The sequence below is a fragment of the Pogona vitticeps genome, chromosome 13, assembly GCF_051106095.1.
Source record: "Pogona vitticeps strain Pit_001003342236 chromosome 13, PviZW2.1, whole genome shotgun sequence".
In the NCBI taxonomy this organism is placed as follows: Eukaryota; Metazoa; Chordata; class Lepidosauria; order Squamata; family Agamidae; genus Pogona; species Pogona vitticeps.
Window position 1 is genome coordinate 13837437 of NC_135795.1, and position 576716 is coordinate 14414152.

Here is a 576716-nt window from a genome sequence, read left to right on the forward strand (position 1 = left end):
CGACAATAATCCGTTCCAGCAAAATCGCTGTACAGCGCAATCATCAAGCAAAAGTAAAAAACCCATTAGAATGCATTAAAAACTGGTTAATGCATTCTAATGGGGAAAATACCTCATCGTCCAGTGAAGATCCTCCATAGGGTGGCCATTTTCCGGTGCCTGTAAAGCGAGCAATCAGTCCTAAACAACAGTGGGGAGCCATTTTGCACAGTGGGGAGCCATTTTGCACAGTGGGGAGCCATTTTGTGACCCGCCGATCAGCTGTTTCAAAACCATTAAGCGAAAAATCGGTTCCCAAAACAGGGAACCAATCATCGTAAAGCGGATTTCCCCCATTTAAACATCGTTTTGCGATCACTATTGCAGTCGCAAAAAACTCATCGTAAATCGGATTCGTTGTGGAGTAGGGTAATCATCAAGCGGGACACCACTGTACATAATTTGTCGCTCTGATTTTTGTTGCTTTCCTTCTGTAAAATTTTTCTTTGTGTCTTTTTAACCCTTTTTATAGCGTGCATGAATATGTATTTTCCTCGAATCTTAATTTAATTTCAGAGTTTTTCTCTTGAAATTTTTAGTTCCTGCATTGTGGTTTGTTTTTAAGCCCTTTTAATATTTCTTTTTGCATCTTAAAATTCACTTGTAACGAAATCATTAAATGTTTACTGTTTTTTTCGGGCATTTCATTTTCTTGCAATTGAATTTTATTTTCAGGGGTCATTGGGTGTCATTCATAAATAAATAAATAAATAAATAAATAAATAAATAAATAAATAAATAAATAAATAAATAAATAAATAAATAAATAAATAAATAAATAAATAAATAAATAAATAAATAAGAAAGAAAGAAAGAAAGATATTGCTGTGGGGAGGGGGGCAATGATAACTTCCTCAATGACTCAAGGGGGCGTTTCTTTCAAAAAGGTTAAGAACCACTGCTTTAAACCAAATGGTAAACGACGGAAATGGAAAGTCCCCACATGACTGATAAAAGTAGTCTTATCTCGTGAATCTTCTGATAAATTGAGTTGCCAATAAGCATTCTTTAGATCCAAGATGCTTATGTAATTAGCCTGTGAAAGGCGTTCAATTAAATCATCCATTCTAGGCAATAGGTATGGTTCTGGAACAGTAACACTGTTTAACTTTCTGTAATCAACACAAAATCTCACTTCATCAAGAATTTCACCTAAAGTGTTGCGTTTCGGCACCAGAACTATTGGCAATGCCCAAGGGGCGGAGCTAGATTCAATAACACCCAAAGATAACATCTTTTGTATCTCTCGTTCAATCTTAACAGCATGGTTACCAATAGCTCTATACGGGCTGGACCGTATAGACTGGCTGTCACCAGTGTCTATAACATGACTGACCAAATTGGTATAGCCAGGTTTGTCTGAAAAAACATCTTTAAATTGCTCTAAAATTTGAAAAAGCTTTTCTCTCTTATCTGTAGTACCGGACAAAACAATATTGTCAGACCATGTACCTGCATTCTGTAATTCAGGCAACATATCAACAGGTTCATGTTCAGGTTGAATACATGCAGCATGACATTGAAAAATCATTGCAGATCTGTCTCTATACAATTTCAAACTATTGAGATGATACATAACAGGTTTCTTCCCAGAATTCAACATTTTGACCAGGTAATTAACATTTCCCAGTTTCTGTATAACTTTCCCTAGACCTTCCCAGACAACTTTCAGCTTAGAAGGTCTGAGTGGGTTCAGAACAAGCACCAAATCACCAACTGCAAATACTCTATGTCTGGCCTTCTTGTCATGAAAATGCTTCTGCTTAGCTTGAGCTTTCAACAAATTCTCTTTAGCCGCTCAGAGTGGTACTGACCTACCAGATGGGCGGGATATAAATCAAATAAATAAATAAATAAATAAATAAATAAATAAATAAATAATTCTTTCACAGCTAACAGTTTCTCTTGAAGTTTTCTAACAAAATCAGTAACTGGTACAGAACTACTCTGTATCACTCCTTCCCAATCAGATTTCAACAAATCCAAAGGTCCTTGTAGATTTTTCCCAAAAACAATCTCACTTGGAGAAAAATTTCCCAAAGAAGAATGTGGTGCGCTGCAATAAGAAAACAAAGCAAAAGGTAAAAGTTCGTCCCCAATGTTCCCATATTCTTGCACCAAAGTTTTAATCATCCTAAGCAAAGTTTGTTGTCCTCTCTCAATTTGACCATGAGACTGTGGATGATGGGATATGCTCAAATTTAATTGAATTCCGCTTATCTCACAAATCTTCCTCATCAGTTCACTTTTAAAAGCACCAGCTTGATCACAAACTATTTGAGAAGGTATTCCAATACGTGAACATAAGTCCACCACCACGCGTGCTATTGTTTGAGCAGACACATTGCTAATACTGTAGGCCTCGATCCATTTACTTGCTTGACAAATAAATGAGATTATGTATTTCTTCTTAGACTTAGTAGGAACAAAAGGTCCTAACACATCCATTTGCAAACACTGGAACACTTGATTCGGGATTGCTACTGGTTGTATTCTTGCTTTTGTTTTGTCATTATGATGGCCTGTTCTTTGACCATAATCACAGGTACTAACAAAGTCCTTAACAGTCTTTGAAATGCCAGGCCAGTAAAAATGGTGTGAGCTTCTACTTAAAGTTTTCTGTACACCTTGGTGTCCACTACATGGGTTATCATGAGCCATCTCAATAATCTTTTCTCTGTATTCCCTTGGAACTACTAACTGTTGCACAGGCTGGGGAAATATTCTCTGTACAAGAGTCCATTCTGTCCCCACAAAAGGTTAACTTGCTGTTGCACTGGTTGAACTGCATAATTGTCAGCTTGAGACCTTAAAGCAGTTAAGGTAGGATCATCCAGTTGCTTTGTTTTAAATTTGGCTGATCCTGTTGTAATCAAATCCTCAGGCTTAATTACATTAGTAGCTGCACTACCAGGTTTGGTCACAAGAGGCTGCTGTTGCATTAGGTTCCCATCTAAGTTATTCTCTGAGGACAAATCAGACTTAGCATCCTGAATTCGTTTGCTTTGGGAACGTGTAACCACTTGAACAGTTGGAGTTTTTAAACTCTCTTGATAAGCTAGATAAGCCAAATATAACCCAGCAAGAAATCAGGTTTTCCTTCATGAGAAAATATATTTGGAACCAATCCAACTTATAAGTTGACATAAGCTAGAGGCACAAATTTCTCCTCAGCTTCTTCTGGATCATAGGTTCTCACAGGACACCTTAAATTATTCAAAATCAATGCAGGATCAATAAACTTCTTGCTGATGGAACTAATATCAGCTGCGCTGTTGCGTGAGGCGCACAAACTAATAACACCATCAGAAGTTTTCAGTTGCACTGTCTCAGAAAACATTTTTTACTCCAAAGTAATTGCTCCTCAGACACCAAAGCACAAGGGTCCACCACTGTGAACTTAGGTTCTGTTTCAGTCTGTTTAACAGGTTCAGTTGATATTTCAGCAATTTCCAACCCCAAAATTCTAGGAACAAGTTGATTTACAGCTGCCTGCATTCCGCTGGCTGGCGAAGGAGATTCTGTTAGGTTAACTCCTTCTTGTCCTTGTGTAGGCAAAAGGCTTGACTGGTTAACAACATGAACTGTTGTTTGCAATTGCTGGCTCTCCAGAGGGGTAGAGCTTAGATATGTCACCTTAGGAGTATTTTGCTTCACCTTGCGTGGATCAGGAGTAGGGGTTTTGCTAGCTAGTTTCTTAACTTGGCTAGCTGGCACATTCAGTTTTGTACTGTCTTTTCTTAAATGTTCTCCCCCACATTCAAAACATTGGAAAGGTGGCTTATTTTGGCTAGGAGCCTTGCCTCTGTGCTCCCTAAATGAAGTTTGCCTGGGTTCCTGAAAAGCAGGCCTTGCAGGCCTCTTAAATTCATACTGACTTTGCTTTCTAGGCATTTCTGAAATAGGCTTAGGCTTAGTACCAGGTTCAGGTCTCTTAAAAGACAGGATCTCATCAGTTTTCAAAGCCAAAGTTTGCAAATCTTGATAATTTCTCTCCATCAAAGTACTTTTTATCTCTGATGGCACCAAGTTCATAAAATGTTCCATATAAAATAACCTCTTTAAATCAGCAAATCTTCTGACTCCTGTGGACTCTAGCCACTGATCACCCATCTGCTCAATTCTGTCTGCCAAGGCAGAATAACTTTCTTGATAACTCTTTTTAACCTTTCTAAATTTCTGACGCAAAATTTCAGGAGTAAATCCAAATCTCTGTTGAACCAGGGTTTTAAAACCATCCCAGGAGATTTCCCAGTCCCCTTGTCTCGCTAGAATTGTGGACAACCGTCCCGAGACTTGTGTACGAAACAATTTAAGATACAGGTGACTTGGCACCTTCAAATCCCTACAAGACATTTCAAAGTTCGTCAAAAAAAGGTAACACATCATCACCCTCCTGGTAATAAGGCAAATTCTTTCTGTCAGTGCTCTCTAAAGAGTCTTTGACACATTCTCTTTCTAAAGTCTCTCTATGCAACAAATCAAGTTTTTGTTTTCTGTATTCCTGTGACAACTCACCAGCACGCTGAGCGTTCACCCACTGTCGCTGACAAGCCATGAAGTCAGCCATCATAAGTGTTAGCTGTTCACTGCCTTGTAAACTTGGGCTCCTTTGATCTGCAGCATTCCTGCTGGCATCTGCTAAAGCAGGGGTCCCCAACCCCCGGTCCGCGGCCTGGTGCCGGTCCCTGGGCTGCCTTGGACTGGGCCGCGGACAAGGATCACCGCCCCCCCGCAAGCCCACACGCTGGTGGCCGTTTCAAGCTTTTGCGTATGTGCACGAGTGTGACACGCCCCTCTCATGCTTGTGCATGACACACCCACCTCCCGGGCGAGCCCTGTGATGAGATGGGTTTTTGAGTTAAAATCTTTTAAGGCATATGGGTTTTGTAATTAAGAAATGAGCCAGAGAGGTTCCATCTTGTTTCTTTGTATAAAGTATCTTTGCTATGCTGACAAGTTGTTTTCTAGGCGAGCAGAGAGAATGTTATTCTGAAAGCCTGAGAAAGGACTCGGTGTGATTAGATAGATGGGAATTGTTGTGACTCTTTGATAAACCACGGAAAACCCAAATAACATCTGGTGCGTATGGGAAGGAAGTCATGTGATGTAACAGGACTGTTTGCCTAGTAACGAACTCTGATTGGATGACATCGTGGGAAGGTGCGATGAGCCCTTGCCAGTTACTCTTGAAAAAGGAACTTTTTGCCTATGGACATTGTCTTTCCAAGACCGACCTTTCAGTCATTCGTGACCTACTCTTCAGCCATTTGGGACTCACCCTAATGTCTTTCGAGACGGACTGGTGGCCTACCTACATGGACTGGTTCCTATGCTTTGCTGGATTACTTTTGGACTTATGGGATTTTTCCTAAGGACTGTGCATGGACTATTTTCTATGGACTGTTACCTATGGAATATTCTTTATGAACTCCTTTTCTTGGAATACTCCATATGGACTATGCTCTTGTAATTTCGTAAGGACTATGGTATATTTACTGGATTTTTCTTTTCTAAGGACTATGGGACATATAATGGATTTTTACTTTTGTTTAGGGATTTTTATTCTATAGGATCACTGAGGACTATAGCCTTTTTATAACCTACTTGGATTATTTTGTTTTTACTAATGAATTACTGGAGTGGAACTGTTTTTATTCTTTTTATTGGCTTTTTGTGTTTTTGTAAGGTTTTTGAACTCTTTTATATTTTTCATGTTTTCTTTGCCTCACTACATCTTTGTAACTTACCAGCACAATGCTAGTTTATTTGTTTTGGTTTAATTTGGCTTTGATACCTAGTAACATGCTTTTTCTTTAATAAAATAAAGATTATAAAACTCAATTGGTTTTCTGAACAGTACACTTGTCATAGGGTCATCTGAGAGTGCTGCCTCGGCCTAGCTTACTTAGAGTCCTGTCAGTGGTGCTAGTTAAGTCTAAGGACTACAAAGCCCACTTGACCTTTTCACAATAATATCTGAGAGTACTATGGTGTTCTTATGTGGGCAGACCTGTGAGAAGGAGTGTTGTAGCATGGCTAGCTGAATTTGGACTCATTCAGCCCATTTTAGCATGTGCAAACTCCTGCTTGCTCTCTGTCCAGGCTTACACGTGTGTTCTTGGACCCGTGTTTGCCGACAAGCCCAGCCTTGAGCGGAGGGGAGGCGGCTTCACCATGGTGGCCCGCTTGACTCTGGAGGACCTCGAGCTGACGGGCGGAGCGCCTGAGCCAGGCCTTCCGGGACAAGGGCTTCCGTGCCTTCTTGGCCAAGTATGCCGCCAACGGGTGCTGCAGACCAGCCAGGCCAGCCTCCACCACTGCTAACTCAATCTCTGCACCCATTTCCACCTTGATCAAAGAGATCTGGTGGCAGCGGTCATGAGCCTGGACTCCTTGCCTTCCCTGCAACCAGTGGTGGTTCAGCTCCTTGCGGCTGCCGCTGATCCCTGCTACACTGCCTGGCCCCAGCCATGAGGAGCTGAGTCGCCGCTGGTTGCAGGGAAGGTGGGGAGTCCAGGCTCATGACCGCCGTTGCCTCCGGCAGATCTCTTTGATCAAGGTGGGGCAGCTGGTGGTCGTCCTACTGATCCTGGCAAAGCCCGGGCCGGGAGCCTTGGCCAGCAGCCAGAAGCAGGCTGGAGCCGGAGTGGAGGGCAGGGACCTGGGGGGGAAAGTCTGAATGGGCAAACTATAGTTCCCGTCGTGCCCCATGGGCCGCAGCGAGGCATGCAGACTCCATCTCCCAGCAGGCCCAGCGGCGTGCCCTCCCTTGTTGCTGGGCAATGCGGTGTACTCAGGGACTGGCTTTACCCCTGAGGGAGCAGGCAAGTCACTTCTGGGTGGGAAGGAAGCCCCCAGGGAGGGGAGGCAGTGCGGGGACCCTCGGCGGGCTCCTTCCCAGCCCTCCTTGCCATGCAGTCCCTGAAGAGCGTGGCCTGGGGTGGCCTTGGTGAGCCAAGCCTGGAGCTGGCGTGATCCTGGTCCACCTCGCCCTCCATCACCTTCTCGCTACGACAAGCAGCCCCCACAGGAACTGGACAGGGAAGGTCTGGGTGAGCTCAGCTTCAGCCCAGATGAAGATTTAAAGCAGGAGGAAGAGGAGTCCTCCGAGCCCATGGAGGTCAGTGCCCGAGGCCCCACCCGCTTCCCCATTTCCCAACACACACACTGGCTTCGCCTCCCTCGCCCACCCCATTGTCGCTCTGGCGGAGCTCTGCGTTTGAGGCGGAGAATTGAGGTTTCCCACCATCCCGCTATAGACGCCCCTACACAGAGGAATACGGTAGCCAGGCCAGGTTGGGGTCGCGCTGCTCCATCCCTACAGGGACTAATAGGGCTCCCCCCTCCCATTTGTGCAAGCCCATCTGTAAGGGGAATTATGGGCGTCTATGTCAGAATGAATGAGCAGCTTTTATGCCTAGGGGCACAGACAGGGTCCCCCTGGGAGAGGCACAGTTCTTGGGAGGAAGCGAGGTCGTTGCCCTCCGCTCTGGCTCCAGGCTGTTCCTGGCTGCTGGCCGCCATAGTGAAGCCACCTCCCCTCCGCTCAAGGCTGGGCTTGCCCAAGAGGTGGGTGTTTCACGCACGAGTGCAAGGGGTGTGTCACGCATGCGCACAAGCTCGACACACCCCTCCGTAAGCGTGACGCCCGCCCGTGAGTGGGGGGTGCCCCCACCCCCCAACTGGTCCGCGCAGGGAGCCAGCACCCCGCCAACCGGTCTGTGGTCCGAAAAAGGTTGGGGAACGCTGTGCTAAAGCATCTCCCGCAGGCGTCTGGACATCAGGAATTTCACCAGCTGGCAGGCCCATCTGGACTGGAACTTCCTTCTCCCCGCTGGCCTCCTATTGCTCCATCTCCCTCAGTTTGGTCCAGGTCTGGTCTGGATCCTCTGCAAGCATCCTTTGCACGATATTGTCAGGAAAATGGGACATTAACTGCCCCTTTGTAATCCACTGGGTAGTTGAAAAGAAACACTGGAACTGCTGGTAATCCTTGGCCTTGCTGCTCTCTGAGTCACAAATCGTTCTTCCATTGTCTGCACTAACTCTCTGTCTAAATTTCGCTGAGCCAGGGTATTTGAAGCACCGAGTAGACATGGTCTAGAGGGGCGGGGTATAAATAAATAAATAAATAAATAAATAAATAAATAAATAAATAAATAAATAAATAGGAATGTTATCATGTAGATAGCTTGGCCAAGGCCGAAGACAAAGAGCTGAGCCATAACATTGAGGAAAAATGTCAACAACACCTGCGATCCCATGCGAAAAGGAGGTGGAGGGAGATAAGCAGTCCTTCGTCCTGATTGGCTTACGTCAGTGGAGAGTGAAGAAGGAGGTGGTTCCAGCATGTGAAAAAAATGACAAGATGTTACAGGGAGAGAGACTCTTTTTTGACTCATTTTTGGATTAATGGATTTTACCATGGATTTTTGATTTTTGAATGGACTTTGGAGTTCCCAATGCTAAGATGTAGTTTATAGTAGTAGAAAGGGGGGCTTAGCCTAACCTGACTTTCTAGCTAGTGGAATTTTCTTATTTTAATTTTTGTAGCTGGAATTTCTAGATTTCTAACTACCTTAGTTATGGAAATGTTATTGAATGCTATGCTTTGCAACAAACTGAATATCTCTAAATCTTTATTTTTCTAATAAAACAATAATACTTAAAACTTATGCTTGGTCTCTTGAACAGATAACCTGCTACCATACTTATTTTGTTTTTCTTTAAAGCCACAAATTAAGCTACTTTGAGTCCAGTATTTTCCTGAGTTTTGGGAGTTCTGGATCACTCTAAGACTCGTGGTTTTAACTTGGTTTCTCTGTGATTTTTAAGTGGAAATAGACTTGTTAGAAGGGTGCCAGTTAGATAGCCTGGTTGAGACAAGGACACATCTAAACTTAAATAGGGGTCAACTGGACTTGGAACCTCTCTATTCCAGCCTCAGCATTCTCTTAGGAGAGCTAATTGGTTACAAGAACTACCCGTAGTTTTGAGTTTTTCTGGCAGAACAATAGAGCTGCAAAGTACTCCCAAGGGTCATTGAGGCAACTCCATGATAAAGCAGGGAATCTACAGGTAAGGCATCGCTGACAGGTGTCCAATCCAAACTTTGTTAAACACCTTCACTGAGAATCCACCACTTTACAAGATACTCCTCGTTTGTCAGTACCCTTCTTAAATTCTGATGTCCAGAATTGAACCAATCTGACCACAACAGAACAGAATTGGCACATTTAGTTCTCCTGATCTGAACACACTACTTCTGTTGATACTTATTATTAAAGTTTTAGGGTTTTTTGCTGCCACATAACGCTCATGTTTATCTTGGGGTGTAATAAGACTCTAGATCTTTTTCATATATACCAAGACAGGTGTCATTCATCCTATATTTGTTTTTTATTTTTCTCCCCCAGAGATAGTAGTTTACTTTTTTCTCTGTCAAAACTCTGTTTGGTCCAGCCGAATTCCCCAGTCTGTTAAAGTAATCTTAAACTCCAGTTCCATCTTTAGTTTCTTTTCCACCATCCATTTATAAAAGACACTGAACAACACTAGGCCCGAGACAGAACTTTGAAGTATCCCACTCATCACTTCTGTCCAGGATGCAGAAGAATCATGAGCAAGCGCATGTTGATTATAATAGCTACGAATCCACCTTACAGTGGCATCATCTAGAGTCCAGGGGTCCCCAACCTTTTTCACCTCACGGACCGGCTGGGGAAGGCGGGGCACCCCCCGAACTCATGCACATGCACAAACAAGCGCATGCGGTTGCACAAACAAGTGTGTGCATGTGCACATGTGCAAATGGCAGCACTTACGAAGGCACGCACGCTCGTGCGCATGCACAAACAGCAACGTGGTGCTTGTCTGGGTGTGCTTTTATGCATGTGCAAATGGCAGCGCAGCACTTGCACAGGCACACGAGCGTGAGAGCATGCACGAATCAGCTGTGCGGGGGTGAGTGCGTGCGGGGGGGAGTGGGAGGTCTGTCTCTGTGGCCCAGTCCGGCTCAGGCCACGGACCAGAGGTTAGGAACCTCTGATCTAGACCACATATTGACTGCTTGGTTGTAAGAATGCCAGTGAGGATTTTGTCCGAAAGCCTGGCTAAAATCAAGATACACTACATCAATAGCATTCCTCTGACCTATTAAGCTTGTGACTCTGTCAAAATAAGAGATAAGATTAGCCTATCATAACTTGTTTTTGAGAAAACCATGCTGGCTCTTAACAACTGCATGTGTTATGTATCAAGTCAATTCTGACTTGCTGTGATACTCATAGCATTTCAAGACCTGTGAGGCATTTAAGGAATAGTTTTACCATTACTACCCTGCTAAGTTTCCAGAGTCAAATAGGAATCCCTCCCTCTTGAGTATGCAGGCAGAAGTCCAATACGCTACAAATAATGTGCTATCAAGTCAATTCTGACTTATAACAACACTTCCAGAATTTTCAAGTTGCAGAGTACAATTCCCTTCTACACTATCTCTTAGCAGTTACCACATTATTTTCCTTGTGCCCATAGGCTGCCTGCTTAATTGTTGGATGTGTTGCCTCTCAGTGGTTTTGGCTGGCACCGGGCGGGCGGGCAGAGCTGCCTGCCGGTCTCCCTCCCCACCTCAAGAGTTCTTTTTCCTGCAGAGTCTTTAGTTAGTGTTCTGTCAGAGTTCGAACGAAGTGTTCTGTGAGCAATGTTACTTAGTTAATAACGAATTAAGCAGTTAAGCTCAGCAATGTAATAAGCTAACATTTCCACAAAATATGGTGCTTGTTTTTATATAAGAAAACTACAGTGAGTAAACGGAAACGTTTTATTATTTCTAATTTCCAAACGCCTCTGAGTGAATGTACTGAAATAAGTGCCACTTGAGATGAACCAATAAATAAGGGGTGGTCTCCTAAGGGCGACTATAATTCTACCTGCTCCGTAGGTTCCTGCCAGAACCATTTTTATCTACTGTGTAATCAGGGAAAAAAAGATTATTATCAAGGGCCACACTCAATTTTCCTCACACCGACTCTGCCTCAACATTAACGACCGGTGCTAGAACCTTTTCCGCCACACCATTCTCCGGCGTCTTCCTCCACTCCTCTTTGAGGAGATTTCCGAAAACTTAAACGCCCCGTGACGCGGTCGTCGGGCGGGGGCCTGGGGGCCTCCTGAGGGCAGCTCTTCCCTGCCATGGGCAAGACCCGTCGGCTTCGCTGAGGGGGGGGATTTCAAAAGGGGCTTTGCTTTCCGCCTTGGCATCAGGCAAGCCGAGGAGCCGCCCTTTCGCTCAGCCTCCTCGTCTCACACAAGCGGCTTTCCAAGCTCCACTTGAAATGCTCTCAATAATAGAGGGTCTCTTTACCCGCCTCCTTTCCGGAAGTATTTGGGTTGCTATGGGAGACCAGGAGCGCCGGAAGTTTGCTTTCAGGGAGCCCCACCTTTTCCGGGCGCCTTGGTTTGTTTGTTTGTTTTTTACAACGTAGAGATTAAAAATGTGCTGGAGTGACTTGCACCAGTACATTCCGGTACCCATTAGGCACTGCCGGGAATGCTTCAGGGAAGCATCCTGACTCAGTAGGGAGTCCCGCAAACACCGCTTCCCGTCCTGAGAGAGCCAAGCCTCTCGTGTCTTGGGAGGAGCGCTGGTCCCTTCTCAGCCGGATGGAGACGCGGTTGATGTGACGGCTGTGATGACGTCACCTGCCTATCATGGTTATGCTGGAACCCATCTGCCTATAGCAGAGCAGGAGGTGGGACTCCAGGAGGTGGAGCTGTGTATATGGGGGGGGAGTGAATGAAGTAGTTAAGAGTGAAGAGTTATGGAGAGTTAGAGTTAGAGTGAAGGTCTGAGAGAGAGTGTGTATGAGGGGATACTTGATTATTACTGATTGCCTTTTTATTTCAGTTGATAAAGTGATTTACCATTCCTTCTGTTGTTATCAATAAAATACAAGTTTTTATTTTTAAAATCATACATTTGTCTGAAGAATCTTATGAAGGAGTGGTTGGTGGCAGCGTAAATAAAGTGTGAATGAGAGAGTGTCCTGACCATTGTGACGTGAAAGAGGGACGTCACAAAAGAAATTGGTGCCAGCGTGTGGGATACGAGTTGTCCGGTTGTCCAGTTGTCCAGTAAAGCATTGGCTAAAGTGGCAAGAGCAAAAGGACTTCAGTTAGGGTCACCTGAAGTGGAAAGTGTGGGCATCTCTAGGATTTGACTCAAGGGGAGCAAATCTAGTGGAGAGGCACTTAAGCTTCAGAGTGGAAAACTGATTTATGAGCTCTGTAGTGGCCATTTTGTGAGGGAGAGTAGCCCCAAAGCAGAGACTGTGGCGAGCTGGTCAGTGTGTCCTGAGTTAGGTGAACTCTGAGAGGACAGACCAAACCCAGCAAAGCTGAGGGATCTCCATTTTAAACAGCTCCAGTGAGTGGAGAGAGCTGTGGTGATTCTAAAGGCAGCCAAAGGCAGTAATATAAAATAAGTATCCTTAGTTGGCAAGAGGCCCAGAAAAGGGGAAAAGAAGACAACATAGAAGCTTAGTTACAGTTTCTAATGTCAGATCAGCTGGAACACACTGCTAATATATATCAGACCTTAACACAGAAAGGAAAAAAGTATTTTAAACAGAGGCTTGGAAATAGTCAGGAGCCTTTTGTGTAAGAAACATGCCTTTGACGCGCAGTAAAATGGCTGAAAGTGAGCCTAAATCTCCAGAGATGTCTGAGGGAACTGGAGAGGTGATTGATGGAGAAGGGGACAGATTTACCTCAGAGCGGGAGGAAGGAATTAATGGGGAACAGAACTGAGGAATATTCAATTAGCCCAGGAACATGAATATAGAATGAGACAATTGGAAAGGGAGGCCAGAGAAAGAGCTGAAGTCAGACAGGCAGAGGCAGATGCCAGAAAAAGGGGAATGGCCATGAGGATAAAAGAGATGGAACTGAAACACAAAATTAGAATGGCACAATTAGAATTAACATTCCTAAATAAGAAAAATAACAATTTATCAGTTGAAGAAATTTCGGAAAGAGAAAAGTATGAGGCTCAGGCCAGACAAAGTGAGCAAGATCTTGAAAAATATAATCAGTAAAAAGACATTAAATTAAAAGAAATCAGAGATGACACTGAAGAAAAAGTAAAAGAGATAAAAGCTAGGGCTGAGGAAGAAATTTTACAGATCAGGGCTGAGTTTGAGGCTAAGCAAAAGGAGCTGGATTTGAGAATAAAAGAGAAGAAATTGCAGCTAGAAAAGAAACCAAAAGAAGGCACACAGGTTAAGGCACAACTTCAAAACCTGAATTATTCTGAAGAAAACATGAGGGGAACATGGGACCCTAAGTACTCCAAAGGGTTAGTTCAGAGCCCGCCAAAAATGGGCGGCCATTTTGTTGATAAAACTTCTGGGCAGAGCCAGTCCAGGAACCAGATTTTGGAGGGAAAAGAAAAATCAGAAAAGTTCACTAACAGAGGCTCATGGGGAGATAAAATTTGCTTTGCTTGTCAAGGCAGGGGACACATTGCTTCCCAGTGTTTTAACACAACTCAAAAGAAAGAAATTTCTCCTCAGAAAGTGAATTTGAAAGAGGCAAAGTCTGTGTATTGTATACGGAACAGCCAAATGAGTCCCTCTAGAGATAGCCCTGTTGCCATGGGAACGCAGCCAGAAGCAGCAGCTAGCTCTTCAGAAATGGATACTTCTAGTGGCCAGAGTACAGAATTTGAGGATCTGCCAATAGCTGAAATAAGACATTGTTTGTACATTCAGATAAATTCTCAGCTACTGGAATCAGCTGGGGACAGGATAAAAATTTTAGGACAGAATTACACTGCTTTACGAGACACTTGCTCACAAGTTTCAATCTGCCACTCTGATATTGTACCTCAGGAATGTATAATTCCTGATCAGAATATGACTCTCAGAGGAATTGGGAAAGAGATAGTGAGCTTGCCGGTGGCAGATGTTTTAGTTGATTATCAAGGATGGCGGGGAGTTTGGCGAATGGGGGTTTCTTCTCAAATTCCTACACCTTGTCTTATTGGCACTGACTTAACAAAGCATGTCAAGAGTGCCTTGGTGATTACGCGATCACAACCTGAACAAAGGGAAGCTAGTAATGGTACTGGCTCTCAAGAACAAGAAGAGAACATACCCCAGGCTGAGGCGTTTTCGTTAGAAATACCTCAGAAAAGTGTATTTGCCAGGGATCAGATAGCAGACCCCACTTTAAAAAGCTGTTTTGGAGAAGTGGCTGGCAAAGGATTATCCCCTAAACATGGGTTGCTCTACAAAGAAAAACTAATTAATATTCCAAAAGGAGGGCCTGAGATTAAAAGTCAGTTGATTGTTCCTGATAAATATCGTCCTATGATTCTAGAAAAGGGACATTTAGGTATTGCAGAAACTAAGCAAAGAATACCTCAGAAGTATTATTGACCAAAAATGGGAAAGGAGATAAAAGAATTCTCTCAAGCTTATGACACATGTCAGGGAGAAAGAAATAGTGAGGATAAGGCCAACAGGGAGGACAGGAATAGGGATGATTATAAAAATTATATGGAAGATATTGATAAGACTTTTATTCAACTGAGGCAGGAACACACTGAACAACAGAAACAGGAACACAGAGAGGTGTCAGAACTTAGAACAAGTGAGGATGAGGTGAAACAGGTTAATTTTGTGCATACGAAATCAAAAGAAAATCAGGAAACACCATGCTACCCTGAGATAGTAAAACTGAAAACTTTAGAGGAAAGTAACTTGAAGTCAGCATAAGTAGTATCTAAGGAAAAGATACAGCTAACTGAAAAGGCTGATAATTCTGTGTCTGCACCCATAGCTAAAACCAAGCAACAAGAAACCCTATCTAAGAAACTTAAGAATAAAGAAGTAGCACTAGAGAAAGTTAAAGATGCATCTAAAATTAAACAAGTAAATAAAAGAGAAATGCAAGGAGTACTAAAGAAATTTACTCTAGTTATAGAAATAAGGAAAGAAGCTAGAGGGAAATCTATGATAAGGATAGCAGGCTATACCCAGCAGGAGGAAAGAAATGTCAGATGTATAGCCTCTCCTTTAAAAATTATAAAAGTTATAAGAAAAGACAAGAAGATCCAGGGGTTGAGCAGATGTAAAGAGACCCTGGAAAAGTTGCAGACTACATTAAAGAAAAGTCAGCACTGTATCCAGAGAGGTCATGTCCAGAGATGTCATCATATCCAGAGAGGTCGTGTCCAGAGATGTCATCATATCCAGAGAGGTCGTGTCAAGAGGCATCTTCATGTCGTGAGAGGTGCAGAATTCCAGAGTGTCTTCAACATCATCGCTGTAGCAGGATTCGAAACCAGAGCCGTTCTGAGCAAAGCAGATGAAGAAGATCATCAGCCAGCTGAGTTCCTGAGTGGAAAGCTGCAGCCGAGGTGGATACATCGTGCTTCGAGGGAACGTAAGTGGGACAAAAGAGGGTGGTTGTTACAGGAGAATAAGCCGTGCAAAGGAAAAGGACAATTTGGACTATGCACAGACTCAGTACTATTAATGGACTTACGAACTGAGAAAGCTTACAAGAACAAGCTTGCAAACTGGAAGAGAGACTTGCAAGATATGAACTTTAAATTCCGTAAGGAAAGAAAGACTCAAAAGATAGCTGCTGAAGCGTGGGCTCGAAGACCTATCGAAGAACAAATTGTCCACTGAAAAATAAATGTAGAATGTAATAAACTGTTTTAGTTATGTATAAGTAAAAATAAGTAATTATAAATGTAATTGCATTGAAAATGAAAGAATGGTAAGTAATGTAGAAATTAATAAGCTGTTCCTGTTATGTGTAACTAAAAGTAACTGCAAAAGTAACTGTACCGAGTAAGCAATGGAAAAGTGTATTAACAAAAAAAATTGAAAGTATTGATTGAAGATATTAATTGATGAAAGTACTGTAAATGAAAAATTGATAAGCAATGAAAAAAATGTAAAAACAAAGAAGTTGAAAAGGGTAATTACAAATGATAAGTAATTGAAGATGAAAATGTGCTGTGTTTATGTGTGTTATTGAAATGGGGTCTTGGGACCCCCTCCGCTTCTAAAATGTGTACAACAAGCACGCAGATGTTTGCACTGCAACTCCCAGAATCCCCCACACGGAGCTGTAGGGAATGTTGGGCGTTTGCAGTTCTGTGGCTGAATTCCAGTAGTAAGCCCATTGAATCAAGGGAAACTATAATGGATGAGTTGACTCGCCGAATCCCCACCGATTCTATGGACCTGCTCTAGTTGTAGCCAGAGTAGGGGGAGTAGGGCTGCCACTGATGCGGGAAAACTCCCGTTGCTAAACACCGCCCCCCCCCCCCCCCAGGCATGAACTCCTGCCCTGGCTGCTCACACCCTCTCTTTCGGGGCGGACACACCGCTATTGAGTTACAGCTGCGTCAAAAGTAACATTCAGAAAGCCCGCGTCGCCCCTTGATTTCTATCGCTCTCTCTTTCGCCAGAAGGCGGAAGAATCGTCGAAGAACCAGACGTTTATCCTCGCAGTTCAAATTCAGCTTTTGCTAGTCTCTATTGGTTTTTTTTTTAAGCCGCCAATGACAAGAGGCTCGGACAGGAAGGCGCGGCAGGGCAAGGTCTCGCGAGAGTTCCGTCCGTTAGCCCCCAGCCTCGATTTCCCATAATACCCCGCGCGCGCCCACCAGCCTTCCTTTTTCCGCCATCTTGCTGCGCTGGTGAGTAGCGAGCGACGCTCGGTCCCTGGAACGATCCGCCGCGTATCGAGCCCATCCCGGGCTCGCGCCCCGACCTCGGGCCGGTTCCTGGAAGCCGAGACGCCCCTCGACCCGTAGAGCCATCTCGGAGGGGTCTCGGCTCCCCCTGCCCGTCCCTATGGCGGCCGGAACAGGGGCCGGGAGGGGGGAGTGGGCTGGGAGAGCCGTGGCGGCGGCGACGAGGGCGGCGGCAGGGTCTGCGAGCGGGGCGAGAGAGCGGGGCGCCGGGCCTGGTCGGGGGGCGAGCCTGGCTGCGGAGGGAGGCGGGTTTCCGCGCTAAAAAATCTCGGCCTTGCCCCTTGGTTCCCTGTTGCTCGGAAGTGCGCGCCACTCAGTTATGATGTCGGTGTGGGGAAAACGCGCGTGGCCCTGCAAGAGGCTGTTTTCCTGCGCTTCCCATCACTCCTAGCCAGCGTTGCCAGGGGTGAGGAATAATGGGCGTTGTAGTCCGGTCAGGTCTGGAATCCCTTATTTAATGGAACATCAGGCAGTGTAATAAGAGAGGGCATCCGAGGCAGCTGCGGGAGCGGGAGATCTTGGACCTCAGGGAGTTGTTCGGTGGCGGCCTCTTTGCCGTGGCGGGAGAGGGAGTTTGGTTTTGCCCCTGGGCATGTGGCCGGCCCGGGGGACTCTCTTGCCGGGGCGGAGGAGAGAAATACGTGCAGAGAAGGGAAGTTCCCTGTGGTCCTTCAGCTTCGTTCTTGGTGCCATGCGCTCAAGAGCACTTTGGGCTTTTTATTCATTATTTTGGGCAAAGTATCAGCACACGGTCTGCTTATCTTGCTCTAGTGTAGACTCATTGATTTGATGAGCTGTTTTCTGAGTCAGTTGAATTCCGACGGATCTACTCCAGTTGCACCTTACTGCACTGAGCAGCAGGATTTCTTCCATTGAGTAATGTGGCTGTTTTCAAGTAGTATAAAGGGGGACAAATAGACTTCTTTCATGAGGTCCCTTGCTGCAAATGCAACAGTATGGGAGAAGATTCATCAAGACCAATACACCTTGTTTATGGCAGAGGCTGGCTAGCTTGTGCCCCAGGAGGGGTGCATGTAAGGCATGAAGATAATGGGCAGCGCCATCAGTTCCCATCCACTGTCAAGGATTGTAGGAGATGTACAGTAGTTGAAAATACAGTAGATGGTATACATGAAATAATGTAAGCACATATTTAGCCACTGAAATTTGGTGGGATTGCAATGCTTGCTGGATTGTTGCTGTAGTATTAATTCATAGTTAAGGTTTGGCTGGTAAATTTATCAGGCAAAATTCAAAGAAACAAAACAAAGACAAAAGCATGTGGCACCTTAAAGAATATTATACTTTAATGTGTGCTTTTGTGGACACATCCACTTTGCCAGACATATGGCAACAGAATGAAATGCTAAATGAAATACCAGCTTCATAATATATATTTATTGACTCTTAGACGTATGTTACATTTGCGTGCAGTAATGTATGGCTTACATTTTAGGGCACCGTTGTAAAAATTCCTCAGGAGACAGAAAACACACACTATGACTGGGTAAAGATGAGTGAAGAGAGCATAGGGGTGGGGGTGAGTGTTGAAGATTTGGGATTCACTTAAAATTCAAAAGGGAGAGAAAAAGAGAATATTAAATATAAAGGTTTTAAAAGATAGCAAAGGAATCGCATATGTTAATGTAGAGAATACTGAGTTTTTACCTCAGCCTTGTGATGAGAGATGGGCTTGGCAGTTGTGAAGAAAATACCAGTGGCAGTAGATGACAGCAGAAGTGTTACATTTGATAATGACTTAAGAAACCTAGGCTTATATTCAGTGCATTTGTATAGGTGACTGGACAAAAATTGTCAAGGGAAACCTTTACCATCATGCATATAAGTTTTGTCTCAGCTGTTTCCCTTTGTATTCTTGATTTTGTAATGATTCTGTTTTAAAAACAGTGACTTTCAAATCTTCCACTGAGTGTCCTTTTGGATTGAAATGGTTGGAGACAGGTTTCCATGTATAGTGTGGTTTCAGACGTTCAATTTGTGACTGTTGACCTGTTTTTGTAGAGATTGTCCTGTTTGTCCTATGTAGAGTGCAGAGGGGTATTGTTGGCAAAAGATGATGTAGGTAACATTAGCTGAGAAGCAAGTCAAGCTGCCTTTGATACTGTGTGTGGCATTGTTAGGTCCTGTAATTGTGTTGCCACAATAGATGTGTGGGCAGAGTTGGCATCTGGGTCTGTGGCAGGGTTTAGTCCCCCTGTATGTGTTGCTGTTTTGTGGTTTGTGTGTTAGTATTGGGGTTGAAGGGTTGCCTGTAGGCAAGTACGGGTCTCTCACCAAGGGCTTTGGAGAGGGGGGGTGTTCTTGTCAAGGATGGGCTGGAGATTGGTTACGATGCCTGTGAGTAGTCTCAGTTGTGGACTGCAAGTGACAACTAGCAGTGTCATTTGGTCCACCCGGTGTGTCTGGCAGTAAGTTACTTCTGCGTATGCGCCTTGCTTTGTTGATTTGGTCCTTAATCGTATGAGGCGGGTATTGTAGTCTGAGGAATGCATTTTATGGATCCCTAGGTTTGGAGTCTCCGTCCTGTGAGTTGGAGCAGATGTGATTGTATCTTAGGGCTTGGGTGTATACAGTGGTTTTTGTTGTGTGTTCAGGTGGAAGCTGGAAGAGAGCAGGTAGGTGTATCAGTGGGTGGGTTTCCAGTTCAGCTTGGTGCTAAGATGTCCATGTTGTAGTTTCGCAGTTGCATAGAAAATCCACCTGTTACATACATTGTTCCAGGGTGGGGTTTATGTTTGGGTGAAAGTTACTGAAATCCTGGTGGAATTTTTCTAGGAATTGCTTTCCATGGGTCTAGATCAGAAAAATATCATCAGTATACTTCAAATAAGGAGTGGTTTGGGTGCAGCAGTTAAGAAATCATTGTTCCAAGTCAGCCATGAATATGTGTGTGAGTTGATCTGAACTTCAATTACTGTTGCTAAATTTAATATCTTCATTTTTGGATGCTAAACATATAAGAGTTTGTAAAGGTAAAAAGGTAAAGGTTCCCCTTGACAATTTTTTGTCCAGTTGTGTTTGACTCTAGGGGGCGGTCCTCATCCCCGTTTCCAAGCCATAGAGCCAGCGTTTTGTCCGAAGACAATCTTCCGTGGTCACATGGCCAGTGCGACTTAGACACGGAACGCTGTTACCTTCCCACCGAGGTGGTCCCTATGAATCTACTCGCATTGCATGCTTTCGAACCGCTAGGTTGGCGGGAGCTGGGACAAGCGACGGGAGCTCACTCCGTTGCGTGGATTCGATCTTACGACTGCTGGTCTTCTGACCCTGCAGCACAGGCTTCTGCGCTTTAGCCCACAGCGCCACCAATTTAAACAATGGTTTAAATTAGAAGAAGCTAGGCATCAAACAAAAATAATGCCCTTCTCAAAAACTTTTAAATTTCAGGACAGTAAATAAAATTGTCTGGCACTTTTAACATGGGTTTTATAAAATACTTTTTTCTAGGAATCTTGTAATTTTGCATTTTTAGATTACATTCAGCCTGTAAGCAATGCTGTGCAAAATGTATGTTGGCTGAAATTTAGTAGCAGAACATACGCAGTATAAGGGTGACACTTTTTCTGTTAATTAAACACAACTGATTTCCTATCCTATACCTGCCCCTGGTTCCAGGCTCCCTTAGGATCCTTGTTGTCAAGGGGAAGCCATCGGGAAGAAGGGGCAAGGAGTGTCTTTTAATTTCCAGAATGTGCTGCTGCACATTTAAAACTGTCTTGGTTATAGTGAATTTCAAAAACTTAAGGCTTCCTGTCCTGCAGGGAGTTCTGCAACCTCCCAATTTATAAACAAACACTTGGCTGATGACATCAGGCATGCACAATGTAAATTTTAGTACTGGATTTCAGCTCATGAGATTAAGTGTGAACTTCTTGTAACCATTTCATTTGTAGTGTAAGGCTTGTCGCAGCTGGTTCTCTAAAAGATTTTGACTAACCTCCAATTTTACAGTTAGGGGTGCACCCACAGGAAGACCAGGTGATAACTTTTTTGTTTGTGATCTTTTCCTCAGCAGATGCATATTGATGATCATTTTAATTAATGCGGTCTGCTTTTTGGTCCTTCTGAAACCCACAAGCTGTTTGACAAGCAACTATTTGGAAATAAATGACACATTTTAAAGAATTTTGTCTCTCACATAAGTATTTATTTCTTTACACAGGCATAATGGTGCGCATGAATGTTCTGGCGGATGCTCTAAAAAGCATCAACAATGCAGAGGAGCGTGGAAAACGCCAAGTTCTCATTAGACCGTGCTCCAAAGTAATTGTCCGGTTCTTAACTGTGATGATGAAGCATGGTAAGTCTACAGGATGCATGCAAAAGCTTTGGTTGGAATAGATTGTGAATTTTGCCCATATTTAAGCAACCTTTCCTTGTTTGGGCCAGATGCTGGTGACCATAGGATATTGAGAATTAAACATAGATTGACAGGATTGGAAAATAATCAGATGTTTTTGGATTCTGAATTCCCTGAAATATTAGCCAGCATGGACAGTGGTTAGGGATGACAGAAGTTGTGTTACAACACAGATGTTTGAGTCTGAAGATAGAGAGTAAGTTTGATTAGTTGAGGAGAAGTAAGTGATTGATTTGGGACTATGTAGATTTAAGCAAACCAAACAAGTCTTGTTGGATATCATTTTTTAAATGTAATGGGTCACAAAGTGTTTCCAGTTTGCTGTATTGTTTCTCGTATTGTAGTTCGGAGTGCAGAGGGGTACTATTCTTCCAGGTAGAAGAAGGTAAACAAACAGGATGGAATTGCATCTATGTAGTTGCCATTTAGCTATACTACAGTTATGTATTCAACTATGATGTTATGGTAAAGAGAAATGTATAACAATCAGATTTATAGCCAATAATAACTCTTGCTTTAGATGTATTCTTGAAGGCTTTCACAGCTGGGATCCGATGGTTGTTGTAGGTTTTTCGGGCTGTTTGCCCATGTTTTGGAGGTTTTTTCTTAACATTTCGCCAGTCTCTGTGGCCAGCATCTTCAGATGCCAGGAGCCTGCAAAAAGGTCAATGAACTGTACCCAGCCACAAGGACCAGTGATCACTGCACATAATAGACTAGCGAATGATAGCTCTTAGCTAACTCCAAATCCAGGACTGGACAACTCAGCATATACCAGCTCCAAAGCAAGATGTTGTACCCATCAATCACATTGACAGATCATCTCCCCCTTTTATCAGAACAATACACTCATTACAGAAAACACTTTGATCACCATAATCACCCAATCTCCCAAAAATAACAAAACCCCTGATCCCACAGCTACAAATACTCAACAATCCCATACACTACACCAGAACACAGACAAGTCTTCTAACTCCTGTCCTCTGAAGATGCCGGCCACAGAGACTGGCAAAACGTTAAGATGAAAAACCTCCAGAACACAGCCCGAAAAACCGACGACAACATCTTGCTTTAGAGCTGGTATATGCTGGTTTGTCCTGGATTTGGAGTTAGCTTAGAGCTATCCTATACAGTGTTTTGTCTGGTTTCATGAAGGAGGAAGACAAAGCCCCCTGTGAGTTCTTCTTGTGCGTGACTAAACTCATCTTCCAGGTTAATGTCATGTGCAAATGCAGCCAGAGGCTGAAATCCTCTTGCTGTAATTTCTTACTGCACAAGTAAGATGATGTTTAATTTAAAAAAAAATAAATTATATATTCACTGAAAGAATATTTAAAGCTAAAAACAGTGACAGAGGTGTTTTACATAATTAACAGTCAATATCTGAAGACAGTGAGTATATTCAATTAATATTACTGTTGTGGGATGGTGATATCAACCTGCTTGTGTGTGGGCACAAGTTGTGCAAGAGGATTTTAGCCAGAGACCTGCTAAAAGTCATTGATCAAGGTGTCTGGCAGAGCAGATACAAACTTGGTTCTCCCCCGTTTCACACCATTGATTTTGTTTTCTTCTAATATCTTTGCAGTTAAAATACATCAACTGGGACTGGCTGTCCTATCCAGTCCAGCACCTAATGAAGGGAAAGGGGGTGTCTTGTGTTTTTAAATAGGCTGTGTTGTTTCCTTTTTGCTTTGGTGACCCAACAGTGCAAAGGTTTTGACTATACTTAGTGCTTTTCTTCAATCCATAGGTTACATAGGTGAATTTGAGATCATTGATGATCACAGAGCTGGGAAGATTGTTGTCAATCTCACGGGCAGACTTAACAAGGTAGGATCTGACTTTAAGAAACGGAATTCTGTCAAAATCTAATCACAGAGAATAACTATTAGACATACTTAAATAAATCTAATATTGAGGAAAATTATCTTCCCTTTGAAAAGTCATTGTAGATTAGATAAAGTGAATAATTTGTCAGCAGAATTTCAGTTTGAAAATTATACAAGGAAGCAGAAATAATTTCTTGGCATGATTGTGATGCGTGGGCTGTGTGATTGTGATTGAGATTGCATTGGGGGTAGGACATCTACTTGACTGCCATGCAAACTCTTCAAGCCCATTTTTGCACTCACCAAAAAGATCCTTTTCCTCAAAGAATGAGAGCCTCCAAAATGTCTCCTAATACATATACGCACTAAAAGTAGTAAAGCCTAAGAAGATGTAGCACCCACCCACCAGCCGTCATAGCCATGCTTTTTTGTAAGAACACTGTCTTGTGTCAAGTGTGTCTTTGAGATCTTTTTTTTTCTTCAAAAGCTAGATATTTCTATGATAGGCTCTAAGTCTTGTTACTTACACTAGAAACAACAAGGACTCTAGTGGTACCCTAAAACCTTTCAGTCTTTAAGGTACTATATGACGTTTATTGGGTCTAATTTAGCATAATGTTTCTGTGTATAAAAGTTAAAAAGTAAATTTAAAATAGAAATTTAGATTTTGAATAGTTAGGTATAACACTTTCTTTGGAGGTGAATTCAGTTTGTATAGTATTGCTAACTTTTAACTAGCAGGTCTGTGCTTCTAACAACTCTTATTTGGGAGTTATTTATTAGACTTGGTAATGCTAGAAAACTGCTAGAACAGTGCTTCCCAACCTGGGTGTTGAGACCCCCGAGGGAGTTGCAAAGTGTTTTTGTGTGTGTTTCTTCCTTGACCTTTCAGAGCAAAGTATTAAAGTTAGCATGTATATTTGTGTAAGAAAGGCAGGTCCTTTGAGGGAGAAAGAAGCCTCTACTCTTTGATAAGGGATGATTTTACCCCATAAAAATCTTATGCCCTCAGCCCATTCCAGTCCTGGTTCAGGCTGCATCATGGCCCAGAACGGCATAGGTTTACCTGCAAGATGAACTCTTGAGGAGACTGACAGGGACAGAGTGTCCCTGTTGGTCTGCCTCGGCCTCTCAACAGTCTTCAGTGACCACGGTGTTCTCCTGGGGAGGCTCTCAGGATAAGAGGCCTGCCTCTGGTCTTTCCTCAGGGATTGCCCCTAGAGAATACAGCTGGGGGAGATGGTCTTCACCTTTTGGACCTTTAACTTCGGAATCCCTCAGGGGTTGATCATCTCCCAATTGCTTTTTAATATCTACATGAGACTGGTGCATCCTTACCTTGATGGCCACATTGGTCTCTGAAAGTGGCTGCCTTGCCCTGGTTGCCAGTCTTGTTTCCATATCAGCTTCAAGTCCCGGTCCGAACTTAAAAAGCCCTAAATGGTTTGGGACCTCAGTTCATGACAGAATGCCTACTTCCAACTGGGACTGGCTGTCCTATCCGTAAATCACAGGCTGGACGTCTAAGGATGCTAACTCCGAGGAAAGCCTAGAAGGAGAAAACAGAGAACCAGGCCTTCTGGGTAGTTGCTTCTCAGCTGTGGAACGAGCTGTCACTTGAAATCTACCTGGCCCCTTCCCTGGAGATTTTTAAGAAATCACTTAAAACTCTTATTTCGACAGGTTTACTAAAACTTCTTACCTAACTAGCCCCTTTGAATCTGTTAGCCGCTAATTTTAATTGCCACTTGTTTCTGAAATGTATTTTGAATGTATTAATTTTAATTTTTATTTAGGCTGTTATGTGTTGTCACTGCCATCAGTGTAAGCTACCCATAGTGGCCATAAGTCAGATGGGTAGTGTAGAAATCAAATAAGTCAATCAGTCAATATTCCTTTTATGCAAACGTGGTGGCAGCAGGGTGTTGCAGGTTACTTGGCTATTATAAAAGGGGGTTGCAGCTCAAGAAAGGTTGGGAACCACTGTGCTCTTTATAAGAGTTATTTTATTATTTTATAATTGGGCATGCAGTTTTTTGTTAGCCTTCCTGGCCAAACCAAGCATTGTAACTTCCACCTGTCACTATACGGATCCTTTCCTGTTGTAAAAGCCAGTGGTATATTGACACGCTTGGTGTCATAGATGCTTTTGTGTAATGGGACCCAACTGAGTTGCCCCCACTCCAGTCCTTTCCACTAGGACGTGGCATGTTCTCTCGTGCCGCAGGGCAGGGCTTGTAACTTTGGCTTGCAGTGATTCAGATGTCACACATTCTCCAGCTTGATCACGGGTCAGGAGCTGAGAAGGAATTATGCATAGCTGAGACCGGCACTGCAGGTTCAGTGTTGGAGGGAAGTCCAGTTGCCTTTATGCTACCCAGAAAGAGTTGCACTTGACTGCAGGGAGCAGAAATGGTAAAATCTGCCAGTAATGTACAGTTCTCCTGTGGATAACACAAGAACACTGCTCGGCTCCTCTTCTTAGAAATCCAGGCCCATCTTCAGCTTTTTTTAATGTAAATTCTTGGCCACAAACTTTTGTAATGTGTTTCACTGCAAAGGCACTTCAGAGATCTTGGGATTGCTAAACTACAGTACATGCAATATTTATGTACTGTTAGTTTGATTCTGACATTTGGTGGTTATTTTCAGAGGCTTCTAGATATAAGGTGCTCAGAAGTGGTTTACTGCTCCCTCATTCTAGTGGTGCTCTGGGACCACGTAGCTTGCCCAAGATCACATAGGCGGGCTCTTCTTCCAGAAGACATAGCAGGGAGTTGAAACTCCTGACCCCTGGCTCCACAGCCAGGGGCTCCATTTCACATACAATACTAAGGGCGTAGAAGAAGGTACAAGAACATCTAAGATCAAGGTGGGCTCTGTGTGCCCCCTGGCAGATTTTTTGTGGGCCCCAGTCCCATCAGGTTGCATTCCTGAGTATAGAAAAGTGCCCCCTCCACCTGCTGAAGTTGCTCAACCTATGTCTAGATTACACCCCTGATCTCGGGACAAAGGCAGCATTGTGTACTTTACACAGTTTTCAGTGAAATTCCTGCAGGTTACGGAAGGTGCAGTTTGCTGGGCCTTAATTGTGCTTTACATTCAATATTGAAATAGCAGAATTAGATAGCTGCTAATTTCTCATTGTATCTTGCTGTTAGACATAGCCTTGATATCTTACTGTTCATGAATATATTTAACGTGACAGTATAGTTGAACAGAGGTCTGGCAAACATCGTACTTTAAATTTGCCAGGCTATATTTGAGTTGGCTTGATGGATTGATTTAGGTCTCTTGTTTCTGTATTATATTATGTAAATCTCTGTGGCATAAACAGAGACAGTAGCGCTGGCAGAAACATTAAATCCCACCCTTTCACTTTGTTCAATAGTGTGGTGTGATCAGTCCCAGATTTGATGTCCAGCTGAAGGATTTGGAAAAGTGGCAGAACAACCTGCTGCCCTCACGTCAGTTTGGGTGAGTGTTCTCTGTGCAGAGCTGGGTTGCTGGAAAACGAAAGCAGTTTATAAAACATTAAATGCATACGGATACAGGTAAGGGGAGGTGTGGCATGCATAGCTATTATGTTCAAAGCCAATGCTGCTTGCTCTTCATATGATAGTTAATTCAGACCACAGAGCTTGGAAAAGCTATTCTGAAAGTTATCCCCCATAACATTAGCTACGGGCTAGGCTGAATGCAAGACTCCAGGAATTATACACTTTTCCTTTCAACAATGCTTGGAGCACTGAACTCCTGTGTAGTTCCAAATCTGTGTATAACTCCCTCAAAGCATAGCCAAAGACTCTTTATCAGAGCAAAAAAAATTGAGATGCAATCTGTCTTCCACCCCATGGAGCAGCACTCTGCTGTGACCTCCTGTGACCTGCATAAAGCAAAGCATGCATAAGCCTCCTGGCCTGCCCCAGCACCCTCCCTGGCTGCCACCTTGAACCGCCATGGCAGGAGAGGGGTTTAGTTATTTATTGGGGGGGGGGGAATCCATGTATAACCAAAATATCTGCAGTTCAAAGGAGAAATGTAATCCCAAAAAGTAACTTTGCCAGACAGACTCATTAGCCTTTGCTTTCTATAGTGTGTCTACATAGTCTCTTGTTTCCACACTAGTTACTTAGTTGGGCTTTACCAAATTTACATTTGCACCACTTGCCTTATACAATTTCTTATATTTGATACCTATTAAAGTGAATATGGAATATTTTAGAATTAGCCAAAAGAGGGAGCAAAAAGAATACATTTTGACAAGGCATTATTTTCCTTTAACAGGTACATTGTTCTGACCACTTCAGCTGGCATCATGGATCACGAGGAAGCCAGGCGAAAACACACGGGAGGCAAAATCCTAGGATTCTTTTTCTAAACTTGTAAAAAAACAGGCATACTAATAAATTGTTCAAATGGACTTTTTGCAGCTGGTGTCTTAAAGGTTTATCTTTGTTCATTAGGTGACTTTAAGCTACGTCAGAATCTTAAGTATTTTTCTGCAGATCTAAGAATACCACTCAGGTAACAGTACATTTTACTTTCAACTATAAAGTGAGCTGTTCATAAGCTTATTAATACTAGCTCTACTTTTTCTCTTAAATATGGCTCAGATTGTCTTCTCAGCTTCATTGCTTATGTGGAGTAAATTCCCACGATTGTGTACCAAAACAGTTGTGGAAGAATGGTGTGCAAAGCAAAAGTAAGTCTTTAACTTGGTTCCTACAAGCTTTGTGCATTTGCTGTCCTTTATGGAAACAGTTAAGGGTTAGAGATGAACAGGGTGGTGGCTACTAGGAGCTGAAGTGCAGGTGCTTAGGAACAGTCAGGGCCTGTGAATGGCCTATGGCCATATGGCATCAATTCAGGCCTGAAACTTTAGTTCAAAGGAGGTGAAGGCCCCCCTGTTCAGATTTGGAGTGTGCTAAGCAGAAAAAAATTACTGTATCTGGTATGGAGAACTACACAATGTCGGTTATTACATGGGTAAGAGGCCCCAGATACATAGTGTGGTGTAGTGGGTATTGTGATTGACAAGGACTCAGGACGACTGGGTTTGAATTCCTGCTCAGCCATGGAATTTCACTGGAGCATGGAACTGGTAAAACTTCCCTTGAAAGCCCTGTTAGGGTTGCTATAAGATGGTTCTGACTTGACGGCACATGCCAGTAGCAGGAGGCCCCAGGGTTTTCTGATTTAAGATTGGAGAAGGCTTGTGCCTAAAAATCTTGAAGAACGATTGCCAGCCCAATGTGAAGGTATGGAATTGTAGTTTAGAACATCTGGAGTTCCCTAAGGATTATGAGATTTGTGGTCCAAAACACGGTTATTCACTCCCCCTTCCCCCTTTGGCCAGCTTCATTATAACAAATCTCTACAACAAAGGATGCAAGTAACACAAGATCATTGGGCCAGTTAGAGGTTGGTATGTGGTGGCTGGCAGTTTTCCTGCCAGTGCTCATTAACTGTCTTCCTTTTGCAGATTTAATGAAACAGCAAAACAAAACCCTCAGCTAAAAAATAAAAAAGACTGCTGAAGCTTTTGTAAACTCATGTGGATGAAGAGTACTTAGTACTGTCTGCTGGAGAGCTCAGTGGCTTAAGTCTCTGGCTGTGGAGCCAGAGGTTAGGAGTTCACTTCCCCACAGTGCCTCCTTGAGAGGGGCTGGACTCAGTGATCCATAGGGTCCCTTCCACCTCTGTAGTTCAAAGATTAGTTTATAGTACAGTCATGCCTCGCTTTACGATTACCCCGCATTACGACTATCTTTTTGCGATGGGCTGAATAGGGGTTTTTCGCTTTGCGATGATCGGTTCCCTGCTTTGGGAACCGATTCTTCACAAAACGACGATTTTCGGACAGCTGATCAGCGGTTTCAAAATGGCCGGCGGGCAAATAAAATGGCTCCCCGCTGTTTTCTGGGATGGATTCCTTGCTGCACAGGCAGTGAAAATGGCTGCCCTATGGAGGATCTTCGCTGGACGGTGAGTTTCCAGCCCCTTGGAACGTATTGAAGGGGTTTCAATGCATTTCAATGGGCTTTTTATTTTCACATTACATTTTCGTTCTACAGCGATTTCGCTAGAACGAATTAATGTAATGCGAAGCACCACTGTATGTTTTTTCTTTCAGTATAATGTTTTGCATGGATATGTCCATGTTGGGTAAACATAGAATTCAATTCTTCAAAGAAAGCTTCCAGTTTATGACTGTGGGGTATTGTACTTCTGTACCCACAATAGAAAAGGCCAGGAAACGGCCCGGTATTGCTGCACAATATTGTGCTTGCATTGCCAGTAGGGAAAAAATGCCAAGCTTTACATAGCAAGAGGCATCTTGAATGTTGACAACACCAGTGGCACCAGTCAAGATGATCTAAGGGATACCCTCGTCTGTTCACTATTTTTCCCAGTGTCACTACGCAAGGGAGTACCCCAGAATCTGCTCCTTTTAAAATCGGTTAACCACTTCTGATCCAAACCTAGCAGTTGTCAGGGCTGTTTTTCAGCAAGTGTGAATGGCAGCAGAAGAAGGTATCCTGTAGACCAGGGGTCCCCAACCCCTGTGGCCTTGGCAGGACTGGGCCATGAAGACAGATCTCTGTCCACCCCCTGCATGCACGTACAGCCGTATGCAGTGCTTACCCACACATGGATGCACACATGCCCCCCCCACACACGCATGGACCTGCCCACACACTAAACTAGTCTGCGGTTTGAAAAAGGTTGGGGACCACTGATGCAGACCATCTTGACTCCTGCCATTCATCTTCAGGCTGCCCTTTGCGATGTAAAGCTAGTGCTGGAGGATTCCATAAGATGAGCACATGATCTGTTCTATGGTTGCTAGGAGAAAATGAGAACAGCTGGGATGTGGCTTTATCCCTATGTGCCAAAATATTTTGAAGGGCTGTTCTGGACTCAGTGAAATAGTGAAGCAAAGGTGTAAATAAATGCAACGCATACAGTGGAGAAATATACACACCCTTTAACATTTTCTGTAAATTAATGTTGCCATGCCCCCTCCACAGAAAATGGACTAGAAAGCTAGTTTCCAATTCCAGATTCCAAAAAATTCCCTTGAGTTAGGCAAGCTGAGGAATAAGAGGTATATTGGACTATTAGCTCTACAGACCTGTGTGCATGTTTTCCAAAACGTCCCTTTGCCTATTGAAATAAAAGGAGGAGCTTGGAGTTAGCAAAGAATGTCAGTGGAAACCCAGGTGAAAATCATGCATACTACTGTATGTGAAAGAAAGACAGGGACAAAAATCAGTTCATTTGAAATGTGATATTAGAGGAGGGCCCTACAGATGTGAAAGACTGCCAGAAAAGTGGGTGCTCAAGCAAGTCAAGCCTGAAGTGTCACAAGAGCAAATGTGAATAACCTACCATGCATATATAATAGAAAAACAGAATTGACCAGAAAAGACTATATTGCTGGGAAAAGTGGGGTAGAACAGCAGGAAAAGAAGAAAACCTAACATGAGAGAGGTTCATTCAATAGAGGAAGCCACAGCTGTTAGTTTGCAAGATCTGAGAGAGAACAACCTAACATGAGATGTTGGTTTTCAAGATCTGAGCAGAGCTGTGAATGACAGGACATTTTGGAAGTCAGTGACTCACATAGTCACCACACATCAAAAGTGACTTGATGTCACATAGAATCTTGGAACGTTTTTCTTAATACTAACAGCGGTATAGTGACAAGATTGGTGGAATAGACACTAAAACTCTGTAAGATCATCTCCAGCCACAAAGCAAAAAACAGTAGGACCCCCTTATCTGCGGGATCAGTATCCACTGATTCACCTTTGGTCTGAAAATATCGAAAACATTACTGTAAAAGAAAAATCCGGGGGGGGGGGGGAAGTTATGTTCACATGTGTCACAAGAACTGGTCACTAGGGGGCAGCCATGCTACAAAGGACACATAGCAAACTTTCTCCCATAAGGCAGAAGTATTGGCAGCTCCTGCCTGTTGGCTTACACAGAGGTAAAAAGAAGGAAATACATGGAAAAACCACTTGTATGGAGGATTCTAGTGGGACGCAGCCTATATGCCTGCTCAGTGGCTTGTGTGGCCGACAGGCTGCCTCTGTCTGGTGGGATCACAGAAGGAGTGGTGGCCCTGCGTGGAGTGGTTGCTTGGGTGGGCGAGAGCCCCCCGCCCCATATTTCCTGGGCACGGGGTGCCTGTCCTTCATCCGGGGCTCCTCCTCCTCTCTGGGTTCTGCTTTCAGCTCGTTCACATGGACCTTCAGTCTGAAGTGACTGGGCAGGATCACTCTGCCCGTGGGGCCACCTCCAGGCTGCAGCACCTCATGAGGAAGCCGAGCCAGAAAGGGCAGCTGTTGCTACTGCCCATCCCCACCCCGGGACTTGGCTCCTTTGCCCACTGTCGGAAGTAGGGCGGGAGGGCTATGGGGCTGCCCCAGGGCACCCCAAGGGGGCAGTCAGGCATGGCAGCAGGCAGCCTGGGAGACCGCTCAGCCGGGGCACAAGTGAGCAGCCCAGGGCAGTACCAGACAGGGTAGCCAGGCGAGGCCCGGCCAGGTGAAAGCAACGCAGCCCAATGAAGTGGCTGAGATCTGGAGCATCAGGCGCTGTGGAGGAGCTGTAGTGGGGGGGGGGGGCAGAGACCTTGCTCTGTGTTCCCTGTCTCACGGTACTCCTTGGTAGGTTTAGCGATGCACACTTTGGCAAGCATTTTTACCATCTTATATAACATTTACTATAATCTGTGTTTTCCGGGAGGGGGGGCGGAGAGACTTGGAACCAATCCCCTGCAGATGTGGAAGCCCTACCATAATTTTACAGCTTAAGTGACTGGGCTTCTCAATATTTAGACTTATATTTTAAAAATATTTTTACACCAAAAATAGAAACTCTTTCTAATGTCTGTTTGGCCAGGAAGGAGTTAAAAAGTTATCCTAAGAATCATTTAATTTGGTCCTGATGGGCAGGAAAAAAGTTCAGATATCTTTTCCCTGTTCTCAACCTTGCAATATTTATGCTTACAAACTGATAACCAGTTTATAAGAAGGCAGAGTTTTTTTCCCTTCTCAAGTTGCTTTTTTCAAAGTCATTATTATGCTCCCTGAAGCAAGGAATTAAAAAAAAAAGCAGCGGCTGGGACTAACCGTTCTTTTTGAAGATAAACACGCTTGCTCTTTTCCAGTGTACATTGATCTGTTTTAAACCTGACAGAAAAGGTCACTGGTGTCTGTACAGGAGTTAAACAGTTTTACTTTTAAAAAATCGTAACTTGAACACTGTTTGCCCAGATATCCCCAAATTTGTCACAGAACAAGAGCAGACTGACTGCTACAACTCTGTCAAAGTTGCTGATTCAAGGTCCAGTTTCACAGGTATAATTTTGAGTTTGGGATGCCATCATTTTTGACATATCTTATGGAATGTTGGTGTTGTTCTGTTGTGCAGTAATAAAATAATGGAGTTGGAAGGGGTCTATAATGCCATCACGTTTAAGCCCCTCTGCTCAATGCAGAAATCCAAATGAAAGTATATCTGACCGATGGTTGTCTAATTTTCTCTTAAATGCCTCTGGCATTGGAACACTCACTACCTTCTAAAGTAAATGTTCTATTGTCATATTGCTGTATCAGGAGATTTTTTCCTGATATTTAAGTGATACTTGGCTTCCTGTAACATGAGCCCATTATTACATGTCATGCACTCTGGAATGATCAACAACAGATCCTGCCCCTCCTCTGTATGAAAATTTTTCAGGTATTTGAAAAGTTATATCCTATCTCCCATCAGTCTTTTCTCAAGGCTAAGCATGCTTAGTTCTTGCAGTCTTCCTTCATGTTCGCTGATCATTCTTGTCACCATATTCTGAACTTGTTAATGTTGGCATTCTTCTTAAAGTGTGGTCTTCAGAACTGGACACAGTACTCAAAATGGGGCCTAACCCGTGCCAATTAGAGGGGAACTAGTGCTTCACTGGTTTTGGAGATACTTCTGTTAATGCAGCCTAAAATAGCATAGGCCATATGACAATGTTGGCTCATATTCAGTTTATAATCTACGACAATTCCAAGATTATTCTTGCTTGCAATATTACTGAGTAGAGATTGTGCCGGGTTGTCTTAACTTGTTGCCGTGGCACACAAATGCTGCCCGTTCCCTGCCCCCACCAGCCACTACACTCTGCTCATTCCCTTCCCGTTGTGCGATATTCCAGTCCCAGCAGGAGCACGGATTTCCCTTCTTTGCCCCCTCCAGCAGCTGTCCATTTACAGGCAGTGCTGCAGGAATCCCTGCCCTGCCTCCTCATCTTAGAGGGCTAGAGGAAGGGAACGCCGGTGGGATAAGGGTGGGGAACCTGCGTTACCTGTGGTGTTACACCGACAACTTAAGACAACCCAGCATGAAATGCTTTGTACCCATCTTTTACTGATCCAACTTTCCTCCATCTTGCAATTGTACACTTCATAGGTGTTGCACTTCTCCCTGTTAAATCTTGTAGTATTCAGCTGAGTGCTTAACCCTACAAAGACCTTTCTAAATTTTGTTTCTGTCTTCTAGGATATTAGCTATTGTATACAATTTTGTAGATTTGATCAGCCTTCCCTGTACACCCTTATCCAAATCATTGATAAAAAGTTGGAGAGCACCTGACCCAGGACTGAGCCTTGTGGGACCCCACTTGTTCCCCCCTCCCAGTTTGAGAAGGAGTCATCGATAAGCACTCTGAGTAAGATTCTGCAACCAACTATGGATCCACCTGACAACTGTTTTTCCCCGGCCCGCAACTAGTTAGCTTGCCAATGATGGGGCACTTTGTCAAAAGCTTTGCTGAAGTCAAGGTGCATTACATCTACAGCAGTCCCACTGTCTACTGTAGAGGTTACCTGATCAAGAAATGAGATTAGCATAGCAGGATTTGTTCTTTTTTCCTTACTGCATTGTTCTGAAGATGCTCTCAGAGATTGAGGAGTATTGTCAATCTTTGATTCTGAATCAACGTGAAATGGAAATCTACAGTTATCTTGATTAGAGGTTGGGTCCTCTAGATGTTGTTGGACTATGTCACTCATTCTCTTTCCCTGTCTGCCAGACTGGCTAGGGCTGATGGGTTTTCCAGCCGAGAGAGTGTTTTACAATTTGCTCCAGAATTTTCCATGGGATTGAGGTAATGCTGACTGATCTGTAGTTCCCAGATTCCTCCTTTTTGAAGATAGGGAAAGCTTTAATCCTCCACCAGTCATCCAGCACTTCACCCATCCTCCGTGATTTCAAGAAAACAGTAGACAGTGGTTCTGGCAGTTCCATCAATGCTCTTGGATGCAGTTCATCGGGCCCTAGAGATTTGAACTCATTGAAAGTTATAAGGTATTCCTTGACTATTTATTTGCTTATCAATCTCAGTCTGCAATCCTGTCCCCTCCACTTGTCCTTCACATTTACCTGTGGGACCATCGGCTGTCTTTTGGGATGCTGCCTTGGCAACAGAAATAAAAAGTAGGGAAAGGTGGGTCCTAAACATTTATTCAGGAAAAAAACCCAAATCGCAAATAAAATAATAATGTATTAACTGAGTGGTGAGAAAATGCTCGAGATGCCCTCTCATCCTGCAGGTGAACACTGTTTCTGGTTCTTGACTGTTTGAGATGTTCTGTAATTTGCAGTTTTATTCAATTCATTTTTAAAGAGTTTAGTTTCTAAGAAACTTTCTTAGAAAGTTTTCTGAAGTAGTTGTTGAGTTTAATTATTCCCTCCACAAGGGAGTTTATTGTATTCTCTGCCTGGCATATATTCTCTCACTGTGCCCAAAGGGAAGCAGTAGCTGTCTTCACCTTACTAGTCCGAAAGGCCGGGCACACCAACCCGGCATGGCCTGGCATTGCTCCCAGTTTTGTGAAATAATCTTTTTATGTTGCCGTGCATCTTACAGTCAATATTTTCTTTCTCCTTTTCATACCTGAGACAATATGTCGGACCTCAGCTCTAGCCGCTTTGGCCACTGGGGAAAGAGAACGAGTGATGCAGGCCAAGAACATATAGCGGTCAGTCTGTGTGCTTCTGATCTCTGATTTAGATGGCTATGGAGTAGGTTTCCATTCCACATTAATGCCAAATCAAAGATTGACAAGATTTTCGTAAGAACTCTAAAATCTTAAAATGAGTTTTTGAGACTGTTCAGCAAAGCATGGAGGGTAGGCAGGTGGTGGAGGTGGAAACAAAAAAGTCAGAATCATCCTGGGCAAATAAGCTTTAAGGTCTGCAGACCCACCTTGGAGATTATAGGTTTCTCCTTGCTGGATAGAAAATTAATCATCTTACTCCATCTCCATTTCCAAGAGCTGCCAGTCTCTGTATCTGTGCCCTATGTATCACATGCGTGATGCAGGACCCAAAAACTTTCTCTTGAGATCTGAGCGGTCAGATAAAGATATTCTACACACTATAAAAGTGCAGTTCTATAAGTGGCCAGAGGATGGAGCTCCTTTGCCTTTTGTGCTCAAGAGGAAGGCGTTTGGATGAAGGCATTTCCGAAAATGTTCCCTTTGAGCAAAAAAGAGAGCTAACAAGTTTTATTTGGCATCCGCTTTCCTAGACTGCAGCTTACTTAATCAGATGCAATGAAGTGGGCTGCAGTCTATCAAAACGGATGCCAAACCAAATAAAATACACTCGTCTTTTTAAATGTCAGAAAACTCTTGTTTCAGGTGGGGAACATAGTTTTCTTTAGCTTACATGGCACCCAAGGCCAGCTCAGGATGTTTTGCTGCCTGTTGCAAATGGCTAGATTTTCCCTCCAACCCCCAGTACAGGCCCCCAGTTTAGGGACAGCGAGAGTGTTGGTGGCCTGCAAAGGCCTGCAGGGTCTGTGCTATACAGGGAAACTGGGGGCGGCAAGAGCTTGCTTGTGACGGGAGAAAAAAATAATATATTGAAGAAATTTTATAAATTATACTGGGGTTGATAGGCCACCCAACAAGGTGGGCACACTTTGATTTGTCCTTGTTGATGAAAAAATGGGTCATCCAAGAAAAATAGTTAGGACAGATACGAAAGGCACATAGAATTTGGAAATATAGCAAAAAAGCATGCTGCTTATATACCGCCCCATAGCGCTTCAAGCACTCTCTGGGCAGTTTACAAGTTAATTATGCAGGCTACACATTGCCCCCCCCCCCCCAGTGAGCTGGGTACTCATTTTACCGGCCTCGGAAGGATAGAAGGCTGAGTCAGCCTTGAGCCGGGTACCTGGGATTTGAACCCCAGGTCGTGAGCACAGTTTTGGCTGCAGTACAGCAGTTTAACCGCTGTGCCAGGAGGCTTCTTTTATAGACATCTCTATATCACTTTCCAAGTATGCATCAATATTTTCAACCATTTTGCAATAATTTGACAGAAAGTGTCAGTTTAAAAAAATATTGTCAGGACAAGGGTTAAAGTAAAAGATTTGGGTAAAAAACTGCATATTGAGAAAAAGTGTCTAAACTTTTCAGCCTTCACTAACCATGGAGCGAAAAAGGCAATGTCCCAGGAAAGCCAAACACAATGCAAGTCACCAGAGAAGCTTCCTCTTAATCATCCTCTTCAGGCTCCTCTTTAATTTTCTTGGGAGCTGGGGCCCCTTTATCTTGTTCTTCCCCCTTCCTCTGTCTCCCTTGTGTGCTTCTTCGGGACCTGAGGGTCAAGGAACAAGCAATTACAACTATTACATGCGGGGTTTTTTTAAATCACAGACTCATTAAAACTGACTTTGTATAGAAGAGGAATCCAACTGTGGCACATAAGCAAATAAAACGGATACAAATTAACTTTTATTCACTTATAAGCTATGTCTTGTTATGCTTGATTTTTGTAATTAAAAAAATTAAATATGTGCTACGGTTGGATTGCACCATGTTTTACAGTCAGCGTATTTACTGATACCATGTGCGTTTATCTCAACTGTTGTTCTTCGACAGGATTGCTTGCTTTGTGTGTCTGTTTGGAAGCCACACACGGGCACCAACAAGGGAATGCAATAATATGCAAATACGGAGGGCGCTGGCAATGCTTTAGGAGCACAGCCTGGCCCAGAAAACCTGTGGCTGTCTCTGAGCAGTCTTGGATGAAGGCAAGGGAGGGCAAAAGCGACCCACGCTTTTTTCTTGAATGGGAGTTCCAAGGGGGAAAGGACACATGCTGGCCTGTGCTCAGAAGGGAGGGGGCTCTGCTGTCACTTTGAAACCCTCCCCCCCCCAGGTGGCCTTCTTCTCCATTGCAGAAGGCCACCTGAAGGCCCTGCACAGGGCTTAGAAGAGGGAAGGGCAACGCCTGGCCCAGGAGCCCCAGAGAGTCTCTCCGGGAGATGTTTGTTCCCTCCCAGGTCACCCAGAACTCACTCATCCCTGGGGCCCCCCCATTTTTTTAAAAATGATTGGCCACTCTTGGAGTGACTTTGTGCATTAGTGAGGATGAAGGGAAACCCCTAAAACATCTCAGCAAATCAAGCGTGGAAGTGCTTTTCCTGCTGCAATCCAGCTTCTTTTTGTTCTTTTTCTCTCTGCCATTTCTGGACATTTCCCAATAACCACCAATATTACCCATCTCTCTCTCTCTCTCTCTCTCTCTCTCTCTGTGTGTGTGTGTGTGTGATGTGCCCTCAAGTCAGAAACAATTTATAGCGACCCTAATAGCGTTTTCAAGTTAATGAGATATTTAAGGACTAATTTGGCCAGTGCCACCCCTCTCCCACTGAGTGTCTCTGGCCAAGTGGCACTCAGCCCCACATCCCCTGAGTCCTGGTCTGTCTATGGCACCACATCAGATAACCGCTACTTCATAACTGATAATCAATTTCTGGTTGCACCTGCGTTCCCCCCCCCAACCTTTTTGATAGGATTTTCTAGGCACCTTAAAACATGCCCAAGTGAAAATTTTTTTAAAAAAAATCACACTCTACAAAAGGCATCATTGGGAGGAATGATGATACAATCAAGCATGGAACGGATGCCGTTTCAACAGATGGCGCTCTGGGCTCACAATCCCCAGCCTTTTGCCACCAGAGGGGATCTTAAGGACTTTCAGCTTCCTCCTTTTTCCTGGTAGAAAGGAGCGTGGTTGAGTCCAAACCCTGACAGAACAAACAGCAAAACAGGGATATTGTCATGCTATGGAAAGATCAGAGTGGCTTTCGTTCAAGGAGAACTGGGTTTATATACAGTGAAATCTTGAAGTCCTTCTTTGTGAAGCACACATATGGGGCTCTTTTTGTGCCTCCATAAAATGTTCCCGCTAAAGCCTAAAGAAAGGGTTAGGACCGCCACACCTGCTCCCTGCAGCCCTCAGTTCCCACTTGATCAGTCTTCAGTTCCCTTATTGCTGAGAACACTTTGCAAGCTTCCTGGAGCCTTCATGTCTTCAGCGTTCATATATGGTGTATTTATCTTGACTACCTTCTTCACAGCCTCTTCGTTTTATCCGTCCACTTATCCCAGCATCGTTGTCTTTTCCAGGGAATCTTGCCGTCTCATGATGGCAGCCTCAATGTCATCATTTTTGCCTCTAGAGAGAGTTCAGGCTTTATTTGCTCCAGGACCCACCTGTTGGTCTTTCGGGTAGCCTGGGGCATCGGCAAAGATCTTCTCCATTGCATATCAAACAAAGCAATTTTTTCCCTGTCAGATTTCTTTACTGTCCAGCTTTCACACCTGTACATAGTGACAGGAGTATAATAGTGTGGACAATCTTGGCTTGGTCTGCAGTGACACACCCTTACACTTGATGATCTTATTCTTTTTATTGCTGCCCTTCTGAATTTTAGTCTCCTTCTGATTTCTTGGCTGCAGTCTCCATTTGGATTGGTGCTTGAAACAAAGTGTACACAATCTTTAACAATTTTAGTTTCTTCATTGTCAATGTTAAAGTTGTATAGCTCTTGGTTTTTGTCTTTGTAGTGATTTAGTTGTGTTAAACTGCACTCCTGCTTTGACACTTTCTTCTTTCACTAAAAGTTATTTTAAGTCATTGCTGCTTTCTGTCAGTATGGTGCTGTCATCTGCGTATCTTAGACTATTGATGTTTTTTCCATCCTCTATATACAGTATCGCTGAAGAAACATCAGTAATCTAAGATACATATTTGTTAATTATTTGTCATTAGTTACAGTTGTTGTTCTTTGGTTAATGACCATTCCCACCTTTTTATGACACCATTCAAAGTGGACCCATTCAAAATGTGTGTCAGCATCAGCAATAAAATCCACCTCACTGAAATACAGTCTAAGTGCCTTTATTGCCTTGGTGAGGGGCATCAAACTCAGAACTGTCTGTTCTGTTGAGAATTTATCAGAAACCAGCAGTCCTGCTTGAAATTCTACTGTTGGGAAAGGTCCTTACAGGCGGTTGACACCATCGCCAAGAAAGCCATCTCGATTCCAAAGTTTGCCATTTAGAAAATGCCCTCCAAACAACTTCTCATGGAGTCCACTCCAAACCAACCCTTCCATTAAAATCGTCAGGGACCTGGCGACTCAAATACCACTTGACCAGCAAATGCCAACCCTTGATACCAACGGAGGGTCCTCAACCTCAAAGTCAACATCAAAACCACCTCCCTTGATGCAGAAAAAGAGAGAAGAACTTACTGATTTAGAATTCCAACCAAAAAAGACAAAAAGACAAAGAAAGCTAGGAGTCAGACCTCTGCTCCTAAGGCTCGGCCAACGCAACCCTCGTCTTGCCGCCTAAGGTCCAGGAGGAGCGCGATGAGGAACCTAGTTTGCCAGGCCTCCTTCAGCAGCTGAAGGAGAAATGTCCCGGTTTGAGCACCCTTTCCTGCATTTGGCCATCTTGCCAGAGTCCAAAGACTGCTCAAATGGAGGAGTCGCTCACCTTTCACGAGTGATCTCATGTGTCCTCTTCTGCCTCATGTTTGACCCTTAAAGGGAAAGGGGCCCCTTATGAAGGCATGCTTACTTTTCAGAACTAGCAATATAATGAGTGGTTACAAAGACATAACAAGTATGAGCACTGCTTTTTAGCTACTTCACTTTCAAAAGTTATTTTAAAGGGCCTTTTAAGGCATTTTTAGATACACTTGACAGTGCTGTTTCAATTTTGAAGGCACTCTCCTACCAACTCTTAAGTGGTAACAGAAATATTCTTTTGTTTTGAAATTTGCATATTTATTAATAACTTTGCAAGGTGCAATATCAGAATTGGCCACAAGGAAGAGCCAGAAAATCTTTCTCTCTTGCAGAATTAGAACAATGCAAACAGCAACCTTGTGGCCTAGAAGAACTGAGTAACACAATAAGCTCCTTTAAAATAAATAAATACATTTATTTCATGCTTCACTGTGACAAGAATAGAAGTTGTCACATAGACATGATCAAGTTCCATGTTTCATAACAATTGCTTTTCCTATGCTCGCTCTTTCTTAGAACTGGCTTCATTCAGATATCAAAAGAACTGGTGATTTATAGTCCAGACAACAATGCTGGCGATGCATAATGTGAATGTGCTTTGCATAATACAGAGCGCAATGCTACCTTAGATGAATCTTTTGGCCCTGATTAAGATAAATTGCATCAACTGAGTTCTGAAGGTCAATTGATTTTGTCCTCAGTTAAAAATGTTTTTAAAGAGATTATAACATTTTTAAAAGTTACAGAAAAGTAATGTTTGCATGTGTGAATGTAAAATGGAATAGACATCCATTGGGATAGGACATATAAAAAACCCATCCCTATGAAATATATTAGAAACACCCACATCAATTCTAATTCCAGATTACACAAAAAGCAAAGCCTTAAAAGCCTGAGCACGGCTGGGGAGGAGGAAACAAACAGGCCAATACAGAAAGCTCAAGCTTAGTTTCGATATGCTAGTTTTCTGAATGGAGGAGAATTTTTTTAAAATGAATGTACACATTTTTTTAAAGAAATCTATATCACAATTTTCTCCCAAAGCTGGAACTCAAGAAGGCTCTCGGGATTAAACACTAGCACAAATAAAAGCACAGGACACTGTGTTGAAGCCTCTGAAGCAGGGTTCTCCGTATGCCTCAGAATTCAGGAGCAGCTACAGCTCTCTTCATGTAGAAAATTCCTTGTTTGGTCACTGACATCTGTTAAGGGTGAAGTGGGAGGTGATGGAAAAGTTTTTCATTTGAAACACTGGACGTTTCCTCCGTTGAGCTCACAGCGGCTTTCTCTCTCTTTCATTTTATCACCACAAAAAATCCTCTGAAGAAGACCAGGATGCACAGGTTAGGCCTCACCTTGAGCATTGTGTCCAGTTCTGGACACCACACTTCAAGAAGGATGCTAACAAATTGGAACAAGTTCAGAGGAGGGCAACAAGATCAGGGGGCTGGAAACCAAGCCTTATGAGGAAAGGCTGAAAGAATTGGGCATGTTTAGCCTTGAGAAAAGAAGACTGAGGGGTGATAGGATAGCACTTTTCAAATATTTTAATGGCTGCCATACAGAGGAGGGGCAAGATCTGTTCTCGATCATCCCAGAGTGCAGGACATGCAACAATGGGCTCAAGTTAAAGGAAGCCAGGTTTCGGTTGAGTATCAGGGAAAACTTCCAAACTGTTAGAGCAGTACAACAGTGGAACTAATTACCTCAGGAGTTGGTGAGTGTTCCAACACTGAAGGCATTCAAGAAAAACTTTGATAATCACCTGGCAGATATGCTTTGATGGTATTCTTGCATTGAGCAAGGGGTTGGACTTGATGGCCTTGTAGGCCCCTTCCAACTTCACTTTTCTATGATTCTATGACAGTAAGAACAAGAGGAAAAGAAAGAGAGAGAGACTGGCCGAAGGTTCCCCCCCCCCCCCCCGTGAGTTTCCTGAATCAACGAAGGCCTGAAACTGGATCTTTCAAAGACTCCAACCACTCTAACACACTGCCTCTCATTTGGCCAGGAGGAAAAATGATCTTCTTGGGTATAAGGCAGCTTTCTAAAATGGCTTGCAGTTCCTTCATTTGCTAAAAAATTGTAAAAAATAATAATAATTGGGTTTCCTTTTTAAAAAAAACAACAGCCCTTCTAATATATAATTGGAGTATGATCCCAGTCTTCATGACGGCTTATCTCTTAACAGAGGCCCATTATGGATGGCAGAGTTAGACGAAGAGACGCAACCATTTATAGCAGCCTCTTTCATATCTTGGGATGTAACACAAAAAGATCACTGGGTGCAACAATCGTGCTATTTTGATCAGAACACTGAGTTTCCCTTGAAGCGATTCTTTTCCCATTCACAGACTTGCATCCTTCTAATGCAGACCCAGTTATCAATAGCCTTGTGGAGATGAAACAGTCATAACTTTCTAACTCTTTTTATTCATCAGAGGCCCAGACTGATATCTTTGCTTTTTGTCATCATCTTATATACAGTACTGAGCTTTTCAGCTGATGTCTGCCCTCATTTCTTAACAGCTATAACCCAGCTTATTATGTAATGACAAGAGGTTTGGAGGGCTGTGGGGAGTGAAGTTAAGCCGATTCAGATGGATGTAATATGGCAAGCAGTATCTAACAACAGCAACAACAACCGCACTCACTGTTGTGTAAGGATAACCTCTCACTCATCTGCATCAACCAAATTTTGAATCAACACATTCACATTTTCTTTTGTGGAAACTGTTAGCCTGGTATCAGGACTTTAGACTAGATAATGTTAGCCAGGCTGTGAAAAAAAAAAAAAACAATATTGCTAGGGAAAGTGGAAGGCAGCAGGAGAAATGGAAAACCAAATGGATTCAGATGGATTGACTGCATAAAGGAAGCTTGCGTTTGCCAGAGCCGAGCAGGGCAGCGAAGGACATTTTGGTGGTCGCTCATTCAAAGGGTGGCCATACACTGGAGTTGCCTGGATGCCTTGACAGTACTTGACAGTCTTAGCCAAACCAACATGTGCTCATGGTTACAACAAGGAGCATTCAAAAACTATATGCATGGTCTTCCTGACAGTACATTGTCTTGAAAAAGAAAAAAATGTTTCTTTTCTTTGTAATTTGATGATCAAGTGTCACAGGATTTCCTGGGACTCATATCCTAATTGGCAAAGCCCCTCAGAAATTCAGCTGTCTCAATCCCAACGGCTTGAGGGCGCCTCCATCCCTTTTGACGACCCCGATGCTGACGGTGTCGCTTACTGCATCTTCTGGTTTTCTTCAAGCTCTGGGTTTGAATGTGACCACTTCCGTTCCAGCTGGGTCAATTGGGGTAAGTCTTACCTTTCCCCAAGTTCAAGGGGAGGAGCAGCCTGTGTCCCAGACAGGCCTCACCCTGCCCCTATGGCAGCCGACACAGTTACGACCCTACGCCTTACCCATCAGGAGCCGTCGCGAGCTTGCTTATTTATTTATTAAATTGATATACTGGCTTATTAGTGCAAAAGCACTACTCTGGGAGGTTTACAATCTACTCAAACAATAAATATGAATAAAACCAACCAAATAACAGTATATTTCCAGTGGTGGAAATATATAAAATGAAAAATGGCATGGGCATGAAACCATTAACAGCAGGTCGAACAGGTCATGCAGGGTTGCCAAAAAAGCTCCTCTCTGTGCCACAGTGATCTTTTAAAAGAGGGGAGGGAGTCGTTCCACCAGCAGTTGCTTCCATAGCCCTGGAGCCACCGCAAAGAAGGCACTACTTCTACTGGAGTGTTTCTGGACCTCCCTTGGAGTGGCTACCCAGAGGATCATGGCCTGGGAGGACCTGTTGGGTCAGGTGGATAACCTTAGAAAAAGGTGCTCTGACAGGTAACCTCGTCCCAAACTGTGACCATGCTTTGTAGGAGATCATAAAAACTTCGAATCTGATCTGGGAGGCAACAGGTAACCAGTGCATGCAAGCCAAGACTGGGAAGATGTGATGAAACCGGTGGACACCAGCCTGGCTGCTGCATTCTGGATCTGTTGCTATCTCTGGGGCAGACCCAAGGGAAGCCCTATGTAGAGAGCATTGCAGTGGTCAATGCAGGAGATTATGAATGGATGCACCAATGTCTCGAGGGACCCCTCGTCCAAGAAGGGCTAGAGTTGGGCACTATGCCTCAGGTGAATGAAGGCAGCTCTGGACACAGCCATAATCTGAGAATCCCAAAATAAAGCCAGCTCCATAAGCATGCCCAGATTGTGAATTTAATTCTTGACCAGACACTGTCCAGGCTGGGGAGAATCTCGCCTCCCCCCCCCCCCAGCCTGTCCAAGGAGTCCCTCCAGGAAGAAGCTCTCTATTTTATCCGGGTTGTTTGAATCTGTTGGTTAAGGGTTAACTCCAGGCAGCGCTCGAGGGTCTGGGCTGCATCCACTCCAGAGGTGGAGAAGGAGAGATAGAGTTTTGTATCATAAACGTACTAATGATACCTTACTCCAAATCTACTGATGATACCACCCCCCCCCCATGATTTCTAGCTCTAAATGCTCAGAGTGCAAACCAAAGCAGAGTCTTTGACTCTCCTCACCTGGTTACTGCCCTGAACCAATTTTGTGCTCATCCAGACCCTTCACGTCTTCTGGCTACATTCTGACCAGCATGGCTCTGCATTGCTTTGGACAAATGGGTGCCCTCCATTATCCAATTTGGTTTCACCACAGAGTGTCTTTCTCCCCCACCAGTGTGGATTTCCATTCAGTTCTGGAAAACAAGGTAATTTACACTCCTTCAGAAAGATGTCATCCAACCAGGGTCATGTCACCTCATCCTGGAAGGTGTTATTTCATGGTTCTGAAGAGAGCTGATAGCCTCAGACCAGTTCTCGACCTGCGGGGAGTCAACACGCTCATCACTTTCGCAAAGTTCTGTATGACAACGCCAGAAACTATTACTCCTCTGCTCTGCCTTGGGGATTCTTTTGGGGCCATCGACCTCAAGGACGTGTACTGCCACATTTCTATCATGCCTGACCATCACTGTTTCCTCCATTTTGTGGTGGTTAGCTAATCTGTTTATCAATTCAAAGCTCTGCCCTTTGAGCTCTCCACAGCCTCACAGGTCTTCACCAAGTGCATGGCATCTGTGGCTGCTCATCTGCATACTCATGGCATTATGATTATGGCACTGATATAAATCAATGACTGGCTGGCTCCGAAGACAAGACATGAGAACATGTCAGGATGATGCCATCCTTCCTCAAGGACTTTGGCCTTCGAGTCAGTTTTGACAAGTCCAACCTAGTACCTTGCCAAGCGGTGACCTATGTTGGGGTGACCTTGAATCCCACCACTGCCAGGGCTTATGCCCCCCCTGAGCCACTTCCACAATATCCGTTTGTTGGCATGCCGTTTTACCCCAGGGGCAATGGTTTCGGCTCACGACACCCAGTGGCTAGTGGGCCTTATGGCCTCTACAACTGCATTAATTCTGCATGCAACACTCAAAAGTGTGGTTCCCTTTTAGCATGGTATCTTTCCCTCTTGAACTCCCTGTGGGAGCATCCAGCTCAATTCCTCCAGGTAACTCTGGAGCTCAGTGCACAGCTGCAATGGCGGAACGATCCTGTGAACATATCCATGGGCAGACTGTTCCACCCTCTAGTTATGTTTGTTCAGGTTGTGACTGATGCGAGTCTCCTCGGCTTGGGGGGCACTTTGCCTCCTATCAGATTCACAACCCCTGGATGCTCAGAGAGTCCCTCCTCCATATAAACGAGCTGGAGCTCCTGGCAGTATTCAAGGCCTTCAAAGCCTTCCAACATCTTCTGTCGGCTGAGACAGTATAAGTGGTCACCAACAACCCAACTATGATGTGCTACATAAACAAGCAGTGAGAGAACCACTCCATATGGAGCTCGGTTTCCTTCTTCAGCTTAAGCAGAAGGGTCTGTCTTTGTCCTCAATGGCTGCTATTGTTTCTCAACAGCCGGAAGGCTCTTCAGCTTCACAATTTTTTTCAAGCATCCTTGCCTGGAATTGTTTTCCAGAGGTCTCAAATGTGCTTGCCCTGATAATCACTTAACTCCACCTCAATGATCTCTACAGCTGCTTCTCATCTGCTTGACTAAGCCCTCCTTTGAACCTATGGCTTCATTTGCTTACCTTTAAGATGGCCTTCCTCCTCACAGTCACATGAGCTCATCAGGCAAGTGAACCATGGTATGTGCTCTCTGTCTCAATCCTTCTTACCTGCAGTTTTACAAGGACAAGGTCATAGCATACCCTGATGTCTCCTTCCTTCCCACGACCCTATGTCTCAACCCACTGTGCTGCCTGTTTTTTCCAAGCCCTCCTTCACCTCTAGAACAGAATCTTAGCATGCTCAATGTCATCTATATATCTCACAGACTGCTACTTTCCACTCTACACCAAAATTGTCTGTTACTCTACCTCTGCTAAGGGGTCCCCAGTTTCAACTCAGTGCTTTTCTCACTGGGTGGTTTCTATCATTTCACTATCCATTTCACTATTCGACAAGAGCTGTTTCTTCTTTAACAGTCTTCTCGAGAGGAGTTCCTCTCCCTGAAGTTTGCATGCCAGTCACGTGGTCTCAGCCCGCCACGTTTGTTCACCATTATAGGATAGATGTCCCAGGACAAGCCTTCTGCTGCCTTTGGAAAAGCAGGGCTTTTGGTTACGCTCTGGCGTAACAACCTGCATTCAATAAGTTGGATTGTTACTTACCCACATGTGTGGTTCATGGAGGCCACAAAGATGTTTGGGCTACTTACCTGTGAACGTGGTTCTTCAAGTGGTCCTCCGTGAAGTCACACAACCCATCCTCCTCCCCATCGTTCGTCACACTGTTTTTCATGTCTTGAATATTGGACAGCAGTGGCCATAGGGAACCGAGAGGGTCAGGCTTTTGCGCACTGGGAGGGAGATGGGAATAACACTCTTTCTTTTAAACTCTAGAATTAAGTTCTAAACTTTCATGCATGCACACTACAAATCCATATATGTGATTCATGGAGGACCACTTGAAGAACCACATTTACAGGTGAGTAGCCCATACTTGTCCATGCCAAATAGAGGTCGACAAGAATAGACTCACTGAGTGAAAGGGACTTACATAAGTACTGACTTAAATCCTCTTTGATTAATGAGTGTAATTCACCTGGAACTAATTACTGGATTTATATTGTAGTATTCAGGAAATGTCACTTGCTTACTTTATAATAATAATATAATCATCTGCAGAGCTTGACCCTCTGAATCACTTGAATTCAGCCCATCAAGGAAGCATCGTGGGGATTGAACCTCTCAACCTCTGGCCCTGCAGCCATTAGGTTTCGTTTCTTTCTCAGGTTGCATATCTGACCCGCATCTTCGGTACTTTATCCTCACAACAACAACCCTGTGAGGTAGGAGAGAAAAGGACAGAGATGGAGAGAATGGTCACAGTTCACCCAATGAGTTGCATGGCTCCATGAGGACTAGATGCTTGAGCGCTCATATCTTAGCCTGACCTTCTAACCATTACATCACTCCACACATTGCACCACTTAGAATCTTACTAGATCCTTAGGGATCTTTCATCAGGACTACTACATATAGCTTTAAAACTCACCTCCCTGTCTGGACAAAAAATGGAAGAGAAAAATGTATCCTTAGAGAAAAATGCCATTGATGTCAACTAAATTTTCTCGCACCTTTTCTTTTCATCTCTGTTGCTGAACTTAGAAAAAAGAAATGATTTGGATTTATAGGAAGAACCAAGATGGTATCAAGTGGCAGTAAATTGGTGGAGTGCGGGGGGGGGGGGGAGCACCAGTGGAAAAACCAACACCAAGGCCCATTGCAAAAGAAACAAAACCAATTACAGTAGTATCATATCAGATTACATTCCCAGTTCTGAATATAGATGCTGCCAAGTTGGGGAAGTATTTACCAAGCCTAATGGCAATTGACATTTATGATGTTTTTACAGGAAGAAGATAAGGTTTACATTAAGTTCTGATGAAAACAAGCTTAAATCATCCCAAAGTATATTTTCATTAAGATCTGGAGGATGGCTGGCTGGACATCCTTGTGTCTATTAACAAAGGAAGTAAATGGATACGAGTTTTCATTTAAAATGATCTCTTGCTTAGCGAGTCTTTTAGCCAGCTGGTTTTGCTGCGAGAGCTTCTCCGCCAGGGCTATTTGTTATACTCTATCATCACAGTCATTCGCAATGCATTTAATTTTTAATGTTGTTTCCCAGTGGGCGATACTCGATCTAGCCAAACTGCAATTATTACATATTTTGTGTAACTAGCCCTTGTTGTCCTCGCAAAATATAAGCCGTGGAGCTAACAAGGGACTCTTCGTTATTTTTGACAGCTTGCCTTTTAGAAAGTCGAACTTCGTGAGTTCCAAATGAAAAATGCCTAAATCTATTCCTAGAGTCATACCTTTATTAGGCCAAACTTGCACAATAAGCTATCTTGGCTCTAGTAACACTGTGGTAGTAGGTATGTAGTAATAAAGGCATATGACTACTGGATTTCTCTGTGGTTTAGCTATCTAGCTGCGGAGCCATTGGCTGGGAGTTCGATTCTCTCCTGTGCCTCTAGGGAGAAGGGGCAGCTCGGGTGGCCTTGGGCAAACTGCACAGTCCCAGGGATGCCCCTAGAAGAAGGGAATGGTGAACCACTTCTGAGTCTTCTCTGCCTGGAAAACTATAAATCAGAATTGATTTGATGATATATTGTTGTCATTCTTCTTTGAATCACAGAATAATGAAGTTGAAAGAGCCAATATCTGGGGGTGGTTTGGTGCCCATTGTGATTGGTGGGAGAGAAAACATAGCAACCAATGGTGGGCAGAGCAAGGACAAAATGGAATATTTTACTACATGCGCAGGCAGATGCAAAAGTGGGCAGACCAATCAGCATCCACACACACATAAATGCACACAGACTTTCTGCCTTTGATGAGGGAGGCAGGAAAGAGTGGGGTGACTAGGGGCAGCTTGAGGTCGGGTAGCATGACAATGGCCCTAGTGGAGGGGCCACCCCCAAAATGGTCAGTAATGTTGGACTGAGACCTGGAAAAGCAGGGTTCAAGTCCCAAGCGGACTATGAAATTCTAGTGGTGGCCTTGACCCAATTTCTGTCTCCTGGCCATTTCCTACGTCGCAGGATTGTTTTGAGCAGAAAGAGGAGGAGAGCCATGGATGCCACTTTGAGCTTATTGGAGAAATGGGGATGAAGCAGGTGGACAGTGGCAACATTGATGTTGAGGTGGGGATGCTCAGAGCGAAGGTTCCATGTAGAGAGCAACTTTTCCCCAAATCCTCAAAACTGCCACCAGCATTATGTTTGGCAGCCAAAGGACTCTTGCTTAAACTGAGTTGCCAGATGCGTCAACTAGGCAAGAAAATGTGATGGATGCTAGTCTCAGCAGAGAGGCGCGTTGCCAAAGAACCCATGTGGGCCCACAAAGCAAATGACAAAAGCTGCCATTGATGTTCACAACAAGGATCGGGGCTTTGGAGAATGAGATGTCAAGATAGAAAGTGTTTTCTGCTTCATCTTCATTCCTCCTACTTTTTAATTTCATTCTTAGGCACATTAAGTCTTCTGTTTCTTCATTTTATTTTTACCCTCTCTGGTTCAGAAGACACCCATTCTAAAGTCTGTTGAAACACCTTTAATTTAACATGGCTTTTTTCGTGTGCGTGTCTGTGCGTGTCAACAAGGGAGACACTGTATGTGTTCACTGGATGGCGACAGGATGAATCCCCTTGATATTGCTGGCCACAGTTCCTCTGTCTGCTGAACCAAGGAGATATTGGTTCACTGGAGTGACTTACAGGAACTTAAAAATATTTAGTTGCTATGCTTGATAAATCTATCTTTATAATATTTGTACAGTACTCTTAAATACCGCTTCAACAGGTTTTGGGGTGGGGGTGGGTCTTCTCTGGGTGAATCCAATAGGCACCTTCTCCTAATGAGCTCAAAAAGTGGGCAGAACCAGTGGAAGCAAGGATGGGTGACCCTTTTTTTTGGAAACCATTTTAATTTCTCCCAGTGCCTGAACGAGGAGGCTACATGCCCTTAATTGAAGACATAGTATGGTGCTTGGAAGGTCAAACTAGGAAATAATAATAATAATAATGGGGGGGGGTCAGATATCAGCCAGAGTCTAGGGCCCCAGCCTATGCCTCCTGGCTACCCATATGCAAGGGCATTTCTTAAAACTAAACTCTGGCATTATACTTGAAACTGTGGAGAGGATGGTGGGGGATGTGGGCTGAGAGTAATCCCACCCAGAGGTGCTGTGAATCCATCGTGCATTGAAACTTTAAGGGGTTCTTTGAGATGCAGCAATTATTTTTAAGACAAGGTTTACAGCACTTTGCATCACATAGAATCATAGAATGGTGAAGTTGGAAGGGGCCAGTAAGGCCCTCAGGTCCAACCCCCTGCTCGACGCAGGAATACACATCAAAGGATATCTGCCAGGTGGTTATCTAAGTTTCTATTGAATGACTCTGGTGTTGAAGCACTCATCACCTCTTGAGGTAACTGGTTCCACTGTCTTACTGCTCTAACAGTTAGGAAGTTTTTCCTGATATTCAACTGAAATCTGGCTTCCTGTAACTTGAGCCCATTGTTGCATGTCCTGCAATCTGGGACGAGTGAGAACAGATTCTGCTCCTCCTTTCAAGTTTTGGTGTTATAATATCAAGTGAAAAGTGTTATGATATCACTCCTCTGCCTTCTTTTCTTAAGGCTAAACATGCCCAGTTCTTTCAGAAATATCTTGGCCATAGCTAGAGTGTCTAGGGAGGCGAACATATTCTTGGGTTCATCGTCTTTCGTCATAGGGCTTGATTTCCAGCCCCCTGATTGTTTTTTGTCGCCTTCCTCTGAACTTGTTCCAGTTTGTCCGCATCCTTCTTGAAGTGTGGTGTCCAGAACTGGACACAATGTTCAAGGTGAGGCCTAACCAATGCTGAATAGAGAGGAACTAGCATCTCGTGGGATTTGGAAACTATACTTTTGTTAATGCAGCCTAAAATAGCATTTGCCTTATTTGAAGCCACATCACACTGTTGGCTCATATCCAGCTTGTGATTTACAACAATTCCAAGACCCTTCTTCCTTGTAATATTGCTGAGCCAGGTATCCCCCATCTTGTAACTGTGCACTTGGTTTCTTTTTCTGAGGTGCAGTACTTTGCACTTATCCCTGTTGAATTTTATTCTGTTGTTTTCAGCCCAGTGCCCCATCCTATCAAGATGGTTTTGAATTTTGTTTCCGTCTTCCACAATTATTAGCCATTCCACCCAATTTTGTGTCATCTGCAAATTTGACAAGCATTCCCTGCAGAATCACAGTGTGGATTCCGAGCTAATAGATCCACCACTGACATGGTATTCTCCCTCCGACAGCTGCAGGAGAAATGCAGGGAACAACAACAGCCACTCTTAGTGGCCTTCATAGACCTTACAAAAGCATTTGACTTGGTTAGCAGGGATGGCCTTTTTAAAATACTTCCCAAGATTGGATGTCCACCCCGTCTCCTTAACATCATCAGATCCTTCCATGAGGGAATGAAAGGCACTGTAGTTTTTGACGGCTCAGCATCAGACCCGTTTGACATCCGAAGCGGAGTGAAACAGGGCTGTGTCCTTGCACCAACACTTTTTGGGATCTTTTTTGCTGTCATGCTGAAGCATGCCTTTGGAACTGCAACCGAGGGTGTCTATCTCCGGACTAGATCAGACGGAAAGCTCTTTAATCTCTCTAGATTGAGAGCGAAGACCAAAGTCCAACTGAAATGCATGCGGGACTTCCTCTTCGCAGATGATGCAGCCATTGTTGCCCACTCTGCTGAAGACCTCCAACAACTCATAAATCGATTCAGCAAGGCCTGCCAAGACTTTGGACTAACAATCAGCCTGAAGAAAACACAAGTCATGGGCCAGGGTGTGGACTCACCTCCTTCTATTACCATCTCCACACAAGAATTGGAGGTTGTTCATGACTTTGTGTACCTTGGCTCAACCATCTCTGACACCCTGTCTCTGGATGTTGAGCTGGACAAACGCATTGGCAAAGCAGCTACCATGTTCTCTAGACTCACAAAGAGAGTATGGCTCAATAAGAAGCTGACGACACATACGAAGATCCAGGTCTATAGAGCCTGTGTCCTAAGCACACTCCTGTACTGTAGTGAGTCCTGGACCATTTGTGCACGGCAGGAGAGGAAGCTAAACACCTTCCATATGCGTTGTCTCCGACGGATTTTTGGTATCACCTGGCAAGACAAAGTTCCAAACAGAGTAGTCCTAGAACGAGCTGGAATTTTCAGCATGAACACATTACTGAAACAGCGACTTCTACGTTGGCTTGGGCACGTCGTGAGAATGGCTGATGGTCGGATTCCAAAGGATCTCCTGTATGGAGAATTAGTGCAGGGAAACCGCCCCAGAGGGAGACCACAGCTGCGATACAAGGATATCTGCAAGCGAGATCTGAAGGCCTTAGGAATGGACCTCAACAGATGGGAAACCCTGACATCTGAGCGTTCAGCCTGGAGGCAGGCATTGCATCACGGCCTCTCCCAATTTGAAGAGACCCTTGCCCAGCAGGCTGAGGCAAAGAGGAAGTCACAAAAGCAGCAAAACCAGGGAGCTGGACAGGGGACAAATTGGATTTGTCATCAGTGTGGAAGAGACTGTCACTCTTGAATCGGCCTCCTCAGCCACACTAGATGCTGTTCCAAGTCCTCCATACAGAGCACGATACCATAGTCTTTCGAGACTGAAGGATGCCTAACTAACTAAGCATCTCGTGGGATTTGGAAACTATACTTTTGTTAATGCAGCCTAAAATAGCATTTGCCTTATTTGAAGCCACATCACACTGTTGGCTCATATCCAGCTTGTGATTTACAACAATTCCAAGACCCTTCTTCCTTGTAATATTGCTGAGCCAGGTATCCCCCATCTTGTAACTGTGCACCTGGTTTCTTTTTCTGAGGTGCAGTACTTTGCACTTATCCCTGTTGAATTTTATTCTGTTGTTTTCAGCCCAGTGCCCCATCCTATCAAGATGGTTTTGAATTTTGTTTCCGTCTTCCACAATTATTAGCCATTCCACCCAATTTTGTGTCATCTGCAAATTTGACAAGCATTCCCTGCACTCCCTCATCCACATTATTAGTGAAAATATTGAAGAGCACTAGACCCAGGACTGAGCCTTGGGGTATCCCACTTGTTACCTCCTCCCAGTTGGAGAAGGAGCCATTAATAAACATCCTCTGTAGCTAATATTGGACCCACCTGATACTTGATTTATCCAGCCCACACCTTCAGCTCTATAAAAAGGAGGCCAAAATCCTGCATAGATTTATTGGACCTCTGAAACTGGAGTCACCTGTCCTGACATATTCGCACCTGGAAATCACCTGGGATGTCAGACCTTCACACAAGGAACAGAAAGATTTCAAGCAAAGTCTGTTAAGTATGTTTGGCTCTTATAGTTGTTAGGCCTGCCTTATCAGCATTCCAGATCCCAGTCTCTCTCTCTCTCTCTCTCTCTCTCTTTAGGCAGGCAGGCATGTATATGCATGCAAGGGAGAGAGAAAAACAAGTCCCCAAATGCACCTCTAAAGGATACAGCTTGTTTTTTAAGTCAAAGGGAGGGGGGAAAGCAGAGAAAAGGAGGTTCAAATTCACCCTCCCCTAGAAACAGGCCTGTATAATGCGGTATACCAGCTGATGTGGGGCAAAATATAAAGTGAGTGACTGAGGAATAAGTGTGTGTTTGTGTATGGCAGGGGTGGTGAGGTTGGAAGGCTCACAGGCTGTGTGGGGGACACTCCCCGCCCAATTTTAGCATGAAGGCTGTCCATATGGTTCATGAGTGACCACTAGTTTAAGGTGGCAAAAAGAACAGAAGTTAATCTCTACACAAGAGGGTACCGTAAATGGGCACAAAGTTAACACCAAGAAGGACAGCCAGTTTCAGAACACTTCAACCTCCCTAGACACTTTGCTATTGATCTTGAAGTGACTGCTATGGGAAAAAAAGGAATTCTAGAGAGAGATTTGAAAGGAAAACAGCTAAAGTGAGTTCCACCCACAAATTCCACTGTCTTAAAGATTAAAGAAAGACCATAGGTTTTTTCCAGTCTCAGAATCGGAAGGTTTTCCCCCCAGAAAAAAACAACCCACTTTCTGAATGAACACCCCTGTAGTTTGAACCCAAGGATATGTTCGCCTCCCTAGACACTCTAGCTATGGCCAAGATGTTTCTGTAATCAACATTTGAAAAGCTCACTACTTGATTTAATGACAACATGGCCACTTTGAAGCTTCTTGTTTTGCACTTTCACTAGGTCCCCACCCGTACAATATATATCTACATAGGAACCTGAGGCTGAATACAGTATTTGACTCCATGTGTCTGAGGAAGTGAATTTTAATCCACACAAGCTCACAATGAGGTAAATTTGTTAGTCTTTCAGTTTCTACAGGAGTTTTGTTTATGTTCTACCATTTCTTGGCTGTCTTCTCCATGATTTATGGCACATTTGGGGGTCTTAAGCCTACAGTTGCTCTTCCTCCAATGATCCTTTCATTCTTATTTACTTACAAAACCAATTAGCTTGAGCATTCTTCTAGTTTCAGGTCAGTGGATGACCGCATCTACCCCATTTATTTTAGTGCGTGTGGCAAGGTAGCCCTGGGTCATGCAATGAGCCATAAACCTCTCTTTCTAATTCAGTGTGGTTGTAATACAGTGATCTCTGTGCTGCCAGTCATCCACCATATTGATGAGATTAGCTGGTAATTAAAAACTGAGCCAAGCCATGCAGAAGGGCGGAGGGGGGGGGAATGACTCAATTAGCAGAATGTCACTGAATCTAATTTACTTTGCTTACCACAGATTTATCCTCTAATGAATTAGAAAAGAAGAGTAGGACACCTTCAGAGGGAGATCTGTGGGCTTAAAGGCTTAAACGCTTTCTAACTTCTTTATATCTTATGGTCTGGTTTGTAGGGGGCGGGCTGATACAAGCTAGTCTTACTGAAGGCACACATACACATAGGCATCCTTCAGTCTTGAGAGACTATGGTAACGTGCTCTGCATGGAGGACTTGGAACAGCGTCTAGTGTGGCTGAGAAGGCCAATTCGAGAGTGACAATCCCTTCCACACTTAGGACAAATGCAATGTGTCCCGTCCAGCTCGCTGATTTTGCTGCTTTTGTAACTGCCTCTTTGCCTCGGCCTGCTGGATAAGGGTCTCTTCAAATTGGGAGAGGCCGTGATGCACCGCCTGCCTCCAGGCTGAACGCTCAGACATCAAGGTTTCCCATCTGTTGAAATCCATTCCTAAGGCCTTCAGATCCTGCTTGCAGATGTCCTTGTATCGCAGCTGTGGTCTCCCTCTGGGGCGCTTTCCCTGCACTAATTCTCCATGCAGGAGATCCTTTGGAATCCGACCATCAGCCATTCTCACAACATGCCCGAGCCAACGTAGATGTCGCTGTTTTAGTAGTGTATACATGCTAAAAATTCCAGCTCGTTCTAGGACTACTCTGTTTGGAACTTTGTCCTGCCAGGTGATACCAGTCTACTTATAAAAAGAAGTTCATGGGGATGGCACAGGAAGTTTCCAGTTTGGGCTAGGATTGTCTTCTGGGGCTGTAGCTATACCTCCCCTTGACACCAAGTTGAAAAAAGACCTCGAAGGTCATCTCTCCTAACTGACTGCTCCATTCAACATCTGCAATGGGGGAATGCACTTCCAGCAGCTGTGACAAATGGCTTTTAGTTTTTTTCCCTTTTAAAACATTCAGTGTAATCCAGAAGAAAGGCTTTGCACATGCTTTACACACTGAAGGTGCCACTGACAATCCTAGGCAAGTCCAAGTTAGAAACATCAAGTAGCACAAGCGCTAGGAAATCTGTGACCTCCACCCCAGTGATATTGGACTACAACTCCCATTACGGCTGAGAAGGAGGCTGGGAGCCCCAACTGGGCATGGCTGACAGAGGCTGACTCAATGATCCCTAAGAGTCCCAGCTCTGGAGTTATAAGATGATCGTTCTTTACCTGGGAGTAGCTAGTGCTGGAAAAGAATGACCTCTTTCTGCTCAGGAGATTCCCCCAAGGAGTTAATAATGCTGGTTAGAGTAGACCAGGGATAATCTGCTCTCCAGATGTCATTACACAACAGTACCCAGGGATATATAGTGCCAAGAGCTGAAGGGGCAATCCAGCAACATCCAAAGAGAGACACAAATAGATGAAGCCCCTGACATGGTTTGATGAAGAGATTGTCTGGTCTGGGACAAGGCAGTTTCCTGTTGTAAGAGAAGCACAGTGCCGCGTTGTCTGTGTTTTCACTTCATGCCTGAAATGTGGTCTGTGCATCTGTGCATGCATGCATGCAAGCATGTCCTTCTCAACACCGGAAGCCTTCGATAGATTACTGTTCTACACACAAGCTCCATCTGAGTTCATGGGAGGAAAAGCTTTACTCTTGCCTCCTTTCCGTAAAAGAATGGGTGCTATGCAGCACAAATATCCAGGAATCTGTTCATCCAAAGTGAGGCCCATCTGAGTCTTTAAAGTAGGGATGGAAAACATTTTTTTTCCAGCCCGAAGTCTGCACTTGCTCCTCTGTAATCTTATAGGGGCTGTACACGGTCTGTAGGCAAGGATAAAATCCAAGCATTAAGAGTTGCCTTGAAATTGCCTTTGTTTTCTCTCTAGCTCTCCCACCGCGCCCTTTTCTCTTTCTGCCCTTTACTCTCCCGGTGGCAATTAAATTTAGAAAACAGGTTCAGTTGTGCAGCTGGAACTTCTTTTTCTCCTCCTCCTTCTTCAGTGCTATGCAAAAGGTAGTGCTGAAGAGAGAGATCTAAACCCTCTGTGGATCCTGCCTTATGTAGACTTAGTTTGGGGTAAACCTTACGTTGTATTAATTTGTATTCATCCTAAGGATGGAAGGCAGGTTTGGCATGTGTGCATTGTGTCATTAAGGCACATCTAACTGATTGTGACCCCAACAGGGTTTTCAAGGTCTGTGAGATACCTGAGGAATGATTTTTACCACTGCCATCCCCACTGAGATTCTATTCTCAAGCAGGGGTTTGTGCACACAACTCTCCCGAATCCTAGTCTGTGCACTCTCTGGATGGCAAAGGGGTTTATTTTTTAATGCTGAGACCTACTTGCAGGCAAGAGGCATGGCAGTGCAGTGGCTAGAGTGCTAGACTGGAACCGGACACAGATCAGTCCTTGTGACCTGGGAAGCTCAGTGGGGAATGGGTAGCTAAGGCAGGGGATAATTTGGTGGAAAGTGAACAGGGGAGGGAGAAGAGAGGGCAATACAAGCGGGGAAAGATGCTGACTACATAAGGCTGCTGAATCTGCAGGTATGGACTGGTGCAGTCTTTAAAATGGTGATCAAATGGCCGGAGTTTTATTCAGAACCCCATTTGTTGTCTCTAGTTTGAGAGTCTAGAAGAGACTTTTCTGGGCTGGGGTGATTGTCTGTCTATACGGCACTAACCAATTGTTCCTTCCGGCTTTTGAAATTCAAAGAGAGCTCCCTATCTCTGCTAAGTGCTCTTTTCCTCCATTTCCTGGGTTGGTGGCAGGTTGATTTGTTTGTTTTTGTTTTTGCTGTTGATCTGCTTGGTTGGTTGCTAGTATGGTGTAATAAGGACAGCAGCATACAGAAGTATGCAATTTCAAGCAACGGTAAGTAGTTTAGTTTATTATTATACAGTCATGGGACCCGAAAATACAAAAATAAGCACATTATATAAAATATACAAAATAAGTAAATTGGTGAAATATATCAGCAGTATAAAACATGAGTCATGTACTTGTCTTATTATAACATTTTACGAATTCTTAAAACTGTGAATAAAAACTTAGCCACCGACTGTGTTATTAATTGGTTCTCTCCGGACAGCAAAAACTTCAGGTAGTCTCTGGGAGGTATACCAGTACATTTATACATTATTGGATAGAGATAATGGTTACGTTCAGATCTATATAAGGTACATTCTAAAATTGTGTGTGCCAAGGACTCAACTGTTTGTTCCCCACAGGGGCATATCCTTTCTCTATAGGGAATGTTATTAAAGCGCCCTTTTAACAGGGCTGAGGGAAAGCAGTTAAACCTAGCCCTTGAGAAGACAAAACGATACCTTGGTACTGTGATTTGATATAGATAATTTGCTAACTTGGGAAAGTTAAAATTTAAACCAATGTGCATTGGTGAGCAGGTCCTATCTGCACAAGCTAGTGAATACTGGAGATCTATGCCTTTAATGCGTTGTACAGTCATTGACTTGGTACTATCATAAGGCTGATTCAGAAAGAAGTCCATTGAGAAGCCTAAAAGATGTAATTTGTCAGTAAATCCCTTATGCCATGAGCTGGCAAAGACATCTTTTTGTAAATAGTATAAATACCCACTAGTTGTGGGAGCATATACCACCTTCATACGGTAAGTAAAGAAATGTTTTTTATACTTTCGCCTATGTCTCAGAGTTAGTTACAGTGGTGCCTCGCATAGCGATTGCTTCGTTTAATGAAGAAATTGCTTTGCGACAATGTTTTTGCGATCGCATTTCCCCTATGGGGAAAATACGCTTTGCGATGATCGCAGGGAATCAATCATCACAAAGCCCCCATTTTCGGCCAGCTGATTGGCGGTTTCAAAATGGCCGCCCGCTATGTTGCCTCGCTTTAGAGGCACCGAAAATGGCTGCCCCTATGGAGGATTTTCGTTTAAGGTTAGTTTTGAAGGCCATAGCAACACATTAATGGCGTTTTAATGCGTTTCTATGGGCTTTTAAATATCGCTAAGTGATGAAATCGCTTAGCAGCGATTTTTGCTGCATGGATTAACATCGCTAAGCGAGGCACCACTGTACTGAGATTTTAAGTGCCAGTTAATGAGAAAGGGGTGGACTCTGGGCAACTTGAAGTTATTCTCTTCTGTGGATCTGTGTATATCTGTGTAGCAAAAGAGAATTTTATCAGAAATTCAAAACTCTGTAATACAGATGATGTCTTTGCTGGAGCACATCGTTCCGTCTCCCCCCCCCCCCCGAGCATTCCTACCTGCAACTTTCTCACCCCTGTCTACTTTCCTGATGCAGGTAGGATCACTGGTTTGGATCAGTTACAGTGCATGTGATGGCTGCAGTTGATCCAAAGCAAGCCTTCTTTTTTCCCATTTGCCAATATAAGCAAGCCACTTCAAGGTACTGGCGAACTAACCACTTCATCTGCTCAGCAACGGGAAGTGGAAAAAAAATTATTTTGACTATGTTGATTACTGCTGATGGCTTAAATCTGTTATTCTTTTTAAAAAAAATATTTTGTTTGTCTTGCTTTGAAGGAGCAATCAAGAATCCACCCAGTCAAAACCATGACGGTGACTTCGGCTGCAGACAGTTCCTCAACCTTTAAGAGAAGGCAAAGAAAAGATTTTTTAAAAAATTGTATAGCCAATGCAGTGCATTAGCAATAGCCAAACAAACAAAATAGCTTCTCCTGCCCTCTGCTGAGCCGGGGAAGCCATTAATTTGCCAATATCCTGAAGTGGTTCACCTATTCTTGGCAAATGTCCACATGAACGGTCAGACTTGATTAGATCTAATTGGCCTTGATTAGATCATTCTAATCAAGCCAAACAGTTCTCAAGTGGCCCACATTGCCTCATTCCTTGCCACTAAGTGTAGCTGTACCCAGAGATGGCTTGGGCTTCTCAGTGAGCGGTTAATTCTCCCACAGTTTAGCCTACCCCGCAGGGTTGCTGTGAGTATAAACTGGGAATATATGCCGTGTATGCCATCTTGAACTCACTGGAAGAAAGGCATAATATAAACACATTTTAAAACACACACACACACACACAAAACCAGCCACCTACATATTTCCCCTTTTCTTTTCCCTTTCTTTTCCAGCCCCATTTCCTTAACTTTTAATGCTCTCTTTCTCTTTCCCTCGACCTCCTAGGCCTTTTCAAAGTTAATTTTTGTCCCTTTCGTATAGTGATGCAGTACAATATATAAAAGGAAATGCTGGTAGTACAGTATTTAACAGCTCACTGAGAAGCAATGTCACTAATGGCAGGCACCTCAAGCTGTGTTTTTTCTGTTCTGCCATGGTTACCTCCACCCCTTAGCCTCCCTCAGCTCAAAATATCTGGTTGTGGATTCCTCCCTTTCCCATCTCCCATGGTGCCAGAGGGGGAACACCTTTGCTGTCCAGAAAAGACTTACTTGGAGGAGTAATATTAACATTCAAAAGATTCATCTACAAAAACACAGCTTGAAGCTGTCCAGATCTCTGTACGAGGGGGACTTGCCAATCAGTTGCTCAGTGGTTTAGGCTTCTTACTGTACCTATTCCCTGTCCAAGTAAAACAACAACAACAAAATACAGTGGTGCCTCGCACAACGAGCGCCCCGTAGAGCGATGAATTCGCTCTACGGGGACGTTTTTTCGATCGCTAATGCGATCGCAGAGCGACAGCCCCAATGGGCGAAAATCGCAGAGCAAAGGTCGGCAAGCGGTTCGCTTACCGACCTTCGCTTTGCGACCCGCCAATCAGCTGTTTGGCGGCTTCAAAATGGCCTCCAGACGCCCCAAAATGGCCACGCGCAGCGTTTTCGCGCCCTCGTTAAGCGAGGGGATGGTGCGAAAATGGCTGCCGGCCATAGAGGAACATCGCTGTACGGTGAGTAAATCAGCTGATTGGAACGCATTAAACTAAGTTTAATGCATTCCAATGGCTTTTTTCTTTCCATACAGCGATGTTTCACACAGCGAGGGTTAATCCGGAACTGATTAACCTCGCTGTGCGAGGCACCACTGTACACCATACTGCCAACTGGCCGCCGATCAGCTGCTCAGCAGCAGAAAAGCAGCCACTACCCCACACAGCCACCCAATACCACAGCCTACCCCCCACCCCTTCCTTTCCCTACCTTAGATCCCACACCCCCCCCCCCCTCTTGCCTTAATCACTGCTGCTGAGGTCTTCTGGCCTAGGAACCACTCATGTAAAAAGGGAGACTGACTGCCCTTTTCAAATATGGTGACTATGGCTTCATTTAGGGTAGGAAAGCTGCAGCTGCCATCTTTGCAAAGGGCAGCCTGGATCCCTTTAAGGCAGGGTAAGGGAAATCCAGACTGCCATTTACAAAGATGGCAGCTGCAGCTTCCCTACCCTAAGTGAAGCTGCAGCCACCATCTTTGCAAAGGGCAGTTAGTCTCCCTTTATTTATTTATTTATTTTTATTTATTATTGGATTTATATCCTGCCCTTCTAGACAGGAGTCTACTCAGGGTGGCTCACAACATATTGTGCACAAACAAATAAAACAACAATTAAAATCTACAATAATAATATGATCAAGATGGGAGAATAAACAACAAAAGCCAAGAAAGTACAATCAAGAATTGGCGGGAGGGAAGGCCTGCCTAAAGAGCCAAGTTTTTAATTGGCTCTTAAAAATACCCAGCAAGGGTGCCAGGCAGATATCTGTGGGCAAGCTGTTCCAAAGTTGAGGGGCCACCGCGGAGAAGTCCCGTTATCTTGTTTCTTTTCGGGTCTCTCTCGGAGTCAGGCCCCTCAGCGGTCTTTCCTGGCTCTGGCGAGTGATTCGGGTAGATCTAGGTGGGAGAAGGTGTTCCACTAGGTATCAAGGTCCTAAACCGTTTAGGGCTTTATAAATCATTATTAACACTTTGAAATCAATGTGGAAATGAATGGGCAGCCAATGCAAAGCAGCCAGAATGGGAGAGATATGCTGGAATTTTCTCGCTCCACTAAATAGTCTGGCTGCCGCATTCTGCACCATTTGAAGCTTCCACATCAACCTCAAAGGTAGCCCCACATAGAGCGCATTATAGTGGTCTAATCTTGAGATCACAAGCGTATGGACCAGAGTGGTGAGGGCCCCCACATCAAGATAGGGATGCAGCTGGGCAATCCGCCACAGATGGTAATTGGCAGAGCGGACCACTGATGCCACCTGGGTTGCCATGGTGAGCGCCGGGTCCAGGTGTACTCCCAAGCTGCGAACCTCACTCTTCGTGGTGAGAGTCATCCCCCCAAAGGAGAGGGAGTTTCCCAAACCGCCAGTGGAGGGGCCACCCACCCACAGGACCTCCGTCTTGTCCGGGTTCAGCCTCAGCTCATTCCCCTGCGTCCATTGCAGTATGGCTTCCAGGCAATGCTGAAGGGACAGGCCTGATGGAGACCATGACAGGAGCTATTAAAGTAAGGGGGTGTCAGTGGGAGTGGGGTGGGGGCTAAGGTAGGGAAAGGAAGGGGGTGTGGGGGTAGGCTGTTGGGGTGTCTGCCTATTGGCCTCCGATCAGTTGATCTGCGCCGGTAGGCAGAACGGGTTTCTGTGCTGCATGATAAACTCTCCTGGGGGGACCCAATTTGTGGGTGAATAACTCGGATGTCCGATATCCAATCTTCACCAAAGTTGGCAGGCGTATTGGGGAAAAACATAGGAAGTGCCGTTGTGATTCTGGAGTCTCTAAGTGCCTGGGGGGAGCTTTCCTGGGGGTCCTATTGTGAATATATAACTAAGTGGCCCGTGGTCCAATGTTTACCGAACTTTCAGGAGTTGTAGAAAAGTGTTTGAGGAAGCGTCCCTGCAAATTTGGTGTCTCTAGGGGGTTGGGGGCCAGTGTTAATATAGCTGTTTAAAGTGCAGATGAATTGACAGATCGATTCATCAATTTGTCGACGGATATTCGTATTTGTTGATCCGTTAACCTTCATGAATAACAGATCAAAATGAATTGTGATTTTTTTTTATTTGTCCCCATCTCTAGTCCCCACCCTTGTTTTCTTAAATACTGAATTTGGGAGGAAATTAGTTTTGGGGATAATTCCCAGATCCCTCCTGGCTGGTGGATTCAGGAAATTATGGTTCCAAACATGACTTTTTCTCAGATGGTTTTGTAAAAAAGAAAAGTGGGCCACGATCCTCTTCCATAGGGGTGTAATAACTAGGACTGCGTTGTTTAATTGGGGTAGAATCATCCATTTGAGCCAGAACACAAATTGAATCAGACTGATTCAGATGGACCTGTACTGGGTCCAAACTGCAGTGGCTTGGCCTAATTTGGTTCTGGAGTGAATCAGAAGTCTCAAAAGTGATTTGGAAATTCAGCTGTCTAAAATATATTGGGAAAAAGATGGACAGTGTGTTTCCAACATAATGATCTAATTCAATGGAAAACAAGAAGGTTGTGTCATTGGCAGAGGAAGTGGAGGGAGCTGGGCTTTGCTCACTGGCAACTCTAATTTCCAGTCTGGAAGAGATTGCATGCAAAGTCAGTGAAATGATATAGCTCATTGCCTCACATAACTCTTCATTCTTCATTCATTTGCTAGATTTAGTTGTAGGGGTAGTACTTTAGACTGTGGAGAACAGGTGTTGAACAGTAGGGCTTGTTGTTGGTTGGTCTGTCAGCCTCTATGGCTCTGCACTTCCCATTTTGTCTTGTTAATTAGAGTAGTTTAGACTAATCCTCTGTTTTCCTTGCTGTTTTCTTTAATTGTGTTTTGAGTCATGATGCTTATTCTCTCCCTCACTTTGCACCATCCTCTCTTCTTGTCATTCTATGTCCAATTTGCTTCCTCTATGTTGCTCGTTTTAAAAAACTGTACATGGGGAAGCACAACAAGAACGGTTGGTTGGTTGGTTTATGCTGCCTTTCTGCCCATATGGGACCCAAGGTGGCACACAACATTTAAAAATGAACAGTAATAACAAGTTTAAAACACTAAACAAAACTATATTAAAAACAGTTAAATATTAATCAAGATTTAAAACAACTTAAAAAACAACTGCAAATGGATTTGATAGTCCGTTTCATTAATATTCACATGAGCAGCAAAATAAACTTAAGTTCCATTATATCCTCATTATATCAATTTGTTTATATGTCATTCACAGTTTAGTTACTATCATTACCATTATTCCTGATCATTTGCTTAGTGAGGCTTCTCTGCAGCAGTAATGCAAGTGCATATGGTAACCCTAAAGGCACGGGGAAGCAAAGTGATAGTTTTGGTGAGACTAAGCAGGAAGTTCAAGATGGTGGTAGTGGGACTGCTGAAGCAGGTGGGAGGCACAGCCGTCACTGCCACCATGAGTGCGATAGACAGAAGGTGGGGGCAGATTTACTCCCCACCAAAGAAAGAAAAACAAGGCCACTTGGGGAAATGAGAGGATTCCACAACCACCACCTTGCCTTCTGAGTAGGCAGCAAATAAGTAGGGTTAAATTCCCAGGGCATTTATGGCACCAGCAGGATGCTCAGCCCTCTTAGGAGGCTCTGCCAGGTGGACTTGCTCAGAATAGAGTCAAAAAATCCAGCAGCCAAGCGTCAAGGGCAGGACTCTTGGGGCAGAAGCAAAGAGTACAGAATCCTCCAGCAGCGACATCCTGTCTACAGGAGGGCCTAGGCAGGCCAACGAGGTGGAGACTGCAAGGGATATGGGGAGTGGGGAGAAAATGTCTCCAAGATGGACCATGCTTCCATTGCTCACTCTGATCACCAAATGCCATAGTGAGATAGTGGCACTGGATGAACCGATGGTCTTAACTTAACTGGCTTGGAACCAAACCCCCATGGATACAGGATCTGACTGTATTCTGACTCCAGAACGTGGAAAACTATAGTGCCAGCAATCATCATCATCATCATCTTAGAGCTACAGAGCTGGAAGGGACCTTATGGATCATCAAGTCTCTCTCCTATCAAGGAGGCACAGTGTGTGTGTGTATGGGGGGGGGGGGGACTCCCAGCCAGATGCCTAAAACACTGCACTATCCAGCAGTGTACCAGAAGGCTCTGGACCTATTCTATCATCTGTAAAGCATGCGTTCTCCACACATGACAAGGGGAGCATGCAGTCCCTGCCCCATCCATGGTTGCTATAACCACGCAAAAACAACAAGGTGGAGGGGTGTGTGTGTGTTCCATCCATGTAGGCTGCCCATGTGAGACACAGCACAAAAGCACCTAGATTCTCGCTTACAGGGCAGCCTATATATGGGCCAGAGAGTCTCCTCCATCTTCAGCCTGCCTTTTGCAGACAAATAATAGATGACACAGGACTAGCAGCCTCAACATGTGAAGGATACCTATTTTAAGAATGACGGCACGGGCCTTCTTATGCCTGCAAAGGACGCTTTCCGTTCCTGTCTGCCTCCTGCAGCTGCTGCCCTGTGCCCATTTAGTTGCTTTTGGCTCTGATTCTCCACATGTGAGGTGGCCATTGCTCTACTCCTCAGTGCAGTGCTTGATCTCAGAACCTTGCAGATGCTCTTCCACTCTCTATATTTTAAATTGTGGAGGGAGGGAAAGGGTCTAGGTGAGCTTAGAAGGGTGTTTCGATTGGACTTAAGTAGCTGAATGCCACAGAACGGTGTCCCTCTCCGGTGTCCCACCTCTTTGCCTGCCTCTCTCCCCACTGCTGCCTGTCCTGTGCCCATCCAGTGCCCATCAAGCTGCCTTTTCTGGGTGAAATTCTTCAACTGGAACCCTTCAATAGGCTCTTTGCTGCACAACGTCAGGTCACCCTAATTCAGTGGTGGTGAACCTTTTTAGGTTCGCTTGCCCAAACTGGGGAAAAAAAAAAACAGTGGGTGGCATGTCCCGGTGGCGACAGAACCGGAAGTGGGGGTGGCGGAACCGGAAGTGGCAGCAGAAGGGGTAATCCTGGCACGGAGGTGCCTCGAGACCCCACTCCGGATCCACTGCCAGCCCCAGCTGCTCTGGATCTGCCTGCCGAAGCGCCAGCACCACGGCTGCAGCCGCCTTCTCAGGTTTGGCTGCACGGGGGGAGGGGGGAGAAGCGATCTGGTGACTTATGGCTCGCGTGCCAGCAGAAAGGGCTCTGCATGCCAGCGGCGGCACGCATGCCATAGGTTTGCCATCGCTGCCCTAACTCATGTTCTTCAAATGACTTTTCCTCGTTTCTCCAAACTTCATAGTTAATCTTCTAAAAGGGTTAGGAAAATACTCTCAGTGTCGGGGGACCAGCGAGAAGACAAAATCATCATGAATTGACAAGACTGGGTACTTAGTACTTCTGCTTTTTAGAACTGGCTGTCTCCCTTCCCCCCAAAATAAATTGAAAAGCATCTGGTTTAAAACCATCTGAAGCCACGTCTGCAATCTGGCTTATTCAGTCCCCTCTTTTTGTTGTGATACGACTTCAAGTCGCTTCCAATTTGTGGATTTTCAAGGAATGTGAGATGTTCAAGAAATGCTTTACCTTGTTACACACCTATTTCTACAGGTGGGGAGGGATCGAACCCAGGTCTCCTGAGTCCAACGCTCATTCCACTGCATTAACTCTCAGTTCTGTCTTTAGGGCTGTTATGTATAATATATTATTATATATCCAGGCTTCATGCACAGGTGTGAAAAAAGCCGTGTCATTTTGATTTTGCTGTACTTGCTGATGGAAGGACTGGTGATCTGGAGTACGGAAACCATTGGGCTGTGGTGTCTGAGCCACAGCCTCTGAGGCGAAGCAGAGAGCTAGCTCTGGAACAACTGAATCTGCCTTTGAACAAGATGGGTCAGTATCCTGTTGCATGCCTCACCCATGCAATAGGAGTGATGTCACTGGTTGTGACAGCTGGCTGCTAATGAAGGAACTCTTTTTACAAATTATTATATGTGTTGCACCCAGCCTGAAACAGGGGGAAAAAGAGAGAATTCTTTAATTAGTGTCAGTCCCGCCAACCTAGCGGTTCGAAAGCATGCAAATGCGAGTAGATAAATAGGTACCATCTTGGTGGGAAGGTAAACAGCGTTCTGTGTCTAAATCACACTGGCCATGTGACCACGGAAAGATTGTCTTCAGACAAACGCTGGCTCTATGGCTCGAAGAGCGGGATGAGCGCCGCCCCCTAGAGTTGGACATGACTGGACAAACATTGTCAAGGGGAACCTTTACCTTTACCTTTACCTGCCCACACCCAGTGACGTTGCAGGTGCAGCTGTTGAATGCAAATACATGTGAATGCTAGCTCAGTCAAGCCTCCTCTTTGAAAGAGCGTTCAGCGTTCTCGCACAGAGGAAGAGGAGTCCTCTGGGCAGGTTCTCAGTATTACTGTGGGGGAGCTGTAGTCCTTTATGAAATAATCATAATATCCATTGCATTTCAGGAGATTTTTTTTCTAGTGGTCCTGCATCCTGATCCAGCCTGCTCCAAATTTTTCCTTAGATATTAAAATGAACCTTCTGAGTAGTTCATTCTCTTTCTGGTGTACCTTTAATAAAATTTATTTCATGTGAAAATTCCTTCAAAACTACATATTTAAATACTTACATTATGCAATATAATATTATATGTAATTAATATTTGGAATCCATTTAGATGTTTTGTTCCAGGTTGTTTGAGGGGAGTTTAAAGCCGAAATATGAGACAGTGGACTTACGAATGAAGACATGCAAATTGTCACAGACCAGAAACAGACCGACCCAGCCCTTTTGCCATCACAGTACACAAATGTTCTTACACTTTTTAGAGTGGTCGGTGGTCAGCTTTACTGGAAACTGACAATAGTGCTCTCTTACTGGGAACAAGGTACAATATTGCTTTGGGTACATTCTGAGCCCCACAGCTCTGCGACTAAGTTTTAAAGCATTAAGAAAATCACCATGGCGATAAGATGATTCACAAAGAGATGCTTTTAGAGATGGAACAGAATGCAGTGAAATGTTATCACTGCTCAAAAGTTGTGACAACTGCGTCGCGTTGAATACATGCAATTTTCTCAACAAAACAGGTAGCAAAACAATAAGTTTCTGCAGCACTTTTGGAAGTGCGGGGGTGTGGGATTCTGATGACGGAACCATGGAAGTCTAAGTAGGGTGGTGTTCGATGAGGAGAAAAGGAAGATCTGTTCAGTGAGGAAAAGGGTCATAAGCTCACAGGATGGGAGAATCCAGATGTTTTTCTGGGCTAGGAAATTGGCAGAAGAGCAGCTGGCCTCCTTGATCACCCTTGGCACTTTGCTTATTAGTGCTTTGCAATATTCCTGCACCTTGGAAAAGTTAACCTCTTGCAACTCCAACCCTTTGACTGTGTTTTCGGCCTACAAACAGGTCAAGCCATCTGTGGGAAGGATTCTGGGAGTTGTAGTCCCCCTTCTGGACTTACACTACTCTACTCACTACACCACACTGAGAGCATTTATAAGGATAAACTTTGCAAAATCACTCTTAGGAGGCCACATGTCCATCTCAGCAACTCTAATAATAATAATAACAACATGCTGTCAAATCAGTTCTGGCTTATGGCTAACTCTGCTAGGATTTCCTAAGTATAGAGTACTGAGAAACAGTTTGCCAGTTCCTTGTTCTGGGGTGCAATCACTTACCATGCTCAAAGCTACATAGGTGGGCTCTTTTGCTGAAAGGCACAGTTTGGAATTGAACTCCCAATCTTTGGCTCTATTCCTGAGCTATCCAGCTAGCCTCTTACAGCACAGATAGGACAAATCACTTTTTAGATCTAAAGTCCCAGAATGGCCCAGCCAGCATTCTGGATGATCTATTTTAGGAGCCGGAGTCCCCAAAGTAACTTTCCTTATCTTTGTCCTCCCCTCTTTGTGGTTTTGGGTGAGTGCTGGAGGAGCTCCAGGGGGCTGGAGGGATGGGACACTCACCCCCAATGCACACAGTTTCATGAATCTCAGTTTAGACCCATACTATTAGATTTTTGCTGCTGTAATAGAGAGGGGAAAAACTACTTGTGGGATTTTTCTTATAGAGGTGCTAAAACAACTGGGCTGATTTTTGCAGTCTTGTTCCAAAAAGAATGCAAAACCAAGAAGCTAGTCTTACCCAGAAGATCATCCAAGAAAAGGCTGACAAATGCAGAATACATTCGGTACTAGGACATGGGAATGTACTCAGTTTTATATTACAGCCCCTCATGCTAGCCTTGTTATTCAGTACAATTTTATGAAATATTTTGTTGTTAACTTCAGCATTTCTGCTTGTTTATTGGATGAACTTAAACTGATTTCAATTAGTATTTCTTATGCACTTGTTGGATTGTGGCTTTGGATAACTTTTGCCTTTGCTGGAGGTGAATAACGTGGCTTCCTGTTATATCCAAGGCAGCAAAATTTCTTGGCTGTTGTAACTTTGCTCCGTCTGGCTTTCTTTGCAGCCATGTATGAACTAAGTCCCCTTCATGGATTGCTGCCTTGTCGTGGTGAAGGGGCTTGAGTAACTCAGAGAAGCCATGGGCTATGCCGTACAGGGACACCCAAGACAGACAGGACATAGTGGAGAGTTCCGACTAAACGCGATACACCTGGAGTGTAATGGCAATGCCACTCCAGTATCTTTGCCAAGAATGTCCCATGACCAGAAACAAAAGGCTAAAACATATGACGCTGGAGGATGGGACCCTCAGGTCGAAAGGCGTCCAACATTCTACTGAGGAAGAGTGGAGGACAAGGACAAAGTAGCTCCAGAGCTAATGAAGTGGTTGGGCCAAGGCTGAAAGGACGCTCAACTGTAGATGTGCCTGGAAGTGAAAGGAAAGTTCCAATGCTGCAAAGAAAAATACTGCATAGGAACCTGGAATGTAAGATCTATGAACCTTGGGAAGCTGGATGTGATCAAACAGGAGATAGCAAGAATAAACATCGACATCCTGGGCATCAGTGAACTAAAATGGACAGGAATGGGCGAATTCAGCTCAGATGATTATCGTATCTACTATTGTGGGTAAGAATCCCGTAGAAGGAATGGAGTAGCCTTCATAGTCAACAAAAAAAAATGGAAAAAGCTGTAATGGGATACAATCTCAAAAATGATAGAATGATGTCAATATGAATCCAAGGCAGACCTTTCAACATCACAATAATCCAAGTTTATGCACCAACCACCAGTGCTGAGGAGACTGAAATTGAACAATTTTATGAAGATTTACAACACCTTCTAGAACTGACACCAAAGAAAGATGTTCTTCTCATTCCAGGGGACTGGAATGCTAAAGTAGGGAGCCAAGAGATAAAAGGAACAACAGGGAAGTTTGGCCTTGGAGTTCAGAACAAAGCAGGGCAAAGGCTAATAAAGTTTTGTCAATAGAACAAGCTGGTCATCATAAACACTCTTTTCCAACAACACAAGAGGCGACTCTACACATGGAAATCACCAGATGGGCAGTACCGTAATCAGATTGATTATATTCTCTGCAGCCAAAGATGGAGAAGCTCTATACAGTCAGCAAAAACAAGACCTGGAGCTGACTGCAGCTCTGATCATCAGCTTCTCATAGCAAAATTCAAGCTTAAACTGAAGAGAGTAGGAAAAACCACTGAGCTACTCAGGTATAATCTAAACCAAATGCCTTATGAATACACAGTGGAAGTAAAGAACAGATTTAAGGAACTCGATTTGGTGGACAGAGTGCTTGAAGAACTTTGGATAGAGGCTCGTAACATTGTACAGGAGGCAGCAACAAAAACCATCCCAAAGAAAAGGAAATGCAAGAAAGCAAAGTGGCTGTCCAATGAGGCCTTAGAAATAGCAGAGAGGAGAAGGGAAACAAAATGCAAGGGAGATAGGGAAAGTAACAGAAAATTGAATGCAGACTTCCAAAGAATAGCAAGGAGAGACAAGAGGGCCTTCTTAAACGAACAATGCAAAGAAATAGAGGAAAAGAATAGAAAAGGAAAAACCAGAGATCTGTTCAAGAACATTGGAGATATTAAAGGAACATTTTGTGCGAAGATGAACATGATAAAAATGGGAGGGATCTAACAGAAGCAGAAGACATCAAGAAGAGGTGGCAAGAATACACGTCGTTGTTTAGTCGTTTAGTCGTGTCCGACTCTTTGTGACCCCATGGACCAGAGCACGCCAGGCCCTCCTGTCTTCCACTGCCTCCCGGAGTTGTGTCAAATTCTTGTTGGTTGCTTCGCAGACACTGTCCAGCCATCTCATCCTCGGTTGTCCCCTTCTCCTCTTGCCATCACACTTTCCCAACATCAGGGTCTTTTCCAGGGAGTCTTTTCTTCTCATTAGATGGCCAAAGTACTGGAGCCTCAGCTTCAGGATCTGTCCTTCCAGTGAGCACTCAGGGTTGATTTCCTTTAGAATTGATAGGTTTTTTCTCCTTGCAGTCGAGGGGATTCTCAAGAGTCTCCTCCAGCACCACAATTCAAAAGCATCAATTCTTCGGCGGTCTGCTTTCTTTATGGTCCAGCTCTCACTTCCATACATCACGACAGGAAAAACCATAGCTTTGACTATTCGGACTTTTGTTGGCAAGGTAATGTCTCTGCTTTTTAAGATGCTGTCAAGATTTGTCATCGCTTTCCTCCCAAGAAGCAGGGGTCTTTTTAATTTCGTGGCTGCTGTCTCCATCTGCAGTGATCATGGAGCCCAGGAAAATAAAATCTGCCACTGCCTCCATATCTTTCCCTTCTATTTCCCAGGAGGTGATGGGACCAGTAGCCATGATCTTAGTTTTTTTGATGTTGAGTTTCAGACCATTTTTTGCACTCTCCTCTTTCACCCTCATTACAAGGTTCTTTAATTCCTCCTCACTTTCTGCCATCAGAGTTGTGTCATCTGCATATTGGAGATTGCGGCCTTGTCGTGGCGAAGGGGCTTGAGTAACTCAGAGAAGCTACGGGCTATGCCGTGCAGGGACACCCAAGACAGACAGGACATAGTGGAGAGTTCCGACTAAACGCAATCCACCTGGAGTAGGAACTGGCAATGCCACTCCAGTATCTTTGCCAAGAAAGCCCCATGATCAGAAACAAAAGGCAAGAATACACAGAGGAATTATATCAGAAAGATTTGGATATCCCGGACAACCAAGACAATGTAGTTGCTGACCTTGAGCCAGACATCCTGGACAGTGAAGTAAATCAAGTGTGCCTTAGAAAGCCTGGCTAACAACAAGGCCAGTGGAGGTGATGACATTCCAGTTGAACTATTTAAAATCTTAAAAGATGATGCTGTTAAGGTGCTGCATTCAATATGCCAGCAAGTTTGGAAAACTCAACAGTGGCAAGAGGATTGGAAAAGATCAGTCTACATCCCAATCCCAAAGAAAGGCAGTGCCAAAGAATGCCCCAACTACCGTACAATTGCACTCATTTCACACGCTAGCAAGGTTACGCTGAAAATCCTACAAGGTATGTGGACCGAGAACTCCCAGAAGTACAAGCTGGATTCCGAAGGGGCTTATTTAACCTATATGCAGAATACATCATGCGGAAGGCTGGACTGGAGGAATCCCAAGCTGGAATTAAGATTGCTGGAAGAAATATCAACAACCTCCGATATGCAGATGACACCACTCTGATGGCAGAAAGTGAAGAGGAATTAAAGAACCTTGTAATGAGGGTGAAAGAGGAGAGTGCAAAAAACGGTCTGAACCTCAACATAAAAAAAACTAAGATCATGGCCACTGGTCCCATCACCTCCTGAGAAATTGAAGGGGAAGATATGGAGGCAGTGACAGATTTTACTTTTTTGGGCTCCATGATCACTGCAGATGGAGACAGCAGCCACGAAATTAAAAGACGCCTGCTTCTTCAGAGGAAAGCGATGACAAACCTTGACAGCATCTTAAAAAGCAGAGACATCACCTTGCCAACAAAAGTCAGAATAGTCAAAGCTATGGTTTTTTCCTTTTGTGATGTATGGAAGTGAGAGCTGGACCATAAAGAAAGCAGACCGCCGAAGAATTGATGCCTTCGAATTGTGGTGCTGGAGGAGGCTCTTGAGAGTCCCCTGGACTGCAAGGAGAACAAACCTATCCATTCTAAAGGAAATCAACCCTAAGTGCTCAGAGTAGACTATGTCTAGATGGGCGGCATATAAATGCAATAAATAAATAAATCACTGGAAGGACAGATCCTGAAGCTGAGGCTCCAGTACTTTGGCCATCTCATGAGAAGAGAAGACTCCTTGGAAAAAACCTTGATGTTGGGAAAGTGTGACGGCAAGAGGAGAAGGGGATGGCCGTGGATGAGATGGCTGGACAGTGTCTGTGAAGCAACCAACATGAAATTGACCCAACTACGGGAGGCAGTGGAAGATAGGAGGGCCTGGCGTGCTCTGGTCCATGGGGTCACGAAGAGTCGGACACGACTAGACGACAACGACGATGAACTAAGTAGTTATATCTATTATTTCACACCATTGTCTTCTAATTCTTCAAGTTTTACTTTGCAATGCTCTTATGTGCTGTTGTCTAACCACTGAGATATTTTTAGTGGCACCCAAGGAACAATAAATCTGTGAGCAAAGTTCTCCCAATGTGAGCACTCTAGCATTATAGACAACGAATTCTTGATTCACGCACTTCTAATTTAATCTCTACCTCTAATTTTAAATTTATTACTTATGGTTTGAGCTATTAAGCCTTATATTTATGTCCTTAGCACTCCAGAGTAATCGCAGAACAGAAATACACACATACACACAAGCAGGATTTGTTTATGTTACGAATTTGGACGATAGCTTTCAAAAACCTGTGTCTACCGAGAGGAATTATGGGAACTGAAGTCCCAATTAAGTAATGTTTCTCAGCTCTGATCCAGGAGATGCAGCCTCTTTCATTGAGTGAGCAATTTTGAAAAGCTAACTGATGAAATTGAGTAGTGGGTGTTTTCATGTTTATGTTGTATGTGTTACAGTAGTTTCAATGCCACTAGATGGGTGGGATAAAAGTAAAATAAATAAATAAATAAATAAATAAATAAATAAATAAATAAATAAATACTTATCCACAGGATTGGTATCAACTCATTCACTTACCTATGGTCTGAAAATATTAAAAATATTAAAAGAGAAATCCCAATACATATATATGTTTAATGATGAAGTTAAACCAGAAATGGCGACTAGAGAGAGCCAGAACCCATGGTCTGTACAGCCTTCACTAGTAAAATAGCATTTTTAGCATGGGGGGGGGGCTTGGAACTGATCCCCCTGCAGATGTGGGCGTCCTAGTGGTATAACTCACTAAATAGCATAGAGCCGGTGTTCTTTCAAAGCTATAATGAAAGTAGAGTTCTTGTCCTACGTGTGAAGGGTGTGGTTCATCATCATTAATACTGCCACTCAACTAATATTTATCATCGTTTTGACTGTGTTTTGTATGGACATGTGCATTTGTAGTTGCTGTTTTTAAATAACTTTTCAGAGGGTTAGTAGGGTTAATATAATTCTAGTATTTCAGTCTTTCTCCTGTTCCAGGCTCAAGATAGTGAGAAAAACATTCCTTCCAACATGGTGTGAAGGCAGATAAGAAAATGTTGACTGAACACAGTTGCCAAAAAAAAAAAAAAAAAAGGGTAACGGCATTTTTGCAAAGGTTAATGGGTGAGATAGGAAACTTCCTGGAAGATGGGATACATAAGAGCACTATTTTATTCTGCTTTGGTCAGACCTCACTTTGAAATTTTCATCCAATTCTGGGGCTCTAGAGCTTAGGAAGGATGTTGAGAAGCTGGAATGTGTCCAGAGGAAGGCAACCGGGATGACACAGGTTTTAGAAACTAAGCCCTAAGAGGCTGGGGGAGCCGGGCATAGTTAGTCTGGAGAAGACAAGACAGAGAGACGACACGATAGCCGTCTTCCAATACTGTATTTCAAGGACTGCCACATGGGAAATGGAATGGGCTTGTTTTCTACAGGTCCAGAGGATAGGGGCCCAAAGTAATAGATTTAAATTACAGGGAAGGAGATTCTTGACTCTACATTATGAAGAGCTTTCCAACAGCGAGAGCTGTTCAACAGCCGAATGGACAGCCTCAAAGGGTACTGAATTCTCCAGCACTGGAGGTGTTTAAGCAGAGTTTGAATAATTACCGGCCATGGATGCTTTAGGTGAGATCTCCTGCTTTAAAGCAGGTTGGACCCCTTTGGTCCCTTCCATCAAGTCCTCTATGATTCTATGCCTCTGAATACCAGGGGAGAAGGGCCATAGTGGGAGAGAGCTACTAGCCTCCTATTTGATTTGTGGGCCACCGGGGGAGGGGGAGATACTGTGATCCACTATGGGAAGCAAGATGTTGGACTCAATTGGCTCTTGGTCCAGACCAGTAGAGCTGATCACTTTAATTTCAAAATGAACAGCTCTTGTAGATGTGCCAGAAGCTGGCATGATCCTTTCTTATTAGCTTCTCTGAAATTAATTCACACAAAGACTGAATGGCATGAAAGTCATAAGACAGGGTTTGGGGATTTGGGCCACTTCAGATGTTCCTAGATGACAGCTTTCATCATTCCTCCCCACTGGCTGTGTTAGCTAGGACCAGCACTGTAAATCTGAATGTGTCATTGCTCATCACGACAGTCCCTGTACCCAGCATAGAGTCCCACAATTCAAGGTGTTGAATTCTCTCATAGGATGATAAGTCTTTTTAAAAAATGACTCTTAATTGCCCATTCATGACCAAACCATTTACAAATAATTTGGAGTGCAATAGTGAGCGCCTGAAATAATATGGTTGTAACAGAGTGAGCATGCCATGGAGCTGGCATGCTTATAGCACGCCATTGTGCCCCTTTAAGATGGCTGAAAGAGTTCAGCCAGGGGGAAAGACTAAGGCATGGGGAAAGAGGAAGGGAAGACAGCTGCAGAAGGTGCAGCAGCAGCCTGATGAGGAACATCTGCCTGAGGCAATCAGGATAAAAAAGGAGTGGAGGCAGAACTCAGGGAGGCTGCTGGTCATAAGAAGTAGGAGGACTCTGGGTTGATGCCCAGGAGGAGCCGCTGTGGCTCGAAGGGACAGGGAGAGCTGTGTGATGATCCTCCAGCTGAAGGACCACTGCTGACGGATGGCAGAGCCTCCTGATCTCTACAAGGCAAGGACCGAAGGGAAGGGCTGGGCAGCCAGCATCCATATCAAGGACAATACAAACCCTCTTTGTGCCAGGCAGAGTCTTGTGTTGAGGGTCCCCTGAAGATAACCGAGGATCCCACTGAGGGATGGACTGGTGTATGCCCCTTAGCCTGCATCTTCCAAGGCTGCAGGGATTCGGCAAAGCTGTAGTGCAGCTGTAAATAAAGTGCTCATATGTTTAAACTCAGAAGTTGAGCCCATGGAGTTTGTGCCAGGAACCCAGCTGTCACCAGCTCTGCAGCGCAGGAGGCTGGCCCTGTCCATAATGGTCTTCATGGAAATTGCGACCAAACTCAGAGGAAACAGGGAAGATTAAGGCTCATGGTGGCTGATGACATCATAGTCCATACTACTCAGAAAATTCCAGGGTTGCAATCCTGGCTTTGCTACACCAGTGACTGATGGGAATTGCAGTCCACTGTTATCAGGAGAAAGCTGGCAGGGAAAAAAATTGATTTGTTTGAAATGTGGTACTGGAGGAGGACTGCTAGAAAGAGAAACAAGCGGGTCCTAGATCAAATCCAGCCTGAACTATCTCTGGAGGCAAAACTGATGAAATTTAGACTGTCCTATTTTGGGCACATCATGAAAAGGATTGATTCTCTCAAGAACCCCGTAGGCTTGAGTTTGCAGGAACTGAGCAGGGCAAGGGCAGTTCAGGGCAGGGCATTGTGGAGCTCTGTCATTCGTAGGGCCCTCGCAAGTTGGAGGCAACTTGATGATGCACAACATAGTGCTGGTAATTATCCAGTAGGGCTACAGTAGGTACGGTACTTCTCTTGATCCATGAGATGGAAATATCAGTTCATCTTTGGGAGTCTTCTGATCCTTGTGTTTTCTTTAAAGGGATGTTCTAACTCTACCTTGTTCAACACTGATTAAAACTCGAATGTCTCTTGTTTGTTAGATTTGCTATTGAATGCAACAATGGTCTAACAAAGCCATGTTGTAGTTTTGCCTGATTAAGTCACTCTCTCCCCTCCCAAACAACTGAGCAATTTCCAGCCACTATTTTAAGACAGGAACTAAAACAAACAAAAAACCATACAGCTTTTCTAAGCCCTATTGTTGTCTCAAACAAATGCTTCTAATAGAATTAATAGACTTTGTTTTGTTCTTATTCCTTTCTAGTTTTTGCTACCCACAAATGATTTTCTTTCTTTCTTTCTTTCTTTCTTTCTTTCTTTCTTTCTTTCTTTCTTTCTTTCTTTCTTTCTTTCTTTCTTTCTTTCTTTCTTTCTTTCTTTCTTTCTTTCTTTCTTTCCCTCCCTCCCTCCCTCCCTCCCTCCCTCCCTCCTTGACAAGACCTGGACTCACTGATCCAGCTTCCAGCTCTGCAGTTCTAAGATGACGATTATGAGGACCAGCAAACTGGATTTAAAATTGAATATATGTGGTTTTGCCATTGCCCGTATTTAGAGCTTGACTAGATAGCTAAATCCCAGGCTGGATTTGGTTAAACACCATCACTTTTGGGTGAAATATGTCATTTAGGGTGATCCTTGCATCCACATGCAAGGATTGGGTGGTTTGGGGTCAGGAAATCACATTGTACCTCTGATGACCCTATTCAGCCCATGGGGTTCCCTTTAAAGGGAAAGAACAAAATAACAGAAAAGATCCCCTCCGTTTTGCTTCCTGTATTCCTCTCTGTGGGAAAGTATGGGGAAGCTACATTTTAAAAAATGAATTAATTATTGTAAGTGGCCTGCTGGTGACTAGGCTTGGCACTCAGGTGATTCAGTGCTGAATTTTAAAGGAGCAAAACCCAAAACTGGTTGTGCGGTCACCATTCCAATGTGGTCCAAACAGTGGGGTGGGGGGTAAAGTGCCGTCCGACAGCATCCCTAGACTGGTTCCTGCATCATTAACTGGGCCCTATTTGTGCAGCAAATAGTGCAACAGATGCTCAAGGACTTTGTTCTTTGCAGATTTTTAATGACCAGCTTTATTGGGAAGTGGGGGGTATCTGGCTCAGAAAAGACGACTTATGGAGCTGTGACATCGAAGGCACAGGGTGCTTAATTCACCCATTTGATGTTATTATAAAAGCAGCATTATTAGTATTAGTGATTTATTTCATCTGTCTGAACCCAGACCGCACTCCATTCTGTGATGACCGTGAGATCTTATTTGGCTATGCCAATATGTAATTTTGCCTTGGTTCTCTCTTCCCACCACAGATCTATTTGCTAAAATAAATTGAAGGGAGGGCAAAGAATATAAGGTACAATTTGTACTAGGTATATCTGCAGTTACTAACTCTGAATTAAGCACATCTCTCCATGAATAATGAAGCAGAAATGGGCCAGAGGGAAAGTGAGATAAAATCTTCAATCCATGTATTTTTTAATTGCTTCATTATCTAAAATTTGCTATGAATAGCCATGGATGCAGTGTGATGTTAATGCAGGCACATACACATAGACAGACACAAGAAGAGGGGAAAAAAATAAATGTGGATTTCTTGACCAATTCACAAAAGGCTCTCAAAAATTAATTTTGTGTGCTGTGATCATAGAGAATATAAGTGTTTTTCTGGCAAAGGCATAAAAATGCCATTTGTATGCTAATAAAGATGAAGCCTCTTTTTTTTTACTTTGACGCCAATTTAAAAAATTTATTTTAATAAAATGTAATTAATTAGAAGGTGCTTCTTTTTACTAATCTGTGGGTGAAAGCTGAGGAAAGATATTGTTGCAGAATAAAAATAAGGTGGAAACTGAAGGTAACCCTGGTTTACAAAAACAAAACCCTGGTTTTGTTGTGTGTAGGGGGGCAAGTGAGTGAGTGTGAGAGACACACAGAAGTTGTCTATGGACTAACACCCACAACCTGCCCCCAAAAGTCTATCGAGTCCTGATCGTTCCCCTGAACTGAGGTTTTGCTCTCCCTCCCTTCCTGGGAAGGGACATTCCCCCTGACTGAGGGGGAGACGCCCATCGAAGTTTGTTCACGGACGGGGCACTGTCAAAACCCATTAGAACCCACATCCTAGCCTATATGTCAGGTGGCCACAATGCATGAATACAAAGAGGGAGACTGAGAGTTTTTGGATGAGGCACCCTGTACCAACACCACTTTGGACACTTGTGTGGCCCTTAAATGTGAGGGACCCCAAATCATGCAACTCAGGATTGAAGGCCTCTGTTTTTCGGGCACTTTATTTCTCCACTGAAAACATCGAAGCCCCTTGGTTCGCCATATGAGGCAACATTTCCTTATGGAAAGCGATCCCTCCTTCGAGCCCAAAGGAGGAGCCCTTGGGGGCCCTCAGAGGCTGCCCCTCCCCACCAGGCGGCTCTCCCCCCTCAGCAGCACCCGGGCCCCCTTGGGCTCCCTGATGGCTGCAGCCATTATGCCCTTCCTGGTAACTGCCCCCCCTGAGCCAGCCCTGCCCTCTTTCTCTCTCTTCTCTTTAAATGGGGGTGCCTGTGGGGAGCTGGGCAGGGTGGCTCTTTCCCCTGACCATTCCTACTTTGGTCTCTGAGGGAAATGCGAGCCCTGGGCGGGTGGTGGGAGGTGGCTGGCAGCCTCACAGGGCAAGAGCCAGAGAGCCTGGAGGTGGCCTAAGGCTTCCAGGAAGGCTAGGGGGTGGAGGATCCACCTAGCCGCCAAGCCCCGGTGGCCCTCTCCTCCCCCCTCTCTCTGGGTGGGTGGGTGAACGCGGGGGGGGAGCTGCTCCGGTTCTTGGCCAGGGTCTGGTGTCAGCAGCGGAGGGGACGAAAGGGACGGACCCTGCATCCAGACAAGGCCCAGGGGCTCCTTGTCAGCTGGACGGCAGGTCAGGGATGAGGGGGGTGCCGCCTGCAGTTGCACTCCCTCCAGGAACATGGGTCTGCCTTATTTTGGAGATGCTCCTGGATTGGTCTCTGAGCCTGGAAGCCCCAGTTTTGGCCAGGAGTTCATGTCCACCATTGAAACCAGGGCACCAGCCACCCCCTTTGTGGGAGAGGACGGATCCAGCCACAGCGACACAGGCCTTCGTCGCATCCCAGCAAGGTTGCCACAACAACATGCCATCTGTGGGGCTGCCTCCGGATCGTCTCTGGAAACCTGGGTGGGGCCAGCATGCTGGTTCCAGGGGTGACGTAATGTCCGAATTACAACAGCTCCACAGGCTCTGAAGATCTTCAGGAGAAGCCTCTCTCATGGACCCACCACCTTCACATTTGCTGGGGACAAGGGAGAGGGCCCTCTCTCTTGCTGCTCCCGGACTTTGGAACTCCCTCCCACAGGAGGCCAGGATGGCCCTTGCTTCCTGGCCTTCTGCAAGCAGATAAAGGTCCTTCTCTTCAGCCAGGCTGGCCCTGAGTGACTGGCCACCGGAGTGGGGTCCTTCAAAGTTGTGCCTCACCGCTTGGGAGGTGGCTTTTGTGTTGCTTTTGTTTACCGTTTTTCACTGTGGTGTTTGCTTGACATTTTTAATCCTTTTTTAGGAAGAAAGTCAGGTGGACACTCAAAGTCCTCTTTCTCACCTTCTCTTCTTGCGTTCTAGGTTTGCAAAGCTGAGGAAGCTGTTGGCTATGAGGGAAGGGGCTGGAGAAGAGGGAGGCAGGAACACCTGGCGTTCCTGGAGGCTGCCGTGTTTTAAGAGGAAAATCCACCCTGCGGAAGGGCCGGGGGCAGCAAGCACCACCGGCCTCCCCGCTGTTGTGGTTGCTGCCCCAGCAGTGGGGGGTTGCAGAGCCCCAGGTGAGACCGTCAAGGCCACGGAGGGGGTGGTGATCCAGGGCCACAGCTGGCTGGACTTTCACGTCCTCTTGACTAAACTCATGGTCTCCCTTTGTTAGCACCCAATTTTGGTTCCAATTCTCCGGCAGGGAATAACAGATAAAGACAGTGCATCGATCAATCTATATGTAAGCCAATTTATTAAAAACATATAGCTGGACCCCATCCCTTAAAAGGCGGACCGGGAGCCCCATCATGCATGTGGTAAAGCATTTTATACAAAGGACAATAAAGCACAGCATCCCCCTATTGGTCTCCTGAACCCTATGGGTGCCTGTTGGGTCATCCTATTGGCCGTGGTAGATGTGAGAAAAATATCCAGATTGCATCCCAGGGTTAGTGGCTAGTGAATTAGTTTGTGAATTTGTGTGAACCATTGTGCAGCTTATCTCTAAATATGTTAATGACGGATTGTCCTCCGTTGTTGGAAGTTACAGTCTTTGCCCTGAATGTGCTGTGAATTTGTTATTCTGAGTTGACCTTAAGGGGGGGGGGGTTCTCACAAAGCTGTGTGATAATGTAGGAAAGTTTCTGTGAGCGCCAAGCGGGATGCGTCAGGAGTACCAAGAGAGAAATGAGGATACAAAATACATTGACTATATCATTATAGTAAGGAAATGAATGCTAAGTACAAGTGAATCAAATAGCATGTGTTCTCTTAAATTTTTAAAGCTGGTACTTCATATATGTTATATCAGAACCTCATCCTTGCCCCCTATCACCTTCAGCCCTTCCAGCATCCCCTTCCGGCCGCCTCCAACTCTCCCCGAGAGGCTCCACAGACTCCTCCATGGATCTTTCTGCGGACTCCTCCCTGTATCCCTCTATGGGCTCCCTGGATTCTGTCAGCGGCCTTGCATGGTTTATGAGCAGGAGAGGCGAGAGAGAGCAGGTACGCCCGCCTTGGACTCCCCGCTGCCAGGCTCCACTCCGGGGTCTCCGGGTGCAGGAGGGGACCGGGATGTCATCTCCAGCCTCTCCTCCAGAGCCCGCCACAGGATCCCTCCCTGGGGCTTGGCAGGAAAGGCAGGGAGAGGGAGAGAGCCCTTCCGAATAACAGCCAGACTCTGCTCCGACCTCCAGTTTCAGCAGCTGAGGGAGAAACACCAGCTCTACTTCCTCCACTGCATTACCAGCATCTGCATGGAGGCCAAGCTGAAGGAAGAACCACAGCTTGATGGGCCCTTTTCGAAGGCAGAGCTGCTTTCTGCGCTTGTGGTGAGTGACTCTGGGGTTCTCTTCCATTGGAACTTCTGGGCCCTCATCCTGACCATTCCTCTTGGCAGTCCCCTCACCAGGGGAGCCCAAAAAGGCTGGAAAGTGAGGGTGTCTATCTGCACTGAGGGGCAGGAGTCTTCCCCCTGAAAGCCTTGGCGAATGGCCCTCGACCCCCGCCCTCTCTCTTGGTCTCTTTTAGGAGGTGATGGAGTACTATCAATCACGCCACAAGCTGGGAGGCATTCTGTCTTCTGCCCTGAGGACTCTACACCATCTGAGGTAGTCCAAAAAGGGATGTCTGTGTGGATGGGGTGGGGGTGGGTGGGAAGTGTAGGTAAAGTTGTGTCTCTCCCCAGTCCTTGGGAGTAGCAGGTGGGTGGGGGTTATGGGGAAGAGGGGAGGTCAGGAAGGGGAGGAAAAGAAGAGCGAAGGGTGAAGGGCCCTGGGGTGGTCCATTTGGGGGAGAGGGAGGGAGGGACGGAGAGAGGGATGAAAAAGGGGCTTCTGAAAGTGATGAGTTCTTTCAATCTCTCCAGGCCCAGGAGACAGAGGCTGCAATTACCCACAAGCTTGAGAGGTTCCGGGACAGTGGAAAACAGCCTGTGGAGTTCAGGTGCCTTGTGGCAGGCAAAGGTAAGGTGTAAGCCCTACCCTGAACCACCCCCTCTCAAACGTTGGTGACAGAAAGCGGTGAGGGATCCACTCCTATGGTTTAGAAAGAAAGCCTTGGGAGGCCAAGCCTTCCTTCCATGCTGCCCTGGATGAGGGACTCCTTATCTTTTGGAATCCCAAATGAACTGGTGTTCCTTGGTTGATTCAAAAGTCTTTTACCCATCATTCTCTATAAAAGGACTCTTACATCATTTACATTAATGCCACTTACATTATTTAAAAAGTTAGCTAATGCCAACACATTATTCAACTAAAAGAGAATCAATAAACATGGAATTAAAAATGTTGACTAAAAGTATTATTAAAACAGATTAAATGCAACAAACTGGAAACTGTCCTGATTTGAAAACTCCTCTTCAACAGCCAAGCTGGCTGGACAAGTCAGTGAGTGAGGGATCTGGCTGGAGAGCCAGAGGCTGGGCGTTCAATTCCCCACTGGACTTGCAGGGAGAAGAGCCAGCCTGCAGGGCCTTGGGCAAGGTGCACAGTCCCAGGATGTCCCCCAGAAGAAGGGAGCGGTAGACCACTTCTGAGTCCTCCCTATCTAGAAAACCCTAAAAAAAAAAGGCTTGATGGATGAACTCCCAAAATGTCACTGGCCATAGAAAATTTGAGACTAAATAACTGCAGTCTCCATTTCAGCCATAGATCAGAAGGCATGGTGGGACACACTGCTCTGGAGCCATCTCCTCTGTGCAATTAAGCTCTTCTAACGAGCCCCCCTCCCTTTTCCTCTCCACTCAGATGATGTCATCATTGAAGATCTGGAATACCAGGATGAATAAATCAATTTTCTTTTCAGAACATGTGAGCAATGTAGCGAATTCACCAGATACATTCAGCCAAATGTATAGTCATCAGTTGATCCTTCAAACAACATATGTTCCGTGGATTTTTTTATGTAGAAACGATCACTCTAAAGATACCGCAAACATGGTATCACAGTGGCTGGAGAGGACGAAAAGGTTCCTGCCTCTCCTGGTTGTTCCTGACTTGCCTGCCAGCCTCCTGGTTCCTGCCTTTTCTCCCATTGCATCCCTGGAACCGGCTGCCTCAATACGGTTTCTCCTGGCTTTGATCCCTGGACTGGCTGACTATAGTCAGAAGAGCACTGTGCTCGCCTTTGCGCATGTGCACAGCCGTAGCAGGGGTGCCCCCCCTTCCCTAGCCAGTCCACGGGGCTAAAAAGGTTGGGGACCACTATTATAGAGTATAATGAATTAAAGCAAACTTGTGGGTTTCTATTTGTTAATATTGTTGATTTTTTTGTCTTTTTAGAATAACATAATTGTTTTTTTTCCTTTCTGTTTTCCCCCAAAAAACTTGATTATACTGACATGGTATGGACTAAAATATTCCACAAGAGTAAGTTGATTGGATCTATTGCTTATCGAATTAAAGAGTTGTAAAGAACCAAAAAGAAATTGTCGGTTTCAATTTGTCAATATTGTTAATTTTTTTAATAATTATATTAATTTTTTTCTTTTCTTTCTTACTTACTTTTTTTAACATAAACCTTGAGTATAATGACTTGATACGTACTAAAAGCACAGAATTTGATTGTGGGTTTCTATTTGTCAATATTGTTATTTTTTTTCCTTTTTTCTTTTTAGAATAACATTTTTTTTTTACTTTATTTCATTTTCCCCCAAAAAAACTTGATTATAATGACATGGTATGGACTAAAATACTCATAAGAGTAAGTTGAGCAGAAATACAGCTCATGTAAGCAAATTGTGTTTGAATATAAGTTCATAAAGCAGTTAAAAGGTACAAAGTTCTTTGGACTATTCAAAACCTTGAGTTTCTCAGGAGGTACTTCGAAATAAGCAGAAAGCAGCTATTCGTAAACATGCAGTCGTAGGTGATGTCCCCTTGCCCAGATATTGGTGGCATTAGTGACTGAATTATTGGAAAATGCTATTAGACAAGATAATATAATGATATACATTATAATCTTAAAAAGTATCCGAAGTATCAAGGAATGGGATGCTGCTAACCTGGCAACTGGGGTACAGAATTTGCAAACACAAGATGTGGTGGGGTGACTATATTGACAAGCAAGGCAGGATGCTCTCGAATTGGCATGGTCAGATTCTCTTTATTTTCCATTGACTACATGACGTACAAGTCAATATAAATCAGCCTGGAGATTTTCCCTCCAATCTGTAGGGTTTTTTCCCTCTGCTTCTGGGTCTTCCACATTTTTGGTAGTTGATGGATGCCTTCACCTCAGTTGAGGCAGTGTGACTGCTTGAGCTCATGTGGAGGGGTTGAAAGCCATTCCAGCCAGCTCCAGCAGCAGTGAGAGAGGGAGTGCAGTCGGTAAACTGGCTGCTCTTTGAATCCTGTCTTCCCCAATCCTTCCTTCCTTCCTTGGGTGACTTGGAGACCAAAGAAAGAAGAAAGAGGAAGACATTGGCAGAGAGAGAGAGAGAGAGAGAGAGGATGAAGTACAGTAATCAGTCAGCTTTGTTTCCAGCATGTTAAGGTCTGGAATGGCCAGAATGCTGGTTTCCTTCTCTCTTGGCGTGTTCAGCTGAGGTGAATTCAGCTGAGGAAACCTGATATCATGATCATCCCCAGCCTACACCTGCATTGCAGGTGAATCAATGAGTCCAGTCCCTGTCAAGGAATTGGGGAATTGAACTCCCAACTTCTGCCTCTACAGTCAAATACCTGAACCACCCTCGCCTGGGTGCAAATTCCCAGCAGATCCATTCACATGTTTCCCACTGTGCACTCTCAAATGGCTTTACAATTTGCAGAGATAATCACCTTGGGTATATATAACCTGTGATTACCCTTTGCTGGGTGCAGCTGCCCTCGTATTCCACTTGTAGAGTTCTTATAGGCATCTTATTGACCAAGGCATGAGTAGAATGGGGGTTGGACCTTGGTCTGGTCCAGCAAGGTTCCCCTTACAATAACAATGAGTGAGAAAACTAGACTTGCAATGGAGAAAAGCTGAATCCCACACCCTAGAGAAGGATAACTGTGAAAAGAGGATAAACCTGGGAAACAGATGAGAGAATTCTAGAAATATTCTGATTAAATACATTCTGGTATTGATAATGCCATCCTGTTCTTATGGGAGTCCCCTGCCTGCTCATCTCTCCTTTGTCTCAACATATCCTTTTCTTTCTGCCCCTCACCCTCTTCAAATTGATCTTGCTTTTGTAAAATGAAACCTTGTGCATTTAAATGAAAACCTTTATAGTTCAAAATTAAAAGATCTCCTTGGTGGCTTAATGAAATAAACTCATATAGAAGTGTTTTATGTACTTTTGGTTTCATAGTAACTGTGGAGTTTGGGGAATTTTAGAAGACTGTGTAGAAAAAACTAGTCTTATGCTGTTCCAACTGGCTTCCGATCAACCACCCAGTGGCTTTCCTATGATGTCCAGTCCAACAGAACAGCCAGAGGAATTGGTCTAATCTTCAAATGAACATCCAGATGTCTGGAAAGGAGTCTGTTGTGAAAGAGACACCCTCCACTGAATTGGACACACTTTGATGCTTACTATGGGGAATTGCAATGATCTAGCAATACTTTAATGGCATCCAGACAATATTTCACAGCATCTGTTCTTAGCGTGAAGAACTACAGAGTGAAAATGGGATGGATCGGTGGGAATATAAAACAAGTTTAAGGAAGGCATAGACAGGAATGGTGTGACGTACACCCTGTGTCCTTTGTTTATTTTGCCTTAAACACAAGTCCACCCTCTGGATGTGTGTCCTCACTTCACACTGCCACCAGGTATTCCCTTAATACCAAATAGATCTTAGGCAAGTGCTGCCAATTCAACAGATTTATTGATTTTTACAGATGTCATGGGAGAAAATCACAGATGTTTAGGATTATGCACTAAATATCATTTACTTTCAATGTTGGGTTTGTTTGTTTTTATTCACTTTTATAATATTCTTTGACTAAATAAATTATCTATAGTTTTAAAGGCTTTCCTATTCTCTCTAGCAATCTCTCTTAACTTTCCCAATACAATATCCTAACTCTCTCTTCAATTTCCTATCTCAAAACCTCTTTTTTTCTCTCTTCCCCAACTGTCTGCCTAACTGTTTAACTGTCCTTTTTGTTCCGCCCCTCCTGTCCTCTCATAGGCTCCTGCCTTTGAGCTTCCCATGATGGACAGGCGTGACATGGGGGTTCCACTACAAATGGTTCTATACGTAGCTAGATGCCTTGGCATAAACCTGTGGTCATTCCCCCTCTTGGAGGACAGAGCTGTGTGGGCCACCCACATCCCATGTTATCTCTCAGTCAATCAGAAGCCTACAAGTGGAATATGAGGGCAAGTAGCCTTATCTCTACAAATTTGTCTTGTAAAGTCATCTGAGGGTTAATCCCAAGAACCAACTTTCAGCCCAGCTAGTTTATTAACATGGAATGAAGGAAGGAACCACCTTGTTCTTAGCCAATGAAATGTCCTGGGCAATCTCTAAAGGCAGTGATGGAAAGTAATTGTAAATTAGTTACTTGGCGTTTAGTCACTTGCAACTCATTGCCATTTGGATAACAAAATCAATGAAGTTAGATTTTAGAAGTAAATAAAGATGTGGGGACAAAACTACTTTATTGGTATAAAGAGTACAATTTTTAGTTACCCTTTTAAAGGCATTTAAAAAGCATTTTGGACAGAATTTTTTTCAAGTTTTATCACTTGTTCTTATTATAAGTGGCAACGTATTGTTTTGTATTATCACATATTTTCATTCACTATTTGCAAGACACACTATCAGAATTAGAGGGAATCAGAGATTATTTCCCTGTATTTTTGGTAGCTAAGAAGGACAACACAACCCTGCAATGATGCCTAATGTAGTAAACAGTTTTGTGATGGTCCAATTTAACACTCATGTTCATTTGCTGACTCAAATAATAATGCAACTTTGTCCTTTTTTGAAAAAAGAAATAGTCCAATATCCTATGCAGAAATGTGGAGTGGAAGGTCAGTTGTGTTGGCATTTCTCACAATCTGGCAGACCTTCCATTCTGTGCTCAACTGGTTGTGTGATGGAGAGCCTGCCAGAATCGGTCGGGGTTGTTTTTTTTTAACAGTACTGGTTTTCCACTCCATGTTTCTCCAATAAGGTAGTAGCCGTTATATTGCAAACTCTGCTTAAAGATAGACAAATGCAAGAGGGGAGAGGGTAATATCTTTTATTGGAGCACTAAAAATTTAAACCAACAGCAAGCTTTCATGAATGAACTCTACTTTCTCAGGCTAAGCACACCTCCTTCATGGATAACGCAGGAAAATTGTAGATGAAATTGCTTGGGGATAGGAAATGCATGGACACCAACGTCTGGAAGCCATGTCCTATGAGGAGTGGCTTAAGGAGCTGGGAATGTTTAGCCTTACAAAAAGGTTAAGAGGGGACTTGGTAGCCATGTTTAAATATTTGAAGGGAGTTCATGTCAAGGAAGGGACAGGTTTGTTTTCCACGGCTCCAGACACTAGAACAAGGAGCAATGGCTTCAAACTACAGGAAGAGATTCCACCTGAATCTCAGGAAGAACTTCCTGACAGTCAGAGCTGGTTGGCAGTGGAATAGGCTGCCTCGGAGTGTGGTGGAGTCTCCTTCTTTGGAGATTTTTAAGCAGAGGTTGGATGGCCATCTGTTGGGAATGCATGGCAGGGGGTTGGACTTGATGGCCCCTGTGGTCTTTTCCAACTCTTTGGTTCTATGATTCTATAATATATTTTAGACTCGAGTCTAGCTAATCTGGTTACAATAATGCACGCAGACAATGTGAGATGCTGGATTATTTAACAGTCTCCCTCCCAACCCTCCTAACCTTAGATGATTACATGAATTACGTACTTGGCTTTCTTCAAAATATGGTAAACCAGCCCGGTCGCCTTTGGGGGCCTTGCTGCTGATCTGTGCATGGTGCTCTGGACATCTACCCCAGCACCACTGCACAGGTAAGCAGCCCAGAATGGTTGGCTGGTATTTCCTCACTGGGGTTGGATGATATGAGGCAAGAAAATAAGTACACCAGAGGGAGGGAAAAGAGGGCAGCCCAGCTCCTCTGACAAGTAGCTGGATCTCCATAGCTAGAGAAAGGAAAGGAAAGGTCAGAGAAGTAGTGCTTTTCTTTTGCATCAGCTGATCAACTGTGGTGTAGAAAAACTGGAATAAATAGAAATATGTGTTAGGACTATGTGCCTAAACTCGTTTGGTAGTCCCAACCTGAGCAGCACTATTGAATCAATGGGATTTGCATAAATGTTGACACATCCTTGGGGGACAAGTGGGACAAGCAATTGGATACAAGCTTTTAGCCTTAAGAAAAGAACCAGGAGCTATGAAACTGATGGCATAGCAATGTTGTGAGCTTGAAATGCATATTCAATGGTAATTGTAGATGAAGAGATGCAGTCACCTTAATTAACATAACTGCTTTCAATTATGCATATACTTTCCATAGCACATAATAGATGAAATGCTACATATATGCCATTGCTTTAACAGTGACAGATTGCCCCTAATATTTCCTACCTATGAGCACTTTCCAGCAGTTTCTCAATCATGGAAGCATCCTTCTGCACATTTTTGAGGGTTGTATGTATAATTACCCGTGCGGTAAGCCTGCTTAGCATCTGTGCTAATGTCACCTGTTCCATGGCAGCACTTTCAGTTTTGCTCAGCTCTGCATTTGAATGCTTCCTTGACTCTAGCAGCATCAGAAACAGCTGTCTTCAAGGCACATTCAAGCGTCAGTACTGAGCATACCTATTTTTATAGTCTGCTATAACAATAACAAGAGGAAAACAACTAGCATACAAGCATGGATCACTACAAGAATCTGTGTTTAATATTTATTCCAGACACATTCAAGCAGCAAATCAGAGTTTGGGATGTTGTTTTTTAAGAACATGATTCATTATTCATTTATTTTGGAATATGCCATGTTAATATTGCTCATTACTTTTATTACCTATTACTGGGATGTTTCTGTGGCGTTCCCCCCTTGTGGCTCCTGCTTATTTTGCCCTTAAACATAGGTTCACCCTCAGGATACCAATGATGTGTTTCAGACATGTGTGTTGCATAGTACAGCAGGTTTATTGAACTTTTGAGTTTGAGAATCAGAGGTTTAAATTACAGATGTTATTTTATTGTCATGTAAATTACAATGGATAAATCACAGGTGCTCGGTATCATTAAAAAGGATTTGTGCCAATTATGCATTGGTTTGATGGTACTTTTATTCAGAACAACAATATACTTTTACTAAGTATCTATGTTACTTATAAACTCTTTCTCTATTCACTTTATCATTCAAACTGTTCAATCTATGTATTAACCTTCTCAATTCCCTCTTCTAACTCTTCCTCTCCAAATCTATCTATCTTCTCTTCTCTAACTCCTGTCATTTTTCACTCAACTGTCGCTCTTGACCCCGCCCCTCCTGCCCTATCATTGGCTCCGACCTTTGGAGCTTTCATGATGGACAGACAGGAGTGACGTCATGTGTTGGCATTTCACCACAGATTCATCATTTATTTATTTTGGAATATTTTAGGTACTTCTTCAATTATCACTTAAGAGAGACAATTACAAATATTAAATGTCGAAAAAACCTGAAAATATATTTATTTATTTAATTTATTTATTGAATTTATATCCCGCCTACCTAGTCAGTTACGACCACACTTAGGGCATGGTTACACTATAGAAATGAATCGTGAGGCATCTCCTGAGCCTGGCTGGGCCCGGCTCCAGTCCTGGGATGGGCCTCCATTCTCCACAAGTGTCCCTGTGTGGAGAGCTGGCTTTCTCCCACCCGCAGGGAGCCCTGCAGGAGCTCCTGCAACGCTGACTAGGATGCAGGCCTGGAAGTTCTCCCTTTAAGGCGGGGTGGGGCCCTTGAGTGGGCCTCAGGCTTAACTTTCAGAGGTATCAGAATCCTGATCAAGTTACAGAGTATTATATTCTTGCTTTTCTGGTTTTTTTTATGGGTCTACTAGGAGTTTCCCATTCTTAAATACACAAGGTGGTGTGCTTCAGCCAAGGATAGTTTGGTGTCTTTCATTCATTTCTAGTTCCCTCAGAAAAAGCTGGTGTGGGTCATGGGGATGTCCAGAATATTAGAAATGGGACCATAGGTCCTCTGAGATTGCCCACTCCTGATGCGTATTTTCTTCTTTCTGCCTGCTTTGCCAACACAGATGTGACCCTAGAGACAGATTTCTCCCAGCCAGCCCGACTGTTCGAAGGAAGATCATATGCTGCCCATATTGCTCTCCAGCTCTAAGACTGTTTGTGAGGGTCCTAAGGCCATATCATTGCCCCAGATGATAGGAGCCCATTTCTATAGCCAACACCATATAGAACAGGCACAGTAGTCCTGCAAAGAAGCAAAAGTTTAGAAATGACACAGGCTTGTTAATACAAAAACACTACAGAAAAGGCACATTCCCCCTCTCAGACATGCATATTATGCAACTAACAAAGGCTGTGCTTTGTATAGTTAAGTCAGACTATTAATTCTGACCAGCAAAATCACATGCATCTAATGTCATAAATAGATCACAAGCGCTTTGAAGACAAACACATTCCAAGGAGCTGGTTTTCTTCCACTGCAATGAATGATGAAAAAGATGGAGGCACTGAATGGGCTGTCTTGTTATTACACTGATACATGATAAAGAAGGATGTGAGGAGGTGGGAGAAAAAAGGACTATACAGTTGGACTTCAAAGGTTTCTTGATCTTAAATTAGATATCTGTGGGACACGTAGATGGTGTGTGTAAGTCTGGCTCTATGCTCAGAGCAAACTGTGATGTATTTAGGCAAACCTGAAATTCTGCAGCTGGAGAAATTTTGCATCTCAAATGCTCGGCAACCATCTCTGTTGTAGCCACCGCCACTATTTCCTTGATGGCCTTCCTTGTTGGTGATTTCTCTAGCGGAAGATTCAGATTTCTGATATCTCAGCTATCAAAGACATGAAGCTTCATTTTAGAGGGCTTTTGGATGTTATGATACATCCCTTCTAAATTTGCACTGCTGGTCTGCCTGTAGCACAGTCTGGACCACTAAAACATGTCGTTATAGTGCCCAGCTTCTCATCCAAAGTTGTTACTTTTCATTATAACTACAATTTAAAAATTATTTACTTTTCCCTCTCAAACATAGCTTGAGAATTAGTGTTCCTGGTCCAGAATCTTCCCACATCCTGAGATTTCAAGGCCCCAACCCTGAGGTCCTTGTAATGTAATGGGAAAGCTGTGTAACAATGGTGAAATAATGGGCAAAATCTTGTTGGTTGTGACTGGGATTGGGCAGTGGAAACATTTAATTTACACTAATGGAAAGCTTCCTGCTGCCTCAACCACTTTCGGGCTCCAATGCTTTCTAGGGCTCCCCTTTGCCCTAAGGCAGACCTGGGCAAAGTGTGGCCCTCCAGATGTTCCTGAACTGCAAATCCCAACATTCCTCATTGTGTGGGCTAGGCCCAACTCTCCTCACACTTATTGTCTGTGTGGGCTAGGCCCAGATCTCCTCAGTATTGGCTGTGTGGGCTGGGAATTATGTGAGTTGCAGTTCAGCAACATCTTGAGGGCCGCATTTTGCTCACCCCTGCCCTAAGGAAACCTTTCAGAGCCTTGAGGCTAGAGTGAGTGAGTTTTAATGGCCGAAAACCACCACCAGATTGCAGCCAGCAGGCCTGACCCCAGCAGCATCGATCCAGTGGTGATTTTTGTCTACGAAAAACTCTCCTCTTGGCCTCATGCTCCCCTAAGGTTCCCCAGGGCGAAAAGCAGGTCTAGAGAGCCTTGGAACCTGAAAGGGGGGTGAGGATAAGAACCTTTCCATTCGTTTGACTTAAATATTCCTGGCACCCACTCTGGGTTACAGCAGGATAAAGGAAGCCATTTCACACATGAACATCCTTTCTCCTCTTCCAACACCACTTGCCCTGAGATTTCCCCTCCGAGGCTTTTCAGCGAGCGACTTAAGACCCGCCAACCCTAGAGAGGTTCTTCATGGGCTTAAATATTCTTACAGGGAATATTTGTGCTGTATGGTGCTGAATGCAGGTGGGATGTATTAGCATTAGCATCCAAATGTAGTTCTCTTGGAAAAATTATTGACCCTTTATAAAATTTTGAAGATGTCTTTTAGAAATGAGCTTCCATGCTGGATTTCATTTGTTTGTTCGAGTGGTGACTTAGTGCTATTTTACTCGGATTTAAATATTTTCTCTCACCCTCCCCTCTTCTTCTCCTTTATCTCCCTCCATCTTTGCCACCGTTCAGGTATTACCACAGCCCGAGTTTCTATACCGTTGCCTCTGCTTCCCCTCTCCACCTTTCTTCTGCTTGGAGCCTGTTGGTTTTGATTTGCAGCCCCCTCCCTCTTCTGCTCTCCAAGCTGCCTTCTTTCCTCAGCTTTGTATCTGCTTCAGTCCCATTGAGGGCTATAGAGGCAACAGAGATGGTGTCAGAGGATCTAAGAGCCAAAGTCCCTAAAGCAGATGGAAAAATGAAAAGGAGGAGAAGGAACCAGGAAAAAGAGAGAGAGAAGTCATCTGTGACTGATGGAAAATGAAGACATGTCAAATCAAAAGTTAGGGAGTGGGGAGAGCAGAAAGAGAAAAACTGGAGCATGCAATGCAGAAGAAACAAGGCAGGGCAAAGAGTCAGTGGCAGAGGGGTTGAAAGGAGACAGTGATTGGAGACAAGAGAGTGGTGCCTTGACTTACGAACGTCCCAATTTATGACCATTTCGAGTTACGACCAGCTCCAGCAGCAACATTTTGCTTTGACTTGGGGCTGGAGCTTCTAGTTACGAACACAAAAAGGCAGGGGGAAAAGGCAGGAAATTCAAATTGCTAACCATTGGTAGGCGAAGAGGCAGCTTCTTTGTAGCTCTTTCGCCCCGGCAGTTAGAGAGTGTGCGATCAGAGGAGGCTTTGGACTGCCTCGTAAGGTGCTGCTTTCTGCCTTTTAAAAACTGTTCTGAGTGGGTTTTGCAGCGTGGTTTGGGGCTGGGACGTGGTGGTGCTGTGGGTTAAACCGCAGAAGCCTCTTTGCTGCAAAATTAGAAGACCAGCAGTCATAAGTTCAAATCATGCGTCGGAGGGAGCTCCCGTCGCTTGTCCCAGCTCCTGTCAATTTAGCAGTTCGAAAGCATGTAAATGCGAGTAAGTAAACTATGGTGGGAAGGTAATGGCATTCTGTGTTTAGTCCTGCTGGCCACTTCCTTTTCTCTCCCCCCCCCTTTAGCCGGAAGGGATTAATCATGTTTCCGATGAGTCTTGCAGTGATTTTTTTTTTCTGTGTAATTTTTTTCCTTTGGCCGGAACAGATTACGGTGGTGCCTCGCATAACGTTTTTAATTGGTTCCCAAAAAAAACACCTTATGCGAAAAAAACTTTATGCGAAACACCATTTCCCATAGGAATGCATTGGAAACCGGTTAATCCGTTCCAATAGGCACGGATTGGCGTCCTTAAGTGAAAAAACCCATAGGAAACATTGTTAAACGATACAATGTTTCCTCCATTGGAATGTATTTAAGCCGACTCAATACATTTCAATGGCTTTGCAAAGTCAATTTTTGCAAATTTAAGTGTGTCATAAAAGGGGCAAAAATGGTTTTAAATGCTTGGATTAGCTTCTGCACCCTCTAAAACGGATGCAAAAGTTAATTTGGCTTTGATCTGACTTTTCGTTAATTTATGGTGAATTTTCCCCCCCAACTGTTGACAGCTGTCAAAATCTGACAGCGCCATTGTTTCCTATGGGGGAGAAAAAAATTCACAAAAAATTAACGAAAAGTCAGATCAACGCCAAATTAAGTATGCACACATTTTAGAAGGTGCACTAACGATTCCAAGCATTTAAAACCGTTTTTCAACATGTTAAGACACTTTTGTAATTGAAAAAATGAACATCGTTAAGTGAAGCAGGGGACCTAAAACCAAGAACGTTAAGTGAAGCATGGTCCCAAAATCGCTATGTGAAAATCACCCATAGGGAAAAACGTTATACGAAGCACAATCTGACTCTGAAAAAATAAACGTTAAGCGAAAAAAACGTTAAACGAAGCAAACGTTATGCGAGGCACCACTGTAATTGAATTTCAATGCATTCCTATGGGAAATGGTGCTTTGACTTACCACTACTTCGAGTTACAACAGGAGTTCCGGAACCAATTACGTTTCTAAGTTGAGGTACCACGAGAGAAAACCCAACAGCTAAGGCAGATCAGACAGACAAAAAGGTTGACCTCTACCTTCTCAGAAACTCTGACCACTATAGATAGATAGATAGATAGATAGATAGATAGATAGAGAGAGAGAGAGAGAGAGAGAGAGAGAGAGAGAGAGAGTTAATACAAAAAAGCTTTAACAAGAACTTATTTGCTGGATTTTTATTTTGTTTTGAAGAGTTGGTATAACACCAACGGAAGTTTCCCTTTCTTGGTAAAAAGCAAAAGCAAAAAAAAATATCCCCAGGTGTTTTGCTTTCTTGGTTATCTACCATCAAGTTGCATCTGAGTCATGGAGCAACCACACAGCAGGGAAAATGCAAATAGTTCGGCTGCAAAATTGCCCCTTGGAAGTTGAGTTTCCACAGATTAATTTGCTTCACCCAAGCACAGCAGAGAGAGGAGAATGAAACCAGCCTTTGTTGCAGCTACCATCTGAATCATCTGCTCTCCACACCTAGTACCTGGGTCAGCTTGTTTCCATTACTTTCTATTCCTTCCTTCTTTCCTTTTTAAAGTCTTGCTGCCCTGGGGCTTAGGCCAGCTTAGGTGACCAAAGAGAAAAAAATAGTGAGGAATTGGCAGCGAGACTGGAGGAAGTTCTCAGTTCAGCCTTGATTCCAGCTTCTTGTTTTCAGAGCTACCTTAAAACGTCCTCCCAGCTGCCCCAGCACTAAATTAGCAAGCCTAGAAAGAAAGAAAGAAAGAAAGAAAGAAAATGGGAAGGGAAGGGAAGATGAAAGCAGTGGGGTGGAGAGGGATTCAAATGGCAGCCAGTTTCTGTGCTGCTGTGCTTCTCTCACTGCTATTGGAGCTGCCTAGAATGTCTTTAAGGACAATGGCTTCAAACCCCTCCACATTGACCTGAGGAATCACACTGCCTGGATCAATGCAAAGGCATTCAGCTCCCCCCTACCAAAAAGAAGCCATAAGAAGAAAAAACTATGGATTTTGATTGAGTGAAAACTTGGGGCTGACTTTTACAGTATGTAGTAAATGACAAATACAAACCAGACTGCCCCGTTCCTGGGACATTTCCTGCAGCATTTGCCAATAAAGCTTTACCCTAATGCTGAACCTAACTGGGTTTTCAAGGTATGTGAGATATACAGCTATATAAAGAACAGGTTTTCCTTTGCTGTCCTCCTAGTGGAGGACTAGCTACCCCCAGCCATCATAGCCAGATCAGGTAATGGATCTTCATGTCCTGAGTGCTGGAAACTTAAGTCTCATTAACTACATAAGAAGGACAATCGAAAAACCCTGATGAATCAGACCAAAGACCCATTGCGTTCAGTATTGTGTGGCCAAGGAGATACCTCTGGAATGCCCATAAGAAGAACATGAATGCATTTGAACCCTCCGAGGTATTTATGGCCTCCACAAGCTGGTTTACAGGGCCATCAACCTGGAGGGAGTGTGTGTGTCTGTATATATATGCCATCATCAGCCTTTTAAAAAAATATCAAAAATTTCCATTCCTCCCTCTTGAAAGTCTGGAGGCTCCCCTGGGATCCAAGTTGTTAGCACCAGAATTATTTTATTAGAGGCAGTGATATCTGGAAATTAAGCAATCCACCCCAATCCTGTGCCCCCCCCAACACCTTCCCGCTGATGAAGGGAAACTTAAGGGAGCCTTGGGCCTTCTGAGATTCTTTAATTTCAAAAACAAGCAAGCAAACAAAAAACAACCCACAATGACTGATGACATCATCAGCCTTAGGAGGCATAATTTCCATTGCTGAATTTCAGCCTACCTATCTACCTCCACCAGGAGTGGTTGCCATAGACCAGGGGTCTCAAACTCAATTTACCTGGGGGCCACTGGAGTCAGAATCTGGATGAGGCTGGGCTGCATCAGATTTTCCACCAAGGGGAGCAAGAGCCCGAGGAAGCTGCCCAGGAATTTCCTTGGCCTGGCTGGGGCTCCAAGGAGGAGGAGGAAGAGGGGCGTGCGAGCCCTCATCACTGGCCATGACCCCCTCTGGCTCCTTCTTCACTACTACCACCACCACCAGCAGCAGAATGAAAAAGCGGAGAAGGGAGGGAGCACCGACGACTGCCTAGTGGGGGGGGGGAGGAGGGCACGACATATTTTTTTTAAAAAACTTCACAGAATTTGCCTTGCCAAAGAAGAACACCCCCGTACCGGTACCCACGAAATTAAACAGTACAGGGTGGGGGCCCCACAGGTGCACGCGCGCGCGCACACACAAGCACACACAGAGGTCCAGCAACCTTCCTCTGAGGGTCCCCCCCTAAAAAAAAGGCGCACTCAGCAGCAGCAGCTACCCCCACCACGACAGAGGAGCAAACTTTGTGAGGCAAGCCTGGGCAGCCTCCAGAGCTTAGATGGCTGAAGCAGGACGAAGAGGAGGAGGAGGAGGAAGCACTGCTGGGTGCTGAGGCGGCCGCTGGCCAGGCTGGTCCTGGGGGTGCCAAGAAAGAAAGAGAGCCAACGAGCCGCTTGCCTGTTGGTGGCTTGGAGGCGCTCTTCGAGGATGGGCCAGGAGTGAGCTCTGCTCGGCGGCAGCTCGGATGCTTGGGGGAAAGGGCTGGAAGCGCACCTCGCTCACCGGCTCTCCCCCAAGACAGCGCCGCTTGCACCCTCCATCCAGAACTGCACCCTGCCAGCTGGCAGACAGGCGGCTGACTCTTGACAGCAGAGGACGTCTAGGCGCTTCAGGGGGGGCAGGCAAGGCGGGGGCCGCAAATTATCATCCGGCGGGCCGCAAATGGCCCCAGGCCACATGTTTGAGACCCCCGCCATAGACAGAAATGTGTTGTGTCTGCATGTGAAAATAAAGTCAACCCTTAGGGCCAGGGTGGGCAAAGTGCAGCCCTGCGGAAGCTCTTGCATTGCAGTATCTATCATCTTCAAGCAAGAAAATCTATAGTAATAAATGGGGGTCATCCAATAATGCTTGTGATGGTGTGCTTTACCTGCCTCTGATCAAAGGAGGACGGGCAAATCTGTGGCCCTGCAGAAGCTGTGGGACAAACTACCTTCACATTGGATGTGGGAGGCTGTTCAGATTTTAGTCTCAATTGCTTTCCTGTGTTTGGTGCTTTGTATGGACTTTACCGTGGTTCATACTAAATTTTATATGTTTAATAAACAAGACGGCCATTTTGAAAAAAAAACAAGAAGCAGCTGTGGGACTGAAAGGCTCATAATCCTTCACTAGAGGTGATGGGAGGTGCAGTCCCGCAAAATCCTCCACTTGTACTTGAGCTGATGTGTACAAGAATGGCACCAAATGTGGGTTTTTCTTCAGCCAAACCACCAACACCAGCAAAGTTAATTAAATCTGAACCTTGAAAGGGGCTGAAAGCTCCTGGGGCCAATGGAGAGGAGGGGTGGTAGATGTGAAGAATATAACCATGGCAACAGGAATTTATGGTTCTTCAGTTTTAATATGTCAAAAGTGAATAATAATTGCAAAGCTGATGCCCAAGGGATCCCTCTTCTACACCCCCGTACATTTCAGAGGCTCCCTAGGTATGTTGAAGCTATACCAAAGTTGGCACGATACGTGCAAAAAGAAAGAAAGAAAAGCGGAGATGGATTATGAAGTCTAAGAATGTTATGCATGAAAAATGTGCCATAAAGGTGATATTCAGAAGAAGCTCAGACTCTGTCACGAGTCACAGACACTGGGGGATTGACTGACAGGCCAAATATAGCTGCATCTCACGCCTTGCTTTGAGAAATTGAAAAAAATGGTATGGGAATGACAGCCACAGGGTTGGACTTGCACACAGATTCTCTGGACGCCAAGGAGGAAAATACATAAAATAACTCCATTAATTCTGTTTGAAACATGAAGGAAACCCAGTAACCAGATATGAAAAGCAAGAACAGTTTTGAAATATAGAGATTTATTCCAGTCTTTCCCAAACGGAGCCTTTCTTTGTGCCCCTTTCAGTTCCCCATTAAGCACTGATCCTATCAAAAATTCTCCTGATATCCAGAGAAATTTTCTCATATCTTTGTACTATTTTAATGGTTTTTCTGATCTCCTTTAGCCCTCCTTAAACTAAAAAGAGCTAGTAAACAAATAAATATTCATTTAAATTGTTTATTCTGGCAACCACTTTGAGCATAATGTGTTGTGGGAACCACAATGCATTTGTGGGTAATGTATTTTATAAAGAAAATTACTATTAGTAAGGAATTTCTCTCTACCCCCCCTCCCTTTTACCAGAAAGTACCAAAGTAGTTTATAAAGGAGAGGGCAAAACCAGCAGCCAATGACACATTCAAGAGTAAGGAGAGGCCTTTCTTTCAGCCCCCTGCCCCCCATCCTCACAGCTGAGCTTGGTGGGGACATAGGAGAGGCCCTCCTCTGTGGCTGCTCCCAGACTCCGGAACTCCCTACCACTGGAGGCCAAGATGGCCCCAACTCTGCAAAGACCATTCTCTTTAGGCAGTCTTCCCTTTTAATGGGGCTTTTCTCCTTAAAATGAGGGTAAAAATATTTTTAAATAAATAAATAAATAAATAAATAAATAAATAAATAAATAAATAAATAAATAAATAAATAAATAAATAAATAAATATTCAATTATTTATTTTATTTTTATTTTATTTATTTGATTTGTACCCCGCCTATCTGGACCAATGGACCACTCTAGGCGGCTTCCAACATAAAATTTAAACAATAAACACAGCAAATACATAAAATACAAAACAGCTATAATAAAAATAAAAATAGGAAAATTACGAAGAAGAAAATCAAGAGTTGGCTGGAGGGAAGGCCTGAGTGAAGAACCATGTTTTTAGTTGGTTTTTAAAGTTGCCCAGCGTAGGGGCTGCGCGAATCTCTGGAGGGAGATTGTTCCAAAGGCGAGGGGCCACCACCGAGAAGGCCCGGTTTCGTGTCTTCTCCATCCGGGCCTCTCTCGGCGTCAGGCTCCTCAGCCTCACCTCCTGGCTTACGCGGGTGATCCGGGTAGACCTTGGTGGGAGTAGGCGCTCTGCCAAGTATTGAGGTCCCAAACCATTTAGGGCCTTATAAGTAAGCATTAAAACTTTGAAGTTGACGCGGAAACAGATGGGCAGCCAACGCAATGCGGCCAGCGTTGGAGAAATATGATGGTGTTTTCTCACTCCAGTAAGGAGTCTGGCCGCAGCATTCTGCACCACCTGAAGTTTCCACATCAGCCTCAAAGGCAGCCCCATGTAGAGCGCATTACAGTGGTCTAATCTTGAGATTACAAGCGCATGTACCAAGGTGGTGAGCGTACGCGTGTCAAGGTAGGGTTGCAGCTGGGCAATCCGCCAAAGATGGAAAAAGGCGGTGCGGACTACCGACGCCACCTGGGATTCCATGGTGAGCGTCAGGTCCAAGTGTATGCCCAGGCTACGAACCCCACTCTTCGCGGCCAAGGTGACCCCCCAAACATGAGTCACCCAAGCCACTTACCACGGGGGAACCCACCCTCAGAACTTCCGTCTTATCCGGGTTCAGCCTCAGCCCGTTCTCCTGCATCCATTTCAGTACGGCCCCCAGGCAGCGCTGAAGGGACAGGACAGCATCACCTGAAGTTGGTGAAAAGGAGATGTAGAGCTGGGTGCCATCAGCATATTGATGGCACGAAGCCCCACACCCCCTGATGACTTCACCCAGCAGCCTCATATTGATGTTAAATAGCATTGGGGAGATGATCGACCCCTGTGGGACCCCAGAATTGAGGCTCCATGGGGCCGAAACACTCTCCCCAAGCTGCACTCTCTGGGGACGGTCCCCCAAGAAGGAGCGGAGCCAGGCCAATGCAAGGCCACCGATACCCAACTCGGAGAGCCTCCCCAGGAGAATACCATGGTCGACGGTATCAAAGGCAGCCGTGATGTCAAGGAGGACCAGCAGAGATACTTTGCCCCTGTCGCCCTCCCTCAACAGGTCATCGTACAGGGCGACCAGTGCCGTCTCTGTACCATGGCGCAGCCTGAAGCCCAACTGAAATGGGTCCGGGGTATCTGTTTCGTCCAAGTGAGCTTGGAGCTGATCAGCCACCACCCTCTCTATCACTTTGCTCATGAGAGAAACATTGGTGACGGGCCTATAATTGCCAATTTCGTCCGTCGCCAAACTAGGTTTCTTTCTTATGGGCCTAATGAGTATCTCTTTGAGGGCAGATGGAAATCTGCCCTCAAGGAAAGACCCATTTATTATTGCAGTGGCCCATTCTGTTGTTATCGGCCTGGCTGCTTTGATTAGCCACACCAGGCAAGGGTCTAGGGAGGAGGTGGTGGCTCAACAGCGATCAAGGACCCCGGTCACAGAGTCAGGTGTTACAGGCTGAAAAGAGTCGAAGGTCACCGGGCAAGACGGAGCGCTGGACATCTCTACTCGACTCACTGCATTTAAAAAAGGAGAGAGCTCCCGGCGGATGGCCTCCACTTTAGATTTTAAAAAGGCTGCAAACTGGTCAGGTAAAAAACTAGGGGGAGGCCTATCATCTGAACCAGTTCCGGATAGGTCGTGCACTATACGGAATAACTCCGTGTGACAACCCCAGACCTACTGGAGTATATCACACTTTCATTATGCTGCCACCAACCATTCCCTGTAAGGAGTCACACAGACCAGGAATGGATTTTACTAAACAAAAGAACAAGGTTTATTTAAATAACAAACAGGGTAAATAAAAAGATCAGGTAAATAAGATACTGTAACGTGGCTTAGTCTCAATCATACATACAACAGTTTGGTTCACACAGAACACTTTAAAGTAAAGCACAGACCCTGAACCTATCAGTTCTGGCTACCTATAAAGAAACCTGAACCTATCAGGTAGGTACTAACTGACACACAGACTCCAACTCCTCTTCTCCACACAAGCTCCAAATATATATACAGTACAGCACCTCCCCCCTGATGTCCCGCCTTCCACTCCCCATAGGATGGAACTTTTCCCTCCAAACCCATGACAGACAGGTACCATCAGTGCTGTATGTGACACCTCCCCTCTTTATAAGTTGTTTTGCAGGAGAAAAGCTAAAGTGCTTTTCTCCAAAAAAACAACCAGGATCAAACGCATAAAATAGTTATACATTATAACACAATCCCATACTTACACTCTAGGTTAAACATATCACTTATGCATTTTAACATTCATATTTACAATACATTAAGTTACCTTTATTAATACAAACCAAGACTGATCAAAAAAAAAACAGGTACATTTAACTTTTGGTCACCAAATATACATAGTCCATGTTTCTTCGCCGTCTTCACTCTTCGGGTCTTCTTGACAAGGCGTCAGCAACACCGTTCATTGACCCTCTGACCACCTTCACTTCGAAATCATAATCTTGCAGGTTTAAAGCCCACCTCATAAGTTTACTATTGTGGGTTTTCATTGTCTTTAACCATTGCAGTGGTGAATGGTCAGTGCACAGAATAAAATGTCTTCCCCAGATGTAAGGCTTGGCCTTCTGGATCGCGTAGACTATGGCCAGGCACTCCTTTTCCATGGTTGCCAAATGTCTCTCACCTTTCTGGAGTTTCCTACTCAGGTAGGACACTGGATGCTGGTCACCATTTTCATCCTCCTGGCAAAGAACTGCTCCTACCCCGCTGTTAGACGCATCGGTGTAGATGATGAACTCCCGGTCGAAGTCTGGAGCACGCAGCACTGGATAGTTGATGAGGGCCTCCTTCAACCTCTGGAACGCCTCCTCACAGTCGCTGGTCCACGGGATGCGGTCATCAGTCTTCTTCCGCGTCAGATCGGTCAGCGGAGTCGCCATCTCGCTAAACCTCGGGATGAACTTTCTGTAGTAGCCCACCAACCCAAGAAATGATTTGACTTTTTCTTGGTGTTGGGTCTGGGCCAATCACGAACTGCTTCTATCTTGGCCTCTAGGGGTTTTATCACTCCTCCCCCTACTATGTGACCCAAGTATTTTATTTCTGGGCAACCCAGCTGCAGTTTGTTCTCTTTGCAGGGCCTAGGCCAAAGCCCTTCCTCCCCTGGGTTAAAGCGCCTCTCCCTGCCTCTCTGGTCATCCCAAGCTTTCTTTCTGACCTTTTGAGCTTGCAGGTTCTCTGCTGCTAGCTCTAGGTTTCTCTTTAGGTCATTCCTTAAAGAGTCTATATATGTCACAACGTCTTGTGGGTCATCCTGGGTGATCTGCTCCCAATTTTGTTTGATTAAATCTAGTGGACCTTTCACCCTTCTCCCAAACAAAAGTTCAAACAGACTGAACCCGGTACTGGCTTGTGGCACTGATCGATAAGCAAACAAAAGGGATTGCAGCTTCTGGTCCCAATTGTTTGGATTCTCTGCCAAGTAAGCCCTAATCATGCGCATCAGAGTCCCATTGAACTTCTCCGTTAACCCATTACTTTCGGGGTGATAGGCAGTGGTTTCCTTGTGTTTAATTCCACAGATTTGCCATAACCGTTTCATTAGCTTTGAGGTAAACGATGTGCCCAAATCTGTGATTATTTCTGAGGCAAATCCCATCCTGGACATATACCCCACCAAGGCATCTGCCACTGTGTTAGTTTCGATATTAGTCAAGGGTATGGCTTCAGGGTACCTCGTGGCATGGTCCACAATGGTGAGAATGAACCGGTTCCCCCTCTTTGTGGCCTTGGGCAAAGGTCCTACAATATCCACTCCTATACATTTGAACGGGGTGTCAATCACAGGCAAAGGGCACAACTTCGCTTTGGTCCTGTCACAGTTATTCCCCTGCCTCTGACACACATCACATTGTTTACAGAACTCCTTGATCTGCTTCCCTATTTCAGGCCAGTAAAAATTTTGTGTGATTCTCTGCTGGGTTTTGTTCACCCCTAAGTGCGCAGCAAACATGTCAGAGTGCCCCCTTTGTAAGATCATGGGGCGATACTTTTCAGGTACCACTAGCTGACTTCTGATCCCATCTCCCCCTTTTGAGATATTCATCAGGGTCTCTCTATATAAAATTCCCTTTTTCTCACGAAATCTCGCTGGGGTTTCAGGTGTTAACTGGGTGTCTGTCACCTTTTCAAAACACTTTCGGAGAGTGGCGTCTGCCTTTTGCTCTTGGCCAAATTTGCTGTCTGTGGTTAAGGTTTCTACCACAGCTTCGGGACTACCCTCATCTGCTTCAGCCTCGGGCTCTTCAATACCCCCCTGAACTGTCCCCGTGGTAGCTTGTGAGCGTGTAATCACTAGCACCGGTTTCACATGTTCAGCCAGGTCATTTCCCACGAGCACGGCTGCTGGCAGAGTCGATGAAATCGCTAGCCGCCAAACTCCCCTCCAGCCTTGAAAGCTCACAGGTACCTCAGCTACTGGCAGTGAGATCACCTGCCCCTCAATCCCTGCCACCTTCAGGCTCTCATTTGGGATTATATACTTCCTAGGAATAATGTCTGGATGGCACAGGGTCACCTGGGAACAAGTATCCCTTAGCCCCCTATACTGATGGTCAAGTATTCCTACGTCCACCCCTGCGGTCTCAAACAACTGCGAATCTGTCCTCACTAGTAAGCAGCGCTTGACCTCCACCAGAGGACCATTTTCCCCAGCCTGATCAGCAGATGTAACTGTTCCAGATTGAGTAGCCATGGCAACAGGCTCCCTCAGTGGCAAGGAGCTTTGCTCTGTCTGGACACAGAACACAGCTTTTGGCTTGGTTCCACTCAAATCATGAGGCAAATTTCCCTTTAGCTGCTTTAATTTCTCACACTCTGAGATTAGATGGCCCTTTCCTTGACAGAAATAACATTTTCTGCTGTACTTGGAGTCTTTCTCCTTTGGTTTTGGTTTTCCCTCCAAAATCTGAGGTCTTGGTGGTTTCATGTCTGAGGGCTTCCCTTCAACATGGGCCCCTCCCCCTTGCTGGTTTTTCCCTGGTCCCTGAGAGTACTTGCTGTAGGTTTCTTTGGGTTTACCTACAGATTTCCCCTCAGCACCTAAGGGCTTTCTTATTTGGTAAATAAAATCTGCGATTTCTGCCGCTTCTGCCACTGATTTCGGTTTCCTCTCCCTCACCTGGAACTTCAGTTCCCCATGCAGGACTGAATAAAACTGTTCCAGCGCTATCAGGTCTTTGAGCTGCTGGAAGGTCTCTGTCCCCTCCTGAGACAGCCATTTCTCTAGCAACCTCACCAGTTGGGCCCCCACTTGGGTAAAAGTCTGCTCTGGTTTTTTGGTGAGTGACCTGAATCTTTGCCTCAGCTGTTCCGCATTTATCCCATGTCGGGCAAACACCAGTTTTTTAAACTCAGCGAAGTCCTTCAGCAGTTCCACTGGCATCTCTGCATAGACTTCTGCCAGGCTGCCACTGATCAAAGATCGCATAATAGTCATCTTCTCAGTTTCCCTTACTGAGAAGTCCACAAACGCTCTTTCCACGAGGGAAAAGAACACCTCAGGGCAATCTCCCTTGTTGTACACAGGGAATTTCTTCAGGTCAGTTTTAGACAATTGGCCCACCTCAGAATCTCTATTGTTATTATTGTTCTGGTTCATCATTTCCAATTTTCTTAACTCATACGCCATCCTCTCTCTCTCCAACGCCATTCTTTCTAACTCAAATTGTCTATGTTTCTCTTCCCTTTCTATTTCAAATTGCCTTTGTTTCTCTCTTTCCCTCTCCTCCATTTCCCTCACCCTCAGTTCATGCTGTTGGGCTAGGAGCATTTTTCTGAGTTCTGGGTTCTGTTCTCCCGTGCTCTCATCCTGCACTGAGCCAAATTCCTCCTCAGAACCTTGGTCTACCTGTGGTTCTCTCACTTCACCCATTTCTGCCATTTGGCTTCGAGTCAAGGGCATAATCTCCCCAGAACAGGCTGCCTTCAAAAGTCAAGCCTCAAAATAAAACAACGACTTTTTTCCTTTTGCCTCAGAAACAGCCTTCTATAGATTGCTGCTGTTCCTTCAGCACTAACTTGCAACTGTTGCCAGGCAGAATTCACCCCCTCTGCTAGGCCTCTCAGCAGACAGGCTAGATCACTGTTACTTCACACAGCTTTGCCTCAGCCTTTTCCCGCCAAAACGGGTTGCCTCAGAGCTCCCTAATCTAGTCCCCCCAACCTGAGTTGGCACGTTCTTCCACTAGCGTACCTCCCCGTGAGGTAAGCCTAGAAGATTACCTACGCGCCCTCAGATTGTCCCTGACTAGACCCCCCTTGCTCTGGGCACACTTGCCAAGGCTTTGCTGGACCACTGGACAACTGGACCAGTCGTATCCCACACGCTGGACACCAATCAATGTGACAACCCCAGACCTACTGGAGTATATCACACTTTCATTATGCTGCCACCAACCATTCCCTGTAAGGAGTCACACAGACCAGGAATGGATTTTACTAAACAAAAGAACAAGGTTTATTTAAATAACAAACAGGGTAAATAAAAAGATCAGGTAAATAAGATACTGTAACGTGGCTTAGTCTCAATCATACATACAACAGTTTGGTTCACACAGAACACTTTAAAGTAAAGCACAGACCCTGAACCTATCAGTTCTGGCTACCTATAAAGAAACCTGAACCTATCAGGTAGGTACTAACTGACACACAGTTGTACCCAGTCTGACACACAGACTCCAACTCCTCTTCTCCACACAAGCTCCAAATATATATACAGTACAGCACCTCCCCCCCGATGTCCCGCCTTCCACTCCCCATAGGATGGAACTTTTCCCTCCAAACCCATGACAGACAGGTACCATCAGTGCTGTATGTGACACTCCGCCTGCTGGTTGGACGCTTCGCTTATCCGGTTAGCGAAGAATGATCTACATGCAGCCTTTACCTTATTCAGGTAAAGGTTAGTTGCGACCCTAACAGCTATCCAATTATAATCCGTCAGATTCTTCCTCCATCTACGCTCTAGCCTTCTCCTAGTTCGCTTCATCACTCGAAGCTCCTGGTTAAACCAGGGTGCCGGGCGAGTTCTGTGCCAGAGAGGGCATTTGGGCGCGATTGTGTCTATGGCCCTGGTGGCAGCGATGGACCAGCTGTCAACCAGGACATCGACAGGAGCGCTAGCCAGGTCAGCCGTAATCCGTCTCATGGCATCCTGGAATCCAACCGGATCCAGTAGTCTTCGAGGGCGGACCATAGAAATAGGTCCCTGCTCCCTGCGAGGGGGGAGAGCCACTGTGAGGTTACATTTTATCAGGTGGTGATCTGACCATGACAAGGGGACTGACACTAGATCCGTCACCATCAGATCACGCTCACCCCAATTGGAAGAAAAAAACAGGTCTAGCATGTGACCACCCACGTGGGTGGGGCCGATGACATGTTGGAACATGTTCAAGGAAGCCATGGTTTCCAGGAACTCAAGAGCTGGCCCAGAAACCTCTGCCCCCGCATGCACGTTGAAATCACCCAAGACCAAGAGCCTCGGGGATCCCAAAAATGCCACGGAGACAAAGTCGGCCAGCTCCGGTAGGGAGGTGGCTGGGTCGCGGAGAGCGCGGTAACCCAGCAAGATCCCAATACCATCCCTAGCCCCTATCGACACGTGGAGTGCCTCTAGACCTGGTTTTACCGCCGAGGAGCGCCTAGTAACCTCTAAGTTGGATTTATAAACAATGGCTACTCCCCCCCACCCCTCCAGTCTACCCTGGTGATGGACCGCATAACCGGGTGGGCAGATGAGAGCCAGGGGAGGACCACCCTCCCCATTAAGCCACGTCTTGGTTAAGCATGCCAGGTCTGCATCCTCCTCCAGGATAAGATCGTAAATCACCTGGGCTGTATTGGACACAGACCTGGCATTCAACAGCAGCAGGGATAGAGTGGAAGGTTGGCTGGGCTGGCTACCTTGGTACTGAGGGGTGGTCACAGTCTCAGAACAATGAACAGCCTTTAAGCATCTGTTCATTGTTCTTCTAACACAAGTAGGGACTGCGCCAACGCCATATCTCCCTCTACCCGTGGTCACAGGGATGTTAAAAGGCCCCTCGCTGGGCGAACAGGCCTTCCACTCCATGTCCAATGAAAGAAAATAAAAAGAAAAAGAGAAAAAAAAATCCCTAAGTTAATAAAAACAAATATATACTATAAAATAGAAGAAATGCAAAAACACTAAAATCCCAAATTATAGACACCATGTGTATAAAATTAAAATAGATTTTTAACAGATCACGTGCTAAAGCCCCACATATAATCCTGGTCTTCTCTTCTCCTCCACACAACTTTGTCCATTCAATAATGTCAGTTTCGATGTTATTTTGGATGTTATAAGAACTGATATTAGAGGTGGATTGAGAATGTTATTACTCAAACCCAGAGAACTGAAAACATACAACCAATGAGCAGCAGCAATTAATATAATTAAAAACAAGAGAGAACTTAAGACTAAAAAGCTTGTTTACATGCCGGTAACATCAACAATGTTGATAGGCTAATCCCCACCATCAGACCATTCCAAAGCTATTTCTGCACCATTTCATCCTCTTGCTATGTTGGCTGACTCTAGTATAGTCCTTCCCTTCTTTTTACCTATTTGGCATGTGTTCTCTTAATGTTTTCTGAGAAAACAATGAAATGTGCTCTCCCCTCATCTCTTCCTTGAGTTGGATGCACGTGGCTGAAGAATATTCTGCTGACTGCTTTCATTTTGTTACTGTTTTCGTTTTTTCTTTTGTCTTCCATCTCCCTCCTTACTACAGAGACACAACATTTTGAAAAAAGTGACATTTTGACATCACTCTGTTCTCTACATGCCTCATGCTTGCACAGAGTTAACTTTGCAGGCATTAAGGATGTTAAATACTCTAGGACTCCCCAGATAAAAGGACGGATGGTTATATATCTCTCTCTGTCCTCTAACTGTATGAATATTTGGTGCTCATGTGATACTGTAGGTATTAAGAAGGAATAATTGCTGCAGTAACTTGTAACTGGTGGTGATGGTGGAAATAGAATACAGTAGGAGCCCCATATCCACTGGGGATTGGTTCCAAGTCCCCGCAGATACTGAAAACTGTGGATAATAGTAAACACACATACTGTATATAGTATGTAAAAGGGAGAAAAGATTTTTGTTTACATGCATTACCAGACTGGGCCACTGGAGTGCACCAGTGACCATCCTATGTATTAATGACTAACAAGTATTATAGGATGGTCTCTAGTGGCCGGTTCTGGTAATACATCTGAAAATAGGGTTTGGTTCCTGGATTATTTTCTTTTAATATTTTTAATATTTTCAGATTGTGCATAAGTGAAACAGCAGGGTCTTACTGTACCAGTGTTACTGCTTATTTATAGCTAGATCTTAGGTATAGCTGTAACATATATATTGGTAAAACAGGCTGAGATGGCTTCTTCATAATAACTGAGGAGACATGCACACATGGAAACAAGTTTTAGCAACTTCTGAAACAAAGTATAAGTCTGAAGCAATTGAAATTTTCTGTCACACACCCCTTCTAAAAGGTGGAGTAGCTCTACCTGTGAGTATTATCCATATTGCTGCTCTCTGTTACTATTAATACTTGTTATTTGTATACCAGTTATATGATTTGATGATTCTAAGAGAGAGAACACAAAAAGGACAATGTCAAGAGACATTAATTTTTTTAACTTAGAAGTTTATTGATTTTTTTCTGGTGGGAGAAATTATCTTGCAAAGAGAAAGAGAACAAAGCTTTAAAATAAAAGAAAATCTCACTTGTCCAAGGATGCAGCAGTTCATTAAATTTAACATGTCAGAAACGACCTTCCTGGAAGTTACATTAACTGTGCCCACTAATGTATAAAATGTCAATTCTTGCCACGAGGAAGATGCTTTGCGATTATCTCAATGCAGGTACAGATTCCTTCCTCCCTTACTTAAAAATACAGTGGTTTGAGAAGGCTCTGAAGCTTATAGAATAAGGTTTAAACAAGGCATTTACTTGGAAGTTCCACAGCCTACAGCCTCTAGAGAAAGAGGGATTAATCCTCAGTCTTCAAATGTTGCTGGACTTCCATCAGTTCTGATCAGTGAAGCCATTGGTAATGAGGCTAAAATGCAACCCAACAACCTCTGGAGAGCCACCACCAGCGAGTGAAGACAGTACAGAGCTTGGTTTTCATTTGATTGCTTTGCTGATACATAAAAAAAACCCCACCCTTCAGACAGATAATTTTTCAAGCTGTCAAATGAACTACGGAGACTGTGATCCTGGGGAGAGACTATTGTTATAATCAAGGTCATTATGTTTCCTTAATTTTTCAGTGGAGAGGTCTTAGGTACATGCTAAATCATTGAGGTTATGCATGGAGAAGGTTCAATACCTGTGACTTCCAGTTAAAAGTATTAACGAACGGAGGTGGAAGACTCCCCTCTACCTGAGACCTCAGAAGTCATGGCTGGTCAGGTAAGCTAAAACACTGGTTCCCAGCCCAGTATCCTTAACTCCCACCAGCTCCACTCAGTAGGCTAAGAGTCAAGAGTCCTGGTAGCTGTTGGCCAAAATCCTCTGGAAGGCACCAGATTGGGAAATATCTGGAACAGGAAAAAACTGGGGTCAGCATCATCATCTGAACAACACAAAGCAGTTTTGTCTCATCCCTAAGGGCTATTTTGGCTGATGGTAGTATCCTCTCCTTTGAAATTCCTTGCAACACTTGTTCCAGTGTATCACCACACTTTGTCTTGTTTTTTTGTTTGTTTGTTTGTTTGTTTCCTATTATGCCTGCAGAGACTAACATGGCTATCTCTTCTACAACTACAACTGGTTCCAAGGTGTTCTCCAAAGTAGTTGGTTTTATTACCCCTTTCCCCAAATGCCCTGTGGACAAGAAAGCTCTATATTTATTGAGCATGGAAGAAGTGGGGAAATAGCACTCCTAGGGCCTTGTTGGAGTGGGGGATAGGGGAGGAAATTAGATTCCCACTCATCTTAATTAAAAATGTCTTAGTGCTTTGATTTTGTGAACTCCTGCTCTGCTATTTATTAATCTGTTTATTTTATTTCTATGCCACTTTTTGCTGGATACAGGGAGGAGGCTCTTGAGAGTCTCTTGGACTACAAAGAGAACAAACCTATCCATTCTAAAGGAAATCAACCCTGAGTGCTCACTGGAAGGACAGATCCTGAAGCTGAGGCCCCAATACTTTGGCCATCTCGTGAGAAGAGAAGACTCCCTGGAAAAGACCCTGATGTTGGGAAAGTGTGAAGGCAGGAGGAGAAGGGGACGAAAGAGGATGAGATGGATGGACAGTGTCATCGAAGCAACCAATGTGAATTTGACCAAACTCCAGGAGGGAGTGGAAGACAGGAGGGCGTGGTGTGCTCTTTTCCATGGGGTCACGAAGAGTGGGACATGGCTAAACAACAACAAAAGCATTAAAAATAATTAAATGTCTAATAGGGACGTGGTGGCGGGCTAAACCGCAGAAGCCTGTGCTGCAGGGTCAGAAGAACAAGCAGTCGTAAGATCAAATCCACGCGACGGAGTGAGTGCCTGTCACTTGTCCCAGCTCCCGCCAACCTAGCGGTTCAAAAGCATGCAAATGCAAGTAGATAAATAGGGACCACTTCGGGGGGAAGGTAACAGCGTTCCGTGTCTAAGTCACACTGGCCACGTGACCACGGAAGATTGTCTTCGGACAAAACGCTGGCTCTATGGCTTGGAAATGGGGATGAGCATCACCCCCTAGAGTCGGACACAACTGGACAAAAATTGTCAAGGGAAACCTTTACCTTTACTAACAGTACCAATCTAGTGCCTAAAAAACAATTTAAAAAACCCAGTTTAAATACAAAGTAGAAAAAAACTCTTAAAAAGAATAGAAGTGCTGAATTCTACCTTTCTTTCACCCAGTTTAATTCCTAAAAGCCTGCCTTTTGGCTGCCTCAGTGCTGTTCTGCCACAAGCAAGCGAAGACCTTTCTCTTCAGGCAGGCTGTTCTTTACTGACAGACTGTCAAGGAGTGGTTTTAAAATGAGATGGCTTACATTTTGTTGGTTTTACATTTGGTTTTAGCTCATGCTCTACCTAACATTCTTAATATGATGTTATTAATTCATTTAATGTTTGAATAATTCACTGCTTTTTGGCTTGAATATTGTGTTTTAATTATCTAAGCTGCCTGGGGTCCTTCCTTAAGAGAAAGATGAGTTATAAATAAATAAATAAATAAATAAATAAATAAATAAATAAATAAATAAATAAATAAATAAATAAATAAACACCAACTTGGTCATCTCCATATATATTCTGGAAGTACAGCAGGAAGATGACCATGGAGGTGACCAGAGGGGGCACTGCAGAGGCCAGTGACTCTGAGATCAGCTCCAGAATTTAGACTTACTTTCAGAGGAGCTGTTTTGGAGTCAGAGAACCAGAGCCAGTAGCTTTTACTAGAAGGAAAGGAAACAGGGAAAGCTGACTTCTTACCTCCTTGACTTCTGACCATCCAGGGTCCGGCACATTTCAGGTTCCTGCTTCATTCAAACGCTGCAGTGCCCTCCGCCAGCCACCAGGCCTCCTTTACCCGACGTGGCGCCAGGGACCACACTTTCCATCAGCAGCAGGTGGCCCGACTGGCAAGTGCAGCTCATGAGCCCTCCCGAGACATTTAAAACAGCATTTTGACAAGACCACCCCCTTCAGGTCCTGAGGGCAGTTAATGGGGATCCCTGGGCCTTCACAGAGCCTGCCCATCCTTAAGGGAAGGGCAGCTGCCTGACCATCACAACGAACGGCAAGCGACTTTGCGTCCTGTCTTCTGGCATCCCTTGACTGCCTTTCTGAACGTTGGGCAGGGTTTTCGCACCCCCCTCCCCCCCTTCGGAAATGTTCTGCCAAATCCGCTCACCGGCTTGCATGACTAAACAATATGGACATAATTATTGCTCCCTTGAAGTTCAAACTTTAATGTGAATAAATGGTAGCAGGTGAGGCGCTTCCCCAGAGGATACCTGACAAGAACTAAGTAGGTTTATTCATCAGTCAAGCTGAGGAGCAGCCGGTCCAGCCAAATTTTTTCCCCTCTGGAGTGAAACGGGGAATTGACACCGCTCAGCCAGGGATGCCTTGCACATGGATTTTATACGCCTTTAGAGAAACTCAGCTGTTGCCAATAGGAGTTAATTATTATCCAAACAGAAGGAGACCCACAGAGAAAAGACTCTCTCTCTCTCTGTGCTGTTTTTTATTGCTGGTATATGCTAACATACTGTAACTGTAAAACAGACTATTTCCAGCTGTACCAGTTTGATGCCAACGCAGTAGATCTGAAATCGCAGCCAATCTTGCACTGAAAGGGGAGAATATGCTATAAAATAGGAAAAGGTACAACCAAAATTTTGACATTCATCAGTGGAGTGTCATTCAAGAGGGACTGCATTCTAGTGGGTGGAGCCAAACAGAAAAAAGGCGGGACCGAGCACATCCGGATATTATAGCTTCATGCTCTTCCTGATAATAACCAAGCCTTAGGAGAGGCTTTTCACATTTGCAGAATTGGAGAAAACAGCACAAAAACTGTGAAACTCCAAAGTAATGAGTTGTGGGGAATTTGATATTTGACTCCAGGGCTTGAGGTACCCAAGTTTGGATTTCAGCCACTGGAATCTCGTCAGGAGAGGATCAAGTCACAGGGCTGGGAAAGGCCTCCTTTTCTGCCTGGGGCTACTCAGAGGATCTTGTTTGTCACAGATGCCAGCGAAACATTATTATGAGAGCCTTGTTGGCATTATTGCTCCTCTCATATGTTGCCTTAAAGAGGTTTTGGCTGGGATGGATCGTGCTGGACGGAGGTGCATGTCAGTCTGTCTAGTAGCAACCAATTGTTCCCTCCCTGCCTCAGAATTATATAATATCAAAACTAGGTTGTGGTGGAGGATGCACGATTAAAAAAACAACAGTATTTCTTTGGAATTTTTTAAAAACCTAGAAGGCAGACCCTTAGGTTATTCTAACCCATCGCACCTTACAAAGCAGGTAAAATTGTGAGAAACCTGTTACTTTCCATAAGTTATTTCCAGACTGGAAAGGGAGAGGGAGATGTGGAAAGAGAGAGACAGAGAGAGAGAGAGGAGGGGGAACTGGTGAGAAGTAGGGGGACCAGATAATTTGTCCTTCCGTGCCCAGCATCCCAGATCCTGGGGCTTTTAGGAATTGACTTCCAAACCATTTGGGAAGCTGCATTTTCCCCCAGGGAGCAATGTGAGGTTGTTCTCCTCTATTCTGTGCAACTTAAGTGCAACTACAGATGCTTATGATGGGTAAACATGTTGGTTGACAACAGAGGCAGAGAATGTGATGGTCCATGTTGAATAGTCACTGTTGAGTGATGCTGGGAGTTGCAACCCAACAACAGGAAACCTGGGCTTGAATGTTGGACTTTGAGACAGAAGACATGGATTAGGCCTTTGTCCATACATTGTCCATACCTGATACTGCAGGCTATCCAGTATAGCAGAAAGTAAACCAAAACATCCCAGGAGAGCTACAGAATTTATGGGAAATCAATAAAATAATCAGGTTTTATTGTTTTAGAAAATTAAATAATGTTGAGCAATGTAACTATGTCCTGACACACACCCCGCTTTGTCCACATAGCAGTCTCATGAAACATCACTGTTGGCTGGTCTTCAGGCTATTTTCGAGATGTAAACTGGCATCTGGATAATATCTTCAATACAAAGCAGTGATTTGTGTCTATTGGCAGATCTTTAAGACTACCTATTGTTTAGGTACAATAGCAATAACTCTCAGTTTTCCTGTCTCTTTTGTTGCCAAAATGAAGAGAACTTGTTGGGGGGGGGGGAGAACTACTCTGTATATGAAAAGACTATGATCCCCTTTCTGACAATAAAAACAAATGATCCAACTACTAGATTCATGCTCACCTCTACTCTTTCCCATTCCTTTTCTGTTTCTGCATTGGTGAGGATCAAACTAGTTGTGAAGTCTATTTCATGCAGCTGACACATTTCCCCCTCCCTCAGGACAGACTTCTCTCAGTGATACATATCCTAGCAATCAGACTTACCAAGTTTCACGAACCAAACACGAAGCAAGCCAAATATACATAGATGGGAATATATGTATATGTATATATGTTTATTATAATATATATCAAACTAGTTGTGAAGGGAAGTGTCTATTTCATGCAGCTGACACATTTCCTCCCCAGGGACAGACTTAGATAGAGAATATATATATATATATTCCCATCTATGTGTGTGTGTATATATATATCTATGTCTATGTCTCTGTGTGTGTGTGTGTGTGTGTGTGTGTGTGTGTACAGTGGTGCCTTGCTTAACGAGCACCCCGTTTAACGATGAATCCGCATAGCGATGTGGATTTTGCGATCGCAAAAGTGATCACATTGCGATGTTTTAAATGGCCAAAAATTGCTTTGCGATGATCGGTAAGCGTTTCGCTTACCGATGTTCGCATTGCGATGTTTTTAAAACAGCGTTTTTGTGCGGTTTCCTTGCATACCTGGTGGCGAAAATGGCGGCCGTATGGAGGATTTCCGCATAGCGGTGAGTTTTTCCCCCATGGGCTTTTTAGTCCCGCATAGCAACGAATCTGGATAGCGACGATTTTTTTGGAACGGATTATCGTCGCTATGCGGGGCACCACTGTCTCTCTCTCTCTCTCTCTCTGTGTATGTATATATGTTTATATGTATGTACAGTGGGGTCTCTACTTAAGAACGTCCCTACTTAAGAACAATCCAACTTAAGAACAGCTCCATTTGCTAAATTTTGCTTCTACTTGAGAACAGAAATCCAAGATAAGAACAGGAAAAAAAACCTTTCCTGCTCTTTTTTTAACCTTAGGTCATCTTAGGTTTAAAAAAAATTCTCCCCTTAGTGGTAGAGTACGTATTAACCAGCTTTGCATTAGTTCCTATGGGAACTAATGCTTCAATGTACGAACGCACCTCTACATTACAAAAAAACAGCCAGAACGGATTAATTGGTTTTCAGTCCATTCCTATGGGAAATTTTGCTTCAACTTAAGAACATCATTCCAAAACGAATTAAGTTCTTAAGTAGAGGTTCCACTGTAGTTTCGATGGACGGAAAATAGCAGATACGGATTAAATGGTTTTCAATGCATTCCTATGGGAAATGCAGATTCAACAGATTCAACATAAGAACTTTTCAACTTGAGAACCACCTCAATATGGATTAAGTTCTTAAGTAGAGACCCCACTGTATGTGTATATATATATATATATACTGTATATATATACTCTGTGTGTGTGTGTGTGTGTGTGTGTGTGTATGTATATATATATGTATGTATATATATGTATATATATGTATATATATGTCTGTATGTGTATATATATATATATATATATATATATATATATATATATATATACATACATACATACATACATATACATATACATATACATATACATACACACACACACACACACATATATATATATTCCCATCTCTGTGTGTGTGTTTGTGTGTATGTATGTAATGTATGTAATATATCAAACTAGTTGTGAAAGGAAGTGTGTATACATACATTACATACATACACACACTTCCTTTCACAACTAGTTTGATATATATTATGATATACAAGACATTCTTTACTGCTTTGCTTAGGGTTATCCAAGTATGTACTAAGGATCTTATTTAGTGTGATCCTGAGCCATTAAACAAAAGCTAGAGCTCCAGCTCTAATGAAATTAATAAAATGTTTAGATGTATAGATATTTGTCTCCGACACATTTTTTGTATCACCTGGCAGGACAAAGTTCCCAATAGAGTAGTCCTAGAACGAGCTGGAATTGTTAGCATGTATACATTACTGGAACAGCGGTGTCTACGTTGGCTTGGGCATGTCGTGAGAATGGCTGATGGTTGGATTCCAAAAGATCTCCTGTATGGAGAAATGAGTGCAGGGAAATTGCCCCAGAGGGATACCTCAGCTGCGATACAAGGAGATCTGCCAGTGGGATCAGAAGGCCTTAGGAATGGACCTCAACAGAGGGGAAACCCTGACATCTGAGCGTTCAGCCTGGAGGCAGGTATTGCATCATGGCCTCTCCCAATTTGAAGAGACCCTTGTCCAGCAGGCTGAGGCAAAGAGGCAGTCCCGAAATCAGCAAAATCAGGGAGCTGGATGGGACAGATTGTATTTGTCTTCAGTGTGGAAGGGATGGCCGCTCTCGAATTGGCCTTCTCAGCCACACTAGATGCTGTTCCAAGTCCTCCATTCAGAGCATGTTGCCATAGTCTTTCGAGACTGAAGGAGGCCTAACTAATAGATGTTTAATTTGGGATGACTTCATCAAGTCATTATATTCACTCGTCTTGAAAATAACTTTTGGAGCTCAATATCTAGTGAAAAACAACCAACCATCCCATCCAAAGGAGTCTGCATGAGCTGCATTTTATCCATTCTATGGCAAAACAGGATATTTAGAGTAGATCCTTTGAAAACAGTAGAACAAAGGAAATCATGACTCACATAAATCCTATTAATTTGAATGAGTCTATTCTGATTATTAGCAATTCTGAACCCAGCCCTTTATGCAGGATTCATTCAGCCATTTCTGTTCTTATACCTGTGCAACAAGGTGCAATCAGCTTTCACATACCTTATGTTATGCAAGTCCTGGGGAAATCCTGGCTTAGCAAACTTGGAACTAGAATTGATAAGGATGAGCAAAGTTTTTCCCCTTCAACACATCAAGTTGAACGGCTCTTCCATGTCAATCGCAATTGCTTTAATCTCATTGGTTACGAGAAAGACACCATTAATCGGTAACTGGGAGACACTGATCCCTGGGTGCTTCCATAAAAGGCTGTTACTGTGCAAAAGAAGCTCTGCCTCAGATGGTCCAGATGCCATCATCTTCAATTGGTTGAGATCTTGCATTTTCCAACTGCTGCCTGCATTGTTTTAATGAGCAGGGAAAGAATCTGCTAAGGAAGGAAAAGTGGGGGAGCTGCGCAGTGACATTGTCCTGGAACTATTAGGACAAGGGGGAGGAATGCTGTCCTCTGGCTGCAACCCCCCCCCCCCGGTCTCCATAAGGAGGAAAGATGAATGCTGTGATACAGTCATGTCAGGAAGGCTACATGTTCCCCATCCCTGTGCTAGGAATCCACCCAGTGAAGTACCCTGAATGGAGTTTGTGAAAATCTGAGCCAAAACATTTGGCAGGGCCTGTCCCATGGATGTGACCAGGGGGGCTGCTATGACCTTGTTTGTGGCACCCCCAAACGCCCAGAGAGGGTCCCCCTCTGACAATTAAAAAAAATCTGGCCCATGCTCCTGATAACTGGCTAAAATTTTCACTTTATTTTAGCCTCAGAACTATTTCTCAAAAATGTTTTCCCCCTCAGGTTTCATTTTGAGGGGGTGGCGCAGACCCCCCCCCGGCAAGATACTGGGGCGGAAAAAAAACACTCCCAATTTGGAAAAAGCTCCAGGTCTCAGCCTCTAGTTCTTCAAAGGGCTGAGACCATAAACGGCTTTTGCAAATTTATTTACGAAAAGACTTGTTATTTTCTGATAATTGTCAACAACTTGCCAAAGGGTTTCGTTATATGAAAAGATTTACAAAAAATTTACAAAGAGGGTTTCATTGTGTAAAAAGATTTACAAAAACATGCCATCTTACTTCCTTTTTTTCTTTTGCAAAAGTACAAAATACCTTTCTATGTCTCCTTCAGTACCTGCTGAGTTGCATTTTAACCCTCACCCAGGCTGACAGAATATTTAAGTATCCCAGAGTCTCATTTTCTGTCGCAGGATTCGCCCAGAACGAGACTGAGAAGGTTGGTGTGTTACAAGATTATTATCAGAACCGTGAGAAAAGATGTCACAACGTTGCAGCAGGGCCCTCCACAGCAATTTTTTTTACAATGAGAAAAAAACAGTTGAAACAAAAATTGTTCCACATATTTGATGAAATATGTTTCCAAGAAGTAGAAACAGCATCTTCTAGTTGTCAATAGATACCCAGAGTGATGCAGGAGATAGACTGACAGATTCAGAAATTTGAATCCATTCTTGGCTGTGGAAACTCTGTCTGTCTGTGTATGTGTATAACCAGTTTTTAATATATATATATATATATAAATAAAACTGGTAAAACCGCTCTTTAAGTGTCTCACTTACCTTGACACCCCTAATAGGGTAACTATAAGTCATTGTCGTATATAAAAGACCTGCTAACCCACATTTCCCCTAAGCCTCAACATCTTGGAATTGTCGAGGTCAGAAAATGCCCCAAAGTCATATACTGGAAGCGTTTTTTTAAAAATCTGCCTGGATGAGAGGAAATCATAGTTTCAATCATTTGTGATTTTTTTTTAAAGAGTCAAGCAACAGCAGAATGAAAAGGAGTAACTGAGGGGAGGGAAAAATAAACAGACACAGAAATCTGAAGGTGCGTTTGTTTTTTAATACATTTGACAATAGTTCAGAGAGAAAGAACGTAACAACAGCTAAACTTTCAAACACGGTTTTAAGGCCACATTTAAAAAAAGATAAAGGAACTTAAGGCTTTCTATAAAAGGGGCAACTCATATGATGCCAGGGCTTGAACACTGAGCTGGAAATAGTCCAGGTAAGTTGATTTACCCATAGGGAAATCTTTCCACCAACCGCCTAAGTCTCAGACTTCTGAAAGGAGCCAGTGCTTGTGGTGTTTGTGGTCGATGACATTCTACATCAAAACAACAACAAAAAGTAAGCACACACACTGGATTTCCTCATCTGGCATATTCTCAGCAAAACTGAAGGTGCGGTTCTTACAAGCAACATAATCACCTTTTCCAGTCAAGGGTGATTTGAACCACAAAGAGAATTAAAGACGAAGTCATTTATAATATACAAATGCGGCACAAACGAACTGTGCCGAGTATTATACGGCTCTGCTATCAGAGGCACCTGTACAGTATCTTGCTGCTTATTTGGCAAGGTTACCAGTCTAATACTTGTAAGTCTTCTTTCTTTAATGACCAAAACTGAGAGAGAGAGAGAGAGAGAGAGAGAGAGAGAGAGAGAGAGAGTTTGCATAGGTTGTACATTCAGGTCCGAGGAGGTTTTTCTCCCTTCCTCCCCATCCTTGTTCTCTTTCCATCAGGTAAACGGGTTTGCAAGATCAGTGAGGTAGCGCCTTTTGTAGCACCCGTGAGCAAAAGAAAGCAACAAAGGCATAAGCAATAAGAAGGAAGGAAAAACCGGATTTGCCAGGCAGGGAAAGGCGGCAAGGACAGAGAATAGTGGAGGATATGTAGCATCAACATTGGCCAAGAAAACAAAACAACAACTGAAACCTAGATAACAAGGTGGACATAATTTTTTGATCCAGAATCAAATGTGGAGGGTTAGCATGACAGTTTTGAAATTGCAAGAATAAGTCAGGTGTAAAGTGTGATGAGTGAGATTAAAGAATCCTTAGAAGCATGAAATTACACCTATAGTCATCAGTAGCAGAGCTTGGAAAGTTATATTTTAAAAGTAATTCATTCAAATTACTCTTACCATACCTAAACACATTTTTATTATCATTCTGTGAAAAAGTAACTTGTAGAATTACTCATTACTTTTGTCTTACTTCTGCCTCATCTCCCAAAAAAACCCCTTAAGATTGATAAGAGAATTTGAAAAAAATCCCATCAAAAAAGCACTTTAAAATGGCTTTCAAAAGTAATTACAACATATTACTCATTACAATAATAAATTCCTTTTGTTCCACTTGTTATGGTAATTTTGAAAATGTAATTTCATTAGATTCTTGTTACAAAAAAGGTGTTTTGTGAAGACTTAATTTTGTTCTTTGTAATGCCAATCTCTGCCAAGTACACCGTTGTGGTACTTAGCAATTCCTGGCAGCCTTTGGACAACTGCAAAAACAATCTTTGACTCTTGTATGATGCAGGAAATTCAGTGTTAGAGCAGCAGATGGTGGCGAAGACCTCTAACAAAGTGGGCATCACCACTGCTGTAGGTCCCTTGTCCAACTGCCTTAACTATCAGGGAGTTATTCCAAATGTTCATCCAAAATCTAATCTCCTTCAATTTGAGCATATTAGATCCAGCCCCACCCTGTGGAAACTCAGAAGGGAGAATTATACCATTATAGTAGTTTTCATACCATGTCATCTGTTGTGACTCCCTTCCACAGAGCAGAGTTTGGTGGGGTACTTGGAATTCTCTGCTAGAAAGCTCTAGCACTGCAGCGAAGAAGTGAACCAGAATGCTAAGGATTTTTAAGTACCTCACCAAACTACAGTGGTGCCCCGCATAGCGACGATAATCCATTCCGAAAAAATCGTTGCTATACCCGTTTAATGCGTTCCTATGGGCAAAAAACTCATCGTTCTGCGAAAATCCTCCATGCGGCTACCATTTTCGCTGTCCGGTAAGCGAGGAATGGGCGCGAAAACACTGCGGGTGGCCCATTTTTTAAATCCGGTGGCCATTTTGGAACCACCAATCAGCTGTTTTTAAAACATCGCTATGCGAAAAACACTTACCGATCATCGCAAAGCAATGTTTTACTATTTAAAACATCGCAATGCGATTGCTTTTGCGATCGCAAAAAACTCATCGCTATGCAGATTCGTCGTTAAACGAATCACTCGTTATGTGGGGCACCACTGTACAGATCCCAGGTTTCTATATAACAGAGGCACTGGCTAAAGTGGCATAAAAGTGCTGTAACTCTGTGTTGTTGCATAGATTCTCTTCCCCAGAATAAATATATTCTATTCCTTCAACTTTTCCTCCTACTGACGCACTGCTGAGCATCATAATAAAGCTTTGAGGTGTTAGAATGGACTGCTGATCACTTCAGATTGCAGACAGTGAATGACAGGCTTGAATGTTTCCCTATTTGAAAACTCCTTGGAAGTGTAAAGCTAGCACAGGAGGAGGACCCACCTTGAAGTGCTAGCTTTTTGTTTTTAACTTATAGGAGTTCATTTTCTTTCTTTTTATATTGTAATCTTGAGGCATTCTAAAATGGTATTTTCACCTCCAGACTGAATTGGTACAGGCCCCTTTTCTGACTGTAGAGCAGGCCCGTCTCATTGAGAGGTAACTTATCCTTTTGTCATAATTGCTGTGTCGTTCTAAGTGTGCTTCCTCATGGTGTGACAGCTGCTATTTTCTACAATGGTAAGCCCCGTGATTTGCAATGTGAATTGGACCTAATTAGTTCAGTGGTAGAGGAAGAGAGGTTACTTACCTGTAACCATAGATCTTTGAATGGTCCTCTGTGAATCCACACAAATGGGTTAGTCTGTGCCTGCGCAGGACTCCTCAGAATCTTCTAGAGTTTAAAAACATGTGATTAGTAGGACGTTTCCCCGTGGCGCGCACGTGCCACCCGTCCATAATACCTCAGTTCCGAAATGTCCGCCGCTGTCAAGGCTCTAATAGCAACAAAGCTCATGAACCAAAGTGACGGACAGCGGGGAGGATGGGCGGGATGTGTGGGTTCACAGAGGACCACTCAAAGAATTATGGTTACAGGTAAGTAACCTCTCTTTCTTCTTCATGGCCTCGGTGAATGCACACAAATGGGTGACTAGCAAGCTCACTTACCAGAAGGACACGGACACTGAAGTCAGCACAGCCCTTCCAAAATTTGCTTCCTTTTTGGCCCTGACATCCAGACGGTAGTGTGTCACAAAGGTCAATGGTGTAGACCATGTGGCCGCTCGACAAATGTTAGGGACCTCAATGCCACGTGACCAGGCAGTCAAAGTAGCCATAGGCCTCATGGAGTTTGCCTTCAACGCCTGTGGCGGTACCTTGCCAGCCACTTCATAGGCCAAGGTGACAGTAGAAACAATCCATCTGGAAACCGTCTGTGGAGAGGCCAGAGCGCCTTTTCGTGGGCCATGGAAGCAGGCAAATAGTTTAGGAAACATACGGAAGTCCTTAGTTCTGGAAATGTAAAAAGCCAAGACATGACGAACATCTAAGGAATGGAGCATGCGCTCAACATCAGAAGAAGGATTAGGAAAGAACATCGGGAGAATTAATGGTTGATTAATGTGGAAACTCGAAATCACTTTAGGGAGAAAAGACACATCAGGATATAGGACAACCTTGTCCGTGTGAAACTGTATATAAGGGGCATCAGCCCAAAGGGCAGTCAACTCGCTTGCTCTCCATGCAGAAGTAATAGCCACAAGAAACAAAGTTTTAATCGAGAGAAGTTTAGGATGAGCAGAAGCCACGGGCTCGAAAAGTGGGCAAACAAAAGCCCGTAAAATGACCTGGAGAGACCATTGAGGGAGTGGAGGCCAGACAGGTAGGTGAATGTTATGCAAACCTCTAAGGAGCCTCTTTAAAGTCGGGTATGAAAATAAGCAGGAAGCTTCTGAACCCACAGGCTGGTAAGAAACAATAGCAGAAACATAAACTTTTAACATTGAGTGGGCCAGACCTCGATCAAACAGATAACGGACAAAAGTGAGAAGCATATTACCTCTCAATGAGACGGGCCTGCTCTACATCCAGAAGACCTCTGGAAGCAGTAAATTTAGTGAAAACAGACCATTTATAAGAGTACAGCAATTCTGTAGAAGGTTTTCTAGCTCTGTCCAATACTTCTTTTACACCATCAGGTGAAGCGACTCCAGGTTGGGATGACAGATCTTTCCCCTGTCCTGAGTTAGGAGGAATGGTTGGAGGGGTTGTTTCAGAAACTTGGAGGCGATGGTTCTGAGGGTGGTGAACCACAGTTGACGAGGCCACCATGGGGCTATCAAGATGGCATTGGCTCGCAACTGACGGACCCGGACAATTGTTCATTGAATGAGTGGAATGGGAGGGAAAAGATAAAGGAGGACATCGTCCTAGCTCACCATGAAGGCATCACCCAGAGAGTCTGTGCCTCTCCCTGCTCGAGAGCAATACCTGCTGCGCTTCAAATTGGCTTGGGTGGGAAATATGTCGATGGCTGGCATTCCCCACCAATAACAGATATGGGAGAATACCGAGTCGTCGAGAATCCACTCGTGAATAGTAAGATGGCTCAGACAATCGGCCACATTGTTGTCCTCTGTAGACACGTGAATGGTGACTGGAAAAATATGGTGATCGTAGCACCATTCCCAAAAGGAGATTGCTAAATACAGAAGAGACAAAAAGTGGGTGCCCCCTGTTTGTTGATGTAATACAGAGTGGTCATGTTGTCCGTGGCAACCTGTACTCTGGGACTATCCATGAGAGGAAAGAAAGTGCGGAAACTCTTGATAACTGCCCACATCTCTAGATGGTTGGTGTGCAATGACTTCTCTGTGCTGGACCATAGCACATGGATCTCGTGAGTCCCACAGTGTGCGCCCCAGCCTGTTGGACTGGCATCTGTCATGATTTGGACCACCAGCTGGAGAGGTGCGAAAGATCGGCCAACTAAAAAGTGAGGCACAGACATCCACCACATCAGTTGACTTGCGATCTCTGGAGTGACATGTGGGCATTTGGTAGGGAGATGCGGAGAATCAACTGCGAGTATGATGTAAAGTCCTCAGATAGAGATAGAGGATGGAGATCAGCAACATCTGAATCAGGACTTGTTCATAGATTGATGATACTGAAGAACCCCTCACAACAGAAAGAGATGGAGAATGTGAGTGACGATGACTTCTTGATACATGGGGAATCAGTGGTGAAGTGTCTGTTTCAGGTGGATGAGAAATTTTTGAAGAAGCACCTTGACAAGAAGACTGGATGTGAGATGCTCTCAGTTGCGATAATAAGGATGATGGTATTGAAGGGACATGAGAACGCTTTGACGGATGAAGTGCTTGCTGAGAAACGTCTTGTTGAGATAAATGACTTTTAGAAGCCAGCTTTGATGGTGGAGGGTCGAGCTTATAATAAGCTTGACATCGACGCTGAGGAGGAGTGGGTGATGGGGAGGAAGAAGAGGTATCACACTCTTTTGGACCTTACATAATTGCTGGCATCATAGTAGGGATTGAGGTCGAGGTCGTCATCCCTTCAATCAACCTCTACATACAAAGGCTCCTCATAATCCAAGAACACCCAATGTCGAGACGGACGAGGAAGAACTATAAACTCCCGATGCTGAGTATACTGTCAGGCTGGAGAGATATGCTGATGTTTAGCCAGCTGTTTACGTGGAGGAGACTGCTGTGGTGACACCTCCAAGTTGAATTACTGGAGATCAAACCACCCTCAGAATGGCCACGAGTGGGAAATAGGCTTGGTATCACAGCCTGAGCCCGTGGTGGAGGTACAGAATCGCCTGCTTCAGAAAGAGAATCTGGTAACTTTTTGGACGATTCCTCGAGTATTGGTGATGGAAGAGAAACTCGAACTGGAGGGATCGCTCAAGAATGAGTAGATTTAGCAGATTGTTTTGCCTTTTTATGCTTAACCACCTCTTTCTTTTTCTTCAGATCCTTTACCGCAAGCTATTTCGGTATTGAACTCGACATCAATGCCGAAGACGTTTTCAGTGCTTTCGAAGTCCACGGAGAAGGGATGGCAGGAGCCGATGAAGCAGCAGGCTTGGAATGAGGAGTAGGAGGAGCAGGAGTCAAGGCAGGCTCCATGTCTGCCGGGCTCGAGGGTGTTAAAGACTTTCCCCGCAAGTATGAATGAAGCCGCTGTAAGCAGAGCTTAAAGGCAGGCTTGGTCAACTTCTTACACTCCAGACAGGAGTGTGTCTGGTGCCTCTCCCCTAAACAAAATAAGCAGCGGTTGTGGCAGTCCGTGAAGGGGATCTTATTAGCACATGATGTACAGAGCTTAAAAGGACCTGACGAGGCCATAGAAATTGACGAGAACAGAAGAAGGGGGGAGGGGGAAAAAGAGAAGAACCCACGGGAAAATGTCAACGATTGCCAGTCCAAGTCAAAAGCCGACATAGATTAAAAGCCAAAATCTCGATAAGTCCATAAGCCAAATCAGAAACTGTAATCAGTCCAAAGGTCAGTAATCCAGAAATCACAAAAAGGTAGTGAATCCAAATTCGACAATTATAATTGTAAACAAAGGTCAAAGTACTCCAGAAACACCAACGGTAGTCAGGAAGCCAGACCAGATCAAAAAACCATAAAATGGGTAACAATTCAAAACAGTTCTAGACGTTGTAAAAGAGTCTGATCTCAGCGGGGGCAAGAAGGAACTGAGGCATTACGGGCAGGCGGAGCACGCGCACCACGGGGAAACATGTTTTTAAGCTCTAGAAGATTCCGAAGAGTCCTGCACAGGCGCAGTCTAACCCATTTGTGTGGATTCACAGAGGCCATGAAGAAGAACATATAACCTTCTTCATGGAAAGTATATGCTCCTTGACTAAGGTGCATTTGAATGTGCAAGACAGGGCAGAGAAACTCACTTTTTATAAAGGGCATCGCTTGACCATAGAGCTTAACTAGGAGTATCTGCAAGTGTTGTGCACGTATGCCCCACGGTCACTTGTGAGACACATGTGGATGTTCAAGGACAGGAGAACTAAGTCTGTGGCTTAAGCAGATTTCCCCATCCATTGTTCATGGTGTGATAAGAACACTAAATGAAGTATATAAAATGGCTGTCACGGCCTCAACTCCACAGGGAACATTTGGCTGTCTAGCTGACAGCTCCCTTCACCTGCACCTAGCCTAGACAATGGTGAGGCATCATGGGAGTTGTAGCTGATCAACATCTGAAGGGCCACACGTCCCCTAACATGCAACCAACCAACCAAAATATTTTTATTTTGGGCTGACATAATGTAAAACATGCACCACATTCCAAAGAATGACATTCAAGAGTCCTGAAGGGTGACTTGGAGAACAGAAAGCCCCTTGTCCTCACCTTAGGCATGAGAATATTGGGCTCACCAATGAAGGTTTTCCACCAATGGCAGACCCAGCCTTCTGGAGGGGAAAGAATGTCTGCCTGTTGAAGTACCCAGCAGGTAGCTGTGGCTTCTAAAGATGGGTCTTGGTCTTTGATAGATACAAACTCTATCTAGAAGTTTAATGTGTAGTAAATATCAATATGCAATGAAGAGAGCACATGATCTCTGCCTTTTTCATTGTCATCATTTTGAGGAGCAATAGTGGAGGTTCTCCATATGATCTGGAAAACTGGAAAATCAGTGTTCCTGATTGCACAGAACCTCTTCTCTTTAGACTTTCATTCTTTATGTGTGGAAAAGCAATGACAGAGAAGGGAACTAGCACACTTCCATCCTTTTGCGTTTTTTGTGTGAGTGTTAACTACATTCTGATCTCCTGAATTGGGATCTGGGTGGATGGATATGTTAATGTGAAACTCAGTAGTTGCTACACGTAGTCAGTTGATTTCTAATGCCAAGTTTCAGATGTGAGAACCTGATCTTGCTGGACACCAACTCCCATCACTCTCAACCGCTGGCCATACTGGATGGGAGTGGTGGTAGTACAATAACATTTTGGGACCCAAGGTTGGGAGGCAATGTTTCAGTAATTCCCCCGCCCCCCAACTCCCCATATTCAGAATTCTTGTAAGAGTGGAATTCAAGAAAGGAGGAAAAAAAAGCAAAGGGAGAAAGGTTTTTTTTCTTTAAAGAGAAAAGGCCTTTTCTTAATAAAGGCAGCTTTAGTTAGTAAGATAAGATAATCTTCAAGCTGCACAAGCAGCACCTACTAATTAGTCATTGACTAAAACACAAATAAATACCTAATGTTTTCCTCCTATGCAGCCTCTTTTGTGTCAGCCAAACCTTATTAATACTCTGCTTTCATGCCAGCACAGCTGACACTGCAATTTCCAAAGTCCAAAGCAAACTGGAATAGCTTAAAACCAAACAGGATGGTGAGAAAACACATTAGCAAGCCATCAGGATCTTGGGGTTTATCGTCACCACCATGGCAGCAGTCATTTTTAAAAGGGAATTCAACCATTTCTTGTCACCTGGTTATTTCGAAATGCACAAGCTGGCTGCTCATTAAGAGCGCTGAAAAGTTTGACATGGGAAGGAGGGAAGAGAAATCTTATTTTATTAACTCAACTGGTCATTTTGTAACCTTTGGAAGAGATAACAACAGAGCTGACAAAGTTTCTTTGAGTGCTGGAGGTCCATCAAGACGCAAGGAATTTGAACTAAAAGCTCAAAGAAAAAAAATTTATATGTATGAACACGAATGCAATTTGTACAAGTTATGCCGAAGGGTTTAACTAGAAATGAATCTGCATAAGAGAGCAAAAAAGCCACGAAAATTCAATTTTTATATTAATGGAATCTAAGCTTTTTCATATATCTTGCAGCTTAGATCACAACCATGTGTGATGGAGCCAGAATGTAAATGAGGACTCAAATCTGCTAAAATGTGAGACATCAAATACACAAACATATTGTAGATAGAGATGAGAATTTCATTTCAATTCATTTTTGAAAATCTGAATTTATCGAAACTCACACATTTCAAGTGGATGAAGAAATAAAACTTGACCAGTTTCCTTATTCCTAACTCAAGAATACTACAGTTCTCCCTCTTGCAAAGGAGCTACTTCTAAACATGGGAGACCAGTGGGTCACTGACTCGAAATGTCAAAATTTGCCACTGCACATCATAGGGCTAAACTTGTGGTGGGTTTGTATGTCTGTGGGGGTGACTACATTGGCTATTTACCTCACAAGGTGCATAAGACTGGGAACAGATTAATTTGAATTAAAACACAGTGAATACATGACGTAAAGCGCAATGCAAGGAAGACTGTTGTGGAATTGACTCTTTTGAGTGGGGAATCCTCTCTTTTTGTTCAGCCACCAGGGTGGCTTAAATTTGTTCCAACAGGATTGACATCTGCTCTGACTGCATTAAAAAACAAAAAACAAAACAAAAAATGATTTCAACTCAGCAGCAGTTATCACTAGGGCATTTGGGAGAATAACTGTAAAAAGGTGTGAGAACGGTCAAAATGGCCAATTAGCACTTTGTTAAGACACCTTCTGCTATTGGAGCTCTTTGAAAGCTGAGCTGCCTGCCTCAGACCTGAACAAACTGTCATCTAGACGGCTACAGTGAGTTACCCGGGGAAACCCGATGTGATCAAATTGTATTTTCTCATTGTGTCGTTATATCCTATGTTAGGATATGTCTGGATTAATTATTAAATAATGGGGTGGAAGTGCAACACTGGCTTTTCTCAAATAGTGGGGAGGGCAGGTAAGAGAGAAAATTTTTAATTCTACAAGATATTGTGTCAAGCCCTCCCCCCCCCCCAAATTTCCACCAACCATCCCTTAAAAAATTTAGTGCAGGAAAGCTGCATTATAAAATTGCCAGAGCTGATCCCCTCTAGCCCTGTGTTGCCCTATGTGGACGGGCAAAGTACCTCTAGAATGCTCTGTCTGATCCTTTCAACTTGCTTATGTGAGGGACCCGTGTAGGACCTTTGGTTTTAACACTGAGCTATAATTCTATTCTGGAAGAGGAAGGTTATCACAGATAACAAGGGGATCCTCCTCCCATCGTTTGAATGCTAAGTATTGCCCTGTAGGACTCTTCCCCTGACATCTGTCCCCTACCTTCACTTTCCACATTCAAGGTCACTTTAAAAAGGACAGCTCCAAGGAGAAAAATATGGATGTGGAAGAGTTCCTCTGTCCCATTCTGCCCTCCTGTGTTACAGTTTAAACTATTTTCCACCTAAGGTTTGTGGTGTGAGGATTTTCTGCAACACCTGGGCTGTGGTTGTACAATTCTTTCATAATCAGAAAGCCCAAAGATTGAACCCCTGTACATATTAGTGAATGGAGGGAACACTTAAAAGCATTACTATTTTTTAAGCATGAATGCTTTTAAAAGGGGAGAAAAACAGTTTTTTTTTCTTGGCTGGGGTAGTGGTAACAATGCTTTTGCGAATCTTTTTAATAGAATGTTTTGGAAAGTAATAGCAAATTTCAGCACTCAAGAATGGTAGCCATTTTGTTCTTCCTTTCAAAAAAGCCAATCCTTTTGTGAAAACAGTTGTGGCGTTTGTGTGTATGAAATAGAATAGCGAATAGTTCAGATAAAGGTTTTGAAATCTGTGAGGTTATCTCTGTGCTACAAGCACACATGGTTTAAAATCAGTTTCCTCCTTCCCATCCCTCCCATCTAAAAACATTGTAACAGCTCATTTTTCTAATTCCATCCCTACTTTTGATCTTAATTAAAACTAATTTTTAGCTTTTTCGTAAAAAAAAAGAATGAAAGCTAAACCCATTGAAAATAATTTACATTCTGAAGTGCAGACAGACATCCACCTTGCACAGGTCACAAGATCACGAAAAGTTTGATTCCCTTTTAAAACCAACGAACGGCAAACCGGCTGCTACCTCAAACGGCCATCGGGTTTAACAGGACCCAGTTCAGACTTTGGGTCTGGGCTGAGAGAACTCCATGAAGTTTGGCTACAGGCCTGGATTACTGGGCAAGAGGACGAGCCTGTACTGCAGATATCGACAGCGGACCAGACGCTCCCAACCAGATTGTCCACCCAGCTCTCCAACTTGGTGCCAGTGAGGGCTGCTGTCCTTTTGGCCTGCTCCACCTGTGCAGCATTGATGGGGATGTTCAAAACTGGATTCAAGCCTTGGAAACTCTGCTCCATGTAGGCATTCTTTGGTGGTCCACCATGCAACCTCACAGCCTCTTCTGAAATAAAAGAAAACACGGCCAAAGCTTAAACTGAGGTAAACATTATTTCGTTGTTTCAGTTGTGTTCTCCATAGCCTTGAAATTGCTTTTTAATTGCTATTCATATTATACCATTTTAGTTGTCCCTCCTGTTATTACTGATAATATTACTGGTAATAGAATAAGGAATAACAGTATTTGTAGTATTTAAAGGCATTTATGTTTATGTTTTTCTACTACTACTATTACCAAAGTACCTAGAATTTTCTAAACACTGTACCCAAAGATACAAAAGCTTCTGTCTACAAGCATAGAAACTATGGTTCAAAAAGAAAAAGGATAAGGGAGGGAAGGGGAAAATAAGCAAGGGAACAGCAGTTCCCTTTCCATCCAGTGGATGGGGTGGGTGGATTGCCATGACCTACATGGAGAGAACTTGTTCATTAACCAGAATTGGCCAAAACACTGTATTGCTGGTAGTAATTCTGCATTTGTGTCTGCAGTGATGACCCACAATATTCAGGAGGAGGAGGAGAAGACAGTCTGTCAATAGAGTAAAATGACAGATTGAGCCACCCAGGTGATATTTGGAGAGCTGGATCTGAACATTATTGAAAAGGTGTTTCTAGGACAGATATCTGAAATACCCAAGGAGTTACTGTCATCAGTCTTGGCCCAACCTTATGGACACCAGACCTTACTGCAAATGGCAACTGCTGTGTTAGGATCAAAACATGGGAAAATTACTGTGTATTAAAGTTATTTGCAGTGTGAATTAGGCTCTGCACAGGATGTAAGCACTGAGGAAACCACAGTGCTGCCGGTTTTCATCTTTTTTTTTACACAAGAATGGCAGAAAACAGATGTGAAATGTAACACACAATCAAGGTAGGAAACCATTTCTATAAATATCAAAAGTATTGCACGAATGACCACACCATCAGCAGCTCAATCCTGCCTGTCTTAACTTCAGCGTTGTGGAAACAGTCATGCTGTAGTTTCTGCCTGAAATTGACACAGGTGTGAAAATTGGAAGAGTGGATGCATTTCTCCACAGCCAGTTCCCCCTCCTCCAGTTCTGTTCTTGAAAAAGGAGACTGGATGCGAGGAGGAGCCTTGCTGAGCTCAGCCAAGATACACAACCGCTTCTAGGAGAAAATGTCCCCATTCAAGGAAGACCTCCTTGGCTTGGAAAGCCACATCATATTCGGGCCAGGAATGACATACCAGTGCCTGCAATTCATGCCACATCACCAGTGCTGTTTTATGAAGACATGCTGAGGCCCTAAGCTACAACCATTTCAAAAGGCCCTACAGCATTACTCAAAAGAAAGAGAGCTTAAAAAAACAGAACTCCCGCATAATCTGGGACTTCACATTGTAGTTTGCCTAACTTGTGCATACATTTGGCATTAGGCGTTTATCTAGGGATGTCGATCTTGACAACACATTTTTGCTTGGCAAACGATACATTTAAAAATCTTCTTGACATAAGATCATGAGGATTGTTTTGGTCTGTGTTAGAGAGATATGTTAGAGAGATAAAATAAATGTTTTTTTAGTTGTTGTACACCACCTTGTGTCTCTTTATTGGGAGAAAGGTGGGACGGAAATAAATGAAGTGAAGTCAGTCCACAGTCAGATTCTCCTCTGGATTTGAACTAGAACTTGGAAAAGTTACAGCCAGTTGTCAAGTTGACTGGGACAGTTCTGCGATTTGTGGTGCAAGCTCTGGATTTGCCAATAGCACTAAGGTAGATGAGGTTGACTGCAACAGAGAAGAAGGTTCCCTGCCTGGCACAGCCTTATTCAGAATAGATGCTTGTCCTTTTTTAAAGACAATCTCTTTAAAAAAATCCAGGTGAAGAAAAGGAACTTTTCAATGTTGCTTAAAAAAAATCTGGAAATTGCTGAAAGTGAATAAGACCAGCAGATTTATCCAGGCCCTTGACTGCCATAGGCCCTGGGGAAACATTTCAGTGTTGCTAAGAAAGATTATGAAAAGCAGCCCACCTTCCCCCTTTTACTTCATTTCTTTTACTTTTCTTCTCTAAAGGCAGGTTTTATTATGCTGCTCCTTAAGTTTAGAAACAGGACTTTTTACCCCCCCCCCCAGTCTTTGCATTGTTCACAAAAATATAACACAAACGGTTCCTTTCACAGCTTCAATTTTTCTGTCAGTTTCACAGCATTTATCTGGCACTAGAAATAAGTTGAAATAATTGAGGAAGAAAAAAGAGGTGACAAAGTGGCAAATGCTAAAATGAATGAAACCTAAAAAGAAACTTTATAATGATAAGTTTCAGGTAATGAACATAATATTGGGTCTTGGAAGAGGGAATGGGCAAACCTCCAAGGTCTAGGCTGAGCACAACTTTCTAAACTTCTCTTGACTGCAGGTTGTTTCAACCCGCTGTGCCTCTTGAAATGACAGTGCTGTCTAGATACCCATGAATGCTGGGGGAGAGGCAGTGGGGTTATTCAAACCTCTCACTGCTACGTGATTTGAAGTTCAATGTAAAGCCTGGAAGATGCCAAGCATAACATGGATACTGACAGGTTCTTCTGGGTCTCATCTACTGGGCTGGAGTCAAAGCAGGACAGGCTCATGATGAAAGCCTGTGACAGGTAACTACCATTCTCAGAAGGTACCATCCACATCCAGCATGGCCCTGGCTGCTGCTTGAGGGGGCAGCTTGTGAGTTGTAGCTCAGACCTGAATCCAATACAGTCAACCCTCGACTTACAAATGTTCCTACATATGAACTTTTTGATTTACAAATGGCTCCGTTGGCAAAAAATGGCATCGCCTTGCGAACGGAGCCTCGACCTACGAATGAGGTTGAGGCTCTGTTCGCAAGTCAATGCCATTTTTCCAAATGGAGCTGTTCGTCGCCTTCGGAGGTCTCAAATTTGAATTTCTAGCCCATTCTCCTTGCCTTTTTGCCTTCTGAGCTCTCAAAGGGCTTCCTCTGATGTCGGGTGGAAAGCCCTTTGAGATCTCCGAAGGTAATTTTTTGAAATGCTGGAACGGATTAATTCCGTTCCCATACATTTCAATGGAAAATGGTACTTCAACTTACGAACTTTTCGACGTATGAATGTCGTTCCAAAACGGATTAAGTTTGTAAATCAAGGTACCCCTGTAGCTAGTCCCAGTCAGAGTAGATTTATTGCCTTGAAGCCTACTGATGTTTGCATAAAATTTGCATAATTTGCTTCAGGTAATTTCAGCCAACTGATGAGATGCTGGGGTGCATCTTGCCTCTTCAATGAGACACATGACCAGATATGTAACTGAGATGTATCTCAGCACCTTCTCAATTAGCCACCGATATGTAAATTATGTAAATAGGAATAGAATTCTGATAACTGAATTTTACTCTAGCTGAGAGTAACAATTGGACTTAGCCTCCCCCCCAAAAAATTTCAAAATGCTGATCATGATAGGTATGCAGAAGATCTTGGCTGGTGTACAGCAGGAGATACTGGCTAGACTAGTCCACTATAGAGAAGAGTTAGAAGGTTGCCAGAACCGACTTTTCCATTGGCTTCAACTGCACTTCTTAAAGGGTCACAGGTTGCCCATCCTTGGACTAACCTCAGTAGGAAGCTAGCTTTCCCCAAACTTGTGCTCTTCAGATATTCTGCTGATAACCTCCAGCATTCCGAACTCTTGCCTTCTTGGGTGAGGCTGACGGGAGTTGAGGTCTAAAACAGCCAGGCTGGGGATGGCTGCTATGGAAGACCATCAATATTTCCCCTGTGATGATGGTTCTCCTCTTCCTAGCCTATATGTATCTACATATGTGTAAGTTGAAAGTACACAGAATTCATGCGCAAAGAACCAGCAAGCAACAAAGAAGCTAGAAATTAGAAACAGCATCACAATAACTTTCGGTGGATGGATAGCCATGACTAAAATGAATTGTGGTATCAAAGCAGCACTTCTCAGACAGATGGATGTATTGGTATTCTTCAGCATATACAATGAAAGCAAAAACAACACAAAAACAGATGGCCTGTGGCAGCTTTATTTCAGGGTGAGCTCTGTAATTTAAGAAAGCACCTCTGAAATAAATCTCTCTGCTCAGTTTCTTTTTAGTATCTACCACTTCCAGAGTTATAACGGAAGAAGCTATTGGGTGAGGTGCCGGTCTTGTGCTTGTCCCATTCTGATGGTGGTGATGATTTGCCAAATAGGAACTTTTGTAATTGTAACTCTATGTGTGTAAGTACCAGCAGGATATTGGGCTACATTTTAAAATGTCCCAATATGTTTGTTTTTATGTTGTATTTGTTTTATTATATATGACAATTGCAAGATACAGAAGAACCACTCCTTCACTCGTTCTGGATCATATGGCTTGTTCTGTTTGCCTTTCCCAAAAGGGATGGAATTTTTTGATGGAAGTGTAGAAACAGATGATTTTTAGGAGAAAAACTAAATACAGTTTTGGACTGCAGATTAAACCTAACTATGCCCACCACACAGTAAAGCAGAACAAAGATGGAACAGGGCTCTCTCTCTCTCTCTCTCTCTCACACACACACACACACACACACACACACACAATACAGACTGGAAACCTATTGAATCATCCATCTCTTGACCTAGCAGTGAGAAGTCTAACAGTTATTGATCACAATAATCTAAGCAAGAGTTATGGTGCAGGAAGAAATTCCTTGATACCTTCTAGCTCTACAGTTCTAAGATGATGATGATGATGATTAAAAAGTCTAACTGCTGGAATGTACTAAAGCATCCTAGTAGCTGCATATCCATGCACTCTTGGTGTGCAAAGAGGGCAGGTAAAAGATAGCAGGCAGACTGCCTGGGCCTTTAAGCAATTGGGAGAGTAAACTCAGAGCCTTTGAGAATGTAGGACACAGTTGGAGGAGCTTCTGCAATTTAATGTTAGCCTCCTCTATTTAGCTTTTAGGAAGATAGCCACAGAAATCTAAGGCTGGCTCAGTAAGCAGTTGAAATTATGAAAATTATTCTGAATTATTCTGAAGCAATGCTATCCAGCTACTTCTCCATTTGGCTGCCAGAACTTTAGAACTGATGCAGATTTAATACAAATGATACAACATGAACTACACTTAGCTTATAACTGTGCCATTTAAAATCACAGTACTCTGATAAGAACAGATACTACACTTGGAAACAGATTTGGGAGAGGAAATATATACTGAGAAGTGGACAAAATTATGGAATTGTAAAATGTATGTCTGTAAGAATAAAATTGTTTATAAATTCGTTTGGAGATGGTACTTAACATCAGTGAAATTGAATTATATGGATAAAAAAATCTCCAAAAAGTGTTGGAGATCTAAGCAAGAAGTGGGGACCTACTTCCATATGTGGTGCAAATGTGAATATATAAAGTTGATTTTCAAAGAAATATGAGAAACATTAAGTTTAAATCTAACAATATGTCCAAAAATAGTGCTTTTACTGATATTTGAGAGGGTACAATGGAAGCTGATACAGAAAGAACTGATTATAAATTTAGTAACAGTGGCAAAATTAATAATAACAAATAACTGGAAGATTAAGTGCGATCCCCAAGTAAATGAATGGTATAAAGAAGTGTAGAATATAGCTATTAATAATAAATTTACATATGAAATGAAAGTAAGAAAAGGAATGTAAATTAAGAATGAGTCTGGGGATATATGCGGAGAATTTATTGACTTTGTATTAACAAAAGATTGTGTACCTTTGCAACAGTAAATGTATTTTGGAAAGGGAATGGGGCTCCATAAAAGGAAGGAACAGACTATCTCCATTGGTCCCGGTGAAGGGGAGCACAGTACGTGTATGTATAGACTTTTTGTTGTTGCTCTTGTTTTATTTTTTATGTTAATTAATAAAACTATATTTTAAAAAAGCCTGGCTGTCTTGTGCTAATGAGAGCTATCCACAGAACATAGACCAATGTGACCACTCCAACCTGTCTCCAGTGAAAATGATGAAGACGACAACGACAACGACAACAACAACAGAAGATTCCAGTCTATTTCTTTTGGTCTGCTGAGGATGCCCCCAACCCCAAGGAACATACCTTGTCTGATTGCCTGTCTGTTGGAAAAGGTCAGAGGAGAGACGAGGAATTTTGTTTCAGCCACAGGCACCCAGTGATGCAGGATTTTCACTGTCCAGATACCAGGCCGGAGGGGCAAATTCAGAGGTGGCTTGTAATGTGTAAACTCTGCGCTGGATTCAATCAGAATGTCATATGTAGCAGCAATGACATTTATGGGATCCACCCAGATGACGGTAACGGTGACATTAGGCCCTTTCCCCCATTTTTGCATGCCGATCGGCTCGTCCATTGGTCCAATGAGACCACCAAAATTCCGGAATATCCTCTCTTTAGCATCCCAGTCCGTTCCGATCTGAAAGAAAGGAGCACTGCACATTAGACAAGGCAGCAAGGAACAAGCCAATCAACGGATATTTGCTCTTTCATAATTTTCCACATTTGGCAATTAAATACTACAAGATTCCTTTCCATCTCTGCTCCTTGTGGAAATTAGAAGGTAGGGAGGATAGGTGGAACGGAGAGCCTACGACATTTTGCAGCTTGAGAAAAAGGAGAAGACGGCATCCATCATGCATACAAAAACTGACTAGATCAGCAGCTGAATTTTAATGGGAGGTATTCTCTGCTGCACCTAGAAGATTCAGGCTAGCTCAGGGCTACATAACAAGTCAAAAGGTACACACAGGTCTGTCCTGCAATACTTTGCTGCCACCTTCCAGCACCTACTGCCTGGGACAGAAATCTCAGGGAAACAAGACTGTAAACAATGTGGATGAGCATTTTTGTGGCTCCAAGATCACTGAGAACTGATACAGCTCAGTAGGTTGGAGCTGTCTTGCCAGGGGCTTGGGATTTGAATCCCCAGTGTGCCTCCTGGGAGATAAGGCAGCTGAGGAAATCTGGCAGAAGCACATGTGGCTGATGACGTTACATGCCCTGTCACTTGCACAGTCTTGGGCAAGTTGCACAGTTGTTCCAGAGCATCACCTGAAGACAAACTACGCGGACTGCTTTATATCTAGAAAACTCGATGAGAGTCACCATACACTGGAATTAGGTTGATGGTCACCTGAAATTTCCCATTAAGCAAGATATTTTTTTAAAGGTTCATAAAGTTTCCACTCCTGGTATTTGTTTTCCACTGGAGACATTTGTGGTGACTACTAAGTCCCCTTGCCGCCATAAAAAAAAGAAAAAAAAAGAAATTGAAATTGTGCCTATATTCCTACTTTACAAAAATGTCCAAAATCAGGCATTCCTGAGTCTGGCAAAAATACAGCCTGCCACGTTTACCCATCCCATAAGCAGATAAAGGAAAAAAACCAAGAGTTCCTCTTCACAGACACGTTGAGATCTAAACTCCAGCACCTTTTTTTTGCCTGTACACTTTTGAGAATTCTCGGCATGCAGGGTGAACATAAGAAGGAGTAGCCCGGGTCTTTATTAAGATTACAATGATGAACAAAAAGATCATCTTTCACAATCCATCCATCAAAGATGAAGAGTTTATTATAGACTGAATCAGTGTCTCCCATATATATAAAACGTTGCCCATATTTATGTAGAGATGCTTTTGATGCAGTGAAAATAACTGGCCCAAATTCTGACATTATTATCATTCTATCTTCTTTGCATCCAGCCATTTTTTGAAGACACAGCAAAATGGCATATCTTGTCATTTAAGAGGCACAGTTCTGTTTAAATTAGCAAGGGCAAGTGTCTTTACATACTACCATGGATAAGGGATGGGATCTACAGGAATGCTTAACTGAAATCTTTCTTTAGTAACACCGACTTCTAGTCTTGAATAAACAAATCCTTGCCTTCTACTGATTTAAATATTTAGCAAATCTTCCATGTTGATCTATGCAGTGTTTAATCATTACCACAAACTAATGCTTCTATTATTAAAACATGGGCTTGTAAAGTAGACATCTCAGTTTGCAAACCTTAATTAGGAAGAATGATTTGTTTACTCATTTTTCTTTCTAAAGCAAAATAATAATAATAATAAAGATTATTGCAACTACTGATGGGTGCTGATGAACAATACCTGGCTTTTAAATGGTACATTGAAATATCATCTGCAATAAATTGCTCACCCAGCTGCTTTTCATTATTCTACTTATTACATTAGAGCAGCTACTGAAGGGAGACAGGTCAGTGACTTTGAACACATTGCAGTAGTTAAAACTGAAGAATTTCATTACTTCACACCATCCCTATTCGCCACATAAGTCCTCATTCTATCTTTTTTCTTTTTCAAGATGTGCCCCTAGAACCTCTAGTGCAGATTGACTGTTGGATTCAGCTTGTTGCTGCAGAATCTCTAGAACTGAGCTGAACCAAGCCTTTTTGCTGCCTGAGGCAAAAAATAAGATGGTGCATCATGAACAGAAATCTAAATGTTTTATTATATTTTATGATTTTTTGATATTTGTTAGCCGCCCCGAGTAGACGCTATCTAGGGGGGGGCGGGGTAAAAATAAAATCAAATCAATAAATAAATGGACTGGCAGTTGAATCTTTTGGCAACAACAGTGGTGGGACAGCACTATGTTCTGATATAATCTTGCTGCCTCATCAGCCTCCAATCAATTCGACTACCGGGTCTGAAAAATCAATCAAATTCAAGTTAATATTATAAGCAAGACTCTTCCATTCAGTTCACTGTCAGAAAAAAACGCCACTGTTGTTTTGGAAAATGGTTAAGCCAAGGAGCCCCTTGGAGCAAAAGTATGGGAGAGTTCCATGCATCTTACTGTGAATATCAGAAACTGGACACGGGGAAGACCCTCACAATCCATGCTTGCAATTGCCCTCCCCTAATGATGCCTGTCCTTCTAGACTAAGCTGCTGCTGCAAGCCAGGAGTCAGAGGGGTAGCAGACACAATTGAAATGGAGCTAGAAAGGTGATGTTGCTTCCATCTCCAACAGGAAGACTTTCATCACAGCACTTTCTGCTGGCTTCAGAAGGTCAAGTGGCCAGCCTTGCAGGGTAGGGCCTGTCCAGAAACTGAACAGCTCACTGCTGCCCCAGGAAGATGACCCACATGGTAGTTCTAATGACTCACCATAGGAGACCACTAAACAGGAACAGAACCAAATATCAGAAACCAGATCCTGGGGATCCGGATCTGGATCCTGACCTACCGGATCCTCCTGACCTATATGATGTACAGATGCTGATAAATCTTTCTGCAGACGCTATTCTTTTCAGGTTTAGGTCAAAACTATATGATTTGCTCATAGATTTTATGAGTTTATCATCATACATATCTTTCATAGTGACTTTTTTGCACTGTTGCTTAATATTTATATTTTCTTTAAAAATAGTATTGTGGATATCAATATATTCTTATGTTTTCTGATCTACCTGGGCGCAATTACTTAATACCGAAGTGTGAGGCTGGTGGTAGAAACAGAAAGTAAAATAATGCATGTTTTCCCACGAAAGACTCCCCCCACCCCAAATTTGCAGGAGGCATGTAACACCTATAAGCCATAATGAGATCAGGTCATTGCAAGAGGGAGCTGTCTCTTCCTCAGCAGCCAGCCATCTGAGAGGAGGAAGAGGGGAAAGGAAGGCAGAAAAGACAGGGAGAGACATGACTACTGCTGCTGATTCCAGCCTTGCCTCTTGCCGATTCTAGCCTTGCCAAAGTCTGATAGGCAATCCCCAATGATAAGGGATTATGACCATAGACAGAAAAAAAGATTGCCCACCTCTGCAGTAATCATCTTCATCCAGATAGAAGGATAAATAGAGAGAAGGGCATTATTTTATACCAGTGAACTCAAAGCTGGCTCTGAGACCTTGTCTCCAAGTTAGCAGTTCAGACGTCTTCTCTAAGAAGTATCTAGAATCATATGTTTTGATGAAACTTCACAAGTCAGAGATTGCTGGTGGGGGTAGGGTTTGCTATTGGCTTCTCTCTGGCCTCTGCCTGAAACATTACTTTTTTGGACTATAACTGCCAAAATACCCCAGCCAACATAATGATTGTCCTCCAGTCAGTAGGCAACAGGATAATGGGAAAACATAGTTCAGAGCATCTGGTGAACCCAGCAGTCATCTACATTCTCCTTCATATTAATGGGGCTTCAGCCCAAGTGTTTCCCTCTTACTAGATCTCTAGGACTTGGTTAAACATCGCCTCCCACACTGATAAATGATTGGGCCCTACTAGTGCCCACATACCATCAGACTGGCTGATCCCTTTATAGTTCAGCATCATCCCTGAACTTCAGAACTGGAAGAGACCCTACGAATATCAAGTCCAGCCCTTGTCAAGAGAACAAAGTTGAGCTCCCAGCTTCTGACTCCACAGCCAGATACCTAAACCACTGAGCTCTCCAGCAGCTGAATCTAGCATTTATTCCTTTCTTTCCTTCACTCCCATCATGAAGCTCCTTTGCCCCTGACTCAGCATGTGCAACTGAATCGGTAATGTCTGTTCTTCCAGCCCAGGCTTGGGCTAGTCATTTAAAATTTGCCCAAGATAAATTATGCCCTGCTTACTAGTATGTGTCTCATTGCTCACCATGAACAGCAACCATTAGGTTCACACAGCAGATGCTAATTGCCTGCCGCCTGGTTCATTTCGTTCTGTGTGATGAATTGTGATTGCTAATGAGGCCAGCAACAAACTTTTGGAATTGCACTGATACCGTTTTAGTGCAAACATCTCTAAGTATTCTTAAATCATAAGTTTGTTTTGTTTCCTGGTCAGCCCCAGTGAGGCATGCTGGAGTTCTCCTTCTCCGGAGAACACGGAGTCCTCCTTTCTCCCCTATTGCTTAGCTCAGTGGTTCTTAACCTTTGTTACCCGGATGCTTTTGAACTGCAACTCCCAGAAACCCCAGTCAGGACAGCTGGTGGTGAAGGCTTCTGGGAGTTGCAGTCCAAAACTCCTGAGTAACCCAAGGTTAAGAACCAGTGGCTTAGCTGATATCAGGAGGAGTAACTCGTGTAGCTTCCCAGAAGGGGACCACTGGGGAAGCAGAAGCTGCTGTGCAGCATTACAGCAAGTGGGGCGCCGAGGGATGAGGAAGGGCGGCAGATGCCAAACTTTTTCTTCCACAGAAAATCAACCACCGAACCAGCATAAGCAGCTGGACAGAATTCATTAATCCCACTTACTCTGTCTCCCTTTCAGTACTGACCCAGCCCTATCAGTCCCAGGAGGCACCAGCTGTTGCTCTTCCTCCTAGTTCTTGTCCTGGCTACTAGCCTGGAGAAGGCTGCTCAACAGACAGGCAACAGCAAGAAGGAGCAGAGCCGGGAAGTCAATGCATTACAAGTAATGTTACCTGCAGCCAGAGAAAGGTGTGTGTGTGTTGCACTACAACTCCCAGAATACCCCAGCCAGTATATGTTATATATATTCTGGGAGTTGCAGTTTGAAAAAAAAGGTGTAATATTTCTAATCTCTGCCTGCAATGAGGAACAAGGACATCACAAAGTCACATTTCAAAACTAACAGAATGAGTAGAAACGATGCATGATACAGTGGTGCCTCGCTAGGCGATGATAATCCGTTCCACTGAAATCGCTGTCTAGCAAAATCATTGTCTAGTGAAAAGCAAATCGTCGTCTAGTGAAAATCGGTTTGCGAAGCAGGGACCAAACATTGTCCAGCGAAATTCCCCCATAGGAATCACTGTTTTGCGAATCGCTATAGCGATCGCAAAAAGTCAGTGTCTAGCGAAAAAACTGTCATGCGGGGTAACTGTCTAGCGAGGCACCACTGTACATTGCTGAGATAGCAGTGTTTCCTAGCTTCTTTGAAAGGGTATTTTTAGAAGCATTTTGACATGTTCTGCAGCATCCTTCTACCAACCCTAAAACACCCTCTCTTAAAAGCGAACAGAAAGCAAAGAGTTCTTTTTAGAACATTGGAATGAACTAATTATTTCCTAAACACTGAAATGAGTATTAGGAACAAACTGCTTTTCAGAGGTAGGTTCCTAAGCTCTGAGGAGGAAGAACAGCAGCCAGGTGAGGAGGTGCAGGAGGCTGTCGTGAGCCCCCTCCAGGTTTGGGGCCTTGGGAGGTGCCCAGTGCTACCAACAACCTGATGCAGGCTTTGAACTCCAGCTGAAAAATGGAATGTTATTTCAATGGGTTGGGCTTTTACTTTACAAAAGCACTATACACTAAAAGCAGGACCTGGGCAAACTGCTATTGCCTATTATTTAATGATTTAGTGTTGCTTCTCATCACACTCCTGAAATATTTGCACAGCAGTTAAAACAATGGAAGAATTACAGGTCTGAAGAAAAACAGTATGCAAGATTGTTTTGTACCACATGAAATGGCAAATCAATCAACAGGTATCTTGAAAAACAGAACAAGTCCAACATCCACCTCTTTATCAGGATGTTAATGTCTTGAGGTTTGCACATGCATAAACACCAGCCAAAACATGACATTCTATAAGCATCTCTTGATGGACCAAAAAAAAGAGACAAAATTTGTAGACCAGGGAGTAGTGGCTGTTAACCAATCTGTTCAATTAGATGCATGTGTACTTTAATTGAAATTTGCAAGGAGAACACAGTGAAATTAAGCATTTAGACAGCTGTGTCATTTGCAAACAATGTGGCCAAGGATCCAACTGGATGCTGATGAAATGTAAAGCCTTACTGGTGTAGTGATCTGGGATCCTTGGCTTGTCTAAGCACTGACCTTAGGTGAACAGAGGCTGTCCTCACTGCCACCTAGCTTATGCTTGCACAGAGAAGCCCTGGGTATCTCTCTGTGCACATGGCAGAGAAAGCAAGCTGTGTCTGTTATGGTTACTGCACAACTGGATTGACTCAACACGATCTTGGCCGGTTTACAGCCAGTGTGGTGTAGTGGTTACACATATCTCACCAGCATGAGGGAGGGCAAATTCCCACCCAAGAAGCAAAGTCCTGGGGCTAGCCACCCTGTCTCAGGCTAGCCTCACAAGTTTGGGATTGGAAGAATATAATCAACCATGGGCTTTTTAGAAGGAAAACAGAATACAGAAAATACAAACAACTAAAAATAATTTTAAAAGTTCAGGAAAACGTCCTTTAACTTGTTATGAAGTCTGCTTTTTTCCAAAGGAAAGAAGTCAGTGTAGGCTGTAGTTTGAAGAAAATCTATTGATAAATATTAAAGAACAAATACACTTGTTCTTATTCAGCAGCACAGGTCTAGTTCTTATTTGGGTTGTCAACGAGAGTCTGGGCTGTACTACTTCAGATCACAGGTGAAGGTTAAGAAGCTAGACATCTTCTCTGTACAAAAATGTCCCTGCACATACATTTCGATGGTATGCGAAGGATCCATTTTAGCAAGCCTCTGCCTACGGTCTGGGGTGGTGTAGTCTAGACATTGGTTTGGTCCCCTTAGTAAGAACAAGGTCTCTGAAAGGAAAAAACTAATCCTGGTCAGGACTTGGAAGAATTTGCAAGGTTAGGGAATATGTTGGCTGGACAGTCCTGGGAGGTGTCATTCCTAGAAAGAATGTTTCAAACTTCCATTCTGGATCCTGAACAAATCCTTTCAAAAATGATGTCCTCCATTTAAAATAGCAGCAGCAGCAGCAACAACAGATGGCAAATGTCAACAGTAGTGTTTACCTCTGTGAACTGCAGCCTTCCAAAATCACTTGGTGGACTTGCAATTTTGAAAACCTTCTTTGGCATCACCCATGTCTCCAGGGTCTCCAGCTTACTGGCAGCCAGATTGGTAGCATGGTGCTTGATGAGGAAACCCTGGAAATGGTCAGCAAGGAAGTAAAGATGCACAGACACAGGATGACCCACTGGGTAGTACCTGGAAAACACAAACGTTTGTTTGAAAGAGACTGGTTAAACCACAAAGAGAAATCATGGGATAGTGGCAGAGCAGTGATTTCCAACCTTGGGTCCCAAGATGTTCTTAGAACATAACTCCCAGAAATCCTGGCCAAAACAGTGGTGAAAGTTTCTGGGAGTTTTAGTCCAAGAACATATGGTTGGGAACCACTGTGGCAGATATTGAAGTACTGTAGCTTTTATTGCTATCGTGGTATTAGTCTCATGTGAACACAGATGGCCCAGTGTATACAGGAGAGGGGTTTTCAGGAATCAGCTTCGTGTTTTAGAGGGCCTTTGGCAAATGTCTTCTGGTTGGCCCCCTAACCGACTGCACTCTGAAAATGTACAGCAGATGAACAGTCACCAGGCATCTGGATCAGACATTTGAATTCCCCAGAGTCCCATAGCATGGGATAAGGAAGCTCTGTGGGAAATTTAAACAGTATCTCCAAAACACAGTTACTTTTCAAAAGGAGGTCCAGGACAAATGTTAACCGATGGACTGTGTTAAGCCCCAGTGTGTAATCCAGTACATGAGATGCTGGTGCTGGGCCTAGCTGCCTGACTGCCAATTAGGAAGGTAAAAAAACATAAGATGAAAAACAGGTCCTGTTGGTATCTTCCAAAATACACTCTCCACAGGGAGTAGTAAGCTATGGTCTGCTGTATTGGACTAGAGTCTGGTTTCCCATGCTGAATTGTAAACTGAGATTAAACCACAATGACCCAGTTCAGATGTTACAGCAAATAATGGTTTAAACAAATAACCACCTGGATATCAAAGTCTACATACATGACATCATGAAATCACAGAATTGTGGACATCTAGTCAACCAATTCAGGAATCGACATATAAAGCATTCCTGACTGATGGCGATTCAACCTCTGTTTCAAAACTTCCAGTGAAGAGTTTAATGCATTTCACAGGAATCTATTCCCCAGCTGAACACTTGCTACCATCAGGAAATTCTTCCTAATGTTTAGTCAGAATCTTTCCTGTAATTTGGCCCGCTGATTTGGGTTTCATACTGTGGAGCTGCAGAAAAAAAGGCCTCCTTCATCTTCCATGTGATACCACTTCAGATATTTAAAGATGTCTATTATATCACTTCTCATATCCATGAGAATAATGCTCATGTCTGGCTTCATAATAAAAACAAAAAGAACAATAAAAACAACACCATTGCTTCTTGTGCCGAATTAGAGCTGAAATGACTTCCGTTTCAATGAGATAATACTGAAAAAGTTAGATACTGTACTGACACGCTCTGTTAACATGATGTAAACTAGAGCCAGTAAGCTTAAAAGGAACTGTGTGAATTTGCTTTGGGTTTCCAAGGTTGAAAACCAGCAGAACCAAATTCCATTTGGCAAGAGAATGTCTGAACCTGTTCCTAGCAATATATCATTCGGACCTTTGGCCCTGCTCTCTTCTAAAGCTCTTCAAAAGGCCTTTTCCTCCTCATGCTGCAACTGTATGCCAAAATATGTTCCCTCTTGTTTTAACTGGTTAATGAAATTGCTCATTATTTTGTTATTTCTGCTTTATGTGCTTCCTATCAAAGTATTTAAATTATAGTCATTTTCTATCCTACTTGTTTGGAACTGCTTTCAGTGCTTTACAATCACCTATACAGTAAATAAAGTGATTAAGTGAAGGATTGCTTGTTTTCTAGACATGCAAAGAGTCAAATATTTACAGAATCCATCAAAACAACAACACATAAGAAGTATGATCTCAGACAACGTTTTTTGAATAACAAAAGGAAGAAAAAAGAAACCTGGAGCGGGAATGAATATAGATTGTAAACTAAACTGCAAGCTTCTGTCCAAAGAACCTGCAGGGGGTGCCTTATGCTTTAGGTAGCGAGAGGCCAAACTTTCTCCCACTGTAGCCCTGTGGCATCCTCCTCCACTCTCTCAGAAGTGCTGGTGGCAGAAGAAAACACACCCGGGTCTAACGTTTTGCCGCACAGCCCTTGTTTACCCCCTCCCTTCCACACTCCCGACTCCTCCTTTCCTGCTGCTGCTCCTGCAGGGAAAAACATTGGGGGTGGTGATGGCATCATCAGCTGATTTTCACAGGTCCCTTAGCAAACCAATGGGGGGGCACTGTTGTTAAAATGGCTCTTTGAGGGAACCACTCTCTTCCTCAAGGAAGAGGTAGAGAAGGAGAGAGGTGGGAGAAGGAAAGGAAACAAAAATATACCAGCCTCATGTCATGTCTGCTTTATCCTTTGTTTCAGAGGGCATACAGACACAATTTAACAGAGAATTAAGAGACACTGGGCTGCAACAACAGTGCCCTGGCAGTACCCATTCCTGTTGAGGCCCGCTTAAGAGCTCCAAGCCATTAACGTCAATGTCTCTAATGCTTGAAAAAGTTCCTTTTTTTGACCACAACTCCACGAATCTCCCAGCCAGCAGGGGAGGCTGTTTTGGGGGTTTAAAAAGAGGGACCTTTATTTCCCACATTGTCCTAGCCATCGCTTTACTCCAGAACATTGTGGGAAAGTAAAATGGCTACCTTAGTGGTGGTGGTGACAGACATATCCCACAATGACCTGAAACCACACTATATTGTGAAATCACAGAAAATTTAAACTGGACACTTGTGCTGTTGCGGGGGGGGGGGGAAGCTACTAATGTTGAGACCTTCTAATGAGAGATCAGGAAAGTCATTTTTTGGGATGACTAGTCGATGGACATGGCCACCCCAACCAACATGGCCACCCCAAGCCTTCTTTTGAGAAAGGAAGGCATCTTATTTCAGGTCAGGTTATCCATCCCACTAGCCCAGTATGTTCTCTTCTTTAGGATTCCAGGAAGAAGTCTTTCCCATCACCTCTAATGACAAGTTAAGATAAAAGAGTGCAACTATTCTTAATTTTTTTTTAAAAAAAAAAGCCCTGAAGTGCTACACCACTACATGTAGCCTCCATATGGTACAAAATGTAAAATGCTCAGCAACATGAACATTGTTAGGATAGTATTTACTGTAGTCACTGACTAGCCAACAGCAACATAAGCAACACATTAAATCAAGATATGTAGATGGATATATCTAAAGGCAATTTCAACCATTCAAAGTTAAACACTTGAAGGGGGGAAGTAACTTTTGGCAACTTCTTGTTCTAACTGTAACTGACAGAATAACAAAGGGTTTTTTTCTACAAAAGTTTTCATTCTTGACCTGGAAGCTAGGGAAGAGCCTAGGAAGCAACTAATTCATGTCTAATTACAATATAGCAGAGACTTTGAGTAGATACAAGGCAGTTAATGAATGAATACCTATTGAATTCCTCACAAGGAGGACATGTAGCAGTATGATCAGAAAAGTTGATGAAAATGGGGCTGTTTGTAACTGCTCTCCAAATTCCCAGATACATAAGGAATGCCAAAATAACCAGGATGACAGAATTTAAAGGCAACTGAAACAGGATTCTGATAATCTGTATCATATAATTAGTGCAGAAGCAATGTTTCTGCTCCTTCCTTGCTGACAGACGTTCAGGTAGGAAAAACCCCCAATGACTTAAGTTTGGAATGGACAACCTTGGGGAAAATGTACAGATCTCCACCTGGCTCAGAAAGGACATTAGCTGGAATCTTTTGGCAGCATATTCATAATTTCAGGATGGAGTAAGGGTTACTCCTGAAAAGTGCACGTCTGTTGTAAACATTTACTTCATCACTCATGGGAAGAATTCTTCAGTGTGTGAATGGACTTATGACTACAGACTTGAAAGCTAAATGGCCAAGAGCTGGTGAAGTACAGCCATTCAACTGTTGGATGGCAATTTGAGAAATTCAGGCTTTACTCCTCAGTGGGTGACCTTGGGCCAGTCGCTCTCTTTCAGCTTAATAACAATAACCTCACAGGGTTATTGTGAAGACAAGAATGGAGAGGAACAACAACTAATAAACTTACCGGCAGCTGTTCTCACTGTCTGTGTGGAATGAGCTTTCTGCTTTTCTCAGGCCCAAGCGTGAAAATGAATGGTACATGGTGAACATGACATCACTAATGCTGTGGATGCCATCTGGCTCATCATATACATTCTCCCAGTACGATCGGAGACCTGGAGTGCCAGATGGATAGTTGCCATACAAGTAGTAATCCAACTGGCCAATTATTTCTTGATTCACCACTGCTTCAAATTTGCGTGCAAAGAAGGTTGGTCTTGCAGTTTGCTGTGACAACATTTTAAAAAAAGAAAAAGAAAAATTATTGTTGGATTTATTCCTTTAAATATATACATACACTTATATGTATCTATGAGGCTTTCTCATGGAAAAGTGAGGCTCTATGTCCATTTTACCTGGTGTAGACACGGATAGTCCGCCTCCCCCCGCACATTTGGTGTGTTGTGCTTGCACAGGGGTGTGTTGTGCTTGCGGGTGGGTGTGGCACCCCACATGAGTGCAGGGGTGCCATGATCCCCCTCCCATGGAGCCCACATCCCCCAGCTGGTCCACATTAAAAAAAAAGGTTGGGTACCGCTGATTTAGAGGGTGGAAAAATCAGTAATAAACCTGTAATTTATAGTGATGAGATAGAGAAAGCAGATAAAGGAGAAATGTTACTGAAGAAGTCTAAAAGAAAAGATCAGCACAACACACCTCTCTTAAACACAAAAACACCAGTTCAAACAGAGGAGTGGAGAGTAATATAGAATCCAGTATATTGTGTCTAATGCCTTAATAAACAAGTTACATTAGGATTTCAGGTGGAGTTTGTTCCATAATTATGAACTTTACATCAAAATTATTATAAAATACAAACAGTACTGGGATAGAAAGGGAAAGAGATAAGAGATATTGGCTATGTGAGAGTTCTGGAAAAGGCCCTCAAGCCACGAGAGTTACCTGAATCACCTGCCAGATGCTTATCTGTCTAGTATTGGCAAAGCTCCACAGGGGAAGAAATTGTTTTGCATTACAAAAATTGACAGCTATTGAAATGCAAAAGAGAGAACCTCAAAAGGAAAAAGTGACTATGCCACTTGCTGTGATCAAAATGGAAGAGTCAAGAGCTCCAGTTTCAACAAATCCTAAATTTACATTGTCATTGGAGAAAAATCACAGTTACAAAGATACTGATGGTGAAATTCCTGGAAGTAGTGCTAGAGAGTGTGAGACAGAGAAGGTGGGAGATTCATCTCAGCATAGGGAATGAAACATTCAAAATCCTGATCATCTCTTTCCCTTAAAGATTGCCATTCCAAAGGAAACCACTTAGGTAAAGGTAAAGGTTCCCCTTGACATTTAGTCCAGTCGTGTCCGACTCTAGGGCGCGGTGCTCATCCCCGTTTCCAAGCTGTAGAGTCAGCATTTATCCGTAGACAGTTCTGTGGTCACGTGGCCAGTGTGACTAGGCACGGAACGCCGTTACCTTCCCACCGAGGTGGTACCTATTTATCTAATCACATTTGCATGCTTTCGAATGGCTAGATTGACAGAAGCTGGGACAAAGTGACGGGAGCTCACTCTGTCATGTGGATTTGATGTTACAACTGCTGGTCTTCCGACCTTGCAGCACAGAGGCTTCTGCGGTTTAACCCGCAGCGCTACCACACCCCTTCTTTTCAAAGGAAGCCACTTAGGAGAGACAAAAAAATTCTGTGTACATATCAAGCTCTAGATTTCCCCAACATGTGCCATAGGTTTGCCATTGCTGCCCTAGGGCATTCATTTTAAAGCACAATGTATATTTTCAGGGCTGTTTTTTGTACACTCCTCTTAATTATTTTGGCATTCTGTATAGAGAGGAGCCATGGATTTCAATAAACTGAGAAGGAGGTGGGGGAAGAGGAGGAATTTGCACCTCCCAAAGCTAGCAGGAGCACAAGAGGGGAACAATCTTCATTAAGGTCAGAGCTGGGGAAAGAAGGGCTAACCTCCCCCTACTGCTAAAATATTCCTCTGCTATGTCTTTTACTGACTAAACAACAATAACAAATCCTTGAAGTGTTTTCTTAATGACATCACATGAATTTTGCTGCTAGACGGTTAGAGATGGGTCCCATTAATTAATAGTTGCAAACTCTGTATGACTGGATGACTTGTTGTGACAGGAAAAATTTGCTGGTGGTGGCTGTGCTCTCTATTTGGTCCCTTAACTTTCCTAAGCTTTGCCCTGGAATGCCTGTCCTGATTTTATGTGCTTCTTTAACTCTGCTCTGCTAGCTTGTAAAAGTGTCCAGTTTATTTTATTTTCTTCACATTTTTTTAAAAAACACAGCAGCCGTGAGGAGTGTCTTGCCAAGCTGGGGAGGTGCAACATGCCTTCTGAAAAGCCAATAACGTAGCTTGAAATTCACTGCCAGATCCTGTTTATTCTCTTGATTTGGAGCCAGGCTGTTTGCAAGCCAGGGGACATTCCCAACAGGGAGAGAAGCTTATTTGAAGGGCTGTGATATTTGGCTGTGTTTGTGCCACCAGCTCACTTGTACCTTATAAGAGCCACGATGCACAGAGAAGTCTGCAGTCAAGAGGTTTCTACACATCTGTAATGTTTCCCACTTTAGTGAGGGCTGACCTTGCCACCAGTCAAACTGCGTGATTGCCTCAAGCAGCCAACTGTGGTGGAGGAGACATGTCTGCTCTCTGATTGTTCTCCTGTACCCCACTGTTTGTCCTCTTTGTCACATAGCTTATCCTGGGCCCCTAAACCTAAACCTTGCAAAAAATGTGTCACAAGTAATTTAAGGTGCAACTAGATAGCAAAATTGTCCCTGGATTGAGCTGGATGATGCTACATAGGGTTGTTTTGAGGTGTGTTATGTCACCCAGGGTGATCCCTGCCTCCATATGCAAGGCTTAACTATGCCGGACCTCAAGCAGCCCTATTTGCCCTTCTTTCCCATTAAAGGAGGTCTTTAAATGGAAAGAAAAATGATGACCACAATTTTTCCCTTTGTACCTTCTTGTCTCCTTTTATGTGCTTTGCCGAAGCCACTTCATGATCAGTGGAAACTGAAAGCTTCTTCCCACTCCCCCATTCAAGGGGTGAGGAAGCTTTCAGTTTTTTTTCCTGACATGCGGCATCAGCACTGTCTTAGGACTTTTAAAAAATTACTTCTGCTTCCTCTCTTTTCCTCTCCTCAAGGAAGTGGGATGAGGCATTCACTTTCCCAAGATCATAAAGTGGCTTAAGAAGCTTAAGCCACCCACTTTGGGTCTATCCCAGAAATTACATATGCTGGAACTGAAACAAAATGGAGCAATCCTATCAGTCACAATCCAAGAGCAACACCCTGAGTGAGAACAATGGGTTTTTATTGGCTTCTCTCTGTGTGTAATAAGTAATATTCTCCAGTTGCTTTTCAAAGTTACCATTTTAAAGTATTTTTGGCATTTAGAGCAGCATTTTTCAAGTTTTGAGTTCCTTCACTGGGAGACAGGCAGCATTAAAATGAAACGAAAGGATTAACAAAATAATAGTTTATGCAATTTTCTTATCAGTTGTGAGGGTTTTTTTAAATCCACAAAAGGTTAATGAAAAAATAACAAAACCCAACATGTAACATAATGGATAATGTAAAAATTACTTTTAAAAATAGTGGCACAAATTCTATTTGGTTCGCATAGCATACAAGCAAAACATTTTAACTGATGTGTGCAGTCATTCCATCTTTCTGTCACATGCTTGTCCACGCCGAGCAATGTGCTTGATTGTGTACTTGGTTGCATCCCTCAGGGTGTGCGATAGCCAAAAAATTATGAAAAGTGTTTGTATTACAGTGGTGCCCCGCATAGCGGCGATAATCCATTCCGGAAAAATTGTCGCTGTACGGATTCGTCGCTATGCGGAACAAAAAAGACCATAGCAATGCATTAAAACATGTTTAATGCGTTCCTATGGGCAAAAAACTCACCGTTATGCGAAAATCCTCCATACGGCTGCCATTTTCACTGCCCGGTAAGCGAGGAATGGGTGCGAAAACACAGCAGGCAGCCATTTTTTTTACCCGTGGCCATTTTGGAACCACTGATCAGCTGTTCTTAAAACATCGCTATGCGAAAATCGGTAAGCGAAACAGCTTACCGATCGTCGCAAAGCGATGTTTTACCATTTAAAACATCGCAATGCGATCGCAAAAACGATCGCAAAAAACATCGCTATGCGGATTCGTTGTTAAACGATGTGCTCGTTAAGCGAGGCACCACTGTATTTCTCTTTCAAGTGTGGTGTTTTGCAATAGGATTCTTGCCAGCTGTGTACATCTAATCATTACATTTTACTAGAGGAGAACCGCTGAATCACTGCAGTTACACAAATTCCACTGATTCAGTGAGTTTACTCTAGTTGAGAGAGACAACTAGATTGTAGGCAATGGTAATGATTTGGCCCATGGTGGATCATGAGCATGAAAACTTAGTACCCACACTTGCTAAATGAAAAAAAAATCCTTATGATAGATGAACCAAAAGTCTTCCTTGCTATAGAATAGTTTCCAGTGCTCAGGAGGGACCTCAGACAGTAGAAGTCTAACCAGCCAACTCCTCACTGGCATTTTTAGATTAGGAGACTGGTAGTTTTTTTAGAGGCAGTCTGTAGATAGCCTAATGAGCAGAGAGACTACTAGTCCCCTAATCCCTTGTAGTTTCCATGGAGTTTAGCCACTGTCACTCCTTCCTACTTCTTTGTGCTGTTAACTGTTGCTCCACAGAAAGACTTGCTGAGGCACATGGGTATGTGTTGAAACTCCTCTGTGGACTTGGGAGTTTTTGTCTACAGCTACTAGAAATATGGCTGGGAGAATTCTTACCAAATTCTGAGAGTCATGGTGAAAACAAAATTATAAGTTCCATTCTTATTACTGACCTGGAATCGGTGGAAATCAGCTGGTTTGAAATCATTGGGAGAACAGCCGCACCAATCCACAATGTTCTTGTACTGGCATTTGCATCCCAGCTTGCGGTTCCAGTTTGTGATCCGCAGATTGTTATCCACCATGGAGTTGCAATGAGGGCTGTTTTCTAGGACAGTGTGGAAGAAAGACTGTGAAAACAAAAGAAACAGAAGTTTTTCAGTACATTAGAGCCAGGGGTCACAATGAATCAACCATGCGAGAAAGTAGTGCAAGCATATAAACTGAAGAACCAGCTGCAGTGCTGATCTTAGAAGGGAAAGATGTTCAGATGCACTGGGCAGATCACTACAAACATGTTTTGGACAGAAAAAAGAAAAAAAACCTGGTTCAATCCCTGGCGTCTCTAACTTTTTAAAAAAACAAAAAGCCGATCAGGTAGCAATCAACAGAGAAAACCTCTGTCTAAAACTCTGGAAAGTCACTGTCAGCCAAAGAGACAATACTTCATGACTGTTTCTACCATTAAGCAGAGTGGGGGATCTGTTTTAGGGACAAGATGATGGGGACAGCGTGATGAAAAGCAGCAAGCTCTCTTTCATCCTAATTTACCACAACAATGTATAAGGATGACAGAGGGGAATCATGAATATAAAGTAAAAGTGGCTTTTAAAAAGTAGGTGTATGGAGATATTGTGTCCAACATCTGAGATTGTGTTCCATGTTTTGCCACGTTTGTTACGTGCTTGGATGGAGAAACAGAAGCCAGGTTTCTCAACAGCAGTATCTAGATAACAAATAATAAATCGTAACAATTACAGTTGTGCCCCGCTTAACAATTACCCCGTATAACGACGAATCAGCTTCAAAATGATGTTTTTGCGATTGCAACGATGTTTTAATGGAGTTTTTTTGCTTTGAGACAATAGGTTCCCTGCTTCTGGAACTGATTCTTCGCATTATGATGATCAAAACAGCTGATTGTCAGGTTTTCAAAATGGCCGCTGGATGCTCAAAATGGCTCCCTGCTGTTTTTAGGAGGCATTTTTCACAAGACAGGCACCGAAAATGGCCGCCATATGGAGGATCTTCACTGGACGATTAGGTATTTCACCCACTGGAACGCATTAACTGGTTTTTAATGCGTTTCAATTGGTTTTTTTATTTTGTTTGATGACGTTTTCACTCTACAGCGATTTCGGTGGAATGAATTAACGTCGTCAAGTGAGGCACCACTGTAATTTTGATTAACAATCACATAATTAATGAATGAAATGTATGTCAAAAATTAACATTTGCCAGAATTTGAGATTTTTGTTTAGGTTTATTTACTTAGTTTATTCATGGAAAGCCTTCCAGAGTATTATGTGTCATTTTTGCTGTATTAGAAGACTATCTGGTTTGTGTAAAGTTATATCATTTTTCAATAAAGAAATCTGCATACTGAATCTGAGCCCTTAGTATTACAGTTGTTTGATTCATTTCTGTGATAATGTGATCCTCTATATGCAATGATCCCATGAGTCACATTTGTTCTTCTTCTCTTCCAGTTTTAGGAAGGCAGCAGAAGACTTTATTGCTCAATCCGTTTCAACCTCTTCTTCAGCAAGTTAAAACTGACTCAAGTGAATTTCTCCCTGTTGTTTTGAAGATTTGACAAACTGCTTTTTTAAAAAAAAAAAACTTATATTATTTTATAATATTAAAATACTTCTGCATTGGGTGCTGGAAGTGGAGGCAGAAATGGTCTCTCTTTCTTGCTGTCTGTCTTGGAAAAAAATACTAGAAGAAGCCAAATAGCTCAAGACAGCTTTTACATTTTAGAAGTCTGGGCAAGCAAGCTGCTTTACAATAATGACATTGAGGAGGGGCCAAAGGGAACGCAGCACTCACAGACTTTATCTCAGTTGCCCAACATTTCCCTTTTAACATTATTGTTCTGTCCGCTATGGTCGCGGCTCCTTTTCCTGCTGATAAATTTCCCGGTGTGAATGTCAGGTCTAGGCCAAATATCCCACTGAATTTATGGGTAGCAAAATAGTAAACAGCAACAGCAACACAGAAAACCAAACACACAATTTGACTAACCCCTCTCTTCTCTCTCTAATGGTACTGATTTTCCTGGAAGCCGAAATCTGTAGCTAGCTGAAAATGACCGCACACTCAATTACATAACTTGCCCTCAAGGCAACAGAAGGACAATCTGTCTTCTGCAATTATTTCCCAAATGGTTAAGTCTTTATCTGCCCATTCAAGGCACGGAGGAATTCCAACAGGGCCTTTATCATTACATCACTCTAATGCCAGCTATTACTGAAGTCCTGTATAAGGGGGACCAGCAGATCCAGCACTATGCCGGGACATTCTTAAGAAGGGTGGCCGCTTATGTCTTGCCGAAAAGAAGAAATGCATCATTGAAAAGAACAAAAGGAGGCACAGAAATGGGTATACAGTTTTCTGTACATAGCCTGCCTAGGCAGGAATTATTATTCTTTTTATTATTCTCATTTAGAGAGAACAGGATGCTACAGAGACAAGCAAAGCAGTGACTAACAGATCTATGTGCCGGTTTAGTCTGGCGTTACATGGACTGCTAAGTGTTCACAGGAAGCTTCAAGACCCCTTTGTGGTCCTTTCTCATAGTTCTTCACATTTAAACTGGGCTTGGACTGGACGGGCATTCAAATAGAGAGGCAGTAGTAGGGTACTGTATAGTGGCTAGAGTGTTGGACTAGGAATGAGAGAGAACCAGCTTCACATTTTTACTCCTCCAGAAAACACACCTTGTGCCTGTTGCACTTTGTCAGCCTGACCAAACATCTAGGGTTGTACGGTCAGTTTCCGATCCATCAGTTGCAGCCTCAGCTTGCCATGACATCTTCCCACCCCCAGCCCTGCCTCAAGGAGTTTGATCCATGAAAGTTCACACTGAAACAAGTCTCTTTTGGCCTTTAAGGTGCAACAGTATTGCCTCTGGGGCACTCCCTCCCTCTTTTCATTTTAATTTTGCCAAGGGTTCTTGTGAGACTCAAATGCCATTGGAAAATAGCCATGTACCTTGAATTTGCTGGAAGAATAAAAGTAACTTATAAAAAACAAAAAGAAAAAAAACTAAGACACCTTTGGAAAGTGAAGGACAAGTGATCACCTTAATTCTCAGACACTGCCACAGACACAGCATCCTGTTGTGATTCACTGTGAATCCTAGATCTCCATGTTTTCTTCCCACACCTGTGCTTTGGTGTAGTTGGCACTCCCAAGCCAACTACACCAGAGCACAGAGTGCTGTCCTCTGAAGATGCCCATGGCCACAGAGACTGGCGAAACGTTAGGAAGAACAACCTTCAGAACACGGCCAAAGAGCCCGAAAAACCCAGAACAAGCATTAGATCCTGGCCATGAAAGCCTTCGCGAATATATAGTACAGGAAAGGTTGACCTCAATCGAGATGCCCTTTGAATACAATCTGGGGGTTTCAACTGAATGGAAATTTCATGAGTCAGGGTGGTGTTTCAGGGGCTCAACTTGGGAAACTCAGATATTATTAGGCCAGCCACAACTCACAGGTTTCTTGTGGGGTTAAAATGGGGGAAGAGGAGAACCAGGAACACTGCTGTGATCTCCCTGAAGAAAAAGTGGAATGTTAATATTAGAATAACAATAGTAATGAAACAATCCCGGAGGGCTGCAGCGTAGGGTAAACATGGAAATTTTTATTTTATTTTATTTTAAAGGGATACATTCCTAAGAAAGGATGTCTTTTATCTGGGAGCTGGAAAGTGGTTGACTTCATTGGTGAAATAAACCGAAAACAACATGTTTGGTAAAAATCCAGGGTGATCTATAAATACTTGGGAGTTATGTTAGTATGGCTGACCTGTCCCACCCCGCAGACAATCTCCTCTGCCCCTCTTTTTTAATATTAACTGACAGTCCACTGAATATGGATTTTATGCTTGATTTGACTAGTTAAACCCATCAAGGCATATATTGTCATTCAAGCAAGAGGGACAGGGTGGGGGGGGGGGAATCTACCCAATTATCCACTGTCCTGTGTTCTTTTATACTGGAAATGGAATGCCTTTGCAAGGACAGTGAAGGAAAAGTTTATTAGAACTGAAAGAGAAGAATGATATACCGTGCATTATTCCTTGAAAAGCAACAGGAGAAGGTGTCAAGATATATGTATGTATAGAAAAAGACAATAGAGTCTTGATAGTTGATCTGGACCTATTCTGAATGTGTTCAGGTCCATTTGCAGAAGAAAAGCAGTTGTTACCAAGACATCTCCCACATCTTTTGATTGCCACTTCAACTAATGAGAAATATCCTAGTCCTATCCCTGGATATAATAGACTTAATTAGAGATGGAAAAATTTGTCAGTTTCATTTTCTCCTACACTTGGATTTGAAAAATCTCAAGTTCTTCCCAGCTTGAATATGAAGAAATGTACAGATCTGGACAACTTCTGCCTCAAAATTTAACAGGAACTAAATTCTCATGTATCACCCCAGATCAAATTATACAGGTGTGATGTTTTTCATTAAAATACCTGTTTTGGCCCATAAATGTTTAGGGAGGTTTAAAGAGAACAGTCTATAGAAATCTTTGTTAAAAGAGCCTCTAATACAACTTCTTGGAAACTGAACTAGACTGGTAAGCTTTTATATTCAAAACTTTCAGCTGAATGAATGAACTTTATTGTGGTATAAAACCATAAGAATACATCTAGCACAGTTACAGGATAATATACCGATCACATAAGGGGATATCATTACTGACTGTTTCAGAGATTATCAGCACCACGGTTATCACCATCATTACCTTTCTCACACCTGCCACTAGAAAACACTTTTTGGAAATCAGAAGAACTCTGGAACCTGGCATCCTAATTGCAGACTCCTTAATTACAAACACAAACCATTACTTTCATTTATTAAAGAATAAAAATAAGTATTATTTTTCTGTGGACTCTGTGGATTGTTTGGTCTCAGTGCATATACCTAATATGTGTTTAAATTATCTATAAAACTATGTAAGTTGTTATTAATTTGATTTCCATTTTAATATGAACTGAAATTAATCCAAATTTTCCAAACAAATGTGACTGCAACATAATTATCCTGTAGTTCTCACACTGCTCTAAAGAAAATATTACTAAAGATGATTGGCACAAGTCATTTAGTCAGTGGCTTAATACTGCAATAAATAAGTAAGGTTTTGCCAGGGAACATCTAAAACTTGGAGAAGATCCTGCTTTTGACAATTCTGGAGGGTTTCCTCAGCAAGAGGCAGGAGAGGTCGAGTAGAGGAATCTGCAGTTTTTCAGTAAGTGATTGGCCATTTTGAATATTCCCCCCCCCCCCGCTCTGCCCTTTTATAGTTCTGTTCCATTACTAATTTTATTTCAGTCCTCTCTGCATCTTGTCACCAGCTGCTCTGAGATACAGTAGTGGTAGAAAAGTGGAGGGGAGAAATGTTTTCAATAAATTTAAATAGGCCAAAATCCTACTGGTTACACCTGCCTGCATAACACAATTGGTGTAACTCATGTTGGCAAACTGTCATGAATTAAGAAAATTAGTTTAAACATTTAGTGTTTAAATAAATATCAGGTTACATCTGATATTGTATCCTGTTCCAAATGGCTTTTAACTGAAATAATATCAGGTCTGTTGGCAATTTTTAGAATATATATTTTTATTGCATTTTAATTATTTTGCCCTTTTATTTTGCCTTTTTATTGTATTTTAAATGCTGTAAGCCACCCAGAGACCTTCGGGTCGTGTGGGCGGCACATAAGTTAAATAAATAAATAAATAAATAAATAAATAAATAAATAAATAAATAAATAAATAAATAAATAAATAAATAAATAAATAAATATGCCTACACAAACTTATTAATTTGTGGCAATCTGCCAATAAATAAAGGATATACTAATTATGTAATACTGGTGTAAAATCTCAATAAGATTTTGGCCGTATATTTTAACTAAATTTATATTTATTTATTTATTTTATTTTATTTTATTTATATCCCGCCTATCTGGTCAGTTATGCTCTTCAGTTGTGAATTCCTGTTTTTGCAGGGTTTGGACTGGTGGATCATTAGTGTTTCTTCCAACTCTATAACAATATAATTCTAAATACATTAAAAATAAATGAATGTTTGACAAGTAAAAGTTTATGAGGCACTTCAGCTGTTTTGCTTTCAAGGCAAAAGTGGTACTATTTTAGATTAGGCATCCTTCAGTCTTGAGAGACTATGGTAACAAGCTCTGAATAGAGCACTTGGAACAGCGTCTAGTGTGGCTGAGAAGGCCAATTCGAGAGTGAAAATCGCTTCCACACTGGATGAATGCTCAGAGATCAAGATTTCCCATCTGTTGAGGTCCATTAATAAGGCCTTCAGATCCTGCTTGCAGATCTCCTTGCATTGCAGCTGGCATCTCCCTCTGGGGCGATTTCACTGCACTAGGAGATCTTTTGGAATCTGACCATCAGCCATTCTCACAACATGCCCAAGCCAGCATAGACGTCATTGTTTCAGTAACGTATACATGTTAAAAATTCCAGTAAAAATAGTGTGATTTTAGTGACATGTCCTTTCATTAACATGGTAAGATTGAGGAAGGCTGTCCTGTACATATAGGCAAAATTTTGCTACAGTTTCAAATGCTGAGAGCTGTAATTCCCAGAGAGTACTCATCTGGCATCATCAAAGACAAAGAATATATTTAAGACAGATTGCAAGAAAGCAAGAAAAGGGGTGTATGTCTCATGACCCTAAACACTTAGGACATGTACACCGTGTGTGTGTGTGTGTGTGTGTGTGTGTGTGAGAGAGAGAGAGAGAGAGAGAGAGAGAGTGATTGAGTGTGTGTGAGAGAGAGACTGAGAAAGAGAGAGCACATAAGTTTGCCTACCTCAGCTGGAAGTAATGTATAAGAGTAGAATCTCTTCATCTTTGTCACCAGGTCATCATTTGAAAATGTGACATATTCCACAAACTTCCTGTTCAGCAAAAACCAGTCTGAACCACCATCGACGGTGATTCCTTCTGGAATTTTCCGGTCCCCAAGGCGCCACATATGTGTATCACATTCCAGGAAAAGCCTATCCAGACCCTGTTTTCTAATAAACCTAAAAAGAAGAGGGAAAAAAAAGAAATATTACATGTTCTGTTTTTACAAGTACTAAAACAGAAAGAGGACACAAAATTACTAAATAGAAGTGAGAACCCCCTCTTGATATCAGTTATCTTTTGCTTTCTGAGGTGAAATACAAGATCACTCCTCCTTCCCCATTCCGTGATCACACTGACAACTCAACAGGAAGGTTGTCAACCGCATTTGAAGACAAGGCAGTGGCATGACGGGTGCCAAGCAAAGCTGTTAGCAGGTGGTGAGTTAGGTCTGAGGACAGAACTTAGAAAAAAATGAGCTGCAAGTAACTTCTTTTTTAACTTTTGGGGGCAAAGATAATGCAATGAAGTTACATTTCAAAGTAAGAGCCATGTGATTGGCTTAGCAGAAACGGGAGTGTCCTGATTACTGCTGAGGACTGTAAGTAGCAGCTGAGAGATCGGGGAGGGCTTTTTGATTCCTGACTCCAGGCAGAGCTGAGCCGAGGAATAAAGCTCAAGGCAGACCCAGGGAGCTTGTGACCAGAGCTCGCAAACAGGGAGTTTGCTGCAGGAGGCCAAGGGGGGAAGCCCCTAACAATTTCTTTTTTTTGTTCCTTTGGGTATATGTACCACTACATTTAAACTAACAAAACAAGAGGGACAGGTATCCTAAACAAACAGTTGAAAGTAAAAAAGCTAGAAGGGATTATGGAGGGTGGAGACAATCTAGTTGTGGTTACCTGCAAAGTTTGTGCTATGTTTGTCTTTGTACCTGAGTGTAAAATGCTTTATGCATGTAACAAGTGTAAACATGTGGCACTGCTAGAAGAGAAAGTTATGAGATCTGGAGCAGGAAGTAGCCACACTCAAGACATAAAGGAAGATGAAGCCTACATTGAGAGAACTCTTGAGCAGCAGCAGCTGTCGGAGGGGGCACTGCTGATGGAAGAAAACCAAAACACTGGAGTGGAGGAAAAAGGGCAAAAAAGAGGAACCTGGGAACTACAGGCCAGTCAGCCTGATATTAATCCCAGGCAAAATTCTGGAACAGACTGTAAAGCGGTCATTGTGCAAGCACCTAGAAAACAATGAAGTAACAACTAGAAGCCAACACAGATTTGTCAAGTACAAATCCTGCCAAACTAATTTGATCTTGTTTTTGAATCAAGTAACCTCCCTGATAGACAGAGGGAATGCTGTAGATGTAGTATATCTTTACTTCAGCAAAGCTTTTGACAAAGCGCCCCATGATATCCTGATTAGCAAGCTAGCTATGTGTGGGCTGGATAGATCAAGTGTCAGGTGGATACACAATTGGCTACAGAATCGTACTCAGAGGGTGATGATTAATGGGTCCTTCTCTAACTGCTGGGAGGAGGTAATAAGTGCGGTAGTCCAAGGCTAAGTCCTGGGCCCGGTGCTCTTCAACAGTTTTATTAATGACTTGGATGAGGGAGTGCAGGGAATGCTTGTCAAATTTGCAGATAATACCAAGAAGGGTGGCTGAGGGGCCTAACGCTGAGGGAGGCCCGGAGGGAAACAAAAAGAAACCGGGCCTTCTTGGCAGTGGCCCCTGGCGTTTGGAACAGTCTGTCCCCAGAGATCTGTCTGGCTCCTTCGTTGGGTGTTTTTGAGAGCAAACTTAAGACCTGGCTCTTTAGGCAGGCTTTCCCTCCTGCCACCACTTGAATATTTTTCCCCATCTTGAACCATATTACTACTGGATATTTTATTTTATTATATGGTTTTATTATATCTATTAATGTTAGCTGCCCAGAGTAGACTTCGGTCTAGATGGGTGGGGTATAAATTTAATAAATAAATAAATAAATGAATAGTGTGATGTGCTAGTTCCACTATATTCAGCACTGGTTAGGCCTCATCTTGAGTAATGTGTCCAGTTCAGAGGACAGCAACAAGGATGATTGGCTGGAAACCAAGACTTATTAGGAAAGGCTGAAAGAATTGGGCATGTTTAGCCTTGAGAAAAGAAGACTGAGGGGTGATATGATAGCACTTTGCAAATATTTGAAAGGCTGTCATACAAAGGAGGGGCAAGATCTGTTCTTGATCATCCCAGAGTGCAGGACACGCAACCATGGGTTAAAGTTAAAGGAAGCCAGATTTTGGTTGAATATCAGGAAAAACGTCCTAACTGTTAGAGCAGCACAACAGTGGAACCAGTTACCTCGGGAGCTGGTGAGTGCTCCAACACCGGAGGCATTGTAAGAAAAACTCAGGTAGTTACCTGGCAGATCTCCTTTGGTTGTATTCCTGCCTTAAACAGGGGGTTGGACTTGATGGCCTTGTAGGCCCCTTCCAATGCAGTGAATATTTTCTAGTTAGTTTCAGAAGGTGCTTTTTGAGAACCTTTTAGAGACATTTTAACAAGAACTGTTCAAGTTTTATGTCATTATGAATCTTAAAGTCTGTATTTTAAAAGGTAATGGAAATTAATGAGAAAGATATGAGCAGCAAAACATGTCATGTTCTGAGCATTCTTGGGAGTGATAATGAGTTGCTTTCCAGATGCTGTTACCAGGGTAGTAGGAATTACTTTTGAAAACACTTTAAGTAGTGTTGACTTCCTCTCATTGGCTTAGTGAGAATTTGGAAGTCAACAGATACATTCTATGGATTTAGGTAGTCTACTTGTTTTGGATGAATAACTGGATTTAGGCCTAACTTTCCAAGCTCTGCTGCAGGAGCATGTCATGGTGCCAGGGTTCCTATGACTGCTTCCCCAGCTTCTGTTGCATGAAGTGGCTGCCTTGCTCCGCCTAATTTGTTCTCTCCGCCAGAGAACAGATGTGCCATACACCAGTATCAACTAAGATATATTCATATCCTCCACATATTTGGGTAATGGTCTGAATGTGAACTTAAAAGAAAATCTTATATATATAGAGAGAGAGCACTAAAAATTCCTTTGTACTCTTTTAGGTCTCATGAAACTTTGGCATCTGAACAATCAGCAGCCTTATCCTTGATTAGAATTTATTGTTTAAAAAGAACAAAGCTGGGAAAGAAAATGAACCATGTCACAGACCTAATTCAACAAAAAAATGAGGCCAAGATACACAAACCACCATGTGCCTCTAAGATGCTGAGAAGACAAAAGGAAGATAAGAAGTTGTGGTTTTTTAAAAAATTAATAATTTCTTAAACTAGCTTCCAATTTCACATTCCATTATAAAGGGATAATGGAAATGTCTTGCAATTTTAATGTGATGTTCTAGAATCTCCAAATACAATATTTATGTTATTCTCTACAAAATTAAATATTTATTCATGTGAAAGTTCAATCATTTATTTCTGTTATTGGGGGGGCGGACCTTGTTCATTTGGAATACATCATTTACATGAATTATTTCAAGGAAAGGGGATACAATGCTCAACGCATGCACAATGCCCTTTATCAACAATGAAGTGATGGCTGAGTTACTCTCAAAACCACTGTGTATTATTTTCTTGAATGTGTGAAGTGCCAGATGGTAGGAGGACGGCTCATGTTGTCCTGTCTTCAAAAGGGCAAAAAGGAGCAACCTGGGAACTACAGACCAGCCATCCTAGCATCCATCCCAGGGAAAATTCTAGAGCAGATTAAAAGTGGCCTCTCTTGAAAACATTCCGTACTAGCTAGAAGACAAGGGAAAACTAATCTTATCTCATTTATTGATTGGGTCAACTCCCAGGCAGACAGCAGGAATGCTGTAGACATAATATAGATTAACTTCAGGAAAGCATTTGATGAAGTGGCCAATGATATTTAATTAGCAAGCTAACTAAGTGTGGGCTTAGTAGAGTAACTGTCAGGTGGATCCAGACTTGGTTACAGTGGGTCTCAGAGAATATTTATTAATGCATCCTTCCCAAACTGGGAGGAGATAACAAGTGGGGTACGAGAAGGCTCAGTCTTGGGCCCAGTGCTCTTCAACATTTTTATTAATGACTTGGATGAGGTGATGCAGAAAATGCTGATCAAATGGTAGATGACACAACATTGGGTGGAATAACGAATACCATGAAAAACAGAAACAAAATTCAAAAAGGTCTTGATACAGGGCACAAAACAACAAAATGAAATGTAACAGGGAACAGTCCAAAGTTCTACACCTACAAAGAAACAACCAAAAGCACAGTTACAAGATGAGAGATACTGGATCTTGGAATTGTTGTAGATCACAATCTAAGTATGAGTCAGCCGTGTGATGTGGATGCAAAAAAGGCCAGTGCTATTATAGCCTGCACTAACAGAAGAATATTTTCCAAATCCCATGAAGTAGTATTAGATCCCTTTTATTCAGCAGCGGTTAAGTCTCATTTTGAGTACTGTGTTAAGTTCTGTACACTGCATTTGAAGAAGGACACTAAGAAACTAGAACAAGTTCAGAGGAGGCAACAAAGATTTTCAGAAGACTGTAAGGAAAGACTGAAAGAACTGGGTATGTTCAGCCTTGAGAAAAGAAGTCTGAGGGGGAGCACTTTTGATAGCATTTTTCAAATCCTTGAAAGTTTGCCATACAAAGGAGGGGCTGGGTCTGTTCTTTATGATCCCAGACTGCAAGACATGTAATACGTACAATGCTCAAATTACAGGAAGCCAGATTTCGACTGAATATGAGGGGAGGTTTCTTAACTGTTAGAGCAGTATGACAATGGAACCAGTTACTTCAGGAAGTAGTGAACCTTCTAGAAATAAAGGTATCCAAGAGAAAGTCAAACAACCATCTGTCAGTTATATTTTGATTTGGGTTCCTGCCATGAGCAGGGGAGTTGGGCTTGATGGCTTTATAGGCCCCTTGAAACTCCATAATTTTATGATTTTGTGAATCTAATACCCTGCAGTAAAGATGTGCGATAATATGTACAGTGGTATATAGTCCAGGTGTCTCTATTTTCTGGAATGAGCTGATTGAATCAAGAGTTTGTTGAGATAATAACAATCATGCATGCTTTCTAATCAGTGAGAGGGGGCCTTTTGGACCTAAATGTATTCTCCTTTCCCACTAGTTTATTGTTAAGTTTTTTCCCCCTGCCTCTGGCTTGAACCTCCACTTTTCTCGTTTGTTTGTTTGCTTCACTTCCTGTGTTTGTTAGTCTCTCTCTCTCCCTCCCCTTTCCTGACCTACAACCATGCAGGAATCATGGAGGGGTCTCTTCCATATGTTGAAACCCCATTTCCCCTTTTGTTCTGATGACTGCAACTATAGACAGTAACTATAAATAAAAATACAAATTTTAAAAACTTTATATGTTTCCAAGTGATTTTTAACATGTAAAGTGCTAGTCACTGTGTAAAGGGGTGGGCTACTGAGACTTAAGCTCACACACCTTATCTGTGAAATTGTTTTTGCACTTGATGCTCAGCAGGAATTAACCAATTTCTCCAATAGATTCGCGAAAGTTTTCACGGCCGAGACCTAATGGTTGTTGTGGCTTTTTCGGGCTCTTTGGCCGTGTTCTGAAGGACACAGCCAAAGAGCCCGAAAAACCCACAACAACCATTCTCCAATAGAGTTGACCATATTTAAAGCCAACAGCCAACAGATAGGTGTGTTGAAAGATTTTGTGGTATGAGATAACATTACTGGTAAATAAGAGAAGTTTGTCCTCTTCTGCTCCAATCCTGCCTTTGTGCACTTTTCCCAACTGATCTCTATTCTCTAGTACTGTATGTATTTTGGGATCCATTTCAATGGCTGGATCCAACATAGTGGTTTGCTTAAAAAGAAAAACGACCCCCTTCCCCACAACACACAATAATTTTGCAAGAGGGAGAGATGGAACAGAGAAACCTCGTAACTAATCCTGGATTCTGGAAAAATGTATATTTGTGAGTCTGGATCTTTTTGACTCTTGCTTCCTTGTTCTCATGGTACAATGGCACTAAAATGCCACAGAAGCTGCACAGCATTAAACAACAATTCTCAATCCAAACCAAGAAAAAAAATAAGCCAAGAGAGTCAGAAAAATCACATGAACTTAGGAAAAAAAATTAGACAAAATGATGCAAAATTAATGTCATCTGATGTTGGGGAAGCTTCTTATAAAATTAGTGCACAACCTGGTTGTTAAGGTGGAACAAATGCTGTATCTTGATCTTTCATGCAATGATTATGTCCCACATTGTCTCAGTTAAAGCACTGGCATTTGGACCCTATGAGCCCTAATTCCACCACACCAGTGGCCAAACAATCATGAGTCCATTTAGCCAAGTATTTTCTGCTGTCGTTGACAGCAACTCTACATAGTATCAGGCAGAGGGGTTGCCCATCACCTGCTTACCTAAAGCTTTTAACTGGAGACACATGAGGTTGACCATCTGGGTGCAAACAGTCAAAGGATGCTTCTAAAACTGTACATAAAGGGGCTATTTGGGAAAGGTATTTCTCCACTATCATTTGATAACTATCCGTAGAAAGGGAGAGGACACTAAGAACATTGGATGGAGGGCACCCCATGATCTGTAACTAACCTTATTCCAATCAGAGCTTTGGACAAGAATACTGTACATAGAATTCCCAATCAACATGGCTTCTGGCCACACTGAATGGGGGATTCTGGGAACTGTAGTCCCAAAAGTCACAGTTCTAAAGGTCTGGTCCTATGGGCTTTTGGAAGACAGTACCAATGCTTGACAAATTCTTTACTTTTGTAAAAGAGCTAAATGTGAGAGTAAGATTTGGAACAGTGTTCTACAAAACAAGAGCAAACAGAAGGAACAGTCTCTTGACTGGATGGTGGGGAGTAGCACGGAGCTCACTTATGTCAGATCAAAGCCATCAAACCCTGTTTAATTAGATGCTTCTGCAGTTGGGAAACAGAAGGGAATTATTTCATCACAAGTACCAAATGCATCACAGATTTATATCGTAAATTGGAACAAATTTCTCCCCCTCTCCTGCCCCTCTTGTGTACTACTGGCAGAATGACAGAAAATTATAACAATTATAAAAAATACAGAAAGCATAAAAATGTCCAACAAAGAAACAGCAAGAGATGAATTGTGTGCAGCAGGTACAATCTGAGAGCATTAAATATGATTATACATAAAATCAGGTTATAAATGTTTATGACTTTCATTGAACACCTAACACTACATGTGGCAGAGGGTGATAGCCACACATCTCTTGGGAACTGGTGGCCAAAATTTATCCAAACCAAATTAAGATAGTGCTGAAACATGCTGTGGTGGTCGCCCAGGACATGAATATTCATATGCTATTTGCATAGACCAATGGGAGTGCTGGAGGGGCAGAGTCACGAGGTATAATACAGCGGTCCCCAACCTTGCACGCGCTCTCGGGTGCATGTGCGTTCTCTCAGACGCATACGTGAAGCGCTCAGGCTCATGAGTGAAGGGGTGGGGGAACGCTCATGCCAGTGCTGGCACACATACACAAAGCAGCTGTGGGGAGGGGAGTATGTGCTGGGGGGCAGGAAGTCTCCACGGCCTGGTCTGGCTTAGACCACAGACTGGCTGCCGATCGGGGGTTGACGATCTTTGGTATAAGAGACTCCGTTGTTCGGCGGAACAAGCAGGAGCCATGTGCGGATCGTGACACACGCCCTCCCCCCAGCACTCTAATTTATAGCCCTAAGGAGGAGGAGAAGGGGAAAGTGTCCTTTTCTTCAGACCTGGTTCCCATCAATTGAATCTGCTGGTTCAGGAGCAGGTATCAGACTGCACCGTAGCCAGAAAACAGCTCAGAAATCATCTCTCTTGGGAAAAGACTTTGTTAAGTCCCATGAACCTGCATCTAACTTAAGGTGACCCTAACAGCTGGATAGCTCAGTGGTTTAGGCATCTGGCTGCAGAGCCAGAATCTGAGAGTTTGAATCCCCACTGTGTCTCCTGCAAAGAGAGCCAGCCTGGGTGGCCTTGGGCAAGCGGCACAGTCCCAGGAAACCCTCAGAAGAATGGAAAGGTAAACCAATGCTCCGTATTCTCTACCTTCAAACCCCTGAAAAGGGTTGCCATTAAGTCAGGATTGACTTGACTGCCCATGAGCCTTCTTCTTCTTAGATCCAGGTACTATTGCAGATTAAATTTCCTAGAATGGAACTGCTTCCAATTCCTCCTCTGTACCAGCACATGCTATCTGGAGGGCATGTTTGAGTTTGGAAAATTACTTTAAAAAGTAGTCAGTTATGATTAACTACTGCTATACGTTTTCAACAGTGGTGCTTCAGTTTCCTGTTTTTCAAAAGTAGATGCTTCACTGAATACCAGAAGCCTCCAGCCTGTGGTAAAACCACAGAGTCACCTACCCACCTTGCCACTGGCTCCACTTGCTTTCAAGCTTTAATTACACTGGAGGAGACACACCTCCACGATATGGATAACAGCTTCTGCTTTTTCACTGATGTGCTTTGAAAATGCTTGTAGTATGGTTGCTTCAAAACTATAACCTGTTCAACAGAGTTTTAATATATAACAGCAAAAAACCTAGTATTTATATGCATGCCGAAGGAATCACAGAAGTTGCTGTACCTATTTCTAGTTAACTGACTAGATGCTGCTGTGTTTATACTTTGCATGCAATCATGCACACCACTGACATGCTAATGGCAATTCAATAATTAGACACAGCAACTTTAATGATTCCTCTTGTGCTCCCATAAAGGTATAGTAGGATTCTGGCCAATCATATGGTGTTTTCAGGTTGTATCTATTTTTTTTTATTATGCTGAGAGCCATTTTAAGTCCAGACTTGGAGGAAAGAAAAATATAGATCAAATAAATAAATAAGTGTGTGGAAAATAAAGACATAGTAAATATTCAGTTTTTCTAATTATGGATGAAAAAGATGTTTTTGTTCTAGTGAGATATTTCACAGAAAAATGTTAACTGCTGCACTCTATTTCACCTCTGCACATGAGTGACCCCCCCTCCCCCAGGACTGTACCATCAGCAGCTGCCTTAACAAAAACCTTGTGACTTTTTTTTTTTTGCAAAACCCAGTATCTACACAATATGAGGGGGGTGTTTGTTTTTGCTCCAAATATTAGTCTTTTGCACAGACACTGCCACAATCCCACCCACCCCCATATTGAAATCTGAAAAATAAGCAAATATTTGTGTCATCTTGCCTAGTGGGGAGAATTTTATCTGTAGTTTTTTCCCCCTATGCCTACTAGTGCAGGGGAGGGAGAGGCATGCCCTCAAGGGTCAAAATGAGGTTCCCCATCTCCGCCCCAGATGCTGGAAAAGAACAAGAATTGTCCTTCAAGGTACTGTCCAGGTCCCAGTTCCAATTGAGTAACCTCAGCCATGAGGCTCATCACAGCTGACTGCAGCTTGGCAAAGCCTAAAAAGAAAACCAAACAAAGAGGGGGGGGGGAACCCCTCCCTGAAATTCCACTCTGATACGTATCCTCCATTGAAAGGAACATAACAAGGGAAACGAATTCTGCTCTGTCCACTGAAGATTAAATATTCATCTTCTAACATGAATCATTATAATGTTCTGCAATAAAGTTTAAATGGATTTTCAAATTAAAAAGGTTGCCAGAGTATACCCCCCCTCCACTTTTTCCTTTCTTCTTAGCAATTAACAACAAACAGATTTGTTGGGAGTATTTACTAACAAACCATTTGTCATCCTTAGTTTTAACTTATGGTTTGAACAGCCCCGTCCTTCAGAGAGCAAAGAGGTTGTTTTCAATGCCATGAAAAAGGTACATTTCACTCCCTTTCCATTCCTTGTGTAGAAGAGCCAGTTGTGCTGCTATGTGAGGACCCTGATGAGTTTCTTCCGATGTTGTTGATGTGGGGGAATGACAGGCGTTTCTCATTTGTGCATTAAATTCTGCCCCAACATGGCCATATTGACTGTAACAAAATAACCACAGTGACTCTGGCTAATCTCTATTTAGCTCCACCTCCTAACAAGATGCTTGTGTAGCACCATCTGTAATTTTCCAGATGTAAATACAGCAGCCTTTTTAAAACCACAGAGTCACAAATGTTATGACTGCAAACAGTGCCCCATCATTACTGAAGTACTCAGAAGGTACTTCCATTGTAGACTTGTAAGTTGCTTGATACAACTTGAACTGTGATGCTTCCATCTACGTAATTCTGAGACTCCTCATGTGCTGAGGGACTTAAGAGTTCTCTGCTAAAGGGCTGTAGGGCAGTCCCCTGAACTGTAGCAGGAAATTCTAAACACCTCAGCAAACTACAAATCGCAGGATACTAACTGTAAGTAAAGGTAAAGGTTCTCCTTGACATTTAGTCCAGTCGTGCCCGACTCTAGGGCACGGTGCTCATCCCCGTTTCCAAGCCATAGAGCCAGTGTTTGTCCAAAGACAGTTTCCGTGGTCACATGGCCAGCATGACTAGACACGGAATGCCATTACCTTCCCACTGTGGTGGTACCAATTTATCTACAGTGGTGCCCCACATAGCGACGATAATCCGTGCAGCAAAAATTGCTGCAAAGCGATTTCGTCACTATGCGATTTTAAAAAGCCCATAGGAATGCATTGAAACCCCCTCAATGCGTTCCTATGGGCTTAAAATTCACCTTAATGCGAAAATCCTCCATACGGCTGCCATTTTCACTGCCCGGTAAGCGAGGAATCAGCACGAAAACACAGCAGGTGGCCATTTTGTTTACCCGGTAGCCATTTTGGAACAACCGATCAGCTGTTAAAAAATCATTGCTTTGTGATGATCGGTAAGCGAAACAGGATCATCGCAAAGCGATTTTTCCCCATAGGGAACATCGCAATGCGATCGCAAAAGCAATCGCAAAATCTTCGTCACTATGCAGTTTCGTCATTAAACGGGGCACTCATTAAGCGAGGCACCATTGTATTTGCATTTACATGCTTTCGAACTGCTAGGTTGACAGGAGCTGGGAGAAGTGACGGGAGCTCACTCCGTTGTGTGGATTCAATCTTATGACTGCTGGTCTTCTGACCCTGCAGCACAGAGGCTTCTGCGATTTAACCCGCAGCGCCTGTAACTAATAGCGAAAACAATTATCCAATTCCTATGATTGTGTCATGCAGATATACTCTTAGCTGTACAGCTGCTACGTGGAAACATTTATTTGGAACAGAATATTTTATTTGGCTGGACAGCTCAGTGGATTGGAGCATCTGTCTGTAGAGACAGAGGTTAGGAGTTCAATTCTCCACTGTAACTTAAAGGAAAAGAGTTCTCATGTGGGTCCCTGGGCAAGCGATATGGTCCCACAGCACTCCCAGAAGAAGAGAATGGTAAACCACTTCTGAGTACTGTACACTTGAGAAACCCTGGAAACAGTCACCATTGGTCAGAATTAACTTGATGGCATGTGACTATGATACCTTTCAGGGTATCCGAATCATACTGTGAAGCTCATGCCTGGTTAAACATCTTGCCACTTTATGCTGAGTGAATTAAGTTTTAAGTTTCGAAACAGTATTCCGACACAACTGTGGTCATGCAATATGGATATTACTGGGATGCAGTAGTGTGCAGAGAAATTCCATTTTAACAACAAAAAAGGCACAGCAGGCCATGTCAGCTGAAGGTAGTTAAAAAGTGGCATAAGCCAGCTGTTATTTGGGTGGTTCATTCATGGAACTAGAGCAAAGAGCACTTACGGATCTATGGATCTAATCCTTCAGTGCAGGGCTGGTGGGATACCCGTCAGTTGATGAAGATAGATATATGTAGCACTCTCCATACCATAGGGTCATGCTGAATAGTCCCGCTCCCCCTTGCAGATAGGAGCTCTAGATGTGTCCATCAATATGCCATGACCAGGCACAAGGCAGACAGTGGAACTCATAGAAAAATGGAGTTGGATGGAGCCTATATAGGACATTCAAAACCAACTCCCTGCTCAAGGTAGGACTCCAAATCAAAGTATATTTGACAGATAGTATGCCAGCCATAGAGACTGGCGAAACGTTAGGAAGAACAACCTTCAGAACATGGCCAAACAGCCTGAAAAACCCACAACAACCATTAGATCCCGGACGTGAAAGCCTTCGCGAATACATACGTCATATTCATTGCTTCATATTTGTTGGCATCTCTGAACCCCAAGAATATGAAGCAACAAATATCTTCATTTCTAAAGGCTAAACATGCCCAATTCTTTCAGTCTTTTCCCATAAGGCTTGGCTTCCAGTCCCCTGATCATCCTTGTTGCCCTCCTCTGAAACTGTTCCAATTTGTTGCCATTCTGCTTAAAGTGCAGTGTCCAGAACTGAACACAGCACTGAAGATGAGACTTAAGTAGTGCCGAATAGAGATTTGGAGACTATCCTTCTGTTTATGCAGCCTAAAATCATCGTTTAGTCGTTTAGTCGTGTCCGACTCTTCCTAAAATAGCATTTGCCTTTTTTGCAATCACATCACACTGGTGGCTCATATTCAAGTTGTGATCTACAACAATTAAAGGATTCTACTAACTCATAGTAATACTGAGCCAAGTATTCTCCATCTTGTAATTGTGCATTTGGTTTCTTTTTCTGATGTGCAGTACTTTGCCCTTATCCCTGTTGAATTGCATTCTGTTTTTTTCAACCCAGTGCTCAAGTCTATCTAGATCATTTTGAATTTTGTTTCTGTCTTCCAGGGTATTAGCTGTTCCACCAAATGTTGTGTCATCTGCAGATTTGATCAGCACCCCCTGCACCCTCTCATCCAAAACATAAATAAAAATGGTTGTTCTGGGTTTTTTGGGCTCTTTGGCCGTGTTCTGAAGGTTGTCCTTCCTGATGTTTCGCCAGTCTCTGTGGCTGGCATCTTCAGAGGACAGCAACCTGTGCTCTCAACCTGTCCTCTGAAGATGCCGGCCACAGAGACTGGCGAAACGTCAGGAAGAACAACCTTCAGAACACATCCAAAGAGCCCGAAAAACCCACAACAACCATCAGATCCCAGCCGTGAAAGCCTTCACGAATATATAAATAAAAATGTTGAAGGGCATGACTGAAAAATCAAAGCTTGCCAAGTGGCACTTTATAATCTGTTTCAGAAGTTTCTCAGTGATTGATGTCAGGGCAAGGGGTGGAACAACATTCACCCATCTTCCACGATTTCAAGAAAATAATAGAAAATAATAGTTCCATGAGTTCTGAAGCCAGTTCCCTCAATACTCTTAGATGCAGTTCACCAGGGTTTGGAGACCTGAACTCATTCAAAGTAATAAGATTCTTTGGCTATTTTTAAAAATCAATCCCAAGCTGCAATCCTCTTCCCTCGATTTGTGCCTCACATTTGCCTAGAGGGTCATAGACTGTCTTTTGGGGAAAGACTGAGCAAAATGGTGTGTTGTTTGCTATGTGCAGCAGGGCTGTGGGCCGCCCGCGGAGTTCCTTGAGCAGTTGATACAAGTGGCTCCAGCGTCATGGGGCAGTGAATCTGATCTGTGTTTACATCTAATGTCTATTGATGTTATCCAAGGTGCTGAACTCTGGCTCCAAAACAGATTCAGTAGATTTGATGCCTCCTTTAAAGTTCAGACTAAAATCAGGACCCTCCCACAAAACTAGACAAATGATTACTCCCTCACTCATTTTCCCTAATTCGTATTTTTCCACCTAACTTCGCAGCTGGAATTGTTCTTAGTCCTTTTTGGGGGGGGGGGGGAGGAGGTAAACCTATTTTCATTTCTAGCAGCAATCTTCAAAATCCCATTCATTAACTAGAGTAGAGTGAAACATCAAGAAAGGGTACCTTGCAAGAAGCAGAAAAAATATTTTTAATGGCAGCCCAAATGATTTGTGTAAAGCAATGAAGAATAACTGAATGTTCACCACAAGGTATACATATTCCTAAGTGCCATGCTTTTGTTTTGTTTTCTTTTTTTGAAGTAAGCCAATGTTTCATCTGATATACTGCTCTTGCAATTACTGCATTATGCTTTTTAGATGCAATAAGTTTGTACATTTTGAGAAGCCTCCAAATTAAATTAAGTAAAATGAGTGGCAGTATAAAATTTCAAAGAGCCCAGAAATAAAATAGAACAAAACAACCCAAAACATATATGTGCGCACAACACAAACACACACGGAACAGCAGCCCAACACTAGACAGAACCATAATGCTTCAGAAAGGCATGAGAGGTTAAAACGCTTGGCTACAGCGATAATAAATTGTGCTTTATGTGGAGAACATGGCAGTGCTGGGCATTAAATGGGTGATTCATCGTTATGGTAATGCACAAGCATTTACTGGAGATGCCATTCAGTCCAGCAGCTTGATTAAGTGCCCGGAAACAGTGTAACACAGCTGACCCCACAAAGGTGTTTCCACACCTCAACTCTTCCGTGGTGCTGAGGCACCACTTCCGATCAATTATCTGTAAACTTAATTTAAATAAGGAAGCTCATTAGGAATGCCTGAGGAATTGTTCTGATTTCTTTTAAAGGCTCTGATAATAACTGACTTGGTTCCAGGCTGGCTAAAAGCTGTTGGAGCCCTGCTATGACTGTAGAGATGCAGGGAGGCAGCTGTTTCACACAGTGGACTGGGGACATCAGGATAGGCCATGAAAATTGTTTTACTGTTGTATATTTTACTGCCAGGGAGATGGAGAGGGCCTGTAAGATTTTGTGCCCCAGGAACAGCTTTGAGGGGTGAGGGTGGCATGTATATGTGTCTAAACCAGACATTCAGTGATAAATTACCCATGACCTCTGCCCATCCATTGCCGAAATAACTTGGCTGATTTTACATATTTTGTATCATAATCTGCAGGGAGATAAAGGGGGGGGGGCTTTCATTCTCTGTGTCAGACAGCAAAATCTCTTGAGGTGGATCTGGCCCTGCCTGATCCTTACCTCCTGGTCAAATGTGTGGGTCTGAACATCACACAGCTCATTGTGCGACCAATCTCACCAGCAGAATCAAACTGGGCATGCAAGGGAAGTCTGCTGGAGGGACTCCACAATGGCCATCCCATAATAGTATAACACAACAGGATACGGGCATTCACTTGTTTTAACTACAACTTCAGGAATAGTCCTGCCTGCATGGCTTGTTGAGAGGCGAATTCTGGGAACTGTAGTCCCCAAAAGTAACTTTTTCAAACTTTGGGAGAGGGGAAAATATTAAACTTAGGAAAGCATTCAATAAGTTTTTTTGTGCCTGTGTGCGCGCGAAAAATACTAGAACTTGTAATAGCAAATGCTAGTTGTGCTCGGTCTTTGAACTTGCAATTCTCTTCAGATTTAACAACAAACCTCATTCACAGCATGAATATGTTATCCCCCACCTGACATGGTGACAGTTTCTTACACATTGCCTTTTCCTGTCAAGAAAAATGTAATCTTCTCCTCCTTTGGTGTTTTAAAAAGAACTCACTAGGCCGGTGTATGTGCCTCTTCATGGATGTGTTGCGTCATAACAGTGTACAAACCAGAGGGTGCTTATGCTGCTTTCAGATAATAAGAACAAAAAATAATAACCCAAGGCAGTGAAGATGAGAAGGAAAAAAAGGAGCACCAAGGACCGATTCCAGGTTTGAGTGGCCCTGGGCTAAGAGATGCTCTTGTGAGTCTCCTCCTCTGGTCCTAACAAAGCGCCACAGATTGCTGGAAGATAACAGCAAGCTGTGGATGGAGCCTGCCTTGTGACCTGGTCTCGTGCCTTGAGGTGGGGCGGAAGATGCTCACACTGTCAGGACTGAAGGAAGATTCAACTGCCAGACCAGACATGTTTCACACGTGGCATGCAAAGCAGTGGCATTTTTCTTTTTCTTAAAATCTTGCTGCAGTTTATTCAAGGCTGGGCCCAAGCTTCCGAGCCCATGTCCTCTCCAATGGCCACATCACTTCAGAACTCTGCATCTCAGGTGCGGTTTCTGAAAGATGCTTTTATACTCACACTGTATGTCAATTTGGTCCTGCATTGTCAGCTCTGACTGGTAGCAACCTTTGTGGGCTTAAAACAACAGCCTTTCTTTCTAAGCCCTACCTGGAGCTGCTGGGGTTTCAACTTGGGACATCCTGGTCACACGTGCAGCAACACTCAGCTACAACCCTGACCAAAGAAGTACAGCTTCATTCTCTCCCCCCCCCTTCTCTCCTGCAGCTGCTCTGGCACAATCCCAGCAACAAGCAGTGACCCCAGAAAATAGCAACGACTATTTTTGTGAAGCAAGGCTGGACCACCACCCTTCTTCGTGTGATTATTTGACACTAAGCTCAACTAGAAGACATAGAGTGGTGCCTCGACTTATGAACCTCCCGACATACAGTACGAGTTACGACCAGCTCCGGCTGCACAATTTTGCTTTTACTTGCAACCAGAGCTTCGAGTTATGAACAGAAAAAAAAGGCAGGGAAAAAGGCGGGGAATTCAAATTGCTAACTGTTGGTGGTGAAGAGGCAGCTTCTTTGTAGCTCTTTCGCCCCAGCAGTTAGAGAGTGTGCAATTGGAGGAGGCTTTGGACTGCCTGGTAAAGTAAGGTGCTGCTTTCTGCTTTTTAAAAACTGTTCTGGGTGGGTTTTGCAGTGTGGTTTTGGGCTGGGGGGGTTATGTTTCTGTGCTGTGATGGGTCTTGCAGTCTTTGTTTTTTGGGTTTTTTCCTCATTTCCAATGGGTCTTGCAGGGTGTTTTTTGCTTTTTGCCCCGCCCATTTACAAAGGGTCTTCCACAGTTTGTTTGCTTTTTGGGTTTCCCCCCATTTCTGATGGGTCTTGCATGGTTTGTTTGCTTTTTGCTTTGCTTTTTTTGCATTTCCGAAGGATCTTGCAGAATTTGTTTGCGTTCTGCTTTACTTTTTTGCATTTCCAATGGGTCTTGCAGTGTTTTTTTTTTTTGTGATTTTTTTCTTCGGCCAGAATGGATTAATTGCATTTCAATGCATTCCTATGGGAAATGGTGCTTTGCCTTATGATAATTTCGAGTTACAACCGGAGTTCCGGAACCAATTAAATTCGTAAGTTGAGGCACCACTGTACTCTACCATTTTCCACAGCTACTTAAAGACCAGGTTTTTAGAAGAAGGTATTTTCTCTCCCTCCTTATTAACCTGATTAGTGTTTAGGCATGGCTTGAGAAGAGCTGTGCTGGATCAGACTCTGTCGCTGATATAGCTGAGCACCCTGTTTCCCACAGCAGCTGATCACCTGCCCCTGGAACAATCTCCACAAGGCACATGAAAATAATAGCTCTTTCCCTCTGGACTTGCCAACAGCAGCTGGATTCAGCTACTTTCTGGAGAATAATCAGGTTCAGTGGCTGGAGGGTCCTAGGAACTCTAGTGCAAAAAAGAAAAAAAGAAAAAAAGAATGCACCAAAGTCCTGATCTGAACATGGAGGGTAAGCATGACGATGGCTTCAATGCCACTGCCACTGGCGAGTGGAATGTGCAGGAAAAGCTTGCTGCATATTCTCTGTGGATGGCCTCCCGCATCCCTAGCCCTTCTTTAGTTTCTCCTTTTTAATGTCCTTTCTTGCTCTCCAACTCACTTCTCAAGAGTTTGGAATTAAATAATTCCACATTATTTAATGTCAACATCTTATATCTGACTGGTCAGTTTGCAATTAATTCCTTTCTCCTTGCAATGACTAAGAGATAATTAAGTTAATGTTGCTGTTAAAACAAAGGGAAATGGCACGCATCCCATTTGGAGGGCAACAGGGCAAGGAAGAATGGGCTGACATCAGAGCACCAGGGGCTCTTCCCATCTACTGTATCCTCATTTTCAAACTTCAGTCAGGCAAGATGTTACTAGAAAGACACCTCTGATCTCTTTTATCACATGGTTACTGGTTTGCTTGCAATTAACTACAAAAGAGCTTGATCAAAACAATTCAAGGCACAGTGAGAAGACTCATTCTGAATAAATAATACATAGATAGATATCATAAATCAGTGCACCTCATCTAGTTTAGCAGCATCTTGAGATGCAATTAACTGTTTATGCATTCTGATGGAAGAATCACCAATAAAGCCCCCAGTGATTATTCCTCTGATGAAAGGCCAAGTAGCACATTAGCACATTTTTATTATTAAATTAATCAGCAGATCTGTGGATTTAATTCATCTAAATCATTCCAGTCCCAGCTGAGGTTCGCCTTCTTAGGCTCAGCTTTACAGCACAGCTGTCATAACTCATTCTCTTGTTTTTATTTTGTCAGCCACAGGCTCTGAGGAGCAGCCCATCGGGTGATTCAGAGCTGAACAGAAGGCATCTCCCTGACCTTTTCTTATTGCTTTTCCAATTTAACTCTGCTGGCGGATGGGGAGGGCAGCTAATGCACAGCCTTGCCAGTCTGAATGAAGCCATGAATTTCCAAACTGAGAAGAATCTGCTTGGTAAACGGTGTAGGTATTTAACCAGCTTCCTACTTCTAGAACACTCGCCTGTTTTTGCAATATCCATAGGCAAGAATCTAAGTGGTCTGACCATGACAATGGGGTCACAACCAGCCCCTCCACATCCAAACCACCATCTTCCAGTCCTGTTGAGAAAACCAAGTCCAAGGTATGGGCCTTCTCATGCGTCGGGCCGATGACCCATTGAGACAGCACCATGGTTGTCATGGCGGCCATGAAGTCCTGAGCTGCCCCAGTCAAGGCAGCCTCGGCATGGATGTTGAGGTCTCCCAGCACCAACAGCCTGGGAGTTCTCAACACCAGGTCCGAGACTACCTCCGTCAGCTCAGGCAGAGAGACTGTTGGTACGCAGCAGGGTGGGCGGTACACCAGCAGAGGAATGAATACTGACAGAAAAGCCAGATCAGTTTGGAGCGTTAAAATAATATGGGAGGCAGAATCAGGAAAAATAGATAAAGAGGAATGGAAAAATGTATAGAATAGAAGGGTTTTTAAAAACATGTCAGAATAAAAGAGAATGGTTATAAAACAACGTGGGGATGGTAGTTAACGCTGATAAAATTAAACGGAACAGTTTCTAAATATTTCAAGATGTGCTGGAGATGCAATCAAGAATTAGGTACATATCTGCACTTATGGTGGTAATGTGAGGAATACAAAGGGCTTGGAGGGACATTTTTAAAGATATTAGAGAAGTACCAGAAGTCAGTATTGAAGCATAATCAAGAATAGCATTATTATTGTTAATAGGTAATCATAATGTAAATAACTCGAAGAAAGATACGATTGTAAATATAACAACTGCTCAATATTTTATAGCAGAAAACTGGAAAAAGAACTGGATTTTTCAACCACATGAACAGTATAATGAAATCTGGAATACTGCTATTAACAATAAAGTGACATCTGAAATTAAGTGTAAAAAAGAGTGATAAAGATTAATAAATTTAATGAGATATGGGGTGACTTTATAAATGCTGTATTTAATAAAGAAAAAGGGCAAAAGCAAAATTAAGAATATTTGTATTTGTGGAAGGGATAAGTGGTCTTTTAAAAGATGGAGGAAATGTGTGTATGCATGTATGTACAGTGGTCCCTCGCTTAACAAGGTTAATTCGTTTCAGCGAAATCGCTGTAGAGAGAAAACGCCGTAAAGCAAAATAAAAAAGCCCATTGAAATGCATTGAAAACCGTTCAATGTGTTCCAATGGGCTGAAAAATCATCATCCAGCACAGATCCTCCATAGGGGCAGCCATTTCCCATGCCTGTGCAGCGAGGAATCCATCCCTAAGCACAGCGATCAGACATTTTCTTCAGCCGGCGGCCATTTTGAAACCTGACGATCAGCTGTTTTTGATCATCGTAAAGCAAAAATCGGTTCCTGAATCAGGGAACTGATCATCATTAAACGAAAAAAACCATTGTAATCATCGTTTTGCGATCGCAAAAGCGATCGCAAAAACCTCACTGTCAAGCGGATTCATTGTTAAATGGGGTAATTGTAAAGCGGGGCACAACTGTACAGCGGTGCCTTGCTTGATGATTACCTCGTTAGACAAGGAAATGTGTGTGTGTATGTACTGTATTAATGGATGGTCCCTGGGGTGAGGGGTGCACTATTGTTTTTGTGGGTTTTGTGGTGTGTTTTTTGTATGTAAACAAAGTTAACTTAATTTTTAAAAAGTAATAATTAAAAAAGAAAAACTTCAGTCATAGAGTAGTTGATCTCAGGAACTCCTTTTAGAAATCATATCGTGGAGGAAAAAAAATATAATGAACTTCTCATACTTCTGAGGAGACTCCATGGAAGAAAAGAAAATGGCAACACTGTCACCATAGTGACAGAAGCACTAAAATCTCTTCCTGCCCTGCATCCTCCTTGGATGGGCATGTTGGAAAAGGTGATAAAATCATTTTTAAATACACCACACTGCTTAAATGGGAGAATAAAAGGCGTGAGAAGAGCTTAATTTTTTGCTCAGCTCAGCTCAACTCAGTTCTGGAATAGTTTTTGCAACTATGGTTTAATCTAGTATGGAAACTTGACTTTTTTTGAACAATACCTCCCAGAACCTCACAGCCATGCTGATTGTGGGATTTTGGGAATGATAGTTCAAAACAATAAGAATTCTATTAACTTTTTGTGATAGTATAAGTGATGAGTTGCCTCAAGTTAACAAACCAGCATAGGCGTTTGCTATTTCATTCTGAGTCATGCAATTTGGAGTGCCATAAAACATGCCGATAACAGCAATTAAGATTTACACAAACAGCATAACTAATAGAATCTTGGCCAAAGTTTCAAAGTCTAAACTCTGGAATGGGGAAGTAATACATATAGCTACAGACTGGAGTTACAGCATAGCAAGTAGTTTAGTTACCTTAATCTAATTACTTTTGGGCAGCAACAATATCAGAATATGTGGGTGGCATGGGCACAAAGTTATATTTTAAAAATAGCATAATTAAAAGGGAATATATTTTTTCCCATCAATATAATGGTAATGTTTTAAAGTTATATGTCAAGTTTCTTTTAAAAGCCATTTTTGGAGGTACTGTGGCAGGACATCAAATTTATGCAATTCTTTCATCAATCCAAAGGTACTGTTCAAATAAGCAATGAAAATAAATTATAAAGCAATGAACAATGCAACAAGTTGCTTTTTAAAAACACTGTGATGCATAACAGTAATAAATTACTTTGTAAGCACTACAGTGAGTAACAGGACCTCTAAGTACCGTATTTTTCCATGTATAAGATAATCCCCCCACTTTTCTAACCCCAAATTAAGAAATCTTAACTTAGCTTTGAGTATTCAGTTTTTGGGTTCAGAACGGTCAGACGACTCCCTGTGGAGCACTGCCTACAGGCTCCACCTCCAACGAGGTGTGTTCCAATTGGTTTGTTCAGCATCAGCTGAAACCAGTTACATAAGGCTTGTGATTGGAGGAAGCCTATTTGCAGAGGCAAGGTATGGGCTATTTTGTTCTCTACTCAGTTTACTTCCGTGTATAAGACGACCCTCAATTTTTAGTCTAAAGATTTTAGACAAAGGTATTGTCTTATACACAGAAAGATATGGTATATCATACAGTGGTGTCTCACTTTATGATTGCCCTGCATTATGATGAAACCGCATTACGACGATCTTTTTGCAATCGCAAAACGATGGTCTGAATGGGTTTTTTTGGCTTTGGGATGATCGACTCCCTGCTTCAGGAACCGATTTTTTGCAAAACGACAATTTTCCTCCAGGTGATCGCGGTTCCAAAATGGCTGTCGGGTAAATAAAATGGCTCCCCATTGTTTTCTGGGACAGACTCCTCGCAAGACAGCCAGAAAAAATGGCCACCCTATGGAGGATCTTCGCTGGACAGTGAGTTTCCAGCCCACTGGAACGCACTGAAGGGGTTTCAATGCGTTTCAATGGGCTTTTTATTTTCACATTACGTTTTCGTTCTACAGCGATTTCGCTGGAACGAATTAATGGCGTAATGCGAGGCACCACTGTATATTCAAAGAGAATATTTTCAATAGGTTTCAGTGATCAGAATCTGTTAGCTCAACAATTTCTATTTTTTCTTGGGAAAAGTGAAATGGAAATCCTGTTATCTTAAGCACTGAAATGACCTGTGATTTACTCATTTAATATAGGGTAATAAAAACAGCACAGTTTTAATCATCCTACCAAACCTGTTACCTTGCATTGTCTCTTCCGTGAGACTTTAAGAAATTCATGTCTCGGTATCTTGATAGGAATGCAACGAGCTGGTCATTTGTCCTGTGAAGCAATTGGACAGGAGGAAAAAGCAGAAGACCAAAATTAACCCACAGATATCAATATTTTTATCATAGGGATATACATTCAGATTTGCAAACAGCCATTCACCTAAGTAAGTGAGGATACCCCCAGGTGACCTTTCATCTCCCTTTACATTCCTGAAAAGAAATATTCAGACTATATATACATCTTCAGTTTATACACCAAATCTTAAAGGCCTCTTGCTTCCACATCAATGCAATCTGGAAAATTACTGGAGAATATTTTTAAATGAATTGTATTTTGAAAATCATTAGGGATTTATATAAATGGATGTTCGCTTCATCTTTTAAGATGGTTCTCAGTTAATAATATTTTTATTTCACATTTGGAGTGGAATTTAATGGAGCAGTTTATCTACGGAAAAGAAATGGAGAAATCAATTTCATTAGTTTATTCATTTCACTCAGCTCTCAGCATCTCTGCCTCCAGAAACCAGAGTGCTGGTTGGTGCAAAGCACACACCAAGTGTAAAGCAGGCATATGTGTGCAAATTCTTTATGACTCCTCAGAGTCCTTGGAGGTAGCTGTCAGGAAAAGAGCAGGATTAAGAATGTTTTAAAAGCAACAAGGATACATGCACGTGTGTGTGTGTGTGTGCGCGCGCGCACACACACACACACACAAACACAAAGGAAAGGTTAGCGGCACATTAAGACTAACAGATTTATTGAGGCATCCAGAAGAGTTTTTGCTGTAATACATCTGTAATTCTTTAGCAGTGGTCCCCAACCTTGGGCTTCCAGATGTTCTTGGACTACAACTCCCAGAAGCCTACACTAACCACCTCTTCTGGCCAGGATTTCTGGGAGTTGAAGTCCAAGAACATCTGGAGGCCCAAGGTTGAAGACCACTGCATTTTAAGGCACCACAAGAGTCTTTCTCTTTCTGTATATTTAGAATTTAAAATCAACACTTCCTCTTCCTGGGCTTCTTCAACTCTTCAGTAAAAGTAAAGGGGAAATAATCCATTTCCTTGAAACTCAGTTTGGGACTTCCAGAACAAACCACAGCCCAAAGGGGCCTATAAAAAGTGCTGCTGACATCAGGCTCCAGGGAACACCCAGATTTGCAGAATGACTTTTTTCCCCCCAACCATCACCCCTAAGCAAAGAGACGACTCTCTTGCCTGTGGAGTCCACTGGGACCCACGTTTGCTCAGCCAACAGAAGATGTTGGTTGTCTGTTGAAAAGCACAGAAAAAGGGTGGTGGCGGCTCACCTATAAAAGAGGCCCATAAAAAGTGCTTGGGCCGCAGGGATAATCTTCCCTCACTCGGGGTTATGTCCGCAAGAGTCTGATGGGAGTTGCAGTACAATAGCATCCAAGGAGGACTTCAACAGTGGCCCCTCCTGTTAACACCCTGCAGTAGGAATGGAAAAGGTCCAGCCAAGACCTGAATCAGGGCCTGCCAGCTTTGCAGAGGATCCTCCTCATCCCCCTGACATCATGGTTTGCTTATGGTTGTTCCTCCCCACTGTAAAAAGTCTGAACAGCTCTCCTAAGACATAGTGCTTGGAAATAAGGTATTTCAGCTAATATAGGCTGTTAGGTTTTGGGGCCCCTTCTTTTTTCCCATTAGCCAATTTGGACACCAGACCAACTCTGAAATGGCCTTTGGCTTACAATGTCTTGGAGGAGGGCATGGTTGGTTATGAGGAGCCGTTCTTCCCAAGTAATGTGATGACACTGAAATGTCTCATTGGAGGTCTCACGTGTACAAGTACAGAACTGAATATTAAGGTGTTTTTGCAGAGTATAAACAGAGTGACAGATTTTACTTTCATGGGCTCCCTGATCACTGCAGATGGTGACAGCAGCCACAAAATTAAAAGACGCCTGCTTCTTGGGAGGAAAGCGAGGACAAACCTAGACAGCATCTTAAAAAGCAGAGACATCGCCTTGCCAATAAAAGTCTGAATAGTCAAAGCTATGTTTTTTCCAGTAGCAATGTATGGAAGTGAGAGCTGGACCATAAAGAAGGCTGACCGCCGAAGAGTTGATACTTTTGAATTGTGGTGCTGGAAGAGACTCTTTGAGAGTCCCCTGGACTGCAAGGAGAACAAATCTATCCATTATGAAAGAAATCAACCGTGAGTGCTCACTGGAAGGACAGATCCTGAAGCTGAGGCTCCAATACTTTGGCCATCTCATGAGAAGAGAAGGCTCTCTGGAAAAGACGCTGATGTTGGGAAAGTGTGAAGGCAGGAGGAGAAGAGGATGACAGAGGACGAGATGGATGGACAGTGTCATCGAAGCTACCAACATGAATTTGACCCAACTCCGGGAGGCAGTGGAAGACAGGAGGGCCTGGCGTGCTCTGGTCCATGGGGTCACGAAGAGTCAGCTTTCTAAAGCCCACTTGACTTCACTCTCCAGGATGTCTGGCTCTAGGTCAGCAACCACACTATCTGGGTTGTCTGGGATATCCAAATCCTTCTGGTATAATGAAAATCCTCCATAGTGCCGCCATTTTCGCTGCCTTTTAAGAGAGGAAAAACAGTGGGTGGCCATTTTGAAACCACCGAACAGATGTGAAAAAAGGCTTGCTTTGCCATGATCGTTTCCCCGCGATCATCGCAAAGCGAAAAAAACCCATAGGGACCATTGCAAAGCGATCGCTTTTGTGATTGCAAAAACTCCGTCACTAAGTGATTTTGTCGCTCAATGGAGCGATCACTATGCGAGGCACGACTGTATTTCTTTGCATTGTTCATTTAAGAAGGCCCTCTTGTCTCTCCTTGCTATTCTTTGGAAGTCTGCATTCAATTTTCTGTTACTTTCCCTATCTCCCTTGCATTTTGTTTCCCTTCTCCTCTCTGCTATTTCTAATGCCTCATTGGACAGCCACTTTGCTTTCTTGCATTTCCTTTTCTTTGGGATGGTTTTTGTTGCTGCCTCCTGTACAATGTTACGAGCCTCTATCCAAAGTTCTTCAGGCACTCTGTCCACCAAATCTAGTTCCTTAAATGTGTTCTTCACTTCCACTATGTATTCATAAGGGATTTGGTTTTGATTATACCTGACTAGCCCAGTGGTTTTTTCTACTCTCTTCAGTTTAAGCTTGAATTTTGCTATGAGAAGCTGATGATCAGAGCCACAGTCAGCTCCAGGTCTTGTTTTTGCTGACTGTATAGAGCTTCTCCATCTTTGGCTGCAGAGAATATAGTCAATCTGATTACAGTATTGCTCATCTGGTGATTTCCATGTGTAGAGTCGCCTCTTGTGTTGTTGGAAAAGAGTGTTTGTGATGAGCAAATTGTTCTCTTGACAAAACTATTAGGCTTTGCCCTGCTTCGTTCTGAACTCCAAGGACAAACTTTCCTGTTGTTCCTTTTATCTCTTGACTCCCTACTTTAGCATTTCAATCCCCTAGAATGAGAAGAGCATCTTTCTTTGGTGTCAGTTCTAGAAGTTGTTGTAAGTCTTCCTAGAATTGTTCAGTTTCAGTCTCCTCAGCACTGGTGGTTGGTGCATAAATTTTAATTATTGTGATGTTGAAAGGTCTGCCTTGGATTCGTATTGACATCATTCTATCATTTTTGAGATTATATCCCATTACAGCTTTTCCCACTCTTTTGTTGAGTATGAGGGCTACTCCATTCCTTCTACGGGCTTCTTGCCCACAACAGTAGATATGATACTCATCTGAATTGAATTTGCTCATTCCCGTCCATTTTAGTTCACTGACGCCCAGGATGTCAATGTTTATTCTTGCCATCTCCTGTTTGACCACATCCAGCTTCCCAAGGTTCATAGATCCTACATTCCAGGTTCCTATGCAGTATTTTTCTTTGCCGCATCGGACTTTCCTTTCACTTCTTAACAACTCACAACTCTTCTTCTGAGCTTTGGAATTTCTCAGAGTCCCGAGGGCCCTTCCCCTTCCCTTTCACTTCACCTCACCGACTCTCCTGTACATGAAATGCTCTCACAGCAAAACTGCATTGCATTGGGGTGATGTTGGGCTACCAGCCACAATTTTCAGCACTGAAATGTCTGTAAAACTCAGATAAGAGCCAGGTAAAAACCTCTCCTGGTTTGGTTTTACAAATGGCATGACAACCACCTAGCAAAATATATTTCTCATCTCTTTTGCTGCAAGAAAGAGGCATTGCTTTAGCGTGGAGCAGCCATGTACGTGAGTAAAACAGCACTGAAATGTTTCCATATCCCTTGCTAAAAGAAACAGCTTTAAGAGCCCAAAGTCTCCCTGTGAAATTTATCTTAGGGCCAAACGGGGTGGGGAAAAGAAAACCCTTGTAGAGAAAGGCCAGGCTTCTTCTGCTAAGGCTTGTAATGGAAAAGAAAACATTCACTTGTGTGTTTTGGATAAACACCTGAAGCTGCGTTACTTTTTCAACGCTTATCTACATTTTGCCAGAGTCTTTGGCATATTGGAATTCTGGCTGGAAAAAAAAAACCATACAAAGCCACAGACTTATTTGATCAAAAATAACCCATGACATCAGCAAACTTCCTTAAAGTTCTCCAAGCAAGACATCTGTCCAAGAGATTTACTTGACAGGTGAATGTTGTGCTAAACCAATGCACGACCATGGTGTATCTCTTTGAAATCTAACTTTTTTGGAGAATCCCAGATTTCCAAATCTGTTGAAAGGTCAGCTGAGATCCAGGATCCCCTGCTAAAATCAACATAAACTGAGAACCCTCACTTAATTGCTGCTCAACTACGGATGTGAAGAACACTTGCCAACTTCCGTGTTCTCATGGATTTAATAAGTATCAATATGACATAATCATTATCCTGAGAAGTAATGATTACACCTGCGTTGCAAGAAGCCTCCTTTCCCTTGAGGCTTCTTTAATTTGTGTAAAATGTCTCTGTGTATCTAGTATGTTTTCCCATTGTGAAGCTAAGCAGCTATCCACACAGAGACTTGACTTGATCAAAGATATACAAGCAATTCAGTGCTTCTAAAATGTAAACCACAAAGCAGCAGCTATAGGAATTTTTTACAGTTTGCATTTTGCACAAAGGCAGTTTTTTCTAAATGTGAAAATTGCAGCTGAGACTTACAGAAAACAACTAGCCTTCTCCTAGGCAAGGGGAAAATATTTGTAATTTTTTTGTTCTTGCAGGAAGAATTTTTACCCCACCTTCAGGCTAACCTACCTCACCGGGTAGTTGTTAGGAAAAATGGCGACCGAGCTTTTTGAAAGAAGAAGAGAGAAAAAAACAAAGGAAAGAATACCGCTTCTGAACACCCTTTTGTAGTTTTAACCAGAAAGCATTCCTCCATCTCTTTGAACAGCAGTTTCAGATCTGTTTATTAGCTCTGAAGATATGTTTCTGACCCATGATGATTTAAGAAGTGATTAAAATCCTGAATGTTTTCATAATCTTTGATTCAGCCTTTGGTTTGTCCTTGTTGATAAACAAGGGAGCTGCTTAATTCCCTAGGTGGGGAAAGAGGCTCACCAATAGCAGGTGGTACAGCAAAGGCATTCTCTTTTGAAGGAAACATGCTGTTAGAGAGAAGCCAGCAACTTCACCTTGCAGCTCAGGCTTGATGTTGGCACTGGAGGCCACTGGGGCTCAGGCAGGCTCTAAGTCTGAGTCACGCCTCCTGCTTCCTTAGGCCTGCTGTTATGCAGTGGCAGCCATGAACAAAACTGAGCCCACTGGACCTTCCGTATATCCCCAAGTGCTCTGGAAGAATTCTACATTGAGAAAAACAAAATGGGGCCCGAGATTTGGATGGTATGGTATGAGGTCTGCGTCCTTGGGCAGAGAGTTAGTCTAGAAGACTTCCAAAATCCCTTCCAGCCCTACAACAATTCTCTGATGATTTTAGTTGCCTTCCAAGAATTGTGGTGTTACTATCATTAATCTATTTATTTAAAATATTTTACTCTGTCTTTTTCCTTTAAAAAGGACCCGCCAGCTTATATTATTAAAAACACAATATTGAAGGTTAAAACCAGTAAATTATTCTAATATAAGGAAAAAATTAATAACATTATATTAAAAATGTTAGGTAAAAGCATTATGAAAAACAGATTGATAAGCAAGAAAATATAAGCTATCTCGTTTACTGTCCCCTACATAGTCACTAAAGAAAAGCCTACCTGGAAAAAAAAGGGTCTTCACCTGCTTGAGGAAAGACAGCAAAGATGGGGCCAGGCTGGCCTTCCGTGGGAGGGAGTTCTCAAGTCTGGGAGCAGTGACAGAGGAGGCCCTCTCCCATAGGAAGGTGGCAGGACTGAGAGAAGGGCCTCCCCTGATGATCTCAGCACACTCAGGCAGGCTCAGGAAGGGAGATGTTGCATAGAGATAGATCATGGCACATGAGCACTTAAGGCAGGTAAGCACATGAGCAAGCAACTGCCAAGGATGAGACAGTGTTGCTGATGCTGGAAAAACACAGTTCAGGAAATCAGATGCAAAGCTTGGAAGTAAGTAGTTGAAAATGACAATTTAGCAGTGATAAATCCCTATGGCATAATTTAGGCATGTGCCTACTGTAATTCCTAAGGCATAACTAAAGCACTGCTAAACTGAGTACAGAAGTATCCTAAGATGGACTGTTGTTGTTGTTGTTGTTTAGTCGTGTCCGACTCTTCGTGACCTCATGGACCAGAGCACGCCAGGCCCTCCTGTCTTCCATTACCTCCCGGAGTTGTTCTATGAAGACTTACAACAACTTCTAAAACTGACACCAAAGAAAGATGTTCTTCTCATTCTATGGGACTGGAATGCTAAAGTAGGGAGTCAAGAGATAAAAGGAACAACAGGCAAGTTTGGCCTTGGAGTTAAGAACGAAGCAGGGCAAAGGCTAATAGAGTTTTGTCAAGAGAACAAGCTGGTCATCACAAACACTCTTTTTCAACAACGCAAGAGGCAGTGTGACAGTGGAACCAATTACCTCGGGAGTTGCTGAGTGCTCCAACACTGGAGGCATTCAAGAAAAACTTAGATAACTTAGAATGTGTCCAGAGGAGGGAAATCAAAATGGTCAAAGGTCTGGAAGCCATGTTCTATGAGGAGTGGCTTGGGGAGCTGGGAATGTTTAGCTTTACAAAATGAAGGTTAAGAGGGGACATGATTTCTTGTTGTTTAGTCATTAAGTCGTGTCCGACTCTTCGTGATCCCATGGACCAGAGCACGCCAGGCCCTCCTGTCTTCCACTGCCTCCTGGAGTTTGGTCAAATTCATGTTGGTAGCTTTGATGACACTGTCCATCCATCTCATCCTCTGTCGTCCCCTTCTCCTCTTGCCTTCACACTTTCCCAACATCAGGGTCTTTTCCAGGGAGTCTTCTCTTCTCATGAGATGGCCAAAGTATTGGAGCCTCAGCTTCAGGATCTGTCCTTCCAGTGAGCACTCACGGTTGATTTCCTTCAGAATGGATAGGTTTGTTCTCCTTGCAATCCAGGGGACTCTCAAGAGTCTCCTCCAGCACCACAATTCAAAAGCATCAATTCCTTGGTGGTCAGCCTTCTTTATGGTCCAGCTCTCACTTCCATGCATCACTACTGGAAAAACTATAGCTCTGACTATTCGGACCTTTGTCGGCAAAGTGATGTCTCTGCTTTTTAAGATGCTGTCTAGGTTTGTCATTGCTTTCCTCCCAAGAAGCAGGGGTCTTTTAATTTTGTGGCTGCTGTCACCATCTGCAGTGATCAGGGAGCCCAAGAAAGTAAAATCTGTCACTGCCTCCATCTCTTCCCCTTCTATTTGCCAGGAGGTGATGGGGCCAGTGGCCATGATCTTAGTTTTTTTGATGTTTAGCTTCAGACGGGGGACATGATAGCCATGTTTAAATATCTGAAGGGATGTCATGTCGAGGAAGGGACAGGTTTGTTTTCCACAGCTCCAGACACTAGGACAAGGAGCAATGGTTTCAAACTATAGGAAAAGAGATTCCATCTGAATCTCAAGAAGAACTTCCTGACAATCAAAGCTGGTCGGCAGTGGAATAGGCTGCCTCAGAGTGTGTTGGATTTTCCTTCTTTGGAAGTTTTAAAGCCGAGGCTGGATGGCCATCTGTCTGGAGTGCTTTGATGGAGTTCCTGCATGGCAGGGGCATTGGACTCAATGGCCCCTGTGGTCTCTTCCAACTCTATGATTCTATAATCACCTGGCAGATATGCTTTGATTGTACTTGACGGCCTTGTAGGCCCCTTCCAACTTCACTTTTCTATGATTCTCTGAAAGACTAACTGATATATTTTAATGTGAGCTTTCGTGGATACAGTTCATTTCTTCAGACTTCTTTGGACTTCTGATTTTTTTTGGGGGGGTGGCTGCTTTAGAAGTATAACTGTAAGTATCAGTTTTTAAAAGTAATTTTCCAATCTCTGGTCAAAGATGACATAGATGATGTTATCCACCAGTAACTACATGAGCCACTGAAAGTATATGGGAATAGGGAGAGAGAGAAAAAAGCTGCTGTTTGGAAAGCACAGTTTGAGATGATGGGGTCTGAAGGTCAGAACTGTGTGGTCTTCAGAAGTACTGAACAAGTACTCTAAAATGAGCCCCATCTGTGCTTTCTGGACTGCAGTATTTGTAAGCAAACACTCCACCATCTATTCCCGATTGCCTCATTATCCACTTATTCCAAAATGAGACCAGGAAAGGAGACAGGTGCAGCTCTACCATGGCATGCATACCTCCCTGTAGACTGCTGCGATTTTTCTTCCCCTCATTAACTGAGAGGGAGGGTAGAAGGATGGAGAGGCTCTTTGGTGCCTTGGATGACCTAGCTGCTGTATTTGGTCTTCTCTGCAAGGGCAGCTTCCTGGCTGCCTTTCAACTGTCACAGGAGCATGTGACATCTCGCCAGCATGTTTTACTTGGGAAGCAGAACACTGAGGGTTTATGTGGCAGCACTCTTCCAAGACCTGAGGACCTGCCTTATAGAAAAAGGAAAGACTTGTCCTTTTCTCCCCCCACCCCCGCCACCCCGAGGCAGGATGGATCTAAATGGCTTGGGGAAACTCTCAACAAAGAGGATATTTTGACAATGAAACCAGTTACCTCCATGGGCGTTGAGAATCAATTGTTGGAGGTCTTCAATGAGAAGTTGGTCATCCATATTTTGATGAAGCTTTTAACTGCCTGAATAAAGTAGGTGGTTGAACCAAATTACCTTGCAAGTGACCCTCCAATTCTATTCCCATAAATCAGTCCTCCTCACAATGTGGTTCCCTCCAAGTGTATTGGCCTGTCACTTTGATAAGCCCCGGGTAACATGAGCAATAATCAAGGACAATCGGAATTACAGTCTAGGACACATGGATCTAACTCTCCTAATAGGTTTTCTTCCCTCTTACATGAGTTTTTGTACCTTAGGAAAATAGGAAGCTGTCTTAAACCATGGCAGGCCATTGGTCCAACTTGCTAATTACTGCTGAAAACAAACATGACAAATCCTTGGTTTGACTTTGTTTTGGACTTCAACTCCCATAATTCCTTTCCACTGGCCATAATGGCTGGGGATTGTGGGAGGTGAAGTCCAAAATGCCCCCCCAACTCTAGCCTATCCTTCCTGGCAATGGCAATTTATGAATCCAGATAGGATTCTTTCCTAGACCTGGACTACAGAAGCTGGGGATTGAACCCTTGGCAGCCATGGCTCTTCTGCTCTGTAGTGAATCACACTACAGTCAACCCGTTCCGGAAGGAAGTTTGTAAGTCGAAAAGTTCGTAAGTCGAATCAGCATTTCCCATAGGAATGCATTGAAAACCAATTAATCTGTTCCGGCTGTTTTTTGGTTTTTAGGTCAAGGGGCGGTTTGTAACTTGAATCATTAGTTCCCATAGGAACTACTGCAATGCAAAGCCAGTTATTCCGTTCCTACTGCTAGGGGAAGAATTTTTTTCTTTTTCCCCCCTTTTAACCTAAGATGACTTAAGTTAAAAAAAGAGGAAAGAAAAGAGGGAGGGAAGGAGGGAACAGACACCTTTTCAACAGATCACCTTGAAAAGCACCTTTTCAATCAAAACAAGCCAGTACAAGCACCTTTTGGGGAAAGGGGGGCAGTAAAGGAGGGAGGGAACACCTTTTAAAAATCCAAAAATCAAAAATTTAAAAAAGCCAAAAAATAAAAATACAGTCCGTACAGCGCTGTACCAGGCAATACTAGGCAGTCTGGAGACTGTCTCCAAATCCACTCTCAAAATGCTGGGAAGAGCCAGGATGAAGACAGGCACCCTCTTCACTGGCCAGCGGTTAACTGAACGTTCAAATTTAGTTCTTTTGCCACCTCCCGTGTGTTTTTTCAGTTTGTAACTCGAATCTAAGTTTGCAAGTTGAGTCAATATTTTTCTATCAGAGCGGTTTGTAAGTCGAAATGTTTGTAACTAGGGCCGTTTGTAAGTTGAGGGTTGCCTCTATTTCTCTACTGACCCCAATACTTCTCTTCTGACTGGTAGCTACCTAAGATCCATTTAGCTGGCAATGTTATCCTCCTGCTTGAGATGAGTTCTTTCCCCTTCTCCTCTCAAACAAGAAGTGTCTTTCTTTCACGACTCTGTCTACCCTTTTCTCGCCTTCTCCTTCTAAAGGGACAACAGGAATAGAATCCTTGATCCAGACCTCAGGGCACCTTTGGGTACAGTTTAAATCAATTTACAACAAACAAGAATAATGTTCCTTCTTGCCAACAAATTCCCTACTCAGAACAAAGAGAAGCTTCTACTCGGGAGCATGGCTAATAGCTAAATGCATCTTATGACAGTTCTAAACAACTCCCATGACTTGCATATCATTTTCTTTGACCTTTCCTTAAAGACTAGCCATTAACTAGTTGGCAGTTGGTTTCTATCAAGCCCATCTGGAATACATGAACAGATTTTCTAAAACAATCTCCCAAATAATTGAGGATTTGTTTTATTTCTCTGATACTTATCATACCTGTGCTGTTCTCTGATGAACTGCAGAGTCACTGAGTGGCTGATGGCTTTACATCAGGCTGTTTTTCCCCCTCTCCCATTTAGCTTTGCTTGGTTTACTGTGTCTGACAGTTGCTTCCTGGAGGGTTTTCTCATTAAGGCCTCTTAGAATCAAGGAGATAGAATTCCAGGGACTGAACCTGGAACCATCACATGCGAAACATATGCTATGCTAACCTCTAACTCCTGGATAAAATGGTTTTCCCATTTTAGCAATCTAAGATTTTTTTGACTGGACATGCCCAGTACAGGCATGTCCAGCCAGGCGCTTGCTCTACCATTTAGTTGAGCTTTCTCTCAAACACATGAAACTGCCATAATAACAAATGAGACTATCGGTTAATCCAGCCTAGTATCACTTATTTTCACTGGCAGTGGCTTTCACAGAGTTTCAGGAGGAGATATTTATTATTACCAGCGAACTCCTAGGTATATAGGGACGTGGTGGCGCTGCGGGTTAAACCGCAGAAGCCTCTGTGCTCCAAGGTCAGAAGACCAGCCGTCGTAAGATCGAATCCATGCGACGGAGTGAGCTCCCATCGCTTGTCCCAGCTACTGTCAACCTAGCAGTTCAAAAGCATGTAAAATGCGAGTAGATAAATAGGGACCACCTCGGTGGGAAGGTAATAGCGTTCCATGTCTAGTCGCGCTGGCCAAGTGAACACGGAAACTATTTTCAGACACTCGCTCTATATGGCTTGGAAACAGGGATGAGCACTGCCCTCTAGAGTCAGACATGACTGGACGAAACATCAAGGGGAACCTTTTCCTTTACCAACTCCTAGGTGTGGAGTGTGTCCCTATAAATATTTAGGAGTACAGCTCTTGCAGGCCCTTAATATTGGCAGTGCTGGATGGGTCTGATATGAATTGTAGGTCTAGATGTTTGAATACAGGCTGTGTGATCCCTTTAAGTGGAGATGCTGAGCACTGAACCTGGGATATTCAACACACAAAGTGTGGCATCTACTACTGTGCTACAGTCCATCCCCAATTAAAATGCTTCTTCTGGTTAACATAGTTGTTGTGGGAAATTGCCTTGCATCAGGCAGAGCTCTCCACTATCTCAGACAGAGTTTTTCCCCCATTTGTTTAACCTAGAATGGTGAATATGTGGCTCTTCAAATGTCTTTGGATTACAACTCCCATCATCTCTCACTACTATGTCAGCTAGTGTTAATGGGTTTGCAATCCAGCAGCCTCTGGAAACCTATGTATTTTCCACTCTTGTTTCATCAAGAGATTTTAGGGACTGGACTTGATGGAACATCGGACCATACTCTATCCCCACATCCTGTTTTGTATATGGTTGCTGCATTCTTAGCTGCATCAGGTTGGCCTGCATCAAAAACAGAATGCTGGACTATATACATGTTCATCTACAACCAGAAAAGACCCTTCTGACACCCCGTCTTTTACAGTGGTGCAGAAAACATGGAAACAATTTAGAAAGGCTTGGTCCCTACCTGATAGGATAGTCAGCAGCACTGAGGTTAATGAAGAAATCCCATGGCCAGTCCTTCATCTCCATGAGATCACGCATGCTTTGAAGGTAAGTAGACAACAGACTTGCTCCTCCCCAGATTGTGGCCATGCGCCAAGAGGTGACTCGCACATTTGGGTATTGGCTCACAAGCTGGATGACATGCCGGTAAAGATAATTGGAACGCTTTGTGGGAATGAAAAAAGAAGAAGAAAGGTTCAGTGGAAGACCTTGACCCATGGGTGTGCATAAGCTGATAGCGACATTTCCATGCTTAAGTGCATTCCAAAGTTCCTAATGCACATGGACCCATAAAAAAAGAGAGAAGGGAACATGTACAGTATATTGAAAAACATGCACTGCCTAGCTAAAGAGAAAACAGCAAAATCCCCTTCGTGTTCCAAAGAAAACATGCACACTGTACCAGAGAGATAAATGGTTATTTTTTGGACTACACCTCCCAGAATTCTTCAGCAAGAATTTCCACTGACCAGGGCAATATGGATATTGTAGTCTGAGAAAGTAAATTATTTAATCTACATGTATCACCAGCTGGCAATCTGGTATCCAACAGTTATAGGCTTCTCCCCCAAGAAACCCTCAACATTCCCAATGCCAGCTGGAACCAATAGGAAGTATAGTCTAAAATATCTGGCGGGCACCAGGTTGCCTACCCTGCCTTTCACACCGATCATAAAGTACATTCCCTGAAATTTAACAGAGCTTCCTTCCAGGTAGTCCTACAAAGTTCAGTGGGACTTATTCCAAGGCAAGTGAGTTCATGCTATCAATGGATCTACTCAAAGCATAACCAAAGAAGCCAGTATGTTTAGGACTGCAGTCTAAGTCTGCCTACACTGTGTGGAGTTATTTATTTACTCTGTGTGTGTGGAGAAGGGGAGAAGCCACCCAAACAAATGTCAACAATTTTCAATAGCTAGAACACCACAGATTTCTTGACATATCTTAGAACTCATGCGCAAACATTGGAGACTCTGAGTCATGTCTTGAAAATGGTCTTCTCAATAGGTTGAAAAGGAGTGGTTGGTCTGAAATCAAGCAGAGCTACTGAAGCCCTTCTTGATTCCTGTGAGCAATTTAGGAGACCTTAGTCTGTCCTGAGACCTTAGTCTGGCAGTCTAATTTTACTGCAATGTTGACAATGAACAACATCCTCTATTTAGAGTGTGCTTGTGAATTCCACTACCTCAGATGTCCCCAGAAATGGATTATGCCTCAGTGGCGGAGGTCTGAAATAGGCAAGCTACATGTTCTTCCTATAAGAGAAAGTCTCTGGTATACTCTCTTACTTCAAACCACCTCCTGTCCTTCTACAGTGTTGCCTGCCTCCATTAATAACAAAGAATGGTGGGCTGAAGATAAAAAAAATGAACAGTCTGGAATTCTAGTACTAAGCACAGCTTCATCTGTACCAGTTCACTGCACTAAACAATGGAAATGGGAAAATAAAAAGATGACATCTCTGGTACATAGCAGAGATTTTAGAAAAGGAAATGGGCAGACCAAGCAGAGATGGGCAAACAGACAAATGGTGAGAGAAGCAGTTTATAATTTGCAATTTATTACCTTGTCGACATGAATGTAATAAAAATGGTCCTTGTGGTAAATAGCCTTAAACATGCGCATCAGCTGCCGAGACGCCCTTCCATGAACCACCAAGACGAATGCAATCCTGACTGGATTGGTGGGCATGTATTCTACAGAGTCCTCATCCCACTGGACATTGTTGTTGGCTTTGCCTGTTTGAAAAAAAAATAAAACATGCTCAAGTCATCCTGAAAGTGCTTAGGTAGGATGGGTACTCTAGGGAATCATTTAGATTACATTTCAGTAAGTAAATGTCTTCATCTCCCTGGGAATGGCTGGGGATGCCACAGTTTCAAGGGTAGTGAATCCACTCTGGGTTTTACTCTGAACTTTACAAGAGCAATCCAAGGCAGTGAACCCTGTGTCCAAAATAAATTAAAGAAATAACACTCTCATTCAAAGAAATTCACTCTCATTTTCTTTGAAGGCAGTCTATTGGTTGTGATGGGGATCAATTTTCTGGATTATAATCTAATTTAATGCTTTTGTTTTTGTATTTTTTGTTTTGTTTTGTTGGATTTAATCTCATTTAAATTTCCCGTTTAGGACCATAAACTGCTTAAGGAAAATACCTTTCCATGAATCAACTATAAGTGTTTAATAATGGAGTAAAGCTACTTGTCTGAAAAGCCTTTCCTTTCTTTCAGTCCCCTACTCTGTGCTATCTCTGAATGGCAAACAAGAACCTAACTAACTGGCTTGTGGGGCCCAGCTGATTTTTTTTTAAAATTAGAATCTCCAAATCCATCTATCAAAGCCAGATTCAAAGGTCAGATACTGAGAATCAAAGAATTACGAGCACAGGAGCTTGGTATGTGCACTAGAACTGGTGGAAGTAGCATCCTTTACTCTCTCTCTCTCTTTTCTGGCTGCCAGAAGTGCTCAGAAATATCTTTTTTTCCAAGGGACACACATTTTTTGTAGCTGCTATTATCGAAGGGTTGAGACGGAAATCCTTCCTTATCTACTGCAAATCACCAACAACCTAATAGTAGATCTAGTAAATGTAGATTCCATTTACATCTGATATATGTGAACTTTCATTGCAAGCTTTCCAAAGTGCTGACATCTGACGTGCTGATGTGAGGTGTGCACAAGGCGAAAAAGAGGGCAATTAAACAAAATACAGTACCTGGTTTGGCCATTTTAAATCCCAAGGAGATGTGATTTAAGACAGTCTGCACCCATAATTGCACTTTGCATAGTTCTGGCATACAAGAAAGATGTATTGGCATCCCCTTTCTAAATTCGCATATATCCTTTTTGCCATTTTTGGTTTTGCTGTGGATTTTCAGATCTAACCCTTGAACCAAAATAACTCCAACATGATTGTTAGAATCCTATTGGCAATTTATACTTTTCTAAGGGAAATCATGAAGTCTTAGCAGCAAACTGCCACTCATGAACAACTTGCTGTTTGCTTCCAAGCTCCATGCAACAGTGCCTCATTGATGAACAGTGACATGACCAGTGATGCTATAACAGAATTGAAGCAGTGTGGGATATGTAATCAGAGAAATGTAAGATGGAGTCTGACAGGTTCTGTGTGGAGATGATGTGAGAGACATTGGAATGTGTTTTTCTAAGTGCTATGGAAGGGTTTTCCTGAAGAGCAGTACAGCATGGTTTGAGATAAAGCTGGAGGTCGGACAAAGAGGCCCATGGAAGACGCAACATCCCAAGGTGATTGGAGAAGAGATAAAACACCTGGGTCTTCATGGGAATTGAGAGTGGAGGAAGGGGTTACAGCCCCTTGAGGCTAATTGGTTAAAAGCCATGAAGTGTCAAGAAGAAGGAAGGAGTTAGAAAATGTAGAAAATGGATGATGGGTTGTGTGGGAGAAGTTCGATTCCATGATGATAGGAAAGAAAAAGAACTTGATGGTTTGAGCATATGGCTTGAAGGAGAGAGAATGTAAGTGGAGAGAAGGAAGGAGGTGGGGCTAGCCCGCCTTAGCCTACCTTAGTAGTGTTTTTATTTTATTTTAGTGGGGATTAGTTATTTTATTTAACTGCAATAATCTTTGAATATGTTCTTTATGCTAAAGCTTGAGCAATATAAATTGATTCTATGAAAATCTATTTTTCTAATAAAAATTATAAAAATTCTTACCAAAGGACTGGTCTCTTGAACAGCAGGGTCTGGCTAAATCCTGGGAGTGGAGAGTCCTACCTAACTGAGGTGTTGTGAGTTCTAAGGGATCACAAAGCTCATGTGTCTGTACTTGCAAAGTACTGGGTCAAGTGTTCTTTTAAGGTCAGACCTGTTCAAAGGGCTTACGCTACGCACTACTGAGGTCTTAGGACTTGCCTCCGCGCAAAGGTGGTAGATAAGCGGCCTGTGGAACTCTCTGACCAAGTACTAAGCACTCCTTAGGGAGGCTTGGGCACCACAGAGGCTACCAACACTCTTACGTCTGGGAATTTGCCACTAAGATTTACATTATTTCACATCTGCAAGTGTAAGGTGCCAACAGGTTTCTTCTGGCTAATGGCCACCAAGGCAACTGGAGAGTTGGTCTCTCCATGCATAAAACTGGGAAGGGAAGAGTCATTATACTGCAAGAGCTGCCCTCTTCCCCCAAGGATCGAACCAGCCCTAAATAACAACAATGTTCTGAAGGAATTTTGAAAGTGTATGGAAACTACCCCTTGACTTTTGTTTGTAATGAGTCATCTTAAAAAAACACCAACAAGATAAACTGGAATGGAAGTAATAAACGCTTATTCACAGACTCGGCTTCTTCAATTTATCTTACTCATCTTTTCCCAGGGCAACACCAATAAACACAAGAATTACAGAGATTACCAATTCCAAATTACATATATATTGTAAAAGAAAAACTGCTGTTATAAATAGTTCGTAAGTAACATGACTGTGCCTTAGAAAATATATTTATTTGATCAGGTATTACCATGAGCTACAGCACGCTAAACATGTGGTTATACCTACAGGGTTAAACACTGCATTGCTACTGACCAGGCTACCATAATGTCACAGAGAAATTAAAATATATTATAACCAAGAAATGGCAATCAGTTACGGTGCATATATTTCTAGTGGGCATATTGGCCACAACATGATTCTTTGTCCCTAATTTATAGCTTGCTTCTCCATCTTAGCATTTGGCTTGTTTTGCAGTTCTGACTTTCTCTTTGGTCTTCACTTCAGACTAGATTCTCTTTCTTGTAAGAGCTAAATAACTGTTTAAAGAACTGTGAAGTCAGGATCCTATTGCCCTATATACTGTATCAGGATAATCATGCAAGCGATTTTGCCTTGTTAGGAGGCTGTCTGTCACACTGCCACATCAGTTAAAAGAGGAAGCCAAAGTGTGCCTACTTTGGCTACATCGTGAGAAGGCAGGGTTCTCTGGAAAAGACAACATTGCTGGGAAAGGTTGGAGGCAGCAGGAAAAGAGGAAGACCCAATATGAGATGGATTGGCTCCCTAAAGGAAGCCACAGGCGTGAGCTTGCTAGAGCTGAGCAGGGCTGTTGAGGACAGGACATTAGACATATTTCTGTCTTCCTGCAGTCTACTGTGACTTGAAAACCTTGACCCGGAATTCTCCACTTCTCCAGAGCAGATTCTTAAAGAGCTCGGAGGGACCACCAGGAGGAAGGGTTCCGAAGCAGCAGAAGCCAAAGGTGCATTGCCTCCGAGTCCTTGTCTTAGAGTCAACAACCTTAATGGTATAAGACTCTAACACCAAGGGCCAAACCATAGATAACATAGGGTCGCCCTGAGTTGAAGGTGAGTTGATGGCAGGTAGCAAGAGCAAAGGTGTGCCTGGTTGCAGGTCTCGCAGAGCAACAAATGGCAAGCCAAAGGGAAAAGCACTTGTCTGACTGCACTTACAGGCATATCTTATCCCAACAACTTTTTTGCCCGACAGTCTAAATGTTATCTATGGTTTGGCCCTTGGTGTTAGAGTCTTATACCATTAAGGTTGTTGACTCTAAGACAAGGACTCGGAGGCAATGCACCTTTGGCTTCTGCTGCTTCGGAACCCTTCCTCCTGGTAGTCCCTCCAAGCTCTTTAAGAATCTGCTCTGGAGAAGTGGAGAATTCCGGGTCAAGGTTTTCAAGTCACAGTAGACTGCAGGAAGACAGAAATATGTCTAATTCTGCTTGGCATAGCTCAGGCTTAGCTTAAATGGTTTTTAAAAAACCAACAACAACAAAAACAGCAGCATTAACAACAACATCCCATATGCAAAATTAACCAAAAAGAAGGACACTTCAGTATACTGGAAGATGTAACTTGATTATAGATGGATATGTTTTTAATATAACCTCTGGCTGAGGTTTTATTTATATTAAGGATGCATGATGTTATTAACTGGAAAGAAGGGTTGTTTTATCATGTTTTAATGGAATTTTATTACCCTGGCTGATCTTACCAAGCCATAATTATATGTATCTATTTTATATTGATTTGGTTTTACTGGTCTTTGACCATAATAAAGGATTGATTGATTGATTGATTGATTATAAGCAGTGAGAAGCATTAGAAAGTTGAGCCTGGAAATTGTAGTTCCAGAAATCTACCAGCAACAGGAGCAGGAGCAGGAAAAGCGAGGTGGTCATCTCAGGAGACAGACCCATTGTTGGTTGTGTATTGCCTTTGAGTATGGCGGGAAGATGCTGTTCCACTGGCAGCACTGGAGAAAGATGTAACTACCAGTCTGCTTGGAACGGGGCGGGCACACCTTCTTGCCCTTCGCTTCAGACAGCTAAATGTTATGCGCTGTATGCCTGACTGACATACAACAGAACAATACAATTGCCATGTCAGTACTCTGCAACTGGCGATACTGTGCTAGAACAGTGTTGAATACCCTCTTTTCTTGGCACTTCTTTCCTACTGCAAAAAGACCTAAGAACAGCCTGGAAGTTTCCTGGGGTGAATATTAAATAACATGTAAACTGTGTTCCTGGTTTTCTTTCTGCTTATGAACACTACAGGGGCCTATTATCTAGAAAAAGATGCCTTCTGGTTTTCAACAATGACTGTCAGGTTAATTTCAGTTTGATGTAATGCGTGGAAGTAAATCACATTTTTAAAAATGGTACAAGGGAAAAAAGTCAATCATCAGAATGCATTTTTTCTTCTCAAACTGTTCAGAGAACAGGGAAACAGTAATACAGCCAAACAATGGCTGGTAAGGCCCAGCAGGTTCACAATGACTTTTAATAGCTTTTAATTTAGTAATATATAGAAGCTGAAACAGCAGAGTGGGAACCCTAACTGCTAACCCTGGTCTATTCTTTACAGTTTCTGGGATGTATAAAACAGCACCTGCTATGGTTGATCCTGGCCGACACCTGTTTTCTCCAAGGGCCTCCACAGCCTTCTGTGAATTGCACTTTCTACCACTGCTTCCAAAAGCAATTCCGTTAAAGAAAACAAGCATTAGAGGTCCTGGTCAAGTCATACTCCCTGCCCTCCTCAAAGTGTGATTATATGCTTTAAAGATTAAGAGTTTGGAATAAAACCTGATGCGCACAATGTCATAATCAGATCTTTTTTTTAAAAAAAGAGAGAGATAATTTTCCAGACTATATTCCCAGAATCTGCCACAGCTGACTACAGCATTCTGGGAGATGTAGTCTAAACGCAAACCATTTCTGAGCTTGGGTTGTATTTCAGGAGCTACAGTGGATTAAAGCATGCGTTGTTCCTCAGACTGCAACTGGATTAACCACCCTTTATCTCAAACTGCAATCTGGATATTAGGTTCCTCCCTACTGCAGGCTTTTGCTGTTAGAATCTGGTCAGGAGTCCATACAGAACCAGAGAAGGGCCTCCTACCTAACCCTGATCCAGTTGTCAAGATTCGGAATAATAATGCACAACATCTGAAATGGGAAATAACTCATGGACAACCAGGATAACATTGTAGGCCTATTCAGGCATTACCTATTTGCACATTTAGAAAGAGGAGCCCCACAGCCCTTCTCAGTCATCACTTTCTTAAATACAAAGTATGCTGCTTATGTATCATAGCACTTAAAGCACTATCTGGGCAGTTTATAATTCAATGATGAAAACTACACATTGCCCCACCCCCACCCCAGTGACTTTGGTACTCAATTTACCAACTTTGGAAGTATGGAAGGCTGAATCAACCTTGAGTTGGCTACCTGAATCTGTTGGGATTGAACGCAGGTAGTAAGCAGAGTTTTTTTTTTACTGCAGTGCTGCAGTTTAACTACTGTGCTGTGCCACACAGCTTCCTAACCTATCAAGAATAATGACAGTAGAGCAAAAGCTGCGGAAGGGCTCCAGACACGTCAGGGCACTGGAACATCAGGGACATCTAATTAATGTGGAGACTGTGCAGATGACACGAGGCTCTAATCAGGTGTAGAAGTACAACAGCATGGGGCATGGAGGAGTAGAGACAGTGTTGGAGGTCTCTAACTACAGTCCTCCCTTTTATTCATGTCATACTTGTGCATGGTGAGTTTCCTTCATTGCTTCTGACTAGATCTGCCCATCCTGTAAGATCTTCCCAGGCCAGCCAGTTGAGAGTTCAGATACTGAGAGAGGCCCGAAAAACGTTGGCCGGGTCTCCTCGGTGGTTGCCCCACAACTATGGAATGATCTCCCAAAATTTGCCTGGCCCCTTCATTGCTCTTTAATAATTTCCCTTTAAGAAATTATTCAAAATGTGAATAATTCAGATAGGCCATCATGGATTTTAAAAGACTCGGAACCTATATTGTCCTCAATAATCATTGTTATGTTACTGTTTTATCCTGTTTTGTAAACTGCCTAGAGTGGCCTTGGCAGCCAGATGGTGGTGGTGGGTATAAGAATTTAGATAGATAGATAGATAGATAGATAGATAGATAGATAGATAGATAGATAGATAGATAGATAGATAGATAGATAGATAGATAGATAGATAGATAGATAGATAGATAGATAGATAGATAGATAGATAGATAGATAGATAGATAGATAGATAGATAGATAGATAGATGGATGGATGGATGGATGGATGGATGGATGGATGGATGGATGGATGGATGGATGGATAAACAGACAGACAGACAGACGGATAGACGGATGGATGGACGGATGGATAAACAGACAGACAGATAATGTCTGGACAAACCATGTTTGTGTTAGGGCATAAGGCCTTCCCCTCCTTCTCTCATTTCTAAGGGTCCCATGTAAGATGGGAAGCATGCTGAAAAACAACAGCTCTGTTCGGGTACAGCTCATAAAAAAGCTACTGTTTTGAACTTGAACTTCCAAAATTCTCCAGCCAGCATGATTATATTCTGCCACATAGAATTGAGCAAGTGGGAATGAGCTGTCTATGTTTCCTTGAACATATGTTGCCTGCAGGATTTAGAATAACATGCTCCCAGGATTCTGAATAACATGGGGAACCTTCCTGAATATAGCAACAGAAGGACTGGGTTAGTATACCCATTATAAGTCCAACTGACATGTGCTTATACCATCATAGAATAGTGGAGCTGGAAGGGGCTATCAGACCACTGAGTCCAAGCCCCGCTCAATACAGGAATCCAAATCAAAGTAGATCTGACAGATGGTTATCTAAATTTCTCTTGGATGCCTCCAGCATTCGAGCACTCACCACTTCCCATGATAATTTGTTCTATTGTCACACCGCTCTAACAATTAGGACATTTTTTTCTGATACTCAACCAAACTCTGGCTTCCCATGTGAACCATACTAGGTCCCATTGTTACATATCTTGAACTCTGGAATGATCAAGAACTGATCCTGCACCTCCTCTGTCCAACAGTTTTTCAGGCATTTCAAAAATGCTATCATATCCACTCTCAGTTTTCTTTTCTCAAGACTAAATTTGCCCAGTTCTTTCGGTCTTTCTTGGATTCCAGTTCCCTGATCATCCTAGTTGCCCTTCTCTGAACTTGTTCCAGTTTGTCTGAATCCTCCTTCAAGTGTGGTGTCCAGAACTGGGTAGGGTAATTAAGATGAAGCCTAAACAGATCTGAATAGAATGGAAGTAGTTCCCAGGATTTGGAGATTATACTTCTTTTAATGCAGCCTAAAATAGCTGTGGCCTTTCTTACAGCCACATCGTATTGTTGATTCATATTCGGCTTGTGATCTACAAAAGTTCCAAGATCCTTTTCACTTACAGTATTGCTGAACCAAGCACACTGTGCATTTGGTTTATGTTTCCTAATACCTTGCACTTATCCCTGTTGAATTTCATTCTGTTGTTTTCAGCCCAGTGCTTGAACCTATCAAGATATTTTTTGAATTTTGTTTCTGTCTTCCAGGATTATTAGCTATTCTGCCCAATTATGTGCCATCTACTTGTCTGTATTATTTTTGTTGTATTTTTAGCTAACATTTGTAATCTGTATTTTTAGATTCCTATAATTTTAGAAGGAAATCATTTGTGATTTTAGGTATTTTTCAGTTTTAACTCTGTTTTTAATGTGAATTGCTAACCACTAAAAATTAATGTAATTCTACTTGTTTGGTAATTTACCATGCCAAAATCAGGCTAATATCTTCTTTGAGTACTGAGTGACCACAATGAAATTTGATAGGTCCATCAATAACATAATTCTCTGTAAGAATTTCAAACAGTTCTTTCTTTTTTCCCTCCTATAATGAAATATTTGAATTGTGATGCTGGAGGAGACTCTTTAGAGTCCCCTGGACTGCAAAGAGAACAAACCTATGCATTTTGAAAGAAATCAACCCTGAGTGCTCACTGGAAGGACAGATCCTGAAGCTGAGGCTCCAATACTTTGGCCATCTCATGAGAAGAGAAGACTCCCTGGAAAAGACCCTGAAGTTGGGAAAGTTTGAAGGCAAGACGAGAAGGGGACAGCAGAGGACGAGGTGGTTGGACAGTGCCATCAAAGCGACCAACATGAATTTGACCCAGCTCTGGGAGGCAGTGGAAGACAGGAGGGCCTGGCATGCTCTGGTCCATGGGGCCACGAAGAGTTGGACATGACTTAACAACTAAACAACAATATAATGAAAGAAGGAAGTACCAAAGCAGGACTGCAGCTGAACGTTAAGAAGTCAAAATCATAACTACAGAACTACACAACTTTAATGCTTACAATGAAGAAACATATTTTTCCATTTATAACACACTCCCCTTTTCGAACCCCCAAATTAAGAAAACGTAGCTTTGGGTATTCAGCCTCTGGGCTCAGAACGAGTCCTTGTGGCATCTGAGCCTACAGGCTCCACTTCCAACCACTGTTCCACTTGGTTTGTTCAGCATCAGCGGACGTCAGTTCCATCAGGCTCATGACTGGAGGCGGCTAAGCCTCGTAACTGAAGGAAGCCTTTTTGCAGAGGCAAGGTATGGGTGGTTTTGTTATCTCCTCAGCTATCTCAGCTTAGTTCCGTGTAAAAGATTGTCACGGGTTTCATCTCAAGCCGGGGGCACGCGGGTGGTAAAGGGGGGAAAAAGGGTCGGTGGCTGATCGGAATTTTCAACAACAACTTCTTTATTCTTAACCACGTTTAGTTCAACAGAATCAAATGGATCCAATAAACTTATTTCTTAACTTTAACTTGAGGTACTATTCCATCTTCCTTTAGAAGGGAGCCGGGCCAAATCGTTCCCGGTCGGTTAAGGGTCTCAGAGGGGCACTCCGCACTGGGCAAACAGTTCCACAACACGGGTGGCGGGCCCAATCCCCCTCCGGAGGTTTCTTCTGGAAAGAGGGACCAGGTCGAATCACCCTCCTCCCTCCAGGGTGGTTGCGGAGGTACGCGACCACAGTCCATTCTAACGGGTCTAATCCTGGTCCCTTAGCACTGGGGACAAGAGGGTCAGGCAACAAACCACCTCCCCACTGTAGATTAGGGAACGCCTGTGGAATTCGGTTACTCCTACTGGTTCATGCATAGGTTCTGTCTGCACCCCACGACTCACGGCTCCTCCTAAGGCTCCTTCCCCAATCCAACTGAAAACGCGCGCTTCTCCCTCCCCTTTTATACCTTCCCACATTATTAAGTCCAACTCCTCCCCTCCCTCGTCAGCCAGACACACTTCCGCCGGTCGTTGTGGTATTACTTCCTCTGTCTCTATTTCTATCAGTATGCCCTCTGCACATCCACTCTCTGTCACTGCGCTTGGTGACTCAGAGGACGGCACACCTCTTCTTCTCGACTTCACAAAGATGCTCCTCAATTATTAGTGTAATGATTTTAGGAAAAATGAGCATCTCATACATGGAAAAAAACAGTAGTTAGACATTTTGTATACCTTGGTTCAACATCAATCCAAACGAAGACTGCAGCCAAGAAATCAGAAGAAGACCAAGACGAGGAAGAGCAACAATGAAGGACTTAGAAAATGTTAAGTACAGTGGTGCCCCGCTAGACGCTTACCCCGCATGACATCGAAATCACTTGACGATGCCTTTTTTGCAATCACTATTGCGATCGCAAAACAATGGTTCCTATGGGGTTTTTTCACTTTACCTTGATTCGGTCCCTGCTTTGGGAACCATTTTTTCGCTGGATGATGATTTAAAACAGCTGATTGGCGGTTCGCAAAATGGCTCCCAGCTGTTTTCCGGACCTATTTCTGCAAGACAGGGATCGCAAAATGGCCGCCCTATGGAGGATCTTCACTGGACGACCAGGTATATCCCCCATTGGAACACATTAACTGGTTTTTAATTCATTCCAATGGGGTTTTTATTTTTGAATGACGACGATTTCGCTGTACAGCGATTTTAATGGAACACATCGTTGTCATGTGGGGCACCGCTGTATGTATCACTGGTAGAGATAGGGATATTCGTATTCATAAGCAAATACGAATATCCCCATCCCAGCTGGACCTAATGAGGGTCATCCACTTATGTGTTCTGGTGCCGTAAAGGTCCCGCTCTTCCCGCCAATTGCACCAAGAGCCCCGCTGTCTCCCTACTTGGCTGGCCACTCAGCAGCCATGTAGGGAGACTTGTCCTCCTGCCCCCTGCCTGGATGCGCCAGTCCCAGGGGCCAGACCCTTATTAGGTTCATCGGAGATGGGGATATTTGTATTTGTTTATGACTACGACTATCGCCATCTCTAGTCACTGGAGACAAAAACCAAGACCATCCATACTATTGTATTTCCAGTCAACATGTATGGGTGTGAAAGCTGAATAGCAAAGAAAGGTGACAGGAAGAAAATTGTTTCGTTTGAAATTTGGTGCTGGAGGAGAGCTTTGCGGATAACCTAGATGAACAAGTAGGTCCTAGATCAAATCATGCCTGAACTATCACTGAAGGCAAAAATGTAGAAACTGAGGCTGGGAAAGGTGGAAGGCAGCAGGAAAAGAGGAAGACCAAATACAAGATGGACTGAATCCTTAATGGAAGCCACAGGTTTCAGTTTAGAGGAACTGGGCAGAGCTGTTAAGAACTGGACATTTTGGAGATTGCTCATTCATAGCGTTGCCACAGGTTTGAGGTGACTTGGCAGCACACAACAACAACAACAACAATTTTAGAGATTCCTCCTCTTCTTAACAGTAGAGCATGCAAAAGTTTCTGATTTCCACTTCCACAATTCCCCAGCCAGCCTGGCCACAAGATAACAGTACATTGCCTTGAGGATTCTAGGAGCCATAGTTGCAAAACAGTAACATTTCCAGGTTCTCTAGTCTAGCATACAAGAAATATTGAACGCTGGTGTTTGGCGTACATGAGCTGGAAGAAGCCAAGCCTACCATCAGGATCTGCATAGGTACATCACGTGATACACTGCTGAGCATAGCTCTATACATTTATATTGGTATGTTTCTGCTTACTTACACACTATGTAGCTGCACTGTGTGCAGATGTTATTGTCAAGAAATAGGGAGCACAGGAGAACACCACAGGAGAACACCATGCCTTTGCAGACTGATGTGCTATTTATTTAGATCGGGCTAATAAATGAAATTTAAAAAACAAAAAGCACCATGAGGCATTACAACTGCATTAGTGAAACTGCAGACTAGGGCTGAATTTTGCCGTCTTTTGTTATTCTTAATGGCACTTGTTCTCATGATTAGCATAATTGATTTCAACACAGGCAAGGACAAAGTGCTGCCCAACTTGCTTGCATACCGTTTATCATATCCACCCACCCACCGTCTTTCAGGCCTAACTTTCACCCACGGAACTTTATCTTCAGTCTTTTCAGACTAGCTGATATTTTGTTTTTAGTGTATTCACATAGGATGCCTCGTGCATTTTTGCCACTGGTTGCTTTATGTCTTAAAAACAAAACAAGGCATAATTTCAAACACACAAAAACCCACACATTCGGCAATTTCATCGTTCATTTTGTGGCACTTTGGGGAAATGTACCTGCTCAGAATAAATAAAACACCAAACCATTATCAGCATTGACCATTCATACGTGGGCTATAACTTTGGTGAAAATTAGATTTGGGATCTCCAAGTTATAGCTCCCTAAAGCAGGTCCCCCCCCCCCCCATGAAAGTGCTCTTTAGCTAAAGAGTGGTTTTCTGGGGTGTCCTGCTTCGAGGGCTATAACTCAGATGTCCCAAATCCAATTTCTCCCAAACTTGGAGGGGGTGGGGAAGAGAGAGCCAGCTGAAACCTAGCTGTGAATCTTCCATCACTAATTCATGCAGGGGCTGTTCTACACTCCCAGAAGTCCCAAATCACACAAACCATGATACAGTTTGTTTCATCAGGAAGCTCGTGAAAATTCATGGCTCGTGAATAATGATGAACCACGAACCACAACAAACTGCTGTTTTCCCAGTTCATGCTCATCTCTATTCAGGACTTTTAATATTATGATATATTTTTCCTCCCTTAACAGAATCCTTACTTTTGATGTTAAAGACCCCCACTTTCCCCTAGATCTATGGATATGAGGTAGAGATTTGTAACCAGTTCTGTTTGAAAAGGGATATCTATTATTAAAAATCCTCAAGTCCACCCTTTTCTAGCAATTCTTAAAAAAACCCAATACATTAACTATAAACCCACAAATGACTTAATTCCCTTGGGGGGAAGCATAACTAGTTAGCATGGCAGAGTTCCCATTATTTACAACAATTCAAAATGATATGAATTAAATCTGGGGAAATGTCATTCTCCAGGCATTGCTGAATTCCAGTTCTGGCCAGTCCTGCCCTGTTTTCCCGAAAATAAGACCTAACCTGAAAATAAGCCCTAGTATGATTTTTCAGGATGCTTGTAATATAAGCCCTACCCCAAAAATAAGCCCCAGTTCAGTGGAACTCCACCCTCCACCCTTATGCAGCAACCAGAAGATGACACAACTGTATTTGAATAAATGTAGATGGTTGTACATGAAAAAAAACACTCCTGAAAACAAACCCTAATGCATTTTTTGGAACAGAAATTAATATAAGACCCTGTCTTATTTTCGGGGAAACACGGTAGCAGATTGGCTAATCATGAAGCATGATGGGAGGAGTGGTTCTCTAATCATACAGAGTTTAAATGTTCCTGAATCCCAATATAAATACAGTGGTGCCCCGTATAATGAGCGCTTCGTTTAACGACAAATCCGCATAGGGATGAGGTTTTTGCAATCGCAAAAGCGATCACATTGCGATGTTTTAAATGGTAAAACATCGCTTTGCAATGATCGGTAAGCGTTTCGCTTACCGATTTTCGCATAGCAATGTTTTAAAAACAGCTGATTGGCGGTTCCAAAATGGCCGGCGGGTAAAAAAAAATGGCTGCCCGCAGTGTTTTCGCGCCCATTCCTCGCTTACCGGGCAGTGAAAATGGCGGCCGCATGGAGGATTTTCGCAGAAGGGTGAGGTTTTTTTGCTCATAGGAACGCATTAAACATGTTTTAATGCATTCCTATGGGCTTCTTTGTTCCACATAGCGACGAATCCGTATAGCGACGTTTTTTTCAGAACTGATTATCGTCGCTATGCGGGCACCACTGTAGTAGATTTTGCTCAAGAACAGCAGGTTCATACCTTCTGGAAATGGTAGAAAGAGGAAATCTTTTCAATATGGATCACATTTCAGGTGCACGCAGACTTGCAGAAACAAAAGTTTGATACAGACACTGCTTACTGAGGCTTCTTGAGATACAACTGTAGATTCTCATTCACACTTATACGTACGTATGTGACAGCAAGGACATGCCTATGGTCACACTGGCTTATAGAAATCTAGTTTATAGTAGAAAGGGCTTGGAAAAGTTACTTTGTTTGGACTACAGTTGTGTCCCTGCTCGTGGTGGGATTCTAGAAAGAGGCTGAAAAGAAATAATTCATCCACACTCTGAAACAAAGTCTACTCCATTTATGGCTCATTGAGTTCAATATTATCTACCCATGATGGGCAAAGGGTAGCCTGTGGATAACATGTGGCCTATCAGACCACTCACAGTTATTATTATTAATCTCACCTCTTAATTAGTCTCATACAACATTATTATTCTCAGGGCTTGAAAAATTTTGAAATGTTTCACCAGTCAGTCAAAAATTTCACCAGTTAGCACGACCAGACTATAGCCTTGCAATTTATTGGGACTGGGAATCACTGATTTATAACCTCAATTTGGGTTGCTTTATTACCTGCGTGCCTGTAGGGTCATGAAGCTTGTATTTTGAATGCCTTTCTTTTGAATGTCTCCAGCAAAAATAAAACTGAAAGCAAAAGCGCCTGGCCTCTTATACAGCCACGGTTCCCTCCCACTCCAGGATGTGTCCTCATTTGGTTGAAATTGGGAGCAGTGAATCTCCATATTCTCCAGCATGGGACTACTCTACATTCTCCTGCTGAGCTACATCTCTAGGTACCGCTCAAACTCTCTTCTTGCGAGAAGAGGGCAGTTTTCCTTTTGCAATGGGAGAGGGAGGGGAGGACTGCAGGATTAGAGAGGGAGAGACAGGCAGAGGGGAAGGAGGCAGGCAGGGAGGGAGCTGTGACTCGTCCAGCAGCATTTTCCACTCGTCACAGATGAGTGGACAAGTGCATTTTCCAAGCCCTGATTATTCTGCTAGTTTAAGTGGCCGTGTTATGAAGTAGTGGTACTGTGGTGTGTAGTGGACTGAGTGGCAGGCTAGGACTTGGGAGACATGGGTTTAAATCCCAACTTGGCCATGGAAAATGGCCAAATTGGGATTTAAACCCATGTCTCCTGATGGCACTGATACACCTGCTTTCCATACAAGAGGCCATGGGTTCAACCCCCAGCATCTCAAGATAGGGCTGGGAAAAGATCACTGTTTGAGACTGGGGAAAGCCAACATTCACTAGAAGTTCTCCAAAGGCTAAACAACAGTCCAACAGAAGCAGGTTGTATCAAAAAGCATGAAAGAGCAAGATTCATCAAACATCTTTAAGTAGAAGAGGGAATATGGAATACAGAAAGGCCTGAGCTATATTCCTGGATTTTCTGATTTAAAAGAGTCAGGCAGCAGGAGATCTTGGCCTCAGATGTTAGGGCAGGGATCTCCAAACTTTCCACAGCAAGGGCCACATAATATATTTTCCACATTTTTGAGGGCCGAAGGAATGTGCGCCTGTGCACACACCGTTGCACCCACACCCTCCTGTGCGCATGCATGGGATGTGTAAAAAAGCAAGGCGAGCCAGATGTGGCCAATGGATTGTGCTTTGGAGACCCCTGATGCTGACACAGTTTTCAAATAAGTGAGAGATTTATGGAGTGATATTACCATGAATCCAACTTTGTACTTTCTGTATTCCCTTGTTACTTAGAGATACTTGAGGAATCTTGTTCTTTCACACTTTTGATATAAACATATCTGCTTCCTTTGGGCTTTTGTTTAACTCTTTGGGGACTTCTAGTCCACATCAACAGGCATTGGCTTTCTATGGTCTTTGACACCGGTCTTTTCCCAACGCTACCTTAAAATGCTTGGGGTTTAATTTATGGACCATTGTATGGAAAAGCAGGTGTTCAAACAAACAAACTGTATCATGGTTTGTGTGATTTGGGACTTCTGGGAATGTAGAACAGCCCCTGCATGAGCAATGCCACTTCCTCAATTATGAGACTCGATCTCTTTCAGCCTGTGACGCCAGATGTGGTGGACAAAGCGCTTGACCGCTGTTGTGCCACCACCTCCTCCCTTGACCCTTTCCCGGCCTGGCTAATCAAAGCAGCCTGGCCTATAACAACCGAATGGACCATGACAATAATTAATGGGTCTCTCCAGGAGACACGCATTCGGCCCATAAGGAAGAAACCAAGTCTGGCGGTGGAAAACATTGGCGATTATAGGCCCTTTGCCAATGCTTCTTTCCTCAGCAAAGTGGCGGCTGACCAGCTCCAAGTTCTTTTAGATGAAACCAACGCCCTGGATCCATTCCAGTCGGGCTTCAGGCTGCGCCACAGTATAGAAACGGCCTTGGTCGCCCTGTTTGATGACCTGCTAAGGGAGGCTGACGGGGCAAAATGTCTTTGTTGGTCCTCCTCAATAGCTCAGCCGCCTTCGATACCGTTGACCACGGTATCCTCCTGGGGAGGCTCTCCGAGTTAGGAATCGGTGGTCTGGCGCTTGCGTGGCTCTGATCTTTCTTGGAGGACCGTCCTCAGAGTACAGCTTGGGAAGTGTGTTTCAGCCCCATGGAGTCTCAATTGTGGGGTTCTGCAGGGCTAGATTATCTCCCCAATGCTGTTTAATATCTATATGAGGCCTCTGGGTGGGGTCATCAGGGGGTGTGGGGCTTCGTGCCATCAGTACGCTGATGACACCCAGCTCTACATCTCCATTTCTTCAACTACAGTGGATGCTGTTCCATCCCTTCAGTGCTCCCTGGAGGCTGTACTGCAATGGATGCAGGAGAATGGACTGAGGCTGAACCCGGACAAGATGGAGGTCCTGAGGGTGGGTGGACCCTCCACTGGTGGTTTGGGAAACTCCTTCTCTTTGAGGGGAATGACTCTCACCATGAAAAGTGAGCTTCACAGCTTGGGGGTCCATCTGGATCCGGCACTCAACCTGGAAACCCAGGTAGTGTCAGTGGCCCGCTCCACCTGTTTCCATCTGTGGCGTATTGCCCAGCTGCATCCCTATCTTATTGTTGGGGTGCTCACCACTCTGGTCCATGTGCTTTTAATCTCTAGATTAGACTACTGTAACACACTCTACATGGGGCTACCTTTGAGATTGATGCAGAAGCTTCAAATGGTGCAGAATGCGGCTGCCAGACTTCTCACTGAGATGAGAAAATATCAGCATATTTCCTCCACTCTGGCCGCCTTGCATTGGCTGCCTGTTAGTTTCTGCATTGATTTCAAAGTGTTAATGATGACATATAAAGCCCTAAATGGTTTAGGACCGTGATATCTAGCGGAATGCCTCCTCCCATCTAGATCCACCCAAATCATGCATTCTAGTCAGGAAGAGCGGCTGAGGGGAGAGAGGCCCAGAGAGAAAGAACAAGAAACTGGGCCTTCTTGGCAGTAACCCCTTGCTTTTAGAACAGCTTGTCCCAAGATATCTGTCTGGCTCCCTCGCTGGGTGTTTTTAAGAGCAAACTTAAAACCTGGCTCTTTAGGCAGGCTTTCCCTCCTGTCATCACCTGATTATTTTTCCCATCTTGAACTATATTATTACTGTTTTTTTATTATATTGTTTTTATTTTATCTATTATTGTTAGCCACCCAGAGTAGACCTCGGTCTAGGTGGGCGAGATATAAATTAATTAATTAAATAATCTTCATATGGCAGGAGGGGAACTGAGTCTCGGATCTTCTCAGATTCTTGCTACACAAAAACTTTTCTGACAAAAAAAGCAGACAGGAGCTCTGGGTGGGGTCTTTGGAGAATAGACTCAGGGTGCAATCAGACAGGTGTTTAGTCTCCTGTTTCGTATGCTATAGGGACAGGTTGATTTCCAGTGACCACACAGGTGGAGTGAACCAAATTGCCCCCAGAGAGTTTCTACCCAAACATTTCTGAGCCCCTGTCAGGGACTTCTGCTTTTTTGGTGTGAACAACGCTGCTCTGGTTTCCAGCACATGTAATTGCTGGAAATGAACCAAACAAATCTTCTGGCTGTTAAGGCTTCATCTGGTGGGAACATCCAATATTGCGAAGTGGCTTAATAAGACAGTCATTTCAGGATATTGGCAAATTAAACAGTTCCTGTGCTCCTCAGTATCATGGCAATACAAATGCATCACTTATATTTTTTTAAAAAAGTTATTTACCTTGTCTTAAAAGACTGGTCAAGAAACAGAACAGAGACACTGAACCTGATAGAACGTGGGAACTAGATTTAAGAATGCCCCAGCCTCCTTTAAAAGGGAAGAAACAGGGAGGGGGATATTTTTCATATGGCTTTGGCATCACCAAGACTGGAGATATATATAAATCTAAAAAAAAGACACCTGAAATCTAGCTTCTCCCACAGAGGAAAGTCTTGAGTGGAGGATCTTTAAAAAAAAAAAAAGGGGGGGTGTGGACTATTTCAGAAGTAAATCTAAACGCTTCCATTTCTTTCTGTCACCAGAGTAAAAACATGCAAGACTTATACTGCTATTCCATGCTAACCGCTAATATATCGGGCTCTTCTGGGGGCAGGAATTTCTTGCTTTTGAAACCCGTAAAGCAAGAATGGGGAAACTTTGACCTTTCCTCTGAACTGCTAGATAGCTCAGTGATTTAGGGATCTGGCTGTGGGGCTCACTTTCCCACAGTACCTCCTTGAGAGGGGCTGGACTCGATGATCTATAAGGTCCCTTCCAGCTCCGCAGTTTTAAGATGATGGTGGTGTTGATTTAGGACTCCCAACTCCCATGGTCGTATCACAAGGGTCAATTCTGAATATCAAAGCCCAAAGCCTTTGCTAGACCAAATGCTCCTCACTGCTGCTCTAAAGATAGCATTTGGACAATACTTCCTTCGAGGTCTGCTTATCAGGCCCACTCTTATCGGCAGCAGCTCTCAAGGGTAGCTCTCTGGAAAAGAACAGCCTCCACCTTTTTTGCTACCTGGTCATTTTGGATGGGAGATGGAGGAGAGTATTTCTGTGTGCTCTAACCACTGGGTCATATACTCTCCTTATGAAGCAAAGCATGCAGTGTATTTACACATTCTTCTCCCAGCTTGTATATGTTTGCCTTTGGATTTTAATGAAGCTGCAGGGTGGTACTGGTCAGGATTGGGGCTGTGGGCAGTTCATGTTTTCTCCACCTTACCAGAGTCCTGGAAAAAATGCTTTCTGAAGCTGCTCTTTGCTGTTACAGTACTTGTATCAAAGGCGGCTTGTTCCCAGCAACTGGAAAATTACTGCTCAAAATAAATATATTACCTGCTTGCAGAATGATTCAAAAGAACCTGAAGTTTTTAAAAAAATTAATGTGGAAGAAATCAAAACTATACGTGCATAAAAGTATTTGACATTTTAAAAACAGTGAAACTTTATTTCAATACAATGTCCTCCAACTGTTCAGTCAATTGCAAGGGTATTTGATGGGCGCTGCCACAGTTCGCACGACATGATATGATCAAGGAACACAGGCTACCCAGGTGGGCGGCGACCAGAAAATCAATGAAAACATATCAAGAGAACGACACGACTGCACTGAAGGCTTTCCAAATCAAGTGGAAACCTCCTGCCTGGGTACTGACATTTGCAAAGCTCCTTCACTTATGGGAAGAATCCATGGGGAGAAGGAAAAAAGAAACAGCAGCCGCAAGGGGCCTAAAGAGCCATCACCTGAACGCAGGACGACTCCTTTGATGGCGTTACCTAAATGCGCCCAATGCTGTGAAGGTAAGCGTTTTATTCTATTGTAGTAGCACATGGCAGAACTACCAAATGTGCATGCGTTCTTCATGCTCCATTAGCAACCATTTCCTTGCAGCTGGGGAGGGGAGCCCTCTCTCTCTCTCTCTCTCTCTCTCGCTCTCTCTCTCTCTCTCTCTCTCTCTCTCTCTCTCTCAGTGGGGTGGGGGTCAAAACAAACAAGGAGTGAGGCCACCCCCCACTCTCTTTCTGCCACCCTCTTTCCCTTCCTCCTCTTATACCCCAGTCTTTATTATTCCCTGCCAAGGTGACTGCTGGGAAAGGGACAAACGGCTCATGCAGCAGGCCCAAAGAGGGCCACAGACTCCTCTGTCCTTGCTTTAAGGCAGGGAGTGCTGTAACTAAGGCAGTATGAATAGAGCTTTGACTCAGAGCACCAAAATGCAGAGGACACAAAAGTTTGCTGGTGGAAACCTGTTTCAGAGATTTGAATTTTTGGTAAAATTATTGTTTTGCTATGCAGTAGAAGTACAGAGATCCACAAAGGAGAAAAGCTAAAAGTTTCCCAGAATATACCCCTTTTTCTTCAACTGGTGCTTAAAAGTCTCAATAACTCACCTTGAGACATTTATAGAATTTTTAAAAAAACTCTTTACTTACAGTTGCCTGAAATTACAGAATTGTGTATGCTACTTTCTTTACTGCACACATTCAAGCAACCAACCAAACATATTAATAGCAAACAAACAACTGCCCCCAACCAACCAAAGAGAAGGACAGAATGCTCAGCAGAGGTGCAGGGTTCTCTCTGAATTCAAAATGAAGGAACAGCTGGTTAGTACTGGATAGACTATCACCCCAGCTCAGAAAAGTCCTTCCCAGTCATTCAAACTACAGACAACATGTGATGTTGTAAATAAAACTCCAACAAAATCCACCTGACTTGAGCATGTATACCATTTCAGTCTTCTGTGACCAGTATTTAACCAACTGGTGCCAAAGCTATGGTTCTGAAAGCAGGGATCAGCAACTGTAATCCTCCAGATTTGGAGGGGGATACTTACAAGGAATTAGAGTCCTAAGAAACATTGAGAGTGGACCAGCTGCCCACACTGGCTTCAAAAGCTGGCAGAAAGAAGGAGGCAATGTACAATTCATGGGCAGATAACTTTCAGGAATCTGGAGTTCTGCACTAGTCTCTTTGGGACCATGAAGGGCACATCCACATTCCCTCTTCTGTTTTTTTTTTAGGCTCAATACCTCTTGAGCATGAAACAGGCCTAGCCCCCTCCAAAATAGCCACCTGTGCCCCCATCAATCTTCTGGAGATACAACTGGGCCTTTTAGGGACCCTCCATTTTTTCAGGATGTGTTTACAAGTATACCAGTAATTTGGGGAGGGAAGCTACACTATTATGGCTTAATAAGGAGCTGACGGCATATATCAAGATCCAGGTCTACAGAGCCTGTGTCCTGAGCACACTCCTGTACTGGAGTGAGTCCTGGACCCTTTGTGCACGGCAGGAGAGGAAGCTGAACACATTCCGTATGTGTTGCCTCCGACACATTTTTGGTATCACCTGGCAGGACAAAGTTCCAAATAGAGTACTCCCAGAATGAGCTGGAATTTTTAGCATGTATACATCACTGAAACAGTGACGTCTACGTTGGTTCGGGCATGTCGTGAGAATGGCCAATGATCGGATTCCAAAAGATCTCCTGTATGGAGAATTAGTGCAGGGAAATCGCCCCAGAGGGAGACCACAGCTGCGATACAAGGATATCTGCAAGTGGAATCTGAAGGCCTTGGAAATGGACCTCAACGGATGGGAAACCTTGACATCCGAGCGTTCAGCCTGGAGGCAGACGGTGCAGCATGGCATCTCCCAATTTGAAGAGACCCTTGTCCAGCAGGCCGAGGCAAAGAGGAAGTCACAAAAGCAGCAAAACCAGGGAGCTGGACAGGGGACCGATTGTATTTGTCTTCAGTGTGGAAGGAATGGTCATTCTAGAACTGGCCTTCTCAGCCACACTAGACGCTGTTCCAAGACCTCTATTCAGAGCACGTTACCATAGTCTCTTGAGACTGAAGAATGCCTACAGGGGAGGGAAGCTACATGTAGCTCACAATTTCCACTTTCTCATAAAAGAAACTGCAAAACAATTTTTTTCCTAACACCTCCTAAGTTTATTAACCAAACACAAAATCTTTCATAGCAACCTCTATAAAATAAACTGCATGCATTTTCTATTTCTGATCTGACCTAGTGATATCTGGGTTGTCCACAATGCACGAAGGTTGCTATGAAACAGATGTTGGGGACATTAGAATAAGTCTTCTTTTTGTTTTATTTTAAGTCTGTGCAGAGTTCATTTTGTGCACAATTTGGCACTTAAAAATAACATAACTAAGGGAGTAAGATTTTTGGCATAAAGACGAATGTTTACTTGATACTTCCTCCAAAACATTATTTTAGAGATAGGTCGGCAGTTTTAGGCACCTTTTGCTTTCTAAAATTTGTGAAAAAACATGTAACACAAACAATAATGCAAAGTGCAAAACGTTCTAAAAAACCAAAGTCGTATTCTAACACCTAATGTTACATGCTGCTCATGAAAAATGATGAACTAATTCTTTTTTTCCCTCTTACGCCAATTTGTTATCTTCTGCAATAAAACTTGTAAAGTCCAACAGTGGTCTTCTTCTACCAGAGGATGTTAGTTACAGAAAGCCAGACTATCCCAATGCAAATACAGTATGTTCCTTTCCAGAGAGCTATGGCCAAAAGATGCATGCTCGTTAGGATCTGGGTTTGCAGATCTTAATGATCACCCCAGATCACCCAAACTAGACCTTTTCACACATACACACACACAATGCCTAAGAACGTGTAGTTTGTCCAGTTTTCCATTCCTTGATATTATTTGAATATGCTAGTGTCCCAGCTATAGTCTGGATGTGTGCAAACTGCATCATGTAAGAAATCAGACTGCTTCTGGGAAAACAGCAGTTCCTGCGTGCTTTTGAAAAAGGCAGTTTTCTTCGTATTCTTGAAGGCTTTCATGGCCAGGATCTGATAGTTGTTGTAGGTTTTCTGGGCTGTTTGGCCATATTCTGGAGGTTTTTCTTCCTAACGTTTTGCCAGTCTCATCTTCAGAGGACAGGAGTTAGAACTCTGTGTTCTGGTGTAGTGTGTGGGAACTTCAACCACCACCCATGACAAAAAAGAGGCATAATCAAAACACTGGTATTTTATTTATTTATTTATTAGATTTCTATCCCACCCCCTAGACAAAGTCTAGACTGTGCAAATTGGAACTGTGAAACTCAGTTTCTCAGCACCAAACTCAACCACCTGAATTGGGCCCTATAGGCAAATGGCTATTCCAAAAAATGAAATCACAAGAGCCATTAAATCGAGAAAACAACACCGAACTGAAGAAGAAAAACAGTCTCCCACAAATAAAGTATTTCTGCCATACATCAAAGGGTTCACGGACCACATGGGGAAACTTTTGAAAAAGCACAACCTACAAACAGTATTCAGGCCCACCACAAAAATACAACAAATGTTACAGTCAGCAAAGGACAAAAGGGACCCTCTCACCCCTGCAGGAGTATACCGGATACCTTGCAGTTGTGGCTAGATATATATTGGGACCACAAAACGCAGCATCCATACCAGAATTAAAGAACATGAAAGACACTGCAGACTAAAACAACCAGAAAAATAGGCATTAGCTGAACATGCTCTGAAACAAGCTGGACATGAAATCCTATTTCAAAACACTGATGTACTGGACAGCACCAGCAGTCATTATGTTAGACACACAGGAAAGCCATTGAAATCCACAAACATCAGCACAACTTCAGCAAAAAAGAAGAAAGTCTAAAACTCAACAAAGCTTGGCTCCCAATACCGAAAACTACAGCCTGCAAAGAGGTCAACAAACTCTACCTAGCCACAAAGACCGGTGATCACTGCACACAATAGACTAGCTAATGACACCCATCAATCACAGTGACAGATCATCTCCCCCCTTTATCACAACAATACACCCACAACAAAAAACACGCTGATCACCACAATCACCCAATCTCCTGAATAGGACAAAAAGGTGATCCCACAGCTATAAATACTCAACTAACCCAGACGCTACACCAGAACACAGAGTTCTAACTCCTGTCCTCTGAAGATGCTGGCCACAGAGACTGGCAAAACGTTAGGAAGAAAAGCCTTCAGAACATGGCCAAACAGCCTGAAAAACCTACGACAACCAGCAGTTTTCTTCATTTGGAATGCTACAGTCACAAACAATTACTGAAAGCATTTTTGTGTTTTACAAATCAATGCCTAATAATCCGAACATTAGTATGTGACATAAACCAGTGAGAAAACAGATACTGAATCTAATTTACTATGATAACTATCTTGCCACACAAATAATCTTAACAGCAAACTTGCTTTTTCCTTTTTTTGACATTTCTAATTATGAAGATGCTATCATTCCTTAGAGACAAATCACAATTATTTCCTTGCTTTGTTGGAGCGTGTTTTTCCTCTTCCTCATTGACTCGTATGCATAAACAAACACCTCTTAAAAGTAACAGAACATTCATTAATCTAGCATTAGAATGAATTCCTCATTAAAAATACATATCATACCACTTAACAGCTAATTAGTTCATTACAATCAACACTGTCACAATGAATACTAAATGGATTCACAAGGATCATCTGTTTCTTTAAAATGTGAGGTGCCTTTTAGATGTTCTCCTACACACAAGTTGGAAATATTATCTCATCACTATATCTTGCAGAATCCTTTATTCTGGGAGGTTCCAAGTGATTGAATTACAAAATACAGTAGTAACTTTCCCAGTCTCTGCTCCTATGTACAGTGGTGCCTCGCAAGACGGGCACCCCATTTAATGACGAAACCGCATCACGACGAACTTCTTTGGTTTCAATGGGGGAATTTCGCTTTGTGATGATCAGTTCCCTGCTTCAGGAACCGACTTTCGCAAAACGATGATTTTAAAACAGCTGATCGGTGGTTTCAAAATGGCTGCCGGGTAAAAAAAAATGGCTCCCCGCTCTTTTCTGGGATGGATTCATCGCTGCACAGGCAGTGAAAATGGCAGCCCTATGGAGGATCTTCGCTGGACGGTGAGTTTCAAGCCCCTAGGAACGCATTAATCGGGTTTTAATGCGTTTTATGGGCTTTTAAATTTCGCATTACGACGTTTTCGTTCTACAGCAATTTCGCTGGGATGAATTAGCATCGTAATGCGAGGCACCACTGTATATGAAACCTCTTTGGTTTCTAACGCTCCAGTGCTGGAAGCACCCAAGAGAAAATTAGACAACAGTTAGTTCTGCTTTGATTTTGATTCCTGCATTCAGTAGGGGGTTAGAGTCAATGGCCTTATAGGCCCCTTCCGACTTTGTTATTCCATGATTCTACAGTAGTGCATCGCAAGACAAAAGTAATTCTGTGAGTAGTGCTGTCTTGCAAAATTTTTGTCTTGCGAAAAGTGGTTTCCCATAGGAATGCATTGCAATGCATTCCTATGGGAACCTCGCAAGACGAATGAATTATTTTCATCTTGCAAGGCATCGGTCTTGGGGGAAAAATCATCTTGCGAAGCATGACCATAGAAGAAGCCGTCTTGCAAGGCACCACAGCGATCACAAAAACCATTTGTCTTGTGGGTTTTCCGTTCCGCGAGGCGTTCGTCTTGTGAGGCACTGTATAAGCGTCTGTTGTTAAGCTGGACAAATGAACCAGCAACACCAGTGATGATGTTAGTTGCTGTTATAGAAAGGGTACTGCCAACATGCTGATGATGTGGCTGTTTTATGTAGTGCTGAGCTGAAATTTCTCTTATTTCCTAGAAGGCTGATTTTCAGGATTGTGCGAAGTTATTCCCCACTATTTTGAGTTGGTGGTATATGCTATTACGTCTCTTCCAAGGCCTTGGACTACATCCATGACATGGTAAAGAATGTGTCAATGGCCAGACTGTCAAGTCATTTGTTAAAGATATGGGGGAGAGCAGGGCTGGTCAACCTTTGTTTCTGGATTACAACTTCCATCAATGATGACCAAAGTTAAAGCTGATTGGCTGATGGAAGCTGTAGTCCAACACAGGGGAGGCAACATATATGAACAGAACAGAGTTATACAATAATGGAGTTGCAAGGGTCATTGAGTCCAACCCACTGCTCAACAGAGTCTACAGTAAGTTAAAGTATATCTGTCAAATGGCTATCTAGCTGTATTTTGAATGCCTCCAGGACTGGAGAGCTTGCTACTTTCAAACGTAAGTGGCTTCATAGTTGAGCTGTTCTAACAATTTTTCCTGATATTCAGCTGAAATTTGGCTTCCTATAACTTGAACCCATTGTTATGTGTCCTGCCCTCCGGGATAATTGAGACCAGATCCTGACCTTCTCTGCATGACTATCTTTCAAGTATTTGAAAAGTGCTATTCTATCTCCCCACAGTCTTCATTTCTCAAGGCAAAATGTGCCCAGTTATTTCAGTCTTTCCCCATCGGGCTTGGTTTCCAGTCTGCTGATCATTCTTGTTGCCTTCCTCTTAACTTGTGCCAGTTTCTCAGCATCCTTCTTCAAGTGTGGTGTCCAGAGCTGGATGCAGTACTCAAGATGAGGCCTAACTGGTGTTGATTAGAGGTGAACTATTACTTCACAGGATTTGGAGACAAGAATGAAAAAAAGAAAGGAAACTGTACTACTACCAGTGCGAAATTCTCTCTTGGAAGACTTCTCTTCTCCATTGCTCCTCAGAGGGCTCTGAGATTCATGACAGGCTTCTGGGTTGCTTAGCAGAACAGGAGCTTTGGAGGTGCCATTTTACAACATTTCTACTACAGTATCTCTTTAAAAAAAGCGATGTTGGTCAATTTTTGCTGGACTCTGCAGCCACTGGTATCTCATTATTTAGTCCAGTTTCTCATACTACGTATCACCTAAATGAAATCACTGGGAAATACTGTCCGGAGTTTCACCATATAAACCACCACTACATGTATGTCAACCTCTAATTTTTGTTTCAACTACTTCCAAGGAAGATGTTGATGTTCTAGAACCATTAGCTGGGGGCAGTAACGAGCTGTGTGACATTTGATAAATTAAGAATCCAAATAAGAAAGGGGTAGTTCTATTCACAGAAGAAAGAGGTTGAAAACTGGTGAGCTTTAGAGGGAATTAAATGAGATCAACCTACATTTTTTGGACAGGAAGATGCTACAAGGTTCTTCTAAGTCATTTCAGATGTTCACTGAACTGAAGATATCATATATATATATATTGCAAGTAATGGGGTCTCTAGACTTGGGATGTGAATTTGAAAAATACCAGAAAGACAAGGGTTTTTACATGAGGCATTTAAAATGCACTAGGGGGAAATATCAAAAAGAGGCATGAGTCTTCTTTAAACCAAGGCGTACAGGCTCCAGCAATTTGTTTTGATTCTAATACATGGAAAATAAGGTTGTTATTTTTTCCAAAAACCACAAGTGCACTTCTAACCACTTCTGTATGGTGAGAGGGGATGATGTGGCCCAAAAGGTGTTGGAGTAGAGAACTGGACCCTGGACAACATTGCCCAGTCCACAATTGAGGTACGATGTATTAAATTTGTGATCTTCTGCAACATTGCTAATACTCTGCTCCTAGAATATGGTCCCTCCCACTGTGATCTTGAACCAGCCTGGAGTGCCTTTCTTCTACTCTAAATGGATTTTCTATTCCTTTGATGGTGGAAGTAAAAACTGTCAGTGTTGCAGAGACAGGAGAAGCCCCATTCAAACTTCTCTTCCCCTCACCACTTTAGATTTCCCATAATCTATTTTGATATTCTAAGAATCTAATCCTTCAAACGCGAGTAACTGTGGGCAGTTAGCTGTAGTCTCTAAAGAACCAGAACTGAAAAAAAAAATTAACTGAGGATGCAACAATGCTGATGTAATATAACAAACCTCATAAATGTTATGAACTAACAAAATAAGAATAAAAGAAGAATCTATCAAAGTAAACAGCTCAAATTAGAGTCAGAAAATAATCTTTATTGACCCATTTTTCATTTTGCTGTATTTCAGAAGTATAAATAGACCATACAATCAATAACATAGCCTTTTCCCCATCTCTTTAGGCCAACGAAACATTTCTGGAACACAATCTTTACCAGCTTGCAGGGACTAGCACGTCCAAAGTCACAGGTAAAAACTGCATTTTGGGTCTGTCCACTTTACCATCGTCTACCCCAATGGTGGTTCCCAACCTTGAGTTCCCAAATGTTCTTAGACTAAAACTCCCAGAAGCCTTCACCACTAGTTGTGTTGGCCAGGGGTTCTGGGAGGTGTAGTCCAAGAACATCTGGGGACCTAAAGTTGTGAAGCACTGATTTACATTAAGGGTGGGGGGCTTTTTGCAGTTAGAGGGCCAATTTCAATTTCAAGGGACTTGTTGGGGATCACATTCCAAGGGGTTGGGGCCAAAGGCAAATGGGTGAACCCCAAATACCAACATATTTGAGATTAGAAGCTCTTATTGACAATTATTTAAGAGAGAGATTATACCGCCAAGATCAGCAGCAGAAGGGAGGACTCAATGGATAAAGTTGGTTGTGGTTGTTTTAAAATAACATTTAACTCTTAAAAATTCATTGGTACCATTTTCAGCTCTTAGAATCACAGAATAATTGAATTGGAAGGTGCCTATACGACCACCAAGCCCAACATCCTGCTCAATGCAGGAATCCAGAGCAAAGTAGATCTGACAGACAGTTGTCCAATTTTCTCTTGAATGAATGTTCTTTGAATGTTGAAGCAAGCATCTAAGAATCAAAAATGAGTAGGGCCATTCATGTCTCTTTCACCACCCTTCTTCCTCTTTCTCTCTTACCACACTTTCCTACTATCTTTCTCAAATGCCTTCTCTCTTTTTCCTCCTACTCATTTCTTCTTTCTTTCTCCTAACCCCTTTCTTTCTCTTACTCTCTTTCTCACCTTTCCTTATTCTCTTCAATCTCTTTCTCTATCCCTCTTTCTGACACCCCTTTTCTGTCCTCTGTTCTCTTCCTCTTGCAGCCTCTTCCCTCTGGTGAAACATATCACTCTTGATGAATGTCTGACCTGCTCGCTTATAGAAGACTCTCTCAAATTAGGTCAAAGACTGCATACGACCAGCTCATAGCATTTTGTACACCTTTAATGACCCCTTCCATATTTCAGCATTGATACATACTAAAAGGATAAGGATGGTTTGTTTAAAGGATTCATTGCAATTGAATTATTATTATTATTTTCTTGGCATACAGTTTAGGTTCTCTTGGCATAGAATTTGCATTCTCTTCATGCAAACGCCCTGCTCTGAAATTTCCCCAATCATTTGTCATTTAATGCTGGAAGAGCCAAGCTACTTAGCCTTGGCCAAAGTGGAAACACAGACATTAAGCAAGTAAAGTATTTAACTGGTGAGTTTACTATTGGCTCCTTCACAGGGAGAAGTGACATAGAGAAGCTATTCCATCAGTTTGTTCTGAAAGAAGTGCCATTTTGGTTGTTCTCCTTCCAGAACAATCTCCTGCTGTGATCAAATAAAACCACAGGGCAATCTAGTTTGTTACTTTCTATGCAAACTTCCTGCACCTTTTAATGTGCTTCAAAGAGAGATTTTTCCTAACCCAACCTGGTAATGCTGGGGATTGAACATAGGATGTTTGGGTTCAAAAGAATACAGTGGTGCCTCACAAGACAATGTTAATTTGTTCTGCGAGAAACACTGTCTTGCGAAAACATCATCTTGCAAAATGCGGTTCCCCATTGGAATGGATTGAAATCCATTCAATGCGTTCCAATGGAAAAATCGTCGTCTTGCAAAAATCGTCCATAGAAAACATCGTCTTGTGAAACATGGTTCCCCATTGGAACGCACTGAAATCCATTAATGCGTTCCAATGGGGAAAATCGTTGTCTTGCGAAAATAGTCCATAGGAAACCATTGTCTTGCAAAGCACAACAGCGATCGCAAAAACTAATCGTCTTGCAGATTAATCATCCCGCAAGGCAATCATCTTGCGAGGCACCACTGTATTCTGCTTATTTCCCTCTGCCTTTCCAGGTTCTCCTCCCATCCCCCAATTCTGTATCATATTTCTTAAACTTAACTGGGATGGCCCTCAATATATTGGTGTGCTCTAACTCTAATTAGTCCCATCTAGGATGGCCAATGCTCAGGGATATGGGAGACTAGCAGTATTTGGAAGATCACAGATTATCAGTTTTTGTCTGGACTAAACTACTATAATGAAATGTAAACCATGTTGCATGCTTTGCAGAAAGTTAGTAAGTATATGTACAAAATTGCTATAACCTTGGGTAACCCAGGTGTTCTTTGACCACAGTTCCCAGAAGCCTTCACCACCAGCTGTGCAGACTAGAGTTTCTGGGAATTGCAGTCCGGGAACACTTGGGTTACCCAGGGTTGGAAACCACTGTTTTAAAATCTAATGCCATTGAGATACCTATGCTATTTGACAGTGCTAGAAATACATCAAACTAAACAACAAAAATGTACAAAAATACTCTAAAGCAGAGGTGTCCAACCTTTCACCTTCCCTGGGCCACATTAGAAGATGAAAATTTGGTTTGGGCCGCACATACATTTGGTTTGACCCGCATGGGGGGGCAGCTCTAGCCGTCCTCCGCAGCCCCGCTCCAAGCGTGCTTACCGGCAGCTGCGATCTCAGACAACAGGGGCTGGCAGCTTCGACTCCGGTGGCTTTATGGGGCCAGGAGGGGGTCCACCTATTGACGTGGATGGCGCAATGCAGTCACGCAGCCCCCCTGTCCCCTCCCCTCCCACTCCTTCCTTCCCCCTCTCCCCCTCTACTGTTGTGACATGCCCCAGCCACATTCCGGCTGCAAGCACCGTCAGTGTAACTTGAAACTTTGGAATTTCTTTAAAAATAAAAAATTGCACTGGGCCGCATTACGAGCTGACCTGGGCCGCATGCGGCCCTCGGGCCGCAGGTTGGACAAGCCTGCTCTAAAGCATAGAGTATGCAATGACTACTATTCCATTATACTTTATTGTAGTAGTGACCGTCATCTGAGCATGCAGCAACTCACGTGGAACTATCTGCAGGGGGAACCCTTCCCTCTTGCCTTTCTCGTTCATTATCTGCTGATTATGTCAACTTCGTACAAACCTAGGTTCTTCCATCATTTTCCTCCTTTAGCCTTGCACATACATTATTGCCTGCCTCCTGGCAAGGGTGTCAATCAGTGATGATTTTGCTTCCATTTCCTAAAATAACCATCTTTACACAATTTTAATTGCTTAAAAAATCAATCAAACTGAATTCTAGACATTCTGCTTGGACTGTTGGTGCCAATTATGCATAGAATTTTTGATTGTTTCTCTGTTAATAATATGTTTGCTATTTTAATGTTGATTATGTCTTGAAACGTAAAAAAAAAATACAGAAGACCAATATGCAATACATCATGTAAATCAACTGAATGATACTGCAAATAAATTTAACGTCAAACCAGTGGGAGAAAAGTAGAAATGGGACCAATTTACTTTTTAGTATATTACTTGTCAGATAGAGAAATGAAATATAATTTATAATGTGACATTTCGAACAGCAAATACATTCTAGCATAAGCAATTAACACTGGCTCTTGGCAGGCTTTCGAAGATTACTCATAGGGTGTATGTGTGCTGAGTTACAATATCACATGAATACAAAAAAAGCAAAAAGGGAGGAGGGAAGCAGCTTTCTCTTTGGCCAACTTACACAAAATCCCTGCAGCTCTAGGTTTAGGATGAGGATTTATCTGATAGGGATGAATGCTGCCTTGACTTGGGATGGCAACAGTACAGAAACATCTTATGCTCAGAAGGATGGGCAGTAACCCCAATGCATCAAGCTACCCTACTCCTTCTTAAGGAAGGGTTCTCCAAGGACTTTGGCAGAGTTCCCATTGCCTTTGACCAGTTGAAGTTGACTGGAAATGCCAGGAGTTGACATTTCAGAGGGAAGGCCAGAGATGTGATGGTTTTTGGTATAAGCCTTTTTATCTGCATGTAAGTCCCAGGTTCAGCTCCTGATGACTCCAGGTAAGGAGACCAAAGGTTTTTCCCTGAATACTTGGAGAGCCACTAACCGTCAGTGTCAAAAATACTGGGCTAAATCATCTGACTCAGTACATGGCTATGGCGTGCAAATATCTGTTTATTGATTTCAACTCCCATAATACCTTAAGCAGTGTGGGAAGAATGTAAGAGACAATTTCCTGTGTTCTTATGAACCTAGGATTGTCTCCCCTCCATTCCCTGCCAAGATGTTCACTCTATGATTGGGTTGCAGACATTTCTCACAATTCTGGATGCTAGATGTGAAAGCTAAGAGGCGTAGAGATGTAGACTTCATTCACTTTGTAAGCCATTCGTTCTAGAGAGCAGAGTGGGCAATCTGTGGCCCTGTCTAGACACTTCTGAATTTCAGTTTCTACCTTCTCTCTCAGCTGGTTGCACTGGCCAGGGCTGATTGGAACTGAGATCAGAGGTTACCCTTCCTGACTAGCTAAAGGTATGACAACTTCTCAACACTCTTACGGGGTGTGGGAACAATTCATTAACAATAATTATTTACGCTAGTTCGTTAAAATTCTGAACACCAAATTTAAAATGCATGTTTTTAATCACTGAACACCAACAATGTGATTTTTGAATAATGATCAACAGCCTGCCAATACAGTGGTGCCTTGCATTACAACGTTAATTTGTTCCAGCGAAATCGCTGTAGAAAGAAAACGTAATGAGAAAATAAAAAGCCCATTGAAACACACTGAAACCCCTTCAATGCGTTCCAATGGGCTGGAAACTCAGTCCAGTGAAGATCCTCCATAGGGCGGTCATTTTCGGTGCCTGTGCAGCGAGGAATCCATCCCAGAAAACAGTGGGGAGCCATTTTATTTACCCGGTGGCCATTTTGAAATTGTCGATCAGCTATCCGAAAATCATTGTTTTGCAAAAAATCGGTTCCTGAAGCAGGGAACCGATCATCACAAAGTGAAAAACCCCTATTCAGTCCATCGTTTTGCGATTGTAAAAGCATCATCGTAATGCAGTTTCATCGTAATGCGGGGCAATCGTAAAGCTGGGTACAACTGTACAGTGTCAGTGATTAATTCTAGAAATTTTTAATTGTTTGTGAAAACATTAATGATTAAAATAACAGTTTGCACGCCAACTTGAGTGCGATTTTTTAAAAGAATAAAAACAAATATAAAGATAGTACATAAATGAATAATAATGATTCAAATTAATTTATTTACCGGTAATCTTTATCCCACCTTTCTCCCCTAGTGCGGATCCAAAGCGGTATACAAAAATATATAAAATACATAATTAAAAACAAGCCAACTAAAACTATAATGTACACATATTTTAAAAGCTCGATTAAAAAGTATAGATCAGATTTTACTAGTCCTCCCCATCCAAGTTGCCTGCTAACTCCCCCAAATCCTCTCCAAAGAGGTAAGCTTTCCATTGCTGCCAGAAGGAAAGAAGGGAATTATTTATCATTTGCTTGTTGCATTTTTATCCTACCTTTCTTCCAGTAAGCTTAAGGCAACACATGTGCCTCTCCTCTCCAAACCATATCCTCAAAACAATGCTGTGATGTAAGATGAAATGGAAACAGTGTGTGCTTTATGTGAATTTCATGGCCAAGTGGGTCTTTGGACCTAGATCTCCTGGGTCACTAATTATTTTATTATTTTATTGTGCCACAAAACTCTTAAAGGTTTCATATTAATGAACTACGTTGTTTTATTAATAGTAAAACTCTTGTTTTATGGTTCTGGCCTGTGTAATGGTGATGATGTTACTGACAAGTTAGGAGTTTCAATAATTAAAGATTTCCATATGTCTGTCCTCCAGCTTGTTCAACTTGCTTCTAATCAACCTTACTGCATATGAGACATGGCAACTGGATGGAATGGGAGGAAGAACCCTTTAATTACCAAAATATCTCTCCCTGCTGGTACGGGAGGAAATTTCACATCTGGAAGCAGAGATCTTAAGCAGTTAAGAGTCCTTGCTTACATACCTGGGCTCTCATTGCTCTCTCACAAGGAGTTTCATTACATGTGAGTTGAACACATCACGTGACAGAAGTAGGAACTATATATATGTTCCTACTATATATATAGTAAAAAAAAACTGGGAAAGGAGTACGACAAGGTTGTATATCGTCTCCCTGCTTATTTAATTTATATGCAGAACACATCATGCGAAAGGCAGGACTGGAGGAATCCCAAGTCGGAATCAAGATTGCTGGAAGAAATATCAACAACCTCCGATATGCAGATGACACCACTCTGATGGCAGAAAGTGAAGAGGAATCAAAGAACCTTGTAATGAGGGTGAAAGAGGAGAGTGCAAAAATGGTCTGAAACTCAACATGAAAAAAACTAAGATCATGGCCACTGGTCCAATCACCTCCTGGCAAATAGAAGGGGAAGATATGGAGGCAGTGACAGATTTACTTTCTTGGGCTCCATGACAGCAGCCACAAAATTAAAAGACACCTGATTCTTGGGAGGAAAGTGATGACAAACCTAGACAGCATCTTAAAAAGCAGAGACATCACCTTGCCGACAAAGGTCCGCATAGTCAAAGCTATGGTTTTTCCAGTAGCGATGTAAGGAAGTGAGAGCTGGACCATAAAGAAGGCTGATGGCCAAAGAATTGATGCTTTTGAACTGTGGTGCTGGAGGAGGCTCTTGAGAGTCCTCTGGACTACAAAGAGGTCAAACCTATCAATTCTAAAGGAAATCAACCCCGAGTGCTCATTGGAAGGACAGATCCTGAAGCTGAGGCTCCAGTACTTTGGCCATCTCATGAGAAGAGAGGACTCCTTGGAAAAGACTTTGATGTTGGGAAAGTGTGAAGGCAAGAGAAGGGGACGACCGAGGATGAGATGGTTGGACAGTGTCATAGAAGCAACCAACATGAATTTGACCCAACTCTGGGAGGCAGTGGAAGACAGGAGAGCCTGGCGTGCTCTGGTCCATGGGGTCATGAAGAGTCGGACATGACTTAACGACTAAACAATAACACTATATATATATGTTCCTACACACTATATATGAATAATTCTCATTTGTCCACATATCCCTGTATTGATTAGTGTGACTGACATTCTATATATGAATACTTGGGACATTCTCCGTCACAAACCTGTGCTGTGCTACTGAGCTGTAGTCTTTTCCCCCTACACCCCCAAGTTCATTCATTACTCACTGTTTCTTCTTTCATGGGCTGCAATAAGAAATATGCTTCTATTACAGCCTTCCCCAACCTGGTGCCTTCCAGATGACCTCTGGGTAGCCCAAACATTTGGAGATCACTAGGCTGACAAAGGCAGTAGTAGAAAAGCATCACACTATAGCAGTCAAAATTGAACACCCACTTTGTTTCCCTCTTTATATGAACCTGTATTCATGCCTGGGGATGGTATGCATAGTTTATTAGCCAATGGCATCAGACTCAAAATACTCAGTAATAGAGCTGTGACAAATCATCAGCAAGATTACAGAACAACTGTCAACATCTGAGATTAAAAGTACAGTATTTTAAAATATGTAAAAGATACACTACAGTAACATTTTATATAATAAATTTTACTTTTAAATGAAATTAGACTTTTTATTTACAGAGCTACCAACCTGTACAAGTCTTTGGTTTTATTTACTGTTCATCTTTATCAGAATGAGTTATCCAATTTCCCCTCAATTTAATGGCTAAAAGAGCATTTTTAGCAACTTTACAGTTATATCGTGGCTTCTATTCTATCTATGGATCTAATCTGTAAAGTAGCCTGTAAAGAAAAGAGTTGGCCCGTCCCATCTTTTTCTATGCCACTGCTTATATTAAGACCAATGCCTCCCTTCAGCTGCAGAAAAGTAAAAGAATCACCCACTTACTCTTACGCTAAGCTTTGGAAAAGTTTTGTTTTGTGTTTTTTTTTTTTGAGGATAATGCTCTGATGTCAACGCCTAGAAACAGATTGGGATTCTGAGGACTGTCATTTTACCAAACTCTGCTTTTACATCATACCTAATATGGCCCTAATCTAATCTTCTGTCTTGGCAAGATCACACGTTTCTAAAAGCATCCCTGACAATAATTTTTAAAGCCAACCAGGAAAGAGGCTTCCAATATACTTTGGGAAGCTTACTGTGTATTTCCAAACATCCTGATAGTTCAGCAGGCTTTCCTCATGTTTGAAAGCTCAAAAAACCTCGACCGTTCTGTATGATAATGGATTACAATCCTAAGCATGCAGAATACTGCTAGGCTTAGCTCTAGTATAAGTGCTGCAAAAAGCTGCAAGGCCAAATGCATTTGTCTGCCATGGCCATGAAATGTAATCCACTGTTAGGTCCTGACTGTAAATCCTAACTTGATTAGTCCGTGAGTAGTAAACAAGAAATCTTTTTTGAAACATCCCATGCTGTGAACTGGCATGGGATGGTAGGCTTTAGGTTCTGGTTGTTCTTAGAGAAAATGGATGCCCTTTCACAAGTGGGGTATGTACATTTCTCTCAAAAGCACAGTACTGGAAAAAATACTAACTTCCACCTTGATAGCTGAACTATTAAAAGAAGTAGCACCGGATGGGTTGTTTGTGTCTCTATGGTGGCCTGTCCTGCTGTGCTTGCTTGGTGTATATGCCCAGCTTCAAAGCAAAGCAAAGCGTGCTGCTTATATACCGCCCCCTAGTGCTTCAAGCACTCTCTGGGTGGTTTACAAGTTAATTATGCAGGCTACACATTGCCCCCCCCCCAGCAAGCTGGGTACTCATTTTACCGACCTCGGAAGGATAGAAAACTGAGTCAACCTTGAGCCGGGTACCTGGGATTGAGCACAGTTTTGGCTGCAGGACAGCGGTTTAACCTCTGCACCACGAGGCTCTTCACAACAGGAAACATGCACAGAAAGAGTACTTTTTATGCATGGCGATGATGACGATGATGACGATATTATTATTATTATTATTATTATTATTATTATTATTATTATTATTATTATTATTATTATTATTATTATTATTATTATTATTATTATTATTATTATTAATGGCATCACAGTGTTGCACTAGAACTGAGATCTCCAGAGGAGTTGGAGAGATTCCGTGAGACGTTGCCTCTCTATACTGAGCCAGCCTGCCTTTATCTCAGCAATGGTAACACTTCTTCACATCCCTCTCCCACTGGTCACAATGTGAAGCTTGACATTCCGCACAGCAGATGGGAATTGCCTTCTTGTCCTGTTCGGTTGCAGTTTATTCTAAAGCACTTCCTGATCAACGGGATTAGCGAAGATGATACAAAAAAAGAAAAACACACACAGGCCCAAGTAATCCTCCAAACATTGCATAGGCGATATATCTTTAATATGATCCCCCTAATCCAATTAAGGCTCATGGGAAATCATATCTCAAATGCCATGCTTCAATGTGCGCTGGCTAACCGCTCATTAATAAGACACATTTTTCTTGCCTTTCAAACTCATGGGGCCTGCGATCTAAAGCTCTCTCTTCTTCACTTGCATCAGAAATCACAGCACCAAAACCTCTTTTGAACGCTCTCTAGACCACATCCAATTCTGACTAGAGTAGACTCACTGAAATAATGGGACTGGCTTGCATAAATTTTGAGCCAGGAAGTCCCGTTCATTCAGTGGGTCTGTTCTGGTTGTGGCTAAAGCTGGATTTGCTGCAGGTGTTAAGCAGTTGTTGTTGGATTACACCTCCTAACATTCCTCACCACAGGCTTTCTGGCTAGGGTTAACGGGAGTTGTACTCTGACAGCACTTGGAGGTCTACGCTTTGCCCGCTTCTATTTCTTTCTATTAAAAAGGAAGAAAAATAATTAGCTTTGCTGCAGATTAGACCACTTTTTCAGAAAAGCGCCAAGTACTTAGCAATATACCACTAATACTGCTTGAGCATCCAATCCCATAGGAACATATGGACCCTTTTTTTTTTTACAGCAGACAGATTTCAATGCTACTGTGAACTCAGTGTGTGTTCCTTTTAATTACATATGTGCCTGCTGAGAACATATGATTGAGCCTAGCAAAGTTAATTTGCTATCAGCATGAGAACAGGAATAAATTTTAAATATTACATCCCCAGTTGGAGTTCCTTTTCTGGACTATCAATTAACCTGAGAGACTGAACAAAATGCAAAGCATGCAGGCCACATGCCAAAGAAAAGGGGAAGTAAAAGTAAACATAACCAGCGTCAGGAAGATCCCACAGGTTTTGTTGCCTGAAGTGAAGGACGAGATTGAGCCCTTCATTCCATGCACAGAATCTGTTTGGACGGACAGCTGAGTCCTGCCTCAAGGCTGCCAGCTAGGCTAGATCCTCCACCCCCCCAATGTTGGCCGTAGTCCAAGGCGTGGGGCTTCTAAGAGGAAAAGGATGGCCATGGGAATAAAACAAGAACAGCTGATGTTGATGTCCAGTGGCAGAGGTTTTGCCTGACTTTGCCTCGTGGTAGGGCCGACTCTGGGCAACAGCCCTCCATCAGCAGATGGAATGGTAAATGAAATCAAAATCCCAGGACAAATGCTGCTTTAGGCCAGTCTCTGTAACCAATTCCCTAGGGATTCCATGTGGCCCTCCCTCGTTTAGGTTTTGCAAAGGATCTTCTTTCGTGTGAAGCAAAGAACAAGATGGCATATCCTTCCTGTTTCATGCACTAAAGCTGGAGCTTATTGTTCCTGTGAACCTGATTATCCATTTGTTTAGGCATTCTCCAACTGCAAAGAGTCACGGCTAGCAACTCTTCTATCCTGGCTGCAAAGTATTTGGAGGGTGCCAGAGTTGTACAGAACGCTTGCACAGAAACATCAAGACAAATCTGTGGAAAACTCCGTTTGTGCAGGAATCCCAGCCATGTGAATGAGAGAGATGTTATTCAAGGTGTGGGTGCTCTCTCCTCTGTCAAAGACGCCTAGAGAAATACTGTACAGTATAACCTTTCTTCATGAAAGATTCCTCCTAATATCATTACAGGGCCTCATAAAGCAGGCGAGCCTACTAGCAAAATGGAGATCTCAGAGGAACAACTTTTCTCTTTTCTTGTTGATGTTGTGACATCAAGTCGCTTCCAATTTCTTCTCTCTACTGTGTTTATAACCTATATGCACAACTTTTCGCAGCTATTAACCACAGATTCATAGGCAATGCTCAGCTTCCTTACAGACATCTCAGAGTGCAGCAAACAGTCAAGGAGAAGCCTGGAGGACAGATTACTAACGGATACATAAGCAGACGTTTTGAGGTGGATCTGCAATTGCCAAGTGCCTCGAGGGGTATCTTTCCTGTCTTTCTTTCCAGGCTGCAGAAATGTATTATTAACCAACCATCAGGCCTTCTCAATAGGGACCTTTAAACAACAACAGCATTGTTTTAAAGCTTATTAGGAATTGTAGTCATGGCTTACAAGACAGCAACAATAAACAACTGTAGGAAGGGTATTCAAGATGCTGAAGTAATTGCTGCTTGAAGCTTCGACTTCCAGGTATTTTAAAGGGTCCACAGAGTACAGCAGAATTATCTCCATATGAGTTTCATTCAATTTAATTGGAAGAAATACTGCAATATATTTTTCTTTCTGGATAATTAAAGCAGACTGTTCTCTTTCATTTTTAAAGCAATCATGATGTCAGTTTGTTCTGTCCTGTACCTGATGTTTCACTTATAAAATGATCTATATATTAAATCCTGGTTTCCATGAGATGCTATTCTTTAACTATTTATCTGCTACTATGATGACATTAACTGGTGAACTGTAACATACAAGTTTCATGGCTCAGAAAACAGATTTTGTGTCCCAGAACATGGCAGAAAATGATTTACAATATACCGTACATCAGTTTGGGCTTTGTTTTATTTTGTTTACAGCAACTTGCTGCAGCCTGTCTCTCTTCAAATATGTTGTACTCAGAATTCTCAGCCAGCACCAGCTACGTATACTGGTGAGGGTGATGGGAATTTTAGTCCAGATGCTGGAATAAGGCTGGGTCAACAAGGCTTGCATCTCCTTTGATAACAATATTTCAGAAAGCCAGTGGTACATTGCACTTGGTCCGCACACATCAAAATATTTCTATATAAGGAAAGCGAGCACATTTAGGGAAAAACAATTCAGTCTAGCCATCTATCTGACCTGTTAAAATTTTCACAAAAATTTGTTTAAAAGGCCCAAAGACAACAATCCTTCCCAGGTCTGAGGCGATTAGCTGAAGAAACAATTGGTAATGCCTATGTCAAAGCTTGAAAAAGCTACTGTTTGGAGACTACAAATGACCACAAATTCTCAGCCAGTATACGTGGAGAAAGTCTAGTTGTAACTTGAAAAGCACCTTTTCCAAGCTTCAGTCCCTATTAAGGAGCAGACAGCTGAAACTGATCAAGAAGGTTACTCCCTAACAAAATGAGGAGCACAAAACAGAGACCATAAAGTACAAGGATAATCAAAGGAGACACTCTGGCAACAGGACTCAGTCGCTTTACCCTCTGCACTCCTGGCAGCTAGCAGGACACAAGGGAGTGGAAGGGGGTAAAAAGTACTGGACAGCAAATGTTGTTGGACTAAACCCCAATGAGTCATAACCAGGACATCTAGTGGTGAACGTGGTTGATAACAGCAGTCCAGCAGCATCTAGACTGAATGTACAGTGGGATGAAATCTCCCAGCTCTCTCCTCCTTTTTTCATACCAGGGACTCCGAGAAATAGTTGGCAGTTTTGCTTTCCCAGCTTGCAGAAAAGTAATATGGCTCTCCTTTAAAAACTAGTTTTCAAAAGTTGTAGCAAACCAAGAGAGAAGTGGGCTCTTTTAAATGAATCCCTTCCACTCATCCCAAGAGATAACAATATTAATTATGAGACTATAAACTATAATTATGATATTCAGTATATTAATTAAAAACATTTAATTGATTCAATATGTGCCCCTAGCCGGGACCTTTAAAAAAAATACAGCGTTATTATTATTATAACGCAAATAAAAATTGTAGATATCTCATTCCCATCTGCATGTAGGAAAACAGAATGTTCTTTGCTTGCTAACAAAGAAACATCTTGTTAAAAGGTTTGTGGGGGAACAGAAATGTACTTATTTTCCTGTCCCTCAGAATCAGCTGGGCAGCTGTGGCTCTCAGTGTTTTTTTTTTTAACGTACAAGTCAAATCAGCCGTAGCCCGGTTTGCCAACTGGTAGAGATTCTGACATTTGTGGTCCAAAAACATGAGGCTAGGTGGGCTGCCTCTTCACTGGTAGGTGAAAACCTATCTGCTTAAATCTGCTTTTAATCTGGGACTGTCCTGGCAAGACTGCAGGTTTTAGTCGGGGATGCAGCATAGTTTTCATTATGACACATTTGTGATGTTGATGTTGTACCTTTTAACTTTACCACAAGTTTAATTGTATTCAAATATTAAATAACTGTGATTTTACACACGCATACATGTTAGCACTTATAGGCTGCCTGAAGAAGGTTGGGATATAAATAACGTAAATGAACGAATAAATGAAATCTGGAGGGACATAATTGCTCCCTTGTCTCAGAACTATCCTTAGCTTCTCCTTTCACGCACACATTTCATCCATGAAACTAAACCGCCGACTCTCACACATTTATTCAAGCCATTTTAATGGAAATCTGTGGTACTGCAACTCTTTTAGGCTTCCAGTTCCCACCATCCCTTGCAAACCTGACCTATGAAGATTTAGAATGGGACCTGCAATTCTCCAGCTTTAGGCAAAGGCTTGTTTTGATCAGAATGCTTCTTGTCCTTTTGGCTAAGATCAAGTGTGTAGTGTTTTGGTCAGAAGGCAGAATAGGAAGGAAAGAAGTGCACGGACCTCCTCCACCACTCCTCCCCTGCCCCTTTGCCAGACCTACCTTCCAGCGGGCAGAAACGAGTCACCTCCTCTGGCATAAGCTTGCCTTCCTTGTGTTGGCAATACACCTCAGCAATCTCCTGCCGGCACTGCTTTGACTTGGCCCTGGACACAGCAGATATGGCCTCCTTGCCCGATATCTCACATTTCGGCAGCTGTTCGTAACCAAGCTCAGGAGAGCCATTTCCACTCTTTTTCAAATGATGCTGCCTGGGAGACCAGTGGATGTCTTTCAAATGGCTGCTGTTGCTGCTGTTCTTTGGGGTAGGGTTACCGTAATGCAGGGCCTCATTGGAGTTCTTCCCAAGGAGAGGGTTCTCCTTCATCTTTTCTTCCTGTTCCACTTTCCTTCTCAAGTGTTCCTTCTGTTTGCTCGTGGGCTTCTTCACCAACTCTGGCAGGTGTTTTTGCCTTTGCATCCCGGGTGCAAAGTTACTATTGTCGATATTTTCAAAGTCCTTGGGAACAGAGTTTTCATTATTGCTGTCCGTTCGCATTTTCTCCTTTGGCCTGTGAGAAAAATAACCATCCTGTGGAAAGAGGGGAGAGGAAGGATATTGTCAGAAGTTGCTAGAAAAAACCTATTCTTGCTGCTGCAAAATGTGGCCTCAACTACTGGTTTAAGTGCCCAGCTCAGAAAACCTATTGTTCTGAACTACAAAGAGATTCCATTGCAGATGTACAGTGAGTGTGGCCTTGCAGGTGTTCAATGTAACAGTATAGTCACTATGTTATTACTATAACATTGCTTGATGCAATATTTTAAGTGATGCTGTGAATTTCTCTTTTGAAGCTCTTGCTTGGATAGGTACACATATTTGCCATTAGATTCATATTGCACAACAAAGGGGAACAGTCAGTCAATAGTGCTCATGCGTCAAATCATTCCTGCTACCTCTTACTGAAAGCACATCCATGATACACCCTGCTCCAATATATTTGCGCATCGCTGAAGGATTACTAAAGCAGGGACATGCCAAAGCATTTAGAGATTGAGACAACTTGGCGAATTAAATGTGATGAGCAACCCATTTGTATGAGGACAACAAATGTATTCAGAACCAGAGAGTGCTATTTTGACATGGAATTAGGACACTACATATAATATTAATTGTACATATGTTTATTCATAGATTTGTGTGTAAGCAAGATGTTGTTTAAAACTGCAGAACTAAATAAAAATGGTAGTTTCACCCCCAAATTTATTAACGATAGACTAGCTGTTGGGGCTCAAAGTTTGAAGGGCTTTCCTAGATGCTCTATTCCACTCCTCCCCATCCTGATTCTCTGTCCCACTTTCCGACAATCCATAAGCATTCCATGGCTCCTGGAAGAAACAGATGGGCTTCTCTTCCTTGAGAGGCAACAAGAAACAAACTCAAATTGTTGGAGAAGAAGTGGAGAAATCTGTCTCCTCTTTTCCAGTTCATGCAACTAACTTTACAGAGCAGGGGTGGGCAATTAATTTCTATAGGGGGGCCACATGAAAAATCTGAACTGTGTTTGGGGGCTGAACTTTACTTAAAAATAAAATGAAACAGTGATGTTATGATTGTTTTTATTTTAAACTTGTTAATCTTCACAAATACTAAGGAGTTTTTTGCGGTATGTTAAAGATAAGCAACTGATGAACTTTAGACAAAAAGCTATAAATGGTTTTGATGTCCGGTGGGCCGGACAGGAGCAGCTCGTGGGCCGTATGTGGCCGCACTTTGCCCAGGTTTGCTATAGAGTCTCAAGTCATCAACAGCAACCTGGTTAATTGCTAAATACAAGACTGCTTTAGCAGTAAGTATTGCCAGTCACCAATGTATTAATGAATACATTAATTTGAAATGTGGTGAGGGAGAAGAACTTTGCACATACCCTGGACTGCCAGAAAGACAGCTGGATCAAATCAAGCCTGAACAATCTCTGGAGGCAACAAATTTTTAAGCTGAGGCTGTTGTACTTTGGGTACATCTTGAGAAAAGAGATTCTCTGGAAAAGACAATAATGCTGGAAAAGGTGGAAGGCAGCAGGAAAAGAAAATGACCAAATAGGAGATGGGCTGACTCCCTAAAGGAACGCACAGACATGTGAGTTTACAAGTAGGGCAGCGGAGGGCAGGCCATTTTGGAGACTGCTCATTCACAGGGTTGTCATGGGTCAAAGGTGACTTGAGAACACGTAACAGCAATCATGGGGCAGACCCTTTTCAGCCAAGGTTATCCCACTGGAGGTTCTTGAGATTCTTAAACTGCAGGTTTTTCAACTCTTGGTGAAGGGTGTTTTCTTCTCTTGGCCATTTGGTCCAAGACAATTACTTTGTGGTCTTGTGTTATTATGATATTTCACAGGGTTACTTCACTAAGTGATAGTTTAACTCTTTTATGTCACCAATTGTTCTTGTAAGTTTTATAACCTGAGGCTGGAGCTTCTCAGTGAATTTTGTTTTTTTTAAATTGTTTTGGAAACTTTCTGGTTGAAAGGCTACCTAGAGTTATTAATAGAAGCAATGAGTGAATGAATGTAGTTTTGGTGCATGAAGCAACTCATAACTTAATTCAGAGAAAGCGTCCTGTGCTATCTTAAATTTCTTAATTCTCAGTAGCTTTGGGTCATTTTCAGCAGAACAAGAAAACGTGATTCAAGTATAGCAAGAGAAATGTAAAAAATTTAAAGCTCATTAACACAATACCCATAACTTCTCTATTGAACTCTTGCTGCTGTTGCTGTGACAAGACTATTACTGCATCTACACAATTGTTCTTTGCTCTTTATCCTTAACTAATTGCTACAAATTGGGGTTAACTATGCTATTTGGACATAGTGACTACTTTTATAATAACAAGATTATTGATTTTTTCCTCATATTTGGTGGGTAGGGTTGGGCTTCCCCCCTGCAGGCATTAACCAGCTCAAAGTTTTTTAAGCGCTTCTAGGAAGCCTTTGACATGCAGAGGGGGGTTGTTCTGCCCCCTTGTTTCTCCCTTCATCTCCTACTTGATAGGAAATGACTGTGGAGCTTAACAAGATTAGGGTCCAAACCTCCATCTAGCACATCTCCGAAAGCAGCTTGCTCACTCACCTGAGAGATCAAGCAAAACACGGCATCTAAACTGTTAGGAAGCTGAATATTTAAAAGTCTGAAAAGCATTTAAGAGTATATAGAAGCCATGGCAGTGGCAGGTTCATACCAATCCTGGAATGGGGGAAAGACTTGGTTACTTACATAACTATGGTTCTTCAAGTGGTGAGCCATGTATCTACACATAGGGGTTCTGTACCTGCACAAACCCCACTTCACAAAGTTCCAGAGCCTCAAAATGAATGTGCCTCTCTGCCTATAACATGCAGGTGTGACCCTGCTCTCCTCAGTCCCTAACTATCCTCTGCTAGAAGAAAAAGGGAGGAGAGGTGGGCAGGATGCGTGGACACATGGATCACCACTTGAAAAATCATAGTTATGTAAGTAACCAAGTCTTCTTCATCATGGTGTCCATGTATGCACACATGGGAGTGACTAGCAAGCACTAGTTTTGGAGGTGGGAGATATGCCAGAATAGAGGATAGTACAGGTCTATCAAAAGCAGAATGTTTCTGCGCCCTGAGGTCTAGCCTATAGAGTATGACAAATGTCAAGGGCTTGGACCAGTGGATGCCCGACAGATCTCCTGGATGTCTAAACTGCATATAAAGGCAGTAAGTGAGGAGATTCCCCTGGTAGAGGGCTGTGGAAGGGCCGAAGAGGGAGCTTGTTTGCCAAGTTATACACCAAGGTGATGGAGATCCACTTGGAGAAGCGTTGGGAAGAGATAGGTTGTTCCAGACTGTGAACCTCCAAACAAATGTGAAGTGCAAGTGGAGGGGACAGGATTGCATCTGGAGATTGGTAAACGAATAGTCAAAGAATACCTCACTACTTTGAACAAGTTCAAATCTCAGGGTTGGATAAACTGCATCCAAGAGGATTGAAAGAAATGGCTGAAGAACTGTCAGAACCATTGTCCATTATTTTCTTGAAATCAATGGAAACGGGTGAGGTGCCAGACGATTGGAGAAGAAAGATTGTTGTCCCTGTCTACCAAAAGGATGAACCTGGGAACTCCAGTCAGAACTGAACAGCTGATTTCATGTTCTCCCCCTGGAAGAAGACGTGCAGACATCCAAAGATGAATCTTCATCAAGTGTTCCAGTGACAGGATGAAAAGCAGCCCAGATTGCTACAGGGAAGAGGAGCCTGTCGGGTATCCCAAAAAGACATGTGGTGGTAATTGGTGACTTGCTTCTTAGAGGAACAGAATCAGCAATCTGCAGGCCAGACAAGCTTTCAAGGGAAGTATGTTGTCTCCCAGGAGCAAAGATTAAAGACAGAGAGGCTTACTCAAATTATCAAGCCCACTGGTTATTATCCCCTCCTTCTCTTTCATGTCGGGACCAATGATACAACAAAGAAGAGTCTAAAAAACATATCAAGGGACTATGAGCAATTGGGCAGGAGGGCAAAAGAACTGGAAGCTCAGGTGCCATTTTCATCTGTACTTCCAACAGAGGGTTAACATCCAATGAGAGAATGGCGGACTGCAGAGGTAAACCGCTGGCTCAAGGGCTGGAGCCGCCAAGAAAACTTTGGATTTCTGGACCATGGGCTGCACTACCTGCACGAAGGGCTCCTGGCAGGAGATGGGCTGGACCTCACAAGGACTGGGAAGAAGGTGTTTGACAGATATCTCGCTCCACTCATCCCAAGGGCTTTAAACTAAATCTGCAGGGGGAAGAAGGAGGACAATCTCTAGGACCAAACCCAAAACACAAATTCCTAGACACAGGCAAGGGTAACTGTACCAAATATTTTAACAAACTAAGAGATGTAATAGGAGGGATTCCATGGATGGAAATCCTAAAGGGAAAAACAGTTCAGGATGCTTGGGAAACCCTAAAAGCAAGATAATAACGGCCCAAACCAAAACAATACCACAGAGAAAGAAAAACAAGAGAAATCCGACATAACTGGCGTGGATGTACACAGAGCTCTCTGACAAGCTAAGGGACAAAAAGGATAAGTACAAAAAAGTGAAAAAGGGGGCTCATAACTAGAACAGAAAAGCAGCAAATAGCTTGAATCTGCAAGGATGGAGTCAGGAAGGCTAAGACTCAGAATGAGCTAAGATTTGCAACAAATGCCAAAAATAACAACAAAAAAGATTCTTTCAAGAGGAAAGTCAAGGAAATGGTTAGTCTGCTAGTGGGGGAAGATGACAAGAGGGTGGCAGGCAACAGGGAGAAAGTGGAACTGCTTCATTCTTTTTTTGCATCTGTATTTACGCAAAAGGAAAAACTGGGCTATGATTCTGGGGCTTTTTCTGTTAAACCTGTGTGGTCCATTTGAGGGCTTGGATTCATCTTAGTAGGGAGATCTGTAGGTGGAAGGGATTCTTCCCAGAGGAAAGATGACGATTTTAAAGGGCAGTAAAAGGCAGTAAAACAGATTCTATAGGACTGAACTAGAATTTTACAAATTCTATAGGACTGAACTAGATGGGCTTCTCCCAGACAAAACAAGCAAATATTGTGACCATCTGATTGGGGAATGTTTTTGCCACAAGTGACACACTTCTTCATTAAAGCAGAGGCTGTAAATCATTGGGAAAGGGGAAACCATGGGTGGGTGGGTGGAGACAAAAAACCTCCCTCTAACTCTCCATCTTTTTTAAAGTGAAAAGGAGAAAAGAAGAGGAGAAAAAGAATGCAGAAGACTTATTGAAAAATGATGGTAAGTGAGGCAGAAGCTCTGAAGCAGTCCTTCGCATGTTGTCATAGTGGCAGACAAAAAAGGACTCAGGAGAGCGAGGCCATGCCTGTGCAATACAGGCAGAGAGGTATTTTCATTTTTGAGGCTCTGAATCTTTCCCCTCTATGTGCACACATGGACACCATGGTGATGAAGTCTTTATTCTAGACGGCAGCTCCCTAGCTCTGCCCCCCTCTTCTCCTGGGATTCTGTGAGCTAAGGTTAAAAAAGAGGAGCTTTTTCATGTTCTGCCCTAAAAATGACTCAGGAATGCAAATACCTGTAGCATCCGGAGATGGTGTCTTAGACTATAACCGTAGTGAGAAATCTCTATGCACTTGCCTCTAGGCAAGCAGTGACCATAAATTGCTGGAGAAAGGGGAGTAGTAAAGGCTTGGTGGGGGGGGGGGGACTAACCCTGCCAAAGCTCTCTCTCTCAAGGTAAAAAAGGGGAAAGAAGAAAGGGAAGGAAAGGGGAAAAGAAAAGGCGGAAGGCTTATTGAACAATGACAGTAAGTGAGGCAGAGACTCCAAAGCAGTCCTTCACATGCTATCACAGTGGCAGACCAAAAAGTACTGAGGAGAGCAGGGCCGTGCTTGTGCGATATAGGCAGAGAGGTATTTTCATTTTTGAGGCTCTGGAACTTTTCAATACAGGGTTTGCACTGGCACAGAACCCCTATGTATGCATACATGGACACCACAATGAAGAATTGCTCACTACATTATGTCTATTTCCCCTTTCAGTTATCTGCTAAGTCAAGAAGAATATGATGAGTAGGGGAAGATCTTGTTGCAGATTTTTGAATTTCTGGTAAAAATTTCTTTTCCTACACAGCAGAAATGCAGAGATTCACAGAGTAGAATAGTTTCAAGTTTCCCAGATGGTCCACCCTTTTCTCATTAACTGGCACTTAAGATCTCAATAACTGAGACATATGTAGGAGAAATAATAAAAACATTTGATTACTTACAACTGTGAACAAATCAACAGCAAACTAATTGACAGACTGACTTCCAACAGACAAAGATCAGAGGAAAAAGACAGCAGAGAGACAGGGCTATCTTCTCATTCATAATTGGGAAGGAATGATTGGTTAATGCTGGATAGATTGACAGGCCAGAAAAGTCCCTCCCAGTTAAATGAACTAAAGGCAGCATGCAAAGTTGCAAAAAAACCCAAAACAAAACAAAACAAAACACTCCAAGAGATATCTTCTAAGGGCCAGATTTCATGAGCAATCAGATACCACTTGCAAGTATTATCAGTTTTTTTTAAAAAATATTATGTATGGGTGTTTTCATTTTTTATCATGACTGTGGGGAAAGGACGCTTAACTTTTCTCTTGCCAGCTGCAATTCCAATGAAAGTCACCCCCATCCTCCCAGCTGTAGGAAAATAGGTTGCCTTATTAATTGGCTGTGGATGAAATGATGTACAAAAACTTTGTATTCTTTCCCCTGCCTTTTCCACATGCGCAGCTCTATGTCTACATCTACAAAATTACATGAGATGGAAGCATTGAATTGGTTTTTATTCCATTTGTTTTGATTTACATATTTGGCACAACTACTTGAAAAGCCCAAACGGCCTTTTGAGGTAAGGCATGGAAGAATGATGTCTCAGAACATATGCAGCATCCTTCCCTTGCCATGTGGTTGGTGAGCAATCTGGGCAGGCCTCATAGTCTACTTTTTTTGCTTGCTAGCCTATTTGGGAAGAACGCCACCATTTGCTAAATCTGCATTTCACTGAGCCCAAACCTGCCTGTTTCCAAGGCTGCAGAGAAAGTGGACTCAGAATATCCCACAGACATAAAGCCTGTTGAAAGCCTCCATTAATTCCCCTTTCAGCTCCAGTTCTTAAGAATGAACATCTGCTGATCCCTTACTATCCGTTGCTCCTCCTAAACTGTTTCAGTGAGTCTGAAAGCAGATGTTTTTAATACAGTTCACTGGGCTAACAGTAACTGCTTGATTAAAAATCATGAACTAAAAATGGGAGACAAGGGCAACTTTTCTTTAAAGAGGAGAGTAAACCCCAGTGAGAAGCTACAACTCTTCAAAGCTGCTGTTGGCTTGATACCAAAAATCTACTTCCCATGTAATTTTTACGAGACAAACATGCATGTTTGGCTACTGTGTTCATCCCCCCAAGGAGTTTGGTAAGCAAAGTCATGAGGATCTAATTCTTCCTTCCAATATAATTCTTTACAAAATTATAACCTTGAAAGTATCTTCAAAAATGGTACTGTACATGGAAGTACAAGAATACATACATGGAAGTACAGTACATATCAGGTGATGGAAATGGCAAGGCCAGATCATTGTCCATAGGGCAAATGTACCAGATCCTAGAATTCTGGGGGCCCTGAGCTGCAGGCAAGCCAGAAGGGGTTCTGGTCAGAACAGCAGCAAAGCAGTGGGTGCTCTTTTATTTTTCTCCCCTTAAAGAAGCATGGAATCATGAAGTTGGAAGGGGCCTATAAGGCCATCAAGTCCAATCCTTGCTCAATGCATGAATACAGATCAAAGGACATCTGCCAGGGGGTTGTCTAAATTTCGCTTGAATGACTCCAGTGTTGGGAGCACTCACCACCTCTCAAGGTAATTGGCTCCACTGCCATATGGCTCTAATAGGAGGTTTTTCCTGATATTCAACCAAAATCTGTCTTCTTCCTGAAACTTGAGTCCATTGTTGCACATCCTACATTCACGGATGATTGAGAGCAGATCCTGCCCCTCCTCTGTATGACAGTCTTTCAAGTATTTGAAAAATGCTATCATATCTCCCTAGAGTCTTGTTCCCAGAAGCTTCCTAAATTAACAACAAGGAAGGGAGGGAGTGAAGGCAATGGGCATTTTCCTTCTGCAAAGGCCAATACACCCTTTCCTTCGCACCACTGGGAAATTAATTTTGTCTTGTTTCCTTTCTCAGTCTTCTCTTCTCCAAACCATCAGAACACGATGTAGATTTACTAACGGGGTGGGGAGGGGAGTTTATTTCTATTGAAAAGGAAAGGTGAAAGAAACTGTCCAGTTTCTGCACTTTCTGTCCTTTCCCCCATCTTTCTCTTCCTCCTTTTCACTGGATCTGCACCTGTGGAAATTCATTTCCCCAGTGTCCGTGGGTTCCCTTTTGACCCTGGGGGCTTCTCTGCCCACAGACGAGGAGACTTGAGGCTTAATTGTAACATCTTTATTCAACTACAAGGGTGGTTGCTTCACCACCACTTCAAAAGGTTCTTCAGCATACAATGGCTGCAACCTGTAAGAACTTGTCCTGCTTTAAGTCCAAAAGAGCTAATGGGTTCAATGGGCATTCCACCAAATCTCTCCCGATCAGTGGGCAGATGCAGGGATTGATGCCTCCTGGTCCAAAGGTGGCCACAACATGGATGGTGTGCCCATTTCCCTTCCGTCACTTGATCTTCTTTCCCTCCGGTTCTCTCAGCTGCCTCTCCCTCTGTAGAGTTGGCCTTTTTCCTCTCTGTTAAATCCAGCCATTTCCCTCATCCTACACCTCCAGCCCCATTGGCCTTTCCTTCTCTTTCCTGTCTTCTCTCTTCCCTTAATTCTCTTTCTCTCCAATGCAAGGCTTTTCTAGGGACATGCTTTCTCCTCCTTCTTTCAGCTTCTTCTTTTTGGACTCAGACGGCAACCCATTCTTTTGTCCAATAGTTTTCTCTCAGTTAATGCCCATCCCTCTGGCAAATGACTAAGATTGTTATTTCCCCTTTCTTCTGCTTTTATACCGTCCTCCTTTTTAACCGTCCCAGCCTCCTTCTCTCTTTTTCTTTCCTAGGCTTTTTCTAACTCTCTCTTCTCCTTTCCTATTGGCTCTTCATCCCTTTTCCCATATCTGGTTTCCTCTACGCTCATTGGAGAGGTATTTCCTAAATTCTCTGCAGTTTTGGGACTTATCGCTTGTGGTGGGGAATCTAGACTCATTGTGAAGAAGCTGGATCCAAAGTTTCATACCCTTCCACGGTTGCCTTGCTGCCTTTCTTACATCTGTTCCTTTCTATGAAGGTAGTTTTGAAAAGCTAACTTCGCTACACTATACCGTAACTTTCAGAATTCTCCAGAATGAAATCACTGTTAAAGAAGCCAAGGTATGCTGGGAGTTTCGTCCCAAATAATTATTACCCCAGGTTTGCATTTGTGGGGCAGTCCCTATGGACATCAGGAAGGTTAGACTGCAAAAAGAGACTTCTGTGTTGTGGCCCTGATGCTGTGGTATAACCTTGCAGAGAAAGCTTTGTGCACGACACTGCATCTGATGGCTATGTTCGGTCCAGTTTATGCCCCCTGCACACTGTAAAAACAAATGCTTCCCTGAACAACAATAATAAAAAAATGTCTTTGCCACGTGACAAAACACTTTGAGGATAAGGGTGGCTTCTCATCAGGGCAGGGAGTGCCCCACAAATCTGGACGTGCTTTGGGTCCACCCCCATCCTGGTCCACAAGCTACTCCTGGTTAAAGAGGAGGCCAAGCTAGTCTGTCAGAGTGAACAGTTAAATACAGTCATAAAGAAGTCCCTTCCTTGTCTCTGAATTGACTCCCCCCTTTCCATCCTCCACCACTGCTGGGATACAGAGCAGGGTTTCTCCATCAGGTATTTAGCTCCGCAATATTTTATAAAGTAGTAACAAAATAATTGTCTTCCCCCCTCCCCAGGAAACTAACATTTTAGTTGCAAATTAACATTTACCATGAGGGAGCGAGGAGAGGAAACCGAGTTTTAAAACAATCTGTATTCAATTTATTTCCAGGTGTTTGAGAAAAAGTGTAAACCAACTGTAAAGAAAGTGAGAAACTGGGGAGCATGGACTCTAGAATTCAGCTTTGAGGCTTCTCTGTGAGTGCTTGGGAAACCTGGCTATAAAGGTATGTGCCAGTGGGTGCCCAGAACAAAAGGACTTTCAGTTGACCTCTTGTTAAAGAGGACTTCAGAGGAGGACTGAGAGGGAACTACAGGACGATTGACACCTTCAATGGATTTCCTGCCCAAGGACACATCATAGCAACACCAAAAAGGATCTAACACTTCAACCTTATCCCTTGGCAACAATGTTTGTCAGTTTTCTTCCCTGGAACCATGCAAATCAAAGCTGTGGGAAAGGAAGAGGGGAGGAAAGTGCATTTCTTTTTGTTGAACCTGGAAGAGAATTAAGATGTTGATTATGATGGCTCTAGAATAGCTCATTTAATGTATAAAAGGGATTAGGAAAAGTAGTTGGATGGATCAGTCTTACTCAGGAGGAAGGAACTGTCCATTTGCCATCCTACAATGCTGTGCTGGGAAGGACGCACTTTGTGCACGTCGCAGAACGTTACCTCTCTGCTAAGGTGTGAGTTTTAGGTAGATACGTTTAGCCTTTGTTTGTTTTTTTCTGATTTTTTCCTCTTGAATGGCCTTTAGATTCTCTGCATTTTGCTTCAGTGTTTTGGGAAACCTTTTTGCAACTTTTTGGAATGACTGCCTCTTGCCCTTTTAATGTTTTCTCTCTCTTTTAATGAAATACAAAAATAATTTCCAGCAGCTGTCTTGCTTCGACCAAGCTACCAGGACATTTGGTGCTTGTCGGGGTGCAGTGGCAGTTCTGTCCTTGTAAGAAAGGCATCTTGCTTCCAAGTCCTGTACCCAGCCTTGTGAGTGAACCATAGTTTTTGAGAGTGATATGGTCTTAGTCAGGCTCCACAGTCCCCTCTCCTATTAGTTCTCTTCTGGGCTGACCCACCTCAGAACAAGCAGAGTAGTGTGACAGAGTACCTACAGAAGGGGGCCTTGACCGGGCAACGGTCACGCCAGCATTTAGACAATTTGTGCAAGCAGAGGTAGCAAAGTCTAGCTAGCTTTGGTAGCCCAGCTCCAAAGTGTGCCAGGTCTTTTCCTCTTTCCCTGTACTCATACTCTCTTAGTTGATTCATAACCCTACAAAACACATATATCTCGTTAAAATGTTTGTTATCAGCCATTAGGTCCACTAATCTAAGAAAATAAAATGTTTTCACTAACATACAAACACATAGATGGAATAATGGAAAGCCACCTAGGGATTTAATAGCCAGTAATAACAGTTTGCCAGATGCTAATCCTAATGCATCTATGAACAGTTATGTATTTATATATTCCAGTCTGCAATGAGTCATTGCATAAGAAGCTGCTTATTCCATTTCTGTAGGCCAGGAGCCTCCCAGGGGCTAAAGTAGCGAGTGTATACGTTCCCTACTTTGTTGTGTGGCCTTTGGCCCAGCATACTTCACTGCCTGGAGCTTTAAACTGAGTTTTGGGAGTTGGAAATGACATAGAAAAAAGAATGGCAAATGAAACTCTCCTACTATCCATCCTGTTCCTTTCTATGAAGGTAGTTTGGAAAAGCTAATTTCGCTACACTACAACTTTCAGAATTCACCAGAATGAAATCACTGTTAAAGAAGCCAAGGTATATGCTGGGAGTTTTGTCCCAAAGAATTAATTACCCCAGGTTTGCATTTGTGGAGCAGTCCCTATGGACATCAGGAAGGTTAGACTGCAAAAAGAGACTTCTGTGTTGTCGCCTTGATGCTGTGGTATAACCTTACAGAGAAAGCTTTGTGCATGATTTATAGAAAAAGGGTCAGGCAAACATTCACCAAGCTCTTCTCCTGAACTGTCACCACTGGCAAAAATTTCCAGCAGGCTCTAACAGAGCAAGTTGAGAAGAGAAGCAGGGCTGTTCCATCAATCCTCCTTTAAGACAACTTGTTTTTAAACTTTTCCTCCCTTCTCCTTCTTCCTTTCCTCTGTGAGACAGAGAGCTTTCCCCTCATACCCAAGCAACTCCAAGATTTATTGTTGCTGGAAAGCAGGGCAAAAATGCTTTGTATCTCTCCCACCTCCCCATCCTGCCATATATACCAAACCCTGAGCTGGTGATTTTTGGACAACTTCCAGAACGTGCCTACTCAACTTGGCTATTGATGAGACTGCCTGTAGGAGTTCGAGAGTTATCCAAACTCTAATACAGATATCAGTATCTAGTTCATTCAAAAACAAAGAGCCTGGTGACATATTAAAGAATGACTTGGCATAAGCTTTTGTGGGTTAATAAATCAGAACATGGTAAGTAATACCTGTTAGTCTTGAACATCACTCACTTTCTAGTTTTATTTTGTTCTTCTGCTTTGAGAGACAAAGGCCACAGCTATTCTTATTTACATCTTACACTATGGCTGACTTCGCAGTCAGTGATAACACGGGGACTGCAAATTGATCTGGGAGCTCTATAATTAAATTCCATGCATTGAGGTTCATATTTCAGTCCATAGCCCTCTTCTTTCCTTCCTTCCTCTGGTCCTGTCTCTGTCAATCCTTTTACGGTTCCTTGTCAAGCTTCTTGTTTTAGAAAAAGTTGTACAGTGTTCCAGAAAAGGTGACAGCATTCCAAAGTGTACAAAAATGTGTAGAAAAATACTACATACCACAGGAATGTATTTTATTTTGTCTGGGTTGTTTGCAATTTAAATTTATTTTTCTTGTGCAGAGGTGATCTAGCACTAAACTGATATATCAATACAAGGGATAAAGTGGTACAACGCCAATCTCATGTAGGTTTTTTTTAAAATAGGAGAATGAAAGAACGTGGGGCCAGCTGTTCCTATGGTCCTCATCACCATACCATAACTGCCTATGTCGTCACCGTACAAGAATGAATCAACTGATCACATGGGGAAAAGTCCAATCAGATTGTTCCAGCTTGAAAAACACAGAAGCTCCCAGTGGCAGAGAAAAAGAAGTCATGCTGGGAGCAAAAAGGACTGGACCAATTCTAATCGGCCTTTGTGTCATATGAAAAACAAACAAATGTTGAATTGTCTTGTACTATAACTGCAGCAAATCCCACTATATATAATTATGTAGTCACAGCCTAAAATGGTTACTCCTCCATTTTTAGAAATCCTACAATAAAAACAGAAATGTCAAGCTAATTGCTTAAGAGAGTCCTTTTTAATTATCCTCCTTCTCCAATAGAGTCTTAAAAATAATTGAGGCATTTAGGGATGGATTTAATATTACTATAGGGACATGGTGGCACTGCAGGTTAAACCGCAGAAGCCTCTGTGCTGCAAGGTCAGAAGATCAGCTGTCGTAAGATCAAATCCACGCGATGGTGTGAGTTCCTATCGCTTGTCCTAGCTCCTGCCAACCTAGCAGTTCGAAAGCGTGCAAATGTGAGTAGATAAATGGGTACCACCTTGGTGGGAAGGTAATGTGTCTACTCGAACGCTGGCTCTACACCCTAGAGTCGGAGACGACTGAACTAAATGTTAAGGGGAACCTTTACCTTTACCTTAATATTACTGCTCTCCAGGGAGCTTCCATCCCTGAGAAGAAATTCTGAACCCACATGTCCTGAGTCCATCACTCCATTACACTGCACAGGCTCTCTTCATGTTTAGAGGAGACCTCCTGAAATCAGTAGGATTAATCCACAAAAGACAGAGGTGCTCCTGATCAGTCAAAAGGCAGATCAAGGAACAGGGACCCAGCCTGTACTGGATGGGGTTACACTTACTCTGAAAACATGGATACATAGTTTAGAAATACTCATGGATTTGTGTCTGAGCTTAAATGCCCACGTTTCAGGAGTGGCCAGGACTGCTTTTGCGTAGTTAAAACTAGTACACCAGTTGCACTCATTCCTGAAGATGTCTGACTTGGCCACAGTGACACATACCTTAGTTACATCCTGACTGGATTGCTGTCATGTGGTCTATGCTGGGCTTCCATGGAAAGTGCTCAGAAACTTCAGTGAGTCCAAAACACTACAGCCAGATTATTTACTGGAGCTGGTCACATGAATCACATAAGCTCCCTGTTACAGCAGCTCCACTGGCTGCCAATCCAATTCCAGTGCAATACTCCAGCGCTGGTTTTAACCTATAAAGAGCATGGGTCAAGCTATCTCAAAAATCAGATCTCCTTTTATGATTCTGCCCGGGTGGTAATATCATCGGGGGACATGGTGTCTCTGTCCCACCATCCTCACAGGTGTGCTTGGTGGAGACACAGGAGAGGGCCTTCTCTGTTGTTCCTTGCAGACTCTGGAACTCCCTCCCACAGGAGGTCAGGCTGGCCCCATCATTGCTGTACAGTGGTGCCTCGCTTAACGGGCGCTCTGTTTAGCGACGAAATCGCATAGCGACGATGTTTTTGCGATCGCTTTGCGATGTTCCCTATGGGGAAAAATCGCTTTGCGATGATCGGTACCCTGTTTCGCTTACAAAGTGGTTCCAAAATGGCTGCCGGGTAAACAAAATGGCCATCCGCTGTGTTGCCTCGCTTTAGAGGCACCGAAAATGGCTGCCGCAATGGAGGATTTTCGCTTAAGGTTAGTTTTCAAGCCCATAGGAACGCGTTAAATAGGTTTTAATGCGTTTCTATGGGCTTTTTAAGATCGCTTAGCGATGTTTTCGGTTAGTAGTGATTTTTGCTGCACGGATTAACATCGCTAAGCGAGGCACCACTGTACTTCTGCAAGCAAGTGAAGATCTTTCTCTTCAGGCAGCTTTTCCTTACAGATTATGTAGGAGAGGTTTTAAAACAAGATGATTTGCACTTTGTTACTTCTAAATCTGTTTTAATAATACTTTACCTACTCCTGTGTTTTAACTGTCCCAAAGCCACATAGGCTACTCTTCTGGAATACACAGTGGGGAACTGAACACCCAGCCTCTTGCTCCATTGCCATATGTCCGATTCACTGAGCTATCCAGCCAGCTAATAGGATGTAAATCAGCCACAACTCACTGAAGTCTGTAGATTTAATCTATGTATGACTAAGGCTAAATATAAACCTCTGCATTTCATGACAGCTGCCTCAAATCTTTAAAAATGTGTGGGGTAGAACTATTTTACCAGTTGACTTGGAATAGGTTTAGAAATAAAGAAGACACAACAGAGCTGAGTAATCTCAAGTTTTTGCTCTCTCTTTTTTAACTTCATGGTAGCACTTTCCCCAAATCAGCTGTGTTTTATGTTTTGCCTGTTTTGTTACATACACATATTCCCAGTGAAGAGTTGGGGGGAGAAAAAGAAAAGGAAAATAAACAGCCTTTCTCAAACTGCTGTGACAAAGCTGCTTTCTCCAGTTCAACCATGATGAACAACAACAAGAACAACAACAAATGATACTGATTAATTTTACTGGAAGAAATACTTCATACACCTCGAGCCTCCTTGGGAAACTTGCCATTTTGGCAATTCTGGATTACAGCAAAGCCAAAGAGAGCAGATGGGAAAAAGAACAGATGTTAATAGAATTTGCTCTTTCCATATGCTTTCCTCCCCCCCACCTTTTTTAAAGCACATTGCACTTTGTCTAGAGGGGCGGGGTAAAAATCAAATAAATAAATAAATAAACAAACAAACAAACAAATAAAAATTAATAATTGTTGCTGTCTGAAAATCCTGAGGCCTGGGACAGTCATGGCAAAAGTCATTTGATTCTTGCATTCTCTCTCTCCTGTCCCCACCTCTACAAAGACTATAAATGTTAGAAGTGCATATATGTCAACTGAACTCAAGAAATAAATAAAACCAGATGGTCAGGAGGGTCCTTTTCCAACTGTGGTGGACTACCTTTCTCATCATTCCAAGCCAGGGTGGCCAATATTGAGCAGTTCTGAAGGTCACCAGGTTGGGGACACTGTTCTGCTTCAGCAGGAGAGCATGCACAAATGGCACACAGAAGAAAAGTTTCTGCTTAAAACAGTTTTTCAGGTTTCCAGCAGATATTTTGGCAGGAAGCATAAAAGATTACCAGAACTTGGAAACAATTCTGTAAAAAAGTATAGTCCCCAGAATCTCGCAGCCTGTATGATTTCAAATTTCTCAGGAAGGAAAAATGTAAAAAATTCTCATAACATTCTAGGTATTTTCATCCACTCCCCCTCTATAAAATTCTCTTTTTAAGAACAAGCAATCTATTTTTCTTATTGTTGACTGTTTATCTATGTGTATAGTATTACAGTATTTTACTCCATATTTGTAAACCAGCAATGATAGTAACCTACTAGTCATAAATAAATAAATGTTATAATATCACAGATTCCGTGCTTCTCTATTGCAAAATGATACTTCACTGAATTTAGTGGATTTACTCTAAGAAAAGGGGTAGGAATTGCAGCCTTAGTCTAATTACTTACTTACCACCAACCAACACAATATTCCAGTTCTGATAAACTCACTACATGTTCTTTACTGTCTGATCTGTTCATTAAGTCTGATTCAATACAAGTCCATACAGTTCATTTTAATTCATTTCATTTAAAGTTCAACTTTAATTTGCTACTAGTTTCTGTGTACTTCCCAACACTATTTTAAAAAAAGCCCAAACAACATTCTGGCATATAACCAAAGTTAATGCCAACAACTTCATTAATCAAGTTCATTAAATCCAGTCAGTTCATTACATTTAATTGAAACAAGGATCGATACCATTCGTTGAAGTACATTTCATTCCAAGTTTAAACTTGATTCAACCTCCTACACTTTTTTTTACCTTTTCAAAGTTCAGTTTTCCTTCAAGATGGAGTAGGTAATTGTGGTCCTTAGATGCTTTTTGCCTATAATTCCTATCACTCCAATCCATCATAATCAACTGTGGGGCATTACAGGAGTATCAGTCCCAAAACACCTATATTTATTTATTTTGTATTTATTTATTTTATTTATATCCCGCCTATCTAGTCACTTAAGACCACTCTAGGCGGCTATCTAACTTGTCCCAACTCCCAGCTCCTCCCATTCAAGAATTCATGAGAAAAATAGGAGTAGACTATAGAGTTGTTTCTCTGTTAAGATCCCTAGCACTTACCAGAACTTATGATTCACACATCAAAGCAGCAATCTTGAAACAAACTCAAAGGTTGAACAACTCACGGTGTCAACAGAGGAGATATTAGGACCACGCACCACTGGAGACACCCAAGCCTAAGACACTGGAGGCTTCTGAGCTAAGGAGACCTGACAACTCTGAGCCTGAGCTCAAGATTCACAAGCTGCACCAACACTGGCAGCTTTTGACATGCGCTCTACCAATGGGATAACATGTTCTTCTCCAAGAGCATCACAATACATCGAGCAACAAACTTGGGGAGACAAGAAGTACTAACTTGTTCCCAAGCCTGCTCCTTTAAGGCTTCCCATTTTGTAGGAAGGGGCAGGGCCTGGGAGGAACAATCAAGCACAAGAGAAATGAAAGCTCCAAGTAGAGCTTCAAACCTTAATTCAGGAGGTTGTTCATCAGAGAACTCACAGATGTTGCAATGTCTTGCCTGCCTGACCCAAACTTGACACAAGAAGTATATTGGACATTGGGCACATCAAGATAGTATGCATGTTTGGCCTCCTCATGTCTATCCTTACAACAAACTGGTTGAGTTAGGTAGGAGGTTGAAAAAGAGAAAGAGTAGTTCAAGGTCCCACTGTATCCAGTAGATCTACTTTAAGTAGGATTAAGCCTGGATCCAACTTCCAATCTGGAGGTTCCATTTGGCTGGTTCTACCATGGTCAGTAAGAATATTAGATCGATCAATCGATAGATTATAAGGATTAATAAAGCCCTTGAGGGAACAGAAGACAAATCCTCTTAGTCTAGTATCTTGTTGGCCACTGAACTCTTGGGAAATCCCACTGGCAATATGTGAAGACAACAGCTCTTTCCACAGCAATGAATAAATACCCTCAGAAGTAACCTATTCCCTCTGAACTTAAACTTTTCACTTTGACATAGTGATGAACAGTCACTATTCTGCAAGAAGTAACCCCTTCTGAAAGACACCTAAACAATGACTAGGTATGTGTCTAGTGGTAGACTGGGCTGGGCCATTACGTTCTTGTGCCTGAGGTGAAGGATAAGATACACCCTCGTTTTTTTACTTATACAAAACTTGACCAGATTGTGCAAGTAAATGTTATTTCAACATTGATTATGGCGGGATGGCATCTCCACCACATCTGAAAGGCAGCAGATTAGTTTAGTGTACATAGCAGATTGGAGGGTGCACACATGTCTGTCCTTCCAGCATATGGAATAAGCCTTCTCATTCTAAACCTTGTGCTAGATCTCTGGGTACACAGCAGCAAAGATCAGCAAGGATTTCCTACAGCCAGTAGAAGCAACACCATTGAACCCACCTCCCCATCTTAAACTGCACTTCTATAATAAAGAAAGCTTCTGGTGACCAGAAAAGAGCGAAGTAAGTGTTAGACTGGAATTCAGGAGCCACAATCTCCATGGAGTCATGAAACTCAGTGGATGATCTAATACTAATCATTCACTCTTTCAGTATGGCCTACGTCACAGGGGTGTTATGAGGATGAAGCAGGGAGGATGATAGTCATCATCTTGAAGGCACCAGAGAAAGGATGAATATAGATATAATTAACAACAAATCTGGAGTGTTTTATTGTCAGGAAAGACAGTGATGCCTTTTAAGTTTTTGCATTCTATTAAACCAAACTTCTGGATTCAGATTCTTAAACGTTGGCCTTCTGCAACAGGCTTCAGCTGGTAGGTCTTGGGATTCTAATAAAGGAATATGAGTTAGACCCCATAAGCCTGAAGTCTGTGCACGCCTGATCTTAGGCCAGAGGCTATCCCCACATTTGATGGAAGATAATTCCACAAAATTAATAAAGTGTCAGGTGAAGCCTGTACTCTTTTTTGTCTGTCTGCCATGAAACACCATTACTGGTCATTAGAGGAATTATGAGAGATGGCAAAAGAGTCCTCTGTATGCACACAACATGCAATTTTGCACATTTTTATCCAGTGTTCAAATTATGTGGAGAAAGAAGGAGGAGGATAATGAAGTCTACAAATCCCAGCTCCTGAATTTCACTTATTCTAGATTCCTGATCCCTGAATTCCCTGCCAGCATGGTGATTGTAGGCTGGGTTTTTCTGGCAGTTAATAGCATGAAAACTACTTTTTTTCCAAGCTCTGGCTCAAACCTAAGGTTGCCCTTGATGTTAGTCAAAACATGGTTGAACTGTAGTCTTCTAGAAATAGCTAAAGGGAACATTAGTTGGTGTTATGATTGAGGTGGTCAGGGGCCACTGAGGGAATGGTGGTTGACGTTACCATCTGCTTCAGTGGCTTTGCTTCACATCATCTCCTTTCTCAACTGATGGCAACTATGAGCCATCATCTTCCTCTCTTCTGGGAAAAGCTCATCAGCCTGTCAGTGCAGTGTCAGGCTACCGACACCTTCTTTTTGTAGAGGGTCACCATTTTCATTTCCCAGAATGCATCCAGACTCTGCTATAATGGGGCCCAGAGGCATTCTGGGATAACAACGATGACAGTGGCTGCAGTCTTGCGCAGTGCTTCTCTACACAACACTGGAACAACTGTCTCTGGCCTTGTTTGATTTATTTTTCAATAACATAAAGACAGGGAAAAGAGGATGCAAAGGCACAGCCATGATGGGCTTTCCAGGGATCATGGGCCACAGCTTTGGCCTATGCTGCTTGTCTACACTGAAGCTGGGGGGGCCTATGACAGATGGCTGTGATGGATCCCTCGCCCATTTTACCCGACAACAACAGCAGGAACATGATCGGCTGGAAGAAGTCAGAAGGAAAAGCAATTCCAAGGAGCCAGGGGGAGATGTAAAAACAGGAGCTGGAGGGAAAAATCACCTCAACAGAATGAAGGAGTGGCCAAAGAAAAACAGTTTACCAAAGATAAAAAAAGGAAATAAAGTATGTTTTTCCTTTGGTAAAGGAGGACACTTCCATGATTCCTGTCCAGAAAGAGCTAGTAGAAATAGAGGGTATACAGAATCACCAGTATATTATGTTTCAAAACTTGAGCATTCAGAAAGTAACCATTTTACAAGATGGGATGCTAGTAGGCATGTTGCTATGGAAACAGGACTGGCAGAGGAGAATGAAGCCAGGCAGAGACGAGAATTGAAACATTGTCTATTTATTACAATAAATACTGACTTGATAAAAGAACATGAAGAAAGAATTCAGATTCAGGATAAAGTTGTGGGAGGCTGAAAGATCCATGCTCTAAAATGTGCATGTGTCATCCTGACATGATCCGCAAAGAGTATACGTTGGCTAACAATACTGTGTTACTGAAGGGACTGGTATCACCTGCATTCCCTGCGCCACTGGCCAGAGTTTATATTCAGTACAAGGATTTGTCAGGTCTTTAGACAGGAGCTGTCATGGATGATATTCCAACTCCATGTCTGACTGGCAATGATTCAGCTAGACATATAAAATGTGTGTGTGACGCAACTTCATTGTAGAACTCATATACATTCTTGAAGTAGGATGGGAGGGCAGCCAAGAAAGAACAGGTTGATGGAGATTATTCCCTTCCAGATAGGCATATAAACTCTGATGAGTCCGATAGTCAGCCAGAGGAAGAAAATAATTTGTATGTCTTGACATCAATACCTGGGAAAATCCTGAAAAATAATAATCAAGCAGCAGATTTGTGAGCACCTAGAAAATAACAAGGTGATTACAAGAAGCCAGCATGGGTTTGTTAAGAACAGGTCACGCCAAACAAATCTTATTGCCTTCTTTGATAAAGCGACTAAATTAGTGGACCAAGGAAACAAAGTGGATGTAGTATACTTAGATTTCAGTAAGGCATTTGATAAGGTAGGCCACAACTTGCTTCTGTGTAAGATGGAACAAAATGGGATAGCGCAACTACCAGATGGATTTGCAGCTGGCTGACCAACTGCACTCAATGTATGGTCTTCAATGGAACCACATCCACATGGAAGGAAGTGTGCAGTGAGGTCCCTCAAGGTTCTGTCTTGGGCCCAGTGCTCTTCAACGTCTTCATAAATGACTTGGATGAGGGGATTGAAGGAGCACTCATCAAATTTGCTGATGACACCAAGCTGGGGGGAATTGCTAATACTTTGGAAGACAGACTCAACATTCAGAAGGATCAAGACAGACTTGAACATTGGGCCCTATCCAATAAGATGCAGTTCAGTGGTGGGAAAAGTAAGGAGGAGAAACCAGATGCACAGGTACAGGATAGGTACTACCTGGCTAGACAGGAGTACATGTGAGAGGGATTTAGATGTCTTGTTGGACCACTGCCTAAGGAGGAGGCAGTAGTGTGCTGCAGTTGCAAAGAAAGCCAACACAGTCCTAGGCTGCATCAACAGGGGGATAGCATTGAGAAGTGATAGTACCACTCTACACCACACTGGTGAGGCTGCACTTGGAGTCTTGTGCCCTGGAAGGTGTGCAGAGAAAAGCCACAGAACAACAGGCAGGTGGCAGTCTCAAACTTCCTGGGGAAGTTAAAGGAAATTGAAACTGGTTACCTCACCTAAGAAAGGCTGACACTAAAATAAATTAAGAGGATGTTTCTGCTTTAGTAAGAGAACTTTTATTTTGAAAAGCTGGCGTGTTCATAAGTATGTTAGATAAAAATAAATATTTTAAGTCTGGGCAAACAAAGAAAAGGTTAGATATAAACAAAAACAGAAGTAAATCAAAGAGAAAAGACAGGTTTGTGAGATGTTTAAAAAGTCTGTGGCAGTGATCAATAACAGAGAGAAAACCAAAGGGAAAATCAACAGACAGTAGTGGTGAATCTAATTCAGAGAAATGGGAAAAAATATTCAAGAGCAAGAAATGTTCCATAGGAAAGCAGTTACTTACACTCATGAATACAACAGTAAAGACTGCAAAGTAAGCAATTTAAAACATTGAGAAATCAGTAATAAACCTAGAACTTATTATGATGAGATAGAGAAAAAAGATAAAGAAGCTTTACTGAAGAATACTAATAGAAAAGATTACTACTACACACCTCTCTTAGACTTAAACACACCGGTGTACTCTTAGTCTGATATTTGTGAAACCTGGGAGAAGATGTTTTGCATTCTGGAACCAACAGTTGTTACATAGGAAGCGAAAACCTATTGAGAGGAGAAGTCTCTTCCAGGAGCTTCTATAGCATGCATTACTGAAAACCTTTGAAGGGCAATGCAAAACATTTACATTAAAAATGATATGTGAAAAGCTTAAAAGAAATAAGAGAGGAGAAACAGTGGCTAGATAAAAAGGTTCAGAAAAACAAATGACTATGCTACTTGTCATGGTCAGAATAGCAGAATCAAGAGATCCAATGACTGTAAATCCTGAAAATCTATTGACATCTGAGAAAACTCACCCAGCTACAAGGACAGCATTGGTGAGATCCCAGTAAGAGATAGCTGAGAAAGTGAGATCAGAGGAGATGGGAGATTCAACTCAACTAAGAAATGACAAGTTCAAGATCCCGATCAATGGTCCTACCTGGCAAGATCATTGTTCCTGAGGAAACCAACTTGGAGACACAAAAGAGCAGTTTACATAACAAGTTCTAGAGTTCCCCAACCGAAAATCTAGTGGCAGGCTGGAGAAGAACTTCAACAAGGTCGTGATAAAAAATAATACTTCAGAAAGAAGAGAAGAAATGGATGTTCTATGCATATATATTATTCCAATTGAAAAAAATGCATAAATAATTATTATTGGTTAATAAAAGAAAGATGTTCTTCTCATTATAGGGGCTGGAATGCTAAAGTAGGGAGTCAAGAGATAAAAGGAACAACAGGTAAGTTTGGTCTTGGAGTTCAAAATGAAGCAGGGCAAAGGTTAATAGAGTTTTGTCAAGAGAACAAGCCGGTCATCACAAATGCTCTTTTCCAACAACACAAGAGGCAACTCTACACATGGACATCACCAGATGGGCAATACCGAAATCAGATTGATTATATTCTCTGCAGCCAAAGATGGAGAAGCTCTATGCAGTCAGCAAAAACAAGACCTGGAGCTGATTGTGGCTCTGATCCTCAGCTTCTTACAACAAAACTCAAGCATAAACTGAAGAAACTAGGAAAAACCACTGGACTAGTCAGGCATGATCTAAACCAAATTCCTTATGAATACACAGATTCAAGGAACTAGATTTGGTGGACACAGTGCCTGAAGAACTATGGATGGAGGCTCGTAACACTGTACAATACATAACATTGTACATCCCAAAGAAAAGGAAATGCAAGAAAGCAAAGTGGCTGTTCAATGAGGCCTTACAATTAGCAGAGAAGAGAAGGGAAACAAAACGCAAGGGAGATAGGGAAAGTTACACAAAATTGAGTGCTGACTTTCAGAGAATAACAGACAAGAGGGCCTACTTAAATGAACAGTGCAAAGATATAAAGGAAAGGGAAAAACCAGAGATCTGTTCAAGAAAATTGGAGATATTAAAGGAACATTTTGTGCAAAGATGGACATGATAAAAGACAGAATGGGAGGGACCTCACAGAAGCAGAAGACATCAAGAAGTGGTGGCAAGAATACACAGAGGAACTATACCAAAAAGAGTTGGATATCCCAGACAACCCAGATAGTGTGGTTGCTGACCTTGAGCCAGACATCCTAGAGAGTGAGGTCAAGTGGGCCTTAGAAAGCATGGCTAACAACAAGGCCAGTGGAGGTGATGGCGTTCCAGTTGAACTATTTAAAATCTTAAAAGATGATGCTGTTAAGGTGCTACACTCAATATGTCAGTGAGTTTGGAAAACTCAGCAGTGGCCAGAGGACTGGAAAAGATCAGTTTACACCCCAATCCCAAAGAAGGGCAGTGCCAAAGAAGGCTCCAACTACCGTACAATTGCACTCATTTCCCATGCTAGCAAGGTTATGCTCAAAACCCTACAAGGCAGGCTTCAGCTCTGGTCCATGGGGTCACGAAGAGTCAAACACGACTTAATGACTAAACATCAACAACAATAAAAGAAATATAATTGAATGGTTAATATATTGTGTGATTGTTACATGCTTGAGAATTTAAATATGCATACAGATGTGCCATACTGAAATAAATGGATTGTATTAAAAGAAAAAAAATGAAGATAGAAAAGGTAAAAGTAAAAAAAGGAATGCATATGATAAATAATATTACACATAAAATGTAACTAGTTTGAGCTTTTAAATATAATGTATTGTAATGTAATATGACACACTATATTATTTAATCATTGTGCTTGGTATAGTAATATGTTTTAGATAACTTTAATAATAATCTCAGAACTGTGTATTTGCATTTGATCCCAATATTTTTGTATACCACTGTATATTTATATATTTTGATGTTTTATTTGTGGCTGGTCTTTGACTGTAATAAAGTTCTCTCTCTCTTTCTCTCCGTCCGTCTGTCTGTCTGTCTGTCACAACAAATATGTAAAGATTAAATGTTAAAGTATGTTAACTATGTCAAATAGTAAAGGACTAACTATGAACTATAGTTCTTTGGTTGTAGAAAACTGTGGAAAAGTTCTCGATCAAGCAAAGAAGTAGTGGAAGAGAGAAATGGAACCTTCACCCATTTTACCCAGCACCAAGAGAAGGAACGTGATTGACTGGAAAAAGTCAGAAGCGGAACCAATCCCAAGGAACCAGAAGCAAAATTTGAAAACAGGAGCTGGAGGTTTTTCAAGGGAGTTTACAAAGGGAAGTTAAATTGTATCAAAGGAAAAGGAGGCCATGTTTCAGAGTGGGCTACCTAACATAATTTGCTTTGCATCAGAGAGAGACAGCTGGTGTGGAGTGAGAAAGTTGACACTTGCAATTTATGTAACTTCAAGTTTAATAATATTCCTTTTAACCGTTGTGCTATTTAAATAAATAACTTGTTTTATGTTTCAATTTAAAAATCCCTTGGGCATTTATGATTTGGGCTTAAGGCAAGTACAGTGAAAGTAACGAACAGGTAGTTCAAAGGTGATTAGCCAGGTTGGGCTGGTCATAGGCTATAAGGGGTTTTGCACACTCTGGAAGTTTTTTGATTCATTCTGTTAATGAATCTCAGCCCAGGTGGTTATGTATCACCTCTCGAATGGGTGGCTGGATGGCTCAGGAGATCCATAGCTGGGAAATGTGAGATGGAGGGGGAGCACTTCTGCCCTTGCGCCCTGCTGGTGGGCTCCCCAAAGCCCACTCTCTGGCCTCTAACAAGTGACTGTCAGGCTAGACAGACCTTTGGTCTTATCCCACAAGATTCTTACGATCTTATGCCATCTTTTTTCTAAATACCCTTCTCTCAAAAGATGAGGTGGAAAGGGAAAGGAATTAGTGCAAAAACTTGCACAGACATGTGAATAGCACGTCCAGTACAAATGCCTGACACATTCCAAACTGCCCTTCTGCTCATGTAATTGGTTTACATTGACCCTTCTCTTCCAAGCACAACGGTCAAGTCAGTAATTTAACTTTTATCTAAACTCAGCCCAGGGTCCTTCTCCCACAGGGATTGCCAGAGCTATCTATCCAGTGGAATTCTCCCTCCCTGTTTGCTTCCCCATGTCTCTTTTCATTAAAAGCCTGTCCAGAGCATAGTATGTCTGCTCTGATTTTAGAAACAGCAAAGCTAAAAATAAGCTGGTGACAGGCTTCAAGGAGAGCTTAACGTGAAAGCTAAATTTGCTGCTGATCAAGCGTTCTGATTTGGGGCATCAGCTACAACATTTATTAAACTGAAGGTTGGCAAGTTATACGTGTTTCTTTTATTGCCTTCTGACCACACAAATTGGGCCCAAACCCAACCTTTCAATGTTACTTCCTACTGTAGAGTTTTTAAAAAAGTGCTTTATGATTTCCACTAGGGATAAATGTTTTTTTTCCCATTTGATTAGCTTTCTTTAGAGAACAACTTTCCACGGTTTGCAAGTAACTTCATACATTTAAAGGGAAGTATGTAAGAATGTGAAAAAAGTAAAACTGACAGGATTCAGGCATCCAGGCCTGTAGATTTTAATGCTTAGAACTTCAAAGCCTGGCTCTGCATCTGTGTTTAACCCACTCTAGGTACAGTGGTGAATTTGGGCTGCCTATTACAACAGGATCCTCTGCTTATTGGGCACAGCCAATACCTACTGAATCTTGCCAGACTGATAGTTGAGAAGTTCATTCAATTCACTGCTGAGAACTTACACAGACTTTCAAATTTAATGGAAACAAATTTGAGACTAAAAACAGCCAGACCAGTCTACTCATAATTCTGACTACAGGAGCATAGATTAAGTGTGCCACGTCTGCCACTGTTTCATTGCTGCATTACTCACCTCTAGGAGGGGAAAGGAATTTTGATGGACATTCAACAGTCACATCTTTCCAGACATACTGAGAGAAGACGTGCATCTCTAGTTGTGAATTAGAACATCTATAATGTGCATGGGATGTTTCATAGAAATAATGTGCACTCAAAGTGAGCATACTTTTAAAAATATACTGTAAAGTGTACTAAAAATAAAGTGTGAGTAGCTAAACTATACCCAATCTTAAAAATACATAAGGATGCACTTTAGTCAATAGTAGGGATTATGTAAATTAGGTATCATGCATAAATAAAGTACATTTGATAAAATGCAAATATAAAGATGCACATTATAAAAATGCTCAAAATGTGTACAATTTTTTTTGCATTTCTTCCTTTATCATCCAGATAAAGGATAAAAAAAACAATTTTTATAACCTGTCAGGAAACATGGAAAGGATGGAAACACAGGTGAGATTTGAAGAAATGTGATAAAATCAAGATAGAGTCACTTCCTCTTAAATGCCTTGCAGATTCTGACATACTCCAAATAAGACACCGCTTTGGCTATTAAATATTCCAGGACTTGGCCCCAATCGGAGTCAGTATGAGGGCTGGCATTTGGGGCCATCTGCCTAGACCAACCCAGAGGTGTCCTCTTGTCTGTTCCTCCTCCTCCTCCTCCTCCTCCTCCTCCTCCCCATTCCTGCCTGTGCTCATAAAGCACCCCTTTGGGGTGACCTTGCCACCACCACCCCATTCACTCTCTTCTGGATGCTGCCAGTCTGAAAGGAAAACAAAACAACACCAAAACAACAACAACAAAACCCTGGTAGCAGTAGCCAAGATGTGTGATGGATGAGGTTGCATTACTCAGGGAGAGCCTTCTCCAGGGACATCTTACTGTTGCTTTCAAAGGTGGGAGACAGAGTCACTCATGCTCAGAGCTACCCAGGGCAAATGATCAGCAATCCAGCTGCTGCCATTTTCCCAGCCAGAGGGTTCTTTGCACAGTTTTCTCAGGAAAGGGGCAACAGGGTAGAGTTTGAGAGAAACCGTTCAAAAGCTGCCTTGGCATCTCCTGAGCATCTGCCACCCCAGGCATCTGCAGCCTGCTTCTCAATGGTAAGGCTGGCTCTGCCACCTGCAGTGGACAACAATGGGAGGCATGAGTCAGGAATCTGATTCAATATAAGGCTGCCACCCACGTAAGAAACCAGTGCTTAAACACCAACATGTCTGCTGCTTTCTGTCACAAGCCTTGGTGACAGTTCTCACTGCCACAGAGAAGGAGTGGGGAAAGAGGGGTCTTGGTGCCTTCTTCAGTCTGTTTCACTCTTTTGCCATGCCGCCCCTTCCAATCCCCGTTCTCTCTCTCTCTGTGTGTCCTTGTCCAGATGCCACAGGCTGAAGCAGCGTTCCAAAGAGGGTGGCCGTGAAAATGTTTGCTCAAGAGCACATTGCCTGGAATACCAATGTCACCAGGCAGTGATGCTTAACAATGTGTGCAGGGTGAAGGAGAAAGGAGTCGTGTGTGCGCACACATGCATTTGTGTGAGCGGAGGGGGAAATAATTCTGTCATGAAGGAAGTAAACAGACTGGGATCCGTGTCCCCGGCAGCTACCACATTACAATTCTGTGCTTCATAATCTCAGCGATCAGCACTTGTGATAATAAAGCTCCCTCTCTCTGAAAACAAGCTGTTAGGTTGCTGTCATTTTTATTTTTTTTTAAGTCAGCCTTGCTTATTATTGTCAGCAGGTCTGAAATTTGCTGGCCTTTATTATTCTGCATTAGCATCAAATTATCATGTTTCTCAAACAGGCTGGAACAAATCGGGCTGCAGCAGCATCCCAACGTAAACAGAGTCAGAGGGTGTTGGTTAGGGTTGAAGGGAAATATTAGGAGCAGAAAGCTAAAGCTCTACCCAAGGCTGCCGGCCTCAGCTTTAATAATTCAATCTCATTCCTTGTCCTTTATGGTAGACATCTTAGCTTAATGCCAAGAAACGACATGAAGACCCACCCACTTGCTTTGATCCGATACATACGTGCACACAAAAACAATCCAGTTTCTTTTAATGGTTCCTGGGCAATATGTAGCAAAAGCCACTAGAAAGATCTTGTTAAGAGGCCAGCAGAAACGACTTCATGGCTGGCACTGCTAACTGAGAGCAGCAATGAAAATGGTTATGCAGGGGAGCCTATTAAGGAACGTTAAGAGGCCAGAATCATCTCCCTACCCCATGATAATGGATGTACCAGTGTGGGTGAGGAAATTATTACCGTTCTTGACTTTTTAACCTGATACAAAGGGGATTGCTCAGCTGCCAGGAAGCAACCTCTCCCTGCCATGATGTAAATGTGCATAAGTAATTGGAAAGGGTAGATCTCTTTGAAACAGGGGAGGTTGGTGGTTTGTGTGTGTGTGTAATGTTCACTCTGGTTCTTTCTCTTTCCTTGGTACACATTTAACCATCCTTTAGAAAGGAATTATTTCATCCCCCTTTCCTGAGAAAAGAACAGTGCAAAGAACCCTCTGGCTGGGAAAATGGCAGCAGCTGGATCGCTGATCATTTGTCCTGGGTAGCTCTGAGCATGAGTGACTCTGTCTCCCACTTTTGAAAGCAACAGCAAGATGTCCCTGGAGCACACAAATGGCTATCTTAATAGACACACACAGGATCCAGGTTTGAGAGAAGCCTTCACAGCAGTCGTGAAACAAAGAGAGGAAAGAAAGGGTTCACAATGAACCTGATGCATTGGAAAGTCTTGGGTGAGAGTGATCAACTACACAGCCACATTGGACAAACTGGGCCTCCTAAGGCCTATTCTGCCTAGGGAGTTCAAGGAAATGTTCAGCCTGTAAAGTGCAACATTTCCAAACCCTGCACCCATCCCTCCATAGCCTTTTTAAATTTGGGCAGGCGGGGGGGGGGGAGAATCACTGCATCTCTCCAGTAACAGTCAAATTATTTTCTCCAGAAACTCCCCCATCTTGTCACAGCAGCTTTATGCAACTAAATTAGCTGCAAACACCACAAGCTGTTTGTGCTGTGCATTTCAGAGAGCAACTCTCTTTCATTTAACCTCCAGCCTCTTGCTGAAGATTAGCCAAACTCCTTTAACATCTACATTATTGTCTCTTTGCCAGCTACATGCTCATCACTTTGACATACAGATTAACACCTTTGCACAGAGAGGTGTAGCTAAAGGGAAAACACATTCTCTAGAGTTGGCGTGTTGCTGTTTTAACCTTGATGAGTTTTCTTTTCATATCTGCAAGGACTGATGTAAATGGGTCCTGAAAATGGATTTGCAGTCTGTTTGCTAAGGGGCTGAGTGTGTGGCAGCCATATGTACCACAGATATGGTAACACTCCAGGTACTGCTGGACTACAACTGCTGCTTCAGTTCTTTGAATACATGTAGGAATAACAGTCCCAGCACACATGAAGGGTCATAAATTGCCACCCTGTTCTTGCCCACCTGCTGCAATGCTGTTTTGTGTGTCTGTCCACATGGACAAAACTAAATCTGTACTTATAAAAAAACTGTGGAATTGATGGATATAAAATTTTAAATCTTGGCGGGGGATCTCTATGTACAGATCAAGGGGTGGCAACCCCTTGTCCTCCAGATGCTTCTGGACTGCAACTGCCATCTGCTCTTTTAAAACATATTCTCAGTCTGTCAACATCTGGAGGACCACAGGGCTGATCTAGGTCTAAGCTTGAGACTTGACTATATGTACTGAGATGTAAGAGGACGAGATGGTTGGGCAGTATCATAGAAGCTACCAACATGAATCTGACCCAACTACGGGAGGCAGTGGAAGACAGAAGGGCCTGGCATGCTCTGGTCCATGGGGTCACGAAGAGTCGGACACGACTAAACGACTAAACCAGTGGTTCTTAACCTGGGCGATAATGCCCCCCAGGGGGCGATTTCATTTTTCAGGGGGGCGGTAGAACGAAAAGGGGCGGCGTGGGGGCGCTGGCAGAAAAAGGGGGGGTAGGGGGCGCTGGACAAAGCCAAACCTGTGAAGATGGCTGCAGCCTTTTTACAATGTGCATGAATATATATTTTCCTCCTATCTTAATTTAGTTTCAGAGTTTTCATCTTGAAATTTTTAGTTCCTGCATTTTATGCCCTTTTTATATTTCTTTTTGAGTCTTAAAATTCGCTTGCAACTAAATCATTAAATGTTACTTTTTGGGGGCATTTCATTTTCTTGGAATTAAATTTTGTTTTCAGGGGTCATTGGATTTAAGTGTCTTAAACAAACAAACAAACAAACAAACAAACAAACAAACAAACAAACAAACAAATAAGATATAATAAGAAATAAGAGGGGGGCGATGATAACTTCCTCAATGGCTCAAGGGGGCGTTTCTTTCAAAAAGGTTAAGAACCACTGGACTAAACAACAACAACAACTGAGATGCAAATAAAGATGTACACAAACCAAACCAATGGGTGTCTTCAGCCTAATTTCAAAAGCCTTCTCTGAGCAGAGCAATCCATTCAGATCTTTGGTGTGAACAATCTATCCTTCCCATGGAGGAGTAGAATTTAATTACTTTTAATTATGGGCATTTTCTTGGTATTTTTAAAAGTCTTACTGTGTTTTTATTCAAAGAGGCTAGTCTTTGTTATTTAAACTTCTATTTCTATCTTCTATTGGTACTTATTTCACTAGCAGCCCATTTCCTTAAATGTTGATAATTGCAGAGGATTAAGCCTTTTGATATTTAACTGATTAATGGTAGAGATGGAGGTATTTGTATTCCTATATGAATATCCCCACACAGGTGGAAATAACAAGGGTCCAGCCCCATGGGGACGGACTGTCCACTCACCATTTTGTCACTGACGAAAGCTCAACAGAGCCTTTGGAGCCTTCCTATCGCGCCGTTGTCCGCAATCGATTACCCACTTCTGGCAGGAGGCGGGATGACAAGCCTCTCTGCCAGGTCACAGAGTGGCTAATCCACTGTGGACAACAGTGCGATAGGAAGGCTCCATCAAGCGTGCATCAGCGGCAAAATGGTGAATGGACAGTCCGGCCCCATGGGACCAGACCCTTGTTATTTCCACTTGTGCGCGTGTGTGTGTGTGTGGGTATTTGTATGCATACATGAATATGAATACCCCCATCTGTAATAAATGGTTATTTATTGTGGGGGACTATTAACCACAGAGAATAACAAACCCATGACTGGTAATGCTAAAGTAATTGCAAATAAATACCTTTCATGAAAGGTAAAAACTAAGGAAATAATTATTTAGAATTAACTACAATATAATTAATTAGCCTGAAAAAAATACATGTTTTCGCAGAATGAATAATACTTTATGGAGAAAATAATTTTTAAAAAATATAAAAATCTAATATTTATCATATTCTGAAACAGTGTAATCAACTAAAGAAGTAAATGAAAGAAAACAAAAGAAATTAACTGTTTTGGCCATGCCAAACTTTCGCCACAATTTCTTGTGAATACGGCCCCTGAGCAGCTGGCCAGTTTGTAAGTAACAAGCCTCAGTCCCACCAATGCTGCCCAGCCTTGATTTAGACCCCTTAACTATATGAAAGACATATTGAGGAGGAATTTCTAACTCCCACAGTATTAATCAACACCTGCCAAAAGCAACACAACTTCTTTTCCCCCCTTAGGTCTCTCTAACCCAGGGGTCTCAAACATGAGGTCCGGGGGCCATTTGCAGCCCCCCAGATGATAGTTTGTGGCCCTCGCCTTGCCTGCCCCCCCAAAGCACCCACACATCCTCTGCTGTCAAGAGTAAAAAAAAGCCTTGCTTCGCTCGCCAGCTCTCTCCCAAGACAGCACCTCTTGCACCCTCCATCCAGAACTGCAGCCGGCCAGCCGGCCCACCTGTCTGTCGGCTAAGGAAACTCCTGGGCGGCTTCCTCGGGCTCTTGCTCCGCTTGGCGGAAAATCTGATGCGGCCCAGCCTCACCCAGACTCTGCCTCCAGCGGCCCCCAGGTAAATTGAGTTTGAGACCCCTGCTCTAACCTATACAAAATGTCTCCAATATTCTTTCCTTCTGAGAAGAAAGACACATACAAATACCAATCACAAGAGGATTGGCTGCTTATTAATAAAGACACAAACAATGTATCCAGTGCTTCCAATTCTTAAACAAAGCAGCATAGTTTGGAATAATTTGTGCACGTTTCCACAAAAGTGAGTGGTTCTGCCCAAAGCATAATTCTCGCAATTACAGATGGGGGCATTCGTATACGAATACGAATGCACCCCCATAGCTGGACTTAACGAGGGTCCGTCCCCTGGGGCCGCACCATCCAATCACGTGTCAGGCGGCAGCAGCAGCCTCGGTCAGCCTTCCAATTGCTCCCGCTTTCTTTCCTCTCATCTAGCCGCTCAGCAGTTGTGCAGGGAGACTCGTCCTCCCTCCCCCTGCCTGGAGTTGGCTAGATGAGCAGAAAGAGAGCGGCGCTCCGGGATCTATTGGAAGGCTGGCGGAGGCTGCCGCTGCCGCCTGACGCATGATTGGATGGTGCGGCCCCAGAGGCCAGACACTCGTTGAGTCCAGCTGTGCGGGGCGATTTGTATTCGTATACGAATACCCCCATCTCTACTCATAACACAATAACTCTGTTTTATGGAGTGCTCGAAAATTCCTTGCCATTCTCACAGTTAAGGAGAAGAATGTTAAGTTCCTCATTCTTGTATGTGAAGATGAGATAAATGAAGACACAGACCCCTACTCTGCTTTTTTTTTAAAAAGCCACAGGAAGTTCCATTTTAATGTGTGGGTGGCATAATCTTAATTCCCCCCGAAGATATTGAAAAGGAAAAATTATAAAACATTCTTCCTGGTATCTGAATAACCTGTCACTTTTCATTGTCGAGAAAAATGAAACAAAGAGCCTGTGGGACAACTGAACCAGATAAGATTAATATACATCAAGTGGTCAACTTAGCTGTGTAACACAGACTCCATTTAGGCATAAGACTTTTGATTTTTTTTTTTTAAACCACAGAACCCAGAATTTGCCAGGAACGACCCCAGCCAGAATTATGGTTGTTGTAGCCAACTCATTTCACATGTTAGCCAGGTTATGCTCAAAATCCTACAAAGTAGACTTCAGCAGTATGTGAACCGAGAACTCCCAGAAGTACAAGCGGGATTCCGAAGGGGCAGAGGAACTCGAGACCAAATTGCTAACATGCGCTGGATTATGGAGAAAGCCAGAGAGTTCCAGAAAAATATCTACTTCTGCTTCATTGACTACGCAAAAGCCTTTGACTGCGTAGACCATAGCAAACTATGGCAAGTTCTTAAAGAAATGGGAGTGCCTGACCACCTTATATATCTCCTGATAAATCTATATGTGGGACAGGAAGCAACGGCTAGAAGTGGATATGGAACAACTGATTGGTTCAAAATTGGGAAAGGAGTACGACAAGGCTGTATATTGGCTCCCCGCTTATAACTTAAATGCAGAATACATCATGCAAAAGGCCAGACTGGAGGAATCCCAAGACAGAATTAAAACTGCCAGATGAAATATCAACAACCTCAGATATGCAGAGGATACCACTCTGATGGCAGAAATTGAGGAGGAATTAAAGAACCTCTTAATGAGGTTGCAAGAGGAAAGCGCAAAAAATGGACTGAAGCTCAACATCAAAAAAACTAAGATCATGGCCACTGGTCCCATCACCTCCTGGCAAATAGAAGGGGAAGATATGGAGGCAGTGATAGATTTTACTTTCTTGGGCTCCATGATCACTGCAGATGGTGACAGCAACCACAAAATTAAAAGACGCCTGCTTCTTGGGAGGAAAGCCATGACAAACCTTGTCAGCATCTTAAAAAGCAGAGGCATCATCTTGTCAACAAAAGTCCGAATAGTCAGAGCTACAGTTTTTCCTGTAGTGTATGCAAGCAAGAGCTGGACCATAAAGAAGGCTGACCACTGAGGAATTGATGCTTTTGAATTGTGGTGCTGGAGGAGACTCCTGAGAGTCCCCTGGACTGCAAGAAGAACAAACCAATCCATTTTGAAGGAAATCAAGCCTGAGTGCTCACTGGAAGGACAGATTCTGAAGCTGAGGCTCCAATACTTTGGCCATCTCATGAGAAGAGAAGACTCCCTGGAAAAGACACTGATGTTGGGAAAGTGTGACGGCAAGAGGAGAAGGGAATGACAGAGGATGAGATGGATGGACAGTGTCATCGAAGCTACCAACATGAATTTGACCCACCTCCAGGAGGCAGTGGAAAACAGGAGGGCCTGGCGTGCTCTGGTCCATGGGGTCACGAAGAGTCGGACACAACAACTAAACAAGCCAAATCAATCCAAGTCCTCAGAGGAGATTCAGCGTGCACACACACACATACGCACACACACACTGCAGCAAGTCTCTCTCTGCAGCAATGGCCTTAACCAGAAAAAGAAACTACTGGGAGTGGCTAATCTCCACAGAAAATGCAATGGATTTGGGGGACTAACAATTTTTTGAGGACCACCATGTACAGAGCCTAGTGAACAAAGAGGCTACCGTCCCTGATCCATTGTGAATCCTATGGCTTTTAGCCACCCTCATTCATTTTCTACTTCTTCAAATGGCTGTTGCTTCAGGGAGAGACTTGCTGAAACATAGATGCTCTGGAGGGATCTCAGACAGTAGAAGTCTAATACGTCAAATATTCACTAGGTGTGGGACTTCCGCCCCCCCTACTGCTGCTGCCAGAATTTGTCAGGATTACAGGACTGCTAGGTTTTTGAGAGGCAGTCTGTAGAGAGCCTAATAAGCAGTGAGACTACCAGTACCCTAATCCCTTGTAATTCCCATGGGGTTTAGCCACACCCACTCATTTCCTACTTCTTCATGCTAATGTTATTCCCGAGAGAGAATTGCCATTGTATAGGTGTGTGTAACCACTCCTCTGAGGAACTGGGTTCTTTCTGGTTACGGCAATATTGCAGACAATCATGTTACTCATTTTGTGCTATTACTAACTTTTTATTTACTTGTACAAGTATAGAGATGCGTTCTCACTAAATGTTGAAAGAGGCTATCCTACAGTTCAACTGCTGATTTGTCTTGTACAGTGGTGCCTCGCTTAGCAATTTTTTCGTTTAACAAAGAATTTGCTTAGCGATGGGTTTTTTTGAGGAATTTTCCGCATCGTTTAACGATGTTCTCTATGAGTGATTTTCACTTAGCGATTTCAGGACCATGCTTCTCATAGCGATTGCATTTTGGGTCCCCTGTTTCGCTTAACAATGTCTGTTTTCGCTATTTTTAAAGTGTCTTAAAATGTTCAAAAACTGTTTTAAATGCTTGGAATCGTTAGTGCATCTTGTAAAACCTTTGCAAACTTAATTTGGCTTTGTTCTGACTTTTCGTTAATTTTTGGTGAATTTTTCCCCCCATTGGAATGCACTGAATAGGTTTGACAGCTGTAGGTTGGACCACAGCAAACTATGGCAAGTCCTTAAAGAAATGGGAGTGCCTGACCACCTTATCTATCTCTTGAGAAATCTATACGTGGGACAGTTAGAACTGGATACGGAAACACTGATTGGTTCAAAATTGGGAAAGGAGTACGACAAGGCTGTATATTGGCTCCCTGCTTATTTAACTTATATGCAGAATATAGCATGCGGAAGGCTGGACTGGAGGAATCCCAAGCTGGAATTAAGATTGCTGGAAGAAATATCAACAACCTCAGATATGCAGAGGATACCACTCTGATGGCAGAAAGTGAGGAGGAATTAAGGAACCTTGTAATGAGGGTGAAAGAGGAGAGCGCAAAACATGGTCTGAAGCTCAACATCAAAAAAACTAAGATCATGGCCACTGGCCCCATCACCTCCTGGGAAATAGAAGGGGAAAATATGGAGGCAGTGACAGATTATACTTTCTTGGGCTCCAGGATCACTGCAGATGGTGACAGCAGCCATGAAATTAAAAGACACCTTCTTCTTGGGAGGAAAGCGATGACAAACCTCAACATCTTAAAAAGCAGAGACATCACCTTGCCAACAAAAGTCTGAATAGTCAAAGCTATGGTTTTTCCTGTAGTGATGTACGGAAGTGAGAGCTGGACCATAAAGAAAGCTGACCGCCGAAGAATTGATGCTTTTGAATTGTGCTGCTGGAGGAGACTCTTGAGAGTCCCCTGGACTGCAAGAAGAACAAACCAATCCATTCTGCAGGAAATCACCCCTGAGTGCTCACTGGAAGGACAGATCCTGAAGCTGAGGCTCCAATACTTTGGCCATCTCATGAGAAGAGAAGACTCCCTGGAAAAGACCCTGATGTTAGGAAAGTGTGAGGGCAAGAGGAGAAGGGGACGACAGAGGATGAGATGGTTGGACAGTGTCACCGAAGCGACCAACATGAATTTGGCCCAGCTCCGGGAGGCAGTGGAAGACAGGAGGGCCTGGTGTGCTCTGGTCCATGGGGTCACAAAGAGTCGGACACGACTAAACGACTAAACAATAACCATTTTAGAGGGAATTAAATAAGGCAAACATCCTTATTCAAATTGCTTTTAAAAGTACCCCATTTTAGTATAATTAATAAGGAAAACATAAGTTTCCTATTGCTTCAGTGTTGCTGGAAACAGCATTAATGCAATGCTTGTTTACATAGTTATATCTCATCATTTGATCAATTGACTCCTGAGAAATCATATACATTTTTAAAATTAAAGACCAACACCAGCAAAGAAAAACCAGCAGATATTATTTAACTGAGCAGCAGAGGAGCCTTGACTGGTAGGTATACTGTACAAAAGAATTCTTTCATTTTTCCCTTGTATAAACCATTGCTGATTTGTATGTACATCTGAACTGTATAGTGATTGGAATGAACTACAAATTTCACCTCTTTTGCAATGTCCCTCCCACTGTGGCTGCAACTGCACTGGATGACATTTAGCAGTCTGTATTACATTTGAAATTGCAATAGTGCTCACACAGAGGCTGCAGATTGTCTCCTCTTCTTTACTTCCTTCCTCTGGTCCCACTTCTGATCCTTCCTTCCTTTGGTCCTGCCTCTGCTGATACTTTTATGGTTTACTGTGAAGCTGCTTTTTCATTTAAAGTTTCAAACTACATTTCTCAAGAACGTTTCTATAAAAATAAAATGGAAATATACTTAAAAGTCTAATACAGAAGGTTAAATGTTTGAACAGTAATTTTGCAAAATACCTCATAATTCCTACATCAGAATGATTCTATCAGGGATCACCTTTGCCTTCCCATGCATTAGTCTTTTCCCTTACTTTGAACTCTGGTGAGATTACGGTTTTAAACACATATGGCATGATAAACCTTTGGCTTAAGTCCATATTCAGGCCTGTAAATTAAATAATTAAGAATTATATGATTGTCATAATTGTCATCCTCATTCCATTTGCAATGTAACAACATTTACTTTTTTAGGTGCCTTTACTGCATCAGTGAGCTGTAGGGGTATTTCTGGTTATTTTAAAAATGTAGATATAGTACAGTTAAGAGTAGGAATATTACCTGATTCAAGCACTGCCTTGTGCTATTGCCCTGTGCTCTTTGTGGGCGTTGAAGTGACAGTGAGATGGGCAAGAGAAGAGTGTGTTTTGAACCATAAACCAATGGCTTGCAGCAGATTTTATTTAAAAATGAATTAAAAACTGGTTGAAATTATTATTATCTTACTCGCTCTTGAGAAACTGGAAAGCAAAAAGTTTTTCCAACAAGGTAGCCATATCAGTAGAAAAGTGCTTCAGATGGGGCTTGAAATTATTACTGCAATTAACTGATTTTTAAAACTAGCTCTCCAAGCCCAGAGCATTTTGCCCCATCAAGCTTTCATCTGCTGTGAGAGATTTAATGTGTCTTTTGACTCTGTCTCTGTGTATTTGATTTCTCAAGCATTTCTAAAATGCCTTTCATCCAAGTTAATTCCAAGGAGATATACAAAATATTAAATAAACAAACAAACACAAAATTACTAATACTTTGTGTGCATTAGTCACAGGAGCATTACAGGGTGGGAAACAAAATGGTGGCTGTGCCCTGGGAGTTGTTGAGCAAAGCACAAAACTGACTACATGGTCAAATGCCACAGGATTTGTTCTGCTTATCAAAAGGATGAATTCGAAATATTTTTTTTACTGACTGCGTAACACAAAGCCTGATTCAAATTAGTCCAGGCCTTTTTGCTCCCAAAGTGGCTTTTTTCTCGGCCTCTGGGGGCTTCTATTTTTTCAAGCTAGGAAAATTCAAATGAGATTTTCCACATTCAGTTGTGATATGCAATGCAGTTCTGCATTTGTTACATTGTTTCTGTAAATTACAACCCTCCATGTTTTCTCTCTCTCTTTCTTTTTGTTTACTAAAAAAGGGGGAAAATTTGGAGAAAACATATTCAACAATTAATGTTGAACATAATTTTGAAATTATATCAACCCTGAATTTATTTTATTGCTTTTAGCAACAAAAGATGCTTCACTCAAAATCTAGTGTACTGCTGTTGTTCTGGGCTATCAAGTCAATTCTGATTGATGGCAACCCTAACAAAGTTTTCAAGGCAGGTGGGATGTTCAAGGAGTTTCTATGGTGAAGGAGGGATTTGAACCCAGGTCTCCTGACATTATATGCAATGTACCAGATTGGAATTTAAGATTACAAAAGCCAATTGTACAAACAAATTTGGGGATATATCCTATACTAAAATGTGAAAAGCCGTGATGGTCCTGCATGCTCATGTCAGTAAGATGATAGCAACCCCTACTGCAGAAGCGATCTAAAATTTGTGTCCACAAGAATTATTGTTAGACAACAATCCTGTAAACTATATATTATGCAGCGTGTATAATTTTGAGTAATATTATCTTTAAAAAGTCCCAAAAGAGAACATATTCTATCAGAGTTTTTCCCTTATGTTACCTAAAGTTTCTAATTATTCCCCCCCCCCCCCCGTGTGTGTAAACAGAGACAAAACAAAAACCAGGACATGCCTGGGTCAAAATTTTCCATCTCATCCCAGACCCTCACATGTCTAGTTTAAGGAGAAAAATAATTATAAGCAACTACTCATTTATAATTATTACTTGTAACCAGTTAATTTCAAGATCTGAAATTGGTGCCAGAAGGGTTTCTTGTGGATTTTTAAAATAAAATAATGCCCACTGAGGGATTGTTCCTTTTTTTAGTAACTTCTCTGTATGCCACATGTGTGAGAGATGCATAAAAGGAAAGCAGACATGTGGAGGTTTAAATGTTCCTTAACCACTTGGCCTATCTATTTTTCTCATTATGTAGGTCCTCTAATCACCACCATATTGCTCTCCATCCGTTGTCATTCAACCATATTTTAGAGAATCCAAAAGAGTTTATGATGAATCCATATGGTCCACAGCTGGTTTTGTTCAGCACTAAAGCAAACGGGTAGATTGGTTGAGGGACAGGGGAGGCAAAAGGGAGACAAGGGTGGTCTCTCAGCTGACACAGTTAACTGGAAGCCTAGGAAAGGAGGGGGGCTGCCAACTTTGGCTCTTCTGAGCTGTGATCTGAAGGAAGATATACTTTGCTAAGTTAAACACGTGGGGATATTTAATGACAAGAGGTTTTCTCGGCCGCAGGCCCTCCTTGCAAAAATTGTGTGCTCTCCTTGTGCTGTTCTTCAAACTCATTTGGACAGTTAGGGAAAAAAAACACAGAAGCAGAGAAGAGGAAGGAAAAAGTAATGTCGTTTGGCAAACAGGAGTCACAAGCAGAATAACAGAAGAGTGTTCAGGTGCCCCTGTAAGCTGAATTCAGGCATTACAAAACTAGACAATATTTTTAGACAGTACTTCACTCCAAGAGTGAAGATAAAACATGCTTCGACTCCCCCGCCCCAGTGTAAAAATATCTGTTGTATATGCACTCTGACGTGGGAATCTGTTACTCAAACTCTGGTGGCAAGATTTCTTGGGCTCCCGTCTAAGAGGACACCTTCGGTGATGGCCCTTGGGTTCAAGCCCCAAGTACACCTTGCTTGTTGCATTGTAGGCCATGTCTTATTAATAAGGACTTGCACACTGGATGTACAGTGATTGCTGAGTTTCTCTAAGCCAAAGAAAAAACTTATTGGGAAATGGATTTTCTGAAGGACACAGCTACGTAATTAAACCCCATCTTACCACATGTCAGTCATTAGTCACTGCTGATCCTGGGGCTCTACACATGGCAGCTCTGGGACTATGCCTGAACAGACCACCTTCCAGTTCCTTATTTCTTCCAGTTTTCTCTTCCAGTTTCTCATTTACATAGTAATTGACAATGCCCTGCTCTTCTCTTAGAGCTAGCCTGATCCGCAGCATAACTGACATCCTCCTATCTTTGTCGCAGATGGTCTCATCTACATCATTAACTGACATTTTCCTTGCCTTCTTTGACAGCTAGCCTTCCCTGCATCAGAACTGGCATTGCCTCTCTCTGTCCATTCCCATAATCCTTTTTTCTAGCCTTCAGCTGCTAGCACTCCTTGGTTGGGTATCCTATCTGCTGTCCCAAGTTGAAACCCTAAAAATACTTAGCTTGAAACAAAAGCAACAACAAATGGCAAGCAGGACAAGTCTTCAGTTCTACACAAGTAGCATTCTACTAGCCACATGTTTGCTAACACTGGGCTACCATAAAGACATAATAAAGATGGCTAGAAGGCCAGCCCAGCCCTATTTTTGCTGTCCTTCTGCAAGCAGGTAAAGACCTTTCTCTTCAGGCAAGTTTTCCCTTAGTGACTGGTGGCCTAAGTGATGTTCTAAGTGGACGGTTGTACCTTACTATTTTGAATGTGCTTTTGGTGTAGCTTTGCCTACTGTCCTTTAGTGTGGTTTTTGTTTGAGCCTTTTACTATTTGCATGCTTTCTGTTATTAGCTTTGAATATTGTCTTTTTAAGCCACCTTGGGTCCTGCTTAAGGAGAAAGATGGGATAAAAATAAAATACCATATTTTTCCATGTATGTGACCCCCCAATGTATAGGACAACCCCCTAATTTTTACCCTTGTAGGAAGCCTAGGAGCAGTCAATGGGCAGCAGCGAGAGGTGGCCGAGCACAGCTGTTTCTTTGCCTCCGCCCCCTCCTGCTGCTGCTGAGCCCATGAGTGGTGCTGGAGGAGACTGCAGCAACAGCAGGCGGAGACAGAAGCAAAGAGACAGTCGTGCTCGGTCACCTCTCGCGACTGCCCATTTGACTGCTTCCGCCCGTTCACAAGGAGACGATCGCTGGACGATCAAATCAATGAGCAGCCGAAGAGGGGGCCCAGCACGGCTGCTTCTTTGCCTCTGTCTCCTGCTGCTGCCTTCCGTGTATAAAAGGACCCTAAATTTTTCCTCTAATTATTTTAGGGAAAAGTGTTGTTTTATACACGGAAAAATATGGTAAAATAAAACGAATGAATGAATGAATGAATGAATGAATGAATGAATGAATGAATGAATGAATGTATTCGCGAAGGCAAATACATTCACTCTCAAGCCTACCCAGAGCACAGTTTGCTGTCCTCTGAAGATGCCGGCCACAGAGACTGGCGAAACGTTAGGAAGAACCACTTTCAGAACACGGCCAAGAAGCCCGAAAAACCCACAACAACCAATGAATGAATGAATGAATGAATGAATGAATGAATGCTAACAAGTGCTATCAGTCACCAAAACAGTAAAACTGCATCTCGCTGTACCACATGAAGGAATACAAATGAATCCCCTGTCAACAGGAAACTACTAGGAAAAGCAGATAGGTTCAGACCAACTTCCTGCTATGCTCAGGGTTGTGGTTTTAATATTTTTTTGGTATGTAGAAGCATTCATCCACAAGATGCCTCCCTCTCCACCTGAAATGGTACAGCCAAGTGAAAGTCGGTCATTGTAGTGAGAGGTAGGCCAGTGTCTTTGTCCCTTCAGAGAGTGTCAGAGCCTTGCTCCCTGGAGATGTAGGTTAGCGCAATATTTATAGACATCAGCTGAAAGAATCTCTTGTTTCACAGCTGCAAATTCAATGGGGCTGTGTTGGAACTGTTGGTCTCTGAATAAACTCCCTGCAGAAGGGCTGCCGGATGGCCCTCGTCAGAGTCCAAGATACAATGCAGACAAAAAACGTACTTGTGAAATACTACAGTGCAGCTTTCAGCACTCTGTGTGTGGTTTTTCTGCATCAGGACAGAGTCCTGCTTTGTGGCCAACAAGACGAGTTGTCTTCTTTTCCTCCTCCTTCTTTCTAAAACTCCCTCAAAATTAACTGACAACATTCACTGAACAAACCTGGCATTGTTGAAAGAAGAGGAAACAAACAAGTAAAAAAAAAACCCTCCTTCTCTGCACACATCCTCTAGTAAGAAAATAAAATAAAAATGAAGGTCTTTTTTTTTTATTTTGAGTTTTAAAAACTCTGCAACTGAGAACTCACGGCATTTCTCAGCATGCCACGTCTACTATGAACACAGATTCCTGCATCACCTTATGTGTCCCTTACTTGCACACACAGTTAGCCAAAGAAGGAGGTGAAGCCTGCTTTCTTTTTGACTCCCATCTCCAAGAATTCTCCAAGCACACTTTTGAGAGGTCCTGTCGCAAGATGCTTAGAAGTAGAAGGCATACAACCCTGGGGTCACATAATTTGTACATCTCTGATTGCATCAGTTGCAAATAAATTATTGGTGTACCCCCAACTAGGATGGGGAAGCATCCTACATTTCATTTAAGGATGCCCTTCAAATAGCCTTTTAGCTTTAGTATCTACAACCATACAGGATAAAATAGAAGTTACTCTTAAAATGCACATTTACTAATATAGGCAACCTTTAAAATTTACCGTTTGTGAAATATACAGTGTTAAGTCTACCCCTCCATTAAATTAAATCTGTTGAGATTATTTAGATTGAAGTGCCTCCAGTTACAAAGCTTAGTTTCCGGCAGAGAACTGCTGGGAAGACAGGTGAACCAACGGTCTGATAAAATTGGAAGATACACTTTATTTATTTATTTTATTTTATTTTATTTATTTATTTAATTTATATGCCGCCCACACTACCCAAAGGTCTCTGGGCGGCTTACAGCATTTAAAATACAATAAAGATATATACAATTAAAATACAATTAATATATATATAAAATTGCCATCAGACCCACAGTTAATATTATTTCAGTTAAAAGCCTTCTGGAACAGGAAGGTTTTGACCTGGCGCCGAAATGTCATCAGTGTCGGCGCCAGACGAATCTCAGTCGGGAGGGCATTCCATAGTCTGGGGGCAGCTGCCGAGAAGGCCCTTTGTCTACAAGCCATCCCTCTTACCTCCTTGAGGGATGGCTCTTTCAAAAGCGCCCCCTGGCTAGATCTTAACTGCCGGGTAGGCTCATATGGAAGGAGGCGGTCCTTCAGGTATCCAGGGCCCAAGCCGTTTAGGGCTTTATATGTCAAAACAAGCACTTTGAATTGGGCCCGGGCAGCAACTGGTAGCCAAAGTAACTTGTACAGAATCGGCTTGATATGGTCCCTGGCAGAATAGCTTGGCATTTTGTCCCATATATTGGGACTAAGCAGGATAGTGGTGGCATTTCCTTAGTTCCTTAATAAATCTCTCAAGTCTTGTTCAGAGACATTAGAAGAATAAGCTAATATTACTGAGAAGTGTCACTTTGTGTATGGTGTGGTGCTGGTGGACTCCTGCTCAACACCTTCACCATTATTAGCCTGTGGAGTGGCTCAGGGTTCCATGATTCCCCATACTATTTCACATAGACATGAAAAACCTTCACAGGCAGGGCTGAGGAAGAAAAGCTGTATTGGACCAAAACCTCTACAGTGTTTCCAAATAAATGAATAAATAAATAAATAATTGTGCCTTTGCTTTTTGAAATTAAACAAAAGGAAGAGGTTGGAGTGAGCAAAGAATGTTGTTGGAAAGGCATCCTTCAGTCTCGAGAGACTATGGTAACATGCTCTGAATCGAGGAGTGTTCTCTCCAGAGCATGAAGCCTGAGTAAAGTTATATGGAGGATAGGCTGTTACCCAAGCAGCAGATCCCCCCTCTCCACGTTGCTGAAATAGTCCAATGGAAAGGCAAAAGCCAATACAACTTGTTGGAAAACAAGGTCAAAATAATGCATACTATGTGTAAGGAAGATAGTAAAGAAAGACAGGGACAAAACTTGAGTCATTTGAAATGTGGTGTTGATACAGATACTAAAGACAACCAGAAAAACAGAAAAGTAGGTACTCAATCAAGTCAAGCCTGAACTCTCAGTCCCAAAAAAAAAAGAAAAGAAAAGAAAAGAAAAAAAGAAAAAAAGAAAAAGAAAAAAGAAAAAGAAAAAAGAAAAAAAAGAGTAACCTGAATCTATCCTACGATGCACATATAATGGAAATGTGAACATTGTAAATGACTGAACTATTTGCAGAGCATAGCATTCTGACCAATCAGAATGTGTCTGGAGTCACTGGATCATCACCAAACCATAGTGGTTTGCAGATGATCCTATATAAAAATCCTGTGGATCCAAGAACTGCTGTGGTTTAGGTCTCTGGCTGTGAAGAGGTTGGGTGGCTGATTCCCCAATATGCCTCCTTGACAAGGGCTGGACTTAATGATCCATAGGCTCCCTTTCAGCCCTGCAGTTCTAGGGTGGTGGCGGTGGTTGTCCGTGACTTGGAATGATGTTTGCAACACTGCAAAGCCATGAGCTCAGGGATCCACAGTTTCTGTATTGTAATCTATGGGCACAAATGGGGCCTTTGGCTGTTCAGTGGTTTGGGAATGATCTTGCATAAAAATCATGTAGATCCATGCTCCCTGGATTGATTTTTGCGCCACTGCAAAACCATGCACGCAGGGACCAATGGTTTCTGTCTTGTAGTCTGTGGGCACTAACGGTCCATATGATTGGACAATGGTTTGGAGATGGTCCTGAGAAAAATCATGTAGATCTATGAGGATCTGTGCCTTGGACTGCTGTTTTTGCACCATTGCAAAGCTATGCACTCAGGGAACCATGATTTCTGCGTTTCGGTACCTATACTGGGACAGTGGTTTTGGGATGATTCTGCAGACAAATCATGTAGATCTATGAGGTTCTGTGCATCACCTCTGATTTTGCAACACTGTGAAATCATGTGCTGAAGGACCCATAATTTCTCTGGTGTCATCTGTGGGTGCAAATGAGATCTATGATCTGAAAGTGGTTTAGCGAGGATAATATCTAAAATTCATATGGAACCATGTGGCTCTGTAAACTTATGAGTAAACCAGGTAAACTTGTTTTAAGATCATTCTCCAGCCACAAAGGGAAAAAAAACAGTAATTTCACAGCTTAAATGAGTGAGACGCTGAATATTATTATCTATTTTTAAAAATATCTTTTAAAATATTTTCACAGTCAGGAGCTAATGCGTGGCCATGAAGGAGTTAAATGTTTTCTTTCACACTGAAGGCTGTGGGAGGGTTAAAAATGACGGACATGATCCCTTCTGTATAAATCTGCCTGGCTGACTTCAGACACATTCTGATTGGTCAGAATGCTATGCTACTGTGTGCAAATAGCTCAGTTTAGAACAGGGGTGTCCAACCTTTCACCTTCCCCGGGTCACATTAGAAGATGAAAAGTTCGTTTGGGCCGCACATACATTTGGTTTGGGCCGCATGGAGGGGCAGCCCTAGCCGTCCTCCGAAGCCCCACTCCAAGCGCGCTTGCTGGCAGCTGCAATCTCAGACAGCAGAGGCTGCCAGCTTCGACTCCGGCGGCTTTATGGGGCCGGGAGGGGGTCCACCTATTGACGGGGACGGCGCAATGCAGTCACGCAGCCCCCCTGTCCCCTCCCCTCCCACTCCTTCCTTCCCTCTCTCCCCCTCTACTGTTGTGACATGCCCCGGCCACATTCCGGCTGCAAGCGCTGGCAGTGTTACTTGAAACTTTGGATTTTCTTTAAAAATAAAAAAATTGCACTGGGCCGCATTACGAGTTGACCTGGGCCGCATGCGGCCCTCGGGCCGCAGGTTGGACAAGCCTGGTTTAGAACATCATTGATAAGGAAGAGAGCAAATTTCAAAGATTTCAGGCCGTAAAAAGCACTAATTAAACAGTTTAATTTAGAGCCATGAAGGGCTCAATCATTCTGAACAACAACAACAAAAAGCCAGTAAAGAGAATGTATTCATTTTCAGTTATGTAATTTTTGTCTTATCAATGTATTTAATCTTTTTTCTATAGAATTTACAGGGGTAAAACAGTTTTACAGTCACAGCTTGAAAACCCTTTGCCCAAACATCCCCAGGTTTGGCTCAGAACAAGAGCAGACTTTCTGCCACAGCTGTGCCAAATTTGGTGCTGATTCGAGGTCCAGTTTCATAGTTATAATTTTTGTTTGGGGCATGCCTATCTTTTGATTTGACTTTTCTGCTCCTAAGTGCGTAATATATCGTGCAGGTATAATAATATTCATTCGCAGGTAAATGATCATTGCCAAATACCTTTTGCACCCAAGTCCTCTATATTCATCAAGCGCACAAGCCAAAGGATGATGAGGGTGCATATTATAGGAGTCAAAGACTGGGCTGCTATGGGCAAAATAAGGCAAGGATGGATTTGGGCCCTAATGCTCGCAATTAAATGGATTAAAAAAAAATCACAAAATCATTCTTGAGTAACACAGTTGCATGACCTATTTGTCAGACAATACCAGACTACCCATTCTCAACTGGTGTATCCTGAATTAAAGACACAGGAGAGTGATGCTGTAATGTCGATAGAGTAAAATAATGAAGATGAGGATGATAACAATAACAGCAACAGCTGCACCACTAACAATAATAAGAAGAAATGTGTGCATTCTGGGAAGTAGTTATTAAAAAGGAACTCACAAATCTTTCCTGGGATTCATTTACACCTGGCACGGAAAATTAGGTGATATATATAAAACTGAAGAGCCTCTCATGGGGTGAGGAAGAGGGAAAGGATGGTAGCCCTAATTCAGCACCACTACCATAACTGAATACATAGAGATTCAAAGCTAGACTTTGAAGACGTAAGCACTCAAAAGTCCTCTGTCTAGATGGATAAAAGCTTTCAGTTTTCCTTTTCCCCCACATTCAATTACTTAAATTCTTTCTGCCCGTTTACAAAGAAGCTTGCAAATTATAGAAAGTTCTTACTGAAAAATGAACTAATCACAATTCTTACTCATCCTTGTTTCTCTCCTGCTTGCTCATCAGCTGTTCCCTCCTCCTCTGCCCTTATCTTTACTTTCTTATTGGTCCAGAAGTGGCCTTGAGTGACATCAAAGCCTTGAAGGCATACAGGGACATCCCTGAGTGGGTGTTTTGGTGATAACCTCACTCTGAGGTTAATAAGGATTTTAACTAATGGGTTTATTAGATAACATCTGCTTCATAAGAGGTAGATAGAAGACTGAGAAAGCGATTCATCTGTATGACACATTTAAACATATGGGAAAACTCAAATTTACACCCATAGCCACATGCATTTAGTCCTCTGAGTAGTTGATCAAATATACACATTGTGACTGACCAAAGACTGACCACTGAGCTTGACCAAAGAGTTTCTGTAAATGAATCCATGGAAGGATCTGTATTTTAACACCCCCAGTAAAAATCGAAAGACGGTAAATAATATCTCACAACTGCAAATCCCAGAAGCCTTCACTAGCAGCTATGCTGGCCGGATTTTTGGGAGATACAGTCCAAGAACACCTGGATGGCCCAAAGTTGAGAACCACTGCTTTACAAGGATCACATAAGCGTCTGGCAGAAAGTGGTTCAAGCGTAAGCCAGGCCAGTATCCTCTTAAAAAAAAAAAAAAAGAAACTTAGCATTTTGCTTTGGAAATTTATTGACCTACACAGTATATGTAAATATATTCAACTATAATTGATTCCTCAACTAAAACACATATCAATCTGACTAAACTGGGCTTAGCCAAATCCAGTATGTGATCCTCAGGCATCCGCCCAGGGTCCTAGGACTTCCCTCATGTGTCTGCTGCGCCACACACTATTTTTTTTCTTTTGTAAATGGCCCCTTGCACTTTCAAGGATAGGGGACTTTAAAGCCAGTGGGTGGCCTCTCCAAAGCTCTTTTAAAGATACACTGTGGCTTTTTTTTTTTTTTTTTTTTTTTTTTTTTGCTGGTGTCCGTGGCAGGGGCTCAAGAGTGGGTGGGGGATATATGTAGCCCATAAACCGCTAATCGCTGAAATGTATTCATTTTGTTACATTTTATTCCAGGGTGGATTTGATTTAAATGAAACTGATTTAAATTGTGATTTAAATAATTTTTTAAAAAAATGATTTTTTGACAATTTGTATCAAAATCTGATTTTTTGACCAGTAAAATATTTTTTTAATATTTTTTTATTTTCTATAACTATAACAAAAAGAAAAACATATACATAAAACATATAAACTCAAATACAATAACTGTGTTCCCCACCACCATGCCTCCTCCTCCTCCTCCTCCTCCTTGTTCTTCTAAACTGCATAGATTCTTGATTTGGAGCTTTCCCTTTCCCCCTTACTAGCACCTATTCAAAAAATTTGCCCCATATTTCATAAAAATTATTCTTTTTCAACTCTCCTTTCTTAATCTTTAAATTGCAAGTTAATTTATCATTTATTGCTATATTCCATATTTCTTTGTACCATTCTTCAATTTGCAATTCAGTTCTTAGTTTCAATTGCCTGACAATAATCAATCTAGCTGCTGTTAATAAATTAGTTATCAATTCTTTAGTCATTTTGTCGTATTCCACATTTAAATATATTTGATTTTTAAAAATCATTATCCACCCTGTTTTAAACCAAACTTTCTCCCAAAGACCCAAGGCAGGTTACAAAACAGCAGAGGAGGGAATGATAGACGCATTATCTTAAAGGTTAAAAATTCTATGAAACATTAACAATAATCATTTAACCTAAAAGCGCTTAAAACGAAAAATAGCAGAAAAGTTCTTGACAAGGATCTTACTATCAGGGGAGCCCCTCATGGGTAGACCCTGGACCCAAATATACACAGAACTTTGAACAGGGCCTGGAAACAGACCAACCGCCCATGGAGCTGATCTGAAAGGCGTTATGGGTTCTGTGCAACTGGCCTTCAGTCAGCCACCTGGATCCACTGAAGAGCATCTGAATGCCCTTCACACGCCATGCCACATAGAGCACAGAATACATCCCAGTAGCTGCATCAGGCAGCTCAAGGAATGAACATATTTATTTTTGCTTGACTAATTGCGTATTAAATTAGTTATCTGCCAGGTTTTTAAATGACACAGGGAATTGATGAATTGATTGAATATTGCAACCACATGCCCACTATGTGCTGAATTTCACAGTAAGGGGGGGGGAAATGGTGGAAGGTTGACGGGAAGACCAGAATGCAATGCACGTGTGACAGAAGGTGTGCTCAGCTTGAAAAGTGTAGATTAACCTACAATTTGTCAGAACAAGTGAAGAGGACTGAAAGGAGACATTACTTTTTCTACTGCGTGTACCTCATATCTTGCTTCAGGTTGTGTCAGATGGTGCATGATTATTATAGCTGTCTTGATAGCTCAGGGAGTTAGGTATCTGGCTGCACAGCCAGAAGTTGGGAGTTAACAATTCCTCACTGTGCCTCCTGGGAGAAAAGCCAGCCTATGAGGCCTTGGGCAAACTGCACAGTCCCAGGATGTCCCCCAGAAGAAGGGAATAGTAAACTACGTCTGAGTATTCTCTACCTGGAAAACCCTGGAAAGGGTCCCCCTTAAGTGAGAATTGCCCTGACAGCACATGATGGTTGCTATGCTACAGTGCTAAACTCCACACTGAGCAGATACCTTTATACGTACAAGAAGTGTGCAGAGGAGCCCAAAAACATGGAAGGTTTCAGAAATGTCTTCCCTTTTACAGGTGAAGTGTCGAAAGGACGCAGAGTAGGGAGATGAGGAAGAGCAACTTAAGAAGGAGGAAGACTGATCTTTCCATTGGTATGTTGTTCCAAGGTCTCATGGAGAAAATTATGTGGCTGATAAAGAATAAGTCTCATCGGGTAATGCAGCGGTGCTAGCTTGCACAGGGGGTAGCGCACAGACTCACTGAGAACTGAAAAGGTAGAAAGTTTAGGTCCACCATTTTAAACAAGTTTTCCATAGTAAGTGTGAAACTGCATCAAAACTTTATTCCATTATCTTCTAAACCTATTTTAATAGGAGCAATAAGACAACAGCCAGAAATCGCTATTCAAATCTGAAATGGCCAAGAGATCCTCATGCCAACAGGGCTTTTGTTAGGAGTAGGAAATGTGAAAGAGACAGAGCAAGAAAAAAAATTACTTTTTTATTTGTTTGTTTTATTTACAGTATATCCCACCTTTCTCCCGGTAAGTGAACTCAAGGCAGCTCACAGTATTAAAAAGAGAGTTAAAACACAATAAGTTAAACATGAAAAAACAATTAAACTATATGCTAATTAAAATACAACTGAATAATTAAAAGCCTACGAACATTACAAACTGAACTAAGAAGGCATTCAGGGATTCAATCATGACTGTTAAGAGCCTGCCTGAGGAGATGGGTCTTTAGCTGCTGGTGGAAGGATAAAAGGGAAGGGCCCAGCCTGATCTCCTGAGGGAGAACATTCGGGAACCTGGGAGCTGCCCCAGAGAAGCCCCTCCCCCCCCCGTGTCCCTGCAGAGGTTAAGAGATCCAGTAAGTCTAAACCTCACCAGGTAGTGATCTGTCCATAACAACAAAACCACAGAGAGTTCCTCCACACCCAGATCACCATCATCCTGCCCAGCACAGAATACAAGGACTGTATCTCCCTCTATGAGACTACCTGGGCTTTAAGATAATCAGGGGAGACCTTTCTCTTGGTCCCACCACACTCACAGGTGCGCTTGGTGGGGACATGAGAGAGGGCCTTCTTTGTCGCTGCTCCCAGACTTTGGAACTCCCTCCCACTGGAGGCCAGGCTGGCCTGATCTTTGCTGTCTTTCCACAAGCAGGCAAAGACCTTTCTCTTCAGGTAGGCTTTTCCTTAATTAGTGTCGCTCAGTTGTTTTAAATGTGGTTTAATATTGATTTTATTTATCATTTTTAATATAATACTTGTTGAATTATTTTAAAAATATTTGTATATTTGCTGTTTTTAGCTTTTGGATATTCTCTTTTTAATAATGTGAGCTGCCTTTGGTTCCTTTTGGGGAGAAACACAGGATAGAAATATTTAGAACAAACAAACAAACAAACAAACAAACAAACAAACAAACAAACAAACAAACAAACAAATAAATAAATAAATAAATAAGGCCCAGAGTGTGCCCTGCAACATGTGTTGGGGCAGATACCAATAGGGACAGACTCGAATCCTGAGCTGCTCTTAATAATGTGGTCTCAGTGTAGACACTGATTTCCCCCAGTCTAGAGGACTGCAGCATCACCTCTGATACCAACTCTGTCAGCTCAGGATGAGAGACTATTCTGTTCTGGGCACCCACACACTCAAACCCAGCAAACTGTGAAACAGGAGACCTGGTGAGGGCGATAGGATCACGATCGACTACTGCAATTTCACCTTCCCAGGTCTGGTCTGCTGCTGCACAGAGAACTCAGGTGGGCAGAGCTGAGAAAGACTAACTCCTCCAGCTTCCCCCAATCAGGTCAGCATGCTCACCCAGGACACCAACTCCTAAAATCCCAAAGATGACCTACAAATTCTAAGAGTCACAGTCCAAAAAAAGTGGGTTTCCCCCACACACCCCAAGCTCTGTCAGGAGTGCAAGAGTCACTCACAATGGTAGCAAAATTACATTTTGGTACAGATTTAAAGTTCAACCCCCTGAATCATTAGTTGGTATCTACTTCAGCTCTCTCCTGAGCTGATGTTTTACATTTTGGGCTGTGGCTCGTGAAACCTGAGGTTGCATTAAGTGTGGGATCTACCAAGTTTTCACAGCTGTTTTGTGCTGGAAATATAAAGATCTACCATCCAGAGTGCAAAGCAAGGGCCTGAAAGCAGAGCCTCTCTCTCTCTCTCTCTCTCTCTCTCTCTCTCTCTCTCTCTCTCTCTCTCTCTCTCTCTCTCTCTCTCTCTCACACACACACACACACACACACACACACACACACACACACACACACACACACACACACACACACACACACACACACACACACACACACACACACACACACACACACACACACACACACACACACACACACACACACACACACACACACACAGAGGCTTCTGGAAGATGCAGTTTAATTATACATCAAAAAATTGTTACAGATCAAGGTTTGGGAGACTGGAATTCACACTGACCTACTGTGGATCACTCGGCAATCTCTCAGTAGATCTTATTCTATCTTTGGCTCAACTCAAGCTTCCAGTATCCTGGTCCTAGGCCATTTATTAAGGGCTTTATCTTCCGTTAAAACAATTGCACCTTCAAAATAACGATGCTAAAGCTGAAAATGCAGTCAGAACACCAAGGAAGATTATCAGCCGAATCATCACACTGTGGTCACAAACAGCACACATTGTCATCATGGCATCATGGGTTTCTGGTTTCCTGACTCAAAAAACGTGTAGAATGCCCCAAACACCCGCTGATGCTCACTCATTTTACAGCTTAATGATGTAAATCATGGAAGTGAAAGTCAACGGATATAGCAAGGAATGCGCTGGACTACAGCTTGGAGGGACCTGGGTTCAGATCCTCACTGGGCCATGAAACTCACTGGGTCACCTTAGACCACTCACTGTCTCTCAGTCTGCTATTCCTTGCAAGACAGTTGTGAGATTAAAGAAGGGACAGGAAAGCCAGGCTTGAGCTCACTAGCAGAAGGGTGGAATAGAAATGCAACTAATATTATATACTTGTATTTATATTCTAATATTTTCTATCATATTATATTATATAGTGACAAAACAGCACCTATTCATTTTAAAAGACAAGCAATTTCCACCACAATGATTTTCTTCCCATTAGAGGAAATATCAAGATTAGACTAACAACAGCTACTGGACGGGGCTCTTTTTGTGCAGAAAAGCAGTTACACTGCATAAATAAATATACTTTATCTCTTAACCTGTATGGTGCCAGCATTCATCACCACATCTCCATAGCAAACCCCTCCCCTTAAAGCCAGCTGCCTTATCTCTGTTTGAAGGCTTGTCTTAGCAAGTCTCATTTACACAGGAGCTGGTCTTTTATAAAGCCAATGGGTCTTAGTGGCCCACTCAGGACAACTCTTTGTCCCTTACAGATAGACATGAATAAACAATTTGAAGCCAGATCCTTCACCTCAAGGCAGCAAAAGCTCTTGTGCTAGGTATTTATTTTATTTTATTTTATTTTATTTTATTTTATTTATATGCTGCCCACTCTACCCAAAGGTCTCTGTAATAGAAGGTGACACAACCTTATGGCAGAAGCCTCAGTATGCATCCCTATTCGTTTAGCATGTTCTTCCACAAAACCAGCCCTCTTAAGCCCTCACTACAGGGCCAACAAACCAACTTTGCAAAAGCTGTCTGCACTTCATGGTAGCTGGTCTTTATCATTTCTCCAATCAAGTTCAGTTGGCATCTAATTGATTTTATATGCTGTCCCTTCACCATAAGGGAGAGCAGTGTGCATTTACCAGGGCAACACAAAGAGGGCAGGTCTAATTCTTACTGCTGTATTTAATGCTGCCGCTAATCACAGAGATTAGACAGAAACAATTACAAGAGCTAATTAAAGAACAATGCCGAATTTGGCATCTTTTTTGCAGACAGCGCTATTGGGAATTCCTAACTGAAGCAAAGCAGGGACAATTAAAAACCAAGCTACAGTTTCCTCAGGTGGGCATCTGGTTCATGCTGATTAAACTAGAAACAGAAACACACACAAAATGGAGACTTTGTAGTCTACGCAATTTCACTTCAAGAGACTTGATAAAAAAAAGGAGAAAAAACAAGGAGCATGCCCCCCACAACCATTAAGCTACCAGCCCTTTAAAGCAACATATCTGATTAAAACACAAGTGAGCAATTTCTAGCCCTCCAGATGTTCACTACAACTCATCAGTCAGTCCAAAGTTAATCAGCTAATCATGAGGGATAATGGAAGTTGCAGTCTTCAAACACTTGGAGCTTCCTAAACTGCCCAGCATTAGAATAACAGCTGGAAAATTTCTACTACACAGAAAACGTGCTCACTATCATCCTTCTAAATGCCAGAAGTGGTGTCAAAGTTTGAGATTTAGTATGTACAGAGTGTTAAAATAATTAAAGGAGGTGTGTAGAAATTGCAACCATGAATGTGTACATTATGCTTTAAAAATGAGGTTTGAACAGCTGTATACTAAAAGTTACTGCAAAAAAATCAGCCAACTCTCTAGCCAAGTATGAAGACAAGTTCAATGTAAAATAAGGTTCTTGCAAAAGAACCTTTCCTACCTACTACTTGAGTGTGGAGGTAAACAAATGATAAGAAAACAAAAACAAAGGAGATAAGAAAAAACTTCATAGAATCCTAAAGTGAGAGGCTGAGTAAATTGAGTAAATGCTCAAAGCATTTTACCTGCACAACAATGGGTAGTCAGACACAGGGACCCAGTTAGTTAAACTAAAGGCTATTATCTGCCACAGCAAGCAGGCTAAAATCGTTATTTTAGAAGGCTAGTTCTTTGCCACAATAGCAAAAGCAATACTGTAAAGGTATCTCTTAAAAATATTCTGACTGTTTATTGTTGTTGTTGTTCAGTCGCTAAGTCGTGTCCAACTCTTGGTGACCCCATGGACCAGAGTGTGCATGTTGTTGTTGTTGCTGCTGTTGTTGTTATTAAAGGATAACAACATTCAGTACGACAGTAATAACCACAGCAGCAGCAACAAAGACATCATGGATTTTTCTCCAAAGTTTCAAACTGGCTTGGCTGGGTGATCACTTAGAATATTTTTCTAATACTTTTTCTAATAATATGCATAAATGTATTTTCTTTCATATATTCTTACTTTTAAGAACTTCAATATTTTAAGAGAGGTATTCTCTGCTGTTTCAACATGCCATTTTAGGCTATAAACCCCTGCATTTTTATAAAGTAATTAAAATGTTTAAAAACATTTTATGGTCCCGTATTTTGGTATGAAATCTGACAAGTATTTGCAACTTAAGTTCATTTTTCATATATCTTTAAGCATCCATGCCTATAGTTTTTCCACTGGTTTTCTGTAACTGAAATGTGCCAGAAACTTTCAAAAGATTACATGTTTTCAACAACTCAGAAGTATAGTATTTGGGGGCATATGGAACATAGAAGCAATGTAGGTAAAAAGAATGCCATATTTTTCCGTGTATAAGACGCCCACATGTACACTTGCTACATGGGGGCGTCTTTTCTAACCCACTTGTCTAAGTGGGTTACACTTTTCTAACCCCAAATTAAGAAATCTAAATGGGGCTTAGCAAGTGTAGGGGGAAAGGGATCAAAGCATTGCAGGATCGCTTTGATCCTTTCCCACTACACTTGCTAAGCCCCATGGGACTTAGTAAGCAGAGGGGAAAGCAAGGATCAAAGCCATCCTGCAGCGCTCTGATCCCTGCTTTCCTTTTGCTAAGGCTTAGAAGTGGAGGGGAAAGCAGGGATCAAAGCCCTGCAGGATCACTTTGATCCCTGCTTTCCCCTCCACTTGTTTTTCTCTCTCCTCAGCTTACTTCTGTGTATAAGACGACACTCAATTTTTAGTCTAAAGATTTTAGACAAAAATATAGTCTTATACATGGAAAAATATGGTAAGCAGAATTAGACAAGCTGATGTTCTTTGGTATCACTGCAACAATGAAACTACTTTGATATCCAGATGAATTTTGGTATGTCTGCAAATGGTTATCTGGTTTAATTCTGGAATGAACCCCTTTTCAGGGATAAATGCCAGCTGTGATGTACACAGACTTCTGATTGTTCCTAAAGATCTAGAAAGGCCTATAGGGCTCTTAGGGAGGCGTTCAGGTGTCAGACTTTCTGATCTGAGAGTGAGGACTGAGAACAGAGCTTCCCCGAAACAGAAATTCTTTTCCGATCGGGATGCTCAGCTATTTGATTTAGTCCTTGTTTTTAAGGAAATTAAACTAGTGACCACTTTTTCAAAAAGAAGGAGAAAATGAAGGAATTTTAAAATTGTAAAGATGATCTAAAATGAAGCAAAGAAGCCTGAAGCACTGCCTGAATTGAATCGGGACTCTCCAAAGCTTGGGTTTTTGTTCTGGCACCTTCGAAGTTAAAAAACTGAGAGCAGCAGCTTACGTTTCGGTGACCTGAGCTCGAAATTGAACTCTGTTTGTGAGCAGAGTTTTCACTGCAGTACTACAGTTTAACCACTGTACCTTGGGGCTCCTGGTATTACTGTTACAGATACAGTATACATATTGAAGCCTGTTATTTGGCCAAATAGTTTTGTAGGGATATGTGTTAATAACTATTAGAGACCTAAACTGCTCTGGAAGGACTGGATTATGTAATGCACTCTACGTGGGGCTGCTGATGAAAAATGTCAGGAAATATCAGCAAGTCCAAAATGCAGCAGCCAGATTGCTGACTGTAGTTGTTGATTACAGGGATCACATAACCTCCCTGTTACAGCAGCGTCACTGGCTGCTGATCCATTTCTGGGCACAATCCAAAGTGCTGTTTTTAACATATAAAGGCCTAAATGGCCTGAGTCCGAGCTATTCCAAAGACCTTGTCTCCCATTATGATCGTGCCCAGGTGTTAAGATCATCAGGAGGGGCCTTTCTCTTGGTCCCTCCACCTTCACAGGTGCACCTGATGGGGACATAGGAAAGGCCTTTCTCTGTGGCTGCTCCCAGACTCTGGAACTCCCTCCCACAGGAGGCCATACTGGCCCCATCTTTGCTGTCCTTTCTCACACAGGAAAAGACTTTTCTCTTCAGGAAAGCTTTCCCTCAATGACTGGCTACCTGAGTGTGATTTTTAGATAGATTACTTGACTGCATTTTTAATACTATTTATATTTACCATTTTCAGAGTTTGTTTCCTTTCAATATTTGTAAATCTACTGTTTTTAGCTTTAATAATGTATTTTAACGATGGAAGCTGTCTTTTTAGGCTCGCTATTCTTAGCTTTAAATATTGTCTTTCAATGATGTAAGCGACCTTGTGTCCTTTTTAAGGAGAAAGGCAGGGTAAACATATTTTAAATGAGTGAATGAATGAATAAAACTTCTCAGTAGATGAGATACTGACAGAACTATTTTACGCCACAGAGACTGAAACTGTCAAAATCCTAACAAGAATAAGACAACAAATATAGAAAACAAAACAGTGGCCCACAGATGCAAAGGAGTGCAGTAACTATAGGACCATTGCTTTCATTTCTCATGCAAGTAAAGTGATGCCCAAGGTGTTACAACAAAGGCTTTTATCTTATTTGGAGTGAGAAATGCCTGATGTTCCAAAAATTCCAAAAAGTAAAGGGCAGTCAAATTCAGAGTGCAAATATCTGCTGGCTAATGGAGTAAACCAAAGAATTTCAGACAAAGATCAGCTTGTGCTTTATAGACTGCAACAAAGCCTTTGACTGTGTGGATCATGAGAAGCTATAGGTTACCCTGGACTGCCAGAAAGATGAACAAGTGGGTCCTAGAACAAATCAAGCCTGAATGATCTCTGAGGCTGTCCTCCTTTGGGCACATCATAAGAAGGCAGGATTATCGGGAAAAGATAATCATGCCGGGAAAGGCGAAAGGCAGCATGAAAAGAGGAAGGCCAAACAGGAGAAGGATGGACTCCCTAAAGCAGGGGTCAGGGAACTTTTTTACCTCCCCCCCCCTAAAATTTATATACGCCAACATTAAACCCCTTGATTCGAAAGGAAGGAAATCATACATTATTTGAATTAAAAAATATTATTGAATCTATACAGGCTGTGTACCGAACTAGCAGGATGCACTCTTCTCATTACCCCCAGGATTTTCACTTTTACCCAATTTGGGGTGATTTACCACTGTTCTCAGACCTATGCCCTAAAGCAGTGGTCCCCAACCTTGGGCCTCCAGATGTTCTTGGACTTCAACTCCCAGAAATCCTGGCCAGCAGAGGTGGTGGTGAAGGCTTCTGGGAGTTATAGTCCAAGAACATCTGGAGGCACAAGGTTGGGGACCATTGCCCTAAAGGAAACCATACACTTGAGTTTAGAGGAGCTGAGCAGGGTAATTTGAGGCCAGGGCATTGTGGAGATCATTCATTCATTAGGTTGCTATAAGTTCAAGATGACTTAACAGCATTTAACAACAAACCATCCAGAAGACTTGTTTCCAGCTGAAGTTGTTTGCATTTTTATAAACCGTGACTCAACTGTGTCACTCTCTATTACCACTATAGAATAGCATTTCCTGTACATATACATCTATAACAAGATGCTTATTAAAATCAGCAGAAGAATTCTGAGCAGCTAGGAAAGGATTAATCTGTCACTTCTGCTTTCTCCTACATTCAACTTATTTATAACCACCTTTTAATAACACACAAAGTCACAGCATAAATGAGCTAGAAGCAGCCTCTAAGGCCATCAGGTCCAAAACTCTGTTCAAGACAGGAATCCTTATTTTGATCTGACAAGCAAATTTGACAGATGGTTGACCACTTGTTTTTCTTGAATGCCTCTAGCACTGGAGCACTCACTACCTCCTGAGGTCATGGGTTCCACTGTCGTGCTGCTCTAACGGTTAAGACATTTTTCATGATACATTATTCAACTAGGTGAAATCTGGCTTCCTGTAGCTTGAGCCCATTATTTCGTGCCCTGCACTCTGGGATGATCAAGAACACATCCTTCCCCTCCTCTGTATGACTACTTTTTAAGTATTTCAAAAGCACAGGATTGGGTCATTTGGCACCCCACCTTATCCCAGTTTCAGACAAGGTAATAATTCATAATAGAATTGTTACAAAATAGAACTCATGTAATTATGATAAAAAATTTAAAAATCAATTTTACAATATATTTTTTAAAAAACTCAAAAGTTTGCTTTGTAACATAATTATAAAACAAAAGTACAAACTGTAAAAATAAGGAGCAAAATTTACAAAATTTACAATTAACCAATTAAAATGTGCAGATTGAAATTTAACAGATTATGATTCTAACTATCAGATTAAATATTTGCATATTTACTATCCATCAAATCTCACTGAATCTTCAGCTTTCGCTTAATTGGCAGGCTTGTCCCTTCTAACCATTTCCACTATCTACTAAGCCATCTATTAGTTGGCATTCTCTTCCTTTTAACACCTAGCTATTAGGGAGATGAAAGCAGGGATGTGGCTCACACAACTCATTAAAATCCCTGCCGCCTCTAGCAATGTAGATGGTCTTCCTTTGACATTTATTTGTGGAGCAATCATATCCTGTGCCCCAGCAAGAGGAAGGCTGTGAGCTCAAAATCAATTCGGAAGCTGCATGCAAGCAAAAACCAGAAGAGGTGTGTAGGAGGGGGCAAACAAGCCAACACAATCACAGAATCATAGAAAAGTGAAGTTGGAAAGGGCCTACAAGGCCATCAAATCCAACCCCCTGCTCAGTGCAGGGATACAGTAATGATTTGCATGAATGCTTTATCTTTGGACCCTGTAGATAGGTGGACTTCCAGAGGTCAAGTTAGGACACAGGTAGGGAAGGAAGATCTGTAATTCTAACCATCTACACCTCCCCTTGCAAAAATGAGTGTGAAGTCTCTAGCTCACAGATCACCCTTGGGCTGTGAACATTCCTACATTTTCACAGCCAGGGCTCCGTGCTTGATAATGCATGGCGTTTAAATGCTACAAACATAAGAGGAGGCTGGTCCTGGCTAGGCTAGGTCAAAATGCTCATTTGTATCCAATATACTGCTGTCTCTAGCAGCCTATGTAGGTGCCTTTGGGATATTCAGAAGCAATAATGCTTTAAGGTTGTTGTGGGTTTTTCGGGCTCTTTGGCTGTGTTCTGAAGGTTGTTCTTCCTAATGTTTCGCCAGTCTCTGTGGCTGGCATCTTCAGAGGACAGCACTCTGTGCACAGCCATTAGATCCCGGGCCGTGAAAGCTTTCACGAATACAATAATGCTTAACTTTTCTTTTTGGTATCTGTTAGGGATTACTCATTTCTCTCTCTCCCCCTCTGTTTGTGTGTCTCCCCCCCTCCTCTGTTTGTGTGTGTGTTCTGTGCCTTCAAGTCAGAACCAACTTATAGAGACCCTACTAGAGCTTTCAAGGGAAGTGAGATATTTAAAGAGTGGTTTTACCAGTTCTACTCCCACAATGAGTTTCTATGGCCAAATGAGGATTCAAACCCTGCTCTCCAGAGTCCTAGTCCATCACAACACCACATTGGGAATCCATTCATTTCTTTAGGGCCTCCCTAAATTACTACTACGACACTTACCTGACAAGCACTACAAAAGCATCGTTGGCAAAATTTATCTGTCTCTCCACTATGATCTGCCTTTAAAATCACAATGACAAAGCAAAGAATTTGGGACAACTCACTTCATAAACATTTTGCTTATTGAATTGTGACTAGAGATGTGGGTACTCGTATATGACTACAGTCAACCCTTGACTTACAAACCTAATCTGTTCCAGAAGGAAGTTTGTAAGTCAAAAAGTTTGTAAGTCGAATCAGCATTTCCCATAGGAATGCACTGAAAACCAATTAATCTGTTCCAGCTGTTTTTGGTTCTTGGGTTGAGGTGCGGCTTGTAACTCGAATCATTAGTTCCCATAGGAACTAACGCAAAGCCGGTTAATCCGTTCCTACCACTAGAGGCAGATATTTTTCTCTCCCCCCCTTTTAACCTAAGATGACTTAGGTTAAACAAAGGAAAGAAAAGAGGGAGGGAAGGAGGGAACAGACACCTTTTCAACAGAACACCTTGAAAAGCACCTTGTCAGCCAAGTCAAGCACCTTCTGGGAAAAACCAAGCACCTTTCAGACAACCTTGAAAAGCACCTTTTCAATCAAGACAAGCCAATACAAGCACCTTTTGGGGAAAAGGGGGGCAGCAAAGGAGGGAGGGAACAAAAATCCAAAAATCAAATTTTTTTAAAAAGTCAAAAAATAAAAATACAGTCCGTACAGCACTGTACCAGGCAGTACCAGGCAGTCTGGAGACTGTCTCGAAATCCACTCTCAAAATGCTGGGAACAGCAAGGAAGCAGACAGGCACCCTCTTCACTGGCCAACGGTTAACTGAAAGTTCAAATTTCGTGCTTTCCCCACCTCCCGCGCATTTTTTGGTTCGTAATTCAAATCTAAGCTAGCAAGTCGAGTCAATATTTTTCTATCAGAGCGGTTTGTAAGTCGAAATGTTTGTAACTAGGGCCGTTTGTAAGTCGACGGTTGACTGTATCCCCATGCCGCTGGAGTTACTGAGGGTCTGGCCCCTGAGGCTGGACCGTCCACTCACTCTCTATTCCTTCCAATTGCTCCGGAATGCCACTCGGCTAGCCACTTGGAAGCCTTGCAGGGAGACTCTTCCTCCCTCCCTGTGCAAGGAGTGGCTAGCTGACCGGGAAGAGAACGGCACTCAGGAGCAATTGGAAGGAAGAGAGGGACCGCCACTGGTGGACGTGGGAGTGGACGGTCCAGCCCCATATTCATATTTGTATACAAATACCCCCATCTCTAATTATGACCTCATCACCTTGCTCCATTCTCAGCCTATCCAACACCTGAATAATCTATGTATCAATAAATTTTGTGTGATCTTTAATACAGCTTGATTAATGTCTGGCTTTGTAGTTGGAAAGTGGCTGATACAATGGTGCTAATCCTCCTGAAAAGGCTTCCAGTTTGGGTTTTCTATATGTGTAGAAGCTAAAATAATGAAGAGAGGTGTAAAAAATGCAACCCTAAAATGTACATTGTATTTAACAAATGAGCTTTGAACTGCAGTGTACTAAAAGTCACTGCAAGACCATCAGCTCACTCTCCATCTAAAGCCATCACGAGAAAAGCAAGGTCATTGTGAAATAGCATTGGGTTGCAAAGTAAGCACCTTGACACCTTTATAGTAGTTTTTGTCTAGCAAACCAACACTTGAACATGGATATGTAAACACTGATAATGAAAACAAAAGATATTTTAAAAAAAGATCATGAAACTTCTAGAGTACTACAATGCAGATATAATAAACTGGTACCTCTCTGTTTCTTTCATACAGAATCTGCTTACCTAGCAAAGTGGTACACAAGTAAGCTACTATGAAACTAGTCTACTACTATAGCAGGCCTTCAGAGGAACTAGTTAATATATAAACAATGACTTGCTCCTTAAATGTTTACAAGGGTGGAAAAAGCAATAGAAATCCCCTTAGAAAATTTAGGTAATGTGTTTCATATTGAAGCAAACTGTTCTGGCAGTACAGGAGGGGTACCAGTTGAGAATGAAAAAATAAACAACTGAGAGAAATATAAATATAGGGAAGCGAGACAGTGCAAAATACCAAATACCACAGATATAGCACAGATACCAGGCACGAGACAGCAGACAGCAAAGACCATTGGCAGTCCAGAAATCATCAAGCAGCAGTAGTAAATGCAGCAGCAGCAAATACAATATGCATTTCCCTCCACAGTTTTAAACTGGAAGATGGGTGGGTGAGTACTTAGAGAACTCCTTGTTTGACATTTGTGTGTGTGTTAAAAGGCTAAGTAATATATCTCTATTTTTATAGATTGCTGCCTTGCCGTAGCGATGGGACTTGAGTAACTCAGAGAAGCTATGGGCTATGCCGTGCAGGGCCACCCAAGATGGACAGGACATAGTGGAGAGTTCTGACTAAACACAATCCACCTGAAGCTGAGGCTCCAATACTTTGGCCATCTGATGAGAAGAGAAGACTCCCTGGAAAAGACCCTGATGTTGGGAAAGTGTGATGGCAAGAGGAGAAGGGGACGACCGAGGATGAGATGGCTGGACAGTGTCTGCGAAGCAACCAACATGAAATTGACCCAACTCCGGGAGGCAGTGGAAGACAGGAGGGCCTGGCGTGCTCTGGTCCTTGGGGTCACGACTTAACGACTAAACAACAACATAAAGGAGATGGGTGCACTATCCCTTTCATCATTCTGGTTGTTTCGGTTTGTTTGTTTTTTGCACCATTTCCAGCTCTGCTAAATCTTGTTAGATTCAGTGATCAGAACAGTATATACTTCTGATCAGATGTGTATAGAATTTCACTGTTCATGGAGAAATGACAAAAAAAAAAAATCAAAGGATGGAGGTGGTGCTGTTTCTATATAAGCTCAGGAAATGTGAATTAAGGATGATTTGTCTTTTAAAGTCCATTTGTTCCTATCCCTCACATTGGCTCCAACCAGTTTGGGTTGTGCCCTCTGCACTCAAGGAAACCTCAAGTGAGGATGTTTAATCTGAAGCACTACTCTGGCTTTGATGGGGATAATTTTCAGGCCCACATCTTTTCAAGCTGTGGCAAAAGTGACTTGCCAAACGTCGCGTTAAAAGTCACCGTTCAAAGTAGGATTTAAGCTGCATCCTGACTTTTGCAAGTCGGAATAAGATGATAATGCTCACAGTTTAATATCATTCTGACAGTTTTAAAAGGTCAAACTGTGAAGAATGCTGCATGGGCCTAAACTCTTTGATTGGGATAAATGAATTCAGAAAAGGGGGGGGGGCTATGCCTGTCATCAGTTTGATGCGAAAATACAGTATAAGGTAGTGACCTCCATTTCTACCAGATCTCAAATGACACGTTTGTAGGTTTTCAAAGTCAAAAGAGAGAAGAAACACAGAGAGGGAGCTTTGAAAGGTTACCACGAAGCTGATCTGGAGACTACTGATAAAACTTTATTGATCTGATGCTGTTTTATTGCTGCAATTTGAGGTCTTTGACTTTCTGAAGAGTTGTTTTTAAGTACAATAGCACTACAAAAGTTGCTGCAATCCACCAGCTACCCATTGAGGTGTTCAGCTAGGATTCTATGCAGGCCAATGTGCTGGAGGGCAGTGATCAAGTGCTGATCTGGCAGCTGGTGGAGGGTGGATGAAGTGGTCTACCAGTCTTCCATATGCTGACCAGAAACTAAGGTGGCTGCTAGCAAAAGGGAGTTCCTTCCACCATTGCTCAGTACAACTTAGTGATACAGTTCCAGTCCAATGTCCAGCATCACAAGACAGAGTAGGAAGAACTTGTTACATGACATATCAGAAAGATGTTGGTATCCAGTATCAACAGCATTGGTGTACAGGACTGGAACAATCCTTTGCACAGATCCCGTCATTCCTTGCCCTTGACTATGCTGGCAAGGGGTGATGGGAGTTGTAAACTGACATCTGGAGGTCCAGATGGTCCATATTCCTGGATTAATGGTCTGAACCCAGTATACGAAAACTACATAAGTTCCAAACTAACTGGAATTCCATGCAGGGTAGTAATTGTTTGTTGGCTGTTACAAGACTGTGATGTTGACTTTAAATTTTCTTCTCAGATATGAAGATGCTCCTTAGCAAGGCTGTACCCGACCTTGGTGCAAAGGCCTGATTTGGATCCTAGAATATATCCTTCTCTCCCACCAACTCCTAGTTGCATGCTTTTTCTGCCCTTATTTCCAATCAGTGTCTAGCAAAAAGAAGCTATATTAAGCCTACGATGGTCTCACAGTGAAATAAGCTTTGCTTTGCAGATGGGAGATGAAGGTTTGGAACTGCACAGGAATTTTGATTTCCGTGTCTGAAAGCAGTTACAATCTGGCTCCATCCACTTTGGTTTGAGCACAGATCTCACTAACAATGGTGGATTCTGGGTATCATCATTCAAAAAAAGTAACTTCCTCATGCACTAAGAATGTATGCTTTTCCTACATATCATGTTTCTCAACAAAACAGCTGAGATTTGGTGGGCAAGGGCAGAAATGGTTTATCATTAGTGTCAAGAAGGTGGGCACCCAAAATATTGGAGGGGGGATGAAATGTTTCTCAGAAAGTTCCCCACACCTGTAATATAAGGCCTCAAGCTTTCTCTTTGTTTCCACTTTCATTTGTTCAAATATACAGGGTTGAATTCAACTGTTAACACCAACCCAAAGCAAAGGGGCATACACAAGCCTTGACTTTAAAGAGTGGGCTATTCTAGTAGGGGCTGACAATTGGATTGACCCTGTTTCCCTCTGGTGACCCTCCAATTACTTTACAAGTTAAATATTATGGGGAAACATTCTGACACTATGAATCTTATCACAATGAATTAATGTTACATTATTTATTGCATTAGGTTGAACTGCTTGAGCACTAGGCATTTACCTGTCTGCCTGTCTGTCTATTTATTTATAAATGCATAATAAATATCAGAGTATACAAACAACCATAACTGATTATAAAACAGGGGCTTAGTCAAGGGAAGGGGGAGAGCTCGGTAGACTTGGGGATATTCCTAACTGTGAAAAGTTTAATGTTCATTTAAGTAACAAGCCTCTTTTGCTTCTCTTATTCTTGTAGAAAAGAGACAGAAAGGCATGCATGCAGGATTCTATTCAGTTGTTCACCAATTGAATTTATTCCCACTTTCTGTCATCCTGACCAAGAAATACAAAGGCATCATCTGACTAACAATCGATTAAAAACAAAGAAAACAACAAAGAATGTAAACCCCCCCCAAAACAAATCTTATTAATATTCACTGCAGTTAAACAGCCATAAATATAAGAGGCCCTCTGTATTTATATTCTGGCAATTCAGTAATGATTTCTTGATCCTACCCTGATTCCCTAGGGGCCTAAGGACTTCCTCTGCTATCTTTACAGGCTATATGCCTGTTTCTCTCTGTCAGTCTGCCCGAAGGAATCTCAACTAATAATTTTCAGCCATTTTATGAACAGTGACATAAAACGAAATGTCCCTAAAGAACAGAATAGGACCAAAATGTGCTGCATCAAGCTCTCTTGTGTAAGAGCATGGAGACGGCTTCCGTTACCCATTAAGCCAGAAATTTGAAAAAAACCTAAAGTAACAAATCAAGAAAAGATGACATGATTGTGGAAAAATCTCAAATGCAGGAGCAGCTGACACCTCTAATAGACCATTCAAAGCATCCTTTAGCTGTTCTACCTGATCCCTTTGAACATTTTCTTTTGAAGAACAGAACTGTGCATGCTACAGTGCCACATGGCCTCTACTGCACCCCTTAAATCAGAGTTTGCAAGTAACCAATTACAAGTAATCTAATTACCTATAATCAGTTACTTTGGTTAACATAAGTTGTTTACAAAATTTACTTTGTAAGGCCAGAGGTTTTTTTTTGCAGAGGTTGTTCAGGTTTTATGTCATTCTCTTATCAATCCTAAGTGGCAGGAATCTTTGGTTTTGTCTTCTGTATTTTTAGCAATATTTGCAAAGTGCAATATTAGAACTGGCTGCTATAAAATCCATCGGTTGGCAATGACAATGCAATGCTTGGGTAACAAGCAACACAAAGTAACTACGTATGCAACTGGAGCAAAGTTAAAGAGAAGCTGGCAGCCAAGAAGTAATGAGAAACACAAAAAGTTCCTTTTAATATGCAACATTGTGAGCTTTGCCTAAAACCAGCCTGTAGGTGCCTGGTGCAGTTGAAGAATCCATCCTATTGCCAATGTTCACGTAAGATTCAGCTGACAGCTCACCTGACTTTTCAACATAGAATGCCATCTTGCTCTTTGCCGCAGGCAGCAAAAAATACTTGGACTAGCACTGTTCAAAAATAAGTAATCCCACCCCAACAAAGATACAAATATATGCAGGCCCCCAGCCAACATGGCAAAATTGGGTTTCTGGCAATTGTGATCGAAAAAAGGTACGGTAACTCTCTTAAGGCTCTGTGAGAGTCAACAATGTCTCGAGCACCTCCCATGTTTTATCACTAAAATTAATTTTGTTTTATGCTTCTGGGTTGTTGATTTTGAAATAGTATTATCATATAGCTGTTATAAATTGATTTCAAGAGGCATGTACACTAGCACAAAAATTCCAATTTTGAATTTCATTTAGGAATTACAGCTCTTTGCATTTGGAATTCTAAAAATCCAGAATTTTGGGATATCTGGAATCAATATGGATATTATATAGTCATTATTTGACCTTAAAAAAAAAACACAAATAGCTAACACATTTTTAAAATACTTCCCTGTGTCCTCTGACATCTTCCCAATGATTCTGCAAAACACAGAGTGCACACCAACAGTCAACAGTTCCATTCAGCCCGAACCTAGTTAGCTTGCTAATCAGAATATCGTGTGGCACTTTGTCAAAAGTATTGCTGAATTCAAGATGTATTATATCTACACCATTCTTACCATCTACCAGGAGTTCCCCTATCAAAAATGAGATAAGATTAGTCTGGCAGGATTAGATTTGTTCCTGACAAATTTATGTTGGCTTCTAGTTATTACTGCATTGTTTTCTAGATGCTGGCAGAGTCACTACTTTAAAATCTGCTCCAGAATTTTCCCTGGGATTGATGTCAGGCTGACCGATTTGCAGTTCCCCTGTTTCTCCTTTTTGATCTTTTTGAAGACTGGGATAACATTAGCCCTCCTTCAATGATCTGGCACCTCGCTCAATTCCCTTGATTTCAAGAAAATAATGGATACAGTGGTGCCTCGCTTTACGATTGCCCCACGTTATGACAAATCCACTTTACGACAATCTTTTTGCGATCGCAAAACAATGGTCTAAATGGGGGAATTTCACTTTGTGATGATCGGTTCCCTGCTTTGGGAACCGATTCTTCACAAAACGATGTTTTTTAAATAGCTGATCAGTGGATTCAAAATGGCTGCTGGGTAATTAAAATGGCTCCCCGCTGTGCCTATACAGGCAGCGAAAATGGCTGCCGTATGGAGGATCTTTGCTGGACAGTGAGTATTTACCCCATTGGAACACATTGAATGGGTTTCAATTGGGTTTTTATTTTCGCTTTACAATGTTTTCACTTAACAGCGATTTTCCTGGAACGGATTATCGTCGTTAAGCGAGGCACCACTGTAGTTGTTCTGAAAGTTCTTCAGCCAGTTCCCTCAGTATCTTTGGATAGAGTTCAACTGGCCCTGGGGATTTTAATTCATTTAAAGTAGTAAGGTATCTCTTGACTATTTGTTTATCCATCTAAAGCTGCAATCTCATATCTTCCCTTTGTATATCATATTTGCCTGGAGAAGCATTCACTGTCATTTGGGAGAAGACCAAGGTGAAGTAGGAATTGAGTACTTTTGTCTTTTGCTATACATGTACCTGAAAAATGCTTTTCTGTTGCTTTTAGCATCTCTTGCTAACATCAGCTCATTCTGAGCTTCTGCCTTCCTAACACAATTCCTGCAATTCTTTGCTGCTTGTCCATACTCTTCCTTTGTAGCCTGGCCTTCTTTCCACTTCCTATACGTGTCCTTTTTGTTGTTGTTTCCAGGTCCTCTCTAAGCTTTTTGTAAAGCCACATTGTTCTTTCTTCCCTGGTTTCTGCCTTTTTTCTTGTTGGAATTGCTTCTAGTTGTGCCTTTAGAATCTCTGTCTCTCTCTCATTGTTTTTTAAAGATATACTCCCACCCATCTTGGACACCTTTTCCTGTTAGGATTTCTTGCCATGGGACCTTATCTACCATTATATTGTATTTATTAAAATTGGCTTTCCTAAAGTCTAATGTATAAATGAGTAGTAGTTACATGTATCTACATTCTGCTTTTGTTTCTTTTGAAATAGTGACTGTTCTATAATTTGTTCCAGAATTTTCCTTGGGATTGACGTCAGGCTGACTGGCCTGTAGTTCCCAGGTTCCTCCTTTTTTCCCTTTTTGAAGATAGGTATGACATTAGCCAATCATCTGACACCTCACCCATTTCCCATGATGTCAAGAAAATAATGGGCAGCCATTCTGAGAGTCCTTTGAGCACTCTCAGATGCAGTTCAACCAGTCTTGGAGATTAGAACTTGTTCAAGATAGTAAGGTATTCCTTACTATTTATTACTTTCTTGTCCCCTCTACTTGCACGTCACATTTATTTATTTATTTATTTATTTATTTATTTATTTATTTATTTATTTATTTATTTATTTATTCATTCATTCATTCATTCATTCATTCATTCATTCATTCATTCATTCATTCATTCATTCATTCATTCATTTTTTACCCCGCCCCTCTAGACTACGTCTACTCGGGGCGGCTGGACATTTGTTTGTCTTATGGTTAAAAATAGGAATAGCTATGGAACTAAAATAGGAATTGAGCACCTCTGCTTTTTCTTTGTCATCTATCATTTTTCCATTTCCATTGAGTAGCTATTTCTTTTCTTTGTCTTGCTTCACACATACATGAAGAATGCTTTTTATTGCTTTTATTGTCTCTAGCTAATCTCAGCTCATTCTCAGCTTTTGCTCTCCTAATGCCATCCCTGCATTGCCTTGCTATTTGGCTGTACTCTTTCTTGGTGACCTGGCCTTCTTTCCATTTCCTATGCCTTTTTTTTTGTTTTTGCTTGTTTGTTTCCAGGTCCTCCCTGAGCTTTTTGTGAAACCACACTGGCCTTTTTTGCTGCCTCTCACCTTTTTTCTTGTTGGAATTGTTTGTAGCTGTGCTTTTAGCATTTCTTTTTAAAGAAACTCCCACCCTTCTTGGATTCCTTTTCTTGTTAGGATCTCCTGCCATGGGATCTTACTCATCCTTCTTCTGAGGTTACTTAAAATCACCTTTTTAAAAATCCAGCAGATATGTGTGGTTACATTCTGCTTTGGTTTCCCAAGATGCTTAAGAAACCCATATTCCCAATCTTCAGCTAAAGGCATCTGCTGTGGTCCCTGAGCAGTGAGCAAGGCAAAAGCAAAGTGTGCTGCTTATATACCTATAAGTGCCTACAGCACAGTGAGGGCAAAAGGACCAGCATTTCAGAGGACTAAAGTAGGGTACCTCAGGCAGCTTATTTTAGATGTTATGAAAAGGAAGCAAGATTATTTGTTACCTTTTCAGTTACTGTATTTTTAAGGCCAGGGAGATGAAGAACAGCGTTTATTGAATGTTCTGCCTCAGCTGCTGAAATTACTTCATTGGCTGTGTAAATTATTATTGGCAAGAAAGAGGGAAGGGGTGACATTTGCTGATGTATCTCAGGCAGCAAAAGATCTTGGGCCAGCCTGGAAAAGCGATGCTAGGCCAAACTACCCAAGGCATTAACTCTTTGAACCTTCTGGACATAACCGGCAACCAAAAGGCTCTGAGGCCACCAAATTAAACCTCATCCACAAAGTGCCATTCAAACAAACACACACATGCACATGCACACATTACATATACATAAAGGATGAAGGAAAGGTTTGCTGCAGGCTTTGTGAACTACAGAATCCAAACCAATGTACCCTCTAATTTTCAGCCCCACTGGGCAGGGCTGCGCCTCTCGCACTTGCCGCGTCAGCCCTGCATGCACGTGCGACTCCAGCCCCCGCATGCTGGGTAAGTCACAACCGGAACCTAGCACAATCGCTGTGCAGAGAAGGAAGAGTGCGCAGAGGGAAGCAGTGTCTTGTGTGCACACTCAGCTTAGCAGGAATCTTGATTCAAGCTCTAGTTGCCACTAATACTGAGCTCGTAATAACAGCCGTGGTTTCATAAGCAGGAAAGAAATTGCATGAGGGCAGAGATCCACAAATAAGCAAATGTCTTAAATCTTGAGAAACCCTCATATAATGTAGAAATGTTTATCATAAGTTTCAGAGATATCAGAAATGCCTGAGTGGAAAATTTCTGCCATTTTCTTATCTCCCAGCAACAAAGTTAAACTAAATTAAATTGCCCCCTCCCTACTGCAAATGAAATCAAAAAGAGAAAGGGACATGAATCAAATCTCTCTTGGTGAATTAGTCAAATCCTCTCCCAAATGCAGTGACCTTTTAAGTGACAGCCATGTCTGACATGCCGTGCATTTTTCATATTTTAGGAAGAAGCCTGCAAAAACACACAACTGTTTTCTTCCGGATCAGACCATCTGTCTGGGGAGATGAGCAAAAAGAGATTCAGGATAGAGAGGTATAAATAGTTTGCTTTGCCTCCAAGGTGGAAATGACATCCTCCAATCTGACAAAATGTACACTTTTCAACTCTGCGCAGTCAAGATGTAACAACAGGCAAAATTTACTTTCAGTGGCTTACACGGGAAAGGTTGACCAGAATTTCCTGCAACTTGTTTTGCTTTTTTTTTTAAGAAAAAAGAAAATGTCTGAAAAAAAGTGTTTACCTGAGTTTCCAAGCCTTTGTAAGGATTATGGGGTTGATTCTGAAAAATAAAATAAAACAAACAAACAAACAAATAAATGAATAGCTATTTAAAAGCCAAATAGAAAAAGGAAACATGTTAATTAACTCATTCACCCATGTTGTATGGCTAATGGCCAGGAAATATAGCCCAAAAATTTGGAAGGCAACTTGATTGGAAAAAAATGTTCTAGAACATTTTGAAGTACAAATGTTTTTGATTACACATCCCATCATCCCTATCCAGTGCAGACATCAGTTGGGCAGCACTGCAGTTGCAGTACCTCATAAATATCTGAAAGTTCAAAGGCTTCCCATCATTTTTCCTCATAAAAATTTAGAAAAAAATGTAGTTCCTGAGTCAAGGTGGATAACATACCAATAACCCAGCACAAAGGTTTTTTATATATAAGATGCCAGGTTCAGTATTTGGCAACTCAAGATGGGACTGAGAAAGCCCCTGTCTAAAGCCCTGGACTGTCCTTGAGATGGGGGTATTTGTATACGAATACCCCCACAAAGCTGAACGTAACCATCCACTCACACATCCGCTGCGTGAGTGGATGGTTAGAAATCCGGCTCTGCTCTCCCTTTTACTTGCTCCGGAGCTTGTGGTCGACTATCCACTCTTGGCAGAAGGAAGGAAGATGAGTTTCCCTGCCAAGTTGATGAGTGGATAGCTGGCCATGAGCTCTGGAGCGACTGGAAGGAGAGCGGAGTTGGTGGCTGCAGTGGATGGTTGGGCCCCAGGGGGCGGGCCCTCATTCATATACGAATACTCCCATCGCTAGATGTGTCTACAACCAGCATCATCTCAAGACAGCCTAATCACATACTATGATGGCCAGTTATGATGGGAATGGGAGCCCAACATATCAAGATGCCACAGCACTGGAAAAGCCTGTTTTAATGCATTTATTTACTTAATTTATTTTCCCTCCCATCTTGAACTATTGTGATCATTGTATATTGCTGTAAAACTGTTATTATATATTAACTGTTTTTATCTTGCCTGTTGTGAGCCGCCCAGAGTAGACAATGTCTAGATGGGCGGCGTATAAGTGCAATCAATCAATCAATCAATCAATCAATCAATCAATCAATCAATCAATCAATCAATCAATCAATCAATCAATTGAAGCAAAACCCTGGAACAACCTCAAACAGAGGACTTCAATAAGCATTTCTCCTTTCAATATGACTGTTAAAAAGGAGTTGCTTGTTTGTTTGTTTCAAGTAACAAGAAGGACATACACCTCCAAAGAAGTGTGCTCTCCCTGAAGGTCTGAGATATTACCTCCGAGTCTTATCTTCCAGAACTCTGTTTGGCTGCAAAGCCTAACAAAGTGAAATGAGGTCAATGATGCTCCCTTTCATCCATCACAAGTCTTGAAATTAGACAACTTCTGTTTACAGTACAGTAAATTCTTGTCTGTCAATTTAGAGGGCTCCTGAGATGCTGAATTTCAAAGAGTTCCAGCTATTTTAGCTACCTACATGCCTAATCCTGAAGTGCCAGCAGCAAAATAGCAACAGGTAACTTGGCTTGTCTTTCCCTTTTAAAAAAAACACTAGTCAGTGAAGCAGGACTGTAGTTTATTCTGTTTAATTTTTAAGAATAAGAGCCTGGAAATAAAGTATTTACAATTATATAATAATTCAATTTTAAGAGAAATATACATAATTATTGCAAGCAGACATACTATTTAGGTCATATTTAACTTGAACATATTTAACACAGTCACATTTCAATGCCAATTTCATAGCTGAAAAATGCTTTGCAGTTCTTATTCAATTTAGACACCTGTAATTGGCACCAAGAGAAAATGCCTTCTTCTAACAGCAGTATTCCTGGCAATGACTTTTTCTTATTGTAGTTAAATGAGTAACAAAATACCTGGAGGGCCATAAATTCTCTACTGTTGGAGTACATACAAGGTGGTGCTCAAAAGAAGACTGCCAGAAAGACAAACAGAGCAAAGGTGGATATTTGTGCTATCCGAATGTTTTGGGGACTGTAATTCCCAACAGACCTATCCAACATATTCCTTACTGACCAATACTATAAGCTGTGGATCAGAAACATTTGGAAGGGAGCAATTTGCTCATCTCGACTTCATGTCAAGGAACTTTGCCCTGATGGGAGAGGATGGACAAAATTCCTGCAGCAACTCCAAATAGAAATACATAACTGGCCTTACACACAATCCACAGAGACACCTAAGAGGTCTTTCCAAACAGGGCTAAGGAAATACCATTCCATACATAGGTAGATGGTTGGTTAAGTTGTCTTAAGATTATTTTATTTAGGTCTTGCTGACAGTTAATATGAAAAGAAAGAAAGGGGAGTCACCAGGTGTACCAAACGGTATGCAAACAACATGAAAAAGAATTCTCCACTCAGCTTCTGGCATCAAACTCACATCATCCAAGAAGCAATAATTAAACTATTTACTGTATCGAGTATTTCTGTTATATTAATATGATAATCAAGAACAATTCATCATTAATTTGTTTCTGAACTTGGAGCCAAGGAGTAGACATTAGCCAATAAACCACATTACTCTGAACGGCTTTCTAGGCAATCACAAGTTCAACTAGTGAAAGTGAATTACAGTGGTGCCCCGCATAACGAGCGATTCGTTTAACGACGAATCCGCATAGCGATTGAGTTTTTGTGATTGCAAAAGCAATCGCATAATGATGTTTTAGATGGTAAAACATCACTTTGCGATGATCGGTAAGCATTTCGCTTACCGATTATCGCATAACGATGTTTTTGGAACAGCTGATCGGTGTTCCAAAATGGCCACCGGGTAAAGAAAATGGCCGCCCGCTGTGTTTTCGTGCCTTTTCCTCGCTTACCGGGCAGCAAAAATGGCGGCCGCATGGAGGACTTACGCAGAACGGTGAGTTTTTTCCCCATAGGAACGCATTAAACGTGTTTTAATGCGTTCCTATGGGCTTTTTTGCCCCGCATAGCAACAAATCCGTATAGTGACAATTTTTTCGGAACTGATTATTGTCGCTATGTGGGGCACCACTCGATGCTGCAATGACAAATATCTATGTATAAATAAGTTTTCACAATTTTTACCCCATTTATGGACCCCTAACTTTTTAACATCCCAAGTTATCTGAAGAGCTGCCTGGTACCATAAAAAGCCTGCAAAGATAGAATGTGTGCCAACATCTTGCAGATTTCAGGGGGCACCTGCCATGTCGGGTTCTAGCCCTTAAAAACTGCTGTTGTGCTCTGAGCAGCACTCAGTAAACGGGATTGACTGGCATTTCAATTTCCCTCCAAGATGAGGAATCCTTGGGGCATCACAGGATTCCTAAAAAGTCCATCTTGGGGCACCCAAAACTGTTCAGAGTTCTGCTGGTACCAATAATCACTGTCACATAAGCCATAAACAATGTAATCAACAGGCAAGAGGGAACTAACTAGATCTTTCACCCAGAGCAACATTAAACATGGAGTTGATCCTACACTTTATTACTAAAATATTTGGTGGAGACCCTTCTCATCTTCATAACAGATTCAGCTGGCTAACAGGGTCTTCACAGATATGACAAGTTGTTTAACCATGTGTTGTTTAACCATGTGAAGATTCTCAGTCATCCAGGTGAGGTTATTTGGAAATTGGGTCATGGCAACTGGACTTCTTTCTTATTAGGGTTGAAATGTTTCGCTACTCATCCAAATAGCTTCTTCAGTTGCCATGACTCAACCTGCAGACACGTGACTGGCACTTGTTGACTATCCAGATGTAGTTGATGTTCAATTTTCATCTGCTCTGAGCAATTGGGAACTGAAGTAGAAGCAAGATTTTGTCAACATTTAAAAGGCTGAAGATTCCAGCTGTGTACTAAACAAAAAGGAGAGCCAAATCGATAAAACTGTCCATGTTGTTGTTGTTGTTGTTGTTGTTGTTGTTGTTGTTGTTGTTGTTGTTGTTGTTGTTGTTGTTGTTGTTGTTGTTGTTGTTGTTGTTGTTGTTGTTGTTGTTGTTGTTAGTTTTATTTATATGCTGCATTTCTCCCAACAAGGGACCCAACACAACATTAAAATTCACACAGTTGAAAACACAATATGTTAAACATTAAAAGACAAATTAAACAATAAGATTAAAACATGAAAAAGATTAAAATTATCTGCTAAAATGGGGTTCACGGATTCAGTTATAATGGTTAAAAGCCTGCCTGAAGAGATGAATCTTTAGCTTTTTTCGAAAGGATAAAAAGGAAGGGGCCATCCTGGTCTCCCGGGAGAGCTTTCCATAGCCTGGGAGCTGGCCCCTGTCCACAAGTGAGATTTTCTCTACAAAGTAAACTTCGAAGTGTGAATGTGTAACAACTGCATCCCACGTGTGCGCATATACATGCACCCAGCACCACTGCTTCAAGCAAGGTCTAGGCTGAGAGGGAGGGAGGGAGGGAGGAAGGAGCAAGAACACAAAAGAAAGAAAAGACTTTGTGGTGACGTATGTTCTGTGGCCTCCATTACTAGGTTCTTTTGATTGAAGCTCCGTGTGCAATCCTGTTTCTCAAGCATTAGCTCCACATGCAGTTAGATGATGAGTTTCCAAAAGGCAGAATGGCAGACATAGGTTTGCTGCCAGAAACTTTAAATTCCAGGGGAGGACTTGGAGCCTGTCCAGCACAGAAGAAAACCAGAACTGCTGACTCAAATGGGAGGTGTGTTTATGTGTACTTGCACACCAAAGGATATGGGTGTGGAGAAAGTTCCAAAGACTTATTATATAGAATTCATGAGGGAACATAATATGATGTTGTGGTTTGCACAAGATGGGCAACTGTGTCCTCCAGATTTTGTTGGATGAATTCTCATCAGCCCTTTCCAGTACAAGCAATGGTGACAAATTATGGGAGTTGCAACCCAGAAGCATTCAGAGAGCATTCATTGCTCAGAGTATCAGACTAGGACTTAAGAGGACACACATCACAGGTGGGGGGAATGCTTGGCCCTCGAACTGCTGCTGGACATCATTAGTTCTGATCTGCCTCCGCCACTACGGCCAATGGTCATGTATAAAGGATGCTGCAGTCCATTAACATCTTGAGAGCCACCAGTTTCCCATCCTTGCCTTAGAAGCACAGAATAGAATCAAAGATTGTATAGCCAGAAGAGACTTCAAGTGTGGCTGTAACTAGAGCCGGACAATTCACTACTTCTGAGTATTCTCTACCTGAAAGCCCTGGAAAGGGTCACCTTAAATCAGAATTTGTCTTGACAGCACATAATTATTATCAAGAAGCATGACTCATAAAACTAAACTTTTAAAAACCCATGTAAATAGTTTTTAAAACTATTATGCCATTATTACACAGACAATTAATGCCTGTAGTTCTTGCTGATCATTTGATTGATTCCCAACCTTCCTTCATAAGAGTTCAAGGCTGCTAATCCTTTCCACCTGTTCTGCTGGCCACAGATTTGGGCTTTGCTTCAAACCATTTCCCCACCAAAGTGAAAAGAAGTAAGGCTCACTCTCCCCTACCCCCGCCCCGCCCCGCAACCCATCCAAATCCACACACCAAAGAAAGCCTTCTTTTTCTGCTTAGCTGGGTGCATTCCTGCCCAATTCAAGGCATTTTGCTGTGAAGAACCTGCAAACAGCCTTGGCACTCAATGATACACTTCCTGTCTAATGTGCAAAACACCACCGTGCGCCTCGAGCTGAGGCGGCGGTCATTTGTGCAGCTGTCAATGAGGAAGTTATCACATCTCCCAGGCCAAATGGAAACAGGCAGGGGTTGAGCGCAACGCTGAGGCTTAAGCTGCCATTAAGAACGTCCTGTTTAATCGAAACAAAAGGAGGCCTCGTTCTTGCCACAGACAGACAGGAAGGCTGAGATGGCGTTGTGGGGGGAGGGAAGCATTTTAGAGCACAGGACATCCTCCAGCACTATTGCTAAGAATCAGCTGGTAGAAAAGCACATTTAAAAGTCAGAAAGGATACTCTTCAAGAACCAGAAGCAATGGGGTGTTGTTGATTCCCTCCTCACCCCCTGTTCTTTTCTTTACTTTTATTTCAACAGTTTTTTTCAGAGAGGTAGTTATTCCACCTCAAGGGAGCCAACACAGGAACAACTGAATCTCTCTCAGTTTTGGAACAACTGAATCTCTCCTGCACTGGAATTTTTAGATTCTTGAGTTATTTCCATCTTCAGCATGAGGTACTTTGAAATTTTAGGTAGATTCTCTCTCATCTGCACTGACCAAATTCAATATTCTCCCTCGCTGGGTATCTTTAAGAAGCAATTGAAGACATGGATGTTTGGGCAGGCCTTTCCATCACATTCCTCTTGACCTCCCTCTTTCCTCTTTACTGTTTTGTTTTGCGTTTCGTGTAATGTATTGTAGTGTTTTTATTAATTAGAATTGTTTATTTATATTGTTATTGTATCATTTTACTGTTGTTAGCCGCCTAGAGTGGTCCTCACCGACCAGATAGGCGGGGTATAAATAAAATAAAATAAATAAATAAATTTACAAATCCATATATTAATTGTATTTATTTTTATTTTATTAGTTTTATACCCCGCCTATCCAGACCAATGGTCTATTAAGGGCAGGCAATTGTTGATCTCCAACGGTCGAATGGACTACAGTACCCAGTATCTCTAGCCAGTAGCAAAAATACTACTACTTTTAGTCCAACAACATCTGGAGCCTCCCACCCCTGCCACAAAAGAAAAAAGAGAGAGGATTAAGTGTCTTCAGGTCTATTTCCAAATTGCAATTTGGTTTCCCACATGATGTCCTTTTTTACAAAAAAAAAAAAAAGCCATCCAAATGGAGCCCTCTCTTTGTGTCCAACTCCTTGCATGCACATGCACACATGCACCCCTGTCCTGAAGATCTGAGGACAGAACTGCAGATCTATCAACCCATTCAAGAGTCTGGAGTACACAGAAATTAGCAACCAGGCCCCAAAATAATTGTCTCATCTTTAAAAAAAATAAAAGGTCAGCTGTTCCACTGTTTGGATTAGGTAAATCATTAATCTCTGGCAGCTTTCCCTGATGGCTTCCTTTCCTTCAAGACAGAGGATGGAGCAGAGATAATGAACACCAAAGTCCACTGGAATTTCGAGGCCAAATCTTAAACAAAGGGAATAACCTCAGCTGATGTGGTTTTGCTGATAACAACAAAAGGTTCTTACTGCGCTGGATAAAAACCACATGCTATTTTCCACACAAAGCATGGCTACTAAGGTAGCAATATTTTTTTCTCTCATTGAAAAGCAAATGCAGAGCCCCAGCACAATTTAAGACCCTAAAAACAGGATTATAATTATGTTGATTGATTCCAATTTACAGCACACACACACACACACACACACACACACACACACACACACACACACACACAGAGAGAGAGAGAGAGAGAGAGAGAGAGAGAGAGAGAGAGAGAGAGAGAGAGAGAGAGAGAGAGAGAGAGAGAGTTTTCTCCATGTATAAGATAGAAATGGATTAGCAGCCCCTCCTTCTGGTGGTGCTCTTGGATCACAGAATTTGCTGGTGCTAGAACGCACAATCTAACTCAGTGGTCCCCAACCTTGGGCTTTCAGATGTTCTTGGACTTCAGCTCCCAGAAATCCTGGCCAGCCGAGGTGGTGGTGAAGGCTTCTGGGAGTTGCAGTCCAAGAACATCTGGAGGCCCAAGGTTGGGGACCACTGATCTAACTCACTGCTGTGATCCTGTGGTCTTGATCTGAATTATCTCATCTCTTGCCAAGGTTACAATCTGTAACAGAAAAAGCCCCCACATATAAATCAATGGGCAGCAAATTTCCCTCCTATCAAAATTACAGGCATGAAGGACCTGATCTGGATCAAGACCGGGGGGGGGGGGAATCAAAGGATTAACATACCACCACTCCGATCTCTCATAAGATCACCCTGTGCATGTATGCCAAATGCAGTTTGATCCAATGGAATGTTATTCCTTACCTCCCCATTATATGACCTGCTAGTTCAGTGGTTTAGGTCAGTAGTTCTTAACCTTTGTAACTCAGATGCTTTTGAACTGCAACTCCCAGAAACCGCAGCCAGCACAGTTGGTGGTGAAGGCTTCTGGGAGTTGCAGTCCAAAACTCCTGAGTAACCCAAGGTTAAGAACCAGTGGTTTAGGTATCTGACTCCCCATGATGTCTCTTTCAAAGGGGCTGGACTTGAACCACTGGGTCCCTTCAAACTCTGCAGGACGATGATGATTATGATGATCCCTCAGCAGAATTCACTGGATTTATTCTGCACTGCTGTGAGTAATTGAATCTCAGGCTTAAATACTGAGTAACCACCAAAGTACAAACCAATGGCATCTGTATTTTGTCCACTGTTAATTTTGAGGACCCCTATAGGCAGGTGACCCTCACACGTCTTCCCCTCTCCTAACCCATTCTTTCTCTTTTCTTCCTCACGCAGGCTGATATGCAAGGGGCTAACTGCTCTTGAAGAAAACTGAACTGCTCATTTGTTGAGGGCCTTTAAACTAGGCAGAGAGCTTCATGAGGTCAAACCAATGGTTTTACATGACACTAGGATTGCTGGTTTGTCTAGTTCAGTTGTTCCCAACCTTTTTCAAGTTGCAGTTCCCTTTTGTAATAGCCAAGTCACCTATAGCCCCCCACCACATTTGCAAAAAGAGCATTTTAATGGCATAAAGCCATCCCTTCTCATAACATAAAGGCCTCTTTCTTGCCCAAACAGCCTATACACACTAACATCCTGCTCTTAAAGATCAAGGAAGAAATTATTTATCAAGGGCTAAAATGCATAGAAGGTGACCCAGCCCCCCCCCCCCCGAAAAATACTTTGCAATCCCCAGGTTGGGAAAATGCTGGTTTAGTTTTTATTGTATAGATCTGTGAGATTCCTCCTCTTAAGAGTGGGTCATATATACTTGAAAAGAGTGAACAAATAACTTCTGTGAAGAACTTGGACCAGATCTGAGATACAGATTCAAATTCTATGTGAGCCAAATGACCCAGTTAAGGCAAGATGCTAATTCTCAGTGTTCAGTAATATGGAGTTCTAACTCCCGTCCTCTGAAGATGCCGGCCACAGAGACTGGTGAAACATTAGGAAGAAAAAGACGGCCAAACAGGCCGAAAAATATACAACAACCAATACGGAGTGGCTTTATAAACCAGCAAAGCTACATCCAGCTTAGAAACAAACAACATCCAGCCAAGAAAGCCATCACATAAAGAGGATTTAAACACAACGCATGAAAAATCTAGCACTGTGTTGATTGACCCTTCCACACTGTTCCCTAGATGGACCCATGATATTTCAAGCAATCGCAAACAGCTATAAACTGGTAGTGTAAGAATGTTCCATTTCTATTCAGAAACCCTTTATGAAACTTCTGCGGTTTGGGACTGTCACGTAAATGTATTTAATTTGGTGATATGTCACGACGCTACAAAAAACATTATCAGAACAAAGATAAAGTCTAAATAACTAGCTAGCCAAATAACGTACTAAGTAAATAATGTATCACACAGGTGAGAATAGACAATGGAAAAATGCAAACACAGGAGTCCAAAAGGGCATGAAACAGTATCAACGGCTGGGTTGCAATTTATGTGAGACATGATGGGGCTCAAGGGGAAAAAAAGATGCTGCAAAGATATACTGTTTTCCTTTCTGCAAATAACAGAAAACAAACAACTTTTCTCCAGAAAATAAAGAGAAAGAAGGGAGATTTAATTCAAGTAGCGCTGTCTCATTTTCTTTCCCCCATAGACTAGTACCAAAGTATTGCTTCTTTCTTGTAATCTCCCACAGAGAGGGAGCTGCTATCTCACAGCTGGACCCTGGTCTCAGTTCATACTGGCCTAAATCCAAACAAGATGATAGTGCCTGCTGGTTCCTAAAGCAGCACAATCAGTTCAGCTGTGGGTGGGTGGGAACCATCAGAGAAAGAAGCAAGCAAAGAATACTTTTGTTTGCATAAGACAGAACCCACCAAGATTCAGCTCTGTTCATCACACTGTATCTTCACTGCTAATCCAAAGTACAAGTCCACTCTTTTCCCGCCTTGGGGCAAAGCTCGACTGTCTGCGACGTTCACCATCCACGTTCACATACTGACTGCCAGCAGAGCTTGGAATGAATTAATGAATTTCTGTGGACTGTCACTTCCAAAATCTCCTAGGCAGCATGACCAATGGAATTGCAAACCTAAAACCATGAATTATCCAAGCCGTGGATAGGAGTTTTTGTGTTGACTTATTCAACAAACCAGCATCAATTTGTCTGTACCCTCTCACCATGGAAGAGAGGACATGTATCTGTGTTCTTTGTGTCTGGAGAAATGGATTTTGATCCACAAAAGCTCACATTGTACAAAACAAGTTAAGGGAAGGGAATTTTGACTAGGACCGTGGGATGACAGGAGAGAGCATTCACGCCAACCCTACATTCCTTCCCAAGTGTTCCCTGCAGCTGCTTTTAAATTCATCCAATAGAAATACAAGAAAGGTAACAATGCATTCCCAATATATCATCTAATTTGGCACACATAGGGTTAGACATGCTAGTGCTTTCTAGAAATGTCAGACTACAGTTTCCTTTAGCACTGGCCCCAGGGCTTGCTGGCTGGGACTTAGGGGAGTCTGAGAACACCAAGACTTGCCCTGGGACAGGCATTCCCAAAAACAGGAGCTCAATTCAGCGCATCCAACATCATAGCTCAAAGGTGCAAAAATTAATGGGTGGCGAGTGTTAACAAAATATTTTTAATACAAAACTCCTGAAATCCAGTTGTAAAATCAGTGCCCTTTTCTGAAAAAAAGATGAGATCTATACTATTGCCAGCAAATGTGTTTCATTATTTCTATGAGGTGTAGTGTGCGAGAGATAAAGAGAATAAAAACCATGCAAGGTCATTAATGGGTCACTGCTATTGACACTGTGGACTCAAGTTGTATGAAGCTCTTAAAATGGGTCATGAAACTGACCACGAGGTGTAGAAATGTGCAGCTGAGGTAGAAAAGAAGAATGCATATGCATGCGCACACACACACACACACACACACACACACACACACACACACACACACACACACACACACACACACACACACACACACACACACACAAAAGAGCACGTGCACACAGAAACAAACACTGGTTTATCCTTTTTTCTTTGAAAGATAAAATTTCACCTTGTAGTTTTAGAAGAGGTACCCATGTCAGTCTGTGCAAAGCATATCGAGGAAATCCAAGGAGGAGGAGAATTTTAAAAGACAAAAACCTTATGGCACCTTAAAGACTGTTATATTTTAATGTGAGCTTTCATAGGCAAATCCACTTCTTCAGACATATAAGGTAAAACAGAGAATATTTTATAATTGTAGAGTTGAAAGCAGCCTTATCAGCCATCATGTCCAGTTCCATGGCTGATGCAAGAACAAGGGTATTACTAAGAGAGGTTTGTTCAACCTTTTCTTGAAGAAAGAGAGATCTCTCCTCCCCATGTCAGATAACTGGTTTCTGATTCTTGGCCACAGCATAACACTGGTGGACCTTACTCTGATTTGAACCTCATTCAAGTAATAGTAGTAAGAGCTCCAGCATCAAAATGAGAGTCACGAAAGAGGAGAAGGTCGGCTGCTGTTACAGCAATAGAAGGCAATCTTATAGACCAGCAACAACAATTTTGCAGTCCACAGGATACATGGGGGGAGGGGAATCCAAACCTGGATCTAAAACAAAAACATGAGAATTGTGTCTCCAATGGGGGATGAGTCTCTCTAAAATAAGTGCCATCAAGTTGTTACTGACTTACCACCAACCTCTGATGATTTTCTCAGTGTAGAATACTCAAAATGGGTCACTAGTCCCAGTGGCACTCTGGGACCACACAGCTCCTCCAAAGATGCACAGTGGCAGGACACCTGACCCTGTAGTGAAGCACACTCCCTGTAAGTGCTCTCAGCTGGCTCTTCTCCTCCTGGGAGGAGCAGTGAGTGAGGCCTTGAACTTCCAGCTCCTGCTTTAGCACCGAAACACTCCAACCACATAGCTGTAACCCTCCATTCATTTCTAGTTTCATTAACGGCTGGAGGTGCCTTGGAAGCTCCTTGGGCCACAGATTGACCTCACTCCTGCAATTGATACAATAACACATCTCAAGCTCATCTAGTCTGAAGTGGACAACATGTGGACCTCTAGATACGGTTGAACTTCAGTTCCCAACAGCTCTACCCAGCAGAGTCAATGGTGTGGGATGATAGATATTGTAGTCCTGCAGTGTCTGATCTAGTCTATTACCCTCTTAAAATGAACACAAGCTAACCTGAGAACATAGGCTATTCTGTTCAACATGGATATGGCTGGAATTTTCTGCTGGAAACATGCACAGGATTTCCACCAAACGTGCATTATAGTGAAACTGCATTTTTCTAAGTACTGTAACATTGCCTTATGCAGGCAGGCAGGCAGGCAGGCAGGCAGGCAGGCAGGCAGGCAGGCAGGCAGGCAGGTAGGTAAGGTAGGTAGGTAGGTAGGTAGGTAGGTAGGTAGGTAGGTAGGTAGGTAGGTAGGTAGGTAGGTAGGTAGGTAGGTAGGTAGGTAGGTAGGTAGGTAGGTAGGTAGGTAGGTAGGTATGTATGTCCACTGCCAATGCATACACAAAAATATTTAATGTAAAGTACCTCATCTTAAAGCTCCCAACAGCAAGGACAGTTGAGAACTTATACCATTTTCCTAGCCAATTATCCTGCCACTGAAGTAATAAGATGTTTATAGATATGTCAATTCAGCTTTTCTTTCTGCCAAACCACTTGAGAATATAAAATATCATTCTTGCAACAAAAGCCAGGCATTTTAATCAATGCTGCCCAATCCTTCCTCAGGGACAAATTATTTGTAAGTCTATTAGCACAGCACGTTTCTTAACAACATTTTAAATGGGGGTATTCAAGCTATTTTTGTTAAAAAAAGATTGTCATACATTATGGAAGGCAAAATAAGAGGCAAAAGAGTACAGATGACAGAAGTAGAAGCAAAGCTAGGCAATTACGAGTTTTGGTCTGCGACTCCAGAATCATCAAGCTGGGGATGCTGGGAACTATTGCCCGAACTACTAAATTTTCTAGGCACTGGTTAAAACATACAGTTAAATAAAATGGATATTCCCTGGGCAATGAAACAGAGTTAGGAGTTAGCACCATTTCTACCAAGCTGGATATTGTCACCTTATTGGGTATCAGTGGTATGATGGAACTTTTATAATTTGTATAGATTCCCACACACACATACACTGACAAAAGACTAAAGGCCTTTGAGAATAACAACCATTTGTGGTGTCGACTGAAAGATCATTTGGGATGGAACTCACCTGACTTCTCATGGAAAGGTATTCCACAGAAAGCTTTGTCTCCTGTTCTCACCAACCTCATCTTGCACAATGGTGAGATAAATGGCTAACGGGGATTGTGGTAACTGTAGTCCATCACTTTTGGAGAAAGACCATCCCTGCTGTGTTCCACTCTCTCTATCCCCCAACCCTTTTTTTGTCATTTTCCCTTCTGGTCGCTCAACTATCTATGGCCAACTATCTTGAGCACGATCAATCCTCACTGGGTAGTTTGGGCTTACTGGTTCCTAGAGTTGCTTTTCTAAAGCTTTTTCTGTGTGAGCAAATCTTAGGAAGCTGTCAAGCCTATGGACGCCTCCTCCTCCTCTTTCTCTTGGCCAATGACAGACTGATAAACCCAGGTCCAAGTTCCCAGTGAACCATACATCTCATCAGAGGACCTTGGGGCCCAGTCCCTGTCTCACCTTCTCAGCTGTCTCACAGAATGGCTGTGAATAAGTGTACCAGAGAAAGTCAGATGAAAGAAATCATCCTTTCTGGACCAAACCTTGAGAAACACTAAGGACTATGAAGTTCCTCAAGGAAGAAAATAAATGAAGGCAGTTCTGGAAGCTGACATATTAAAGTTCTAACAAAGAAGCAACAGTTCATCCTGCAGTCAATCACCAAAGGCATGCAGAGAACTTCAGGGGGCTAATCCTAAGGCAAAGTGTGGGCTTACGCTAATGGAATGCCACAGAATATTGCTGCAGTGTTCTTTGAAGCAATTTTAAAGTCATGTTGTTGTCATGTGGCTTTATATCGCCATTTGCGTTCCCTTTGGGTTACTCCTATTCCATTATTTCTTAAATTGATGTGCCAGTTTTGGACAATATACTTGAAATTTGAAATGAGTTTCATTGACATGCTGTATTTCCAAGATTCCTAAGGTCCACAATATCTACTTTGTAGCTCTTTGGTCATGCTTATGAAACAGATGTTTTCAGCAAGCTCATTTCCAAGTACTGTACTGTATTTGTCAGTTGCTTAGCCATTACCACCCCCATGTGTTGACTTTACTTCTTCTTTTCAATATTGTGAAAGGGGAGACAGGGCTGAAACTGACCACTTGTAACTTCAGATCTTCCAGTGGACCTCAATGTATTCACACAATAGGTGTTCTGCGCCTGCGCAGATGATTCTTCGAAATGTTCCAGAGCCTTAGCCTCATGTTTCTAGCATATGTAATGTGAGCCTCGCCTCTGCACCATAATCCCAGCTGAGTCTTCTGCAGAGAACAGATTGTCTATGTACAAATGCCAGGAATATGGGAAACAATCAAGAAGAACTGGAAATCTTAGTTCAGGAGGTAAATATGACTTGATAGGAATAACTGTAACTTGGTGGGATGACTCCCATGACTATAGCAACTGAAGGAAATAAATTATTCAAAAATAACAGAAAAAATTGAAAGGAGGGGAGGAGCTGCAGTATATGTCAAAAATGCACATTTGTGCACAGAAATACAGGAGGAGGAGATTGGCTGTCCCATTGAGAGCATCTGGATCAATTTAGTTGAGGCAAAAAACAAAAGGAACATGACAGTTAGCATTGACTACCAACCACCCAATCATGGAAAGGATGAGGATGAAACTTTTTGAAGAATAAAGGATTTCAAAGAGACATGATGTAATGGTGATGGGAGATTTCAGTTATCCTAATATACGTTGGGAGGCAAATTCTGTCAACTATGGCCCTTCCAAAACATTTCTGGATTGTGTGGCTGATAATTTTCTCCTACAAAAAGTAAAGAAAGAAACTAGATGACTAGTTATCCTTGACTTGATTCTAACCAATACAGATGGCTTGGTGGAGGAAGTGGCAGCATATAGCTACGCATATATGCTGGATTTTATAAAAGCCAAGTTTAATGAACTCAGAACAAAGATAAGTAAAGTCCTAAGCCAGGACATCATAACAAGAAAAGGAGTCCAAGAATGACAAGAGATTTTTAAAAAGGAAAATCTAAAGGCAAAAAGAAAAAAATGTGGGAGACCACAAAAAAAGAGGCCAGTGTGGCTTCACACGAAGCTCAGAGAGGACCTTTTTTTTATAAAATATATATAAAAATTATTATTAGATAAACTACAACATAAACATAAAATACATAAGCCAAAATACAAATCAACTGTGTTCCCCACCACCCTAATCAGGACCTCTTGCAGTCATCCTCTTCTTCCTCAATCTTTCTTCTTCTTCTTCCTTTATTGTCCCCTTCTCCAGAACTGCACTGATTCTTGATTTGGAACTTTCTCTTTTCCTCTTGTTAGCACATATTCAAGAAATCTGCCCCATATATCATAAATATTGTTATTTTTCTCTCTCCTTTCTTAACCTTTAAATTACAAGTTAACTTAGGTAAGTAAGAGAGGACCTGAAAACAACAATGTACATGTATAAGAAGTGGAAGGAAGGCCAGGCCACAAAGGAAGTGTACCGACAAGAAGCAAGGAATTGCAGGTATGGCATTAGGAGGGCAAAAGCTGGGGCTAGCTAGAGACAATAAAGGCAACAGAAAAGCATTCTTCAGCTATGTGCATAGCAGAAGACAAAGAAAAAAAAAACCCAGTGGCTCAGCTACTCAATAGAGATGAAAAAATGGTAAGAAAAGGCAAAAGTGCTCAATTCCTATTTTAGCCCTGTCTTTTCCCAAACGACAGACTATGACCCTCCAGGCAAATGTCTGAAGTGTAGGTGGAGGGGATAAGATTGCAGCTGGAGACTGATAAACAAATAGTCAAGGAATACCTTCTTAACGTGAATGAGTTCAAATCTCCAGAGCCAGATGAACTGGATCCAAGACTATTGAAGGAACTGCCTGAAGAACTCTCAGAACCACTGTCCATTATTTCTTGGAATCATGGGAAATGGGTGAGGTGCCCGAGGATTGGAAGAGGAGGATTGCTGTCCCTATCTACAAAAAGGACAGAAAGGAAGAACCTGGGAACTACAGACTAATCAACATGATATCAATCCCAGGGAAAATTCTGGAACAGATTATTAAGTGGTCACTATGCAAACACCTAGAAAACAAAGCAGTGATAACTAGAAGCCAACATGGATTTGTCAAGAACAGATCCTGCCAATGTAATTTGATCTCATTTTTTATTGGGTAACCTCCCTGATATATCTTGACTTTACCAAGGCTTTTGACAAAGTGCCCCATGGCATTCTGGTTAGCAAGCTAAATAGGTGAGGCTGGATAGAACAAATGTCAGGTGGATACACAGGTGGATACAGAGTCGTATTCAGAGGGTGATGATTAATGGCTCCTTCTCAAACTGGTGACAAGTGGGGTACCCAGGGGTCAGTCCTGGGCCCAATGCTATACAATATTTTTATTAATGACCTGAATTATGAGATACAGGGAATGCTAATAAAATTTGCAGATTACATAAAAGTGGATTGAATAGCAAACACCCTGGAAGACAGAACCAAAATTCAAAATAATCTAGATAGGCTTGAGCACTGGACTAAAAAACAACAGAATGAAATTTAGCAGGGATAAGTGCAAGGTACTGCACCTAGGAGAAAGAAACCAAACACAAAGTTACAAGACGAGAGATACTTGGCTCAGAAATATTACAATTAAGAAAGATCTTGGAGTCATTTTAGATCACAAGCTGGATATAAGTCAACTGGGTGATGCGGCTACAAAAAGGCAAATGCTATTTTAGGCTGCATTAATAGAAGTATAATTTCCAAATCCTGTGAGGTGCTAGTTCCACTCTTTTCAGCACTGGTTAGGCCTCATCTTGAGTACTGTGTCCATTTAGAAGGAGGGCAACAAGGATTATTAAGTGGCTGGAAACCAAGACTTATGAGGAAAGACTGAAAGAATTAGGCATGTTTAGCCTTCAGAAAAGAAGACTGAGGGAAGATCTGATTGCACTTTTCAAATACCTGAAAGGCTGTCATACAGAAGAGGGGCAGGATCTGTTCCCGATCATCCCTGAGTGCAGATTACATAAAAAGTTACAAGAAGCCAGATTTTGGTTGAATATCAGGATTAACTTCCTAACTGTTAGAGCAGTGTGACAGTGGAACCAATTACCTTGAGAGGTGGTGAGTTTTCCAACACTGGAGGCATTCAAGCGATGTTTAGACAAATCCCTGGGAGATGTCCTCTGATCTGTATTCATGCACTGAGCAGGGGCTGGACCTGACGGCCTTATAGGCCCCTTCCAACTTTGTGATTCTATAATTCTATGAATGGTTGGAAAATGGCAGGGAGGAGAGAGGGATGTGTCAATACATACGGGTCCACTTGAAGAACTGAAGTTACAGGTGAGTAACCTGTCCTTCTTCATGGCATCTATGTATTCACACAACAGGTGACTAGCAAGCTTTGTTTTGGTGGATGAGTCATACCAATAGAGCAGATAGTATAGACCTGCCAAAAGAGGCATCTCTTTTGTGCTCTTAAGTCCAATCTATAACACAATCAAGTGGCTGCCCTGCAGACTGTCTGGATGCCAATGCCACACACAAAGGCTGTAGAAGATGTAATGGATTATGCTGAATGACCTCATATGTGTTAAGAAGGTCCCCCTCGGCTGTGGCATAAGTGAGTGTTATAGCATCAACAACCCAGTGAGGAAAACATTGAGAGATCCAGTGACCTTTGGCTGGGCCTTAGTAGCACACAAACAGCCTCGGTGTTGTTCTGAAGTCCTTGGTATGTGAAAGGTAAAAGGCCAGTGCTCTTCTGACATTTAAGATGTAGAATTTCTTATCCAGGCTCAATGTTGGAGAATGATAAAAGGTGGGAAGGACCAATGGCAGAGACATATAGAAAGAGGAGACAACTTTGGGAAGGAAAGAAACAAATATAAGGTAACCTTGTCATTACAAAATTGAATGTATGGAGGGTCACACCAGAGGATGTTACAAGGGAGTGCTGATAAGTATTGAGCCTTTCCCAGAAAAAACTGAGCTAGGAAGCTGTAATAGCCGTACTATTGTACATATTCCCCCAGGAAGCCAATGCACTTGCAACTTCAGTCCTGCAGCTTCTTAAGTCCCTGCAAATAAAATTCTCCCGACTGCTGGTGTAACCATTCATTTGCAGCATTAGTTGCCTCCACAACACTCCCAAATCGTTGACCCTTTAGATGTTTTTTGAGTTTGGGAAACAGATAATAGTCAGAAGGAGTCAGGTCGGGAGAATAGGGTGGATGGGGCATCACTTGAAAGCCTAAGGAGATCAGTTTTGTCATTGTTTCACCTGCAGTGTGTGACGAGGTGTTGTCATGCAACAGGATGACACCTTTGGAGAGCTTTCCTCAACGTTCTTCCTTGATGTTTTGCCTCAACTTCGTCAACAAAGCACAGTAATATTTTGCATTGGTGGTTGAACCCTGTTGGAGGTCGTCCACCAGCAGAACCCCCTTTATATCCCCAAAAACCTGTTTCCATTTGCTTCTGCACTGACTTTTACACTCGGAACTTCTTTGGCCTGGGGAACCACTGTGCCTCCGTTCCTTAGACCCTTTGTCTCAGGATCATAACAGTAGATCCATGTCTTGTCACCAGTTGCCAGTTTGCCCAGGAAATCTGACTCATTTCTTGCAAAATATTCCAAAACAGCCACTTCACACGCTTCCTCTTTCGTTCAGTTGTCAAAAGTTTGGGGATCCACTTTGCTACCAGCTTTCTCATTTCCAAGTCGTTAACTCTCTCACGTGATATTCTCAGATATATAGCAATACTTTTGGCTAATATTCGGCGGCCCTCCATGATCATGTCATGGATGGCTTTCACATTTGCAGGCACAGAGACAGAAACAGGCCTTCCAATGGGTTTCTCACTTTCAACACCAAAATGGCCAGTTTAAAAACTGACAACCCAACGTTTAACTGTTGCATATGAAGGGCCACCGTCACCCATAGTTTATGACATTTCATCATGGATCTACTTTGCACCTTTCCCTTGGAGAAACAGGAAATTGATTATGGTCCTATGCTCTTCCACGCTGAACTTTTCTGGAGGTGCTGCCATGTTCACTTTGGACCTGAACATGAAAGATAAGTTAAAATCATAGGTAGTTGATTTTAGCACCAGTGAATACAGACAAACTGGCCAATCCACCCTGCAATTTATAGCTTCCTAGCTCAGTTTTTTTCTGGGAAAGGCTCAATACTTATCAGCACGCCCTCGTACTTCATTTGCCCACTAGGCAGATGTGATGGTCAGCAGAACGGCCATCTTGTGTCAAGGAGGCGCAACTCAGTGGTTGCCAGAGGTGAGCTAAGTAAGGATGAAAGGAAGAGACCAGGAAGGCTGCGAACACTTGACTTCTGGAAAAGCATTCCTCAACCCTTTCAGGAACTTTTTCAAAGTCGGGTTCGTGAAAAAAAGAGTCAAAAGTGAGAGTCTGGATTGTTTAAGATGCAGAAGAAATTTCAAAATGGTACACAAAAATAAGCAGGGGCGGCTAAGGCATTGACAGAGGATATGAATGGAAGGAACGTCTTCCATTTATAAGTGTAAAGCCTGTTGTGGGTAGTTTCCTAGCTTGGGCCAAGATGTCTGTTACTGGGGAACAATCCTCCAAGCTGTCAGCCCGAGGTATTGAATAGAGATGGGGGTATTCTTATTTGTATACAAATAGGAATATCCCCACACAGCTGGATTTAACATCCACTCAGACGTCTGACAGCACCGGCAGCCTCGCTCATCCTTCCAATCACTCCCAGAGCGCCGCTCTCGTCCTGCTCGGCTGCTCACTCGGCAGCTGTGCAGGGAGACTCGTCCTCCTGCCTGGAGCGGCTAGCCGAGTGGGAAGAGAGCAACAGTCGGAGAGTGATTGAAAGGATGAGCGAGGCCGCCACCACCGCCAAACACGTGAGTGGACAGTCTGGCCACAGGGAGCCAGACCCTCATTAAGTCCAGCTGTGAGAGGATATTCGTATTCGTATATGAATATCCCCATCTCTAGTGTTGAACATCTGGGCGCTGAACTGTGTGATTGTGACAAGTAAGAAAACTGTAGCAGAGAGGGAGATACCCCCTATTGCTGGGCATCAGGAACAGAGTTGCAAAACATGCCTGACTTGGCCACCATGGGGTTACAAGGATGACATCGTAACTGTTCTGCTGCATTTTGATTTCGGTGCGTGGAATCGGAGGTACCGGTGGAAACATTTTAGTAGGTTGGGCTTCCAGGGGGTAGTAAAGGCATCCCTTATGGAACACTCCCCTGTGCCACCTTGAGAGCAATAGTGGAGGAACTTCTTTTTTGGCAGTGGAGGCAAAGATGTCTATATGAGGCTGTCCCCAACATGATGAGAGAGGAGTGGAAACACTTTGAGACAGTTCCCATTCGTGTGGTTGTATGAAAGTGTGGCTGAGAGCATCAGCCTTGGTATTGTCTGTTCTGGAAATGTAGACAGCCGTGGGAACAATGCCAGTCCCATATTTGGATGGTGAGACAGAGCAGACTGAGTGACCGCATGTTGTCTGTGGCTATCTGTACAGTCCTGTTGACAAGGAGGGTACCTGAAGGCTCTGGGCACTTTGAAGACTGCAAGGAGCTCGAGAAAACTGATGTGGTGTGCCCATTCATATGGGGGCCACAACTGATTTACAAATAAAGCACTTTTACATCTGTGCTAAAACAAATGACCTTCTGCAAGTCACAGTAAAATACCTTGCTTCTGATTTAAAGAAAAAAATTATTGGGCAAAAAAATTTCTGTGATTCTGTTTGTGTTATGTACAGTACTCAGGATTTTTAAGCTGATTTTATTTAAGAAACATCTCTCTCACTTCTACAGACCTAATTTTATTAATTAATTTGGTGGATTCTTTAGCACATGTGCTTGGGATTATTGAACCCAGTGGAAATAACTTCCAAGTAGACATGCACTGGATTACAGTGCAAGAAATAATATGCAAGGATTAGGTTCCTCTCCCCATAAAACACTCTCTGCGTCAAGTATCTTTTACAACTTTGGTGCTTTTTTTTCCAAATAGAACATCTTTTATTTTTGGAGGACATTCTATTTTTAATTTCATCATGTAAAAAAACTGACAAAACTCAAATGAAGCTGCACTGAAATAAGTAGGATTTCAAGAGAACCTTACAACTTCTTGAGCATTTTAGCATTTTAGCTCTGTAATGCCTCCATTAACCCAGAGTGACCAGATAGCATGGTTAAGTTCCAGTCCTAACTTATGTACAAGTACACAGGAACACAGAATGGAAATTGTTGTAGTAACCCAAACTATATGAAAATATACTGTACAAAGAGTGGCAGTTTAGATAGCAATCTTCCAAACTGCAAAAGCAATCAAAATATGTTGTGACACTTCCGTTTTTCTTTTCCAGTTCAGTTTCATTTCATGCACTTCCGCTTGTCAGAACCAAATTAGAAGAAGCTGATTCTTAAGTAATTTTAGAAGGAAAAAAGGAAACTCCAAAATTTTTCAAGAGGCACTGATATCCAGTAAAGGAAGGCAAATCTCAGGGCTTATCTACTTGGCTGGGCTGGAACGGGCTAAATAGGGTCACTAAGAGGTCCAGTATGCCATTTGGTGCAATCCTTACATCCAAATGGCATATGTATCTTAAGCAACCCTTACTGGTCCACTTTTTGAAATGTCAGATATGTATATTACAGCTGATCTCTTAAAAGTCCAGTTGAGAGCCTACTGTAGCCTAATACACACACATAACACAAAAACACAGAGGAAATGTCTAATTATCCAATATCCTGAATTAGCTCTATTAAGCCACTGAAGGATATTGCCAAATCAAAAAAGGAAGGTTGTTGGTTCATTCCCAATGATTATACATTCTACTCTGAAAACAAATCAAACCAGAACTACTTGAATAATAATAAAAAAGTAGACGCCCTAAGAGGGGCCAGAAAGGTGTGGGTAGGATCACTCTGAGGGTGGGCTGATTTGCTCCAGCAAATACATAATTTGCTTGCCCTCTTTAGGAGTGAAGCAGGCTATCATTTCAGTGGACCAAACAGTGGGCTAAATGCTTGTGTAAAAATCCTCTCATTCTATTATGAGGAAATTTTCAGGCAAAAGAAAACACTGTATCTCAACAGATTGTGATCCAAAAGCATATACCCCAAAGGGTACTAATATAAAACTGCAGAAGAGTCACAGATTAGAGAGTATACCCAATCAAAAGTTAATTTACATGATGATACAATATGATACAAAAACCCCAGAGAGTAACTTCCAACATTTCGTTTTCTTATCATCCTTTGAAAAATGCAAATATAGAGATGCCAACAGATATAGGCATATGCAACCCTTGGGAAGGAAAAAATGGCTATAGGTGCATCAAAAGCACCAGCCTGATCATCATAGGTGAGTAGGAACTCTATGCAAGTGAACAAACGTACTGCAGAAAAGGAATAGAGAGCTCACTCATCACTTTCCAGTTTAAAATACTGTATCATTTTCTCCCATTAACTATCAGTGAAAGTCCATTTTCCCAACTATTCGGAGAACATGACTGCTAGTGTAAAGCTACTGTCCCTACTTCATTTTTCTGAGCTGTATTTCCTTCAACTAGCAGGGAGATGAGGCACAGCTGGCGAAGATGAAGGGGTGGCTCTTGTCAGTCTCCTTGGTCCCTTGCTGCTTACCAGTATCTATACACAACCAAGTTTGGTTGTTGTGGGTTTTTTCGGGCTCTTTGGCCATGTTCTGAAGGTTGTTCTTCCTGACATTTCACCAGTCTCAGTCCTCTGAAGATGCTGGCTACCGAGACTGGCGAAACATCAGGAAGAACAACCTTCAGAACATGGCCAAAAAGCGCGAAAAACCCACAACAACCATTAGATCCCGGCCATGAAAGCCTTCGCAAATACACAACAAAGTTTGCCACTGCTTTTTTTTTCATGGGGAAAAACAAGCCAAACCAAAACAACATCATCATCAAAAGTCTTCCTGTGAGAGGAAATGACTTTACAAGCAGTCTATTGCGCATTGCTTTCTTCCATACTGCAGGATGTAGGACTTAAGTGAACCATTTCTGAGGAAATGAGCAACAACCTCGAACAGCAGTCTGAGCCCCTTGCGGATGACGTTGAGGCTGAGGTAGGTGTCTCCATCCTGCACAATCAGCTCCTTGTTGGAAATGACCCAGTCCAAAACAGTCACCATTTCTCGTCCAGTTTTGCACTGTGCCTCTCTGAGGAACCACAGTTCTGCGTCCAACGGCAAGGCAAGATGCCCTTTCCAAACTTGACAGTGGGCCAGGTTTTACACTTCATATGAAAGAAACCCATTACTATAGCAGCCAGCTTCAGCAGACGTCTCTCATACGGCCTCCAAGGTAGGCCCAGCACAGAGAGAATTAGATTCTTCTAACCTACGTGAAGTTAACTCATGGTATCCAATGTGACATATGAACAGAGAAACTATGGAAAAACACATTTACTGGAGGATAGAAAGAATACAAACTAAACTATCCTTATAAAAATACAGGCCAAGTCTGGGTTGCAGCAAGGGAACATGTGGGCTGAAATTCCCATCTCCCACTGCCAAAGGTGAAGGTTTAGGCTGAAATGCTCTCACTTAGATTGATGCAGGAAGAAAACAAGGGCTAAAATCCAGCAGTAAATCGCAACTAGAGTAGGCTCATTAAATCAATGGCTTGCCTCCCTTTTATCTCACCAGAGTGCCTCTCATTCTTTAACAAAACCTTAGGCCATGTAACAAAATAATAATAATAATAACATATGCAGCTTCCCTGTCTATTCCCTGTATCTACTTTCTTTCATTTAATTCTTTCTTCTGTGCCAAATGTAAAACACTAGGCATGGGCACTTCCTATTTGTATCCTGGGAATACAAATAGGAACCATGGCCCAATTCCCTTCCCCAGAACCAGCCAGGTCCACACACCAGGCTCCGTGTGGCGCGGCACTCCTCCATCGTCATCGTTGTGCCAAATGTTGAAGGAGTCTGGCCGGCGCTTCCCTGCCTCCCTGGGCAGCCAACCCTAGATCAACTGAACAGTGCTGATCACCATTGGCAGTGCTGTCTAAGGGAGATGGGAATTTCCAGAAACTGCTGGAGGGCCACATGTTCCCCAGCTGTGACCCAGACCCAGCCTGCAGTTTTTACACAGATAGTTTGTAGTCTTTCTATCCCACCTCTGCACTGCAGCGGTCAGCTGTGAAAGGAGACAAGGAAGCGCCAGCCAGGCTTCCTCCATGACTGGCGCAACTACAACAACAGAGTGCCGCACTGCATGGAGTCCCATGAGTGGACCTGGCTGGTTCTGGGGGATGAAATTAGGACAACACGGCTTCTGTGGTGCCGGGGTTTGTATTTGTATCCCCAGGATACAAATACGAAGTGCCCGTGTTTATTAGACACATAACGTGGCTTACATGAGAGAGAAAGTGTAAACTTTGAGGCCTAGCTTCCAATTCAGAAAGAAAGCTCCCAGCTAGTACCAAGGCATGATTGAGGAATGATGGAAACAATCCATAAAGCTATGGGAGGAACTTCCAACCATGGTCTGGTTGTGAAGACTTTACATTTCCTAGAGATGGGGTCTCAGAGAAAGAGAAAGAGGAATTACGTTTTTACACCTTCAGAAACTGTACAGCACAAACATCCCACCAGAAAATGGTCTGTGGCAACAATACAAGGGGAAAAAACATGGACCAAAATCTTGTAACTTTCGGCAGTGAACTAGTACAAACAGTTCAGTCTAATTAAGCCTCAAAGTGTATCAGTTTAGGCCTTTTGTCCCAAGTGAATCATAGGTGTCTGTAAGGTCTGTGTAAGTCACATAAAGCTCCCAAAATGGGAAATTATGGGATATGCAATCCAACAAATGAAAAAAAATCCCACCCTCTTTAATCTCTTGTGCATTCAATTAAGTTAGTGCTGAATTCAGACTGCCACCTTTTTTCCCTGAGCAGCTCCTCATCTTTAACCACTCTATGGCAGGGAAGTAAAGGATGGCTCTCTCCATACTAGGAACATCTGTATCTATCAGATTTGGACAATGCAGAAGAGATGGATTTTCTTTGCAGTTCATTTTTGAAGAGTTTATCTAAGTCTCAGGTTTCCTAATAGGTCAGATAGAAAATGTCAGATTTTTTAAAATCCTAATGCAGGAAAAGGCAAAATAGACAAATATTTACATCTTTGTGTTCTAGAAGCATTGGCCTTTGCTTGCTTGGTTCCAATGGAAGGTGGCAAACATAGTGTTTTGTTTCCTTTAGGATGTTTTAAAGAGAGACTAAAAATGAAAGAACTGAGAGAGAGAAAGGCCTGGTGAAAAACAGCAAGTGTCCCAAACAGCTCCAAAGCAACAGGAAGTGTGGTATCTTTTCAACATCGTCAGCTGAAATACCACAAAACAAGAACAAGAAAGCTTGTGGCTTCCCCAAAACTACATTTACGTTAGATGCTCAGTCAAACAACAAAAAAGTTCATGAGGGACAAATGAGATAGGACAGAGAAGAAATTATTCAGGGTAAGGTTCTGCATAATTATCCAGAGGCAATGTATTGAGGTGACAGTCATCAAATTTGCAGATGACATCAGAATGTGAGGGGTACCTAATATCTTAGAAGTCAGTCAGGTCATGAAGACCTCAACAGATTGGAGAATTAGGCCAAAACTTGCAAAAATTATTTATAATAGGAAGGGAAAAAAAATCAGGCTTCATATGAAAGGAAAAACTCCTAATTATAGGATGGGTGATACCTTCATTAGCTAGCAGTATGTGTGAAAAGGAACTAGGAGTATCTTAAGAGAATACAAACTAAACATGAGTCAATCTGTGATGCAGATGCTATGGATATCAAGGGAATAAAAGTGCATCTCAGACTTCATACAGAGGTGGGTCTGGTGTTTGGGCACCACATGTGACCAAGATATTGACTGAACAGCTGGAAACTGTCCAGAGATAGACAACTTCATTGATGGTGAAGGGTCTGGAAACCAAGCTTTATGAAGAATGCTTGCAAGAGTTGGGCATGTTCGGCTAAAGAAGAAAAAAGCTGAAAGATGGGGAAGGAGCCACCTTTCTTTTTCTTATGTGTCGAGAAAGGCTTAATGCTATGATGGTCTGCTTCCTAGCATAGTTAAACCATGACTTCCTGCATGATTTCCAATGAGGAAGAGTCCACTATCTCCAGAGGCAAGCCTTTCCATTGTCAAATAGCTCCTACTGTCAGTGCAGAAGCAAGGGAAGGTGAGACCTTTATCAGACCCTCATCAGACCACTGAAAAATGGCTAGCTTTCAACCCAGACCAGTCGTCACCGGACTATGCACCAATATATTGTGGGTAGTGCAGGAAAAAAAGTATGAAAGTCTGAAAGGTCATAGTAGATGCCTGTGCCAGGCCTTGTTCTTAGAGGTGAATTAAAAACTGCAGACTACAAACACAAGTCAAGAGTATAGGTTCAAATTCCACCCTGGTTGGATTTTCTCTCTCAATTTATCAAACAATAGGCTGTCAGACAGTCAAAGCGAAGGGAGCTTATTCGTAAGATCGAATTGTGTGGATCCGATCTTACGACTGCTGGTCTTCTGACCTTGTAGCACAGAGGCTTCTGCCGGTTAACCCACAGCGCCACCATATCCCACCCATCCCTCATTCCCTTCTTTCAAAATACTATATGGCCAGGGAAAAAGTTCACACTAAAATATGACAAACCTCTTATCAGAGAATTGGGAATAATTTTTTCTCTACCCAATTGAACCCAGATTCAATTACCTAGTGGTTGGAAACATGTTTTCTTCAGTTTGCAATCTTGGTTCTCTCATGTTAACTGTCCATATTGTCTTCTAGATTGTGTTCTGGGTGGAGATTCAGAAAGCTCTTCCTAATGTTGAGTGGAAATCTCCTTTGTTCAGGCCCTACCCTCTGGACCCATGGACAATAATTTTGCTGCATCTTCCACAAGATAGCCCTTCAGATACCTTCAAGAAAGTTATCCTGTCACCTGTCAGTCTTCCTTTCAGTAGGCTAAATGAACTCAGCAAGCATCAGCCCTCCTTTCTGGGCAGATCCAATGCTTTCATTAAACCAGGGGACAATACACTTTAGAGCAGCGATGGTGAACTTATGGCACACGTGCCACAGATGACACGTAGAGCCCTTTCTGCGGGCATGCGAGCCATAAGTCACTGGATCGCTACTCCACCCACCCACCCGCAGCCAAACCTCAGGAGGTAGCTGCAGCCACAGTGCTGGCACTTCGACAAGTGGCGGGCCATGATCCGGAGCAGCTGGTGCTGGCGGCGGATCCAGAGTGGGGTCTCGAAGCACCTCCATGCCCAGGATTTCCTCTTCCATCGCCACTTCCAGTTCTGCCACTGCCACTTCTGGTGGTGGTGATGCCACCATGACCTGGCGCCCACTGCGCTTCCCCCCCCCCCAAGTTTGGGCACTCAGGCCCAAAATGTTTGGCCACCACTGCTTTGGAGCATCATGAAGGTAAGTGGGGCAGGAGGAAGCAGAGAAGCATCCAGGCCACAGATGATCCTCCAAATCATGATTTTGAAGTATCATATGAAAGCTACCAACTGTAAATATAGTCATATTTAATGTCTGTGGTGCTCTCCTACTTCTGCACCTGACATGACAGAAAGGTTCACCTTCACAAACATTAAAACGGTGGCAAGCTTTAGCCATGATACCAGAACCGTTTTATCTGTTCAATTCGTTTCGCTGGTAGGTGTAATCTTCCCAGGAAAGTGAGCACGGAGCTCCTAGAAATTTGCAATAACACTGGAAGGAGACAATGTCCCCATTCATCTGATGATGAATATTCAGGGGCACTGAGTAAGCAGCAGTTCCAGCACAAAATGTACAAAACAAACCTCCCATCCCATCCCAAGTTGCTAAAAATCAAAAGTGAGCTTAAAGATCATGAATATTTTTTTAAAAAAACAGCACAGATCTCTCATTCATCTCCTAGTTTTTCCACAGCTGTCTTGTTTGAAAACTCATCTCAGCAACAGCACACTACAAAAATAGTGTAAACATTTTAAAAAAAAAAGGTTACTTACCTGTAACCATAGTTCTTTGAGTGGTCCTCTATGAATTCACACATATGGGTATTGTCTGCACCTGCGCTGACTCTCTCGGAAGATTCTAGAGCTAAAAGTAACAATTTATGGTGTGATCCTCCACGAGGCATATGCTCCTCCCACCCACCATCTTCCCCAGTTCCTAAATTTTATCCGCCGAGTATGAAGGAAAGAATTAAGTAAACAATTACAGAACTATCCCGTGATGGATAGAGGGGAAGGATGGGCGGGTTGTGTGAATTCACAGAGGACCACTCAAAGAACTATGGTTACAGGTAAGTAACCTCTTTTTCTTTTTTGTGGCCTCTGTGAATGCACACATATGCGTGACTAGCAAGCTGCACTTACCGGTTGGTGGGTCGTCACGATAAGAAGGATGACAGGACAGCTCTGCCGAATGCAGCCTCTTGGTGCGCTCTGACATCAAGCCAGTAGTGTTTGACAAACGTGGACGGTGTAGACCATGTAGCAGCACGACAGATGTCAGGAACCTTGGTGCCACGCTGGAAGGCAGTAGAGGTGGACAGCGCCCTGGTAGAATGAGCTGTCAAATGTTCTGGAGGGGATTTCCCCGACAAGCTGTACGCAAGGGAAATAATCTGTACAATCCAACGAGCTATGGATTGAGAGGAGGCTGAGGCCCCTTTGTTCGGGCCATGGAAGCATAGAAAAAGTTTATTGGACTTTCTAAAAGCTTTTGTCCTTTCGACGTAGAAAGCCAGGGCATGCCTGACATCAAGGTTATGGAGCATATGTTCTAGGGGCGACGAAGGAGACTTGAAGAAGCAAGGTAGTATGATGGGTTGGTTGAGGTGGAAGTTGGAGACCAACTTCGGGAGAAAGGAAACATCAAAGTAGAGAGTCACTTTATCGGGGTGAAACTGAATAAAGGGAGGATCAGCTCGAAGAGCAGCGAGTTCACTAGCCCGTTTAGCTGACGTGATCGCAACAAGGAAGGCTGATTTAAGAGTCAGGAATTTGAGGTTGATGAACACCATGGGCTCGAACGGAGGCCGCATCAAGGCATTGAGAACCAGCTGCAGTGACCACTGGGGGCGATGCTGAGGAGATTGAATGTTGTTGAGCCCTTTGAGGAACTTTTTGACAGTTGGGTGAGAAAACAACTTGGGGAGGGGGAATCATCCGGCTGGTGAGCCATGATGGCTGAAAGATAGACCTTCAATGTGGACTGAGAAAGGCCGAAACTGAAAAGATGCAGGAGATAAGCGAGTAGGGTCTTCAAAGAAACAGGAACAGCAGGTAAGTTATTGTCCTGAGTATACTTTAAGAAAGACTTCCATTTGTTCTCGTATAGGAGAGTAGTGGAAGGTTTTTGGGCTCGAAGAAGAACCTGCATCACATCGCAAGACTGCATCCATGCCGCAAGACTGAGAGAGGTGAAGTCTGGGTGAAGAACGAGGCCGTGGTCGAGCGAGAGGAGATCTGGGTGGAGAGGGAGGCGGAGCATGTCCAACCACGTCGAGACCAGGTGAGTGAACAATGGCTGGCGGGGCCAGTACGGGGCTATCAGGATCCTGTTGGACCCATCCTGTCAGAGACGGACAATCACCTGCTGGATGAGAGGCAGAGGAGGAAAAACGTACAGGAAGTCCTGAGACCAGTCCGTCAGGAATGCATCTCCCAGAGAGTTGCTGTCCCGTCCCGTTCAGGAGCAGAACCGGGGACATTTCTTTTTGGCATCGGCTGCAAAGAGGTCTATCGAGGGGGTGCCCCATCGCCGGCACAGCCGTTGGAAAATGACATCGTTCAGAGTCCACTCGTGTGTTCTCGTCGACAGCCAACTAAGGCGGTCTGCCAAGGTGTTGTCATCGGTGGAAATGTGGACGGCAATAGGGAAAACATGGTGGGAATAGCACCACTCCCAGAGGTCGACCGCTAGGTAGAGCAGGGAAGGGGAATGGGTACCCCCTTGCTTGTTGACATAAAAGAGTGCAGTGGTGTTGCCGACGGGGAGTCTGTGAGTGGACTGAACAGGGAAAGAAACCATGCCTGAAGGGATCGCATTTTGAGCCGGGCGTGTTGGACGACAGCGGTCGTCAATGCCATGAGCCCCAGGAGGTGCTGGGCATGATGACGTGTTTGAAACAGGCGGACAGCCTTTTGGATTTTTCTGATCCTGTCTAGAGGCAGGAAAGCTCTTGCACGGAGGGAGTCTACCTCCATGCCTATGAACTTGACACTTTGGTTTGGGGTCAAGTGTGACTTTTCGAGGTTGATCTTGAGACCCATCTGCTGCCCATCTGCTTCTGCGTCAACTTCAAAGTTTTAATGCTTACTTATAAGGCCCTAAACGGTTTGGGACCTCGATACTTGGTGGAACGCCTACTTCCACCAAGGTCTACCCGGATCACCCGCGCGATTCAGGAGGTGAGGCTGAGGAGCCTGATGCCGAGAGAGGCCCAGAATGAGAAGACACGAAACCGGGCCTTCTCGGCGGTGGCTCCTTGCCTTTGGAACAATCTCCCTCCCTACACTGGGCATCTTCAAAACCCAATTAAAAACATGGTTGTTCATTCAGGCCTTCCATCCAGCCAATTCTTGATTCTTGATTCTTGATTCTTCTTCTTCTTCTTCTTCTTCTTCTTCCTATTTTTTAGTTTATTGTAAATTGTAATTTAGTGTATTGTAATTAGCCATGTATTTGTTGTGTTTTATTGTTTAATTTTATATTGGAAGCCACCTAGAGTGGTCCATCAGTCCAGATAGGTGGGGTATAAATCAAAGAAAGAAAGAAAGAAAGAAAGAAAGAAAGAAAGAAAGAAAGAAAGAAAGAAAGAAAGAAAGAAAGAAAGAAAGAAAGAAAGAAAGAAAGAAAGAAACGTTCCTCAGTCCATGTGCTAACCAAAACTCTCATTGTCCCCAGCCCGTCTGGGGACAATGATCAGGGATGTTATAGATCAGGGATGGGCAGCGTCCCAGTCCTTGCCGGCGAGGGCACACATTGGACACTCCCACTTACTGGAAGTTGCATCCTCCAATTGTGGGTGCTGTCTATAGCAAAGGAGCATTCACTGTTTATTTGTGATCATTCCACAACCCAACCCAACAAGTTCTGCACTCAACCAGGGCAGAGCCTCTATTTACCTTCTAGAAGGGACAGAAAGGGAGGGGCAAGATTTCATTCTTAGCAGCAGCAAATAGTGGCAAATCTCAAGACTGCAAAAGTGGCCAGGGAGAGTTTGTCCAGGAGCTACTGGAGACTCACACTGCTCTACAAAATTTCATAAGTGTAAACCTTGGAAGCCATTAGTTACAAAAAACTAATTATTTCCTTTCTCTAACAAGTAAGGTGTAATTAAGTTACATTACAATTGTAACAAGGAAAGAGTTCAGTCCTTTAGTGTTATACCTAACCTTTAGCAACTTTTATAGCTTCCGGGCATGGCCTCACTAAATGGTGGGAGGCAAATAATTCTACCGTGGGTTTCTGCTGTGCTGTGGGACAGTAGGAGAAAGAGGAACAAGATTTGTATAGCAGAAATGGACGTGCACCACTCAAATGTACATTTTTAAAACAAATACTGTTGTTCTTTTTCAGAAATGTGCTAACTATAACATGAATTAACAACATTTTCTGGCCCTTGGGACTATAACTGTAACTCAAAGTACTTTATTTCCTTTTTTCTTATTTTTTTCCATCTTGAATGACTCGTCTACTGATGTTTAAAGTCTTGCTCTATTTTATATTGTTATTATATACGTATGTTGGAAGCCACCCAGAGTAGTCAATTGACTAGATGGTCAGGGTATAAATGCAATAAATAAACAAACAAAAAAACAAACAAACTCACTTTTTTAAAAATGCCCAAACTCTGACCCTGATGGAATGTAACACAAAAATATTCTCAGTTGAATCTGTTTGCATATTGAGCCAGATGAACAATTCTGAAGTGTTTCAAATCTCAGCTCTGTTTATAAAATATTTGTGATCAATAAAGGTATGGCACAACCTTGAGTTTCACTTCTTCTTCTCATGAATCCCATCAGTCCTTTTTCTTTCTTTCTTTCTTTCTTTCTTTCTTTCTTTCTTTCTTTCTTTCTTGTCTCAAAGAGTGACGCACCTCTAAGAAGGAAGATCACAGCTATATTTAAACTGGCCTGCTTTGCATTCTTCGCTGCAGAGTCAAAGCTGTCATCCCACCACTCTTCTCTCTTTTCAATGAACCTTTTTTGTTGTTGTCCCCAGAGATGCCATCTGAGAGAGAGAAAACCCCTCTCTTCATCCCCTGTCGTGTGTCTCCTAGGAATCCCATCCTTGCCTCAGCAGGTCTCCTCTGTGTCGCAGCTGCTGACTGATGCCGGATTAAGCTGCCTTCTGACCCTGATCTAGCAGTACATTCGACAGAGCTACAACTTATGAGGAGCAGGGTTGGTAGTCTTTCCTTATCTAACAATGCCTAACAGTTTGACTCCTCCAGCATCCTTTATGATGACCTCCGCACACACTTTTCTTCTTCCCTTCCCAAGGTCTATCCATGTGGCTAGAATACTAACAAGAGGGCCAACACAAGAAGCATTGCCCTCCTGCCATCATTCCTCTCAGCTTCTGGTGAGAATGGTACTATTTTGACAGTGTTGGGGAAGAACACAGTTCTCAATCGGGAGATGTCAATATTTGTCCTATACGCTGACAACAAACTCATTCTCTGAATGCCTCACCTTATGCAGTCGAAAGTGGCACAATCCACACACAAGATGGAGGCAGTGGCTCACTGAGGGAAAGCCTAAAATTGGCAGAAGTACTCATACGGTCACAAGCACAGTCAGTGCAAGGGAAACCTGAAGGGTGTGTTTGTGCGAGTGTGTGTGAGAGAGACAGAGAAAGAAAAGGGTGGGGTCCCTTCCATCTCTGCAGGTCTATTATGATGATGATGATGATGATGATGATGATGATGATGATGATGATGATGATGATGATGAGGGAGAGAGACCCAGTGATGACAGCATTTTGACTTGACACAAAATATTGACTAGAGAGTCAGGGCCCAGACAGGAAAACCAAAGCTACTGCAGTATTGAGGAGAAAGGAATGGAGTACAGAAGAAAAGGACATGATTCACCGACATCCTGAATGGGAACATTCTTCAGCACAACATTTTGTAACAGGTCTCACTGCTTCTTGCAATTTTACAAAAAGAGGCTGCCATCCCGACCAAGAGAATGGAGAGGAAGGAGTCCCAAATCCTTTGATGTGAGTTGGAGAAATGGCACCAAGGTAGAACCGGAGAAAGACATAAGAGGAAACCAGAGCACAGAAAACGTTGGTTTTCTCGAAGACAGCTCCAAAAGCACTGCAGACATTCTAGGAATAATAAGGATGCGATGTCTCCCATGCTCTGAGTCGGGATAGAACCACTTCCAGATGTTTGAGAGCTTTAAAGAAAAAAAATAACTAAACATCTACATAAGGTGTGTCTTTCCTTCCAAATTTTCTTTGCTCTCATGTGGTCTTAGAAAGACTCCAGGCATTTTTCCTTGAAATGTAACAAGAATCAGAGTCATATCTTCTATTCAGACTGCTGAGGTTTTGCACTACCTGTATCTATAGAGTACACCATGCAGTTCATTCTGCAAAGCACTGGTGGAGGAAAAAAGAGCTTGGAAAAGTTTTTTTTTTTTTTTAGATTGAATGTCCCAGAATCTCCAATCACTCCTCGTGGTCCTAAAATGTAACTTTTCCAAGCTCTTGAATCATTTTCCATAAACATCTCTGAGAAACTTGCCGTTGGTGGAGTGATGTTGCTGGGGGAGAAATGCTCAAAAGGAAGGGAGAACATAATGTGGGACTGAAACCATTACTTCCCTTTCTTCCCTGCCCCTCGGACAGAGTCATTCTACTCTCCATGGCTTACATCTTTCAGTGTAACATAATATTCTATAAATTCTTCTACAACTGTGAAATGCTCTTAGTCTTGCTTTTGTTTTATTTCACTGCATCAACATTTTCTTCCAATCCTCGTCATGTAAAAACTGGCAGCAAAAAATAGCCATCACACAAGAACATTATCCAAGGTCCAGTATAAGTGACTAAATCATATTATTTATTTACATGCCCCAACAATGTACACAGCTCCTTCACTCTATTATATTCTAAAAATGACCTACTATAGTAGGTTTGGCTTAGAAGGCCCAACTGGCCCGAGAACACCAAATAAGCTTGGAGAGTGGGAGGGATTCAAACGTGTGTCTAAACCCAGCTCTCTAACCACTGCCCCATATTAGCTCCTCTGGATCAATAACCACTATGTAAATGAAACCAAGGCTAAAATTTATTGGTAGAAAGCTACTGCAACAATTAATGTTTTTAATTTGTAATAACATGAAAAAAAAATCCACATTCATCAATATGTTATGCAAAGCTGTATATTGTATTACAGTATTTATAGATTATAAATGGAAGGTAAGTGCAATTGGTTCTAACCCAATGCTATATTCTTTGTAAAGTGCATATCTGACAACAATCTGGCTGCCACATTGAATTTAGGTTAATCTAGCCAAATAACCTAAGGAAGGTTGAACACTAACAATTGCCAGGGGATAGGGGTCCCCTGGCAATTCGTCTCTTTATACTTTACTGGTTGATTTCCCAGAGGCAGCTGGTTGCCTACTGGGGCAAAGGGGAAGCTGGACTAGGTTGCCCATTTGTCTAATCCAGCACCTGTTCTTATACTGCTAATTCAGGCTGCAACTACACTGACAAATACTTCAGGATTTCCTCCACAATTAGCACAGACAAATGCAAAGTATTTTTCAATGATCACACGATGTAGAGGCCAACATAAATGAAACTGGCCTTTTTTGTTTCTGATTCTGAGATTTTGCCCCTGCCGCTGGGGGCTTCTGCTTTTTTAAAGCAGAACAATTTGAATGGTGCTTTCTCTGTGTGATTGTATTTTTTTTTCTATCAAAGCACGCGAGGCATGACTCAGGGTGGTATTATGCTGATGTACTAATCTGGGAGACAGAGGAAACACTACTCCTGCAATTTTTTCTCCCTAGTTGCCCCAAAGTATTTTTTTTTATTCTTAAAAAAGAAAATTACCAATTTAGCACTATATCACTGAATTGATATATTGATATATCAGTATAAATCATGACCAGAGTTTGGTTTAACCACTGCACCATGAGGCTCTTCAGCCCTAGCACCCAAACAATCTGGGTCTTCTGTGAGCTGAATACAACTGTAAGAGAGACTGTGAATCAAGGTGCAGCAAAGCAATTCCACTTGCCAAAGTTGTTGCAGCCTCAGAGGATAAAGAATATGATAGAAACAGCTCTATCCTGCAATAGGGGAGCATAGGTAGATGGAGACTGCCCTACAACACGTACTGCCTGGGGAAACAATCTCACTGCATGATGGTAGGACAAACCTGTTTACATATCTCTGTTTATCGCATATCCAGATCTCTCACTCTTCTTCTCTCTCTCTCTCTTCCATACACACCCATAAACCCACAGGTACCTTTTGGAATCATCCTCAACTCAATATGTTTTTCAGTGCAGCATAATCCAGAGATGCACAACCAGATGCTCTGTATCACCATGCTTCTATAAGGTTAGTTCCATTGATTTATTTCCCCCATAAAGCATTTAAAGTAGAAAATTTAATATAATATTAGTCCCAACAGGACTCACTGAAATAAATAGAATTCATTAACTCAAGTAACTATTCATTTCATTGAGTCTTCTCTGTTTCCAGTAACTTTGGATTTCACCTAAAGAAACTTTTTTTGAAGTAGATATCAGATTAAATACTGTACAAAGGGATGGTTCACAGCTAATATCTCCCAAGAAGATTGCCGTCTGTTTCCATACAGGCTACCGCTGCAATCGGCTTAGTTTAGCAAATAATATCTTGGTTTGCATGAACCTGGTTTGCAACTACCCTGTTTCCCCGGAATAAATGTAGATTGTTGTACATAAAAATAAGCCGTACTGTTTTTTTTTGGAGCAAAAATTAATGGAAGACCCGGTCTTATTTTCAGGGAAACATGGTACAATCATAGCAAGAAATAGTCAGTTAAATTTTGTTGGTGTGTTTGTGTTTAATTTTGATTTTATAACTATTTTGTTTATTGTTTTAAATTGTTTTTGATGATATGTTTGTTTAATGTGTAAACTGCCCAGTGTCCCTGGCAGCCAGATGGGCAGTATAGAAGTCAAATAAATAAATAAATAAATAAATAAATAAATAAATAAATAAATAAATAAATAAATAAATAAATAAATAAATAAATAAATCCAGTGAACACTAGTAACCAATTGTTTTTCTTAAACAGACAACTGCAGGAGGCAAAGCTAAATTCCAGCTAGGCACTGTTCTAGTTTGCCTTTTACCTTTATAGTAGTATATGAGGATGGGTGGCCCCGTGGTTGGCGGCTTGGGTGACTCTCTCACGTTTGGGGGGTGTGTGTGACCCTGGCCGCGAAGAGTGAGGTCCGCAGCCTGGGCATACATCTGGACCCGACACCATGGAAACGCAGGTGGCGTTGGTAGTCCGCACCGCCTTTTTCCACCTCTGGCGGATCGCCCGGCTGCGGCCCTATCTCGACACGGGGGCACTCACCACCTTGGTGCATGCGCTCGTAATCTCAAGATTAGACCACTGTAACGTGCTTTACGTGGGGGTCCTTTTGAGGCTGATGCAGAAACTTCAGGTGGTGCAGAATGCAGTGGCCAGACTCCTCACTGGAGTGAGAAAAATACCAACATATTGGCTGCCCATTCGTTTCCGCGTCAACTTCAAAGTCTTAATGCTTACTTACAAGGCCCTAAACGGTTTAGGACCTCGATATTTGGCGGAACACCTGCTCCCACCAAGGTCTACCCGGATCACCCGTACGAGTCAGGAGGTGAGGCTGAGGAGCCTGACGCCGAGGGAGGCCCGGAGGGAAAAGACTCGGAGCCGGGCCTTCTTGACGGTGGCTCCTCACCTCTGGAACAACCTCCCTTCAGAGATTTGTGCGGCCCCTACACTGGGAATCTTTAAAACCCAATTTAAAACATGGTTGTACATCCAGGCCTTCCCTCCAGTCAATACCTGATTTCTTTTCTATTCCTTCTTATTTTATTCTCACTCTATTTTATTTTAACTGTATCAAATGATTATGTAATGTTCTTATGTTTTATTGTTTTATCCTATACTGGAAGCCGCCTAGAGTGGTCGAGTAGACCAGATAGGCGGGGTATAAATCAAATAAATAAATAAATAAATAAATAAATTTATAGTAGTCAGTTTCTTGAAGTCACCTCTGCCATTTGAAGGTGGAGTGATGGCCCTTACATTTAGAAATCACACAAACTAGGGAAAAAAACCCAAACTGAGACTGGACGGTTACTTCCAAAAGCAATTATTAACAGTTATCGTTCAGTGAGAGATATCTGGTTGCAGAGCCACTGGTTGAGAGGTTGGCTTTCCCTGTGAGAAAAGCCAGCCTTGAAAGTTAACAATCCCGTGGTGCTCCAGGAAGAGCCAGCCAGTGTCCTTGGGGAAACTGCAGAGATCCAGGGAATGGTAAACCACTTTTAAGTACAGTGGTGCCCCGCTTAACGCTTACCCCGCTTGACAACGAATCTGCTTCATGATGAAGTTTTTGCGATCGCTTTTGTGATCGTAAAACGATGTTTGAATGGGGTTTTTTCACTTTGCGATGATCGGTTCCCTGCGTCGGGAAATGATTCTTTGCATTATGACGATCAAAAACAACAGATTGTCGGGTTTCAAAATGGCCACCGGGTGTACAAGATGGCTCCCTGCAGTGTTTAGGAAGGCTTTTTCGCAAGACAGGGAGCAGAAAATGGCCGCCCTATGGAGGATCTTTGCTGGACGGTGAGTTATTCAGCCCTTTGGAATGCATTGAATGGGTATTCGATGCATTTCAATGGGATTTTTTATTTCGCTTGACGATGATATCGCTTAACAGCAATTTTGCTAGAACGGATTATCCTTGTCAAGCAAGGCACCACTATACTTTATACCTAGAAAACCCTGGAAAGGGTTGGAATTCACTTGATAGCACATAATCGCTATTATATAGTTCTGGTGACCAAGAGCCTAGTTAGCTACCATTAACGTTGCAAGGTAGCTTTTCATATTTATCAGAAGTAACAGAAAGACATGCTGTTTTAATTATTTTCAGAAATCTGAATGCTATGAGCCATTGACCTCTGGTAATCCTGGGATAAATATTCTTCTCTTATCTACCTCTGTGTTATTTCAACACTCTCAAAAGAACAAAAGGCAGAAACCCAAAAGCTCCCCCTTGACTCCAACATTTATTTATTTACTGGACTTATACCCTGCCCATCTAGTGCCAAGCCACTACTCTGGACAAATACAAAGGAAGAAACATAAATGTACAGATAAAAGTAAATGTAACATTCCAGTTACACTGACAAACAGTGAATCTATGCCTTAAGTTAAACAAAGCAACTAGTCTAAAAAGAAACTAAGTACAAGCAGGGCTTGAAAAATGCACTTGTCCACTCGTCTGTGGAAATTGCTGCATGACGAGTCACAGCTCCCTCCCTCCCTGCCTCCTTCCCCTCCGCCTCTCTCTCTCTCTCTCTCTCTCTAATTCTGCAGTCCTCCCCTCCCCCTCCCATTGCAAAAGGAAAACTGCCCTCTTCTCGCAAGAAGAGAGTTTGAGCGGTATATAGAGATATAGCAGAATGTAGAATAGTCCCGTGCTGGAGAATATGGAGATTCACTGTTCTCAATTTCAACCGAATGAGGACACATCCTGGGGTGGGAGGGAACCTTGGCTCCTTAAGTGGCCAGGCACTTTTGCTTCTAGTTTTCTTTTTGCTGGAGACATTCAAAAGAAAGGCATTCAAAATACAAGCTTCATGGCCCTACAGGTACACAGATAATAAAGCAACCCAAGTCTGAGGGTATAAATCAGTGATTCCCAATCCCAATAAATTGCAAGGCTATAGTCCGGTCATGCTGACTGGTTAAATTTTTTACTGACTGGTGAGAGATTCTAAAATTTTTCAAGCCCTGATTACAAGTAACAGCTTACTTCTAACAAGTTTCTTTCAATCTCTGGGAAAAAAACCCCACAGATTTTGCAAATGTATTTTCAAGCCATGGTTTCAGATTCCGATATGCCTGTTGGTCACATGCCATGGTTTGCATGGCTAAACATCATACCAAACCACAGTGAAATTTCCTTTAACTACAATTTGACAGGATGTCTAAACTGACTATGTACACAACAAATCACAAGCATTAATTGAGCACTGTGAGGAAAAATGGGCACCAGATGTGTCAGCAAAGGCTGCTAAAAAGAGAGGGATAATGGCAGGAAAGCATTCTAACCACAATTTAAGGCAGCTGGGGGGGGGGAACCAAGAGGATACTGAACAGGCCAACAAATAGGAAGATGAAACTTTTAAAAATATGCAATAATGAGCAAGATGGAAGAAGAGGATTTGTTCAACCTAGAATTCTACAGAGTGGATCTTCCAAAGTTTACAAAGCAACCTCAAGCTATTAGAAGGACAACAGCAAAGGTAATCTAACACCACAAGACAGAAGGTGATTGGTTAAAATGCCTACCCATGATCAAAAGATTAGCTGCAGACTGAATGGAAGGCTCTTCTAGAAGAGGAAACAGTTCCTCTTCCCCTTTTCCCAGCTCATCTCTGCTTGTGGATGAGCAAGAGGCTAGGATCCACATCTACACTGTTTTGGGCTACTGCACACGAAAGCTTTCTGAACAAGGTGCTACCACCATTCCCACCTCACTGAGGAGAGCAAGGAAGCTGGCACAGAATGTGCAGTTTAACTCCTGGCATCTCCAGGCATGAGTGGTGGCGGCAGCAGCAGCAGCTTCTTCAGCCAGTCCTCATGGCAGGCAGCTTGGTGTCCTCAGCAGCGCTGCAAACAGGCTGTGCGGCTGCTTAGGTTCAGCATACTGATGGGGTAGTAAGTAGGGATCCCTGCCATAATGTAAACTTTGTCTCCGACAAACCCGGTAAAACTGAAACAGCCCCATGCTTTAATGGGTGACATCACAGATTTTCTCATGGTTCAAACCAAGACAAACGTTATGTCATGTGGACAGCAGGGAAAATATTATTGGGGACTAATGAAAGACATTTTGGAGAACAGATGCTCCATGTGGAAGAACAGTGAGTGCACCACAGAATTATTAATGTGGAATTCAACAAAAATGACAAAGCTGGAAACCAGTGGACTGTTACAGAAATACACTGCCAGTCAAGATAGGTCTTTGATCTACTGCAGCTGAGCTCTGAGTAAGATTCTTGTTGGCTAGACCAAGTAGAAATTCCAGGCTTAGGAGAAGTACCATATTTTTCCATCTATAAAACACTACTTCTTCCTGAACTCATTACACTAAAAATAAAGGGGCGTCTTTTACACAGGAGTAAGCTGAGATAGCTGAGGAGAGAACAAAACCTTGCCTCTGTAAACAGGCTTCCTTCAGCCACAAGGCTTAGTTTCCTACAGTCAGGAGACTTAGCTTTCTCCAATCACGAGCCTTATGGAATTGACGTCAGCTGATCCTGAATGAACCACCTCCTTGGAGGTGAAGCCTGTAGGGTCAAGATTCAACAGAAACAAAATGTCTGAACTTCTGAGCCCAGAGACTGAATCCTCAAAGCTAAGTTTTCTTAATTTTTGGGTTAGAAACTTGGGGGGGGGGGTATCTTATAAATGGGGGTGTGTTATAAATGGAAAAATACGGTATACCTCTGAAAATCAATTAGCCCAGAGGAAGTTCCTGATATACCCTAACTACAGCAGAATACGAATATTAGTATCAATCAGACCATATCTGGAGTATTCCATCCAGTTCTAAACACTGTATTTTACGAACAGTGACAAACTGGAGGATAGCCAAAGGAGGGCACCAAAGAGTGTGAATAGGCCACTAAAAACCCACTTAGCACCTCCCCACCCCCACCCCTCCGAGAACTACAGCTAAACTTGAAAGCAATAGGATGACGTACGTAGGGAGGTCGGGTGGCAGATGATGTGACGGTTTCTGTTAAACAAGAAGTCCCAGCATTCCGATCCTAGCTTTAACACATGGCTGTTCCGTGCTCAATTCCATGAAGACATATTCATTAGCGTGTTTTTCCTTTAAAAGAACAAAATCAAACCACAACACAGTGCCCAGCCAGCAGTCTCCTACCTAATAAAAACTCAGCTGCTTGCAGCATTACTGAAGAGGAAAGCGGGAAAACACAGCTAAGCATAAAGGTTCATAGAACACTTGATGCACCTGCAAGCCACAATTAAGCTTCAACACAATCCATCATGCTGCAAAATTCAGTGCTAATTACCTTCCACATGAGGATCTTTAGCAACGTGTTCAGCCCTTAACTGTGCGATTTAACAAAGCAGGAAAAAATGTTATTTATAAGAAGATGTTCTGATGCCTATAAACAAAATACTGTACCTTACATGACAAAGTAAGCAATTTTCATGAAAAACAGCCATGCTGATCCCACCCACCCACGCTCCCCAAGCAACGCTCAACGGAGTTTACAGACACAGTTGTGTATATCTGCTGTTGTTGCTTCCCTCTGAAATTTGGGGAATTGCTAGTTCTAGATAGAATTGCACTTCTGATGAAGAAACAGGCTTTCCTTAGAGGTGGCATGCTCTTGAATCCATATCTGTAACTGGAGCCCCAAGTGACTCTGTTACCCACTTAACTAGTAAGGCAACTGTGCCAGAATCTGTGACCCATGCACTGATAAACTTAATACTGAATTACAGTACCCCAATGAGCTCTATGTAGGGCTACCCTTGGAGTGGGCCAGCACTTTGTAGATGGTAAAGAATGCAGCAACTACATTACCTATTTGGATGTGACCCTACAGATTAGACCTGGACCCAAACAGAGACTTGAAAACTTCTTTTTTTAAGATTATGACTCGCAGCATCTCAGCATCTGCACTACCGGGAAAATTCTGGGAGATCTGGACTGGAAAAGGAATTTTTTAAAACTCTAGACCTGCATTGAGCCAACAAACTACTCCAAAACCAGTTTTCGGATGTTAATATTGGTATAAAAAGTTCTGAACAACTTGTGAATAATGCTTCTCCCTATGAGAAATGGTGAACATGAGGCCCGTCAGATGTTGCTGAACTGCACCTGCTGTAAGTGTTGCCTGCACAGCTATTCATTGGAGCCAACAGGAGTTGTAGTGCAAAAACATCCAGAGGGCTAAACATTTCTCATTCATGTGGTATGCCTAAGATCACAGGCTACTATGATCTTAGGGGAGGCTCATCCATGTTGTAACCTGCAGCAGTTTTAGGGTGCAGCAGTTAAGAAAGTGTTGTTCTAGGTCAGTCGTAAATAAGTTTGCATACTGTGGGGCCATGCAAGTGCCCAATGCAGTTCCATTGAAATTCACACAGGGTAGATGTACAAGTACTCTACACCAACATTCCACTTAAAGATGGACTCTAGGTTATCACAAATACCATTCAAAACAAGGAAGAAGCCCACATAATTACCACCCTCTGTGAATTTGTACTGACACAAAACTGTTTCACCTTTGACAATAAAACCTACTTCCAGATCAATGGAACATGACTGGCCCACAATATGCAAAAATATTTATGGCTGACCTCGAACATCACTTTCTTAACCACTGCACCTAAAAACCACTCCCCTATTTGAGGTACATTGATGACATTTTTCTAATCTGGACCCATGGAAAGGAATCCATAGAAAACTTCCACAAAGATTTCAATAACTTTCACCCGAACATCAACCTCACCCTGGAACAATCTACAGAACAGGTGGATTTTCTAGATACCATTGTAAAACGACAACATGGACATCTCATCACCACGCTGTACTGGAAACCTACAGATCGATATACTTACTTGCATGCTTCTAGCTTCCGTCCTGAACACACAACAAAATCCATTGTTCACAGTCAAGCCCTCTGCTCAGACCCACAAGATAGAGTCTAAACTCAAGGATTTACAAAATGCATTTCTCAGACTATAGTACCCACCCCATATGATTAAGTAACAAATTAATAAATCAAGACGGATACCCAGAAGCAACCAATAGATCCAGAAGAGAAAATACCACCAGTTGTCACTTTCAGTCAGGGTGAATTAAAATCTTTGAGTTTAAAAAAAAAAATGAAGAAAATCAGATTTCTTTAAATTTAAATGATTTTTAATATAAATCAAATTTATTTTAATGGGATGCTTTTGAATGAAAAATCTATATAAAGATAGTTTTCTATTTAAGATATACAGTATTATAGTTTATAGAACTTATATAATTTATAGAATTTATTATATTGTTGATTAGGCATCCTTCAGTCTCAAGAGACTATGGTATCGTGCTCTGTATGGAGGACTTATATTGTAGAACTTAGTTATATATTCATGCAAAATTTACATTTTTGGTAAACTAATTCAATGAATCCAAGTTATCTAAACTGAAATAACATGCACATTTTCACAGTAAAATGGTATAAAATAAAGTTAAGGAAAAGACTTTAATCCCATTGTTTTTCTGCAAGTCTATGTGCAATGAACACATTCATGTTTAAGCAAATACTAGAATATATATGCTATATAACGTTATTGTTTTAGTTAAATAAAATGATTTAAGTAGTTCTCCAAATATGAGTGGTTAATGTATTAAACTAAAATCTGTTCTGATATAGCTGTTTTACTAATCTAAGGTAAAGGTAAAGGTTCCCCTTGACATTTAGTCCAGTCATGTCTGACTCTAGGGAGTGGTGCTCATCCCGGTTTCCAAGCCATAGAGCCAGTGTTTGTCCATAGACAGTTTCCGTGGTCACATGGCCAGTGCGACTAGACATTGGATGCCGTTACCTTCCCACTGTGGTGGTACCTATTTATCTACTCACATTTGCATGCTTTCAAACTGCTACGTTGGCAGGAGCTGGGACAAGCGATGGGAGCTCACTCCGTCACGTGGATTCGATCTTACAATGGCTGGTCTTCCGATCTTACAGCACAGAGGCTTCTGCGGTTTAACCTGCAGTGCCACCACATCACTTTTACTAATCTAGCAGGCTATTATTCTAAATATGAAATCTTCATCTAGCTGCAAATATTAAAGATTATAACTACCAGCAAAAATGAGTCTTTACATTTAAAAATAATGATTTAAATCAAGTCTTCATAAAATCATAGAATCATAGAATAGGTAAGTTGGAAAGGGCCTATAAGGCCAACAAGTCCGAACCCCCTGCTCAATGCAGGAATACAAATCAAAGGATATCTGTCAGGTGGCTGTCTAAGTTTCTCTTGAATGCCTCTTACTGACTAGTGATTTAAAACATGTTTTAAATCGTGATTTATGGACTTGATCTAAGTCAAATCCACCCTGCTTTCAGTCCACAGCTGAGACCACTCACACACCTCATAAGTGATCTCAAACGCATCCTCAAGAAGACTTCACTCTCCCAATCCCTTGGCCTCAGACCCCTACTGGCTTATAGAGAACCCTCCAGCCTCAAGATGACTACTGGCACACAATGGACTGGTTCTTAACCTTTGTTACTCGGATGTTTTTGAACTGCAACTCCCAGAAACCCCAGCCAGCACAGTTGGTGGTGAAGGCTTCTGGGAGTTGCAGTCCAAAACTCCTGAGTAACCCAAGGTTAAGAACCAGTGGACTATACAATACTGACAGAGGGATGGGAACGAACCCTGCTACAAATCCAGAAGCCAGCTTTGCACCCACTTTTATTCAGGCAACACAATTACTGGACCTAACAATGTCACACACAATATCAAAGGCACTTTTACTTGTTCCTCTACCCATGTTATGCATGGCAATTTTTTGCCAACCATGCACATCTGCACTCTTCCTAAGAGAACCAGGACAATGTCTACACAAATGAATCAATGGACATGAATCAGACATCAGGAATAGCAACACACAGAAACCCATTTCACATCATTTTAATTTACCAGGACATTCCACAGATGATTTGAAAGTGGCCATCCCAGAAAAAAGAAATAACAAGACAAGAGATAAAATATATACGCATGCTAGATACAAGCATCAAAGGACTGATTATAAGCCAAGGCTTTTGGGGGCAGTATCAGATATAAACACTACAAATATTGTACTGTACTGCATACTGTTGTATGCCAATGTTTTATGTTTTTTAATTCTTTATGATATGTTGTAAGCCATCCAGAGTGGTAGAATATACCAGATGGGCGGGATATAAATTGAACAAATAAATAAATAACTCTCCCAGACACTTCCCCCCTGTTAAAGATCCACCTTAGAAATTTCTAAGGTTAAAACAGATTCTACTCTGCTCTGTTAGTCATCCATTGTCTGGAGTAATTTACACACTTTACAACTGATTACAAAGAAAAGCTTTGTAAACAGAGATGGTTAAATTCTCCACACCTCTATTTTTATTGCAGTGTTAATAGGCAATAATACATGGTAGAAGGGGGAGAAAAAAAAACACCAAAGAGTAAAATTCTATTTAATAAGCATTCTCTAATGAAAAAGAAATACTGAGAAAGAGCCATCAATGTTTATTGCAAAATATGATGAACAGCATCTCATTGAATACTGGATAATCATTCTTCAGTTAATTATATGACTCCAACCTGCAGTTTATCTTATTTGGCAGTTAGAAGCAGAACCTTCAGAGTCTGCCAAGAAGCCAAAGATTCTTCACACAACGGCAAATTACCTAGAAGCTCCAGTATTCATTTATTCATTCACTTGCATTTGTAGGCAGTCTTTCTCCCGGTAAGAGGATCCAGGACAGCTCCAACCTGTGCTCCCCATTCCCGTGGTGACACCTGTTTCCTCCTACATTGCACTACATATCACAGGAACAAGTAGCTTAAGACTATACTGAAAAAAAGAGTTATTCCAACCTGGACACAGCACACGGCATATTACCTGCTCTCCTATGGCCACTGCTGAGACACCAGCTCCCTCCGGCTCTCTTTCAACTCTCACCTAGCAGTACGGTTTCCAATAAGAAGCAGAGCACAGGAACCCAAGAGAAGCAGTGCCATCATCCCGCTTTGGAGGAGAGACCAGTTCCTTTTCTCTCTCCATCAAATATCACCTAAAAGAAACCACTGCAGCTGGTGACCTTAGTGGCCATGACAAGAATGTGCCTTCCCTCTCTCCTCCCTTCCTCTCCATTTGCCAGGTCTTAAATTTAGACTTCAAGCCTTGAGTTAAGGAACGCTATGCTACTTGTCTTTGTGAGTTACTCTGGGAACTGTTTTGGCAAAAACCTGGGGTACAAATATTTGAAATAAATAAGCCAGAAACACTTTGCTGCTCAGGCAAGTTCTGAACACAACAAGCTATGTTTTGCAATAGTTCATGTCTAGGATGGACCAATGGCCAGCCTGGGTAGCCAGGACCACTCTAGACCCTATGAACATTTCCCCGCCAAGGAGGAACTGCTGGATAGTTCACTGATTTAAGTCTCTGGCTGTGGAATCAGAAGTGGGGAGTTCAATTCTCCACTGTGCTTCCCTGGCAGGGGCTGGACTCGATGATCCATAGCAGGGGTCTCAAAACCTTTCAGTGTGAGGGCCACATCATATATTTTAGACATTTTCAAGGGCCGAAGGAAGGAAGGGGGACCCAAGTGATCCCCCACCTGATTGGTTGGGGCCCCTTTCCCTCCTCTTTCTATGCCCTGGCTGGATAAAAAGCCAAGGCAGGCCAGATGTGGCCCGCGGGCCATACTTTGAAGACCCCTGATCCATAGGATCCCTTCCAGCTCTGCAGTTCCAAGGTTATTATTATTATTGTATATTATTATAAGATGGTTCAAGTGATAGTTCCTTGCAACGCAGCTCCATACAGAACAAATGGGACGTCCATTTCTACACTCAGCTGCTCTTGATAGTTAGCAACCGAACACATATCCCACATTAGTTCAAATGGAGCACAGTAATGCAAGCAGATAATTACTAGCCATTTCTTTACCAGTCACAGGGGTTGTGTTTTTTGGAGGGGGGAGAGAAAACAGTGGATAAAGAAGGTTTGCAAAGGACAAGCTTTAGAGAAGCCCTTTCCAGCTAACTTGGTTGCTGACCAGTGGGTTTAGGAAAACTAATGTAGACTAGCATTTAGACCACAGGGCTGGGGATTTGAGATATCCAGCTTCCACTAAGCCATTTTGCCAGTCACTCATTCCCTTTGCCTGACCTACCTTACTAGGCTGTTGTGAGAATCAACAGAGGAGATAGTGAGCTCTGAACTCATTGGAGGATTTAGGAGACAGGAATGTAACCAATAAACAATTGGATAAAGTGGGAAATTGTATTTAGAACTTTGGATGGGACTAGAATTTACAATGCAGTGGGGAGAGGGCAGGGTTTTTGGTAAAAGAGTGGAATTCACTAAATTACTGTAATCCTTTAACCTGCACCGGACTGCAATAATTTAGTGAATTCCACCCTTTTAGTCAGAACTCTTGTCCCTTCACCATGCACACTGCAAAAATAGATCAAATGGAACATATTTATAGAATATTCTCCGAGTGTTGAATTCTCATTATGAAATTTTACTGACACCTCCAAAGCTGCTGCATTGGTGGAAAAGTTCTCAGTGGTCTTTCCTTATGAGTGTACAAATGGAATGGACACGCTCATCCTTTGACAGCCGCTTTGCTGTTCAGATTACTGGCGCAAATCTGTATCTGCCTCAGTCCTCAGTGCCAACAATGAAAGCAATCATGGATGACATTATGAGGCCAGGATGAAAGCAGAAGCCTAGTGTACTCCAGTAGCTAAAAGGGTGAGGGGGGAGCCAGAGGGTTCAAGATTTCCCTCATGCCCTTTTAGCTACCTCCAGCTGAAAAGGTCACTTCTCATTGGAAAATGTGGCTTCCATTTTGCCTGGAAAAATGCCTCTCGACATTTTTGGTTGTTGCTGCTTAGTCATTAAGTCGTGTCCGACTCTTCGTGACCCCATGGACCAGAGCACGCCAGGCCCTCTTGCCTTCCACTGCCTCCTGGAGTTGGGTCAAATCCATGTTGGCTGCTTCTGTGACACTGTCCACCCATCTCGTCCTCTGTCATCCCCTTCTCCTCCTGCCTTCACACTTTCCCAACATCAGGGTCTTTTCCAGGGAGTCTTCTCTTCTCATGAGAGCCTCTTGACATACTTTCTGCCAAAACAAAGTCTGAGGGTACCCCATACTTATAGAAAAGAACTGCTGTTCTGCCGGGCGCCTTGGGAGCAAATGTTCGTATGTTTTAGACATCAAGAAATTCAGAGCCAGGCAGTCACTGATGTGGCCTGGGGAAACCAACTTGAGGGTACACGTAGCCTGTGGGCTGTGCACTTCAAACTAACTAGACTGGGATATCCAGGTTCTGGTTCCCACAGACTGGCCATGCTATGTAGGGGATTCTGAGAGTCGTAGTCCCCAAAACAGCTTTTCCAGCAGTTCTGCAGCAGACAGCACAAGAAGCTGCTCTATATCAAGTAAGGCTGTTGGCCCATCTAGTCTATGGCTGCCGACATTGACTCATGGAGGCTATGGAGGGTTTTGGGCAGGGTCAGTTCAGTGCCTCCTGGAGAAGACAGGAATTGAACTGGTGACTTAACTGCCCCTATTAACTGCCTCTGAGCTGTATCACCCCTTTCTTCATCACAGCTTCTCCAGTTCTGGTACCAAAAGACAGAAATGAACCCAACTGTCTCCCAGCTCCTTTCTTTCTGCAAGATGACAACAGATTGTACAAAAAACGAACAAACCAGGGAGAGGCAGAAATAAATCACACCCATGGTTTCAACGGTGCTGCACCAAAATATGGTTAGTGTTTTGAATCTTCATCTGGGCCAGCATCTGTGTTCAGCCCTACTGGATGCCTGCCAAAGATTTTCTCTCTTCAGGTGACCTAGTGTCAAACGCAAGATCCTTCTGGCCCTTTGCTCTGCCTTTCCTTCGTGTCACTGTGTGTTCAAATGCTTCGGTCTTATCTGATGCCTCATGCTCTTCCTCTGGGTGACGGTACAGCTGGAACCCTGAGGGAAACGGGAAATGAACAGCTGGCAGGTGCAAAGCAAAGGATCTCATTGAAGGAGTCTTGTCCACAGAGGCCGCCTTCTGTAGACACAAACACACACACACATATCCTAGAGTAGGACTACTTTCCACCTGGGATAGAAAAGGAAATTGTTGGGTTTTCATTTTCCCCAGAGCAATTTGCATTCAAACCTCCTGAGAAGGGCAATGGGGCACAGTGTTACTTGCCTCAGAAACTGACATTGTACCAGCTATTATGTGATAACATTTGACAAAATAAAATGCGCACAAAACCACACACAGTTTTAAAATTTACATTACTAACAAGGTGAATACCATCAAAGCATATCTGCCAGGTGATTATCTAAATTTTTCTTGAATGCCTCCATGTTGGAGCACTCACCAACTCCCAAGGTAACTGGTTCCACTGTCGTACTGCTCTAACAGGAAGTTTTTCCTGATATTCAACCGAAATCTGGCTTCCTTTAACTTGAGCCCATTGTTGTGTGTCCTGCACTCTGGGATGACTGAGAACAGATCCTGCCCCTCTGTATGACAGCCTTTCAAGTATTTGAAAAGTGCTCAGTCTTCCTTTCTCAAGACCCAATTATTTCAATCTTTCCTCAAAGGCCTTGGTTTCCAGCCCCCTGATCACTGTTGTTTCCCTCATCTGCACTTGTTCCAGTTTGTCCTCATCCTTCTTGAAGTATGACTTTTTTTATAGCCACATCACACTGTTGGCTCATATTTAGCTTGTGATCACTGACAATTCCAAGACTCTTCTCACTCATAGTTTTGCTGAACCAGGTATCTCCCATCTTGTAACTGTGCAGTTGGTTTCTTTTTCCAAGGTGCAGTACTTTGCACTTATCCCTGTTGAATTTCATTCTTTTATTTTCACCCCAGTGCTCCTGTCTATAAAGATCATTTTGAATTTTGTTTCTGTCTTCTAGGGTATTAGCTATTCCACCCAATTTGGTATCATCTGCAAATCTGACAAGTATTCCCTGCACTCCCTCATCCAAGTCATTAATAAAAATATTGAAGAGCACCGGGCCCAGCTTAGCCTTGGAATACCCCACTTGTTACCTCCTTCCAGGTAGAGAAGAACCCATTAATCATTACCTTCTAAGTACGATTCTGTAGCCAATTGTGTATCCACCTGATACTTGATCTATCCAGCCCACACCTAGTTAGCTTGCTAATTAGGATATTGTGGGGCACTTTGTCAAAAGCTTTGCTGAAGTCAAGATATACTATGTCTACAGCATTCCCTCTGTCTATCAGGGAGGTGACCTGATCAAAAAACAAGCAGGATTTGTTCTTCACAAATCGGTGTTAGCTTCTAGTTATTACTGCATTGTTTTCTAGGTGCTTGCACAATGACTGCTTTGCGATCTGTTCCAGAATTTTGCCTAAGATTGATGTCAGGCTGACTGGTCTATAGTTCCCAGGTTCCTTTTTTGCCCTTTTTGTAGATAGGGACAACGTTAGCCTCTTCCAGTCTTCTGTCCTCTCACCCATTTCCCATGATTTCAAGAAAGCAATGGCCAGCTGTTCTGAGAGTTCTTCAGCCAGTTCCTTCAGTACTCTCGGATGCAGTTCATCGGGCCCTGGAGATTTGAACTCATTCAAGGTGGTAAGGTATTCGTTGACTATTTGTTTATCAGTCTCCAGCTACAATCCTGCCCCCCCCCCCCACTTGCACTTCCAATCAGTTTGGAAGTTCATAGTCTGTCTTATGGGAAAAGACTGTGTGGTTTGTGGCCTGTTTGTCCTTGTATCTTTTAATGAATATTATTATGATTATTATTGTGATTATTATTGTTAGTTATTACTGTTGCCCTTTTGATCTAGCTAGCCTAAGTGAAACTTTCCTCAGGTGGTTTATACTTAAGCAAAGATACAACTAACAAATAATAAAAACTATATACATGACACCACAAACCAAAACAAAATCAACAAAACAAAATCAACAAAACAAAGGTGACTGAAGATTGAAACCTGGTAGTTTAAATGAATCAAATTATATAAACCACAACATGATAAACACCCAGTAGTATAATAAAGATAATTAAAAACAGTAGCATACAGGGCTCAAAAAGTAGCCTAGGATGTTGCCAAAAGTCTCCTTAAATGCTTCCATTTTCACTACTGTTCTAAGAGCCTGTCGGGAGGAGGCCTGTCTAGTTTCTAGTGGCAGTTTATTCCCCAGTGAGGGTGCTGCTTCTGAAAAAGCCCAGGTCTTAGTATTATTTTTCTTTGTTTGCCTCAGGATAAGCACCCTCAATAGTGTAACCTGAGAGGAACAGGTTAGATGAGTAGATACTCTTGGGGAGAGGTGCTCCAATAGGTCCCAATATGTTTCAACAGTTCTCCAAAACGGGGAAGAGGTCAAGTCATAATAGCCTCTGCTCATGGCATCCTCCCCCTGCCAAGGGTACAGGCTAGCCCACAGTCATTACTAGCCTTTGTCAGGGCAGTCTTTTGAATTCCTGTGGTGCAGTGATCTTATACCACAGCAACAGCCTGGTCATACGGCACCATATGTGAGATTATGTCCCAGCCATTTTTCAGTCTCCATTCAGATTCTGACCACCATTTTCTCTGCCAGCCACAGAATCCATAACCAGCCCTCTCACTAGCTGTGGTGAGGCAACTGCCTCAGAGCAATGGATTTTGCTTGGCCATTCCCATCTTGTTGGAGATCAGAACTGCATGTCTTAAGACGCTTGCCTTGCACCTCCTAAATTAACAGTTGTGATCCTTTTCTGACCAGGACTGAAACTCAGTTTCACAGAGGTTCTTGGGGGCTTCCATTTCAATGGTGAGCAGGACCCAAAGCAAAACTGTACTGGACAAAAATGCCAACATAATTTGGCTTCTGTCTTTTACTCTCCACAATTACATTTTTGAAGTAGCACTTCAACAGTTCAAAATAGCAGAAAATTCAAACAAGAACTGGGAAACCACCAAATTATGGTCCCACATAGGGAAGAAGGACTTCCCTCAGAGGACTGAATTCAGCCTCAAGGATTAAGGTTTCCAACCCCTGATTCAACAGCTTCTTTGCCATTAGTTGGACTCAGAGAAGACTTCCTATTAGGATAGCATTCTTTTCTTGAATTTAGAGAGAAGAGTTTTCAAATGGTTACATACGTAGGAATTAACACATATGCACCACCCCTTCACACTACTATCTGAAGCAGAGTCCCACTGGGAACACAACACAAAATCCCACTTAACATACATGAGCAGCCCAAACAGGTCCATCTAAGTCAGGCAGCAGGGAGAAGGAACTCTCACTTCTGTATTGACAAAATGGACTAAAGGCAGGCTGTTCTTGTAGCTGTTAAGGCCACTATGTTTTAGATCTGGTTCTAGCCCCAGCCCCAGCCCCAGCCCCAGCCCCAAGGTCTTGCTAAGGTCTCCACTCCACCAAGGCAGGTAGAAAGAGGTGGTGAGATTCCAAAGCATCAAGGTGTTACAGCTCTGGATATCCACACACTGGCATCTGAAAGCTTCCATTTATGTCACTATGCCACGAAGCTCAGTCAAGGCAAAATGCCAAGGTGTAAGCAATTTTGAAGCACTGCAGGACTGCAAAGTATTACAGTATTATTATCTTGGAGTCCATGCTAACAGCTTTGTTTATTTCATTTATTAAAAAACATGAATAAGGGCTCAATTGCTATCAAGAAGCAGCTCCATGAAACACAACACAATATGGTTTAAATTCAGTTATTACAGCAATGACCCACTTCTGCCCAAGAGCTCAGTTAAAAAGGTGTACATTGCAGATGGACATTCAGGGACAGATGGCTTAAAGATACAATGGAAGACATCCAAACACTTACAGAAGAGGGAGAGGAGGAGAAAACCTCAAGAAGAGAAAGAAAGTAAAAGTTACTATACTCCACAAGCACTGCAATTTAATGTAGCGCCTCAGCATTTACTTTCTTTATTTAATTTATACTCTAATTTTCCAACAAGCAAAAGTGCTTGAAATGGCTAACAAAAAAAGATACAGTTTAAAATCAAAATTTTAATCAGAAGGATACTTACAAAAATCATTGCTGCCAGTGTAATATTCTGCTTCTTTTGCCACTGGCTGTAACACCAATGGTGTTTGTGGAAAGTCTGCATATCTTGTCATGGCTAATTGTGGCTAATTGATGAAATGCTGGAGGCACATCTTGGGTGTGCAATCAGGGAGGTGAAACTGAGACATGACCTAGCACATTATCAATTAGCCAGGGCAAGCTACAGAAATTTTACATGAACATCAACAGGATTCTAGCCATTTTGTTTTACTATTGTTGTATTTTGATGTGTATTTTATATTGTTAACATACTGCAGCCACTGAAAGAACTGTGGCTGGGAGTGGTTAAAAAGTGAATTAAATAAATAAACAGAATATCCAATCCTATTGGTGTTTGCATAAGGTTTGTGTAACTTGTTATGGCATATCACAACTGCCAAGGTGTTGAGGCACATCTCAATTGCACAACTAGGCACATGACCAGGCACATGACCTAGCACCTAGTCAGTAAGTGATAATTAGCCATAGCAAGGCATGTACATCTTAAGCAAACATTGGGCCAATATAAATTAAAGATAAAAAACATAGCCAGCAGTTGAACATCAAAACAGACAACAACCAATTATAAATAATTGTTTAAAAAGCATCTCATGGAATAGTAAACTGTTTGAACAGCCTTAGTGGAATGCACAGAAGGAAATACAGAATATTTTACCATTTTTTTAAAATTCAAGGGAGACCAAAAAAAAAGAGTGTATTGTTCTCTCCCACCATTTTATCCTCACATAACCTTGTGAGGTCTGGGCATGCCAAAACCATTTAGTGAGTTTCATAGCATCATGTGGATTCAAACCTGTGTCTCTCCAAATCTTGTCCAACATATTAGTATAGTACAGTAGCTTTACTATATGTATCTCCGAGTGTGTAGGCATTCCTACAGCAAGAACAGGCAGATTTTAGGCTACTGTGGCCTACTATGTTGTCCTTTACCGGACGTGTGACTGTGCAGCCCTTGGATGCAGTCACACCACAACATCTAGCAGCACTAATCACTGGTTACATCGCTGGGCAGAAAATAGAGCCCAACAACACCTAGATGGCCACACAAATATCCACTCTTGGTTCAGAAAGCAGCTTCAGATGTTGGGCAAAGAGGTACAGCAAAAAGGCACAAGCCGAAGTCTCAGGGAACTGCTACGCTTCCCTAGTCTCCAAACAGGGAGCCAGGTTTGAGATTAAGCAGGGCTTGAGTAGGAAGACATTTAAATTTTGTGTGCTTAAACCCTGGGCACCAAAGTCCCAGTAGGGCTGACTGGCACCATGCAAAATAGACTTAAAAGGCTAGAAACAAGGGGGGGGGACTGAAGAGGAATCCAGCTGGTACATGCATTTGGACCCCTTGCGCCATTTGGAGCATGGCAGGAGTGCAGTGGCTGCCTTTCACAAGCCTTTTTGTTACACAAGTCCTGGTTGCAGTGGCATGTGACCTAGGCAAAGGGAAAAAACACCCTGTAGGCTGGCATTGAGCCTCCCCCAAGTCCCAAGAGAGTCCTTCCTGTTTTCGGTCTGAGCCCCAGAATGGCTCCTGCTTTTCTCCCTGAAATTAAACTCTGGTGTCAGGATATTCCATTCCCCGCCCTCCAGTCTCTGTACCACATGTTTCAACAATAAGGATTCTTTCTACGGCTACTAAACTATTTATGTCAAAGCCAAAATGAGCTGTACCTTATGAAAAAGGAATAGTTGCAGTTTTACATTTAAATGACTAGTTATGACCTAGGGATGCAAGCTTAGCCTTATATTAAGACTCTGCAATGTCATCCCCCCTCTTCAACTAATTTCTTAAAGAATGAAGGGCCCATTCACTACAACACTACCCTAACATCACAGTCCATAGATACAGCAATAAAGCAATAACTGCATAGAGAAACACGATGGGTCCCCAGGCTCAGGGATGCTATTGTCCACTGAATAAAACCTTTGTGCTCTCTGCCAAGTCGCAATATTGAAATCTCCCTAATTATTGACTCCAGCGTTTAAGCCCATTATAGCCATTACCCATAAAGGAAAGAAGCCAACTGTATGTATGAGATAAATATAGTTCCCTAATGAACCCTAAAAATATAAAGAATGTGAAGCTAGACGGTAAAGACCATACTGGACTAAACCAAAGACCCGTCCAGCCCAGTATTCTGTCCCCACAAGAATAAACCACATGCCCATTGGAAGCCTAGAACAAGACAGAAAAACAATAGCCCTCTCTCAGTCATGTTTCTCAGCATTTGGCACCCAGAGGGCACATCGCCTCCAATGGGCATAATATAAAGCCATCATAATTTTTAACCTTTGATAACCTTGTGCTCTGTGAAGTTACCTAACTCTCTTCCAAAATCATCCAGCTGGTAGCCACCTCCACATCTTGTAGTAACCATAATTTAACTATATGCTATGTGAAATAGCCTCTTTTCATCTGTTCTAAAGTTTCTCTTTCACCCTTCAGCTTCAGTGATGACTCCAGATTCTAGTAGTATGAAATGGGGAGAAAGCTTCTCCATTATCCAGCATCCAACAGTAATCATTTTCTTATTTCTCTCTTCCCCTCCCTCTCTCTCTCTCTCACACACACACAGAGTATTACTGTTAAAAAAGTCTCTGCCCTGGAACTCCCAGGTGATGTTTAGTGCCTTGGGGATGTTTATATTCCTTCAGCATGTTCAGAACAATTGCTGGATTATCCATCTTCAGTATTTTGTTGAGTTCTTTTTGCCAACGTCCACCCATTCCTGGTTTTTAATTCTTTTTTAGCACAATAATGTTTTGAGTATTGTTTCAATATGGCTTCTTAGCCCCCTTGGCCAGCCTTCTTGGAACCGGGGGGGGGGGGGGAGGGATACCTATTGATAGTAGAGTTAGATCATTTTCATTGCTAGAAGATAAGTGCTTCCCCCAGTCATCAACGGATGACATGGAAACAGGGAAATGAAGTTGACATACATTGTGCAAGTATTAATGGAAGCAAGAATAAAAATAACTCTGCTCAATTAAAAACAAAATGACCCAATATCGCACATGTGGCATTATAAATGGTGTTGGGCTAAAACTCCCCTCCTTCAGAGCCACTGGGCTAGATGGGAACTGCCATGAGACAGACAGCGCTGGAGAGCGAGGACACATTCTCCACATTCTGCAATACTGGATACACTTTTGTGCTTCAAAGTGCATCACTTAGAAACCCTTAATAGCCACTGTTTGATTCCAAGACACCAGGGATGTTAGCAAGTCTTTGGGCCTGACTCCCAAGTCTCAAGTCCAAATCCCAAGTCCTTTTGCCCTACTCCCCCGAGGCTTGGGACTTGTGATTTGGACTGCGCATGCATCGCCCAACGGAGGCTGTTGCATGCGCAGAGGCAAGGGCCAACTTTGGTTGGCCCGTTGTCTCTGCACATGCGCCGGCCTATCAGCTGGACAGTGCGTGCATGGGCAGAGGCAGCAGCCAGTTGCTGGAAAGGAAGCCAAGCCTGCTGCCTCTCAGGATGGCAGTGGCAGGGAAGCCCATCCCTTAAGGACTCGAAAGGCCACTGAGATAAAAGGATCTGAGTTGCAAGTGGAGTCCAAGTCTGCCTCCCGAACCTCTGAGTTGAGTCACTGGTGCAATTTCAGTGAAACGCGACGAGTCACAATTCACGAGTCCCCATTCCTGCAAGACCCATCAATGCATGGGAACACTGGGAAATTGTTGCCACAAGCCCCCCCCCCCGCAATTAAGAGATCATAGAAAATGTAGTAAGCTAACTAACTCATCAAATACTAGTTACCACTGCATGCTTGTCAAAAGAATGCCACAAGTCAGCAGAGCAGTGCCTCTGGGGGTGGGGGAGAGTAAGGCAATTTTAGATTGCAGTGGTGATTCCCCACCTTTGGCCCTTGAGGGATTTTTGGACCTCTAAGTCCAAGAACTCCCTGTCATTAGCCATAGTGGCCAAGGTTCCCAGACGGTGGACTTCAAAATATCCTGGAGAACCAAAAGCATTAACAGGTATATAAAGTACAAGTCACAGAAAGCAGCAGCCCTCTTTATTCCATGCTAGTAAGCCAGACTGCCTCTGGAGTACTGTTATGGGGGGTGGGGGGGGGGTCTGTGAGTCACATGTAGACAAACTGGAACAGGTTCCCTAAAGGGCTAAGAAAATGGGGAGATATTTGCAGTGTGAGTCCCTTGAGTAAAGGTGAGAGAAACCAGGATGCTAACCTAGAGATGGGAAGACTAAGCAGGAACATGATAGCATATACTGTAAAAGAACAGAAGAAAAAGACTTAAGAAATAATGGGAAAAAATTAGAAAACAGAGAAACCTTCCCATGTCCACTGGCAGGTCTTTTAACTATCAGTGGTGTTTGATATGCTTTAGTTACTGTTCTTGATATTTAATGATTACTATTATTTAGATGGCAACTTGTTCACAGTTATGCCCTGCTATTCTAATACACAAAAATGGCATTACAGAAGAACAAAAAGCAGAATTTTCCTCATTGTTATCAGCTAACTGCGGAGCACAATGTCTAAAAAACATTTGTACCAATTCAAGGAGGAAATTATGTTCCTATTATGAAATTTTAAAAACTGAAAGACAGAAAATAATCATTATTTGGTTAGATTCTATTCTAACAAGAACAATTACACTTACAAAGCCAGAACCCTCAGCTGGTGTTTTAAAAAACTGGGAACAACCCAGCCACTTATACTGAAGACATGCACATTTATAGCTGCAAAAGACCTGGGTTTATAGGCTCTTAGAATCTGAGGAATCACATTCTATCTGGCCAAAATCAAATATTGGCAGTTTCCATGATGCTCACCAGTTAACCTTTTTACAAGCTGTATACCAACTGTGTGTTATTCCACTCACCTAGGATGATACTTCTAGAAATGAAGTTCTCTGCTCTACTGATCATGGCTGTACTCCACAGAATTACCAGTGACTGCCCCAAATGGTGAAATGGTAAATGCTGAAGTGTAGATGCTCATAATAATAATAATCCTTAGAGCCATATGAGTCATAAAACGAAGAAGGCTGAATTGATTCATAGCAGCAAACCAGCACTAACCATTTTCATCTCCAGCTGAAACAAGTCTTTTTGTAGAGTTGGTGGTTCCTAATTGCTCACATACTGTTGCTGAGAAAACCAGTTTCTCTTCCAGCTACTGCAAATAAGGTGGCTAAATTCAGAAGGAACAAGGAAACCTGAGGGATTGAGGGAGTACATCATTGTTTCTTCTAATCCAGAGCCTGAAACTATTCTGAAAGTTGTTGTCCAACAAAAAAGGATTCTTTCTGAGCGCTGTGCTAACCAAGTCCTGTTTCTTTCACCCTCTTCCTCCTGACTCAGCAAAACCCGCATTACAAGGGGCCTAGTGCTTTTTTGCTGGGTGCCTCTTATTGTACCATCCACACTAGCGGGTGCGTCACTGTCAAGTTCCCTCAATTCTGTCCCCGTGATTGTCCCCCACTGGCATAGTGGTACATTTGGAAGCACAAGTATTCATCCCCAAAGCTACCTCACTCAACAGGGAGAGTTCCAAAATACAGACAGCTGGATTGGTTTATAGCACCAAAGGTGGGACTACACTTCTATAGACCCAACGGCTCTTAAAATCAAATGACACTCAAATAATTTTAGAACTGGAGACCTGGAAGGGACCTTATGGATCATCAAGTCCAGTCCCTGTCAAAAAAGCACACCGGGAAATCAGACTCTCAACCTCTGGCTCTGCACTCAGATACCTAAACTACTGATCTATTCAGCAGAGATATTTTACATTACAACAATTTCAGGGGAACGATTCTCTTAAAGCCCATAGCAGAGAAGATAGGCTGAACCTTTTTTTTGGCCTCTTCTTTCTGTGTTTTAAGATAGATTATTGAATGAAAAGAGTGCCTGCAGCCCAGGACAAGTAGATTATAGCCTAAATTCAAACAGATGTGGCTGTGATGGGGCTGTTTTGAATAATGTCTTTTACCTAATGCAAATGAAGGAGTAAGGGGTACCTTTATATACCACTAAAGGTCATACAATCTGCTAACTTTCATGGATGCCCACTTCATCAGGCTTGTATCTTGTTATTAGTGCAAAGAACTTAAGAATCCCAAAAGTCCATGGCAGATGGATTTTGCCAGGCATTTTTCTTAGATGTAAGTTAGGAAAGATGCAGGCTGCACTGAAGTTGTGGTTTTAAAGTTACATCTAAGGAAGCTGTTGATTATTTGAAGAACTCGGATATGATTTCCAAAGAAGCACAAACATTATGCATATACCTTCCCGTTTGGCTTTCTTTTGAAACTAGACCTAGTCTACTCGAAACTCAATATTTGATTTTCCTGGTCACTTCCAACATCTAGCTGGGAACTTGCTCCCTTCAGTTTCTAGTCAACTCCACATGTAAACACTGTAGGATTTGGGTATATGTTTGACCTTCCCTGGTGTATTCTGTCTACATTACAGGAAATATTTCTAATAAGGCATCTGCACATCTAAAATATATAGTACACCCATTTCATACACAGAGGTGTCCTCCTTGGAGTAAGGCCTATTTAGCAAAACATAAATAGCCACTTAATCCTCATACAGTGGGTTGTGAGAACAGGAGTTCATACCAAGGCTAAGATCTATAAATTACAATAGAAGACAAGGAGGGATGCTTGCCAAATGTGGTTGGGAATCCTTTCTCCTGCTCTGTCTCCCAAAATAATGCCAGCTTCTGAACACAGAAAAACCCATAGAAAGGATGAAATTCCACACATATACCTGCTAATGTAGTCCCAGTAATTCCCAGCTTCCCTTGCCATCAACAATGGCATCTGATTATCATCAACACAGGCAATAATTCACTGCATGTGAGATGTAACCAAATACCCAATTCAGAAAAAAGACTCTTTCTTTCTTTCTTTCTTTCTTTCTTTCTTTCTTTCTTTCTTTCTTTCTTTCTTTCTTTCTTTCTTTCTTTTTCTTTCTTTCTTTCTTTCTTTCTTTCTTTCTTTATTTATTTATTTATTTATTTATTTATTTATTTATTTATTTATTTATTTATTTATTTATTTATTCCATCTATACCCCGCCTATCTGGTCATTGCGACCACTCTAGGCGGCTTAGAGCCAAAGAATATTTAGTACGTTTTACTTATGTATTGGTATTTCATCCAACATTTCATATTTTTCCATATGTAGGATGAAGTGGACTTGTTCACCAAAGCTCACATTACAATACAATACTTAGTATTTAAGGTGTTGCATGCTTTTTCTCTTCTTTGTTTTGTTTCTTTGGATTTTGCCTGATAATACATTTTTAAAGGTGCAATAAAGGCAATGAGGCATTTACATCACATCTCGCTTCACTCTTAACAAAGTAAAAAGTTTGCCCTTGTTTTCAGTTTCCTTAAACTGAAAAGACTGATTCAACTTCAAGCAAATTCTTGAGGCTGCTTTCTAGCAGAGGTCAAGGCCAAAGATAAAAACCAAAACTACAAATTTTAGCTTTCAAAGCTCTTGCTGACAGTAAGTAATCTTGTCAGAGGCAATGTGGGGTAACCCCACACAAGCTTACTGCTGTCAAGTATGGAGATCCTGGAAATTAGTGACCTCCAAAAGATCCTAGCATTAACTTTCCTTCTTGAGTCTTCTAAACTAGAGGCCATGGCTTCATCAATTCATCTCATATTCTGTCTTCCTCTTTTCCAGCCTCCTTCAACTCTGGGAAACTACCAAACAATGAAGTCATATAAAAAGTTAACAGGGAAACCCAGATTAAGTCCCAGAATCTGAGGTTCCCCACTCCAGTTTTGCATAGAAACCTTTAGTCATAATGCTGAAGATAAGCCACTGGCAAGCGACACACCAGCCTTGTAATAAGCAAAACCTAGCTCTAGCTTTGCACAAGAAGTGAGGAAACTACATGTTTGTCCTCAAGCTCAAAGCATGTGACAACATTTCCAAATCAGCCTCAGTTCTCACTTCTTGCTTCTCTCTCATTTTTCGTCCATCTCGCCTACCAGTACAGCAGCATTAAAATGAGACTGTCATGATCTCCACTTGAATTCTGCACGCTCTCCTCCAAAACATACGCTCCTTCTTCACTGAGAAAGAATTATTTTGGAGGAAACGAAAATGCAAAACTGCTAACAGATTTCTGAGGACAAGATGAGACTTTACGGTCTGTTGTGTAGGTTTCCACACAAACATTAGAGCCACAACATCATCTAAGAACTGGTGGGTCTAGGTACCAGTTTCAAAATGTCAATTCTTTTTCTTTAGCCAAACTGCCATTGTTATGTCCCTCTTTGATGTTTCTTGCTAACCAGTTAACAGAGTGATATAAGCCCTGATCTCCTCATCGTGAGATGTTGGCCAATATGCTTTTCAATTACCGTGCATGTCACTGCAAACACAGAAGGGGGGGTGCATAGAGGTCTAGTCACCTGTCTGCTTGTATGGTTACTAATGCAACCCACTGTATGGACAGCTCTGTACATCACTGCAGTCACTTCTAAATTTACAGTTACATGCATGGTAAATTGGACAGGATACTGTGCACTGCACAGATAAATAAAATGTTATTTGCCTGTTTGACCAACCAGGACACTATCTACTATGGACTGGACAATGTATGATCCTTGTAAGTCCCTGTCAGCACTGCTGGTGGTGAAGACTTCTAGAAGTTGAAGTCCAGGAACATCTGGGGATTCAAGGTTGGGAATCACTGCTCTAGATGCTATACTTCAGTCCCCATGAGCCCTCATGACTGGCTATGCTAGCTAGGGCTGGTAGCAGTTACAGACCAAATATATCTGGAGGGCCATAAGATGCCTCACCCCGGCATAGAAGGAAATGTTTCTAAGACAACCTGTCACAAGTTGTTTAGTGTTCTGTATGCAAATAGCAATACCTTAACTTTCTCCACTGCAATGAGAGACATTGCATGACGTGGTGTTATGTGAGTGTCATGCATCAGGTAGCACAGTGCACACCTTAAAGAGCTAATGTCACCGGACCTTCTTCCCACTCTTCTTTCTCCACTCTTCTTTTCAAGTTTTTCAAATGAACTCCTGTCAAACCTAGAGGATTGTTTGAGCCACAAAGGTGAGCTAAAAATGTAAATTCTTGCTTGTGTCATTTGCACAAACAAGTACCAGAATCTTCTTGCCTTTACCTGCAAAACTAAGAGATATTTTGACAGTATCAATGTCATATTTCTCAAAGTTATTTTTTCAAAAATTGCACAAAACTACAATAACTGCTGCCCTATTGCAAGGATTTTTTTTAACTGAAGTGCCCTGAATGGGTTCTTTGAATCTCTTCTGATTACTCAGTCAGCTCCTCTATACTTCCTCTTCATGGGGATAAGGCTTTGTGCAAAGACATTTTGAGGAAATCATAGAAACCTCAATGGAAAATAATAGTCATTGGTGAAATTCAGTAGTAACTTGCAACTACAGTAAGTGGAGGTGTTATAAGTCAACACTTACATATATTCCACTGATTCAGTGGGCCTATTCTAGCTGTGACTTACTAGTGGGTCTCAAGTCTCAGTCTCTATCTCATGCTGGAGGCGAGAAATCTGTGGATCAGCAGTATCTTGACAAGCTATCTCAGCATCTCCTGATGAGTAAAAGTAATTTTTCAAAGATTATTTTCAGTGCCAAACAAAACCACCAATATTTACTGAAAGCACAGTTCCTTCTGCAGAATCATGAATACTATTGATATCCTATAATGTCACGAACCATTAAAGAGGACCTTAAAAGTAACATGCTATAATCTCTCTCTCTCTCTCTCTCTCTCTCTCAGTACAGAGCAGACTAATGAAGAACTACTGTGTTCCCACAAATGCAGTCTTGTTTAAGAATCTGGGTCTAGATCAAAGGTGGGCAATTGCAGAATATTTTTAGCCAACAACTCCCATCAGCTCTTTCATCATAACCAATAATGTCAAAAAAACAGCGACTGCTACAGTCACCAACCAGTGGTCTAGATGGACTGTTTGTGTTTGCATTTGATCAAAATTAAGAGTGCACCAATATAACAATGGCCTCACTTGCACCTGACAATCAGGCTTTATCTCAAGCTGGAACTAATGTTGATCTAGTAGAGGCAACTTCCAGACATTGTTGGAATTGCAACTCCTGAAAGCTGAGGCAGCAGAGCCCATGGTAAGGCACATGGGGAGTTGTTGTGGTCCAACAACATTTGGGGGTCCACATGATTGCACATCTAAGCTTAGAGCCTGATCCAGGGAACTCTGTGCATTTAACCACATAGGTTCCGTGAGTGAAGGCCGAATTGTATTTCCATAAAATCTGCATTATCCAGGACTGTCTAAAATATATAACACTGCCTTTACATTTCTCAAAATCCAACACGGAAAAGTCATTTCTCCCATCTAACTTTCAATGACGTGTTTATTTCCTTTAAAAGTAATCTTATTCTTTCCTTCCTGTTCCCTTCTTTTTGTTGAGCTGCAAACGAAAGGGTGACAGATGTCAGCCAGGTGGCTAACCCAGAAAAGGAGTACAACAAAATTGAAATTTAGGGAAGGAGGTGAGCTGAGTGAGGCAGAGATGTACAACCGGGCAATGGAAAGGGACAGAGCAAGGGTGAGAATCATACACAACCTCCTGATGTCTTTTCTGCAGCCCCCTCAATCCCCAGAGACAAAATGGGAGTGCAGGGATGGTTTCCCTGGAAGTCTTTTCCTATCTTTGAATCCCCTTTTTCCAAAACAGAAATTGAGTTCTGGCCATGTCTCGGTTTGTTTTGTTATTTTGATAAGATTGAGCATCTCCTCGCTTCAGGCTTTGGGAAAACACCAGCTTTCGCAAAGATGCTGATGCCAAGAGTCATACCTCTATTGCTAATTCTATATAACCAAAAGGATATATACCCTATTAGTTGCACAAAGATACAAGTGAGCTCAGGAACTAATTTTAACTCAAGAAACCCCATGGAAGGCTCTTGCTCAAGAAAAAGGAAGGGTATATGAATGGGGAGGAGCAAAGAGGGAAGTTCAGTAAGACAGAAGGCATGAAGAGAACACGGCAACACTCAATGCTGAATTAACACATCTGAAGAAGAAAGCGTTGACTTAGAAGATTCCAGAACAAGTCTGCCTCTATCGGCATCACAGCCTTGTTCTGAACAGACCAAAAAAGTCCATGGTTTCTTCGGTGGACCAGCCACTCCTTCTACCGAAGCTGTCCTGTAGGATGTAGAGAAAGCCCTGTTCAATAATTACAATCCATGCTACAGATAATATAGCATTACAAATGGAGTTAAGTTATGAAATTATAGATGTCTGCTTACCCCAGCACGTGCTTTTTTGCAAAACAAACAAACAAACAAACAAACAAACAAAAAAACCCACCCTTACTTTTTTTTCAGTAGTCACTGGGAAAAAAGCATGGGCTTCAATTGCAAGCTGACTGCTCAGGAGTGCAAATTTGAAAGAAAAAACAACTACATCCCCAGAGGGAAAACAAACTATTGAATTTTGACAACATGCTAATCATATTGTATAGTTTGACTCACATTGGGCCTGGATTTATGTGCTAAGCATCCAGCTCACTGGATCCTGGCAAACTAACACACAGAGAAATATCAATGCTTACAACAGGAATCCACCATACTACAATACCCATCATCCTGACAATTGACATTGTGCTATAGTGATTTAGTTCAATCCATTTAGAGAAAATTAGCTTGCGAAAGGCTTGAGTAGGCAGTCAGGAGGTGATTTTAACCAGAGTTCAGGAAATTTTATTATTATTATTTTTTGGACTACAGCTGTCTAAAATATCCAGAACTACTGGCCATGCTAGTTGAGGGATTCAAGAAGTGTGATCTCAAAAAGGAACTTTTATAAACTCTGATCACAATTCCTCCATTTCTATTATCAACAATTCAGAAGAATATGAGATGGGAAAAGCAGGGCCATGACAACCCATTAGATATAGCAGCATATTATACAACTAACGCTACAATAAGAAACTCATAACTTTAACACCAAACATTTTTAACAACCTAAAAATATCCATTTATCTCCCTTCTCCCCTATGCAAAATGGAGGGGCTGAATGAAAGGAGATCTTCTGCTTTTACTTGGCCACTTAGAGGAACTTTTGAACAATCTACAGTAAAGATTTGCTTTGATTTTGGTAGTGTTCTAAGCCTGACCTTTGAGTCCCAACACCAAAAATGAAAGTGTAAGTACCCCAACCTATTGGAAATAGGAAAAGAATCAACTCACAAGTTTTTGCTTGGCTATAAAAAGCCAAGTAAGAAGTAAGGAAAAGGCTTAATGAACAAGTAACACTGGAGCCTCTCCATTCAAGCATCTGCCTATTAACAGCATGCTTAAATAATGCATACATTACCTCCGAGGCTCCAAAAGATTTGTTTATTTTATTAAGCATAGCCTGGATAAAGGAAAGCTTCATAACAAGATCATGCATTCCCTTGGCTCTAAATGTGGATGATTCCACACACACCACAGTCAAATGATTCACTTGTTTCTTCTGCCTATTGGCATGGCTCTTACAGTCACTAATATTCATTTTTACCAGTATGAACTAAGCATCAAGTATGCCAAAGTCAGTGTTGCACCTTTTTAAAAAAAACTGTACAAGGCTGTACACAGTATTTCACAACACGGTATTGAGGTGTCCCAGATGGCATAGGAATAAGGGACATATCACTCTCTGGGGCTGATGGACTGCAACCCCCACCATCCCTTACTGTTGGTTTTTCTGCCCCAGGCTGATGAGAACATCTGGAGGACCACATATTCTCCGTCCTTAGGCTAGAGAGCAGGATTGGAGAGTCCTGAATCTGAATCCTGACTCTACTATGATGCTCACTACATGCTTGTTACTTGCTCACTCAGCTTAACCTTTCTCACAGGATTGAAACAAGGATATGATGGGCAAGGAAATAAAGAGACCCCATCAAACCTTTGACTGCTTAGATGAATTAGCAAGTTATAATTTATAAGAGCTGTGCAAGGGTCTCATGATTCAGTTCAGGACCCAGGCTAGAAACAGGCCTGTTTCAATTCAGACTGCTTTAGACCTGGTCTAGCCCAGACTATATATTCATAACTCCAAAATCCCCATACCCCATCTGTTAATTAAAAGGGCGCAGCTTTGGGTTTTTTCATGAAATCTGGAAATATGGTAGCTCTTTCAGAGCATTATTCCTGGCAAGTTCCAAACAAATGTGTCTCAGGGCTTTCATACTAATCACTTCTCGTACTAATGTCTTTTCAGATAATGACATGCGTTTGCGGGGCATTATAACCAATTTTGATCTGATGATTGCTGACAAATTTCACAGGTTTTTGCATCATCCCCTTTTAAAATTTGCTAACATATGCACTTCTTGGAAAAGACCTTCATGTTGGGAAAGTGTGAAGGCAAGAGGAGAAGGGGACGGCAGAGGATGAGATGGTTGGACAGTGTCATCGAAGCTACCAACATGAATCTGACCCAACTCCGGGAGGCAGTGGAAGACAGGAGGGCCTGGCATGCTCTGGTCCATGGGGTCACGAAGAGTCAGACACGACTAAATGACTAAACAACGACAAACATATGCACAGCTTTTCATGGTGGTGTCTGTAATATAATGTATCATGCTCATGAACCAAGATTTACTGCATAAAGATAAAATAATACCAAAAGCTACAAAGATTGAAATCAAACCCTAACATAGCCCTCAAGACTAGATTCAAAATATGAGAAGATTGTATGAATAAAGTTTGGAGGGGGAAATGCAGCCATTTGTTAAAACCCTAAATTCAAAACATCCCACAGGGTTTTTTTGTTTTTGTTTGTTTATTTGTTGTTGTTGTTTTTGTTTATCTTTGCCAAAAAAGGCCATTGTAAGCAGCTGCCCTCTGCTCCTAAGCTAGGGCAGGAATTGCCTTTGCCCTCCAGGCCCTCAGAGCTTGCCTACTCTGATGTGATGGGATATGGAAAATGCCCCCCGCCTGGGGTGAGCCCCAGATGAAGGGAACAGTCAACCATATGTGAATACTCTGTACCTAGAATATACTGGAAAGGCTCATCATAAGTTGAAATCAGAGATGGGCACAAATCAGGAAAAAAAGTGTTTTGTTTTGATTCATGATTCATCAAGGTCATGAATAACAAATTTATGATTTTTTCTTGATGAATTAATGAATCAATTTGTTCATTTGTTTTTGGCTTTAAAACACTATAAAACAGCCCCCCCAAACACCCAGAGACACCAAAATTACATATAAGCTTTAATTAATGCTCCTCTACAACCTCTCCATGTTTGCCTTCAGATGTCTGAGTTATACACCCATAAAGGCAGCCCCCCCCCTTGGGAAAGTTTCCCTACACACCTAGAGAAACCAAAATCACAGAGAAGCTTCCCCTGGATCTCCTCTACAATCCCTCCAGGTTTGTTGAAGACTGGGTTTCAGACCTCCAAGTTATACACCCACAAAGTGGGTCCCCCTTAAAAAGTGCCCTTTAGCACCTGGCTTGGGGAAACCCAATCGAGGGTAGCGATTTGGATGAATATGAATCAATGAATGAGTGATTTCTGACCAATTTTGCTATTCCATTTTTAAATTTATGCCCATAGATTGTATGTACTAAACATAACAATAAACATGGAGAGTATGCTAGGCTGATCAGAACAAGTGGAAGGAACATGGGAATAAACGAGGGGAAAGCCTCTTCTGAGCAGAATAAGCTAGTCATAGCCATAAACGGACACACCTGAGTGACATTTAGTTCAGCTTCAGCGCCCATGTAAATCCAATGGCCAGAATCCTATTGGTGAGTTGTGTCCATGTACAGTAAGTGCAATGATAAAGCAATGACTTGCCACTGATTAACAAGTTGCAGCTTGTGTTCTGAATGTATGAAGGATACACACAGCAATTGGCTATCAGTGCTTCACCACTGCAATTCACACCACTGCAGATTACACAGATGTATAGTAAATAACTGTGACAGAAGCTTGGCCAATCTACAGTGGGGACCAGGGGAAACCAATGGTTGGGTGGTGTGTAGGTGGCCAACCTAGGAGGGGCCAGGAGAACTTCAATGGGAACGAAGCTAAAGTGTAACAGAAGAAGCAGGTTATGTTTGGGAGTTAGGTTGTTACTGCAGAAAAGTTGATGCTGAAATCTGTTTTCCCACAAGTTGTTACTCTGTAATAAAGGGAATATCTTTTCTTTCATTAACTGCTTGGTCTGGCACAGTTAATGACTGGAGTCAAGCCCTTTAAATGAAGGTTATTATAAAAAGTGAAAAGCCTGGGTAGGGGCCAGTCAAAATAACTAACAGGATTCTGGCCATTATTTGCAGACCACCGTCTTTTATAATGTGTAGCTATATATATTGTGCCGGGACAGCAAAAAGCATTCTACAAGCAAAAACAAAAGATAGGATCACCCCAAATAAAAAAATTATAACTGTGAAACTGAACCTCAGATCAGCACCAAATCTGGAAGTCTGCTCTTGCTCTGTGCAAAATTTGGGTAGATTTGGGCAAAGAGTTTCCCAAATGTGAATTTTTAAAAAGTGACACTACTTTACCACCCCAAAAGACCAGAAATTTGGATAAATTCTGGAGCGCACAGTTTCAAAACCCCTATCAGCCATAAACTCTCCTGAACAGCTTTCATTGAGTCACCATTTCTCAACTTAACACACCTCACAGGGTTCGGGGGAGGATTAAATCTGGAAACAGGAAAGAAAAGAAAAACCACATATGCTGCCTTGTCTGCCTTGGCAGTAAAACAGGATAAAAGGAAGACATATGATGTAGCTCAGGAAAACACAGTAAGTATATTTCTAAAAGAAAAGATCAAGGACAAATGAGAAATACCCACAACAACTCCAAATTTCAAGCCACCGCAGCAATACTGATGTGTGCTCCCATTAAAGGCCACCTGCCCCATGAGATCCAGATGCACCATGTTTTTGTTTCTTCCATGGCAGGTGAAACACCAGGACAAATTAAAAGACCTTATGCAAATATCCCAGCACTGTAAAGAACACGATGTGTGGCAGGAAAATCTGGACTCAGCAAGTGATATGTTCCAAAATAATTAAGTCTCCAAAGAGGGCTTCTAATAATAGAGATTCCCATTATACAACACTTATCTCCACCACTGTCACATAACTAGATCCCCTGCAATGCTGATGGTTCATTATTTTGGACGGGGGGGGGGTGATAACACTACAGGGAGGAATGCAAGCAATCAATTAGTGTTAGAGATGGAGGGGAAATCACATTTTGGGGACTGCAACCCCAAATACTACTCCCATTTCTGCTTGGCATTCCTGGTTACCCCCTTTCCCAAACTCAATGAGCTGTTATGCAGTGTCAAAAGGTAAAGTCAAAGTTGTGGATTAAAATAAATGCAATAGAGAGAGCCAGGGATTCATGTGCTCTGAAGCAAGTCAGAAGCCAAAATGCTGTTGGTCTACCCCATGCTTTTCACTTCAACATACACAGCTGAAAGGGAGAGCAATAGCAATAGTAAAGGACTCTTCTATGCCTGAAAGTCAGTTGAAAAAAGTTCCAAGGCTACAAGGAAAGAATGCACAAATGTATATGTACATGTATGTATACACAGAGAGAGAGAGATGTATATATACACAATTAACAGTTGACATTGAAAGCAAAATTTTACTGATAAAAGCATCACTTGTAATAAACTACTTTAAGCAGTAACAAGTGCATAATTACATAATATTTTAAAGTAGCATAATGATCAGCACCATTACTTTTTTCAAATTTAATGAGTAATTTTTCCTGCCATTCCAAGAACATTTTCAAGCAGATATTTGCCCTGCATATTCTAAGTGGTTTTTAAAAAATGCTTGAAACCAACAAGTAAATTGTCCATAGCAGAGTTCCAACAGGTCACTGTTAACTCTGAACAAGTGGTGATGTAGCAAGGTTTTGATTTCCTGCCCTGAGTTGTTGGTTGGACTTCATGACCTCATAGGCCCCTTCCAACGTCATGACTCTATGATTCTAAGGAACAAGCAACTGATTACCTTTAAAAAAATAATGTTCCACAGTCTAATCAATGTTTGCAAATAAAACTCACATCTCTGCTCATTAACACACATATCTGGAGTTCCTCTTTCTAAAATCAGAAGCAAAATTTCCAAAACACCAAGACCATAGCAGGAGCTAGGATTTCCCCCACTACAATGCAGTCCTGTTCTGAAAAGCTGAAAAATCCCAAGAAATCCACCAATCAGGCTAACTAAAAATAGTTATAAAGAACTATAAGAATCTTATTACAGAAACATAGATTCACACTGAATTTCAAATATGCTGGTTTTCTGACCAGTAATAGTGTTTAAAACTAGACTGGGCAGTTCCCAATTCAAAATCGCACTAAAGATTCAACAGCAGCACAATTTTTAAAAGAAAATCCATCACAAATAAATAAATTCTTCTTCAGAAACCAAGAAGATAGTAAATGTTTTTATGTGTCTGTAGAATTGCTCTGATTCTTTTCAGGAGTCTGCCTTGAAGCCAGGATAGACAAACCTGTCAGTCTGAATTTCTCCCACATTCATATTTTAAAGCCTTATATTCCTCCTTTTGAATTTATGGAAAGATTTGTGACTCAGGTAAGCTCTTGTGGAAAACAAGCCATACAAAATTGTACCTTGACATCAACTTCAAGATGCCCAGCTATTCCCAAAATGGAGCAAATCCTGTTTCAATTGCTTGCTAAATAGCTATTAAAAATGAGAAACCTGTGAGAAAAAGAGAAGGGGTACCTTTAATTTAGCACCATAAAAACAATTAAATGTACAGATACAGATACTTATGAAATAAGCGCTCAACATCTCCAGCCTGGACAGACAAACCAGCCACATTTGCTTTCTCTCACATTCGGTTTTTCTGCATCCCATTTTCAAAGAACCATTCAAAATATGATCAAATTCTTATGAAGAACAAACAAAAATAAATTTGCATATACTGATGTTGGAATACACGGGAAATTGATGACATTGATCACATAGACAGCCTGTCATCCACTAAAACTTAACGTCTCTGTACAATAAATGTTACAAAAATGTATATTTATAATGTAGCACCACCGCGAGCTTCCGCCCATGCCTGATTATTTCGTGAAGACAGAGAACACAAGCAGACCAGACTGTGCAAAGCATGTTTAAATTACGCCATAAACGCAGCAGGGCTCCAACACAGGACAGTGATTTGGTTCATTTTGTATAATTTCAGTTCGGTTCATTTTCTGTTTCCAAAACTCACTATTGTCATATTCAATTTCCTCATGGAAAGAGTTTTAGCACTGGAATATCTCAACATGAGAGAAGAAATTTGTCCACCTGGGCCCAAGGCTTATAATGCTCAAGAGTCTCTGTTAAGGTCCTTGCCTATTCAACCATGTTAGTAGTGGCTTAGTAATTTTTTTTCCTGCAAGGCTTATCTTTCACAGGTATGAAAGAGATGAGTGAACTTTGCTTCATTTTTCAGTTCAAGATTTGGGAGAAAAATACCTTGATTTTGGTTTGAACTAAGTGCAAGAGACAATGAAAGTAACCGACTTCCCCATTTCCTGATAATACATACTGTAGAGTGAAGATTCTCACCCTTGAAGCAGCCTCATTTTGATAATGCCTGGATATTATTCTGGCCCTCTGGAACAGCTTCCTTCAAGTCTGTGCCTTCCTTTGAACTCAATCTCACTGGTGGCACAACATGCCTATTGACTGTAGATGAAAGGAACTGTGTGCACATATGTGTTATGTGCCATCAAGTTACATTCAACTCATAGAATCCCTAACAGGGTTTTAACAAGGTATGTGAGATATTTAATAATTAATTAATTGTGTGCAATCAAGTCAATCCCGACTGGTGACCCTTTCCAAGGTTTTCCAGGTAGAGAGTACCCAGAAGTGCTTTACCCTTCCCTTCTTCTGGGAGACATCCTGGAATTGTGCAGCTTGCCCAAGGCCACCCAGGCTGGCTCTTCTCCTAGCAGGCACAGTGGGGAAGCAAACTCCCAACCTCTGGCCTCATAGCCAGATGTTGAACTCACTGAGCTATCCACCTAGTTATGTGAGATATTTAAGAAGCAGTTTTATCAGTGCCCAAGACTCCTAGTCTTCTCTATCCCCTATACCAAACCTGGTACCGATGGGAAATACAGTCTAAATATCCAGAGAGCAGCAGTTCCTACATGATGTAAAGATGCGTGCACTGACAATAACATCAGAATATGCGCCAAACGACAAGCAAAAGGATGCAATGAAACACAAATTACAGGACAGCAAGCATCCACTCCCAGCTTTCAGAAATTTCTTTTGCCTAAAAGGAAATCTTGGCCATACCCATGTTAAAAGAGAGGACACCTTCTAGTAATAAATCTGTAAGTATGACTTGGAAGAATGTCCATCCATCACTTAATCTTAGATAATAACCTTAGAACTGCAGAGCTGGAAGGGACCCTGTGGGCCATCAAGCCCAGCCCCTGTCCACTGTGTTGAGAACTCCCAACCTCTGGTTCCACAGACAGATGCCTAAACCCACCCCAAGGCACAAGCTGAAGAGGAATATATGCATTTCCATACAATCAGCATCTGCACGAGCAAGACAATGAGTGCCAAGAGTCAAGCAGGAAGCAGTCCATTTCACAGATTTTACACAATAACCAACTCCATTTGAAAAGCTTAAATATGCAGAGAAGAGGGCCTGTATTTATCCCTCATTGTCTATGACACCAGCATTCATCATCATGGGAATGGGGCATATAGTGACCTTGATGGGGGGGGGAGGCACAAGACTCAAAGCATACTCCCACTTTGTGACGGCTTGATTACAGCACTTCACTGTATATAAAGTCTTTCTTTAAAACCCGGCTGCTGTTTTCCTTCCATCTAAGCAACACAAGAGAGAAGAGAGCAGCCTCTCCCACTCCTAGCTAATCAGACCTTTAAGTATGTTCCTTAGAAGAACAGGTGGGAGTCAGATTTCATTTCTCCTCAGAACAGACCCACTGAAATCAACAACCTTAAGCAAGCTGGTTATTACTGTCATATCTGCATCCACCGGACAACATACAGGTAGGTCCCTTTCAGTCCCTCTTGCATCCTCATAACAACCCTGTGAGGGAAGGCTGACAGAGGGACTGGCCCAAGGTCAAGCCCTGAGGAGGACTCAGCTGGGGGATTTCTCAAATCCTCCTTCAACACCATACCACCAACTGGAGTGTGGGCTCCTTTGGGGTCTGCTCCACGAATGACCAGCTCGGAAGCCTTCACGCGTTGATGCAGAGGCTAAACACCCAACGCTTCATAAATCTCTATCTAGTCTTCCAAGCCACGTCCGGTCTAAAGCCAAGAGTCCCTCCGATGGAGAAGTTCACAAGGCGCGGAGGGGCAGGCGAGATCATCATCATCTAGCTTCAGCCTTGCGGCCGTCAGCCTTCGCCGGGAGTAAAGCCCTTCAGTTTCCAGCCTTCGTCAGGACACCCACCCACCCATTCCCACCGTCTCCAAAAGCTTCAAGGCATCCGCTTTTGAAACAGCCGCTCCAAGCACGCGGCCGGGAGCCGAAGTCCCGCGGCGCAAAGGCGATGCCGGGCACGGCGCGCAGCGCCCTCTCCCAGACCGCCGCCGGCGCCTTCCAGGGGTGGGAGAGGGGCGACCACAACACCTGGCCTGGCCTGGCCGGCCCGGCCCACCCCCCAGTCACCACCACCTCCCGCAGGAAGAAAGGAACGAAAGGAACGGAAAGCCCATACCATCATCGCCTGGCCGCGGAAGGCGCCGCCGCCGCCGCCTCCGCCGGGTCCCTTGCGGTGCTGGTGAGCCCGGTGGACGTCGCGGCTGTTGCTGCTCTTCTCCAGGTCGCGCTTCTCCCGCCGCCGGCCGCCCCCGGGGAGGCTGCCGCCGGGCGCGCCGGCCAGGGCGCCTCCTCGCTGGGGCTGGTGGTGCGGCGGCCTCGCCTCCCCCTCCTCCTCCTCCTCGCCGGAGTCGAGGCTGCTGAAATTCCACACGACCAGCGTCTGCACCAGCAACACGGTGAGCGCCAAGAGGAGCGCCGAGTGCGAGCGGCGGGCCAGGCGGCGGGCGCAGGGCAGGGCGGCGGCGGCGGCGGGCGCCGAGGAGGAGGAGGAGGAGGAGGCGCTCAGCCCGGCCATCCTGCCTGCCTGCCTGCCTTCGCGAGCGGCTCAGGCGCCTCGCGCTCGCGCTGCCGGTCCTGCTGCTGCTGCTGCTGCTGCGAAGCGAGCCTCGGCTCCGAGCCTCCTGCAGCTGCTGCTGCCGCCGCCGCCGCCCGGAGTTTTTCAGACGGGCGAGACGTCAGCAAGAGGAGGCGGCGGCCAAGCAGCGGGAGGAGGAGGAGGAGGAGGAGGAGGCGGCGAAGGAGGCGGAGAGGAGAGGAGAGGAGCGAGGACGAGACGGAGGGAGGCGGCGGCGGCCTGGCACTGTGGCCGGCAGCCCGGCGGAGAGCAATTGCCCCCCTCCCGCCACACGCACACACGCACGCTCTCTCTCTCTGTCCCCTCCTGGCCGGCCCTTCTCCAGGCGACGCGAGGCGAGAGGGCTTGGCAGGCCCCGAGGGAGGCGGGGAGGGAGGCACGGAGGGGCCCGGCCGGGGACTTGCGCCCCAAAGGGCGCCGAGGAGGACCCGCAGGCGGCAGCTCTTAGGAGAGCGGCTCTTCAGGCAGCGCCACGAGCTGCGGCCGCCGGTGGTTCGGGAAGGCTTCGGGGAGGCTTGGGGGGGGCGGCTGGGAGGTGTCGACCTCCGGCTAGACGTTACCAGACATGAGCGGCGGCGGCGGCATCAGAGAAGCGAGGAGGGCCGCTCAAGTGGACGTGGGGGGGGGGGAGGAGAGGCGGGCGACCAGCTTGAGGCGGCACGCGCGTCGCCGCCCTCCGTGTGGGCGCTGAAAGGCTGCCGCAGTTCCCGCGGGAGCGCCTTCCCTTCGCTCGAGGCCGCCCCCCCCCAAGAAGCTCTCCACGCCGGTGCCCACCGCGGGCCGAGGACGCCCCTCTTTTCAAAGGCCCCGAAGCCGCTCAGGGGTATGACCGGAATCCAAAGGGCGCGTTGAGGCTCGGCCTTTGGAAAGGGCGCGCCCGCCCAGGCAGGCAACCGGCGCATCCTTCGTAAAAAGCACTCTCCCGCCCAGACTCACGCAAATGCCTTTCGGCGAGCGCACATCGCCAGTAGGATTCGGGGCGCCGTGCAAGAGTTTGTGTGCGTGTGTCTGGGCGAGGGAGGAAGGCGAAGTGTTTCCCTGACCGTTTGCCAGTCTTAAGTGCAGTCACATTTATCAGCCGCACATCACGTCCATAGCCAGCTACAGGTTTAGCGTGACATTTAATGAGTGATGAGTTATTTGCTGTGCTGGAAGTGGGGAGAGAGGACTGAGGAATATCCCCCCTCCCGCATGGGAGGCTAGGCATTGTAACCTACCTGGAGTTGTTTGAAGAGTTCCTCGTTCTTAGCCTATGGTTTGTGGACCTCCATGTTCTCCACCAAGGCTTGAAGAAATGTTACAATCTTTTCCAGTTAAAATAGAAAAAATGAAAGAAAAGAAGAAAGCAAGAAAGAAAAGGAAACGTAGAACAAAATCTAATTTCCCCTTGCTTATTTGTGTAAAACTTGGCTTTGCTAACCTATCCACTCAATTAAAAGCAAATTAAAGTAATATTTCTACATATAGTAATAACATGGAAGTGAATGACCCGGAGTGGCTGAGAGACAGCCTGTAACATTTCTTGCTACTGTGCAGTCAGAAGCTACAGTAAGAGAGTCAGAATCAGTGTTAGTGTGAGTGAATGTTTGATTGGACTTCATGATCATGTTTCTTCTTTGATTTCTGCTAATAAAACTTAAAGAAACAAAAAAGACACAATTTTATACAGAAGACCTCAAAATTATAATATTGATCCCTGCACCAGGACCATTGGAGATAAAACCAATTCTCTCTCCTTGAAAGATTCCCATTGCCCCTCCAAAAATATTTCTTATGATGGTGCACTTCCCTTTTCCTCTATTAAGACATGATCAATAAAATCTCTCCAAATACCTGCAAAACTATGCCTTTTTAACAATTGTTTACTTTGATATTGCACATTAACTAGTCATTAATAGCTATGTTCCATACTTCTTTATACCATTCATTTAATTGGAAATTGTGTTTTATTTTCCAGTACTTAGGTACAGTGTTATTAATCTACCTGCTGTTAATAAGTTACAGATTAGTTCTCTAGTTACAACAATACATTTTGTTTGAGCCTCAGAACAGATTGCTGACTGAATCTGAAACATAAAAAGAAATTATGTTGTTGATGGGTGCATCCTATTCAGAGCAGAATGAAGCTTTTTCCAGTCATTTTTAAAAGTGACATCATTATAGCAAGGAAGATCTGTTGATTGGCTTCATGCGTACAAGTCCCAAAGACAAGCAACTACCGTGTTTCCCTGAAAATAAGGCAGAGTCTTATATTAATTTTTGCTCCAAAAATGCATGAGGGCTTCTTTTCAGGGGATTTTTTTGCATGTACAATAATAAACATTTATTCAAATACAGGCATGTCATCTTCTTCTGGTTGCTGCACAATGGTGGAGGGCAGGGTTTCACTTAACTGGGGCTCATTTTCAGGTTAGGTCTTATTTTCGGGGAAACATGGTACCACAGTGAGTATTATGGGATATTGTCCAACGAGACCATGAAACAGTCAAAATTGCAAAAACAAAGAACATGCCACAAAGAGTATTAATTTTTTCAAAAGTCAGGAGCATGAGCTTCAGGAAAGTAAGAAAATGGTTTTAAAAAGACTACAGCTGACTACAACAATGAAAATGCAGTGAGGGCGTCATTTGAAGTTCCTCAACTAAAGAAAAAAACAGAAGACCACACACAATAGCTGAAGTTATATTACCTGCTGCAAAAATCATGGTTTCTGCATTGATCAACAAAAAAAGCAGCCAAGGACCTTTCCTTTCTCAAATGACACATTTAAGAAGTGAATCAATGGTTTGTCAGCCAGTGTTGTTGTTCTTTAGTCGTTTAGTCGTGTCTGACTCTTCGTGACCCCATGGACCAGAGCACGTCAGGCCCGCCTATCTTCCACTGCCTCCCGAAGTTCTGTCAAATTCATGTTGGTAGCTTCGATGACACTGTCCATCCATCTCATCCTCTGTCGTCCCCTTCTCCTCCTGCCTTCACACTTTCCCAGCATCAGGGTCATTTCCAGGGAGTCTTCTCTTCTCATGAGATGGCCAAAGTATTGGAGCCTCAACTTCAGGATCTGTCCTTCCAGTGAGCACTCAGGGTTGATTTCCTTCAGAATGGATAGGTTTGTTCTCCTTGCAGTCCAGGGGACTCTCAAGAGTCTCCTCCAGTACCACAATTCAAAAGCATCAAATCTTCAGCGGTCTGCTTTCTTTATGGTCCAGCTCTCACTTCCGTACATCACTACAGGAAAAACCATAGCTTTGACTATGCGGACCTTTGTCGGCAAGGTGATGTCTCTGCTTTTAAAGATGCTGTCGAGGTTTGTCATCGCTTTCCTCCCAAGAAGCAGGCGTCTTTTAATTTAATTTCGTGGCTGCTGTCACCATCTGCAGTGATCATGGAGCCCAAGTACTGATACTGTCAGCCAGTATCAAGGAACAATTATTATAAAGAAATTGTATGTCCACCTGTTTTGCACTACAATTGGATGAAAGCACAGACATAACAAAGCGACCTTACTGTACTATGTTAAATATGAGCATGAGATAAATGTTTTCGAAGACATATTGTTCATCTCCTCATTGGTACACACTACAGCTGCAGAAGTATTTTACAGCTTAAACAAGTTATAATATTGCAGAACATGGATTGGTTGACATGCATTGGAATTGCAGTGTCTGGAAAGCTTACTGGACTTGTAGCATGGATTAAGGAAATCATACCATCAGTAGCTTGTACCATTGCTGCATACATAGGGAAGCTCTGGTTGCTAAGAAGGTACCAGAAAAACTAAAGCAAATGAATTTGACTGACTAAATGAGTCAGTCAAAATTGTCAATTTTTGAACAGCTTTGCAAAGATCTAGACAGTAAACACCACTAACTTTTGCTACACTGTGAAGCTTGTTGGCTACTACAAAGTAAAGTTTTTTCTCGTTTTTTGGGAATTGAGAAGCGAGATAAGATTATTCCTCATGGAAAAGCAATTTCACCTCAGTGATCGTCTGGCAGATTTTTCCTAGTTAGTCAAATTAGCATATCTGTCAGACAATCATTGAGGTGCTTTAAATATGCTCAACTTAACTTTCTCTTGAAGGAGAAAAGGTTATAATATTTCAAGCTGAAGACAAAATTGTAGTAATGATCAAAAAGTTGGAATTGTGGCATCATTGCCCATTGACTACCAAAACTATGAGACATTTTGAAATGTCACAATTTTTCTTGGTTCCACTGCCAAGGAGTTGTCTGAGGACGACACATAACCTATTGCATGACATTTTGAAGATTTGCAGCATAGTTTCCATGAATATTTTCCTATTCGTGATGCAAGCCAAAACTGGATTAGAGTTCCATTTTCAGTTAATGTGTATGAACTAGAGCAAGGGTCTCCAAACTTTTCAGTATGAGAGCCACATCATATATTTTACACATTTTTGAGGGCCAAAGGAGGGAAGGAGGACCCAAGTGATCCCCCACCCCAGCTATCATTGCAAAGACAGCGGGGGATGGGGGGTTGCTTAGATCAGGTTTTGCTCCTCTTCCTATGCCTGAGCCAGATAAAAAGGTAAGGTGGGCCATAGTTTGGAGACCTCTGAACTAGAAAGTCTCACAGCAGCAGCGGAAGACAAGCTTATAGAACTATCCACGGATGGTGCTCTGAAACTGCAGTTAAAGGACCGGTCCCTCCCCAATTTCTGGGCTCACCTACAAGCAGGTTTTCCAAACTATTGAAGAGGGTGATGCCTTTTGTAACTGCAGACTTCTGTGAAAAATCTTTCTCTGTTCTTGTTTATCTTAAAAATAAATATAGAAACTGTTTGAAAAAGATAGAATCTGAACTCAAAACACAAGTTTCAGCTATTAAGCCGTATATAGAAAAGGCTTGTAACTGAAAAGCAGTACCAGTCTTCTCATTAATTATAATTATATGAATATAATATGTCCTCTTTTTCCCACCCAAATTGAGTTTAGTTTTGTACAAATTATATTCATGTCATTTTCTAGCTTTCATTTTCATGTGACGTTTCGTGTAGGTGTGTCATATTAATGATTTTATGTGCTTGTATTTTCAGTTTCTCCAGTAAGAATTAATGATGACGCTGATTACTATAAATATGTGTGGAATCATTCCAATAAAAATATTATAATAGGAGTGTGATTAACTTATTTCTCCCTTCTCTCCAAAGTTGAAGACCCTCCCTGAGAAACTTTAAATAAATATTTGATGCTCTTTAGGGTTTTAAAGATATGGAGGCAGTGAGAGATCTTACCTTCTTGGGCTCCATGATCACTGCAGATGGTGACCGCAGCCACAAAATTAAAGACACCTGCTTCTTGGGAGGAACGCAATGACAAAGTTCCTCGTCATTTAGTCGTTTAGTCGTGCCCAACTCTTTGTGACCCCATGGACCAGAGCACGCCAGGCTCTCCTATCTTCCACTGCCTCCTGGAGTTGTGTCAAATTCATGTTGGTAGCTTCGATGACATTGTCCAACCATCTCATCCTCTGTTGTCCCCTTCTCCTCTTGCCTTCCCACTTTCCTAACATCAAGGTCTTTTCCAAGGAGTCTTCTCTTCTCATGAGATGGCCAAAGTATTGGAGCCTCAGCTTCAGGATCTGTCCTTCCAGTGAGCACTCAGGGTTGATTTCCTTCAAAATGGATAGGTTTGTTCTCCTTGCAGTCCAGGGGATTCTCAAGAGTCTCCTCCAGCACCACAATTCAAAAGCATCAATTTTTAGGATGCTGTCAAGGTTTGTCATCGTTTTCCTCCCAAGAAGCAGGCGTCTTTTAATTTCGTGGCTGCTGTCTCCATCTGCAGTGATCATGGAGCCAAAGAAAGTAAAATCTGTCACTGCCTCCATCTCTTCCCCTTCTATTTGCCAGGAGGTGATGGGACCAGTGGCCATGATCTTAGTTTTTTGTTTTTTTTTTGATGTTGAGCTTCAGACCGTTTTTTGCACTCTCCTCTTTCACCCTCATTTCAAGGTTCCGTAATTCCTCCTCACTTTCTGCCATCAGAGTGGTATCATCTACATATCGGAGGTTGTTGATATTTCTTCCAGCAATCTTGATTCCAGCTTGGGATTCCTCCAGTCCAGCCTTTCACATGATGTATTCTGCATATAAGTTGAATAAGCAGGGAGACAATATACAGCCTTGTCGTACTCCTTTCCCAATTTTGAACCAATCAGTTTTTTCCATATCCAGTTCTAACTGTACCTTCCTGTCCCACATATAGGTTTCTCAAGAGATCGATAAGGTGGTCAGGCACTCCCATTTCTTTAAGGACTTGCCATAGTTTGCTGTGGTCCACACAGTCAAAGGCTTTTGCATAGTTCAATGAAGCAGATGTTTTTCTGGAACTCTCTGGCTTTCTCTATAATCCAGCACATGTTAGCAATTTGGTCTCTAGTTCCTCTGCCCCTTCGGAATCCAGCTTGTTCCTCTGGGAGTTCTCGGTCCACATACTGCTGAAGCCTACCTTGTAGGATTTTGAGTATAACCTTGCTAGCGTGTGAAATGAATGCAATTGTACGGTAGTTGGAGCATTCTTTGGCACTGCCGTTCTTTGGGATTGGGATGTAGACTGATCTTTTTCCAGTCCTTTGGCCACTGTTGAGTTTTCCAAAGTTGCTGGCATATTGAATATAGGACCTTAACAGCGTAATCTTTTAAGATTTTAAACAGTTCAACTGGAATGCCATCACCTCCACTGGCCTTGTTGTTAGACAAGCTTTCTAAGGCCCACTTGACTTCACTCTCCAGGATGTCTGGCTCAAGGTCAGCAACCACATTATCTGGGTTGTCCGGGATATCCAAATCTTTCTGATATAATTCCTCTGTGTATTCTTGCCACCTCTTCTGGATGTCTTTTGCTTCTGTGAGGTCTCTCCCTTTATCATGTTCATCGTTGCACAAAATGTTCCTCTAATATCTCCAATTTTCCTGAACAGATCTCTGGTTTTTCCTTTTCTATTATTTTCCTCTCATTCTTTGCATTGTTCATTTAAGAAGGCCCTCTTATCTCTCCGTGCTATTCTTTGGAAGCCTTCATTCAATTTTCTGTAACTTTCCCTATCTCCCTTGCAGTTTGTTTCCCTTCTCATCTCTGCTATTTCTAAGGCGTCGTTGGACAGCCACTTTGCTTTCTTGCATTTCCTTTTCTTTGGGATGGTTTTTGTTGCTGCCTCCTGTACAATGTTACGAGCCTCTATCCAAAGTTCTTCAGGCACTCTGTCCACAAAATCGAGTTCCTTAAATCTGTTCTTCACTTCCACTGTGTGGAATAAGGGATGTGGTTTAGATGATACCTGAGTAGCCCAGTGGTTTTTCCTACTCTCTTCAGTTTAAGCTTGAATTTTGCTATGAGAAGCTGATGATCAGAGCCACAATCAGCTCCAGGACTTTTTTTTGCTGACTGTATTGAGCTTCTCCATCTTTGGCTGCAGAGAATATAATCAATCTGATTTTGGTATTGCCCATCTGGTGATGTCCATGTGTAGAGTCGCCTCTTGTATTGTTGGAAAAGAGTGTTTGTGATGACCAGCTCGTTCTCTTCACAAAACTCTATTAGCCTTTGCCCTGCTTCGTTTTGAACTCCAAGGTCAAACTTCCCTGTTGTTCGTTTTATCTCTTGACTCCCTACCTTAGCATTCCAATCCCCTAGAATGAGAAGAACATCTTTCTTTGGTGTCAGTTCTAGAAGGTGTTGTAAGTCTTCATAAAATTGGTCAATTTCAGTCTCCTCAGCATTGGTGGTTGGATTACTGTGATGTTGAAAGGTCTGTCTTGGATTCGTATTGACATCATTCTATCATTTTTGATATTATATCCCATTACTGCTTTTCTCACTCTTTTGTTGACTATGAGGGCTACTCCATTCCTTCTGCGGGATTCTTGCCCACAATAGTAGATAAGATAATAATCTGAATTGAATTCGCCCATTCCTGTCCATTTTAGTTCACTGATGTCCAGGATGTCAATATTTATTCTTGCCATCTCCTGTTTGACCACCTCCAGCTTCCCAAGGTTCATAGATCTTACATTCCAGGTTCCTATGCAGTATTTTTCTTTGCAGCATTGGACTTTCCTTTCACTTCCAGGCGCGTCCACAGCTGAATATCCATTTGGCTCTGACCCAACCACTTCATTAGCTCTGGAGCTACTTGTACTTGTCCTCCGCATCTTAAAAAGCAGAGACATCACCTTGCCAACAAAAGGCCGCATAGTCAGAGCTATGATTTTTCCAGTAGTGATGTATGGAAGTGGGAGCTGGACAATAAAGAAGGCTGACTGCCAAAGAATTTATGCTTTTGAATTGTGTTACTGGAGGATACTCTTGAGAGTCCCCTGGACTGCAAGGGGAACAAACCTATCCATTCTGAAGGAAATCAACCCTGAGTGCTCTCTGGAAGGACAGATCCTGAAGCTGAGGCTCCAATACTCCAATACTATCTCATGACAAGAGAAGTCTCCTTGGAAAAGACCCTGATGTTAGGAAAGTGTGAAGGCAAGAGGAGAAGGGGACGACAGAGGATGAGATGGTTGGACAGTGTCTGCGAAATGACCTCCGATATGCAGATGATACCACTCTGATGGCAGAAAGTGAGAAGGAATTAAAGAACCTTGTAATGAGGGTGAAAGAGGAGAGTGCAAAAAATGGTCAGAAGCTCAACATCAAAAAAACTAAGATCATGGTCACTGGTCCCATCACTTCCTGGCAAATAGAAGGGGAAGATATGGAGGCAGTTACCGATTTCATTTTCTTGGGCTCCATGATCACTGCAGATGGTGAGAGCAGCCCCAAAATTAAAAAATGCCTGCTTCTTGGGAGGAAAGCGATGACAAACCTTGATAGCATTTTAAAAAGCAGAGATATCACCTTGCCAACAAAAGTCCGAATAGTCAAAGCTATGGTTTTCCCTGTCGTGATGTACGGAAGTGAGAGCTGGACCATGAAGAAAGCTGACCACTGAAGAATTGATGCTTTTGAATTGTGGTGTTGGAGGAGGCTCTTGAGAGTCCCCTGGACTGCAAGGAGAACAAACCTATCCATTCTAAAGGAAATCAACCCTGAGTGCTCACTGGAAGGACAGATCCTGAAGCTGAGGCTCCAATACTTTGGCCATCTCATGAGAAGAGAAGACTCCCTGGAAAAGACGCTGATGATGAGAAAGTGTGAAGGCAGGAGGAGAAGGGGATGACAGAGGATGAGATGGTTGGACAGTGTCATTGAAGCGACCAACATGAATTTGACAGAACTCCGGGAGTCAGTGGAAGACAGGAGGGCCTGGCATGCTCTGGTCCATGGGCTCACGAAGAGTCGGACATGACTTAACTAAGGAACAGCAATAACAAGGATTTTAAATCTTGGGTTAAGTCTTGGTGGTCCACAGCAACAAATGATATTTAAAGGGGGTCAGTGGTAAAGAAAAGGTTAAGAACCGCTGGTACCATTCATTACAGGAGGGAAACTTTTCTAGTCTGCCTCAAAATGTCTTGGACTGACTCTCCTTCCTGGTAATATGTAGTAGAGTGTTTGGAGATAAGGCTTTTGGGCCACAGTCTGTATTTCTTGGACCTTTAATCTTGCCAGGAACCCCATTTAGCTTTTAACCTTCCCACATTTCTCTTTTCTTGGTGGCCCCAGGAACTCCACTTTTGATCTTGAAATGTCCACTTATCAACATTCCACACTTCCTCTAAGCAATTTTAAGTGGTGTGCATGATTCTCCTCTTATAATAATAATCTTAGAACTGCAGAGGTGGAAGGGACCTTATGGATCAAAGAGTACAACTACTATCAAGGAGGCCCAGTGGGGGAATTGCAGTCCCAGTCTCTGGCTCTGCTGCCAGAGACCTAAACCACTGAGCTAGCCAACAGCTCTTCCCACTTTATTTTCACAACCACCCTGTGAGGTAGATCAGGCTGGGCGAGAAAGTGACTTGCTCAAAATCACCCAGCGCATATTATGACTGGGGCCGGGGGGGGGGGAGGACCTGGATTTCCCAGCATTCCAGTCCAGCGTTAATGCATGAGCAACTCGTGGAACTTGATGAGGGGGCATCTCACTCCAGAATTGGGGTTGCACCCCCTACCCCAGTCGCTGTATTAACCAGTAAACTACCTTGGTTTATTGTGCCCTTTTGCTCCTATCAGTATAAATACTCATTATTTACACTGCAAAAAATAGCAAATGATTTACCCTTGCATATTTATAATGTCTAGCCTCAAACGACACCTATTTCCTTTCCATTTCACTTTGTAAACAGAGAAACAACACTCCATGCCCACACCCCCTTTCTAAAAGCCCCGTCTCCTTTCATCTCTCCCACTTGTTCTGCTGTTCTTCAACAGGATGAATAAACTAATTCTACTCTTCAGTACAACTCAGCTTGTACATTCTTCTTTCCTTTCTCTCTTCCCCAAGGACAGCCTTCATGATGTTTTAAGCTTTAGCTCCCATCAGCCCCAGGCACCTAAGCCAATATTTAAGAACCCTAGGAATTGTAGTCCAAAATATCTGAAGGGATACCAGGTTGAGAAAGGCTGGCCGAGAGGATCTCGTGATACAGGTCTGCACTAAAAGCCCTGCTTATAACTTGGTTGTGTTATCAGTATCATGCATTGAGTTCTGAGAGGTGTGAAATTGATAATTTCAGAACCCTCATAATTCTCTCCCACCACCATGCATTTTCCAGCTCTTGCCTCATAGAGCCTTTCCCCATCCCTTCTCCCAGCACCAGTTACCCAGATCCTTTTTTCCTTGCTGCTTTTACTGGTTTGTTACATTTATATCCTGTCTTTCCTCCAATCACCTCAAGGCATTTCTATCTCCCTACTTTATCCTCACAACAGCCTTGTGTGGTAGGTCAAGCTGAGAAAAGGTGATGGGCTCAAGGCCCTCCTGTGAGTTCCATAGCTGAGCGGGGATTTCAACCCTGATCTTTCAAGTTCCAGTCTGGTCATCTGGATGAAATTATAGAGAAATCAGCTGCAGGGGAGAGCAGAGCTCATAGTGGGCCATACTTCAGGGTCCACATAGAGTCTCAGGCTGCTGGTAATCCACCATGATCTAGTTCCATATGTGAATAATTTTTAAGCGTTTCTGTAATAAGCAAAGTTCCCAACAACGGGTGTGTAATATTTGTCCTTTCTCCTTCCTAAAGAGCAGCCAGGTAAAATCCAGGAGAAGCATTATTTTAGTGGTTAAAACTCTTCCCTGAGCGATTAACAGCACTTTCAAATCTGGAATCAATGTTGCATGGTAGCTTGTTCCCTATGGCGACTGCCCACATCACTCATGCCATTCATATTCATGAGCTGATTTACATGAACCTATGAGAGCGCTTAGAGGGACATGGTGGTGCTATGGGTTAAACCAGTGGTTCTTAACCTTTGTTACTCGGATGTTTTTGAATTGCAACTCCCAGAAACCCCAGCCAGCACAGTTGGTGGTGAAGGCTTCTGGGAGTTGCAGTCCAAAACTCCTGAGTAACCCAAGGTTAAGAACCAGTGGGTTAAACTGCTGAAGCCTCTGTGCTGCAGGGTCAAAAGACCAGCCATCGTAAGATGGAATCCATGTGACAGAGGGAGGTCCCGTCTCTTGTCCTAGCTCCTGCCAACCTAGCAGTTCGAAAGCATGCAAAAATGCGAGTAGATAAATAGGTACCACCTCGGTGGGAAGGTAATGACATTCCATGTCATTTCGCGCTGGCCACGTGACCACAGAAACTGTCTTTGGACAAACGCTGGCTCTACGGCTTGGAAACAGGGATGAGCACCGCCCCCTAGAGTCGGACACGACCAGACTAAATGTCAAGGGGGAACCTTTACCTTTATCTATGAGAGGGCTGGAGAGGCTGAGTCAGCAGCTACATGAGGCTTGGCAGGAGAAGGAGGAGTCAGATAGGGTTAGTTAGTAAAAGAGAGAGGGAACAGACACTGAGAGAAATAGAGCTGTTTAGGAGAATAGGTAGAGAAGGTGGTAATGATACAGCAAGAGAAAAGTAGTATGTACTGAGAGAACTGTTGATGAATTGCTTATGTATAATGTGTATCTGAAGAACTTCTGTTATTATTCAGTCCGCTTCACTTCAATAAATAAGTTCTGTTCTGTTCACCAGACAAGTGTTCTGACGAACATCATTTATATTGTGGATTGAGGTAATCCACTGGTGCCAATGAGAAGAAAACGTGATGTGAGCCTTTGTGAGGGAAAGACAAGCAGGGGCCACAAGGGCAAATGCCACATTCCCTTTGAACAAGAAAGGTTACAAGGATACAGCAGCTGCTTGAGAACAAAGAAAGTATTTCGCTCTGTTCAAAGAAAACCAAGTCAAGACATCATGCTGTGTAGGAATAAACATGGCAGTGGGTGAAAGGGTTAAAATATTCTAACTCCCAAAAAAATGAACTAATGCTTACTGAGGGATGGTGATGGACAGATCAATCTATTTCTGGTCAACATCGGTTTCTCATATGTTCCTCTGTAAGATCACTCTGTCTCAATTAGGTATCTACTTGGGATTTCTTTTAGCCATGAGAATTTGACATATGACTATAAACATATTATTTCATAGAAGACAGAGGTTTTATGTATTGTATTCTAAAATGCATAATTTTCTTCAGCCACAAACTGTATTGAAAAATACATGCCAAAGTGTGAAAACATAAAGATGTTTATTATTTCTGACTAATTCAGCCTCAGCTAGTGTGTTTGCTGTCTTGCTGGGAATTAATACCAGCATCACTCAAATCCTGGTCAAATACTGCTACACCAATAGATGAATATGTGTGGGAATGATGGATCAGGCTAGTTCCCTTGAAAACGCAGAGTAAATGAAGTCCTTAAGCATCCCTATTGGCAGGACAATAGCAGTGCACATGGTTTATTATCAGTCACTGCACACCAAGCTGTCTTTTCAAAGAGCTGAGGTTGGGGTAGCCCTCTCTCAGATTGGCCTCCAGCTTACTCTGTTCACCATCAGGGCAGACCAGAGGGTTGGAGAAGTGGGGTTGCCATTGTATTTAAAAATCACATCACGGTTAGTAGGGTTGCCACCTTGGCCTGCTCTGGGTTGGAGTGCCTCCATGTTTCTGTGAACCAATGGGACAAGTTGGGGCTAGCACTGGTATACTGATCTCCCCATGACCCATCGCTATCCCTCCGAGGCTGTCAGACTTTGTCTCTGCTGCCATGTTGCAGTCCCCCAGTTTTGTGCTTCCAGGGAAATCTATGTGCTTGCTGAGGCACTGGTTCCTGGACCAGCCTTGGATTTTCATGGGCACCATGGTATTCATGGGACTGTCCCAAAGGTAAATGGTTTCCCACACATGGCAGATCATTCACTTGACCAGTTTTGTTTGTTTGTTTTTAAGCTGACCAGGGTGAAAGAGATCTGAGGGCAACCAATTTGACTCTGTTGCCCTTGTTATGGTCAGATCACTACCTACTGAAATTAGGACTGGCAATGACAAACCCCCTTCATGGAGAGAAGGAACCGATTAGGATGGTCCGCCCACACAGGCTATTGGATCCTATTGGTTTCCAAGATGCCTCAGGTAGTTTCCCGGATGAGTTGGTTGGTGGGTGTCAAAACTCTGGCCTCTGAATGGAATCTGGCAGCAACTGGGGCCATTGATTCCATTGCTCCTAAATGCCCGTCTCCTTTTGAGGGCTCACCCTTCCCTGTTGTTCCCTGGGGAGTTCTGGGCCTTGAAACAAGCTGGGAGAAGGCTAAAGAACATCTGAGGAAAGCTCCCTTGATTGATATTAGGGCTGCAGCTAGACACGTGTCCGTTTGCTATTGTAATGCCTTTGAAGCCACATTGGCATGTTCTCTGAAGCATTCCTGAGAAAGGAAGATAGGGCAGGAAGGATAGAAAAGGAACCTTCTGTAGAAGGTTAAGCCTAGTTCCTTCCATTTGTAACTTTTCCCTCTCCTCCATATGAGGAGGGTTTCATACATGTGATCCCATAGCTGAGGTTTTCTCCTTCATCTTCATGCCACTAGCAAAGAGAAGCTGCCCCATGGATTAATTGGTGAGAAATATTGATCAGAGGTGGATAAAATTGTTGTTGTTGTTTCATTACAGCCTTCAGAACACAGTTTGGGATGTTCTTTGTCATCACAATCCTTACATGTCCTGAGTTTGATAGAACTTTTGCTTCACAAAATAAAAAAATGTATTAAAATAAAAATAGTTTTAAAAATATAATGCAGGTAACAAATGTATACAGCCTCTCTAGGCAGGGCCAGAAAAGAGAATATTTCATTGCCCAGGAAGCTGTTCCAAATCCAAGTTCTGCAAGCCTTCCAAAGGGACAACTGCATAAAACCCACAATTCTCAGATCAGTGCCTCAGAACCTCCCAACGTTCAAGTCTCCATTCACCTGGATGAGCATTAGCTTTTGTTTTGCACTTGGGGTACAGCTGATGGCCCTCCAGTAATATCCATAATGTCTCTCCCACTAGGTTTTAGTGATTATAGTCCCACAGTAGCTGAAGGGTGCCCCACTCATCTATGTATTGTAGTATTTAGTACCCCATTGAAAGAAAACTTTATTGAATCCATTAAAAATAAACATTGATTTTTGAGATTTTTTTAGACTTCAACTCCCAGAAGTCTTAGCCAGCATGTCCAGTGATAAGGTATTATGGGATTTGTAGTTTTAAAAGTTGCCCGTCAACCCAATGGTTTCTCGCCCCTGTTTAGACCTCTCATTCCTGGCACTGTCTCAATTGTACGGTGTAGTCCAAGTGTTGGACTAGGGTTCGGGATTCCGAGGTTCAGTCCCTCCTTGACTGTAAAACTGACTGGGTGATCGTAGGCCAGTTGTACTCTCCTGCCCACCCCAACCCCATAGGCTTCTTATGAGGAGAAAGTGGGAAGAAAAAAAAGCCACATACGGTGTCTTGAGGTGATTACCGAAGAGGCAGGATATAAACAGTAAGCCCCACGACCACAACTAACAGTCCTAGGAACAACAGGATGTAGGAACCTTTGAAGAATATGAGAGAGCCATGTCTATCAATTACTCCTTTCCTGAGATACTTTGGATGGCACCATCCTGGACTATGGATGGCATGTCATCCAACCCAAGAAGGACTAGTAGCCCACATGTCTTCTGTATACATTCAGCCCTGAGAAACCTGCTCAGCTTCAGGTCCGGAAATATAGAACTCAGCACTAGCTAAGTATGTAAATCTGCATATTTGTGTTTCTTTCATTTGTCATATTTATTGTTAAGGCAGAGTATTTATTTAAGAGATCTACTGCAGAGCTTGCCACCCTGTGTGTGTGTGTTTGTGTGGAATACATTATTATTTTGACCTTAAAGGAAGTATTATGATGTTCAGTAAATAGCTTGTTTGTTTTGTACAGGGTTGGTTTGTAACACCTAAGGTTTTCTCCAAACAATTTGTTTTACACTGTGAGATTTAGTCTTAGAAACTTAAGAAAGTGGAATTGGTTTATGAGCATAGAGGAATCACTCCAGGGCATGCTTATTCATTCAACAAAATAATATTTCACCCCTTTCTTTCCAGTTCCTTCCTTTTTCAAGGAATTATATGCTTAACTATAAATGTTTTGCAAAGCAGAGAGTAATGGTGGGTGATGTTGAGAAGGAAAGTGTGCATTTGCAAACAAAAGTGATGTTAGTTGTGTTGTCACAAAACAAATTTCAAACTCCAAACTGATGTGACACCTTATAGGGCAATCCAAAAGGCATAAAAATCGTGCATAGGCACACAGAAACATATGCAAGCGTTTGAGACTGTTATCTCTCCATGAGGTAGGATGTCAAAAGGAAGCAGCTGGGACAGCAAGCGGAAGGGGGGGGGGAAAGCTGGTCTTAAGTCCTCGTTATGTGCCTGTTGTTTTGGGATACAGTGGAAGAAGGATGGTGCAGGCAAAGAGTCTCATGAGGTGATGTTGTGCTGTCAGGTTTTGCCTTGGACAGCCCATCCTTACTGGGAACTAGAAAGAATTTTTTAAAGTCCTCCATTGAAAACAGTGTAACTTAAGCCCTGCCTTTCCTCGATCGTCCCTCCCTCTTCACTTGGTCAAGGGATAATATTCCTGAAAGTGCGTGCATTCTTATGTACCTCTGCGTGCTTTCTGTACCTTTTGTGCTAGCCTCTGTTGGTATCACCTCCATATGGATATTGACATTTGCATTCAAAATCTGACAATGGCTGGGATGTTTAAGGGTATGGGAAGCCACCTCATCCTGTCTGAGGCCATTGGTGCATCTACCCAAGGTGGAGCCTGAGAAGGCCTTCTGAGTTGTTGCTCCAAGATCACGCGCCTCCCTTCCAGGTTCCGAACTCTGTTCCTTTTATCCTTCCCTTGACAGGTAATGACATTTTTACTCTGGTGGGGTTTGGGCAACTGAATGACTGCTAAATGTGCTATTTATTTGCCTTTTTTATTATGTGTTTTGGTACAATTTTCTGTTTAACTGTGTTCTACTATTAATTTACTGTAGCTTTAGATGCCTGCTTCTGTTATCATACTGTGACCAACACTGGCTTTTTGTATTTGAGAACAGGTGGGATATCAGTTAAATGTATATGGGAAAATCTACATATTCCAGCATTTCCAGCATGTTTGAAGGGCACTGAGGTTGAGAAGAGTGGGGTTTATGATGCAGAGGTATAGATAGACAGACAGACAGACAGATACACAGACAGTACACAGCTAATCAAATAGCCATGGTGGCTGAGGCTTCTGGGAATTGATGTCTAAACCATCTCAAAGGCATTTCTTATTGATTAAATAAAGTTTTCTTACAATGGCCTGCTAAATACTGTAATACATAGATGGGTGAGGCACATGACCCTTCAGCTCTTGTTGGGCTATAGCTACCATCACATATATATGAATAAATAATAGGATAGATAATGCACAGCTATTCAACTATATATGAGAATAACTGCTCTATTTACCTATGCATTGCTGTGTGTTATCTATCCCACCCTTCCCAAACATGGTGCCCTTCACACACCTTGGAGTACAACTTCCATCAACTCTCTATATGTTGGAGAAATCCAGTCTACACAGACTGCCAGATGGTCTTCAGTGTTTTGGACAAAGCAGTTTTCCACCCCTACTTTGAGATGCTGACTAGAGATGGGGACAAATAAAAAAATGGTGATTCGTTTTGATTCGTTATTCATCAAGGTTAACGGCTCAACGAATACGAATATACGAATATTCTTCAAAAATTAAAGGATCAATCTGTTGATTCATCTGAACTTTAAACAGCTATAACAATGGCCCCCGATGACCTAGAGACACCAAATGTGCAGGGAAGCTTCCTCAGACACTTTTCTACAACTCCTGAATGTTTGGCTCATGGACCCCTCAGTTATGTAGTCACAAAGAGGACCACCCAAGGAAAGTTCCCCCCAGGTACTTAGAGAATCCAGAATTACAATGAAGCTTCCCAACATGCTTGCCAACTTTGGTGAAGATTGGATATCGGACCTCTGAGTTATTCACCCACAAATTGGGTCCTCCCAGGAGAGTTTACCACACGGCACAGAAGCCCATGGCATTGTTGTTGTTTAGTCGTTTAGTTGTGTTCGACTGTTCGTGACCCCATGGACCAGAGCATGCCAGGCCCTCCTGTCCTCCACTGCCTCCTGGAGTTGTGTCAAATTCATGTTGGTCAAATTCATGTTTCGCAAAGCGAAAAAACGCCATAGGAGCCATCGCTGAGCGAATGCTCCAGCGATGGCCCAGAGCCCCTCGTTAAGCGATTTCATCGCTCAGCGGGGCGCTCGTTAAGCGAGGCACCACTGTATAAATAAAATAAAATAAAACCCTCTATGAAAACAGAGCTAAATGCAAGCTATATCTTTCCATTCAGTAATATGAAAACTGTTTGATTTTTAGGTTTTGCTTTCTCTAGTTTGACTTTCACAATGAACTTTCATCGGTATAACCAATCAACTAAAACAGCTATTGCTAAATTAGCTAATACACACATGTTTTAGGTATGTGGACTTTCACAGGACATTTTTGGTACTTGAGCAACATTTCCCCTTGCTCACATAGAAAAAAAATACTGATCACAATTCAGTTGCACAGAATTTGCAAAGTTCACTTACTCTGATTCTGCTAAGATATATAGTGTGTATTTAAAAAGAAGAAGTCTTTAAACAATCAAATTTTAATCTGCTGACAAAGAAATGGTGAATGTGAGTGTGTTTACTGGAGGAGCATTTGATCACATTCAAATAAAAGCGCACATATACAAAGCTGGTACCGAAATAAATTCTATTTAGCGTCATGTGATTGCTTATTTGATTCTCAGATATGACATGCTATTAGAACACAAATTGATATTCTGTCATTTCTGTTTCAGTAAGTTTAACTTGAACAAGTTGCCCTCTAGGTACATTCTGAACGGAACGCTAGTTGATGTTCATCCCAACAAAATAAATGTGTTACATTTGTTTGAAAAATAATTATCTCTAAAGCATGACACCTTTTCAGGCAGTAGCATAGCTGCATCATCTTTGAAACAGAAAAAACAGAAAAAGGCAACATTGTTTTTCTGTGAAGGCAGCACAAACAGCAAGGTGGGAAAGCACCCATTATGCCAGCTACAGTACTTCATCATTTAATAGTTTTAAAAGAAGATGTTTAAAATAAGGAAAGAATGTTTTTAAAAATTTGATCGGACAACAGTTCCTATATTCCTGATCACAGGTCATGTTGGCTGGAGTTGATGGGAGTTAGGGTCCAACAGTATGTGCAAGGCAATAGGTCCCTAACTCCCGCCTAATCCTAAACCACAAAGGGCTTTAAAAACCAACACTTTGAATTGGGCTCAGAGAGAGTTTGACTTTGTGAAGGTGACATGGTGTCTTCAACATCATTTGCATAGGAGATACTGCTAGAAAGAAGTGCCAGGTTCTGGATTGAGCAACTAAGTGGTTTAGCTAGATCTTGGATTTTGACTAGAAATGGGCCAAAGACACATTGGTGTTGCCCATATTGAGCTGGAATAGGGAATGTTTGGTCCTGGCAGATAGATATAGGGGACCTGGGACCTGACATCTGGGGCCTGAAAGACATCTTGTGGATGAAAGGTTCCATATTGCTGAAATAGAACAAAAATGCATTTGAAGTCCTGTGATCAGGGATGGTGCTTCTGAATGTATGTGTCTCGGCAGTGAGAGCCAGTTTAATTAAACTCTTAATTGCATTAGACTGTGACAATTCACCCTTGTTTATCATCTCAGCTGTAGAAGGTCAGGGCAATTTAGAGACTGAGCTATATGGCGAAAATGAAAGAACGGGAAAGAAAATCGGCAGTGTGCTGATGGTTTTGTGTGGCAATGAACTACAGTGGTGCCTTGACTTACGAATGTCCTGACTTACAACCATTTCGAGTTAGACCAGCTCTACTTGTGGCCGGAGCTTCCAGTTATGAACAGAAAAAGGGCAGGGGGAAAAGGTGGGAAATTCAAATTGCTAACCGTTGGTAAGCAAAGAGACTGCTTCTTTGTACCTCTTTTGCCCCAATGGTTAGAGTGAGTGCAGTTGGAGAAGGCTTCAGACTACCTGGTAAGACAAGGTGCTGCTTTCTGCTTTTTAAAAACTGTTCTGGGTGGGTTTTGCAGCATGGTTTTGGACTGGGAGGGTTATGTTTCTGTGCTGTGATGGGTATTGGGGGGTTTGTTTGTTTGTTTTGGATTTTTTCCCCACATTTCTGATAGGTTTGGGGGAGTTCCCTTGCTTTTTGGGTTCCCCCTATTTCTGATAGTTCTTGGGGTTTTCCTGTTTTTTTGAGTTTTCCCCCCATTTCCGATGGGTCTTGCGCAGTTTGGTTGATTTTTGGTTAACCCCCCCCCACATTTCCGATGGCTCTTGCACAATCTGCTTGCTTTTTTACTCTGCTTTATTTGCATTTGCGATTGGTCTTGCATGGTTTGCTTGCTTTCTTTGCATTTCCAATGGATCTTGCAGGATCTGCTTGTTTTTTGCTTTGCTTTTTTGCATTTACGATGGGTCTTGCATGGTTTGCTTGCTTTTTGCTTTGCTTTCTTTGCATTTCCAATGGGTCTTTCACACTTCACTTGCTTTTCTTTCCCCCTCTTCGGCCGGAAGGGATTAATCACGTTTTCGATGGGTCTTGCAGTGATTTTTTTGGTGATTTTTTTCTTCGGCCAGAATGGATTAACTGCATTTCAATGCATTCCTATGGGAAACGGTGCTTTGACTTATGATCATTTTGAGTTACGACTGAAGTTTGAGAACCAATTAAGTTCGTAACTCGAGGCACCACTGTATTTGTTAATGGGCCATACTATGACTAAGACTGTTTAGAGTAAGATGAGACCTGTTAGTCAACATTGTTTTAGATGATTACAGAATTCTTTAATAGATATTTTGATTTCCACCAGAAACTTCCATCTCAGCTGAAGAGTCTGAATGAAATAAGATGCTGCAAATCACAACAATTGATCCCAAAGGTGGTCCTGCGTAGGCCACAGTTGCATGTTTAGAATGTACCTCACTCACAACCTTCTCAGTACCAGCACCTGCCGCCATGGATTGGGACAATGGATCCCAGAATTCCTGTGTCCTGCTAACTTACCTTCCCTGCATCAAAAAAGTAAACTTTATGACATTTTTAGGCACAGGGAATTAATTGAAGCACTAGCCTGTCCATAGACTCCACAATTTTCTTTGATTTTTGCACTAAGAGCCGTATGAAAGAGATGATGATTGTGACAATTGCCCATGTCACTCATGCTATTCATATTCATGAGCTGATTTGCATGAACCTATGAGAGGAGTGGAGAGGCGGAGTCAGCAGCTACATGAGGCTTGGCAGGAAAAGGAGTCAGATAGGGTTAGTTAGTAAAAGAGAGAGGGAACAGACACTGAGAGAAATAGAGCTGGTTAGGAGAATAGGTAGAGAAGGTGGTAATGATATAGCAAGAGAAAAGTAGTATGTACTGAGAGAACTATTGATGAATTGCTTATGTATAATGTGTATCTGAAGAACTTCTGTTATTATTCAGTCCGCTTCACTTCAATAAATAAGTTCTGTTCTGTTCAAAAAACAAGTGTTCTGACGAACGTCATTTATATTGTAGATTGAGCCAATTCACTGGTGGCAGTGAGAAGAAAACGCGACGTGAGCCTTTGTGAGGGAAAGACAAGCAGGGGCCATGAAAGCAAACGCCACAATGATGATGATGATGATGAATATTTATAGGCGTTAGTCTAGTGGTCCTATGAAAAATGCTTCAGGGGCTACAGGACAATTCAGACTTTCCCATGTCATGGCCTCAGCAGAGGAGTCCTCCAGTACAGACAAGACTGATGAATATGACACCCCAGAGCCTGATAAGGTGGAGGATCTGCTTGACCTTTCAGATCTGCCCCCTAAGGGTATTAGGAGTCTGAATCTGTGGATGGTGGAGGCTCAGGAGCTGAGTTTGAGGAGGAACTGGGACAACCTCCCAGACCTTGAGAACAAAGATAAGCTCAGTTCGAAACCCCAAGGTGGAGTTTTGATTGCAAGGGAGCTCTCCTTGTGAGCAAAGGGTTCTTCTTGTAAGTGGGCTAATTCTACCCTGGAGGCCTGGGACCAAACTCTGTGGCTGAATACCTACAGCAATGTGCTGGGAGGGGCTCCAGCAGCACAGCTAGAAAACAGCCTTCACTTTCTTGTGCAAGCTGCTGGGAAGCAGGGCATCTGCTGGCCCTTGACTTTTTCCTGTGAGCCTAAATTCCCATAGTCTGAATTGCCTAGACTTTGTTTGACCATTTGGAGTGCTTCTTGGACTATGACTTGCCTTGCAGGGTTCTCTTCTATAGTGAGCCCAGGAGCACTTGCTTCTTCTGTTTTACTCTTTCTAAGGTCTGGGACTTTACTAGCCAGGACCCATGATGTGTCCCAGTGTGGAACAGGATACCTCACAAGGGAAGGAGAGACACACACACCCTGCCTGAAGTAAAAAGCTAACTTTGTATTCCCCTGCCCATTATCCACAGGGCTCCCCCTTCCAATAGATAGGGAGCTAAGACTAGGATAAGGTTTTGAGGTAAGCAGTCCATAATCATCCTGGGTCCTAGAAATGCCCTGAAACATGAGGGCATTTATATTTTGGCAGTTCAAAGTGGTAAACTTCATTTTCCACAAGGTATAATCCAAGAATGGAATTACTGTGTATGCTTCAAAGGATGAATTTAAATGTCATTTCTGCAGGGTTCTTTTCCCAACCCCCACCCTAAGATATTAATGTAAAAATGAAAGTGAATAGATTTATGGATGAATACATGTGGAAGCAACACTGAATGTAGATAGATGGATTTGGTAATCTTTATTATGAGAGGCCTAAATATAGTTCAGAAGAAGAGATCAGAAAGGAGGTCAAGCTATAACTTGCCAAGGCTCAGCAGAGACCTTTGGTTTGTCAGTTAGATTAAGATGCACCTCCCTGTTAAAAACAGGTCATCTTGGTATAGTGGTGCCCCGCTTAACTATTACCTCGCTTGACAACGTATCTGCTTCACGATGATGTTTTTGCAATCGCAATTGCGATCACAAAACGATGTTTTAATGGGCTTTTTTCGCTTCCCAACTATCGGTTCCCTGCTTCGGGAACCGATTCTTCACATTACGACGATCAAAAGAGCTGATCGTCGGGTTTTCAAAATGACAGCCAGCTGCTCAAAATGGCTCCCCGCTGTTTTTAGGAGGCATATTTCGCTGCACAGGCATCCGAAAATGGCCACCCTATGGAGGATCTTCACTGGATGAGCAGGCATTTAGCCCATTGGAACGCATTGAGCAGCTTTCAATGCGTTTCAATGGGCTTTTTTATTTCACTTGACGAGGATTTCGCTCTACAGTGATTTCGCTGGAATGGATTATCCTTGTCAAGTGAGGCACCACTGTATATAGATCAAAAAAAGGAATTCCCTTCACTTGCAGGAAAACTGCATTCTTCTCAGAGCAAATATATTCTATGGGCCATTCATTTTTTTGTTTTAGTTTTTGAATTTCAAACCTAGAATTCTCTTTTTGGGGAATTACACCTGGCGAACCAACACCCACAGACACCTAAATTGGAGAAAGGCAGGGCAGGAAGGCTTTGTGGCCTAAGATGGACTGAGCTCTAGCCTAGCTCCCTGTTAGAAAAGGAAGGTCCCTTGGTCCCAGAAATCGGTGGGGCACCTTCCTTTTCTAATAGGAAGCGAGGCTGCAGCTTGGCCTGTACAAGGTCATATTTAAGTGGGTGTGGGTTTGGCAGGGGGAACTCCCCAAATAAAGAATTCTAAGTTTGGAGTCCAAAACAATTGAATGTCACATGCCTAAAATTTTATCCACTTCTGGCAAAATGAAGGCCCTCCATATGTTGTCAGATATATGTTCTCAAACTCCCATCTTTCTGCCTCCCCACCCACCAGGATAGCCAATGATTAGGAAGAATAGGTAGGGTGGCCAAGTCTTAGGGAGCTGGCAAATGTTTCAGGGAATTATTATGCTCCTCCAGGTAGGGAGGTAGCCTTTCATGTGTCGGCTCCTTTAAAAGCCACGCATTTCCAAATGGCACTAGGGCTCGCTGTCTGAACACAAAGATGTGGGGATTTTTTTTTAACACTTGAGCAAGTTCAGTAAATCAATCAAACAAACAACCCCCCAGAAAAGGACACCAACCAAGAGAGAGGACAGGGGTCTTGGAAAAGAGCCAGAGAGAACATGTTTTTGGGTCTATTGTACCATCTATTGCAGCTGGCTTGCATCCTTTTAAGGAGAAAATAAAATGTTTGGGGTAAAATATTTGAAATAAATAAATAATTTAAAGAAAACTGAAGCAAATTAAGGAGAAAAGCACCAGCATTATGACTTTTGAACCTTCTTATTGCACAAGCCTCTGCAGCAGTAATAGAGAGCCTGCCAGAAAAAAGAGCTTATCTGTGATCTGGGGGTGAAGGCAGTTCTTAAACTCCCTTCACCAGTGGGGAGTCTGCAAAAATCTGCATGCATTGTATGTACTGTAGATCTTGTGAAATGGTTAGTTGGGGTTTTTTTTGGGGGGGGTTAATTAGTTTTGGGTTGCCATTAACATTCCCTCTAATTTTCTGGAGCGCTGGACTGCAACCAGAAGCAAATGGGCTGCAACACTGGCTTGGCTGTGAAGCCCTAATCCACGCATGTGTGCACAGAGCTTAGAAGGAATGTTGGTTATCATGTTACTTGATTAAGCAGAGTTTTACCTAGATTCTAGGCCAATTTATGCAGATTGCACTTATCCTGTAATCAACTGGCCCAGATTCACAGTGACTGGCCCAGAAGCCAGTTTGTATCTGTTCTTACCCTGGTTCTGTGACAATGGGGGGGGGCAGGTTTTGACACTGAATCTAAAAAAAAAGGGATGCTGCTGACGTAGCCACTCTAGCTGAGAACTGTGGTCCAACAGCATCTGGAGAGCTGTACTTGTCTATCCTGGTTTGTGGATCCATCCCTTGGCAGGAAAGAACATCAGAAGAGCAGCTCTGCTGGAGTGCACCAGTTGATCCTTGAGTCCAACATCCTATTCTCCACTAAGCAATCAGTACCTCCACTTCAAGCAAAACACAACAGCAGTAGCCTTTGTTTCCTGCTGAGTCCCCTTTCAGCCACTACTGCCAAGGGAGGTGAAATACTTTCAAGCCCTGATTTAAGGATAAATGGCAATTTCACTTGCTTTGTTATAAGAATGTCCAAGTTTGCAATATTTTCAATAATATGGATAGAATACACTTGTTTTTTTAAAAAAAGCCAGATGTGAGAGAAATAGAAACTGATATTGTTGTGTATCCATCCAGACTTTGCCTGCTCAGTTCCTAAAAGTCTGTGTTTGAACCCTTTGTAGATCCAGACGTCACAATTGCACCTTTTTTCCTCTCAAAGAGGCTCCTTTATGGCAGACAAGTTGTCCTCTCTGTTCTGTGAGCCACTCCACATAACAAGTTGGCTGCAATCCTGTTGTTTTGTTCCTTAAGCAAAAGGCAAATGTCAGAACATTCGCTCACTTCTAGCCAGCAATTAATGAATCCCTATGGGATTCTCTAGTGCACACTGAGCCAGGGGGTGTCCCTGAGAATTGCAGCAGAGACTCATTATTTGTCAGCTAGAATCCTCACCCGGGCCCAGGTTCCCATCACTGGACTGGTACAGTCTACAGTCCATTGCTGGGTCTAGCTTTCCACACTGAGCTGAGCCATCTGATGCCGTTTAAAGAGGGCCCATCATGCCAGACTGTTACAGGCTCCCTTGCCCCCAAGTTCACTGTGCCTTGGGTGGCTCTGCTGAAGTTATTCCTTTTTTCCTCCATCTGTTTCTAGGGCATTATCAGAGCTGCCCCGGAGCTCATCTTCCCTGCGCCCTCAGCTTTTATCAGGATGCTACCTTTTCCCCAACTCCGGGAGGCAGTGGAAGACAGGAGGGCCTGGCGTGCTCTGGTCCGTGGGGTCACGAAGAGTCGGACACGACTAAATGACTAAACAACAACAAACCTTTTTCCCAGTCCAGGAGTTCTGGATTTCTAGTGGCTAGTCTTCCCTGATGGCACAGAAGATGGGCACAGATCCTTCCTCTTCTTCCTGCTGTAAGCCCTGGTCCCTCCGGCTTGGCCCAGCCTCCACCCCATCCTGCAGGTGTGGCTCATCAGCTTCCACCACCCCCTTCCCACCCGGGGCTTTGCCCTCAAACTGCCCTGTCATTGGGGTTTCCACGAAGTCCATTGGGGTGCACACGGCTCGGGCAGACAGCCTGGTGGGAAAGGCGGGATCGCGTGCGTGCGCACACACTTTGCTTCTCAAGGATATGCCACATGGTTACTATGCTGACATAGCTGTAGAGCAGCTATTCTCCTCTGATCTTGCAGCCAGCTAGATCAGAAAGATTAGCACAATGTTTTGAATCCCAGCAACAAATCATGAAATCAACTAATATGGAAGGATCAGTGCAACAACTTAAGCAGCTCATTGCACAAAACCTACAAAAGAAATTTCTTTCTTTAAAAAACGAGGCCATTTTAATTCTATAATCAAGCCATGAGGCCGAACGACAGATTCTAAGCTGAGTGCTGTTTTCCTTTGGCAAATCAATTAATGTACATTTGCTGGAATATGTGTTTTAACAAGCTGTGCAAGAACTAATGTTCAGAACCCCTTAATTGATGGGCTTTTTCAAAGCACACAAGATAGATGCAGAACAAAAAGCAGAACTCTCTCTAACAAGCATATAAAATGTATTGAGAGAACAGAACCATGTATAAAAAGCATTCTGAGCAGAAATGGACAGAATGTGTGAAATATTTTCCGTTGCAGGATATTTTTCGGTCACTAGCTGAATTTTGTTGAAAATCTAAATGAAATTTCTGTTAAAAATTAGGGTTTTCAGATAACTGAATACTATGGTGTAAAGAAAATCATCTCACACTTAACATCAAAAAAACTAAAGAACTCATAATTGATTTTAGGAGGAAGAGAAATGTACATTTACCACTGTACATAAACGGCGAGGAAGTGGAGAGAGTTGGTAGTTTTAAATTTCTGGGTACTTACATCTCAGAGGACCTCTCATGGACTATAAATGCCAACATGCTAATAAAGAAGGCACAGAAGAGGCTGTTTTTCCTGAGAATGCTCGTGAAGTTAAATTTATCACAGCATTTACTTCTGTCCTACTACCGTAGCACCATTGAGAGTGTCCTAACTTATGGCATTCTGGCATGGTTTGGGAGTAGCTCTGTAGCGGACAAAAAAGCTCTACAGAGAACCATTAAAATTGCCCAGAATATCATCGGGCTCCAGCTACCAACCCTGGATGACATCTTCACATCCCGCTGTCTGAGGAAGTCACACAGCATCCTGAGAGACTCTTCCCATCCTGCTTATAACTTTTTTGAACTGTTACCGTCTGGCAGAAGATATAGAACAATTAAGACGCGGACCACACGTTTTCTAAATAGTTTTTATCCTAGAGCTATAATTGCAATTAATAATGAGCTTAAAGACCACCAGTAGTGAATAATTAGTTGGACTGTGTTACTTGGCCTGAGGTGTAGATGTTTGTATTTTAGTGGGGGACTTCTAGTGGGTGGGGAGTGTTTGGGGAATGTTATGTGTGTGCATGTGTCTGGTCTCTGGGTGTCTGTGAATTTCGTTGTATGGTATACTGTGTATATACTTACAATGACAATAAATTATATTATTATTATTATTATAACAATAAAACAAACTTGGGGTGAGCTTTTTGATAACAAGATTTAGAGAATGGTTTATAGAATTCACATGACAAAACTTTGCAAACCACGAAGAGTTACTCTTCTGATATGTTAAACACATGAATGTATATTTTTAATTGTTCATTTGATTTTTTTAAAAGCAGCTATAAGCAATCTTGATATGAATTGGGAGCATGGAATAAGCGATGCAAGAGTTTTTTGCTCTTTGGGCATGAAATTTCTGATTAAACCCTTCCTCCCCAAAATCCTGCTATTTGACCCAGGAAAACAACTGGCATTTCATTATGACTTCTGGGTCAAGTAATAAGTTGGGGGTGCATTTTCCACAAGAATACACAGTTCAGAAAGACATCATAAATATTATGGGTGAATGGGGCACAATGAGAATATACTTTCAGCTCAGTTACTTTTATTTTAGCTTAGTTACAATAGGCCGAGGCTGGAAAAGTTATATATTTGGACTACAGCTTCCAGAATCCCCCAGTCAGCATTGCCACTGAGATTCTTGAAACTATGATCTAAAAGTACAATTTTTCAGTTACAAGATACAGGAACCAGGCCTTTACAGGAGAGGTGGCTGTGAGGTGTATTTTAAAGAAGCATCATGCAGAGATTTTGAGAGAAAGTTCCGGGCATCAGGAGCAGGAAGGTGTTATCATGACCCTCCTGGGATCACTCAGTGTGCAGGACAGTACTCTAATGAAGATACGGTTTGGGGAAAGGTACTTCCGCAGGGCAAACAACTCCTTCCATGTCAGAAGCTACTGATCTGGCATCATCCCCTGATCCAGAAAATGAGTCACAGCAGATCGGCCATTCCCTACCCTCACAGAAACATAGAAGGCCCTGTAACAATCCAGTCAGCTTCTCTTAGAGAAGAGCTATCCAGACTAAAGATTTTGTCAGCCTGTGTAAGACTTCTTTTGGTTTTAGCTCCTTGCTGAAACAATATCTTATATGTCGTTCTTCAAGATCCGGTTTTCATCTCCCATCTGTGTAAGAAGGCTTCTGCCTTAATTTTGCCTGGCATGAGATGATTTTACATACCTCAGCCAGATTTTATTTAGTCAGTCTGACCACCTTAGATACCACCAATATCCCCTGAAAACCTCAAGTATCCACAGCTTAGGACAAGAAGAAAGGCTGAATTTGAGGGAGCTGAGGGCCTTTTGACCTCTGGTGGAAGCTGAGCCAATAATATTCATTTATTAGATTTATAGTCTGTTTTTCTCCTAAAAATGAGATTTGGTGCATGTCTTGCACCTCCTGAAAGAGTCCTCTTTGAAGGAAAAGCTCAAGGGCAATATGAAAAAGTGTATCATTGGAACAACTCAAACAGCCAGCTGATATCCCCCTGGTTATCATAAGAGAGTGGGTAGAGCCTGGGCATATATGTGGGAGAGGAAATAACCCACCTCTTTCAACTCTGAAAATGAAAATCATTTCAAAGAATTTGAGTTGTTTCACATTTTTGCCCTTTAAGGTGGGCACATTCACTAGACCTTTTGGGATAGGGAGAGTTAAAAATACTTAAATAAGGGGGATAAAAAGGTAAAGGTTAAGGTTCCCCTTGACAATTTTTGTCCAGTCGTGTTCGACTCTAGGGGGCGGTGCTCAGTCCCGTTTACAAGCCGTAGAGACAGCGTTTTGTCCAAAGACAATCTTCCGTGGTCACGTGGCCATTGTGACAGACACGGAACGCTGTTACCTTCCCACCAAGGTGGTCCCTATTTATCTACTTGCATTTGCATGCTTTTGAACCGCTCGGTTGGCAGGAGCTGGGACAAGTGACGGGGGCTCACTCCGTTGCGTGGATTCAATCTTACGACTGCTTGGTCTTCTGACCCTGTAGCACAGGCTTCTGCGGTTTAGACCGCAGCGCCACCACGTCCCTAAATAAGGGGGATAGGGAGAGTTAAAAATACTTAAATAAGGGGGGATGGCTGTGTTCAATAGACAGTTCTCACATCTCCCACAAAGGCAAATGGATGCTGAAACAACAGTTGTTCACAGTGTTCCTGCATAAGGAGAACCAGGTAAGATTTTCGACACAGACCTTTTTTGAAAATGTGCAGCTGTACACCTTCCAATAACCAACACTCTGTGAAACAGTGCCTGATGCTGTGAATATAAGCCGCTTGAAAAGAAAGTAGAATTTTAAGAAGCACATGTCATGAACTGGATTTAAGTAATGGGTAGGTTTACTGATAATCTTCATGAGCAGCTCAAAAAGTGGTGCACTTATTTTAAGAATTATATTATGGTTTAGGCACTTGAAGGCTGGGACTCATTTTGTCAGTTTGCCTACATGGCTTGAAAAAGGTTTTAAGTGACCAAAGAATTGGCCAGAAACCACAAAATCATGAAAAAGAAGTTGTAGAAGCAAATCCAATCTGTATCTTTTCTCAAGCATCTAAATTGGACTGTGACTACCCGGGGTCTTGGTGGGCTTATAGAAATGGCTGAATCTATTTAATGTTCCTCACATTAAGGCTGTTATATCTCAAGCTCTTCCTGTCTTATGAATAACGCATTTGTGAATTTAATATCCCAATCCTAACCAATGCTATATAGAAATGCATGTGTGTATACATATGACATGCACCCTGCCATGATCCCCACGTGGCCCCTGCTTGTTTCACCAAACAAAGGAGCTCATGCTACGTGCCCCTCAGCTGCCACCAGTTGACTGCATCAGCATTACCTATTATTAATGATAGATGTCCAGGCCATGTGTCATTTCATTTTAAAAGAACCAAATAGAAATTGTTTATTGATACAGGTGTTGACAGAGCAAGCAATGTTGTTAACTCTTAAACAAACATTTCCCTTTATCCTCTCTCAACCATCACTCTCCCACCCAAACTTCAAAAATGACACCAAGACCTTCAACTCTCTCTCTTAAAACCCCAATCTCCATATCTAACTCCTGCTGCTGCTGCTGAGTTTCTTATATATCTTGTGACTCCGCCCCTCCAGCACTCCCATTGGTCTATGCAGATAGCATATGAATATGCATGACCTGGACAGATGCCACATACCCATACATTGAAATGATGTTGCTTAGCATAGCAAGTCATAGCAGAGTAGACCTGCTGAATCACTGAGGAATTAGTAAGTCAACTCTTCCATAAATTCAATTGATTCAAGTAGGCCTGCTCTTGTTCGTTTAGTCGTTTAGTCGTGTCTGACTCTTCGTGACCCCATGGACCAGAGCACGCCAGGCCCTCCTGTCTTCCACTGCTTCCCGGAGTTGTGTCAGGTTCATGTTGGTTGCTTCAGTGACACTCTCCAACCATCTCATCCTGGGTCGTCCCCCTCTCCTCTTGCCATCACACCTTCCTAACATCAAGGTTTTTTCCAAGGACTCTTTTCTTCTCATGAGATGGCCAAAGTATTGGAGCCTCAGCTTCAGGATCTGTCCTTCCAGTGAGCACTCAGGGTTGATTTCCTTCAGAATGGATAGGCTTGTTCTCCTTGCAGTCCAGGGGACTCTCAAGAGCCTCCTCCAGCACCACAGTTCAAATGCATCAGTTCTTCAGTAGTCAGCCTTCTTTATGGTCCAGCTCTCACTTCCATACATCACAACAGGAGAAACCATAGCTTTGACTATTCGGACTTTTGTTGGCAAGGTGATGTCTCTGCTTTTTAAGATGCTGTCAAGATTTGTCATTGCTTTCCTCCCAAGAAGCGGGCCTCTTTTAATTTTGTGGGTGCTGTCTCCATCTGCAGTGATCATGGAGCCCAGGAAAATAAAATCTGTCACTGCCTCCATGTCTTCCCCTTCTATTTCCCAGGAGGTGATGGGACTAGTGGCCATGATCTTAGTTTTTTTGATGTTGAGTTTCATACCGTTTTTTGCACTCTCCTCTTTCACCCTCATTACAAGGTTCTTTAATTTCCCCCCTTCATGGATTGCTGCCTTGTCATGGCGAAGGGGCTTGAGTAACTCCGAGAAGCTATGGGCTATGCCATGCAGGGACACCCAAGACAGACAGGACATAGTGGAGAGTTCCGACTAAACGCAATCCACCTGGAGTAGGAACTGGCAAGGCCACTCCAGTATCTTTGCCAAGAACTCCCTATGATCAGAAACAAAAGGCCTGCTCTAATTGTGACTTATTTTAGTGTAGCAAGTCACAAAAGCATAGAACAATATGAATCAATGGATCTTACAAAGACATTGATTCATGAAATCCAACCTGATTCAGTGGGCCTGCTATAGTACCTTCACGGATTGCTGCCTTGTCATGGCGAAGGGGCTTGAGTAATTCAGAGAAGCTATGGGCTATGCCATGCAGGGATACCTAAGATGTGGAGAGTTCTGACTGAACGCGATCCACCTGGAGCAGGAACTGGCAAGCCACTCCAGTATCTTTGCCAAGAAAACACCATGGGCACAAACAAAAGGCTAAAAGATATGACGCTGGAAGATGGGCCCCTCAGGTCAGAAGGTGTCCAACATGCTATTGAGGAAGAGTGAAGGACAAGTAGCTCCAGAGCTAATGAAGTGGTTGGGCCAAAGCCGAAAGGACACTCAGCTGTGGACGTGGCTGGAAGTGAAAGGAAAGTCCGATGCTGCAAAGAAAAATACTGCATAGGAACCTGGAATGTAAGATCTATGAACCTTGGTAAGCTGGATGTGGTCAAACAGGAGATGGCAAGAATAAACATTGAACTAGTGAAACATTGAACCAGTGAACTAAAATGGACGGGGATGGGGAAATTCAATTCAGACAATTATAATATCTACTATTGTGGGGAAGACTCCCATAGAAGAAATGGAGTAACCCTCATAATCAACAAAAGAGTGGGAAAAACTGTACTGGGATACAATCTGAAAAATGATAGAATGATTTGAATATGAATCCAAGGCAGACCTTTCAACATCACTGTAATTCAAGTTTATGCACCAATCACCGATGCTGGTGCAGCTGAAATTGACCAATTCTATGAAGACTTACAACACCTTCTAGAACTGACACCAAAGAAAGATGTTCTTGTCATTATAGGGGATTGGAATGCTAAAGTAGGGAGTCAAGAGATAAAAGGAACAACAGGAACGTTTCACCTTGGAATTCAAAATGAAGCAGGGCAAAGGCTAATAGAGTTTTGTCAAGAGAACAATTTGCTCATCACAAACACTCTTTTCCAACAACACAAGAGGTGACTCTACAAATGGACATCACCAGATGGGCAATACCAAAATCAGATTGATTATATTCTCTGCAGCCAAAGATGGAGAAGCTGAATACAGTCAGTAAAAACAAGACCTGGAGCTGACTGCGGCTCTGATCATCAGCTTCTTATAGCAAAACTCAAGCTTAAACTAAGGAAAGTAGGAAAAACCACTGGGCTAGTCAGCTATAATCTAAACCAAATCCCTTATGAATATACAGTGGAAGTGAAGAACAGATTTAAGAAATTAGATTTGGTAGACAGAGTGCCTGAAGAACTTTGGATAGAGGCTCGTAACATTGTCCAGGAGGCAGCAACAAAAACCATCCCAAAGAAAAGGAAATGCAAGAAAGCAAAGTGGCTGTCCAACGAGGCCTTAGAAATAGCAGAGAGGAGAAGGGAAACAAAATGCAAGGAAGATTGGGATAAATTACAGAAAATTGAATGAAGACTTCCAAAGAATAGCAAGGAGAGACAAGAGGGCCTTCTTAAATGAACAATGCAAAGAAATACAGGAAAATAATAGAAAGGGAAAAACCAGAGATCTGTTCAAGAAAATTGGAGATATTAAAGGAACATTTTGTGCAAAGATGGCCATGATAAAGGACAAAAATGATAGGGACCTCACAGAAGCAGAAGACATCAAGAAGAAGTGGCAGGTATACACAGGGGAATAATACCAGAAAATTTGGATGTCCCAGACAACCCAGATAGTGGGGTTGCTGACCTTGAGCCTGAAGTCCTGGAGAGTGAGGTCAAGTGGGCCTTAGAAAGCATGGCTAACAACAAGGCCAGTGGAGGTGATGGCATTCTAGCTGAACTATTTAACATCTTAAAAGATGATGCTGTTAAGGTGCTACACTCAATATGCCAGCAAGTTTAGAAAACTCAGCAGTGGCCAGAGGATTGGAAAAGATCAGTCTACATTCCAATCCCAAAGAAGGGCAGTGCCAAAGAATGCTCCAACTACCATACAATTGCACTCATTTCACACGCTAGCAAGGTTATGCTCAAAACCCTACAAGGTAGGCTTCAGTAGTATGTGGATTGAGAATTCCCAGAAGTACAAGCTAGATTTTGAAGGGGCAGAGGAACTAGAGACCAAATTGCAAACATGCGCTGGATTATGGAGAAATCCAGAGAGTTCCAGTAAAACATCTAGTTCTGCTTCATTGAGTACACACAAGCCTTTGACTGTGTGGACCATAGCGAACTCTGGCAAGTCCTTAAAGAAAAGGGAGTGCCTGACCGCCTTATCTGTCTCCTGAGAAATCTATATGTGGGACAGGAAGCAACAGAAGTGGATATGGAAGAACTGATTGGTTCAACATTGGGAAAGGAGTACGACAAGGCTGTATCTTGTGCCCCAGCTTATTTAACTTATATGCAGAATACATCATGCGAAACGCTTGACTGGAGGAATCCCAAGATGGAATTAAGATTGCTGGAAGAAATATCAACAACCTCAGATATGCAGATGATACCACTCTGATGGCAGAAAGTGAGGAGGAATTAAGGAACCTCTTAATGAAGGTGAAAGATGAGAGCAGCAAAAATGCTCTGAAGCTCAACTTAAAAAAAACTAAGATCATGGCCACTGATCCCATCACCTCCTGGGAAATAGAAGGGGAAAATATGGAGGCAGTGACAGATTTTACATTCTTGGGCTCCATGATCACTGCAGATAGGGACGACAGCCACGAAATTAAAAGACACCTGCTTCTTGGGAGGAAAGCGACAACAAACCTAGACAGCATCTTAAAAAAACATACAAAGGTCCGCATAGTCAAAGCTATGGTTTTCCAGTAGTGATATATGGAAGTGAGAGCTGGACCATAAAGAAGGCTGACCGCCGAAGAATTGATGCTTTTGAATTGTGGTGCTGGAGGAGGCTCTTGAGAGACCTCTGGACTGCAAAGAGAACAAACCTATCCGTTCTGAAGGAAATCAACCCTGAGTGCTCACTGGAAGGACAGATCCTGAAGCTGAGGCTCCAATACTTTGGCCATCTCTTGAGAAGAGAAGACTCCTTGGAAAAGACTCTGATGTTGGGAAAGTGTGAAGGGAAGAGGAGAAGGGGACGATAGAGGACGAGATGGTTGGACAGTGTCATCGAAGCTACGAACATGAATCTGACCCAACTCCGGGAGGTGGTGGAAATCAGGAGGGCTTGGCATGCTCTGGTCCATGGGGTCATGAAGAGTCGGACATGACTTAATGATTAAACAACGTATAGTGCAACTTAAAACAACAATAAAACCTAAGCAATGGGATTTCATCTATAGATCCGCCCCTTTTCAAGGTAAGAAAAGGTAGGTAAAGGTAAAAGTAAAGGTTCCCCTTGACATTTTTAGTTCAGTCGTGTCCGACTCTAGGGGGTGGTACTCATCCCGTTTTCAAGCCGTATAACCCAGTGCTTCTCTGAAGACAGTTTCCGTTGTCACATGGCCAGCGTAACTAGGGAACACCGTTTTACCTTCCCACCAAGGTGGTACCTATTTATCTACTCGCATTTGCATGCTTTCAAACTGCTAGGTTGGTGAGGAGCTGGGATAAAGTGACGGGAGCTCACTCCGTCACGTGGATTTGATCTTATGACTGCTGGTATTCTGACCCTGCAGCACAGAGGCTTCTGCGGTTTAGCCCACAGCACCACCACGTCCAATATGAAAAGGTAGATCTTTTTAATTATCATTGTACTTGGGAAGTTACTGTGACAACTGCAATGGGAAACATATATGTGTTTTCAACAGTTATAATGGCAGTTATGTTTCTTCCAACAGTGTGTTCAGAGTCAGGTTGCTGCAATAATTAAGCTTATTTTGCAAATTTTGGCTTAATTTGCCAGTTGACACTGTCATGATATTAAAAATCATTTGGCACTCTGAACCACCCTATTCATTATGTTACTTCTGACTGGCTAGGATGAGTTTGTGAAAAGGAAGCTGCAGCAGGACAAATATGGTACTGAAACAGGGACCCAGATGGCAGTAATTGGAAGTGATAAAGCACAAACCAGTTATGATGGAGGTAGAGGTGGTCTTGGAAGAAACATTGCGAGCACCCTCCATAGCCCTCTGCATGATAACACAATGAGTATTTGCTGAAACAATCTCTTTATTAGAGCAATGTAACTCTTTAAAGGGCCAACAACAAATCTTAAGAACTTTAGGGCGCCAGGAAGTTGACTTCACTCCCAAAGTCTTTCAGGGAAGAGAAACCCCATTCTGGTCTTTTACTGGGAGGAGCCCTGCCTCCTCTATCATTTCTACAAGCCCTCTCAGGTGTGCCAGACATGGAGTACTGCAACAGGGGGGCTGTATACATACTGTCACCTGTCCCTAGAGACATGTAGCATAGGCTCATCCCCATGCTATGCCTCTATAGTCTTCACCACCAGCAGCCATCCTCTACCTGGACCTGGCTATGCTCTCCAGTGCAGCACAATGCAGAAGAAGGAGGTGCAGGAGGAGTACCTCCCGACTGGCTGTAGGTAGGCTGGCCAGGAGGTCTCTGTTGCAGCCGATTTGCCCCTGCTGCTTCCTCTGCTGTGGCATACCTGCCTCTGGTTCTCGTACCTCTGGGCCTCTTGGCACCTGGCCTCTTTTTGGCAAACTCAGGCAGCTTCTTTGGATGGAACCAGAAACTCAGCTCATTGTCCAATATTGGGATCCCAGCAGCACAAGGTCACTAAGCTGGCCATTGAGCACTCTAGCAGTCCATGGCATCAGCCCAACAGTCCTCCTTGTCTGTCTCACTCTCCTCCTTAAATCTCGCGTTGACCATCTCAACATCTGTGGCCTCTAGGGTGTCTTTTGCATCTCCAGTGCCAATGCCCAAATCCACAGGTGATCTGTGTGACGAACACGGGTTCGAAAACACACGTGTAAGCTTGGACAGAGAGCAATCAGGAGTTTGCACATGCTAAAATGAGCTGAAAGAGTCCAATTCAGCCAGCCATGCTACAACACTCCTTCTCACAAGTCTGCCCACATAAGAACACCCTGGTACTCTCAGATATTATTGTGAAAAGGTCAAGTGGGCTTTGTAGTCCTTAGACTTAACTTGCACCACTGACAGGACTCTAAGTAAGCTAGGCCGAGGCAGCACTCTCAGATGACCCTATGGCAAGTGTACTGTTCAGGAAACCAAATGAGTTTTATAATCTTTATTTTATTAAAGAAAAAGCATGTTACTAGATATTCAAAGCCAAATTAAACCCAAACAAATAAACTAGCATTGTGCTGTTTAGTTACACAGATGTAGTGAGGCAAAGAAAACATGAAAAATATAAAAGTATTCAAAAACCTTATTAAAAATACAAAAAGACATTAAAAAGAATCAAATCAGTTCCAATACAAGAATTCATTAGTAAAAACCAAAATAATCCAAGTTGGTTATAAAAAGGCTATAGTCCTCAGTGATCCTATAGAATAAAAACCCCTAAACAAAAGTAAAAATCCATTATATGTCCCATAGTCCTTAGAAAAGTAAAATCCAGTAAATATACCATAGTCCTTACTAAATTACAAGAGCATAGTCCATATGGAGTATTCCAAGAAAAGAAGTCCATAAAGAATATTCCATAGGTAACAGTCCATAGAAAATAGTCCGTGCACAGTCCTTAGGAAAATCCCATAAGTCCAAAAGTAATCCAGCAAAGCATAGAAACCAGTCCATGTAGGTAGTCCCAAATGGCTGAAGAATAGGTCACGAATGAATGAAAGGTCGGTCTTGGAAAGACAATGTCCATAGGTAAAAAGTTCCTTTTTCAAGAGTAACTGGCAAGGGCCTAATGCACCTTCCCACGATGTCATCCAATCAGAGTTCGTTACTAGGCAAACAGTCCTGTTACATCACATGAATTCTTTCTCATACACAGCAGATGTTATTTGGGTTTACGGTGGTTTCTCAAAGAGTCACAACAATTCCCATCTATCTAATCACACAGAGTCCTTTCTCAGGCTCTCAGAATAACATTCTCTCGGCTCGCCTGGAAAACAATTTGTCAGCATAGCACAGATACTATATACAAAGAAACAAAATGGAACCTCTCTGGCTTATTTCTTAATTACAAAACCCATATGCCTTTAAAAGATTTTAACTCAAAAACCCATCTCATCACAATCTGTGGGTCAGGAATCTCGCCCTGACTCTTGGAGAGATGGAGAGCCCACAAATATCTCGAACGATCACTCAAATACATATTTTCCTGAAAACATTTCACCCATCCCTATATGTATTCACTTGTTTTTTTTAAAAATATTAACAGCAGCATAGCTAAATCTTCCCTCCACAATAACATCTGCACATTTTTCATATCTCATTGGGGCCATGAAAGCAATATTGGAGGCATATCAAAGATAGATAAAATACAGTTTTGAGTGGCTTTAATTTGTGTCAGCGAAGTGCTCAGAGCACCTCAAACATCTTTTATTTATTTTATTTATTTATTTATTTTATTTATATCCCGCCTATCTGGTCGTGTGAGGACCACTCTAGGCGGCTAACAACATAAGAATAGAACAATAAAATACATATAGCCATATTACTTAACAAAAATAAAAAGAAAGAAAAAAAAATTATTAAACAAGATAGGAGAGCTATAGGGTAGGGAAAAATCGTCAGGAATTATCTGTTGGGAAGGCCTGCCTAAACATCCAAGTTTTTAATTGTTTCTTAAAAATACCCAGCGAGGGAGCCGCGCGAATCTCAGGGGGTAAGTCGTTCCAGAGACGAGGAGCCACCGCCGAGAAGGCCCGATTTCTAGTCTTTTCCTTCCGGGCCTCCCTCGGCGTTAGGCTCCTCAGTCTCACCTCCTGGCTCGCACGAGTGACACGGGTAGATCTTGGTGGGAGGAGGCGTTCCGCCAAGTATCGAGGTCCTAAACCGTTTAGGGCTTTATACGCAAGCATCAACACTTTGAAGTTGATGCGGAAACGGATGGGCAGCCAATGCAAAGCGGCCAGGGTGGGGGAGATATGTTGGTATCTTCTCACTCCACTGAGTAATCTGGCCGCCGCATTCTGCACCACCTGTAGTTTCCGCAGCAGTCCCAAAGGTAGCCCCACGTAGAGCGCATTACAGTGGTCTAATCTTGAGATTACGAGCGCATGCACCAAGGTGGTGAGGGCCCCAACATCAAGGTAGGATCGCAGCTGGGCTATCCGCCTAAGGTGGAAAAAGGCGGTGCGGACCACGGACGCCACCTGGGATTCCATAGTGAGCGCCGGGTCTAGATGGATCCCCAAGCTGCGGACCCCATCCCTGGCGGGCAGGGTCACCCCCCCAAAAGTGAGGGAGTTTCCCAGATCCCCTATTGTGGGGGCGCCCACCCTTAGTACCTCCGTCTTGTCCGGGTTCAGCCTCAGCCCGTTCTCCTGCATCCATTCCAGTACGGTCTCCAGGCAGCGCTGGAGGGACAGAACGGCATCTCCTGCGATAGGTGAAAAGGAGATGTAGAGCTGCGTGTCATCCGCATACTGATGGCACTGTGCTCCACACCCCCTGATGACCCCACCCAGCGGCCTCATATAGATATTAAACAGCATTGGGGAGATGATCGACCCCTGTGGAACCCCACAATTGAGACTCCACGGGGCCGAGACACTCTCCCCAAGCTGTACTCTCTGGGGGCGGTCCTCCAAGAAGGAACGGAGCCAGGCCAGAGCCCGGCCTCCTATTCCTAACTCAGAGAGCCTCCCCAGGAGGATACCGTGGTCAATGGTATCAAAGGCCGCTGAGATATCGAGGAGGACCAGCAGAGACATTTTGCCCCTGTCGGCCTCCCTCAATAGGTCATCGCACAGGGCGACCAATGCCGTTTCTGTACCGTGGCGCGGCCTGAAGCCCGACTGGAATGGATCCAGGGCATCTGTTTCATCCAGGAGCGCCTGAAGCTGATCGGCCACCACCCTCTCGACTACCTTGCTTAAGAAGGAAACATTGGCGACGGGCCTATAGTTGCCAATTTCATCCGCCGCCAAGCTAGGTTTCTTTCTAATGGGCCTAATGAGTGTGTCCTTGAGGGCAGATGGAAATCTGCCCTCAAGGAAAGACCCATTAATTATTACAGTGGCCCATTCCGTTGTTGAAGGCCTGGCTGCCTTGATTAGCCAGGCCGGGCAAGGGTCCAAAGAGGAGGTGGTGGCACGGCAGCGGTCAAGTGCCCTGGCCACAGTATCGGGCGTGACAGGCTGAAAAGAGTCAAAGGTCACCGGGCAAGACGGAGCGCTGGACATCTCTGCTCGACTCACTGTATTCAAAAAAGGAGAGAGGTCCCGGCGGATGGCCTCCACTTTTGATTTAAAAAATGCTGCAAATTGGTCCGGTGAAAAACTAGGGGGAGGCCCGTCACTCGGGCCAATTCCGGATAGGTCGCGTACTATACGGAATAATTCCGCCTGCTGATTAGCAGCCTCGCTTATCCGGTTAGCGAGATATGTTCGACTAGCAGCCTTTACCTTCGCTAGGTAAAGGTTAGTAGCGACCTTGACAGCTATACAATTGAAATCCGTCGGTGCCTTTCTCCACTTGCGCTCTAGCCGTCTCCTGACCCGCTTCGATGTCCGGAGATCCTGGTTATACCAGGGCGCCGGGCGATCTCTGCGGCGGAGAGGGCGTTCAGGAGCGATCGTGTCTACAGCACTAGTCGCAGCGGTAAACCAGCTGTCGACCAGAGCCTCGACAGGAGCGCCAGCCAGGTCAGCCGTAACCCGTCTCATGGCTTCCTGGAATCCAACCGGATCCAGTAGCCTTCGAGGGCGGACCATAACAATAGGTCCCTGCTCCCTGCGAGGGGGGAGAGCCATTTTGAGGGTGCATTTTATTAGGTGGTGATCCGACCATGACAAGGGTACCGACTCAAGGTCAGTCACCATCGGATCACTCTCACTCCCATTGGTGGAAAAAACCAGGTCTAGTGTATGACCACCCACGTGTGTGGGGCCGTTGACATGTTGGGACATGTTCAAGAAGGCCATGGTCTCCAGGAACTCAAGAGCTGGCCCGGAAACCTCTGCCCCCGCATGCACGTTAAAGTCCCCCAAAACCAATAGCTTCGGGGAACCCAACAGTGCCGCGGAGACAAAGTCCGCCAGCTCCGGTAGGGAAATGGCTGGGTCGCGGGGAGCACGGTAACCCAGCAAAATCCCAATACCGTCCCTGGCCCCAATCGACACGTGGAGAGCCTCAAGACCCGGCTTTACCACCGAGGAGCGCCTAGCTACCTCCAGGATGGATTTATAAACAATGGCTACTCCCCCCCCCGGCCCTCCAGTCTACCCTGGTGTTGGACAGCATAACCGGGCGGACAGATGAAAGCGAGGGGGGGACCCCCCTCTCCGCCAATCCATGTTTCGGTTATGCAAGCCAGGTCTGCATCTTCCTCCAGAATAAGGTCATAGATTAGCTGGGCCTTGTTAGATACAGACCTGGCATTCAACAACACCAGGCGTAGAGTGGAGGGCTGACTGGTCTGACTACCTCGGTACTGGGGGTTGGTCTCCGTCTCAGAGCAACGAACAGCCTTTAAGCATCTGTTCGCCGTTCTTCTGACACGAGTAGGGACGGAGCCAACGCCATACCGCCCTCTACCCGTGATCACGGAGATGTTTTGGGGCCCCTCGCTGGGAGGGCAGGCCTTCCATTCCATGACGAAAAAAAAAAAGGGGGGGGAGGAAGAGAAGGGAAAGAAAAAAGGGGAAGGGCTAATAACGTAATATAAATAACACAAATAACAAAAGAAAAAATAATTAATTATACAATACAACATAACAAAAATAAAATACATCAGTCAAGAAACATAAAATAATTAAAGAAAAAAAAATTATTAAATTAACTTAATTTAAATTAATTAAATTTAACAAAAAAAAAATAAATAAATTTATAAATTAAAAACACGATAGCAGTCCCCACATATGTTCCAAAACCTAAGTTTCTCCACCTTGTAGCCTTGTCCTTAATATCAATGGTGGTACTAATTTATAGTCCTTGTTCATAGGGTGGAACACGCAGGTCTTAATAATTAGTTCTAGGCCCACGATGTTATTCCCGGGCAGGGTCAGAGATACCCTAAGCCAAAATGATAAAGGCTTAGTCCATGACTATCGTCCACGTTAGAACATCAGGATTCAGATAAGAGTCTGATTTCTCAGAAGATTCTACATAAAGTTGTATCCTTGACATTGGCAAGCAAGGATTTCTAAACTACAAGGATTTTACCAGACTGTTCTAGCATAGGTGAATCCACCCAATCATCTTGGAGGTGCTTGATGATGGCATGATGAAAACCTAGATTTAAAAGTGCTGCAAAATGGGAAATACCAATCACTTCCAGCAGTCAGAAGTTGAAATGTATATTCAAGAAGTAGCTTTGGTAGCTTTAGAAAGAAGAAAACTAAGATGGAGAGTTTGAACAGTGGCTGAGAGATGAAAAACTGCTGTGAAGGAAAAAAGGTAGAGGACCATTTTATGTTGGAATATGAATTGGGATTTTCTAAAATGGCCTGTCCTTGAGACAGCAACCCTTTTGGAAGCTGTGGTTTCTGACTGGCAAATCAATTTCCCTAAACCCATAATTGTAAGAAACTTTAGACATATGTTCCCAATGTATGGGTGCGGGAGCAGGTCTATTACTTCCATCTTGTCCAGAGTATCAGGCTCCTGTATTAGTTATCCCCTGCAACTTCCCATGTTGAGTAGAAAATTTTGATTGTGAGTATCTTTTCTTATACTGGGATTCCATTTGATCTGGCCAACACCTAGGAAGCAGCAGCCACATAATCAAACAATGATCCATTCAGAAATGCAGAGAGATGGGTTAACAATATCCAGCTAGCCTTCAAAAGTGCTCTGCATTTTAATCAAAGACACCAAAATAAAGGACGAGAAATACAAATTACAAGCATTTACAGATGACTTGGTGTTTATTTTGGAAGATCCGTTGGAAACAACATTGAGACTACTGGAGAAAATTGATGAAATTGGAGAAGTTGCAGGATTGAAGATAAACAAAGAAAAACTAAAGTTATAATGAAAAATTTAACAGCCAAACTAAAAAAAAAAAAAACACCTCTCAGAGACGTCAGACCTACAAATAGTTAAAAAGGTTAAGTACCTCGGAATATACCTAAATGCCAGATGTGTAACTATAAAAGAAGATAATTATATAAAACTACTTAACCAAATAAAAATAAACCTTGAAAAATGGAAAAATCTACAACTATCACTATTAGGAAGAACTGCAACAATCAAAATGAACATCTTGCCAAAGCTACTCTTTCTGTTTCAAACAGTGCCAGTGAAAATTGATAAGGAATATTTTGATAAACAAGGCGATATTAAAATTTATTTGGCAAGGGAAGAAAGCCAGAATCAAATTGAAAATGCTCCAAGAATCCAAGGAAAAAGGAAGCTTTGGTTTACCTGACTGGACCTTATATTACCAATCATCTTTCTTAATGTGGCTGAAAGAATGGATTAGTCTGAAAAACAAAAGACTTTTGTATTTAGAGGGACATGACCTACAATTGGATTGGCATGCCTTTTTATGGTACCAGAAAGCTAAAACTCACAGGTACTGTATTTCCAAAACCACTATATTAGAAACTCCTTGTATATAGTATGGGAAAAAATAAAAATGAAAATGTACACAAAAATACCAGGATATGTTTCACCTATAGAAGCATTTGTTCATCCCAATCTTCTGAATTTTGAATTTTTTTTTACTTATACAGATATCTTAGACATAAATAGAAGATTAAAACTGAAGCAAGACCTTATAGACCAGGGATTAGATGCATCGTGGTGGCCCATAATGCAAATACAATCTACAGCAGATATAAAAGGGATTCAAAAATATATGATTTTAAGAACAGACAATGTTTGACCAAATAATGTTAACATCAGATGATAAATTAGGAAAATATATACATTTCTTTTAAACTGGAAAATGGAGGACAAACAGGTCAAAGAAACAATGGTTCAATGGTCAAAAAATTTGGATATAATATTGATTTTGAAAAATGGCAAAAACTGTGGTCTAGAAACTATAAAATGACAATGGCAACATCTTATAAAGAGAATTTATATAAAAAAGTTTTATAGATGGCATTTACCACCCAATAGATTAGCTAAGAATGTACTCTAATAGGTCAAGTAAATGCTGGAAATGTCATTAAAAAACTGGAACCTATTATCACGTTTGGTGGAGCTATGATAAAAGCAAAAAAATTTGGGGGAAAAATACATATATGGCTTGTTAAAATAATCAAAAACATGTAGATTTTAAGCCAGAATTCTTTCTATAAGGTATATCAGAAAGTGTTGATAAACAAAATGTATATTTAATACTGCATATTGTAACAACCACAAGCATTACATTTGCACAATACTGGAAAAAATGAAGAAACATCCACAGAAATAATTAAAAAGATACTGGACTGCACCAAATGGATAGACTAACACTGAAAATCAAAGGCAAGGAAGAAACAGAATATTATCAAACATGGAACCTGTTTTATCAATGGTTAAAAGCACGATGTATAGATTAAGAGATTAATATGTATTGTAGTTGTAACAACAAATGATTATAAGCTGAACCCAGGTGACACGATGTTAAATAAGCATGGACGGATTTTATAAATTATTATAATAATTCTTAAAAAGTGCTCTGCATTTTGCTGAGACGAGAGTTGTGACTCGCCAGGGGAGCCCCAGCCAGCACCTGACAGAGTGATCTGTCCAAAGTCCTAATACGTTCTGCCTTGTCTTCCCTGGTATGATTACATGCAGTCTGATGTCTTTACTTTATTGGGTGATTCTCTGCCCTTCCAGGAAGCTCTACTGCTTCAAATCAATCCCCACTGAGAACTTTGGGCTGACCTGCGCTAGGGACCTTCTGTGGCTAAGGTGGCAAACCTTAGCCCCTGTGGCCCAATTCAGCCGCCTACCTGAGGCCTCAATCTGCCTCTTTAGGCTTCTCCAGGCGGCAATACTTCCTTGCCCATAACACCGTTGTTTGGTGGTTTGCAAGATTTTGTACAGTTCCTGTTTCCATTCTGAAAGTCCCACATGCCTCTCCTAAGGATCAGGTACTGACCCTAAGAACTTTAAGCTAACTCCCATGATATTCGTAGGTAGCTCCACCCTTCTGTATTCAGCCCATTCAACCAATGGAATACTTTACTTCTTCAAATCCAAATGCAGCCTTTTGGCTGGAAGAGATTTCTCCTCCCTTGCTCTATAGCAGGGAGTCTCCAAACTTTTCAGTAATGAGGGCCACATCATATATTTTACACATTTTCGAGGGCCGAAGACACATCACACACATCAGTTGATTTATCAAGTGCAAGAGAGTAGAACAGAAAACTTCTTGCTTTGTCCACAATTTCATGAACTACATTGCCTCCTATAGCTTTAATTCCTCGAGCAACAGTACTTAGTGCAAGACTCAATGTTTTGAAAAGATTTGCTTTTTCTGGACATAACTCTGGGGCATAATATTTCAAGGCCACTCAATGCTTATCAAATGTCTAAAAAATTCCCTGGCATATACAGGATATTTATTTATTTATTTATTTATTTATTTATTTATTTATTTATTTATTTATTTATTTATTTATTTATTTATGCTGGGGTCTTCTTTTGTCTTCGCAACCGCAAACCTCCAGCATACTGGACCCGGCTGGGTAAAACGATAAAGCGGGCCAGATGTGGGCCATAGTTTGGAGATCCCTGCTCTATAGCAAAGAAATGGTGTTCTAAATCTGCTCAGAAGTACTCTGTTTTTATTTTGCCTTCTTCACAGTTAAACCTTAGCCTTGAAAAACAGGATTCCAGGCCTCAGTCATCACTTAATTTAAGCCTCAGGTGCCCAACAGGTGTTTTTTTTTTAATGACCAGAAGACTTTTTGTGTTTTATTTTCTATTATCAGTGTTTTGTTTTTGTCTCTAATGACATGTTGTGTCAAATAGAGATGTCTCCTCAGTGCTTCTGATGGATGGTTGACTCAAATTACTCTGAGGCATTAGAGCTTTCAAGAAGTTCCATTAAGTTCCTTCATTTTTTCCTGTTTTCTCTGCAAGGCAGCTGTGTGCAATAAAGCAAAGCTTCCTAATCTTTGTAAACATGTCTTGAAGATAAAAAGAAATTATTGTTTCTCAGTTCTGTGGCTGGCTCAGCCTCCCTGTGTATCTCTACCTGTAATATCCTGCTTGTCAGATCCTGGATTAAGCTGAGGAACTGTCAAATGTAGTATTTGGAAGCTCTCACCCATTATGGTTATTTCTTTTAGTCATAAAGACATAGATTCATCTTCCACAAGGTGACACAAGAAAGCAGATAATAGTTTGTAATGAAGCAAAGGCCAACCCCCATCTTTTGCCGGAGCAGATTTTAGTCACTCAGGTGCCAGTCGTGTCTCCCCATTGTAGTACAGTCGACCCTCGACTTACAGACGGCTCGACTTACAGACTTTTCGAGTTACAGACTTCTCTGGCTGCAAAATTTAGATTCGACTTGCAGCCAGAGAATCGACTTACAGACCAGAAAAAAACCAAAATGGAATAAAAATAGAATAAAAACCACTGGTTATGGGATTAATCGGTTTTCAGTGCATTGTACGTCAATGGAGATTCGACTTACAGACTTTTCGACTTGCAGCCACCATTCCAATACGGATTAATTCCTTAAGTAGAGGGTCCACTGTAATTAATCTCTCTGTGATTCCTAAGGCTAAAGTTATAAATTTCAAGTATGTATGTGTGAGGGGGACACCGGTGAGGGGATTCTTGGCAGGCCATCCAGGCCCAGGGACAGCGGTAGAATAGAAATACCAGCAGAAACAGAGATGGGGGAGGCAAGGGCCAAGGAAAGCAAATCCAAATGGAGGTCCTGTTAGGTGAGACTGTGGATGAATGGCCAGTTAGCGAAGATGGTTGGGAAGGCACAGATAGACCTCTGGAAGGAGAAGGGGAGAAGAGATCTAATTACAGGTGACAGTGTAAAGCCACCCTAGGGGAGGCAAAGAGCACGTTGGAGGAGGGAAAGGTTATGAAGGAAAAGGTATCCTCAGACGAGGCGAGGAGGAAGCCTACGGAGATGCCCAGGAAGAGGTCAGGGAAGTCTATATCATAGAGGAAGACATGGAAGAAAACTCAGAACGAAAAGAGGAATGGGGCTGCATTATAAAGGAGGAACTCTGGGCAAGGTGAGAGAGGGACAAAAATCAGTATCTGCAAACCCTGCCACACCTACACTACTGGAGGGAAACTGACAGAAACCAGGTCCTGAACAGCGGCCTCAGCTGGGTCCAGGGGGAGCCAAGCCTGATGCTGCAGAAGGAAACATCAGCAAGAACACCAGTACTGACTCCAACAACAGCAGCTGCAACAGCTGACCCAGGGCTGTCCACCAAGTTCCCTGCCCCCACCGCAGGTGTATAGACCCTTGCTTCTCTCGGCCTTCACTTTCAGCAGTGCATGGTGCTCCTCGGTGAGCAGGACTAGAGATTCTCATACCCAGGGCCGTTAACTTGGGGTGTGGAACAACCCAAGCCTGAACCAGTGCTAGTGACAGTAACCAGTCCTGGAACTGACCAGTTTTGAGAATGAGTCAGTGATGAAACCTCTGCCCAAGTTTTGACAAACCCCTCTTTGTTTGAATCATCTGATGTTTAGGGGATGGAGGAGGGCCCACCCATTGACCCAGGTAGGGTTGGTGGGACCCACAGTGTGAGATAACTATAAAACTCAAGCTATTACAAAAATAGACTCTTAATGCAAAATAGCAGAATGAAAATTCAGCAGCAGGTTCTGTTCCATCATTTGTGGCTTGAACAGATTTTTTTTATCACACTGTGGCTGAAATTCAGTGGTAAGTTGCAACTAGAATAGCCCTACTGAATCAACAGAACTTACATAGGTGTTGACTCGCCATATCACCATATCATTCAATGCTCCTAGTCTAGCTGTGACTTACAAGAGAATGTCACTCTGTGTTAATCAGCTTACTAAAGCAAGAATGTATGTGTCCGTGCCTGCCTGCTGTTTCTTAATGCTCTTAAGAGAATTGTCAATATTTATACTGTTTGCATTTCAGTTACTGTACCTCTGACACCATAGCTTATAATGATACCCCTAACATAACTACGTATATATAAACGTATCACCCATACACCACTATGAATGTATATAGAATCATAGAGTAATGGAGTTGGAAATGACCTATAAGGCCATAGAGTCCAACTACCTGCTCAAAATCAAAGTATATATGGCAGATGGTTGTCTAACTTTGTCTTGAATGCCTCCAATATTGGAACACCTGTTTTCCAGTTCTTGATTATTCTCATTGCCCTCCTCTGAACATGTTCCAGTTTATTGGCATCCTTCTTAAAGTGCAGTGTCTACAGTTGGACTCAATACTTGAGATGAGGCCCAACTAGTACCAAGTAGAGGGGACCTAGTACATTTCTTGCTTTGGAGACTATACTTCTGTTAATACATCTGAAAATAGCATTTGCCTTTTCTGTAGCCACATTGCATTGTTGGCTCATAATTAGTTTGTGATCGACAACAATTCCAAGATCTTTCTTGCATGTAGTATTGCTATGCCAGGTATTCCCCATCTTTTGGTTTCTTTGTCCTAGAAGTAGAACTTTCCACTTATTCTTGTTAAATTTCATTCTGTTGTTTTCAACCTAGTGCAGGAGTCTATAAAAATATTTTAGAATTTTCTATCTACCTTCCAGGGTATTAGTTATTCTAACCAATTTTGTTTCACTTGCAAGTCTGATAAGTATTCCCTGCATCCCCTCATCCAGGTCATTAGTAAAATGTTGAAAAGTATTGCTCCCAGGACTGAGCTTTGTGGTACCTCCCTTGCTACCTCTCCCAATCTGAGAAGCAGCCATTGCTAAGCACTTTCTGAGTATAATTCTGTAACCACTTGTGTATTCACCTGACAGTTGTATCCAGCCCACACCTTGTTAGCTTGCTAATCAGAGTATCATGGGGCACTTTGTAAAAAGCTTTGCAAAGTCAAGTGATATTACATGTACAACATTCCCACAGTCTACCAGGGATGTTACCCAATTAAAAAAAAAAGATTGACAGGATTTGTTCTGACAAATCCATGATGGCTTCTAGTTAATACTACATTGTTTTCAAGAGTGACTGCTTTATAATCTGTTACAGAATTTCCCCTTCAATTGATGTCAGGCTGACGGGTCTGTAGTTCTGAGGGTTCTCCTTTTTGAAAATAGTTCCCATTTTCCTCCTAGTGAAGATAGGGACAACATTAACCTACCTCCAAGCATCTAGAATTGTTTGTACTTGTGTCTTTAGAATTTCTTTTTGGAAATTACATCTTGGACTCCTTTTCTTGGGATCTTACTTATCATTATTCTGAATTTATTAAAATTTGCTTTCCTAAAAATGTGTGGTTATACTCCACTTTTGCTTTCTTTGAAATCAAGAACTTTGGTAGAACATAGTTTCTAGTAGAACTAGTTTCTAGTAGAATTCCAGTAGAACATAGAACTTTCCCTCAGCATTCCCATTATTGTCACTTCTTTCACCAAGACATCTCTGTGGGTTAGAGTCAAGTAAAGGATCGCTAATCCTCTAGTCTTTTTCATCCACTTTTGTAGGGGAATATAATCAGCAACATAAGCCAGGAATTTCTTGAATGGGCTGAATTTGCCAGAATTTTCTCCCAACAGATATCAGGATAAATGAAATCTCCCATTACTACTACATTGTATCTCTTGGACATTTTTGCAATTTGTTTTTCAAAGGTTTCACCCATCGGAAATGCAAAAAGAAAAACCCAAAAAGCGAAGAGAGACTGCAAGACCCATCGGAAATGCAAAACAAATCCCACCAAATAGCAGAGACCCAGAAGAAATACAAAAGGAAAAATCCAAAAAGCAAGACTCATTGGAAATGCAAATAAATAAATAAATAAAATCATCAAAACGTGAAGAGAGATTGCAAGACCCAATATATACCTGTCCACAACTGCAAGGTATCCGGTATACTCCTGCAGTGGTGAGGGGGTCCCTTTTGTCCTTTATTGACTGTAACATTTATTGTATTTTTGTGGTGGACCTGAATACTGTTTGTAGGTTGTGTTTTTTCAAAAGTTTCCCCATGCGGTCCATGGCCCCTTTGATTCATGGCAGAAATACTTCATTTGTGGGTGGTTGTTTTTCCCCTTCAGTTTGGTGTGGTTTTCTTGGTTTGGTGGCTCTTATTTCAGTTTTGAAATAGCCATTTGCCTGTAGGGCCCAATTCAGGTGGTTGAGTTCGGTGCTGAGAAATTGAGCTTCACAGTTCCGATTTGCATGGTCTACCAGTGTTTTGATTATGCTTCTTTTTTGTTGTGGGTGGTGGCTGGAGTTTTTGTGTAGGTACCAGTCTGTGTGGGTGGGTTTTCTGTAGACCTTGTATCCCAATAGGAGGTCAGTTTTGCGTATGACCATGACATCTAAGAAAGGGAGTTGGCTCTCTATTTCTTTTTCCATGGTGGATTGCATATTTGGGTGGATGGTTTAGAAATTCTTCCAGTTTTTCTTCACTGTGGTTTCAAATTGTGAAGGTGTCATCCACGTATCAGAACCAGACTATGGGTGTGAAGGGTGCCGAAGCTGGGGCCATTTTTCAAAATATTCCATGTAGACATTTGCTATAACTGGGCTGAGGGGGCTGCCCATGGCCACTCCATCTGTCTATTCATAGAACTCATTATCCCACTGAAAGTAGCTGGTCGTTAGGCAGTGTTGGAAAAGGGCCTTGATGTCTTCTGGAAAGATCTGCAGATGAGTGTCAGAGTGTCCTGCATCAGTACTTTGATGAATAGGGATACTACATCAAAGCTGATCAGTCTGCCCCCGGGGTTGAGTTTTAGGGTGCTGATTTTGCTTATGAAATGTCCTGAGTCTTTGATGTAGGATGAGGTTTGTCCAATGTGGGTCTGTAGGAGGGTCGCTAGGTGTTTGGCTAATTCATATGTTGGGGAGCTGATGGCACTTACAATGGGCCTGAGTGGGATTGAGTCCTTGTGGATTTTGGGGAGTCCGTATAGTCTTGGTGGGAGAGCTTCTGTCTTGCAGATTTGTTGAAAGACGTTGGGGTGCAGGGAGGAACTCCTGATCCGCATGTTTGTTTGTTTTGCAATTTTGTTGGTTGGGTCTCATTTCAGTTTTTTGTAGGTGGTGGGGTCTAGAGGTTTCTTTATTTTTTCCTTGTATTCTTCTGTTTGCATGATTACTGTGGTGTTGCCTTTGTCTGCTGGCAGAATGATGATGTCCGGATCGGAGTTTAGGGACTTGATAGCATTTCTCTCCTTTCTTGTTATGTTGCTTTTTGGGGGGTTTGCTTTTTGTAGTATCCTTGTCACTTCACCTCTTATTTTTTCTGCTTTTTCTTCTGGAAGATGATATAATGCTGATTCCACATTGGCAATGATGTTTTCCACAGGAATTTTACTGGGTGCGACAGCGAAGTTTCCTCATTTGGCTAAGACCGAGGTTTCTTCCGAGGAGAGTTAGTGTTCAGGTTGATGATGAAGCTTGAGGTGTCTAGTGTAGGTTTCTGTGGACTTGTTTAGCATTTGTTGAATTTCTGTTTTTGTCTAGCTGTGTGGTTAACCATTTCTTTTTCCATCTTTCTATAGGAGAGGGTATCGATCTTGTCCCAATCTTGACTTCTCATTTTTTTGGGCTGATATTGATATACACAGGAATAGTAGTTATGTGTGTGTGTGTGTTTAGTCGTTTAGTCGTGTCCGACTCTTCGTGACCCCATGGACCAGAGCGCGCCAGGCCCTCCTGTCTTCTACTGCCTCCCGGAGTTGTGTCAGGTTCATGTTGGTTGCTTCGCAGACACTGTCCATCCATCTCATCCTCGGTCGTCCCCTTCTCCTCTTGCCATCACACCTTCCTAACATCAAGGTTTTTTCCAAGGACTCTTTTCTTCTCATGAGATGGCCAAAGTACTGGAGCCTCAGCTTCAGGATCTGTCCTTCAAGTGAGCATTCAGGGTTGATTTCCTTTAGAACTGATAGGTTTGTTCTCCTTGCAGTCCAGGGGATTCTCAAGAGCCTCCTCCAGCACCACAATTCAAAGGCATCAATTCTTCGGCGGTCTGCTTTCTTTATGGTCCAGCTCTCACTTCCATACATCACGACAGGAAAAACCATAGCTTTGACTATTCGGACTTTTGTTGGCAAGGTGATGTCTCTGCTTTTCAAGATGCTGTCAAGATTTGTCATCGCTTTCCTCCCAAGAAGAAGGCGCCTTTTAATTTCAGGGCTGCTGTCTCCATCTGCAGTGATCATGGAGCCCAGGAAGATAAAATTTGACACTGCCTCCATATCTTCCCCTTCTATTTCCCAGGAGGTGATGGGACCAGTAGGTGATGGGAGTACAGTGTGTGTGGAGTACAGTTTTTTGCGGGTTCTGTGGATTCTTTCTATAGGAGGGCATGTTCCAGGCTGTAATAATAATAATAATACCTCCACGGACACAGGTCTTATTGAGGCGAGGGGCTTGCATGCTTCAGTGAGGTTGAGAGCTATGCTGAAGGGTCTCCCAAGCCAGACAGGTCTCAGCTGAGAAGCCAGACCAACTGTGTCCACCAACCAACAGTTATGATGAGAGGAAATATACAGAAATCCATATCTGATTGGTCGTCGCTGAACAAGGATCACGTCAGATGCTAAAGCCCCTGAGCATCTGGTGACAAATGGGATACAGGACTCAACAGACCCTATTGAGGGACCAGGACAGGCTGAGAAGCTGTTTAGCAGACATCTCGCTCCACTCATCCCAAGGGCTTTAAACTAAATCTGCAGAGGGAAGGAGGACCATCTCTAGGACCAAACCCAAAGCACAAACCCCTAGATACTGAACTTGACAATGAGGAAGGAAGGGGTGAGAAGGAAGGGACACTCAAGTATAAAACATGAGACACAGCAAGCAAGCAAAAGGTCAGCCATAAAGGGAACAAACAGGGAGAACTTGAAGTCCTAGTATGTGAGGGCAGGTATGGCATTATTGCCATGACTGAAACCCATGGTAGGAATATGTTGCTAGAAGGATGTAATTTGTTCAAAAGAAACAGAACCAACAGAAGAAGAGAAGTTGCACTGTATAGAAAGAATGACTATTCCTGTACTGTAATACATGAGACCAAGGATGAAAGCCTTTCTGATGCTCTTTGGGTAAATATTAGGGGGAAAAGAATGACATAGCTGTAAGCATGTACTACAGGCCCCCTAACCAAGCAGAGGAAATAGGTGAACATTTTGCAAATCAATTAGCTGAGATGTATAGGAAACATACCACTGTAGTAATGGGGGACTTTAACTATCCAGATATCAACTGGGAAACCAACTCTGCAGCAAGTGGGAGATCCAACAGGTTCCTGACATGCCTGGCCAACAGTTTTATCATCCAAAAGGTGGAGGAGGGAACTAGAGGGTCAGCCATATTGGACCCAACACTTACTAATAGAGAAGAAATAGTTGAGGGAGTGGAAATTGTAGGAACTTTAGGAGAAAGTGACCCTGTCATATTAGAATTCACTGTCATGCAGGCAATGGTAACTGTACCAAGTCAGACTAATATTCTAGATTTTAAGAGAGCTGACTTTAACAGACTAAGAGATGTAATAGGATTCCATGGATGGAAATCCTAAAAGGAAAAACAGTTCAGGATGCTTGAAAGGTGAGATAATAAAGGCCCAAACCAAAACAATACCACAGAGAAAGAAAAACATTTGACGTCTGACAAGACCAGCGTGAATGCACACAGAGCTCTCTGACAAGCTAAGGGACAAAAAGGATAAGTATAAAAAAGTGAAAAGGGGGCTCATAACTAGAACAGAAAAGCAGCAAATAACTTGAATCTGCAAGGATGGCGTCAGGAAGGCAAAGGCTCAGAATGAACTAAGACTCGCAACAAATGCCAATAATAACAAAAAACTTGCTTTCAACACATAAGGATCAAGAGGAAAGTCAAGGAAATGGTTGCTCCACTAGTAAGAAGATGACAAGACAGTGACAGTGAACAGGGAGAAAGCGGAAGTGCTTAATTCTTTTTTTTTAATCTGTATTTATGCAAAAGGACAAAATTGGTCTGCCCTGTCAAAAGCAGCAATGTGGGATACAGGAGAGGGCACATCAAAATAGGTAAGGAAGTGGTTAAAGAACACCTAGCTGCTTTGAATGAGTTCAAGTCTCCTGGACTGGATGGTTTACATCCCAGGGTACTAAAAGAACTGGCAGATGTGATCTTGGAACCACTGGATGAAATCTTTGAGAGATCCTGGAGCACAGGCAACCAGTAAGAAGACTGGAAAAGAGCTGATGTGGTTCCAGTCTTCAAAAAAGGGGAAAAATGGATCCAAGAAACTACAGACCAATCAGCTTGACATCAATACCTGGGAAAATCCTGGAAAAAAGAATCAAGCAGCAGATTTGTGAGCACCTGGAAAAAACCAAGGTGATTACTAGAAGCCAGCATGGGTTTGTTAAGAACAGGTCATGCCAAACAAATCTTATTGCCTTCTTTGATAAAGTGACAAGTTAGTGGACCAAGGAAATGCAGTGGATATAGTATACTTAGATTTCAGTAAGGCATTTGATAAGGTAGACCACAACTTGCTTCTGTGTAAGATGGAACAAAATGGGATAGCGCAACTACCAGATGGATTTGCAGCTGGTTTGCCACATCTACATGGAGGGAAGTGTGTAGTGGGGTCCCTCAAGATTCTGTCTTGGGCCCAATGCTCTTCAACATCTTCATAAATGACCCAAATGAGAGGAAAGCATGCAAATGTGAGTAAATAAATAGATACCACCTCGGTGGGAAGGTAAAATGGTGTTCCCTAGTCATGCAGGTCACGAGGCAATGGAAACGGTCTTCGGACAAGCGCTGGGACTATGGCTTGTAAAAGGGATGAGCACCGGCCCCTAGAATCGGACACGACTGGACTGAAAATGTCAAGGGGAACCTTTACCTTTTACCTAGGTTGCCACCAAGTGTCAATTATTGAAATGTCAGGGTTCAGCCTTAAGCAGGATCAAAAAATACCTTTCAGACAGTATGTCATTAGAAGAGGGAAATCCTCAATGATGGAAGCCACCTGGTTGTCACAGTGCACCTCCTGTAGCTTGCAAATTAGCTTTCTTTGTTTTGTAGTTGATCATCTGGCCATAATCAGATGTTTCAAAGTATGGCTGCTCAGACACACAAAACTCTGCTGGAATCACATCTCTAGAGCTCTAGTGCCATATCACTGTGTAACTGAGTTACATGCTAATGCAACATATTGTTTGACCTTGGAATGAGCAGAATCTTGGAAACAGGAGCTACAGCACCAGCTAGTGATCAGGGCAGAGGAATAATTCACGACTGTAGATCAAAACTGAACGCAAGGTCAGGAAACAGGGCAATAGCAAGATGTGAAGTACAGCAAAGGAAGCAAAGCTAAGGACAGAGTCAAACGATAACCAGGAAGGCAAGTGTGTGCCAGGCTCAAGAAAATATCATAGCTTATTCTGCTAGAAATATTGCAACCTATGTAGGTTGACTTTAAGATATTTGAGCTGGGAGAGAACTTTCAGATTTGGGGTTGCTGTCAATCACCCCCAGTTCACAAAGCAGCCAATTGTTCCCTCTCTGCCTGAGAATTTTGAAGTAGCTAATGTGTCTCTCCTGTTATTTACCCACACTTTTTAGTCACACAGTTAAAATCAGTATGTAATCAGTTAGAGTAGTGTTCTGTTACAATACTGTTAGCTAAATAGGGAGTTAGTCACGAAGCTACGCAGTTCATCAATTAAGCTCTGTTCATGTAACCAGCCATTATTTTTCTACAGAATGCTGTTTGTTTTGATCGGTGAGTAAAAGAACTTTGAGTAAAATGGAACCTTTGTATTCTTTTCTGTTATCAGTGTCTCTGAGTGAGACAATAAGTGCCAGTTGAGGAGAAATAAGCCAATAAGGAGTAATCTACTGTGGGGAGATTTGAAGATAATTCTGCTCTGTAGGTCTTTGAACTTTTGTCTGCTGTGTAGTTAGAGGTCTTTAAGTCAATAAATTTACACACACTGCAAATATATTCAATGGACCCCACATCACTCTAGGGCAGTGGCGGTGAAACCTTTTGGGCCCGAGTGCCCAAACTGAAAAAAAAAAAAGAACCCAGCAGGTAGTGGGCTGTGGTGGTGGCAGCGGAACTGGAAGTGGTGTTGGTGGAACCGGAAGTGGCAGCAGAAGGGGGAATCCCGGGCATGGAGTTGCCTTGAGACCCCATTCTGGATCCACCGCCTGTGCCAGCTGCTCCAGATCCTGGCCTGCTGCTTGTCGAAGTGCCAGTACTGAGGTGGGGGGGGGGAATAGTGATCCAGAGACTTATGTCTTGTGTGCCATAAATTTGCCATTGCTGCTCTAGAGTAATGATAGAAGTGTTCCATATAGATTTGTAAAACTGATTTTAGAAGTTTTCCGTCTGTAAAATCAGATGGAAAACTGATTAACCAATTAAAACAGATTAACAAAAGTGAAAAGTGGAATGTTTTAAACCTCACGTTTCTTATTTCTATTCAGAATATAATTTGAGATAGAGTTAGTAAATTCTTCAAAAACAAACTGCCTCAAATCCTGTTGCTTTGTTATGTACGTGGAAGACAAACATTGTCACATTCCCTCTCGGCAGGGGGCTAGTGGAATTAACTAAGCTCCCCTGTGAACTATCAGGACAGTTAGAACCAGCCATCTTTTGTACCCTGTCCCCCACCTTAAATAACGACCAGTTCAAATAACAGTGTGAGTCTGGACGTCATGGAGCCCATGGTTAAGGAGACTCTCCTAGGCACACCCACCTTGCATGGGGGTGCTGTTGGTCGCATAATGCAGTGCAATGATTTGCATACTGTATCAAGCTGGAAGTACAAATGGCACAAATACATCTCTAAGATGCCTGTGAACAGGGATGGGGACTTGTGAATTGTGACTCGCTGTCAAGTCCGACCCACGTCACACCAGTGACTTGACTTGTGACTTGGACCCATTTGTTTGAGTTGTGTTGTCGAGTCCCTATGAGTCCCTCGCCTCTGCCCCCCCATCTTCAAAGTCAGAGGGCCGGGCTTCTCTTCCAGGACCCAAGGGCCTGCTGCATTCACCCAGGCCTGTGCAGGGCAGCTGAGAGGCCAGCGCAGATAGGCCCTCTGAAACAGGAGGAATGCTCTAGCATGCAGCACATCAGAGGGCCTTTCATTGTGATGCTCTGCTGTTGAGTCTGGGCTACTAGCCCCTAGACCAGGGATCAGGGAACTTTTTTACCTTTTACCCCCTTAAAAATTTATATACGCCGACATTACCCCCTTGATTTGAAAGGAAGGATCTCAGTCACGCGCGGCCAGTTGAGCGCCACCGCCGAAGCCTTGCTGCCTGTGCCCGGGCCACCTCCTCCTCCTCCGCTGCCTGGTGGGGCTGCGCTCAGTCCTTGGCCCTGCCGGGACGGCTCCTGGGCGGCCATCAAAGAGCAGCAGGTGGCCCGCCTGCTGGGGGTGTCTGACGCTGTCTCCCACTCTGGCACCGGCTGCTCTTGCGGGGAGGCCATGTTGGGCCTCGGCATCAGGGCTCCCACAGGCCTCACCATCGAAATGCCGCGACAGCTGCCGCATGGAGGGCAAGAGGCTCTGCCAGGCCCGACCGGCCGGCGCGGAGGCACCACCGAAGGAAGCTGTGCAGCCAGGCAAGCACCGCTGCCGCCTGATGGGCTCCTCCGGGGATGGGGCATGGGGCAGCGGCAGTGGCCCAGAGCCAGGAGACTGAGCCTGGCCCAGGCCGCCGTCATGGCCACGCCCACCCCCCTTTGCCGTGACCCACCTCTGCAGGCACTCGGAGGGGCTTCTCCTGGCTGGGACGCTCCGCCATTCACCTTGGCCTTGCCCTCCACCATGGCCGGCATCGCCACAGCCACCTTGGCTGCCATACGCTGCTGGCCGGGGTTCATCGTTGGCCACCATCCGCCATGGCTCGGTTGCAGCTGGGCTGGAGAAGGGGGCGGGAAGGGGGAGATCGGGCAGCCGGGGGGGCCCCCTCCGGGCAGAAGAGGAGGAGGAGGGAAGGGGGTTAGGGTCGCATCCTCATTACCCCCAGGATTTTCATTTTTACCCCTTTTGGGGTATTTTACCCCTGTTCCCTGACCACTGCCCTAGACTTTCCAAATCAAAATTAATTGCCAATAAATCTTGACTCGAGAGAGAGTTCAAATAGTTGCTGTTTTATTTAGCTAGATAAAAAGCACGATGAAAGTCATGCCTCCAAGTGTAGGCAGGAACAACCGTGTGTTACATAGGAATACTAGGACTTTTATAACATTGGTTACACAAGGGAATGGGAGGAGGAATGGGTGGTTCATGTTACAAAGAAGTGGGAGGAGAAATAGAGAAATAGGTGGTTCATGACCTATTGGCAGAAGGGATGGGGTTACAAAGGAATCCAAAACTTTATCGGAGTGGGAATCACAGAAAGGATGGCATTTTACAACAGGGTGGGTCTATAGACAGCAATTATGGAAATACACGGTTACATTGTTGTATTGACAGGAAAACAATGTATTATCTTGCAAAGAGGTTACAAGGTTGGAGGCTTCCAAGGTGATAGGAAACAATGTTTGCACAGGAAAAGGCATTGTGCAGTGACCATCCAGGTGCCGAACTTCAATTTGCATAAGATTGGTCCTCGTAATTGCCTTGGGGAGGAGTGACCAAACCCAGCTGTGTCTGTTTGCTTCTCAAATCTAGATTGGAAGGCGAGATAACCTCCCTTGGTGAAGGAAAACCTGGCCAGCCTTATTCCTTTACAGAAACTCTTTGAGGGAAGAAAAAACATGTACATATATGTATCAATCAGGCTGTGTTTTATCTTTCCAAACTATATTCTGTGTGATCTGTTTGGAGGTGTGTTCTTCTTGCGTGTTTCAGGTAGTGCCATGGCCCTTTCCCTAACTTCCTGTAGTCCCAGGGCAAGGTCCCTTACCCACCACTTTGTGTAAGCTGCCCTGGTGATGCTCTAGCCTGGCGGCAGAGGCAGGCAGCTTGGGTGAGTTGCAGTCTGTAGGCTGCATGTGCCTCCTCACATTTTTGCATCCTTTTAGCCCATCCCCGAATCCCACAAAAACAACGGAAGCTAAAAAAATTAAAAAGTGATGCTTCTGGAAGTGTACAGGAGTAGTGATTTTCCTTTAGAACAAGCCATGGCCTCCCCCTCCCCCTCCCCCTGGTGCCTTCTTTTGTCTCCCCTGCAACTGGTAATGTATTTTGGTCCACTTCTGGTTTCTGTTGGGGGGGGGAGTATGTCTATAGTGAGTCCAGTGGATCCCTGGACCTTGACTGTCAAATTCTGGAAGCACATGTGTCTTTGTGTGTCTGTGTGTTTTACTAAGATGGTAAAAGGTCTATAAACCACACATGGAGACATGACATAGAAGGGACATGACACTCTTGTCAGTGGTGCAGCACGGAGAAGGCCACAGGGGCAGTTGCTCTGGGCACTGTGGCATTCACCTTTGTGGCACCTGCGTGTTTTGTCCTCACAAAGGCTCACATCGCATTTTCGTCTCACTGCCCCTGGTGGATTACCACAATCCACAATATAAATGACATTTGTCAGAACACTTGTCTTGTGAATACAAACTGAACTTATTTATTGAAGTGAATCAGATTTAATAATAACAGAAGTTCTTCAGATAATCATTGTACATAAGCAAATCATTAGCAGTACTCTTGGTACATATTTTTCTCTTTCAGTTTCATTGCCACCTTCTCTTCCTAATTTCTTAACCTGTTTTATCTCTCTGTATCTGTTCCTTCTCTCTCTGACTAACCAAACTCTTTGACTCTCTATCTCTCTGATTCTGACTCTCAGGCTCCGCCTTTTTAACATCTCTTTCGGCTCCGCCTCTCAACCACATTAGCATAGAACATGAATAATACATGACTTGTTTTGCATAACAAGGGTGAACGCTACAGGCACAAAATTCTTAGGGACAAATGATTACAAAAGAAACAAATATAATGTAATAATAATACAGTAAATTAAAAAAAATACCATGCCCTCCCCCCCTCACACAGAACATTTTCCAATGTTTGAACATTCTACACAGTTTTTCAACACAAAATAAATAAATGTTGTCAGGTAACATTTTACAATATGTTTTCTCACTAATTCCCAACCATGTTGTCTGTGGTGTCCAAGCCTCACTAAGGAGCATTTAGCTCTCAGTCAAAAAGTTCGACTGGCCACTAAAAGATGACCTTGCCGCCCTTTAAATTTCAAAAATATAGGGTTACATATGAGCCTACATTTTTTACTAAACTAAAGCTAGGATAAATTTTTTTGTCTAGTAATTTCACTAAAGTTACACAATGAAATAAATGGCAAAATTTTATTATGCATTCTAACTAGCAAGCATGAGGTAAAGAAAGTTCTATCAGCAACAATTGAGTATAGAACGCTGGGTTTAAGCACTTCTAGAAGTCTGGAAAATAGAAAACAGTCATGTTAGTAGCAAAACAGAATTACACTCTGGTTATACTCAGGAACCATTGAATCAGAAATATACTCTGGTTATGCTCAGGAACCAGTAAATTAGAAAAAAGTCTTCATGATTTTCGATTCCTTTCAGCCTGTCACGCCGGACTCTGTGGCCAAGGCGCTTGATCGCTGCCATGCCACCTCCTCCCTTGACCCTTGCCCAGCCTGGCTAATCAAAGCAGCCAGGCCGATAACAATGGAATGGGCCACAGTAATAATTAATGAGACTTTCCTTGAGGGTAGGTTCCCATCCGCCCTCAAGGAGACACTCATTAGGCCCATTAGGAAGAAACCCAGTTTGGTGGCGGACAAAATTGGCAACTATAGGCCCGTCGCCAATGTTTCTTTCTTAAGCAAGGTGGTGGAGAGGGTGGTGGCCAACCAGCTCCAGGCGCACTTGGATGAAACAGATGCCCTGGATACGTTTCAGTCGGGCTTCAGGCCGCACCACGGTACAGAGAGACGGCATTGGTCGCCCTGTGCGATGACCTGTTGAGGGAGGCTGACAGGGGTAAAATATCTCTGTTGGTCCTCCTCGACATCTTGGCGGACTTTGATACCATCAACCATGGTGTCCTCCTGGGGAGGCACTCCGAGTTGGGAATTGGTGGCCTGGCGCTTGCCTGGCTCCGTTCCTTCTTGGGGGACCGACCCCAGGGAGTTCAGCTTGGGGAGAGTTTCTCGGCCCCGTGGAGTCTCAATTGTGGGGTTCCACAGGGGTTGATTATCTCCCCAATGCTGTTCAACATCTATATGAGGCCGCTGGGTGAGGTCATCAGGGGGTGTGGGGCATCGTGCCATCAGTACACTGATGACACTCAGCTCTACATCTCCTTTTTTCCAACTGCAGGGGATGCCGTTCTGTCCCTTCGGCGCTGCCTGGAGGCCGTACTGCAATGGATGCAGGAGAACGGGCTGAGGCTGAACCCGGACAAGATGGAGGTGCTGAGGGTAGGTGCCCCCACAGTTGGTGGCTTGGGGAACTCTCTCTCTCTTTTGGGGGGGTGACCCTTGCCGCCAAGGATGGGTTCTGGAGCTTGGGGATCCATCTGGACCCGGCGCTCACTATGGAAACCCAGGTGGCATCCGTGGTCCATACCGCCTTTTTTCACCTTTGGTGGATAGCCCAGCTGTGACCCTACCTTGATGTCGCGGCGCTCACTACCTTGGTACATGCGCTTGTAATCTCAGGATTAGACCACTGTAATGCACTCTATGTGGGGCTGCCTTTATGGCTGATGCGGAAACTACAGGTGGTGCAGAATGCAGCGGCCAGACTTCTTAGTGGTGTGACAAAATACCAACACATCTCGCCCACTCTGGCTGCACTGCATTGGCTGACCATTCGTTTCCGCATCGACTTCAAAGTGTTGATGCTTACGTATAAAGCCCTAAACGGTTTAGGGCCTCGATACTTGATGGAACGCCTACTCCCACCAAGAACTACCCGGATCACTTGTTCAAGTCAGGGGGTGAGGCTGAGGAGCCTGACGCTGAGGGAAGCCCAAAAGGAAAAAACAAGAAATCGGGCCTTCTTGACGATGGCTCCCCGCCTCTGGAACAACCTGCCCCCAGAGATTCATGAGGCCCCTATGCTGGGTATTTTTAAGACCCATCTCAAAACTTGGATGTTTAAGCAGGCTTTCCCTCCAGATAACACTTAACCTTTTTTCTTTAATTATTTCTGTTATAATGCCATCTTGAAGAACCGCTTATTGTTTATGTCTGTTGTTTATTGTTTATTGTATATTGTTGATATTTTTTTTGCTATATATATGTTGTTGTATTTTTGCATGTTTGGAAGCCGCCTAGAGTGGTCATATTGACCAAATAGGTGGGGTATGTATAAACAAACAAACAAACAAACAAACAAATAAATAGATTATTATTATTATTATTATTATTATTATTATTATTATTATTATTATTATTATTATTATTATTATTATTATTATTATTATTATTATTATTATTATTATTATTATTATTATTATTATTATTATTATTATTCAACCATCTGCCACATCTGAAATTCCACAAGGCATCCTGGACAGGCTGTCTGTGATGGCATTCAGCTTCCCAGGGATGTGCTGAACCTCAAAATCAAAATCCTGTAAAGTTAAACTGTAACGCAACAACTTTCATCTTTTGCAACCAGACTAACGGATGATGGTCAATCTGCAGGATAAACCTGCGCCCCCTTAGGTAAGGGCGTAAATGCTGAAGTGCCCATACAGTAGAATAGGCTGCTTTACACTTAACAGAATAACTTTTTTCACTGAAAAGTAACAAACCCCATCACCCCCTTTTTGCAACAACATAGCTCCTAATCCCCAATCAGAAACATCAGTCTGCAAGATAAAAAGCTTATCAAAATCAGGTGATTTCAAAATAGGAGCAGAAACAATTTTAGCTTTCAAAGCATCAAAGGCTCTCCGACAGTGATAAAAGTCCAGTCAAAATTATTAATTCTCAACTCAAACAGCCCCCTTTCTTCTAATCTCCACCCCCTCTTAACTCCGCCCCACCAACTCCTATTGGTACATGCAAATCTCAACATAAATATTCACGAGCAGGGTGAACACTACAGTTGCCTCCCCCCTTTTGTTTGTAGTTGTGCTTTAGAATTTCTTTTTTTAGAAGCTCCCACCCTTCTTGGACTCCTTTTCTTGTTAGGATCTCCTGCCGTGGGACCTTACTCATCCTTGTTCTGAGATTATTAAAATTGGCTTTTTAAAAAATCCAGCATATTTCCTTTGGAATCAAGATATCTAGTAGAACATGGCCACTCTTGCCCAGAGTTCCCTTTACTGCCACTTCCACCACCAAGTCATTTCTTTTGGTTAGAATCAAGTAAAGGATCATCGTTTAGTCGTTTAGTCCTTTCCGACTCTTGGTGACCCCATGGACCAGAGAATGCCAGGTGCTCCTATCTTCCATTGCCTCCTGGAGTTATGTCAAATTCATGCTGGTAGCTTCGATGACACTGTCCAACTATCTCATCCTCTGTCGTCCCCTTCTCCTCTTGCCGTCACACTTTCCTAACACTTTCCTAACATCAAGGTCTTTTCTCATGAGATGGCCGAAGTACTGGAGCCTCAGCTTCAGGATCTGTCCTTCCAGTGAGCACTCAGGATTGATTTCCTTTAGAATTGATAGGTTTGTTCTCCTTGCAGTCCAGGGGATTCTCAAGAGCCTCCTCCAGCACCACAATTCAAAGGCATCAATTCTTCGGCAGTCTGCTTTCTTTATGGTCCAGCTCTCACTTCCATACATCACTACAGGGAAAACCATAGCTTTGACTATGTGGACTCTTGTTGGCAAGGTGATGTCTCTGCTTTTTCGGATGTTGTCAAGGTTTGTCATAGTTTTCCTCCCAAGAAGCAGGCGTCTTTTAATTTCGTGGCTGCTGTCTCCATCTGCAGTGATCATGGAGCCCAAGAAAGTAACATCTGTCACTGCCTCCATATCTTCCCCTTATATTTCCCAGGAGGTGATGGGACCAGTTTTTTTTTATGTTCAGCTTCTGAACGTTTTTTGCACTCTCCTCTTTCACCCTCATTACAAGGTTCCTTAATTCCTCCTCACTTTCTGCCATCAGAGTGGTATCATCTTCTGATACCACTTGATATTGTTGATATTTCTTCCAGCAATCTTAATTCCAACTTGGGATTCCTCCAGTCCAGCCTTCCGCATGATGCATTCTGCATATAAGTTGAATAAGCAGGGGGACAATATATAGGCTTGTTGTACTCCTTTCCCAATTTTGAACCAATCAATTGTTCCATATCCAGTTCTAACTGTTCCTTCCTGTCCCACGTATAGGATTCACAGGAGATAGATAAGGTGGTCAGACACTCCCATTTCTTTAAGGACTTGCCATAGTTTGCTGTGGTCCACACAGTCAAAGGCTTTTGTCAATGAAGCAGAAGTAGATGTTTTTTTCTGGAACTCTCTGGCTTTCTCTATAATCCAACGCATGTTTGCAATTTGGTCTCTAGTTCCTCTGCCCCTTCGGAATCCAGCTTGTACTACTGCTGAAGTCTACCATGGAGGATTTTGAGCATAACCTTGCTAGCGTATGAAATGAGTGCAATTGTACAGTAGTTGGAGCATTCTTTGGCACTGCCCTTCTTTGGGATTGGGATGTAGACTGAGCTTTTCCAGTCCACTGGCCACTGTTGAATTTTCCAAACTTGCTGGCATATTGAATGTAGCACCTTAACAGTGTCATCTTTTAAGATTTTAAACAGTTCAACTGGAATGCCATCACCTCCACTGGCCTTGTTGTTAGCCAAGCTTTCTACGGCCCCCTTGACTTCACTGTCCAGGATGTCTGGCTCTAGGTCAGCAACCACATTATCTGGGTTGTCTGGGATATCCAAATCTTTCTGGTATAATTCCTCTGTGTATTCTTGCCACCTCTTCTTGATGTCTTCTGCTTCTGTTAGGTCCCTCCCATTTTTGTCTTTTATCATGTCCATCTTTGCACAAAATGTTCCTCTAATATCTCCAATTTTCCTGAACAGATCTCTGGTTTTTCCTTTTCTATTATTTCCCTCTATTTCTTTGCATTGTTCATTTAAGAAGGCCCTCTTGTCTCTCCTTGCTATTCTTTGGAAGTCTGCATTCAATTTTCTGTAACTTTCCCTATCTCCCTTGCATTTTGTTTCCCTTCTCCTCTCTGCTATTTCTAAGGCCTTGTTAAGGATAGCTAGTCCTCTAATTTTTGTCTCAACTTTTTGTTGGAGAAAATTATCAGCCACATAAGCCAGCAATTTCTTAGAAAGACCATACTTTCTAGAATTTACCTCTGAACATATATCCGGATAAGGGAAATCTCCCATCACTACTACATTATGTCTCTTTAAAATGCTTGCAATTTATTTTTCAAGTTTTATCTGTTTCCTCTCCTTGATTGGGTGCCGGGTAGTAGACTCCAGCTATCATGTTCCTTTTGGTGTTTGTTTTTTTTGCCCCAACTAGATTGATCCAGATGATCTTAATGGATATCCAATCTTTTCCTCCTGTATTTCTGTGCAGAAATGCGTATTTTTTACATATACAATACTGCAACTCCAACAGTGGAGGCATTTAAGAAAGACTTAGTCAACCACCTGGCAGATACACTTTGATTGGCATTCCAGCATCAAGCAGGGCGCTGGATGTGATGGCCTTATAGGCCTCTTCCAACTTCACTATTCTATGATTCTGTGAAGACGAAGCAAACTTGTCTTCTGGTGCTCCAGAGGGCAGAAACAGAATTCCTTCTCAGAATTCCAATTATGAGAAAAGAGATTTTGCTTAAATATTAGGGGAAACCTCCTGACAGTAAGGTGTGTTTGTCAATGGAATGGACTATCTTAAAGGATGGTAAACTTTCCCTCACTGGAGTTTTTCAAACAGAGGTTGGACAGCCATCTGTCACAGATGATTTAGCTGTGGATTTCCTGCTTTGTCAGGAAGCTGGGCTCATGTTTTTACCTGGTGAACCCTCTGGGTTCACATTAAATAAAAAAATCCCATCAAGTAAATCTATGGTTTGGGATAGCAAACATTTTGTAGATGTTTTCAATTACAACTCCTAGAGTCCTGTGACTGTGTTTCAAAACATAAAGGACTGTGGGACTTGTAGTCCAAAACATCTGGAGTGCCAATGGTTTGCAGCCCTTGAATTTTATAAAACATACTATTTATACACCTTGTATCAAAATGACACTCACATGTTCTTCCTTCCCCCACCAGCCAACATTGCCAGGTGGAGAGTCATGCCAAAGGCCAACTGTCTTCATCTGCCCTATAGTCATTCTGTAAACTGAGTTGATTTGTTAATGGGATGTTAATTGGCATTAATATGAGTCAATTGCACAGATTCCTCCTCTCCCAGTTAACATATGTACTGGTTGGCAGAATTAATGGGAGATGATGCTACTTTCTGTCTATTCCCAGTCCCATGAACACATCTATTTATTTCAGGCAGAAGGATATTTCTAATGGGCTTGCTTTATAGCTCATCAAAAAGGCAAAGAAAGTCATCAAAAGCAAAACGATTAGATGATAAACACCCTCTGGCTGTTGGAGGCTGGTGCTGGCCTATATAGTGACTATAGATTTATGGGCATATGGACTTCCTATGTGGACCATCTGTCAGTGAACTAGCAAACAGATCTTTCTTGGCCAACAACAGACTTCGGTAAATGAAAGAAGAATGCCATCCTGCCTCCTGCCCACAGGCCTCCTGAACAGCACCAAAGGAACTGTCACTCAGCAGAGCAAATAATCTCCATAAAAAAGAGCCAGTATTGAATTCTTCATATCCATAGTTCAAGGACTGTATGTAGATAAGAAACAGCCTTTTGCAAACAGTGCTTTAGCACAGCTTCCTTCTAGCCACCTTCTGTTGCTTTGACCCAAAAGAACACAGGGCTCACTGGAGTTTGCTCCAAACTGTTGTGTATAGAAATGGAGATGGTGGAGCACCAATCATCAAGCTTTTTTTGGGGGTGGCTTCCACTTGCCAGGAGCACTGCCCTACCTCCACCTGTCCCACACCCACACCAACACCATCACACTTTCCACATTAAAGGGTAATTAAAACCATCACGTCCTGAGAGAGACGAGGTGGCACTGCGGGTTAAACGGCAGAAGCCTCTGTGCTGCAAGGTCAGAAGACCAGCAGTCGTAAGATCGAATCCACGCGACGGAGTGAGCTCCTGTCGCTTATCCCAGCTCCTGCCAACCTAGCAGTTTGAAAGCATGTAAAAATGCAAGTAGATAAATAGGTACCACCACGGTGAGAAGGTAATGGCGTTCCGTGTCTAGTTGCACTGGCCACATGACGACGGATACTGTCTACGGACAAACGCTGGCTCTACGGCTTGGAAACAAGGATGATCGCTGCGCCCTGGAGTCGGACACAACTGGATAAATTGTCAAGGGGAACCTTTACCTTTACCTTTACCTTTAAAACTTTCAGGCCAGAGAACTGAAAACGTCCAACTGGGAAATTTCTCCTGTGGATTTTCACTGAAAAAGGCAAGTGCCTCAGGGCTTCCTGAACAAAGCAAAGCAAAGAATAAGCAAAGTGTTTGAGAAGAGTCAAAAAGGTGCAGGAATACATGAAAGGGAGGTGAGTTATAAAGTGAGTCTGGATGTTGGAGGAAATCCCCTTACAATTAGTGCTTGACAAGGGAACTTAGAGGCAAGAAGGGCCCAAAGTTGTTAATCCATTAAGACTGTGAGATAGGGATGTAAATTCTGATTTCTTTGCTCTTTGCATGTTAAACAAGAACATGTAAGATTTTTTCCCTGATGCAAGATGGTAAGAATTTTCTATTCTTGCATGAAAAAGTAAATATCACAGCATTGGATGGTCTGTATTTTTTCTGTCAATTCTTTTGCATTTTTGCATTAGTGTATTGGAAAAATGAATGCATTTTTGTGCATCCACATGTTGCACAAAAAGAGAAAAGTCACCATGGAAAAAACTTGGAGTGTACAACTACCATCCACTCTGATTCTGTCTAAATTACTTGTCTTACAAATGGCAACTTTGAGCCAATTTGTAACCTGTTTACTTGGATCTGTGTCCAAACATTTTAACGTATTTCTATGAATATTGGCAGAATAAGCTGCGATTGTGGTGAAACTCAGTGCCATCAAGTGCTGTTTGACCTCCAGGGAACAGGCAAAGCGGCCACCAATTTTCTCTTTACCTCCCTCCCCCTCCTATTGGAACTGTGCAATTTACTTAAATTTATTCATTGAAATGTTTGTTGAGGGGAGAAATGAATAACTCCAGTTAATAGCATTGTTGCCCAGTGAGTACAGTACCTGATCACACTTGCCACCCACCCATCTGAAATACAGGTGTGTGTGTGTGTTGGAATCTGCTTATAGCAGCCCTAATAAGGCTTTCAAGGTAAGTGAGATATTTAAGGAGTAGTTTTACCACTTCCACTCCCCCTGGACATTTCCATGGCTGAATGGGATTTGAATCCTGTTCACCAGAGTCCATCACTATATCTACTACTCTACACTAGGAATCAAAACACAGGTAGGCATAGTGAAAAAAGTAAAAAAGCCAAAGTGCTGCAGAAATAGAAGCAACATAAAACACTGACATTTTTCATTTCCTTCCTTCCTTCCTTCCTTCCTTCCTTCCTTCCTTCCTTCCTTCCTTCCTTCCTTCCTTCCTTCCTAAATCTTAGGTCCTACTAATGCTAAAATGATCTACCTCACCCAGTCCCACATAAGAGCCTCAAAACACCCGCGACACATTCACATACACAGGTACTCAATCAGTTGTGTTCTAACATGTAATGCAAAATGTGAATAGCAACTGCCTAAATGAAAGAGACAAAAAAAAACCCTCCACCACAAACCCACATTTTCCCATAGGGGGAAATGAAAATAATTCCAAAATATAAAATGGCCAGCAATCATGGGGCAAGGAAATTTATCTGATCTGTCTGAGCCCTTGTAGGAGTTCCATGGTTGATGATTTCTGGAGAACACAAGCTGTTCATTGCTGCTCGATCTCCTTTTGCTTTGGGTTTCCTGGTTCTGTTGAAGTAGTTTGCTTTTCCAAGTAAAACTTGCTTGTGCCAAGAGCTAAAAAGAGCTTCAGAAGGCACTGATTCAGTTTGAATGCCGCTTCAGGATATGCATCAGATCAGTTCAGAAATGGGCAAATACCCCCATTGTGCTTTGGATTTCAAATACTTTCTGAACTTGAATCACATGGCCAGAAATAGCATTTATCTCGCTCATACGCTTGAGGAGAGAACTCTTGCAGGAATAGGAGAAATAAGAAACTGGCCAGATTTATTCACATCCCTAGTAGAGGAGCCAACATTCTGTGGGCGGGGTTTAAATACTTTGGAGTAGTCCTTGGCTGCAGCCCCAATTCAGTTTAGATGCCTGTTTGCAGCTTTGAAATGGATCCTAATTAGATCTTGAGTGCCCCATCCAGTTTGATTTGTGCTCTAGATCTGAACTGGTTTGTAAAGCTTTTCACTGATTTGCACTGGAAAATCAAAATCACTGCAATGATTTGTCTGTCTGTCTGTCTGTTTCATTTCCCCCCTTGCCTCTCTCTCCTTGTGGGGCCCAAGGCAGTGTACAAAAATGTTTAAAATCCGGAGTTTCGGCTTGACGTCATGACGAGACAGCAGCAGGAGGACAGAGCTCTGTCCCCTGGGCTGAATTCTGACCTGTTTGGGACACTGCAGGGTGTCGGAACCACCCCGGAGGGGTGGTGAACTGGGGGGGAAGCCTGTTGATCACGGGGGGGGGGGGCGGTCACCCCCGTTCGATCCAGGAAACTCCCTCATCAGCCAACGAGCAGAAACAAGCAGCTTGGGCTCGCTTGCAAGTCAGCCAGCTAAAAGAAGCAAGAATCAGCTTTCTGGCATTGCTGTTTACAATTGGGTGAGATTTTTACAACTAATTGCTTATGTACCCCTGGAGAAAACAATTCCTATATATGGAAAAAAAGAACCGCTATCTATCTCAGTAACTTACAAAGCAGCAAAAAATCTGGTGAGAGGGATAGCTGATGGAAAGAAAATAACTTTTAAAATATACTTCAAGAATATTACAATTTGGCGTCATAAAGCTTAAGAAACTTTCCTGTAAGTTATACTTGATAAATCTGGACTTTGTTTTGACTACTTGAAGTCGTTTGGCATGGAGCCCAGGAGGGGTGACCTTGAGTACTCTGCTGTTGCTTAAAGCCTGAGAATTGGTTTATTTCTTTTTGATTTTTTCTGTGCCTGGCTGGATAAATTAACCCTAAAGTGGACCTTTAAAAAACTGTGCCTTGGGTATTCGTAAACCTGTGGAATTAGGCCATCAGGCCGTGGATACAAATATTGCCCCCTGGTATTTTGAGGGTTCAAATTTGGTTCAGGCCTATTTAGCCAAAGCGGACTTTTTGAAATGACTTTGGAAACTTTGAATATCTGTTTATAAGCATTTGGGCAGTTGGAACAGAATGGCACAACAAGGACAATTTTGGGATGAAATAAAATCTACCCTTCAAACAATACTAGAAATAGTGAGATCCCATTATCAAGAGACAAAACTATCCAATCAACATCAGAAGAATTATAGTCCGCAAGCAAGATGGAACAACGAAGAAGGAAATGAGAGTATTCCAGATGATGTATGCCAATCAAAACAGGAGCTGGAGGAAATTAATCTAAGAGAAACGCCAGTCTTAGATCAGAGGAGAGTACTAAGGGAAGACAAAGGGATAAAAACAGCAAAATTAACAACTACAACAAAAAAAGCCTGGAAGATCCATTGAAGATAGACCAAGTACATAAAGAGTTAGTGGACATAAATCAGATGTACAAAATGGTTTCAGAGGACATGAAAGATGGCAGAATGCTTAGAGACACAGAAATACTAAATGAGAAAAGAGAAATCAGAGAGGGAATTACCTAGAAAGATGAAAAAAGGGAAAACAAGGAAGGGCCCCTTAATATTGAAAATATGTATATATTTAACATCGGGAACTGTAAAAGGGTATATTCTGTATATTAAAAAGGAGAATTAAATTGAAATAAGGGAGCCCTAATCAGGGTAAAGATGTAATATGGTGGTTTTTTTTTTTTAAGGTAAACTAAACTAGATATAAAGCTGGGTCATGGATCTGGAACCACTTTCAATAAGAATGTTATTAGAAGACCTTGAGAATATTATATAATATGAGAGTAATATTATGATAGTAGTCATATTATATACTAAAATTTGTACATGAATGCTTTGAATGTTTGAAAGATGTTTGGAATTTGGGGGGGACAACCAGGAAGACACTGAGAAAAAACAAATAATTGTAAGCAAAGTATGTAACATGAAGAAGGGACGTGGTGGCGCTGCGGGCTAAACCGCAGAAGCCTGTGCTGCAGGGTCAGAAGACCAGCAGTCATAAAATCGAATCCACGCGACGGAGTGAGCTCCCGTCGCTTGTCCCAGCTCCCGCCAACCTAGCGGTTCGAAAGCATGCAAATGCAAGTAGATAAATAGGGACCACCTCGGTGGGAAGGTAACAGCGTTCCGTGTCTAAGTCGCACTGGCCATGTGACCACGGAAGATTGTCTTCGGACAAAAACGCTGGCTCTATGGCTTGGAAACAGGGATGAGCACCGCCCCCTAGAGTCGAACATGACTGGACAAAACATTGTCAAGGGGAACCTTTACCTTTACCTTTACCATGTAACACGATGTTTGACAAGCACAAAACAATGTAGATAGATTGAAAAACTAATAAAATGTTTATTAAAAATGTTTAAAATCCATAATCTATTAAAAATGACTAATTAAATTGTAAAACCCCAGTATTTAAAAACACTATTGTTTGCATTCTTAAAAACTTTATTTCTGCATTGATGTACACTGGAGACATGATAGACTCTAAAGAAGAGAGATATGTCAGATTTTAGACAGTTCAGGGGCTTAGGCTCTTTCAAGATGTATCTATGGGTTCTTTTTTCAAACTCCACAGTAGTTTGTGCCCCATCTAATTTGGAACTGAATTGATTTACAAGTTCATTTTGGTTCACTTCAGAATGGAATCGATCGTTCCACTTCAATCCAGACCTCACAGCTAGAACTCTGCTCAGAACCCAAATTCAATCCCAGGTAGCTGGCTTGAGATTCAACTCAGCTTTCCACCTTTCTGAAGTGGGCAAACTGAATACCAAGCTTGCATCCTTTGCATAGTTATGCTGTAAACTGCCCTGAGAGTGTTCTAGCACTATGGGGCAGTATACAGTACGCTTTGCTTTTGTTTTGTTTTTTCTTTGCTATCAGTTTGAATCAGGCTGATTTGGTCAATAGTTTGCTCATTAATAATTTGGGTGTTGGTAGAATCTGGCACATGGCCCTGCTTTGGAATTCCAGTGGTGTGTTTGACAGGGATCAGAAAATGAACCTTGCTGATGGAAGGCAGATTCCGTGAACGAGTAATCCATCGATGTGTCAAGTTTCTGAGGAGCAGCTCCCAGAAGACCAGATAGGCAGCTATTTTGTAGGGATTTGCTCTGTGCATTGTCCCATTCAAAGATCATCTTAGTCACATCCATCAAATAAGCAAGTTTCTTCAATTATGACTGGACACCAATGGAGTAAAATGCTCACATTTGCAAGAATAGAGAGCAACAAAATTCCACTGCAATGGGCAGAAAAAGGAGTCAGACTTTATTGTTTTGTTAGACTCCAAATCCCAGTATCCTCTAGCCAGTAAGGACTTTTTCCAAGCTTTTGATTAGCCCTAACAACAGTGAGAGAGACTGGTGGCAAAAGCTCTATTCAGAGGGGCATCCCCACCACTTGATTAGACTGCAGGATAGCTCAGTGATTTAGGCAAATGGCTGAAGAACCAGAGGCGAGAAGTTCAATTTCCCACTGTGCCTCCTTAACAGGGGCTCGTTTCAATGATCCATATGGGCCCTTCTAGCTCTTCAGTTCTAAATTATAATAATAATCAAAAATACCAGACACAATCAATCAAAATTATAAAAAACATTGACTGGTATTATATAATACGATGCGATCAATACTGTGCTTTATATGGCTTTATCCCACTTGGAAACACAAGGGAATTATGTATACCCCACAGATTAATAGACAAACTTAAAGATCTTGATTTTCCAGATTCTATCTATCTGTGGATTTTGGATTTTTTAACAAATCGTCCACAAAGGGTTAAACTGAATGACTACATCTCTACTGACAAGATACTCAGCACTGGCACTCCACAAGGCTGTGTCCTTAGTCCACTACTGTTCTCCATTTATTCATCGGATTGCACCAATAACCATCCCAGTAATAGGATTATCAAATTTGCAGACGATACTACACTAGTAGGACTTATCTCTGGGGATGATGAGTCTGCGTATCGGGACGAGGTATTACAGCTATCCCGCTGGTGCAAAAAACCCCAATCTTTTATTTAACATCCAAAAAACCAAGGAATTCATAGTGGACTATAGGAAAAAAAAGAGCAGACATTCAGCCACTGTATATAGATGGAGTTTGTGTGGAACAGGTGGTTGAATGTAAGTTTCTTGGGACTATCATAACAAATGACCTGACTTGGAGTGCAAACACCGCTGCGTTAATCAGGAAGGCGCAACAACGGTTGTATTTTCTAAGGATTCTTAGAAAGCAACAATTGACTGAGAGTTTGTTAATCACCTTCTATCGGAGTTCGATTGAGAGCATATTATCCTACTGTCTCTGTGTATGGTTCACGAGCTGCACAGTGGCAGAGAAAAAGGCAATTCAAAGGGTGATTAAGACGGCCCAAAACATCATTGGCTGTTCACTCCTCTCTTTGGAAGAATTGTATAAGAACAGATGTAAGAGGAAGATATCTAACATACTGAAAGACTCCTCTCATCCGGGATATCAGCTCTTTAAACTATTACCATCAGGAAGGAGATTCAGGGTATTGAAAGCAAGGACAAGCAGATTCAAGAACAGTTTTTACCCAAGTGCAGTATTGAGTTTAAATGCGGGGCCATAGGTTTTTGGTGGAATTTTAATTGCTGGGAGAAAACGGGGTATCTATATTTGGATGGTGAAAGTTGTGTATATTTTAACTTTTTTTTGTAGTGTTGTCCAGTTTTACCTTGGGGAAGAGCACCTCATTTCGTTGCACCCACTTGTGAGCGCAATGACAAATAAATTTCTTATGTCTTATGTCTTATGTCTTATGTCTTATGTCTTATGTCTTATGTCTTATATAACAGATACAAGTTTTAACCAAAAACCGAAGTATCTATTAAATATCAGCGCAGTATGTATGCTATTCCTAATATTGCTGTTTTTTGTAGCTTTGATGGTGTTGTTTTTTTGAGATCTGCAACTGCTTATAGCACTTGACGATGGGGACCACTGAAGTGTGTTTCATCCATAAGTGTGATGTTTCAATTGCCAGATCTCTGTACTTTGTTAGTTTTTGCAATTCTTTATTTATTTTCAACTCTGGCATCCCCTGGAATTGCAATGTCAATGACCCAGACATTTATTTGTTCTATTACTACTCTGTCTGGTGTGTTGTGTTCATGGTGTCTGTCTGTGCGGATCCGGAAATCCCATAAGAAGTTGACTTTGTCATTTTCTGACACCTTCTCTACCTGATGTTCCCATGGGTTTTGGAGGCCGGCAAGTTATGTTGTTGTTGTTGTTGTTGTTGTTGTTGTTGTTGCTGTTGCTGTTGCTGTTGCTGTTGCTGTTGCTGTTGCTGTTGTTGAACTGCTTGAGAGAACAGGTGGTAAGGGATACTGGGGATCACTCCCCCAATATTGCGTGTTTGATTTGTTTATTTTTACTTATTTAAAATATGTGATTTTGTTTTCACAAGAAGGTATACCTCCTTCCCAAGTACATCAGGACAAAAGATCCAAACTGCATTTTGCTGCTGTTGCTGCTATGAGAACTCAAAAAAACTCCCCCCCCCCTCAGGATATCAGTGCCTTTAGCAAGTGATTCTGCACATGCTCAGACTTGCTTTGCCCATCCTTTTTCTTTAAAATCAGGGCTGAGAAGTGATTTTGTTGGTCTCACAGATCAAAAAGGTAGAAGCAGCTGTGGAGCATGGAAAGATGGTTGTTGGGTGGAAGATACAGTTCTGTTCTGCATTTCACAGCAGAAGTACCACAAAATGCTGCAACTGACTGGATCGACCAATGCAGTGAAGCACCTGATTGTGGGGTCAGGGGTCAGGAGCTGGATTCCCTTCTGCATCTTACAGGAGAAAAGCCAGCCTGGGTGGCCTTTAGCAAACTGCATGGCATCAAAGCACAGACGCCCCAGAAGAAAGCATTGTCATAAATTGGGATTGATTTGGTCGCACTTAATTATTATTGAAGTTGTCACCCACCCTCCCTTAAGACCATGAGGTCAATGGGATAAAATTACTTTGTGTGACTCTCTGTCCCTTCCATCATTACCATACACACTCCTGCATGAGTAGAAAGAACAGAAAACTGGATTGGACATGTGTCACTGCCTCTTTCCTTCCCACCAGTTGTATCCACACTCAGCAGCTTCCCCTGTCTTGTATTACCCAAGGGTGCAGATACAGGTTGCACTCGCTCTTCATCATAAGCTCCCAGAAGGTTAGACCCCCTTGCTGGATTGAGTGCCTTTGCGAGCAGGACCATGAGGGCTGTATATACGTGTGAGATTAGAACTGCCCCTTCTGTAAGTTTTCCTAGGAGGGACTCCTCTGTTCAGGCAAACACTGACTGGGTGCAGCTGCAGCTCAGGCAGGTGTTTGTATGGGTTGGTCCTGCCAGTGGTCATATAGATAGTACCGGCCAGCGTTGCAGGAGGTCTGAAACCAGTGAGTGGGCACTGGTCTCTTCTTGCTGGGCTGAGGGGAGGGGTCTGCTACCCAATGTCCTGGAGGCCCAAGGCCTTTCTTATGTCACTCCTAGATATCCTTAGCCTTTCCTCATTTCTCTACCATCAGGGTGTCTCCCTAATGGCCTCTGCCTACTTCCCTCTCTAGCCTGCGACCATCCTTCCCATCATCTTCCCACCTCCTGCCATTTTACCTGACAGGCCTCTTGGTGTGGCAGGCAGCATTGGCCTTGCATCTGTGCACCATCATCATGACTAGGACAAAGGCATAGCAGCAAGTCCATTCACACTTGGACAAATTCCTATTTGGACTACAGCTACCAAAATACACCATCCAGTGTAGCCAGTAAAAATTCTGTCTAAGCTCTGGAAAGTACCGTATTTTTCCATGTATAAGACGCCCCCATGTATAAGACGCCCCCCACTTTTCTAATCCAAAATTAAGAAAAATAAGTGGGGCTTAGCAAGTGTAGGGGGAACATCTGCAAGTGGGATCTGAAGGCCTTGGAAATGGATCTCAACAGATCGGAAACCCTGACATCTGAGCACTCTGCCTGGAGGCATGCGGTGCATCACGGCCTCTCCCAATTTGAAGAGACCCTTGCCCAGCAGGCAAGTCACGAAAGCAGCAAAATCAGGGAGCTAGATGGGGTACAGATAGTATTTGTCCTCAGTGTGGAAGGGATTGTCACTCTCGAATTGGCCTTCTCAGCCACACTAGACGCTGTTCCAAGTCCTCCATGCAGAGTACGATACCATAGTCTCTCGAGACTGAAGGATGCCTATACAAAAGTCTTATGAGGGACTCTATTTAGATGGCAATAATATATCATTTCAGTTGTGAAGCATGCAACAAACATGTTCATGGATTAGAACAATGATGTCAGTGTTTCTGGGTCTCTGGAAAAAAACATTCCTGTGAATGGGAAAAGAGAAACAAGGTCAGGTTGTAGGAAATTACAACTGTACCAGCCTCAAGAGTTTGGGGGATGAGGTTAGCCAGGACAAAAAAAAAAAAAAAGCTTCTGAATAGGATTGTGGCAGTCAGTTCAGTTCAAGTTTATTGCATTATCTAAAAGCCGTCACAATTGTTTCAAATACAGATATGGTCAATTAAAATCATGTCAAAACCACAGACATATAAAATAATAAGAGACTCCTCATATCTGGGAATCTCCCACACAATTGATTGCAATGGCTTTCAGAAAATTAGCCCGAATGTTTCTGGCCGCTTTTGCGAATAGCGCTGTTCTATACGTAACATAAGGGTCACAGTCCAAGAGTAACCTGACCACCTTTATCTGAGGGCTTTCCTCCTGTAGAGCAGCCAGAATGTTACCCAGGAGCTTTTCTCGAGGGTTCTGATATAGCTGACAATAGAGTAAATAATGGAGAACATCCTCTGTCTCACCTGCTCCGCAGATGCACAGCCTTAGATGTTTAGGGACATTCATGTACCTGCCATCTAAGACAGCGGTTGGCATGGTTTGAAAGCGGAGTTCTATAAAAGCAGTTCTCAAGGGGGCAAAAGTAAGTGCATCTAGGTATTGCGCCCTTGAGTGGTTTGTTTTCAACAGACGGTACCAGTGGGAGAAACCTGAAGAGTGGATTAAGGCCAGGTCCTGGTCGTTATCCGATTTATAGAGCCAATCTCTCAACATTCTTTAAACCTCAGAAAAAATGAAAATGTCTGTAGAGAGGGATTTAGATTTTAGTAGGTTTTGAGCTGAAGTCGCCCAGCCGCCACTCTTCCATTGCTCTATCATACAGCGTTTGGGTAGGCGGTGGTCGGGCATATCCATCACCCTCTTATAATACGAGAGTATAGCTAAAGTTGGCCTGGCTTTGATGGATACCATACCTGTCTCTGTTCTAAGGTAAGCTGCTGGGGTCCCCTGAGGTGCCACGATTGTGGCAGTCTGTGAAGCATTGGTGCTGTTTTAGCCCCCCACCCTACACAGATACACTCCCCCCCCCAAGTGCCAGGAGAAATTCCTCACCTCACCAGTGACTAGAGAGGCTTCCTAAGGCACCCACGCAGAAGGGAGTGAATGAGACACCTTCCAAAGGCAATGGGCAAGGTCCTATTTGGTTTCTTTTTGTTTTAAATACAGGGATCCTGCTTTTCCTTCACACCATCTGGAATGTCACCTCTCCCTATTCCCATTTTCACCCCATCTTGCTGAGTAGCAAATAGCTTTATCCAGAGGAATTCAAAAAGGTGGAAGGAGCCTTTCAGTCCTGTGACTACATTTTCCATTCCTTCTTATTCTCCTCTCTTTCTCCTTCATTTTTGGGGGGCAGATATGAAGTTAGCAGTGCTACAGCCCCCTCCCACCACACCTGTGGCTTCAAGGGGTGCACACTAGAGGTCAGGGATGTTGACAAGCCTTAAGTCCGAGTCCCAAGTCCATATTTAAAAGCTATGGCGGATTGGCCAGCTGCGTCCATATCTTGATCGGAGGGCCCTCACTACTCTAGTACATGCGCTCGTAATCTCGAGATTAAACCATTGTAACACACTCTACGTGGGGCTGCTTTTGAGGCTGATGTGGAAATTTCAGATGGTCCAGAATGCTGCAGCCAGGCTACTTAGTGGCAGAGGTGGGATTCAGCAGGTTCGCACCTATTCTATAGAACCGATTCCTAAATGTACTATTGGTTCTTAGAACCGTTTGCTGGCCTGAGATGAATGAAGGAGGAGGGGCCAGGTGACCAGCGATGAGCGGGGGGAGGGGGCGCAATTAGCTGCCTCCCTTCCTGCACCACACTGAGCCGTCTGAGGTGGGGTGTGGGTGAGAGAGATAAAGCCCTGGAAAGAGCAGAGGCATCAATGGGGGAAAGGGGGGGGAGGATGAGTCCTTGACGTCACTGGAGGAAAGCTCATGGCCTCGAGGCAGAGAGGGGGGGTGATTGACAAGGCATGAGGGCAGGACACAGAGGGAAAAAGTTTTGGGGTGAGACCGCTTCAGTCAAACACCCAACCATCCTCATTTTACTATGATTTTTCTCAAGTTAAAGGTACCACATAAGACTGTTGCTTATGTGGTACCTTTTTTTTAAATGTCCTGGGCATTTATTTATTTATTTATTTATTTATTTATTTATTTATTTATTTATTTATTTATTTATTTATTTATTTATTTATTTATTTATTTATTTATTTATTTATCATTAGGACATAGAACCTGTTGTTAATTTATTTGAATCCCACCACTGCTTAGTGGGGTGAGAAAACACCAACACATCTCCCCCACTCTGGCTGCTTTGCACTGGTTGCCCATCCATTTCCGCGTCGACTTCAAAGTGCTAATGATCACTTATGAAGCCCTAAACGGTTTGGGACCTCAATATTTGGCAGATCGTCTTCTCCCACCCAGATCTACCTGGATCACCCATCATAGCCAGCAGGGACGGCTGAGGGGTCTGACGCCGAGAGAGGCTCAGAAGAAAAAAACCAGAAACCGGGCCTTCTCGGCGGTGGCCCCTCGGCTGTGGAACACCCTCCCAACAGAAATTTGGCTGGCACCCTCGCTGGGTGCTTTTAAAAGGCAGTTAAAAACTTGGCTATTTAGGCAGGCCTTCCCTCCAGTCAGCTAAGTATTTTTTAATTTCTTCTTTCCTTATCCTACCCCATCTTGGTAATCCTTTCTTAAATTAATTGTTTTTAACTAATATAGTAATTGTATTTTTTATGATTATATATATTTTATATTGATATATTTTATGTTGTAAGCCACCCCGAGTAGACATGGTCTAGAGGGGCGGGATATAAATTTAATAAATAAATGAATGAATGAATGAATGAATGAATGAATGAATGAATGAATGAATGAATAAATAAATAAATAAATAAATAAATAAATAAATAAATAAAATAAAATAAGCTTTTAATTTTAAAAGAGTTTTTAAAATAAAAAACTTTAAAGTTACATGTCCTCCTCCCAACCAGCTCCAACCTCCCCTTTCTTTTATTCCTCCAGAGGAGTCCAAAGGACCTACTTTACCCCAACAAAGGAGGAGGAGGGAGGTGGGCTTTTCACCTTCAAAGCTCTGTCACAGCAAAGCTTACATCCCTAGATCTTGCAAGAGGAGGAAAGCATGCTCAATCTCACAAGAAGCCAAGGTGGCCATCTTGGAAAGAGGCCCCGGTTGAGTTTCCCTCCCTGTTACTACCTTCTCCTTTTATTTATAGACTAAAACTTAACTCGTGACTTCAACACATTTTTCTGAGTTGTATTTTCAAGGCCCTATTATTTGATGAAGACCTGGGAGCAACTTTCCACAACTCAAGAAAATGGGTCTGAGTCAAGTCTGGGTCTTCAAAAAACAACAACAACAAAACAAAAACAAAAACAAAAAACCCTGAGTTGAGTCCAAGTTGAGTCAGAGGGGCAACTTAAAGTCAGACCCAACAAGAAGTTGGATGGCGGAAGAAATGAATGTTAGATGATGTAATCAGTGACCTTGCAGTACGAGAGGCAGGAAAGGTTAATTTCTAAAGCAAATGTTCTCTTTCTCCATTGATGCCAACTCAACCTTTTCCTTTGTTTCCCTAATCACACTTGTCTCTTCTCTCACATCTCTCTTATTTTAACTTTTAAAACTCCACAAGTGCCAAATTTAATATGAAGGATTTGTGGTTGCTTCTATGTCCTGTATGAGCCCCTGAGATTTTTGCTGCACTCCATGGTTGCTCCAGAAACACCCAAACTCCCTGATTTGGTCCATTTTGCATACTTGTAGAAAGACAGCATATGTCCATATAATGCACCCACAGCAGTTAGTATGCAAGCAAGACGGACCTTTTCTCCCACAAATAACAAGATTGCGAGTGACAAACATACAAACATCAGAAGTCCTATTATCATGATTTTTCCATCTTGGTTTAAGATTCCTGCAATAGGATTAGTGGTTTAAAAGCCAATGCTTTATCAGTGATTTGAAAAAAACCAATGACCAAAAAGTGAGGATTTTGCCACTCTCTCCCTGTCCCTCTCCTCATCTGAAATCCAAAGTACTTCAGGCAATCTCAAAAGCAAATACTGTTTAAGATGTGATGTGACCTCTGAGGAGGTGATAACCAAGCATGAATGATTTCAAGTATTTCACTAACAGCCTTTAAGGGAGATTGGCCTATCTCGTAACGTCTTGTCCACATTAAGTATAAACTGAGTTGTACAAGGACATCCATTTACATGTATGCATATTATAATATGTATACTGTAATAGTATAGTGTATAGTGTTCCTAAAACTGGATGAAGCATATGAATGGAGGAGAAGGTCGATATAGTTGAGAATCAGAAATCTGGGGTTAACGTAGCTTTATTTTAAAATTAGGGATGAACTGATGTGACACTGATGTGTCATTCCATTCCCCCCCCCCCCCAAATAACAGGGTTTAGGTGGGAAGATGGTCTAATAGCCCTGGCATTTTAACTGTAAGAATGAATTAAATACATGCCATCAAGTCACTTTTGACTTATGGAGGCCCTTTTCTGCTACACTCAGAATTGGTTTATCATTTCCTTCTTCAGAAGGTGCACTGGGATTGAGCATTTTGCCCAAGGCTATACAGGTTGGCTTTTCTCCCAGGAGGTGCAGTGAGGAATTGAACTCCCAGCGTCTGGCTCCACAGCCAGTTGCCTAACTCGCTGAGCTATCCAACCAGCTTAACTAAAAGAATTTGAGATTAAAAGTGGTGTATGTGTGTGTGTGAGAGAGAGAGAGGGAAAAGCACAATCTAATTGACCTCTTTGATTTCTCATGCCACTGTTGACAGACCTACTGTTGACAGACTGAGGTAAGCACTGCAAGAAGCCAATGCTGGGGATATCTGCACTGGCAACCTCTCCCACCAGCTATGCATCTCTTTTGAAGAACAGCAGTCTCAGCTTCTCAAAACTTCTTTTTTTCTCCACTAGACCTGTTGCTCTGAGGAGGAGTAGAGAAGACTGCCATATTATTAAAGAACAGTTCATGAGCCAATCCATATGGCTTCCATGTATATAATGGAGGCAGCTACCATTTTGTCCTTTGCTTTCAGCCGCACACCAATCTGTAGCCCATCGTTTATCCACACAATGAGGTCTGAGTATGAAATATAAAAATAGTAATACCCAAGTACAGAACATACATGTAGGAAGATTTGCTATTTTTCCATAATGCTTGCTTGTTGAATACTTGGCATGTTCTGTTGGCTGTAATGTTCTCAGATAAATCCTTCATCTAATATAATTTTTGTAGGGATCCTTCAGTCTCGAGACACAATGGTAATGTGCTCTGAATAGAGGTTTTGGAACAATGTCTGGTGTGGCTGAGAAGGCCAATTCGAGAATGACAATCCCTTCCACACTGAAGACAAATACAATCTGTCCCCTGTCCAGCTCCCTGGTTTTGCTGCTTTCAGGACTGCCTCTTTGCCTCAGCCTGCTGGACAAGGGTCTCTTCAAATTGGGAGAGGCTATGCTGCACCGCCTGCCTCCAGGCTGAACGCTCAGATGTCAAGGTTTCCCATCTGTTGAGGTCCATTCCTAAGGCCTTTAGATCCCGCTTGCAAATATCCTTGTATCGCAACTGTGGTCTCACTCTGGGGTGATTTCCCTGCACTAATTCTCCATACAGGAGATCTTTTGGAATCCAACCATCAGCCATTCTCACGACATGCCCGAGCCAACGTAGATGTCGCTCTTTCAGTAATATATACATGGTAAAAATTCCAGCTCATTCTAGGACTACTCTGTTTGGAACTTTGTCCTGCCAGGTGATACCAAAAATGCATCGGACTCAGAGACAACGCATATGGAACATGTTCAGCTTCCTCTCCTGCCATGCACAAAGGGTCCAGGCCTCACTGCAGTACAGGAGTGTACTCAGGACACAGGCTCTATAGACCTGGATTTTGGTATATGTCGTCAGCTTCTTATGAAACCATACTCTCTTCGTAAGTCTAGAGAACATGGTAGCTGCTTTACCAATGTGTTTACCCAGCTTGACATCTAGGGAGACAATGTCAGAGCTCATTGAGCCAAGGTACCCTAAGTCATGAACAACCTCCAATTCTTGTGTAGAGATGGTAATAGAGGGAGGTGAGTCCATGCCCTGGCCCATGACTTGTGTTTTCTTCATGCTGATTGTTAATCCAAAGTCTTGGCAGGCCTTGCTAAAACAATTCATGTGTTGTTGGAGGTGTTCAGCAGAATGGGCGACAACAGCTGCATCATCAGCGAAGAGGAAGTCCTGCATGCATTTCAGCTGGACTTTGATCTTTGCTCTCAATCTAGAGAGATTAAAGAGCTTTCCATCTGATCTAGTTCAGAGATAGACACCTTCTGTTGCAGTTCCAAAGGTTTGCATCAGCATAAAACAATACAAATGCTCACATGCATTATTAGGAAAATGTATCTTCTAGAAAAAATGAAAAGACAACAGGATACTCCACTGACCCTAAACTCACTAAAACTGTGAATAGAAAAACTGGAACTTGGAGAAGTTTTGCGTCAAACTTCCTAAAAGATCCAGATAGCATTGCCACAAGCCAGAAGCCATAGTCCAAAATTGGGACTTTTCAAGCTTTGTATTTACAAACCTATATGAAGAAGCCAATTAAATCAGGACAAACTCTGATTTAGGCCAGCATCCTGTTACCCACAAGTGACTACTGATGCCCTTCCAATAGTAATTTCAAGGTACTCTGACATTAAATCAGAGATATCATAGTTGATAAATATATTGTGTAACCCCTATGAAATATTGGTCCAGCCTAAAGAGGTGGGAATATTTTAGCAGGGTTGTGAGTAACAGATTTTTGAATCAGAAAGAGCAGGAGAGCTGAAGAGCTCAGAGCTGCTGTTGCCACTTGGACTGCTAAGGCCCTTGCCCACCAGTATAGTGGTGGGCAATTCCAATATGTTTTTGTTGGAGGGGTGACTCTACATAGTGAATTCATGAATTATATACAGTTGTATTGATACAGTATTTTATTTTAGGTTTTTACAGAGTCTCTTGTGTTATCGATACCCAACTCAGTTGAGGACGATGCCTTGGATTTTTGTCTAACTTTGAAATCAACGGGACATGTGAATTTAGCAAATTCTACAAGTAACTCCTTTATTAGTGCTGTTGCCAAGGACTTGGGTGCACAAATTGTGGCATTTTGTTGTTGTTAGAATTGCTTATGTGATCTGTTATATAGATATAAATAAGAAAGATTCATTTTGTGAAATTGTGTTTGCAAGATTCATCAACAATAATCAAATAGCCCCACAAAATTTAAAAGTGTCACAACAGCATAAGCCCCACTATCTCAGACTAAAGATGTGTCTAATCCAGGTGCATCTGATGTTGGCAGAAGGGTGAGAAACAGATGCCCTGGGAAAGCCATGCTATCCAAGAACATCTGGAGGGCCACACGTTCCCTATCCTTGGAACTGAGGAATATAGCATTAAAATAAGAGTGCATTTGAGTCTGCATGTGTTCCTCACCATGGAGAAAACAAACCCCAACCAACTCATAACATCTGGGATTAGGAATAAAGCCTTCCAGGGGAATTAAATGTGGTTTCCAGGAAGTCTTGAATGCCAGTATCTCCCTTTCTTCTTACCCTCACTGGAAAGTCATGCACAAGATGATGTAATTTAGCAAAAACACAGGGCGCGCCTGAGGAAATGAATTGCTCTGCAAGTGATTATTTTAGTGGACTGCAGGAAAATTAATCAGAACTTGGAAATGTTGCTTCTTTTTTAAGAGGATTAACTCCCAGAATCCTCCAGCCAGATACTGCCTGGGGGATTCTGGGAATTAAGGCCCCCAGACTTGGGGATAAATTATTTTAAGGAACTAGGGATATTTCTGAACACCTGGCTCATTGGATGTAACCATACCAGCCTGGTCTTGTTGTATATAAGGGCAGGATTTGATTTTATTGGACAAAACCCAGATTCTTAATCCCATTTTACAAAGTGGATGCTTTGGCTGAGAATCAGGATTTTTTAGGAGAGTATCTGATGTGTGGAGCAAGGTGCTTACTTACCAATTAATTTTTCTTGCAGTTGTATCATACAAGGTTAGCTCAAGATATTTGACTGTTTAGTGAATTAAGAGTATCTGGACACAACGTGCTGCTTTTAAGGTCTTTAGAGGCCTTTCTCTCCATTTTACTGTCCTCACAGTATTATCTGATGAGGACACTAACCTTGTATGTGGCAACTCCCATTCTGCATTTCACACTGTTTTAGAATGTATTAATTCAGCAGTTCTTTAAATATGGTAACATGATCAATTGAGTTTTAATACTATACTTTATTGTGATTCTAGCCACGTTTTTGGGAGAAAAGCCCTTTTGTAAGCCACCTAGGGTTTTATGAGGAAAATGTCAAGGTGCAATAAAATAAGTAAATAAAATTTTTTTTGCTCTATCCACGTAGGTTAGCAAAGTAATGTCTAAGAAAATAAATAAAAGAACAGATTAAAATCAGTTCTAATAACCAGTAGTTTGAATTAGCAAAGGCCATATGAAACAATACACATCTTCACTGCCTGTGGAAAGGTCAACCAAAATGACATTGGTTGAAACATAGTTGGGAGGGAATTCTACAATGCAAGGGCTACTACAGAGAAAGCTCGTCTTATGTACTCATTTGGCTTCTATGACTTGTACATGCCTACCTATAGCTTCTAGATGTAGTGGAACATGCAACAGGATCTCTCAGTTTCCATCTAGATTACTCCTGTACAGAATTTTGTTGTGAGTTATCTCTGTGATGCATTTTTTAATTATAATTTTTATTTTAAATTATTTAAATCTTTATTTCATTCAAAGTAATAGCATAACAGAAAAATATCTAATGTGTTACAATAGTAGTACATTTCTCGTTAATAAACTCTTATATCTTTGTATATGCAGACTGTTTATATTATCTGTTTATCTTTTCATATAGTATTTTCCTTGGCTCATTATGTCTACCTAATGCCGCTTAGTCCAACCCATTGTCCACTTGGTTTACTCTACTTTTTGACCCAATATAGGATTTCAACAGTGTGGGCCATATCTTACAGAATCGAAGAAGAAGAAGAAGAAGAAGAAGAAGAAGAAGAAGAAGAAGAAGAATTTCTCCCAACGAGGCGTTTATCTCAATTTCTTTGAGAGAAATTTCTCTCAGAGTGGCTCACAACATTAAAATTCACACAGTTAAAAGCGCAATAAGTTAAATATTAAAAGACAAATTAAACAATATATGGATTATAATAAAATTAAAAGATTAAAATATGAAAACATATGAAAACAAAACTGTTACCATCTGGCAGAAGATATAGAACAATTAAGACTCGGACCACACGTTTTCTCAATAGTTTTTATCCCAGAGCTATAATTGCAATTAATAATGAGCTTAAAGAACATCAGTAGTGATTAATTAGTTGGACTGTGTAACTTGGCCTGCGGTGTAGATGTTCGTATTTTTAGTGGGGGACTTTTAGTGGGTGGGGAGTGTTTGGGAATTTTATGTGTGTGCATGTGTCTGGTCTCTGGGTGTCTGTGAATTTCGTTGTATGTGTATATACTTACAATGACAATAAATTATTATTATTATTATTATTATTAAAAGATTAAAACTATCTGCAAAAATGGGGTTCAGGGATTCAGTTATAACTCTTAAAAGCCTGCCTGTAAAGATGATTCTTTAGCTTTTTTCAGAAGGATTAAAGGGAAGGGGCCATCCTGATCTCCCAAGGGAGAGCATTCTGTAGCCTGGGAGCTGCCACAGAGAAGGCCCTGTCCCGGGTCCCCATCAGCCGTACTTGTGCTGGCAATGGGACCAAGACTATGACCCCCTCTGTTGATCTTAATTACTGAGAAGGCGCATATAGGGAGATAACTTACAGTCCTTCAGGTAGCCTCTATCCAAGCTATATAGGGCTTTATAGGTAATAACCAGCACTTTGAATTGGGCCTGGAAACAGACTGGTAGCCAGTACAGTTCTTGTTAACAGATGTGCTATATGGTCCCTGTAGCTGGCCCCAGTCAGTAGCCTGGCTGCAGAGTTTTGCACCAGCTGAAGTTTCCAAACTGTCTTCAAAGGCAGCCCCACATAGCAATCCAAACAGGATGTAACTAAGGCATGTGTCACTGTAGCCAAATCTGACATCTCAAGGAATGGGTGCAGCTGGCAGACCATCTTTACCTGTGAAAATTCACTCCTGGCCACTGCCGAGCCCTGGGCATCTAAGCTTAGGGATGAATCCAGAAGTACACCTGAGCTGTGGACCTGTGTTTTCAGGGGGAGTGTAACCCCATCCAGCACAGGTAGTGTCCCTATTCCCTCATCTGCCTTCTGACTAACCAGGAGCACCTCTGTCTTGTCTGGATTAAATTTCAGACAAGGCAGAAATGTTTGCCCTCATGCACCCCATTACTGATGCCAAGCACTGGTTTAGAGTCAAGACAGCTTCCCTGGAAGTAGGTGGAAAGGAGAGATAGAGTTGGGTGTCATACATATACCCCAAAACTCTGGACAACCTCTCCCAGCAGGTTTCATGTAGATGTTAAAAAGCATGGGTGAGAAAGCAGAACCCTGAGGAATGGCACAGGCCATTGGCCAGGGCATTGAGTAGGAGTCACTCAGCACCACCTTCTGAGTTCTCCAAAAAGGACTGGAGCCACTATAACACAGTGCTTCTGAGTCCCATCCCAGAGAGATGGCCCAGAAGGATACCATGGTCGATGGTATAGAAAGCCACTAAGAGGTCCAGCAGAACCAACAGGGACACACTCCCCCTGTCCAATTCCTGGCGTAGGTCATTCACTAAGGTGACCAAAGCTGTCTCTGTCCCATAGCCAGGCCTGAAATGGGTCTAGATAATCCGCTTTCTCCAGGAATCCCTGGAGCTGAAAAGCCACCACACGCTCCAGTACCTTGCTCAGGAATGGGATGTTTGAGACTGGCTGGTAGTTATCCAGTACACTGGGATCCGGGGAGGGCTTCTTCAATAGCAGTCTTATTACTGCCTCCTTTAAGCAAGAAGGAAGCAAGAAATGCTGCAAGGAAGCATTTACCAGTCCACGTACCCAGTTGGCCATTCCTCCTCTGGCTGCTTTTATGAGCCAAGAAGGGTACGGATCCAGCACACATGTGGTGCCATTCACCCCTCCAAGAATCCTGTCTGCATCATCAGGCTGCACCACCTGAAAAGTATCCATTAAAACAGGACAAACAGTTACACCCACCGGGCTCTGTGTCAATTACAGCATCCAAATCAGATCGGATCCAAGCAACTTTATCTGCAAAGTGCCGTGCAAATTCCTCACAGGGAGTTGTAGAGTGGTTAATACTTTGTTCTTTTGGAGGGGCATGTACTAAACCCCTGACCCGTTGAAACAACTCCACTTGGTGACTTTGTGCAGAAGGAATGATAGCAGCAAATAACCTTTTTTTCCCCACTGCAGCCACTGCCACGGAATAGGCCTCCAAATGGGCTCTAGCCCATTTTCCACCATTGTCACTTTAGTCTCCATCTCACTCGTTTCAGCACTGCCAGCTCCCTGGTGAACCAAGGGGCTTGCCTGGCTCTACTTCGTGGGAGAGGACACTTAGGAGCAATTGTTGCCACAGCCCTGGCCATTTCCCCATTCCAGAGATCAGCCAGAGCTTTGACAGGATCGCCTGCCGAGGCAACAGGAAACTCCCCAAGAACCATCAGAAAACCACTTGGATCCATCAGTCTCCTGGGACAGAACATCCTAATAGATCCTCCTTCCCTGCACAGATTAAGAGTTCCAATAAGTCTAAACCTCACTAGGTAGTGATCTGTCCATGACAATGGAACTGCAGAGAGCTTCTCCACACCCAGATCACCATCATCCTGCCCAGCATGAAATAGTGAAAAGTGAAGTTGGAAGGGGACCCTATAAGACTATCACATCCAACTCCTTGCTTGATGCAGGGATACAAATCAAAGGAAATCTGCCAGGTGATTGTCTAAATTTTCTTTGAATGCCTCCAGTGTTGGAGCACTCACCACCTCTTGAGGTAATTGGTTCCACTGTCTTACTGCTTTAACAATTAGGAAGTTCTTTCTGATATTCAACCAAAATCTGGCTTCCTGTAACTTGAGCCCATTGTTGTGTGTCTTGCACTCTGGGATAATCAAGAACAGATCCTGCCCCTCCTCTTTATGACAGCCTTTCAAGTATTTGAAAAGTGTTATCATATCACCCCTTAGTCTTCTTTTCTCAAAACAAAACATATCTAATTCTTTCAGTCTTTCCTCATAGGGCTTGGTTTCAATTTCCCCTGATCACCCTTGTTGCCCCTTTCTGAACTTGTTTCAATTTGTCCGCATCCTTCTTGAGGTGTGGTGCCCAGAACTGGACACAATGTTCAAGGTGAGGCCTAACCAATGCTGAATAGAGGGAGACTAGCATCTTGTAGGATTTGGAAACTATAGTTTCCAAATAGCATTTGCATTTTTTGGAGCCACATCACACTTTTGGCTCATATTCAGCTTGTGATCTACGACAATTCCAAGATCCTTCTTGCTTATAGTATTGCAGTGAGGGCTGGGCCCTTTGTGCATGGCAGGAGAGGAGGCTGAGCATGTTCCATATGCGTTGTCTCCTGGTTTTTGAAAGCTGCCGGAAAGGGGACTGTTGAATGTGCTTGCCAGATCATCAGTTTCTCCTTGTGGAGGGATACATATCCCCCTGCCTGAAGGAGATAGTGATCAGGTCCATCCTGGAAAAGGTGAATCTTCCATCAGATCACCTTAGCAACTATTGGCCCGTCATGAATATTCCTTTCACGGCAAACTGGTCAAGAAGATGGTGGGTGGACAGTTGCAGATGTTCTTGGAGGATACTGATCATCTAGATCCCTTTCAGTTTCAGGCCATTCCATGGGGCTAAGACAGCTCTGGTCGTGCTGCTCAATAATCTTATCTGTGAGGCCATTGGTTTTCCTGCATCTCTCAGCAGCCTTTGATACCACCAACCACGGTGATATAAAATTAATTTTACATCTTTTTCCTTTTTCCTTACAATATATATCCAATATCTTATGCAAACAGGTTAGCATAAAGAAGCCCATTCAACTAGAAATCATCTCTAAAATATATTCCTTTCTTACAAGATAAGTACCCCAGCTCTTTCTCACAAACCTGCTAGAAAACACCCAAGGACGTTACTCCCCCTCTCATAGCTATGAGCCAAGAAGACAGGGAGGAAGAGATAAGCAAAAAGTCCCCAACAATAGGAAACATAAGTTGTAACAGACAGACTGACATTTTTAACATGAGAGATAAAGACTGGAACAGCTTACTGAAACATAACCTTTTGTTCTGAAAATACCAAACATCTATTGTATCCTACTTTGTATCCATGTAATCATGTATATTTCTGATGTTTGTATTAATGTTTCACAACTCACGACAAGGCTGCAAACATACCATCAATATGGTTATGACAGAACAATTTGTGCACAGACTGTTCAAGACAGTTGAGACACTCGATCTTGTAATCTGTACTTGTTATGGGATAAGATCCCTGTAAAGGTATGTTTATTCCTTTACCTTATTGAGAAGAATAATTTGGGCTGCTGCCTCATTCCTCTCCTAGCCTGCACGTTATTTTTCAATAAATCAAACTCTGCAGGTTGATTATCTTGCATGTGATATTTTCTCTCCCTCTTGGGTATTTTGCACGTGGTGGTGATATTTTCTCTCCCTCTCCGTCACCAAAAAGGTGAGAGCTGCCAGATTGTACGATTGTATCTTCCTGGAACAGCTGTTGGGGCTGGGCATCAGAGGCGCAGTGCTGTGTTGACTTCACTCCTTCCTTGAGGGCCAGAACCAGAGGGTTTAGCTGGGGGAGGCTGTTTCTTCCCCATGAGTTTTGCAATGTGGTGTCCTACAGGGGTTCATTATCTCCCCCCCCCACTGTTTCTGTCATTAAAATTTCCTGCTTGTGTCCCTTAGCCTTTGTGACTCCTGTGTAATTCTTTTCAAACAGTCGGAGGCAAGAGAGCCACGGGACGGGAGGAGAAAGTCTTGATCAAAAATCTCTCCCTGATGGTAACATCCTCTAGCAGTAGCACTTTTCCGCAGTTAAAGACTTCCTCCTTCCCTCCCCAGCTCCCATAGCTTCCACTTGATGGATGGAATTGCATGGGAGTCAGAAAAGCCACAGGACCAAATTAGGAAATTTTAATGACTAAAATCACTTTCTGCTAGTGGTATCACCATCTTTCCATAGACATATGGCTTTGCAACAAGGCTTTAGCCACTGTTTATTGTCAGGATCCTATATCAGAAAATCAGAAATTTGTAAAACTAGAAAGGACCCCAAGGATCACTGGGTTGAACTCCCTGCAGCACAGGATTTTCACAGCTAAAGCATCCCTGATTTCTCACTGTGCTCATTTAAAAAAAAAAATAGAAGACTATAGGGGTATTTGGAAAGAGGATTAACAGGTGGGACCTGCCATAAAACAATGGCATTGTGAAGTTACCCTAATCGGTGTTCCTGCAAATCATGGCATCTTCCATTCCCTTTGCCCAACTGACCCTAAGCAGTCAGTCAGCTGTCTGTGCCCAGAAAGCTCTATCTTCATTGGGCTCCTCCTAGAGAAAAAGGTTTGTCTTGTTTTCTTTTGATCAGAAACGTTTGGGATTCCCTTGAACTCACTGATATCTGTCTATGGTGTGTGGCTGGCACCACTTTGGTCGCAGGAAGGATGGGATTCAGGGAATGAGTCTGCCATTAGTTGAAAAGATTGACAAGGATGGGGCTGATAACACTACAAAAGAGAACATCACTTTCTTTTAAGTGCTTTTCTTGAGGAAGTTAATTACAAGATTTAAAGCAGATGGCATGCAACACCTGTGCGCATTCAGTGCATGCCTTGGAAGGATAATGGGGCTTGTTGGAAAGATGAAAGGCTCTGAGAAGCATATGTGGGGGTCCTGTAGCCATGAATTCCAGGAAAAAAGAATACAGCAGATTTGAAAGATCACAGGCTGTGATAACGTCCTTGTTGTCCAAAATAGCACTATATATTAAAAGGCAAAGCATTATTTGTTGCCGTAGAGATTTAATGAACTAGATCCAGAGGTTTTAAAAGTTAATTTTCCCCCCCACAGCTTGGGAGTTCTGTCTGAAAAAGGAATGCTTACAAGTTCTGCCTAGATGTAATTGTGACGACCCCAGACCTACTGGGATATATCACCCTTTAATTATGCTGCCACCAACCATTCCCTATAAGGAGTCACACAGACCAGGAATGGATTTTTAACCAACAAAAGAACAAGGTTTATTTAAATAACAAACAGGGTAAATAAAAAGATCAGGTAAATAAGATACTGTAACGTGGCGTAGTCTCAATCATATACATATAACAGTTTGGTTCCCACAGAACCCTTTAAAGTAAAGCACAGACCCTGAACCTATCAGTTCTGGCTAGCTATAAAGAAACCTGAACCTATCAGGTATGTACAAACTGACACACAGTTGTACTCAGTCTGACACACAGACTCCCACTCCTGCTTCTCCACACAAGCTCCAAATATATATACAGTACAGCTCCTCCCCCTGATGTCCCGCCTTCCACTCCCCATAGGATGGAACTTTCCCTCCAAACCCATGACAGACAGGTACCATCAGTGCTGTATGTAACACCTCCCCTCTTTATAAGTTGTTTTGCAGGGGAAAAGCTAAAGTGCTTTTCTCCAAAAAAACAACCAGGATTAAAACACATCACAGTTAAACATTATAACACAATCCCATACTTACTCATACTTACACTCTAGGTTAAACATATCATTTATGCATTTAAACATTAATATTTACAATACATTAAGTTACCTTTATTAATACAAACCAAGCATGTTTAATAAACAAGTACATTTAACTTTTGGTCACCAAAATATACATAGTCCATGGTTTCTTCGCCGTCTTCACTCTTCGGGTCTTCTTGACAAGGCGTCAGCAACACAGTTCATTGACCCTCTGACCACCTTCACTTCAAAGTCATAATCTTGCAGGTTTAAAGCCCACCTCATAAGTTTACTATTATGGGTTTTCATTGTCTTTAACCACTGCAGTGGTGAGTGGTCAGTGCACAGAACAAAATGTCTTCCCCAGATGTAAGGTTTGGCCTTCTGAATCGCATATACTATGGCCAGGCACTCCTTTTCCACGGTTGCCAAATGTCTCTCACCTTTCTGGAGTTTCCTACTCAGGTAGGACACTGGATGCTGGTCACCATTTTCATCCTCCTGGCAAAGAACTGCTCCTACCCCGCTGTTAGACGCATCGGTGTAGATGATGAACTCCCGGTCGAAGTCGGGAGCACGCAGCACTGGATAATGGATGAGCGCCTCCTTCAACCTCCGGAATGCCTCCTCACAGTCGCTGGTCCACTGGATGCGGTCATCAGTCCTCTTCCGCATCAGATCGGTCAGCGGAGTCGCTGTCTCGCTAAACCTCGGGATGAACTTTCTGTAGTAGCCCACCAACCCAAGAAATGACTTGACTTTTCTCTTGGTGTTGGGTCTGGGCCAATCACGAACGGCTTCTATCTTGGCCTCTAGGGGTTCGATCACTCCTCCCCCTACTATGTGACCCAAGTATTTTATTTCTGGGCTACCCAGCTGCAGTTTGTTCTCTTTGCAGGGCCTAGGCCAAAGCACTTCCTCCCCTGGGTTAAAGTGCCTCTCCCTGGCTTTCTGCTCATACCAGGTTTTTTGTCTGACCTTCTGAGCTTGCAGGTTTTCTGCTGCTAGCTCTAGGTTTCTCTTCAGGTCAATCATTAAAGTGTCTATATACGTCCCAACATCTTGTGGGTCATCCTGGGTGATCTGCTCCCAATTTTGTTTGATTAAATCAAGTGGACCTTTCACTTTTCTCCCAAACAAAAGTTCAAACGGACTGAACCCGGTACTGGCTTGTGGCACTGATCGATAAGCAAACAAAAGGGATTGCAACTTCTGGTCCCAATTGTTTGGATTCTCTGCCAAGTAAGCCCTAATCATGCGCATCAGAGTCCCATTGAACCTCTCCGTTAACCCATTACTTTCAGGGTGATAGGCAGTGGTTTCCTTGTGTTTAATTCCACAGATTTGTCATAACCGTTTCATGAGCTTCGATGTAAACGATGCGCCCAAATCTGTGATTATTTCTGAGGCAAATCCCATCCTGGACATATACCCCACCAAGGCATCTGCCACTGTGTTAGTTTCGATGTTAGTCAAGGGTATGGCTTCAGGGTACCTCGTGGCATGGTCCACAATGGTGAGAATGAACCTGTTCCCCCTCTTTGTGGCCTTGGGCAAAGGTCCCACAATATCCACTCCTATACATTTGAACGGGGTGTCAATCACAGGCAAAGGGCACAACTTCGCTTTGGTCCTGTCACGGTTATTCCCCTGCCTCTGACACACATCACATTGTTTACAGAACTCCTTGATCTGCTTCCCTATTTCAGGCCAGTAAAAATTCTGTGTGATTCTCTGCTGTGTTTTGTTCACCCCTAAGTGCGCAGCAAACATGTCAGAGTGCCCCCTTTGTAAGATCATGGGGCGATACTTTTCAGGTACCACTAGCTGACTTCTGATCCCATCTCCCCCTTTTGAGATATTCATCAGGGTCTCTCTATATAAAATTCCCTTTTTCTCACGAAATCTCGCTGTGGTTTCAGGTGTTAGCTGGGTGTCTGTCACCTTTTCAAAACACTTTTGGAGAGTGGCGTCTGCTTTTTGCTCTTGGCCAAATTTGCTGTCTGTGGTTAAGGTTTCTACCACAGCTTCGGAACTACCCTCATCTGCTTCCGCCTCGGGCCCTTCAGTACCCCCCTGAACTGTCCCCTGGTAGCTTGTGAACGTGTAATCACTAGCACCCGTTTCACATGTTCAGCCAGGTCATTTCCCACGAGCATGGCTGCTGGCAGAGTCGATGAAATCGCTAGCCGCCAAACTCCCCTCCAGCCTTGAAAGCTCACAGGTACCTCAGCTACTGGCAGTGAGATCACCTGTCCCTCAATCCCTGCCACCTTCAAGCTCTCATTTGGGATTATATACTCCCTAGGAATAATATCTGGATGGCACAGGGTCACCTGGGAACAAGTATCCCTTAGCCCCCTATACTGATGGTCAAGTATTCCTACGTCCACCCCTGCGGTCTCAAACAACTGCGAATCTGTCCTAAGTAGTAAGCAGCGCTTGACCTCCACAAGAGGACCATTTTCCCCAGCCTGATCAGCAGATGTAACTGTTCCAGATTGAGTAGCCATGGTAACAGGCTCCCTCAATGGCAAGGAGCTTTGCTGTGTCTGGACACAGAACACAGCTTTTGGCTTGGTTCCACTCAAATCATGAGGCAAATTTCCCTTTAGCTGCTTTAATTTCTCACACTCTGAGATTAGATGGCCCTTTCCTTGACAGAAATAACATTTTCTGCTGTACTTGGAGTCTTTCTCATCTGGTTTTGGTTTTCCCTCCAAAATCGGAGGTCTTTGTGGTTTCATGTCTGAGGGCTTCCCTTCAACATGGGCCCCTCCCCCTTGCTGGTTTTTCCCTGGTCCCTGAGAGTACTTGCTGTAGGTTTCTTTGGGTTTACCTACAGATTTCCCCTCAGCACCTAAGGGCTTTCTTATTTGGTAAATAAAATCTGCGATCTCTGCCGCCTCTGTCACAGATTTCGGTTTCCTTTCCCTCACCTGGAACTTCAGTTCCCCATGCAGGACTGAATAAAACTGTTCCAGCGCTATCAGGTCTTTGAGCTGCTGGAAGGTCTCTGTCCCCTCCTGAGACAGCCATTTCTCTAGCAGCCTCACCAGTTGGGCCCCCACTTGGGTAAAAGTCTGCTCTGGTTTCTTTGTGAGTGACCTGAATCTTTGCCTCAGCTGTTCCGCATTTATCCCATGTCTGGCAAACACAATTTTTTTAAACTCAGCGAAGTCTTTCAACAGTTCCACTGGCATCTCTGCATAGACTTCTGCCAGGCTGCCACTGATTAAAGATCGCATAATGGTCATCTTCTCAGTTTCCCTTACTGAGAAGTCCACAAACGCTCTTTCCACGAGGGAAAAGAACACCTCAGGGCAATCTCCCTTGTTGTACACAGGGAATTTCTTCAGGTCAGTTTTAGACAATTGGCCCACCTCAGAATCCCTATTGTTATTATTGTTCTGGTTCATCATTTCCAATTTTCTTAACTCAAACGCCATCCTTTCTTTTTCCAGAGCAATTTTCTCTCTCTCTAATTCGAATTGTCTCTGTTTCTCCCTTTCCCTTTGCTCCATCTCCCTCACCCTCAGTTCATGCTGTTGGGCTAGGAGCATTTTTCTGAGTTCTGGGTTCTGTTCTCCCGTGCTCTCATCCTGCACTGAGCCAAATTCCTCCTCAGAACCTTGGTCTACCTGTGGTTCTCTTACTTCACCCATTTCTGCCATTTGGCTTCGAGTCAAGGGCATAATCCCCCCCCAGAACAGGCTGCCTTCAAAAGTCAAGCCTCAAAATAAAGCGACGACTTTTTTCCTTTTGCCTCAGAAACAGCCTTCTATAGATTGCTGCTGTTCCTTCAGCACTAACTTGCAACTGTTGCCAGGCAGAATCCACCCCCTCTGCTAGGCCTCTCAGCAGACAGGCTAGATCACTGTTACTTCACACAGCTTTGCCTCAGCCCTTTCCCGCCAAAACGGGTTGCCTCAGAGCTCCCTAATCTAGTCCCCAATCTGAGTGTGCACGTTCTTCCACTAGCGCACCTCCCCGTGAGGTAAGCCTAGAAGATTACCTACGCGCCCTCAGATTGTCCCTGACTAGACCCCCCTTGCTCTGGGCACACTTGCCAAGGCTTTGCTGGACCACTGGACAACTGGATCAGTCGTATCCCACACGCTGGACACCAATCAATGTGACGACCCCAGACCTACTGGGATATATCACCCTTTAATTATGCTGCCACCAACCATTCCCTATAAGGAGTCACACAGACCAGGAATGGATTTTTAACCAACAAAAGAACAAGGTTTATTTAAATAACAAACAGGGTAAATAAAAAGATCAGGTAAATAAGATACTGTAACGTGGCGTAGTCTCAATCATATACATATAACAGTTTGGTTCCCACAGAACCCTTTAAAGTAAAGCACAGACCCTGAACCTATCAGTTCTGGCTAGCTATAAAGAAACCTGAACCTATCAGGTATGTACAAACTGACACACAGTTGTACTCAGTCTGACACACAGACTCCCACTCCTGCTTCTCCACACAAGCTCCAAATATATATACAGTACAGCTCCTCCCCCTGATGTCCCGCCTTCCACTCCCCATAGGATGGAACTTTCCCTCCAAACCCATGACAGACAGGTACCATCAGTGCTGTATGTAACAGTAATGAATTTAAAGTTATAGAAGATTTAACTCAGCATTAGGGGAGATGTCTTGACAGTTTTGCTGCTCTAGTCTATGAGAACAAATGAAAACCAAAATCCACAAATGGGGAATTTGGACAGAAAATCAGTCCCAAGATTGATCAGTCTTGATCTATGGCCACAGTGGGGAACAAACTCTGTGAGTTATTGTCTGACTGTGTGCAAGCAGAACAGTTATTGTAGTCTTGAAGGCTTTCACGGCCAGGATCCAATGGTCCTTGTAGGTTTTTTGGGCTGTTTGGTCATGTTCAGGAGTTTTTCTTTCCTCACGTTTCACCAGTCTCTGTGGCCGGCATCTTCAGAGGACAGGAGTCAGAACAGAGCACAGACAAGAGTTCTAACTCCAATCCTCTGAAGATGTCAGCCACAGAGACTGGCGAAACGTTACGAAGAAAAACCTCCAGAACACGGCCAAACAGCCCGAAAAACCTACAACCATCAGAACAGTTATTCCTCCTCTGTTTGATTATTAAATTATTATTTTGCTCCTTTGCTTTTTCCAAAGTCAAAAATGGCTGCCAAAATGGATTGTCCAAATTAGACAGAAGATACAGCAAGATGCTACAGATGTATGGAGACGTCTGTAGTACTTCTGGGCTCTATGCTCCTGCTGTCCTGGGAGAGGGCCAAAAGCTATTGCAGATGGACTCAAGGGATAGCTGGAGATGCCAGCCTCCAACAGAATCTGAAGAGCTTCCTGATCCATGTCAGCTGCTGTTTCCAGGAAGGAGAGTCTATTTTTTTCCAGGCTCTGATTGACACACACACTTGTCTAGGAGGTTGCCCTGTGTATTATATAGAGAAGGGGCTTTTGAACCCACTACTCTAGACTTCTAGTCCAAAACTCTACCCACTACAATGCACTGGCCTTCATTTTTATCCTATTCAATTTCTATTAACCTTCCTCTCCTTTAAGGGGAAAGAAGTCTTTTGGGGACAACTACAAAGAGCTGCATAAACCCATCCTCCCCAAAAACCTGAAAGCAGATGATAGGACTTCCTGATTGGTACCAGTTGGGTGTTAAAATGCAAAGAGAAGTTGTTCCGCTTCTTTGAAAGAAAAGTCCTAGAGGTCTCCTCCTTTTTCCCCCAGCAAAGGTATTTTTGGATGGGTGAGATATGGGAGATACAGTGGGCCACAAAAATGACATTTGGAGTCTCCTGTGACATACAGACTGCATTATTCTCAATCCAGTCGACTTGGTGTTCAGGGCAACCATTATGAGTTGACTGAGCCATGCTTTTCTGCACCTGGTAGCTCACTAGAAAGGCAACAATGGTGGGACTGGTCCCCTTCTGCAACAAACAAATTCACAGGATGCAGGGTTTACAGCTCTTGTTTGTACAGGCTACTCTGTAGATAATTATACATAGGAAGAATGAAGCCTCTTTTTTATTTTTGATGTTCCACGGGAGAAATAAACCTTGACTTAATAATCTGTTTTATGCCATTCTGTTGTAAAATGATATTCTAGTCATAGCGCAATGCACTGTTCTTCATTTCTATGTCAGCTTACTGTAATTATGTTTTTTTCACATTAGAATATTTAGACATTTTGCAAACTATGGCTAGAATCATGTTGCTTAGCTAATAAGTTGCTAAGGAAGATTAGGTAAATTGCTAATAAGAGTAGGTTAGTCAAAACCACTGATTCAAATGGATTTACTCTAGTTGCAATTTACTGTACTAAAAGCAACAGAATTTCAGTCAAGGGACCATTTTATCACATTTCTTCTGTAAGCATACTCATGGACGCTAGCCAATTAGAATTGCACATGGATAGAAACGAGATAGTTTTTCTTGTCCCCATTTGTCTCAGCCCATGACCAAAATGTGAAATATTCTGTGGTCCTCAATTAAAACATATTATTGCTTCACTTTCATGATTAAGAATACAGCCCCATGTGCCTTATCAATAGATTGCTTATAATCTAACAACCTATTTCTGTATAGGTTCTTTGTGCTGCAACTTGACCATGGGCAGTGTTCAGAACAGTTCCTTTCTTCGTTTTTATTGATCCCATTTAAATAGTAGAAAAAGTGTGAAAGATTTCAAAGTCACCAGTCTCTTCATCCAACAACCTGTGTAGCCAGATCTCCTTGTCTGGCAGGGATGGAATCATAAATAGGGTGGTGTGACTGGGTCCTTGACCTAGGGTGCTGAAATTAAGAGGGTACAAAAATGTGTTGCTAGAAGGATGCAAACCCACTTTCCTGCTTGAAGGAAGTAAACCCCGAAGTGAATATGCCACCTTTAGCTGCTGGTCTTCAGGTAGAAGAAAGCAAACCAACATCATAATAGCTGAGAACTAATATGGTGTTTACATGACCCAATAATATGGAAACAAAGCACCAATGTCACGTCTGCTACCTACAGCTCAGGGTGAAGGAGCCACATTTCTAAGGGAGGCATTTTAAGGGAGGGACAGGACACCAGCTCCTCCTCCCATTCAATAGTTGGAGAAGATCTGAGGACCAAACCTAGGGGATGGGAATCTTGCTTTTTCTCCTCCTCTGTGTGTCATCTTACATGATGGGAATGTAAAGTCCAGATTAACAGGAAATTTAATTATGAACACCAAGAATTTGGGCTTCAGGCCGCACCACGGTACAGAAACGGCATTGGTCGCCCTGTACGATGACCTGTTGAGGGAGGCTGACGGGGTAAAATATTTCTGTTGGTCCTTCTTGACTTCTCAGCGGTTTTTGATACCGTCGACCACGGTATCCTCTTGGGGAGGCTCTCCAGGTTGGGAATTGGTTTCTTCCTCGGGGACCATCCTCAGAGAGTACAGCTTGGGGAGAGTTTATCGCCCCCATGGACCCTCAATTGTGGAGTTCTGCAGGGCTTGATTATCTCCCAATTGCTGTTTAATATCTGTATGAGGCCGCTGGGTGGGGTCATCAGGTGGTGTGGGGCTTCGTGCCATCAATATGCTGATGACACCCAGCTCTACATCTCCTTTCCACCAAATGCAGGTGATGCCGTTCTGTCCCTCCAGCACTGCCTGGGGACTGTACTGCAATGGATGCAGGAAAATGGGCTGAGGCTGAACCCAGACAAGACGGAGGTCCTGAGGGTGGGTGCCCCCATTGTTGGCGGTTTGGGTGATTCTCTCTCATTTTTGGGGGGGTGACCCTTACCGCAAAGAGTGGGGTTTGCAGCTTGGGGATCCATCTGGACCCGGCGCTCACCATGGAGACTCAGGTGGCGTCGGTGGTCCGTACTGCCTTTTTCCATCTCTGGCGGATAGCCCGGCTGCGACCCTATCTCAACATGGGGGCACTCACTACCTTGGTACATGTGCTCGTAATCTCAAGATTAGACCACTGTAATGCGCTCCACATGGGGCTACCTTTGAGATTGATGCAGAAACTCCAAGTGGTGCAGAATGCGGTAGCCAGACTCCTTAATGGAGCGAGAAAATACCATCATATTTCTCCTATTCTGGCCGCATTGCACTGGCTACCCATTCGGTTCCGCATTGACATTAAAGTCCTAATGCTTACGTATAAAGCCCTAAATGGTTTAGGGCCTCGATATCTGGTGGAAAGCCTACTCCCACCAAGATCTACCTGTACCACTCCAGCGAGTCAGGAGGTGAGGCTGAGGAGCTTGACGTCGAGGGAGACCTGGAAGGAAAAAACAAGAAACCGGGCCTTCTCAGTGGTAGCTCCTTGCCTCTGGAACAATCTGCCTCTGGAGATTCGTGCGGCCCCTTCGCTGGTATTTTAAAAAATAAATTAAAAACATGGATGTTCAGGCAGGCCTTCCCTCCAGCTAATATCTGATTCTCTTCTTTCTTTTTTGTTTATTTTTATTTTTTCTTCTCCATCTTGAAGAACTGGTCCATTTGATGTAATAATTTCTTTTGTTATATTGTTGCTTTATGTGTGTATAAGCCACCTAGAGTGGCTGCAAGACCAGATAGGCGGGATATAAGTAGAATAAATAAAATAAAATAAATAAAAAAGTAGAATAAATAAATAAAAGTCTTTCTTTCTTATTTATTTACTTGCTTACTTGCTTTCCTCCCTCCCTCCCTTCTTTCTTTCTTTCTTTTGGAGGAACTGACACAAGATATGCAGGTTGTGAAGGGAACAGCTGTGATATGGGATTTCTCATCGATGTCTGTTAATAGTTTGTCTGTTACACCTAGTTTAAATGTTCAGCCAGAAATGTTATTTGAAAGATTTGTGGATGCTGAAGAGGTGATGGTTAAGTGCCACATACAAAAGAAAAATAACGTCCTCTGTCTATTGGTCAATGTGTATGAGTTTTTGTAAGCTTGCATGCTGCATTTTTAGGGAGATGTTTCTGGGCTGGGGTGCCTGTCAATCTATCCAGCAGTCACCAATCATTCCTTCCCCTCCTCTGCATTCACAGAGAGACCCGCCTTTCAGCTTTTTTCCTCTCTAGAGTCTGTTGAGGTCTTTTGCTGAAAGCAGCTGTATTTATCAGTTTGCTGTTTGTTCTGTTCACAACTGTAAGTAAGGAAAGTTTTTTATATTCTTTCTACTACTATGTCTCAGGTTGAGATACTGAGACCTTAAGTGTCAGTTAATGAGAAAAGGGTTGGATTACTCATGGGAACTTGATGCTATTCTGATCTGCACTTGTGGTGCACAGCAGGAGGAATTTAATCACAAACTCAAAACTCTACAAGATAATGTATGGTGGTTTTTGTCCTTCCATTCTTCCAGTTTTAATCTTGAAGACATTGTATGGCCACAATAAACCATTTATTTTGATGAGACAAATTTCTAATTTAACAAAACATATCTACAAAATTCAAAGATTGCTCCTGTGCATAATTAATATATATCATTGTACTCCACTAGAAAGAAACCACAATGGGATTTAGCTGGAACTTATGTTTAAGAGATGTATCAAGTATATCATCACCAACAATTAGCAGAACTACTCAGACTTTTTATGAAAATATATTGTGGTGCCCAGTAGACATGGAACACAATTTTGATACTGAATAAGTGACAGCATTAGATACAGAGCTATAGAGGTGTAGAAGCCAAAGCCACCCATTGGTTAGATGAAATAAGACTGTTCATTCCATGCTTGTCTCCAATGTATATATATCATACTTATTAGATAGCATTAAATGGTTATAAATAATAACATAAAAAGCAGAATTCAAGTTTTAATGACAGTTTTAATGACAGCAAATAGCCCTTCAGTCTTAGCTCCTTTACAGTTTCTACTTTTAACTTTATTCAATGCATTCATTTTATGTATACCTAGCACTTCTTTCCCCAAAAGGGATTCATTGATGCCTTGTTGTTAAAGCATTAATGATTTCTTTTAATTTAAATTTTAATTAAACAGAACAAAGCCACAGCAAAAACACAATCAAAACCCCATTTCTTATAATCCAAGAAGTATTACATTTATTAACAAAACAGTGTGAACATCAGTTGAAAATGTCACTCTGTAAACAAATGTGGGAACTCAGAGGTTGATAGACTGAAGAACTTTTGTTATATTTAACAAAACAGTCCTGTACAGAATAAAATTGAAGGAGGGTAATGATGAAGATTTTTCAGCAAAAAGCATATTTCGCTTACATTAGGTCTCCTCTCAGTATGTTCCCATTATAACTTACCATGTAGCCCCTGCATGTTTCACTAAATGCGGAGCTCACACCATGTTTCCCAGCATGTACTTTACCACACTGCCACCTGTTGATCTCTTTACCCACTATGTGTCTTATGAAAGACTGAGGTTCCTTTCAGTACTTAATTTGAAATAAAAATAGGTTTATTGGTTACAAGTTGTTTTAGGAATAGTTCTTAAGCACATTCTTAAAGTTACACAAATTGTTCAGTATTTTCATTTAACCTCTTCTATCTTAACTAATGCAGATAATCCTCTGACTATTCAATCTTTAAAATTCCTCTCTGCCTCAAAATCCAAACGTACCTTTCTCTTCAAACCTTTCTGTCTCTTTCTCTCTCAGAACTCTATCTACCCTCTGCTACAGCCCCCCTTTTTATCTAGCTCAATCCTCCTCCCAACAGCTCCCTATTGGTTCATGTAAAAGTAGTAAGAATACCTAGCCTTCATCAAAATCACTTTTGACATGTGCCCCACCCCTGCAAGGTGGGGACAAAGGGTCAAGAATCAACCCAGGGCCCTCCTCCTGGGTAGGCAGGTCTTCAAGATGATGTAGGGGCCTGGTGAGGCCACTGTGGGCCTATAGGAGGGGTTCATAGACACCGGGGTCCCCCGTGACCAGTGCACGGCCTCAGGATTGGCCCCAAAGTGACGTGTCACCCCTATTATCCTATAGGCCAATGGGGAGAGGTTGGAGGGTTTGGCTAGAAAAGGGGCAGCCGTAGGCCTCCTGTGTCTGAAATTCCACAGCAGTTGCTGAAACGCCACAGCAGGGATTTCGGGGGCCTTCTGCACATGCTTGGTTAAAGAGTGGGAAACATTATGACCCAACTGATAGGAGCATTGCCTGATGCAGAAATGTTTTCCAATATGATTCAAGAAGTGGACCATTTCTCTTGTGTAAAGGATCATCAAATCCAAACAGGTTGGGATATCTTGACTTACAACAGCAGTCAAAAAGAGGGAAAATGAAAAGGGCATTACCCAGCCAACAATTTGGGGGAAAAGGGGGGGGGGAACAAATCACAGAAAAACTACTAGTGCAAAATATCTATGAAATTGTTAACCAGGGCTAAAAAACTGCTTTCACATAGGAAAAGGCAAACCGTACCTCTATCTTCTAGTCCCACACAAGAACCCCAGAGTCCTCAGGGTCTAAAGGGTCCTTCTGGTCTTGATGACCAGGGTTCTCAAGACCCTTCACAATGCACAGAAGACCTGAATTATGAAAATAATTCAGGGTTTGATATGGACTCCCCACAGGTGTATGCAGAAGTGATAAACACGTGGGAACGGGCACATGGGTGATACAGAGCACGACATATTGTACAGGAAATCTGATTTGTTAGTTTAGAACATATATGGTCATATACCCAAGCTATCGCTGCATTGCACAGTGCGATACAGCAGGTTTTTAATGATGTTAACCAAAGCCTTGAGACTGGGGATTTTGTACAGTTGAAATTCGAAGGGGCCAATTTAAGGGATCCTTTGTTTTCAGTGATGAAGGTTAAAGGGGGGGCTGGATGCGGAGGAATTCCTCTCACAGCTGGCCAATCTGTTACAGAGCACCATGGAGCTGTGTCTTGAGGGCACATTGTGCCTGATTGTAACCATTGTGAAACCTCCCCATGGGGCCAGATGGCCTTCAAGAACCTTACATTCTATACCTTATAGTGAAATCATAAATAAGAAAAGGAAATGTCTAGTAGATTTCAGCAGTGTGAACCATAAACTTTGCTTTGACATAGGTCTGTTAGCCATGATGGCTGAAAAGGTCCCAACAGATACTGAGCTGACAAAATCAGCCCTAGAGTTGTATCGAGCTGTCAAATGGCCTGTAGACAAAGAGGTTTCTATGGCAGATATTCCTCTTTTTGATAATCACTTAAAGATAAACAAACAAGCAGCCGACTATGGGGACAAAGGCTGGGGTTTATTTAAATCACAAGACCTATGGTATCCACAAGCATATACAGTGGTGCCCCGCTTGACAACAATAATGCGTTCCAGCAAAATCGCTGTACAGCGAAATTGTCGTCAAGTGGAAAAAAACCCATTGAAATACATTGAAAACTGGTCAATGTGTTCCAGTGGGGGAAATACCTGCTTGCCCAGCGAAGATCCTCCATAGGGGATGCCATTTTGCATCGCTGTCTTCCAGAAATAGGTCCAGAAAACAGCAGGGAGCCATTTTGAGAACCGCCGATCAGCTGTTTTAAAATCACCATTAAGCGAAAAATTGGTTCCTGAAGCAGTGAACCAATCATCATAAAGTGAAAATCCCATTGGAATCATCATTTTGTGATCGTTATAGCGATTGCAAAAAACTCATCATCAAGCGATTTCACCGTCAAGCGGGGTAATTGTCAAGCGGGGCACCACTGAACAGTATTTCTCCATGATAATCATTATTTTTTAAAAACATTTTATTAGTTTTTCACTCTATCTACATTTGATTTGTGCTTTTCAAACATTGTGTTACATGATTTGCTTACAATTATTTGATTTTTACACCTCAATGTCTTCCCAGCTGTCCCCCCAAATTCCAGACATCTTTCAAACATTCAAACAATTCATGTATGTATTTTAGTATATAATATGGCTACTATCATAATATTACTGTCATAGTGTACAATATTCTCAAGATTTCCTAATAGCATTCTTAATAAAAGTAATTCTGGATCCATGCCCAACCTTATATCTAGTTTAATTTACCTAAAATGAAAATCCACCATATTACATCTTTACCCTGGTCAGAGCTCCCTTATTTCAATTTAATTCTCCTTTTTAATATAAAGGATATGCTTCTTTACAATTCCCGAAGTTAAATATATACATGTTTTTCAACATTAAGGTCCCCTTCCTATTTTTCCCTTTTTCATATTTCTAAGTAACTCCCTCTCTTATTTCTCTTTTTTCACTTTTTGTTTCTGTCTCTCTAAGCATTCTGCCATCTTTCATGCCCCCTGAAACCATTTTGTGCATCTTTATGCACTTGGTCTATCTTCAATAGATCTCCCAGGCTTTTTAAAATTAATTTTGCTGATTTTCTCCCCTTGTCTTCCCTTAATATTCTCCTCGGATCCAAGATTGAAGTTGTTTCTTTTAGGTTTTTCCCCATTAATTTCCTCCAGCTCCTCTTTTGATTGGCATACATCATCTGGCACACTCTCATTTCCTTCTTCGTTATTCTCTGTCTCTTGTTGACTATAATTCTTCGAATGTTCTTTGAATAATTTTTCTTCTTGGTAGTGGGATCTCACTATTTCTAGTATTGTTTGAAGGGTAGATTTTGTTTCATCCCAAAATTGTCCTTGTTGTGCCATTCTGTTCCAGCTGCCCAAGAGCTTAAGCCAAGATTCGAAGCCCCCAAGTCTCACAGTCCAGTTCAATGATTGTATCTGTGTCCTAATTGATCCCTGGCAAATTGATGCCAGCTAAACAGATATTCCAAGTCTCCCAAGTCAGTTCAAAGAGTCTGCTTTGGCTAAATAGGCCTGAACCAAAATTTAAACCCCCAGAGTACCAAGGTACAATGCAATGGTTGTATCCACGGCCTGATGGCCTAATTCCCACAGGTTTATGCCAGCTAGTCAGACACAAACACTTCCAGCAGTTTCCGAGGATTTACTTTGGCCAAATAGGCCTGAACCAAGGTTCAAAACCCCCAAATATCACAGTCCAATTCAGAGTCTGTATCCATGTAGGTAGCCTAGTTCCCGCATTTCTGCATCAGCAAAAAAATGAAATTCCCAGTCCCTGGAGGTGGTTCCAAAAAGTTCATTTTGGCCCAATATGCTAATTCCCAAAGTACAGTTTAAAAAGATCCACTTTAGGGTTAATTTGTCTATGTTCCAGCCAGGCATGAAAAAATCAAAAAGAAATTAAAAAATAGGTTTCCAAACTTTAAACAGCAGTAGAGTACTCAAGGTCACTGTTCTGGGCATTATGCCAAAAACCGTTAAGTAGTCAAAACATAAGATAAGTCCAGACTTAACTAGTAATAACTTACAAGAAAAGTTTGTTAAGATTTATAACGCCAAATTACAGTGGGGTCTCTACTTAAGAACGTCCCTACTTAAGAACAATCCAACTTAAGAACAGCTCCATTTGCTAAATTTTGTTTCTACTTGAGAACAGAAATCCAAGATAAGAACAGGAAAAAAAACCCTTTCCTGCTCTTTTTTTAACCTTAGGTCATCTTAGGTTAAAAAAAATTCTCCCCCTAGTGGTAGAGTACATACTAACCAGCTTTGCATTAGTTCCTATGGGAACTAATGCTTCAATGTACGAACGCACCTCTACATAACAAAAAAACAGCCAGAACGGATTAATTGGTTTTCAGTCCATTCCTATGGGAAATTTTGCTTCAACTTAAGAACGTTTCAACTTAAGAACACCATTCCAAAACGGATTAAGTTCTTAAGTAGAGGTTCCACTGTAGTTTCTATGGACGGAAAAGAGCAGATACGGATTAAATGGTTTTCAATGCATTCCTATGGGAAATGCAGATTCAACATAAGAACTTTTCAACTTGAGAACCACCTTCCAATACGGATTAAGTTCTTAAGTAGAGACCCCACTGTATAATATTCTTAAAGTATATTTTAAATGTATTTAAATGAGTAGTTAATGTCCCATAAATCTTTAAATTATTTTCTTTGCATCAACTATCTCTCTCTCCAGATTTTCTGCTGCTCTATGATTGATGAGATTGATAGAAGGTTCTTTTTTCTGTATATAGGAATTGTCTTCTCCAGGGGTAATCATAAGCAATTAGTTGTAAAAATATATCTCACCCGATAGTAACACTGATGTTGAATATCTGATTGTTGCTTCTCTTATTGCCAGATGCCAACGACTTACAAGCTTCTTAGCTGCTTGTTTCTGCCCATTGGCTGATTAGGGAGTTTCCTGGATCAAACGGGGATGACCACCGTCCCCCCATGATCAACAGGCTACCCCCCCAGTTCACCACCTCTTCGGGGTGGTTTCGACACCCTAGGGTCTCCCAAACAGGTCAGAATTCAGCCCAGGGACCAGAGCTCTGTCCTCCTGCTGCTGTCTCATCGCGGCGTCAAGCCAGTTTCTCCATGATAATCATTATTATGGGGTCCTCAATGTAAAGCCCTTTTTGGTGCTAGAATTACTGTCTGTTTTGCCACAAATTGTACAACCACAGTCATGACTGTTTATTTTCCTGCAGGCTCTGCTTAAGAAAGGACTGTTCTTCTAACGTAGATAGAATAGGCAGGTGCACACATTGCCAAATGACCTGCAGGTCAATAGAGTGTTTAACATTACATATAAAATTAGCTACAGAGAACAAGGTCCCCTGCAGGCTCAGGAAATTTTGTGACGAGTGTAAACATTTTCAAAATGAAGAGCATTTCACTAAAGACTGCAGAGACTTGTGGCACAGTGGTTAAACTGCTGTACTGCAACTAAAACTGTGCTCATGACCCAGGGTTCAATCCCAGGTAGCTGGCTCAAGGCTGACTCAGCTTCCTATCCTTCCAAGGTCAGTAAAATGAGTACCCAGCTCACTGGAGGGGGCAATGTGTAGCTTGCATAATTAACTTGTAAACCGCCCAGAGAGTGCTTGAAGCGTTATGGGGCGGTATATAAACAGCAATAAAACTGTGGTGGTGTGCAGTGTAATGTCTGTTGGGGCGTATGAAACAAGATAAGAAGCATCTCTGTTTCATACAGCCGATTAAAGAGCCAGAGATCTCAACTCATTATATATTTTTGACATAGAAGCCCATCAAGTGACAGGAATACATGTTCCCAATTACTGTTTTGCAAAAGCATTTGCTGGGGAAACTTTAGACTGCCTTAAAGAAGAAGCTTCTGTAGAAACTGGAGCTGCTGGTGGTGTACAGGCTTCCAGGGGTCAGAATTCTGATGATGATGATGAGGGAGAAGCTTGTGATATTGATTCAAACTGTGAGGTTGAGGCTTCAGGCTCTTGTGAGGTGGAGAAAGGATCTGGGGGCACCAAGAAAAACCCTTATGGGAAAACCTGGGAGTTTAAGGGTGAGTCTTGCATAGCAGAGTTCATTCGGACTTTCACAAAAGGGCAGCTTTTTGTGGGCACTATATTTATAGCCCATTATTCAAAAGGTCATGATGGCTATTTCATCCTCCACCAGAATATGCTGAAAAGATGTATTTGTGGTGGTGATGCGGGCTAAACCGCAGAAGCCTGTGCTGCAGGGTCAGAAGACCAGCAGTCGTAAGATCGAATCCACGCGACGGAGTGAGCTCCCGTTGCTTTGTCTCAGCTCCTCGCCAACCTAGTAGTTTGAAAGCATGTAAAATGCGAGTAGATAAATAGGTACAACCTCGGTGGGAAGGTAAAACGGTGTTCCCTAGTCACGCTGGCCACGTGACAATGGAAACTGTCTTTGGACAAGCGCTGGCTCTATGGCTTGAAAAATGTGATGAGCACTGCCCCCTAGAGTCAGACACGACTGGACTGAAAATGTCAAGAGGAACCTTTACCTTTACCTTACTCAGCTACAAGAGTTGAGGGGTGTGCCAGAAAACATCAGGACCACAACAGTGAGATGCCTGGACTCTGAGATGAGAGAAATTCTCTTAAGGTCAGACTTGCCAGAGTATGAAAAAGCCAAGCTTTACAGCAGCGTTCTGCAGAGATTTTTAGTCCCGGCTAAACAAGAGGATTTGGAAAAAACAATGCCACCTCCCCCACAGTGACCTGCATCTCTCCCCTCTCCTCCTCCTCCTCAAGTGCCCATCTTTGCTGACAGAACCACTGTTATGCAAGAGGTGTTAGACAGCATCCCCAGCCGGTACAAGAAAAATGCAGAGATTTTGCTAAGTAAATTAAGGCAACATCAAGATATCTCTTTGTGGGATGACAAAGGGACATTCCTGTATCGGGGGGAGTTCTTTCATGACTCTAATATTCTGGATCTGGTCAGACAGATCAGCCAGTCTACTACTATTTCTGATAAGAGAAACCCAATGGCTGGGATGTTTTTCTGAAAGCTATGGCCAAACTACATATCCCCATATCTATTGCAGGGAATTCAGCCACTAGAGAACAATTAGAAGCATTGAAATCAGCTCCCCCTCCTCCTCCCACTCTACCTGCAATGGTGGCTATTGCCTGACCCAAGAAGCAATTCAAGAGACGAGGAAGAGCTTCCCACAACCCCAATGAGACCCGTAGTCAAAAAGCCCGAATGGTGCACTTTCTAAAATACATCAATAAAAACAAGACAGATAAAACATTTAACTTTTGTCTTTATTTTATTTTATGCACAGCTTACATGTTATGTTTTACACTGGGGGCCACAGGCTTGAACATGGTGAAATGGACTGCAGGGTAGGGGAGACCCATTAATTTTTTGGTACTTGACAAATTCTACAGCCATGCAATCATTTTTGGAAGCATCTTCCGAGTACAGCTTTGAAATCTGATCAAACGACAGGCCTTTTGCTCTGTTCTGTAAAAAGAATACAGAGTGATAGCGGCATGTCACTGCTGAAGGGTGTTGTAGCTGTCTCTGCTGAAATATTATTTCTTTGCTCTGTAATGGTTTCAGGGCTGTGTGGATTGTCTGGGTCTACACTGTAGGAGTCAAAAAACTCTCCAGGGCCATTAGTTGGCAAATACAGTGGATCCTCCACTTACGGAATTAACCCGTATTGGAACTGTGGCCACAGGTCGAAAATTCCGTAGGTCGAGGGTTCATTTCCCATAGGAATGCTTTGAAAATCATTTAATTCATTCCAGCCAGAGGAAAAAACAAATCCAGGGCTTCCAAAGCTGCACCCGCTGCCCTATGCCTTCTGTCCCCACTGTCCTCTGCCTCCCATCCCCGTGGGGACTGGAGGCAGAGGGCACCGGGGACAGGAGACAAGAGACCAGTGGGTCCAGCTCTCTAAGCCCTGAAAGCCCAAAGCTGACAGCGGGCGTATGTTTACAGCATTGTGAAATCTGGGAAGACCGTGACCGGCCTGTGCATTATAGTAAGACCTATAAACATTGACATCTCTGTATTCTTTTAACACAACCATTTTAACATTCTTCTTTTCTCTTCCTAAGCACAGCCTTTCCTGAGGCAAATATGCAACTTCACAACAACTTTCCCCAAAGTGAATGTCACATCTTGGTTCTGATCCATCTTTATTTCAATGGTGATTGTGTTGATGTGCTTCTTACTCATCAATATGTAATGCGGCTTGTCCTAAGTGATTGTAACACATTCGTAGGTTTCTCCCCTGACAGGGATACAGCGTAACAGAGGTACAGAATGGTCTCCCACAATTTGGTGCTCTGTGATATCTGTATAGACATACAAGGAGGTGAATCCCCCGGTAAGGTCTACAGCATGAGGCATTTTTCTGACAGATTTATCCGGAGGGACCCCCAAAATGCAGGTTAACTCAGCACCAGCTGAAAAGAAGTAACTTTCAGGGCCAGTGAATCTAACTTTTCCCATGACTGTGTCATAGGTCAGCCGTGCTTCTTGCAGATCTATAGCTTGTTTCATGTTGTTCAGAAGATCAGGAATGTCCTTGTAATAGCCCCTGTGTAACTGAAAGGCCCATTTATTTGTACCCTCAGAAATGGGAAATGGGACATTTTTAGGGATTGTGTACCAGCTCCGAGGATACTGTATCTCGGCTAGGCCAACATCCCAAACCCCATTCAAATCTAAGGGCCTGAGTAACATTGTTGTAAAGCTGGCATTTGTATTTTGAGGGAAGACCTTCTTACAGGCATTGCTGAGGAGTGTGATGTAAAAACCATGATCGCCCATTTTGCTTCTCTGTTCTATATGCCCTCAGAAACTTCAGAGGCAGACACCCAGGTGTTGAACTTGCTAGGCCAACCTAACCATTTCACTAAGTGAAGCTTTCTTGTACCCCTTCCTTTTCTGTCCAAAATCTTTTCAATTCTGTACACTCTGTCTTCCCGGGCATTCATCTTCTGTAGTTCTTCAGGATAGAAAATCCCAACTATGGCCTCCCCATCATAATCCATTAACTGGTATACAGGCCTTTCTGCTCCTTTGATAACCCAATCCACTGTAAATATTTCGGTGGTGAAATACTGTTCATATCCCTTATCAAATACTCCCTTCCTTTTAGAAACCCTTACATGGTCTCCTTTTCTGAGTCTTGGAACCTCTTTTTTTGTTTCAGCAAAGGGCCCATAGATCGCTTTCCAGACAGCAAAAGCATTGTGATGATTCACATCTACAGGTCTACATTTAATAGTTCTATGGATGTATTGTTATAACTTTTAAGGAACTGTGGTAATACATCCACATACCTGTATGTATTATTAGCCGTGAAATACTTCCACATTTTTGTTTTTAATGTTCTGTTAAACCTCTCCACCACCCCTGCTTTGACCTCATTATTGGTGACAAAATGATGTATTCCATTTTTCTTAAACAAGCTGCTTACAGGCCTGTTTAGAAATTCACCACCATAGTCCATTTGTATTTTGTCAGGTTTTCTACCATATTGTTTCAAAATGGTGTCAAAAGCTTCAGCCACAGCTCTAGCAGGTCTATGCAAAGTATAAGCATCCTGATCAGAAAGCCATTGAGAAACATCCCCTACCTTCAATGTTTTGATCTGCTTTTTGGTTTCCCTAAAGAGAGGGCTCTGACCGCCAAAACACCCCACTGATGAGGGTGTATAATAGATACTGTGTAATATTTTTCCCTGTGCACCCATCTCAACGGACAACACAAATATGAACAAGGTATGGTACAATAAATGCTCTTTATGAAAAAACATTATATTACAAGGATGCTGTAAAACATACATCTAAACCTCAGGGGTTGTAGAAACACATGAAATACAGGATAGATTTACAGACTGTATATTCTCATCATCATCATCCTGAGCATTCTCCTATGGTTGAGAATGAGACAAAATTTTAGTTAGCTTTTTATAGACCACCCCACCAGCCCTAACATAACCCATAACTATGCCTTTTAGAAAAGTGCTCTTACCTGTCTGACTTGGTCCTCTGCATCACTCTCAAAGCCATCATCTTAAACCTCTTCCATGGTGAGATCCTCAGGGCCATCAGTATCCCCTGCAAAGACCGGTTTCGCTAGCACACAGCCATCCAGGGCATCACTGGTTGGCTTCTGTAAATTGTCCACAATTGCACTCAAGCTCATCATCTTCATAATCACCCCACATCAGGGCGCAGGCTGGCTTTCTTGTGCTTTTTGGCTTCTGCTTTGGCTTTGCAGTAAATACGAATAGGTCTTCTGGAGACCTGCATTTTCTTCTTAGATTTTCTGGGTTTTCAGGCAGCCTCCCCCTGAGCCATGTAGGAGGTCCTAAGGGGCCTAGGGGCTTGGAAAAATCCACAGTCCCATTTGGCTTTCATCGGGGCCTTTTGGCTTGTCCTGGGAATCTGGTTTTCCTTGTCCTCCATCTTCTCCAAACTGCACTGGTCTCTGCAAAGAGTGGCAAGCATGTGCAGAAGGCCCCCAAAATCCCTGCTGTGGTGTTTCAGCAACCACTATGGAATTTCGGAGCCAGGGGACCTAAGGGCATGCCAAGGCATGCTCTACGGTCGCCCCCTTTCTAGCCAAACCTTCCAACCTCTCCCCATTGGCATACAGGACCGTGGGGGGTGACACGCCACTTTGGGGCCAATCCCGAGGCTGCGCTCTGGTCACAGGGGACCCACGTGTCTATGAACCCCTCCTATAGGCCCACAGTGGCCACACCAGCCCCCTATGTCATCCTAAAGACCCGCCTACCCAGGAGGAGGGCCCTCGGTTGATTTTTGACCTTCTGTCCCACCTCGCAGGGGTGGGGCACCTGTCAAAAATGATTTTGATGAAGGCTAGGTATTCTTACTACTTGCAAATACTCTGCTGAATATTTATGCCAGGGGGGATCACTATGAAGACATAAAGAACTCATTATATATTTTGTTCAGCCCCTTTTGGCAACTGCCTTGCACTAGAGAAAACTTAGCTTGGGTAGACTTATGATCTGTAATCCTGATAGAGAAATTAACATAGACAGGGACATATGCTAAAATTCTCATACAGAAGTGATGTTTCAGTAGCGGTTTGGACCGGCCCCAGTATAAGAAGCGATTTTCTGACACCGGATGTAAAGGTGCGAAGTTATAGAATTCTTCCAGAACTGAGTTTTTTAGACCCATTTGAAACAGTTGATTTGAATATGTTAACTAAAAGAGACTATGGTAAGAATAATGAACAGGCTCTGACTCTCCTTCCCGCGCAACCCTTGGGGTCGCCCCTTGCAGATGAAGAACCCAATCACAATTACCAACTTATTTTAAATAATTTTAAGTAACTATTGCCTTCAAGCACTGCAAAAGTGCAGCAAAAGGCTGCAGCTGGGAACAACTGTTCTTGTTCATGCCACACAGACATTACTAAAATATGGATTATAGATGTTAACTGCTTAGAAAATCTCCTTGATTTTTCAAGTGCTTTCTGCCAGCACTTGAAACCTCTTAAGGTAAAAGGTATTTTGACATGGTTGGAAATTGAAAAAGTATAGCAGAAAGCTGCATCAAATTTATATCTAACCATTCACATTTCTGAAACTGTTCTTATTAGAAAGTGTAGACTTCACAGTTCTCCACTTGTAAATTATGAATAATCTGATGAATTGGTTCACTCTTTTTTATAGATCCCCATGAATATCAGTTTCAAAACCTTGACTTTGGCTGTATCTACAGCCAAGCACTAAAGCAGGAGATTGGCCACTGGACATGCTGACTATGGAATTCGGGTACCTGTAGTCCAAACAGGTAATTGGTCAAGACCAAAAGAAACCAGAATTCAGAGCTACATGGTGAGCCTGTATAGCAGTGCTGGCAAACCTTTTTAGGCTTGCGTGCCCACACTGGATTGTGTGCCCCCTTCATAGATTGCTGCCTTGTTGTAGTGAAGGGGCTTGAGTAACTCAGTGAAGCTATGGGCTATGCCGTGCAGGGCCACCCTAGATGGACAGGTCATAGTGGAGAGTTCCAACTAAACGCAATCCACATGGAGTAGGCAGTGGCAAGGCACTCCAGTATCTTTGCCAAGAAAGCCCCATGACGTTGGAAGATGGGACCAATTCTGTGAAGCCTTACAACACCTTTTAGAACTGACACCCAAAAAAGATGTTCTTGTCATTCTAAGGCATTGGAATGCTAAAGTAGGGAGTCAAGAGATAAAAGGAACAACAGGAAAGTTTGGCCTTGGAGTTCAGAACGAAGCAGGCTAGTACATTTTTGTCAAGAGAACAAGCTGGTCATCACAAACACTCTTTTCCCACAACACGAGAGGAGACTCTGCACATGGAAATCACAAGATGGGCAATACCGTAATCAGATTGATTATGTTCTCTGCAGCCAAAGATGGAGAAGCTCTATATAGTCAGCAAAAACAGGACCTGGAGCTGATTGTGGCTCTGATCATCAGCTTCTTACAGCAAAACTCAAGCTTAAACTAAGGAAAGTAGGACAGGAAGCAACAGTTAGAACTGGATGTGGAAACATTGATTGGTTCAAAATTGGGAAAGGAGTACGACAAGCCTGTATATTGTCCTCCTGCTTATTTAACTTGTATGCAGAATACATCATGCAAAAGGCCAGACTGGAGGAATCCCAAGCCGGAATTAAGATTGCCGGAAGAAATACCAACAACCTCCGATATGCAGATGATACCACTCTGATGGCAGAAAGTGAGAAGGAATTAAAGAACCTTGTAATGAGGGTGAAAGAGGAGAGTGCAAAAAATGGTCAGAAGCTCAACATCAAAAAAACTAAGATCATGGTCACTGGTCCCATCACTTCCTGGCAAATAGAAGGGGAAGATATGGAGGCAGTTACCGATTTCATTTTCTTGGGCTCCATGATCACTGCAGATGGTGAGAGCAGCCCCAAAATTAAAAAATGCCTGCTTCTTGGGAGGAAAGCGATGACAAACCTTGATAGCATTTTAAAAAGCAGAGATATCACCTTGCCAACAAAAGTCCGAATAGTCAAAGCTATGGTTTTCCCTGTCGTGATGTACGGAAGTGAGAGCTGGACCATGAAGAAAGCTGACCACTGAAGAATTGATGCTTTTGAATTGTGGTGTTGGAGGAGGCTCTTGAGAGTCCCCTGGACTGCAAGGAGAACAAACCTATCCATTCTAAAGGAAATCAACCCTGAGTGCTCACTGGAAGGACAGATCCTGAAGCTGAGGCTCCAATACTTTGGCCATCTCATGAGAAGAGAAGACTCCCTGGAAAAGACGCTGATGATGAGAAAGTGTGAAGGCAGGAGGAGAAGGGGATGACAGAGGATGAGATGGTTGGACAGTGTCATTGAAGCGACCAACATGAATTTAACACAACTCCGGGAGGCAGTGGAAGACAGGAGGGACTGGTGTGCTCTGGTCCATGGGGTCATGAAGAGTCAGACATGACTAAATGATTAAACAACAAGACCGCACTGGGGGAAAGAAAAAAAACAGTGGGTGGCATGCCGTGGTGGCGGAACTGGAAGTGGCAGCTGCAGAACCGGAAGTGGCAGTGGAAGGCGGAATCCCGGCACAGAGGTGCCTCGAGACCCCACTCCAGATCCACTGCCAGCGCCAGCTGCTCCAGATTTGCCTGCTGAAGTCCCAGCACTGTGGCTGCACCTGCTTTCTCAGGTTTGGCTGTGCGGGGTGTGTGTGGGAGTAGTGATCCGGCGACTTATGGCTTGCGTGCCGGCAGAAAGGGCTCCATGTGCCAGCTGTGGCACGTGTGGCATAAGTTAACCACCACTGTTGTATAGCAACAAAAGATGCAGTGATTGAAATTTTGCTGGCATGTCTACACCTGCACTGTATGTTTTTGTGGGGCAGACCATTCTGTTTCAGTGCTTTAACCAAAGTGAAGAATACTGTTAACACTAAACAATAATTTCACACAGTAGAAGGGAGGCAATGTTGATCACACACTTGATAGAGATCATCTAAGAGACAAGTTGAACGGCAGGACTGAACAGGTAACCAACTCAGATCAGAATATTTTAGTTGCTGATGTTCAGTAAGTCATCTGTCCTTGCCCCTTAAGACTCATGAACCTTGGGAGAATGTCCATCTTCTGTTCCTTTAGTTTCCTATGGTTTTTCTCTGCCCTTCTACCTGGCTCTAAATTCCCATGTGTGTCCTGTTACTAGGGAGGACAGGATCATAGTACAAGTTGTGCCCCGCTTAACGATTACCCCGTATAACAGTGAATCCACTTCACGATGATGTTTTTGCAATCGCAATTGCGATCGCAAAACAATGTTTTAATGGGTTTTTTCACTTTGCGACGATCGCATTACGATGATCAAAACAGTTGATTGTCAGGTTTTCAAAATGGCCACTGGCTGCTCAAAATGGCTCCCCGCTGTTTTTAGGAGGCATTTTTCACTTAACAGGCACCCGAAAATGGCCACCGTATGGAGGATCTCCGCTGGACGAGAAGGTATTCAGCCCATTGGAATGCATTGAACGGTTTTCAATGCATTTCAATGGGCTTTTTTATTTCGCTTGATGACGTTTTCGCTCTACAGCGATTTTGCTGGAACGAATTAACGTCGTCAAGTGAGGTACCACTGTATCACAACCCTGCACCACAAACAACTGAGCCAGGCAAGGAGAATTCAAAAGCAGAGCCACAGATCTGCGTGAAGGCCAGGAAACAGAGTCCTACCAGAGAATAAAATGATTTAGTATAACAACAGTTTCGAACAGATGATGGTTCTGAAAGCTACAATAACAATAGTCAGTATTATTCTAAGGGCCTGTGAGGTGGTCTACCCTGCTGGCTCCACAGGCAGGCTTCCTCTATCTATGTAAGGGTGCAGTTTCCTATGTCACAGGTCTCAGGGAGGGGCAATTACAGTCAGCCTCTGTCCCTCACTAAGTGTTGGGGGCTGAAATATGTCCTCAGGTAAGGCCACAGAAAGCAACTGTAGAAGTTTCAGTCCAACAATATCTGGAAGGCAGCACTTTGCCCACCCCCTCCTTTGGTGGGAGTGGGGTTAAAGCCAGCTAACCGAATATTCCAGCAGTCTAGATGGCACCACTGAAAGCTTGTGTTTGGTCTACTGAACATCCAGTGTTGTAGAGATAAGCTAACTAAGAGTAACTGGAACCAGAGATCTGAAATATTTATGAAGAAATTTCTCAGGGCAAACTCAGGCGCCACTTATTCTTATGCTAGAAATTAAGTGAAAAGGAATGATGTGAAGATGTTTTGGAGGAATATTTCTGGTTCTCATGTGCCACCAAGTCACTTCCAACCTGAGGATACTCTAATAGGTTAAATACAGGCTAGAGTTCTGATGTAGCGAACAGATGAGAAGACAGGGCAGGTCTTGTCTGCTCACCTGTCTGATTTTGTAATGGAGATGCACCTCAGACAGCACCTTACCACTTAGCTGCAATTAAGTGTGTCAGGTTGCACAAGCTTTAACTAATTGTAGCTATGGTACTGAGGTGCATCTCAACTGCACAATTAGACATGTGAGTCGGCATGCACTTGAGACATGTCCCAGCATCTTGTCTATTAGCTGTAATTAACCACTGCAAGTTACACAGATCTTACATAAACACCAGTGGAATTCTGGCCAAAATTAATGTAAATATATATATATATGAACACTTGTATTTATGTGTCTTATTCATCTTTGATTCAGAGGATGCTAACAATATGCAACCAGAGGGCCCTAGTGCTATATCTCTATAGAATGATCTGAAAAGTCTATCATTGCTGCTCCCAGGAGGACTTGCAGATAAATCATGTGTGTCCCACACAGCTTAGATGTTGTCTTCTAAAAGAAACAAAAAGCAGAGGTCATTTGGGGAGGTGTGACTTTTTCTACTATTCAGGTCTTGCTCCTACATTAAGGAACAGAAGAAACCCCATTTCTCTTTCAGCAGTAAAAGGAATGTTCAGATAGGCATAGGATTTTCTGGACTATAAATACCACAATTTTCCATTCTAGGAGTTCAGCCTACCTGACAGGCACCTTACTAATACCTGAATATGAAGCACCAAGACATAAGTCTAGCTAAGCCAAGTTCCACCCAAGTGTCCTAATCAGAAGGAAATTCCCAGGGGATAGTGAGGTGATAGACTCAGGCAGGAGATTGGAGGGAAGGCAGGAGTGGCAACTGTCCCAACTATTCTCTCAAATGCTCTGGCTGTTCCCCTCTTTTGGCGGCTAGAACTGTATATACCACATAGTCTGTCCCATATCCCCTAAACTATTCAGTTGCCTTCAGGTGTCATGGAGGACAGAGCTAAAGAGGGTGGGTATATGTCCCTGTTTAGGGAAGGTGGTCCTCCATTTGAAGAGCTGTCCTTCTCTTGGTGATGTGTAAGTAGTCACCCTACCTCCAAATGACATTCACTGGCTGAATTTAAAGTGAAATTAAAAGCTTCTTGCCAACTGTCTCTCATTTTTAAAGTAAAATGGTTGTGGGGAGGCATTTTGCATGAAAAGATGCAAACACGCACACACTGATTTATTTATTTAATTTATATCCCACCTATCTGGTCAGTTAAGATGTAACTGCTAATGCATAGTAGGAAGGATATGGCTTCATATTTGGATTCTGTATGAACTTTAGATGTGAGATCAGTCCCAGCAATGGATATTCTGAAAGCACTGTTCAGACTACCCCTTTAAAATAACTGATCGTTGCCTAACTAGATATTTCAGCTGTTTTCTTTCTTTCTTTATCTATCTATTGTTATTTGTTTTCAGCAAGCTGTTGGAAATACAAGGCACAGAGCTCTTCAGTTATTAAACACAATAACTTATTTATTTATTTGATTTATATCCCATCTTTCACTCTATGTTGTGTCCCAAGGTCACAATCTTATGTAATATGGTGATCATATTGCACAAGATTCCCCTTCATGGATTGCTGCCTTGTCGTGGTGAAGGGGCTTGAGCAACTCAGAGAAGCTATGGGCTATGCCCTGCAGGGCCACCCAAGATGGACAGGTCATAGTGGAGAGTTCCGACTAAACGCAATCCACCTGGAGTAGGAACTGGCAAGCCACTCCAGTATCTTTGCCAAGAAAACACCATGGACACAAACAAAAGGCTAAAAGATATGACACTGGAAGATGGGCCCCTCAGGTCGGAAGGCATCCAACATGCTACTGAGGAAGAGTGGAGGACAAGTACAAGTAACTCCACAGCTAATGAAGTGGTTGGGCCAAAGCCAAAAGGACACTCAGCTGTGGACGTGCCTGGAAGTGAAAGGAAAGTCCGATGCTGCAAAGAAAAATATTGCATAGGAACCTGGAATGTAAGATCTATGAACCTTGGGAAGCTAAATGTGGTCAAACTGGAGATGGCAAGAATAAATATTGACATCCTGGGTGCCAGTGAACTAAAATGGACAGGAATGGGCGAATTCAATTCAGATGACTACCATATCTACTATTGTGGGCAAGAAGCCCGTAGAAGGAATGGAGTAGCCCTCATAGTCAACAAAAGAGTGTGAAAAGCTGTAATGGGATATAATCTTAAAAATGATAGAATGATGTCAATACGAATCCAAGGCAGACCTTTCAACATCACAATAATCCAAGTTTCTGCACCAACCAGCATTGCTGAGGAGACTGAAATTGAACAATTTTGTGAAGATTTACAACCCCTTCTAGAACTGGCACCAAAGAAAGATGTTCTTTTCATTCTAGGGGATTGGAATGCCAAAGTAGGGAGTCAAGAGATAAAAGGAACAACAGGGAAGTTTGTCCTTGGAGTTCAAAATGAAGCAGGGCAAAGGCTAATAGAGTTTTGTCAAGAGAACAAGCTGATCATCACAAACACTCTTTTCCAACAACACAAGAGGCGACTCTACACATGGAAATCACCAGATGGGCAATATCGAAATCAGATTGATTATATTCTCTGCAGCCAAGGATGCAGAAGCTGTGTACAGTCAGCAAAAATAAGACCTGGAGCTGACTGCGGCTCTGATCATCAGCTTCTCATAGCAAAATTCAAGCTTAAACTGAAGAGAGTAGGAAAAACCACTGGGCTACTCAGGTATAATCTAAATCAAATCCCTTATGAATACACACTGGAAGTGAAGAACAGATTTAAGGAACTAGATTTGGCGGACAGAGTGCCTGAAGAACTTTGGATAGAGGCTCGTAACATTGCACAGGAGGAAGCAACAAAAACCATCCCAAAGAAAAGGAAATGCAAGAAAGCAAAGTGGCTGTCCAACGAGGCCTTACAAATAGCAGAGATGAGAAGGGAAACAAAATGCAAGGGAGATAGGGAAAGTTACAGAAAATTGAATGAAGACTTCCAAAGAATAGCAAGGAGAGACAAGAGGGCCTTCTTAAATGAACAATGCAAAGAAATAGAGGAAAATAACAGAAAAAGGAAAAACCAGAGATCTGTTCAGGAAAATCGGAGATATCAGAGGAACCTTTTGTGCAAGGATGGACATGATAAAGGACAAAAATGGAAGGGACCTCATAGAAGCAGAAGACATCAAGAAGAGGTGGCAAGTTTACACAGAGGAATTATATCAGAAAGATTTGGATATCCTGGACAACCCAGACAATGTAGTTGCTGACCTAGAGCCAGACATCCTGGAGAGTGAAGTCAAATGGGCCTTAGAAAGCCTGGCTAACAACAAGGCCAGTGGAGGTGATGGCATTCCAGCTGAACTATTTAAAATCTTAAAAGATGATGCTGTTAAGGTGATACATTCAATATGCCAGCAAGTTTGGAAAACTCAACAGTGGCCAGAGGACTGGAAAAGATCAGTTTACATCACAATCCCAAAGAAGGGAAGTGCCAAAGAATGCTCCAACTACTGCACAATTGCACTCATTTCACATGCTAGCAAGGTTAGCGTGTGAAAGATTTCAGCAATATGTGGACCGAGAACTCCCAGAAGTACAAGCTGGATTCCGAAGGGGCAGAGGAACTCGAGACCAAATTGCTAACATGTGCTGGATTATGGAGAAAGCCAGAGAGTTCCAGAAAAACATCTACTTCTGCTTCATTGACTATGCAAAAGCCTTTGACTGTGTGGACCACAGCAAACTATGGCAAGTCCTTAAAGAAATGGGCGTGCCTGACCACCTTATCCATCTTCTGAGAAACCTATATGTGGGACAGGAAGCAACAGTTAGAACTGGATATGGAACACCTGATTGGTTCAAAATTGGGAAAGGAGTACGACAAGGCTGTATATTGTCCCCCGGCTTATTTAATTTATATGCAGAATACATCATGCGGAAGGCTGGACTGGAGGAATCCCAAACCGGAATTAAGATTGCCGGAAGAAATATCAACAACCTCCGATATGCAGATGATACCACTCTGATGGCAGAAAGTGAGGAGGAATTAAAGAACCTTGTAATGAGGGTGAAAGAGGAGAGTGCAAAAAACGGTCTGAAACTCAATATCAAAAAAACCCTAAGATCATGGCCACTGGCCCCATCACGTCCTGGCAAATAGAAGGGGAAGATATGGAGGCAGTGACAGATTTTACTTTGTTGGGCTCCATAATCACTGCAGATGGAGACAGCAGCCACGAAATTAAGAGATGCCTTCTTCTTGGGAGGAAAGCGATGACAAACCTTGACAGCATCTTATAAAGCAGAGATATCACCTTGCCAACAAAAGTCCAAATAGTCAAAGCTATGGTTTTTCCTGTCGTGATGTATGGAAGTGAGAGCTGGACCATAAAAAAAGCTGACCGCCGAAGAATTGATGCCTTTGAATTGTGGTGCTGGAGGAGGCTCTTGAGAGTCCCCTGGTCTGCAAGGAGAACAAACCTATCCATTCTAAAGGAAATCAACCCTGAGTGCTCACTGGAAGGACAGATCCTGAAGCTGGGGCTCCAATACTTTGGCCATCTCATGAGAAGAGAGGACTCCCTGGAAAAGACCTTAATGTTGGGAAAGTGTCAGGGCAAGAGGAGAAGGGGACGACAGAGGTTGAGATGGTTGGACAGTGTCACCGAAGCAATCAGCATGAATCTGACTCAACCCCGGGAGGCAGTGGAAGATAGGCGGGCCTGGCGTGCTCTGGTCCATGGGGTCACGAAGAATCGGACATGACTAAATGACTAAACGACGATTGCACAAGATTATTAGGTGAATCCAATAATGTCTAATTGTTGTGATATTTCTGTGTATTCATTTAAATCAGCACCTGAAAATTTAAAGCAAACAATTCCTTGTTTTGTGTGTGAAAAGATATCCTATTTATTGGTGTTCCTTACTCTTCATAGTCTCCTTTTTGGCGATGGACCATCCTAGTGATGGACTAAGTTTCATCTTCTGGTTGACATAGCCTGTACCCTGAACTACCCAGATTATGTACATGGAATGAAGAAGATGCCCTATTGTCCTTTGGCTCTGACAGCAAAAAATCTTTGCTTGACCCTGTTTTCAATAGTTTCTCTTCAGAATAGACTTTTGTTGTTGCTGCTGCTGTTACTGAAAATTAGGGAGCCAGTGTAGGGCAGCGGATAGTTAAAATAGTCCTAATACCTAGGAAAGCAGGGTAGAAATCCACTCTCATCCAGAAAACTTTGGAGGGAGAATGGTAAACCATTTCTTGAAAACCTTGCGTATCTGTAAAAACACTGGTGGAAATGTTGGAAACGATGTGATGGTGAAAAAGTATTGAAAATGGTTACAAAAGCAACTGTATGGACAACCTCCTTACTGTGTTGCATTTTCTATCACAGTCTGACTTGTATCTAGCATTATTCTGGAGCAGTGTGAAAAAGGAAATGTCAGCCAACAACAACAAGCGCAGGAGGGTATGGAGAAAATTATGTCAAGTGCCTTTCTTTTCCTCATGCAGATGAGGAAAAGAAGCCCCTCACACATTCCCTCCAAAAAAGTTCTCTGTCATAGTCTTGTTGAATATTTACATGCATGGCAGAGGAACTGTGGATGTTGCCACAGCTAATAAAAGAGTTGGTGTTCTCATGTTAGCCTTGTGCATGATCATGGACCTCTGTCTGCATGATTGGCCTGAGCCCAGCCCCTTGTCAGCTGCAATTCATTGAGGCAACTTATTTATATATTATTTTCAATTACATGGAGTTCTTCCATTTGAAAACATCCAGAATATCAAAATAGGTATAGGTATAAAACATTAAAATAAAATAATTCACATAAATTGTGAAAAAGTAAATAAAATTTAGAAACAACCAAAAACTCGCTGTCAGGATTCCTCTTCTGCATGCATAAATATTCTATATGATTTCAACCCTTGTCAGACATTTTGTCTCTACTCTCATTCAAGATTGGGCTTGGGATGAAGGGGCTTAGCACTAACTCGGAAAAACTCCTGACTTTCTGAGCTCCCTTCCCCCTTCTACATTTGAGGCCATCTGGTGATAGCTCCAGAAATGTCCTGATGTTTTCAGCCGACAGCCCGCCAGAACTGAACAAGTCAATGTTGTCACCTCATCAGTCTTTCCCCTGCCAGCCTGTCTCTTGTGTTGCTCTCCTCCTTCACACCTGCTGCACTCCATAATGTTGTTTGTGTTTTGTTTTTCAGTTCTGTTACTTGGACTTTCTCTCCTCCTCTCCCCATTTTGCTGCAGAACTGCCAAATTGATAAGAATGAGAGAAGCGTGAATGTGACTGAGCATAAAAACATGTGGCAGCTTCCCTTCGCCCCTCTCTTTCCCGCTCTTCATATGCAAACAAAAGCAAATCCTTGCAGCAAGACATCAGTGTTGTAAGAAGAAAACCTAACACCCTGGTCACACCAGGGAAATATTACCCACTTATAACAATACTTACCATACCTTTGTTGTAATTCATCACAGCCATGTGGTATATAGACGCAGATGAATGCCCAAGTGTACATTTCTGATTTATTTTCTTCCATTTGAATCATAATGCCTGGCTACATAGTGTTACCGATTTATTTTCTCTCTTGTTTCAAGGCACCGCAGCCCCTCAACTTTCCTGCTCGTGGAAATTAAAATGGCTGAAGCACATTTGTAGATTTGGATCAAGACAAGCTTGTGAAAATTTGCCACTGTAACACTGCAGGATTGTGCCTGAATGTGAGAAGGCCTTGGTTTTACAAAAATAGGAGCCCCTGGGTCACCCCTCTAGAATCAGTGACAAAGACCCCAATGTCCTGTAGATCCCACCAAAAGAGGGACAGCTCCATCTATTTCTGGTCCAGATCAGATCCACAGGGCCATATTCATAAATCTGCTTCATCCGCTTTCTGCGTCAGCCTCAATTTCTTGAAATGTACAAATGCTAAATCAAAATTCACATTGCTTTTTAATGTATTTTTATCCTACATGTATTTTCTCTTTTGAAGAACTTGGACAATCGGATTTTGGGACTACAATTCCCAGAGTCACCATGCCAGCATGGCTACTATGAGTACGTAGTCCAAAAAAGTAATTTGCCCAGCTTCTGCTTTTTCTATGCACTGGAACAAAAAAAGGTGCATTTTTGCACACTTATATTGTTTTACAGCTGAAAATTGTATTGTAAAATCCAGGGATATGCAAAACTGTGAAGGTTATTGGCATTCGGATTAGACCAGCAAGTGTGAGCCTGACCTGTTTGCTCTCTATTGAAATAAATCAGGAAACAGCTAAAACTGGGCATCTTTAAATTTTGTAAATTCCATTTTTACACTTTTTAGACTCATGGCTTTCTGCCTGAAAATGTGCCAGGAGCACAGAATATTTCTACATCTCTCAGAATTAGGCATAGGACTTTTTTTTTGTCTCGCCGATCAGCTATAACTTGCTACTGGATTTCAGCCCATTTCTAAATATAAACATTTTTGCAAGTGATTTTCCTAATATGATACTTTTCTTCCTTTTTATATGCCCCTTTCCCATTTTTATATGCATTTCTTTATTTGTGAATTTCATAGAGCATCTGGGCAGTATGTATCTGCATAAAAAATTAATAACCTCAATCCCACCCCAATAATCCTTGAGGATTATTGATACGACAAAAAAAAAAATTTACAGTCAACCCTCGATTTACAAACGTAATCTGTTCCGGAAGGAAGTTTGTAAGTTGAAAAGTTCGTAAGTCGAATCAGCATTTCCCATAGGAATGCACTGAAAACCAATTAATCCGTTCTGGCTGTTTTTGGTTCTTAGGTCGAGGGGCGGTTTGTAACTTGAATCATTAGTTCCCATAGGAACTACTGCAATGCAAAGCCGGTTATTCTGTTCCTACTGCTAGGGGAAGAATTTTTTTCTTTTTTCCCCCTTTTAACCTAAGATGACTTAAGTTAAAAAAAGAGGAAAGAAAAGAGGGAGGGAAGGAGGGAACAGACACCTTTTCAACAGAATACTTTGAAAAGCACCTTTTCAGCCAAGACAAGCACCTTCTGGGAAAAACCAAGCACCTTTCAGACAACAGATCACCTTGAAAACACCTTTTCAATCAAAACTAGCAAATACAAGCACCTTTTGGGGAAAGGGAAGGGCAGCAAAGGAGGGAGGGAACACCTTTTAAAAATCCAAAAATCAAAAAATGTAAAAATAAAAAAAATAAAAATATAGTCTGTACCAGGCAATACCAGGCAGTACCAGGCAGTCTGGAGACTGTCTCCAAATCCACTCTCAAAATGCTGGGAAGAGCGAGGATGAAGACAAGCACCCTCTTCACTGGCCTGAACTGAAAGTTCAAATTTCGCGCTTTCCCCACCTCCCACACATTTTTTGGGTTCGTAGCTCGAATCTAAGTTTGCAAGTCGAGTCAATATTTTCCTATCAGAGTGGTTTGTAAGTCGAAATGTTTGTAACTAGGGCCGTTTGTAAGTCAAGGGTTGACTGTACTTCATTGGAGGAAATACATCACATAAATGCAACTACTAAAACAAGATGACCAGGGGGCTGGAAGCCAACCCTTATGATGAAAGTATGAAAGAACTGGCATGTTTAATCTTGAGAAAAGAAGACTGGGGAGATATAATAGCACTTTTCAAATACTTGAGAGGTAGTCATACAGAGAAGGGGCAAGATGTGTTCTTGCCAGAAGGAAACCTGTTAGAGCAGTACAACAATGGAACCAATTACCTCGAGAGGTGGAGAGTACTCCAAGGCTGGAGGCATTCAAAGGAAAATTGGATAATCTGTCAGATCTGCTTTGATTTGGATTTCTGCACAGAGCAGAGCGTCGGACTCAGTGGTCTTATAGGCCCCTTCCAATTCAATTATAGTATTCTATGATTCTATGGAAAGGAAGTGGGAAGCAAGTTCTTCTTGGTAAAATTAATTCCTTTTTTTCCAGTATGGCCCAAAGAATCCAAAACCTGTCCTCATTGTCCATTTCGCAGACCTTGGGAAAGCTAATGTTCTTTTTCACTGGACTAAATTTCCCAGAATACCCAAGCCAGTATGGCTAACAGTTAAAAGTTTTTAAAAGGCATGTTTTAAAGCTTGGCTGCTCCACCCAGGAGATGATAAACTCATCCACTCAGCTGAGTGAACAAGATTCCACAATGCTTATCTGCCTGCTGGGAAGCAATGTTTTAATAAACCCAGGCCATGGACACAACTGATGTTGGTAGCCAATAGGAAGGGTAGTTGATGTGATGGTTGTTGTGGGTTTTTTGGGTTTTTTGGCTGTGTTCTGAAGGTTGTTCTTCCTGACGTTTCGCCAGTCTCTGTGGCCGGCATATTCAGAGGACTGGAGTAGGAACTCTGTCCATGCTCTGTTGCTGTTTGTTGGCTCGTTGAGTATTTACAGCTATGGGGTAGTTGTTTGGCCTCACTTTCCAAAGAGGGTATGAAGATGAATGAACATTGGAGGAGCCTATTGAAAAGAAAGTGCTAAATATTATTAAGAGAAATAAAACCTGACAAAAACAGCAGCCCACGCATAATTTCTTTGAAAGCTGTCATGGTCAGCAGATAATATGACAAAAAATGCCATTGTATTAAAGTCTGGAGAGCAGTTCATTTTCTAGCTGTGAAGTTTTATTAAACTGGTTGTGGCTTCCTCCTCCTGATCTGCCTCCCCTCACTCCCCTTTGACCTGTCACTTCTACTTAAAACTATTTCAGTAACTCAGTTGTTGTTCCCTCCCCACTGTCAGCAACGTCTTTGGGTGCTGATTCATAATAAGAGCAAAAGTATTCAGTGATTAAGTGGCACTTTTAGCTAATCTCTTCCACAGCTTATTATTATGTTACTTGATGTATTTGTGGGAGGTTAATTTTCTTCATTATGATGATGAGGAAATAACAGAATAATATAGTGCATTATCCCCTTCATGGATAATTCAGAGAAGCTATGGGCTATGCCATGCAGGGACCCCCAAGACGGACAGGTCATAGTGGAGAGTTCTGACTGAACGCGATCCACCTGGAGCAGGAACTGGCAAGCCGCCCCATCATGGACACAAACAAAAGGCTAAAAGATATGACGCAGGCAGATGGGCCCCTCAGGTTGGAAGGTGTTCAACATGCTACAGAGGAAGAGCAAAGGACAAGTAGCTTCAGAGCTAATGAAGTGGTTGGGCCAAAGCCAAAAGGACGCTCAGCTGTGGACGTGGCTGGAAGTGAAAGGAAAGTCCAATGCTGCAAAGAACAATACTGCATAGGAACCTGGAATGTAAGATCTATGAACCTTGGGAAGCTGGATGTGGTCAAACAGGAGATGGCAAGAATCAACATTGACATCCTTGGCGTCAGTGAACTAAAATGGACGGGAATGGGCAAATTCAATTCAGACGATTACCGTATCTTCTATTGTTGGCAAGGATCCGGTAGAAGAAATGGAGTAGCCCTCATAGTCAACAAAAGAGTGGGAAAAGCTGTATTGGGATACAATCTAAAAAAATGATAGAATGATTTCAATATGAATCCAAGGCAGACCTTTCAACATCAAAGTAATCCAGGTTTATGCACCAACCACCAATGCTGAAGAGGCTGAAATTGACCAATTCTATGAAGACTTACAACACCTTCTAGAACTGACACCAAAGAAAGATGTTTATTTATTTATTTTATTTGTACCCTGCCTATCTGGTCATTGTGATGTTCTTCTCATTACAGGGCACTGGAATGCTGAAGTAGGGAGTCAAGAGATAAAAGGAACAACAGGTAAGTTTGGCCTTGGAACCCTCAGGTTGGAAGGCGCTCAACATGCTGTCCTTATTCGCTCCGCCCCAACCGTGGAAGCAACCCAGCTGGGGTGTGCCCACCTCTCTGCGCTGCTGACCAGTCAGCAGCTGAGCAGGAAGACTTGCTGTAAGTAGTAAGTGGAATGATGGGGTCTGGGGGGAGGGTCAAGAGAGCCCAGCCACCTGGGGTGGCAATATTCGCATTCGTCTCCTGAAGGACAACTGTTGAAAAGAAGACTGTCCTTGATTCTCCATATTGATTGAGCATCTATAATTGATTGAAGCAGAAAAACAACCGAAGTGAGTTAATACCAGCAGGACGAGTGAGAATTACAGCACATAGGAGTTTGGTCTCTAAGGAAATTAGAACAGCCCATTAATTATGTCTTATAAGAAAATGAGCCTAAAATGAGTGGCATGATCATAATGCTGCAATATAAGCAAGAATAAAGGAATAAAGGCAGGGAAATATGAACAGATTAACCTTTACCTTCAATGTGCTGGTATTGGCCAGTTAGTCCTTCCAGATAGATAATAGGGTTGGATGGGATCCCAAGATTCACCCAGTCTAACCTCCAGCTGATGCAGGAAATTCATAGCTAAAATTTGGTGAGTCAATTTCTCCTTAATTTCCTTCTATTCAAATGGGTCTACTCTAATTGTGATTTATTTAGCATAATAAGTCATAGTTAAAATAAGCCCATTTGAATCAACCGAACTTACAGAGAAGTTGCTTCACTAAATCTCCATTGATTCTATGGGCCTACCCTATTGCAATTCACTATGCTACACACAGGATTTTGTCTATTTGTAGCCTATGTTATCCCAAACTCTGATTCAGGCATTTGGTTCCTTCTTGTAAGCTTGCAAGCTTTACTTTTTATGTGCAGCTGTGGAAATATGCAAGCACTGAACAGCACCTATAGATAGGATGAGTCATCCCTACCTGGGATACAAAATTGGATTTTACAAAATGGGATTTCCCCCACCACTTCTGTTGAAGCTCCCAGTTCAAATCTTTTTACCAGCACTAATCACCCTTTGAAACAATTATCATATTTGGGAAGAAGGCCCTAAACCTAACAGGTGGGCTATATTTCCTGCTTCTCCCATTTTGTTGTTCCTGGTGTTGTTACAGTCTTCCCTATGGGAACAGATTTATTGGTCCCATTAATCCCAAGTACAGCCTTGGGCATAGGGAAGAGATGCCACAGCTTTAAGAGCTCATATATTCTGTGAATTACACAACCATTAATAACCATTGGAAGGCAGGGAGAACAATTTTAATAAAATCCAATATTTAACGCAACACGTTGTCATTGTCGTTTAGTCATTTAGTCGTGTCCGACTCTTCATGACCCCATGGACCAGAGCACGCCAGGCCCTCCTATCTTCCACTGCCTCCCGGAGTTGTGTCAATTGCATGTTGGTTGCTTCACAGACACTGTCCAGCCATCTCATCCTCTGTCGTCCCCTTCTCTTGCCGTCACACTTTCCTAACATCAAGGTCTTTTCCAAGGAGTCTTCTCTTCTCATGAGATGGCCAAAGTACTGGAGCCTCAGCTTCAGGATCATTCCTTCCAGTGAGCACTCAGGGTTGATTTCCTTTAGAATGGATAGGTTTGTTCTCCTTGCAGCCCAGGGGACTCTCAAGAGCCCCCTCCAGCACCACAATTCAAAGGCATCAATTCTTCCATGGTCAGCTTTCTTTATGGTCCAGCTCTCACTTCCATACATCACGACAGGAAAAACCATAGCTTTGACTATTCAGACTTTTGTTGGCACGGTAATGTCTCTGATTTTTAAGATGCTGTCAAGGTTTGTCATCACTTTCCTCCCAAGAAGCAGGTGTCTTTTAATTTCGTGGCTGCTGTCTCCATCTGCAGTGATCATGGAGCCCAAGAAAGTAAAATCTGTCACAGCCTCCATATCTTCCCTTTCAATTTCCCAGGAGGTGATGGGACCAGTGGCCATGATCTTAGTTTTTTTTTGATGTTGAGTTTCAGGCCGTTTTTTGCACTCTCCTCTTTCACTCTCATTATAAAGTTCTTTAAGTCCTCATCACTTTCTGCTATCAGAGTGGTATCATCTGCATATCGGAGGTTGTTGATATTTCTTCCGGCAATCTTAATTCCGGCTTGGGAATCCTCCAGTCCAGCCTTCGGCATGATGTATTCTGCATATAAATTAAATAAGCCAGGGGACAATATACAGCCTTGTCATACTCCTTTTCCAATTTTGAACCAATCAGTTGTTCCATATCCAGTTCTAACTGTTGCTTCCTGTCCCACATATAGGTTTCTCAGGAGATAGAACAATTAAGACTCGGACCACACGTTTTCTAAATAGTTTTTATCCTAGAGCTATAATTGCAATTAATAATGAGCTTAAAGACCACCAGTAGTGAATAATTAGTTGGACTGTGTTACTTGGCCTGAGGTGTACATGTTTGTATTTTTAGTGGGGGACTTCTAGTGGGTGGGGAGTGTTTGGGGAATGTTATGTGTGTGCATGTGTCTGGTCTCTGGGTGTCTGTGAATTTCGTTGTATGGTATACTGTGTATATACTTACAATGACAATAAATTATATTATTATTATTATTATTATTATTATTATTATTATTATTATTATTATTATTATTATTATTATTATTATTATTATTATTATTATTAGATAGACAAGGTGGTCAGGCACTCCAATTTCTTTAAGGACTTGCCATAGTTTCCTGTGGTCCACACAGTCCAAGGCTTTTGCATAGTCAATGAAGCAGAAGTAGATGTTTTTCTGGAACTCTCTGGCTTTCTCTATAATCCAGTGCATGTTTGCAATTTGGTCTCGAGTTCCTCTGCCCCTTCGGAATCCAGCTTGTACTTCTGGGAGTTCTTGGTCCACATACTGCTGAAACCTACCTTGTAGGATTTTGAGCATAACCTTGCTAGCGTGTGCAATTAGTGCAATTGTATGGTAGTTGGAGCATTCTTTGCCACTGCCCTTCTTTGGGATTGGGATGTAGACTGATCTTTTCCAATCCTCTGGCCACTGTTGAGTTTTCCAAACTTGCTGGCATATTGAATGTAGCACCTTAACAGCATCATCTTTTAAGATTTTAAATAGTTCAAGTGGAATGTCATCACCTCCACTGGCCTTGTTGTTAGCCAGGCTAAGGCCCACTTGACTTCACTCTCCAGGATGTCTGGCTCAAGGTCAACAACTACATTGTCTGAGTTGTCCGGGATATCCAAATCTTTCTGATATAATTCCTCTGTGTATTCTTGCCACCTCTTGTTGATGTCTTCTGCTTCTGTTAGGTCCTTCCCATTTTTTGTCCTTTATCATGTTCATCTTTGCACAAAAGGTTCCTCTAATATCTCCAATTTTCCTGAACAGATCTCTGGTTTTTCCTTTTTTGTTATTTTCTTCTGTTTCTTTGCATTGTTCATTTAAGAAGGCCCTCTTGTCTCTCCTTGCTATTCTTTGGGAGTCTGCATTCAATTTTCTGTAATTTATCCCAATCTCCCTTGCATTTTGTTTCCCTTCTCCTCTCTGCTATTTCTAAGGCCTCGTTGGACAGCCACTTTGCTTTCTTGCATTTCCTTTTCTTTGGGATGGTTTTTGTTGCTGCCTCCTGTACAATGTTACGAGCCTCTATCCAAAGTTCTTCAGGCACTCTGTCTACCAAATCGAGTTCCTTAAAGCTGTTCTTCACTTCCACTGTGTATTCATGAGGGATTTGGTTTAGATTATACCTGAGTAGCCCAGTGGTTTTTCCTACTCTCTTCAGTTTAAGCTTGGATTTTGCTATGAGAAGCTGATGATCAGAGCCGCAGTCAGCTCCAGGTCTTGTTTTTGCTGACTGTATAGAGCTTCTCCATCTTTGGCTGCAGAGAATATAATCAATCTGATTTCGATATTGCCCATCTGGTGATTTCCATGTATAGAGTCGCCTCTTGTGTTGTTGGAAAAGAGTGTTTGTGATGACCAGCTTGTTCTCTTGACAAAACTCTATTAGCCTTTGCCCTGCTTCGTTCTGAACTCCAAGGCCAAACTTCCCTGTTGTTCCTTTTATCTCTTGGCTCCATACTTTAGCATTCCAGTCCCCTAGAATGAGAAGAACATCTTTCTTTGGTGTCAGTTCTAGAAGGCGTTGTAAGGCTTCATAAAATTGTTCAATTTCAGTCTCCTCAGCAATGGTGGTTGGTGCACAAACTTGGATTATTGTGATGTTGAAAGGTCTGCCTTGGATTCATATTGACATCATTCTATCATTTTTGAGATTGTTGAATATGAAGGCTACTCCATTCCTTCTACGGGATTCTTGCCCACAATAGTAGATATGATAATCATCTGAGCTGAATTCGCCCATTCCTGTCCATTTTAGTTCACTGATGCCCAGGATGTCAATGTTTATTCTTGCCATCTCCTGTTTGACCACCTCCAGCTTCCCGAGGTTCATAGATCTTACATTCCAGGTTCCTATGCAGTATTTTTCTTTGCAGCATTGGACTTTCCTTTCATTTCCAGGCACGTCCACAGCTGAGCATCCTTTCGGCTTTGGCCCAACCACTTCATTAGCTCTGGAGCTACTTGTACTTCTCCTTCGCTCTTCCTCAGTAGCATGTTGGACGCCTTTCGACCTGAGGGGCCCATCTTCCAGTGTCATATCTTTTAGCCTTTTGTTTCTGATCATAGGGCGTTCTTGGCAAAGATACTGGAGTAGCATTGCCATTTCCTACTCCAGGTGTATCGCGTTTAGTCAGAACTCTGTACTATGTCCTGTCCGTCTTGGGTGTCCCTGCACGGCATAGCCCATAGCTTCTCTGAGTTACTCAAGCCCCTTCGCCACGACAAGGCAGCAATCCATGAAGGGGTTAAGGCAACACACATTACGTTAAATAAGATGGGTCTGTTTTTAGAAATGTACACAGAGTTCAAATGCCACAATACACTCCAACTGCACCTATTTCCTGACAACATACCTTTATTTCCTGGTACTTGTTACAGATTATCCTGTGCCTCATTCATTATGTTATGTGTACATTTTATACATTTAATTTTTTAAAATGCCACATTTATTTCCATTCCAAATATCTGATTTGAGAATTATGGCCATTTTGAAATTAAGTGATTTGAAATATAATGTCGACCTGTCTACTGTGACTAAATTCAATGGACAGAACTAATCCCAGCATGCAGATAACTATATTGTATCTGTCTGTGATACATGTATTCAAGATCATAGAATTATACAGTAATGAAGGGCCAGTAAAGCCATTAAGTCCAACGCTTTGCTCAAGGAAGGAATCCAAAGTATATCTGGCAGATAATTGTCCACTTTTCTCTTCAATGCCTCCAGTGTTGGAGCATTCACCACCTCCCAAGATAATCAGTTGCATTGTCACACTGTTCTAACAGTTAGGATATTCTTTCCGATATTCAACTGAAATCTGGCTTCCTATAACCTGGCCCCATTAATATGCACTCTTTTCTCTGGTATAATGGTGAACAGACCATGCCCCTCCTCAGTATAACAATTTTTCAAGTACTGTATTGGAAGAGTACTATCATCAGGCCAGAACAGAAGGAGGCCCAGAGGGGCCAGTTGGCATAGGCCTACAATTTTGAGGGGGGCTACTTCAAGAGAGTTAAGGAGCATCTTTTAGCACTAAATATTAAAATTAGAAAGAAGATTAATATACAGTAGATGAAATATAAACAACTGGTTTTACAGATAGTCTCACAGAATTGTAACTCATTCTGACTCTCTTCTAATTCTAACAGGCAGGGAGGGCAGATTAAGGTGGTCATGGCAACCCTAAGGCCTAGGTAATTATTTTGTGTGGGTTCCTCATTCTCCCCCACTCCTCACCTCACTTACTCATCATGCTCTCCTTGAAAAAAATCAATTCAGTGTCATGTGCAAAAGTGTGCTAGAGATATTACACAGCCATAAGATCACACTCAGGGCACACTGGTGTACACATACACATTTAATATAGCAACTTTTATTATAGACAGCAATGCAATCTAAAAAAGACATTCAAATTGCATCTGCAAGCCAGCAAGATTATAAGCCATGTCCTTTTACTGGTTATTTCTCATTAAATAATTTAAGTGTAAAAGAAACACCCATAATTGTTGCTAAATAATTGCCCCCACCGGCAAAGTCTGTACCTTAATCCACACTTGCCAATAGGTTAGACTCAAAACCTGAACCAAATAGTAAAAATGTACATTGCATTCACTTTGGTTTATTTGAAATGGTTTATTTTGGCACATTTTCATTTATGATTGGAATGTGCAAAATTATACTGGAAAGCAGTTGCTCGCAATAATTGACTGTTCCCATGTGGTGAACACCACACCATTACTACCGCCAACATTGATGTCCATTTGGGGAATATTTGGATGTTTCTGCCTTTAATTATGATTATGAATTGCGATGTTGGATAATTGGGAGGTCCTTAGTGTGTGGAGATTCCCACAGTATTAAGTTGTGCAGCTAGAAAAAACCACCACATCAATAATTAACATTGATAAGAGGGGTACAATTGACACTGAAGAATTTCTAAAACTTCATGTGTTTGAACGATAAGGATAATCATTCATTTTCAACTCACCTTTTTTACACTGATAAATGCAAATATAAATGACACTGGCTGTGTTGGAGTTAGTTGAAGCAATCATTGTACTGTGCACCTTGTTTTTTTATTTAATAAAGGGGATGTATCTTCTAATGTGAGTGTTTTGACCAATAGGAAAATTATATTGCATGGAAAGAAGCAGGTAAAGCAGCAATGAGTGGCTCTTTGATGGACTATTATGTTGTTCACCAGCTGATGGTTGAAAGTCATTGTGATGTTTAACCATATAGCCCTTGCTTGTTTCACTAGCCTGAGGCCCCCAACATGTTATCTTCTTTTTGCTGCCACCAGTTGACTTCTGTCAACACTCTTTAATTAGAAAGACTGAGGTCCAAGCTGAGTATAATGTTGAATAATACAGGTTTATTGACTACAGATTGCGTAAACAGGTTCTTCACAGATTTTAGTGTATTCATTAGATTACTAATATCTTGTTTCACTCTTAACTCTTTAAGCTCTGTGTAAGTTCCACACTCTTAACTCCTAACTCTGTTGCCCTCTTTAACTACCACAGACTAACTTCCACTAATCTCTCACTCTCACTGACAGAACTCCCTAGACCAGGGGTCATCAACCCCTGGTCCATGGCCCGGTGCCGGTCCGTGGGCTTGCTGGAACTGGGCCACGGACACGGGTCTCTGCCCCCCCGCCCCGCCTGGGGTGTGTGTTGCACTAGCGGAGGGGCATGCCGTGCTGGTGCTAAACCTTCCCCCAGTACCCCTCACAGGAGAGGGCGGCCTCCCTGCCGCCGCCGCCGCCACCAAGTATGGCTCGCCTTCCTGGGCCTCCCAGGAAGGCACGGCGGAAGGGGAGAAAGAGGCAATGGCAGCCCAAGGATCATCCACCACTCGGGGGCGGCAGTGGCAGGGAAGCCGTGCTCCCAGAACCTCGGAGGTTCTGCAGACAAACCCGGCCTAGCCCACCTTTCCCACTCAGGAAGAGTCGGCCGGGCAGGAAGCAGCAGGACGCTCCCACACACGCGCGCCCACCCGGCCACTCACCCTGGGTAGGGTGGTGCCGAGCCCGGTGGCCAGGCATCGGTGCTTCCCGGGTAGGCTGCCCCACGGCAGCTTCCGCGCAGGGAACGGACACTGCTCTCCTGTGAGGTGTGCTGGGGGAAGATTTAGGACCAGCACGGCATACTCCTCCGCAAGTGCGACACACCCACCCATGAGCGTGGGGGTGCCCCACCCCCCAACTGGTCCTTGCACGGAGCCCACACACCCCCACCGGTCCGTGGACCAAAAAAGATTGAGGACCACTGCCCTAGACTCTCCTTCCCCCCTCCCTTCTGGTTTCTCTGGCTCCTCCGCCTCCCAACAACTCCCATTGGTGCAGGCTAATACCCTGACATATATGGGAAGGCAGGGTGTCCGCTACAGTCATAAATGGAAGAATATTCTTCACTGCATTCTTGGTACGAGGGGTTGCTGTAAGTATTGAGCCTTTCCCAGAAAAAATTGAGCTAGGAAGCTATAAATTGCAGGGTGTATTCGCCAAGTTGTCTGTATTCAATGTTGCAAAAATCAACTACCTATGATTTTAACTTGATTTTAACTATGATTTTCCGGTCCAAAGTGAAAATGGCAGCACCTCCAGAAAAGTTCAATGTGGAAGAGCATAGGGCCATAATCAAGTTCCTGTTTCTCCAAGGGAAAGGTGCAAAGCAGATCCGTGATGAAATGTCACAAACTATGGGTGACAGTGGCCCTTCATATGCAACAGTTAAACGTTGGGTTGCCAATTTTTAAACTGGCCATTTCAGTGTTGAAAGTGAGAAACCCAGTGGAAGGCCTGTTTCTGTCTCTGTGCCTGCAAATGTGAAAGCCATCCATGACATGATCATGGAGGGCCGCCGAATGCAGGCCAAAAGTATCGCTATATATCTGAGAATATCACGTTAGACAGTTGGTGCCATTACCCACGACGACTCGGAAATGAGAAAGCTGGCAGCAGTCTAGAGGGGTGGGGGAGAAATCTAGACACAGTCTAGAGGGACGGGGCAGAAATCTAATAAATAAATAAACAAACAAACAAACAAATAAATACCCAAACTTTGGACAACCGAACAAAAGAGGAAGTGTGTGGAGTAATCAGTTGCTGTTAAGGAACATTTTGCAAGAAATTAGTCAGATTTCATGGGCAAACTGGTAACTGGTGACAAGAGATGGATCTACTGTTGTGATCCCGAGACAAAGGAACAATCTAAGGAAGGGAGGCACAATGGTTCCCCCAGGCCAAAGCAGTTCCAAGTGCAAAGTTCGGTGCAGAAGCAAATGGCAACAGCTTTTGGGGATAAGATGGGGGTTCTGCTGGTGGACTACCTCCAACAGGGTTCAACCATCAATACAAAATATTGCTGTGCTTTATTGATGAAGATGAGGCAAAACTCAAGGAAAAACACCAAGGAAAGCTCTCTAAAGGTGTCATCCTGTTGCATGACAACGCCTCGTCACACAGTGCAGATGAAACAATGGCAAAACTGACGTCCTTAGGCTTTCAAGTGATGCCCCATCCATCCCATTCTCCCAACCTGGCTCCTTCTGACCATTATCTGTTCCCCAAACTCAAAAAACACGTAAAGGGACAATGATTTGGGAGAGTTCTGGAGGCAACTATTGCTGCAAATGAGTGGTTACACCAGCAGTCAGAAGACTGCAGGGAGTTAAGAAGCTGCAGGACTGATGTCACAAGTGCATTGACTTCCTGGGGGGAATATGTAGAATAGTGTGGCAGTTACAGCTTTCTAGCTCATTTTTTTCTGGGAAAGGCTCAATACTTATCAGCACCCCCTCATATCATATTTTGTCAGAGAGGAAGCTTACTCTGTGAGGTTCTTGTGAACAAATTGGTGATAATGGAAACCTGAGATTGGGCAATGTTTTCCAAATACTGTAATCACATTGTATATTTTTCTGTCATTATCCATGACTGTGGCCTCTAATGAGAGGACCTTTAGTATTAAAAAATGAATTAAGTCATACTTTCGGTCCACAATGGTACAAGAACGGTTGAATAGTTTAGCTATTTTGACATCAACAGTGCTTGATTTTTCTGATATTATTCATAAATTTTCCCAAAGAAAAGCATGTAAAACATTTCTAAATGTGATGCCCATTTCGGATCTGAAATTCCCAATATAGAATGCATGTGATGCTTTCTCATTACAGTAATGTACTTTTAAAATAGTCTTAGTATTACACATATCTTGAATAAAATTGCTTGCCATTCCTTTTTTATAAATCATTTTATTGAAATCATTTATTTTGCAATTAATGTAATGTCAGTAAGGAGTATTTTATCAGTATGTAATTTCTTTAAGGTTCAGATATGGGATTACAACTGATATGGATAATTCCTGAAATCCTTACAATTAGTTTGAATTTAGAAAGAATTATATCAATGATGCTGTATCCAAGATGGTAGTTCCACTATTATCACCTACAAACATGATTTGTTGCTCTTCGAAAAATTTATTTTTATTGTTTTTATAGTGAGTGAATTGTAGTTATGTGCAAGCGTATTTGAAACTCTGATCACTGGAATTATGGATAATATGACTCGAATCTACATAATTTGCTGACAGGCTATATAAAGCAGCATATCTTGCCAATGAGACATTGCCATATATAGCCCTTACAGTGCTAAAAATGACCAACAAGAAGAAAAAACAATGAGGCCACATGTACAAGTCAGTGCTCACCCCTTCGCAAACCTACCAACAGGGAAAAGTATGGTGGAATTCCTTGTTATATGGCAATGAAGCTAGAGAGTTAAGAGATGGTTGGTTTGAGTCCCAACAGCTACTGGGTGAAAAAGAACCCATTGAAGTTATCATTAAGAAACCTCAGTTGTTGTTAAATAAAACTTGGTTAGTTAATCAGAACATCTCCATGTTTCTACAAAGGGAAATGGGGGAATTGTCACAAGAAAAACTCAAATCAAGTCACACTTAGCTTTCTTGTTTCTTTTGCAAGAGAGGAATAAAGGAGCTTTCAGTGACTGAATTATGCTACCAACATGAAAATGGTTTCTTGAAATTCAGCACATTTTAGTTTTAAGCTGTTTCTGCCAATAAGTAAGTCTTACGAGGGGCATTTCACTTTCTTAAAATTGGGGAGTGCACAAAAGCTGGGGAATGCCCACATGGGGAAGGGAAACCCCTGTGGGACAGTTTGGAACCCCAGTAAGCCCAAAATTCATCACCGGAGTATAAGATTTCCTACCCCAGCAACCTCCTTCATGGATTGCTGCCTTGTTGTGGTGAAGGGGCTTGAGTAATTCAGAGAAGCTATGGGCTATGCCATGCAGGGATACCCAAGATGGGCAGGTCATAGTGGAGCCAGACATCCTGGAGAGTGAAGTCAAGTGGGCCTTAGAAAGCTTGTCTAACAACAAGGCCAGTGGAGGTGATAGCATTCCAGTTGAACTATTTAAAATCTTAAAAGATGACGCTGTTAAGGTGCTACATTCAATAAGCCAGGAAGTTTGGAAAACTCAACAGTGGCCAGAGGACTGGAAAAGATCAGTCTGCATCCAAATCCCAAAGAAGGGCAGTGCCAAAGAATGCTCCAACTACCATACAATTGCACTAATTTCACACGCTAGCAAGGTTATGCTCAAAATCCTACAAGGTAGGCTTCAGCAGTATGTGGACTGAGAACTCTCAGAAGTAGAAGATGGATTTCGAAGGGGCAGAGGAACTAGGGACCAAATTGCAAACATGCATTGGATTATGGAGAAACCCAGAGAGTTCCAGAAAAAAAAATCTACTTCTGCTTCATTGACTATGCAAAAGCCTTTGACTGTGTGGAGAATAACAAACTATGGGAAGTCCTTAAAGAAATGGGGGTGCTTGACCAGCTTATCTATCTCCTGAGAAACCTATACGTAGGACAGGAAGCAACAGTTAGAACTGGATATGGAACAACTGATTGGTTCAAAATTGGAAAAGGAGTATGACAAGGCTGTATATTGTTCCCCCAGCTTATTTTACTTATATACAGAATACATCATTCGAAAGGCCGGACTGGAGGAATCCCAATACAGAACTAAGATTGCAAGAAGAAATATCAACAACCTCCGATATGCAGATGATACCACTCTGATGGCAGAAAGTGAGGAGGAACCTTGTAATGAGGGTAAAAGATAAGAGTGCAAAAAAATGGTCAGAAGCTCAACATCAAAAAAACTAAGATCATGGCCACTGGTCCCATCAGTTCCTGGCAAATAGAAGGGGAAGATATGGAGGCAGTGACAGATTTTACTTTCTTGGGCTCCATGATCACTGCAGATGGAGACAGCAGCCCCGAAATTAAAAGACACCTGCTTCTTGGGAGGAAAGTGATGACAAACCTTGACAGCATCCTAAAAAGCAGAGACATCACCTTGCCAATAAAAGTCCGAATAGTCAAAGCTATGGTTTTTCCAGTAGCGATGTATGGAAGTGAGAGCTGGACCATAAAGAAGGTGGACTGCCGAAGATTTGATGCTTTTGAATTGTGCTGCTGGAGGAGGCTCTTGAGAGTCCCCTAGACTGCAAAGAGAACAAACCTATCCATTTTGAAGGAAATCAGCCCTGAGTGCTCACTGGAAGGACAGATCCTGAAGCTGAGGCTCCAATACTTTGGCCGTCTCATGAGAAGAGAAGACTCCCTGGAAAATACCCTGATGTCAGGAAAATGTGAAGGCAAGAGGAGAAGGGGACAACAGAGGATGAGATGGTTGGACAGTGTCGTTGGACAGTGTCACCAAAGCTATCAACATGAATTTGCTCCAACTCCGGGAGCCAGTGGAAGACAGGAGGGCCTGGCATGCTCTGGTCCATGGAGTCACGAAGAATCGGACATGAATAAATGACTAAACAACAACAAACCCCAGCAACAGGCTGGTCTGAAAGAAGAGGAGAGGCCAGCCACTCATGGCTTGGCTTTTTCTAATGGGAAAGGCATTCTAACTCCTTGATGGCATCACCTACTATTTTCTACAAGAAAAACACAGAGTTTCCTGACATCTTGTGAAGGAGGTCCAGGAGAGAGAGAGTGATCCCATGAGAGAGAGGGAGAAGAGGGAGTAAGATGCCGGAAGGTGCTGGTGTGGAGGCGGACTCAAAGGAGAACATGACCAAGGAGGGGGAAAGAACAGAGTGAAGTGGGAAATTTGAAATATGTCTCGTAGAGGAGGGCGGGATCAGGAAGGGGGAGGGGTGGGAGCTGTAAGTCTGGGAAGAGGGTATAAGTAGCCAGGGAGAGCATCAGTTTGAGGGAGAACTAGAACTGTGGAAGCGCAAGAGAGAACTGGAGAGGTTTTGAGAATATGAGAGGGTAAAGACCCAAGTGTTACTCTGTGATTTTCCTAACCTCAAATTAGGAGGGCTGCTGCCTGATCCCATCTCTAAAGAAGTAGGTGAGGTGCGGTAAGAAAGACTAGAATGGCCGGTTATAGTCTTCCCAAAAAACAAAGTCGAGCACGCCAGGTGATCCGCCCAGATTCTCGGTACAACATGCCTCCACCTGAGGAGGACTGGGCTTGGCACCCATGCTGCAGCACCATTTGCACAGTGAGGAGCGCTCCCCTTCGGAAGCCCACCAATGTGGAGAAGTTTGGCCCAGCAACCCTGTGAGTTCAGCCAATTTGGGACGAGAATTTGTGTTAGACAGTTATGACATGTTGCCTGAGTTAACTTTCTTTGATCCAATTATGAACGGTATCGATCAACATGTAATCAATAGAGAAGAAGTTAAGGTAAAGAAAACATCTCCTGTGATATTTCCTGCGCAAAATGAGGAATTGTCAAAATTTGAAACTGAATCCGATCACACACCTTAAAGACTATTTTTAAAAAAATCAAAACAAAACCATTACAGCTTCAGCTTTTCATGCCCACTTTATCAGAGACATGAATAATTACCCACGGTATACAAAGCATATACATAGTATATGAGGCTGTAGATAGTTGGTGTCAGAAGGAAATGAAATGGAAAAGGTACTGGAGGGGGCAACATGTCAGTCACCTCTACCTCCTACACTTCTGCAATCTTCTCAAGGCAACTACCCACTTAGATTTCAATTTTGTTTACTAACATTCTGATCCTGGAAGCTCTGTTTTCCATGCCTTTCTTTAATTATCACTTTGTAAAGGAACAGTGGGTGTAAACATTATCTCTTGGTACAGAAAGTCCAAGTTACAAGTACCACATGGATGCAAGACAGCTGAAAAAAGCACAAAACTTGCCCACTTCTAGTTTGCTAAGTACTGGGAAGTACAAATAAGGGAAGAAACCTTTTGATCAAAAATTAGTGCTAAGTGTTCCTATTATCAGTAGAGGGCAGTGGTAGATACACACACACACACAAATCTACTTTCTCCCTTCTATTTCAAGTGAAAGCCTTATACACGTCTTTCACTTGTATAAAAATCATGTTGGAACTTGAAAACATACAATTGCACTAATTTCACAAGCCGGAATTATGATTTCCGGAAGAAATATTAACGGCCTCCAATATGCAGATGATACCACTCTGATGGCAGAAAGTGAGGAGGAATTAAAGAACCTCATAATGAGGGTGAAAGAGGAGAGTGCAAAAAATGGTCTGAAGCTCAACATGAAAGAAAGATAATGGCCACTGGTCCCTTCATCTCCTGGCAAATAGAAGGGGAAGATACGGAGGCGGGGCAGATTTTAATTTCTTTAATTTCTTTGGATCACTGCAGATGGTGACAACAGCCATGAAATTAAAAGAAGATGACTGCTTCTTGAGAGGATAGTGATGACAAACCTAGACAGCATCTTAAAAAGCAGAGACCTCACCTTGCCAACAAAAGTCCGCATAGTCAAAGCTATGGTTTTTCCAGTAGCGATGTATGGAAGTGAGAGCTGGACCATAAAGAAGGTGGACTGCCGAAGATTTGATGCTTTTGAATTGTGCTGCTGGAGGAGGCTCTTGAGAGTCCCCTAGACTGCAAAGAGAACAAACCTATCCATTTTGAAGGAAATCAGCCCTGAGTGCTCACTGGAAGGACAGATCCTGAAGCTGAGGCTCCAATACTTTGGCCATCTCATGAGAAGAGAAGACTCCCTGGAAAAGACCCTGACATTGGGAAAATGTGAAGGCAAGAGGAGAAGGGGACGACAGAGGACAAGATGGCTGGACAGGGTCATTGAAGCAACCAACATGAATTTGACCCAACTCTGGGAGGCAGTGGAAGACAGGAGGGCCTGGCATGCTCTGGTCTATAGGGTCAACGTAGAGTTGGACATGACTTAACGACTAAGCAACAACAACAAGACATCTGCCTTCCAAACCTACACACTCTTCAGTCCTGAGATGGGACTGGAAGGCACCATCAACTCTATCTTGGAGATTATTTTTAAAACAAATGAATGTAAAGCCTAAGCAGTGGAAGGATAGCACTCTGGGAATTGCAGTGGTTGTACTTGCAGCTTTTCTTGCTAGGAGATTTGGGGAGTTATACATATAGCAGTGTTTCCAAACTGTGGATGATAATGTAGTTCTCCATATCCTGATGCTGGCAGACAGGGAAAGATTTTAGCTAATTTCAAGAAGGCAGACGTTTTTGAATAGATGAGATAGTCCTCTAGACATTTATTACATGACATGAGTGAGGATTGCAGCAATTGAGAATGCTGAAAGGTACATTAATTACAAAGTCCTATAAGACAATGGGTTATCTAGTATTAGATGATGATTATGATGATGATGATATGCTGTCAAGTCAGTTCTGACTTCCGGCAACTCTTTTCAGGGTTTTCTAGATAGATTGTATTCAGAAGTTCTTTACCATTCCTTCTTCTACAGGCACTATGGCGTTCTGCAGTTTGCCGAAGGCCACACAAGCTGGATCTTCTCCCAGAAGGCACCGTGTGGAATGGAACTCCCAATCACTGGTATGGCAGTTAAACACCTGACTCGCTGAGCTATCCAGACAGGTATCCAACCATTAGTAATTAGCTAACTCTATATCCCTTGTTTTCTGCCTCTTTCCTTTGATCTTCCCAACAACCCTGCGAGATAGGGAAGAGAAAGAAAGAGAGAGAGAGAGAGAGAGTGACTATCCCATGATCATCAAATGAGTTTCATGGCTGATTGGATTATGAACCTGCAACTTCCAAGTATCAATCTATTGCTCTAGATAGATTGATACTAACCATTGTACACGCCAAATCTGAGGAACAAACTACTTTTGATTGGGACTGAATAGATGTTGTAGCTAGCCAGGTGCTAGTTTCATCTTCTAAACGAGCTGTGCACAATTCTCTAGAGAAGCCTGGGGGCTGAAAGCCTTGATTTAGTGACATGCAAACTGGGGCTTTCCAGATGGGATGGGATTGTAAACCCCTGCATTCTTTGCCAGTGGACACTTCTGGGCAGAGCTGGTGGAAGTTGCACTCAAAAGACATCTGCAGGTTCATTTTTTCCTCCGTCCAGCTTAACTAAAAATGAGATCTACTCCTTAATAGACACGTGTAGGAGTGTAAGATAAAGGTAAAGGCTCCCCCTTGACATTTAGTCCAGTCGCGTCTGATTCTAGGGGGAATTGCTCATCCCTGTTTCCAAGCCGTAGAGCCAGTGTTTGTCTGCAGACTGTTTCCGTGGTCACATGGCAAGCTGCTACCTTCCCACTGTGGTGGTACCTATTTACCTATTTGCATTTTTACATGCTTTTGAGCTGCTCAGTTGGCAGGAGCTGGGACAAGCGACAGGAGCTCATTCTGCCACGTGGATTCGAACTGCTGATTTTTCAACCTTGCAGTCCAGAGGCTTTGTGGTTTAACCCACAGTGCCACCACGTCCCACTGTGTAGGAGTGTATTCTCTATCATTTATGTTCAAAACATTTCCAGAGTTAGATTACTACAAGATGTTCTGCATGGGTCTGTCCTTGAAGAAGCTTTTATGAATTCAGAATGCAGAAGACAGTGTTTTCTTTCATGATTTTAACTCTCTACTCAGTGGGCTGCTGGGGATGGGAAAGATCAGTCTTACCAAAAGTCTGAACTGATCGATCCCAGAAAACCTTTGACATTAGAGAACTATACAAAGGGCCAGATCTATGCATCTCCCTTTCCCCCACAAAATCCCTCAAGTTCTTCAGGTGCCAAATAATAAGAAATACAGTGGTGCCTTGATTTACGACCATAATCCGTTCCAGAAGATGGGCGTAACTTGAATTGGTCGTAAGTTGAAGCACCATTTCCCATAGGAATGCCTTGGAACATGATTAATCCGTTCCAGAAGAAAAAAAAAACACATCAATCAATCAATCAATCAATCAATCAATCAATCAATCAATCAATCAATCAATCAATCAATCAATCAATCAATCAATTCACTGCAAACCCCATAGGAATGTGTAGGGGCCCAATTTTTTTTAACCCAAACCAAAAAAAAAACACAGCCAGCCCCATTGGAACACCATGGGGCTGGGAAAAACAACACAAAACAACCCCCTCACACACAGCCAGCTCCATTGGAATGCCATGGGGCTGAGGGAAAAAACACAAAACACCCCACACACATACAGCCAGCCCGAATGCGATGGGGCTGGGGGGAAAAATACCAAAACACAAAAAACATCACAGCACAGAAACATAACCCTCCAAAACCCAAACCCACCCTGCAGAATAAAGTAAATGTACTTACTTAGGAGCAGAAAGCAGCTCCAGGCAGTCTGAAGCCTCCTCCGATGCACTCACTCTAACCATTGGGGTGAAAGAGCTACAAAGAACCAGCCTTTTTGCCTACCAATGGTTAGCAAATTTGAATTCCCTGCCTTTTTCCGGTCGCAACTTGAAGTTCTGGCCACAAGTCGAAGCGAAACTTTGCAGCCGGAGCTGGTAGCAACTTGAAATGGTTGTAAGTCGGGACGTTCGTAAGTCGAGGCACCACTGTATGTAAGTGTTGGTTAATCCTGATCATAAACATATTGGAGCAGAATTCTCCACTATCTGTATTGACTAAGTTCAATGGCTACAGCTGCTCATAGCACATTGTACCTGGTTGCCAGGTAAGAGTTCGAGATGAGGAGTCTCTTGGGGAAAAATTGATAACCTTTGTTTGGCACCACAAGCATTGTTCACATGGATTCTGACCTAGGTTTTGAAGACGTAATTGCTCAAATCCTTGAATGGATTAATCTTTCAGTTTCAATTTTTTAAAAATCTCATATCATCACCATCCCAAATGTTAAGGCAGGTGTGTATTTTGATACATTTTTTATTTTAAAATAAACTCAGATTAAATTTTCATCTATCCTTGGAGGGCTGCACATCCCAAGATCTTGATCATTCCAACATAAAAAGGGGGGATCTAGTCAAGATGAAATGCCTCTTCAAACAGAACATTGAATTTAATTTCAGGGAAGTCCTGGTGTTTGCATTCCAGCAATGGCATGGCTAAAGGCAAAAAGGTAGCACTAACAATATGAACATAGCTTAAAGCTGTTCCTAATTTTTAAAACAAGATTGCAAACTATATCAAGCCCTCTTCTTGTTAAAAATTTCCAAATCTCAAGGACACCAGAGGCAGCATAAAATGCCTGGAACTATTCATTTTTTAAATCAGAAGTACAGTATATATTATCCTGGTTGCTTTTAGCTAGGATTAATTAAATCAGTGTGACCAGCACAAGGTTACTTTTCTTTATCTTGATTAAGTCTATTCATATACTTTATTTTTACTCTTTGTTTCTTATTAGAGACATCAATCCCAATTTAAATCAGAACAGTGATCCTCTTTAATTGCATACCTGTTGATCAACTCACTGTGCATTTATCTTCGTTTGATGTCTGATGCATTAATATTAGGAGTAAGTTGTTGCTGTTTAGTCATTAAATCGTGTCCGACTCTTCGTGACCCCATGGACCAGAGCACGCCAGGTGTTCATGCCTCCCGGAGTTGGGTCAAATTCATGTTGATCGCTTCGATAACATTGTCCAACCATCTCATCCTCTGTCATCTCCTTCTCCTCTTGCCTTCACACTTTCCCAACATCAGGGTCTTTTCCAGGGAGTCTTCACATCAGATTGCATTGCGTCCATAACGTAAGAAAAAAAAAATTCTGTCTGCACCATCTTAAGTTTCCGCATCAGCTTCAAAGGGAGTCCCATGTAGAGCGCGTTACAGTAGTCTAATCTAGAGATTACGAGCGCATGTACTAAGGTAGTGAGCGCCCCCGTGCCTAGGTAAGGTCACAGCCGGGCAATCTGCCAAATGTGGAAAAAGGCAGTGCGGACTACCGATGCCACCTGCGTTTCCATGGTGAGCGTCGGGTCCAGGTGTATCCCCAGGCTGTGGACCCCACTCTTCGTGGCCAGGGCCAGCCCCTCAAACATGAGGGAGTTTCCCAAGCCACCATTCACAGGGTCACCCACTCTCAAAATTTCCATCTTATCCGGGTTCAGCCTCAGCCCGTTCTCCTGTATCCATTGCAGTACGCCCCCCAGGCAGCACTGGAGGGACAGGACGGCATCACCTGCAGTTGGTGAAAAGGAGATGTAAAGCTGGGTGTCATCAGCATATTGATGACATGATGCTCCACACCCCCTGATGACCTCACCCAGCGGCCTCATATAGATGTTAAACAGCTTTGGGGAAATAGTCGACCCCTGTGGAACCCCACATTTGAGACTCCATGGGGACGAAATACTCTCCCCAAGCTGCACTCTCTGGGGGCAGTTCTCCAAGAAGGAACGGAGCCAGGCCAGAGCCAAGCCACCGATACCCAACTCAGAGAGCCTCCCCAGGAGGATACTGTGGTCGACAGTATCGAAGGCCGCCGAGATGTTGAGGAGGACCAACAAAGATATTTTACCCCTGTCGGCCTCCCTCAACAAGTCATCATACAGGGCGACCAATGCCGTCTCTGTACCGTGGCACGGCCTGAAGCCTGAGTGAAATGGATCCAGGGCATCTCTTTCATCCAGATGTGCCTGAAGCTGGTCAGCCACCACCCTCTCGACCACTTTGCTCATGAAAGAAACATTGGTGATGGGCCTATAATTGCCAATTTCATCTGCCACCAAATTAGGTTTCTTTCTTATGGGCCTAATGAGTGTCTCCTTGAGGGCAGAGGGAAACCTGACCTCAAGGAAAGACCCATTTATTATTGCAGTGGCCCATTCTGTTCTTATCGGCCTGGCTGCTTTGATTAGCCAGGCCAGGCAAGGGTCCAAGGAGGAGGTGGTGGCTCGACAGCGATCAAGCACCCTGGCTACAGAATCAGGCGTGATAGGCTGAAAGGAGTCAAGGGTTACTGGGCAAGACGGCGCACCGGACATCTCTGCTCGACTCACTGTGTTCAAAAAAGGAGAGAGGTCCCGTCGGATTGCCTCCACTTTAGATTTTAAAAAGGCTGCAAACTGGTCAGGTGAAAAACTAGGGGGAGGTCTGTCACCCAGACCAGTTCCGGATAGGTCGCGTACTATACGGAATAACTCCGCCTGCTGGTTGGACGCTTTGCTTATCTGGTTAGTGAAGTAAGTTCAACAAGCAGCCTTTACCTTAGACAGGTAAAGGTTAGTTGCAACCCTGACAGCTATCCTATTATAATCCGTCGGGTTCTTCCTCCACCTACGCTCTAGCCGTCTCCTATGTCGCTTCAGCACTCGAAGCTCCTGGTTAAACCAGGGTGCTGGCCGAGCTCTACAACGGAGAGAGTGTTTAGGCGTGATCTTGTCTATAGCCCTGGTTGTAAAGGTGGACCAGCTATCAACCAGAGCGTCGACAGGAGCGCTAACCAGGTCTGCCATGACACCTCTCATTACATCCTGGAATCCAGCAGGATCCAGTAGCCTTCAAGGGCAGACCACAGAAATAGGTCCCCGCTCCCTGCGAGGAGGGAGAGGCACTGTGAGGTTACATTTTATCAGGTGGTGATCTGACCATGACAAGGGGACCGACATGAGGTCAGACACCATCAGACCACACTCACTCCAACTGGTGGAAAAAACAGGTCCAATGTGTGGCCACCCACATGGGTGGGACCGTTGACATGTTGGGACATGTTCAAGGAAGTCATGGTTTCCAAGAACTCAAGAGCTGACCCAGATGCCTCTGTCCCCACATGCACGTTGAAAGCCTTAGGGATCCCAATAGTGCTGCGGAGACAAAGTCTGTCAACTCCGGAAGGGAAGTGGCTGGATCGTGGGGAGTGTCACGTTCCCGGGGATTACAACAGCCAAAGTCCGATAAACCAGTCCAGGGTCAGGAATACCAAGAATGCAAAGCCAGTGTCCATAAACCAACTCACAGAATGCAGTCCAAGGTCAGAGTCCAGAGTCAGATACACAGCATAGTCCAGGGTCAGAATCCAGAGTCAGGAACACGGTTCAAGGAGCATGGATGCAAGCCAGGAGTTTTGACTCGTTGCTTCCACAGAAATTCTGGCTGACTAGGAGCTGTTCTATAGTAAAACAGCTCCTTGAGCTGCTGGAAACCTTTCCATCCTGTTAATACTCAGGCCTAGTTGAACGGATATTGCTGTGGACAGCCTTTGAGCCATCCTCTGACCTTTTTGTCCTAAGTCTTTCCCGAAGCATGGCCCAAAGCTTGTCTGCTGAGGAAGGAGAATCTGGAGGCGGTTCAGGTGTTTCTGATCTCTCAGCATTCTCTTCAGCCTCAGTTAACCCTTCTGGTTCCAGGTCTTCGGCTGCACTCATGACAGGGAGTGCGGTAACCCAGCAAAATCCCAATATCATCCCTGGCCCCAGTCGACACATGGAGTGCCTCTAGACCCGGCTTTACCACCGAAGAGCACCTAGTAACCTCCAAGCTGGATTTATGTTAATGGAGAAAGTGACACATTGATTTGAAGAGAATCTTGCTATGTATGTTCATATTGCTTTCAGCTCCCATGAAACAGAGCTGAAAGTAATATGAACATACATAGACCATAAATAATCTATGTATTATGATCTATGTACAGCTGTGCAGCCTGTAACAGGATGAAGTGTCTTAGCATACTCATGCCAAGGATCTAATTTATTTCTCAATATTAAACTGTTTCGTGGAGAAATAGTAGATATCACATGGTTAATCAATCAGATGACATAAATCGATCACAGTTAGCAAATTGTTGTAAGCCGCCCAGAGACCTTTGGGTAGAGTGGGCGGCATATAAATTAAATAAATAAATAAATAAATAAATAAATAAATAAATAAATAAATAAATAAAAGTTATGCTTCAGATATCACAGAGTTATTCTTCAGATATCAGTGATGTTTTAATAAAGGTTTGGGCAAAATGTGGCCTTCCAGAAATGTCTGGGCTTCCATTTCTCTCCATTCATCAGCCTTCCTCTCCACTGGCTGTTCTGGGTAGGGACTTATGGGGGTGACAGTCCAGCAGCATCTAGAACAGTGATTCCCAAACTTGAGTCCCCATATGTTCTTGGAGTATAACTCTCAAAAATTGTTGCTAGCACAGCTAGTGATGAAAGCTTCTAGGAGTTCTAGTGCAAGAACATATGGGGACCTTTGTTTGAGCACCATTGATCTAGAGAATCATACTCTGACAGTGCTTATTCGTGGCTCCTTCTCAAACTGAGAGGATGTAACAAGGGGTGTACCAAAAGCCTCAGTTCTGGGCCCAGTTCTCTTCAATATTCTTTTAATGACCTGGATGAGGTGGTGCTAGGACTGCTAATCAAATTTGCAGATGACATAATATTGGGTGGAATACCCTGGAAGACAAACAAAATGCAAAAAAGATTTTAATCAGCTCCAGCACTGGGCTGAAAATAAGAGAATGAAATTTAACAGGGCTAAGTGCAAAGTTTTAGGGCCAAAAAAAAAAAAAATAAATAAATGCAGTTACAAGACAGAGGATATCTGGCTCAGTAATACTGTGAGTGAGAAGGATCATGGAATTGTTTCAGATCACAAGCTGAATACGAGCCAACAGTGCAATGTGGCTGCAAAAAAAGTCCAATGCATATTCCCTGAAGTACTAGTTTCCCTATCTTCCTAGGCCTCATCTTGAGTGCTGTGCCCAGTTCTGGACACCACACTTGAAAAAGAATGTCAACAAAATGGAACAAATTCAGAGGACAACAAAGATGATCAGGGGACTGGAAACCAAATCTTATGGGGAAAGATTGAAAGAACTGGTCATGTTTAGCCTGAAGGAAAGAAGACTGATGGGATATATGATCATACTTTCAAACACTTGAAAAATTGTCATACAGAGAAGGGTCATGATCTGTTCTCAATAATTCCAGATTTCAGGATCTGTAATAATGAGGTCAAGTTACAGGAAGCCAGATTTCAGTTGAACACCATGGAGAATGTCTTAACTGTTAGAGCAGCATGATGGTGGAACTAATCACCTCAAGAGGTGGCATTTACTCCAATGCTGGAGACATTCAAGGGAAAATTGGACAACTACCCATCAGATCTGCTTTGATTCGGAGTCAGGAGGTTGGACTCAATGGCCTTATAGGCCCCTTTCAACTCAATTATTCTATGATTCTATGAAAATGAGAAGGGGGCACTTGTTCCCCTGGAATCTTAAATATATTTATTTTTGTAATGTAGACAGACAGAAAGTGATGCATACTGTGCATGCAAATTATGCTAAACAATGCATAATTTATTATGCAACTCCCACTCCTGAGCACATTATGCAGACATCCTTATTTGGAGGGTCACACATTGCCCACCATATCTCAGCAACTTCTCTTGTTGCTAATTTAAGACCCTTTATTTCTTGGTACACATTTTTGTTCTAGATAATATCCATTGGTTTGAAGAAATCCTGATTTTCTTCCTGCCATTCTGTTGCCCTATTAGTTGGTTGGTTGGGAATGTTACAATGTTATAAATTATATTATGGGGAGGGAGAAAAGGATACAGACTATAAATCAGGTAAAGGAAATTTATTATGTCTCTAAATGCTATAATCTGTCTTCCCATAATTGCTTCCATAGCAACACCATCATGAGCTAAGCCTACCCGATTCAGGGACATTTGGGGGAGACTGGAAACAAGATGATTGGCATTTGAGGCAAGTGACCCATGTCAGTACAAACAGAAAACAAGTCCTTCCATTTCTGTGATGCTAACATCTCCTGATTTCAAATTGCCTGTTACATCTATTGTTGTGTTCTCTCCTCTTAACCCCGCCAATGTTGGCAGTTCAGAATGGAACAGAATATAAGAATGTGTCCTGTCTTCAGACAAATATGTAAATACTGACAGAAACAAAGCAATTTGTGTGTTTCTGAGGTGAATGCAGGGCAAAGAGCCTAAGGGTGCTCATAGGGAAAAGACCCCCCCAACAGATCCATAATGTTAAATATGATATTTGTTAGGTTAAAAATGTTAAAATGGAAAGGACACCGTGATTGAACATGAAGAAAAGGGAATTGAAAGTATCAGTGCCTTATGAAGTATATGCTCAACTAGTGGAAAAGGCAGAGACTGACAGTTGAATTCCAACATTCACAATCTAATCTGGGAGGGTCTCTGAACAAGGTCTCTAGGCTGTACCAGGCACTTCTAGCAGTTTTTCCTAACAGTAGTGTAAGTGTCATCTATTGACTAAGCTTTGCTTTCTTAGCAAACAAACAAACAAACAAAGCAAACACCCCAAACCTCGTCTTTTATAAAAAAATAGTTACACTATTAAGACTGAGTGAGCATGCGTGTGCAGATGAACATCTGACTAACTATCTTGATTTTTGAATGGTTCAGTTTAGGATGCTAGAGTTAGTCTCCACAAGCTTTGGTTTCTCTTTGTTGTGCGCATGGTGATGTCACTTCCAATATTCATAGCAGCTGTTCCATGCTCCACTCTCCAGAGATCTGGTAACACACAAGTATTAAATGGATCCAGAGAAGGATCTGTCTGAAGTGCCTCCAAAAGTCATAGGGATAAAAGGCACAGATCTGTGTCTCCTGATTTCGGCAAAGATGAAGTCAGAGTTGCTTGAAAACAATTCCTCAGAATTCCCCATAATAATGGCAAACAAAGAAATGAAGGAAACAATTTGACCAAATATCTTCAGGGAGAGCAGAGTTTATTTATCAACTATAAGTCATTAAAATACGTTAAAATAAAATAAAAGCAGCAGGTGAGATAATTAATTAAAAAGCAAATACAATGAGACGTAAATAGGAATCAAAAAGACAGATGTACAGGAAACAAGCGAGCTCGGATGTTGATTGCAGCCAAGGCAAAGTTTGCCACGTTTAAGGTGGTATTGGCGTTGATGTCAGCCAGGAGCCAACAGACCTGGGCGAGATCAGGTCTGTCTTGGATGGAAGTCAGAGAACTTGCCAAAAACCTTGATCTAGGGGAGTGGTAATGTGGACATCTCAAAAGGTAGTGAGTGATGTCTTCGACTTCTCCCAGGTGGCAAGGACAAATTCTTAGATGATAGGGCAGATTCTCGTGTCTGCCCTCTAACACTCTTGAAGGCATACATTGAAAACGTAGAGCGGTGAAGGCCTTGCGAAGGGCGAATGTAGTTATCCAGGTCAAATAATTTTCCATGACAAAGGTTGACTTATAGAGTGGGAGTGAAGAGGAATAAGGTGAGCTAGAGATGGTGCAGAGGTCACTTCTGATATGAAAAAGGCGAATTGTGTCCTTGAGACTAGCTTTCACACATTTGAGCGGAAGAGCGGTTAAAGAATCTAAGTCGATGCCATAGGAGTCAGTTATTTGTTTCACAGCACTCACCCAGGATTTAAGAGAGGGGTTGGCCAGTTGTTCTCTGAAGCAGATCTTAGGTAAACTGGTATCATTCATTTGGGACAGTTTATGCCAGTACCGGACTAGTGCTAAATAGCAGGTGGCAGCTACAGAGATAAGGCCTACTTCTGCCCTAAGTAAGGAGGCTGGAGTACTCCGCGGGACACACAAGATGGAACGAATGAAGGTGTTCTGTGCGGCGTCTAGGGTCGAAATATTTGTGTATCCCCAGATTTCGGCCCCAAAGGTCATTTGGGGAATCAGTTTTTTGGCAAAAATTTCAGTAGCGGGGGGAACCAAGTTGCCTCCTTTAGACCTAGTAAAGTGTAGGAGGGCTTGGATGGCATGGGCGGCTTTGAGCCTTGCTGAGTCCAGGTGTTTTGACCAGGAAAGATGAGGGCCAAAAATAATACCCAAGTAACGAAAAGCTGACACTTGCTCGATTGGGAAGTCCCCAAGCCTCCAGGTATGTTTTCTGCGATGGTTCCCAAAGGTCATCACTTTGGTTTTTGCGTGATTTATTGTTAGTTTTTCATGGCTGCAGTAGGTACTTAATTTGGCCAGTAGTCTGCGTAGCCCAACCGGGGTGAGTGAAAAAAGAGCAATGTCATCGGCATATAATAATATTGGAAGTTTTATGTCCCCAATTGTCGGCGGAAAGAAATCGAGACCTTGGAGCTCAGGTACAATGTTGTTTATGTAAAAGTTGAAAAGAAACGGAGCCAGTAAGCAACCTTGGCGGACCCCCTTTTCGGTAGTAATTTCCTCTGAAAGCATACCATGTGGGCCGAGTCTAACTCTGAGATTGGTGTTTGTGTGAAGCTTTATAAGAAGAAGGAGGAGTCTTTTGTCAATATTGGTTTCTGCAAGTTTCCGCCATAGACGGGATCTATTTATTGTATCAAAGGCCGAGGATAGGTCGACAAAGGCAGCGTACAATTTTTTCCTCCCCGCCTGGGTGTATTTACGGACCAAATGGTGGATAACAAAGGAATGATCCAGCGTTGATTTCCCTTTTTGAAAGCCAGCCTGTTCTTTAGCGATAATAGAGTTCTCTGATGCCCATTTCTCCAGCTTAAGGAGCAGGAACTTCGTGTATAGTTTGGAAACCACACAAAGAAGACTTATGGGACGGTAGTTTTTTGGGTCCAATTTGGATCCTTTTTTGTGAATGGGGGAGACAATACTGTCTAACCACACCGAGGGAAATTCACCTGAGTGGTTAATGAAGGAGAACACTTTGGATAAAACATCAGACCACCAGTCTGGGTTACATTTGAAGAGTTCACCTGGCAGCATGTCAGGTCCAGGGGCTTTGTTGTTAGCAATGGCGGTAATAAGTTCATTTAGTTCTTCCTTAGAAACTGGGTCCCATTCAGGTAGCAGGTGAAGTGCGGGGACATTCAGCTCGAGTAAGTGAGTGAGCGAGTTGGTATCATCCTTTTCCCGGTAAATGGCGGAAAAGTGCTGGTGCCATTGGGAAGAAGAAATCTGATGGTCCAAGGGCTCAAATGAAGACTTCATACCTCTGTTGACCAAGGCCCAGAATTTGGCAGGTTCCTTGTGTAAGGCGGCCGAGGATAAGGCCTGCCATGACTTTTTAGTGTGTTCGTCTTTCTTCCTTCTGAGCAGGATTTTGTAGTCCCTCCTCAGTCGAGTGAAGGCATAATAGCAGTAGAACCCCACTTGCGGAGTCTTCTGAGGGCTGTTAAAAGTACGCGCTTCTGGATTAGACAGTCTTTGTCAAACCAGCCGCCTGCTGAAGAAGAGTCATATTTAGGGGGTTTAGAGGAGACAAGGAGAGGCTTAATTGCTGCTGTAATTTCATTAAAGGTATCCAAGGGGTTTGAAGTATCGGAAACAGAATCTCTTAAGGCGAGCATATTAGGAGAATCAAGTAGAAGTAGAACCTGGTTTTGAATTTTCTCATTCCATGGAAGCCTTCTTAGGCAGTAGGGTGGGGTGGGAACACGTTGTTTGTTAGTTATTGGGTTGTGGCCTGGAGGTAAGCAAAGAGTCAAAGAAATTGGCATGTGGTCGCTTTCGGGTCTGCATAGGACTTTAAAAGATTGAAAATAGGTCGAGAGGGGGAAAGAAAGAAGCATGAAATCTATCACACTGTTGCCCCTTGGACCGTGAAATGTAAATGAGGAGGCATCCAAGTCAGTGGTTGATCCATTACAAATAAATAAATGAAATTTAAAAATCAGGCTGAAAAGGGCTCTACCCGCAGGATTCACAACCAGATCAGGAGATACTCTATTAGGGAGAAATAGAAGATCTTCAGACGACAGGCCCAGAGAGTTTCCGATATTGGTGTTGTTTGGTCCCAATCTGGCATTCATATCGCCAGCAATCAGTATTCTAGTGTCCGGATATTTCTCATACAAAATTAACAGGGCTTGATTTAATTCCAGGAACATTGGCGATCCTAGACGAAGAGGATCCGAAGGAGGACAGTATATATTAAGCAGAAGAAATTTAAAAGAAGATGTGTGTGTTACACATGAAACCATGAGATTTGAACTGTTGGAGATATCTAAGACCTCGTATTTGTGGAATTTATTGTTTGAGATCAAAGTAGCCAGGCCCCCCCTGGCACGTCCGTTAGCTGAAACTTTAGTAGCTGGGTTAGTGAGAGAGGTGTAGCCAGGGAGAGAAGGGAGTGTGGGTTTGATTGACCATGTCTCTTGGAAGAGGATGACATCAAAACTAGAGCAAAATTTGATGAAGTCAGAATCCAAAGGTTTTGAGGTCCATCCTGCTATATTCCAGGAGACGATAGAGATCACCTCTCGAGAGGCTTGAGAGGAAGAGAGAGTAAGTTTAGAAACAGGTGGTTCAATGTCAATAGTCAAAGATTTATTAAGAGTTTGTAGAGCCGGGGTGAGGGTTAAATTGGTCTTGATGTGAGAAGAGTCCGAAGTGGAGAGCTCATACGGGAAGCTAGTAAAGTCTGACTGATTAGGCTTGGTGCAGGAAACGGGGATGGTTAATATTTCTTCTAGGCTAAGGGGAAAAGTTGGGTTGTTAAGGAATGTGTTTAATACTTCCATAGGGGGTCATAAAGGGACCGATACTGTTGGAGGTAGGGTGGAGATAGATTCTGTTGGGGATAGGGGGGAAAGGACTGTTTCTGGGTTTAAGTTACACACCTGATCACGGCGTAGATGGATCGCCTTAGTGTCCGGGTTGGCATTTACTGTCGAGGACCCTGCCTCTAGTTCGTTCTTGGCCAGAGTAGTCGGGAATAACAAGTTGGTAAGACTATCAAAATGTGGGTCATGGCAAAAAATAGACCCTGGTCTTAAAGCTTTTGAGTTGGGTGCAGGAGAATCAGGCCCGAGGCCAGAGTCAGAGATCTGGTGGTACGTATCTGTCTGTTGGAGCAGCCTAGGAGACAGCGGTCTCACTGAATTTTCCTCAGAATTGTGTACCAGGTTTGCTTCCAGTAACTCGCTGTTAAGGGCAGGCGGGAATGTTTCGGCAGTAGCTGTGGCACTGGCCTTAGGGCAAGGGGTCTTATGTGATGCTGATGGAGAGTTCAGTGTTTTCACAAGTGAGAAGCACTTTGAAGGGGGTGAGGAACCTTCTAGACCTGGGTAAGAACAGTCCGTATCAAGGTTAGTAAGTAAATCGTTGGAAGGTCTCTGGTTAGGTTCTAAGTGTTCTCCCACTTTATCCAGAGCACTAGCTTCACTGCAGAACAGGGTGGGCTTCGCTTTGTTTGATTGATTGTTAGGTTGATGACCCAAGGAAAAGGGGGAGCAAGTGAGTGGCTGTGGGCCCTTGTGATTGACTCTGGAAAATTTTGTTTTAAATATCCTTATAGAGGCTGCTTGCTTGAACACTCTTTGAATGGAAATATCGTAAAGTCCTAAATGAGCTCTGAGTTTTAGTAACCTGTTGGGTATTTGGTCAGAGCTAAAAGACAGAAAAATTCTTTTACGTTGGGCCCAAGTTGGAAGAAAAAAGAAATTTTTTAGGGCCTTGGGGCTTAAGGCAAGGCCCAGCAGCTGTTCTAGTGAGTTATTAACTCTTCGCTTGCTGGACCATAATGAGGCATCCCGGCAAGGGAAATGAAGCACAATATTTGAAGGAGATAATGACAGCTGAAATTTCTCAGGTTTGTCTGCTGGGAGTAAATTATTACCCACTTTGTTGTCCACAGCATGAGGGGGGGTGGCGAACTTCTCAGTAGCAGCTTGCCTTTTACACCAATTAGCAAGTTGGGAGATGTTTTGAGATACTGCTTGTACCTGACTTCCGATTTCACCCAGCCTTTCAAGGATCAGGAGCAGGGTACGAGCAGATATCATACATGTGTCTCTCATCTGCTGAGTAAGAATCTTCTGTGGAGAACTTGCTTCCAACCAGGGCTGCTCCCGCTCTGAGTCAAATTCCAACATAGAGTCGGTAGGTCCCCCTTCCCTTCCCAGTTCCTCCCTGGTTTCAGAGTCCGGGGGGAAGCGACCAGGTTCGGCTACAGCATGGAATGGTGGAGAAGGGGGGGGGGGCTTGGCACTTACATCCTTGGCATCTTTAGCGTTCGGCGAGGCCGTAGAAAGGTAGGGGGTTATCTGTGGATGAGAAGGCTGTTGTTTTTTTCCTCCTTTCTTTTTCTTCTTCACAACATTGGCCTCCCCCTTGTTGGGGCTGGTTCGCTGCCTTTTCTTCGCTTTAGCTGAATGCATGTTTGCGTTGGAGGAAGGCAGGGAGGTTGGAGTCAGGTCAGCCAGATAAGGAAGCACAGTATCAGACGAACTTTCCTTTGCTTTGTTGTAAGTGTAAATGTCCGGTGAAGTGTCTGTTTAGCAAAGCTTGCAGAGAAACTTCGCCGCAGCTCAGCTCAGCCCAAGAAGCAGTCAAAAGAAAGCATAGTTTGAAGCCAGTAGATGGAAAATAGAGATTTAAAAGCCGGAGCTGATAGCGTGGGCGTCTGCTATGGTCGCCATCTTTCCCAGATCTCCCAAATATCTTCAGAGTTAGGAGAAATGTTATAATATTTTCTGGGGCTCACCATGCTGATCTTTTACCTATAGTTCAACTTCTTCTTTTTCTAAATGATTTGTGTTCTGGTTTTATTTTCCTCTTTGGTACTGCAATATCTGGAAAGTGGAGATGGGTTGTTCTGATTTTCTGGATTACATACACCATAATTCTCCACGATGGGAGTGCTGCCTACCTTATAACCTTATGAACACCTACATGTGAGGCATCTGGGGAAAAGGCTTAAGTTGGAAGACTCTCTGAATCTTAGCTGGGCCCAGATCTCCCCAAGCTGCCTGTTCCTGCCCTGGTGCTAGCTGGAACCTTCTTTCTGAATAGGCAACTTGAGTGGACCCAGGCCTACCTTAAGCCTCAAAGCACTCAGTTTAGGCCTTTCTCCCAGTTGCTTGTAAGGAGTGTAGAACTCCCAGAATGGAGAATTATGGTAGTTGTAGTCCAGAAAATCATATCCCTAGTGGCAACAGCAAAATATCTTAATACAGACCAGCCTCAGTTTTGCACCCCAACCTCAATTACCTCATCCAAACAACGTCCCAGAGCTTTGCTGGGAGTGAAATGTGGACAATGTGTGATTAGAGGCTGAGGGATTCTGAAAGTTTTTATCAAAACCTGTTTCGCTTCCAAGCTCTTTTAGTTTAGAGGTTCCTTGAGTTAGTGACCTGCCCTCTTACTCTTTGCAAGGTGCCCTGCATATGAACAGTGGTATATATGTAAAAGTCAGAATAACAACAATCCACAAGTAGACGTTATTGTAAAAGGTAAATGAACTGGGGATTTTGTTCACTGGGATGGATGGGGACCAAAGCTTGGGCAGATGGCCAACTGGCAAATTGCAGGTGCAAATTGGGGTTGCTAAAGAGAGGGCTTTCAGACCCAATTTTTGATAGTCGCTTTACCTTACACTATCAAGAATGCTAATTAAAAACACACACACCATTCCCTTTTTGTTCCAAATCTGACAGTAATTCTGTTTCTAATGGAAACAGCAAGATTAATAGAGGCTCAGGTAAACTCAGCAGGGAAATGACATTTTCATTAGTGATTTACTGGGTGTGAAATTTCTACCATGGTGAACTATTCATGAACAGCATGCTTTTTGCCTTTCTCCATAAATATCCTCCCTGCTAATTAATTGCGAGACACAGGTTGGATTGAAGATCCGCAGATCAAAATTGCTTTAGTAGTCACAGAAGAATTCTGCAGCGTTAGTTTTGCCACAACATAAGGAAAGGCAATGAACAGGAAGAACTAGGGCTGCTTCAATCTGAATCATGCCCACGGTCCATATATTTCTGGTTGGGCTTGTTCAGTGATGATACTCCATGTGTGTCAATGTGCACACATACTATCCTTTATGTCTCATTCACCTATGCATAAGCTCTATGATGAAAGTTCAGCTTTCTAGTTTAATTCAAGGTCACACCTACTATTCTGAGATGAGAGGTGCTGTTCTTACATTACATGAGGGGTGGAAAAATCAGGTGCAGATTTTGTGCCTAAGACTAAATGGCCAAAGCTCACAGTCCCTAGTTATATATTCACATAGGCTGAATATTTGAATCTGGGGTGGGAAACTGGCTTCCTGTGTCAGAAAGAAGGGCTTGCAAAGTGAAAGAGAGAGAGGAAGAGGAGGAAGGAAATGGGATTTACAGAGAAACAAAAAGACAGAAGGGTAGCAAAGAGGAAGGAGGGAAGGAAATGAGATAGATGAAAGAAATGGACTGCAGGGAGGGTAAAAGAGACAGCCAGACAATGGAGTTTGCAAAGAAAAGGAGGGGAGAGTCAGAATGGATGGGGGGGGGGGAGAGAGAGAGACAAGCAATGAGGTTTCCAAAGAATAAGAGAGACACATACACACCCCAAAATTTGGATGAGCCCTTTAAGTGCAAGGAAGCTCCATCTAAGTATTTGACCTCAATGTATAAAATAACTTGCATGTCCCTCTTCTCATGAAGTTTGGTATCTGCTGTAATTCTAAAGCTAGTTCCCAAGGAGGTCTCTATGGTACTGACTCCAATGGGAACATCTACCTGGCCACCATATTCCTGCACAATCCAGCCTGGAATGGATTATAACGAGTGCAATAGGAGTTTTCTATTATTTTGTCTAAAGGCCCCACAGGTCTGCAGGAATACCACCAGCCAGAATTGGATGGGCTTTAGCAAAAATCTCTGAGTCTTCTCAGGTGGTTTGAATGAAGCTGAGGGATAAAAACTCTATTGCACATAATGAATCTTCATAAAGACAGGGGAAGTGGCTGAGCAGAGTTAAGCTCTGTGGGACCTGCAAGGCTAATTAGGGGTCTGGTAGTTTCGTGAGAGGCACTCTGTGCTGAATGTAACAGACAGAGAGACTACCAGACCTGGAATTCCTCCATCTTTATGAAGATTCAACATGTTTATTTCTCAAGTGTAAGTGATTAAAACACCTGAAAGGATTTTGAGGTTTTGGCTAAAGCCCCAAAATTTGGGCTGGAAGAATTCCTAAAAACTGCTGGAATCTGTAGTCCAAGAAATAGGAAATTCCCATGCCTGATGATAAGTGGATGAATGAACTAGGGCCTTCTTTCAGTTCTTTGTTAAAAGAACCTTACTTTGTATTACTAACAATGCAGTTGGCTAATAAAGAATGGTTAGCACTGACACAAACATTGCTGTGGTTTAAATGATCAGATGTATGGACAATCCACTCTGGAATTTAAAGGCATATTAATGGACCACAGGGAAACAAGTGAAAGAAAACAGCAGGGAATACTAATTCATAGTGCAAATGATTAAAAAGGGAGGGGATGTTCTTACAAAATTGATAGTATTGAAAAATTGATACATATGCTAGGATAAGATATGGGATTCTATGCACCAGAAAAGGAAAGGAATTTTCTTTTTCCTAGTGATAAATCTAAAAATCTGAAAGCTCATTTCAAAATCTAAAATGAGATGGCTACAGAGAAAACTTTTGTAGAAACTCCAGCCATGTAGTTGGTTGTTTCTTTCTCTTATGGCTGGCCATACATAGAAGCATAGGAATACTAGGTCATTGCAAACCCAGGCAGTGGCCAGAATCCTATTGGTGATTGTGGTGATCTCCTCTGGAGCCCCTATTCCCCTAGGCCTTCATGAGGTTCTCGCTCTTCTTTCTTCGCAGCCTCTAGGTATTACTGCTTTAATACCATTTAATCATGGAGACCTGTGTGCTTTAAAACTTAAGTCAGTTATTAAATCAGGGAAGTTAATATATGATTAATATTCAATTGGTAAATCACAGGTTGCTAATCACTAGTACTTGAATCAAAACTGCTATAACTTTAAACTTCTTTTAACTCTCTATTACATTCATCGTCCTTACAGATCTCTAACTCACTCTCAGTTAACTTTTAGGTAGGTAGGTAGGTAGGTAGGTAGGTAGGTAGGTAGGTAGGTAGGTAGGTAGGTAGGTAGGTAGGTATTTATTTATTTATTTATTTATTTATTTATTTATTTATTTATTTATTTATTTATTGGATTTATACCCCGCCCCTCTAGACAATGTCTACTCGGGGCGGCTTACAAAATAAAACAGAACAATATAAAATATATGTAATCAAAAATTACGATTAAAACAGTAGCTAGAAGAATACATTAACAAGATGGCATGGCTCAAAAGGGGAGAAGAATATGAATCACTTAATTGAATAGCCCCGTTTTTAGCTGGCTTTTGAAAACACCCAGTGAGGGTGCCAGCCGAATTTCAGTAGGGAGGGTGCTCCACAGCTGAGGGGCAACCGCTGAGATGGCCCGGTTTCTTGTTTTTTCCTTCCAGGCCTCCCTCGGCCGCCCCTGCTAGCTATGTTGGGTGATTTGGGTAGATTTGGGTGGGAGAAGACAATCTGCCAAATATTGAGGTCCCAAACCATTTAGGGGTTTATAAGTAATCATTAGCACTTTGAAGTCAGCGCGGGAACGGATGGGCAACCAGTACAGAGCAGCCAGAGGGGGGGGGGAGATATGTTGGTGTTTTCTCACCCCATTAAGAAGCCTTGCTGCTGCATTCTGGACCATCTGAAGTTTCCGTGTCAGCCTCAAAGGCAGCCCCACGTAGAGTGCGTTACTGTCATGAGTGCAGCTGAAGACCTGGAACCAGAAGGGTTAACTGAGGCTGAAGAGAGTGCTGAGCAATCAGAAACACGTGAATCGCCTCCAGATTCTCCTTCCCCAGCAGACAAGTTTCGGGCCAGCCTTCAGGGAAGACTTATGGCAAAAAGGTCAGAGGATTGCTCGAAGGCTGTCCACAGAAACATCCGTTCAACTAGCCCTGAGGATTGACAGAATGAAAAGGTTTCCAGCAGCTCAAAGGGCTGTTTTGCTATAAAAACAGCTCCTAGTCAGCTAAGAATTCTGTGGAAGCAACAAGTCAAAACCTCTGGCTTGCATCCACGCTCCTACAACCTTGAACCGTGTTCCTGACTCTGGACTCTGACCTTGGACTATGTTGTGCATTTGACTCTGGACTCTGACCTTGGACTACGTTCTGTGAGTTGGTTTGGTAATTGGATATCGGCTTTGCATTCTTGGTATTCCTGACCTTGGACTGGTTTATCGGACTTCGGCTGTTGTAACCCCCGGGAACGTGACAGATTGCTTCCACCCCCACACTTTTCCCCAACATGGAGGGAAAAGCAAGTGAAGACTCAGGTCCGCTGAATGCTGTGTTTGCTCAAGTGCAGTTCCTTACCCAGACAGTGGGACAGCTTCAACAGCAATAGCTAGAATTCCAAGCCAACGCTGCTTCTCAGGCTAAGTGTCCTGTGCTTCCTCCTGAGAAATTTGAAGGAAGTGTGGAGGAGTTTCCAGCATTCTTGGCACAGTGTAAGCTGTATATTGAACTACACGCCAGAGACTTTCCCACAGACCAAACCAAGGTACGCTTTATAATCAGTTTACTCAAGGGACAGGCAGCTAAATGGGCTACTCCTCTACTCCTTGCTCCTTCACCACTGTTAACTAATTACCAAGGTTTTCTGGAACATATCTCAGCTGCCTTTGCTAACCCCTTGCAAGCTGCTACTGCTAACAGAAAGATTCGGGCCCTGAAACAGGGAAAGGCTTCAGTCTCCCAGTACAGTGGGGTCTTGACTTGAGAACTTAATCCGTATTGGAGGGCGGTTCTCAAGTCAAAAAGTCTGTAAGTCAAGTCTCCATTGACCTACAGTGCATTGAAAACCGATTAATCCCGTAACAGGCCGTTTTTGTTCCATTTTGGGGTTTTTTTTCTGGTCTGTAAGTCAAATCTCAGGCTGCAAGTCAAACCTAAATTTTGCGGCTAGAGAAGTCTGTAACTCAAAAAGTCTGTAAGTCAAGCTGTCTGTAAGTCAAGGGTCTACTGTACTCTACTGAATTCAGACTCTTGGCTCAAGATTTACTCTGGAATGAGGCAGCTCTTATGGACCAATATATGGAGGGGTTAGCTGATGGGATCCTGGATGAACTGGCACATGTAGATCGACCCAACATGCTGCAAGAAGTAATCACTCTATGCTTATGCACTGATGGCCGCTTGGAGAGCCGCTTAGCACAGGGCGGTTCCCATCTCCTGCAGTCACCCTTGACAGCCCCCAATACCAGACCGGAGGATTCTGAACCTATGCAATTGGGAGCAGCTCGGCCCTGCCTCAGCCCTGAGGAAAAAACACGACGCCACTCCCAGAATCTTTGTCTGTACTGTGGGGGAGCAGGACACTTTGCTTCTGGCTGTTTGGTTAAGCGGCGTAACCTCGGCTCTGTGAAATCATTGCCAGTAAAAGAATTGTCCCATGTCTGAATGGACCCTCAGACATGGGGCACTTAGCTGGGTTTCTTGAATCATACTTTAACATCCCAGGACCATTCCTTGTACCAGTTAAACTCTGCCTGCCGGATGGACATTGTTTATTTGTTCATGCCATGGTCGACTCTGGGGCGGATCGCTGTTTCATCGACACAACTTTCATGAAACAGCACCGGATCCCTGTACAAGATAAAGAGATCCCGACCCTAGTTGAATCCATAGATGGACGTCTCCTCCGCTCCGGTCCTGTGATCCAAGAAATCCAACCGGTCATCCTCCAGGTTCAACAGCATCAGGAGCAACTACAGTTCAACATCACCCGCATGCCCCGTTTTCCACTTATTTTGGGACTTTCCTGGCTCCGAACCCATAACCCCCAATGGACTGGACACGAGGAGAGTTAACGGTTATGAGAATATTGACTCTATGCCAAGCTGGAGAAATGTGAATTTAACCTGCAAGAAGTAGAGTTTCTGGGTCACATTGTATCTCCCCAAGGGATCCAGATGGACCCAAAGAAGATAGAGACAGTATTGAACTGGCAGAAACCACGGAATCGTAAGGACATACAACGGTTTCTTGGGTTCGTGAATTATTACCGTCAGTTCATACCATCTTACACGGATGTAACCACGCCACTGACCCGCCTCCTCTGGCCCAAAGAGCTGTTTCTTTGGACTCCGGAGGCAGACCATGCCTTTACCACACTAAAAACCCGCTTTACCACTGAGCCCATCCTACGCTATCCGGATCCCCGGTTACTGTATACCATAGAAACAGACGCCTCCAGTGTCGCCCTGGGTGCAATACTGTCCCAGCGGGAGGACCCCTCACAACCCCTGCAGCCCTGTGTGTTCTACTCCCGGCAGTTCACACCCTTGGAGCGCAATTACACCATCTGGGAGCGAGAACTTTTGGCCATCAAAGCTGCTTTCGAGGTTTGGAGGCATTACCTCGAAGGGGCCCGTCACCCATTCCAAGTTCTGACGGATCATTGAAACCTGGAACACTTACAAACAGCCCGACACCTTAACCAACACCAAATCCGATGGAGTCTCTTTCTCTCCCCGTTCGCCTATGTCCCACATACCAAGAATCGGAAAGCTGATGCCTTGTCCCTCAAACCGGAATACCCCGTTCCAACCTCTGAAGAACCTTCGATCATACCTATCCTGCCTCCTTTAGTCTTTGCAGCTGTAACCACTCACTCCTCCCTGGCTGAAGAGATTTGAGCCAGTCGAGATTCCTGGGCCAAGCAACGTCTGCAGGCACTTCAAGAGGGCTCTGTCAATGACTTTACCAAACACCAGGGCCTCCTATTACATCATGGATATTTATATATTCCTCCGGGGCCCCTCCAAACCAATGTCTTCCATCTGACTCATGATTCCCCTCCTGCAGGACATTTTGGTCAGTACAAAACTCTGCACTTGCTCACACGAAGTTTTGGTGGCCCCAGGTTCGAGCTGATGTCGCCCGATATGTTGGTTCCTGTGAGGTCTGTCGTCGAGCCAAGGACGTACCAGCCAAACCTTCAGGTCTGCTACAATCATTACCTGTACCGGCCAGCCCTTGGGGCACAGTATCTTTGGATTTTATCACAGATCTCCCGCGGTCACAAGGGTATACCTGTATCTTAGTAGTAGTGGACCTGTTTACTAAGATGGCTCATTTTGTTCCATGTTCTAAACCTCCCACAGCTCCTGACACCGCTCAACTCTACCTCCATCGTGTTTTCCGTCTACATGGGCTCCCGATGCACCTAATTTCTGATCGTGGTTCCCAATTCACTTCCCGGTTCTGGCAAGCTTTACACACCAGTCTGGGTACCCAGGTGCACTTGTCGTCTGCATATCACCCCCAAACAGATGGACAGACTGAGCGTACCAATGGAACTCTAGAACAATATCTCTGCTGCTACACCTGTTACCAGCAAGATAATTGAGCTACCCTGTTACCCCTGGCGGAATTTGCTTACAATAATGCTGTACACACATCTACAGAACAGACACCATTTGAAGCCAACTATGGGTACCATCCTTGCTTTTTCCCGACTACTCTACCATCGACCATGGTTCCTGCTGCCGATGCCCATATACGCGAGTTGCAGGCCCTCCAAGACTTACTCCGAGAGCAGCTTCAGCAGGCTAAAGAAGCTTATAAAACAGCGGCCGACCGAAAGCGACAAATAGGGCCACCTCTGAAACCAGGAGATCAGGTCTGGCTTTCCACCTGTTACCTCTGCCGACCTGGCTGATCCTGTCAGTTGGACCCTTGGTTTATTGGACCCTATGTATTCCTGGAACAAATCAACCCTGCCTTCCGGCTACAACTTCCAGATACTCTCCGTATCCTCCCGGTTTTCCATCGACTTGTTCCTGTCTCAGCACTGGACCCTGTGTGACCTTCACCCCCGGCTCCACCTCCACCTATTCTGATCGATGGCGAGGAAGAATATGAGGTCCGTCAGATCCTAGACTCCCGAATCCACCGAGGAGGTCTTCAGTGTTTTGTAGATTGGGAAGGTTACGGTCCTGAGGATCAATCGTGGGAACCCGCCAGTAATCTACACGCCCCTGATTTGATATGGGGGCAGTCCTCCAAGAAGGAACGGAGCCAAGCAAGCACTAGGCCACCAATTCCTAACTCAGAGAGTCTCCCCAGGAGGATACCATGGTCGACAGTATCAAAGGCCACTGAGATATCATGGAGTACCAACAGGAACGTATTGCCCCCATCGGCCTCCCTCAGCAGGTCATCCATCAGTACGACCAGTACCGTTTCTGTACCATAGCGCAGCCTGAAACCCGACTGGAATGGGTCCAGGGCATTGGTTTCGTCCAAAAGCTCCTGAAGCTGATCTGCCACCACCCTCTCAACCACTTTGCTAAGGAAGGAATATTGGTGACAGGCCTATAATTTCCAATGTCTTCCGTCGACAAATTTGGTTTCTTCCTAATGGACCTAATGAGTGTCTCCTTGAGGGCAAGGGCAACCTTGCCCTCCTGGAGAGACCCATTAATTACTGTGGTGGCCCATTCAGTTGTTACAGGCCTGGCTGCTTTGATTAGCCAGGCCAGGCAAGGGTTGAGAGAAGAGGTGGAGGCCCGACAGCGATTAAGCGTCTTGTCCACCAAATCTGGTGTCACAGGCTGAAAGGAGTCGAGAATTACCGGGCAAGGCGGAGCGCTGGACATCTCTGCTCGATCCATTGTATTTAGAAAAGGAGAAACGTCACAACGGATGGCCTCCACTTTAGATTTTAAAAATGCTTCAAATTGTTCAGGTGAGATGCTAGTGGGAGGCCCTTCACCCAGACCAAGTCCAGATAGATCGTGAACTATATGGAAGAGTTCCGCCTGCTGATTGGAAGCTTCATTTATCCGGTCAGCGAAGTGAGATCTTTTCGCAGCCTTTACCTTGGCCAGGTAATGGTTAGTTGCGATCCTGACAGCAATCTGGTCGGTTCCCTTCTCCAAGTGCACCCTAGCCATCTCCTTATTCGCTTCATTCCTCGTAGATCATGACTATACCAGGGTCTTGGCCAAGCTCTGCTCTTGAGAGGGCGTTTGGGAGCGATTGTGTCTACGGCCTAGTAGCGGCAGAGAACCAGCCGTCCACCAGCACTTCGACAAGAGTGGCAGACAGTACCGCTGGAATCCCTCTCATGGTATCCTGGAATCTCATTGGATCCCGTAACCTTTGAGGGTGGACCATTAAAATAGGTCCCTGCTCCCTGCAGGGAAGAAGCGCCATTGCGAGGTTACATTTTATTAGGTGATAGTCTGACCATGACAAGGAGACTGACACGAGTGCAGTCCCCTTTTAAGTTTCACACAGAATCTCCCTCAAACTTCCTACACCAGCCTTTATATCCAGCCCCCTCCCCCCTTGGCTCTGCCTTCCATCCTCTCATTGGCTCCTTCTGCACTATTCAGCTGTGACGGACAGGTGTAGCTGTAGCTGTTCGCTACAGTGATTTTACACTTGCAGAAGAGAAAGTGGCTAGTGGCTTGATGCCACTGCTAGAATAAGCCAGGAGAGGGATCTCTCTCTCTTTTTTATTTAGGCTAAAGTCCATGTAAACCTCTGTATTGGTGTGTGTGTTCTCACCTTGGTCTCCTTGGGGCAGGTGGGGGGCTTAAAGAGGAGGGAAGGAGGTCTGGATTTGGCTGACTGATGGCAATTTGGTGCAGTGCTGGCTTTTTTGGCAATGGACCATGATGCTTTAGTTTATTTATTTTTAATTCCTGCCATCTGATATAGCACTGTATCAGACAGCAGGAATTTTTTAGAGTAGTAGAGGCAGAGTCAACTCCAATGAACTGATACCACATCCACTTCAAAATACAGTGGTGCCTCGCACAACGGGTGCCTCACACAACGATGAATTCACACAACGATGCCTTTTTCTGTTAAATATGCCGCCTCACACAGCGATGTTTCCTATGGGGGATTTTCACACAACGATGTCTCTTTTTCGTTCCTGTAAAAGTGTCTTACAATGTTTGGAAGCTGTTTTAAATGCTTGCAATGGTTAGCCCACCTCCTAAAACCTATGCAAACTGATTTTGGTGTTGTTCTGACACTTCGTTAATTTATGGTAATTTTTTGAATTTTCTCCATTGGAAACCATTGAATGGTCTGTCTAATGGTTTCCAATGGAGAAAATTCAAAAAATCACCAAAAATTAACGAAGTGTCAGAACAACACCAAAATCAGTTTGCTTAGGTTTCAGGAGGTGGGCTAACCATTGCAAGCATTTAAAACAGCTTCCAAACATTGTAAGACACTTTTACAGGAGCGAAAAAGGACTTCGCAAAGCCATTGAAATGTATCGAGTCGTCTTCAATACATTCCAATGGAGGAAACATTGTTTCACACAGTGATGTTTCCTATGGGGATTTTCACTCAGCGATGGCAATCCGTTCCAATTGGAACGGATTAACCAGTTTTCAATGCATTCCTATGGGAAATGGTGTTTCACAGAACGATGTTTCACACAACGTTGATTTTTTTGGAACCAATTAACATCGTTGTGTGAGGCACCACTGTAAAAAGAAAACTCATTCCTCGGCACAGTATTCCATGCATGCATGTACCTTGTATGTACACTACAATTTAATTAATGTTTTTTAAAAAGCAGAATCTCGTATGACAGTGGGTTTTATTGTTAGTGGAATGGAGCCCTAAGGTGCACCAATAAATTGTTCTTCATTAACAACATGAGAGCTTGCATTTTTAGGGTACATACCTAATAATGCAACTGGTTCCTCCTACATAAGTGGCAATTTGCTGTTACAATTTATCCCATTTCCCTTATACAAGCATAAATCACAAATAGGACTTTGGCCAATCTGCTATATTCCTAAAGCCAATGACTACCCAGGAGGAGACTAAACAAGCAACCCTGTCTAAATTTCAAGGCAGTTTCATGTAGAAAGGGCAATTTTATCCAAAAGGAAGAAGCTGCTGTGGTAAGGGGAGAAAATTTATTTCCATCTCACATACACAGACACAAAGTAGAGGTAATCTGTTGTTGTTGTTGTTGTTGTTGTCGTTGTTGTTGTTGTTGTTGTTGTTGTTATAGCTATTCTTAATATTGCTGTTTTTTGTAGCTCTGATGGTGGTGTGATTTTTGAAATCTGCAACTGCTTATAGTACTGCATGAAATTTCTTGATATTGTTCCCAAAGCCCAAATGACTACAGAGACCACTGAAGTGTGTTTGTTCCAGAGATAAGATGTTTCAATTGCCAGATCGTTGTACTTTGTTAGTTCTTACAATTCTTTATTTTCAACTCTGGCATCCCCTGGAATTGCAATGTCAATGATCCATACATTTCTTCATTCTGTTACTACTATATCTGGTGTGTTATGTTCAAGGTGTCTGTCCATTTGGATCCGAAAATCCCAAAAGGACTTCCTCGTTTTCTGACACCTTCTCTACCAAATGTTCCTTCAGATTTTTGGAGGCCAGCAGGTTATACTTTTTGCATAATGACCAGTGCACTAACTTTGCCACTCTATCATGTCTAACTTTGTAATCTGTTTGTGCAATCTTTGAACATTCAAAGTTTCATCTTTTTCTTGGCAGAATTGAAATTTGCTGTTAGCACTGACTCCTTGGATCTTAGCTTTCATCACATTGGTTTGGATTGCTTGTTCCTGCGCAGCAAAAATCAAGCCTTTGGTTTCTTTCTTAAGGGTTCCCAGACTTAGCCATGCCCACACAGATTGTGTTACAATAATCCAAGTAGGACTTAATTAAGACATGTGTCACTGTAGCTAAATCAGATATCTCAAGGAACAGACATAGCTAGCACACCTGTTTTAGCTGTGGAAATCATGACAAAGTCAAAACTGGATGGAGTCACCCTTTTTCTCTCTTTTTCTTCTTTTTTAAAAAATACATTTAATTAGTTTTTCACTCTATCTACATTTAATTTGTGCTCTTCAAACATCGTGTTACATGATTTGCTTACAGATTTGTTTTTTTACATCTCAGTGTCTTCCCAATTGTCCCCCCAAATTCCAGACATCTTTCCAACATTCAAACCATTAATGTACATATTTTAGTATATAATATTGGCTACTATCATAATATTACTTTCATAGCTTACAATATTCTCAAGATTTCCTAGTAACATACTTAATAAAAATAGTTCCAGATCCATGCCCCAACTTTATATCTAGTTTAATTTACCTAAAAAGAAAACCCACCATATTATGTCTTTACCCTGGTTGTGCTCCTTTATTTCAATTTAATTCTTCTTTTTAATATAAAAGATATGCTCCTTTACAATTCCCGAAGTTAGATATATGCATGCTTTTCAACATTAAGGGCTCCCTTCCTATTTTTCCCTTTTTCCATCTTTCTGAGAAATTCCCTCTCTTGTTTCTCTTTTTTCACTTTTTGTTTCTGTCTCTCTAAGCATTCTGTCATCTTTCATGCCCTCTGAAACCATTTTGTGCATCTGATTTATCTCCACTAGATCTTTATGCACTTGGTCTATCTTCAATAGATCTTCCGGGGTTTTTAAAATCAATTTTGCTGATTTTCTCCCCTTGCTTTCTCTTAATATTCTCCTCGGATCCAAGATTGAAGTTGTTTCTCTTAGGTTTTCCCCATTAATTTCCTCCAGCTCATCTTTTGATTGGCATACATCATCTGGCACACTCTCATTTCTTTTTTTGTTATTTCCTGTCTCTTGTTGACTATAATTCTTCTTCAGATGTTCGTTGAATAATTTTTCTTCTTGGTAGTGGGATTTCACTATTTCTAGGATTGTTTGAAGGGTAGATTTTGTTTCATCCCAAAATTGTCAATCAAAAAGAAATTTAAAAACACGTTTTCCAAGCTTTAAACAGCAGTAGAGTGCTCAACATCACTGTTCTGGGCATTATGCCAAAAGACTTCAGATAGCCAAAACATAGGATGATAACCCCAGACTGGCTGCTTGGCTGATAATAGCTTACGAGAAAAGTTTGTTAAGATTTATAACCCCAAATTATAATATTCTGAAAATATATTTTAAATGTATTTAAATGAGTAGTTAATGTCCCATTAATCTTTAAATTATTTTCTTTGCATCAGCTATATTCCTCTGTCCAGATTTTCTGCCGCTCTTCAAATGATGAGATTGATAGAAGGTTCTTTTTTCAGTATATAGGAATTGTCTTCTCCAGGGGTAATCATAAGCAATTAGTTGTAAAAATATATCTCACCCAATAATAACACTGATGTTAAATAGCTGATTGTTGCTTCTCTTATTGCCTGCTGCTGACGACTTGCATGCAAGCTTCCTAGCTGCTTGTTTCTGCCTGTTGGCTGATGGGGGAGTTTCCTGGATCAAATGGGGATGACTGCCGTCCCCCCCGTGATCAACAGGCTTCCCCCCCAGTTCACCACCTCTTCGGGGTGGTTTTGACACCCTGGGGTGTCCCAAACAGGTCAGAATTCACCCCAGGGGACAGAGCTCTGTCCTCCTCCTGCTGTTTCTTCGTGGCATCAAACTGGTCTCCTTTTTCCCTCTTTCTCTTCTTAACAATCCATTTTCTCCCCCTTTCCCCTCTTCTGCCCTGCTCAGTGAGCTACCAAAAGAGGCGTAGGTTGTCTGGAATCCAAGTTAACTGCTTACAAAGGTTTTTTGAACTTGACCCAAGTAGGACTATATGCTGCCCACCTTTGCTCTGAGGGACTCTCCTTCCGAGCATGTGCAACCAGAGGCTTCCATTTGCAGTGCTGAAGAATGTCAAGCACAGACACAGGAAGAGTGCCAAGTACAGTGGTGCCTCAACTTACGAACTTAATCCGTATTGGAATGGTATTCGTAAGTTGAAATATTGTAAGTCAAAGCACCATTTCCCATAGGAATGCAATGAAAACCGATTAAGCCGTTCCAGCTGAAGAAAAAAGTCGGCAAAAAATTAAAAAGAACACAGCAAGCCCGGTGCGAAGGTGCTCCGTTGCTGAGGCTTTAAGAAGAAGAAAAAAAATTCCCCCCCCCCAAAAAAACCAAACCCTAAAGCCACCTCTGTTGCTGAGGTTTAGGAAGGAAAAATCCTCCAAAATAAACAGCAGAGCCAACAACAACACAGCACAGAATCCTACCCGCCCCAGCCAAAACCCACCCAGAAGAGTTTTTTAAAAGGAGAAAACAGCAGCTTACCTCCCTGCAGACACACATATGCTCACTTTGAAGCAGAAGGAGGCTCTCCCAAGCCTCCGAGATGATGACACACTCTCTAACTGTGGAAAGTGAAAGAGCTACAATAAAAATAAGCAGCTTTGTCACCACCTACAGTTAGAAATTTGAATTTCCTGCCTTTTCCCCCTGCCTGTTTCTGTTCGTAAGTGGAAGCTCCGCTTGCAAGTCGAAGCAAAATGTTGTGACCTGAGCTGTTCGTAAGTCGAAATGTTTGTAAGTACGGACGTTCGTAAGTTGAGGTATCACTGTATAGGCACAAAAGTGCCATCAATTTCATACTACTAAACTTGGTATTTAATTCTGTGAGGAATATGGATTTTAGAAAAAGAGCGCTTGGCCCATAATTCAACCAAACCATTTACTGCTAGTTTGTGTTGCAATCGAACAATGCTTAGAGGGCCACAATTGGCTTACCTTCTGCTGTGAAGCAGTCATTGGATAAAAGTGTGAATGGCGTAACCTTGTCTAAGAAACTCCAGGCACTTGTGCTCAGGTGGCTCATTCTTTTCTAAACGGTTCTATGCAGCCTCAACAGCTGTGCCTGGAATATTCATCAGCAACTGCACCCTGCATCATCCTCATTAATTCATTACAGATCCTGCTGAAAATTGACTCGGGTGCTCATCAAAACTGTCTATTTAAAGAAATTAAGTCGGCAGCTCAGCTTCCCATAGGTTTGCTCTGTGCCTTATTGCAAACATTAATATGCAAACTCAATTCAATGGATTGACAGATCTGGAGGAGCTCTGAATGTCACTCCTGCAAACTGACACAATTTACATCTCATCTTCCTACTCTTTCCATTGTTGCCTCTCAGTTCAGCGAAATGAGGCACCAGTTCTCTGACCCAGTAATTACCCCAAGAGACCTGACCCCCGCAAACTCACATTCCCATGAATCACTAATAGTACAACATTTCCACATCAGTAAATCTCACAACATACCCATTACCTCCCTTATTTAAAGAGACTGTCAAATTGTGGGATTTACATGTGAAATGCTTAAAACAAATATAGCTCATAAAAATACTGTATGCTGCACAAACCAAACAAGCCCCTGCTGTAGATCAGTCATTCACAACCTTTGCTCTTTCAGATGTTTTGGACTCCAGCTCCAAATCCATCACTACAGTATTGTCCTTCCTGCCTTGGTGTCTGGAAACTGAAATGTCAAACATCTGGGAGATCAAAATTTGATCACACACAAATGTGTACTAAATAAATACAGTGGTACCCCGACTTAGAAACATCTCTACTTACGAACATTTTGACTTCCCAACAGCTCTGGTTGCAACTTTTTGCTTCAACTTGCAAACGGAGCTTCCACTTACAAACAGAAACAGGCAGGGAAAGAAGGCAGGAAATTCAAATTTCTAACTGTAGATGGTGACAAGGCTGATTCTTTGTGCTGTAGGTCTTTCAGCAGTTATAAGGTGTGTCACAGTTGGAGGCTTGGGAGAGCCTCCTGCGTCGGAGTGAGCCTGTGTGTGTGTCTGCAGGGAGGGTTTGTTTCTGTGCTCTGCTTCAGAGCAAGTGTGTGTGTGTGTGTGTGTGTGTGTGTGTGTGTGTGTGTGTGTGTGTGTGTGTGTGTGTGTGTGTGTGTGTGTGTGTGTGTGTGTGTATTTTTGGAGGTTTTTTCCTTCTTAAACCTCAGCAATGGAGGTGGCTCTAGTGTCTGTTTTCTGATGCTTTTTTCTTGAAGCCTCAGCAATGCAGCACCTTCCAACTGGGCTTGCTGTGCTGTTTTTATATTATTTATTTGTTTATTGTTATTTTTTCCCTCTGGGCAGCGGGGGGGGGGAGCCGGGACTGCTGACCGGAGTGAGGGAAGCTCCGAAGGAGCAGGAGGAGGCAGGCGGGCAGGCAGGCAGGCGAGTGCTTCCCGGGCAGGTCTCTGGCCCTGGCCCCGTTCACTTTGGCCAGCCTTTGAGGCTCCCTTTCTGTCCTGGGTTTTGCTTTGTTTTTGCAGCCCCAGCGCGTTCCTATGGGGCTTGCAGTGTTTTATTTTTTTATTTTTGGTCTATTTTTTTCTTTGGCCAGAACAGATTAATCGGTTTTCAATGCATTCCTATGGGAAATGGTGCTTTGACTTACGAACATTTCAAGTTACGGACACTGTTCCAATACGGATTAAGTTTGTAAGTCGAGGTACCACTGTATTTGCTTGTTATCTTCAATGGCTTGGACAGACTTGCATCTGAAGATAACAAGAACTCTCAGCCCAAAACCTGATCTCTCAAGGACAAATTACAATTACTCCCTAAATCACCAGGGCCAGGGATTACAATCTAAGAGTTTAGAACAAATGATAAAAGTTTCATAAACTATGACTTTGTTGTACTATTTCCTTCTTGCACTGAGGGAAAACAAACCAAATACACAGTTACAAAATGTAGTATACTTGGCTCAGTAATACTACAAGCAAGACATACCTTGGAATTGTTGTAGATCACAAGCTAATGAGCCAGTAGTGCAATGTGGCTGCAAAAAAGGCAAATACTATTTTAGGCTGCATTATCAGAAGTATAGTTTCCAAGTTCTGTGAAGTACTATTTCCCCTCTGCTCTGGATACCACTTTCTCTGAGCCCAGTACAGATTCAGAAGAGGACAAAGGATGATCAGGGGACTGGAAACCAAACCTTTTAAGCAAAGACTGAAAGAAGTGGGCATGTTTAGCCTAGAGGAAAGAAGATGAGGGGAGATATGATAGTGCTCTTTAAGTACTTGAAGTTTTGTCATATAGAGGAGGGAAAGGATATTTTCTTGAGTGCAGGAACACATAAGTATGGGCTTGTTACAGGAATCCAGATTTTAGATTAATGTCAAGAAAAACATTGTGACTGCTAGAGTAGTATGGCAATGGAATTAATTGCCTTGGGAGGTGATAAGTTATCCAAGAGTGGAGACATTCAAGACAAAATTAGACAACCATACTTTGATTTGGATTCCTGCCTTGGACTGCTGGTTGGACTTGATGGCCTTAGAGGCCCCTTCATTCTATGATTCCATGATTGAAATTCAAATGGATCATACTTTTCTGGTAAACTCCTGCAATGGAAAAGGATTTTGTAATGGAATAAGAGCATGTTTTCTCTACTGCATCCTCTAATAATATCGCCCCTTTAAAGTGCCATTCAATGGATTATTCAATTCTCTGCACTTTCTCTTGAACTAGGGCATTGATGGCAAACCTATGGCACGTGAGCCATGTTGTTGGATCGCTACTCCCCCCCCCCCCAGCAGCCAAACCTGAGAAGGCAGCTGCAGCCGTGGTGCTACTGCCCCAGCAGGCGACAGAGGGCCAGGATCCGGAGCTGCTGGTGCTGGATCCATAGTGGGATCTTGAGACACCTACATGCCCAGGATTATCCCTTGTGCCACCACTTTACTGATAAAATGATACTAAAGAACATAAAAATATGAAAAGCAAATCTTAACATGGCTGAGATAGACTATAAAAAGACATTTGACTCATTGCACACAGCTGGATTAACACCTGCCTTAAAAAGTTTTTTTAAAAATAGGGACGTGGTGACACTGCGGGTTGAACCACGAAGCCTCTGTGCTGCAAGGTCAGAAGACCAGCCATTGTAAGATGGAATCCATGTGACGGAGGGAGCTCCCGTTGCTTGTCCCAGCTCCTGCCAACCTAGCAGTTCGAAAGGATGCAAATGCAAGTAGATAAATAGGTACCACCTCGGTGGGAAGGTAATGGTGTTCCGTGTCTAGTCGTGCTGGCCACCTGACCACGGAAACTGTCTTCGGACAAACGCTGGCTCTATGGCTTGGAAACAGGGATAAGTACTGCGCCCTAGAGTTAGAAACGACTGGACTAAATGTCAAGGGGAACCTTTAGCTTTACTTTCAAAAGTTTGGGATTAGTAAAAGTATTCAGAAGTTCCTCAGGAAAAACATGGGAAAATGGAAAACTGTCTTAATGGCCTATGGTGAAGGAATTGGGGAAGTTAACATCAAAAGAGGAATATTTCAAGAGGATTCTTTGTCACCACTGCTGTTTAACATCTTATTAATTTCCATGTCAATAATTTTAAATAAAACTGGATTAAGCTGCTATATTGCAAAACAAGCAGGAAAAACCAGCCATCTGTTATCCACGTATAACCTAAAAGTATAGGCAAAAAGTTCCACTAAGATAGACTCACTGTTAAACACAATGTGAATATTTAGTGAAGATATCCAAACGAAATTTGGAATTGACAGATGTGCAGCTCTGTCTATACACTGTGGCAAGATCCAAAACCAGATGAAATAGACTTAATAATGACAATATTATACAGTGACTATCAAGTGATGAAGATTATAAATACTTTGAAATACTAGAAGCAAATAACATGGTGCACACAAAAGTTAAAGAACTGATAAAAAGGGAACATATCAAAAGAGTTCAAAAATTTTAAAATCAAAATTAAATGGTGGAAATACAATCAAAGCCATAAACACATGGAAAGTTCCAGTAATTAGATACCCAGCTGGAATAATAGATTGGACCCAAAATGAATTAGGAGAATTGGATTGAAAAATAAGGCAATTAATGAACATGCATCCCCAGAGTGATGTGAGATTATATTTACCACGAAAAATTGGAAGCAGTGGATTTCTGAAAATACATCAGGTAGTAGAGGAGGAAAAAAGAAGCCTAAATGATTATACCAGTACAAGTAGAGAAAAATTACTTAAGGTGGTGAAAATGGAAAAACAGAAATAAAGGGTCAATATAAGAAACAACAATTCAAAAATGAATTAAAGAGCTGGGAAAATAAACCACTACATGGACAACACCTGAGAAATATTGATGGGAAGCATGATAATAATTCAAGATGGGGAAAACACTTTTATGAAGAAAGAAGTCCACCTATATTTCCTGAGCTTCTGTGCTTGCAGGACTTGACTGGAATGCTAATACTGGCTCCAGTGGGAACCAATGGCATGGAGACAATAGCTGGTGAATATCAGAGCACAAAAGGAAGGATCAATAGCAGCAATAGTGTTTTGGAATAAACATAACCATTTCCAAGAAAGCTGCTCTGTAAGCAGCCCTTCCAAATGTCATCACATCTACTGCACAGCTGCAGGGTGCTGTGAGGAATATGCTGAACCTTTTAAGAATGTTGGCAAAGAAAACAGAATGGAAATTGTTATTAAATTCATTGGACAAAACCAGTACGGACAATACATTTGGGTGCATTTCACACCAGCCTTTTCCTCAAGCCAAGATGTATTCAGAAAACAGCTCATGCCATTCTCATCAAAGCCCCTGGGGAACAGGTTGTTAAATTTCACAACTGTCATTTTCATTCACTTTAGTTTGGCAACCAACCAATAGTTTCAGCTTCTAAATTTACAATAGGAAAATCATGATTGGGAGCTCCTGGCATTTGTTTCCTGTCCATTCAGCACTGAACATCCTAAAAATACTCTCATCACCATAACGTAGAAGCTTTTGCAGGTACGTGCCTGATTTTGGTTTGACAATCAGACATCAAGCCAAACCATTACTAGACATATACTGTACAAAAGTTTGCAAACCCATTTCAAATGTCTTGGCTAATTACAAACCACACCTTGTCATTTCAGCTTCCTTAAGTATGGATTGTAATGATGTCCAAACCATCTCCAGAGCATTCCTCCTTTCATTTGGGTAAATTGCTTGAGAAAACAAGCTTTTGCCTTGCCAGGGAGATGAAGATTAATTCATGTAGGCCAATTAAATTGTCATGTGTGCAAACCCAGATGAGAAAACTATACTCTGGGAGCAGCTGGAGATAACCCAGAAGCAATGGGAAGAAACAAGAACAAGAACCAAAGAGTATGTCTGAACCACAAGATTAGCCAGGAGACACAACTGAAGAGAAAGTAAGGGATTGCCGAATCACTAGTAATAAAAGGAACACACTAGTGTATAGGAAGGCCTTAATGATCAAGCAAAGGTCAAAAGGGGATAGAATCCAACACCCAGCCTGTGCTGGTGAGTCAGCCTGGGCTTAATGGCAGTTCATAGAATAACATTCCTTTGCAGTTCAGGGGCCAATCACACAGGCCTCAGCACTACCTGCCATCTTTCAACAGACCTACAGAATATGAAATTGACTAATTCACATGTTACATTGTTACGGGGTGTTACCCACCTGGGTAATTGATTGCTAATGAGCTACTGTTCCTTGCAGATTGGTATACCTCAAATGAATTTATGATAACTGTGTAACAGGTTGAGCCTAGACTGGAGTCCACAGTCAAAGAAGCAGAAGACGCTTTCAGGGCAGATGGAGAACCTGTGTGGAATTCATCTGGCCTGTGGATCACATCCATTCACTTGTATCTTCAGCACCCACCTGTCCCTGCCTTAACTTTGGAAGTTTGGGAACATTTGTGGAAAAGTCTGTCAGTTGCCCTTAGAAGGGATATAATGAATGCCCCAAAATGTTATCTTCCTCACCTTGATCAGAAGCATTACCAAAGGGGGGAAAGGTTGTGTGAAGGTGTGATCACATGAGACAAATGTTCCTTAATTATACCTGTGTTAGATTGTTGTAGAGATTTCCGGTCACATGACACACAACCATTATTGTATCATTTACCTGGCCAGCAGTGTAATGGCAGTTTATTTCCCCCTCACCAGGCAGCATGTGTTATTTTGTTCTAGAGATGGGAGGTATTCATATTTGAATACAAATACTCTCGTACAGCTGGATGTAATGAGGGTCTGCCCCCTTGGGACCAGACCTTCCACCACCACCGTTGGCTTCTCTCCCCCTTCCAATTGCTCTGGAGCTCCCGGTCGGCTATCCACTCATCAGCCTGGCAGAGAGACATATCTTCCCTTCTTCTGCCAGGAGTGGATAGTCAACTGTGAACTCTGGAGTGATTGGAAGGGAGAGTGGAACCGCCAGCAGCAGTGGACACGTTAGTGGACATCCAGCTGTGTGAGGGCATTTGTATACAAATTCCCCCATCCTTATTTTGCTCCAATGGCATTTTGATATATTTCTTAATGGTATGACATCTGTGCATAACCCCATCGATTATTTCCCAAAGCTAAGTCACCAGGGAAAGTGGCTGCTATTACTGCCATGTGGCTGTCCTGTTATATATTTTTTTTAAAGTTTTCATTTTTTTAAAAAAATAATTTTATGTTTATACATAGGTGAACTTATGTTAATGGCCAGATATGCCAGGGCATTGGCTGGTGTTGCATTACTCAACCTACTGTCTGGGAAGCAACCAAGCCCTGGATGGGGGTGCCAGGTCCTATGAGTGCAATGCAATTCTTCCAGAGGCACTGGAATAAAGGAAACTAAATAAAGGAAACCCCTACCCGACATATCAACTATCAACGTATTGTTGTTGTTGTTGTTGTTGTTGTTGTTGTTGTTGTTGTTGTTGTTGTTGTTGTTGTTGTTGTTGTTGTTCTTCTTCTTCTTCTTCTTCTTCTTCTTCTTCTTCTTCTTCTTCTTCTTCTTCTTCTTCTTCATCATCATCAACAACAACAACAACATCATCATCATCATGTAAGGGGCTGCAGTGCTCCAGAAAACAAGAGAGAAAATAAATCAATATATATCTCAGCTGTGCTGATGCTTGTGGATTTCAATAGCTTTCCAATGGCTTTTTCCATGGTGAATTGCAGGAGTATGCCAGATACCTTGCAGTTATGGCCAGGTATATATTGGAACCACAAAACGCAGCATCCACACCAGAATCAAAGAACATGAAAGACACTGCAAACTAAAACAACCAGAAAAATTGGCAGTAGCTAAACATGCCCTGAAACAAGCTGGACATGAAAACCTATTTCAAAACACAGAAGTGCTGGACAACACCAGCAATCATTATGTTACACTACACAGAGAAGCCATTGAAATCATCCCAGAGTGCAGGACACGGAACAATGGGCTCAAGTTAAAGGAAGCCAGATTTTGGCTGAATATCAAGAAAAACCTCCTAACTGTTAGAGCAGTATGACAGTGGAACCAGTTACCTCAGGAGTTGGTGAGTGCTCCAATCCTGGAGGCATTCAAGAAAACTTAATCACTTGGCAGATATGCTTTAATTGTATTCTTGCATTGAACAGGGCATTGGACTTGATGGCCTTGTAGGCCCCTTTCAACTTCACTTTTCTATGATTCTAACTTTTGGAATTTTCTTAAAAGCAAAACAAAAAAATCACAGAAGTGTTTTTTGGGTGTAAAACTGTATTTTCTACCCAAAAAAGAGGTATATGGTCACTCTTTTTGGTAATGCTACTGCTATGAAAAAAAGCACCAGTGTTTTTGATCTCAAGTAGGAGCCAAAAATGTTGTAGCAATTGGCTTTATTTTTTAACATCTGTTGAAATATGCTTATTTGTTAAGGACAAGACATTTGTGACTATTTGGCACATCCACCACAAAGGTTGGAAAAGTTGTTTCTTTGGAATACAACCTCCAGAACTCCTCAACCAGCCTAGTGAATGGTGTCTTGTCTTGGGAGCTATTGTCCAGACAAATAACTTTTCCTAAATTTGGACTTGCCTACATGTGGCATTAGGAGGAGGCTGTAGCGAGTTAAATAAGGTCATTCGAAAGTTCAGTATGCTACTCCCATCCAAACAGCATACAACCCTCAAGTGACTCTATTTGGGCCTGCTGTCAATTTGCCAATATTGTGAAGTGGGTTAAGAAGAGAGGGGCCAAGGAAGTGACTTTTTTTAAAGTGCACATTAAGGCAGTGAATATTTGCTGCATGACTTAAAAGACCTAAAACGCTAATGGAAACCAAAAGTGTATTTTGACAGCAGCCTCTGCTGCACTGCTCTAATGCACATATGCTTTCTATTAATCTTTTAGGTCTTTAAATTTACCCTAACACATCGTTTTAAAAAACATTTTCACTTCCACAGCCCCTGCATAGAGGTATGAAAATGGCTAATTTGCCAATATTGTGAAGTGGCTTCTCTTCTTAAGCCACTTCACAATATTGGCAAATCCATTTTCAGCACACATACTGGAAATGGACCAAATCAGAGGGATGTTTTGTTGTTTATTAGTCGTTAAGTCGTGTCAGACTCTTCGTGACCCCATGGACCAGAGCACGCCAGGCCCTCATGTCTTCCAGAGGGAGGTTACCCGCATCAAATAGGGGTCAGAGAAGTGTGGGTGCAAATGCTCTGGGGACTGTTTGTTTCACTCCAAGTGATGACACCATGTGATCACTGTCAAAAGAGTAAAACAACCGGCCCCACAGCAGGTGAAACACCCATCTGAGCACATGTAGGAGTGATCACGAAATGAAAAGGTTAATGATGAAGGTGATCACAGAACAAAGAGAAGGCAATTAGCTTTAGAGAGAAGTTAATGAGTAGTTGACACGCAGATGTCCACCGGGGAGCCCCAGGCCGACGCCCCAAGAGGTCTTTTATTAACCTTAGCAAGCTTACACAGATTGTTGAAAGGATTCAGATAGGACACTGGTTACCTAATCACTACTAGGATTGGCCAGAGAGAGTTATGGTCTAACTCTAAGGGGAAAGGCGGAACAAGGGAGTCGCCCCACCGGTCAAGAGCCGCCGCTCCCTGCCAAGAGATTTTGCTCTCACACTGAAACAGGAATGTAGCTGGTGACCTTGAGCAGGGTGTTCCTACAAGCACACCCTTAGTCCCACTATCAACAGTGATAGGCAGTTGAATGCTAACAATATCTGAGATGTCAAAAGTTGTTTCACCCCTGCTATCACAATTGCACCTTCTCTAAGATGTTGTTGAAACAGGTCAATACAACCAATACATCATGTTCTAACCTCATTAAGCCCTGGTTATTCATGTGAATGTATCATCGAAATGCCTATAATTAGCTGAAAATCTGATCTCCTAAAATAATAAATTGATAAATTGCAATTATTAAAGGGCAAGAATACTTTCTTTGTCAGAGTGATGGGTAAGGAGTCAGCGTTGTATCTTGCACTGATTAGATACATCCGGAAAGTCATCTTGCTTTTCCAAAGAACGTTGGTGTGATAGACGAGATTCCGTTTAGCCCACTCAATCTGGTGAAAACAGATTGCGAAAGTACAGCTTCTGAGATGCTAAATTGCATTTAGTCTCTAAGCTGCTGCAAGTGAAACAGAGTAATTAACTGCTTTTTAAATGCTATTCATTGCCCTGCAAAACTGAACCCAAGGTTAATGATTAATCATCTCCATTAGTTGTTTCCATTGCAGATAATAAAGGAAGACAAACAAATTTCCCTCATCTTTTTTCAGATCACTTCCAAGGTGGCACCAGAGAGGTACAATCCTCTCCCTACTCTCTTGCTACTCCTTGTTTTAATCATTCTGGTAAGATCAGTAGAACTGTTTCATGTGCAACTTTCTGCTCTAGCAATCGATATCCAGCATGTTTAGAAAGGCAGAATTGTTTGTTTCTTGGTGCTGGTAAACACCAGATATTTCTCTATGACAGCAGTGCAGAATTGCAAACCCTATACACACACAGCTAGAACCCCTGGAGGGTCACACCTACTCCCAGCAACACCTACACCCACACACCCACACACACACCTACCCACCTACACACACACACACACACACACACACACACACACACACACACACACACACACACACACACACACACAAATAAAATTTTACACTCATATAAATAAAATTTTAGAAAGCCCCCTTGTAGTGGCAATTAAAATTAAATAAAGTTTTTTTGTGCTGTGTTGAGGGTAGTGGCTCTGCCTCCATGTCAAAATTGTCCTTTATACCTCCTAGAGGACACAAGAGGCGTTTCTGATTTTAAAAAAATTAAAGAAAAAATAAAAACCTTTTTTTAGCTAGTTGATCTTGGAGCAATTATTTGGTAGCACATTTGGGCTCTTGAGGCCCACATGTAGTCTACAGTTTATGCTTTGCCCATCCCTGCTCTGAGGGATACTATTATTAACTAAGAAAATATAAGCCAGGAACTGAAGAGAGAGAGAGGGAGAGATGCAGGAAAGTACAGAAAAGGGGACAAGTCAATAAAAGAGGGAAGGGAAAAGAGGAGGAGCAGAGAAGTTTTATTGCTCTACCAAAATATAACTTTTTGTTATTTTTAAAGAAAAGGACAAGAGGGGGCTTGATTGCCTGACGAAATAGTAGAGATACAAAAAGAGCAGTGTAGCCTACTATAGTGGTTCAAGTAGAAATAAGTGAATTGATGCAATTAAAAACAATGTGAATGCTCCTGCTGATATATATACCTTGTGACCCCTGGAAAAAATGGTACAACAGAGGTATGAAAAGATTTGTGTAATTGTGGTTCTTTTCTCACTTGTTATCAAGCCCTAAATATAGCCTAGTAAGTCACAGCTAGAGTAGGCTTATTTGAATCAATGGAAGTTGAATAGGAGTTAACTCACTCAATATCTATTGATTTAATGGGCCTATTTTAATGTGCTTTACTATGCCAAGCAACAGGATTTGGCCAGTAAATGCATTCCTTTTGATGAAGGTGCACTCTATTTGGGTAAATCTGTAAAAAAAACGGTATCAGCAACATTTGTGAAGTACAAAGGCAATAAAAAGCCTGGAAACATTAATAGGGTGGAGCAGGAAACCCACATTATCACGTGTCACAGTTAAGTGGGGAAAACTCAGGTAGATGAAGGAGCATGTGTTATTTTTCCTTAGAAATTAACCTTTCTTTCCTTTTCTGCTACAAAGTCTATACTGCAGCCACAGCGCTACTAATTTCAGATCTAGGAAATAGGAAGGGTGGGGAAGGAGATCAGATGGAAGAAATGTAGAAAAGAACAAGCTCCATGCACTGCTTTTTTGAAATGAAAGGGAACCATATCCATTGCCCTTTTAATGTCCCTCACACACTCCCTTAATATTGGACAGCCTTAGTAAGCCATTGGTGGGACGAAAGGGGGAGCATAAAAATCAAACAGAGTGCTCAGCAATGTTACTGCTGTCACCTTGACTGAAAGCTCTTCTATGACCTGGCCTTGTAATTTCTGTTTCCCCATTCACAGGAATGGTGACTTCATGGAGAACTAGAAATGAACACCTAGCATAATGAACCCACAGATAAGATCAAGTTAAATGCTATAACGGTACAACTTTAGTGCCAAGCTCTGTACCCTTTATTCAGGCATAGAGTAGGTTGAGTGCTTCTGTATACCCTATACCATACTCTTTGTACCTCTTAGAAGTTCAATTTTTGAACAAAAAAAAGACATTGAAAGAGGTCTCAGCAGACCCCTGAGTAAGTTTCTGTGGGCTTTTATGTTCTCCTCTATCGCCAGTGCAATTCCAGAGCCCTTGTTCACCCACCTCTGAGACCCCTTAGGTTTTCCTGATGCAAGCAGAACAGTTCAGCCCTGAAAATTAAAAGTCAATGGCATCAATGTTTCTGAAGTCATGTCATGTTATTTCCCATGGATCTGAGCATGATGGTGGTTGCAGCATTTTTGAGATACAGAGCTGGACCAAGAGAATGTGCTGCCTGAGGTGAACAACAACCCATTCTCCATTCTACTTACAGGGACTGCTGGCTGAATGTTAGAAATCAAATAAATTCCCTTACAGCACATGGATTTGTATCCAAACACAGCCACCATGGCTTGTAAATCAAATCCCATCTGCCACTATACTGTAAACACAGCACGTGAGACTCAGATCCCAAGATGCCACCATGCGGTAAAAGCGTTCCTTAGAACGACCCTTACACGGGACAGAGAGGGATCCAGGAATGATCCGTCCCTATCTCCAGCAAAACCGGGTCCTGTAACTTTGCTCTAGGTGACTTCTCACCCTTTCGCCCAAGTCTGTCCCGATTTTAAATAAACAATGTCTAGGAGCTCTGGAAGATCTAATCTTCCTTTCATTAATCTAGGACCCTAATTTGGTAGCGTAATGTGGCCAGATCAAAACAATCCTAGTTCCAAAATATCCAATTTACTACAGTAGCTTAGTCTAAACAAGGAGACAGCTTACAGACAATTTGTCTTTTTATATTTTATTACAAAAGATATCATCTCAACAAGCTCATTTTAACGTCATTCAGTATTTCCAAATTATTTCCAAAATAACCCCCAGCCTTAGCCACCAGTCATTTCCTCTATAAAGTGAAAATAATAAACAGTCTAGCTATATCTTAAATAAGCATTCTTACGCAATCTCAAAATAAAGTCCTGTCCGATGCATCTCTCTCCGTGTGTCGTCTCTGGCTGTCGTGAAAGCAAACTCTTCCCCCATCTCTCTTCTCCGTCCTTCTTCTTCTTTTTCTCTCTTCGCCCATCTTTCTTAAATTAAGAAGTTATGTCCTTGTCCATCAGAGTTGAGATAAGATAAGGGTCAGCTTGCTCTTCTTAACTTTTTTTTCTTTAGTTGGAGAAGAAGTGACCTTGTACATTTTTCTCTCTAATTAGCACCTGGACACAAGCAGATTTCTAGCTTTTTCGTTGCAGCTCTGAAATAAATCCTATGAATTTATTCTATTCTATTTTCATAATCAAATTCATGACAGAGAGAACTGGCCCTACTGGTCCCTGTCCGGCCGGTTGACAGGTCGGATTTCCAAGGGACATTATTAGTATCGCATGAGGGGAAATTTAGAACAATTTAATTTGATGTGATTTAATTTATGTTTTTATTATATTATTATATGCAGTTTTAATATCATTGTAAATGTTTATTTGTCACTAATGTTTATCGTTTTGTTTAGTCGTTTAGTTGTGTCCGTCTCTTGGTGACCCCATGGACCAGAGCACGCCAGGCCCTCCTGTCTTCCACTGCCTCCCGGAGTTGGGTCAGATCCATGTTGGTTGCTTCGGTGACACTGTCCAACCATCTCATCCTGTGTCGTCCCCTTCTCCTCTTGCCTTCACAGTTTCCCAACATTAAGGTCTTTTCCAGGGAGTCCTCTCTTCTACTTAGTTATTATTTGTTAATTTGATTTGCTTAATATTTTATAGTGTATTTTTTTCTTTTCTCTTTTTGTTCTTCCCTCTTTTCTATCTCCATTATTTTTTGTTTTTACCTTTTCTGCTTCACATGGTGAGGAGGGCCTGCTTCCCCAGCGAGGGCTCTAATATCAGGGTGATTACGGGTAGAGGGAGATATGGCGGTGGTACAGTGCCTACTCGTGTCAGGAGAACAGAGAACAGATGTTTGAAGGCTGTTCACTGTTCTGACATTGTGACCAACTGCCGAAATCAAGGTAGACAGCCCAGCTGGCCCTCTACTCTGAACCTGGTGCTGTTGAACGCCTGGTCTGTATCCAATAAATCCCAGCTTATCCAAGACCTTATTCTGGAGGAGGATGCAGACCTGGCGTGCATAACTGAGACCTGGATGGGTGGGGAAGGAGGGGTTCCTTTAACCCTTTCCTGCCCCCCCAGGCTATGCAGTCCAGCACCAGGGCAGACTGGAGGGGTGGGGGGGGAGTAGCCATTGTTTATAGAAAATCTCTAGAGGTTACAAGGCGCTCCTCGGTTGTGAGGCCAGTTTTGGAGGCCCTTCATGTGCGAATTGGGACCAAAGACGGTATCGGGATTTTGCTGGGTTACCGCGCTCCCTGCAACCCAGCCACCTCCCTACCGGAGCTGGCGGACTTTGTCTCCGTGGCACTGTTGGAGTCCCTGAGACTTCTGGTCCTGGGTGACTTCAACATCCATGCGGAGGCGGAGGTATCCAGTCCAGCTCATGAGTTCCTGGAAACCATGGCTTTCTTGAACTTGTCCCAACATGTTAACGGTCCCACACACATGGGCGGCCATATGCTTGACCTGGTATTCTCCACTGAGAATAGTGAGCGTGGTCCGATGGTGGCTGACCTTGTGTCAGTCCCCTTGTCATGGTTGGACCATCACCTGATAAAATGTAACCTCGCAATGGAGCTCCCCCCCCTGCAGGGAGCAGGGACCTATTTTAATGGTCCGCCCTCGAAGGTTACTGGATCCCATGAGATTCCAGGATACCATGAGAGGGATTTCAGAGGCACTGTCTGGCACCCCTGTCAAAGCTCTGGTAGACGGCTGGTTCTCCGCCACTACTAGGGCTGTTGACACGATTGCACCCAAACGCCCTCTCACGAGCAGAGCTCGGGCAGGACCCTGGTATACCCAGGACCTACGAGCAATGAAGTGAATAAGGAGACGGCTAGAGTGCACCTGGAGAAGGAAACTGATGGACTATAACAAAATCGCTGTCAGTATCGCAACTAACTGTTACCTGGCCAAGGTAAAGGCTGCTAGAAGATCTTACATTGCTGACCGGATAAGTGATGCTTCTAATAATCAGGCGGAACTCTTCCGTATAGTTCGCACTCTATCCGGAATTGGTCTGGGTGAAGGGCCTCCCACTAGCATCTCACCTGACTAATTTGCAGCGTTTTTTAAATCAAAAGTGGAGGCCATCCGCCGTGACCTTTCTCCTTTTTTAAATACAATGGATCAAGCCAAGATGTCCAGCGCTCCACCTTGCCCGGTTATTCTCATTTCCTTTCAGCCTGTGATGCCAGATTTGGTGGACAAGGTGCTTGATCGCTGTCGGGCCTCCACCTCTTCTCTTGATCCTTGCCCGGCCTGGCTAATCAAAGCAGCCAGGCCTGTAACAACTGAATGGGCCACCACAATAATTAATGGGTCTCTCCGGGAGGGCAAGGTTGCCCTTGCCCTCAAGGAGACACTCATTAGGCCCATTAGGAAGAAACCAAATTTGGCAACAAACGACATTGGAAATTATAGACCCATCGCCAATGTTTCTTTCCTTAGCAAGGTTGTCTAGAGGGTGGTGGCAGATCAGCTCCAGGCACTATTGGAAGAAACCAATGCTTCAGTCCGCGCTATGGTACGGAAATGGCACTGGTCGCACTGATGGATGACCTGTTGAGGGAGGCCAGTGGGGGCAATATGTCCTTGTTGGTCCTCCTTGACATCTCAGCGGCCCTTGATACCATTGACCACGGTATCCTCCTGGGGAGGCTCTCTGAGTTAGGAATAGGTGGCCTAGCGCTTGCTTGGCTCCGTTCCATCTTGGAGGACCGGCCCCAGAGAGTACAGCTTAGAGAGAGTGTCTCGACCCCATGGAGCCACAATTGTGGGGTCCCACAGGGGTTGATCATCTCTCCAATGCTGTTTAACATCTACATGAGGCTGCTGGGAGGGGTCATCAGGGGGTGTGGAGCTTCGTGTCACCAGTACGCTGACGACACGCAGCTCTACATTTCCTTTTCATCTACCTCAGTGGATGCTGTTCTGTCCCTTCAGCTCTGCCTGGAGACTGTACCGGAATGGATGCAGTCGAATGGGTTGAGGCTGAACCCAGACAAGACAGAGGTCTTGAGGGTGGGCGGTCCTCCAGTCAGCGGTATAGGCAACTCCCTTTCTTTTGGGGGGACGACCTTTACCGCAAAGAATGAGGTCCGCAGCTTGGGGGTAGATCTGGACCCGGCGCTTACCATGGAAATCCAGGTGGCGTTCGTGGTCCGCTCCGCCTATTTCCATCTATGGCGGATTGCCCAGCTGCATCCATATCTTGATCGGGGGGCCCTCACTACTCTAGTACATACACTCGTAATCTTGAGATTAGACCATTGTAACACACTCTACGTGGGGCTGCCTTTGAGGCTGATGCGGAAACTTCAGATGGTCCAGAACACGGCAGCCAGGTTACTTGATGGGGTGAGAAAACACTAACATATTTCCCCCACTCTGGCTGCACTACACTGGTTGCCCATCCATTTCCGCGTCGACTTCAAAGTGCTAATGATCACTTATAAAGCCCTAAACGGTTTGGGACCTCAATATTTGGCAGACCGTCTTCTCCCACCCAGATCTACCCGAATCACCCGTCATTGCCAGCAGGGACGGCTGAGGGGTCTGACACCGAGAGAGGCTCAAAAGGAAAAAACTAGAAACCGGGCCTTCTCGGTGGTGGCCCCTCGGCTGTGGAACACCCTCCCAACAGAAATTTGGCTGGCACCCTCGCTGGGTGTTTTTAAAAAACAGTTAAAAACTTGGCTAATTAAGCAGGCCTTCCCTCCAGTCAGCTAAGTCTTTTATTTTTTCTTTCTCTCTTCTTATTCCATTTTGCTAACTTTTAATCCAATTGTATTAATATATTAATTGTATTTTATGATTATTTATATTTTATATTGTCCTATTTTATGTTGTAAGCCGCCCTGAGTAGACATGGTCTAGAGGGGCGGGGTATAAATTTAATAAATAAATAAATAAAGATGCCGGCCACAGAGACTGGCAAAACGTCAGGAAGAACCACCTTCAGAACACGGCCAAGAAGCCCGAAAAACCCACAAAAATTTAACAGCTAGGCAAAAAACCAAACTATCGGAAATGTCAATGTTACAAATACAGTGGAACCTCGACTTACGGACGTCCCTACCTTTGAACATTTTGACTTATTAACTGCCCCGTTCACAAAATTTTGCTTTGACTTGCGAACGGAGCTTTGACTTACGAACGGAAAAAAGTGTTCTGTTTAAAAGGTGTTCTCCTGCCCTTTTTTAAAGCTAAAAGTGCTTGGTTTTAATGTATTCTCGAAGGCTTTCATGGCCAGGATCTGATGGCTGTTGTGAGTTTTTCGGCCTCTTTGACCATGTTCTGAAGGTTGTTCTTCCTAATGTTTTGCCAAAATACTGAAGTACTGGACAACACCAGCAAGCATTATGTTAGACTGCACAGGGAAGCCATTGAAATCTATAAACACCAACAGAGCTTCAACAAAAAAAAATAAAAAAATAAAAAAAAAGTCTAAAGCCTGGCTCCCAGCACTGGAAAATACAGCCTGTAAAACTCTACCCAGCCATAAGGACCAGGGATCATTGCACAAAAAAGACCAGCTAAAGACACCCATCAATCACAATGACAGATAATCTCTCCCTGTTATCACAACAATACAGCCACAACAAAAACACACTGATCAACATTATCACCCTGTCTCCTGAAAAGGACAAAAGCTGTTTCCCACAGCTATAAATACTCAACTATCCAACAAACAGCAACACAGCATGGACTGAGTTCCTATTCCAGTCCTCTGAAGATGCCAGCCACACAGACTGGTGAAACATCAGGAAGAACAACCTTCAGAACACGGCCAAAGA

General features: G+C 42.8%; 3 protein-coding genes and 1 long non-coding RNA gene across 7 annotated transcripts; 3 read left to right on the plus strand and 1 right to left on the minus strand.

Moving 5' to 3' along the window:
- The first annotated feature begins 16629 nt into the window (after positions 1-16629).
- On the plus strand, positions 16630-27461 carry RPS15A (ribosomal protein S15a). 2 transcript variants are annotated; one of them, XM_020802977.3, is made up of 5 exons: positions 16630-16762; positions 21006-21143; positions 22960-23039; positions 26430-26515; positions 27326-27461. In XM_020802977.3, exons 2-5 carry the CDS (start codon positions 21011-21013, stop codon positions 27417-27419), a joined length of 393 nt encoding a protein of 130 aa, XP_020658636.2. In that variant the 5' UTR covers positions 16630-16762; positions 21006-21010; the 3' UTR covers positions 27420-27461. The 2 variants fall into 2 exon arrangements, with proteins under 2 accessions (XP_020658636.2, XP_078237384.1); XM_078381258.1 differs by lacking the exon at positions 16630-16762 and adding an exon at positions 18280-18359.
- Positions 27462-53338: 25877 nt separating this feature from the next.
- LOC140702565 (uncharacterized) lies at positions 53339-83949 on the plus strand. The gene is made up of 7 exons (XM_078381257.1): positions 53339-53436; positions 80400-80596; positions 81364-81527; positions 81719-81853; positions 82053-82132; positions 82390-82486; positions 83270-83949. The coding sequence occupies exons 2-7, from the start codon at positions 80428-80430 to the stop codon at positions 83708-83710; spliced, it is 1086 nt and encodes a 361-aa protein (XP_078237383.1). The 5' UTR covers positions 53339-53436; positions 80400-80427; the 3' UTR covers positions 83711-83949.
- Positions 83950-127692: 43743 nt separating this feature from the next.
- On the minus strand, positions 127693-385145 carry XYLT1 (xylosyltransferase 1). Of its 3 annotated transcripts, XM_020802967.3 has the most exons (12): positions 384639-385145; positions 310267-310305; positions 238073-238601; positions 196288-196460; positions 194684-194886; positions 182174-182254; positions 159970-160186; positions 153055-153231; positions 148156-148418; positions 144006-144201; positions 136406-136739; positions 127693-130352 (listed from the first exon to the last, which is right to left on the minus strand). In XM_020802967.3, exons 1-12 carry the CDS (start codon positions 385035-385037, stop codon positions 130030-130032), a joined length of 2934 nt encoding a protein of 977 aa, XP_020658626.3. In that variant the 5' UTR covers positions 385038-385145; the 3' UTR covers positions 127693-130029. The 3 variants fall into 3 exon arrangements, with proteins under 3 accessions (XP_020658626.3, XP_078237370.1, XP_078237371.1); XM_078381244.1 differs by lacking the exon at positions 310267-310305 and having other exon boundaries at positions 384639-385144; XM_078381245.1 differs by lacking the exons at positions 310267-310305; positions 384639-385145 and adding an exon at positions 275959-276087.
- A 183716-nt stretch (positions 385146-568861) lies between these two features.
- Positions 568862-572353, plus strand: LOC144584667 (uncharacterized). The gene is made up of 2 exons (XR_013539065.1): positions 568862-568939; positions 572319-572353. It is a non-coding gene; the product is annotated as an uncharacterized LOC144584667 (long non-coding RNA).
- The last annotated feature ends 4363 nt before the right edge of the window (positions 572354-576716 follow it).

Excerpts from the sequence above, each read along its gene's own strand:
- XYLT1 (XM_020802967.3), bottom strand. The coding sequence starts at position 385,037 with ATGGCCGGGCTGAGCGCCTCCTCCTCCTCCTCCTCCTCGGCGCCCGCC. Across the intron at positions 194,887-196,287 it reads ATTACATTCATGTCGACAAG|CGTTCCAATTATCTTTACCG; the intron begins GTAATAAATTGC and ends ATTCCCACAAAG. Across the intron at positions 130,353-136,405 it reads CAGACAGGCAATCAGACAAG|AAGAGGCTGTGAGGTTGCAT; the intron begins GTATGTTCCTTG and ends CTTTTATTTCAG.
- LOC140702565 (XM_078381257.1), top strand. The coding sequence starts at position 80,428 with ATGAGGGAAGGGGCTGGAGAAGAGGGAGGCAGGAACACCTGGCGTTCC. Across the intron at positions 80,597-81,363 it reads GGGGGGTTGCAGAGCCCCAG|CCCTTCCAGCATCCCCTTCC; the intron begins GTGAGACCGTCA and ends TATCACCTTCAG. Across the intron at positions 81,528-81,718 it reads GGAGAGGCGAGAGAGAGCAG|TTTCAGCAGCTGAGGGAGAA; the intron begins GTACGCCCGCCT and ends TCCGACCTCCAG.
- RPS15A (XM_020802977.3), top strand. The coding sequence starts at position 21,011 with ATGGTGCGCATGAATGTTCTGGCGGATGCTCTAAAAAGCATCAACAAT. Across the intron at positions 21,144-22,959 it reads AACTGTGATGATGAAGCATG|GTTACATAGGTGAATTTGAG; the intron begins GTAAGTCTACAG and ends TTCAATCCATAG. Across the intron at positions 23,040-26,429 it reads TCACGGGCAGACTTAACAAG|TGTGGTGTGATCAGTCCCAG; the intron begins GTAGGATCTGAC and ends TTTGTTCAATAG.